The following is a 501,547-nucleotide window of genomic DNA, read 5'->3' as shown; positions in this document are numbered from 1 at the left end:
CTCATCCATTCCATTCTAGAGAATAAAGAGGCCAAGGAAATTTACCTGCCACTTCTGCCAGAGGAACTGTTGTTCAGGTATTTTTGTCAACGACAAGCCCCGTTAACCTCAGCTTTCATCTGAAATAATAGTTTTTATGGACCCTCCAGATACGCGACTGTAAAATATGAGGTAATTACATCCAATCTATTTCCGATAATAAACTATCTACATACACAATCTGTGGAATCTTCTTCTGGTGTGTTCTCTATCTCTTAATTATTTATTTATTATTTGACACGTTCGAAGTACAACATAATCGAAGACTTTTTTCATATGATTTAAATATTTTCCTTTTACATTTTATTATTTCATTAATACAGTTGTTTATTGTGCCCTGTGTAATGGACTAAAGCCCTTATTAATATACACATTGCATAAAAAAAATGTCAATACATAATGACATTTAAAATTGCAGGGATATGAATATGTGGACAATTCCAACTTAAAAAAAACAACAAAATCTGTTGTTAAGAGCGCTCTTTCGGCAAAAACGATAACTACTCAGCAATAGTTACTTCTCAGTACTTCCGCTAGATTGTATTGGTATGTTTAATTTTATGTTTTTAAGTTCATACAAAACGTAATTATTTCCATTTTTATGTTACCTGCTTCAAGTAACTTTGATTTGTGCGTAAAAGTACTAAATTTCAGTTTAGGTGAATTATTATCTAAAAGCAATACGTTTTGTTATTTGTTGGTTAAGGTGGTCCTTTATTGGTCTACTGAGTTGCTATGATGATTAAAAGTTGTGTTCTCTTTGTATAGTGATAATGTTAAACTTAAGTTTTAATAATTTTTATTCAATTTAATAACAAAATAATCAGTTTAAAAGTTTGTAAAGATTTTAAAAAAATTATTGTATTAAAATGTATAAAATAATTTTTTAAAAATAAAAAACGAAATTATTAATAATATTGTATTATTTTTCCTTATAAACGCTTAGGTTATTAATATGAATTAAAATTGAAAAAAAAGTTTATTTACAATTTAAAAACTGTTGTACAAATATACATATATATCAAAAGGAGGTTTCAGGCTACAGTGCCTATGTACTCTCCACAACCATGATTTTTCTTTGATAAATAGTTCAAACTTAATATGAGGCAAAAATTAATAAGAATACATTCAAATAAAACAAAAATAAATAATAATATGGTATTCATCGTCCAAAATGATGCAGAAAATAAGATAAAATAAAAAGGAAAACCCTAAAAAAAGGTTATAAATTGCCGCCATTGTCAAGAGAGTAGGTCAAGTAAAAAAGGAAACCTAAAAAAAGGTTAAAAATGGCTGCCAGAGCCTTCAGAGTGTGAAAGAGAGCTATAATAAGGTAAAACAGGGCAACGAGAGTCATCTAGTGGCAGTTTACTGAATTAATTTGCCGTTGTCATGGTGATATGAAGCGCGGCCATTTTGGTTTTTACACTATATAAGGGCAATTAAAAGCTGGGTTGGGAGGGCGGGACGAATATTTGGCCTCTGACCGTCAAAGCGAACACATCTACTACGAGTGTTAAAAACACCCTACATTAATGATTCTTTAAGGGAGAGAGGTGAATGATAGACTAGATAATATATATTTGTGAGTGAAATGAAAGCGACACGAATATTTGCCCTCTACCGTCGAAGCGAACATCTCCTCTACTAATAACAACACCTTATATTCATGATCCTTTAAGGAAGAGAGATTAATGTTAAAATATTTGCCCTCCGACCGTCGAAGGCATCCGACATATCCTCTACCAATTAACAACACCCTACAATCATGATTCTTTAAGGGAGAGATGTGAATGTTGGACCAGATAATAAATATCTGGAGTGACAGCGACAGAACCACCTACCCCCAACATCACTTAAGTCGTACTGAAGAAAATTTGTTTTTGTTATACATATATATGTACAGCAGTGCTACCTAGTAGTTATTTTAGGAACTATGGTTTAACTTTACTGATAAGTGGCGCCCTCTTTTGGATTTTTTGAAAACTAATTTTTTTATAATAAACTTTTTGATATTTAGCGGTCTCTGACGGATTCTTGTGAAACTAATGTTTAATATTACTTTCTGTATTTTGCGCTCTCTTGTGGATTTTTTTATAACTAATTTGTTTTTTTAACTTTTTTGATGTTTTGTGCTCTCTGACGGATTTTTTAAAACTAATTGTTTATATTTTTATTACAATTTCTTCAATTTTATTTTCATTTTCTACTTATAATCGTTTATTAGCACTTCTGCATTTTGTTTATTTATATTAATATATAAATACTCCTATAAATACCTCTCTAGACTAACTTAATATAAATAAATTTATATTAATATATATATATATATACATTCCGAAAATAGAAATATATACCTATTTAAAGAATAGGTAAGCAAGGAAATGAATTTTGTTTTTTTTAAATTAAAGGTTTTTATTTGTTTTTCTACTTAGCTATCTTTGACATTATCTTTATAAAAGTAAAAAAAAATCATATAAATCATTTTGTCATGAACATGCATATTACATACTATAAGGTGTTGTTAACTAAATAATGCATTTTTTAGTAACTGATTCCCAACAAAAGTTGTTTTTATTTTTTCGTTTGATGATTTCTCAACGTCTTTCTGATTTTATCTTCATTTGATGTACAGTTTTGCAGGTAATAGTACTAACAATATTGGCTGTTTCAATCTGAAAATTATCATTATGTTATGAAATAGTTTTTATAAGACTATTATTAGAAAATTATTGGTCAAGTATGAAAGCTTAAATTATTTTAATTGAACAGAAAATACCCCTGTATTTAATTACTGTGCACAGATTTTTGTATATGGTAAAAGCAATAAAACAAACATGTAGGTTATCATCGTGAATTGTGTTTAGAAATCTTATTACATATTATTATTAATATTAATTTAACAATAATTAAATTAATAATGCATTTTATAACAATAAATTACTACAAATGATAATAATGGGTGAAGTTAGTGAGAAAAATTAAGTAAGAAAGAATGGATCTGTTTATGTTCTGAGTTATTTTGTTCAGAGTTAATTTATGTTTGTATTCTGGAGATAATATTTCGTTTATTTATTAATTTTTTAGTTCTTTATGTACCTACTACTATTTGATTATTGTGTATTTTGATTTGTGGTTTAAAAATATTATATTTGTATGTAACCGTATGAGGCTCATAGGTATGAAATTTTTAAATTTGTGTAAGCTAAATAAATATTACGTAATGAAGAACATGTATTAGATACGAACTATTATGGACAAAAATGGAGTTATAGACAAAAATCTAATGAGCACACTCTCACGACTTTCTCTTACCACTACCTAAGGTGGTAGGTTTTGTTGAAAAGGGTACTTTGTTCCAAATAAAATTTGATTATAATATTTGAGTGGTTGGAGCAAACATGAGGCAAAAGGCTGTTATTATAGCCACTATACTGAACGGTCTATCGAACGACTGTAAATCTTATTAAAAGATTTATTAAGGATATGCAGAATGAAATGAGATGAGAAAGAAGCAACTCCATCTATTACTGCACATGTTGTGTCTGCTTTGTGGGGGTGACTGGTTCATCGGTGCAGAGTGTAATTTGTGAACTATCTTCTATGTTTTTACATTTTGCCCGTTACTTTGCAAACTCACAACATTCTAGACATTTTTTTGTAGCTTTTTTTTTTTTGATCCTTTAGATCTTTATTGAATTTAGGGTTTATTGAATAGATCTCTTAAGGTCATCGATTTATTATAACGTACATATATTTTTATATTGATCATAAACAAATCGAAAACATAATTATTATTAAATATACATTTAATAAATAACTTAAAATAACATTTATTAATAAAACAGTCACTCATAATTTTAATTCAACTGAAAATAAAATATTTTTCATACGACCTGAAGTCATTATTTCTCTGTTTTAGACAAAAATATATGACGTTTTAAAATTGCTGAAAAATATTATTTTTATTTACATAATGTAATGTATAATTAAGAATGTAGTCAAATCCTACCTCAACTAGCTGATCAAACTCAGCAGTAAGGAAGTTCGTTAGTCATTTCATTAGGGGTTTTGACCAAAATGTTTAATATTTTTACATTTATCAATGTTGACAAAATGAATGATTTTGGTCTTTTAGAAGAAAAAATTATCACAGTTTTTTATAAATATATTTTTTTAATATGTATCATTCGTTACCTGTTGTATAATTAACTTGATAATTAAAAAAAAAATGCCACAATAAAACAATATTTAGACAGCTCACAGCTGAATGTTCATGCAAACAGGAAACTAACAACACGCAAGGCCCAGTTATCAATTATGATAAAAATTTTACATAAGATTTCTTAACACCCTCGGTTTCAAATTAAAACTATTGCAGTTATCTATCCAAAGATGTAATCAAGTTTGCATGTTGAAACATGTTATTTTTAATGAGAGCAAAATTTTCGAGTTGAATATGCGGTTGGATTCTCAATGCGAGAAAGTATCAATTTATAATTTAATTTTAGTGTGCAAAATATGCACGTAAAATTAAAAAAAAAAAAAAAAAGAACAGGAACATTTTTTGACTAATATGCATCTTATTGATCACAGAAAAAGTAAAAAAATGAAACTTATTACCCACTGGTTCTACATCGCTCTAAAACGAAAAAAAGGCTAAATCAACATTACAGTTCATATTTCCGAATTAATTAGTTGCCAAACTGTCCTTATACGATAAACAAGAAAATATCATCTCTGCTTGACGTCAATTGCTCCAGGATAAGAGCAGTTGTAAATAATTTAAATATTCAACTTATTACGCAAATTTGGAATTTTTTCTTTCAATCTAAAAACATTTTAATGTTTTAACTTTTTATGTTGACTTATAATTCACATTTCATTGAAAAATGATTAGTGTTGGACCATCACATTAAATAAAATGAAACAATAAAAAATAAATTAAAAAATTATGTACATTAAATATTAATTGTTATTCATTTAAAATTGTAAATAAAATATAAACCTGAAGTTGCATTTTTTACCAAAATAAATACAAAATTATCTTGCATTTCTAAGCAGTTTTAGAGCTGAGCATCTTCATAATGGCCATCGATCTGTACAACAAAATTTCAATCAATGTATGAAATAAAATTAAACTTCTTTATGTGTATTGAAAAGATCCACCCTATTAAAAAATTAAGAACAAAAACCCTTTACATACATTTTGTAATTTGTATTATATGCATCCCAAAAATATATAAGCAAACTTTGCTTTAAAAAGAGAATAATGAATATTCAATTTCTTAATTAGGACGGATCTTTTCAGTAAAAGATTTCTACATGTATAAATAATTGTAAAATCTCGTTACAACACATCAAGAAAGCACTCTTTTTATATAATTTTGGATGCAAATATACTTTTGGATGCATATTACAGAGTATTTATTGTATATGTGCTATTTGTGATCCCTTATTATTTATATAATTTGTGAAGTGCAACAGTAGTTCAACAACACTAAGTATTAATAAGATTAACATACACAAATTATTGGTTTCCAAAATCCTGTTATAACGAGATTTCACTACCGTCCTGCAGAATTAGAATATCATCTAAAGCAGTAATTTTTGTGAACTTATGTGAAATTGTACCCTGTTTACAAAAAGGATTTATTTAAAGAAATAAATGAAAAAAAAATGCACAAAATCATAATATTTTCGATAACAGGAAGGTTAGTGAGACCTAATAAGAATATTATTCCTGAATAATCATAAATGCATGAGAAGAGGAAACATGATTATAATGTCACATATTATTTTATTTCTCACAAAAATAAATAACAGTTAATCATTCTATCGCAAAAGCATATTTAAAAAAAAAAAACATTCTTTTTTTTTAAATTGCTTTTGTTTTTGCCAATGGTTACAGAGAATGCAAGGATGAATTGAGAAAAATAATATACAACATAATGTTTGTGACTGCGCGATTTTTAAATAATTAAATATTTTCAAGTGTCTATTTTAAATTTACTAATTGAAGAGATATTCATTTTTATTTTTAAACAACTGAAAACGGAAATATCAATTTTAATATGCCTTTAAAAAGTAGTTTTTATAAAATGGTTGTATTTTTATTTTGTGAAAATTAGTCTCATTTTTCTGATGGTCGCAGTTTTATCAAAATGTTTTTTACATTTACATTAAAAAAAAAAAAAATACTCAAACCATTAGAAATAAAAAGATAATAATAATAAAAACATGGGCGTAGGGTAGTGTTTAGCTAAGTAATCAGTGCATTAAACCTCCACATGGTTCTAGTCTAGCCTGCTCTTATTCTCCTTGCTAGGGAAGCCTCATTAAAAAAAAACAAAAAAAGCGACGAAAGTCTGCCTATGTGATCACTCTACTCAAAAACCTAAAATTGCAGGAAACTGAAAGTTTATATTTCGTTTGGATTCTCTATGAACCTGAAAACTCGGTTTTAGAGTGAAATATACTTTGCTACCTCGCTAGAGGTGCTTTAAAACGATTTTTCTTTCTATAAAACAATTCCAATAAGGTATTATTCCTTTAAGGTATTTTTGTTCCTTTTTTCAAAAGTCAGCGTGATTTCATAAGATTTTGGAAGGTCTCATTACTATTACAATAGTTGAAAGCCTACTGCGTGAAAGTTGAAGTATGAATAAAAGTCTGTTAGAGAGTAAACATTCATGACGAATTTCGAAGTGAAGGCGTTTTCTAATAGTTTCAGTCTCTACATAGAAACAGTTCTAGCACGATTTTTCATTTATGTGTAGCAACAGAGAAAAGTATTCACTATACAGAGAGTCAGCAAAGTACCTATTTAGTATAAACCATATAATGGTAATGGTAATAATAATAATAATAATAATAATAATAATAATATTTTTATAAGCTTTATTTTTACCACAAATTTTTACGTTTCCCCTTTTTTTCATCAAAGTAATAATTAAAAAAAAATGCTGCAAGAACAATTTAAACTATGGCTATTAAAAAAGTATAAAAACCTGTAAATAAAATAATCAGAGTCGCTAGTTAAATGGCCTACCCATCTAAATCACTAATGTCCTGGGGTAGATATACTAAGAGAATTCGCTTAGTGTAAAAGACTTTAGGACTTCAAGAGCAACAAAATGGAAGATTCAAAATTTAGAAAATATACTTATATAATTAAAATTACTTTGAGCAGATTTGTGTTTTTCTACTTCTTTGTATCTAAATAGAATGTAACACCTCTAACGAATTCTTTTATAGAGAGTTACACAAAAATTATTTTTCAGTCTTTCATAAGGCTTAAGTTTTATTGGTTATTTTAAAAGTTACTCTTACGCCTGGTGTTCAAAGATATTAAGTGTATTTTTTATAAATACGATTCTGAAAACTCGAAATCGGAAGCGCTGGCTCTGGAAGATCTTGTATATACAGAGGCAGCGCCTCCGTAGGCCGAGTCAGAAGTTCCTTCGCCAGTAATGAAGTCTGCTACGATGTGACTGTCTTTGTTTACCGTCAACAAATTTGAGGTAGGATCAGCGCTCAATCCAGAATCCTGCACAGCTGTTGTATTATCGCCGCCTTTATTGGCTTCTCTTTCCGCTAATCTCTGTTTTAGAAGTCGTATTTTGTCCTCTTTCTAGAAAAAAATAAAATAAATAAATAAATTTAAGAATTATACTGTAGTGAAGTTAATTTCTCTTACAATAGTTGTGACAGTTAGAATAGGCAATGTTTCTTAAAGTTTAGAGCTTAGTGAAAGATGTCAATATGTCTGTCCTTAGGCCTCCTTTCCTTTATATAATTATATTGTGTTCTAGCATTATTTGCAATTTCCTAATCCTCAGTACTTCAAATTTAAACCACTCTTTGATACCGCTTAGATTTCACACAAATCCTCGACAGACGGCAAAAGCCATTGTCTTGAGCGCTTTTTTTTTGTATAAACTCAATTGTATTTATATAATTTGTAAATAATAGCATTTATTAGGGAAGGGATTAGCTATGAGGTTAGCATACTGGACTCCCACGCGGAGGTCCCGGGTTCGAATCCAGCTGCTGACCCTTAGATTTTCTCTTCCTAGGAGCTTCTTACAGCTCATGTCCGGTGATGGACAGTGTTGACTGTAACGAGAGAACACTGTCCGGAGGCCGGCAGTGCACTGAAAAAAGCTCCGGGCGGCAATAACCTCAGCTGTTGACGCGCCTTAAATCATTAAAAAAAAAAAAAAATAGCATTTATTCATTCATTCATTTCACACAAATCCAATAAAATGAAATTTTCTCGAAAAAAGTTTCAAAGATAGAATTATGTTTATGCAATTTCTTTGAATCCCAGATTTATCAAAATCTTGAAGCCATTTGTGAGAAAACGACCAAAACTGAGTAAAGGCCGCTGTTTATCGATTTTCTATAGACTTAGAGCCTAAGAAACAAGTATTCCCATATTATAAACAGATGGAAGTTCTAGAAGTAATTTTTATTGTAATTTTAGTTCGGAAGGGCGTTCTAGATCACTCACAAAAATCAATTTCCATGGGGTGAATCATTTTGGACATCGAGTTTCAACCAAACCTTAGTATCAATCGGTAAAAATGTTTAATATTGCTCCTTTTTGATCAACTTCTCTCGCATCACATTGCGGCAATAGCTATAATTATTCTTAATTACAGTAAAGAAGAACTTATTCACTACCTTATAGTGTAAATAACTTTAAGGAGACTTTTCATTAAAGCAATTCTTTATTATAAGTGACCAACTTTTTAACATAACGACGCTCTAAATGACAACAAACTTCCTCTCTCAGAACCATCATAAAATAAATTTTCATTAGGAAAATAAAAACTAGCACAAACGAGTCCTAATCTAAGCAGACAAAATAGTTGATAGATTTAAAGAAAAAATGAAAAAATCTTACAGCACTAATCAATTTCTGAAGCTCTTCATTTTCAGCTAACAGCTTTTGATATCTATCTTCATCTTCTTTAGACACTCCAACATCCGGATTATATTTCGATTCCGCTTTATCTCTGGGATGTCTGATGACTTCAATTACCTATAATTATTTTAGATTATTGTTTTCATTCTAGCATTAAAATAAATTCATTTGCAGCTTTAACCTAACCATATTAAATTTTATCCCATTATTATTACCTTAGGAACAAAAATAAGGGCCATTGAAAGGAGACAGCAAAATATCAAAGCTAAAGATACAAATGTGAAGCTAGCATCTTGTTGCGAAGCAATAACCATAGTTACAGGGGCAGTAATGAGACAGAGTACAACCACATTGTAAATGGACATACCAACGTATCTTGAATCGTTTATCTGTTTAACTTTGATGCTCCTAGTTTCATATGCCAAGAAGAGACCAAAAACAAGTACAAGACCTTTGTAGACATACATTATACCTGGAATATTGAACATTACATTGTGGAACAAAATCAATTATTATTAAATTCAATATTGCTTATTCAGATTTGAAATAATATAAGTAGAATCTAATTTAGAATGTCAAGTGTAAGTTTTTCTACTTAAGGCTAACTAATCTAACCTTGATTTATTCGATTTATTTAGATTAAGAACTGTGTTGATGCATGAAACATAAAACAAAACAAAAAAATTTTGCGATGGTGTTCCTCAAGTTTCTAATTATTGTTTGTACCACTGATTTCTAAAAACTAAAAAATTTCCTCTTTACTTTTTTCTAGAGCGAAAGCGCGTCTTGTTATGCGTCTTGTAGAGATAGTATACGTATTTAACTTATTACATAATTTTCCTTATTATTTTGTATGGCTTTAAAGTAACTCTTCTACTGCCAATAACTTCCAGAAGTATTAAATTAGCGTTCATAAAAAAAAAAACACGTCGGAATAATATTCGTTATTACGGTATTGTTTCAATTGTTGGTTGTCATTAAAAATTAGTTAATGCAAATCATGAACTGACATTTTATTGACATAAGAGTATAGAAGAAGAATTTTGGTGCGTAAAATAAATTATATTTTTAAATTTAATTCTATCTTTCTAAGAATGAACATTTTGTCAAGTTTGATGCAATTTTGATGTTAATTTTCATAAACTCTTCTCAATTGCATTGTAAATTATGAAGGTATATATAACGATACCTCCCCAGAAGCACCAATAAGCGCAACTTTCTTTATTTATTTAAATCCAAATTTTAAAATACTCCTCTCTTTGTAAAAACTTACCCAACCAAACATTATTGTTTTCACTTTCACAGTGTTCTAATTCAGGTCTTATTTTAATATCATCGTCGGTTGAAACAGGATCTTCAAGCGGAAAAACTTCAATCCTTCTTTGCAAAGGATCATACAATTGCCAAGTAAGTAATATTACTAAATCAATAGTTAACAATCCAGCTACCATTGTATAAAGTTTCCAAGGTTGTACTTTCTTCTACAAAAGCAACAAAAAATACTAGTAATGAATTGCCTGATACTACTTAGTAATAGTAACACACTCAATTCAAAGTTGATTAAACATATACCACTGTATCTGCTTTTGCTTTAGTCGTCAGTCTGTGCACACGCCAAACCTTGCTGAACATTGCTCCGTAACCAAGGGTAAATCCAATGGAAAGTAACCAAACCCGAGCTTGGCATATACGAGGATAAAATTCTGGAGAAACAAACTGACCATCAAATCCTAATAAAAATACACTTGAAAGACAAATAATAACCCCAACAAGCATTATTGTATTGCAAACAGGATGTGATGACATAATTACTCTGAAAAAATAAAATATCATCATAAAAGACAAACTAACATTATTTAAATAAAGATTAAATAATTTTTCATATACACAACAGAAAAAATAAAATACCTTCTGTGTCTGTAGCATATGTTGAAAATTATTAGTAATATGGCTAATATAATACCTATGCTGGAAATCACCAACATACAAATGAACAAGGGTAACGATAATGTTCTCAGAACCTTTCTTACAATGGTCCTATCTTGTGGGACTCTGCCACCTAAGTGATAAACATCAAATTTATGTTTACAATTTAGAATAGAGTATAATTAAAACATCTATCTGGCCAGGAAGATATGAATGTGGGCGGTGAAAGAGCGGACCAAAGCAACTTAATCTTAGGGAGCAAAATCAGATCTCTGCCTCTCCGTGGGGCCTTTCAGGAAAACTTCTCCTAGAAGCAACAGAGACTGTTCCCTCGAATCCACATCTAGGATTGATGTAAGCCTCAATCTTACAACTCTTCAGTGGGTAAAGGAAGTATAACACTCCTAAAATATCTGGGAAGAGCTTTAAACTGAAGCGAAGAGCAGAATTTAGTGTTAGGGAGTTGTATCCCTGATTGCCGGTTTCCACTATTCCTAGACATTTTCCTTAACCTGGGGGCCCCGTTCTCAACCTGGCGAGGTGTCCAGCATCTGGGATTGGTTTTCTTTTCTGGAAAGTGTACTAACTTGGTAAATGAACCAAGAAAAGAACTTCCCTGGATAAATGGTTCCATCATAGATGTGTTGTAGGGCGTTGACTTCACCTGATACCAGTAGGAGATTTAATACATGTATATCAGACTTTGGACAGTGTAAATTCTCCGAAAGATATACGGCCCAATTTATGATAGTGATAATGGCAACTGGAGAATCAGAACGAACAGGGAGCTCTACGCGTTATATAACGGTATTTGCGTTACCCATTTTATAAAAGTCCGTCGCATCGAATGGCTTGGTCATGTGGAAAGAATGCCAGATAACCGTATACCACGCAGACTACTGCAAGGCACGGTTTTCGGAAAAAGGAGAATTGGCCGCCCACGTAGACGCTGGATCCAGGAAGTGGAGGAAGATCTAAGGACACTGGGCGTAACTGACTGGAAAGGAAAAGCTAAGGACAGAGAAACATGGAATGACATTATTAAGGAAGCCAAGGCCCACCCCGGGCTGTAGAGCTGTATAGTAAGTAAGTATATCAGACATTGGACAGTGTAAACAAAATAAAATTTAATCTTGAAACTATTAATTAGGTCATTGGTCAATCTGTTCTAAAGAAATGTGCAATGTCCGTAGGAAGATCGTAAAATCTGTGATGGCAAAAAAAAAAAAAAAATTGAATTTTTCAATTTTATAACGCATAGTTGAACAATAACGCTCATGTGAATTTTGCGCTTCCTCACTTTTAACTTTAAATTTGTATGCATTATAACGATTTTGTATAAAGTAAAAGTAAAGCAATAACCTATTTTTTCAGGCAAGCTTCAAGTCCAACTACCAAATTGGATGACGCGAACGGTGGTGACTAGCAAATGTACTTTATTGTAAATTTCTTTTATCAATCTATAAATAAAATCCAAGGCCTGGAATAGAACCTAATACCAAATTACATAACAGCTTTGTGGGTTTCTAACTGCTCGCTATTGTGGCGACTTATTAAAACTGTCCGGTAGGATAGTATGTTACATATATATAAGTAACTGAATAAAAACCCTAAATTACCAATAGTATCTTTGATTTTTTCCCCACGTACTTACCGCTCCACTTTTCTTTGTTAAACCACGTTAATTTATCAGCTTGTGTGTCGTAATAACCTAGTTTTATATAATTTCCATCAATAACTTGTTCAATTTGTGTTAAAGCTATTCGATCTCCTTGTGAACTGAACGCAACAATACCCTTTAAAAAAAAAGAAGAATAAAATAGATAGAAATGTATTTAAAAATTCTTTGAGGTATATTCATATTAAACTTACAGAAACACCTAGAAACTGGGTTGAATTCATTGCTGAATATATGTCGTCCGCAATATATTTATTAGTGTATGTAAAATTTTTCAGTGTCTTGCCCTGTTTGTTTAATTTTGCCATCGTCTTATTGAAAGCTGAAAGATGATGATTCTTTTAATTTTATCATTAGCAATAATGATTAAATTAATTCCTATAATAATAATAATAATAATAATAATAATAATAATAATAATAATAATAATAATAATAATAATAATAATAATAATAATAATAATAATAATAATAATAATAATAATAATGGAGACTTCTCTGTTTTTAAATTATCAACAAAATAATCCAATCAGCAACACAACGATTTTTCTCTTGTTGCTACCAATCTTCAAACTTAAAAGATTTAAAAATCCTTAATACTGTGCCTCAGACTTAAATTAAACGACTTAAATATTTTCCTAGGTGCCCACAATTTTTTTTTGGGGGGCAAATATGTTAAATTATTTTTTTCGAAAATTTGATGCTCGCAATTCCATCTCTTTCAGTTTAACATAAGTAATAAATGATGATGTTTTTACAGAGTGCAAAAAATGTTGAAATATTATGTAATCACAACAAAAATAAAATTAATTTTAATAAAAATCAAGTTTAGATATATTTTTTACCTAAAGCCACAGACCAAACAGCGTCGTAGGCAAGAGGGGCTTCCTGATATCCTTCTGGATATCTCATATTATCAATATCGTAGTCAGCTTTCCGTAACACATCATTCAACCTCTTTCTAAAATCTTCCGCAGTCTTGGTATAAAAAAAAATAATAATAAAAATAAATATAAAAAGAAGTGAGATAATAACATTCAGAACACTTGAAATAAAATTAGGAATACAACCATGCCGGAAATTGTGTGCTCGTTGATATTTTGATTCCACATCAAAGCCTCTGTCGTTATATGACCTTCAGCTGCAGCCCTCATTTGTTCTGGTGTACATGAAAGAGACTCTTTCTTTGGATTAACTTCAAACCAGTTGTCCTCGTACCATCCTGATCAAATAGTAAAATTTTAAAAATTCAATAAACACAAGTATCAATAATACTATTTTATCAATCTTTTACTAAATATCACACAGATTGCATAAATATAATTACATTAAATACTTAAAATGTTAATGAGTTTGCAAATGTTATGTATTAATCAATAAATACCTATAAAAAACCATACATATGACTTCCCATACAATCCTTGCTGATAAATTTCGCATAGCACCTGTCTGGCAGCGTCTACATAAAATAATCCAACTATAATTCGGGCATCTTGCCTTTTCAGATTTCTGACTGCATCACTTGGATCACTTAAAAAGCTTTGACGTGTCATAATTTCAATTCCACTTTCTTTACATCTTGCTTCCAGATCTTCTACGGTCTTAAACATTTTTTTTTATTGTTGTTGTTTAGCAATTTTAAATAAAATTTGGAACAAACTGTATGCAGTAATATACATGATTTTAATATATAAGTTTATTTAATAAGTTTTCTTTCCTATATTTATTCGTAGGCCAACTACTTTGTTTGAGATATAAGGGGTTAGTAAAAAATAATGCACGCTTAAAAAAAAAAAAAATTGTAAGTCTTGTTTGAAATATGATTCTTAATCTTAACAGCGGTTTTGTAACTACATGAGTCCATCCACAGTAACTTAAGGGATCATCTCTCAATTTTTTCTTTTTGTTTTTAGATAATGGGCTATCTGCAATTTTATAAATTTCTCAAGTTGTTTTATTGTTTTTAAAAAAATATTTAAAAAAGTTATATTCACAACTTAAGTAATAAGTTATATTGCCAAACAATAGCGAAAATTGTTTAATAATTTCATTGGCGATTAAATATGGCTATATGCATGAAATTTTAAAAGCTATTAACCAAAGTTACTCACAGATATAAAAACTTCTTCTGCCTGTTGCAGAATCGCTATTCTAGACCATCCAAATTTCTCCATAAGTTTAATGCGGGTCGGATTGTGGACCGTTGCAGAAGGATGAGTCCTGAATAATGTAGGAAATCTTACTCGATCAGACAGAGCAGGAGAGCTAGCTCCATAGCACAACTAGAACAGAATATTTAATAGGAGGTTTTTTTAATATATTAAATCAAACCTTTTGAAACATTAAATCATAGATTCTCAACTTAAGATTCTTTAAGGCCCCAAAACTAACTCAAAATTGAAATGAAAATAAAGTTAAGATTACCTCAAGCTTAAAGAAAACCGATTTCTTTTCGAGAAAATTCGAAAAAACTCAGAAAGGCATTCATTCAGTAAATTTTCTAATTCTGATTTTCCTCAAATTGGAAATACCGATAATGCTTTTAATGTTTTTGATATGTAGTTGGCGGACCTTAAATTGCTGTAAAAGAGCACTTTAAGTAAGCTTAACTTAAAATATCCTCGCAAACCATAAACAAAAAAAATCCTGGAAAACAATTTTCAAAGAAATGAGACAGTATTTAGGTGGGTACACATCAAAAAAATATCTTAGGATCCATTTTTAAAAAAATCGCGTAAAACGTAAAAGTAAATTTAGTTCAGTACATCGGAAGCGATAGTAGTTTTCAACGACATACTAAGTTTCAACTTTCTGATATTTTTAATCCTTGAGATACTCAAATAGATATTCAAATTCAAATCAACGTGAATTTCATAAAATATGATTTTACTCAAAGAAAATGTAATGTTACTTTTTCGCCTATTCCGATTTTGCGAAGACTCATTGCAATAATGGTGATTGAACTCAATACGGATTATTCATATATTTTTTTTTTATAAACAAACTTACCACAACGATATTCCACATTTTTGCAGCTTCTGCTACTGTTGTACATACAGTGCTGCACCCAGCCAGTAGCATTAATTTTTGTGGTTTATTATAAAGTAAGTTATACATTACTGAAGCCCCAAGACCAGGCTCGCACTAAAACATCAGCAAAGTTAACTTTTTTTAATTCAGAATTAAGTTTAAAATTTTTAATGTTATCAGGATACCTCACTATCATTCCAATGTAATCTTAACATAAATCCAGGAAGAAGATCTTTCCTTTTATTCACATCCTCCAATGCTAGATTCGCAGCTGGTTCACAAGCCTAAATTTAAAAGTATAAAAATGTAAATGTATAAATTTTTTTATTCAATATTTACTTCCAGATTTATAATTTTACCTGCCCGCCCTGCCAACCTCCTTCACCAGCAATTGGAAATATACCACCAATATGAAGGACATTTTCATCTTCATCATCTATTTTTACAGCTTTAGAAAAGCTGGCTATCAAACAAAACAGAACAATACGTCCTGTCAGCTCCCAGAAAATCTATGAAAATACAAGCTCATTTAAGTTAAGGCATTCTTGAAATATTATTTATTAATCAGTCTCTAGAATATTATTTTTCTTCTGCATCTTAAGTCAATAAATGAATAAATATTATACTTTTAAAATTTCAGAGTTAACTTGATTCTTATAATCCACCTTTTCAAACAAAACTTTCAAGTTATTTTTCCTGCAAGAAACACTTATAACTTTTAGTTAAGTTTACAAAATTATGAACAGGCATGCAAACAATTTTAATAAAACAATTATATTTTCACAGGTTTTCAATGCAGAAAAATTTAAAAAATAAGATTTCAGAACTAACTTAAAACTAAAATAAGTATTTGTTCCCAGAAATGGATTTTGTCTTAATACATTATTAAATTGCTCAAATGCTTAAATTGTATTTCGTTATTACACATTTTTTTCCCCTTAATCTTTGACAAGATAAAGGTGTTTATTTCTAAATAAGGTTAAACATCTATGGCCAAAATGTGAGAAACTGATTTGGTATGTGAATTTTCCAAATTCTGTGCAACCTATGATCTTGACATTTTTCCAAATAAAAAAAAGAAAAGAAAGATCCACTGAAATTCCAAAATTTTGCATATACCTGTATCATGTTGAACCTTAACTAGAACTGGATTCACAAAAATAAGCTGAACTTCAATATCGATCGGGATTCGGCGCCGGTCCGGTAGAAACGCCTCTATGTGGCCGTTTCAAATAAAATTTTCTTCCTATAATTGCCAACTGACTATTGCTTGTTTAATTTATTTTTACATAGTGCACTTTGGGGGAACTTATATTTCTTATGTGTGGTTTCCCTGTCTCAATTTATTGTAAATAAAGAAATAAACTACTAAAGCAACAAAATTAAAAGAAAAAAAAAACTTTTTGATGGCAAGTTCTGAATCTGAAGGGTTAGAAATGTAGAAAATATACAAATATACAGTCGTAGTAAATTTGTAAAATGCATTTCTATGCAATGAAAAATTAAATAAGAAGAATTTATTTTGTAAGAAGTTAAATATTCTGTTACGCTGATTTTCATTTTTCTTTCTTTTTTTTTTTGTTGTTTTGTGTTTAAATTCTTCTCCATCACATAACAATAGCCTCTGAAATCTCTTGGATCGCTCTTTAATAGATTATTATTCTTGGGCACCACACTATGCTATGCAGCACAATTTTCTTTTTTAAATATTCTACCGAAGGGATTTCTGAAATTTTATAGCGCGCATCCCAATAATAAGCAGCTATACGTGAACAGGATGGATATATATTATTCGCGGAACTTCTTTAGAGATGATCCGCCATCATATCCTTTAAACTTCTGAACGGGTATTTCATCAAATCAGCTACACCAGCTATTTGGAGAAAGTCTTGCCCTAAAACATACTACTGCTAAGACTTACCAGGTTCAATGTGAGACGTTTAAACTTCCAGGTTAATCTTATTGCTCCCCGTTCAAAATATAATTGTTGAAACTTTTGCATTCTAGCAATTACTCTTACCATACTCCTTTGCTGCTCATGCACAGATTCGCTACTCTGCTTCCTGATAATTTCAATTTTCTCCACATTTCTCTTCACCAAATAAAAAAGTCCTTAAAAAAACTTAAAATTTTATAAATGTACAAACACTTGTAGAAGATTGAGTCGCCCATTAATCACCTAAACCAAATTTCAAATTTGAACTTCCTAGTAGGTTTTTACGATTTAGTGTTACATTCCGCGCAAACAGACATTTTCTCATGGTCCAATACCTTAGAACGAATGTTAACGGTAAAATCAAAATTGAAAATTTGCACGGTCGCCACACGTTTTCTTTCGTGGTAAAAAAGAAAAAAAAAATAACGCTAAAATGTAAAAAAATTTAAAGCATCACTTATGTTCAACACATTTTCTCTATTTGGAATTTTGTTTACATATTGAAATCGGTTCTAATAATAATATAACACACTTGAAGAGGCCATGAATTTAAAACTTTATTAAGAAAATTGCACTATAAGAAGCATAGTTTAATTTGTCATATTTGTAATCAAATATATACATATATTTTTTCTTAAAATTAGGTCATACAGAAATTAAATGAATCAATCAATTATATAAAAAAAAAATACAACAACAAAAACATTAGAACTCATCATAAAAACGTAAACAATTTTTTATATCATGTGAATGATCCAATTCGGGTTGAAAAGAAGATAAAGAACGGGTGTTGTTATAAAAAATATGAAGATATCAGGGCAAAGATTACTTTAAAAGTTAAATTTGTTTGCCTTAAACCCCTTATTAAGTCTTCATGAAATTTGGCAAACTTTGACGTATTGTGATCTAAAGCAAAAAAATACGCTACCCTGAAAAAGCTGTTGCAATATAGAGAAACGATAACTACCAACCGCCATTCCGTCTCGAATAAAAGCTGGTTTTTGCTGTTCAAAAATATCTATCAGAACCCTTAAATTATAAAAAGTTTTTTTACTTTCGAAATAAGGTTCACTTAGGAACAAAATAAATCAATTTTCAATTACAGAACGACAGTAAAAAAAAACAGTAGTAGAAAACCTATAATAGAAAATATAAAAAACTTTCTTTTTAAAAGAATGATCAAATCTCATTAATCTAGTGTCTACTATTACTAACACCGATCCACAGTTGTAATGAATTGCTATCAGTAATTTTAAACGCCTATTATCACTTTAAAATCTTTACATAGCAGATGATACAAATTCGTTTTTTTAAATCTTCCAACAATAAGAGTACAGAGAACTTATTAGAAAATAAATGTGAATTCATGTCTCTCTAACTGCTTTCTACAACTTATTTTAAAAATGGGTTTCTGAAAATCTATGTGTATGTATAAACCAACTTCATGAATTACAACTACAGAAAAATATAATATTGGTATAAATATAATATATTATTTATAACTTTAATATGGAGAAGAAATATATAAGTGATGTAGGATAATTGATCACCTTTTTTTCTCATGGTTGTGAAAATTAAGGGCAACTTTATTTGCTTTAAATGTAGATATGAACAAAATTAATGATAAAACAATAAATTTTGATATCTTATCTCACAAAATTTTACTTTTTTTTTGCATCTAAGAATGCATTGCTAGCACTATATTTATCTGTTCTATGCAACTTCCTGCAAAATCGTCAGGAATGTACTACATTAGGTAAATATTAAAACTTTTTTTCTGGTTCTATTTTTGTATTGAATTCTTTTTTGATTATTTTATACTCTCGTATTGTCTGTTTTTTCATGCGGGGCTTAGCGTCCGGGAAAGAAGACAGTAGCGTATACTTCAACATTAATATTTTATCTATCAAATAAAAAATTAGGTAAACATAGGACTCGAACTAGGGATCTCCCATATATTTCTTCGAATTTATATCCACTACAACAAACCCGCCCCCAGTTTAATCAATTGTAGCAGCTGATTTAGCACATTCGCCTTATCTTTCTTTTGCAAATGAGTATCGGGTACCAGAGCGAAATTCTGGCTTTACATTTAAATTAAAAAATAACAGAAGTATCTTATTGTGAGAGTTATTCCAGGATTAAATTCAAGTCGAACTCCTTTTTTGATATAATGAAGTTACTTAGAATAAATAAATACACATGAAAATATAATATAGGTATGGATGTATGTAGTATATTATAAAAAAAAATGGCGGGTGGTTTATTCGTTATGAAGCATGGATTTGAAAAAAGGGAGAACCCCCCCCCCGTTTGAATCCCGAGTGCAGCAATTTTTTGTAAAAGAAAAAAAAATTAAAAGGAAAGTGTGTCCCACCGCGTCAATGGCATCTAATTTGGTAGTTGAACGTTAACCCACACCTGAAAACACTGAGTATTATTTTACTTTTATATTTTACATACCAATGTAAGAGTAAACAAAATTATCAACGCCAGAATGAAATTGTTTTTCTTAAAAATAAAAAGTGTTCTTCATATTTAGTTATTACTTAACACCCTCCCCAGTCTGACTTTAAATACAAATGGGTACGAGTCAGTATATGATTCTAGAGAGAAAGATAAAGTTCTATTCTTTAAAGAGTCAATTAAAATCGTATAGTCGAAACATTTGGCAAAAAAAAACTCTGATATTTCTCAGAAAGTATAGAAAATTCTAAAGTTTTGTTGAAAACTTACATTCTTATCATGCCAAATTTTTGAAATTGAGTTAAGCGGTATAATGTTTTTGAGGTACCCAGAGTCAGAAATATTATTTTAAGAAAATTTTCTTACGCATTTATGTTGTGAGTGTATACAAATATCTCCAAAACCTGTAAAAATCGTAGGAAGCTGAAAATTTGAAATTCCACTTGATACCACCAAGAGAACCGGCTATGAATCAGCGATCAAAATTCTATACCAAAATTACCACTTTCCTTATTAATTTTCTATTTTCTTTAGAATTTTAGTTGACGGCTCCAACGATTTTCTTTGTGTAAGTTACATTTATAGTACTTTTACAATCTTTAACTTTTATTTCAAACATTTTCCGCGGAAAAAATAGATTAAGGTTTTATAATAAAATAGATAAGGTAACAAAAACAAAAAACAGCGACCCATGGAGCAGTAAAACCTTTGACTGAAGATATCTGTCAACAACTGACTTCAACGGCGACTGGAACTTTTCCAGTACTTTCCCGGCTTTCAGACACTTTATTTCTTTATTACACAAACACTTTTCACTTTCAACAATGAGCTGCAGAAGACTCTGGTAAAAACCTAAGGGTATGCACCTGGATTCAATGCCGGTATCTGCGCATAAATCAACTGCACTATCTACTGAGAAATTACAAGAAATTATTAATAAGTTTTCGTTCTTCTAATATTATTCGTAAACGAGTGGTATATTCTATGCTGCCCAAACCCCTAAACATAAACTAAAAAAAAGCAACCGCCTTAGGATAAAAATCTAGTCCCAGGCTGATCAACCTAAAAATCAGAGCTACCCGAACAAATGGAGCTGCCATTAAGGGAAAACAAACTAAGGTGCTCCACTCTCAACCTATTCTTACCAAAGATCCTAAATCTAACCTCCTAATCCCTACAAGAACCTTCGTAAACGTGATAGGAGTTTCCTCCTCCTCCTCACCAACTCTACAGAACAGATAAGAGCTCCACTTTCTAAAGAAGTCTCTTCAAGTCGCAATGTCCAGGAGTTTAAAAGAGTTCCGTGAAAGACCGTCAGCATCTCACAATCGACTTCGGAGCGTGCCGAATCAACTATTTGGATTATCGACTGCCCAATGAGCTCTTCCATGTTTAAATTTTGTGAGGCCAACCACGCCTGCAAACTCGACAAAAATGTGTTAAACGATACGCCAGCAGCTGGTTTGGAACAATTAATTGGCAGTAAGGCTCCTGATTAGGCCCAACATTCCATCTTCTCATTACCAGAAATCTCCATATAATCAGACAACCAGAACGGAAGAACAACTTTTACAGCAGCCAGATCTTCAGTCTTTTAGAACGCTCTAACAACAGTCAGGATGTTAAAAGAGATAGATTCAATCTTTGCCTTTAATTTACTCTGACTATCCGAATAGATGCATACTTCCCCAGTGCGTTGCGAATCCGCTCATTCAAAACCACAAAGAATGGTTTAAACCTAAGCCTTCTTGACCAGTGGTCAAGTCATTACATAATGAAAGTTTGAAAGTACACCGCTAACGTCCCCACACCCTTCCGGGCGTTCATCTTAAACTAATAATTTTCAGATAACCCACCAGACAGACTCATCGTCAATCATTTATCGCTAGTAGGCAACTACCTCTATAAGAATGGCAAAAAGTATAAAGTGATACCATTCTACCCGAAGGAGAACCAGCTCCAAGAATTCGTCCCCATTAAGAATAATTTAGCTAAACTAAAACGGATCATAACTTTTCGAGTAGTTTCGCATTATGAAAGCCTAAAAGCGGTAGTTATGAAAAAACAACTGATATTAGAAAAACAAAAACATTAATTACTTTAATTTACCTGATAATATTAAATAACAATAAGTAGTTTACAAAAATTAATGACTACACTGATAAGTCTTATTTAATAACAGTATATTCAAACAATTTAAATTCCCATACCACCAAAACGCAAGTTGTTTAGCCTGACATAAAAAAACAATTTTCAAGTTTTTTACATATTTGACTAGTACAACTGGGCTTCCTAATTGCAACCTTTCCATTAAGAAATACTGGTGACAGGTTACTGTGGCGTAGGTTATAAATGAGCATAACGTCAACTTCCAACTGTTAGTGTAACTACTTAAAAAGTATGGTTTAATAGTAAGTAGTTTTGGCGATTATTTTTGTATGATTTGGTACTGTTACGACATTAATTAACAAAATAGCTTGTACGAGTTGCTGTTAAAATTTATTTTTATAGTAGCAAATCCTGTGTTTTTTAGTACGTATCAGTTGAAAATAACTTGCTAAGATCGTTTTCTGCTAATTTAAAAATTAGCCTTATAATAAAATTTGATGAATTTCGAATAGTTTCAGTTACATTCCAGTTGATTTCATTTAATATTCATTTGGTGCAGTTATACACAATACAGCAGTTTTTAATGATATTGACGTCACAAGGTTAATTATTAGTAATGTGATAGTTATGCTCAAATCGTTTGTTACTAATATTTGGTTGAAAATTGCTTTGATAGATGCTCAACAGATTTTTGAACTGGAGGAACTTATGTAGTCTGGCATCTTTTAATCACAGATTTAATTATATCAGAGAAATGTCAACTTTGGGTAATAAGTTTAAATTACCTGAGAAGTATAAGGGCTCAGAAACTACAGTATGGTATGTAATTTTTCTTAAGTGATTATCATTGATGAGGGTTGAGATATGTTAATAGAGTCGCTTTAAGAATTATGGAGCTTATATTATAGAATTTGAAATTTTATTGAATTTTTTGTAAATATGTTTGTTTTGAATAAGAAAAGCAAAAACTAATGTAATTCTGAAGTGATATACAACTAATGAAATAAATTTACTTGTGTAAACAGAATGGACTTGAGACCTATCAGTCTAGTTAGTTATTAAAACTGTCCGGTTGGACAGTTGTATAAGGGTTTTAGGTACTTAGGTTTAGAATAGGACCTAACTTTCCTCCGTTGTTGCTGCGCTTTCTCAAGTAAAACTAACCAAACCTTCTGGTGGACTCTCACATGCTCGGATTATTTTTAAACAGATTCTTGTATTTTGCTGCAAAATCTATTTTTACAATTTAAAATAAAAAAATTAATTTAAATAATAACCAAATAGATGTTACATAAATAGAAATGGTAAATGGTAAATAAGGAAACATAAGTCTTTAAATTCTGTTTATTTCAGTGTATTTTTGTTTAAGATTTTTTTGATGACTATCTATTATTTTAGTATTTTTTTATTTTATTAGTTTATAGAAGAGTTTTTTTGTTCTTTCTTTCTTCTTCTTCCTTTTCGCTTTTTCTTATTTAGTTCTTTTTTTTTAACTGTACATAATCGAATCACTGGGATTTTGTTTATTTAATTAATAATTTTGCATTATTTATTAAAACGGCTCCACCGACGGTCTATGACCATGGTGATTGTCTAGTTTATTAGTAAATATGATACATTTAAAATATTCAAGTTAGTATAATTCAATAAACTCTATTACTACTATTTTTACAAATTGTTCTAGTTTCCCATACTAAAGTTTAACCTATTTTTTGTTCATTTCATCTTTTAACTCAGTTAAGAGTGAAAAATAGTCTTTGTCTAAAATACATATATTTCGTAAATATTCTCACTTAAGTTATTCAAACTGAGTATTACATATTTGAAGATCCATTTTAACCTTATTGATTCTTCTTTTGTTGTAGGGCAGAATTCATTGCCCTCGCTCTTCAGACTAATCCTTTAAACTTAGGTCAAGGTTTTCCTGATTTTGCAGCTCCAGAATTTGTGACAGACGCTTTAGCCAAGTGTGCAAAATCAGATAATCCTTTAATGCAGCAATATGCTAGGGGCCACGTAAGTAAAAGGGTAAAGATTTAATTTACAAATTTAAACTTTCGAAAGTATATAATCCTTTTATTTTGTAGGGTCATTTAAGATTAGTGAATGTATTGAGTAAGGTTTACTCATCAAAGATATGCCGAGAAATTAATCCTTTGACTGAGATCATTACAACTGCAGGAGCTTATGAGGCTTTATATTGTACTATTTTAGGACATATATCTGCTGGAGATGAAGTTATACTGATAGAACCATTCTTCGATTGTTACGAACCAATGGTGCAAGCTGCTGGTGGAAAGGCAGTCTTCATTCCATTGAGACCTGTGAGTAATCTTATCTAAAATCGAAACGTTCCTGGAAGGAAGTATACGTGCAATGCACATAAAATAACACATATTCTCATTATTTAATTAATTTATATTATTTAATATATATGTATCTGCTAGCCAGGCATAAATCATGTAATCATACTCGTACAATGGTTATGCAAATCTTTTTTTTGTTCGTGGAATTTTATGATTCGACCTTTATCTTTTGTACTCGTACTAGTGCAAGATTGAGTTGAAGATCCTTCTGCTTCCTAATTTTCAGTTATAAATCTTCTAATTTTGGGTAACAACCACCTGGCATTGTCTGATATTTCATTTATTATATTCTTTCAGCAAGATAAAAACGTTTCAAAAATGCTCATGTAAATACTCATGTTTTTAATTCAAATTTGTTTATTCTCTTCCTCTGAACTTAATTCTCAAACCTACCAGGGCTTTAAAAGTATTCCCTGTTCTTTTAAAATTCATTTCTCACCTATAGAGACTTTATAAATTTATTAAATCGTTTTTGAACAATGTTTTCTTGTATTCTTACAGAAGATGTGAAAAAAAATAAAAAGCCTTTTCGCTGTCGTAAATTTAATAACTGGTATTAAAATAATTTTACTTATTTCATTTTCATTAATATGTGTTTTAGAATTAATTAAATGAAACAGACCGTTAAGTTGTACGTTTTCATTTAAAAAATGAAATGTCGCAGCTATAAAAATTTCAATAAGCACTTTATATTTATTTTTTTTAATTTTTCCTGTTTATCAATTAATTAAGCTCTTAATTTGGCAACTTTTGTATTTTTGTTTTGTTTTTTATTGTTTTGTAACACTCGCGCGCGCTGCATAAAAATGGAAAAAGAGATAGCGTAGGTCTGCTGCCATCGAATTCGGATCCAGGGATAAAAATGAAATTTCAAACCAGAAATCCTCTTACAGCAGAATATGAAAGCAAAATTATACTTCGTTCAATATCATCAGTCTTATTCACATTTTATTCCACTAGTAGGCAGGGAAATAAGTTCAAAAGGTAATTGGAAACAAATTTCAATAGAAAACATAAAACAAGCTTTTAAGGAAGGATTTTATCTGGCTGAAAATAAGTCATTGTATGAAATATGAAAAATACTTTTCATAATTACTGATTTTTGGACCTTGATCGTTTATAATCAAAATTTTAAAAGTTTCTATTAAGGAGATTTGTGTGCATTTTAAATAATTTTGTTTTCTTGTACTTTAATTTATCTACGGTTGTCAGGTTTTCTTAAAAGTTTGGATAGCCCAGTGCTTTCAAAATTTCTTGATATTTTGTTGGTGGTAGAACTATCTGTGAATGGATACTTTAGAGAGACGCTTAGAGTTGATGTTACTGAGTACCCCTCAACGTTTCCTGAATGATCGTTACAAATAAAATTGTCCTCCCACAAATGAGGCTAATTAATTCCTTTCCTAATGTTTGTAAAAAAAAACAACTTGGTGACCTCAAAGCTCATCAACATAAAATTTAAATTGACTATTATGTTCATGAAAATTGGTTTATGCCAGATTTAGTGGTTTATGGTTTAAATTGGTTTATTGGTTTATTTGACTCGATTGGTATTGTACCTTTTGCTTAGAAGTCGGTATTTACTTTGAACTTGAGTTAGCGCCCATATTTCGAGCTTCGTTTTTCTCGAAATTTATGAATTCGACCTTTAACGTAAATACGTTATTAGGACACAGAATTATAATTACATGAACAGTGTCTACTTATTCAGTATTCAGTTTTTGGTTGTTAGTAAGTTCGAAGGATATGCCATACTTTAAGAATTTTTAAGAAATATATTGCTTTTAAGGTTTTAAATTAAGAGAAAGTTATTTACTTTACTTTATTGAACTTCAGACTAAAACCGATGGCACAATATTATCAAGTGACTGGAAACTGGATAGAGAAGAATTAGAGGGTTTGTTCAATAAGAACACGAAAGCTATTTTATTGAATACACCGCACAACCCTATTGGAAAAGTATTTAACCTAGAAGAACTGACATTAATTGCAGATCTGTGCAAGAAATGGAATGTTCTTTGCATTTCCGACGAGGTGTACGAATGGATGGTTTATGAGCCTTGTGAACATATACGTATAGGTAATTTTATTTTAAAACTTGAAAAAAAAAATTGTGATTTGCAACAGGTGGGAGAAAAGTGGGGGTTCTCTACTCGAATATAAAACTATTGCTGCAATTATAGAAATTCCTCATTATATTTATCGCATTTTAAGTACAGTGGAGTCTCGGTTATCCGTCATGACTGGGACCGGACACGTGACGGATAGTCGAATAGACGGATTATAGAAAAAAACAGGAAAATTTCCAGATTCTTTTGTTTAACGTGTATAAAACTTTGTATTAACTGGTATACTTATTTTACACGTTTATACGCTTAAGCCTTAAAGGTCAGGTACCTTTCATCATTCAATTCATTCTATTGGGTATTAAAATTAATGAATACAATGTCTGCGACATCTAATCGGTTTTGTGGGCGGTTTTGTTTGTGGTTGATCTTTTTAGGAAAAAACCCACAAACTGTCGAATGATGGACACGAGTATGTACTTAAAAGACAAAGGAAAAAATCTCCAAAGAAAATATTCAATAAATTTTTTTTTTTTTTTTTTTATTTTAAATTCTGAGGACAGTGACGGTTAATTGGAATAGACGGATAAAAGGGTGACGGATAACCGAAACTCCACTGTATTACAGGCATTAAAAAAATTAAGTATTCTGCTTTATGTCATTCTAACAACATTTATAAAGAGCGCATGACAATATTTCTTACAAGTTAACTAATAGATAAATTTTCTAATTCTTTCAGCGACGTTACCGGATATGTGGGAACGCACTGTTACTATAGGATCTGCTGGCAAAACATTTAGTGTTACTGGCTGGAAGACAGGTTGGGCTTATGGTCCTTCATACCTTATTCACCATCTTCGTGTTGTTCATCAGAACATGCTTAATTCGATAGCCACGCCAATTCAAGTAATACATTAATTTAATTTTTACTTAGATAATGTTTATGTTTGTATTGAAATTTAAATGATGGAAATTTAATTTGAAGGAAGCTATCGCATTGGGCTTGGAAATGGAATTTGCGCGTATGAATTCATCAAATTGTTATTTTGTAAGTTTAGCAAGAGAGTTGAAAGAAAAACGTGATTATATGGCTAAATTTTTAAAAGATGTCGGTATGAATCCTGTCATTCCTGAAGGCGGCTATTTTATGATGGTTGATTGGACTCCTTTAGGTATATTTTTATTATTTTATTGTGGGACATGCAAAGGTGCTAAAACTTAAAAATTATTCTTTTCTAGCTGATAAAGTAGGGTTAGAAGAAGAAGCTGACAAATATAAAGATTATAAATTCGCAAAATGGATGTCAAAAAATAAGAAAATTCAAGGTATTCCTCCTAGTGCATTTTACAGTGAGGAACACAAAAATTTAGGCGAAGACTACATTCGATACTGCTTTATTAAGGTAATTAAAGTTTTCTGTGCGATTTTTATTCGATTATATGTGTGTTTTCTTATTTTTAAATTTTGAAATTTTCTTATTTTAGAAAGATGAAAATCTGGAAAAAGCTGAACAGATATTAAAAGCTTGGGTTAGTGGAGAAGACACGTGCAAATTGTAAGAGATATAATTGAGGCTCAAAGAGAATTGTGTCGGTTTAATAATTTTCTTCAAATGAATGGTATATATATTTCATTTTAAATAATTTTATATATTATTTGCTTTCACTTAAATGTTTTATTTAATAAAAGATTTGACCCGTATGGATTTTAGCCAGAAATATTTTCCAATCTAAGTTTGAGAATGCATTCACTATACCTTTCCCTTAAAGAGAAAATTGTTGATCGATCATAAATATGTTAGCAAATTAAAGAGAGAATCTCATGAGAAAGCATTCATTCATTACCCACTAACCTTACTTGCAGGAGAGTTTTTGTGACCAAAACAAGAAGTTAAACAGATCCTCTGAGTAGGCAAGGTATAATTTTAGAATAAATTTAAATTATTTAACTCATGTAAAAAACAGTTGAACCTTAACAGTCCACCTTGTGTTATAATTTACAGTTGTATTATACTTTTGCTACCCAAACAATAAAGTTTTACTTTTTGAGCAAGTTTTTAATTTAATTGATGTTTTCCTTGATGTTGAAAGTTAAATTCCGTTAAAACTGTCAGTTGTTCAGTTCTAAATTGAGAAGAATAAATGAATGCTGTATGTTAAAAATTTTTTAAAAAGTACATATAAAGTTTACTTATATCATATTCCTAAAACAATTTGAATTCATTTATAACTTATAATTTAAATTGAGAATAAATTATAAAAGTAAATAATAATTTATAAAAGTATTCAATATATAAATATTAAAGTAAAAACCACACTTTTTATTAACATATAGAAGTCGCTTAGGATCTTTCAAGATCTATTTTGTGCTTCTTTTAAGTTTGTAGTAGTAAAACTTGTTACATAATTTAAAGCGAACAGTTTGGATTTTTACAACTTATTTTCTTCTGGGTGGTACATACTCTACAGTCGTTATTTAACTTACAGTAAGTAAATAGCACTTAATAGTGCAATTGACGAAACTCTCAAAATTCAATTTTATTTCTCAAAATAAAAATATTTAAAAGTTAAATTTTTAAATTCCAATTGTAGCTTATATTTAATATCACAAATTATTGTCTTCAACTTTTTTTACTTTTGAAACCGAACTAATTTAGTTTTTAATTATTTTCTATTTCATTTTATTTTCCCAATGGATTTTTAGTTAATGCACCAAAAGTTCCTCCACATCTGTAATTTAAATATAGTGACTTATTATTTATTTTAATAATTATTCCCATATTCTTATCCCATATTAAGTATATGGGAATGTATCTATGGAATAAGATTTTAAAGTGATTGTTCCTGTAAAAAAAGGTAATGCAAACGCTGCATCCCCAGATGCTGTTAACTATAAATATATTCGAGAATTTTAGAAGCCAAAATACCCAAGTTCAAAAATAAGAAAGATTTTATATTTTATAGTGAGGTTTACTATCTAATTCTTATTTTTGTTTGCTTTCTAATTTGGAGATGTTGATAGTGAAGAAAGCTTGACAAGGAAATAGTTTTTTTTCCCATCCTAACCAAATAACCATTATTAATTAATTACTTCAATCGAAAAAAAAAAACAAAAATGGTGAAACTTAGCATTGAAATCTTTTCGCTCACTTGTACTGATATCCAGGCACAAAACCTGTGAAATGAGGAACCATGCCCATGTGGGTGCAGTAAATCTTTGTTGGTTGTATTATCCGTGGTGGTATTGGTGAAACTGCCTTTCCAGGAATCCAAACTGTAGACATGTTTTGTCTGTTCTGAATCGAGAATTCACACATTCTTGGATTAGAGCACTTTTCGAAATAACCCCAACAAGATTGTGGTTCTGTCAAATTCGATCCCAGAACTTGCAAATTTGTTGGTCCTTTAAAATAAATTAATAATTACATATCTTAATGAAATAAAACTTTTATTTGGTATAAACAGCGAAAAATTAATTTATTGTATTATGCTGAAAGTAGTGAAATAAAAAAAAAGTTGTCTACCTTTGTCTGAGGGTGGAGCATTTGTGTCCTTTTTGCGGTTTGGCATTTTCTTCCTTTACCAATTTATTTCTTCCTACCAATTAGTGAATTCTAACTTGTAACCATAGAAATGAAATTTTAACCCTTTGAGTACCGGAGATTTTTTCCATACATATGCGATAGATACCGGCGAATTTTATTCGTTTTTGCAGAGGTTCGGATTTCTTTTCAAGGCTTTTCAAATGCTTTCTATCTAAGTCAAATTTAAGTATTCTTTTAGAAATTTTTACTATTGTATCTAATTTATTAGAGTATAAGTTTGATTGCTACATTAAGTTTCAAACCTTGTGAAAAGGACACCAGTCTGAAAAAAGTTTGCTGAGGAAAATTTCAGAGGAGAGAGTCGCATTACATTATATACAAGTGAAATAATCACAGCGTTAGAATAATAAAGCTAATAAATTTCACAGTTTAACTTATGAAACAACTTAACTCCATTGGGCTAAATTTCATTGGAAAGTAATGGCATCACCTCATGTTTTGTTCGGCTCTGACAGTATATTAGATATCATTTTTCTTTTTCTTTGATTTATGGTAAACCTGAGAAAAATACAACTCTTACACCTAGGTGATACTCCGTTCACTGGAACTTATAATTTAGGCTAGCTTAAATTTCTAAAGTGGACTTTTTTTACTCATCACTTTAAAACATGTTTGACTGCTTCATTTAAAAGCATTACGTAGTTTTTGTGTAACTCCTGTTAGGTAAACACCACTTCATTGATTTTATGTTTTCTAAGTGAAAATATTCTAATTTGATTTGTGAGTATGTAGTTTTTTCTTGACTCTTCTTTGCCTGCAGACTGCTGCCAGCCGTGATCTGATACGATACTTAAGTCACTCATTCGGTGATTGTCATAAACCCTGTTTTTCTGCAGATTTTAGAGTCCACATCTACTTTGGATAAGGAAATTCAGATGCGATCATAATTGGCTAGTGGAGTTCCATTACGAGTATTTCCCTTGTTTTAAAATGATATGATATGAAAATCCATGATAATTCTCAGATCCATTTTCTCAGAACACGTTTCATCTGAGTTGTATTTTTTTTAATTGCGTAGCTCCAAACTGGGGTAGAATAGAATTAAGTAGGCTATATTGCGACTTTCTAAAAATTGTCCAGAGCCTTAATATCCATTCCCCGATACACTTCAAACCAGTGAATTAGGCTAGATCCTTTATTTGTGTATTCCAGAATAAACGTTGATAAAGCCCCAAGAGTTTCATTCCTTGTCCATTCCAGATACATTTACCCAAAAGATAAACTTGAATAGTTGGATTTAACTGTGACTTCTTGGCATTGAATTGCCATTTGTTTGTTGTTTTTTTTTTTAGATAATTTTTTGTATTTTTTTAAGTAGGCTCAGTTTGATTTGCGCGAAATTACAAATCACTTTCTGTTTTCTCCGTTACTGCTACCAGATCGTCATCTGAAAAGTATATACTGGCATTGACTAGGAAAATAATTCAGTTTTAATACAGAGTCGAGATAATCCACAATAATCAATCCAACACTCAGGACCTCAAACTCAAGACCACAAATTATAAAGCACAATTCAAAATAACCATGTGAATTTTGGTAAAATAGTCATATCCGGGAGCCATGCTCTCCTTACATTTTGAGATCACGTATGAAATTTGTTTTAATGGTGAATGGTGCTAACCATAGAATGATGCGTCATTAAACTGCGAATGAAATTGCTCCACTTCTGCTGTTATTACTTATTGATGGTGTTCCTTCACTGAATCTCCAATGTATCAGCTATCAGATAATGTACGGATTTATGTTGAAAGTCGAAAAAGAAGATATAATATCAAAATTAAATAATAATGTTAAACGAAAGAAATAAAAATTTAAATTCCTTCTTAGTACTGACGAGTAAGAAACAGTAATTTAACTGGTTGTACATAACATTTATAAAAAAAAAATTCATTAAAGTAAATTTGATTTATTAAAATTCAATATAAATTTATACTGAAAAATGGAGATTTGAACATAGAATAAATTGGGGTAGTAACTTGCAACAGTATTTTAGTTGCAATTTTGCAACTCTAAGATCCGTAAGAAAAGTGTGCTTCAGTTCGTTAAATCTCCTCTCTGCCATTTTTTGGCGTCCCGGGTTACTTCTCCGAAAGTCTTGCCATATCTGAAAAATCAAGTGATATGGTTTGAATTTCTACGCCATAAAATGTTATGAAATTAAGTAAAAAATGTGGTTAATAGAGATGTTAACTGGATATGTATGTATATGCTAAATGATTCAAGCGAAATTTTTTATTTAAGGATCTGTTCAAATTAATTTTATTTTTATAATACTCTGACACTTGAAAAAGGTCCCATTTTTACTTGATAATGTTTGGTATGAACACAGTACTATCAACTTTCTGCCATTAGAATTCTCAAAGTTTTTAAAAACATAATTTTTTAGAATTAGACACAACTTTGTAATTAAAAATAGATTCCATGAGGTTTACTACTAGTCTACGCTATCGCTATCCAAGACCTTTTTGCATCCATTAATTAGAACACGTCTCCAGTCTTGCCTGCTACCTGAGAATTGTTAATCTAGAAGCGGTTATTAGTAAGATTTTATGAACCAAAGGGCCGAATCCTAAGCCATCCTACCTCTTAATATTGTGTATTGGTAATATGCTCACTGTCACAGATGTATTATACATTTCAATTTCTGACAAAACTTAAATAGGCCAATATGCATTGTTTCATCAGTGGGCAGTAACTTGTATAGGGGACCTTCATTCAATTGAATAGTCGTTCTCGTTTAGTTCAACAGTAAACATAGGCGAGTTGCAAATCTTTCGCGTGCCTGGCCTGAGGTTACCCACTACCATTTCTTTCAGGATTCAATTCACTCCCACCATATCATAATATTCGGAATGCCCAGATTCCCAGACAAGAAAAAAGTTGTTTTAATATTAACAAAACGTTGTTTTAACATTAAAAGGAACTGCTACACTATTCTTGAATTGTTGGAATTCATAGACAACCAATAAAGCCAAGGTCACGAAAAAATTTCTGCACGGAAGCTGGTTATCGTCTTATAATTTCAGCAACATTAATGATCACTGCTCTTAGCTCCGCCTGAACATCAGTGATAGTTTCTATTTGAATACAGGTATCAAACCTTAAAAACAATCCAACATACAACAAACCTATGTTGCATTTTGCGATTAAATTGCTTTGTCTAAGGAGTTTTTTAATGTTACCTGTATTTCTGGAATGGGTCTGTTTAGGAAGATTGAGAATTAAAGGAGAAAGTTCAAGTTCTAAAATATTCATTTCGAACTAATTCTTTCTCTTCGGAATTTGTCTTATCCTCTTAATTCTAAGGATAAAGTCAATTTAAATAAAGTTAATTATAAGTAAAGCTCAATAATGGAAAAAAAAGGGCTGAAACAGAGTTTTATTGTTTAAGCGCTATAACAATAATGATAAATAATGATTGTAACCCCGAATGTAATAAGTTGAAAATTCATGAATAATTTCTTGGATGTAATAGATTATTCAAATTTTGGTAATATGAAATTAGGCTACAAGCCAAGGGACAAATATTTTTTTATTGCGAATTGACTGTTGTCATAGTGCCATTAAAAAATATTTTCACTTACCTGAATTGAATACCAGGTACAAAACCACCATAGTTCGGTATAAGACCATGCTTTTCTGAGTAAATATGATGAGGAATGGAAACAAGGGCAGGTTGGTCTCTTAAAGTACCCACAGGAGCCCACTCTGTACTCTTCATTCTGTTGAATTTAAAAGAGAAATCCTTCAAGGCGCTATTAGTTGCATTCTGAAAGTTTTCACCAAATTTCGAATAACCAAAAGGAACATGCCCTGCATAACCTGTTGAAAATTAATTTTGAAAGGCATAATTATTAGAAAACAATAAGTACATGCACTAAACTTCAATTAAATCTATGTATTTTAGCTTGAAGACAGAACGTCTTATGGTTTTCCATTTAAGAGTATTTTTGTTTCTTTTCAATTAATTTTTGTTTTAATATGACATATAGTATATGGATATGGGTTTGCCTGGGTATGAATAGGTTCCTATGTAAGCATGGAGGAACCGGTGGATTTCAAGGCTGTCAATGTGAAAGTGTTTTTCTTGTTGCAATCGTGATCTATATTTATTGTATATACCTATATATTTTTTTTATAACAGCAGAAATAAAGCTCTACTTTGCAGCTTCTCCGAAATAAATAAAATAAGAATTTTGAAAGAAAGAAAATAAGTGCATAATTTTTCGGAGGCGACCAGAGCAGATCACTCTTAAAGCTGCCATTTAAGTATACCTGAAAAATAGGTATTATTTTACAGAACAACCATATACAGGCAGAAGTGGAAAATATCATAACTTTTTTGTCTGAATTGATTCGGGGACACTAAATCCCTTATTTCGAAGAATGAAGACATTTAATTTAGACGCTAAAAGAAAATTAGTATTTTCTTAATTTGTACCCCTAATTTATTTAGTATTTATTTATCTATTTATTTAGTATTTAGTTAATTTGAATAGTTAGTAGAAGTAACCTGGTATAAAATATTTTTCCTCATCAAGGCCGTCTAATGAGTATGGCAACTTTGGTTCTCTTGTTTCGAAACATTTAGATTCTTCGTCTCTGAATACATTTCTGATAATGCTGGTGTACTCAGGTCTTACTTCTATAAGTGGCAGTGTAAATTCGTTTTTTAATAGCTGCAAATGTATTTTTATATTAAAATATTGCAATCTGAGATATAGAACGTTAGATACACATTTTTAGTAAATGAACTTTCCAACCAAAATCAAATGTTAAAAAATCAATTATAAGTAAATTTCAAGAAATATGCAAGTACAGCATCAAATAACAAATTTCGTGTGAAGATTCATACTATTTCCTCTTTTATCTAAAATAACATTCTGGAAATTATATGCTAAAAAAATGTCTAAAAACCTCAAAATGTATAGGGTGAAATAGCACTGCTACTCAACCAATTTTCTTCTAATTCTGGAATTTAATTACATACTGAATTCCTAATTTTTCAAAGATTAAAAGCTCTTTAATTTCGTCAGGCAAAGAACTGGCAAACAGCACTATGTCATCTGCATAAGGCAGGAGCAAGATATTGCTTGAATCAATTGGAAGTGATGAGGCACTCTTACATTCAAAAAACTGTACATAAATAAGTTAAATAATGAGGGTGAAAGAGGTTCTCGCTGTAAGACACCACTAGTTACGTCAAAGTCAACCGTTCTTCCAAAATTAGTTAATACATACGTATATCATATAGACAATTTATTATCGTAGTTATTTTAGAACCAATTTCCAATTTTATTAATTTTGCCATAATATAAAATGTGATATAAGGTCGAAAGTCTTCCACGAATACATCAAAAACGTGTTCTTATTCTAAGCGTATAACAGAAGCGAGAACAAACGAATTTATCAGTACACCCTCTGAAACCATTGTTCTCTGTTCCTCTGTTAAATGAATTATTTTCAACCCAATTATTTAATAATTATTTAATCTGTTCATCAATATTGAAGTAAACAGCTTTAGAAGACTATTTAACAGTGCCATCCCCCTATAATTCTGAGGATCTGACGCATCACCTTTCTCATACAACATTTTCAAATCAATTAAAACCTAAGTTCTAGGAATTTCCTGGTCCGCATTATCAAACAGTAAATTTTTAGAATACAATTTTTCCAAACTGCAGAAAGATTACTGTAAAGTTTATAGGAAATCAAGTCCATTCTAGGAGCTTAGTTAGGTTTACAATCGGCCAGAACTTGGAGTTCACTTAGATTTCTGGCTCCAATCCACTATTACTGTAACATCCAGGACTATCCTTGGAGGGTAATTATAAGAGTAAAACTAATGCAATCTTTCAAGTCTATTGCTGGTTCCTCATTCTTTTAAGGATACATGCCTTTAGTACAGGACAAAAACTCTTTGGAATTCTGCGCCGCTGAAATTTTTTTTTATCGTTAAATTTTTGAACTGTTTCTTCTTATATTTTAATTAAATTTCCTCTGAACTAGAAAAAGCTCCAATGCTTTAATGTCATTCTTATTTTTACACTATTTTCTATTTCAATAATTCAAAGATACAGTCTCAGTGAAACCATTCATTTTATTTTACGTTAACAATTACTAACTTTTTGAAATCTAATCATTTTTAGAATGATTTTGATTTTGATTTAGCTCATCGCAGTGATCACTATTAAAGGTACAGTTGTTTGGTACTGCCAACTAAATTACTGTATTTCACTTATAAATTCTTTAAGAATTAAGAAAAATTATCATTCTAAATAAATTTTGTTTTATATATAGTCCAGATCAGAGCGTGCGCCGTGAAATATTAGTAATTTCAGCGAACAAGCAAGGTGATTGCGTCTTTTTCTTCTTCTTCTTCTTCCTCCCTTGGCCCACAGCCCTTGTAGGGCCTTGGCCTCCTTTAGCAGACAGTCCCTACTACCTGTCCGTGGCTGGTTTTAAGTTTGCAGCTGGACTAATTAATAAATGATTAGATGGAGGTTTACATGAAATTAGAAGGATTAAAACTGCACAGAAATGTTTAAATATGGTTAAATTGTTATAGTAATAAGTGAAATTTCTATGATAAAGCTTTATCTGATTTTCACAGGCTTCACAACTTATTTTTAATGTTTTCCCTTTTTGTTTTGGCGCATTGACTAATATAGTCATCAGCGCCCCTGTTATTTTATTCCATGAATAAGATCCTCACAAGCTTTGATGGCTGCATGTTTCTCATTCTTAACGTTTTAAAAAATAAATGAAATACCATTTATTTCTTGGACTCACTTGCTTGTCGGCGATAGTTTGAACCTCCCTTTTGCCATATCGCATATCATTAATTTTTTCTAATTCTTTACGAGTTCTGTGTTGCTTTTTGAGTCTTTCTTTTAAACAGGACACAGTTTCTTCAGCCTTTTTCGTACGTGGCATTCCATATGTATCGTTTGTTTTGGGTAAGTGGCCTGCAAGCAGTTTATGCTTCTTTCAGAGTTGTTTAAATATGGAGGAAGGACTAATGATTTCGTTTCCAAACTAATTATTTTATGTTTGAATATCAAGCATTAATAAGCGGTTCATCAAATATAAGAATAACTTATAGTATAAAAATGTAACTATACTAAGAAGTTCTGATCTCAAACTACTACTTTTTATTCTGTACAAATTTATTGTTAGAAATATATAAATATTAGTATGGTTCAATTTAATTTTATTTGCTAAAATTTTCTCCAGTTTACAAAGTAATAAAAGTTTATAACAATATAATATAAAGGGGAGAGAAATATTGAATATTCTCCCCTCGGAGTGTGTGCAATTAGTATGTAGTTGAACGATTTTATTTGCAGCGGGTTTAGAATTATGTATAAAATAACAACCTTCTCTAGATTTAAGAATTCTCAGGGGAAAGAGTCTCTAACAAAGTACTTCGCCTTATTTAAGTTTAAATAATTTTTCGTTAAGGCAGTACAAGTTTGAATGCTCACTAGGCAATAATGATTTAATCATCTGAATATTTCGTTGATTGAGAGTATAAACCAAAATTGTATTCCATAGGGATAAAATAACCGCAATTGCTTTATTTATAAAGGAAAGCATACCAAAAGAGTTTTCATGAAGTTCCTTCGTCGATTATGATAAAAAAGGAGATTTTGGGAGTCGATTTCTAATGTCTGTGGCTCCAATTCATTTTCTTGGTCAAGATTTTTGTTGGACGCTCCAAAGGTGAAGGATTATCTGCCATCCCAACATGAGTGAAAAAATGTTCAAGAAAAAAACCAGAAATTTAGTGGCGCTAATGGCCTAAGCAGTCGTTCCGCCAAAAAATTAAATAATAATTTAAATTCAAAATATTAAAAAACTTGGAACAGGTACTGCAGGTGAGGCCACTGCGATATGTAACTAAGCTTACATAGATTCTAGATCTATTTCTTGATAAATTTACATTCGTTTGAAAAATCATGCTGTACTCAATCTTTTACCTGCATAACCTGGTGATATTGGAAATTTATATTTTTCATAGTAGTCCATATCATCTCGATCTAATTCCTCATCTCTTTCTAATGGTGGAACTTTTGCCTGAACTTGGTCGCACTTTTCTTTTTTTGCATTAAGCTAAGAAGACAATTTACATTAGAATTAGACGGAACTTTAAATTGAAAAACAGAAAGAGAAAGAAATTAAAGTTAATTTTCAATTTTAAGAACAACCATTCAAATCATTCAATGTACTGCAGTTTAAGATAATGTATTAAATATATAAACCATTTTTTTAGTATTAAAAAAATTACAAATTTAATGCATTATTTTTTTACCGAAGGAGAGAATTTAATGGCTAATTTTTTAAGCGGGCTTAAAATTCTAATTAGCTACAAGCTCAGCGTGAAATACTTCGTTCTAATACCATTTTGAACATGAGTACCAAAATATTAATTCAATATTTGAACCGGACATGGGACTCAGTAGCATTTCCAGATTATCTATCTAGGTTAGGGGTCGAATCTTCTTCGGACACTGTCATTATTAGTGCCAATATTATCCTTTGATTTATACAATACAAAATTGAAGAATTGACAAAATTGTCGATAGTTTCATTAGTACTGCCAAATAGAAATATAAAAACCTTATACTTTGATCGTGACCATTTTATTATATAAAATATAATAAATAAATAAAAAATGAAATAAAATAAAAAAATAATAAATTTAGATAACATTTAAATAATTAAAAAAAAAAAAATGTATCTTTGCATTGTTTGTACTACATTTGTGATATTGTTCAGTATTTCTTTGTATATTTACTTGTATTGTCGCGCCAAACTTTTTTCTCCTTTTGTATGGGGCTAGACCCCAGATGCAAATTATAATATATAAATGTAAAATGTATAATTTTAAATGTTCCAATAAAAATACTAAATAAATAAATAAAAATAATACTTTGATCGTGTTAGGTAGGGTATAAATTAATTAATGATGAGAATAAAGAGTTTGTACTATTAGCAATAATTTCGTGTTTCTGGTTTCAGCACAATCGCTATAATAATTTTGAGAGAGTAAGCTGTTTGTTCACCCCAGCGGAATGAGGCTTTCAGTACTCCATAAGGACTGATCCTTTACTAATAGGAATAACGCTCAAATCCACCTCAGCCACGACTTGTTGCGGTGAGAAGGACCGTACTATTAAAGCCAGCTTTAGATGGTCAAACAACGCTTCTGAAAACATGGGTACTGTGAACGCAACTATATCTCTTCCTAATTTAACAAGAAAAACACGTATCAAAACAGCCAAAGATATATGGACCTAAACGGAGATGGATATCGTGGCATTGGATTTGACTAAATTTGACTCTTTGCCCGGGCCGAATACTATGAAGAATAATCTCTTTAAAGGAGCATTTCCACTTCTTTGTAGCACAGCCAGGTCTTCATAAAGGCCTTCGCTTCACAATTATATTAATTTATCTAAGTTTCCTTAAAGAAGCTTACCTTGGCTAAGTAATTTTTGTGTGTCCACTTAATGATAATCTAGCTGAATAGAAGTAATAGTAGAAATACTAACATTTTAATAAAGTACCTTACCATATAATCACCAACTTCAGTGTCTGATAGAACAAGTTTATGGCTATGCCTAACTTGTGGATCTAACAATATTTTATGAGATAATGCACTGTAGGAAGAACCGAATCGACTTTTCATTTCTGGGCAATGGCCGGTGTACCTAAACAGAAGAATTTAAAGAATAAGTTCTTAAAAGGTTGTGGTGGTGGTGCACCCTCTGTCATTAGCAGGTCTTGGATTTAATTCCGACATTACTGCTGGTAATGGGTAGGTTTTTCTTTAATACACATATTAGCCTGGAAACTGGCAGCAGTTCATGAGCACCAATGAACTTAGATGTGACCTTTTGAATTTAATGAAGAAATACATTCATGTATTAAAGAAATATTTCATGTCTAAGATCTTTTTTTTAAAGATTTCTTTAAAAGATTAATTTTTTTTTAAATGGAAATTCTAATAACTAATTTTTAATTTTACTCCTGCTTAAATTAAAACAGAAGTGATAATAAAGAAACCAAAGGTCAACATAACTCAAATTAAAAACAAAAAGCAGCCATATCATTACTTATACATATGTATATTATTATTATTTGTCCTGCTTTGTTTTTTATTTTTGTTATAATATTTAGAGAAATGAATAAATATCTTTGCATTCTTATATATGCAATTACTGCTATATATTATCAAGTAATTAAAAGTTCTTTCTGCCCTTATACTTTTTCTTCCTTAGAGCCACTTCGCTGTAGCTGTATGGACAGATTGGACTGTAAAACAGTGTCCAAAAGTCGGTGGTGCACTCTTTGCGCCAATGTTTCGACGTAGGAGCACCTTAATAATGATAATAAAAAAATCTGTTGTTAAAATTCATACAACTTTTTCTTATTAATATTCTTAAAGTGCTAATCCATACATTTTCTTTAAACTCCGAACGTTTATGTCACATTTACTTATTGATCACTTTAGAGAGAATCTACCCACCCTCTCTAACTGAATGAAGTGATATTCTACTTTAATTTCTTATTGACTAATTTCATTCTAATTAAACCTTGCAGTTTTACACGTTATGCAGTAAATAAGTAATTTGCTCTTTGGCCATTTTATCGTCCTCCTCCATACGCCTAAAAGTAAGGCAGTTTGTTTAAAAAAATATAATTTTCTTCTGTCTGCAGTCCCTTACCATTAAGTATGTGTTAAGAAAAATTAATATTTCTCGTGAAAGTTTAAAAGTGCGCTCCCTAGCGGTTAGAAATGCTGATTCCGGCAACCTTCTCATGACGGCGCAGGTTCTGGAGTATCTGCAAATTGCGGGTTAATTAAAATACTCGTACTTTTGTCACTCTAAATTTAGATTCGAAGGATATATCGAATTTATCAGATCTGCACGGTCACACAGTTAAGGGATTTTTTTCTAAGTCCCGTATTAAACTGTCATGTCCCAAATCTTTGAACGGGAGGTAGATTATGGATGCTAATTAGTCGGTTGGCTGATCATGTTAGTGAAAATAAAAATTTTTCTAAATCCGGAGTTTGGGAGAATATGTAAGTTTAATCCTTTAAGTTGGAAATGTTCACATCAAGGTTTCTATATTTTGATGGTCCTGGATTTATCATTTCAGAGATAACTTGATTAAAAATATTTAAAATAAACAAAAATCTGGGTAACTGCCAAGTCGTCTATATTAAGGACCTTATTGCTCTTCTATACAGTTATTTTGTATTTTATTTATTATTACTTTCATTTATTACTTTTTTATTTTTATTTTTCGGCACATCGACAACTAGGTCATTAGCATTTCTACACAGTCATCAACACTTTTTTTTTTATCTTCTTTAAATTAAATTTCATCTGTTGTAATTGGCACGCAGATCTATCTTTGTGCATTCTCTCAAAAATTAGGTCATTGAACAGCAAGTTAAGAAAAACATTAATGGTAGTAATCCTTTTTTCCACACCGAAACCTTTAACCCTAGATCCAATGAAATTATCTTTTTTTTATCTTTCACTTTTTATATTGTTTTTGTGTAAATAAGGTGCGCCTACTTGTGAGCTATTGGTGTGCGGTCTGTTTCAGTGAATTGCCGGTCTCTGAACAAAGCTTTCTCGTTAAGAAACAATAGTGCGCTGTAAGAGTCTCTTTTGAAAAGAAAATCTAAGTGTAAGCACCGCACTCGAATTAAATATCTCTGCGCGGTGATCCAGTGCACAAATCACTCAGTTAATTCCTTCTCTCTTTCAATGAGTTTGTTACTAGTATCCCCTGTCTTCCCAGTAAGAGATTATATTACATTTGAACGTAATACTACTTTAATGATGACTAAAAAGTTGCTTTTACCACAAGACTATCCCACATCCCCCTTTTTTTTGTTTGACTACACATGAAATGCTATGTGACTAAAAACGAAGTTGTGTTGCTTAGAAATTGAGCATTCATTTGTCAAAATATAAGGATAACAGACATTTATTGGAGTACCTTAAAGAATAAATTACAATGCATGAATTTCAAGATGTTTTTCCGGAATGTTGAGCTCATTGATTGTAATTTGAAGAGTTATTGTTATGTTGTTGTTGGGAAAAACTGAAACAATATCCCTTAAGGCAGGAATTAGCATGGAGTGATTTTATTCCTCCTGCCAACCTACATTAAATAGAGCTTTCGTCTTTATGAAATTGTTATTAAACCAACCAGTCTTAACAAGATTTACTGGGGTTCTCTAAAAGTTTTTTTTTGTAATTATTCTTTTAATTCCTGAATAGTTAGTACTAATAAATGTGCTTTAATCAAAGTCACTGTCATCTGAGTAATGGTTAAACTTGTGAAGTCATTAAATTCGGCTCATTAAAAGTTATCTCATATATTCATATTAAAGAGAGAAGAGCATAGTTTACAGTAATTAAAATTCATAGTTCACATTTTAAAAATTCTTGTCAGTTTTGTCTTTTATTTGTCTTTTTCTTTTTTTTTTTACTTACCCCTTTAAGTAATAAGGCTGTTTAGGAGTTATTACGTGTGACATCTTGAAATTTTCGATTAAATTATGAAAACAAAGTGAAAAATTTAGATGTTTTAAGAATTCCGTTTTTAATTTTATTAAATGTTAAGTAAATCGTATCGTGGCAACGCCAAGTTTTAGACATATTGCCCACCTTAAAAAAAAAAAAAAAAAAAAAAAAAATACAAATAAAAAATGGACAAAATTATAAAAGAGAAGTTTTGACTTATTAAAATTAACTGTGATACTGTGATATTGTGCTTATGACAAAATTAGTTCATAATGAATTTTTAAAAGGATTGAGTTTGCAACCGTAATTTTATCCACCATACTTGCTTATTTCTTTTAATTTGGAATAGTCCGTTTTCCATTACATAAAATTTTTTAAGTATTTTTATCAAGTTTATGTACCATGTTTTATATCTTAAGAGCTTTGTTCTTTACGTTGACCTCTACAGCTTCAAGTGAAGCGTTGTGAAAACAAAATATCAGATAAATCTTTCACTCTAAGGGTCTATCAGAAAATCTACCAATTATAGACAGTTTGTGTATAGAGAGATTATTATTAACATTAAAGAGATTATTATCAGATCTATCTTTACTAATTTCCAATGTAAAAATTAATACTTCTTAGGTACTAACAGTTTTGTGAACATTTATCGGAAAACTTAGGTTTTTAATGACCACTTCATTCGTTTTGTGGTTATTTTTGCAATTATACTCCGTTTTGACCGTTAGATTAAGGGAAGATCAACCGATACTATCATAGGGGCACGCGACGGAAAAGCTCGGTTGAACACACCGCTTGCAATTTGAATTACAAATGCGGGTACAAGCATGCTGCGCAGCTGGTAATTATTAGTTTACCTTATGGCATTTGCAGCCAGGCGTAAAGATTACATAAATTAATGTTAATAACTGTACTAATCATCTAATAGTTTATCGATTCATTACGATGGAGCACAAATATTTCATTGAAACACATATTCATATGTTGTCTGCACTAAAAACATAATTTTATAATCTAAAAATTGGGCTTAAGTGTAGATTTGATTAAACTCGGTAAATAGAGAAGAATCCCTAAGTAAAACTGAAAAGCACAAGATTTTGCTCCTCTATAGATTCCAACGTTTAGCCATTCACGCTCTTTGCACTGACAGGAAACATTGAATACTTTAGTGTCGTTCCTTATTTTTCCTGCGATACACAAAATCTTCAATGAGTCCCGTCAAGAGCCTTACCAACGTCAGTCCGGTCTGGTTGTAGTTTTTTAGGCTTACTAAACTCGCGCAATTAGCTAATAATGAACTTTTTCGCCTGGCACAAGTCTGGGCGTTCATCCTCCATCGTTAGAACTATTTGTGCGTAATAAAATGGTCCGTGAATATAGGCGTGATTATTTGGGTGAACACACTCGATCAATAAGACGATATTTTGTTTAAAAACTATCTGGCAGCCAGATATCAACCGAAAGGGCACTTCCCAATGATATTGAATGTTATTCATAAGTTATGAATGTTTGAGTGAGAATGTTATTTTATCCATTGTTTTGAGATTTTCTGATCCAATGATCAGAGCTCCAATGATTTCTTTTAAAATATTGAATGTTCTTTGCAAACATATGTTTTTAGAACTTATATTTTTTGAAACATTATTTCAGAAAAGTTTTGTTAAGGAACATCTTGGACAGGCGGTGGTAGATTTTCCCGTAAAGTATTAATTTAGGGTAGTGTAATAAATTATACTACTCAATTTTTTTTTTAATTTACATTTTTCATTCTTTTTAGGCTTTAATATAAAATGAAAATAAAACTTTCTTTGAACTTTTTATAATCATTGTGCTGATATGGATCTATTTGAAATATTTCCCTTAAAAATGCTTTTTAAGGCATAGCTGGTGGAAAGCGGGGATAAGTTTCTCTCTAATGTGTCATTTAAATATAAAATGAGGCCTTCATTAGCCGAATAATGAAAATATAAATTCAAAGTGTAAGTATAAAATTCCAAATTCGAAGAGAAGCGGTTGAATGAATGTTCAAGTTTTCTTTACCTTGGTGGTTTTAGTGATTATTTAGAATTTTATTATGAAGTTTTTCTCGAAATATTTTCAAGTATAATAGATTAGCATTCTGCGAAACCATCTCGGTGTTGTTTTCTGATGAATTCCCAGCACTTTACACCTTGCGAAAACACTTGTTTCAGACTCTTGAAAGGCATAGTAGTTGCGTCGCTTAAATAAAAATTACTGGCTAAAAGCCCTGTTCTGAATGTTTTCAAGAAAACAAAGAACAGCTTTTGCCAGTGAGCTATGTTCACTATGATTTTCCTCAAGCGCATTGAATGAGAGTCTCTCTGCATTTGAATGTGCTGGGGCTACTATTGGGGTATTCCACAAACTTGAACCTAAGACCTCAATTTTGCATCAGGTTCAATATTTTAGACTTTCAACGGTAATCCTAAGTAATTTCAGACTCATATTCGAATATGGAATAAACACAAGGCTGAGGAAAGAGCGAGGACACTTTGGCAGACTCCATTTTTGTTCATCTCTGTCTTTTTAAAGTTGTGCTTTTTTCTGAACCTGGGAAAGAAAATGCAAGTATACAAGAATTTATTCTTCCTGGCAAGACACTTTGCCTTTAGTCATGGTAGATATTTTTATTCCCTCCTGAAAGAGTTACTTCTGATTCACCAGCCCTGCTTCCTTTAGTAATCAGAAATGCAATCCTAAAAATATTGCACAGATAAGAGTAGGTCACCTATTCACCATGCTGCACTGTTCTTCAAGTACTCGTATACCAGCTAAAACATGTCCTTACACAACTTCCTTACTGGACTAGACAGTTGTAATACTTATGAGTATTTGTGTGTGTTTTTGTGGGTTTCACAATATATACACATGGTGGCTATCTGGTCTGTGTACGTTCTGGGAGACGGTAACGTTGGCTTCCCTCTAGTTGTCTTCAATTCACTGTCAATCTAATAAAAAATGAAAATTGATAGCATCACGACAAAATAATCAAAAGAATTAAATATCTTTTAAACATCCCAAGTTTTTAGGTAGTTAACTGGAATGTAAGAATTGTTTTATACCTTCTCAATAAAATTTTTGCTTTCTGCCGTATTATTTGGCAAAACACTTACAAAATACCAATATATGCTCAAGTTTTTGTCATATTTCTTGATTATCTTTTTTATTCTTCTCTGTATTATTTGTATTGAGAAGCAAAAACGTGAAAAAATATTTGCTTTTCAGATTTTTTGTTTTGTTTTATTATAATTTTTAGTAAGTCATATCCAACTGCCAACAACGTCTAATTTATTATTGTTTAAACTGCTAAAATTGATTTATTGATTGATAGGATTGATTTATATATTGACACATTTCTGTGACATTTCACATAAGACTTTTGTTTATTTTTTTTTAATTTATCGAAAATTCAAGGTTCTTTTTGTGCCTGTTTATCACTAATTTATGTGACTTAATTTACTGATAGCGACGGTCGCTGTTATTGTACTGATAACAATAATAATGTGAAAGTTTAACCTTAAAAATAAGTACTGTCTCTTTAGTGTTGCTGAAGGAATATGGTGTTAATTTAGCGATGATGGACTTTATGTTACATTTAATAGTAAATAATGGTAAGTTTGGACCAGGTACATACTTGTCATCAAGTGCTAACAATGATTTTGGCATTGGATATCACTTTGGCTCAAAAATAACTTTTATGGCAGTGCTAATTAATCGAGGTAGTTCAATTGAATTTTTAGATATTGTATTAAAAAAACAACTGGATGGTGCAACAGAAGAGATGGTAGGTTCATTTAAAGACATTTTTATAAATGAACTACTTATGTACGATAAAGTGTTACCTTTGATAAAAGCAGACCGATTAAATATTTATCCAAAAATGTATTACGGTTTTGTATCACCAGATAAAGATTATAGTAACGACATTCTAGTTCTGCAAGATCTCAGACAACAGGGCTTTACCGTTGAACAAAAAAAATATCTTACTTTTGATCAAATTGTTTTAGCTTTAAAGAAATTGGGCCAGTTTCATTCCCTTTCTTATCTAGCTAAACGTGAACATGGTGAACAATTTTTGTCTGTCGTTAAATCACTAAGACAAAGAGCAATCAGTTTGGAAAATAAAAACCAATTGAATTATTTTGCAATAAATAGAGCTCTAAAGTATCTAATCTCTGAAGGAGTTGAAGTAGAGTTATTAAAAGAAGTTCTAAACAAACTTGTAGATATGAAAGCGACTACAAATTTGTTAATAAAGCCAGAAGAGCCATATTCCGTAGTCTGTCACGGTGATTTCTGCCTAAATAATTTATTGTACAAATATAACAGTGAAGGAGCTCCAATTGATTTAAAGTTTGTTGATTTTCAAACTTCAGTATATTCAACTCCTGCTGTGGATTTATCTTTTTTTTTGTACACAAACGTAGAGACAGTTACAAGAGAACAACATTGGGATGATTTTTTGAAGATTTATTGGAAATCATTTTCAGAAAATATTCAAGACTTGGAATTTAATTTCCAACAGTTTTTAGATCATTTTGCAAAGCGTGCGGTTTACAGTTTATGTATTTCAGCATTCTTTCTCCTGGGCATGTTACAAGAAAACTATAACATTCTTATGGAAGCATTGTATATGACTGATGAAGAACAAATCGAAATAGCAATGTCTTTGGGTGGAGAAAAAGGTACTGAAGCACTGGCTTGCATTTCTAAGCATATTTTAAAACATAAATACTTCCATAAGTTTTTAGAACTGTACTAATTATTTTTGGGATATAATTTCGCCAATTAATTATCATTTTTAAATTTAGTACGTTTGAAATATTGTTTAATTATTCATAAATTTTTCTATATAAACGAGAACCGTTTTTGAGTAAAAGCTCGTGTCTTAATTCAAAGCTACGCTTCTCCAAAGCTAGTGACCCTACATAACTAATGACTCTCTTTAAGGAAATTCTCCATTATCATTTTTATTCTTGGTTTTCCTGTATCCAATTTTCTCTCTCTAATATTGACTCTCTTGATGTGCATGGATCGAGTTTTTTCATTGAGGTTCAGGAAACCGAGTGTATTAATATAAAGATAGTAGGAGGATTTCTGCTTGCTCTTGGTTATGAGTAAGAGTTACCTGCCGTTTTGAATTAAAAGGTAATGTTTATTTATGCATACAAACAATCACCTACTAAAAATTAGTTGCACTAAAAACTATTAATGGTTTGATTTACTGAAACTTAACATTAATTTAATCATAATTGTGTATAATACATAACTATAAGTGCAGATTTGTGTCTGTATTTGTGCGGATAAATTCGTTTTAATGGTAATTCCTCAAATTGCAGTAAATTAATGATGTAGTTATTTTTTCTTAATATTTAATTCCTCAGTCAGTGACTCCTATAAAAGATTCTGAATTAAAAATCTTCTGTCCTAATGATGTTTACAAAAGATAACAAATATTGACAGCTCTACTTAAGTAAACTTACAATTTTTATTTATAAAGGATTTATTTCAGTACCCCGGAGGTATACAACACTATGTCAAATTTTTAATTTTTTACAGGAGAGCAAATGAAAGAGTTTTTTCTTACTTATAAGCCCACGGGAGTTTTTGCTTAAATCTTTGGTGGATAATAAGTAACATAGATGCACCATAATTGATGGTTGGGTAATAAAAAAAGAAATTTTGTATTAGAAACATTAAAAAAATGAATTTTGAAAAAATGTGCTCAGTGTTGTATACCTCCGAGGTACTGATTTAAAAACTATAAATTAGTGAATGTATGAACTTTTATTTGAAATGTGTACTTTCATCTCATTAATAATTTTTGAAAATTAATTTTAAATTAGAAGGTACTGTACGAACGAGTAGAAGCTGCTGATTAATCTTTATGAATTTTGTAAACAGATTGAAAATAATTATGATTTCAAATTTTATGCACTTAACAGCTTCAAACATTTTTTAAAGATATTATTCATTCATTGATTTGAAATGGAACAATCGGAGAGAAAAACACATATAATTATGTAATTTCTGGAATTTGGCCGGAGAAAATTAGATGAAAATAAATTTTGTAACTCATATATTTTTTTCTTTTTTCTAGGGATTATTCAGAAAGTATTTAGTGGTGAAATCGAAAGAACTTGGATTCTTTCTAAAAAAAAATATGTTTTGCTTAATAATGTTTTCTTTTTTATCTAAATATATTAAGTACCTATAACAAACAAAAATTTAATCCTTTTATTTTCACGTACATCGGTAACTTTTAACCGCCAGAAAGTGGTACGTTTCTAGTGATGAACTTCTTTTTGTAGTACATGAATTATGACAGAATGTCCTCTAGTGTTCACTTTAAACGTTTCATTAAGAGAAATTGAAATTATAATAAAAAAAACTCTGCTTTCAAAAAAACAATCCTTCCGGTCTCATGAGACTTCAAAGCGGATATTTACACTGAACACTCGTTATCTAAAATTGCAAATTTTTTCCTTGTTAGAATTAAATGGAATAAAAATCCAAGTGCCACGTACGCGCACTTACTTCCCTATGGAGGCATTACTTTTATATTAAAAAAAGAAAGAAAAGATATTGATGATTTTTGATTAGTGATATAAAAGAAAATTTATTAGGGAACGATAAGGAAATTTCATTATTATTTCATTATTTCATTTATTTATATCAATAAATAAGATGTATTTTGTCAAATGCGCAGTAAGTAGATAAGAAATAAATGTATTTTTATTTTTCTTAATTCTGTCCAACAGCATTTTACTTTAAATTTATTACTTTTAGTATATATTCTTAGTCCTGCTGTTGGTTCGATATAAAGTTTATATTATTATTATTATTTTGTTAATAAAAGCCAGCAATCCTCTTTCGCATTTGGGCATAGATTGGGTTTACAGTTTTCGTATTTTCATGTTTACTCACTTCTAGTCAAGAATCAACGTTTAACTGTTTCTTTTTTCTTTAATTCCACATTCGCAACTCTTATTGCTGTCAGATCTGATCCATTTTAAAAGCTTACTTGAAAAAAATACTTCAAAATTTTCCTTGACCATAAAATGTTTAGTGATCAAATATACTAAATCTAATTCCACACATTACGCCGGAAAATAACGCAAATCCGATTATTATTTATAATATAAGAACTCAAAAAATTATAAATACCGTTGTTAAAACAATCAAGAGTCAAGTGACGCTTGACAGTAGACTCTGATTTTTATCTTCCTCACGTCTTATATCCATCATCAAAGATTGATTAATGTATGTAGTGTAGGAAATTTGACTTCAATTATGTTTTCATCTCAAACTACACTTTTAATCAGTGATGTTATCCAGCACTGCGGTTCTAACCACATTTTGAACCCCTTGAATCAGCCCTGCTAGAAATCGTAAACTGAAAATTAAAGTACAAATGTATGTGATGTGTAATATTTCTTCGTGCTCCTCTGAGGAAGTCTTAGCACTGCAGAACATCAAATAGTAAAACTCTGGTTTTGGGGTGTGGCGTGATCATATATGTTAGCCATTATTTATGAATACAGAAGCATCGATCTAAGTATATATTGTAGACAATTTTTAAACAGTGAATTGTAAATAGACATGCAACATTTTCATCACTTTTTGAGACGTCTATACAAAAATTATCATTTTTAGAGGATTTACTTTCTGCTCTACTGTTTTCTGCTAATTCTGTTGAGGATCTACTTTGAAAATGATTGTCCGAGTCAAAACATTGATAAGATCATATTTGAATTTCGCTTTTATATTTCTAGAATTTCAATTTGATACAGAACTTGTAATTTTTTACTTGTTAATAAGGATGAGACTTTCGACCGATTACACCAAACATCCTAATGGATGACTTTAATAAGTCGGAGTTTCCTTTTTTTTATCAATATTTTGCTGTAAGAACTATTTCATTCTATTTATAGCTATTTTTTCATTCTTTTTGAATAACGATATTATTTTTAACCAACATCCCATATTCTTTTATTTCCAGATTCAACTATTTTCATGTCCACAATTACTTTGACCTTGTTCCGCCCATGTTCTTATTTCCTTTGTCCTTGACCTACTTCCAGTCAGTTGAGTGTCCCCTTCTACTCAAATCCTTTTGTCCATCCTTCACTCCGTCTAGGCTCTAATCGTCCACTGTTGCTATCTTGCTATTACTAACTAACTACGTGTAGTCATTCTTGAAAGAAATATTCCTAATTCCTGTTTGCCTAAATTCTGTTTCTACAGAATCGGTTCTTGCAGTCTTCTAAAGTTGAAGAAATTTGAATATCAGGTTAACTTCTGTTATATAGCTTTGTTCAGGTTGCTAAATACCCTATTGAAGGAACAATTCACGACATAAAAAAGACTTGTTCAATTGAGGAAAGTCAGTGAAGGCGAAAATTATATAAGGCGCCCTTTAAAAGTCGCATTCGATGAAAGTACCAATAAAACAATAATTTGAGTAGTATGATGCAACAAGGAGTTGTTCCAAAGAAAGTATAAGCAAAACAAATGTTTAAGCGGGATTTGGATGGTTTTTACCAAGGATAAATTGAATGTTCTCATATGTATAGCTTCTAAGAATGACTAAGTTAGAAGTTAGCGCGCCTGATAAAGTTGTATTATTCGTTTTTTTTTTGTTTTTTTTTTAAAATTATCCTTAACCTCTTCATTAACAGCTTGTTTTAGTTTACATAACTACTTCAGGTATTTGCTTCTTGACAGAATAACAGGGCCAACGCCAAACACCAATAGGGTATAATTCCAATTTTGTAGTAATCAACTGGTTTCAGTTTTTCTTTCTTCAAGGTTCCGCGATCCACAAAAAAGAAGAAGAATAATAAGAAATTAAAAGCGGAAATTCTTTGGACGAACACTCATACAAATATTATCGCAATTTCCGTTAAAATACTTAATTGAAACTCCGAATTTGGATGAGAAAATAATTTTAAAAAATACAAATTTTATTCTGCAAAGTAACAATTTCACTCAACATACTTTCTTTAAATTTGTGGAACTTTTGCTTACATATTACGTTGCTGTTAGTATTATACTGGTAATGAGGCCTTTCATAAACTTAAATAACTCTTTAGAAGAAAGATTAACTCCTGCTTTAACCCGGTATTGCTGTAAGAAATATTTTCCAGTAAAAATGTTAGTACAATACTAAAAGTTAAAAGATCTTTATCTGGGTAGTGAGCATTTGATATTTGAAGACATCACTGAAACTGTCTTAGAGAAATTTAAAAAAAAAAAAAAAAATCGATTGAATAAAGAGGTACTGCCAATTGGTTTTCACCAAAAGCTTATTGGAGGATCCAATGGCAGCAATGAATCAAAATATTAGATTTGCTTTCTACGATATTATCACGAACCAGCAGACATAGGTACCATTTCAAGGGAATAATTACTAAGTTTGTTGTGCATTAAGAAATGAATGAATATGAGATGGAAATAAGAGAAAAACAAACAAGTGTTATGGTACATGTGAAAAAAAAAAATCTCTTTTAATAGGATGAGAAAACTTTCCTTCAATTGAAGCGCAAAAGAAAAGGAATACAAATAAACGAAGTAAAGAAATCTTCTTCAGTCTACTGGGACCTCAAAGCAAATATTTAAATGTAGTTTTTAATAAAAGGTAAGGTGTAAAGAAGTGATCTGTCTATGATTGCCAGAAGCGTGGGATAGGTTTAATGGTTGATGGTTTAAAAAACGCCTGATTGAGCGTGTCCCAGGTATGCAGTTTGTAACCAACATTTCCCAATAGAAAGTAAAACTTTCCTACTCTTTGCAGCTGCTCATAACTTAAACTGATGGTTTGAGCATTACCAAAGGATGCGAGGTATATTTCGATAATGCTAAATCGACTTTTTTTTTGTAAATGAATGTTTAACTTTTTGCAAACATGTGGAAACAATGCCAAATAGTGGCTGTTGGATATTTTAGTGTACTATACTCCAAGGGACATTTTCAATGGACTTCTTCAACAGCTTAGTACTTCTTTGATCTATAGGATCGAACACAAAGTTTGCATTTTTTGTTAGAACGTCTATGATTTTTTTAAGGATTCAAAATTGGCGAGGAATCGGGCAAATAAAAACAACAACTCGTCTTTTTTGCCAACGTTTCGACAAAAATGTATTGTCTTCTTCAGGGCGTGGCTATGCGGGTTGATTGAGTTACAGAAAACTGCTGGTTTTCAGAAACTGATGTTTTCTGTAACTTAACCAACCCGCATAGCCACGCCCTGAAGAAGACAATACATTTTTGTCGAAACGTTGGCAAAAAGACGAGTTGTTGTTTTTATTTGACCGATTCCTCGCCAATTTTGAATCCTTAAGTTAATAATTTACGGCCACGAAACCTATATCATTTAACTTACTCAAGAAATTTTTGCTCTTGAAACCTCTGAACAAAGTCTATTTTGCTTTTGATACAATTTCTAACATTATATCTTCACTTGTTTTGTGAAAAAAGAAATGACTTTCTCTTACTAGAAATTATTGATATTTCTTTTTCAAACTCGCAAAACACTAGAAGTTTCAAATACATATTTTTCTGCATCAAAACATTTTTTTAGTCTTGTTGTTAACGGAAGTGGTTCATGGATCTTGATAGTAGTTGTACAGGTAGTGGAGTTGTTGTTTGGTAGGGATTGGGTGACTAACACCATGGTTTTGTACCTGGAGAGCCGGAGGTTTGAGGTGACCGTTCATAAGAGGGGATAGAACAAGTATACAAAGTAGAGAGGGAATGGAGTGTCGCTGATCCGATCACATTCCATGACCGTCCGCCTTCTGGCATCCATGTCTAACGGCCTCTTAAGAATTTTATATTTTATACACGTCTACTTCCCTTTTTAGTTCTTCATGTGATTTTGCAGCCTTGTTCTAGTATTTCTAATGGATACCAAAAATCAGGTAAATATTAAATTTTTCCTTAAAATATATGTATAAAAGTTAATTATAGCTTTTAATTATTTTTTTCTGCATTGATCGTTTTCAGCAAAAGTCTGAAACATAAAAGCAGTGCAGATATATGTATGTATTTATATTCTATAGAATTATAGCGATATTATCTGAGTTGTACCGTTACTAGCAGAAGCTTTAAGAAATCTTTGAACAACAAATCACCCTCTGTTTCTTTTGTAGTTGGTCCCTTTAGCATGAAGTCAGCTGGGAAAAGGCACACTCCCCTCCTTCTGTTCTCTTACATATATTTACCACGTTTCCTTCGATTTCAATAATACTTTTGTATAATAACAATCAGATTTATAACATTTTTGCGAATATAACTTTTGCAGCGATATGAATGTTTACTTATAATTTTTTTTTTAGTTGTTTGCTGTTTAACATAAAATGACAAAAATAAGCAAATAAATCAAAATTGAATATTAGAATTTTATTCATCTAAAGAATATAAATTCATTATTGCCTTTATTCATTTTAAGCTTGGGATTTTCTAGTCAAAGTTATTACATAAAATTCATTAGATATTATTAACTAATTAGAAAAATAAATTTATGATATTAACAATTTTTTCTTTATATTTCCTAACGCTTAGAGCAAATGGTCTCAAAAAATGCATTTGCAATGATATCTTTTTTTAAAAAACTTAATAATATTTTCACTTGTGTGTATGTAATTACAAGTGAATGTTATTTTGAAATCTTAAAAGTATGTCCTTTCCTCTTGAGCTAAAGCATCAATAAAACATTTCTTGCTGCAGTTTGTATCCGGCCATAAAGGATGTAATGAAATGAAGGAAAGGTACTTATTCTTCGGATAGATAATTTATTTTTTACTCGTTATGTTAAACAAAATAAAATAAAAAGAAGTATTTTAGCTGAAGATTGTAATCTAATATTAAATAAATAAAATTCTAACTTAGCAAAGTATCAAGTAAAATACCCGCTTTTTTTGTATAACTTCTTGGTCACTAAACTTTTATATTTTAGAGCTGGCAAAAGAGATTGCGTCCTTCCTTTGTCGTCTATATTTTAAAAGCAATTGAATGAATGATTTTGAAAATTGAGGCTTGAGGAAATTGATTGCTTGACAAAAAAAAAAAAATTAGATCTCTAGATAGTTGCTCAATTTCAGAAACGCAACGGTTTTGAAAATAATTATTGATCATTATCATTATCGGCTATAAGCAGACTTACTTTAAACAATATAAATAATCTGTTTGTATAATCAAAAAAATGGAAAGAAAATTTGGAGATTTTCTTTATTCTCAAATAATTTCTATGAGTTCTTAGTTTAGGATAAATCTATTTGACGAATATGGACAGAATTGATTCAAGTTCTATATGATCGATCAGAATTCTAAGCAGTAAGAGGAATAGTGAGTTTACTACAATACATTGTTAAAGTTACAACCTCGATGGGTGAATAAAATTCGTGTAAAAACGCCATACAATATTGTCTCTAGAGGTATGCAAACTAACAATCTTTTGCAATTCAATTTCTCGCCACTCTTTGGTATCATGAGAAAGTAAAACATTGAAAAATTATTCCCTGAAACCATAATTAACATGATTTTGAGGTCATTTAAAAATACACTGTTCTTATTGTGGTCTGTAACATTAAATTTAATAAATCGATTAAAGCCATTTCTGGAAGAGGTGTTATTTTGGGTTCCCTGAGAAGTTTTCTTCTCTTTTTACTGTCGGCCCTTTATCTTTTAGATTGGATAAAAGGGTGGCCGGAATTCCGAGTTTGAATTAAATTATTCAACCAGAAGTAAAACATGACTAGATGGATTTATCACCAGTTTGTGATTTTTATCTAAAATGCCCCTTACGATGGCCTCTTCGGGCGTAAATAACAGATATTTAATAAATAACTTTTATTTCAATAATTTTCTACGAAACCTCTTTTTAGGGCCTTAAAAGTGTCATTGAGGTTTAATTTGCAGTAACCTGGATAAGTTACTATTAGTTAAGAATGTTGTAAAATCTGGAGGTTTGAAAAAATTTGTTAGAATCCCATGAATTGTAATTAAAAATAGACGTGTTAGTGTTTACACCTTATTGTTTTGTTTTAATTTAGGAAATCTATGTCTTTTATCCTTAGAGTAAAAAAGTAAAGTAATTGCCTATTTTTTGAAGCGGACTTTACGTCCAACTACCAATTAGGTGTCGTGGACGGTGGCGACTAGCAAACATACTTTACTGTAAATTTCTTTTATTAACCATTAAATCAAATCCAAGGCCTGAGATCGGGAATCGAACCCAATACTACAATACATATTAGCTTTGCAGTCCTCGCCTCTAACCGCTCGGCTACCGTGGCGCCTCTTTTATCCTTAGAGCATCCTATGTTAAAATTGGTCCCACATTTAATGTTCCTGAGTATGAAATGTATCCGTAAGTTCTTGACTCTTTAAAAGTCTCTCTCTTATTATCGAAACTGACGGCTCCTTTCAAACAGTGACGGGGTAGAGGTATAACCGAAGACCACGTTTGTCTAAAGATGGTGAGGGTGTTGATAATTAAAGATAATACGGAAATTGGAAGAGATATCAAATTCCTACTAATATCCGGTGCTGTTCATTGCAGAAAACTATTAATTTAACCTGTAGGGAAGCCAAATAAATATGTAAAATGCAGGACTATGGATAAATGGTTATTTATGACAGTAAAGCCATGAACATTGACTTTAAGAAAAAAGATTGTTCTGCGGGTGAGAGACTAATGAGGAAAATGTAGGGCAAGAGGAGACCGTAGAGAACATCCAAAATCAGATGATCAGTGATCTAGTAGGTTTAAGAAAGGATTTGATTTTGAGATGACTAGATCAACTGGAAAGAATGTAGCAGCATAGGATACCGAAGAGGGTGTTTGTAAATATATATGTTATGTCTGGAGGAAGAAAGACCCGGTATTGAGAGTGCGGAGGTAGATACAGATAGTTATTATAAGAAATAAGGATAGAGGAAGTGACTGGAGCTGTTCAAGGAATGTACTGCGAAGCAAAAGAATATATAAAGAAGAAGAGACAAGAAACGAATTTGCAGTTGATATTCCAATAGAGAGTTGAGACAGAAATGCTCGGAAATAAACTGAAATATTCTTTTTAACTTTTGCATTAAACATGAAACTTAGTGGTAATCATCAAGATAGCAAACTATATGAATCTGTGGACTAATGCTGCCTTAAGCTCATTTTAAACGGTGCCATTTTAGGAAAGGGTTTATCAGGCCCAAACATGCCGGGCTCTATTCCAGCTAGCTGCCTTCAGATTTGCTCTTATTTGACCACGATCTGGGGAAGCTTCTTTTCGCCACTTACTAACCTGGGATCCTGTGATGCGTCTGCAGCAAAAGAAGTGCTCGAAAAAACTTAACAAAAATTTTGTTTTGAGTTCTGCTGTTTTGATTAGTAATTATGAATCCATGAAAATGAATATTTGATTACCACATGTTAGGAAGTAGAAGTAACTCACCTAAGGCAATAATGTATGTTGTACATATTTTTGAACACTTAATTGTATTTCTTCTTTCATTGAAAATAAAATTCGTAAGCTGTGTCCACATAATGATTTGGTTTGTGTAAAAATTCTAATTTTTATATTATCAAAATGAATTCAATTTCATATCGTCCTATTTATTTAATTCATAAGTTGGTCCCGTTCACTAAAACAGAACCGGTTGTGTTCCTATGTTCCTAACATCATCTAGAAAAGTACGGTTATAACCAATCTGACTACATTTTTGTTCATTTATATTTCTCTTATTGGTTGAAAGAAATGAGTTTTTTAATTTTAATCAGATTCCAATCTTATTTATTGGTTTCTTTTTTGTCTATACATACCTCATCTTTTTCTTTTTCTAATTGGCTATTAAAATAAAAATTCCTGTTTAGTTTTGTAGTTTACAATTTGGTTTATTATTTTCAAATAACAGTTAGAGAGACTATTGATATTTGTGAGACCATTATTTATATATTTTTTTTTTAATTCTTTTAAACGAACTGAAAGATTAGGACAGGATTCAAATTTTTTTTTTATGTGCGTAAAGGTTATTGGCGCCTAAGTTACAGATATAATTTATACTTTTTTCAAATTCGTTTTTATAAAAATAAGCCCATTAAAACATTTTTAAAAGGTTGTGAACACAGTTTTTGGAAGAGCATTTTAACCAGGAAAATTGGGTTATTTGGCTAATTATGTAAATGGGATGTTATTGAACACAATAAATTAGACGTAAAGTAATTATTTCAGGGACTTGGAATTTTGTAAAGATATCAGGCAGAAACTGATAAGGAAAATTCGATTTCTTGATATATATTTTTTCGTTGTTTACACTTTTTTTTGTAAATAACTCAAATGATTTCTCTTCGAAAACGGTGGGCGAACAACTAAAGTAAGTGGCAAACAACTTAATTTGAAACTTCAACAAAATTGCTTTTAGAGAATATGGGGTAGCTGAAAAGGCAAACCTAATTTTTCAGCATGCCTTGAAAACTTGTTATTGCAAGAATAATTTATTTCCTTTCAATCGAACTGTAGCAAGAACATTGCCTACAGATTATTGCAAAATTAAAATTTATTTACAAATTACGTTACAAATTTGCAATAATAAGTTTTTCTTACTTTTAAATGTTGTCTGCACACGTTAATTTTCCTAACGGAATAGCGTTTGAAAGATCCTTAATTAAATGCTTTGACCAAAATTCCTTTCCTTGTCAATTAAGAGTTGTATATTTAACAAAGAAATGGTACTGAGTACCTTTTGTATAAATTTTACGGCGTAGATTTTCAGGGAACAATACATTTACTTTAGTTGGATTCACACACACAGACATATATATATTCTATTATTGTTCAACATTAACTAATGGCGTAACAAAAGCAATAACATAAAATAACAGTATTTAAGAATAATTAGTTCATCAATATAATTGTTCATTCTGAAAAAAGAAGCTGTATTATCGGTTAGCACCTTGTTTTAATCAGAAACGAAAGTTCAAGCTTAAAAACCTCTTTTTTTAAAAAAAGTTTCCACGCCTTTAAATCCTTACGTTAACATTTTACAAAATAATTCTGTGTAAACATCTTGGGCAGATTGCCTTGTCACATATCATATGCAAAAATTCGCTAATGATAATTCCTCAGAACTGTCAAATTTTGCAGGTAGAGCTAAGGTTATCTATTTTTTTTTAATTCAGTGATTTTTTCCCTTATTATCATTTTGCTTTCACTTTTTTCCTGTGGGTTTTTTTTTTACCTGAGATTTTATTCCTGTACCTTTTTTTTACCTGAGATTTTATTCCTGTACCTTTTTTTTACCTGGATTCCGATAGCCAGGCGGTCATTAGCTAAGAGCTGGAATTCGTTTCCAACAATGCTTTTTATTGATTGAGTTAATCTTACAACTAATAGCAGCCATGACGATAAATCGATCTCGAATACACCCTAAGAAGTATTCAATATTAAAACAAAATTGTTTGATTTAACGAATTATTTATAAAAGATTTGATTGCAACACTCATTACGGTTAAGACAAGCACATATTTGTTGCATTAGTCGGCTGGAACTTCTCCATTGCTATGGGTGTGAAATGCCTTAATACCGTTATTACTCCATCGCCATTGATGACAATATGGCATCATATTTTTTCATGATTCTTAGCACATAAAATTCTCCAGGGAAAGTTTTTTTTTTTTGTATAAATCAAATTACAGTAATAATTCAAATTTTCATGTAAATTCCCTTTCATTGTGTGCTCAAGCTAGAAGGAATGTTAGAACCGTTATAATTCATGTGGAAAAGAGTTTACAGTCTTTATTACTGTAATGTTTCGCTTAAAACTAGATATGTACGAGCACTGTTGGTAGAATGTTATCTTTTTTTTGCGATTATTCTAATTAAATTTTTTTCATTAACATAATTTGACTTTGATTTTCAACATTTTGACACTTTCCAAAAATACTCCTCTTAGATTTTAGATCATAGTAATTAGATCCGAAGGGAACGGAATGAATCGAATGGCAAGAGCACAAACAGTCAACACAAGAGTACAAGAGACAAACAGTGTACAGTCAAATTTTACAGCCAAATTGCCCACCAAATATGGCCATTCTATGACCTAGTTATGAGCTTCAAATTCCTTACTCTGACCGTCTTTAAACTACTTCTTCTTTCAAAATTTCTAATTAAAAGTATTCAGGCAAAATTCTCTTTATTGCTATCTAATATTTTTTCCCCTATTCTTCTAAAAAATTAATGAAAATTACAAAGAGATCCCAAAACTTAGTGATCTGGTGAGGTTAACCAAATATTCTAATTTCCTTTCTAAAAATCCAGTAATTCCATCATCATAGAAGTTTTATCTGTTTAAACATTCTTAGTTCGTTGGTCTTGAAATTAAAAATCTTTAAATTCCCCATTGTCCTCAAATTATTCTTGATTGAATTTACTAATCAATTAACGTCTGGCGGTAATGCTCACCATAACAATGTTTTTTATTTATCAATTAGATTATTTGTATTAGTCATTTGATACTTATAATAAATGCTGTCTAACTACTAACTGCTTCATTATGATCGCGTTTAATTGCAGGAGTTCTTAAAAATAAGTCAGTTAAGAGTGGGTCTACAGCAATATTTCTGTTTCTAGGACGCCCCTTAAGATTAGCCAAATTAGCTAGTAGTGTGAAATATAGTTTACAAACAGATTGGTATTTCCAAACATTTGATTTCAAATGAAAATTATATTTTAGAATTGTGATTGTTGAACGACTTTCATATTTTCATAGAATTTGTTTAAATGAGGTGACAACCGCAACCTAGTTTTTGTTAATTTAGAACGTGCGTAAGAAATAGCTTGGAGGAGAGATGTTACCGAGGGATTAGCGTGTTGTGGACTGTACAGTTTTGACTATCACTTTCATTGTTTTGTTCTGTCATTCTGTCAGTCCCTCACCGACTTACTTTCTTCTGTCATATATCTTCCTTTCATTTTGCCTTTCACTCTGTCTACTCGTTTTGTTCACTTCGCACAATTATCAGTCATTATCTTTCAATTTTTTTTTTTTTGAATATTTATTTGCCTAATTGCATTTTAAGTATTCTCTTATTGAAGTATATTGTTTACCATAGAATTTTGGTAGGCTAGTATTTATTGCAATTTCAGAGAATAATGTTCTAGTTCATACTTTAAATTTTAAATTATGCAATTCATTTAAACATATACATTTTAATGGCCTCGAAATTAATTTTTATTATTTCATATTTTAAAATGTGTAGACGATAACATAATTGAATACAATTGAAGTTGCTCAATTACCTGCAAGTCACGTAATTAAAGTCATCAATTTTATGACGTAAGCTATTCAACTAAACCGTGATTTCAGCATTCTAAAATTTAAAAAGAAAAGGAGGAAGTTAAAGGGAAATTAAAATACACCCGGAAGTAGAGCGCTCTACACAGGCCACGGAAGTCCCTTGCTCGTGTCTTCTCATTATAGTAGCTCCTAAAGCTACACATTAGCAGCTCAGCACCTAGTGCATTAGACTCTTCATATTTTCCATCCTTGGGTCTCTTATAGTTTGCTATTTGGTAGAGAGCAATGTTGTTTGTTTTGAGAGGACACTGTAAAGAAGTTCAAATAGATCTGGAAAAAGGCTGAGGGTTCCCATGAACTCAGATGCTTCTTAATTAAAGTAATAATAACAATAACAAATTAACTGGCAGAAATTATTGATTTAGTTCAATTTTGATGCATGTAACCTTTTTGTATGTTGAACTCATTTTATTTATATTTTATTAACAAACGGTCCACTTTTGATCCGGACAGTGTACTCACTTACTGAAATCCCATCCATTACCGGGTAGTGAGCTGAAGGAGGAGATCTTGAAAGGTCTTGTAAGAGTGTAAGGAAAGGCTGCCAACTCTATACAAACCAGGAATTTACGCGAGAGAGTCCAATACATTCCAAAGAGATAATCCATATTGTAAATTCAATCTTTACATTCTCATCCCTCTAATATTATGATGGTAAACAATTTTCAAAGGTGTGTATCACTGAAAAATATGTTTAATTATACTGAACAGAAAACAGTTTTGTGTGTGTGAGAGAGGCAAAAATAACCCAAAATCAAAGAACAGAAAGCTCAAAACATATTGGTATTTCGTTTGGTATCGCAAATGTGCCAAAGGCTTCAGCCGAAAGCCGTTAATAGGAAGTCGAATTTCAGAAATATTTTGGGATTCTCAGAGTAGTGTAACCTACAGAATTAAAATTGCCATGACCTAGTAATATAATAGAATTTTAGAATAATATCTTATATTTAAAGTATTAATTCACCACGACGGTGCTAACAAAATTTAATTGTGTAGAGCAAATAGGCTATTAGATTTAAATAAATATCTATCAAAATGTTCTAACGAAAGCCTGAAGGGACATCCGGGAATAAAGGAAGGTGAATGGAATTTCTCATTTTTTACAATTACCTAAGATTAATTACTTGGAAAACAATTGGAGCAGAAATTTTATAGCAAAAGACAGTGCTGCAATAAACTAGGTAATTTAGCGTTTATCGTCAAAGATACTCTTAACAACCTTGTAAATATAATATTCTGAAAAAATGTTTAAATGAGGTTAGTTTTTCAAATAAAGTCAGTACTTTAAATTACAAAAACCAGTTTTAGACGTTTTCTGGTGTACCACGGAATATTAAAGAAATTAATTTATAGCTATTGTTGTTATTTTAACTTCTTGAAACGTGGAATCTATTCTTAATAGAACTTTTGAGTAGAAGTTTTAATTTTTATTTCTAAATAGCTCTCTAAAGTCTACAAAACCTCTTTTAAATCATACCTTCAGTACTGATAAATAAAGCCATAGCTAGCATATGGAGTTCAAACCAATCTTATGAGTCATTATCAGAATTTTTGCGAAAAACTGGAAAAAAAAGGAAATTATCGTGTCCATTTATCAGCCATTTGATAATATCTTTAAGCTAGGCCAGAATACCAACTTGGGGGAGTCCTGTAGTTGCTATTGATGATAAAGTTTTTGTGCAGATATACATTTTTTAGAGGCCAATATATAATTTATTTTCTTGTCAAGAGGCATTACTTCTCGTTTAACAGTAAATGGTTTTCATGGGTTTAACTTGAACAGACTTGGGTTTAAAAAAATAAAAACAAGTAATACAATTTTCTAGATAGAATGCACTAGAGGCCACTGACGTCAAACGAACATAATGTTGTATAGTTTATATTTATATTTATTCATGTTAGTAGAACTAACTGGAGAAAACAATACCTTTGGGCAATAGCCTAAAAAGGCAGCCTTACATTGAGTACAATGCACTGAAACAATTCGTCCCTCCACTCAGTATTCCTTTTTTAAACAAATCGCTCCTGGTAATGTTAAAAAGCTATTACCCAAACCTGAATTATAATACAAGTCGCCTGCATTTTTAATAACAGCATAATGTTTGATCAAATGAACGAGAAGAAAGATTTATTGGCGAACAGCGGTAAGCAAGTATGTGAAACATAAAATAAAAACAAAATGGGCGCATAACGTTTGACTGGGGTCAAGGTGTTTTTACTTCATACTCCATCTAGAAACTTCCATAACGCCCGCCTGGTTAGACTTAATTCTTTATTCTACTTTCGTGCACACACGCTAAAATCCCCACCAGTTTAACTAAGCATTCCTATATCGTACACGCAGTGGTCTAAATAAGTTCTCGTCACTGCGTAGTTTCTGATTTACGTTGAATAGTGACTGAAAACTTTGTTGGACGAATACCATTCGCACAGAAAATAAAAATGGACCATTGCAGTATCTACTTCCTCCTGCACGTCCAAGAGAAAGTGACTTGATCTGACTGTACGAAATAAAGTTCTGATCTTGATGACTACAAGTATCAACCCCACATCTCTTCAACTTAGCTTTTCTTTACAAATACAACGATTTAGCTTCTTCTCTTGGAACAGAAATAATTTAGCTCTGAATTCTTTTTCTGTTGGTTTAAGCATTTAACCGTTTGCCTTTAGAACCGTTGTAGTGATCGAAGAAGTTCATTCGGATATTATTTAGTCAGACTGACTGCTTTTTTTTCAGATCAAATAAGATCAGTCACTTTTATTCGCTGGCTTTCTCGCCGATTCCTCAGGATAGTATTCTGGACTAATTCTTTTACTGTATGTGCATCGATGTGCCGGCACACATAACGCGTCTTTTACGTTTTACCAAAAACTCTGCGCTTTTTTTTTTATTACTACAAGCTCATCTTAAGGAAATAAAATTCTCTGCTAATTAGACATCCAGTAAATTTTTTATAATACTATCATTAGAATTTCGAGTATATTCGGATTTGCTAGAAACCGTTAACAATGCTAAGGAATTATAATGAGGTGGCAGTTATTCCGATTACATACTGTTTAAACTTAATTATGACTTTCTAAAATTTTTCTTTTTTTATCGATTTATTTAAATTAAAACAGAAAACATGGTTTAACCTTAATATCATTTTGAAATTATTTAAAGAGATTCCAAATTATATTCTTTATAGAGAATTTTAATAGATTTAAGAAGTTTCATTTTTTTTTTTCCAACAAAACTCTTTTGCTCTTGTTTACAGTTGTAATTGTTCTTTTGTTAAAGTTGCTCACAGCTTATTTAAATAAAAAGCACGTCATGAAGGTGTGGATTATGCAGGGAAAGGATTGAGATAATGCTGCACTTTCTATCACGTGCTGCATTTCGCCAGCAATTTTTCAGAAGACAATGTTATGAGTTATGTTAATGAGCTACCTTATTTTAATCTTTTAAATGCATTGTTTAAAGATATAATATTACCAAAACTACCAGTAATATTTCTTTATTTTTATGTACTTTTGTACAGTTCCCAATTTAATAACAAATAATTTTGTTAAAAGAAACAATTCTAGCAAATTTTTTGTTGACAGAGAAGATTAATTTGCTAAAAATTCTGCGTTCAAGAAAAACTTACTTTCTCGGGCCATTTTGTGATTGATTGTCTTTGATTCTTGGGTCACAAATAATTTCGGTTTCACTTTTTGTTGCTGCTCTAAACATGAATAGTTGTGCGTTAGCAAATTCTCTAATTAGAGGTTTCTTTTAAAATATAAACTTTTAGATCTTCTGAATATGGAAATGGTTTTTAAAATAACCAGTAAATAGTGTACCAAATTTACTCAACTTAAAAACTTAAATGAAACATATTTCTTTTATTGGAAACGATATTCAGTGAACTCTTGTGTTTTGCTGTTTTCATAGGCATGCTACATTCTTTTTCAAAATATTTCAATCCTACATCCGTTTTTGTCACCTAAACAGATGACATTCTCCTTCTTTCAAGACAGAACAATCTTTCTGAACCAATACTCAGTACATAAACGTCATAGAAATTTAGACCGGCTACCAAACCTTCAATTCGCTATTACTTTAGTTAACTGACCGTACACAACTAAAGGTGCCAATATTCCTTTGCTCTCCTGCATTCGTCATTTACGGAACTGTACACTTACACGTGTAATGTGAATTGGTGTTAATAAAGCAACTCTTATTGTTGGGAGTATTCCAAAATAAAGTGCCGCGAATCGAGAATATCGTGGTTCACACAGAATGAACAATTAGAATAAGGAAGCTAAACATTCTGACACTCAGCCTTTATTCCCTCCCAACACTTAGATTGAAGACAACACTTAGATTTCTAGAAAACCGGAGAATTACAAGAACTTGGCAATCCCATCGGCTTGGCAGAACGATGTTAAGCTAAACTGGACAAGACTTAATACTCAATTTTACATTTTAAAGATTATTTTGGTATGATTGTGTTTAAATAACAGTTTTTTTTTAATTCCATGGAAGAAAGAAATGCCGAACTTAAGCGAAAAAATAAATAAAAGCACATACGTCAATGTTCCAGATGAGTGTATTTGTTACGCTGACTTGCTTCTGTCGGCAGATTTGAAGCGTATCACATCCTTCCTTTTGCAAGAAATATAATTCAACCTTGGTTTTATGTCAGTCACACTGGTAAAGAACACAAAAGCATTTGTTGAAAGCTAGGTAAATCTTAACTCTGCAGGTTTAATTCAAATATATTATTATTATTTTCAAATTAATCTTCTTTACTAGTTTTTATTTAAATTTTATTTAATTTTCTACTGTGAAACACCAAAGATATTCGTAGAGTAAAAATAATAGTTAATGGCCTCCCAAAAGAATCTTTTGCTCTTAATGAACAATCTTAAATAAATATTCTTTTTTCGTTATCTTATAATTTTAGAATCACCAACGAGCTAAGGTTAATCATTTATTTTTAGCACTTCCTGGATTGATAATAATTATTGTATTAATTTAAAATTGCTAATAGCCTGAGAAAGGAAGTGGTAATAACGTTTATCTCTTGTGAGTGCGATATGCGTACGCATTATCTCCTGCATTTAGCGCTATAAGTGGCTCCTAAAGTAAATTAACCTGTTTGTTAATAACACAAACTTCTCTACACAGTTTTCAAAAAAGTTGTCCATCTTTTTGCCTTTTCTTTTTGTGAGATAGCAAACATCTTTACCATTCATGGTCATTATTGTCAGGCTTCATTTATTTTGAGAAAACATAAATCATAATTAAGTAGATTTTTACAAAAGTTGCACTTGAGTGCTGAAAAATAGTTTTAAAAAATGAATTAAAGCTATTTTTGTTTCAGAAAGTTAACTAGGGTAGACTTAGCGTTTGTGCTGTGCCAATGGATGTTACACTCCATTCTGATACTCACTGATTGTAGGTCGCTTGCTCTGGTTCCCGTTTGTTCCTTTCTGCTTTCTGTTCCACATTACTAATTGTGAGAAAAATTAAGAATGAGTGTGTGTGATCATCTTGGTTTAAGCAAGAGTTGCTTAAGATAAAGAAATGGCTATAAGTTGGAAATAAAAACATTCAGTATATTCGCATATTTTGGACGTATTTCTATCATAGATTTTTTTCACAAGGCTGTGAGCTTCATCAAGCATTTTTTTTCTGTTGGAAAGGCAGAAATATTACAATTTCTTTTTGTTTCTTATTGTGAAAATGGCCTTTCCTATTTAAAAATGTAAGTATTCTTTTTAAAAAATTCAATTAATACGATTTAATAAACAGTAAAAATTTTTAATCACAAATAATAAATAATTTAGTTTTTTTCTTTCTAAAATCTTGTCATTTTACTGATTTCATAACATCTAGAACTTGACAAAATTATTTGTGCAATACTTCACTGTAACTGTTTTGCAAATAACACTGTTATTAACTAATAGTACTATTTAATTTACTTTGATTCTTTTGCAAGACTAATATTAGAATTTTCGTATATATTTTAACAGAAAGTACGGTTAAATGCACTATACTGTATAATATCTAAGATATTGCACACTTTTTCTGGAATTGAAACGTTCCGTTTTCTATTTTTATCCAACATCGGAGATAATTTTGTATAATTAATGTGACCGAAATTTTTTAATTGGAAGTTAAAATTGTCTTCACTAAAGTATATCAATCTCTGATGTTGATTGTGAACATCCAAAACCGGTCCAGAACAAGCAAGCTAATGATAGATAAGTTAAATGATTATTTTATTATTAGTTCGGTTAAAAATGCAAGTTTTTCTTTTTAGATTTTCCTTTAGTCGCAAAATGAATATCCACAGTGGCGATTTTTCATTCGCTTTAGAGCGTTTCTAATGCTTTTGAGCGTTGTACATTTTTAATGTTTGTTAAACATAAATATATACTTATATCTATGTGCAAATATTAGTGGTAGAGACAGATATTTCGCTGGATGGCAAAGTCAATGTCAACAAAACACTTTAAAGAACAAAAACATTGTATAACTTCCAGGAGAAGTAAGATGAAAGAAGTTTACATCAAGAATTGCTGCTTTGAGAATTTCGTATTTCTTCAAGCAAATGTATCTAATTGCCCGTTTACATCGAAAGAAAGAAGGAAAAGTGTATTCTTGACTTTTTTTAAAAAAAATAATCCAAAATAAAGATAGTTAAAGCACTTGAGCTGTATTTTAGTAATAAATTAATGATTTCTTCTGTTAATAGCCTAAAGTTCGAAAGAAAAACAAATTTAACAGTAGTTTTTAGTTTTCTAAACCTTTAAAAGTGTCTAGAAAATTTCACATTTTCTCTCAGAATGATGACGCAAATCATTACTTTTTTTTTGTATATTCTTTTTTTTAATTTGTTCTAGCGGAGACTTTACCAACACAAATGACCCGATACTAAAGCGTATCAGTTCAAATTTTCTGGTATTCATCGCTAATTGCGCTCCATTTTGTTGATCTCAATACTGTAGGTGTTTTGACATAATTGAAAATTTCTTTTAATAATACTTCTTTATACATGTGCATTTACCTTTTTCGTAAAAAAAAATATATATATAATCATTTTGTTTGTTTTTAAATCGAGAATCATAATGTTCAATTTTTATTGTTTAATATTGCCGACACCAGTTTATATTGGAAGATTTGGTCATCACCGAATACTTAGCTGTAAGAAGCACCTAGGAAAAAAAAGAAGCTGGATTCGAACCTGGAATTTCCACATGGGAACTCAGTGCTCTTCTAACCACTGAGTTAAACTCTTCCCATTCTACCCATATTATTATTATCATTCAATTTAATTAATATATTTGGATCAGTTCATTATATCAGTAACTCTTGCAGGAAAGTAACGTATTACCTGATGTCAGTTTTATAATCATAAGCGCTTTCTACTTCTATTGTACGTAGTTCTGTATTTATTTTACTTATGCAGTGGTTTGTTTTTTTCATAAAACTTGAAGTTAAGAAATCTAATGGCTGACCCATATTCTAGAGATTAATTCAACCAATACGTATTTATTTCTGATGTAGTCTCGTAATAGGAAGTTGTTACATTATATCACTTCCTCTTCGTATACATGAATAAATAGTGTTAGGCGTAGATTTTTGTTGTTTTTTTGCTGACAGAATAAATCTAATAGAATGAATAAAGTAAATTTTAATTGCGATTTGGATTATTAAATAAATTAATGAAAGAATGATTGAGGAATATCTGGACATTATTTAATTTAACAATAATTTTTTGCAGTCAAGATTCATTCATATTTATATACGATATAACAAATATACTCAGCCATTTGTTACCACAACTAACTTTCTATTGTATAGTTATTAATAAAACTGATATCATTGATGATATTATTGGGGATGAGGTTTTCACTATAGTAAAAAGGTGTAATTTTTCCTTGCTCAACTTCTGCCAATATGCATTCCATTCTGTTGAAAGCATCTCTTTTCTTAAGGTCAATATGTTCTTGCCGCTATCTCGCCATATTTTTTATCTGGTATTAACTTTATCAATCATAAGTGAATGTTTGTTAGCAATATGTCAAGTCAGGTGGTTCAAAATGGATTTTTAGTGTTTAAGTGCAATACGGATTGGAAACGAAGTGTTTTTTAAAACGTTTTTAAACTTTGTTTCCTTGTGTAATTACTTATATCACTACCTCTACTTATACATGAATAAATTGTGTTAGGCGTAGTTTTTTAAACTAAACATTACATATTTAAATAAGTAGAGTTATCGCCTGTTCTTTTTGGTGGGGCTTAACGTCCAACTGCTGATTAAGAGTCGTGGACAGGGCGGAAGCCCATACTTTACTACTAATTTTTTCATTTTTTTCTAACAAATAATAAGTATCTTTACACGGGATTCGAACTGGGGATCTCCCACTTACAAAGCCACGCTTCATAACCACTAGACCACCATCCGCTCCATAATATCCATATTATTATCATAAATAACCATCCAATATAAATACTTCAACTTTATAAAGACAAAACTTTTTTTTCCAAAACCTTCCATTTGAGCTTTCAAAAGTTTAAAGCTAGAGCACTTCATCAAATTTTATTTTACTCTGATAATGGTTTTTACTAAAAAATTTCAGTACCTGACAAGTTCTGGACAACAAATACATGTACGTATGATAACAACTCATTGTGTGCTTGCTGAAATGTTAGTGAGTGTAAATGAACAATGGTTCTGTGTTGCTGTTGTTTTACATTTCCACATAAGATAGTAGTAGAAACATTTCAAACTGGTTATTGTTTTATTTTGAACTGTTTGTTGATGTACTAGCTAGAGAATGGTCTGTAGGAAGAACATTCAAGTCCTGTTCTGTGATGACACGATCTTCAATAGATAGCATTGAGCTACGTTTGTTACTTTTATCTCTTTTTGTGCTATGTTCTATTGTGTCTGATATTTTGGAGATTTATTTGAAATCAGAAGCTGATGACGCTTCCCTTTACTTCAATTTACGTTTCTCTAGTTAATCTCGATCGTTTCAATAATGTTGTTAATATTGCTAGCCGGACCAGCACTTACATCAGTTCTCTTTCACTCAGAGAAAATAGAGTGTTCCAGGAAACGTGGTATTTTGAAAGCTCTTTCTGGAGGGCTTTCCAGTGCCCTTCATATAATATTCCACCACCTTCTCCTGATTTATCCAATGAAATGCCAGATCTCAAGTTTTAGCAAGTACAGGCTGGTAGTGCGGCTTAGTAAATCTATTCTATATTATGATTTCTGCCAAACTTACATCATTTAAACTAGCATTTTGCTCATATGCAGGCCAAAAAGCTCTCAGGAAGGTGGTTACGTATTTGATTTTTTTATTTACACTTTGCTTGCCCTTTACAAAAAAAATGTTGCAATTGTGTCATTTTGAATTTTTTTTTTTACCTGAAATGTAAAAGTAAAGTAAAGTAATCGCCTATTTTTTCAGGCGGGGCTTAACGTCCAACTACCAATTAGGTGTCGTGGACGGAGGCGACTAGCAAACATACTTTTCTGTAAATTTCTTTTTATTAACCATTAAATAAAATCCAAGGCCTAAAGACCGGGAATCGAACCCAGTACCACAATACATATTAGCTTCGCAGGTCTCGCCTCTAACCGCTCGGCTACCGTGGCGCCTTACCTGAAATGTATATTTTAAGGTATTCTGGATCTTAAACTACTTTTTTTTTTTCTTTTATTCTGAATGGAACATTGACCTTGCTAGAAATAAAAGTAAACTCTTTCATATTGAACAATAGCTGCTTACCAATCCGCTATTATTTAAAATACTGTTATTAATAACAATACTTCAATTTTTATTACCACGTAAAAACATGAATCTACGTAGTAGAATATTTTTTATTTTCAGTATTAGGAAGATTAAAAAGTAGAAACTTGTTAGCGGTTATTTATACGGTCAATGAATGAATCACTTAATGAATTTATTATCCGAGTAAAAATATAATAAATCCCATGACATCATTTAGATCATTATGAGGGCTTTATTTGTTTATTTTACTCTTTTTTTATGTTAGCGTAATGTACTTTGTTTACTTTTGGCCTTCTTGTCTTACTTAAATAAATGACCCACCTTCTATTTATTGTATAAAAATAAATAAATAAATACCTTCTTTCAAGCCAAGCTTTTTTGAATGAACATAATATTCGCTATTGAAATGAAGAAATGCTCTGCATGAATGAAAATTTGTGAAAACGTCTGTGTCAGTTGGCCTAAAAACACAAAATACAATTTATATTATCATAGAAGTTCAGTAGTAGTTAACGAGATTTAAAAACTTAAAAATATATTTTCTCTTATGAAATTGTAAAACAAAAATTGAGAGGTCTGTTTTTAGATATTATGCTGAGAAAAAAAAGAAATCTGTTGCCCAGAAAATCGCAGTAATTAAATTAAAAAAAAAAATCAATTTTTTTCTTTGTGGGTTTTGATCAATTTTAAATTTCCTGACGATCCTAAATTGAATAAAAAGCTTCGACATAAATCATAGCGAGTTTTGTTTTTGAGATTTTTGATTTGCACTGAATACTTATGATGAAAGAATACAAAAGAGATACATGTTGTGACCATTAAAGCTCATATTTTTTTATAGGAAATAACGATCGAAGATAATTCTGTAAAAAACTGTGCGGCTTCTTACCGCATCGGAAGAAGTAAACGCCACTTTTTACGAAACCACCGACCCAAATAAATATTTTTCTTTAAATATTTTAAAATTTAACCCCCAAAAAAGAATTTTAAAGGGTTTTGAACGGTTAAATTAGGTTGGATGAACGAATTAGGTTGAGATACTCTTCATTACGAAAATGTAGCACTAAACAAGCGGTTTTAATTTGGCCATTCTATTTTTGAGCACAAATGCATAAAAATAAATAAATAAATAAAAATAAATAAATAAATAAAAAATAAAAATAAATAAATCAACACTATAAAATATATCTTCAATTATTTTAACGAATGATAATAAACCCTTTTAGAGGAGTTGCTTTATCTTTCAAGAACATTCGACCAGGATTGTATAAAAAGTATAGCATTTTAATTTGATCAGGATAATATTTTAAATTATTTATGTATATTAAAAGTATTATAATAAATCAGAAAATATTTTCTTCGCTATTTGTACTTTCAAAATGATATAATCCGGTTCGCTGAACCCACGTTTCTTCGTACGCCAAATTTATTCAACCGTAATATTTATTGTTCCTCTAGTTTACATTATCCTTAAAAATATTATAAATATTATCCTGAGACAGACCTTTTAACTTGTTTTAAAAGGCTAAATATGGTGTAAACAAGGTACTGTTTGTTTTATAAAGACCTTATATTTTGTGTAAACTGTTTACTTTTTCTATTTTTTTTTTTTACAGAGAAATTAATTTAAAACATGTACTTAAAAAGTGAATAACTCTTGTTTACTAATATAATATATTTACATCTCATTACCGATGTATGCAATTTCACCCTATCTTAAGGTACATGTCTTTTCTATGGATACTTATTTGGCATATTTTCTTCAAAGAATCTGTTGATTTTTTTTTTTTACTAGTGGATTCATTGCCAAAAAAAGGTCCTTTTTACTGCATAGTAATCATCTGTAGCCCTATATTATCCAATTTTTATTTTAGGATAACAAAACGAAGAAGAAAACTTGCTATTAGTAATTGTTATGATTTAGTTAGAAAAAGTCTTGTGAGTAGTAATTCTAGAACACACTGACCATCATCGGGCAATGAGCTTGTAAGAAGCTTCTACGAAGAGAAAATCAAAGAGCTAGCAACTGGATTTGAACTCGGGATCCCTGCGCTAGATTCCAGTGTACGCAAATCGAGAAACCATAGGAGGATATTAAAGACAAGTGTTAAACACAATGCAAAGAGATTAAAGTACAAGCTACTTTCTTCCTGTTAAATAAAACAATGTCTACATCGCGGACGATGTCAGTTAGACTTCAAAATAAGTTACCGAATAAGTTGCGACTTCATTAGGTAATAATGAAATATTAGATATTTTAAGAGTTTTTGATAAATAGATGTTTTCTTTTTTACTTTAGACAAATTTTTAGAACACAAATAGTTATGTAAAGATTTTGAATAGTTTGTTTTATTGCGTTGTTTTTGTATTTTTGTCTAAAAAACCTTTTATATTCATTAATTGTTTACAAGTTAAATAAATAAATAATTCGATAACCATTTCTTTTTAGAAAGAATTTTGATTAAAAAAACAAAAAAAAAACTAGTTCCTGACATTTTTCTTCTTTTTAAATATGCCCGATTAAAGTATTGCGTAAACATTCGAAAAATATGTTGGCATTGTATTTTTGTAACTTCCATAATTTTTTTTTTTTTAAGTTTGATTAACTGAATAAAATTTCTGGGTCATAATGTACGACTGCTACACCTCTTATATTCCATAGTCTCCACTCACAGTTCGACAAACCTCCGGATATAGGTGTTTCTAGAATCATTCTTGAATTATCTCGGAAGTTTCGCTCTGGAATTGTAATTTTAATGCAATGACGTAGTATATATGTAACGTTAGAAACTACTATATCATCTTAGCTAGAAGTTCTCTGGGTAAGCGAGCATCCATGAACCACGGGGAATTCCTTTCCCAGAAAATGGAATCATGGTTCAGCCCACTGTACCATTTCCAAACTTTGGAAAAAAGAAGAGTAACATAGCTAGTTGACAAAGATTTCAATGTCGGTTACGATATCGATTCTTGTTCCAATACTCTGGATACATGTTTGAGCAACTTGGATTTTCCCTTTCTGAGATTCGACACTAACTTTTTAATTTCAAAAAAAATGTATTTTTCTGACTTAGTTTTAAATTAAAAGTGATCGCAATATTTCTTAAGCAGCATTAAGAGAACGGGAGAACAGCTCCTAAATTTTTATTTCCTCCTTTTAACTAAAACCGAACTCGTTAAACAAGAATGATTCCTTAATCATCCTTAATGATAATTAATATGAAAACGAGATGTTTCCTTATATACAGTTTTGTAAAGATAATTTTTTACTTTTTATATCCAGAGCCTTATAAATAATGAATTAGTAATGTTGAAAGAATGTTACCAGGAATGCCAACCACCTACTCTGCTTCGGCTTTCCGTACACTTCCTCTAATTCGATACTTTCTCTAAGTTCAACTCTACTGCCTTAACAATTTTGACGGATAAAGGTGGCACAGTTTCGTATTTATTTTATAGATTCACATTTAAGATAATACTAGATGTAATGTTTTATGTTGAATAGTAGAGGAAACATCAATACAAAAACATCTGGACTCTAGTCCATTTCTATTAAACTGCCGAATTTCCAAGGAAAAGTATTGGAACAAAATTCGAGTATACCATTTAAACGACTTTTTCGAACGTCGACTTTCAAGTTTTCTTTTTGTAAAGATCGAATTTTCATTGGATGTTTATTTGTTCATTGTGAAAAAAGTCTTTTGGGAAAAGCGAATCCTCCCCTGAAACCGTACTTAAAATCAGTTTGCATTAAAGAATGTCAAACAAAAGGGATATGTTGTTATACTGAATATGCGGGATTCGAAAGCTGAATAAAGACTTTTGTAACTTGCCAAATTCTTGTCTTTCTCCCTTTCCGTTCAATGTTCTTTCTAGTGGTCAAATCTGACCTCGAATAACCATTTCATACTCACTGGTAGTTAGTGTAGCTCATCAAGCTCTGATTGAACTTAAATTGGCTTAATCTCAACTCATCTGTTTTGCTAAAGCAAATAAGCCTTATTATCTGCATAAACTATCTCCATCCAAAGAGACGATTCTAAGAGAAGGCTGATGAAACCTTAAATTCATTTATGTAAACAATTAAAACTAGTTCATGAGTAACTTTAAATTGTTTACGATTGCATTTATATTCCGAGGTGTTGCCAAATCAGATTGGGAGAAGATTAGAAGCCTTGAGGCCAATTAAAATGCGTCCAAGGTCTCCCAGTCGGTGGTTTTTATTGGCGATGATGTGGTCAACTATTTCTACCGGGAATCAAACCACTGGTTAAAAGGCTAAGATCACTGCCCTAGATCATGTTTATCATTTTTTTTTTTTTAGATGGCATTGTATTTATTTATTTTTTGAGATGAAAAACATTTTATTAGAATATCTGTCACCTCGAAAACTTGTAGTCGACTTCTTTCTTTATTTATATTTTCAATAGTGACAATTTTAAAATGTTATATTCGGTTAAAATAAATATATCTTTATTCTAGAGAGCCATCAATAGGTAATAACTCTTCGCAAGTTACATATGAATCATACTTGTACTTGTTGCAGGAGCAATAGCCGCTGAAGTGTACATTTCTATAAAATTAATAAAATGGATATTACATTTTCTGTATTAATTACCATGATTTCTTATGTAATCTATTTGTGATTTAACTTCTTTTTCTTCGTCCTACAAAGGAAATGAATGACCTGTTAATTGATGCTCAAAGATCATTTCCTTATTAAAATAAATTTTCGAAAATTGAAATTAAAAGACGAACATTGACCTAAAAACAAAATTACAAACTTAACAACATGAAGTTGACAATATCACAATTATACTTACAATAGCTATTTGGCCGTAAAGTAGGGGTTACACTAAGGGGCTTCCCAAACCTTCCAATCTCAACAGAATAGAATACTTTCCATCCTAAACCATTGCGAAAGATTATTGACGCACCCTTCTGTCTTTCCAATCTTACCTACATTGACCTTAACTTAATTGTGCCACGAAAACATTAACACTACATAATTCTCTTATATAAAATGTGAGCACTCTTTCACGACCACTGAACCAGTAAAAAGTCTGTAAAGGAAGTAGGCTAGATGTAACTTTAGTAATTGATATAAGTTAGAGTTCGAGTGTCATATTCCCTTACGCCATTCTTGATTAACCGTCTCATTTGTGTGTAAATGCAATTATTGCAATTCATTAAAGATTTATTTTGTAAACAATAGAGCGACAAGGGATTTTTAGTATCTGTTTTGTGTATAATGGTCTTCAGCATATCATTAAATAAATGTGAAACTTTTGTCAGTTATTTCGCTACAATTAACAAAAGATTTACTTCAAATTTTAAACTTTAAATCAAAATTTAGTTTAGCATAAGACAGAGGAGCAGTAAACTTCCCAAAAACTCCATTCAGTAAGCTAACCAAAAAATTTCTTATAATTAAATTCTTCCAAAAATCTGAAATGTCCATTCATTTGTTTCATTTTAAAAAAGTAAAGTGCTCCTTCCACTAACCTGACTCTGTGCCTTCGTGCTGTTTCTTGGTGTAATTGGTTTTTTAAATTTCCAGCGCTATTTCGTCGAGTTATTTCTTCTAAATACTTTTACATCTGTCTCTCTTTTATTATATTTACAAAGAGAAATCTCTCTGTAAAGTAAAAGAAAGTCGAATTACTTTTTTACCTGAATGAGATCGATGCTGAATTATATCATTTATCTATTCTCCATCAAACTCTAAAACCTTACTACTTTAGATTTCATAAAATATCATTTCCAGACAAAGACATTTATGATTGCCTCAGCGGCGATTGGGGTAAAGAGAAATCCGGATGGCCGTATTTGATTTGAGTGACCTAGAGACATAAAGAAGGTTACATGTTTCCTCAGGCACACAGCCTCTCTTCCTAAACTTTATTCTTAAATTGTAATTATGTCAGCGTGTACGTTATTATTATTATACTGATCTTTCAATATGTTTTCAGTTTATCAAGTTTTTTATTTAGTTGGTTTATATCTTTGCTTAGTTTTTTCACAGGATCATATGTTGCGTTCGTAAGAAATTTTCAAAATGTGAAATGACCAGTCTTTAACGGACGCCTGATTCCAAAAAAGTAATTTTTAGAAAATGGTCTGTGAAATAGAAATCCATCCCTAGTTACTGAATTGCCAGGACATCTAATAATGAAATGTTTCGGGAAGCTGAATGTAATATTCAGAAAAATTATATGTTACATTGTAGAAATATAGCCACTATTTGTAAAATAAGGATTTTGGACGATATTTTTTTTTTTTTTTTTTTTTTTTAAATCATACTTTAGTATAAGGGGGGAAAAAATAGAATAACAAAAGTTTTACACTTAGTTTAGCACAGAGAATCTAAAATCTATATTTCATATACAACCTTATTTTCACAAACCATCGAATTACTTGAGGCGCTACATTAGCCTAACGGGTAGAGTAGCTAAGATTTTATTTAATGGACATTAAAAGGAATTTAAAGTAAAATATGTTTTCTAGTCGCCTCCATCCACGACTCCTAATTTGGTAGCCCATTTGAAAGAATAGACATTTACTGTCATAATACTGTTCTTTCAATTCGAGTTAAAGCTACACTTGCATTTAATTGAGTTTTTAAAAGAAACAGAATCGTGGCACGAAACAGTATTCAAAATACTTCATTTCTACACAATTCTGCTTCCTACTTTCGCATAATTAAACACATAAGAGTTATAAGAGTAATTGCAAATTAAATGAGTATCATGGACACTTCCACGCGCCCTTCATTATTATTCATAACTGCTAAGAATTTCTTCGTCCTTAAACTAGATAGATCTGAATCTTGTTTGGGTCTTAAATAAAAGACATGCTTGGTTTTTCTGCTGATAAATACGAGTGGGTAGAGTGCGAGTCTTATTGTGAGGCCTTGAAAATAATGCTAACTCTCCATGTGGGTTGCATTTAGACAACTATAGTAGTTATCATTATCATATGATGGAACTAAATTGTTCTTCAATCTAAGCAAGTAACCATTGTAAACTTATAATTTTGTTTCTTACTATAACTTCCTTCAACCTATAATAAATATGTAGTTATTTCTGAGTCACTTTGAAGTTGCATCAAAATATAAATATTTAACTACGTCAAGCATATATTAATACCAAGCATTTTGTGAGGGGTACATTTGGAATACGATAACAGATGGTACTATGCAACACCCAATTTGGGAAGGCTGAACACAAAATAATCCCCTACTGCCTTGAATAGGCAAAAGAAAAATGTTTAAAAAGCAAAGTTTTAGACTTTCTAATTAGGATGAAATATTTTCTTCAAACGCAGCATTTTTATTCAGTTTAATTTTCTCAAGATATTACAGAAAATGGTGAAACTTATGCGAGTGTGTACCAAATTATTCGTAGAAAGTTACTAAAATTGCCTAAAAACATTTTTATAGTGTGTTCAAAAGTTATAATTGAGTTCTTTAAAATTTAAAAACTTAAATTCGTTTGTGTTTTAATTTAAATACAAAATTAAAATATTACTGCTTGTCTTTAAAAGATGGGAAATAAGAATTCCTTAATTAAAATCTTCCTTAATTTCATGATGCATTGTTCAATTTTTTCATGTTCATAAGGTATTTTTGCCTTGCTTTATAATTTATTCCTACTTCGAAGACTGAACAATTTTATAGTTCGTCCGTTTCTAAACTCCAGCAATGAGCACTGTTTCGATCTAGTTACCCTCGTTTATTTTCTTTAGTAAGGTTGCAAGGTAGATAGTTTTTCGTTAAGATTTGCTCGCATTGGAGTATACTAACTGAAGTTAAATGTACACATTTATTTTAACACTTCACTTCTAATGCTAAATCGTTTTACAGGGAAATTCCCACTTGAGTAAGCGTGACGCTCGCTCACTGTGTGAAGCTTCGCATTATAGCTTCTTTATTTACTGTCTGAGTCAATGAAAGATAAATGAAGCTGTGTTTGTTTTGCATTTTCAATACTTTCCATGAAACAAAAGTGAAAGTATATTATGTTAATGCTGTGTATATGTGAGAGCACTTTTCCTTTAGGTTAACCATAATTTTTAAGTTCAATATCCTCTATACTTCTTAATTTTTCTTATTAAAATTTATGATAATATTGCTAATAGTATGATAGCATTAGCTTTACATGAGAATTGTTTTCCATTCTTACTTTTGATTCTTCTTTTCCAGGTGGAAGGAGAACTGACCGCAATTAGAAAGGAATTAGAAACATCCAAAAAAGCCTTAAAAGTACAAACGACAAGATGTCGTAATTTAGTAGCTGCTTTCACTAAGAGGCTGGCAGAAAAAGATGCCGAAGTGCGATCGTGCAGGGAAACAAGAGAAAAACAACTTAGTAGTTTATTACGCGCGTTGCTTGTATTGGAAGCCAGATTAAGACGTGAGCAGAAGAATATAAAGGATATGTTGGCGGATAAAGATAATATTATCAATGATCAAAGATTGGAAATAGAAAGGTTAAAATGTGAGGTCAAGTATCAAGAAGAAGCATCAATAGTAATTAAGGAAGTTGTTGATGACACTAAAATAATTGAAGGTATAATAGATATTCGGAGCAGTCCGGATTCTCAGCCTACTAGGGAGGTCTACGCCAAACCAGATCTTATCAGCTCTCTTGGGATTAGTGTTAAGGAAGAGTGTGGTCCAGATTCACTTTCTTCTGATACTGCCAGTACAAAATCATGCTTAGGGGACGAAAGTGATTACACAACCCCTGGACCCCAAATGAAAGGTGTCTTAAATATTCATAACCGTAGCGCGTTTTCACCAATTAATAAGAACAAAAACGAACAAAGAGCGATTTATACATCCTTTCCACATTCTGTACCTGATATCTCTAAATCAGTTGCTGATGATTCAGGCAGTGTAAAACCAAGCGCACTGCTTCAAGAAGTTCGAATTGGCAATCGTCCAGATGAATACCGGGACAATCCTGTCTTACAATGTGTGAACCAGATATTACTAAAAGATCAAGAAGATTTTCTAGAGGAACAAAGAACGTTAAGAATGAAAGATCCAGCCTGGTTAGATGAAGATGATTCACCAGTTGACGAAGAAGAAGTTGTTATTGCTGAAGGAAGACCGGAGAGTCCAGCGGAGAAAAGTACCGAAGATGATAAACAAGAGTTAGAGATAACATCTAAAAAATCTGTTTCAATGACTGATTTAAGCAAAGGAAAGATGGCGCCTCGACTGAATCCACCACTTCCACCAAAACCAAAGTTAAACGGTACAAAGAGAGTAGAATTTGCTGACATAAAACCGACTACTGTGCAATTTCATAATCCTCCAATGGTACTTCCCCCACCACAGGCAATAGATTCCACACAGCTAGGCTTACCACTTTCGATTTTAGGACCGGTTGATCAAGGACAAGATAATGAGTTGTATGTGATAAGTAATTCTGCTTTAGATGATGACATTGTCAAACAGTTGCGTGGACGAACGTTGAATGTGTCCGGATTGCATATAAAACCTCAAAGAATAACCACGGACAGAAATCAACACAGTAATGTACCAACGGGTTTGCTGCATCCAAGTCATAAATCACACGCTTCTAAATCAGTTGTTTCTTGTGGTGGTCCGACACATCATGTACACAGGCCAGCAACTAATGTTCTTAAAGTAAACATTCAGGAATCTCCTAAGAGAAACAGTTTTGGTTTTAAATCTCCACCAAAAGTTGGCATGCCAAATATGATCAAAGTAGCTTCACCCGTGGCTACTTTATTAACCACCGCAGGTGCTCAAGAGTCTGGCAACAAGGAAGAAGGGTCGCCCAGCGTCTCGCAAATGGTTCGTAGGTTTGAAGAAATAAGTGTAAACAATAATTCCGCTGAGGATTCTGATGCTAAAAGTGATGAAATAAAATCTGAGGTAGAATCAAATGGGTGCTCACCAGCAGATAGTTCTGTTAGTTATGATAACTTTCTTGAGGCTACTGGTCTTAGTCAGAAATCTATAATGACGCCAAGCAGAATGATGACAAATCATCGAAACGTAGTCAAACCGAAAGATGTAAAATTAAGAAGTAAGGTTAAGGCAGCGGGTGTAATAGAAAGGTGCATTCCTCCGCAAGTAGTTGGACCTACTATCAAGTACTGGACAGAACCTTTTCTTTAAATCATCAGGCATTATAGACTCTTAATAATTGTTTTGTAAATAAAATTAAAGACATCATTGTTTTAATCGCTTGAAACTTGATGTAAATTACCTCTTCTCAATGTGAACTTTACATTTTTTTTTTTTTTTTAATTTAATGATATTTAATTTAATTTCTTCTTTTTTTCAATAATATGAATGTTCCAATTTCTGCCATTCAGTATTGGTCTTAAACCACTCAATAAGAATGGATATACCATTAAATGTAATAAATTGATTTTGGCATTTTTTCTTTTCTCCTTAGTTCTTTTTCCTTATTCGATTACTCGTTTTCTATCTCTGAAGTTTAATTCAAAAAGGATTAGGAATTATCATCAATAAATACTACTTCCATCTTGTTGCCAATCATGATAGTTAAAATGATTTTTTTGAACTTCAATTTTTTTATTAAATATACATTTGCTTATGCGGAGTTACCTATACATAACTTTCCTATAATGAAACGTTACTACTTTAGAGTTAAATTAGGCCTCTCAAGTTGTCCTTTAAATTCAGTTTTCTCAGAAAAAAATTGTATCCAAAGTGAAATGTTGCTTAAGTTGATTAGTTGTAGAAGATACTTTGTGGAACTTCCTTTAGGCTGAAGAAAGAATGGTGTTTTTTACTTTTAAATCAATTATGTCAAATTCCAGAGTCTACAATACCCACTATCTACTATACTCGTATAATTGTACAATCAATAACAATAGTTTGTAAAAGTTTGAAGTTCAAAGAAAATTTCAGTTTTGAAATAGATATTAATTGCTGTCAGAGAAAAACTTGCAGATATTCCTTACCAAATTTTCATTTAAAAGAAAATGGTCTCATTATTAAGGCTTTTTTTTAAAAAAAAATCGAGTAAAAGACTTAATAGAAAGCAAAAGTTAGGTTTCTAATATCTAATTTTTATTATCTAAGAGCTAAGAAAGATTTAAAAGAGTTTTGGAGCCGAGAAAATATTTGCCACTAAAAATGGCGTTGAAACATAATTAATAGGCAAAAACAACTCCTTCCATTTTAATCTAATTCATCTAAAAAACAGCCTTATTTGGGAATACTGAGTTTTACTATTATTTATTTATTCAACAAGCAGATTCACTGCCTGAAGCAATAATTAACATTCATTTAATCACAACCCTCAATTACGCAATTTTCTCGATTGCTTTTGTCAAATTGTAATTGGAAATAAATGTGCTAAGGAGGCAGTTAAAATATGCCTGTTAATTACTGCGATAATTATAAATTTACATATATGTTTTTGTATATGTATAACTCGAATGGTCTATGCAAGTCTGTCTAAAAAATAAATTTAGACAAATACTTCATTTACGGTTAGGGACGGAAGATCCAGAAGGAAACCAAAAAAGAAAAAATCTTTTGGTCAAATTTCTTAAATATTATGTTCTTGGGCTTGGACACTAATAAAAAAATGTTTTCAATTTAAAATGGATATAAATATTTGTAATTTTATAATAGTAAGTGCCAACGGTGTTATTTTATTGAAAAAAATATTGTAAAGCAACTCAATACTCTATGTGACAACCTGATGTAATAAAAATTAAACATTAAATAGGTATAAAATGTCTGACAATAATTGAAGAAATGCTTAAAATTTTTCGAGAAATTTAATAAAAATTATCTATCCAAAAAAGTGATGCAAAGCTTTACGTCCAAAACGTTTAAATCCTAATGTTCTTTAAATAGAAAATCTAGTTTAAAATTAGTTTTCAAATTATTACTATTATTTGTGCATCGACAGCAATATAGGTCATAAGCGCTCTACCAATAACTTGGAGTCTTTCCAGCCACCGTGTTCTAGATTGCCCTAATATCCAGGCAAATAGTCATTACGCCTTATCTACAAAATGATGGCGCTCGAGATGTGTAGTCTTAGCTGTCTTTCTTATAAAGGTGTTCTCGAAACTATGCGATGTGTAGGGAAAATGACAATCACGCTTCTTAATACCATCATGACTAACTTTTTTTCACTTTTACTTAAATTCTCGCGAATAAATGCATTCTTACTTTATTATACACGGTTGGATTGCTTGATATTTGTCTCCCTTTGACTGAAACTTTATCCTAAGTTCTATAAAACATATTGATGTACTTTAAATATCAAATATTTTTTATAAACGGACATCTCCCTTTCAATGTTGCGTGTAATTAATATGTCAAGCTTGCTCGTACTCTCTGTTCTTTTTGAACTTTACACCTTTCCAGAATATAAATTATTGTTAATCATTAATCTGTATTTCGATCTTCTACCACCAGTTACATAACTTGTCCTCATGCCGCAATCGTTAATACTGTTGTTGCTCTCAACTTATAGAATTGGATTTCTTTAAATTTTTCGTTTGAATATAAAACTTTAAAATCAAGAACAATAAAAATATTTGATTGCAGAAAAAAGGAATGTGGAGTGGATGTTAAGATTGTTGAAGAGGTTGTGGAGATTTGTATGTTGTAGAAAGGACGAGAGACCGGTATGGAGTCAAGGTCAAACAATACACCTCACCACGTACCCAAAGACAATGGCCTCTTCATCTCTGCAAGATGCTGTTGTCAGCCAGGGTAGTTTAAATATCAGTGATAACGAGTTTCTGGTTCCATGATTACTCCGCACGTAACTCACAGTTCAGTTTCTTTATTTTTATTTTACTATTAGCTATGTGAACGTAATTACAAAATAAATTCTGACTGAATAAATAAATAAATAAAATATGCTATCCTAATCTACAGATAAAGTAGCTAAGATTAAGTAAAAGTTGAGATTATATTTCTTTTTTTCATTCATGGACTATTATACAATTATTTTTTGAAGCAATCAAAAAAGTAAATATGTTTTGGTATTTTTAACAGCAAATGTCCTGGTTCATAACATACCAAAACTCAAATTAATGCAAACTTATATTCAAATTTATCATAATATAAATAATGAACAAATTTGTTTGTTCGTTTTTAAATGTTTGATAGTTATGGAATATAGAAGTTATGTTATTTTTGCAGACTATTCGTTAAAACTATCCTCAGACTACAAACACTTGGTAAGCAAGGAGTTCAGATAGCGGCGCCTAGATCTCATTTTTCTAGGTAAGGATAGCATTGTCCGTAAAGAAAGAACACTATCCGGCAGCCAGCGAGACTGAGAAAACTTCGACACCATTGGGCTGAAATGTCGTTTGCTCTTAAAATTATAAGAAAAATCTGTTTTATTTATTATATTCCTGCTTATAAATTAATGCAAGAACATGACAACTGTGACATCTTTGTCCATTTTGCTTAATAGTTTTTTCTAATAAGGAGCAATCTGAAAAAGAATTGTTCATGATCCTAAATAAAAATGTTAATGACGCATAAATATTTTTTCATATTCAAAGGCTCCTCAACATCTGAGGTCATTGGCTCCCGGAGCTTTTTTCAGTGCACTCCGGTCTCTGGACAATTGTCAGTTATTCTTGAAGAATTAGGAACATCATATATCAAAAATAGATACATTTTAAAGCACCTAAAAACTAAGTGCTCTACATATTTAGGTTAGATTTCTTGGGGATTGGATACGAAAAACCGCTAAGAACAATGAGGCCAAAAGTCTATTTCTAACTGGGTTGAAACTCTTATTCAAGTTTTGTCTTTAGATATTTCTGGACATGAATGAAGGCAAGAGTTTTTATTCTCGAGGGTCAAACTCTAACCATTCAGGCCTATCGCAAAAACAATGCTGTGTCATTTTTGTTCTTTTTTCATAAAACATAAGCAAGCTATTCGCTGCGAGGCCCTGCAATGCATCTGTGTCTTCATTCTGCGGTAGCCTGTCAGGAGGCCTACGATTACGCGAATGGCCGTCAAACATTAGGTGATAGCTGCGCTTACAAGGTTTTTTTTTTTTAATTAAAGCGAGAAAGGAATTCAGAGACCTCCTGGGAGTAGCGGATGTGCCGTCTTAATGCCTATACATTCAGAATCTCTGAGACCAACGAAAATGATTTTAATTCAACTACCAAATCTCAAAGGGCAGGCAAACAATCCTGCACTAGTCTTAAACGAATTTCGCAGAACTTACTAGCTTTTACTCAATGTCATTGGAATTAATTAACTTCTTTCTTACATCTCAGCAGCTCAATAGAATATAACGGGATATTAAAACCATGAATTTGTTGGACTTCCAGTCCTTTTTTGCCTTGGAACTTCCTGGGGACCTCTCAGAGTCGCCTAACAATGATGGGGAATCTCAAGCCTCTCTCTCCGAAGAACTTTGGAAGGCTTCCGAAAGCTATACTGTTGAAGAGGAGGTCAAAACTCTAGCTCTTAACAGAATTTAGTACACTAACTCTGGAGAATGGAAGCTTGTTCCTCTAGGTGCGTGTTGCCTCGGTACTAAGTATATCCTGGAAGTAGATATGGAGTGTTGACAGATCAAAGAACCTCCAAGGCCGCAATAGGTGCGGCCCTTCTAAAGCAAATAGTGAATGGGAGCCCAATATAAACAGAAAGTACATATATATCTGCTTTCTTGAAACGATTAATTTGGCATAATTTTGTGTCCAACTAATGTAAATAGTTTTGAAATAAACTTTCAAAATCATTTTTATAAAACACTAAAGAAATGATAAGATTAAATTAAATTAAAAATAATATATCACGACTTCAAATTATTATATGTAGTATTTTTAAAGCTATTTACACTCGCTATTAAATATTTGAATTTTTTAAAAAAGTAATCCTAATTTTTAGAAAGAATAATCAAAAATAAAAGTAAAATAATAGTTAATAATTAAAGAATATGTAGAATTATGAATTCAAAACTTAGCACTAGTTGCAAAAGCCATATTAGGAAGCAGCACCTATCATTGTCACTATCAAAATTAAGAAATAGAGTTGCTATTTTAAGCTCTCTTTCTAAAACGATTATTTTGCAGTTCTTCTAAGAACTTGCATCAATACTAATCTTACTAATTGCTCCAGAAAACTTGGAACATTAATAAGATAAAGTTTATTACAGGAAATTTGTTACTTTCAATTCACTTTCTCGTAAGTTTGCGATGAATTTTCGATTAAAAATTATCATTTTTAATTTTTTTAAACTGGTAAATCAAGTCTCTTTATCAAAATGGGTGACTTTTGTTTGTTAATTTCAGCTTTCAATAGGAGAGCTGTACCAGATAGGATGTGCACTTCAGTATTTACCTTAGTTTTTCTATTTTCATTTTTCATAATATCTGAAGTATGAAAAGGCTATGCATTGGAATAAATTTAGATTAGTTTTCATTTATTTATTGAAATACTCTAGTTGATAGTACTCTTCAGTTAAAAAACAGTTTAAAACATTTTATTTTTTTAAATTAACTTTTATACTATTTTTTTTTTAAAACATTACAATTGAAAGCACCGACCTTTTCCATTCCTTAAACAAAAATAAAATTAATAAGCAATCATTACAACACAATGTACAGAAAGAAATGTATGGTTTTAATAAGATAATTTCAGCAAATTTGTTATTGTAACTTTTTACTATTAATACTAATTATCAATAACATTAAACCGAGTAACCTTTTTTATTTCTAAGTAAAGAAAAGTTAAAAATTTAAAATAAATCCTAAATTCTCTAGGTAATTAATAAAATTAGTGAGAAAATTCTGAGTTTATTCAGACTACACTTATAAAATTGAATTACACACCAAAAAAGTTTTAATCTTTAGAAGGGTCCATAATCCATCCATTACTCCTGATGTGCAGTTTCAAACAATTTAATTTTGAGTTTTAGTAGACGAAAACTAATGGTATTAAGTCTTTTAATTAAACGACTTTAATACAATAGTTTCCTATAGCTATAGAATATTTCCTACAGCGTTAATGATAGTTAAATATGTCTTTTAAGATTCATAGCTGATAATAAAATAATCTTCATAAAAATAATGTTTTAGTTTATTTTATAATTGTGAATTGTACTGTAGGTGAAAAACATTTCACCAGAAAATTATTACATTTCAATCAAAGTGCATTGGGTAATTTTTAATGAACCTGACCAACTAAGATACTCGTATACCAAGAAAGTTTATTACATTTTCTTTCAAAGTAAACCTTTGGAAATCGGCAATTGTAATATAGTTATCCTTTCTTACTTTTTGGTTTTGAATAAATGAGTCAACATCCATCTGAAATACAATTTTGTTGCAGCAGTTGATAGGTTTTAAATTTTTAAAGATTTAAAGAAATGGGTTAGACTGTCACCGCAAACTCAGGGAAGAAGATGTGTAAGCGGGTTTAAAAAAAAGTTTTTCAAAAATAATTGGAGGTAATTAAATTATTTAATGTAAGGAGTAATTTTAATTGCAAAATAAATAAAAAAGATTAGATTTAGAGTATTTTTAATTCTTTCTTTGTTCTTATTTATCTGTAAAATGCAACAGATTGTACTTCAATTTTCCATCAATTTTCTAACTTTTTAGTTGTCATTAAAAGAAATTCCTCCTCGATGATATTTTTACTCTGTGGTGGCGCTGAGAACAACGCAAACTGGGAGTTACAGCTTCTAGGAGGGAACCCGTGCTGCTCAGATCTCATAGGGTAGTCAGACTGATAAAGATATCCTAGCTTTCCAATATTGGACCTAAACATCACTTTAAGGATCTTTTCTTAAGATTTTAGCATGATTTATTAGTGCAGAAGCTATTAAGGAAATTTCTAATATAAGGCAGAAGTTGTACTGAAAATGGGAAAAATGTTCTTTACAAAAAAGACACTTCGAAGGATTTTTGTTTTGATTCTAGGAACCTCAAAACGGATAATTTTGATGAAAACTCAAAATCTGGAAGTAACACAGATGCGCATTTGGTTTGAGTTAAAAAATATCCTATTTTGAAGTAGGAAAAAAGAGCTATACAAAGGAATATTAGGACTGCATTTAAGATTCAAGCATTGAACGCATTCTGTAGTTTAGACTGAAAAACTGCCAAACAGAAGTCTAGCTAACATAGTGGCGCATTCTATTCTGACATAAGATTATTAAATTAACTGCAAATAACACTTGCTGTAGGTCATCGTATAGATGCCGCTAGCATACCTGACTCCACAGGTAGGCTGATAACGAGCAAGAGATCTTAATACGTTAGTAGTGTGTCAGGTATCGGTGATGAAGGTTAGTGGAGGAAATAGGATTCGTTGAAGTGATAATCCGTTGAATACTTCGTGTGATAACAATTTTCCTTGATGAACAAATCTTTCAAATAAAATTTTGTGAGTGATGTTCTAGTTATAAGTGAATTTCTAAGCAGATCGAACGAAAGCAGTGGATATGACGAGTGAAGAAGCTGTCAATAAAGAAAATAATTCTGAAAGGTTCGCTTTTTTTATTATTATTAGTTGAAAGATTTTAAATATGAATGTTTAAATATATTTCGATAGGGAGGAATTAATGGACGTTTCCAACATATATGAGAACTCATCTGTGATATGCAACTTGCTGCCGGAGCCTGTTGCAAACGTAGGCCTTTCTTCCACCTGCCACATAACGGGCCTCTCCACTAAGACAAACTCATCACAATACATACACAAAGCGGAGAACTAACCATCGTTTGCTTTTATGAAACAGTTATAGAATATTTAGCAGATATAAAAATATAATTTTGTTAACAATAACAAGCAGAAGCATTAATGCAAAAATTTTGAAATTATCTTTTTTTCAAGAAAACAATATCCTGTTCTTATTTTATTTCAGTTTATCTGACAGCTTCCATGTCATTTAAGGATTCTGGGCAGCTGAGATTTTTCGTTTAGTTGGCTGTCACTTTGGAAACGGATTTGTTTTTTGTTTGTTTTTTTGTTAAATATTCATTCAAGTTTAAGTTACATTCTATATTTTGACCTATATTCGTTATCTACGCATTTATTTTTAGTGATAACATGAAGTAGAAACCATTAACATACCTCTAATACTTTAAGCTTAAGCAGTGATTATTAATTTGGTCGCTATCTATTCTTTGAAGAGTGGAGTTTGTTGGATAAAAAATGCTCTTACAGAATCAATAACCAACTTATTTTGGACAAGTTACGAGTTATTTCTAGGTTGAAATTTTTGATTGTCAGAAAAATTTTTCTAGGCTGTTGAAAATTATGAGTAGCTTGCACAGTTTTAAAATGTGTAAAGTAACAGCATTTCCCGTTTTGTCTACTTTCTAAATGCCATTCATTATTTCCTTAACATATATTTGAATAAAGAAGAATAGTTATATCTCTATCTTCAAGAACTGGATTTATTTTTAATGATTTAATGAAAAAAACATACAAATCTTTCCCTAAAAATATAAATTCTTAATACTTAGTCTATAAATTTTCTTTAAAGCAGTTTTTTTCTTTTCAAAACATAGATAATAATGACTAACTGAAAACGGCTAACAGCAAAAAAGGACTTCCAACAAAATGTTAAAAATCCGCTTTTTCTTATCTTTGCATTCTTCACGCATCTTTTCAGTAAGAATGGGGCTTCTTTGCACCTCCTAAGTACAAAAAAATAGAGGCCAATTAATTTGCTTTAACTACAGAAATTGGGCTTGTGCAGTAGAAGACCCAATCCTTGCAGTTAATAACACTCACTAGCGGCCATAGTTCGTGTCAGATGAAGTATACATCAACTTATCTAAACATTGCCAGCTGTTCAAATCGGGTTGTCGATGATAAAGAAGGTCTCTTTCTCTCTTCTTATCTTGATTGTCTTTGCAGTGTCTAGTAGTGTTAGTGGTTCAGATGTACCTTGTACTAAAAGAGGGAAGGGAGTGGTGAATGATGGTTTGGTGTTCGACGGTTATTTATATGTTATTATTATTATTATTATGATAGATTACAGATTATTAGTTGATCAACAGTTATGATGTAGCTTAACATATAAGTCTAGCAATTTATAATACTCTGAAGAAGGCGATAAATTTGTCGGAATGAAAAAAGAAATTTTTCTACAAAATTTTACTGACCGCACGTCAAAATTCCCAAGTGATGAATGTTCATTTCTATGCGTCAGATTTATTGTATGAACTCAGCAGATGTCGAGATACCAGCTCAAACACCATCAATATATGTTTGCCTATTGTAGCAGTTATATGATATAGTACTACTACAGAAAAGGCACAATGTATTTTTGGTGTTCACAATTTGAAAAATCGAACTGTGGTCTGTTATGTTCACTATGAAAGAAAGGGTGGCAAAGGCTCAAATGAAGTGACGTAGTCTTTTCTGCAGTTACATTGAGGGACAAATTTTATGTGACCCTCATATCAAGAAGTTGAAGATCATCGCCGTCAACTGTGTAGGACCATAAGCAACAGTTCCTTTTTTATTAAAAACAAAATTTAAGCCTTTCTAGGCAGATTAATCTAATAAAAATGATGGTGAAGGTGTCTTTAGTAACAAAGTATGAGAAAATCGATTGAGGTATTTTCAAATAAATCGCGAAGAACCGAGAAAACCAACCTGTCAAGTAGCCTTTCACGTCACATATTTTGACAAAAATTTTATTGTCAGATGAGTACTTAAACGGAAAATGACACTTGTGCTTTCTGTAAATTATCATTTTGGAGATATTTGTTCTTATTCTTACACATAGATCTGTGCGGTGATATATTTCAAACGATAAATTGCCTTATCAGCGGAGTTAGAAAAGAAGATAAGAAATGTCTGCTTTAAGAGTTATAAAAGTGCATGTAGTGTATTTGTCTTGGCATAATTAAGATTATTAAGAAGCACCTCACTTTCAAAGCCTTCACTTGAAGTTCTTCTTTTGAAGATTTTAATGAGATTATATTTTTGTACCTTGGTTATTTATTGCCAAATTGATAACGTTTCTTTCGCAAGAATATCACTGTCAGTTTATCTAAGAACACTTATACGTAATATTAGCCGTATTTATATTTTTTAAAAAGCACTGGCTCTGAGAAGTATTAGCTTGAATTGACTGGAACGACCTTGAACTTTCATTTTCTTACTTTGCGAATGGGAATGCTAAGAAGATGTAAAAAGTTCGTTTGTGAAAAGCAGAAGTCAAAATTGCTTGAAGTTCAAAGCTCATTAAAAGCCTCTAGCATAGAGCTGAGCATTTTTTTTTTTTAATTTCTCCAAACTTAGGTACTTCTTATAATGTTAGCCTAATTCAGAACTGCTGTTACGTCTGACATCTTTATAAAAATAAATAGGCAGGCGTCACTTAACGCTTTAAGTGGTTACTGCCGACAGATCATTTTATGCTTGTAAGCTTTTTCTATTAGTATGAAATTACGGGAAGAACAGCATGAAATTCAATTACTTCTGCTATATTTATCTAAAGTATACTTTTTATATGAAAATTTCAATAATGTTTTGAAGTCTGGTTTAATGGATAAAGATCGCTAATACGGTGCAAACTTAGAATATTGTTACCCTTCTAAATGGCTATCGAATTTAGTGGTTTTGAAGTCTGGTCTAACAGATACAGATCGTTGGCTGAGCTGCCGACAGCCATTGACACATGCAGCACGTTGTTAATAACACTAACGTTCACTTTTACTTCAATCCTGAGCAACTTTATTTATCTCTTATCTGATTTGTGTAAAATATAAACTGATGTGCTATGCTTTATATGCGAGACGTATATTTAAAATGACTTTTCAATTTAATTGTTAAAACAGAACATAAAAAGTAAACAGTACATTACAAATGGTAACACCTACTCTAAAAGCTGTTGTCAAAACTTCACTTCCAACTAGGACAATGTTAAGACAACAAAGACAATAGTACAATAGCATTAAGACAATACATATAACAAACGTCTCGCTGAATTCAATTAAGACCTTCAACTTCTGTACAAAACAATAACGTCTATCTGCTTAATCTGATTTTTGCACAAATTTTGGTTTTGTTCCTCAACTTTCAGTAGATCGTTAGTTACAGAATATATTTTGGTTTTTCCATTAAATAATTTCTTGATATTTTCTTATTGTCAAATTTCCGAATTAGACAGGGACGCTATGGTACTAGTCATGTGTTTTATTTGCAAATGTTCCTTGGAAACTGCTTGAAGGGCTGTAACTAAAACGTTTGGGTTCAGGAGCGACCATAACTACAAAACGAAATACTATTCTTGCACTAGATTCAGTTTTTGAGATATCCTTTTGGAACATACGCAAATAAACATACAAATCGTATTATAATATAGCTGCGATATAGAAATACAGTTTTAATTAATTATTTTATCTATTCTAATCTAGCGAGTTAATCTATCTTCTTCTTTTTTATATTTATTGATGATCAGTGTTTAATAACATTAGAAGAAATGGATGTACAAACGACTAGAAAACCAAATAAATCCGCATTCTAGACCAACAATATTTTCAATTAACAAAAAATATTGCAAACAAACTTGATGTAAATTTTTTAAGAAATTAACTTTCAACTTCATTGAATATTAAAATTTTAGTTTAAAGTTAATAACTCCTTCAGTCTTTATAAACAGTTTCATCATGAATTTATATTCTGTTAGGATTATCAATTCATCTAAGTATGTAGTTCCTATAAGCATTTTGATAATTACTTCTACGGATTTCCGTTTAAGCAATACTTTGTACAGAATCACTTTGTTACTTCTTACATTAATATTTTGTAATAGCACAATTGTTGGAAACCGTGCTAAGGTTGTGAGTAGGAACAAGTCGTAAACAATATCTCGTATACGTGGAAAAAAAGTTTAGAAGCCGAACTTTCAGCAATGATAGCTTTTCCTCTTCATGGCGAATTACTAAAAATTTAAGACATGTATCTTATACGTCTGAAGAGATACATCTTGTTTCTACTGTTTTAATTTATAGATTAGATTGAGCAGAGAGGTAGTGAATGTTAAAGCAGATATCTTATAAAGTTTGTATCTGCTTTGATCTTGATGTGTTTGTTTTCCTTTGCTGGGAAATTGGATCTTTACTTGTTAATCAGTTTTATACATAATCAAATATCTACTTGTTCATCGTAATTCTTAATAACTAAAGAGCTATCTACAAAATAAATTCTAGTGAAGTGGTTGTCCATGAATGTTGAATTAGGTAAAATTTTAGATAAACTGTATCATTTTAGGTTGTTCATCTATTTTTTTTATTTATTTCTAATTTTTAGTAAAAAAATTGTTTTAATGAGGTTGTTTTACAATTTATTTAATTCATTAGTCTTATTACTTATAAGAGATCACGATGTTCTATTCATATTTTATACATTTTTATATTTATTTAGTTACATCGCTAAATATTGGCGATGTGAAATAAGAGTATTATTCCAGATTTATAAGGCAACAAAAAAATCGAATTCAGTTTCAAAACTCTCTTTATAAACTCATGGGCATAAACTATATCATAAAAGCAATGATATCTTAGAAATATAAGCTGTTAGTAGCGAGTTCTCGTAAAGGATTTTGTGATATTTTATGTTTTCATTTTTTTTTTTTTGTTAATTTCTATTTTAACTTAACGTAAATATGATATTTTTTTGTCCATTATTGGTAGTAGTAGCCAGTGGTGTACAGATATAGGTAGCGTCTTGAGAACGGAAAATCTACCCAGGAATATAAATCCTGATAAATCGGAACAAAATGTGGTAATCCGTACAAAATTTAGAGCTACAAGCTCTCTTTCAAGAAAGCCGCAATTCTTGTGATAAATTTTAGCTGACTCGACAATGTGGCGAAAGGTGGTAGTTGAAAGATTATACTAAGTAAATTATGCTCGATAAATTATATACTGGACCCTGGAGCCTTTAGTTATAGCTAAAGTTTAGTTGGATCAATAAAACTTGCAAGTACTATATAAGTGGTACTGCCCGGATTCTCTGGGTTGCTGCTAAGTCACTGTCAGATGATCAGTTACAAGAACATATAAAGTTAGAAATATGAATTTTAACATAACTACAAAGAATAAAGTAGATCCTAACAAAGAAGGCAATGCTAAAAAGAAAGCTGTTTTCAAGCAGCAGTCAATTTACAGTCGATCATAACATACGATGGTGTAGTTTTCCCACTGGGTCTTAAAATTATTGGCTGTGCGAGAATTTTTAGGTGACTAATTTCTATGACTGTCGGGTCTATTTGGGAATAGTTCCTCTCTGTCCAAACCATAACCCAAGAACTTCAAACTCTTGATTCCTGAACTCTTCTCTGAATTTTGCTTGAAGAAAGCTGATGCACTTGTTGCATATGCATCCTTTACCCGAGGCATATTTAGACCTTAGTTGGAATCGTTCGTTTCATATTAAATAGTTGGGATAATTATAGAACTCTCTTCGATGCATGCGGAAATGCCATTCTGACATAATACCGTAAGGTGCCGTCAGTATCCACACTTCATCCACCAGAAGTTCCGCCATTCGTTTACATTATGTGGAATACGAGAAGGAAAGAAAAAAAAAAAAGAGAGTTAAAAGCTGGTGACTTTTAAAGACCAAAAGAAAAAAGATGTTCTTCAAGGTGAGTACCGTTATGTTTGTACATTTAAACATTCATGAGAAACTGACTTTTTTTTATGGGTCTGTAACAGCTCAAGTATTACAGGGTTGCTGGCAAATGTCTTAACATACTACCTGAATTTGGTGAATTTATTTCTAGACCAACAAAAATTTTATTTAAATTGAAATTGTTAATTTATGTTCTAAAATTTTAATCTTGACTTTCAAGTTTATAAGATCTCGACGATATTTATGACAGGATCATTTACATTCTTGTTTACTCTAGAGGAAGGACGAACTGATGGATATTCTTGAATTAGTTTCTCTTTTTATTTGAATGGGTGCTTACAAATAAGTGTTTATACGAAGTATTCATTGCTATAAACGAAAAATAGAAATAAACAAAGAAATACTTAATGTTAACAGCAGTATAATTGTTATATTTCTCGTTAAAGAGGGGTTGATGAGCCATTTTATTGCTTATCTTGGAGCTCCTACTTGCAACCTAACAACTGCATTTTCACGGACACACCCAATATTCACCCAAACTTGCAGAAATGTGCAACTACTTTAGTTTAGCGTACCAACTACCAAATCCAGCTCACTACCAAACATACCTACATAGAACTTACGTAATATACTTTGTAACTACTGGTAAACAAAAGAAGCTTATGCTAAGAAAGCTGTAGGAATTTGTATATCCTTATTCCCTCACCATTATTAATACTGAATAATTGATTTTTATATTTTAATTTCCAAATATTTTTACAAATTTGCGTCATACATTAGTGCTTAAGAGTGCTGATATTTCTTTAAAAATTAATCAATAAACCTCTAGACATCAACAGAAACTTCACCACCTGGAATGTAAACTTTTCTTTTGGAGAAGTAGCTTATCTCAATGAAGGAATACACTGAAGTCTTCAAAGAACATTTCAGTACTTTTAAAAGTTACACTTAATTTGCTATTTCGCTCCAAACTTTACATCTGGAAGCTCTGACCAAAATAAAATTTGTGTTTTAAAATATTTTCACCATTTTATTGAACTGAACATAACAATGCTGTTTTCTTTCAGCCCAAATTTGGTTTAAAAAACTTAAAACTTGAATTGTTGCATATTAGTTAAATAACCTATGAATTTTTCGCACTGAATAATAAAAACATATTTCATGCAAGCAACGCTTACTTTAAATTATCGCTCTCTGAATGCCCTTGAAGTCTTTTTATTTGATATTTCCGCAAGAAACGTTCTTGATCGTACGTGAATTGTTTTATCGATATTTCTACCACAATGTCCACATGTCTGTCCACATTGATAAAGGCTCTTCTAATCAAACAAATGGGGGGCATAGAAAATGTAAAGGGTCGCAGTTATGTTTGATATTACAAGAAAATCATTTCACATTTATAAAGAGAATTCTTTCTTTTTTTTCTTTAAATATTTTTGTTTAGTCAAGGCGAGCAAATGTGATTTAATTTGTGAGTTTGCTTTGGCTCACGTACAAAGTCACAACAAATAGACCTTGTTGTTGAGTAAGGATCTGAATATTACAGAATATTTGATTGCCTACACAATGCACACAATAAGTAGATTGCCTAGATTGAACCATACTTGACTGGAATGTATTAAAATAACTAGTACGAGGGTCGTTTGAAAAGTCCGTGCAAAAATAAAAACTACTTAATTTTTTGGGGTAAACCTTTTTTATTTTTCAACATAGTCTCCTTTTAGGCTTATACACTTCGTCCAACGCTGCTCTAGTTTGTTGATCCCTTCCGAATAATAGGATTTGTCCAAGTTTGAAAAATAGCCATTCGTTTCTGCAATCACCTCCTCGTTTGAATAAAATCTTTTTACCGCCAGCCATTTCTTCATATTGGGGAACAAATAGTAGTCCGAGGGAGCCAAGTCTGGAGAATAGGGGGGATGTGAAACGAGTTGGAACCCTATTTCCATTAATTTTGCGACCACAACTGCTGAGGTGTGAGCTGGTGCGTTGTCGTGATGGAAAAGGACTTTTTTGTAGGCCAATCGTGGGCGTTTTTCTTGCAGCTCGGTTTTCAAACGGTCCAATAACGATGAATAATAAGCACCTGTAATAGTTTTACCCTTTTCCAGATAGTCGATGAGGATTATTCCTTGCGAATCCCAAAAGACAGTCGCCATAATCTTTCCGGCTGAAGGAACGGTCTTCGCCTTTTTTGGCGCAGATTCCCCCTTGGTAACCCATTGTTTAGATTGTTCTTTGGTCTCAGGAGTGTAGTGATGTATCCATGTTTCATCCACAGTGACGAAACGACGCTTAATGTCCTGCGGATTTTTCTGGAACAGCTGCATACCGTCCTTGCAACACTTCACACGATTTCGTTTTTGGTCAAGCGTGAGCAATCGCGGCACCCATCTTGCGGATAGCTTTGTCATGTCCAAATGTTGATGCAAAATATTATGTACCCGTTCATTCGAGATGCCCACAGCACTAGCAATCTCACGCACCTTCACTCTTCTGTCATCCATCACCATATCATGGATTTTATCAATGATTTCTGGAGTTGTAACCTCAACAGGGCGTCCAGAACGTTCAGCGTCACTTGTGCCCATATGGCCACTCCGAAAATTTTGAAACCACTTATAAACTGTTCTAATCGAAGGTGCAGAGTCACCATAATGTTTATCAAGCTTCTCTTTAGTCTCCTGAGGCGTTTTGCCTTTCATAAAGTAGTGTTTAATCAACACACGAAATTCTTTTTCGTCCATTTTTTGAAAATCACTCGACTTCCTCGATTCAAACGAATGCCAAACACAAAGAAATAGACCGATCTGGCTGAAACTTGGTGTGTGTTCTTCCAAGAGATGCTACTAACTAAACATAACCTCGATACGCGCCAGTGGTGCTATCTCTCTGACTTTGCACGGACTTTTCAAACGACCCTCGTATATGCCTTTGTTAAAATAATAACAGTTATAATGTTAAACTGTTCAAAATCGTTGCTTCTTTTACCTCTAGTAAACTGAAATTTTAGCAGTTTGAAGAAGAGAACTTAACTCTTGTTAAAAAGTCCATCATTACTTATAGGGCTGTAACTAAAGTCTTAGAAAGAAACAAAAGAAAAGAAAGAAATGAATTAATTATTTTTATTTAGTGTCCAATTTGGAAATGAGTGTACGTGTAAAAAGTATTTTCGATTCCATTAAAATTAATTGAAAAAAGAAAATAACCTTTAACATAATTGCTAGGTATCATTTATTATATCAAACTTAATAATAAACAACTAAATAATTATTAGTATGAAATTTTTTATATTGCTTCTGGCAAACATTACAACTGTAAAACAATGAAGTTTATTTTGCAAGGATGCAGCAGAAAGGTACTACATTAAGGCTTGTTATGTTTTGTCATGTCTGGCCCATGTGCGGAAGTTACGAAGGACAATAGTTGGTCTGTTGGTCAAATTAATGTTAACATGGTTCATTACGTATTGTTACTATGTTACACTAATATGTTAACAATTTAAAATGAACATTACGATATAAACTAATGGCAAAATATTACTACAACAGTTGTAAATAGTAATGGTATTCATTACAAGATGTTTGACAGATGTTAATGTAAAAATAATGATCATTCAAGTAATGTTGATAAGACGCTTTATTATTTCTGTTACTTGAATCGGAATCCCAGGCAATATATTTTATATTTTTGTTTTATAGATACATTCGCTTTTTCAACAAATTTAATTAATCGGTGGAGGGTGCTCATTGTTCTGTATACTCGTATTTTCCACGTGTTCGGTCGATTTTTAATTCTGACGCAATCGGGCCTAATATCTAGTTTTATGAATACGTTGACATCCAGATAAGAAAATGGAGGAAAAGAAACTCGAATGAATTAAGTCAACTAAGTTAAGAGAAAGAAGTAACTTTTTTCCCATTACTTAAATAATTCGTTACTTAATATTTTCCTGCATCGATTACCTTCTTGCAGAAAGAGGGATTGTTGCTATGATTCAATCTTTGGAACTCTAATATGAAAAGAAAACGAAAGACTACTTGGATTTTTGGCAGATCCTTTTAAACATTCATACGAGGACAATGCAGCGAAAAACTTCGTCTCTTTTAAGTTCAATGTAAATTGTCCAATGTTTTTCCTATAAATAGATTCCATCCTTTAGTATTTATCACCGAGAAAGATTTCTGTTTAGCATCGTTGACCATCAGTTCAAACAGATATCTATTGCTTTATATTCTTTTTATGAAAAGTAGTTTTAAGGTAGTGATCTGGCTGACTCGCTAATGTAGTGAACATACAATTGAAGTCGACATTCGTATGAATCGTTTGGAGTAAAACTTGAAAATCGAAAGAAGAGGAAGTCTATGGGTGTTCACACTGATGGTTTATTTACTTTTTTGATTGCAGAATTTTTTATTTTTGTAGCGCGTCATGTTTTTTAAAACTTTTCCCTAGCAGTTCAACTAATGCTAGAAAACTATTGGCTAGAAACATTGGATGATCTGTGTTGGAAATGAGAGCTTTCGTTTAATGTCCGGAATGACTTTGACTTCTAGTGTGATGATGTCTATTTAAACATAATTTTCACGAAAACATTATGGGGAAAGATGATGAACTCCTAATCTAAGATACGATAAAAGAATGGTGCCTTCTAAAAGAACTGCAGTTTTTTAAATGAGTCCAACTTGATAATCATCACGTTAAAAAAAAAGGTTTGGAAAAAAGGTGACGCAGAATGAAGACGTATGAAAAAATAGTCAAAAGAAAGAGAAAATCGAAAAGAAACATGATTATGATGATGTTGCAATACTGAGTGTTAGGAAAAGTGAGCTAACGGTGGTTATAGAAAGGCGCCCTCTCCGTTTGTCTCGCTCACAGATCTAAGTGGGAGTCAGAATGAGGTAGAGGTCAACAACCAACTCACAAACTCCTCCGTTCTTATAAAACAAGAATCAAAATTAATTTTAATCCATTTTTTTTTTTTATTATTTTTTAATTGTACCATAAATGTATTGAAGACAAAAGTTTAACTAAGATTTTTAACATCATTTGAATCGTTAACATGCGGTTATTCCTCTGCATTACAAAATAGCGATAAGTAGACTTCATATTTTAAGAATATGTGATGTAAAAAAGGACCACTCAATGATAAGGAATATCATACAATTTTTGGATCGAAATGTCTTCTTTTTTCTTTTTTAATTTCATCAGGTAGAACGTGACTTGTTTAGAGCCTGGATGGTTACCAAGACTAAGAAGGGTATCCTTCCTATACTTTCCAACTTAATAACTTAAGTTGCCATCTTTAAGGGCTTAGCGGCAGGGATGCATATTTCACTGGGAGAGGTTATTCCTATCTAATGTCTGTTCCTTTTTCTCTAGAACTTCCCTTGAGACTGGTTCCCTTAAGTTGAGGGAACCAATCTTATTTCACTTGGGGCAGAAGAGTGACTCGCTACGTGTGATCTACTGCTTCCCTGTACACTACTTGGGACTTCCTTGGTAGAGCCAGATTAGTTACCAGACATTGGAAGAATATGTGTCCTAATAAATTCCCCGTTTTTAATTTTCGGAAACCCTCTACAAAATTTTTAGAAGGGCATTGTTGAGGGGGTGAGCTGTATTAATTGATATCTACACAATCTCGTGTATAAATTGTTTTCTGAAATAAATTATTATTGAACTAAGTCAGGGACAAATATTTAAACAAAATCACTTAAAATTTAACTTAATAAGTAAGCAATTTCAATTCAGTTGGCTAAATGGGCCCCCACCTGGCACCATTGCAGTTTTAAAGCAGTTTTATTTGGTCGCAGGTGAAAAAAAAGTTTACATTGAAATAAATAATTAAATAGAATGTAAGGTTACCTTGCAACTTTGCATCAGAATCTTTACGCAAGAAAAAAGTACATTCATGCTGTAAGTATTACTTACATTTAAAATATTTTCATTGTTTCTGGAGGATAGAATATTTCAGTACTTTGAAAATAGTCCAAATGAAATTCCCTTAAAGACACTGTACACTTGTTTTTATTAAATATGAATTTATGTTCCCTTAAGTTAGCTGAAATATTTCTCATTTCTGAAAAGTAACTTATTCTCTAGCTTCTATTCTTCCCATATGGTGTTACTAACTCCAGGTGGTGTATTAGTTCTTTAGAGCGTATGTTAGTAATTTGTATTATACATCTAGAGAAGGAATTAGCTCAGTTTTAGCGCACATAGATCGCAGAGGAACGGGTTCAAGTCCAGCTAGCTGTCTGTAGTTTTCCTCATCAGAACAGCCCTTCGCTGTCCGTTGATGCATAATTTTAAGGGTAAATTAATTACTATAAAGGCAAACATTGTCCTGAGCTCGACTGTGCTCTGAGATGGCTTTGACCGTCATTGACCTTAAATTTTAAAGAATAGGAATTTTTTTTTTCCGATGTTTAGATTCCACAAAGCTTTGTGTGAATATGTTGGATTAATAAAAGCATTAAGGATGATTTAAAGTATGAAATTATGAAATGATATAACGCATAATGCAATTTTCTTAATCTTGGTTTTCTCGTTTGAATGAATGCTCATATTAACCACTTGTTATCTTTTCATTCAGAACAGAATGTGCTCTGAGCCGAGTGATTTCGTCTAAAAATTAATAACAATGAATTATGTCATCACAATTACGTCACAATATAGAATCCCTATTTTCACAAATATTTCCCTTCGTAAAAGGGTTCATCTGGTTGCCCTGATCATAAGTATTGGTTTTATTTTGTTTGGATTGTGGTAATGAAAGTAATAAATTGGTTAGATGAAACGAAAATTACTTCGGATTTGAAGAAAGATTATTTAAGCCTCCCAAATGATTTCAGGGGAGATAATTAATGTGGAATCCTTTAGTAGCTTTTGAGATCATTATGGTAACGTTATGGTTTAGTGATACACAAATAATTCTTCTGAAAATTTTCTTTGTAAGAATCCGCTTCTACAATACTGATCTCTACAATAGAACATATTAAAAATGTTAAATATATTACCAACATCAGAGATTTCGTCGAACGAAGGAGCTATCTGAAAAAACTATATGAAGTTTTTTAATTTTTTGATGTTTAAAAAAATGCAAGTAACTTTTTTTCCTAAATTAAGTACATGGCGCTATTTAAGTTTTGTAAAGTTCCTGGCCCAATTAAGATTAACTTCAAAATTCCTTATTAAAACAACTATTCAAAGAATTTCTTAGAAAATAAACCCTATTAAATTGAGTATCATCTGCAATATACAAGGAACAGAAAATTTATCTTACATTTTGATTCCCGAAATTAAATTTCTTTTTTTTTTTTAAATTATTACAATAATTTTACATTTCCTGCCCAAAATATACATTAATGCTCCAATAAAACTACATTATTTGCCATTTATAATTTAATAATCTAATTTTATTAATTTTATTTTCCTTCTATTACTTTCGCTTACTAAGTACACCAGGTATGGATGCAAAGTTTACGGTCGTATCAAATTGTTGATATCGAGTGAGTAACGGAAAATGGTCTTCAAACAAACACTAGCTCAATAGCGTAAAGTCGCAGAAAGCTTGGACTTAATCTCTATTTGAGCACCCCCAAGAGACTTGACAGTGATTTAGCGAAGGAAGATCGCTCAATCAAATATGTCGCTTACAGATACTCGTATTTTTTTCACTTTTCATGATTTCATTTTTATAGACAGGTTTACGCTTAAAGATTCTCATCAATGTTACGCTATATTGAAAAAACTATATATTCTTTATTTAAGGTATATAAAATAAAGAAAGTTAAACAAAAGTTTACTAGAAAATTCTATTTTAACTTATAATAAGCCTCTTCAGAAACCAACTTGAAGAAATGGTTCCGTTTCATTTGTAAGAAATTAGCAATTAATTTACCTTACAATTTGCTGTAGTATAAACTCGGGTCTTCATTTCCTTTATGAACCATCTCAACTGACTAGGCCCCTTCCGTCCATCTCAGTTAATTTAGTTTGAACTTTCTGCATCATCTTTCTCATTTCTTTTTCTTTTCTTATCTCCCTTATTTCTCACTTCTTAATGTGATTGCCAAGATAAAATTTATCCAAAGCATACTTTTATTTTTTCCAAAAAGAACTTACGAAAAAGAAGTGTACCGTGAGATAAAGGCAAGAAACTGTTAAAGAAAGATAGAAAATTTCATTACTTAAATTAGGTTTATTTTATTTTTAACTTTTCTTTAATTGTAGTTCTTGAACTAATTTCTGAAATATTGACATTTAAGGGATCAAAGGAGTTAATTGGCTGACCTTACCTTTTTTAGAATGCTTGTATTTAGTTAATTAGCTTCAGTTTGTTTGTTCTCTTAAATAAAACTTTTTAATTTTTAATATCATCAGTGAAATTAGTTAAATTTGTATTTTATTTTAAAAGAAGAACAGAAAATGTAATCCTAAATTCATAATGATGAAACTTTTCGTTTTACGTATCGCATAAGATAGAACTTGCTGATAAATATAGAACCAGCTCTGCGTAGCTGTACTGTTTTCTAATTAAATCTTTGCCTGTTTATGTTGTTTACCTGAATGTATTCTCTCTATGGAAACTGGACTATTAATAGAGATTAAAAGGGTGTCATAACTTATTATCTTAGCCTCGTAATAAATGAATACAATACAAAACTCCTGACAATCATGTTAATAACAGTATTAACGGCAGAAATGGTTGCAAATAATTAGATTTAGCGCTCCCAAAGACTCTAGCTCATCATTCATCTCTCTGGTTGCTAATTCCTGGTTTACCTACGTGGTGTACGCAATACGTATGTTTAATAGTTCCAAGGAGATTTGGCTTTGTAACTTAACAATCACAACACATCTTTGCTTACACGCCCATACTAGTTTTAGAATTTAGATAATAATATGTTTTCAGTATCTAATTTGGACGATAAGAAGAAAATATTAGCAGTTGCCATTTCAATTTAGTTCTCAAAAGCATGTTGGAGGACTTTAGAACACTAAAAAAAACTCCTTTATTTATCAAAAATATGGAATTCCAACTAGTAATAATAACCACCAACTACTAATGCGAATTAGTTTACAACCTTGTGATTGCAAACATTTTAAAAATGTGTGTAATAGTTACTTATATTGCTTGTTTAGCTATAAAATTGCCATGCCGAAGAAATTGTATCCTCTCCAGCAAGCAATCTTGTGTCCCTTTTCCCGGCATTGTTATTAGATTTACAGTAGTTGGATTATTATTATTATTATTTAATTCAACAACATTTGAGACAGTGGCGCCTGGAGCATATTTCACAGCAAATTTCCAATGGAGAGCGTTATTTCCTTACGGACAACAATCACCACTCCTGAAGAGTGTGCTGTAATGAATAGAAAAAGTCGCTTCAGTAAAGTAACATTTCTGATCGCTAAGTTACGTCGCCTACGGCTTTGAGTAGTTCGTTTAGTGATAATCGTTAAAGCAGCTTTCGAGAAAATCGCCAAAAAAAGAAGAAGAAGAAAAACAAACTGAGAAACGCGGTCGATTCTGGTGATTATTACTTAACCAGAAACTCATATTGTAATCAGAGCAATTCTCAGGTAACTTTGAAACTTCTAGTTACTCGTTTGTAAGATTGAGAGAAAAATATTTAGCGCAATATGTATTGATATTCCTAAGTTGTTCTGAACTGAAGTTCAGCTGTTTTTAAGAGATAATGAAAGGTAGCACAATGGTAACTAAGGTGTAATTGTTACACGAGTATGCGGGACACGTATTCTTAACGAGACTCTGCTAAATTGTAACTAAAAGTGCTTATTCCGGAAGAGACTTCCCATTTAAAATTAGTTCCTACAGTTGTAGTCCTATAATTTAATTACTGTTGAGAACAATAAAATTGTAGATAAGATATTTTTTAGTATTAGGTAAGGAATTTTTAAACGTAAATTTGTTTGACTTTCAAGTTTTTTTAGCAAAGTATTATGCAACCTATTTTTATCTTTTATTTTTTAAATACTTAAAAGTCGTTATCGATTGTTGACGATTATTTAAATGGCTCTTCTATAAAGTGATAATTATTAAAATTTTCTACTAAATTCTAAACAGTTTTAAAACTTTTCACATACTTCCAAAAACAAAACCCTTCAATGAACTGTTTTTCATCAAAGTACTAATACATTTATCCCTTCTTATATGGGGTATTACCCTGATAGTGGAAAGCGTATCCACTGTGGATGAACCCAGTTTATTTAACTCTAAACCAGGGTTATCAGAAAACTTACCATTTTGCAGCCGCAGTTTGCCTAATAAATGGATGTTATAAGTAAGGAGTGCTGTATTTATTGCCATCTCCACTACCAACTCAATATATAAGTATTATCAATTTATTATTAAATAATATTGATTTTTTCTCCCTACCCTCTTGAGAAACAACTGTTTCTACCATTTCATTAATTTTGAGGTTTGATTAACTAGTGAACTCCTAAAGTTGAAGAGCTTACGCCCAATTAAACGCCTCTGATTTTATTATTTATCACTAGGACATCTTTAAATACTATTTCAGATGTAATGCACTCAAGATTACATATTTAATTACATTACTGGAGAAGAGTATTCCAATCAATCCTTTCAAGGATTTCATTTAGTCTCAGCAAAGCAAAAAAAAAAAAAAATTCATATTATTTCCCTCCTAAGATATCGGAAAATTCTTGTCAGAATAGAAATATGCAAATTTCCTTAACAATTTTCAGCGAAAAATCAAAGACTTGCAAGCAGTTATTAAGTCTCAACGTCGGAAAACAGCAATCTTTTCGCTGTTTGCACAATTGGAAGTAAAATTTGGGTTGTCCTCTCACAAATAATTCGTACGTATTTTATTTATCAAAACTAAATTATTCAATTTGAATCTCTGGAGATCTAGCAGGTTTAGTTGTTACCAAAACTAACAAAAACTTGTAGTGAAATTCTTACACAAGTCTATTATTAAAATTCTTATTGTTTCTTACAATCCTTATTTCTTTTACTTATACTGAATTTGGCCGGACGTATTTAATTATCAAAGTTTCGATTATGATGATAACAAATTACGGGGAAGTTAATGTAGCCGAAGAAGTACCTATCATCAAATTCGAAAATATAGTTTCATGTTATATCCATCGCTCAGCACGCTAAAATTATTTGTTTCTCAAAATTGTTATAAATAAACGTGATTATTTATTACTTGAACAAATAATAACTCCAACTTATTCTTTAAAATCATTCTTTCAGTTAATTGATTTTAATCAAATTGGAAATTATAGATTTTGACATCTAGGTTAAAAATCGGTCGTCTAGTGGGGCCTAATCGAACTTAAATGTTTCAGCTTTCGTTTTTTTTTTTTAGCTTTTATGTAAACACTCTCAACGTTTAGACCATTTTCTAAAAACCAGTTTTTCTCAGAAGACAGCTGTTTCTAGTGAAAATTTCAAATTAGGGCATGTTAGTAATTCTTTTTTTTAAGTTGTAAGACGAATATAGTTGGTTAATTTGGGCAGAATAATTGAAAGATAAACTTACAAAAATGAGAACCAAAATTCTGAGTTGATTTTGTATTTTTGAAAAATATAATGTAGTATATTTGAAAAATTAACATTTTGAAAAGTATGAAGTTCATAATGTTCTATAGGAATTTCCAGTAAAAGTGTTAATGCAGAACGGGCTCACTGCAGTGGAGCAGCAGACTCAGTTAATATCTTAGGGGGCCACCTGGGAAATCCTTGCCTTCGATCTCCTCTCGTGTTCTCTGTGCTTGAGCCGAAATAACATTTTCAATGTTTAAATATTTTAACACCTGTGTAAGTTTAATGCAATCTTATCTCTCCACTTGCCAGTTTGTTTTAGGATTGTCGCTTAGAAAGAATAGAAAATCTGCATTAAGTAAAACAAAATAAAAAATAACAGGAAAGCATGTAAATTTTACGAATAAAGTGTAGTTAGTTTAGATGTTAATATTTATATAAAAAAAACATTAATCAAGCAAACTTGATTGCCTCCTCTGACTACCTTCTCGCACACCCAGTTTTGGATTTCCTATTCAAATAACCTCACTGTCTCTTTTTAAAAAACTAATTTGTTTGTTTTTTTAATATAAATCAAAATAGAAAGAGATAAATAATAGTCCTTCCTTCTGTGTTTTTAGGCATTAGTAGATTTCTTGTTGCATTTATTTGTCTTATTTAATTTAAAGAAAAGTTGGAAAAGACATCTCTTCTTCTACATTGTTGTACCATTCTTGGATATGTGCTATTTCTGTAAAAAATATTACATCTTAATAAAACTTCTTTGATACATTTGAACTTTGCTGAACGGAAATATCCGTCCGGAAATTTACGTACTAATAAAAGTTTATTCGCTTTTCACCCTATCATTTTGATAATGGCTCTTCGTCTTCAACTTTTTTTTTCTCAGACCTCTGAGTCAAATTGCTCTTTGGCTTCTTCGTAAAATGGTTAAAATTGATTGGCCTTCTTATATAAATAGATATACATATAGAAGAAGAAAAAAAGAAGTCTTTATTTAATTAAAAAAAAATATACATAACTTATAAATGAGTATAAATGATAGAAATCACAAATTAATAAATCAAATAATAATAATAAAAAAATCAAAAAATAAACTTTAATTTTAATTTATCTATTTTGAATTTTTACTCATCTTTAGCCATATTTATGTATATTAATTACATTCTGTACATTTGTACTAATTTCGTACATTTGCATATATTATAGAAAAGTGGAAGAAGTTGGGAGTTTTTGTAATTTTTTTTTGTGAATGGCAGGATGATGGAAAAAAAAAAGCCTTTCAATTACTTTAGAAGGAGTGTTAACTCTCTTAATGAGTTTCATGCTGAAAATACGGGCACTTTGCTGTGACAAAATACCGTAATGCGGAGTTTTGCCCTACTTAGGTAAATATTGCCGTCAGTCTTGGGTTAAAGAATAATTATGTTGCTAAAAATATTTACATTTATGGTCTACTATTTTATTTTTCATCTGCAAAGGCATCCTTTTAGGATAATTAACGTTTGTATTAATTAGACATATGTTAAAGCTCCCTTTTTTAGGTGATTTTTGTCTTACTACATAAACTAATAATTGGAAAACGTGTTAAGTTTTTAATACTAAATGAAATTTTATATTAGTAGAAATGTAAACTATAACAACTGAAGTAACAAATAAAGGAAGTGGGCACCACTGTCTACAGACTGATGTTTAATTTCCATCCTGCAACCGAAACTGCTCTAGAAGTTTCACCGTGCTATTGAGAAGGATCAAAATTGTATTCAATGGAAGTTTATTAAGCAGAGATTGTAACCAATTTTAGAAGGAATTCAGGTAACAAAAAACATGGTACACGTCATAGAATTGAAGAAGACAATCTTAACGAGGTCTCAATGGCAGCTAAACGTGACCGCTTCTTTCCCCTTCCTTGACTTTTTGTTTTTGTAAATTATGGCCATAGGTTTTTTTTTTGCAATAAAAGCAAAGTAATCGCCAATTTTTTCAGGCGATGCTTATCGTCTAACTACCGATTAGGTATCGAGGACGGAGGCGGAAGCACGTACATTACTGTTTTCATTATCAATTTTTTCTTATCAAATAAAAAGTAGCTATATGCGGGATTCGAACTGGGGATCTTCCACTTACCACTGCATTGTAGGTTTGTTCCTGTTTCACGATGTTTACTGTCAGAATCATAGATACGCCATATTCAGACAGAATGTTTTCCTATTACAAAAACCATCAAATATTTATTGGATTCTTATTACTTACTTAATTTTAATCGTAAATATCCGTAGCGAAATTCCCTGAGAAGAATAAAATGTCGGCGACCTTTGAATCTTGAGATAATTTCAGTAGTAGGAGAAAAGCAAAGAGAGTGTTGACAAATGTTTTACTAATTTTAATATTTGAAAACATAAACTCAGGAAATTTACCGCGAACTTCCTTTAAATAAGTTACCTAAAATAATGGACGTGAGAATTGTCCACCATTAATGGCTTTTAATGTTGCTTAAGTGAACATGACTTCTATTTTAGATTACATTAGTATAACTTAGTTTGAATGTGTAACAACATAGTGTGGCTGGAGATTTATATGTAGGTGATTGTACAGACTGAATGACTGCCAGGGACGTACAGGATGTGAACATTGTTGGGCTGCAACCGGGAAGTATACACACCAGTTAGTTCTACTCGAAAAGACCAAACTTCATTTATACTCTTTATATTTCATTAAAACAACTTAAGCAAAGTTTCTTTACGTAAATTTACTACTAAATGTTAAACATTTAACTTTATACTTTCTTTTAAGTTAAAAAAGGTAGTTGTAATTGTGCAGATTTTAGATTTTGAGATTGGCTATCCGTTTAGTGGTCCTCTAAATCCAAAAAAAGAGGCTTTTACAAATTTTACTCTCTCTCTCTGTCCACCATAACTAAAAACAAACGCAGAAAGATCAAATTTGGTTTTAGCTTTGAAGCTAACAATATTGACATCACCAATAATATTGGTTGAGGTTGGTTAAGTAAATAACAGAATTTGAATTTAGCGATTTGTTGTAAGGAAAACGTAGATTATTTTAAATTTATATTTCTTTATTCCTTCTTAAGATACACATTAAGGAGCAAGGTTAGTACAGAGAAGTATTCTACTCTTCCAGTTGATATCTACCTATGTTCTTTAATAACAGGAAATTCTAATTATTGGTAGAAATTTAGAGCAGAATGGAGTACTAAGAGGCTTAACTTCCGCTATTATCTCAAATTAATCCTTTACTTTGCTAGGTATTATTATTTAGCAGTTAACTTTTAAACCCTTTATTTATGTTCGGTTGTCTTACGAGTTTTTCTTTTGTTTTTACCACATATAAAAGAACATAAGTTAATGTCAAATAAACTAACTTCGAAGTAAAAACTTTTCTAAAAGAAAAACCATCGCTTATTCTTAACTTTATCACCCTTGAAGTTTTTTTTATCCACATTATAAAAGTTTTCCTTTCTCGAATAGTGGGAAATAGTTTTTCATTTATTAAAGAAAATGCTATTCCTTTCATGGGATATGTGGTTAGATATTACCGTTGTTGCTATTTTATCTTTGTTTAGAATAATACATTTAATTTGCCCGCATATTTATTATTTATATTAAATGACATGTGAGCGGGTAAAATATATATATGTACAAGAAAAAAGCCACCAAAAAAAGTCACAGTACAAAAATCACTATTCAATTGAAGTGGCCTGTTAAAAATTAACAAGAAAACACAAATTGTGCTGCCAAAAATAAATTCATTCCATGTTAAATGCTGCAATGATTGATTTGTAATATAAATACTAATTCATTCTCTGTTCAAATTTTTGTTATCTCAAGAAATGATCGCCTGAATTATTAACATCAAATTTATAACGGAATTATTTGAAGTTAATATTAAAAGTTACAATGTGATTTTTTAAAATATAAATATGAGATTTTCCTATATATTCCCGCGTTATAAATTTTGTAATTTGCAACTTCATTCTGCGATTCCAAGATCTTGCGTTTTTTCACTTTTCTCGCCCACATGGTGTTCTGTTACACATAATAGTGAAATGTTTATTCTGCTAGTGATTCTGCCCATAGCTTTTTTTCCATTGGTCGGATCTTTGTGTGGAAGTTCCAAGAGTTTAATATAACCTTTGCAAAGGTCTGAGTAATTCCCTCGAAGTTTTATCACCCTGGTTATGCTTTCTCTGCTAGGAATAAATGCTATTATCTTCCCATAGATTCCAATCAATTCTTTTGCGTGGTCTCCCAATATTTGCATAACATCGCGTTGTTCAATAGCGTTCGGCGTCTTCTTCTTTGAGGGATAAAGAAATTCTAGGAAGATATCCTCTCTTACAAAAGCGATTTGTAAATCCTTTCTTCTATATTTTCGAAATCATTCACTTCATTGATGGAAATGCTAATAAAGAACATAGCAGGCTTCAAAGAGGATAAATCCAAGGGTCATCTGAAACATATGTTAAAGGCCAGTTATTCTTCACTTCATTTAATCAAAAGACTGATCAATATTTTGTGGTTAAGTGAAGCACATCCAAGGTTTCTCTTTAAAAAGTCCTTCAATATCTGTATGAGCCTCTCCCAGAAAACTCCCCACCTTGAAGCTTTTGAAGGATTAAATTTCCAATTTATTTTTGGAAGCCTACACTGGTTTTCAATTTCAGTTTTTTTAAGTAGATTATTTATTTCTGCAAGGTTACTTCCAGTGTCTGAATAGGTGATAAGAGGTCGACCTCAACTAGCGGCTAACAGTCTCACTGCAGTCAAATACAAGGCTGTTTCAAGATCTAAATGTATCACTGTATAAACATTACATGAGAACAACCCATTACTATTCGGCACTTCTAAATCTACTTCAGTCGTTTGGAAAGCGGCATCTATTCCAGTGCTCGGAAATGGCACTAAGAATTGGAAATAAGAGATTTGTGAAGACTGTCTAATCTCTTTGACATATTTGAAATATTTTAATAATGGTGGAGACGGCCCTCCTTAAAGTTCCTTAGAGAATCCCCTCTCTGTAAAAAGCCAGAAACTTTTAAAATGTATTTTTCAAGTGTACAGACTCTGTAAACCTTTTCAGAAAACCTCGTAAGCAAATTCTCGATCTGAGAGTCGGAGTTCGATAGCAGTAGCTCTCTTGAGATCTCAAAGAGAGTTGTCCAGTTACTCAGTCAGTTACTAGATCGGATCATTAACAATCCACTAATGCCCTTAAATACATTCCCCTTGAATACATCGGAACATAACAATCCCACATTGATGAATTTTTGAGATTTATGTGTCGATTTAGTACAAGTTCTTTAAAATTACCCGCCAGAATTCATTAAACTTTGGCCATAGCACACAAATAGCTTCCAAAACTCTGGCAATTGTCTTGATGATTTGCTGATACTTCGAATATTTATTCGCTCAAGATTTGAGTGGAAACATCTTTGAGTCTCTAACATTAGCCTAAATCTCGGTCTCTCTCTCTCTCAAGCGAACTCATCCAAGAAATAGAGTCCGATGAAATTCTACTGTGTTCTTCATGAACTATTGTAAGTAAAAGTAGTTTTTTGTTGTTGAATAAATGTTTAGTTGCTACCTGTATACTTAACAAAAACCGTAGAACCGCTAGAAGTATCAGATGTTTCGGCTTTAATTTTACTTGATTTACTTTTACTAGATTTACTTAGAACTTTTATTGGAATTGAATTGTTACACCATGATTGGGTAATGCTTTCCTATGCACAGGACGCAGTTGGCTCTTTCTAAAACACTGTTTTCTTTATGGCTTTCAGCAAAAAGAGGATCAACTGTTTTGGCACATTCACATTTCTTTCACTTATTGCAATTCGCGTAATGGAATTTTCTTGCTAAAAAAAACTTGAAAAAGACAACAGAAATAATTCAATAAAGAGGCACTCCTGTGGAACCGAGTTTTTCAATTGATATTTTACTTATATACCTGATTCCTATTTATAATATGAAGGTTGCACATTTCACTTAAATCACAATTTTATGGACACTTAATTTAGTTCTCCCGTAGTACTGACTTAAGAAGGCTTTTTCAGGCAAAATTAATTAAGTAAAGAAGTTATGGACCTTAAAATATGCCAGGAGTATTCCAAAATTAAAGAAATCACAGAAACCGTTTTCAAGAAAATGCTGAAATACTAAAAAATTCTTAATTAAAGCGGCCTGGAAGTTGGGAAATTTTACCCAATGGGGACATCGAAAAGAAATATCAATTTTGAAATTTCCACGATTTCCTTTTTTTTGGGTTATTATGACCACATACCCAGGCGGATGTGGAAACACCTAGTCTGATTTGTAAAACTACTTTTTTGGGTCCGCCAATTTTGAGGCCTCTTTTTTCGAAACGGATTTTCCAAGTGAAAACTCAAAATTAAAAATGCTCGAACCACTTCTCTTACTACTACTAACGAAGAAAACATTTATTGGAGATTGCATTCGAGTTGCACAAGCATGCGAGTTTAATAATACTCTAGCCTCCTTTTACGAATTGAAAAACTATCACTTCAGAAACGAAGTTCTGCTTACTTTTCTTGTTCAACATTTTTACTCCCTGCGTATCCCGTTCTTACAGTTCTGATCAGGTTGAATTGCTATCGATTTCCACATAACTTACTTCCTTTCCTTTAGTCTAATTTTTATTACATCTATTTTTCTTCTCCTTTTCTAACATTATAACCATACCAGCTTCATAAACCCTACCTTCTACTTCTTGCATTCTTTAAATCCTAAAAGGTCTGCCCAACGATCGGTTTAGAGGCTTTACTTTATTTCTCTTTCATCCAGAATGGCCAGAGAACAGATTCTTGGATATTTCATTCCTCTTACATCCTCTCCAGCACCCCAACCGCCTTCGCTAACCTTACAAACCGATTTTTGATCGGACTTCACTATTTTATCTCATGGGATCAAATATACGTATTCTCGAGGGTTTACTTCTTCCAGACGCCAAAAATCTTCAGATTTGCTACTATTTCATACATGAACCTCCTCCATGTGTATGTTTGTGTAATAATATTTCTTGTTTTTGTTGGTGAAAATGCACAATGTGAAGGATTTTCCAAAGATTTGCTAGTAAAAAATCTCTGTACGCCATTTGAACACTAGCCTGGAACCGCTTAGTACATTATGTAAGGCTGTCTTTATTTTGCTTTTAAGAGCAGTTTTCATGGAACTCATTTGATCAAATCTCAATAAGAAAGGTCGAGATCCGCTTAATTTATCTGCAGTGCATTTCTATCCTCCCGAATATCGCATTACAACCGATTCATTATATCTCATTACCTACTATACACTCAATAACCGAGTTTGTAGTTCATTACCAACTTCCCTTAAAATTCTCTCCTAATATCTGAACAGAACCCAATATCACTTTTTTATCTGGTAAAAACAGAGATGGGCAAAAATTTAATTAATTATATTTCAATTGAGTTAAAACAAAATTTAATTTTAATCATAATTAAAGTTCAAAAATTTAATCCACCAAAATTAGTGGAACTAATAAAGGTAACCACGTACCGTCCAGTGAAAACAATCCGGGGCTGGTCAAAGCGTAATAACAATACTACTTTTATTTCACTTATTTTTCTAAATTTTTTATTATTTTCTCATAGTTAAGTAACATTTTTTGTTATTTTAGAAATAATATTAATCTTACGTAAATATTGCGAAAAATTGCTAACAAATTATTTAAAAATAGATGATCATTCTCAATTTTCAAGAAATTTCTTATTAAGTTAAGACCGTTTTCGTCATTATTCGATAGTTTCACTTTACTTTCTTAAGAAAATAATCTCGTGTGTACACTCACATGACTTTTTCTTACCTTAATTTACGAATATAATTCAAATTAATAATAATGCTCCTCTGAGCCAAACTATTAATTAAAAAAAATTATTAGCCAAACTGACATTTATGCTTAAGTACGCAGATCAGCTTCAAATGAATCGGTTTTGCAAATTCATAGTAAATTTTGCCGACTTCTACCATTTGCAGTTCCACCGCTCTTTCTCCTCTGGCAAGAACTAGGTACTACTACATCTTGAACAGTGACAAAAAGGCTGTGAAATAATGAGTGCACTCCTTTTTGCACCGGTGATAGACTCGTGAGCACCATGTGAATTCAGATAAAGAGAGAATGTACTAAACATCTAAAAAACAAAAGTTATTTGACATTAAGGTATAAAGTTTTGTTTGGATATTTTAGCAACTCATACCCGGTAATCAGAAGGGCATTTTTACTGAATGATTTTTTTATGTTTCGCTTTCGCAATTTCAACAAAGAGGTTCTTCAATCTTTAGGAACAAACTTCAGGCGTAAATGCCTCCTCTTTTTGTAAACTGATGATCCAGGAGGCGTTGCAACACAAGATGTGCCCCAGCACTTACCAAAGTGCTACTTGAGCTTGCCTTATTAACTATAACACTAAAAGGCATTAAATATAGTTCTTGAATTTCTAGTTTACATTACATTAACTGAAAGTAAGACTTTATTGAATATAAACTTCTAATTTTTCTAGGGTTTTCTATTAATAGGGTTATTAATTCTTTTTTGTTTTGACTTATTTAAATTTTTCTGAATTTTAAAACGATAAATTAAAATTAGAAATTTATAAGTGAGTTTTATTAAGGAATTCTTAAAATCTCAAAGCCTCATTTCGCCATTTGTCGAACACTTTTCTAGTTGTTTACTTCATGCATGAACAGATTCACTTCCAATCCATGGATTTGTGGTTATGGTTGTTATAAAGGTATTTTACCCTGTTGTGGAAACAGTACCGCTAGGTATCTGGAAAGTAAAGATGTTGAGGTAAAGTTTTGGAGTCATTTAGAAATCTGCTGAGCACTAACTGTATTAATAAAAGGTTGAAATATTGCGCAAGACAGTTTCACTGCATTTAAAGAAATTATTCTGTGAAAAATCATTTATTATCTCATACTACTGAAATTATAATATGTAACATCTGGCTTCTGTAAGTTCATTTTATATTTTTCAAATGAAAATATTTTCTTCAAACATACAGTAAACCATATTTGAAATATTAGAGCAGAATAAAATAAAAGCATTTTCGACTTTCGCTGCTAATTTCTCGATTGACAAATAGTATTTTGTTCTAAATTACACTAAATTAACATTTTGTTAACTGACAGAAATCTATTGTTTGATTCAATGTCAAAGTTGGGTGTTCTTCTATGTTACGCTTTTTATTGCATTTTTCGACAAACAACCCCTAATACAACTGTCCAGCCGGACAGTTTTAATAAGTAAACTCTTGATATTTTATGTAGGTATGTAGCTTTTGGTTTTTGTTTGTTTAAATTTTAGACATGTTGACTGATTGTTTTTCGTGCGCTGACGGCAGTGCTCTCTCGTTACTGATAAACTGTCCATCACTGGATAGTCCATCACTGTCCAGTGACCTGTATGTGGTTTCTAGTAAGAGCAAATCTAAAAGGCAGGTTGCAGCTGTACTCGAATCTGAAATCTCTGCATTTTAATGACACTGAGCTAAGGAATGTCTTTTTAAATATCCTCCTGCTCTGGTTTGAGTGCTATGACATTGAAAACAACAATAATAACAAACACCTTTACATTTAAAAGTAAAAACATAATAGAGAACGAAGTTCATTGTCGCCAAACAATTCGTTACACTTCTACATGGCTAGTATCTCCGTCCATATAGCTCGACTTGATTCTGTTTATAACCAATGGATCAACACGAACCTCTACTTCTGCACATTAGATACACTATACGCGACCAAACAAGTATTTTCAGACTTGGTTTTTAAGTGCGTTGGTAATAATATGTGAATAATTTATTCCTTGAAAGTGCATTATAAAAACTAGACAGAAATTAAATCAATTGAAATATTTGAAACTCAATATATGATGGTTTAATGAAATTTTGGCAGTTTTAAAGAAAGACAGTGTGATTGTAGCGAAGGAATTTGTGCTGAAAGACGAGACAAAAATCCTTGAGAGCATTTCGTGGATCGAGAGAATTTCCCTCGTTAAATCTCAAAACTATTCTCAGAAGAACCACGAAACTAATTTGATTGATCTTTGTTGCCCAGAAAAAACACACGCATTTGATTGACGCATAAAAAGTGTTCAGTTTTTGTTCAGCCCTTATATTAACTAAACAAACAACTTCTTTGCAACTGACTTGTAACTTTTTATAAAGAGGTATCTTTTAGTGTAAAAAAACTCTATAACCGGTGGCCCCGACGTAGTCTAAACATAAAGGAGCGAACCCCCAACCGTTTTACTGACCCACGCTGCAGAAAGCACAAAGCAGAGACCTTCGGACAGCACAAGAGGCAGGAAATGCAGTCACGACGTCGTACCGCTTCATCCGAGCTGGCAGAATCAGCTGACCCCGTCGCTATACTCCAACACTCCTATCGAGCTAGCTGGGCCAGCCGCCCCTACAGCGCTGGAGCGTATAGGTAACATCCTCATTGGATGGATGGTCGGTTGGGGTGAAGATCCTTGTTGCCCAGCAACAACGCACACAAATAACTCACATGTGTAAACATTGTTCAGTTTATGTTTAAACCTTATAAGAACAAGTTGAATTAAACTAATTAATTCCAACTTTTAAGTTTCTAACTTTTAATGACTTCAAACTTTTTATCAGGAGTAGTTTAGTAAACGCCAAGATAATTCTTTGTTGAGGTGGAAATTTCAAGAATTGCAACTGTTAATTTTATAACAATCCCATCCTGCTGGGATGGAAGCTTTTCCACTCTGTTTTTTTAGCGATTTCAATAATTTTTAACAAGGTCGATTTGAGCATCTAAGGTGTTACCAACTTCTACAGGAAAACTACCCTTTCTGGAACCCTCTAAGATTCTTGAACAGTACCAGAGGGACGAAGTAAAAAAAGGCTGCCAAAAATGTATACGGATGAAAAGATGAAGAGAGTGGATAAGAAGATCCTAAAGGAGGACTACATGGAGGTGATTAGGAGGGCCAGCCAAAATGACTAAAAGACATGCAGGACACAACGTGAATTGTAAACTATGTAAAACAAGTAGAACGGGAAGAATGTTTGCTAGTGGCCAAAGAAAGTTTTCATCAGTACCATTGATGCCCTTCTGGAAATTGACGTGAAATTTAAGACTTGACAAATTATGAAACAATGGACAAAAAAAACGTTCTCTGTCTAATCTATTGTCTATTGTTAAGACATTTTTAATAATTAATGATAAGAGTGTTGAAATTAACAAATAAATTCAGATTAGTTCTTAAATTTGTAAATGTTACTATTATTTATGAAATTTGAAACTTCATCAAACAATAATAGTCAGTTTTGTTCAAGAGGATTGAACTAGAGAGTAGCCAGCCAGCACAAAATTGTTCCTAGTTTGGTAACTAGTCAACCTGCATACTCTCAAGCCGATCAACAGAGCAGAACCGTTCTTTGGACATCTTGTATGATGTTTCCTGCATGTGTTTTTACTCATCTGACAGTTCATTTGTTTGTACTTTTTTCCTTTGAGGTTGGTTTCATATACTATCATTGGATAGTGTGATCAAGGAAGAAACTTTATTAAGATACCACACCCTAGAAAGGGAATTGAAATGAAAACGCAGTAGCTGATAAAATAGGAGAATTAAATTACATATTTCTTAACAAGTAGCCAACTCTTATAATAAACAGGTTTTGAGAAAGATGAGAATTTTTCTTTATACCTTATTTTTCCTTATATTTGTCCTTTATATCACGAAGTAAATAAAACGAGTCATTTAATACTGCACTACAGAGCCTAAATAACAGCTTCTCTGCTGCGGACATTTTATTTACTACATCTTAAAGATTGTCAGGTACTTTGTCACACGGCTTTATCCCAGCTGGGCGTTTTTATATCTTTATTACTCGCTTTATGAACAACATTAACCATTCAGTATAGCACAAGTTCTTTCCTCCTAACTCTACTAATAACGTATTAAATTTACTTCATGATTTTATTACCTTATTAGTAAACACAACATTACCCTGTAAGATAGTTGAGAAAGACTTAGCTTGCTAGTAACTATTGTAGTTATGTTATAAGGGAAAATTAATGTGGAAATAGTTATATATAAAGGAGTTAAAGCACGTTTCTCAACAATGTAGAAATTATGGCCCTTATACTAGTTTTGTTTTTTTTACAGACAAAGATTTGCGAGACAAGGACACCTAGCTAAAATTACACTGTCACCCATTTTTCTCGTCACCAAGTTATCTTGTGGTAAAAGTTGTCCGAGGAAACATTCAAGATCTTTGGAAATTCATTTCAGAGAAGGATATGGTATGAACTGGTTGATTAAATGAGCTACAGATTGAACATTATCATCATTATTGTATAAAGTGACCAGATTTTTGTACATTTCAATTTGCGTAATAGTTACCTAATGGGAAGAAGTGGGTACGGAATAGAACGACCAAGAAACATTGGTGTTTCAGAAAAAGATCAGACTAGGACAAAGCTGTGTAAAGCTTTACACATTCAGTCCGTGAAAAACAAATGAAATAGTATGGGAAATTCGAATATGAAAATTAAGTTTAATTACCAGAAATCTCTCTCCTTTATGGAAAAGTCTTAGTATGGTAACGAAATGTAATTTTATTCCCAACTAAGATGGTTTTTATTTGTAATCTCATCTGTAGAAAAAACAGCACAGCTTTGTATGAATTAGACAAATATGTATTATACCTAATAAGGTATAAAAGTGTAAATGGTGAGACCATTCAAAAGTGACTCCAATTGACTTACAAAATAAAAATTCTGTTTAAAGATAATTAAAAACAAACATTAGTTAATCTTTTTTTTATTTTGTAAATTTGAATTTAACCAAAAAAATAAAATAAAACTTGCTGCGATGATAATCACCAACTTTCCCTGGATGTTTCGAGCTTATATTGTGAAAAAAATTGAAGAATGATGCAACTTTTTACGAGTTTATGCTGATAAAATATTTTCTGGTATTGTTACAGGTAAATATTGGCGAATGTTAGTGTACATTTGGTGAGGGTTACATGTGCGGTATGACTCATTCTAACCGTAACGGCCTACACGCGCAACATCCTGTTCGTGTAGTCATGGTAAACAGAATAACAGTCACAGTAAGTTTTCTTTTACATTACGATAATATTATTGACCGAGCTAGCTTACAGCAGAGTTAATAATTTTCATTTAATAAAGAAAAAAGAAACAGCCACTAATTGAAAAGGAAAAAACTGAATCAAAAGATCAAAAAATTATGAGACTCACCAGTTTTATAGAATTATGATTTTTTTTAAAGAGTTTGTAACTTCTGTTTTGAATAATATTAACTAAAAGTTTCGAGTAATTAATATTACTAAAGTTTGTATTTTTTTCACTTTTAAAAAATAAATGAAATTAAAAATGACTTAAAAAAAGCCTGGAACTTAAATAAAGCTTGATTTTGGTATAAAGTTTTAAAGCTAAAAAAAAAGTTATCCAAACTGATGAACTGAATCGCTTTGATTTTAAGTATGTATAGAAAAATATTCATTGCAAATATTTCAGTTGAAACTTCAATCTTCAGTTTATTTATACCCCTACACACATTTATTTCGATGCTGTCGCTCTTTGGAGTGTCAATATACGTTGCACATATTCTATGAAGTGCTTCTATGATCAACACGACGATAGAAATGTATTCCCCATAAATATTAATGAACAACTCGTATACATGGTTTTTTTTCCAGCTGTAGTGTTTAGAAATGTAAAAGTTATTTTTTTCTGAAACAAGCGAGTTTTTCTGGAATACTGGTATTACCCTGATTTGCATGTAACTCACCACTTTGTTTGGCGAGAGCTTTTCAAGAATACTATAATCTACATTAAAAAAACAAAACTTTTCTTTGTAAGATTAATTTTTTCTGTTTTAAAAAGAACAATTATGCAAATAAGTTATGGTAAATTTGACCTGATAATCATATTTCTTCTTTCAAATGTAAGAAAAGTTAATAAACACTTGCACTTATTTTTCAATGAAGCGGTCAAAATGTTTTTGTTACCTCTTAGTGGTATTCCCTGGATAACTCCACCTAAAAGTAGGCCAATAGAGGCGGTAAGAGAACATGCCTCCAAGCCAGGATTAAGATGATCTTTAATCTCTTTTCTCAACATTTTAATTGGACAAAGGAGACATCCTACGATTATCTGGAAGCTGAATGGAGGCAGGAAGGCAGCATATGGCGCTAGGGTACAAGCTATCTCAGCCAGCTGTTTCACTGTCTTGCCACCACTTCTTCAATCGAAGGCGTCATTGCGACCCATTACTAAAGGGTGGATGACCTACGTAGTCCTGGCTATGCTGCAAACACTGCCTCCTAAATACCGGGTGCTACCCTTCTTGTCTTGGGACAGCAGTTGACCTCTTCCTTCATGTTTTCTCCTTCATGAAGGAGCCCTAGGAAGCAGTAATCCTAACCTACCGGCTTTCCATTCCCTCGGATTTCCCATGACAACCTGGTGTCATAAAAAATATACATACATTTTTTAAAGTGGGCTTTACTTCCAACTAACAAATTAAGCGAATGGAGACGACTAGCAAACTTACTTTACTATTCATTTCTTTTAATACCATTTGATAAAACCCAAGGCTAAGACCGGCAATCGAACCTAGTATCTCAATACATATTAGTTATGCGGGAGGCCTTGCCTCTTTAATTTGTCAGAAATTTTTCAATATTGAAGTACTGCGCCCCGTCTCCGCCTGTGAAGTCTAATTTTGTTGTTAGCCATTAACTCCGCCTTATAATAGATTATTTTATTACACTATTTTATAGACAAATCTTTTAATTTAATTTAATATTAGGTAATTCTGGAATTTAGTTTCACATAAATTTAGAAAATCAGTGAGTCTCATTTAAACCATTTCAGAAATTATACAGTTTCATTAACAATAAACGAATGCTTCTACAATCTAACAAAAATGCCCTACAGTTTTCTACAGTTGTAATAATTAATTATTTCTAATTAAAATAAATAATTAAAACAATTTTTTGTACTTTATTTTAAAGAAACTTGGAAAATCTCTTTATAGCAGGAGATGTCACATTTTTCTCATATTTTAGAACTCTCCCGGTAGGAGATGATGGTGAAAACAGCTTCTAAAATATCAGCCTAACTTTGAATCGCTGTAACAGCTTCTAAATAACTTTGAATCGCTTACAAAATTTGTTAGTTAATTTGATATTTTTTAAGCTTTTAAAAAAATCGTAAAAGTCCATCTTTTATTCTGAAGTCTAAGCGTACAAATTGTTAGTTTTAGTATTGTGAAGAGTTTGTAAATGGTGTGACGATTGACCTAAGACTATGAAAACCAAATATTAAAAATTTGACCTGATTCCAATATTCTTACAACATTAGGTCTACTACCAATATAAGTTCGGTTTTATTTAACTGTAGAAAGTTAAGACTTGCATATTTGTGGTAATTTTGAAGATAAGAGTTGTGGTTGTGTTTTTTTTTTCCTTTCAGAAAAACTTAATGGTAGAATAGCTAGGAAGGCAAAGAAAGCCAATTTATATTACCAAGCGAACTTGACTACAATAGAAAGTTAGTAGGTAGGCAGTATATTGACTCAACAGTATAGCTGCTAAGGGTCACCCGAGTAGGCACCCGAGCTCCTTCAAGTTATGCAACTTTACCTCTACTTCCCAACCATTTTTATCTTCTCTTATTCCCACAGAGATCGTCCTTCACTAGCCAAAGTATTAACTACTAACATAGAAGACTATAACTATGTTTGAAACTGTTTTCTGGTTAAATTCATTTTCATTTCAGGAAGACGGAAAATGCGATACACAGTATTCATTGAAAGTATAAAGTATATTCGATTTATTTACAGCTACTATTAATGAATTCTCAAGAAGTTCGATGAATTAATCTGAGCTCTTTGGTTGGTAATGGGTTTGCGTAATTAAATCTTATGAAAGGAAAGTTCATCTAAAAGTTTTAACTTATTAAACTCAATTTTTTTTTTCTCTCTTTTAAAAATCTGAAACAGATTAACTTTTTCCTCAGTTAACTAACACAATTTGTTCATTGTAGGTTATACACTTTAATTATAAACGAGCATTTCCATTACTTTGAAATTTGTATTAAACTTCCTTAGTGACATCATGCGTGGAAGTTGTCCCAAGAAGTAAGGACATAGTTCAACACTACTCCGTGAGACTAACTTCTTTTAGCTGATTTGTTTTGTAATTTTTATAGTGTATATAACAGTACTTATGTCAGTTTGTATTACATTTAGTTTAAAATGTTAAAAAGAAGCTCAAAAGTTAACAGTATAATTTTGGTTTTTCGTTGACTTAACGAAACTTTGTTCTCAATACAAGCTTCCAACACCTACAAACCATGCAAACCTTTACCTGGAAATTAATATATAAAAAAAAAAAAACAATAAAATAAAACATTCTGCCACCTTGAGAATTAACAAATCCCAGAGCCATGCGTTGTGCTAACTATTGTAGTATACCGTGTAAAATCAAAATCTCTTGTAACTAATATCACTAATTACAGGTGAACAAGTCATAAAATTTTATTGGAATTTTGAACTTGCAGCGTTGAGAACGTTTCCACCTTGAGAATATTTTAATCTTTTCGAAGCAAAGGTCTGTTACTCTAAATATACCCTTCAAGACCTTGCTCTAAGGTGGTCTCTTAAGTTTCCGCAAATTTGCGCGATCTTCTTCTTAGAGCACTTTTCTCTCGTACGATTTAGTAATCTTCTATTAGGAAATTAGGCAGACCTTGATCAATTATTTGCCGATTTCTCATCTCGAAATTAATTTTGAGTTAAAATCTTGATCTTCTGACGAATTACTCTAATAAACCATCAGCGGTTTTGACTTGGTCGACTTTTAATCCTTCAGTCAATCAAAACTCTCCTTTTGTTTTATTGTATGACAGTTGTCACTGTTCGATTACTCTTAGGCACTTTAAAATGTTTTGCTGCAATTCCAAGTTAAATATTCGTAAAAGTTGTCATTAAGGAAGGAACAAAGTCATGAGTTTGCCTCGCGTTTCAATATTGATGTTTTATGTTTCAGTAATAAATTAAATCTTGAAATATAGTGCAGAAAACAACCTGCAGCAAGTTCGCTTACAGTTTTCTTTGTTCTAAAAGAAAAGGAAATAAGAAGTTCCATGGAAAAAAATATTAATATTGTGACTATTATGAGAGACTGGAGAAGATCGGTGTGGCAGAATTAACGAGATGAAGAAGAATGAATACCCGAGAGCCATGAAGGGCTTTAAGAGTGGTGGAAGTTACCCTTCATAAAATAATAGAAAATAAAGATGGGAATACAGAGAGTTGAAGAAATATCTCTGCCGTGGGTTAAGATATCTCAAGATTGTTCTTGAAGTAGAATATTTGCTTTTCCATTAAAAAGAATAAAATGTTTTTATTCATAACATCTGGCATAAACTTACAATTCACTGAATCTTACAATTCAATAAACCTAAAAATGAATTCACTTTTAACGTATCTAATGAAAATTAACTAATTATATTTTGATTTGCAAAGTTACATTTAGGTTCTGGTGAGACATATTTATTGTACAGAATATTCTAAATTTCTATTTACGGAGAAAATTGGTGATTAACTGAATACTTAAATAAATAAACTTCACAACATTCTAAATGATTTTATATAATTTATATTTTCGCAATGTACCCCAATCGTTGTAGGCCAATCGTGCAACATTGTTTGAACACAGTGCTAAAGAATAACTGCGAAGTTTGACAATAATAAGATTTTAGACAAAATTAGTCAACCGAAACAGCCACTTTGCAGGATAATGTTTTCCATTTTTTGGGGGAATTTTATCGTTAGCGGCTTCAGTAATTTTCTTTAAAATTGCTTTTAAGCTTTTAGTTTTGAATTTTGGTTTCCACGGCGCCACGAACTGTTTGTCAATGTTGCTGTTTATAAAATCAAACTTCAACAGACTATTTTCAATCTCTGTTGTCGTTAAATAATTAAAGTTAAATGTTGTATGTTTTGTGTTCAAAACTTTTCTTGTTTTTAATCGAGATAATTTAAAGGCGCTGATTTTTCAATTTCATTAAAAATTCACCAGGAAATTTTGTTGATATTATTTAATATTAATTAAGTGCGAGTAAATTATATTGATCCTGCGCTTGACTGTATTAACATTTTAAATTTCGATAAATTTATTTCATTTTGTGAGACTTTAGTGATTTACCTTAAGTTAGTTCGTGAAGGAGGCAAAATGTAAACTTTATTTTGCAAATAATTCTTACCCACCAATGGAAATTAGATACGTAATTTTGCGAAGTAGTCTTTAGAAAACTAGTTAAGCATGGCAAGTTACAAAATTGATGGCATTGAAAGATCCTTGGAAGATAAGATAAAAAATTATATAGGAAATTTGACTACTGTCCGATTGTTTTCTATTGGCTCATTAACTTCTGATTTACTAATCTTTTAATCTTCAACGATTTCAATTACATATGAGTTGGACTGTAGCTTGTCTTACATATTCCTAGCATCCTAATCAACATCTTTAGATTAAAGGTGTACGGTGTCTGTAGAGTAAGGAGAAGTTCACTCACTATCTCCTTCTCTTGATCCTCGTACTCGCCGAAGGGGGAAGCCTTAATGAGAGATTTGCATATCAAGCGGTCAATAGCGGTCTGGGTTTACTTATAACCCCACGCTATTACATTCAATACCTACATTATGCTTACACATAATGCAGAAGGTTCAAACTATTCAGGTGTTCCTTTTTGATGCCTTTAGAACTTATAAAAAAGCTTTGCTATATTTTTCATTTCAGTTTCTCGCGTTTTCTCGAAAATGGCCATAAATATTTTCGTCTGCCCATGATTTTTCCAGCCCTATTCCCGTACCCTACGAGCTATCATAAAGAATCTCAAGGGCACTTTATATTCCTAGTACTTTTTCATTTTACGGGGTGCCAGCTTCTACAGATTCTTGGCGGCCCCTCTAATGAACCTCCAAATAGTAATCATTCCATTAAAATGAACCTCCATTTTGTCACATTATTTTTTAAGTTATTTAATTAAGTGAATTAACCACTATTAGTTTACCTCGGCGGTGAAACATTAGCGACCTATGTTCTACACTTAACCAATTCAATGTACTTCAGCCTTCTAGCTTGTTATTATATCAGTCATCTCTGTTACCTACTTTGCTTCATAGCATTTTTTATTTTTGATTATCAGCTTTATTGCCTTGAGCAATGAGAGGGCCTTTACACAGGTGGATCCAATTGGGCTGATTTTTGATCAGTTACGTTCTTTTCCGCCATCCATTACCCGCTATCCACACTAGGTCTCTCACGTAAATAAACTTAAGAGATTATGTTCTCCTGGAACTTCTTCTTTTTACATGAATCTCCTGGGAGGCTTAAGTAGAATCCTGATTGAACCTCAAAAATGGGTCACTAATTCTCTTGATCTAAAGGTTGTCTTGCGCAGTTTTCATCTTCTTCGTTTATAATTGGAATGCATTAAGCTTCATTTTAAGAAATTTACCATGTTAAAGTCACCACTTTACTATCAATTCTCTTTAATATTACACATTAAGATCCAGATGGCTACATTTCTTTTAGCGAGTTTGATACAGTAGATCTAATACATTTAAGGAAGTGTATAAAGCAAGTTTATAAGCACGTCTAATTTTGCTATGGCTGCAGAAATTGTTGAATATATTGGTAAGCATTAAGTATATTTTATAATAAATTCGTACTTTTTAGAAAATGTAATTACAATCTCGAGATTAGTTGTGAAAGAAAGTCGTGCGAAAATCACTCCAGATTTCTATTTCAGTTTGTTATAAAAAAGAAATAAATTGTAAATCTTATTTTACATTTTTCGCTTATTTTCATCTTATTGTTGATTTTAAAGGCGTAATGTTATTTTGGAGTTGTTCCAAATACCAAACTTTATTCGTTTTTGTATAGTTCATAAATTATTGCAAACTACAGGTCCAAAGTTCTTTTTTTTTCCTACTAGTTAAGATCCCGTTAGCGTCCTGACTAGACCAGCTGCCTTTTTTAAGTATACTCTTGGGAGGTAATTGAAAAACGCGCGCATCTCTTGGATCAATATGTTAAAAAATAGAATGCTTTCTTTATTTTAGCAATCAAGGTTTTATTTTTTAGTGAAAGCTATTATAAAAAATTAAATTTACGCATTTCCCTCTTGTTATTGCAAAAAGCCAATCAACTTTCTACAGTTTAATCTGAAATGTAAACATCTGATGAGGACACTCACCCGACTTTACTCGATTACTACTGACAGTTTTTTACTCACGCGCTAATGAGTTAGATATTGATTCACTGTAACATAATAATTTATAAATTTAATTTAATTTTTATATCTACAAATAAATACGTATATAATAGAACAGAGTTGGGCAAAAATTTAAAAAACAATTGAATTAAACCGAAATTTAATTTTAATCATGATAAAAATTAAAAAATTTAATCGGCCAAAATTAGTTGATTAAAATTAAATTCACTTTTAATTTAATCGGAATTTAATCAATTAAAATTTTTAATCATAACTAAAAATTAAGATTAAAATTAAAATTAAATAATCATAATTTTAATTGATTGAATTAAATTCCAAATTTAGTTTTAATCACTTTAGACGATTAAATTTTTTAATTTAATCAAAATTTGAGAGATTAAATTTTTAAAACCAAACATTGCCAACGGTTAAACCAGAATCGGACCAATGCATCTTTATTCCGCCTAGCTGGCGCCTCTTCTCTATCAATATTATCACCTTTTCCAAACTTGGCACCTTCATTCTACCAGTCTGGTGTCTCATCTATACCATGTTGGTGACTCTCAAGACTTATATAGGACCACCTTACACTCACATTTAACCATGTTTACCACTCACTAGACTTAGATAGGAACACCTTACACACACATTTAACCATGTTTACCACTCACTATACTTAGATAGGACCACCTTCCACTCACATTTAACCATGTTTACCACTCACTAGACTTAGATAGGAACACCTTACACTCACATTTAACCATGTTTACCACTCATTATACTTAGATAGGACCACCTTACTCTCACATTTAACCAAGTTTACCACTCACTATACTCAGATAGGACTACCTTACACTCACATTTAACCTAGTTGGCGACTCAATAGACTTATGAACAGGGTGACCAGAGTTATGTGTTCCACCCACTTTTTTTTAAACGGCGGGAAATTTCAAAAAAATAGAAAACACGTATTTAATCAAATCTAGTTTTTTTCAGTAATTGACCCATTTTTTAAACCCCAATTTCCCCAGATACAGTATCTAAGTTTTTTTTCAAATGGAACAAACCAGATCTAGGCAGGCTAGAGCTATTCGATATTCCAGATCTTCGATTGAAGCCAAGGGATTAAGGTTACTGTACACTTTATTTTTTAGATATCCCCTCTGAAAATAGTCTATTGGGGTTAAATCCGTAGTTCGAGGTCAAAATCGAGCTCTTCTTGAACCGGATGATAACTGGGGATGAAAAGTAGATTACCTACGAAAACATCGTAAGGAAAAGGACATATTGTGAACCCGGAAAACCTAGCCCTTCCACCTGTAAACCTAATTTCACTCTGAATAAGAGAATGTTGTGTATATAGTGGGACTTTCGAGGACCTACACATTATGAGCTTTTAAAACCGAACGAAAAGCTAAATTCGGAGAAGTATTGTTAGCAAATGCATAATTTAAAGACAGCAGTCCAAGAAAAAAGGCCGGCGATGTTCAATAGGAAGAACATCATACTGCATCATGATAATGCCAGGCCAAATGCTGCTTTAAAATTGCAGAACAAGGCTGGAAAATTCTGTCGCATCCACCATATTCCCCGAACTTAGCACCCTCCGACTATGACTTGTTTTTGTCCTTACAAAATTTGTTGAAGGGCGAAACATTTAAAAAATGAAGTAGATATCAAACAAGTACTGGTTCAATTTCTCGCATCAAAAAATAATACATTTTTCAAAAATGAAATACATAAATTGCGCTCACGCTGACGAGATATCATTAATAATAATGGCAATTATATTATTTAATAAAGTTTATTTATAAAGTTTATTGGTAAGAAAAATTTGTATTTTGTTTTATTCCAAAAACGGACAGAACTTTCCGGTAGACCGTATATAAGTCTAGTGAGTGGTAAACATAGTTAAATGTGCTTGTAAGGTAGCCCTATCTAAGTCTAGTGAGCCGCCAACATGGTTAAATGTGAGTGTAAGGTGGTCCTATATACGAGTACGTCTAGAGCAGTGGTTCTTAACCCGTGTTCCGCGGAACTATAGTTATTTTGGGCACAGATCTAAAAAGGTAGAAGATATAAAGGGTTGAAAATTTTTTGGGTCATGAAATTCTGTAAAATTATTGCCGTTCTATATCTTCCACTGTGAACCACGTATTGATATGGAATTTTGTTCTCTTGTACACTTTGTTTTTCTCAATTACAAACTATAGTTATTTTGTGCACAGATATAAAAAAAAGTAGAAGATATAAAGGGTTGAAAATTTTTTGGGTCATGAAATTCTGTAAAATTGTGGCCGTTCTATATCTCTCACGGTGAACCACGTATTAATATGGAATTTTGTTCTCTTGTACACATTGTTTTTCTCAATTATAAACTATAGTTATTTTGTGCACAGATCTAAAAAGGTAGAAGATATAAAGGGTTGAAAATTTTTTGGGTCATGAAATTTTGTAAAATAATGACCGTTCTATATTTCCCACTGTGAACCACGTATTCGTATGAAATTTTGTTCTCTTGTACACTTTGTTTTTCTCAATTATAAACTATAGTTATTTTGGGCACAGATCTAAAAACGTAGAAGATATAAAGGGTTGAATATTTTTTGGGTCATGAAATTCTGTAAAATTGTGGCCGTTCTATATCTCTCACTGTGAACCACGTATTGATATGGAATTTTGTTCTCTTGTACACTTTGTTTTGCTCAATTATAAACTATAGTTATTTTGTGCACAGATCTAAAAAGGTGGAAGATATAAAGAATTGAAAATTTTTTGGGTCATGAAATTTTGTAAAATAATGGCCGTTCTATATCTTCCACTGTGAACCACGTATTGATATGGAATTTTGTTCTCTTGTACACTTTGTTTTCTCAATTATAAACTATAGTTATTTTGTGCACAGATATAAAAAAAAGTAGAAGATATAAAGGGTTGAAAATTTTTTGGGTCATGAAATTCTGTAAAATTGTGGCCGTTCTATATCTCTCACTGTGAACCACGTATTAATATGGAATTTTGTTCTCTTGTACACTTTGTTTTTCTCAATTATAAACTATAGTTATTTTGTGCACAGATCTAAAAAGGTAGAAGATATAAAGGGTTGAAAATTTTTTGGGTCATGAAATTTTGTAAAATAATGACCGTTCTATATTTCCCACTGTGAACCACGTATTCGTATGAAATTTTGTTCTCTTGTACACTTTGTTTTTCTCAATTATAAACTATAGTTATTTTGGGCACAGATCTAAAAAGGTAGAAGATATAAAGGGTTGAAAATTTTTTGGGTCATGAAATTCTGTAAAATTATGGCCGTTCTATATCTTCCACTGTGAACCACGTATTGATATGGAATTTTGTTCTCTTGTACACTTTGTTTTTCTCAATTATAAACTATAGTTATTTTGTGCACAGATATAAAAAAAAGTAGAAGATATAAAGGGTCGAAAATTTTTTGGGTCATGAAATTCTGTAAAATTGTGGCCGTTCTATATCTCTCACTGTGAACCACGTATTGATATGGAATTTTGTTCTCTTGTACACTTTGTTTTTCTCAATTATAAACTATAGTTATTTTGTGCACAGATCTAAAAACGTAGAAGATATAAAGGGTTGAAAATTTTTTGGGTCATGAAATTTTGTAAAATAATGACCGTTCTATATTTCCCACTGTGAACCACGTATTCGTATGAAATTTTGTTCTCTTGTACACTTTGTTTTTCTCAATTATAAACTATAGTTATTTTGGGCACAGATCTAAAAAGGTAGAAGATAGAAAAGGTTGAAAATTTTTTGGGTCATGAAATTCTGTAAAATTATGGCCGTTCTATATCTTCCACTGTGAACCACGTATTGATATGGAATTTTGTTCTCTGGTACACTTTGTTTTTCTCAATTATAAACTATAGTTATTTTGTGCACAGATCTAAAAAAAGTAGAAGATATAAAGGGTTGAAAATTTTTTGGGTCATGAAATTCTGTAAAATTGTGGCCGTTCTATATCTCTCACTGTGAATCACGTATTGATATGGAATTTTGTTCTCTTATACACTTTGTTTTTCTCAATTATAAACTATAGTTATTTTGTGCACAGATCTAAAAAGGTAAATGATATAAAGGGTTGAAAATTTTTTGGGTCATGAAATTCTGTAAAATTATGGCCGTTCTATATCTTTATTGTGAACCACGTATTGATATGGAATTTTGTTCTCTTGTACACTTTGTTTTTCTTAATTATAAACTATAGTTATTTTGTGCACAGATCTAAAATGGTAGAAGATATAAAGGGTTGAAAATTTTTTGGGTCATGAAATTCTGTAAAATTATGACCGTTCTATATCTTCCACTGTGAACCACGTATTGATATGGAATTTTGTTCTCTTGTACACTTTGTTTTTCTCAATTATAAACTATAGTTATTTTGTGCACAGATCTAAAAAGGTAGAAGATATAAAGGGTTGAAAATTTTTTGGGTCATGAAATTCTGTAAAATTATGGCCGTTCTATATCTTCCACTGTGAACCACGTATTGATATGGAATTTTGTTCTCTGGTACACTTTGTTTTTCTCAATTATAAACTATAGTTATTTTGTGCACAGATCTAAAAAAAGTAGAAGATATAAAGGGTTGAAAATTTTTTGGGTCATGAAATTCTGTAAAATTGTGGCCGTTCTATATCTCTCACTGTGAATCACGTATTGATATGGAATTTTGTTCTCTTATACACTTTGTTTTTCTCAATTATAAACTATAGTTATTTTGTGCACAGATCTAAAAAGGTAAATGATATAAAGGGTTGAAAATTTTTTGGGTCATGAAATTCTGTAAAATTATGGCCGTTCTATATCTTTATTGTGAACCACGTATTGATATGGAATTTTGTTCTCTTGTACACTTTGTTTTTCTTAATTATAAACTATAGTTATTTTGTGCACAGATCTAAAATGGTAGAAGATATAAAGGGTTGAAAATTTTTTGGGTCATGAAATTTTGTAAAATAATGACCGTTCTATATTTCCCACTGTGAACCACGTATTCGTATGAAATTTTGTTCTCTTGTACACTTTGTTTTTCTCAATTATAAACTATAGTTATTTTGGGCACAGATCTAAAAAGGTAGAAGATATAAAGTGTTGAAAATTTTTTGGGTCATGAAATTCTGTAAAATTATGACCGTTCTATATCTTCCACTGTGAACCACGTATTGATATGGAATTTTGTTCTCTTGTACACTTTGTTTTTCTCAATTATAAACTATAGTTATTTTGTGCACAGATCTAAAAAGGTAGAAGATATAAAGGGTTGAAAATTTTTTGGGTCATGAAATTCTGTAAAATTGTGGCCGAACTATATCTCCCACTGTGAACCACGTATTGATATGGAATTTTGTTCTCTTGTACACTTTGTTTTTCTCAATTATAAACTATAGTTATTTTGTGCACAGATCTGAAAAGGTAGAAGATATAAAGAGTTGAAAATTTTTTGGGTCATGAAATTCTGTAAAATTGTGGCCGTTCTATATCTCCCACTGTGAACCACGTATTGATATGGAATTTTGTTCTCTTGTACAGTTTGTTTTTCTCAATTATAAACTATAGTTATTTTGGGCACAGATCTAAAAAGGTAGAAGATATAAAGGGTTGAAAATTTTTTGGGTCATGAAATTTTGTAAAATTATGACCGTTCTATATTTCCCACTGTGAACCACGTATTGATATGGAATTTTATTCTCTTGTACACTTTGTTTTTCTTAATTATAAACTATAGTTATTTTGGGCACAGATCTAAAAAGGTAGAAGATATAAAGTGTTGAAAATTTTTTGGGTCATGAAATTCTGTAAAATTATGACCGTTCTATATCTTCCACTGTGAACCACGTATTGATATGGAATTTTGTTCTCTTGTACACTTTGTTTTTCTCAATTATAAACTATAGTTATTTTGTGCACAGATCTAAAAAGGTAAAGGATATAAAGGGTTGAAAATTTTTTGGGTCATGAAATTCTGTAAAATTGTGGCCGAACTATATCTCCCACTGTGAACCACGTATTGATATGGAATTTTGTTCTCTTGTACAGTTTGTTTTTCTCAATTATAAACTATAGTTATTTTGGGCACAGATCTAAAAAGGTAGAAGATATAAATGGTTGAATATTTTTGGGGTCATGAAATTTTGTAAAATTATGACCGTTCTATATTTCCCACTGTGAACCACGTATTGATATGGAATTTTGTTCTCTGGTACACTTTGTTTTTCTTAATTATAAACTATAGTTATTTTGGGCACAGATCTAAAAAGGTAGAAGATATAAAGGGTTGAATGTTTTTTGGGTTATGAAATTCTGTAAAATTGTGGCCGTTCTATATCTCCCACTGTGAACCACGTATTGATATGGAATTTTGTTCTCTTATACACTTTGTTTTTCTCAATTATAAACTATAGTTATTTTGTGCACAGATCTATAATTTTAGAAGATATAAAGCAGTTGTTCTTAACCGGTGTTCCGCGAATATGGTCCAAGTCTTCCGCGAAATTTCAATTTTAAATATATTGAAATTTAGAAACTTAGGAAAGATACGAAAACATAAAATTGTTCCTTTTTTTTTTTAATTTGAATTTAATTTTATGTTCTTGTTAAATACCGAATTTCAAATTATTTAATGTTAGTGTTCCGCGAGAAAAATATATATATATATAATTGTGTTCCGCGTCTATGAAAAGGTTAAGAACCACTGGTCTAGAGACTCGTGAAGAAGTCCAAGTCTACAAAAATTAACCGAAAAGTATTTATTGAAGACGCTTAGAAAAAGTGCCTTGCCAAAACGTGGTTCGAACCATTGGTTGAAAAGCCATAAAAGTCGATGATTAAATTAGTTTGATTAACGATTGAATCTGAAATTTAATTGATTAAATAATTGTCATATGATTAAAATTACGATTAAATTCGCCGATTAAATTCTGATTAATTAATCTTTTTTAATCTTTTATTGCAATTTACCACTGCAACAGTTGTTGCAACAAGCAAATACGGTGAAAGGGAAAAGAAATAACGGGAAATCATGATTGGAGAAGGCACCCAGTGGTGCCACTCCAGTAACGTGCTTAAGATAAGAGTAGATCACGAGGCCATCTTAGAGGATTACCTGGTAATGTGGAGGAAGATAGGTGATCTATGAGAGGGTTAGGATGAGCTGCTGTAGAGGAATGAAATTTGAAGAAACGAGTGTTAGCAAGATCTGTAATGAAAGGAATTTTGAGGTCATTATGGATAGTGAGGTTAGATACATAGAACGGAGCGTTAAGAAGTTTTCGAAGTATTTTTGACTGTAATGTCTGGAGGCGTAGTGAGTTGGAACGCTTAGTCGATCCCCATACTTCGATGCCGTATGACCAAATGGGTCGCAGTAACATTAGATATGAGTCTTTTGTTATGTAGGTTAAGTTTCGAACGTTTGTCAAGTAGTCTGGCGAGAAGTTTGTAGCGTTGGTTAGCTTCTTGTCTTTTCAGTCTAGTATGGGGATTCCATGTCAACCGTTTGTCTAGGTGCAGTCCAAGGTAGCGTACTTTGTCCACAGTTGGTATAGGAGTTTGGTTCAAGATGACAGGAGGTAGGATTTTCCGTCTGAGAGTAAATACTATAAACTTAGACTTCGTAACGTTGGTTTTGATTCTCCATTTGAAAAGCCAGTCCTGTAAGTGGTTGATGTGTGTTTGTAGAGTTCGTGTAGCGATAAGAGGATCGGAATGTGGAGATAAGATAGCAGTATCGTCAGCAAAGGTGGAGAGGATAGTATTTGGATGTTGAGGTATGTCTGCTGTATACAAGGAGTAAAGAATAGGACCTAGGACACTGCCCTGAGGAACACCAGCTCGAGCTAGACGGATATCAGAGTCTGCTGCTCCACAGTTGACTCTGAAATATCGATCTTTTAGGTAAGATTTGAGGATGAGGTAGTAAGTATGAGGAAGAATCTCCCTCAGCTTAAACAGTAGTCCCTCGTGCCACACCCTGTCGAACGCCTGAGCGACGTCAAGGAAAACACTCGGGCAATACTGCTTTCGCTCGAGGGAGGTAGCAATAGTGTCTACAACGCGAAGCACCTGGTGAGAAGTTGAGTGATGTCTCCGAAATCCGAATTGATGATCCGGAATCATATTTTGTTCTGACACTAAAGGATAAAGTCTTTTAAGAAGTAGCTTTTCGAGGATTTTGGAAAGAAGTGGTAGTAAGCAGATTGGTCGGTAGGAAGTAATACTAGTGATGGGTTTCGTCGGTTTTGGTATCATTTTGATGATTGAGAATTTCCACAGAGTAGGAAAGTGCGTCGTTCTGGGGACAGAGTTGTAAAGCAGTGTGAGGAATAGTATGGCTTTTTTTGGAAGTTCGTTTAAGATGGTTGAGGTTATGAGATCGTAGCCAGGTGATTTTTTAGGTAGTCGGCGAATTTCGTTCATTACGTCTGCAGGTGTAAAAGGTTTTGGTGGTAGGCTGAGTTGGAGGGGGATGTCCAGTCTGTTGTTAACGTCTGCGGCATGTCGCTGGTCTAGTATGTCGATATGTGGCAAGAATATATTTGTAAGGTGGGTTGCAAATAAGTTGGTTTTCTCTTCATCGGACTTGGTCCAAGAGCCATTATCCTGGCGAAGTGGAGATGATATCTGCTTATACTTCAATATTCTTCTAGTAACAGTCCATAGAGATTTATTTTCAGTTGTTAGTTGTTCAGTGAAGTCTGCGTACCTGTCATTGTAATATTTCTGTAACTCTAGTTTTAGTTGTCTGGTTAGTCTGTTCAAAGTTCGTTTGTTTGATGGGTACCTTTGATTTTGCCATTGGTTTCTAGCTCGTCTTTTGGCTGTGATTAGCGTGCGGATGTGAAGTGGTAGATTGTGGGTTGGTAGAGTAGTTGTAGAAGGTCGTATGTAGATTGTAGAATTCCAAATGCTCTGCTGTATTGCCACTGAGAAGTCATTTACTTTGTCGTCCAGTTGTTGTGGTGTTTTCAGTGAAGTATGTAAGTCAAGTTTTTCTTCTAAGTTGGAACGAAAGAGGGCCCAGTCAATTGGTCCGTTAATCAGAGTGGGTCTACGTGGAATGGGTATAGGTCGTACGTCTAGAGTAAGTAAGACAGGACTATGGTCAGATGAGAGATCGTTAATTCCTTGTATTTCTGTGTGGATGTTTGTGAGTGAGGAACAGACAAAAAAGTCAAGCAGGTCGGGAAGTTTTCTGAGAGATGTTGGCCAGTAAGTCGGTTGGTTGGGTGAAAGAGTTCTGAGTCTATTGGAAGATATAGTATTAGAGAGCGTCATACCTCGAGGATTTCTCACTCTGCTTCCCCATTGAGGATGCTTCGCGTTGTAATCGCCGCCAGAAAGAAATCGAGGTCCTAAGGATTGAAAGAATCGGTGGAATTGCTCTTGGTTTATTTGGTGATTGGGTGGGCAGTAAACTGCTGAGATAGAGAACTGGAAAGGATTACTGGGTAGAGTGATGGTAGTAGATTGCAAGAAGTTAGTTGAGTCGCTAGGAGTGTAGTTGTGTTGTATAGTTCTTCTGATTAGTATGGCGGTCCCTCCGTGAGCTGTGTTGTCTGGATGGTCAGTTCTGTGAATAATGTAGTCGTTTATGAAGAAATATGATCTGCTTGTAAAGTGGGTCTCAGTAATCAGCGCAATGTCAATTCTTTTCTCATGGAGAAGAATGTCCAGTTCATGTCGTCGTGAAGTTAGTCCATTAGCGTTCCAAAGAAGAATAGTTAAGGAATGTTGAGTGTGAGCCATAGTAGGAGTTTAAGGAAGTAGTTTATTGATTAGCGAGGTGAGAAGCGAAATTAGTGGAGTTACCAGGTTTTTCAAGTCAGTGATGAAAGAGTTGAGTGTTGATGTGATGTCAATTGGAGAAATGGTTGTGACTGGAGCTTGGGTTTGAGATTGAAGAGAAGATGGTCCAGCTGCTACATCAGCATAGCTTAGGGTACTGGTGTTTGGCAATGAAGCCTTTCTTCCAAGCTGCAGAGGAGATGAAGAATGAAACTGAGGAGCGTGGTTCGATTCCTGTTGCCTTCTCAGTGCAGACGGGTGATTATAGACTGGTTCCGGCTTTCTCTTCTGTTGCAGTTCTTTGTGGTCAGTGCATCCTTTCCAACTCGCCACATGTTGTCCAAGGCACAGAACGCATTTCGGTGGGTCTTCTGCTTTTTTGGTACATTCAGCTGTGAGATGGGCTCCTGCACATTTTACACAGCGGGGGGCATGTTGGCAGTAACCTCTGGTATGGCCGTACGTTTGGCAGCGTTTGCATTGCACGATATTGTTTTGTTTGTAAGGTTCTTCGACACGGATAATAGTATTCAATACTGCTCGAAGATTGAATATTTCTTTGTTGTTAGTTTGTGGTTCTAAGTCCACAAAGAACAGAGGCAGCGGGTACTTTGTTATTGGGTGGTAAACTAATGAGACATTTCTCACCTTATGTCCTTGCGCTTCAATTTCTTGTTTAATATCTTCAGCTGGGACACTGTGGTGAAGGTTACGAATCACCACTCTGAAGGGTTTGTCCTGTTTTAATTGGTAAGTGTGGTATGTATATTTCTTATCTTTCAGATAATGAACAATGCTTCTGTAGGATTCTACGGTTAGCGCTGTCAAAATGGTTCCTGAGAGGTTCGTTTTGCATGTGTAGTTGCTGGCTCCAACTAAAAGTGTGATTTCTCTACAGAATTCCTTATAATTCTGTAGGTTTTTTATGTAAATTGGAGGAGGTTTGTATTCTTTTTGCGGCTTTTCCGTGGTATTTGTTTCCATAGTGTCGTCGTCTTTTAAGTTTTCGAATTTATTTTCGGAGATAATGCCCGGAGGGGCAGATATTGCGGTGGCCGGTAAAGAGGTGACACTTACCTCGGTTAGCATTGCAGTGCTCGTTGCAGTCGGTTCATTTTTTGTTGTCGATTTAGTTACTTTTACAGTAGCTGTAAGCTTCTTCTTTTTCGTCTTCTTTTTGGGCGGTGAGCACCCAGTCGCGCTAACTCTTTTGGCCTCTTTGGTGATCGCCTTGGTGGTCATTGATGTTTTGGTAGTAAAACTATCGTCTGATTCACTTTCTTCGTCGCTGAGGCTCATTTTGCCTACAGCTCTTCTCTTACTGTGGTTGTTTTTAAAAGGCGCTATTTTTAACTTTGTTCTTAAGATAACAATCAAATTGTCAATATAATAGCAAAGTTAATACAATAAAGTCTCAATTTACCTCAAAAAAGTAAATTAAACTCAGCACAAAATTTTTAGTGTCTAGTTTACACAATAGCTAAACATATGACTCTAAATTCTGATTAAAATTAAAAATAAATTTAATCAATTAAATTTAGATTTTAATTTTTTTTTTAATCAGTGCCCAACTCTGTAATAGAATCGATTTAAATTTAGAAACCAGTTTAGCATACTTTGCCTTGTAGCACATAACAGGGCTGCAGCAAAACCAAAAACAAAAAAGAGACGATAGAATGTTATATTATTGATAAAATATAGTTGGCCCTTTATCCTGACACTGAATTTAATCAATATTTCAAATTGTCGCTGCTCTCAATACAGCCTTCAAAGCACATGAATGGCATGCAAGAAAGCTAGCTAGGCTTGAACAACTTTTTTACCTCTATTAAAGCTAGCAGAGCAGCTTCAGTTTCAAAACTGATAAAGAATAATTCATAACCTTTTCCTTACCTACATATCATCAATTTTTTATAGGGTATTTCTTTCGTCCATTCCTCCTTCGAGTTCGTAAACTTGCAACCAGTAAACTTTCTCAACTAATACGCTAGACATGTGTTTTCATAAATGCGTTTACATACGATTGTCTGAAGATAGTTCTAGCAGCATTTCCTGCTTCTATCCCATCATGCAAAAATGGATTTTGTTGGCCAGTTCGGTCGTTCACGCATCCAATTGATCAGCGATATAATTGAAAAATATGTTGTAAATGAAATGATCGTACTCCCAAAGATTGATTTTTCATACTGTTTTTTTTTTCATCACAAAATTCTAATTTATTCTAATTATTTTTTATTAATTTTAATTACTTTTTTGGTTTAATTTCTTCTTGTATGTTTTACGTTGTTGCTGTAATTATAAGGAAAACATTTACAAATAAGTGTTATTTTACCCACTTGAAAAAATTCGTTTCAGGAAATTCAATGGGAGAGGTTGGGCTAGCTTTTCATTAATGTTAAATTTCAGTGAAATGTTGATTTAACAATCTGAAATGCGACTTGCAAATAATCTTACGATAATGGCGGATTCATAAGTGAACATTATGCACGGTATATTATAATTATTACTCTTAAATTAAATTACTAATATTCCTGAACTTCTCCATTTCCGCTAGCATTAAATACATAAATTAGACTTATTATTGAAGAAAACCTTGATTATTGGTGTATTTTTTATTATCTCTTTTTATGGCACATTCTGATAATTCATCAAATACCTACCAGAAAAGTTGTTAAAAAAAAATTAAGTTGTATTTTAATGAGAGGATAATTGGCAACGAAAACTTGACAAATCATAGTGGAGAATGGAAGATGTGAAATGTAGGCGGTTTGTGGAATCAATAGAAAGTCACGCAGGTGTTAACTGGCCACGCCCATATCAAGCTAGCCACGCCTATTTTTATTAAATCTTTACTAATGTAAGTGTAGTCTATATTTCATGTTGTGCTTTAGTGTTTGTTGCTTTTTATTACTGTTTGCTACAGGAAAAATATCTAGCGAAAATGTTAAACATCATAAATTGTAGTTTTATCTTTTATTTTGTTTAGTTCATTAATTTTCTGTGAAGTCAGTCTGCAAAATTAAAACCACAATTAAAAAAATTATCATTTTTACAGTTTAAGATCGATTGAAATTATTAAAAATTTTATAGACTCATTCCTCAAAATAAATACGAGTAAAATAGATTTTTAGGAGCTTTTAAAAAGTTGGTTATGGTTGGTAGTTTTACCAAAAATAGATTGATATTCTTTAAAGAGCATTAAATCGTCGACTTTATCAGTTATTAAATAATTTTTTTTTAAAATTGATTGGGGCAGTTTTGTTTGTGGTGGGAGTAAACTTCTCCCTGAAGTTTATTTTAGTGTAAGCCTTCACCAACTAGATAACGCTATTATGAATGTTTTAAAAATGAGTAGAAGATACTGTGTACGATAGAACTATGAGAATTATTAAAGAAATAAAAAATTGGGGTAAATGTTCACATCAAATTTCTTGTTGAGTATTGAATACGGTTTGAAATATCTGTATTATAAATATCTGATCTATGTTTTTGAAATAATTATTTAATTTTGTTGTTTTTTTTAATTGAAATAAATGTAGATATAGATCTGTGTTTTTTAATCTAGCTATAGGTTGAAGTATCGAAGTATTGATCGTATCGATTTTGAAGCAGCAATTTTTTTTCTTTTCTTCAAGATTTAGCTGCAAGAAATATGAATATTACTTATTTGGCCCTAAATATAGCGTTATTCTAAGTCGAGCAGAGAGTTGTAAGGGAAGCTAATTAGTGTGAGATACTTCTACAGTACTGCAAGTGATTGGTGAAAAGATAGGGTAACTGGCTGACGTCGAGTGTAAAGTTCCTTTAGTTTTTAATTAGCGAGCCGCGACGGGGTAAATGTAGGTGTAGGACTTGAATACTCAGGGTAAAAGTTTAGTCTAGGACAAAGTCCAGGAACTGTTTTCCTGGAGAATAGTTAGTGATCAGTTTCTAGCTTGGCATCAAAGTCCTCTAGCAAATGTATGCTTCAAATATCACACACCTTTTTTAATGGCATGATATAAGTCCATATTAGTGATTGACTATTGTAACCCTGCTGTCAATTGTTGGATCCCTTGCAGACGCTTTTCTTTGCTTTGGAATCAATAAACACTTGCACTTCATTGCCTGAGTGAAGATATTAAATGTTTTCCTGCAAAAAAAAATGAGCCTAGAACTAAAACAAATGATATTCGGATGGTTTAGTCTCTATGGTGAGTGAAGTTCAATGCCTTTAAATCCTTCAATTCGTTTCCTTCTTTCTAAGGAAGATTTGTGGCCGAGCGTTTTCTTCTAAGACGAAACTAAGGAAGAGGGACCATAAGTGAGACCATTCTGTCTACTTTTTGATCGAGTTCTTCTCAAATAGCTCTCCTATGCTTGATATACCTTTTCCTGCATTTCACCGTTACACCACTTGTCTCGCGATTTTTGATGTAAATCAGGTACTTCCAAAAAAAAAAATTTGGTCTTCTGGATTTTTTTTTGGACTTCCAAAATGCAAGTACAAAATTCTGTAAGAAAATTTCATGACATTTTCAAGAAATCAAAATTTTATAATTCATTCATTAATGAAAACTGCTGTCTGGATCTTTAGCAAACAAATTTTTCACTTCAAGTTAGTTTTTTTGTATTAATAAACCAGGTTTATTTTTGTGAATATTTACAACACATTATGGTATAATGTATTGAGACCAGGGTCTCGACCTGGTACAACTATGTTGTAATGTACAACAAGGCAAATTGTACTCTTACCATACTTCCGTGGCAATTTTGAAATGTCACGGCCGTTCAGTTGGCAGAAGTTGTAGACGCGGGTGGTTGTTAAAGAGGCCAGATTATGTTTACTTGCAATACAACTTTCTTACAGATTGTGTTGGGGCCAGCTGAACTAAGTTGGCTGCTTGACCTGTCTTGCGGTTCTGCACAATAAATTACTTCACCTTGTCCGCTATAAACTAAACGAACGATTACCAATGTGCTGACATAACAATATGGCAAGAGTTCCTTTCAACCAGTGGGTTGCTTACTTTATTTGAGTTTATGTTACAGAATTAAGAAACTTTCATAATAAAATAAGTTGAAATAAGACTCTCTTATACTCAAGTAGAAAAAGAGCTAAAAGGGTTGATCGTCAAGAACTTTAACAATTTTATTATTTGTTTTTTATTTTTAATATCATCTATAAAAGATAAAGTTCCCAAATATTCTTTAAAATATATGAACATAAATTTTTAGTTTGTTTTCAAGATACATTGAACTCCAAAGTATTATTGCTGAAACTTTACAATACAATTTCTTTACCTAACTATAAAAATTATAAAAATAATGGCAGTTTAAAAGGAAAATAAATACTTCAACGCCTTCAATGTACTTTTACAAATAAAAAATATGAAATACAAAGTTTAGACCTTTGTATGGACATTCCATGGAGAATCATTGGAGCAAAATATTGAAAAATTCTTTCAGCAAACTCGATCATCCGCACTATCGATTAACCTAAATGTTTAAGGAGCTATTCCTAAGTGAAGATGTAAGTGATATAAAGCTTGGAATTTCAGATATTTTATGATAAGCTTTTGATAATTATTCAACCTTTTAAAATAATAACAGACTGAAGGCCGGCAGCGCATTGGAAAAGGCTCCGGGCAAAAGGGCTACGCTATTGACTCGCTCTTAATTAAATTACAATTATAAGCAGAAATGGTGGTAGAGCCAGCTTTTACTTTCTCGAATATTGTCCTATAACAATGATAACTATCATAATACTATCATACTATCATAGTATTATGCGTTATAATATGTAAGGCTAATAAAATATGTATCTATCTAAATGTTCATTTGTTCAAATCTTAAATCTCCGAAAATTCTACATCGGTTGCTTTGAAATTTTGACCCAACGTTCCATTTGAATACGGGTGTGTTTTTATATACCTATTACATAGATGTCACCCTTGTGACAGGTAAAAACATGGTTTTCTTTTTCTTTTTTTAAAGCGCCATTTGTGGGGCGTAAAAGCAACACACGCTTTACTTAATATTTTACGATTCAATTCCAATGTTTCCGATTGCATTGTAAAAGTAAAATAATCGCCAATTTTTTCAGGTGGTGCTTAACGTCCAACTACCAATTAGTGTAGTGGACGGTGGCGGAAGCTCATACTTTACTATAAACAATTTTTTTCTAACAAATAAAATAAGTAGTCAAATGCGGGATTAGAACTGGAGATCCCCCAATTACAAAGCCACTACAACAACTCCAATTGTTAAATTGAATGTTCCTAAATTGAATATTCATAGATTGAATGGGCAACAAATAGCTCTGAATCCATCGACTACAACGTTAACTAATTTCTTCACGTTATGTCAAAACGACGCGTTTACGCAAACTATGCTGTATTCGGAAATGCCTACGTATTACACATGGAATGCGATTAGAAAATCGATGCAAACGAGGACAACCTTGCATTTTGAAGAAACTACGATAGGCAGACTGTACACCGTACATTCCAATCAAAATGAATACTTCTTTTTTCGCATGCTGTTGTCCAACGTATTCCAGCATATGAGAATTGTCAACGGCACTACACATGCCAGTTTCCGCAGAGCATGTCAAGCTCTGAATTTATAGGAGATCGGCCGACACTAGGATGTATGCATTAATTACACGTGTAACACGTCACAACCAAATCAAATTAGTGCATTGTTATTGACAGCCTGCTCCCATTTCATCATAAAGTTGTGAGAGAAATATAAATTGCTAATGGCTGAAGATATTCGCCTTCGAATACGCAAGGAAAATTCACATAAGAACATGAACACAACAGAAATGTACAACGAAGCTTTCATAATGATTGAAGATTTGTGCTTAGAAACCGCGAAAAAAGCTCTCAATCAATTGGGATCAGCGTGGCCGTGTACAGCTAGTTTTAAATCTCCTTAACAAAAACTTACAGTTTAAAAAGTTAAGTATAAGGGTTGATTAAACGCCAAAAGGTACACAAATCAGCAAGTACCCAACATTTCATTAATGCTGCATTGATATTATTTAAGTAATTTTACTGCATTAATTTTCATTAATATTTTTTAAGAATTTATTAGATGTCACAGACCCTTATGCTGGCCATTTTCATCTACAAAATATTTGTTCAAGTAGCACAGTAAATTGACTGTAATATCTATTTATCTACAATAATCGAACTATTAATTAATAGGTAATAAATAATCTTGCTTTATCGCAAATAATATAGTTTTCTTCAATTACATTCTCAATCTAGGTGTTCTTCCCACAATGTTGTATGTGTAATACAAAATAAATAAGATATGCATATTTTTAGGACAGTTAATTATTCCAGTATTTTACCATAAGTAAAATTAGGGAGACTAAATTAAATTACAATTGAGAAATGAATAAATAATGTCGAATAATCTACTTGTTATTAACTGTGTGTTATTTGTGCTCACGAATATTTCGGTAAGACGAATTCAAGACTGAAATGTTGTTTTAAATCCTCGTGATTCAAATTTAAACAGTAGCCGACTCTAACTTTGTCTTTTTCTAATTTAACATGCATGTATATGTGACTACTCAGAATAAAGGGCACATTAAAGAGAAATCAAAAGAATAATTTGGTATAGAGTTAAAATAAAGTACCTATTTATACGAAGATGTAATATACATTTTATCACAATTATAACAAAAAAATATTATGAATGAACTGGCCAGCATAAGGGTCTGTGCCATCTAATAAATTCTTAAAAAATATTAATGAAAATTAATGCAGTAAAATTACTTAAATAATATCAATGCAGCATTAATGAAATGTTGGGTACTTGCCGATTTGTGTACCTTTTGGCGTTTAATCAACCCTTATACTTAACTTTTTAAACTGTAAGTTTTTGTTAAGGAGATTTTTGTACCTTTTGGATAGATTTTCCTTTTTGTCTATTTTGCAAAGTTAAATATCTGCTTTACAGATTTTTTTAAAATTTGGAATAAACAATTATATGATTATAACCTGATAAGGTGTTAAGTCGGAACCGTAACTACCACTGGAGAGATCTTTTTAAAGAATGATTATAGTCGCGATCCCCAAACCATCCTCAATAAAAATGTTTTTGAGAAAGCGTTTTGAATAAAATAGGAAGGTATTTGTACGTAAATAGCAAAATTAAACTGCGATTTCAGTACTTCCTTTTAAGAGGAGCAAGAAAAATTAAACTGCGATTACAGTACTTCTCCCTAAAAGAGGCAAAGATTTGGAATCGAACGACAATTCATTGATGTAAATAGGTTCACTCATTGATAATTTTAACGATTGCAGTACTTTCTCTTAGTAGGTGTAAGAGCATGATAGCCCTTCACAGCCACGTGAAGGAGCTTTAACCACTTCTTCGTGCTAAATTTTATCAAAATCGGACTAAGCGTTATAGAAATATTGGTAATAATAGTTTTAGAAAGGGCCTTATTTGGGTGGGGCAAACCCCCTCCTTATGAGGCATACCGTCGAGACTTTTAAAGTGCAAATCTGTACAAAATTTCGATTTGAATGACACTTTTTTCATGAAAATCGGTTCACGTGTCGATAATTTGAAACGATTGCTAGGCTTCCCCTTAACAAGTGAAAGAGCAGATCGTCGCTTTATTGTTACGTAGGGGAGCCCTAACCCTATCATCCTACCAAATTTTATCAAAATCGGGCCACGATTTACAGAGTAATTAGTAATAATAATTTTGGAGGGGGCCTTACATAAAGGGGGCTAACTCCTCTCCCATTCGATGTACAGGGCCGAGACCCTCAAAAGGCTCATCTACATAAAATTCCGAATCGAATGACACCTCATTCAGCAAAATCGGTTCGCGCGTTTAGGCACTACGCAGTTTACAAAAAAGGTAACAACAACAACAACAAGATCAAGAACAAGAACAAGACCAATTTTTGAAAAAGCCGTTTTTGCAACTTTTTTCTCGAAATCTATTAGATCTGGGTTGTTGCAAAAAAATTACAGTTATTAAGGAGGGTTTGCCCTATAATTTAAAGAAAATTTGGGAATTTTATCTTTTATAGAAAAAGAGAAAAAAATTGTCAAAGTTGGGTGTTTTTTAACGTTACGCTTTTTCGTGCATTTTTTGACGGTCAACCCTTATACAACTGTCCTACCGGACAGTTTTAATAAATTGATAACTATAGCTCAAAGTTAGCAAATGAATTCTGACACGCTGATGATGGGAAAGAAAGAGACCGCTAAATGTTTAACAACAACGTCTACATTACGAAATGTTAAGAAATATTGTCTCCAGATTCCCATTCACGATGTAAAGGAAACAGGAAACTTTTGCATCCCAACTGTTTCTAAACTGTTGGCAACATGGTTTCGTAACTTTTCTTAACATCCATGATATTTTTAACAAAGTTCTTAAGCGAGGAGCATCTTATAGTCTAGTTTTGCCTGAAAACACCTAATTACTAAATTTGTTTTGAAATTTAAAAAAGAAACGCTTGAAACATGCTCAAATGCTTTTTTTTCCATGGAGGATGGCTTACACAGGATTTAAAGACCGAACTCAGATTTACAGAACCATCTACTTATTCCATGTTTAAAAATCAAGCATGTTTTTTTTTGAAATTGTATGTGGCCTTAACATATGCATGACTATTTAATTTTTGTTTAGAGAAAGCATAAAAAAAATTTCCCTTATACAAATAGTTGATCAAATTGTAATTTCTATTGTGAGTTGATTTTCTTTTTTAAACATAAATTCTATTTCATTTGCGAATTAGTGTTAAGAGAGAGACTTCATATTTGTTAATACCTCTTCATATTTCAGGATTCAGTTTATTTCTTTAACTTCTTTCGGAAGGATCCCAAATATATTCTTAGTGAAAGAAAAGAAGATTATTTTTTCTTGAAGTTCTTTTCAGATATAATATTCCATGGATTTATTGAAAATAGAAAAGCTTATTTACGTTCATAAATTACCCACCATCCCTTACATTTTCTTAAAAACCCACCTTTACTTTCAAAAGCAAATCTTGAATTTATTTTTTTGTATTTTCAAATTTTACTTGTTTAGTTTCCTCTAAAAAGCTTTTAATTGTTCACTCTAGCCGAAGCATTTTTTAGAAATTAGACTTTGGCAGAGTTCGATTTTGGGACACTTACATTGTTCAGCTTTCTTCTGAATATGTAATTTAATTACGATGCCATTATATATCTTTTTGAGAACCTCTGAATCTGAAAAAGTGGTTTTTAGAAAATGGGTATACGAGTAAAAAAAATATTTACAAAACGATTAATCACAGGATCTGAAAACTTTATATTTCGATTGAGAGAGTGCACTCGTCTGTATTCCTTAACCGGATACAGGCCTCAGGGTCTTCAGTGTTTATTAAAAACATTTTCCTTTGAAAGTTCTGTTGAGGGTATTTCTGGAAGAGTGATTGGGTGTGTGGGAATGGCTATTTGGGCATTTTGACCCTATCAATTTAATACTATTATGAAGAATTAAATGTGTTATTAAAATACTGATTACTTTAACTAAAATTTGCCATACATTGCTTTTGTAAAATCAGATTTGTTCACTTTGATGAGCTTTTCACTAAACCGACGATATTCTTTAAACTTTAACTTTTATTTTGGAGGAAAAACTTTTAGAATTAAACCTACTCAATCCCTCCCACAGACGTACCCTAATAGAATTTTTCTGTGAATATGTTTCAAATAAATGCTGTAGGCCACCATGAGTCAGTTTTAAATACATAAAATTGTTGGAGCCTTGGAGCCATTTTGAGAAAATCTCTAAAAAAGTCAAAACTTAGTTTAATGATTGCGATTGCGGGAAGGTAGCTGGTAGGGCCCAATCTGTAAATGAAGATTCAGATTCCTACATTATTTAGTTTTTGAGATTTTGTTAACACAGACCACTTTTAGACTCAGCGGAACTCAAAATGGATATTTCCAATGAAACTCGAAATCCAAAATTTGACCAGACCGGATTACTTTCCTTATTTAGTAAAAGAAAGTTTAACAAAGAAAAACAAAATTAAAATAGGATTGACTGGCACTATAAACTGGTAGAAACCTGCTTGTTTTTCTTTCGGTGCTGGTCGCTGATATTGACAGGTTGCTTGCTGGTAGTGCACTAACCTTTTTTTTTTTTTTTTAAGTATTTCATGAAATTAACTTTGTTAAAAATGATTTTCTTTTAATTCATTTTTTAAAAAATAATAAAGTTACTTTTATATCGCTGTAAATGATTATTCATTCAACTACCAAATGTAGCTTCAATAAATATTACTTTAATTGGATATTGAATTTCTTGCAGCTCCTTCCTTTATGAAGTTGTTATTTTTCTATTAAAACTTTATGGCTATTTCCGAACAATGCATTAGGTAAGAAAGATTCATTATAATGAACTTTACAACCGCATTAACAATAAATTGCACTCAAACAAGTAGAGTAAATGTTCTTCGAGATATACTATATAGTCTGATTTATCGTAGTTGGCGGTCCTCCAAGCGAATCACTTTCTTTCCTCGCCTTGGGAATAATGTGGCCAAGAGATTTCAAGTTCTTATTTTTCTGGAAACTTTCAGACTTCCACTGAAGGGGCAAATAAAAGCCAAATATAAGATCTAGTTGGAATGAGCGAAAAAGGAATTATTTTTTCTATTTTTTGTTGATAAGCAGATATTAATCTGTTGTAAGAGGTTTGTAAAGAATAAATGGAAGTTCTTATAAAATAAAAATTCGTATAGAAGTTTGCATAGAATAAATAGAAGTTTGTGTATAAAAGTCCTTTAGAAATAAAGTAGGCCATACTTGTAAATGATATATGAACAATTAGAGATCTGATCCTCTTGATTATAACATGGTTCTCCTTCGACTAATTACTTATATTTTATGATCTACTTTAGGCTCTTTATGATCTTAAATACTGATTTTAAGGGAATGCCTTAGTGTTTTTTTTCTGTTAACCAACCACTTACAGAACTAAAAACTTGCTCTTTCCTTTTTTCTTGGTGCTGTTCTGATCAAGAAATGGGACACCTTCCAACAATATCAATTTCATTAACGATTTTGGAAGAGAATAATTAGCGAGTCAATGCTTGGCAAATTACAATATTTAGAGCGTATGAAAAACGAAAAATTCAGCTTTTTTTCCCTTATTATTTATGTATACTTCAGATTAGTAAAGATTTAATTATTTTCAGTAAAGAAATTTTTCAAGCAGGTTTTACGTTCTGCTGCTTAAAAGTTGTCAAACTGATGCAGATAGCAACCATTACTACAACATAACCATAATACTCACAATACTTACTTCTAATAAATATTTTTTGAAAATTTGGAATAATTTTTTAAGGAACAAATTTGAAAAGTCTTAAGTTAAGAAATGAGAAAGCCTAGTCATCACTCTAGAAATAGGTATATCTCTGTTTTTATTTGTGCAGATTTAACTGATATTTTGCTTAATATTTTTGTGCATAGTAACTTATTTCGCACTCTGGATAAATAAATCATTAAGTTTGGGTAGGCATCTGATACTGCGTGTAGTTCAAACACTGATGGCCAGCTTAATTCCCTTTACTCTAACCACATTAATTATCATGTCTCTTGATGTTCCAGTGCCATTTACTGAAGTCTTTATTGGGGCAACTTCAAACTGACATACTAGTTTCTAACCGCTAACTACTATGAGCTTCAGCATATTAATTAATTCGTTTCTGTATTTATGAAAAGATTAAATCTTAAATTTGTTAAAATTGGCACCAAATTTGAAGTTCAAGTTAATGTTAGATCAAACCAGTATTACATTAATAAAACAAAACAAGAAACTCCCAACTTCCTCAATATCCTAACTGCTAATATAACTTTGTGATCAAAAATTTAGTCTTTTTATTCATACTCTAAAACTTCCAGTTAGTCCTGTATAATAAATAAAGCCAGGTTATCAACTTAAATAGTTTCTTTAAAAGGCAATGAAGTGACAGTTCGTAGTTCAATAATTTTTTTAAAAACGAATGTTATTGAGTTACAGACTATTCAAACTAATTAAATACGTCTAACCCTTTTAAAATTTAGCTGAATCATAGTTTATAACAGAAGCCAACCTTACTTATTGTACAAATTACAGTCTTGTGGACAGTATGGACAGAAGTTTATCTCAACGAGAGACCAAACAGTTAGTTAATAACTAGAAAGATATTGCACCCTCAAAAGTTATTGTATTGGGGAGCCCACCAAAAAGTGTGTTTTACCGTGTTTAAGGGACTCCCTACAATGAACTTATGAGAGTTGATAATGCTTCTTGCCTACAAAGCGCAGTTGTGTATTCCGTTCAAACGCTTGTAGAAAGTGATGTTCTCCAAGTTAGATGGTAGAGTTTTGAGTTCCAAATGTATTAAAACTTAAAGTAACTTTAAGTATCTTTCCCATATTCATCAACAATGGCTGAAAAAACTCCTAATTACTAGCGCCAATGGCGTATATGTGAATGTAAGATTATTACTGCACTTTATCAAACAATCTCTCCCTAGTTTAGGATTTTTAACAAATACTTCAGCATTCTTTTAAACATGTTCGACTTTAAAGAAATCCAATTACACCCCATCCTCATGTAACAGTATTCCAGCGAAAGGTTTTGGACAAATTGGATCTGCTTTCCAAGTTTAAGTAATTGGAACCGAAGCGAAACACTAGTAATATGTTAAGTGAATAAAAAACAGCTGCATTCTGCTGCCTCAACTAGTCATTACAATAATGTTACCAATCTTCTAAATAATTTTAACTATTTAGCTTTAGTCGTTTAATATTCTATTTAAAAAAAGTTGCCGTTTCCTCTTCGACACTTCACGTTGTAAATATTTGCACCTATTTTATTTTAATTTTAATAACTTTTTTTTAATTAAAAAAATTAATAATAATAATAATAATATTTAAACCTTGTAAATTGTGATATTTCTTTCGATTTGCACAACTTTAAGGTAATTGCTTATGGGTTAACCTACTGCCTTCTTTCCAAAAGTTTAACAAAACGGACCCAAACAAACACGTTTGGCCAATGTAACGGATCCTAATAATATTAGATATTATCTAGGTATTTGCAATAACTGTTTCTCATCTGAATTTCGTGGAGAAATTTGGAATTTATACCGAATTTAGTATTAGAAATACATAATTTAGCATTTTTTAAAAATAACTTATGAAGCATTTCCATCCAACTTAGTCATTCATTACTCGATAATGATTTACTTAGATCCATAAGTAGGAAACCTAAGGGAAGCACCCTAGAACCTGCTGCCTCGTTTAAGCGTCCAGGGCTCTATTACTCAGAAAATCCGTTTCGTTTTTCTATGATGTGTTTAATCCATTTAAATATTACATTTGTAAAATTATATCCGTACAAACAAAATAGTATTTTAAAGTTTGGGTAGACAACCCGACTTTCTCTTTCATGGCGGTATTGCCTTCTAGGAGCAGATATGGAACAAATAAATGTGGCTTTAATAAACATTAAATATAAATAAAATAAATTCTTAGTCAACATATGCACGTGAATAATGTGCAATAGTTACCTTGTGAAAGTTGATACTTCTGAGAACCAGAATCGAATATAATTTCCACATTAAATGCTGCTCTTGTTTCATTTAAATTAGTTAAAGATCTAAATTATCAATAGTTTCACAAACCTCTATCTATTTATTTTATACTTTATTTATTATTTTAAAAAGTGAAAGGTTAATAAGCTACTGGATACTTTATGGCTTGACAATACATGGACAAACGTCAACAGGACTGATTTTCATTTTTTATTGCATTCTTCATTTTGCTATTTCGCTTAAAGAAGCGATTTCGGTAATCATATGCAAGTCGAAAATTGGGGTTTCTTGGAGATAAATTATTTATTCTGTTGGGTCACCAACGGCTAGGGTATCCTACTTCAAACTTCATTCTGAAGAGAAAAGCTGAATATTCATCAATATTGATTACTTCTTTGAAATGAAACTTCCACAACAGCAAGTGGATCAGTGGAAGAGAAGATTAACGCTGATAATTGTATAGTTTGGAATATATTCGAGAATTTATTTACTAATATTCAAATTCTTTTAAATTTCAAATATTGTTTTAGTTCAAGATGCCCTTAATTGTTATCTGCCATCGTACATGGTAAGTTTGGTCTTCATCTTGCCCTTTTAATGGATTCACGTGCTAGTTCTTTTCGCACTGATTGCCCAATATTTATAATTGTGCTTACAAAATCAAAGTACTTCTTTTTTTATTTAATTGATAATCCCTTTTTGAAAGATATTGATAATTTCGTTAATTATATAAGATTATCAGAATTTACTATCAATTTCTTATTTTTCGGCAAGAGAGCAAATTATAATATCGCTCAGTACTTCTTTAGTTCTTATAACAATTTCTAAATCAACTCCAACTGAAGAAAGATTGCTAAACAAACCCTATAAATTGGTATCTTCAGATATTTTTTAATGAATTCCAATTATACTTCATTTGTGCCTTCCAGAAGCAAGTTAGTATCTGATAGAATTGTTATAATATTGAAGTAAATCTGTACTTTATTGGAAAACAAACTCTTGTTCTTTATGTTTATAAAGCTTTTTTTTTTTTATAATAAACATTTAATCATTAGCTAGTATTAAAATAAATCAATTTTGTTTTTCTTCAAATTGGCCTCTTTGTGAAATGTTTTCAAAGAAATTCGCTGTTAGTTCAAAATTTGATATTGGGTGTAGTTGGCAATATTGAATCCAACAATTCGACAGGTCTTAACTTGATTGAATTAATTTGCAGTCTTTTGAAATTTTCTCAAAAATAGTTTCTGATTTACCAAAACTGACTAATCTGGCTGTTTGAGGCCTGGATGATATTCATTTTCCATAATTTAAGAAGTTTTTTTTTTTTTAAAGTGAGAAAATACACTTTTCTTTTTCTTTCAAATCATATTTGAGAAATTATCGAGTCATTCGTTAAATTGCTTATGATTTCAAAATTTTTCTTTCAAGTATTTAACGCTTTACCCTAATTTTATTTAATTTTTTTACAGTCACTTTTTAGAAAGGAGACTATGTTGATGAGGCTCAGTCGTGTTTAAGTTGCTATTAAAGGCACTTCCTGTAATTTATGAATTATTTTACCCACCTAGCGGATATTTTGTAAACACATAAAAAAAAAAAAAAACAGATAAAAAAAAGAATAAGCATTTCTACTAGATCTGAAAAATAAATGATGCTATCTGTTGACATTATCTAAATTACGTGCGTTGGCTTCATTTTTGGTGAAAACCGTTGGAAATCACACTTCAGTTGGCTTAGATTTCACAGTATCATGTTTGCCATTTGAGGTGGCCTGTAAAAGTTGAACAACAATGATCCTTACAAAGGTTATTATGCTACCCAATTAGTAAATTTTAAAATTAAATTTTTTTTTTATACTTGACAGTACAGACCAACTGCTACAGCAACGGAAGGTCCCGTTTTAGTGACCACCTGCCGTTCTACAGTCACTATCAGACTCTACTACAGTGTAAGGTCAAACGGTGACACACGCTTAGTTATGCCAATGTTCGTAGTCGGTCTTTTAAACTGTTAGTTTGCCTTTATCTCCTACATCTTTCAAAAATATGCAGAATTTTTAGATTCTTTTACACTAGTAAGAGGAAACTTTGCAAACTAGTTTTAGTTAATTATTCGAAATTAAGTTACATCGCGATTACTTGTTTCCATAACATGGGAAAACAATGTTCATTACCATTTTAGTTCTAAATGTCACAATAGCACAAACTTAGTATTCTGTTTTGATATTACTTTGATTGAGAATATCCCTTTCGACCGAATTTCAATCAGAAATGAAACGTTACCTAAAGAATTTTTAGGTTTTCTTAATTTTTTCTAAAATAGCAACGATTTTTTTTTATAAAATTCATATTCCAATTTCAAAAGTCCATCACTTTTAGGAAATACGTAAAGGGTAGCCATCTTTTGTAAATGTAAGGCAAATTTCATAGGAAAAGTACCGAATTAGGTTCCAGTTCGCCTAGATTTCCACTTATTTTCACTCTATTATCTAGTTTTAAGGCCAGACTTAAAATATACATAAAGGGTAGCAATCTTTTGAAAAATGTAAGGTAAATTTCAAAGGAAAAGTACCGAATTAGGTTCCAGTTCGCCTAGATTTCCACTTATTTTCACTCTATTATCTAGTTTTAAGGCCAGACTTAAAATATACATAAAGGGTAGCAATCTTTTGAAAAATGTAAGGTAAATTTCAAAGGAAAAGTACCGAATTAGGTTCCAGTTCGCCTAGATTTCCACTTATTTTCACTCTATTATCTAGTTTTAAAGCCAGACATAAAATATACATAAAGGGTAGCAATCTTTTGAAAAATGTAAGGCAAATTTCAATGGAAAAGTACCGAATTAGGTTCCAGTTCGCCTAGATTTCCACTTATTTTCACTCTATTATCTAGTTTTAAGGCCAGACTTAAAATATACATAAAGGGTAGCAATCTTTTGAAAAATGTAAGGCAAATTTCAAAGGAAAAGTACCGAATTAGGTTCAGGTTCGACTAGATTTCCACTTATTTTCACTCCGTTACCTAGTTTTAAGGCCAGGCATAAAATATACATAAAGGGTAGCAATCTTTTGAAAAATGTAAGGCAAATTTCAAAGGAAAAGTACCGAATTAGGTTCCAGTTCGCCTAGATTTCCACTTATTTTCACTCTATTATCTAGTTCTAAGGCCAGACTTAAAATATACATAAAGGGTAGCAATCTTTTGAAAAATGTAAGGCAAATTTAAAAGGAAAAGTACCGAATTAGGTTCCAGTTCGCCTAGATTTCCACTTATTTTCATTCCGTTACCTAGTTTTAAGGCCGGACATAAAATATACATAAAGGGTAGCAATCTTTAGAAAAATGTAAGTCAAATTTCAAAGGAAAAGTACCGAATTAGGTTCCAGTTCGCCTAGATTTCCACTTATTTTCACTCTATTATCTAGTTCTAAGGCCAGACTTAAAATATACATAAAGGGTAGCAATCTTTAGAAAAATGTAAGTCAAATTTCAAAGGAAAAGTACCGAATTAGGTTCAGGTTCGACTAGATTTCCACTTATTTTCATTCCGTTACCTAGTTTTAAGGCCGGACATAAAATATACATAAAGGGTAGCAATCTTTAGAAAAATGTAAGGCAAATTTCAAAGGAAAAGTACCGAATTAGGTTCCAGTTCGCCTAGATTTCCACTTATTTTCACTCTATTATCTAGTTCTAAGGCCAGACTTAAAATATACATAAAGGGTAGCAATCACTTGAAAAATGTAAGCCAAATTTCAAAGGAAAAGTACCGAATTAGGTTCCAGTTCGCCTAGATTTCCACTTATTTTCACTCTATTATCTAGTTTTAAGGCCAGACATGAAATATACATAAAGGGTAGCAATCTCTTGAAAAATGTAAGTCAAATTTCATAGGAAAAGTACCGAATTAGGTTCCAGTTCGCCTAGATTTCTACTTATTTTCACTCGGTTATCTAGTTTTAAGGCCAAAGCTAAAATAAACATCTCCTATTGACAAAAACTTACTGATTAAAAAGTCTGGTTTGATGCCAAAAATTACAGTTATGAAGGAGTATTTGCCCTAAATCATCAAATAAATTTGGAAGTTTTAACTTATCTAAAAAAAAGATAAAAGATTTTCAATCTGAGTGTTTTTCAACGATACAATTTTTAGCGCACATTTTTGACGATTAACCCTTACACAACTGTCCTACCGGATAGTTTTAATAAAACATTTCATTCACAAGTTTCCAATTTGTTGAAGCACCTTTTTTCTCTCGTTTTAGAGGCATTTTGTGCTAGAGTTTTTGTTAGGCCAGTATGAAAAACCATGCCACTTTTGTTTTAGAGTTATCGATTGTGATTGTAACCGTCCTTGAATGCTTTATGTTATGTAGCAAACCATCGCATGTAAATCAGAAATATAGATAAAGTATGTTTTTCCTGGCATACTTTACGTCCAGCTATCAATTTAGGTGTCTTGGACGGAGGCGACTAATAAAAATACTTTTCCATTAAATTCCCATTTAATAAAATCCAATGGAAGGGATTAACTGAGTGGTTGGCGAACTCTGAATTTCAACGCGGAGATCCCGGGTTCTATTTACATATTTATATATTCTGACATTCCTGGGAAGTCATTCGAATTAATCTCTTGCTTCAATTACAAATGCATGTTGCGGAAAGGAGACTTGGATTAACCTCTTCAGTTTTTTTTTATTCCTTTGGTTATCCCACCTGTCAAGATGTTAACAATAGTAATCATAACAACGGTAAACTCGCATAATTCAAGGATTTTATGGTCAAGTGAATCTTTCGATTTAGTCCAAATCAAATCAAAACTTCTTTCTCATGTTCAGAAACCTTCAAACACACATATCCGGTCTAGCTAAAAACTAAAAGTAAATTTTTTAAATCAGAAATGTTACATTTTTTTTGGTTTTTCACCAATAAGTGATATTAGAAGTGAAATAGAAATGGCGTGCCCTAGAACTTCCAAACCAAAATTGTTTCCATCAAATCATTGTAACACATGGGCTGAAAAGTCCCGGGCCTAACAAAGAAAACACGTTTTTTTTTGTTCAAAATTAGCTTTGTTCATCAACGTAATTTCCATCAAGAACAACGCAATCATTCCAGCGCCGCTCTAACACTTCAATACCACTTTTTACGATTTATATTTTGCCTCAAAATAGGCCTCAGTTTCAGCGATAACCTCTTCATTCGAGCGAAATTTCTTACTGGCGAGCATTTTTTTTTAGGTCTGCGAATAGCCAGTAGTCACTGGGAGCCAAATCTGGCGAATACGGTGATGTGGGAGCAATTCGAAGTTCAATTCATGCAGTTTTGATTGACTTGTGACACGGTGCGTTGTCTTGATGAAACAAAATTTTTTTCTTTGCCATATGCGGTCGTTTCTTTGCAATTTCGGCCTTGAAACGATAATATTCACTGTTGATGGTATTTCCCTTCTCAAGATAGTCTATGAATATTACACCACGCACATCCCAAAATACCGAGGCCATAACCTTTCCAGCCGATTGTTGTGCTTTCGGCCGCTTTGGACGAGCTTCACCAGTTGCTGTCTACTCAGATGACGATCGTTTTGATTCCGGAGTGAAGTGATGGATCCATGTTTCATCCATTGTCACATATCCACGCAAAAATTCCGGTTTGTTACGTTTAAACATGGCCAAACACTGCTCAGAATCACCAACACGTTCTGGTTTTTGGTCAACAGTGAGCAAACGCGGCACCTACTTTGAACAGAGCTTTCTCATAGTCAAATGCTCATGCAATATAAAACCAACACGTTTTTTGAAATCTTTATGATGTCAGCTAACTCACGCAACTTCACTTTTCGATCATTCTAAACGATTTTGTGGATTTTTTTTTATGTTTTCTGGTGTTATCGCCTCATTTGGACGTCCACTGCGTTCTGCATCATCGGTGTCTCTACGACCACGTTTGAAGTCAGCAAACCAACGTTTTATTGTTGTTTCTGATGGAGCAGAGTCCCCATAACACTTTTCAAGCCATTGCTTCGCTTGAACGGTATTTTTTCCCATCAAGAAGCAGTGTAAAATTAAAACACGAAATTGTTTTTGATCCATTGTTTTGAAAATAACAAAAGTAGCGTCACTCTTAGCACAATAACTCACAAACTAATGAATAGAATATCATGAAATTTTAACAGCTGTCTTTTGAAGGTTAGTACTATATAAATTGCTTATTTCAAATTGGTTTTAATTCTTCTGTCGTTTGGCCAAAGAAAGAAGATACCGATGCGCCAGTCTTGTTCATCTTACGACTCGGTATTAATTTATTGGGTTTGATTTAATTGATTTGTTGTAAGGTTGGAGTACTGTTTTTTCTTTTAGAATTCTTTATTACTAGTAGCTTGATAATTGAAAATTTAATGAAGGCGTTAATGAGTTAAAAAGAACAAAATGTTCTCATCTTTCTATTAGTGTTAATTTATTATGATGATGTAAGAAGTATTTGACTTTTGTAAAGGTTTAATAAGGATTACTTTCGGTTTCATAATTCTTTAAAAAACTACTCTTTCATTAGGCCATTTTTTTTTAATTTTAAATAACTATAAATATGGTTGCCAAGTTACCAAGTCAAAATTTGAAATTTAAGCGTCACATCATTACCACTATGGTTCAAGCTTGGTATTGTGAGGTTAAACATGCGATGGCGACGCCACGTACTACCTGTAACTAACCAATAAATCGTCGGCTATGAAAGTCCTCTGAAAGCTGATGCCATCCTCTCACACACCGGTGACAATGTTTTGTGGGCATTCGAGCGAGGTAACATATCCGACATTCTGTCACAGCATGGTGCGCAACATTTTTAACACAACTAGCTGAACTTCAACGTTATTTATTTCCATTAATATATTTTTCTTTTCTATATTAACCACTCTGGTAAAAAGATAGCCTTTAGGATTCGGGATCAAATTTCTTCTACTGTGTGGTCTTAGTTGATAATGAAATAAGATATAATAACATATCGGGTTCCTTTTAATGTATCCAAACAGAATGATGGTTTCCCAAGAAAATCCTTTCATTTATTCCTTTAGAATATTTATAATGTTCTCAACTTTTTCTATTTTCTGTTTTGATGGTGATAAAAAACGTTGCAATTCCGAGCACGTTCGCACGATCAGTTTTTCAAGATTTTAATGTTATTTTAGTGACAGCCGATGTTACCGACTTAGTTGGAGGAAATAAAGGAATACTCGTAGTTTTCGGGACCCGCATGCATTCTCTTCAGCGCTTCGTACTGAGGACATTACAGACAGCCTTCGTCCAATTTGTTACGAGAGACTTACTGTTGCACTAACATAATTTAATTCAAATCTTAACTCGAGGAAAATTGTTTTTTTTCCATTTGCAATTTGGTACCAAATCTTAAATTGTCAATATTGTTCTCTTCTGAAAATCTCCAAATATAAAGCATGCATTTGTTCGTTGTATTTCTGGCCATCATGCATTTGCAACGTACTGCAATAATTATTGCTTTCACGGAATATAATGATTCTGCACTTGATTAACATTGTCTTTCTGAACTTCTAACTTCTATTACTTGGCCTCAAATGCCACATAAACTGTTGGATATTAGTAAGATGCTTATAATTATTTTTTAATTTGACGGCAAACACTTCCTCCTCAGCCCTAGAAGTATTATTCTACTGGGAACATCAGAAATTTGATAGTAACCATACCATACAATCCAAAGAAAGCACAATCCAAATATATTGGATAGTGCAGTTGATTAGAATCCGCCTCATTTTAGAAACTGTATTGTTTTATGCCTTAAGCAATTGGAGGAATCCAATAGGTTTTTGTATCATGTTTCATGTTCAACTAACTCCTCTTCATATTTGATGTTACAGCTGCACTTGTCTCAGTACTTCCTTCTCATATTAAATGCTTTGTATTAGATTAATTATTTTTTCTTCATATTGAATGGTGTTGAATAGATTATAATCTTGAAGTATTTATAATTCTTCCTCGCTTTTGATGGTTTAGTAGTTTAAAAGTAGCCGCTTCCTCCTTATTTTTATTTAAAAATTTATAAAAACTTTCTTTACTTCCCACAGCTTTACACATAAATTTGTGCTTTTTACATAAAATTTCTTTTTACTTCATGGAAACCTAAAATGTTTGCAAAATTTAAAGAATAAATCAGCAATAAATATTCCTTAGTTGTGAGAATAACGCTCGAGAAAAGGTTTCGGGCGTCAACAATCTTAAAAAATAAATAAATATTTATATTAAATATAAAGTATGCAAAACAAATTGTGCATGCTTTTTTTATTTAGCGCTTTCAACCTTGAAAAGCAGATAACACGAAAATAGTTCGGTCACTGTTAATATTATTTTTCTGAATGTTTAGAAACATTACGGTAATAATTAATTAATACTCCTTAACAATGTAATGTTCCAGACATTAATAAAAATTAAAAAAAAAACCTTAATTACCTCTTTGACAAAGTTCTTGAAGAGAAATATTAAAAAGAAGAAGTGCTTATAATTGATCATTGCTGGAAAAAAAGATATTAATACTAACTGTTTTAATTTTTTAAATTACTGAATCCCAAAATATTTTACTCATTAAAATGAAAATATTCTGAGAAAATTAGTAAAATTTAACGAATCAAAGTTTCTTATTGATGTTTTCAAAACGACATTTTTTTTTTGTTTGTTTTTAAATGAATTCCATTGTATTCTTCTAATTAGAAAGACTCTTTCGAATCCCTAACGCTACTGACATTGTTTCTAACACTATCTCGCACCGAGATCTGGTTCCCTAGAAAGCTGCAAAATACACCACTTTGTCAAGATCCACGCCTCTTTTCCCTCTCAACCTAATCTCTAGTTTCCCAGCACACTGCATTACCAGAAAATCCTTCAAGACAGTTGAACCCCGTTGGCCATGTGAACTTCTTAATAATGAAGTAAGTGTCAGGGCATGGCAGTGAAATGCTCTTCTTGGGGAGTTTCACCATTGTGTGAATTTTCTCTTAATGCTACTCATGTATTTATCGTGTCGTATTATTTTCACTTGTTGCAGATGTTTACTGCAGTTGTGTAAATAAAATTTAAAAACAAAATATAAATTAATAATTTTATTGCTTTGTAAAAGCGTTACGTAATATATTTGATATTTAGTTAATTGTACGATGTAACTAGCGGTTTTACAAACAAATTAATCGGATGTGTACATTCTGCAACTTGGTGTAATACAATCTATCAGCTTCATTAGATTTCTTAGTGGTTTTGGTTGTTGTTTGAAGTACTATGGTAAACTAGTTGGTGTAGTTGAATGTACGCACTGTCATAACTCAATATTTGGTTGATCAGGTTGTATGGCTCCATGTTCTTTACATTAGCGTTACATTTTCAAACACTTCATATTGACGTATTGTAAAGATAATTTGGTTATTATTACAATTGTTTACTCAGTTATCCCTGAAAAGTCCACCAAAAATAAATTATTATGCATTTTCAGACAAATTTAATCCAATATACCTCCCAAAAAGATTAATGAACGTTTTTTAAAGAAGTCCTTGGTTAGCGAATATGTTTTCTCCAGACTCGCTTAGGTTCATCTAGAGGTTTTTGTAGTCATCTCTTCATTGCTGCTAGGTCTAGGATAGGTATTGTTCAGCAAATCTCATTTTTTCATTCAATGAACTGTGGCGATTACCAAACTTGTAGAGACTTGGCTGTTGATAGTCCAGCTTTCCAGAGTAGGCTACATACTTACAGTTCTGAAGTATTTCTACAGGTTTCTGACTTCTTCGGCCAAATTTTGAAGTGGTACACTCGTCATAAGTCATTTCTTGACGTATATTTAATCTTAAATGTCGCTCCCCTGCAAGATCACCGCACCCATTTGTCCTGTTCTTCTTGCATATGAACCTGCCATCTGAAATGTTTCACTATCTGAGAAATGCTGCAATATTGTACGTCGAAAAAAATTGACCAAATTGTGCTGACTCCGTCCTCCTGTGATAAATAAAATGTAATAAATCAGAAATACCTTACATGACTGGACGTAGTGTTGAACTTAGTTCACAAACTATAATAACCTGTCCTACTTCGTTAGGAATAATGCCTGAACTGACTTTTAAAATAATTTTTCATGAACACAGTAGTAAGAGAAAGGAGAGAAAGAATAGCTAGCAAGGAAAGGATTCAATAACCTTCCGTCAGAGAAATCAAAGAAATTAACAAGATAGTAAACAAAATTAACTAGCACGTTCGGTCGAAGATTATTGTCAAATTTATATAATAATAATTTTTTGCTTTGCTGGTTGAATCAAGTTATCTATCAGATGATTATAATAAATACTCAGGATTCATATCCTACTTAAATTTCACTGAAATTCGCATTTTGAGGTCTTTAGAAAGGGTATTCTTGCTGTTAGAATATTTTTGTGTAGGTATACTGGTATATGCATCGCGATTGGGTAATACGTATTTATATGACATCACAAAATTAAAGTAGAAAAGCAGAAACTTGTTAGCACCTTTTATGCCTGCCGAGAAATCTCTGCAAAGGTTTAGATTAGATCAATCAAACGGAAGTATTATTTTTCTGTTTTTAAAAGATTGATATGGTTTTCTGACTGAAAGCTCGAATGGTAAGGGAAACTAAAGATTTAACCACTTACTTTGTTACGGATTAGAGGAAAAAGTAAAACAAAAAATGTTCTGGAAATTAATTACTGTGCTTTCATGTCAACAGCATCCCTTTCTCTCTCCGTAAAGCGTTTATAGTTTATTTCACAGTTAATTGTTAATTCGTTCCTCCAGGGTAGTATTATTTTGTTAAAGTCTTTCAATTAATTACTTTCATTGGTAAAGTGTTAATCAAGTCTTTCATGTGATTAGAAGAAACAAGGCCTTAATTATAATAATAATGAATTTTTGTTTTTGTTTTAGAAATTGTGTAAGCGAAACTAAAATGGAATATAATTTAAAAAAATATATCTGGAATGTCTCTCGCCGCTCTTTCCCCTGCAGCAATTTTAAAAATATAATTGACAGATTTTCTTTAAACTTAAAACATTTAGTACATTTTGATTCGTCTTTCTTTACTCTTTGTAAATAATAAAAATTAAACTAGTAGAAATTTAGTTTTGAAGGAAGCAGATGATTCTCTTTAACCCAGAATCTCGTTAAAAACAGTAATTAATTCCAAAAATCGTTCTAAGTGGATGATATTCTAATTATAAAGCCACGACCTCATCGCCTACAACACCAACAGACCATAGTTCTTTAAACAGATAAAGCATGGCGCAGAAAAAAGTTTGCATGGATGGTGCGATACTTCCTTCAAATAAAATTGCTCTCTAATCCCGCCTAATGTTAAATTTGCACAAAGGACCCCATAGTACTGACAAATAGCTGGCTACAAAGTACTGCCTTGTTATTTTATGAATAGTTTGAATTGTAACTTTTACACGAAGGATGTGGATGTGTGATTTTAAAATTATGAACATTGTGAAATGAATTGTTTCAGCGAAATGATTACTTACTTCAAATCTCGTCCAAAATGAATGATATAAACCAAATAAATGTTTACTTTTTTAAATTAATCACGAAGTAATTAAGTCAAGTTATTAACACATTGATGTTATCATCTGGTAATAATCCTATAGATAGAAATTATTTAAGTACAACGCCGTCCGTCCAGCGTCATCGGCAAGAAGACGGTAATTTACACCTAAAGCTCTGTACTAATGACAATACTAACCTGGAGCAGACATTGAGCTGTAGAAACTCCTGAGTAGAGGACCCTTGGTTTTTAAAAATCTTATCAAAATGACAAACTGCAAATTATAATTTGAAAAATATCTTTCTAACATTTTATCGATGTCTGTGGTGTCAGCCTATTGACTGACAATAAAACAAGATCATTCGCTAAGACCTGTCGTTAGCAGTCAATCATGATTATGTTTAAAGGAGAATTTAAGAAGAAATTGATGTATGTATTATATACTTGTCTTCTGAGTTTCTCAAAGAATTTTATATTTCTTTGTGCAGAATGAATTTAACAAAAGTCGAAAAAGAAAAATCAAGTTAGTCACTTAATGTTTAACATGGACTCCAACAGAAATTCAACTTTATATTGTGGCTTCGAATGATTTATACGAGATCAAAGCTCTATTTTTGTATCATCCAATGTTTTCAAATAGGAAAACTGGTTCGTATTCTATTTGCATAAAATATTTGGATGTCAAATGTGTTTGAATTCATTAAAGTTTAAGAAAATTGAAATTAGAACAGGCGAAATGTTGTAGGAGAAGGTCTTGAAACCAGATTTTTAAAGTTTAGTTACAAGCAATCGCATGATCTCGCAATACTAGAGGCCTTATGACCTATATGGACATTCACTATAAACTTTTCCCTCTCACCACGAGTTGCCTTAAAGTGCACGCTTTGTATAAATCCGGCACTATATTCCAGTCATGAACTCTTATGATTTTATTGTTTGATTTTATTGTTTCTAGATTGTCTTCATGTATCAACCCAATTTGTTATTTTACTTTTTATTGCTGTTTACATTCCGAAAGTTATATTTTCTTGACAACATGTCAATTATTTATTGAACTACCCTTTCTTTTATTACGTCAATAACTCTTAACTTACAATTATAGTCTAGCTGGAATCATAACAACATTTAAATCTGGAGTCTTTCTCAATGGATCACTGACCTCCAAAATTCATAAAAATGTTTTAAACATTATATTCAGCTTTTGTAACTGATTTCATGGTGATAAAATACTGGTCATAAGAACAAATTGGGACATGCTTAGAACAATTTGGAAGAACTCCCTGTTAAATTCTGATTTAGCGGACAAATTTAAATAACATTTTTTAATTTCCTGACAAAAATACATACATGTGAAACAGTTTTTGGAATCTACATGTGAATTTTGCTCAAAGCAAGGTTAGGAGAGAGTCATTTAGTTTTTTATTGACAATAATTGTCATGAAAATATTCATTATTCCTCCCAATTTGAATGTGAAGATAGATGGAAGCATTCGCTAAATGTTCTTTTTGATTAGAGACGTAATTTCTGATATATTTAATAGAAATAACTCAATTATAACTTTATATTATTATAGTAAGTTTAAATTGAAACCTCATTTGGAAGAAAAAACTGGTAGCAACTCCTGGAGTGCTCATATTCGTAGTACCAATTCAGAAGTCATGTGATCAATGGTACTTTATCCTAAGCCTTTTCGCTACATATCTCTCTTGCAACCCATTTAATTAAATAAACTTTCTACTACCTTAAATTTATTCCTTGAATCTTACACGCTTCCTGATCTCTCTTCCAATCATAGTTCTGCGATTTATCCCAAAGCCTAACCTCCTAAATCTAAATCTAATGAACCATCAATTTGTGACCTATCAAAAACCTAATAGAGCTTTCACCTTTTCTTAAATGCATTACTTTTCTCCTCTCCTCTCTGCGTAGATTGCAGAGGAGGATTTCAAACATACATATAATAATGATATGTCCACGTTATGTGGTAGAAAGGAAACGAATGTTTGACGACATACACAGGTATTTAGGTGCACCATTTCGCTACGAAGACATAATATTCTCCACCAACATCTATGTGCTTAAGTCTATAGAGAGCTAGCAATGAAATATGAATGTGGGAAGGGCTAGAGCCTGTTGGCCGCGTAACATGTAACCTTCTCACAAATATGCTCTCGAAAGTTACTAACTAAATCACAATAACTGAAAAAAGCTTCACAAATACTTCCAACACCCAATACGACCAAGTGATGTTCCGCATTTATAATTATTTAACTAAAGTACTAAATTATATTGTTATTTACTAGCTCAGAGACAGGCCAAAATTGAAAAAAAAAGGCTTTATTAGTGATGAGAAGGATGCGTTGGCGTTGGCTTTGGATAAATAAATCCTTCGTTAAAAAGGATCCGTAATTCAATGCTTCCTTTTTCCTCTATACATAATATATAACATAAAACGTACAGAATATATACATTGTATATATATATAATATATATAAATTCGCCAATGTTCACCATTGTGTACCATTATTTTGTACCTTATTTTATTAATGTTACAGAGTTGTTAGCAGGCGCAGAGTTAGGTACGAGGTTTAGCCACCATTTTCTTTGAATATCACCCAAAAGTATTCATTCTTCCGCAACCTTACACTTTCTTGCAATTCTCATTATTAAGTCTTCTGGAAATCTAGCAACTGCAGTCAAATGTATTGACTGCCATTTGAGTCTCCTTATTTATTCTGTAATTTTTCCCAAAAAAAATGTTTATTTGAGATTGGAAATATTTTGTCCATGTTTGATGTACTTAGCTAACTTATAGTTTTGAAGAATATCTCTTCATAGTTGATATTTCTTGTTCATACTGCTCCATTTTTTATTGGAGTGTAAAGGTCGAAGAAACCTTACTTCAAAGCCAAGAAGCATTTTCTTTATCGACCTTAGAGAAAACTCTTGTTCTAGATTAGTTTTGAAATTAGAGAAATAATCGAAAAACTCAAGTTTATAATTGTAATACTTCCAAGAAAAATAATACTTCACTACAGAAATACACATACAACGCATAAAAGGATACATCTAGGAAATTTAAATCATTTTCGGCTGCATCAAATAATCGACCTAGTTAAATCGTTTGACTCAAACGCCGATATCGTTCAGATTGGTTTGCCAATTGTAACTAACACTTTGTAATTAAAGGGAAAACATTATTTTAAGTATGTAAATTACCCTTATTTTAAATGTTTAATGTTAAAACAGATATTCTGTGTTATAGAAAACCGTTTACAAAATAGTAATGATAAAATTTCGGATGAAGATTTGAAATAACGTCATCGAGTTAAAGGACTCCAGATAGTACTCTAGCGACGAGAACTCTTTAAACGTGACCATTGTGCACGGTTCTGATAACTGACTGTGAACTCTGTCACGTCACCTAACACTCTCACTTCGATTACGTGATCGTAGTGTCTTTCTGAAAACCTACGCTTTGGGGATCATCACGTCTTCTTTTTTTTTTCCAACACAATTTCAGTAAATTGTAAAATTTTCATCTAATGAAACCATTTAGATATTGGTAGGAACATTTTCATAGACATAGACTAGTACATTGTACATTATGTAACTAATAGAATAATAACTAATGTTTCATAATTAACACGTTTGTTTAACATTTTTTCCAATCATAAACAACCTTCAACCGCGTGTTTTTTGTAATGTCGCCAAGCAGTTTTTATAGATTAGACATAGTAATGTGCGTGACTTTTAGCGTACAAAAATATCTATAATATTTTAGTATATTATCTCTTCTTTGACGTATTTAAGGTCACTGTTGTGGAGGATATATCAGCATACAAGATATTACTAAAAACTAGAAATATATTTCAAAAGAAATTACTTAAAATGTAAAACCAATCTGTCAATACTGTTTTCGCTAACTTATCAGCCGTAAATCTTAATTATATCCAAGTGGGTGCATATTACTCATCATTTCAAAAAAACATTTTCCCATTTTATTTCTAACATGAAATCGAAAATTGTCCTTTGATGAATTTTCTATTCAGATATATTTGTTAAGAGAAGTGTTATCGGAAATTCACCCCAGGTCGGCCAAAATATAATCACCCTACTGCCTTCACCAAATTTTTGTTTCAAAAAAACTTTAAATATTTATTAATTGACCTCTTTGTATTGACTTTTCTACATTATAACATTGAAACTAAAATACAAAATGGCTAGAAAAAAACAGGGATTGGCTGAAAATTAAAGCTAAAAGTATCGTCTTAAAGTTAATGGTGAAAAACTTGGAAAACTAAACTCTTCACTTCTTAAATGTTCTTCCCACTTAAAACAAATAAAACTTTTTAGCAAAGGGCAGTAAATCTATATTTTTGATTAAGGGTAATAACATATTTTAGTTAAAAATGTGGTTAGATCCGCTGGTAAAGTATCTGAAGTCGAAACTCCAAATTGATTATTCTACCTCAACGCTGGTTGAAAGACCGAATTCGGTCAGGAATGTAATAAATATGCGTTCCACAAGTAATATGTAGTTTAGTGTTGTATGTTCCTGTATTTTCTAAAAAGGAGTCGAAGGTTAATAAGAAGTTACAATTCTGTATCTAAATCTAAATCAAACAATTAGCAAATAAAATTGTTAGGCTGATATTCTAGTTATTATTTTATGCTATACTTTTTTTTTTTGCGAAGAATGCTTTAGTTACGCTTCCATGAGAACCCCTAAAAACCAATTTACCCTCAAAAGTTTAGATAAAACTAACATCAGAAATATTTTTTTATTGTATATTCGCAAATAATACTTAAAGTAATAACTGTACTGTAACTGCAAGTAAAAATAATGACAGTTTTTTTTTATATTACCTAACCAAAAAGATTATTCTACAACTCAAAGAAACTATAAAATGATACTTTTGAAGTAAACGTAATTTCGCAGCTCTCAGAGAGCCCCACCAAAAATAAAAATTGGCTGAAAATAAGTTTCAAACCAAAATATTAGCCCTATCATGTTTTACGATTAAGTTTAAAGCTCTAAAAATCTCCTTTTTTTTACCGCCGTTTTTCGTTTTTGATTCATGACATCCGTATCCGATTCAGGTGGCTTTAAAACGGTAAAATTCAGCAAAAATTCCAAATCAAAACTCTGAGCTAATCTCTTGCTAGAAACTAAGAGAAAGTAATCAATAAAAATGAATAAAAAATGGCCTGCTGGAGCGGAGCAACAAAGTATCTGGATGATACATGGGCTATAAAGATCATGGATGTTCCTACGTGCAAGAAGACAAAGCACCATAAACGTGTTCGCCAAGCCACATTTACAGCATTTCCTCTGAGGCTCTCAAATGAATGGTATCAGCATTTCCAACTAATCATTCTTCTTCTATTTACCTAAGTTTTATTTTTTATTATCTCTTTCTCTCTGTCAGAATTAAATATTCATTTGAAAAATACACACGTTTTTGAGGTGCTCTTATTCAGAAAATACGTCAAGTAAGAACGAGAATCTGAATCGGGAAAATGTTCAAACTGTTATATTTACTAGTGGTAACTTGAGAGTTAAGTTAAAATCGGTCAATTGAAGAAATACTTTATTGATTTTCAGTGAATCCGGGTTTTCTTGAGAGCATTTTCATAGATTTATTTTCCTCTTTCCTATAACTGGACAACAGCGAGTATTTAGGAAGATCTTGTTAAATGTTCAATGCTAAGTTTTCATTTGCTAAAATATCACAGAGAGCCATTTAATGGTCGGTATATACGTTTGAAGACACTCAAATAAATAAATAAATATAACGCAAGGAATTCAAAATCTCTAAGTTACGAAAGTTACGGTGGTTTTTATTTTTATTTTTAGACATTCTCTCTTATGATTTCTACTATTTTTCTTAAAGGCGAAAAGTAACGGCCCCCATGGAGGTAAATTTTTCCCCTTATTAAGAGCTGTCCTCTACAGAGCTATTTCAGTGTAATGTATGGTCTTATCACTTACGTTCACTTAAGGTAAATCGAAGATTCACCCCATATACCACTCACCCAAGGTTAAGATAGGTATGCTAAGTTACTGGATTAAATCTCTTTATAATGAGAACTGGCTACTGATCAGATACAAGTAACACACTAACATTAAAGTGAACTACACTGGTACTGCTCCATTAGAAAGCTGGAGGTCGATGCAATCGGCCTTGCTCTTCACAAGGACGGCCTTTCGCTTCCCACACCGCCATTGCTCTCTGTTGTCGCTCGTTTACCCTCATTTCCTTGTAAAACGTGTCTTCCTATTAACTTCCCATGTTTTTGTCTTATTTTGTTTTTGTGGCGCATGTCAATTTTATTTTTGTAAATCGTAAATGATAAGGCTGGTGCTTCGTTTCTTACGACCTACTCTTGCTTATTGAATTTTTATATCTTGAAAGAAAGAAATTGTTATTATAAAAAAAAAAGATGAAGAGATTTGCACTGGACTCCACGCGGAATTTGTAGATTCAAATCCAGTTTGATTCCCTTAAATTTTCACTTCCTTCGAGCCATCAGCTATTATCTGAAACGAGAAAATACTGTCTAGAGACCGGCAGTGCACTGAGATGGATTCATCGCCAATGATCTCAGATGCTGAACCGCCTTAAATTATAAATAAATATGATAAAAGATAATACCCTTGATATGTAAATTTAAAGAAAGTTGTAACGTTGAAAATGAAAAGGCAGAAAATTTAAGGAGGAAAAACATGTTGGGATTGATTAAAATCTCAGATATTAACTAATGCATTACAGATACCTCCACTTATTAAATATATAATATCTAAATATTTTTAATTATTCTATAAATAAAAAGAGAGAAAACATTTTTAATTTAAAAATTTCAATATGTTTAAATTAAAAAAGATTATAAAAAAGCTTATTGTTAACTAAAATTGTCCAGATAATACTTCTTATTTATTTATTCCTCGATTTATTTTATTAAATTTGATGGCAGATATTTTGCATAGCTATTAAAAGATATGGCGAGATTATTTTTTAAATATTTACTGAAGGATTGGGATTTTATTGATCTTCTCTTCCCACTCTACGCTCTGCAATAAATTAATAAATTTTCAATTTCTGTCTGGAACGTTTTCCTTTATGTGAATTCCTGAAGCAAATTCCAATAGCCATGTTAATTGACATCATTGTTGTCATTGTTCCCAGACATTCGATCTTCTAATGTTATTGGTGTTAGTAAGCGCTTTATGGATAATAATTTCAATCGTAAAGATGAATAGAAGAGAGATTCAATTGCTACGTGACGGGAATTTAGCCTGATTGTTCCTGATTACTTTTTTCAAATTTGGTTTTGGTTAAAATGAACACTTTATTTATATCAAAAAGATTTTTCCATACATTCTGAGAATATTTCTCTCAGATTTCTTGATATTCAATCCAGTTGATTATGACTTTTTCTCAATTAACAGCTGTACAGTTCATTTGCTTAATTTAAAAAAAAAAATCTTTCACACCACAAAGAATCTGTTTCAAGTTCAAGAGAAAAAAAGTATTGTGAAATCTCTCTTCCAATCAAAATAATAATAATAAAAACGCAGAAAGTTCGTTGTGAGTTATATACACTAGTTGTAAGTTCTTCTTTAAACTTTTGGCTAGGGTTTGGTCTTAACAGTCGTAGAAGAAAGGAATCACTAAAATCCCATAATAAGAATTCACACTCAAGCATAAAAGCAGTTCTATAAAATTTACATAAACAAGCTCCTTGGAATTGGATAATTGATTCGTATAATTTTTTTATTTGTTCATATAACGAGTTTCAATTAAAAATCCATTACCTAATCAAGCCAAAATTAGTGTAATAACTATTGAAATATAAGATTTGTGTTAAGTATTAAATTTAATTTTGCTTAGGTATAAAATGAAAGCATATTATGCAAATATTGCGATTTCTGCATAGTAAATCTATGTTAGGAATGTTATTGTTTACTGGGTACCATTACCCTGTTTAACAACTTTTCTTTTTAAAAAAGGTTGATATTAATAATATACTGATATTATTTTAAAGAAATAAAGTATGTTACACAATCCTGCAAAATTTGAATAAAGGTTCAAAAAAAAACTAAAACCTTTAATCAAAACAATACTGTTCATCTCCTTTTGAAAATTTTAAATAGACAATACTTATTCTTACCTCAATTACAGCAATCATTTTTCATGAAATTCAATAGGAGTCTTTAGCTCTATTTAATAATACCTAAAATTTAAATTTCATTATAATCCATTAAAAATACTTTAAATTGTAGTTTACAGATGCTTTCACCTTCAGCGAATCAATCAAACAAAACAGTGGATCGCTAACCTCAGAACGTTTTCTGCTTCTAGTTAGCAACTTTATTACAGCGTTTGAACATCCTATAATCATTTCCGTTATTAGGCAAAGTGTGAAATCGGCTTTCTTTAGAATGTATTAAATAAAAAAAATGAGTACCCTACTTTGATGTAGTGTTAATTTTGCGGTCAGAAATAAGGAATAGCAAGAGGAAAATAGTTATCTCTCTAATGTGTTATACATATATCAGAATTATTTTATGTGTTAATCCTCCTGACATGTTGCAAACGTTTCTTGCAGATTTATTATCGTTATTAAAATTATTATCATATCAATTTTTCGTTTAAAGGATTCGCAAAAGAAGAAAGATTTATAATTTACCGCTGTAGTTATAAATCAAGACAACTGTTATTTCTCGGCTATCTTATAATTAGTTCGGTGGTTGTTAGATGAAGTATTGTGCCTCAATTCCATTAATTAATTGTTTTCATAAATTTCAGCATTTAATTAATATTTTTTACCATTAATTAGTTTTGATTTCCATTAGTCAATACGCTTATTTGGCAATTTCGTTTCTACAAAAGTATAATTTTGTATCCTGGATGCTAATAAGAACGTTTTCAATATTTATAGTTTTTTTTTTTTTTGTAGTCATCCCTTAAGGATCATTACTCAGATGAAACATTAGACTTATACTCCAGGTAGTGATAATATTTATTTTTGTTTATGTTCATCAAACGTCTGTTTCGACGTGTAAGAAGAAACTCGATGCAGCAAACGTGGAAATTGCGTATTTGATGGAACTGAATGCAATGCATTCTCAACCACTACTATAAAACACATTAGAACAAACATTACTCCCACAAATAGCAAAAATAAACGAACATTAACGACCAATATCAGCGTAGAGACCAAACGAGGATAACAACCGATTTAAGTAGTGACTCCTACGATTTCATAGAAAACTTTTTTTTTTTTTGCAAGTTGGTTGATTCGTCAATTAAATCCGATACTGCTCCGCTCATGGTGTTCAAATTTTACGAGCAGTCGGCCGAACTGAAAACTAGCAGTCACTGTTTACAAGCGGTTATGTAGGAGGGCCTACAAACGAAGATGTATAGTGTTACTGGTTTTGATTCCCGCAGCTGGTCTGGCGGTTTACTTATTGTGTCACCGAAACGATCGATCTTAAAAGCCCGTCTGAAAACAATTGGCATTCATTTAACTTTAAATCTAGCGAAATTATTAGCGGGGAACTCTGTTAGCTAGACTGATAAAATAAGATTAAACAAACAACCAACTGAGTTAAACAGTCGACTGAGAACTAGTCTCTTCGACAATACATTATATAATCTGTCAACGACTGCTTTGCCACCAAACCTTCAAGTTATTTCATTAAGAACTTTATGGAAGGTCATCTTCTAACGATGAGATTTAACTCCGAATATTGTTTAAATTGTGCTTAATTTTCGGATATAAGTTTTAAGTGTTCTGCTTTTCAGAACATAGATGCTAATGCTTTTTTAAGAGGTATTTATCAATTATTTATCTTATCTTGAAAGCAATTTAATTAGATTCTGTAATAGTACTGTTGGAACCCCAACTTCACTTTGCTGCATAATTGAACAGCTACATAATTTTTGTAAATAGAAAAAAAATAATTTTTATATGTACATATGATTGCTTATCAAAGAAAAATAAAGAAGGAAAAGAGGCAAATAGCCCATTTTAAAAAGTCTTTCTCAAGACTCTGGAATGGCAGTGTGGTTCTTTGGACGGTACAGAGATAGCGACGCAGTCGCGACGCCAGGGCGCGGCACGGTCGACTTCGCTATAAAAAGGGCAGAATCGGCCGTGTCTGCATCAGTCCAAGATAATTTTTCAACGGGAAAACATCCACAATAGCTACCTTAGCTGGAAGATTGCTGACTGGGCCTTACTCTCAACCTGGATCTCTGTGCCGGCCAAAGGACCTCACTGTCCGGACCAGAACAAAAATCGATCACTTAACCCCTGTATTTTGAAGAAAGAAGAAAGAAGGAAGTGCAGCACACGAGTCGCCCAGTTCACCAGCTACGAAGGCAAGCCGAATCACCAGCGCTGCCACAGTGTGAGATACGAGCGAGGACCAGGCCAATTGGTACCGGGGTTTATCGGGGTGCTGGCCACACTGCCGGGGCTCCCAAAGCCGGTTGACTGGTATTAGCGAACGGCCCTTTTCAGGGCCTCTCACATCCCTTTGGCTGTGGCCTTGCGCTGGGATCAAGCCATTCTCGGAGCGGCGCAGTAACTTCAACCAACAGTGTGAACGGTCCTTTTCAGGGCCACCCAACTGTACGGCTTCCCCGCTGGGGAGCGCCATAGGCGAGTCAAGCGCCGACATATTTTTTTGTGAACGGTCCTTTTCAGGGCCATCCAGTCACTTGTACCTGCGAGCGGTGAGAAGAAGAGCTTGTATACTGGACTTCATCCCTCGGCCGCATTAGTATACAACAGTACAGTAAGCTGGGTAATAACTTTTCTGGTTTGAGTTTCACTATTTATACAAAGTATAGTAAAACTTCTTAAAAAATAAAGTTATCTGCAAATGATGTTGTTGAAGATAATATACTGCTGGAATACAAATTACAGTGGCTGCAAGTAATTGCTAGAGTAGATAATAGAGACAGTGTCACATCTCCCGTGTGGTACAATTAGCTCTACACTAATCGGATTGACTGGTAATCATACTCTAGTCGTGGTTATATTTGAATAGTAGTTCCAGTTAGTCGTTAGTGATTCTGTAGCTACTCACTTCGCTTTCCAGGATTTCATGCAATGAGAAAATATTGATCTCCTGTAACATGAATCAGCTGGCGTTACTCTTTATAATTATTGCATAAATTAGGTTTAATTTAAAAAAAATATATAAAAAATAATTTTCATTTGTTAATGAAAGTATTAGACTATTTTATCAGTTGCTCTAAGGAGTATACAATGACAAATATGCCGATGAGTACTTGCTGATACTGCGGGCACTCATCAGGGTTTAATGACAAGATTTTACATTCACAAATGCTGAATATACAATGATATATCCCCCAAATACTATAAAAATGAAATCTCAGAAAAAAAAAAGTGAAAGATTTCAATGTGAATAAGAAGCATATGATGGTTAAATTAAGAATGTTAAATGTGCGATTAAAAAAAAAAAAAATAATCATAATCCATTCAGCGAGTTGGTATTTTAGGTTAAAAGAAGCTGACAGTAACAGATAACTTCCTAATGGAGGTACCAACTTCTAATAAACCTTGGAGCTTTATGCTATCTTTCTCTAAGCTGTTCACTCGTATAGACGTTGCAAAACGATTCTTCGCCATTACTTTTTTTAAGAACATTTTTATTTCGTACTAAGGAAGCCTCCAAACGAGATTTCATAAAGACAATGACATAAGTTTGACTCCAGCGCAAACCGTTGCTTTACTAGTTGCGAAGTAATGTAAGTGAGTAGTTGTTTATTCATTGAACTGTGAGCAACTTTTATTAATGGTGTTTTAACTAACCACTCGTGCCTATCTACTCGTAGCCACTCGTGCAGTCTTATATTGATTATATTGCACTTTACTGGACTAATTTATTAGGTAATATTATTAATGGTTATGAAAAACTAGTTTCATATTATCGTCTACTGAAGTAGTTCATGATGGAATTAAGTGAATGTGAAAAAACAATGAGTCGTAAAAATTCGAAAAAATCCTAAAAAAACTGAAAGAATTAAATTAAATAATGAACTACCAAATTCAAAGCCACTTTAAACGTCAAATTGGTAAAATACTGACTGGAACTAATCACAGTAATTCCAAAGACAGTCTTAATTTTAAATTGAATGAACCAAGCGGCCATCCTGGATGCCACCAAGGGTTTTTTTTTAACAATGTAAAGATAGTTTGAAGAAAATAAGAATTCAATTAAATTTACTGAGAATAAAGAAGATTTTGACTTTGCCAAAAAATAATTAACAAATGCAAAAGAGAACACAAAATGATAAAACATCCGCCGAAGAAGAAGCGATTTTCAAGCTCTTTTTAGAGTTATTAGCAAATCTTTTAACCATAAAGATCTTATATATTAAAAATTAATCAATTCTTTTATAATTGGTGGATAAAGCTTAATCTGTATAAGTTTGAATCTATAATGCTTACTAAAAGAAGGACTATCACCTCTGGTGAAGTAAGTTTAGGTATATCCGTGATACTTTTCAAATTCTATTAAATATCTTGGGGTTCAGCACGACAATAATCTGAGGTTAATAATTTGATAAATAAAGCAAAGGAAGCAATAAGAATGTTGTTTCCTCTACTTTCCCACATTCTGGGCTCTCCTCTGGACAGCTAAGTTATGACTGATTTACAAAGTTTCTATTAGACCATTAGTAATTTGAACTTGAGAGTTGGAATCTCACGAAAGCATCAAAAGCTGACTTGCAACCAAAGCGTCTGTGCTATTGATGGCGTCTGTTGCTATACTGAATAACAAGAGCTAGTACCAATATACAAAAAGGCAAAGAATGAGATTAAATTTAGATGTTACTGAAGAAATAATAAATTCAAAGATTTTAGCAAGGGCAGCTTGACACCAAGAATCTACATACCTTTCTATCCAGTACTTGAAGCAAATTTTCAATTTGTTCTAGTATAGTCTAGCAAATCTTTTTCATAAAATAAACTAAACATGTTGTGCATGAATTCGTGTTACTGCTGGTTTAGCTTAATTTGAGGTATTTTCGTCAGCAAAAAAAAAAAAAAAAAAAAAAAAAAACAGTAATGGATATAAAATGTGTAAAAAGTAAAGATATGGAGGACATAAATTTGGCAGTAAATGGTACAGAAGGGCAAGAGTTAGCGAGAAGAGAATTACGGCCCTAGTTAGATGGGTAACTAATGTACTACTCTATAGCACACCACCCAAACCGCTACTGTACGTTTAGTGTTCAGTAGTTGTTGTTGGACGTCACTTGACTGATTGTCCTCAGAGGATAAGGGGGGTTAATCCATCAAAATATCTTGGCCGCTTATATCCTCTGTCTATAGTGTAGTCCATGAATAAACCTCTGTTGTAAACTAGTGCTTTGGGATATCTCTCTCCCTTAATATTTCACTTCTCTATGCATTTTTAATTTTTTATTTGCATCCGTATTAAGCATAAATTTATCTTATCTTCCTTTATGGTGATTAGTGTATTGAGCAGAATTGTTGATTTTATCGAAATCCTCGGAACATTAAAAAAAAAACTATTTTTAAAAATCGCTGACCCGAGAGTTTTGTGTTTGTTCTTAAGGGATATCCCCAACCAAAATGGAACATCGCAGAAATTTCTAGTCGTAATTTTATACTTTATTTAGGCACTAGACGATAAGTTCTGATTTCAACCTTGAAGAAAGTTATTTTAGTTATCTGCCTCCCCCAAATCTAGAATATTGCTATATTTTGTAACAAATTTCCAAATACAATAACTTTTTATCCACTTAATAATAAATACTTTGGAACGAATACACGAATGTCATAAACTATTTATTTATTGACTAATTTACGAGCAAAAAGTAATCTGATAATCATAGACATGAGGATAAAACTGTTAATTACTTTTATTATTCCATAATCTTGCGGGGCACCTGGCGCTTCAATATCAGCCGTTTCATCTATTTGGGTTACACGGTAGTAATAAGTTGGTACACAGTATTCAGCTGAAAGGGTTTGGAAAGAGCATATTTTTACATTTGTTGTAGAATTCTTATTTTTGGGTTATCTTGGGCTAACATACCATTCAGACGTAAAAAGAAGCGCAGGTGAGGTTTCATACGCTTAGGAGTAAGTAAAGTGCTCGCTCTTAAACTTAAATAGCAAATTTTAGAAGGCCCTCCTAAGGTATAAAGTTGTTCACAGTCGTCTGGTACTTTGGACCAATTTATAAAAAAAAGTTCTAATGCTTGTATGAGGACTTATTATGGTTTTTGCCTATCGCAGTCTGTGTGGCAATAACAAAAAAATAAAATTAAAAACTAATCAAATAATTTTATTAAAATAAATATTCCATAACCAACTAAAAACTATTTATTTATATGAATGATAGAAGTTGTACTGTTTAGTATTGTAATTTTGCTTACATAAAATCTAGCAAAAGTTAATAATACAAAATCTATTTTGAAAGAAAACCACTTAACAACGACTCTCTCGGTTTTAAAATGCTTTGTTAAAAATCTAATGTAAATGTACATTGTACGACATCTAGCGGTTTTACTGAGAACTAAAGAACTAGGACCTTTTTTAAAAGATTATTTATAAATTTTTCTTCTTATAGTTTTAAATTTTCTAAATTGTAAGTTTAAGCCTATTTATTATAAATTTTACTTCTCACAAAGCTATGAAGAACACACTACGAGTATTGTTTTGTAGTAAATTGGTGTAATATACCTTTCACTGGAAAAAGTTAAACCACAAAATAAATGTTGAAAAAAATAACTGAGTTTATTTATGAATAAAATAATTATATATATATATATATATATATACATTAGCGAAAAGGCTTACTTACCAAATTTTTGCATACATAATAATCCACCAGTTTTATAAATGTTAAAATGAATTATAAAAGTGATAAACTTGTCTAGGGCCAACCCCAGATTCAGGCAAACACCTCGCACTTAAAAGAAGTCTATGTTGATAATTTAATTTAAGCAAATATTACTTTTGTTTAGTTTATTTTCTTTCTAAGGTACCCGTACAAAATGTCTTCGGACCTTTGGGTTCGAGTTAGGGAAGAGTCTGGGGTGACTTGCTCTAGACGAAATACGTCTCCTTCTAACCCCTAAACATTTTCTCCAAATATTTTCTAAGTTCTTTCTTACATTAATAATTAGTATACACATCGTAAAAAAATATATTTAAGGCAAAATAATGTGCAAAAAAAAAAAGAGATATCCATCCTTATTTCATTTAGAAATAATTTTTTCATAAAATTCGTTTTACACTAATGACAACTGGAGCAACTTTAAACTTTAAAATTCAAGGAGTTAAGAGGCTAATTTTTTTGATAAACTGATTTAGAAAAGACTCTTTGTAGATAAAATGCTTTTTAGTGCTTTAATAATTTAAAAAAATGAAATCAATTAATAAATAACATTATTTAAACAGAGATGTTTGAATATCTCAGAGGAGGAAGTACTGCTGAATATTTAATTTGCTGATTAAATGAACGTTAGTTTTAGTCGCATTTTTTATTTATTTATTTATTTTCTTCGTTTCAAAGATTTCTTTAAACAAGTTCGGGCTGAATTTCACGATCAATAATTCTTTTATTTAAATTTTGACAGTAATTTAAATTGATAATTTATTATGCTGGTCATTTAATCTAAAGACATATCTCTCCTATTCAATACAACTTTAAATAGAAAAACTTCTTAACCTAAATAATAAGACAATAGTATTACATTCTGGATAGTTGTGAAATTACAGAGATACAGTTAAATGATAGGAAAGAATGCTGTGAAATTTTTTTTTCTTTCTTTTCTATGTGAAATGAAGAATTTCCGTTCAGAGGTCGTGACTAGGGCCGTGAGATTACCCACCATTTAGCTGAATCTGAGGTCAAAAATTGCAATTTTCTGTTTGAGAATCCGTAATTCCTAATGTCCAATATCTAGACTTGAAAGTAAAAAGTACGTTAATGATGAAATAAAAAAATTGTTTTTATTGCAGAAGAATAGTTTGAGAATCAAATATTTTCATTGTTTACAGTTGGTTTAGAAACAAATTTGAAATTGTTGCTGTGTAATAAATAATAAAAGGATAATAAAGGATAATATTCGACATGGTACGCCAATTCCTCTCTGGCTATCGGAATTTCATCATCACCGGACGAGTCTCGTAATTTGGAGAGTTTGACTTCTATTTGCAAAGCTTCATCACACCCTACTTGTCGACTAGTGCCATGTGTGCGATAACATGTCGATGTCTGCCAAGTAAAGTGAGCGATGAAGCTTTCTTAGTAGGAATCGAATTTTGTATCCTGCATATTGGTTAATTACCTACCATGATGAATGAAAATTCGATACCGTTCAGAAATAAGAGAACATATCTGCTTTGATGGATGAAATCAAAGATAATATCCGGCAATCTGGACTCGCAGTTTTAATTTTCTGCAAAAAAAAAAAGTAATGTCTACTTTTTTCAGGCGGGCTTAACGTCCAACTACCAATTAGGTGTCGTGGACGGAGGCGACTAGCAAACATATTTTACTGTAAATTTCTTTTATTAACCATTAAATAAAATCCAAGGCCTAGACCGGGAATCGAACCCAGTACCACAATACATATTAGCTTTACAGGTCTTGCCTCTAACCGCACGGCTACAGTAGCGCCCCAATTTTCTGTATCTCTTCTTTCTTGTGATGCAAGATAACCACTGATGACACTAAAAAAGGACTTAATTTTCGTGATAAAAAACGCAGTTAATCTTGATTTCAGCATTTTTTTTGACTTACATTCAACGTGCCTCGATAAAGAGAAGAGTATCAAAACAAATTTAAAAGCTAAATAATGCCCTTAGTTTTTTTTTTCTTTTTTTAAGAATTGAAATTTGACTAATTATTTTTTAATAGTTTAATTCATTCTTTCAATAAGACATCATAATATTAAAATAATAATAATAATAATCAACGTTTATGGTTTCGTATAGTCTTCTGGTAAAGAGATTGACTTGAATGTTGGCATATTAGCCTGGACTGAACTTGGGAATAAAGCCCGATCACGAATGAGTTTGGTTAAGGCATTAGTGACTGCAAATCCCACAGCTACACTAGCTGCTGTACCAGTTACGAATAGCATAAAGAATGGGACTGCACGTTTGGACATTCTCCTGCAAATTGAAATTTACGAGCAAAACAAAATCAGAGAGTGTGAGTATTACATAAAACAAAAAATCATAATTTTACTCCAATAACTACCTTGATTTTCATAAAAACAAATTGATGGTTTGAGTAAAAAACTCTTATTACTTAAAATAATTTTGTTTTTCCTAAATCACCAAACAAGTTTATTTATAAATAGAACATATGATTTAAAAAATAACATTGTTAATTCATGGTTTCATTTAATTATTTAATACTTTTAGAAATTTAATTCAGATTTTTTTCTTTTTTAATAAATTAAGCGTCAGCAACTGTCAGCGTTATGGATCTCCACATCTTCCTAAAATACCCTATAGTGAATTCTGACAGCTCTTTCAATGAACGACTCTGGATTCACCCCGTAGATTCTGACTCCCGTCAACAGGCCATTTAGAAACCATCTATAATTAATACACTTTTTTCGTCTCCTTTTGGTCTAAACTGAAGTCTATTCAAAACTAAATGTTAAGATCACTTGAAATGGGTATTTTGAACAGCTGTATGTAGGTAGGAATTAATCCTCCGTTAAATTTGCAATAATTACAACTAATACCTAAATCTTTTAATTTTCTGTGATGTGCACTATCTTTATTACCATAGTATCATCGAGACAATCTCATTCGCTCTTCTAGAGCAAACTTGCCAATCTCTGTCTTCTTAAGATACAATAGCTTCTTTAACCGTCCAATCATAACATCAACTCTGGAGGTTTTCACACATGTCAATATTTTGGGTACAACCTGTGGGTCTTAGACTTCAGAGTTTCCCGCAGATTCTAGGAAATCGACAAATACCCAGTTTTGGTGTTTTTGTGATTGTATGAGTATATTGCGAGTATAATTGTGCATTCCAAGTGCTGTAAGATGCTCTCCCCCACCTCTTGAGGGAGTTTTTTTAAAGTTTACTTTACAAGTTAGTTCTGGATAAATTATGGTACACCTTTTCAACCCGCAAAATATATCATGGTAGGCCAAACGAGGTCACTAGCTCATTTGTGGCCATAATTTTGGTATTAGCGGGATCAAATCCTTGATGAGGGCATCCTTTTACTGGTTCATAAAGAGTAGAGATTCTCCAAAGACACTAATATTTTCCTTAACTTGAGTATGGTATCCACCTACACCATAACGGCAATCACAAATTAATAATTAATATGGTGCAAATAACTGAAATCGTTATTTTCCTAAATCTAAGATGTAATTAAAATGTATTTCAGCGAGTTGTCAACATACATCGCACAGATTCAAGCCATACAGAAAAAATTTAGTGCCTTACAGTACATCACAAACACTACTTTACACATTCATCAAAATATTTCATTCGTAAGAGAACTAACGCAGTAATTTAAAAAAAAGAAAAGTGCACCCAAACCAACAAACACATCAACAAGACCATCCCTGGGATTCCGCCCAGATATGGACTCCTCCTGTCAGAGGAAGAGGAGCAACCCGTCCAAGAATTACTCTCCTGACAGTTCAAGACATACTTAATAATAATAAAGCCTTTTATTTGATTTCAAAATAATACATTTTATAATAAAACAAATAAAATAAGAACTCCTCAAAAAGAATATTAAAAACTGAATGAAATTAAAGAATATTAATCATATATAAACAAATTTATTTATTTATTCTTGAAACTAGGCCCACTATTGAGCGTAGGCCTCTCCCAATAAACTCCACAATTTTTTATCTTTGGCTTTTCTAGTTCATGATGGTCCAGCATGTTGTATAAAGTCATTCGTCCATTTTTGTCTGGGTACCTTTTCTTGAAATTTAAAGATCAATTAATAATTCGATTAATCCAACGACCATCTTTCACTCTCATTAGCTTTCCTGCCCATTTCCACTTTGTCAGCTTCATCTTTTTTATAATATCTGTCACTCCCCCTTTACTCCAATACAGACTTACCCATCATCAAATTTACTTATTTCATTAGTTTGCGTATTATAAATGAATATAAATTATTTTTGATAAAAATAAAAAATACTAGTTTCTTTTTAATGTTTTTATAAAATGAATGAACTTTCTATTATTTCAAAAGAGGTTAATCTAATTAAAATTACATTTGCAGGAGTGATGAGCTACAAAATGAGAAGAGTAATGAAGGAGTTGAGACGTTAGAAGAGGCCAGGAAAGTAATTAGGGAGCTAAGAGAGAGACACAGACTGCAGTCTCACCAGTTGTTATCTTGGAAACGTCGATATAAGATGCAGGTATTAATATTACAACTTTAAATTTCATAGCTTTTCTATTAGCAAACAATCAAAAGAATTTCTCCCACGGCTATTTAGCTAATGAAATTTTTTTTTACTATACTTTGAAGAGGTCGACTCACTCTACATTTTTTTTGCTGGGAAACAGGCCCCGCCACAGATATTAAATTAAGATAAAATTTACATCTAAGTTGTAATAAATAAACAGAGTCCAAAATTCAATAAAAAAAAAAGAAATTATTACATGCCCAAAGCATGAAGCTTAGCCTCACCGCAAAGTGAGCTGCCGAGATTTCAAAAATCGGAGATAAATTTATTTTATAAAGCAGTGTTCTTGCTTTCAACTTGCCAATGTAATTTCCCCTAAAACTTTACAGCAGGAAGTAGTATATAATGGAGTTATTTCGAAAGAAAGCACAAGAAATATTACTTATATTTCATATTTTTTGAAATATCTTTTTTTTTTTTAAATATGTAAGACCATTTTTATGTATATTACATTTTTTTTATATAATAAAAATATTTATAAAACCTATATACATTTACTAAGCACATCAGAAGTGAAAGCTAAAACACTTACTTTTATGGTGCCAAACATAGAACATTATTTTGCTATTGGGCAGGGAATTTACATTCGAACTTCAAGTTCGAAAATATATAAATTGTCTACACATTCAGTGGATCAAGTTGAACCATACTTTTCCTCAAGTTTTTTTAAAGCTTTGGCCGAATATTTTAAGAACAACTTTTGGCTAAAGTTTCTAATAATTGTTACTACTCCCCATAGTCAGTAAAATTACAATTTATTAGTAAAATCTTAAACCCTGAAATTTAAATTTTAAAGTAACAAATACTGACCAAGATTAAATTAGTAATAGCTTTATAAAATAGCTAATAGAGACTTTATGATGTTACAGGAAGAGCATGTAGCCAGGGTAAATCAAGAGAGGAACGAACAATTGAGAAGATTATCTACACAGCTGATATTATTCGAGGCACGATTATGTCGCAAACAGCGGGACATAAGTGTTCTATTATGTCAGAGAGAAAGTGTAATTGCCAAACAGCAAAAGTTGATTAAACAATTAAATTTGAGGCTAAGTGAAGCGGGTGTAGAGACATGTGCAAATGAAGAAACTAATTTGGATTCCTTAAATGATAGTGATAGTGCGGTGATCATGGAAGACGATGATGGAGGCGGTTCTGTAGTTCCACCTTCCAATCACAACGGAGCTGTCACAGTTATTCGTAGTGTGTCTGACGCTTTAGAGGCTCCTATCTGCAACAAATATTCTATTCTGAGACGAAGTAATTGCTTACTTAGACGTCCCGAGGTATTAGAAACTGTTTACAGCGTGGAAGAAGATGGTGAAGGTGATGGAACCAACCCTATTACTCCAACTTCACAAGAAGAAAATAAATGTGTTCCTTCTACATCTGTTCCTCCCACAAAACCTACTGAATATCGGAGAGCTCCTCGACTAGGAGAGCTAACAGGATCATTCGAGCGACTTGATCCGCAGCCACAAGTCACTACGTACAATAGAGTAATGAGCAATCACAGATCCGTCACTAAGCCCAAGGATGTTAAGTACAAGAGGATTAACAAAGCGAAATCTAAATCTTTAGAAGAGCTTAGAGGAAGGCTGAAGAATTGGGTAGAAAAGGGTAACAAAATAGCCATCTCCCTAGACCACTCGTTTGCTTAGTTTATAAATGTTTTTCATATAAAGGTACCATTGTTCAAATTTAATAATAATTAAAGAAGCTGGAAGTCTATCATGCTTATATTGGAAAATTAATTTTACAATTCTATCGAACTTTACTTATTCAATGGATAAAATGTTCAATACATGATTATTTAGAGAACTACAAATTCGAAAAATCAAAGGCGGAGGTGTTAATTATAAATTAATATAGTACACTTAGGATCAAGAAATAGAACGGAAATGGCCGAGTGCAGCCAAGGCTGCCTTAGATTTTCTCGTCATAAGAGCTCCCACAGGTAAATGGGAACTAAATTACCAACTGTTAAAACATATTTTATGTAAATAATCTCTACCCATTCTGATTTTCATTTTTTTTTTTTGCTACCTTGAATTAGACTGAGTGTTGACCAATGATTAATTGGTCGGGGTATTTTGGGGAATATTGTGGATTTGGTTTAGTACACATCTCTTCAAAGCCGTTGTAATTACTTTTTTCTAATTACCGTTCAATTGTATAAAAAGGGAATATAAGTGTTAGTTTTCTTCTTCTTATGATAACATTCGATTGAGGACTTTTGAGCTTTTTAGCAAATCCCTTTGAAATGTTCCTCTCTTCAAGACATTGAAGAAAATGTGAAATTATCTATTTTAAATTCTAAAGATAAAATAATATTTATATTACAAATACACTCGGATGTTCTTTGGTCCGCCTGGTAGAACCATATGAATGAGGTTCGGCTAGTGAAAAAGTCGACTGAACTCTAAGACAATTTACAACTAAAGAATTTTTCTCAAGTTTCAGTTTATGATTAACAACTTTTTTAGCGGTTTTGATCCAAAAATGCAGCCCAAGCTGCGTAAGGTCCGAGAAATATTTATGTAGTAAAAATATTTCAAATTCATGAAACAATTAACCATCATCTAATATATGTATATTCTTGATTAAATTAGTTGATCATCCAAGTTGATGTTTTATTAGGGACATCATTTGCTTAAGTGGGTTGGGTCGCGACCTGTGAATGAAAAATTGGTCACACCTGTTTTAGGTATCGGCGAACGTCAACTCACCGTTTACCATTCCGATCAAGCGATAACCGTATGTGTAATTATTAAAATGTTAGCTTTACTGTTGAAAATACTTATTACTTAACCAATTTTTAATTTTGTATATATTACAAATTGCAAATACTGTAAAATTAAATGTAATGTAATGGTTGAATTAAGTGATAAATTCTTTCACAAAAAGTAATATTCTTCAGTAGAAAATGCCATGAATGTCCTCATAATAATTAATTTGACGAAATAAGAATTTAATCAAAATATTATAAGCTATCAGTGTAGTAGGAAGTATCTTCTATTGTTTTCAGGTATCCAAAGATATTGAAGTTCCTCACTTCTTAATTAAAATATAAAAAATATGAGTATAAATTACTGTCCTATGGAAATGCCTTCATCCCCAGGAAATTTCATTTTCTTCACAAAACTATTATGTTACAGTTGTTTTCTGAAATGATTTTTTTTAATGCATATATTTTTCTTTTGGATCTAGAAAGATAATGAAATTCTCAAATTAATATTATTTTGTAACAAAAACATATATGTTACATAGATATATTAATAGGTGTGCTCTTAAAAAGATATTTAACCAGTTTCGAATGCGAAGTAATAAAAAGTAATTAATATAATGTAACAATAACATATTTGTATTTGTTTTAAGATTTAGTCCTAAAAACAGAGTTAAACAAAACTAAAAATTTATTATAAAAGGAAAAAACATAGAGTAAAAACAGAGAAAATATTAGTAAAGTACTGAAAAAAAAAATAATTACATAAAATGGAATGTAAAATAAATAAAAGATTGTGTTAAGTATATATATATATATATATATATATATATATATATATATATAATTAAAAATTTACAGAAAAGTCTGTGGTATACATTGAAAATAAAAATAAATAATAATATTCACAAAATTATAGTTAATATAATAATTTTTCCTTGATAAATACAAAGGTTATTAAATTTAAAAATATGTTGTCTATTTGGAAAAATAACTCACTACTCCTCAGCATTCTGAGAAATTGAATTTACGCATTAATGTAAAAATAAAAATATATTATGAAAAAGAAAGATTTTTTCAAATTGGTACCAAAGAATATAATCTTTGTTCGGAAACATGAAACATCCATTTTATGTAGGCAGTATTTAATTCCACATCTTCAACACTAACTGATTCTTCTCTGTGTAGAGTAAAATCAGTTTCAGATACTGTCAAGAAGAACCGTGGATCTCATCTGTATACAAAGGGGCCCCATATTCCTATTCACAAACACTCAGCACTTTCGGAGCAATAGTTTGCCATCCCGTGGGCGATTTGTTTTTTCTTAATAGTAACAGCTTTTGAATTTTATGAGCCAGATTTAACATAGCATTTTTAATCCGCTGATTCATAACTATAGTCCTCCTCAAGTCTTCAGAAGCATCCTACTGTTTTTTCTCCATTGTATCAATCTTTTAAGTTTGTTCTTAATGTCACGCTATCCGTACGTTAAATGGCTGTAGGTATGAAAATGTGCCAATAATTAAGGCGCTTCCACATCTCAGCAATTGGCGACCAATCTTTTTTTCAATACCAGCCTCTAGACATTTTTTCTCGTTATGAAACCGGACTGTGAGCAGTAAGAAAATAACTGAGAGTAGTTAGGATTTGAACCATGGATCTTCGCGAAGGAGTTCAGAGAACTAAACAATTAGGCAATCCCTTCCCCAGAAAGCAATTAGTATTTACTTAAAAAAATAGAAAATAGATTTACAATATTCATACATGTCTCATCCTTAAAAGTGCGAATATTCTTCAATATTACATGGATTTTATAAAATAGGTCATACATGGCCAATACATGTTTTACAAATATTTAAACCTAGCAATGAAATTAAATCTTATGACATATGTCATCATGGAACCGAAGATTCTTCGGCGAAGAACAGTAAACTTACCAAATACTGATAAATCTAGTTATTGGATATTTCGGTTTCCTTAAAAAATGTTATATTCTTTTTTTAAAGAATTATTAGTAAGGAAGTATTTATATCTAATGTAACAAATTATTTTTTAGGGATAAATTTATTCTTTACTGAAAAAATTAAGAATCGACTACATTATTTTGCAGACAATTACAAAATTTTGTTTAAACACTTTATTCTGTGGTATACATATATATAAATGTAAAAGATTTATGTAAAATAATATGCAATTATCAATTTATTTTTAAGATTTTCTTTTTTTTATAATTTAAAATTCGGTTTACATAAATATTACCTACATGGTCTTTTTTCAAACATTTTAAAAAATGCCTGCATCAACATTTGTTTTGTAACTTTAATATGATGGGTTCTGTTAATGATAAAAGTAATTAATTAATTAATAGGTTTGAAAACAAATTGTATGTTATGTTAACATATTGCCACTCTCAAAATCAAATATATATTTAATGAATGAAGTTGTGAACAAGCTTAAATAACACTTTTCCTCAACTGTACTTCAACATTTTCGTTTCCCTGAGTAACTAAGCAACCTTCAGATAATTTATTTCAGTTTATAATAAATAATACTACGACTCATTCACTTGATGTTGATGTTAAAGTCCCAAGTGAAATCCGTTGAGCGTATAAAAAATAAATTTTGTTGATCGCTAAAGATAAGGATTGAACAAAAGGATGTGGATATTATTTGCTTTAAGTACGCAATCAGTTTCAGTACGCAATGACTTCCACCTCTTCTTTTTTTAGCGCGATTTGAGATGACGATATGGCAGTATCTCACTGCGTAGTAGATGCCAATGGAGCCTACACAATAAGTAAAACAACATTTTGACAATTAATATTGTAGTAATAATAAGAAAAATAAATAGAGGGAAGGATTAGCTATGCAGGTAGCGTATTGGATTCCCACGCGGAGGTCCCGGGTTCGAATCCAGCTGCTGACCCTTAGCTTTTCTCTTCCTAGTAGCTTCTTTCAGCTCACTGTCCCGTGATGGACAGTGTTGTCTGTAATGAGAGAACACTGTCCGGAGGCCGGCAGTGCACTGAAAATAGCTCCGGGCGCCAATAACCTTAGATGTTGACGCGCCTTAAATCATTAAAGAATAAAAAATAAATAAATAAATAAATAAATAATTAATAATTAAAATTCTAATAAAACATAAATATTAAGCGTAATGAAAAAAGTAATAGACAGAAACAGTTTTATTTATAAGTTCAAAATAAGATATATCCCCTCGATCATAGTTAATAATTTAGAAAATAATCGTAAAGAAGAGTTCGCAAGCCTAAACCCTATTGAATACATGGAACATTTGAAGTCATTTTTGAAAAATAGGCTGAAGGTGCACCGAATGTGATAAAGATTTAGAAAAACCTAAAAGAGAAAGTAATTCTTAACCGCATATATTGGTAAGAAGAAAGTTAAAAAGAATTATTACATATTACTATTAATTGGATTTCCTTCAGTAGGATAATTTGGTTTGATGCAATTGACATGCTCAGTTTTTTAATAAATCAAAGAAAAAAGTTAAAACAGTATAAACTTATTAAATTTATTTCAGATGATTTCCAGAGAGTTCCAGAACATTTTACTCTAAATTACTTTTTCATGGACTCAGATCAGAATTTTTGGGGTTAGAGAGAAAATTGCTTCTCCCAAAATACTGAAATATACATTACTGCAATTTTATTATATTTGATGTCAGATGTATACTAGATTATGTATTATACAAATTTTATACATTATTGTGCAATACCCCACCAAGGTTATTAGCAATCGCAAAAATTAGTAGATGTTTATAAAATTTAAGTTGAAGCCTAATATTATAATAAAACAGGTAAGAAATAATTATGAAAAAATATTGTTTGGCAGAAACATAATACAATAGTTGCCGGTTAATACATACATATTGACAGTTATTTTATTAATTAGTTATTTCAAATAGCTGGAGAAAACTTTATACCCTGGGAAGATATAGCCTTTGCTAATTATTATAGGAACTTACCTTAAAGATTAAAAATAATTGTCCTTTAAATATTTTAAAATTTATTGACTGAATAAACGACTCCTTGGACAGATCTATCGGTTTTATGCTCGTCAATTTTATGACTTTTATACTTATTTGCTTATCTGGATTTGATTCACTTATGCACTTTTAAATAAAAGTTTTTCATTTCTTTGGAGACATCTCTTGTGATAGTCTTTTTCACAAATTCTAGTAATCATATCAGAGAATATTTGCGTCCGAATTCTTTCAGAACAGAATTTGAAACTATTGCTCCTGTCACGCCATTTACATTTTGAATGTTAGTTTTGATAATGATGTGAATGGTAAAATATTGCTGTAGTATCCACTAAATATTGCACCTCACAATCCATCCTTATCTGGTGTTGGAAGCCATTTCACCTAACTTGCAACGAAAGTGCTGTTATAATTAGTTTAAACATTTCAACTATTTAGACTTGCCTATTTCTTTCTACCATTTTCTACTTATTAGAGGTTGATACACCAATTGCAAGAAAACGGAAAGAGATAGATAGTCTAAGGTTTTCCTAAACGTTGTTTTGACGTTTGAAATCTTCCTTCGATCAATCGTCAGCCAGTTAAACTCATTTCTGGATCTTTCACCTGGGAATTCATTCACTATCCATGTAGCTAGCCTTTCCTTGAAGAAAGGAGAGCCCTTCCTTTAAAAAAATACATAACATACATAAATCTATTCTGTAAAATGGATTTCCGATGGAACGATGTTGATCAAAACCTCATTATGGTCTCCCTGTTGGCACCTAAGCTGAATATAAAATTTGAACTTTCTGCAATTTTTCCTTTTTGACTTAAAGTGGATTCTAAAACACACATCGAGAGAGAGAGAGTTAGTGAGAGAGAGCAAGAGGAGGGTGTGAGGGAAACTGCAAGGGAGCGAGGGGTAATGTGTAAAAAAACACTTTTTCGGACTCGGGGGACCTCAGAACATATCTTACCGAAGAAAACTTGAAATCACAACGATTACTATACCTTTTCTTACTTATTAAGTAAATGGATTTCATACTATGTTATAACTCTTATGTGAGCAATAAAAAAATAAAAAATAAAATTAAAAAATGAGAGAATTATAAAATTATGCTGTGCACTATTTTATATAAATTTTAGTTAAGGAATTGTAGTGTAGACCTTCATAAAATAATTTCCTAAGGTTTTCCTAAAGAGACATCTCTTGTGATAGTCTTTTTCACAAATTCTAGTAATCATATCAGAGAATATTTGCGTCCGAATTCTTTCAGAACAGAATTTGAAACTATTGCTCCTGTCACGCCATTTACATTTTGAATGTTAGTATAAACTCAATAGGTTATGAAGTGAACACTGAAGAGGTTACAATCGGTCAGTTTTAAGAATGTACTGTAACCCTGTGTGGTACCGTTTCTGTTGTTGACCTGGGTGTGCTATTAGCTGTAAGAAAATGCTAAAGTCAATTTTGAGAGGGCTTTCTTATAGTAAAAGAGTAAATTGTGTTATCAGTAAGTAGTTAAAAACTAAATTAAACCATTTTATTATTTAATAATGTGAGAGGGTAATGTTAACACATTTCTGTTTGTTAATTTTTAAATATCTAGCTATTCGCAACAGTTCTGTTTCCTCCAGCAAGGAACTTGCTATGCATGGAACGTCCGAGACGGATTCTAATTCTCTGCAACAAACTACCCTAGAACGCAGATTTATCTATCCCGAATTTTTACCTGATCCTAAAATGGAATGGCGTAATCCAATTAGAGAAAAGTTGGAGAGGATGGACATGTTAAAGAGAAGGTCTAGAATCGATATTCCTGAATTTTACGTAGGCAAGTTTTCACCAAACATCTTTTTTTATGTAGTATTTTAAAATTTATTTACTATTTCAAAGTTAGCCGGTCAACAGTTTTACAATATTTTAGAGAAATAATATATTTCTGTTAATAATTTTTTTTATAAGATTTTATAAATTTTCAGGTAGTATAATGTCAGTTACTTCTTCAAATTCTCATTCTTCGTCAAAAACAAATACATTTGTGGGCATTTGCATTCAACGAAGAGGTTGTGGTCTCAGAGCTAACTTTGTTCTTAGAAATGTGGTCGATAATCTAGGTAAATCGAATGCACAATAATTTAATAATTTATTTCTTTACTTTACTCTTTTTTTTATTTATAATGTGTTATGTGTGAATAATATAATTTTTTCCCTTTTTTTTTATGGTTCTTAACACATCTAATCAAACACTGATAACAAATAAGTTTTGAAAAATTATGATTATTTTAAAAAACCCAATCGAAAAAGGGATTTAGTGCTCTTTTTATAAAGCGGTTTGTGTACATAAAAATTCAGTTTTAAATTTGTAGAGCGATTATCATTGACTATTTTTTCTTTCTCCCGTAAAATTTATGCCATTTTCCAAAAAATTAACATCAACACGTTAACAAGTTCCCATCACCTTCCCACAATCATCTTTTCATTTCCCGTCGTATGTCAATCTCGTATATCTGCTTTCTTGATTTTCCTTTCTTCCTTCGTTTTTGGGGTCCGTATCTAATAATCTTATCAAAGTCCCTTAGGATATTTTCTGTTTTATCTGATTATTAATAATGCTTTGTTGCTGCACGGGTTGAATTTCGTCTAAAAATGCAAAGGCTAACAATTTTCAGGTCCATATTGTTTGTTGAATGAACTTTACATCCATGGAGAAAAGCGCTCAGGTTCTCCTATTTTTTGACAACCATTTTTTTTGTTCCACAGTTATGAATTAAACATTCTAGTCATTTTTTGTCTCAGGTTGTTTTCATCTCCATATCTTCTTAGGTTCTTCTTTTAAGAGTATTTTAACGTTGGTTCAACGATATATATTTCGTGTTTTCATTCTGATTATTAAATAAGCTTCAGTGAGTTTCAGCATCGGGCAGAAAATATCTACTTCATCTGATGCCGGCGTTTCTGCTGTTTACTCGTACACAGCATATTACTTCTTTAAGTGGCTCCCACATAACCTCATTTCTTCTTCTTCCCAACGCAAATTTCATATAAAAATTGAAAATATTAAGGAGAGAGGCATCTTTGTTTGAGGTCTTGTTATATACTTTTTTGGGAACTTAGGTGTAAGATAATTTCCCAATTTTTATACGGGCCTGGACAGCTTTGTATCAACTCTTTAGTAATCACTTATCCTGCTTGATTTAAGGCTTAATTTTTTTGACTTCCCATATGACACAATGTTTTAGGCATTATGTAGGCTCTTGAATTGGAACTCTATTGCAAGTTACTTAGTTCTTCTTTTTTATGGATATATAATAAATAATATGATATAAAAAAAAGTAACTACCGCTGGACACGAACTGGAATTCTCCCAATACACTTTTATAAAACGAAAACACACCTATTTGTATATATTTTTCAAGAAAGTAGATGTACTATCATGTATTATTAATCTTTAGGTACTGAGATTTGTTACCAAATGTATGATCCTACAATTGTAAAAATTGAGGTCTTAAGACTTGAAAAACGATTGGACAATGAACTTTTATACTTAAGGGATGCTTTACCAGAATATAGCACGTTTCCCTTTGAGATGGAGCCTGAAATATTACCTGAGGGCGTTCCTGTGCCTGTAAATCCAATCAAGGTATTTCAAATTATGAATTCTTCATAATCATTAAGAATCATAAATAATCATTAGTTATTTTTTCACTTTATGGCCTATTAAAATAAGAATAATAACAATTACGTTAAGCTGTAACGAGAGAACGAACCCTATCCGGAAACCGGCTGGGCCGCTAAAAAAGCTCCGGGCACCAATAAGCTTAGATATTGACTCACCTTAAATAAAAAATAAACATGTTAAGGACTGTTAAAATTTTTAGATAAATATCTTCATTTTTCTGCATCAACTTTGAGGTCATTTGCGGTTTCGCAATATAGTCTGTTACTTTCTTATTGGGGAAAGTATTTTTCTTATAAATTATACATTATTAAAAACAAAGTCGTTCGCGGGGGTAGAGTAGATTTTCTCGTGAGCACTATTTTAGTACGATAAAGCTTTGAGAAATGCGTTCTAATATTTTATAAATTCATTGAATTTGATGTACTTTGTTTTTATCATCCCTAAATATTTAAATGTTTAGACATACCAGATTTTTTTAATATTCTTTAGAACTTACAAAAAGATCCTGTATGTAATTAATGGAATTTCTATCTCTTTCAAAAGTAAGGGAAACCAATTTTTTCTGGCGAGCATTATGTAAGGCACTATCTAGGTAAGATGTAAGGAGGCGGATAGCAAACATATTTCGTTAGCAGTTTCCTATAATGATTCATTAAACTAACAAAGACGAAACATGTTTTGTAACACATCTTTGAGGTTCATCTTTCCCATCGTTAACCGATCACTTTGCTAGAGGGGGGATGGCGCCTCTCTTAAATTTTATATCTCTTAACAATTTCTTGAATGTAGCCCTTTTGATCTTAGATGAGGTCAGCTTCATCTTTGGAAATGAAGAATAATAGTCTTCTTTTCATCATTAAATCTATACTTATGAGTCTTGCTTAGAGTCAGTTTCTTAAGAAAGTTTATCGTTATAACCGAAAAGAAATTACTTGCGAAATGCAGGCTATATTGGCTACATGCTGCCGCTTATGACTTCCTAGAAGAGTGTAACCAATATTATCTTACATCCCCCACATTTCCAAGTTCTTTTTGGTAGGCGTTTTTTTTTTTTAAATTTCTTACTAAACCTTCCTTCAAGTTAAACTCTGTTTTTTTGGTATTTTTTAGAATCAAAAAACTTTATATTAACTGAGATAGTTATTATTTTACGATTTTTAAAGGTTATCTTGAAGCCTCGGCCATGGGTTGGTCGGTGGGAGAGAGGTAACTTCCAAGGGATTGATCAGGAACATATGATGTCACTTATTTCTGATAAGATGAAATGGCAAATACCACAACATGAGAAACCTTGGGAAAAATACGACTTAATGAAACAGTATAGGTACAAAGTATTGTTTAGTTTATTTTGTGTATGAAATTATTTTTTATGCTATTTTGTGCCTCTATTTTCTCAGTATTGTTTACTGTTACTTTTTGCTGTTCTTTTGCTTCCTTATTTACTTATCGTTGTACTAGTAGTGCAGCAATACTCGATTAGGTCATTAGTGTTTTTTTTCTTTTTTTAAAAAGAGAATTCTGTCATATATACATGGAAATGACATTATAAAGATTTCTGAAGTTGCAAGATAAAACTCCAAATAAATTAAAACTAGAACTCATTGGGGGACTTGAATAAAAAATCTTACATTTTTTTTTATCACATAAAATTTGACTCTTGTCAATGAAAAAAACTTTAAAAAGTTAAAATTGAAATCCTTTTCTCCACTCAAATTCTCGAAAGTGGTTACCTAATCTTCTTCTTTTTTTATGTAGGAGTACTATTCCAGAAGAAGAACAAAAAGAAATATTTGCAGAAGTTTATTCAGAATTGCATCAATTGGAAATAACAAGAAAGAAAATGAAACGAAAACGATCTTTTGTGAAACCGAAAAAAATGGTTTAAATAAAGAGAAAGGTCTTTTTAATTTACTGATTGTGCAGATTAATATTTAGAATAACTGAATTTTCCCAATGTTGCTTGACAGATTCTGTCAAGTTCGAACTTCTTCTGTGTATTTGTTTGTTATCAGAAAGTAATTATTTTTTTAAAAAAACTTTCTCATTGAGAGGGAACAAAAGTCTAGAATTTCTGTGAGCGAATTTTGATAAAAAATATTTAATAAAGATGTTTTGAACATAGAAAATTATTCAGTACATTGTATGGGATATTGTAGTGGTTGTGAACGTGCACTTATTCAGTTCGAGTACCGAGTTAGTTATTTTTTATTTAGCAGAAAAATGTTAATACGAATATTTGTGATGTAAAAATTAGGTGACTACTATTCTTTACTCACATACTTTAGTTTTCTGGATAAAAATTGTTATATCCGATACTTCAAACAAGTTTCTTTGGTACTGATTGATTTCTGATTTTCCTTTATGATCAGAATTTTATTCATTGAGTGCTTAAGAGATTTTCATCGAGATAAACTTCGAAACGTAAATATCTCACAAATTGGAAAAAGTATATATATTTTAAATTTAGACATGAATAAAAACGAAATAAAGACATTGTAATAATCTACTAATTATTCCTAATTTGATTGATCACTAGATTAATCCTTATATATTATTCTTTTCTGTATTCCTAAGATGGTTCTTTTATATATATAGTTCGCATTTTAATGGAAAAAGTGGAATTTAATTCAAAATCAAAAATGTCTAGAAATCCGTTTTGTCTGAGCCATTCGTTTTCGCCTCGTTTGTGCACCAGTTCGCTCAACTTTGGCATTTTTGGGCTAATTAAGACAGGATCATTAGTCATTATTCTTATTATTCGTAGCTACTAAATTGATTTTTTTTATATTGCCATAAATAAGTAGCAGAGGACATTAAAAGTATACACAATTTATATTGGATTTTAAAGATTACAATAAATACAAAAAAGTCTGTCTGAAAGCCGTTTGTAGGAGTTATAGGCAGTGTTTAAGACCATCAGATTGGTAGTGCCGATATTGTAAGTTAATATAATGCATACAGAGTAATATAGAAATAACATAAGTCTACGCTTAAAAGAAAGTAATCTTAAAAATAATGATTACACATATAAAAAATAGTTCACTAGAAGTTAAAATAGAACACTATGTGAAGAAAAAGTATGGGGGAAATTATTAATAAATGAGGTAAGCAGATTTGAAGATCAACTAAGTCGTCGGAAGGACAGAATAATCTTCCACCACCTTAACATGCGTTCAACAATCTTCGTAGTTAAATCTTTGAGAATTGTAAGAGAAAGTTGTGTGAGGGCTCCTCCAGATTTTTAGTTGTGAAAATAAATTTATTTTGTAATCATTCTTCCTTTCCATGTATCTGTAAGACTAAAGAATTTTGGGTAATAAATAGAAATCTAATCATTTAAAAAAACAAATAATTTTCTAATAAATAACAAAAAATTTAACTACTATAATTATTGCATTACATAAAATTATGTTGGCCACATTGCGTACATAAATGCACCTTGTAGTCGCCATTGTACCTCCTTATTGGTATGTACTGTTAGGGTTGTGAGTGCCACTGGTATATATGGTACGGCGAGTTAGTTAAAATGACTGGATTTAGTGACAAGGTGAGCTAATTTACTATTGAATTTTTTTTTTTACTATGGTTTAAGATAACTTTTTCTGTTTGTTTTGTAATGCTGGCTTTTCCAACAAAAATTATAATTTGAACCACGTGGTGTAAGTTGTTTTCTAACCGTGTAGGATTAATTTGATGCTTGTACTGGTTTAATTATTATAATTGTACCCACCAGTTCAATATTAAGTACATGTTTATGAGATAGTTAAACTGAATCTCTGTTATTATTATTTAATTTATACAGAACTGATGTCAAACTTTATACTACTACCCTATCAGTCTTATGTAGACTCCTTTGAGATATTCATACTGAATCTCTGCTAGTATAAATTGATTCATAACTATCATTGCCTTTCCATTTTAGCCTATTTTAATTGATGGGAAAGGACACTTACTTGGGAGGTTAGCTTCTATTGTTGCTAAGGCGGCCCTCAATGGTAACAGAGTTGTAGTTGTAAGGACAGAACAAATAAATATTTCTGGAAACTTTTTCAGGTTAGTCTTTCTATTACCTTTTAAAGATGATTTTCTTGATGTAATTATTTTTTAATTTCAGTATCAGAAGAAAGTTTTAGAGATGTTGGACATTGGAGCGATTGTTGCAAAAACATTTAAGGGCAATTACTTTTATTTACTTAAGGCGTCCCTTTATTCGCGTGATTTCCCATTATGCAAACATCACATTACTAAAGCGTTACGAATATTTTACAGATAGATGATTTTTGAATTTTCCTGGATGACCCTTATTTTTTTAACCTCAAGAAAGTAGGTTTCTTTAACATATAAGTACGCAATACAAACATTTCATTATAAGTCGTAAATAGAGAGGGTTATCTCCATTAAGAGGAATTTGTGAAGTGAAGGAAACATTTATGTACGTACGTGCACATGTAAATGACCTAGTATATTTACTGCAATATTAGGAGATACTTGTAAGGACGTAGCAACTTCAAAATTATGTTAGATGCCCTCGCATCTGGTAGTAAGGCTATTAGTGCGACTGTTTTTTTTTTTATATTCTAAAATCGAATAAAAGTAAGAAAGGACTCCGGAGTTCGGAAATTGTATTTGAAAAAAAGGCAGTTTCGTCCAAGAAAGTTAGAATTTTATAACCTTACAAATTAACTCAAAAGTCATACCGTTATTGCAGAGAATAGATTTCCAGTCTCAGTAGATTTCTAAAATATAGAGCAGAATGATATACACCCAACCTTTTTTTTTTTTACTCGATTTTGAAATAACATGGTTCACCAATAAGAAAAAATAACTTATTTACGCGAATTTTTTGTTCTAGCACGAATCCCCCCCAAAATGTAATTCTAATTTTGACAGTGTGATTAGAGGTCTGTCGGTTTATGCCCACACATGTATTAGTGACTTGGACTTGTTAACATCACATGACTTCATGGTTTTACTTTGTATTCGAGGAATACCCGAATTTCATTATCACTTTTTTCTTTATCTCAACTTCTTTATCACTTCTTTCTTCAACTTGAACCCAGCAGCATTTCGGTATTAAGTGCTAAAGTGTTCAGTACATCACAAATACTGACATATCTACTGATTGCATTTTTGATCCAGTTCGTAATAAACGTGCACGCTTGTTATCAAGTAGCGATAAACAGTTGCGAAATTGATTTTTATTCCTAATTTCAGTTTAAATTTTTATATGTACTTATGGACAGAATTTTCACTGTACACTAATTTTAATTTTTTTTTTGTAATAAAAATGATTTTTTTTTTTATAAATATGTGATATGGATTGCATTATTACTTTTTTTGCTCTGTTTCTTGGAAAAACATTTAGAGTTTTTCATCTTAAACGATTTTTTAAAGTTGTGGAACATATCCCCAAATTTACCTTGTGTCGCATGTATTTTTTTACACGGTTATCTAAGGAACCTATCTACCGTGTAAAAAGAGAGTTGGATGTATACACATCATATAAATATTCCTTCAATGTATAGACCGTGTGAACAGTTGAATGAAATTCTTAACAATTCAGTTTTTATTAATGTTTTTAATTTTTTTTTTTTTTTTAAATTGACATCAATTTAAATGACCTAAGATCCAGAATTTATTGAAAATTTATTTATTTTTTTACTTGAGACATCTTTCTTTTAAGCATTTACTGTATTCTAAAATGTTTTTAATATTTTCAGGAGTAAACTGAAATATTTGTCGTTTTTGAGAAAAAGATGTAATGTCAATCCTGCCAGGGGTCCTTTTCATTTTCGTGCACCAAGCAAAATTTTACACCGCACTATTAGAGGTTGGTAAAATTATATTCGTAAGAAGTGATTAGTGAAAATATTTGTGCGCTAATATCTACTTTCTTTTTTTACTGAATTGTTATGCTGCAAGTTAGATAAGCTGTGGTTTCTTTCATTTTTATTCTCGTTCTATTCCTTAAAATAGAAAGTTTACTTCAGTTCGAGAATTGAGAATTCTAACTGAAACTTACCTCTTTTATTTGAGTATTTATGAAATATTTCTGTGAAATTATTTCGGAGTTGATGCTTGACTCTTTAAAGTTTCGACGTTTAAGTAATTGGGAAAACACACCAGATCGAATAGCGATTTACAGGATACGTTTCCCAGTTTTCTTTGATATCTCGTACTTCTCAAACATAATTTAGTAGGCAATTTTATGTGTGAATGAATTACTTCATCATTTTCTTGGAAGATGGGAAGGCAGTTAGGAGAGCAACACATTTAAAACAATCACCTCAATGCGACAACAATTCGAATTTCAATGCGAATTTCAAAGTCTCTGCCTTAATGCTAGTAATTACCCATATCGCTTCACAAAAAAATTCAAAGGCCTTTTTAAAAGGATACCTCGAAGCTCACTTATTACGACAAAGATTTATTCAGATATTTAAACATTAATTGATGTTAGATATTCACTAAGATCTTTTTGCAAAGATAAAACTCGATATATTACCTTATTTATGTTACACTTTTGTTGAACCTATGTAGAGGAAATGAACATTGAAATGTGCTAAACTGTGCATTTGAATAAATAAAATTTCATTAACTGCTCTTAAGAACATTCCTGGCAAACCAACCAACCAGTTTTATATTAGGTGCACCGTAACTGCCCTAATTATTCATAACTACGTTGTAGACATAAACTGTACGACCTTTGTTTTGTTATTTGAATTTGTTGCAAATCTAAGACTGTAGGTGGAATATATAGAAATGTAACGCTGCATTAGTATTATTTGGTTATACATATGTTATTCATTATTTCTACATTAGGCTATCTTTCATAAACCTAAGTGGGAAAACAACTTACAAAGAGATAAACTGTTCCAAATTCTGTACCAACTATTTATAATAATTTTAACATTATTAGAAAAGGTCCTTCATTAATTGAAGTATTTTCATTTTTTAAGTATTTATTGAAGTATTCAAGAGGGCAAATGATGAATTAAAAAAAATCTTACCTACATTATTTGAATATTATGAAAAATCAAATATAAATTCTGATGTCCTTATCTTGAATTTCGAAATATATGAATAAGTATGCAAAAACTTATCTTTGGGCCAAATCTTTGAAGAATGTAGTATAATTTTGGTAACTACTTCAGTTTTGACCCAATTGTAGCCTCATATTTCCATCTTTTTATGCTATGCCGAGGAACTTTATTCTTTATAAAATGCTTGTGCTTCTTTATTTGAAATGTCGACAAATTTCGAAGGTTCTTTGGGGGAATTTCGAGGCTTCTGCGTTGCAAAGCAGTTTCCTAGTTTGCAATTCGCAATTTTTGATAATACGCATGTCTTTATTATGTAGTAATTTTTACTTAGTCTCTACCTCAACTATCTTGCTATGTAGAGATATGTTCTATTCTGTATGTTCGGAGGTGTGGGAATTGGCCCACAAACCTCTAGCGTAATAGTGTGATTGCCTCTTTTAGGCCTTTACACTTGCCCTGAGCACCTTCAGAGTTTTGTAGGTAGTTGAACTCCTCCTACATCTTGAGATGATCAAATGGCCTGGCACAATCTTGTTGGTATGCTGTTGATCGTCTAGATTAGTGGTTCCCAAACTTTTTTGACCCTTGGACCCCTTTTTATAGTCAAAACTTGCCCACGGACCCCCAAGTGAAAAAGTTACATAAATGCATAGTCTAAAAATTACAAATTTATAAAAGCATTTTGTTGAAGAATTTTATTGAAATTATAACTTTTGTTTAAAATAAATTTTAAAAAAATTAATAATTTGGATGAACGTGATGATATGTTATGAGTGTATTTATATCCGGCTCAATGATTGTGAGTAGCAACCGCAAATCCCACAAGTAATCTTTGGTTCAGGTCTGCATGAAGAGCCGTTAAGTGTTCTACAGTGAGCAAGCAAATCTTCATCTCTATTTTGCAATTTCGAAAGATTTGGAAACTGAGAACGTTCTCCTCTTCCCAAGTTTTGTTTTTACAGAAAACGTTTTGCAACAAACACAGCTATTACGCTTTTAATTTGATTAAATTTAATTGGTCACCTTGTTAGTTTCTAATTTCCATAATAATAAAAATGGATCACAGTTTTATTATTTTATATTGAACCTTGCGCGGACCCCCTGACGTTGTTCAGGGACCCCTAAATCAATTTTAATTTTCCACGGACCCCCTGAACGATACCGGGGATCCCTGGGGGTCCGTAGGGACCACTTTGGGAACCACTGGTTTAGATACATCCTTACGCAGAGGCAACACGAGTTGGCGATCAACTTCACTCCATCAGTGATTTTTTAAGGGCTTTCAAAACAATCTTACATTTATTAAAATACATTATTTTGTTCTTAAATTTAAGTTACAAAACGTTAAATATCCAAGAGAACAAATGATGAATAAAAAAAGTCTTACCTACATTATTTGAATATTATGAAAAATGCAAAATAAATTCTGATGTTCTAATCTGGATTTTTAAAGGATTGATAAAAGAGTACGGATGATATAAAAAGTTATTTTAGTGTCAATTCTTTTGTTCTACACCAATACCTCGCTTTGCGTCGTTTCGTTTTGCGTTTTTTCGAAGTTGCGTCGCTGCTTAATTAGTACTAATTTTCACTCTGCGTCATTAGATTTTCGAAGTTGCGTTGTTTTGGGTTCGATTGAAATTTTCATTTTTTTCTAAAAGATGGTAACACTTTTGTTTCTAATTGCGCCATGCCATCAAAACTCGGGGATTCCCTTTCTATCTAAAAATCAACGCAATTTGCAGTTTTATTTTCACTTTGTTTTGCTAATTTTAGTCGGGTTCTACAAGGAAATTTATTTTACGTTGAAAAAAAAAAGCTGTTCAGCAAACATTGGACCAATTCTTTGTGAAAGAAAGCCGACTAACGACAACAGCCACTATGGACTCATCAGACAGTGATTAATTTTAATTTTGTTTTTCATAAATTAATTTTGTTTTGTTTTTTGTATGTATGTAATAAAATTTTATATTATTTTTGCTTTTTAAATGTTTACTTTGTTCAATTTTCTTTTTAAAAAGTAGTATTTTCGTAACCCTGGAACCTATCTTCGATCTTTACATGGTTTGCTATAGAAAATCTTAATACACTTTGCGTCGTTTCAATTTGCGTCGTGTTTTTTTGGAACGTAACCACGACGCAAAGTGAGGTATTAGTGTATCTTTTTTCTTATGTGAATTTTGATGAAACTGATTCATTAGACTATATTTAAGCAGAAAAAGTAGAAAGAAAGCAAAACATTTTTTTTGTGCTTAAAAAAGGGTCCTGCGGAGTGAAAACAAACAACATATATATAACAATTAAAGAAACAAGGATACGATATCCGAAAGGACAAGTGATGAATAAAGAACTTCTTACCTACATTATTTGAGTTTGATGAAAATAAAATAGATAAGAGCTGATGTCCTTTGCTCAGTGTATGTATCAGAGACCCTTCAGATTTTAGAAGCATTTCTCTCCTCAGTAATAATTCCCAATAATTGAGGAGCAAAAACGGTTTACTAGGATATTCTGGTTTTATTTACAGAGATCAGTTGCAGATACTTGAAGAATAACTTCATTTTTGGGTGGTTTGTTGTCTTAAAAGTGCATTCGACACGGTCAGCCACACCTTGTTTAAGTAAAATTTTCCTTCCGTTTTAGTTAGGTTTTCGATGGCAGCAACATTTGCTCAATCAATTCAATCCAGATACTTTATTTTTTGTTTACCAGAATGTCCTCTTATTATGCCAGTGAGACATTTCTTTCCACATACATTTTTTTGTTATGTTTGTGTACAGAACGTTGTGAAAAAAATTACATCACTTGTACTGACTAGCCTAATGTATATATTTGTTAAATGAGCCCTAAATATTCTAATTTGTACTTTTAAATATGTATTTTTATTTGATTATTCTTTATCTTTTACCTTCCATTTTTTCTCTTTTTCCCTCTTTTTTAATAATAAGGGGTGTTGTTTTCATTTTTTCATGAAAAATCTACTTTCTGATTATTTGGTTGAAGGCTTCGTTTATTTTTAATTATTTATTTTACCTGTATAGGCTCAAGTTTTATTGTATCTCTGTAAATTAAGGTCCTTATAAAAACTTGTGTACAACTTAAATCAATAACAAAAACAGAGTTTTATTAATTGACTGAAGAAATTTGAATTTGTTGTCTTAAAATTAGATTTCCATTTCGTTCATTATTCTTACAAAATTAATAGATAAGTATTATAAATAATAATTTTTCTTAATGTCCAAACATCAAACAACTTGATAGAACAGCCAACTAGATACGTTTAAAAAATAGCAAGTAAATTAGGAGCGATCGGGGAAAAAATCTTAACTTATTCTAAGGTCTAGAATGCTTGCTCATGAGCTCAAATGAGATCTCTCCAATTGCGCGGACACCGATTTTTTTTTTTTTACCGAACACTTTAGAATTTCGTGACCATTATAATATCGACATTAAAGTAATATTTTTTTCGAAAAACAAAAATTTTGTTGGGGATTGATACACAAATCCAAGAATCCTCCAGAATATTTATACTACGCTACCGAAGGAGTAGGTTATCTGTAAGAACAAACACATTTTCCTTAATGTTTTCTATACGTTTAACTGTGATTACCTCTTGTATGAAAAGTTAATTCCTAAACTTGAAATATTAAAAAAAAGAAGAGTTTTGGTGAACGAAGTGAATTTTTTTAAATAAATTTATTTATCTTTCTGGCATCTTTTTACTGTATTGAACGAATTTAAAATATAAAATTTGTAAAAGACATATTAAAAAAAATATTCCCGTTTCCGTATTTGGTTCATTCACCTAAAATATATAATTCTTTTATTTATTTTTTACTGTGTCGGAATTATTTAAGTTCTACTGATTTATTAATACAATTTTTTTTCCCCCAGCATTTATTTTGAAGAAAATTCTAATATTGATGAATGTTTTGCTCAGGAATGGTGCCACATAAAATTGAGCGTGGAAAAGCAGCGTTGAGAAGAATCAAGCTTTTTGAAGGCTGTCCTCCACCTTACGATAAACGTAAGCGCATGGTAGTTCCCAGTGCTATGAGAGTTCTGTGTTTAAAACCAGGAAGGGCTTACTGCCATTTGGGACGATTGTCTCATGAAGTTGGTTGGAAGTATAAGGATGTGGTTAGAGCATTGGAGACAAAGAGGAAGGTTAGGGCAGTTTTCGATATACGCAAGAGGACTGCTTTGAAGGTCAGTATATTTTCGGTTGTATAATTTTGTTTTATATTTCATTTCAGACTGAAACTATGTCTAACTCTCCTTTATATTCATCCATTCGCTTGAATTATTTTTTACTGTTTCGTATTAATGTAAGACTCCAGAGTCACAATGCTCGAATGCAAGAACGTCACAAACCAATATTCTTTTACCAAGACGTTTTTATGTATATATGTACACACAAAGTTTCGTTAAAGTTAAGTCCTTCAAATTCTCTTATATTTTCCAAATTTCAAGTATGTAACGTAATGATAGATCGTTTTCAACACTCACTCATTTTCCCATCAATGGAAATATTTTAAGCCAAAAACTACACTTTGCTGGATGAAGAATTTTAATTCCCTTGCAAAGGTGTACCTCTTTACAAGATATTAGTTCAAACTCTGGTTTGGAATTCTTGGATAAAATAAATTGCCTCTGTAAACAATAATCGAAGGGAAGTTTCCGTTGTCTCCGAGTAGGACAAATAACACCCTTTAGACAATTACTCTGGCGAAAAAACCATACTATCGGTTTTGTAATATTACTTGTGACTAAGTACATCTGGAAAGAATTAGCCTTTTTGCCAATACTTATTGTTTTTAGAATTATCAACGAGTACAAGACAATTTCTTTTTGAATTATGATTAATGTTATAATAATTCATAAATTCTATTTCAGAAACTGACGAAGAAAGCAGGAGAAATGGTAACCAAATCTTCAGCTCCATATACAGCTGTCATAAATTCTTACGGTTATCGATAAATTCTTTTTGAATAAAAGTTTTATTCAGTGATGTTTTATATTTCATTTTTCTTTTGTTTTCCTTTTCTGAAAAAAAAAATGTTCAATTCGTAGTAAAATTTTTATAAATTTATCCCATCAAGTCGAAATAAAATTGATTAATTAAAAAGTTAGCGTGCTTCATCGTTTAACTTGTATTTAATATTGGTTAGACAGTTAATAGTTTTGTTATGAGAGCTGAGATGATAAAAAAAGAGTAGTTGTTCTTGACAACAAATACGATACGGAATTGAATGCCTAAAATATAAGTACAAAATAAGACAAAAGGGACAAAAATAAATTTATGTATATAAATATTTAAATAAATCATTTAGATAGTTAAAGATAAATTTTTAAATAATTAAATAGAAACAAATGAAACTAAACTTTTGCTAATAAATGTAAGGAAAAAAAGAACTTTTTGCTGTACTAGAACAAATAAAAATTGTAAATAAGTATAATTATTAAAAACATTACCGAAAACAATTTTAACCGAATATTGTGTTTATAAACCAAAATTAAACCAATTTGTGCATATTCAGTTAATCACTTACTTTTCTAAGTTCAATTACCTTAACTTAGCCCAATTTTTACATGTTGATTGATACTACGATATTACGTGAACTAGAACTCGAGATAAGAACCTCGGATTTCAGTCATAGTGACGAAAATTGGCAATGTTCTTTCTTTCTTTTGAATTAATGAATGAAAACGATGAACTATACACTATTCTACAACTTCAGTTATATTAGTTTCAAATCTTTGGACGAATTAGGACTGTTAAAATAAGATTTTCTTAATGCCGTATAAAGAAGTCAAGAACATTATTAAAGGACAAAATAAGTAAGCTTTTCATAGGGTTTATGTGACCGAACATATTCTTATTATTAAACAGTAATATTGTAATTATTTGAGGTTCTCCATTGTGCGGTTTATTTAGTTATTGAGAATGTTATTTCAATGGTAAGATAATCTGGGTATTGTATCCCTGCAAAGGTAACTTGTTGCAACTATGGATTGATCGCTCCTTAATTGCTGATGTCTCGTCAAAAAATAAGCCTAGTTCTGAGTAATTGTTAAGATTCAAACAGCTTCTGGTTTCGTTAAGTTATTGTATTGCTTAGATTGTTTTCGTTGCTTGATCAAAAGGATAAAGTATTTTACAGTAAAGTAAAACCTGCTTGATATTGTTTTTTTTTTTTATGCAGATCCTCTTAATTTATTAATTTTGTTCTACCTGTTTTTCGGAACGTGTTCCCTATTTTTTATCAAAATGCAATTTTTTTTTGTCTGCTTCTAATGAAGAAAATATTCAAGTATCAAATTTTTGACACAAAACAGTACAATTCGACGATAAACTTGCAGTCAATTTACATTGTTTATACCAAGAGTAAGTTACGATTGAATGCCTTATTAAATAGTTGTCACTGCTGCATCACAAGAAATAATTTTTCGTTTAACGGCGAATAGAAAAAGATAATTGCTAGAACCATTAATTCTCAAATATCGTTTTAGAAAATATTGTTTCATTTACACATTTAAAGCTTTTAGAAAATTTAGCATAAAATTAAGATAATTAAAATAAAAATGCGGGGTGTTTCTTTATTTAATATTAGATTACTTATGTTATATGAAGTTGAGACCACATAGTGTTGATAGTTTTTTAGCGCTTGAAATAGATTATTTATATGACTCGTTGTCGTTTCAATTTTTCAACGATTCTGGTTATTATTCACTTTTCATCGTGCAAGGAAAAACAAAATAAGCGAATAAATACTTAATTTTAATAAGATTATAGGTTAGATCTAAATCGATATAAAAAGTTTCCACAATTTGTTCGTACATAAGTTTATTCTGTGAAAAGTAAGCGGCGGACATGAAGGACGATAAAGAAGTGGAAAGATTTCTAATTAAAGAATATTTTTACATACACAAAATTGGCCTGGCTTATGTGCCTTGGGATAAGGAATCAGCTATTATATCAATTTTTCAGTATGCTATATACTTAATTGTATTATCTATCTCTACAGCATTGCTTGGTTACACTGCATTCCTAACTATTGACGACATAGCCTTGTTCTCTCAGGATTTGCACATTACCCTGATTTGTGTGGTGGCCATTATTAATATAATTAATAACTCTATGATATATAGAAACGATATGGTTGAAATACACAAAAATCTAATGAATGGCCTGTGTAATTATGAGACCGGAGAGTTTTATGAAGGTATTTAGAAATATTAATTTACAAATTATATTGTAAATTATTATTTTATTATTATATTATTAAATTAAACAATTGTGAAATTATTATAAGATTATTATAAGAATGTTAATGTTTACATTTTTCGAATATCTCTGAATACAAATATGCACCAGCATGTCAGTAATTAATAACATTTTGGAGCCGCTGGCAAATAGAAGACATTAAGTTAACTGTTTTTAAGATAGCAACGAAGCTCCCTTTTTGTAAATGATGTATAATTCTGAGTAGTGGTAAGTTAGAGTTGGTGATTAATTTAAAAAGTATGAAATTTGGCACTGCTGAATGTAGATCAGTGTTAAATGGGCGATGATTGAAACTAGTAAAGTTTTTTGTTGGAAATAATCTTTCCCTTTCACATCTTATTTCGATCTTTCTAAATTTTCAAAATTTAGTTTGAATGGTACACACCTGGTGGCAACAGCTTTTCTTCCAATTTAGTTGAGTTTTTCAGCTTTTCTGTTTTCAAAACTCTTCCAAGATAGCTTCAAACTTACCTACTAATTATGTATGAACCCTCCTATCACTTTGAATTTCAGAGAATAATCTTCGATTAGCTTTCTGGGGCCACGTAAATTGTAATTTTTTTTATCGATCACCAGTAAACGAAGTTCGAGGAAGAGAAAATCTAAGGGTTAGCTACCGGATTCGTGTGGGAATCCAGCACGCTGAAACGAATCCTAATTTTTTAAGATTATTTTACTTACTATTTCACTGTTGAACTTAAAAAAAAAATTTACAATTGTAATATTGTCGGTAGGGATGGGATTAGCTATGCGGTTAACGTTTCCACGCGGAGGTCCCGGGTTCGATCGAATCCAGTTGTTGACGCGCTTTATATCATTAAAAAAAAAAAATCGGTAAGTTTGTAATTGTTCACAAGTTTCATATTATTAATACTACATTTGTATATTTTATAGTTGGTGGTTTATTTAGCTTAAAATTGGGGTTAGATTTGGAGGGTGTGTACATCCCGATTCAAATATGTCTCAAAATTGATTTTTCCGTGCTAATATTTCTAATTATTTATTCAATTCTACTAATAATTAAGGCAGTAGTTACCGTTGTTCTGAACGAGAAAGAAATTTGGCAGGTAGTACAGTTAAGTACTTGATGAACTCACATGGACATAAACTAGAGTTTTGAAGGAAACTGGTTAAGGAAAGAAAACTATAGATATACTTAATTAAGCTTCGTTTAGTAGAACAGAGGAAAAAAACACAAAGATGTACATTTTTGCACTTTATGCATTACGGATTCAATTCTTGGGGTTCCCGGAGCGAAGAATATTATTTGTAACTCTAAGAATTACTTGTAAGGATCAACAACAAAGATAAGGTCAAAAGGAGTTCGGAATGATTCGGTACAAACTAGTACAAGTAATGGGATTGAAACTATGAATCAGTCACCAAAAATAATGAACAACTAGTACAAGTAAACTGTTTAGACCTCAACGGAAAGTAGGAGAGGATTATATTAAACATATGTGAAGAACAGGAGAAGCAAGAACATCAAAATTGTTGATTGAATGTGATTCTGGTGATTGGAAGAAGGAAGGAGAGCCGAGGTTATCCTGAAGAGATACTTGTGATGATGTTCTTTAAACTATGAATTACTACATATTTTCATTTTATAACTTTATTTGAATTTTTTTTTTTTTTGAAAATTTGTTTTATACCATAGGGGTGGGGGGGTCAAAAATGGTAGAGAGAATTAGTCTTAAAATTTGCAGTTTGAAAAAATGTGTAGCTTAAAACCCGAGAATAGTTAGAGAAACTCGAGCGAGTATTCAACCCTGATTTCCGAGCTCCACGACCCTTGAGCGCCTGATTTCCTCTACTGGTTTGTAAATTCAGCAATACGATTCCTCAAATCCCAATATAAATTTACTGATGTTCTAAAGAGACTCAGTATCCTGAAAAAAGCTTTAACATTCCCAACATTTCTTCGCAATAAGGAATTATAGCGATTCTTTCTACAATGTTAACTCCTGCCAAAAGTTAAAAACATATTAAAAGCTGTTCCCTATGCAATAAACACAAAGAAATTCAGATGCTTAGTGCTCCCATCCGCTACATTTCTATGAAATAATTCCTTGGTAAACTGTCTTTAGTTTACCATGTTCAAACTGTTAAAAACCTACTGATTTCGTTTTTTTCTGTATCGATAGGATCCTACACTCAATGCAATTCCTGTGAAGTTAAATTAAGTTAATAAAAAGTAGGGAATATACTGAACTACCTTTCAGGAAATCTTTTGGCATTATCCGAAATAATTATCTTCTTTTTTTTTATTTTTTTTTTTGTAGGAGAAAAAAAAAATATATTCAAGCAAAAAAAATTTTTACTTTTATTCTGGCCACTTTATTATGGATTCTGCGCTTCTATGGCGATTGTAATTGGACCTCTTATGGATAGTTACTACGGTGTGGATGCTGTTCATACATCTTATCCTCAAGTTTATTTAAAATTACCTTTTGCTATGTGGACACCTTTTGATATGGGTAGCCAAGTACCTTTACACCTAATTTTGTCTGTATTCCAAGCTTTCATGGTTATTATTAATAACTTAACTATATCCGCTGGTGTAGCTATGTATGTTGTTGTATTAAACTATTTATGCCTGCATCTTAATCTACTTACAAATTCAATTGACAACTTGGATGTGAGGGCAACGGAGCTTTACAAGGTGCGCCAAGGAAATAGAGCTTCAAGTAAATTAGACAGAGTGCTTTACAACAAATGCTATAATGACTGTCTAATTGAGAACATCAAACATCATCAAAGTATTCTCAGGTATGGTTAATTGTCTTTCACTTTATTTTAGAAGATTGTTTTGTATTATAGGCTTCCACTCAATATTAGGGCTCTTTTTCCAGTATTTCTTTTCATCTACATTTATAATAATTTTTATGGGGTTGTTTTATGGTACAGGATGTATGCGGAGGAGTGGTCGAAATTTCGGGAGGTGATTCAGCAGCTCATATGCAACAAAAAATATTCTCTTCACTTTGGCCCGATTCTCAATAAGATATTTGCATTTTTAACTTTTCCGTCAATATTCGCGTTTTTCACCATAAAAACGATCGTAACTTTTCTATCCTTTATCCTACAACAAATTGGTTATTCCAAACGAAAGAGCATTAAATTTACTCAATACCGAGCCTCAAAACGTTTCTTATAACAATGAAATTTGTACTTTAGTGTCTAAAAAATTCTTAAATTCGTTCTCGATGATTTTTGTTAAAATTTTCAACTGCATTTTTTCAATGATTAATGGATCAAGGAGTCACATAATTTCAGAAAAAATGGCGCATTTCTTGAGCTTCAAGACAATACGATTTTTTTTTGGCTTTTAATTAAACCCTACCCGGAACAGAGGGGTGTAAATGCAGAAAACTGGGATTTTGCGTAACCGACTTTTCACTACCAATTTACTCAAATGTCAATTTTTGGAGAAAGAACAAAAAGAAAAGTAACCATTTTAGTTTTTAACAATCATTATTTAATAAAACGGAAGTCAAAAATAAAGTAGCAATAAAACGCAGTAAATGCGTTTGCAATTGCTTGTGCAATTTATTTTAATGACACAATGGAGCGTTCTATTGCTACTTTATTTTTAACTTCCGTTTTATTAAATAATGATTGTTAAAAACTAAACTGGATACCTTCTCTAAGTGTTATCACCTATTATAACAATGAAATTTTTACTTTAAACTCTAAAAAATTCGTTCTCAATGATTTTTGTTAAAATTTTCAACTGTATTTTTTCAATGATTAATGAATCAAGGAGTCTCATAATTTCAGAAAAAGTTGCGCATTTATTGAGCTTCAAGACCATATGGATTTTTTTGGTTTTTAAAAAACCCTACCCCGTACAGAGGGGTGTAAATGCAGAAAACTGGGATTTTGTGTAACCGACTTTTCACTACAAGAATTAAGAAAGGATAGGCTATTCCGAATTTTATTCGATAACATTACCTAGGAAGTAGGTTAGGATTAGGCGCTCCTAGGAAGATATGTTCAGACTTCTGTATTCTGTTAGTTAAAATGAGCTTCAGGTTGCTAATAGAGATTTTTGGGATGTCTAATATGAAATTTATTTCAAGATTTTTTCTAATGATGAACAAATAAATAAACTTTTAAGGAATGATCAAGACTTCTGCCCCGGTGTCCCAGTTTCATTTGCAGTTTCTGCCCCAATACTTGAACTTTTACAACTGCTGGTTTAGTGGTATTTTTAAAGCAAATCTTTTTCATAAAATCCACCATTTTATGCCTTGACTTGAATGGTTGTTCTCATACATACGTTAATGCAGTTGGTACCTATTTCCGCTCTACATACTGCTATTAGGTAGCCAATTTTACTGCATCTGTTACATTTATATTTCTTAAATCTACAAGTTAAGAAAGAATACTTTCTCCACAGGCAGAACATTTGGAGCCTTCCGGTTCTAAGTTTGGCTGGTTATTTTTATACCTTTCCTGGCCTTTGTAGCCACTTTGTCAATATCCGAATTTCCCTTTGATGCCGAGTATTCAAGAACTGCCGACTCTTTGGTTAAAGAGCGTTTATACAACTGCAGCAATCTTCTTTCTCGCGTATCTTCTTCACATTGATTAGCTGTAGATTGCAAATTGCAAACAAATTTATCCTTAAGGACACTTTCTAAACTATTTCCAAATTTGCAATCTGCTGCCCGACCCTTTAATCTCGCAAACCATCGTGAGATACTTTCATTATTCCCATGCCACAAATTGTAAAAATGTATTCGATTTCTCAAAACAAAAATCCTACCCGAAAACTGTATTCCATAGGTTTATTTCTTACCAGTCCCGGGATTCTTGTAGGAGGCTTCCCAAAACAAAGTTAAAAATACTGATTGCTTTTTTGTTTTCCGGAATATTTTTGACAATAAAGTATTGATCCAATCGTTCTGCACAGTTCTGCCAATCATTTGTTATTACGTTGAATTCAGGAATAATTCTAACCTCGTACATCATACATGATGTACATGCATTACCTTTGACTCTTCCTATTCTTTCGAGGTGCCATAATTTCTTTTACTCGTCGCCAGTGTAACAGCTCCACTACTATCACTGAAAAAACTCTAGAATTGTTTTAAGATATTCTTTATTTATTTTTACAATACTATTTTTCACTTAACTAATTTTACTCAAACTAAACGTGTTTTTCTCACATGACATTCCTTAAATATTATTTACTATTTTACAGGAGGTAAGGGAGGGATTTTACATTGGCTTGGAACCAATTTTGCCTTTTTTTTTTTTTTTTAGAGAGAGAGAGATTTGAGTTAAGCATTTTGTGATCTGCCCAAACCTTGATTTAGGTCTTCCTGAATTTTTGATCAGGCATCTTGCTGTTTTAATGAAGGAAAAGAAAAGTAAATCTGGAAATCATTAGCGTAGAGTTGAGATTGATGGTTTTGAGGTTCATTTATTTAAGTATTGAAAAAAGTAGGAGAGGGAAGAATCTTGAGGGTCACAAGCAATTTTTGAAAACTCTAATCTTATGATATAATTTTGATATTGAGATGATCAGATTTCTTTTTTCCATAAATTGTACATATAAAATTTATATATTTCTGGTGAGTCACTGTTTGTAACTGAGGTTTGAAAAAATCTTATTTAAATAGAAATACCATACCGTAAGTAAAGGTTTTTTTTTCAATGAGTATATCCATTTAATAAAGAATACTATATGCAATCGACATTTATGTTACCATCGCTATTTGAATAATAACTATTGCATCAAAACGGTTATAAATAAGAAATTTCGCCGAAATTTCAGATTACACAAGATGTATGTTAACCTGTCGAGCGTTCCTTTATTCGTACCATTCATTGCTGGAGCTGTTCTGATGTCAATGGCAGTAGTGCACTTTATGTCGGTAAGGCAATTAGTTGTTAAAACCATATTAACTTGACTTTTTTAAAAATGATGTGTTATTAAACCAGTTCTACATTAAACTATGCGGGCGATAGCGATGAATATGATATTGAAAATTGGAAAGAATTATTATTTAAAGGCGCAGAGTAGCCAAGTGGTTAGAGGCGAGTTCCGCAAAGCTATGGTATATTCTGGTTCTATCTGTTCCACTCACCTATTGGAAGTTGGATTCAAAAATATCCTAAAAAAATAGGTATTACTAGACCTTTTTTTTAAAAAAAGTTGCTGCTACGATTTCATAAGGTTGATCTAATCATCTAAGGACCTAAAGTATCTATTTTATGTCATCATTTTGAATCGTTAAGATATAATTAAAAGTAGTAAACGTTCCGGACTACTTTACAATAATTTGGGGAAGTTGAGCTTGGTCACCTTGCCAAGTTTTTGCTTTAATGCTGATTCACATGACGAAGTATTTAATACACATCTTGAAGAATTTTTCCGGTGCATTACCGGCTGTGTATTCTGAAAACGTTAGCAGTCTGAATGATACTAGTGCATGTTTTTTTTTCAGGATGATGTGAGAATTGGGCCAAAGCTTACTTCAGGAACTGTAGTCTTTGGAGAAATGCTTAACATGTTAATGTTGTGCGTTTATGGAGAAAAACTAAAACTTTTGGTAATTTCTTTTTATTACAACATTTCTTGCTGCAATATATTTTCTCGAAAAATTAAATTCTCTTCATATTTTATGTGCAGAGCGAAGGGGCCAGAGATACAATTTATTCTATAAGATGGTATGAAATGGACAAGGAATGCCATCAAACTGTGTCTATTTTTCAACAGGCCACTTTAAAACCAATGAATGTAAAATGTGTATACCTGCTTGATATCAATATGGAAACATTCGCTACGGTGTGTACGATGTATTATCATTATTAGGAAACTTTGGACCTTAAACTCTTCAATTACATATAATTTACTTTCTCGATTGGTTGCCACTGATCGTAACATTAATAGTAGTTTGTTAATAAATACTTTATGTACAAAAAGTTGGCAATAGGTTTACCTAGGTCTGTGATACGCTATACTTGGCATTCATTGATGTGCCATCCGTTTTACTTGTTGAATCTATTTATCTCATTAATGCTTCTCTATCTCTTTATTTTAATTCTCTTCATTGATGTGTTCGAAATTAGATTACATCTAAAGCAACTCTGTGGACATCTGCTTACCCTGTCTGTCTCTTCTTCCCAGAACCCTAGTTTTATTCAGATTTTAAAATAGTACCGAAAAATCTAACACTTTGAAAAATTTAAGTTCAGTTTGGCCTTACGCATTCAGTTACATAATAATAATTGGTATTTCTTGTTTAAAATTAACATATTAGCTAACCAAAATATCTAAAGGGCTTATTCGATATTTCTGCAATAGCGATGCTATTAGATCGTTCAGACCTCAATATTTTTTCTAAACATAAGTTTGACACTTGTTGGGTTTAACGCATGAAAAGCATATGCTGTTGTCACCTATTCGCCATTCCCTCATTATTTAATCTTTAGTTTTGGGATATTTGCTCCAAATTCTGCCGATAATATCTAATCGTAGAAACATTTTTTAATGAAGTGACTAGGTGAGACATAAAGCCTGACATTTTTAGTTTTGCTTTAATGTACAGCTCTTGTGCCCTTCTACAACTGTACATATAATTATTATTGATGTACATTGAGGTAAATTGATTATTCGATGCAACAATTTTATTAAATCCGATACACACTTAACTTAAATGCCATAATAAATTATATAATTTTTTTTTTTTTTTTTTTTCAGTTAATCAATTCTACCTACTCTTACATCAACTTGGTGTATGCTTTCAAATGAGCCTCTGATTGAAGTATTCTGTGACTCGAGCTTAAACTTTTATTTATGCTTATCAAAAAAGGAGCACATTATAGAAAATAATCAATATTTCACACTTTATATTGTAAATTTCTTTTTAGTTTTTAATGAATTTTTCATTTTAACTTCTTGTTAATTCTATTCGTACTTCTAATATTAGATTTTAGTACATTTTGAATTCCACATTAAATTTATGCTAAGGTACATTTATTATATTAAAATTTTACTCTTTATTTAGAAAAGCAATGAACTTACTTTTAGTACTTTTAAAAAATATACATTTTGTCTAAAGCATTAATAATTTATCCTTATTCTTCTTTTTTCTGCATTTTCTTTGCACCGAGTGGCCAAACCTCTAGCAGTTCCTGTACCATTCTTCTAGGGGAGTCCTTCTCTTTTCCAACTAATTCTTTCGATATATTTCTTATATGTGTCTACTAATAAAAAATTTGGTGTTGTTATTATTATTGGAAGTACATGAGAAAGCCTGGATTGGTCTTCATTCATCTCAGCAAAATAAATGCAAGCCGCTGGAAATTCATTTAGTTCCGAATTCATATCTAACTTTTTAATATTCCTAATCAAATTTATCAAAGCTTCCTTTATAGTATTTAATAGCAATTGATTGATTTACAAGGTTATATTCAATTGGATTTTTAGTTTATCAATAAAACAACGATATGACACTTTTGCTGCAATTACCTTAGTTGGAGAAAAGTATTGGTCTGAGAAAGAAATATTAATGTGGGACGCCGAACAGGATATTTATTTGAATATATAATATCTCAGAAATCAAAATTACACAGTATGTCTCAATGTAGACTATTATTTATACATAACAAGGCAGGAAATGTAAGGTATACTTGGAATGAACTATATCTATTCAATCATAATAATATTTTTATGAAAATTGATTGATTTTGGTTACATTTTTGATCCAAAAAGAAAAATAGTGAGATTTGAAATTCAATTTGATTATGATGCATTTTAGTTAACAGATAAAAATTATTAAACAGATTTTCGTTTGTATCAGTCACATATCTCAGCTAATGACCCCTTTTTAATTCATCTGAAAGCAACCACCTATGCTGAATAGAGAGGGACAAGATGGGTGAAAAGTATTAGATCAAACATATATGATAAAATTAAAAATTAACTAATTAAAAATAAATTGCAATTAGAAAAAGAAATAAGTAAAAGTAGTGAAATTTTCTGTCATTAGTGGTGAAATCGATACAGATGCTATCGCTTATAAGAATGGCAGCAAGAGGTATTTGAGCCGGAATATATGCATATATAAGTCTGTAATAGTGCAATGAGCTTGACTCAAACGTAAGAATTTTCCAGATGGAAATACTTACGATTTACTGAGCAGTAATCAAATATAAATAATGAAGAATTTAGAAAAGCAACCTGAACTGAAAATAAGCAAGTAAAAACAGTATAAAAAAGATTGGAATGGTCCTATGTGAAAATCAAGCGGAACTATTCCGAATTCTAACAGGTCGCAGTAAAATAAACGAATATTTGCAAAGGTTTGGTATAAAAATAATCCAGTTTGCACGCGCAAACTTAGATCTCGATTTTTTACTCCATTTCATGAAACTGTCCTGTTATGAAATTAACTATGTGCATATCCTGGCTCCCGTTACAAAGTGAAACAACGGTCTTCGAGGAAATGCCCTACCGCCATTTAGCTATCCCATTTTCTCAACAATCCTCACCAAATCGACAATGGCATTTCTACAAACGATTTTCCAATGATATTAATGTCCTATGCGAAGGATCTGGGTCGATTTCTAGAATATATTGTTAAATATTCCAGTCTAAAACCCATCTTCTGTGATACTAAAAAAAGGAGCAGACCAGTGTGCCACCCTGCCCAACTCCTTTTTTTATCTGGGTTAGTTTTAAATATCACCTTAAACTCCTAAACTAACACTATGCAACGTTTTGGGGACATTCATTTCCAGCACCGACTTATAAAACTCATTTCAATTGAGGTGTCTTACACTGATTGAAGACCAATAACAGGTGATGGGTTTGTAGATTGGATTCTCTCTCTGTATTTCTAAAAAATCTTATGGAGGAAAAATATTTTAGGAGATTTGTTCCTTCGAATCCACATTGATATTTCAATCTACTTGTCTGCATAAAGGAGCAGTCCTTCGCACAAAATATTTAAAAAAATCTTATAGACGCAATTTAACAGCGATATTCCTCTGTTGCTACAATAAACTAACAAATCACTGAGACTAGGCATTGGTAGCTGTATGTCAAGAGTCTGGCATTTCTTCTTTACTTCATATAGTGAAAGATTTCTTCCATTTTTTTCAGCAGAATGTGCAAAATTGGGGTAGGTTCGCTTCAGATACATGGGATTCCCTGTATCCCCAGACCTGTTTCACTATAAAATTATTGGAAGCTCTTAGTATTTTGGTCTTCAAATTCCCAAGCAATACAGCTTCTTAAAACCTTGCATTTTTCTGTTTAATTATTTCTGTTAGAAGGATCACTTAAAAAAAAGAAAGTATTTTACATTGTATTCTTATGTTTTTTTTTTTTTGGGGTAATTTTCATATCTCTAATATTATTTATAAATAATTTCTCTATCACTTTTTTTAATATTATTTCTTTGTACTAAGCTTCATGTCATTATTAGTTTAAAGTTTACTTTTCTTTATGGATCTATTTATTTTTTTCTGAAAATCAATTTTCCGTGTTTCTGCGTTAAATAACAACTTTGTTATTATTTACTATCTGTTAATTGTTCATATCAATTTATTAATCATGTATACCTTCTTTTTAATTTCTAGAATAAACTAGCATGTTGTATTTCATTATAAGAATCGACTTGAACTTTTAATTGCGAGAAGGCGGTATCACAATCCGATAGTGGGGATAAGGTTTGAGCGAGAGCAACATATTGAATTTTCTTGCAAAGCAACAGTGCCTGCCAAATGAAATGAAAGTAACGATGGATGGTCACTCTGACATTTTTAAAGACTTATATGCAGAGAGCATATTAACCTGCACTTTTGGTATTCCCCCTAAAGATTTTTATAAGAAAATAGTCCCAAAGCATATATTCATTTTGATATGTGTGTTCACAATGCTCGGCAATAGTTTTGTTCTATTTTACCTAGCTGCCAATTCAGGAGCATCTCCATTTATATTGGCAAGCAAAATGTTCATACCGACCCATTATTTGTTTTATATTTTCGAATGGGCTTATTTAATTTATTATGTCAAGTTTTTATCTAAAATTGATTTGAATTTAAAATATTCCAAAGCCTTAAAATTTGCATCTAACAGTGCATATAAAGAACTTATGCAAAGACAAGAAATTTATACAAAATGCTTGAGTTGGTTTAAAAAAACGTATTTTGGAGTTGCGATAATATTCGTTGTGGTGCCAGCAATACAGGCTATTTTTGACTGGTTTAATAATATGCCTCTGAAGTCGCTGGTGGTGTTACCACTGACGGAAATCCCAAATGACCCTGTATACATTTTGTGCTTGTATTTGTTTCAATCACCGTCTACATTTTTTTGTGTAATATTACGTACCGGAGTTTACGAATGGGCAGCATCATTCGTCTTTTTAATAAGCGCACAGGTGAAAGTGATGGAATTGGCCTTGAAACTTCAAGTTGACAAGAAGAGAATTATGCCATTAAGATATTTTATATACGATCACGTAATGTTATTGAAGTAAGTAAAAATGTTATGACTATTTCTGACTTCACATAGCTAACCGGTATCCTTCACTAAGTAATTTTGTGTAAATATTAAATATTAATAAAATAATACGTTATTCCAAGCAAGACACCGGAAGATTTTTCTTCGCACAATATTGTTCATAACATTTTGTAAAAGAGAAAAAATAGTTTAAATTGAAATCCTTCACAAATTTTACTATTTTGATTTTCCTCGAATCAATTTTGACATGATCCAATTTAGAAAAAGATCAAATTTTTTCTTATGGTTATCCATATTGTTATTTGCGTAATCTAAAAATCTAATGTGCTATAAACTTTTGCAATGAGAAGAGGACTTCTTCAGGAAATGAGCAAAATTCAAAAGTCCATTAATTTGGAACGGACAGTACAAAACATCTCCGCTGGAACGTATAAAAATTCCGTTTCTTTAATCTTCTACCGAATAAAGAAATTAAAAAATATTTACACGTGTATTAATTCCGTATAATGTCTACATAAGACCATATAAGTATTTATTTTTCTCCTACAGAGATGACTTTAATGTGATTAAAGATGATTATTTAGACTACTGTGCTCATCTTTGAATAAGATACATAACACAAGTGTTACGAACGCAAAATAATTAGTTAAACTTAAGATCAAATAAATTAAAAGTTCCTTGATTTACTTTCTTTCTTTCTAGGAAAGTTGATCAATTTTTGTGGTGTTTTCAAACTATCACAAGCAGTAAAATATTCCTATGCGTAGTCAACTTTTCTTTTTTCACATTCTTAATGGTATGTAATTAGTTACTATTTACATTCATTCATACTTGTGTGTGAAAATAGTTCTCTGTAAGGAACTAATAGTAAATAGTAGTATGTGAGAACTCATTGCTGAAAGCACTGTGAAAGTTTTAAGCTAATGTTCTCTCAATATTCAACAATTTTACTTCGTTTTATGTTTTTATATCAAGACAACACTCGAATAGTACCTAATAAATTTGAATATTAGCTTATTGGTACCAGTATTTGCTAGTTGCCGAGGGCGTTTTCCAGTCTTACTGCACTTAGATTTTCGCTTGATGAAGCCAGGAGCATGTTCAGCTCTAAGACGAGCGAAAGCTCTTTTTAACAAGAGAATTGTTGAGTGGCTAGGAGTACTTCGGAAAAACTCACGACCACTAAAAAAAAGAGAAACCTCCCCAACACTACAAGTTGTACACCAATGAGAAAACCCTGGTCCCAACAATCACTGATGTTTACGCGCCTTAAAGTGGAAAAAAAATAATCAGCCGAAGTATGAACCATACTTCAACAACTTTCTTACAACAGAAGTCATCTAATTTCCTTTTTTAAATAACTTGTATAAACTTAATTAAATAAACTAGCATAAAATTTAATGTCACCATTACCTTTTCATTCCGTTTGTACCGATCCGTAAAAGAATTGGTACCCTGGCCAGGAAGAAAATCTAATGTGAAATTCTCACTTAACTTCCTTTTATTTCAATCGTTATCGCCTAATTAAAATTTTTATTAAAAATGCAACTGTAAACATCATAGATGAAACAGGTAGTAGAGAATCAATTAATGGTTTCTTAGCACCTAGGAATGAGGAATATTTTGGAATATTTTAGTAATTTAGAGGTATTCAAACCCTACACGTAATAAATTAATTGTTTAAATAAAGTGGAAAGCTAACTTTGCAGCTTCTCTTCCTTTAAAATGTAACATTGAAGTATATTTTATATTACCTAGTTGATGTTTAAATAACATAAAATAATTAACATAATTTTTATGTATTTGAGGGGAGCGCTGAACTTTCTGGAAATGAATCACCCCTTAAATTTATCGGAGCCGATGTAATTATGTTGGGTGAAGTGCTAGTTTTCTGTTACATGGGAACTATTATTAAATATTCAGTGGAGTATCTCAATCATTTTATTGAATTATAGATGTTCCAAAAAATGCATAGAAATTTAAAAAAAGTATTTATTTTAGTTGAGGGAAATAAGCAACATAGTTTACGACAGTCCTTGGGATGAACTAGGAGTTTCATATAAACGTGATGCAGCTTTTATCATTCAAAGAGCCCAGATTTCAGCAGAACCAACTGCCTGGTTCGGTACAATAAAAATTGATTTACCAACTGTTATTGATGTTAGTTTATCTTCCAAAAGTAATATAATAGATCAAATAAAGGTAAAACAAAAATAGAATTTAAAGTTTGTGTTTGTTTGCAGGTGATGCAGCTTTGCTATTCAGTGTACAACCTATTCATATTTTTGAAGTAACTAATTTCTTAAAAACTGTTGCGATGTATTGATATATTTTTGACACTTAGATGAAATGTACGTTGCACAAATATAATAAATTTGATTATTTGATTTGATTATTATATTTGATTTGAAAATAAAAGTGATTGATTGTTTGGATTATTTAAGTAATTTATTTTATTTTTTATATTTATATATATACATATGATTTATGTGTTATAAAAATCATTACCATTATATTTATGTTGCTCTTCATATGTACGTTTTTGCTTTTCTCAACTTACGCTGCTTTAAAATTGAGCTTATTTATTGATAAGTTCTGCATGTCCCTGAATTCTACACATGAATCGTACACGCGTCGGACGGTATTTACTAAGCCGAAGTAGCTTTTTAACTCTAAAATAGTCGACTAGAGTTAAGCTGAATTGTTATTCTGAGTTCGATTTGCGGTCTTGAACTTGGATTTTATTTAATGAGATAAAAAGAAGTTTGTTGAAATTGTGTTAGTCCATTACTTCTGTCCACTACACCACACCTTATAGGTAGGTGTGTAAAAAGGCCGAATAATAGCATTTTACTTATTTGCGTGTATCCTTTTTTTTTGTTTTACATGTATTAATCATAATGTATTTTCCCTTTTATATTGAATGCAAATAATGTTTATTGCAAGTAATAGGTTTTCATGTTATCGAACAGTATGCATCAGTTCTACGTGGTGTCCCATGTTTGATCTTGAGTATCATTGGGGTCGCTTTATTCATTTAATTTCATTGTGTGGAAATTCATTTTAAAATTTACCACAACTCATTATAGTGATGAATGAACCCGTGTCTTCTTTTAACCTTTGAACCCTTAGACAAATTCGCTTACTTTTTAAATTCCGGCAGATTACAATTTGATTATACGTCAAACTGCGTTGATGTCGCTGAATTATTGTGTTTTCACTTCCAGATAGGCTTTAAAAAGTTTTAGGAAACTAAAAGAGCTGGCTGCTGTTAAAGATGTTCTGGACTAGGAACCGAGGCATAAGGTTATAGTGAGCTATGTGTGTAGTCGATACACCTATGTTGTGTCAGAGCCTATGCAAAGTTAATTGCGAGATTAAGTGATTCTTAAGAGTCTCAGGCCTGGATCTGAATTCATCCTAAGGGGGTTCCAGAAGAGCTTTAGATTTTCTTTTCCACAGACGAATAAGGAAAAAATTACCAAAATTTCTACCTAAAACAACTATATTTCTGAAGATGTATTTAAATTTTAATATTACGAATCGAGTTTTTGATAGCTTCGGTGTCATTATTGTGACTTTAACAACCAAGTAACATTTTTTATTTACAGAAGAAATAGATTTCTGACAGAGACTCAAATTATCAGTTGAAAAAGTATAACTTTGTTTTTTTCCCAAAAAGTCTTATTCAGAAGAAACTTTAAATCTAACATATTTTACTGTTTTGCAACAGAATATGAAATATTTCTGTATCAAAAATTAATAAGCTCAACAAAAATTTGTAGGTGGCGTAATTTAATGATTTATGTTTTCCTTGAAATAAACTGAAAATAATGTCTTGTGAATTACACACCTGAGTTATGGAATATTTAAGTTTCTGACGGCGTTAGGTTGATAGACATTTATAAATTCACCAGGTAATTAACGTACATTAATGGAAACTATTAGTAATGCAGCAGTAAGTTATTTAAAATCAATAGTTCTGGGGAGATTATTGAATTATAAAAGGGTTTACAATAACAATAATTAGGAAGAATACAATTTGTAGTTCATTTTAAATATTCATAATTCCTTTTCAGAAATAAATGTTTGTATGTTTATTTCTGAGTTTTGCACGCTTTTGAAATTATAAGTTGAAGACACAGCTTTAACCAGGATTTCAAACTTACAAGTGTTTTTGCTAACTGCTACCGTACCTACTTTATTTTTGTTAAAAGAAAAACGGGGTAAAAAAACCTCACTATTTACTCATTGTTACATATACAAAACTGTCTTTTATTCATTTATATTATTATTTTTTTAAACAGTGTCAAATGTTCAACAAATAGAAAATTTTATGTATAGTATTTTGAAATTTTGCAATTTCTCAATGACACAAAAATAATGTATCTTACAAAGTAATATTTACAGTCAAAATAATTTTTATGGTACAATGTACACTGTTTATAATTTTTTATAAATTATAAATCTTTTTTTATGACTGCAATTAACATCCATTAATTATTTGTTTCATGCATTGGAAGACACGATTAATTTCCGTCTACCAATTATCACAATATATAATAAATATATTTTATTTATTGAATATTAAGTACATGTAAGATATAAATATTTACATATGTATATTTCATTTCACGAGTTTCTTTTTTTAAATAAATTATTTTTTAAATCAAGTAAATATTCTGAAATTTAAAATATATATCTTTTTAAATTACCAAATTTCATATATTGAATACAGTAACTTACTTTTTGAATAGCTTAATGAATTCACTTAGTTATTTCTCTTTTCCAAAGTTGTGACTTATTTTGAAATTAAGAAAAAATGTAGTTAAAAGCAAATACTAATTTTCCGAGGCCTTTAAGTTTCCACTCTAACATTTATTGAACTCTTCGCTTAAATAGTAGATTTTTTTATTTCATGTAGCGTAGCATTTTAAATTTGGAAGCTGTTTGTATTTAAAGATGTGGAAAACGAACAACTCAAACTTACCCACATATCCACATTTACACTTACCTGTGACAAACTCTAGAATTTAAGGGGGTATAACTTTAGTCTTAAGCCACCCCCCTCAAAGGTACAATCCAGTACTGTTCCTCTTCAGAACAGTCTTACATGATTTAAATCCACCTTTAATCACGTATAGATACTGATCATATTAGAAAATTGGTAATTTCAGAGCAGCCAAAAGCAATTTTCCTTTCGCAATCAATGCATTGCCCATAGCAGTCCACCATAAAATGCTTGCAAACAAGCATGGCATTTTTTAAAGTATCGTGGAACCGCTGAATACTTACACTAGTTTTCATGGAACCATCATTTAAAAATGACGCTTATAAGAATGGAATTTAACATGAATAACTAATTCCGGTTAGGTTTTGAGCTAAATTTTCGAAGTATTTTTTACTTTTTGAATCTTAGCAGTAAACCGGTGATTTTTTTTTTAACGATTTCAGCCTGAAGTTTTTTGAGAGGAAAACGAAAGAATAGTAAATTATTCTGAATTAATACAAAATAATAATAAAAACAAAAGGTACACTTAAAAACCTAACTTTTATGTCTTAAAGATATACAAAAAAAAAAAAAATTATTTACATACCTAAGATTAAAATATTTTTACACATAGTTTTTCTTATTACTATTTTCTCATAATGTACACTATGTTCTTGCATACAATATATACATCAATACTTATTAGTAGTGTTTATCTTTGGTAATGATTTATTGTCTGATGGTAAAAGTTTCAGTTGGAATGTTTGTTTTTTTTTTTGTTTTGTTTTTTTATAAAATAAATATTAGCGATTAAGATTTATTAGCTGTCTAAATATTCATCGTTGAGATTTGCTTAACCCAACCAAAGAGTCAAAGCAATTAATCTTTATGAAGGAGAGTACATTGTTGGATTTCAAAATAATTTTGATGGTGACAAATGAAGATCAATCTACAAAATTGGCAAAACTTTTTAGAGGATTAATTGAAGAAAGATGTCGAAAAATTTTAAACTGGAACTCTCACTTTAGCTGCTACATGCAGGGCAATATTATTTAATACTTGGTGTTAATAGGAAATTGAATTTTGTGTAAACTATATATTAACATGTGGCTCAATATTGGATCTTAAAATAGTTATCCGATTCAATATTTATAATGTAAAGTTGGTAATTCCAGGAGAATTATTACTTTTTTCTACTCTACCCAATCAGAGAAAAGGAACTGTAATTGGGCCAATTTTTAATTTTGAGTTTTCATCGGATATATTTTTGGGCCTGTTGAGTCTAAAAAAAAGGATTCTTTTACTAATTAGTCTGTCTCTCTCTCACTGTATATGTGTGTATCCATCGTAAAACAAAAACGACTAACCACAAAAAGTTCAAATTTGATATTCGGTTAGGTGCTCAAAGAGGAGGCCACAATAATGTTGGTGCTCGAAATCGACTCCTACAACTTTCTTTAAATTAGGTTTACTAGTTGCATTTATCTACCTCTGTAACTTTTATTTGTGACATTTTCTTTGAGAAAGGAGACGGTAGATTTCCAGCAAAGTCATTTTTGGGTAAAATACGGTACTATATTTTTTTTACAATAAGGAGAATTAAATAGGTTAGCCATCAACGAAAAGAACATTTTACTTAAGTGGTTGTCCATTTTTTTTAAAGATTTCCTCAAAAATGGCTCCTACAATGGTTTATAGCTTGCTATTTACCATATGTTTGGTTAACATTTCTCTAAAAAAATTCGTTTTACGGTAGTTCCTGAAGAAAGGCTGGGGTAGATTTCTCAGTAAGTTTACATTTCAGAGCAAGTAAAGTTTTACAAACCCTGTAATATTGGTAATAATTAAATTAGCCAAATGTTTAAAATTTTGAAAAAAAAAAATTGTAAGTTAGAATCTTGAGCACAATAGTAAGAAAAATCTGGTTCACACCAGATTTTCTTTTTAAATAAAGCCAGCAATTCCAATGATCTTTCAGCCTATCCACACGTTGGCCTTGTAGCCCAGTAGAAAGTTGATATGTAAAATTCTTTTACTTTTTGTGCAATTTAGCGCCAAGCCAAGTCTCTTCAGCAGACTCTCAAGCCCATGTACTAAACAAAACATAAGGGATTAGTGGCCTAAAACAGTTAATGCAATACACTGATTTTAATTATTAATACGAATACCTACGTCAACCTATTTCAATCTAATACGTCACTTTGGTATCTATATTTTTGCTGTGGGATATCAAAGATCTTTAATAATTTGAAATTCGAGGGAGAATACTGACCGATCTGGATTATTTATAAAAGAGAACAGAAAATAATTTTCTGAAGCCCAAATAATAAGAATGGGCTCATGCAAATTGAAAGGGAAGTTTGGTAACAATTCTTCCAATCCGAGAAATTAATTAAACAAATTATTTGCCTGAAAAACCCCTTATTAATTCTATGCTATCATTAGACTATTTTCAAGTTTTAAAGAAGTTTTTTTTTTTTTTAGCAAATGCAAAATTTTTAGTTAAATTGAAATTTCTCAATCTGTATTACATTTCTAATGTTACTTCTATGCTTTCTGGTGCACCTGCTACTTCTTAATCTGTTAGCCAATATAACTGCAGCTCTAAGTTGTATTGAATGAAATTCAATTTTTGCCAATAAACTTTTTTTTAAAGGAAGAGGTAAGTTAAAGTAATTATTGAAAATTTTATTTGCTTTGAGCAATCTTTGTAGGATTTAGCGCAAAATCGTAGTCGACGTGAGAGTTAAATTCTCATCTCTAAATGCTAATGTACGTACTCATTTACATAGTGCTGAGAATCAACAATAACTGAGGTGTAACTCGGTTGAGGCGGTTGATGATGGTGATGAGCAGTAAAAGCGCATGCTGGTGCTGCAGGTTCCTCGGCACTGGAACAGGACGAACTGGAGGCTGAGTATGGCCTGCCACTTGTTCCTATGCATGTAGGTTCTCCAAGGCAATGTTCAGCATAAGCAGTTGCATAATACAAGTCTTGTCCATTTGGCATATGCTGGTAACTTGAATAATCATTATATTCCAAAGTACCAGTATTTGCGGGACTAGCATAGTACAAAGCTTGATCTGTCTGATGTTGCCCTTGATGGTGGTAATGTTCCTCTGATTGCAAAGTTACAGTAGTCGGTGTTGTAACTACATTTTGGTTGTTGACTATAGCATTTGAATATTTAGGAGTACAATTGCGGTTTGATTGACTAACCGATTCTTGAGGTGCCGTCAGACGTTCCTCACTTACGCAAGTGCTAAGCACCAATTCTTTCTCTTCCATTTCACTGAAAACAAATTATTCTTGTTTTAATGTTTAGGTTTAAATTATATTTTATCGTAATTTGAAGAGAAGAGAATCGTGCCTATAGTGAACTCTTTTATTTCATTACTTTAGGAAATTATATTCTAGTTAGCAATGTTTCAATACAAATAATTTACAAGTCAGATATAAATATTTGAAGAAAAGACAATGGAATTTGGTACAAGTTTAAACTTTCCAGTATTTACGATGAATTGAAATTTTTACAAGACGTCCTGAAATAGTATACCTCTTACTGGGTAATTGGGTTAAATAGAAGAGTGTCATTAACTAGAAATTTGAAAGGTATCCGTGTAAAATATTATTGGATGAATTATAAGATGCTAGTTTCCACTTTCTTTGTATATGTATATAATTATTATTTTATTCGCTAGCGTTTTTACTAACCCTTGTAAGGTTGACCATCTTGTTCCACTTATTAAAGTCATCTGAGGCGAAGTGACTTAGCAGCTTTTACATCTTTTTCTTTTTGAAAAAAAAATAGATACCTTCTATTTCATTAAATGTTGAAACCATTGCTTTGAAGAAAGCAGCGTCGAAGTGACAGAAATGGTAATCAATGTGAAATTAGTGCCATAGATTCAAATGACTACAAACATTATTTTCTTGATTTTGTAATACCATAAATAAGTATAGCTCCGGTTTTCTTGAAATTGTTGCAAAGAGTGTGTTGAAGAAGCTTGCCATTACACTGAACAAACGGCATTCAATATCATTTGGATCTAACTTATAGTGTAGGCATTCCTTGTTTTTAGACAAACTGGAGATTTTACAAGTGAAAGAAGATTTTAGGCAAATTAAAGTATATTATTTCTGAGACAAAATAATCTGTTTGCTTACACACAAAACTCGCAATAGATGTTTTTACAGTTGGAGCAATTTTGTGAAGAAGGATAGATTGATGAGTTTAAGAGGTTCTTTCATCCCCAGAAAGGGACCCTCGGACTTCAAGGAATCACCTTCAAGAAATAGAAAAGCTGGTGGTGACGTAATTAATTGAAATTTGGTAATGAGGAATATTCTTCAAGGTACTCAGCGTGCTTATCTGCTTAAGTGATCTAGTGACTTTACAAGTACGAACCATTTGCACTTAAAGAGTCCGCAACGTGTTGAATCTTCGGTATTGGAAATGCTTCCAATTTAGTACTTTACGAGAAAATCAGGAACCAAAAAGGAGTCAATAGGTCTCTGATGAGGCGAATAGACAATTTTCTGATAACGAGGATTATTACACACAAGGATGGAGGATACGCAAAGAGGGCAATAAAGGGAGGATAAAGATTTATCAAGTAAGAAGTTTCTGAAATAAGCTCTGGTGAATCATCGATGGAAACTGCTTTTTGCCAGATTAACCATCGAGGATTTTCGATTGTTGAACAGGCATTGAGGTTTGTCAATTGATTTTGTACTCTCCAAAATAGTTGTGATGGGCAAGAAATGGTGTTTTCAGAAGTTATAAAGGTCGGTTAGAAGCTTTGGAGAAGGAACCTCCACAAAGTAATGAAGGACCGTAACTGCCCAACGTATTGCGTTTAGTTTGATGGACTAGGAATGCAATCTAATCTGTTTGGTGTAAGAGCTTGATGACAAGGTTTGAACCAAAATAGTTACTTGACACTTGAAAAATGGCTAATATCATTGGAACAATTGAATGCTGCATCCTGCTTGAATACACGTATTGTAGTGAAAGTATTTTTAAAAAGTCAGGCTATGTTCGAAATTTTGACTAAACCTATAGGAACTCCAAAGTAGCGGAAGAATTCGGAGAAGACTACATGGCCTTGCTTAGAGAAGTACTACGAAGTGCTTCTGGATAGTTGAATATAGTGGGATAGTAAGCAAAACATATAAGCTGGGTTGGATTAGATCACCAGCAGCGGTTGCCGTCAAGAAGCAATTTTGAGTCTGGAGGAATGAATATTGGAGAAAACGCAGAAGAGTGTTTCTATGTTAAATGATTATTTACTTATTGTATTTGTGGTTTTGTTTGCATATTAAAAGTTTATAAAAAGAGTGAGGCAGTGGTTATGAAGTTTCTTCTTTCCCACGAAAGGACGTATCAAAGTTTTTGTAGGTTTTCGATCAAGCCTGGGAAACACGTAGTACGGTCAATCCTGAGTTCACTGTGTGGTGAGGGAGTTGGGCAAGCGGAGTATTTCTGCTTAGGTCTGTGTGCCTATGTTATTTATTTGTGGCATACTTTCAGGAATAAGCATGAAATGGGACCCCAATATCTTAGGATATAGTAGGCACAAAAAGATTTCTTTTGGAGAGGGCTCTTGAGAGCTTTTTAAAATTTCCGACTTGTGTATTGGACAAATTGTTGGAGATACAGTTTTTTGAAGATTCTGGCTATAGATGAATATTCGAAACCAGTTGATGGTGTATATTGGTTACGTTTTAGGCTAGGATTTTATAAGATTTCGTTCACGAGGTAAATTATGATCATACAGTAACAACTTAGTCGAGGCACTGTAGAAAGACAAATAATAGTGATCGGAATATCAAATGTTTAGTTACATTACTTGAGTTTTCCATTTTGCAATTTCAACTTTAATCGGAGAAATCAAAATAATGCTTATGAAACAGGTAATTTATCTGTTTGACATTTTATGTTCAATGTTTTATGTTGTCTACAATCAAAATAAATGTAAGGAATGAAAATCAAGCCTAATTTAGTTGCACTCTTTTTGAATTATACCACTCATGAAATTTTCAAGAGATAGAGGCAACTTTATTGGAAAATAACTTTTTCTCCAAATAAATTAAGGTGTGGAATGCCTTTCGTCCGTTATGATCAATGTGCTTACAAATTATTAGAAATAATAAATTATAGATACCTTAGTACATGGTTCACACTAACAATACAATGTGGCCGGCTAGATCTAGAATTATGCACTATTGTGGCGTAGCTCTGCATCCATACCCAACCGCCATCTTTTGTTAGAAACCTGTAGTAATTTGTGGTCACCTGACCCTTATAGAGCACTGGAAACAGTGAATTTAAACAAATCAATTAGTATAGAAAATGTTCAAATCATTTTTAGAATTAAATTAAGGTCTTTCCTGATAAGAGTTATCTCAAAGATTTCTATTGTGAAGGAACATCAAGACCATCTAAAAGAGTGCTAAAAAAATATATTTGTTTATTTTAAAACTATATTTAAATATTCTTGAGTATTACTTACATGTATTGTGAGAGTATCGCATGTGCATCATATCTGAAGTATGAATGTAATGATAAAGTGTCTTTTCTATCAGATCTTGGGGTTCGTATCCTGTCAACTGTGCTACTCTAGAACAACATTGTTAAACAGAGATTTGCTTTACTAGTAATCTGTGCCTATCTACATGAATATATTTGTTGGCTGGCTAAATGTATCGCCTTGCACACTCTTCAATAACCCACGTCCCGCACAATAGAAATTTTATCAAATACAAAAAATGGAGGAAAATTGTTGAACTTTTTTAAACATGATGGCACTGGAGCTCATCACTTGTATTTTGAAGAAGTTTTATGTTACAAGACTGTAAGAAATTGAGAACGTATTTCTAGTCTTAGATTTGTTTTCTCTCTACGAGATCATTAACTCACTGCCCTAAGACTAGCTATGCCGACTGCAACAAGAGAACACTTAGGCTAGATGTGATCATCTTGAAGTCATTTACTGAATTAAAAATCTTATTACATGAACTCAGTCCTCTGAACAGATCTATTTTGCCAGAGATTTTAAGAACCCAGTAGTAACCCTACCTAGAGGAAACAGCAACATGGTGAAGATATTCTGCTGAAACCTTCAACATTTGCAAGTAGGCTCGAGGGTTTACAGAGGCAGTAGAAGTGAGCAACTACTAAACGTGCAGGCGAACACTAGCTCCACCAATCACTTACTCATTGAATACTTTATTTTTAGGACGTAGTGGGTTTGGTTTTTAGCCACTTCCTATAAACAAATCTTATATGATATGTAATCAATAATGGGTAAAAAAAAATATCTTACGAACAGAGTATATGAATTATTTTAGTTTTATAAAGTATTATTTAATTAGGATTTAGTAAATCCAAGAACACTATTCTCAGATAATTCGTATAACCCGGTGGCAGCTCAATTCTGCATCGTGTTATTGCTGGTGAGGTTCGAATCAAAGAGTATCATGTAGTTTGGTACAATACAGGAGCTACTTTTTCTAACAATTTTGTTTAGTCACTGAGCTGCCGTTCCAGATAGTGTTCTTTTGTTTTGTGAAGGAATGATTCTGGTTTGCAAGTTCTCTGCGTTATTACTGAGGCACTTCCTTGGTATTTGTTATAATTTTTTTTTTTCTCTATGGGAAACAGCAATTAAAGAAAACAATTTAGTAATGAAATTTCCTTTTTACTTTCTTGGTCCTCGTCATCTTTTAAACATAATAGAACAGTAGGATTAGAGAATGAATCTAATAAATAACTATCAATATAGTATTCAGTATGATTCACATGTTTAGCAATGTATTACGTGAAGTGTATGCATCCAGAGCAGTTCATACAGCGTAAACAGAAATCTAATCCCCCATTTTCTGTGTCTGGGCACACTTGTTTATTTTCTCACAATATCCCTTCCATTCTCTCTGTATGTGCAATCACACACAAATGTTGTTTAAGTTTTTGGAGCATTTCAAGTATGACAGAACTATTAGTAGGGGGGGGCACTTCAATTTAATATGTACGGTGCATATTTTTCTTTGCCCATCTCAGATCTTAGAGCTATTATGTCAGGCACCAGAAATTGGAAAGTTTATTCTATTTGACAACAAGATGTCTGAGCTTACTGAGGCTTCCCACACCTTTTTCGAACTGCATGAAACATTTATTAGATAGTTTTTTTTCCCCTGCTTTCTCTAATCACTTTGAAAATCTCTTCTCATTCAGCAAAAAATTTTTCTTCGTTCAGTGTATAGTAATTCAAGTATAATTCTTTATTCTAATCACTTATATTTTGGGCGATGCGGCAGCCTACCAAACTGATTTTGATATGTCGATACTTATGTACATTTTCCATGAAGCCCGCTCGCTAGTGTGCATTTTCTTTTATTCTTCCTTCATTGACAAATACGTCTTATAAGCACCACGGTAAGTACTACTATGCTTTATTCAAGGAATACTGCTTTAGCATTTGTTCATATGTATTACTTACGCCTGAAGATAAAGGAGTAAACTGGTAAGATGATACCAACTAAGGGTCTCTTCCCGTCTTCAGTAACGGGGATACTAGATAAGTTTTCCAAATCTCTATTATTGATCTTCTCTTCTAGACGTCATTAAAATTTTGCAGTAATATAATCTGAGCTGAATGGTATAGCTTTCGTAGTGCAGAAAAGTGAATCTCATTTACAACAGTGCTCTGTTCCTTCCATCATGAAATTATTTTATTCCTAATTAATTAATTATTATTAAACAATTAATAGATGGTCTGTTCATTTATGGGAATATCCGTTTTGTTCACAAACTCATTTGCTTAGTCTGAAATAATTCTTTATGAAAATCTAGCCCTAGTTCGGATTATCAGTCCTCTCTTTTGTAAAGTAACTGTCCTTCAGGACGTATTTTATTCCAAATTGATGTTATGGACGATTCGATTTTAACTGCTGTAGATTTATGTTTATTGAAACCTGTTTCACTCAGGATCGCATTCAGCAGAATGAGTGGTCTGATCTTGCGCCGGTGAGATCAATATGCGAAATCGCCTGGCACAATGGATGTAAATCAAAGTTAAAGTAAAAAAAAAACAAAAGCTATGTCTCATATTAACCATTTGTTAATGTCTAACAAAACCTTAACTTTTTAAAAGAAATTTTGGCTCTAAAACAGGTCTAATTATGAGGTAAATCTAAAAATATCATACCTGGCATCTAGGAATATCAGCTTCAAGTCCAAAGACGCTCTGAACATGAACATATTACTATGAAGTTTAATTTCTGTGATCGCTGAAGGAGGTAATGAATGTCCAACAGCCACTAGGCCGACATTCTGGTAACAGCCATCGTAACCACCGCCCTCGTGTTGGTACTGTTTTACTTTCAAATAGCCGGAACAGTGAATTACCTGTTAATAAAGTGCAACCTTCTTTTAGTTTTCAATATCTCTAACTACATCTTCATCTTTTATAAAGCATTTTGGTAATTAGCAAGAATATTACTTAGTTTTTAAACACGATCCTCCATTACAATTTTATATCTATTTGTTTGTTTCTTCTACTTTTTTTAATTATCATCAAGCTCTTTAACAACTGGGGTCATCGGTTTCTGGAACCATTCCAGTGTATTATCGGCCTCCGGACAGCGTCCTCCCAATACAAAGGACTCTCTGGCCATCACAGTATAGTGAGCTAAGAAAGGCTTTTATGAAGAGAAAATCTAAGGTACCTGGACCTTAGCGTTTTGAGCCAGTGCTCTACGATTAAAGATGCTACTTGTGATTACTTTTAATTTCAGAAAGAAAGTTTCGGAATTGTTCGTAAAAGGTGATGAATTGGTTAAGAAAAAAGGTTAGATTTTATGCAATACAAATTAGTTTTTATTGAAAAGCTGAAATAGTTATTCTAATTTCAGAATCGTTGAGAATGTACGTAAGTTCAAATTGAATCAATACATTGCACACATATAGAAAAGTTAAGTTATATATTTTGGTAGTATTTCGTAGTAAATAATGCAATTCGCCAGTGGAAATGAAAAATTTATCAAGTCAACTATTACAAATGAACTAATTTTTACGTTTGTGAAATCAACTGAAATAGTTAGACGATTTGTGGTCTAGTTATGTTATCTAAAACATCAACTATTTATCATAAGCTTTCATTCATTGCAAAAAAAGAACAAGAAAACTGAAGTGCTTTCACGCTAGATAAGTTTTGTTATGGACTATGTTTACATTTCTATTTCTATTCTTCTATTAATGTGTTAAATCAAAAAAATTAAATAAAGCTCTTAGCTATCCGCCTCTATCCGCACCATCCGATTGGTAGTTGAAGTTAATAAGTTCGGCTGGAAAAAACTTTCATTATTGTACTTGGTTTACTATAAACTATACGAGAACAGCAATAGCATACATTTACATAGACTGTGTTCGACGATTACACTTTTCTTCCTTTCTCATTAAAAAGTCAAATGTCGGAATCTCGAACAAATGTAGGATGATCCTTATGAAAAAGAAAGAATTTTCTGAAAAATAGATGATGGAAGCCTCCGGTTTTAGGAATTAAACCTAAGCGACTGGCTTTGCCCCGATGTCATTAGGCTCAGCATCTACCTTGTTAATAATGTTATCAAGTCTAATCTTTCAGTAGGAAACTTAACAGTTGCACTTAGAGAGGATGTCATCACTATATCCTTAAAAATAAAACTTGAAGTCCTCAATCTAATCATTATAATGACAGCAACTAATCGTTTGTTGAACATTTCTAGTGGAAACGATTGTTTGCTAAATTCGCTTGACATTTTTGATCTCAAGCTTATGAAAATGGAGCTATCTATGGAGGTTATTCAAGATTAAACAAAAACTATTGAAGTCCTTCTTCTGTAAAAACAATAAACTTCTGAAACATGTCTGTGGAAAGAAGTACTTCTCGGATGTTTAAGCGTTTTTTGTTTTGAACAGAGAAGAAGAGATTTGATTGGCCATTTAAATATCCCTTTGGCCATTCTTAAAGTTCCTGATTTTAATAAATGAAAAGAAATCAACTAATATAAATATAATTTGATCAATTCATTTTGGAACGACCTGTGTCTCACCTATTCCCCTCTAATTCTAACAGAAATACTTTTTTAGGCAGAATGATGGTGTCAGAGCGGAAGTGTTGAGTAGACTAGGCCTACAGCTTACAATGCGCGTGTAGGAGGGGACCAGCCACATCATTATGCAAGATCACGTGACTTAGGAGCAGGTGAGATACTAATGGATTCTCCCTCACGTACACATCCATCTCAATAACAGCTACTTTTACTCTTACATAAATATATATCTCGCCCGTTCTTTATGCCCTTCTAATTGTGTCGTTTCTATCAATACGAAAAATATGTGTGTATTTCTTATTGTTTGTGATAGATGTCGAATTACTCTAAAAGATAGACAAAATTTGAAAGATATTTGTAAATATTTTGCCAGCTACAAGGAGAATGATCGTACTTCCTACATTTTCATGCAATTCTTATTTAATATTTATCTATGACACATTTTTGCGGACGCCAATGACCTCTTATATTAACGCGCCTTAAATTAAAGAAAGAAAAAATCGGGATTTAGTTTGAAGTTAGAATCATAATTTAGATTTCCATCTGCGGAAATTAGATTTTGTTAAGTGTATTTTAATCATTCATAATATAGTATGATAAAGTGAACTACGATACATTTTTATAATTTTTATTAATTAAGATATTTGATGTTAGTACAGAAAATAATACCTGCTTATTTATCCATAAAATCAATAAAATACTTACTTTAAAACCACCAGTTGTAAGACCTGCATTTCTCTTAGCTAATACACATTTCATTCTAATCACAAAAGATCTTTCTAATTCTGCTTCTGAAAAGTAAAAATAAATATATTATAAAATATCATTAATAGATAAAGATCCCTAAATTAATTAGTTACAAACGCATTTTGCATTATAAGCAACAATGATAACAATAAATAACAGAATAACAGAGTGGAGAAGTTACCCAGTGGTAACACTCCAAAAACAATTTACTTTCTACTGACTCTCTTCATCAGAGAGGAGATCGCGAGGCCACTGTCTTTTAAGACGTCTGGAAGTGTTGTCTGGAAATGTTCTTGATAGATGTTGTACTAGTGGATTGTGATGTGTTTGAATGTTAAGATGGAAAAGAAAGGGTTAAAGTGAACTTATTTGCTCAGAAATTGCGAACGCGGATATCATTTAAATGTAAGACAAAAAGCAAAAATTATCAGGAAGAAGATAAAAATATAAAAGAAGAAATAACTGAAACAGTGCTTACTATATCTGAATTAGTGTTGTTAGAACAATAAAATATGCACTCTGATTTATTTATTTATTCATTATTCAAATTATATTCAATTATATGAAGAGTCTTGAAAGTGAAGTGGCATGTCACTCGAAGTACCCTCAGGTGTATCTTACAGTTATATCATAAACTTCACATTGTAAATTTACTACCGGAGTGATTTTACTTTATTCTGATTTAATTTAAATTTTTATGCACTTGTTTTAATAAAATTTTACTTTTAATTAAATATGATTTTACTTAAACCTTATTTTGAAAATATGACGCTAATGTATTAACGTAATTTGCAATTGCCTGATGTTCGCTAGGAAAATATAATGAACTCCATAAAAGCCAGAATTTAGGGTGAAAAAAACATTGTAAGAAAAGGTCTAGAATATAGAAAGCTTTGTGGCTAGTGCATTGGATTCCCAGCTGCGTTATCTTAGAGTTTCTTACTGCTCACTGTTGATGGGTAGAGTTCTATGAACCGAAAGAACATTGTTCGATATCGGCACTGTACTAAAAAAGTTTTTAGTGAAAAAGTGTTAGGCACCTCGTATGCTGATGCACCTTACATTAAAAAAAATTGGACCTGCTATGAACTTTAACTGGTGCTCTGCTGAGCAGTTCGGATCAGTATTGTTCAACCTGAACATTTATCCTGTTACGATGATTCTCCATCGTCTCCGAGCAGCCGCCAAAAGTGCTTACTTTGTAGTGAAGTTATAATGTAATCAGTAAAGTTTACAACGATTTATTTATTACTACTAGTTCATACTTCGTTTGAAGCCCTTATGCTTCAATAAGCTATTTGGTTATCTAGGCAAGAAAGAACTTAATTTGTTGTAGGAGAAGTTATATTTTTCAATTCTTCTTTCAAAGTACTTTTTAAACTCATCTTGAAATTATTATTATTTTTAAATCCTGAGATCTAATTACCTCCCTGATGGAGCCCAAATCCGGACTAGGGCGGGTTTCCAAATGTAGGATCTACAAATTTTAGTTTCACGCGAATATTTCTTGCTGCATAAAAACGATGACTAAGATCACCAATTTTCAAGTTTGAAAAACAAAAATTGAAAGAGATGCCAAAATTAGTGCTCTAAAGTTTTATTCTTAGGTGAAAGTTTTTTACCGATTGAAAAACATTCTTAAAAAGAATAAATGGCTTAGAAAGATGCTTAATATAACCTTTGATATTCAGAATTTCATGAAGTGGCTTATGTCTTGCTGGAAATGTGATTAATAGGACTAATCGTATAGCACAAAATTTTCGGCGAACAATCTATATTGTGATATAATTTGCAAAATGTTTCCTTCAATAAACCAGAAAGTGCTTTGTTAAATTAAACACTGCAATTGTATGGCAGCAGCACTTCGTGGAAACAGAACAGAACACATTTTATAAAACAAAATTTTAATTAATCAAATATTGGCACAGAGGAATGTGCTCTTACCTAATATATGAGTGTGCAGCGGCAGAGGGTGGTGGAATTGTAATACTGAAGACATTTCTTCGTGGTCATTGGGATGTAAGTATTCAAATATACTGTTGCCAGTTAGTTCTACCTGTAAGCAATACATTTTAACTGTTTTCAAATACATTAACGTTCTATTATTAAATGTTTTCCATTTTCGGTTAATAAATTGCAAACTATTTATAGAAAAAATTAAAAAATCAAATATCCGCTATACGAGTAAAACAGCTATATCAGGTTTACAAGGGGTGATTCACAATCTGCATTGCAGATCTCTTCAACAAAATGTAAGGTGAAGTTCAAGACCCTGCATGTGTAAAGGATAGCTGTAATTTCTCTACAGATAATATCGAATATTAACGCAACATTCGTTGTGAAGTTGTTGCCAATTCTTTTAGGCAAAAATTCAGAAAAATAGATGAACCTTCCCACTTTGTTTCTTTATTCAGCAATTATATCTCTTTATACTTTTTCCCTGTCTAAATCTGCTATAAAATCAATGTCCAGAATTTATTAAGGAACGGGCAAGCAGAATTTCAATCTTCAAGACGACTGTTGCAGAATTTAACGTATTTCAGACCTAAAAAATAACAGTTTTCAAAATTGCGTCTCTCCTGTTGAAAGTGTGATTTGGCATGGCAATAGAACTGCCTAAATGCATGAGCCCTTGCAAGTGCCTATTTGATTACATATTACGTTAATGCAAATAGGTAAATGTGTACAATTATTATTGAAATATAAATCATATTAAAATAATTATGGATGAGCTACTAACCATAATTACAATTATGTCTATTAAAGAGGCTAATTCTATAAAAAAAAGAGATTAACTTTTGTAAAAAGAAATTTGCAAAATATAATAAAAACTGACTGATCGGTAAAGTGAGATTGGGAAGTTTGAGCTCCTTTTGCGTCTAATAGTTAATCTTCACCTCACCACAAATTCTGAGATTTATTGTTGTCCTGTAGTTGGACTCTGATCAACTCCAAAAACTTTTATTCAAGTTAAATTTTCTCACTTACTCTCGATATTAATTCCTCAAGAAGTTCCACAATATGGGCAATCTTGTAGAAAGAAAAAGGAGGATCATTCCCAACTCATTAATACGTATAATATTGTTTACAGATTCCAGAACTTATATTAAAACTTAAGTTTTTGATTCTTTTTAAGGAAAGTGTGAATCATAAAATGAAGTACAAGGATGTTATCAAAGCTAGAGGCTCTGTTACTCTGCAATTAATTTAACAATACTTTCAAATTTTTGGTTAAAGGGCTGAATTGCTTCTGCAGAAAGACACTTATAGTATGTGAGAAGTTGTTAATGTAAGCTTAATCAACCCTTCATGGAATTAGAGAGCGTCCTAAATTGTATTGTAATATCTTGTGTTGACATTCTGCGTAACTTTAAATATTACAAGTTACCTATTAATCAACCAAAAGTCTAGGTCCTGTAGCAAAGCTTTTTTAGTAAGTTTCATGTTCACTTTAGTTTAGAAGGTTACATCCTTTTCGTTATTACCTCAAAGCTTATGTAATCTTTATCTTTTTCCTGAAGTAGACTTTCAACTCGTATAATTCGGGCGATATTTTCCGTACTAAAGCTATTTGTTATTCATGTCTTTACCATTTTCCAACTGTTCTTGATAAGTTTGACAAAAGCACTTTCTAAAGTAGATCACTGATAATTCTCGTAGATCACTGTTAGTCCCAGAACTTCCTCATTAAATCATTCGTTGTCCTTTGTTATTATTTATCGAAGACTTGCCCTGAAGCCTCTTCATTTATTCCATTTTGCTTCTAAATCGCTCTTCTTGTCAGTAAAAATCTCAGCATTTTGCAAATTGTATCTTTGATTTCATCTTCGCTCAAGTGATAGATGCACCATTCTTTGAAAGCGAAATAAATTTATCTAGCTTCAATACAATTCAAACTCTATCGTTCGCGTATAGCACTGACTAAAGCCGAATTCTATATCATTTGAATCACAAAAAGTTAAAACCAAACTTATGTTGGGGATTGAATTCTCTTAGCCATTAGCACAGTAATCTAGTGAAAATTAAGTGTATTGTTAGCCACTACAGACCGTTTTGCAACGTTATTGCCTTTCCGTTGGTATTTATCATTATTATTAAAGTTTTTTTTTTTGTTATTGTAAACGAATTGTCAACTAAAACCCTTAAATTAGTCTTTACCTTGTAAGGCATAATTAGTGTAACACATTTTTCCTATTTACAGTTCGTGAACTTACCTGAGATAATCCTAAATGAACAGATGCCGTCTCCGATATGTACATTATTTTGCCATCGGGAGCCACCACAAATATAAAACCATCTAAAGTCTAAATTAAACAGAGTAATTAAACATCTTAATTTTTATTCAATAAATATATTTCAAGTAATTATTAGTATTTAGAAAGTTTTAATTCAATAAGAAATTTCTCCTTAATAATAACTTGGTTGAAGTAATTTATTATTTGCCACTTGAAAAAAAAGGTAATGGTTTGTTCTTATTTTAATTTATGCCCCAAAAAAGTCTTTCCAAGTTGGAATATTTCAATTAAGTAGTTATTAATATTTTACATGCTGATTCCCTGCCTAAGATTTATTTTTGAAAGTGTTGACATGATGTACCACACAGGAAATTCAGATGCCCTTTTTTATTTTATTTTCTTAGGAAACAGGACATTTGCAAAATTGGCAAAAAAATATTAGAACAATATTTTTATTCTACTTTTGTGGATCGATTTGATTTGATAGATTTGCAAGTTTATAGGTCCAAAATTTTGTAAATTTTGCTTCTAAATCAAATCTATATTTGCATTTTGTATTTAAATCTTTTACATTACATTCTGCCCACAATTATGATTATTATTTTAGTACTTGAATAAAGGAAAATTACCTTTAAAAGGTGTGATCCCAGTTCTATGATGGAAGCTTCACTAGCCGGAGGCGGCGCTGCACCCCAAGCGTCTCCAAGGCCTGGCAACAATTCAAATATAATTTTAATGAAATGAACGCATTATATAGCAGGAAAATTAAATCATATTTTAATAGAATTAGTTATTAGAATGGTCTTCGGAAAGTGTTCTCTCGTTACCGGAAATAATGTCCTTACCGGTGATGTTTGAGAACCTTCTATGAATAGAAAATCTAAGGGCCTACAACTGCATTTTGAACCCATTATCTCCGCGATTTATTTAGAGTTATAAACAAATATAGAATTTAGGAATTTCTCTGCCCGGTTTAAAAACATAGAACCAATTTCTGTGATAGTTGTTTAAATAAAATTCTACTAGTAAACTTTGCCGTAAATGGATTCAAAGTTACAGCCATTTTAAACAACAGTATTTAATTGAAAATAAATAGAAATGAAGCTGTACCATTAAATAATTGATCTAGTTCAGTGAGAGAATGAAACTAATTATAGTTTTTCAAGCCTTGAACAGATTGTTTAGTTGAACAGTGTGAGATTTCAGGGCAGTGTTGTAAAGGCCAATGGGAATGTTAGCCATACAAGGGGCCGCCCTATGAAGTCGTTAGTCGGAGGGGTGTATCTCTGTATATAGACCCCTCCGAATTGGGAACAATAGTTCGTGTTATTCGGCTCGGTAGCCGGCCTGGATGCTAGCTCCCGTTAGTCGTTCTGCTGATCTCTCTCTGAGGTCTTTGTTCTCCTTTCTTCTAGACGTGCCTTATTCACCCCTGAGGTGGTCACGTGAACTTGTATTAATCCACGTGCCCATTACTCGACTTCTTTCTGGAGTCATCCCTATGTGATCACATAATCATTACTATTTTTGCTCTATACTAATCTTTTGTTCGACTAATTGAACGTCAGTCAACCAAATAGACGTGGTCGTGACGAACAAACAAAGGAACACCAAGTGAGATATTTTCGGTTAAGTATATTAATAAACAATTTATTCATCCCTTTCACTTGGTGAATTGAGATTTCTCAAAAAATTAAACATTTTTCAAACCATGATTGTGAGATGAGAATTATGGGAAATGGTATTTCAATAAATTGCTACAGTGGTAGATAACCGAATGTGTAGCCAAGATGTGATCTACCTCATCATGGCTTAAGTTCTTCGTAAGAGTGAGCGTAAGTACTATTTTACATTAGAATCTTACGGTTCCTCATAAAATACTATGACTGGTAATATGTTACTATGAGGAAAATGTTAGCAAGCATAGTAAAGGTTCATGTGTGATCCAGCTGCAATGTCTTGAAAGTTTTCTTACAAGATCAATCATGGTTCCCAAGTAAATCTACTTGGTTGTAGAAGCCAGGACATACAATAAAAATAATACAGAAAAGGATCTTTACGTTTTTTCAGTTAGTTTCAAGCTACAGCTAGTACACGGAGTTGTAAAAATTAAATCTAGCAGACAAAGGAACCAATCATGTTCAGTGATATCTGACCACTTACAGATTAAATCTTGTTTTGCCATGGAATCCATGGTCATGAAAAGCTCCCTTCATTTAAGTGAAATATGCGACTTCATAACCTGTTTAATATTTAAGAGAATTCTTATCTAACAAAAATATTTAAGAGAAATTCCAAATTTGAGGGAAGTCTGCTGAGCATGGTACTTAATACATTTTGAGCTTAACTATTTTTTCCCCAAAAATTTAATGTTTTAAAAAAAATTCAATGGGATTCAATGGCAGAAAGATAATTAATGTTATATTTCTTACTTGAACTTAAAAAAAAAAATAGCATAAAAATTATTGTTTAAAAGCTAACATCTTTTTTTACTTAAATGTTACCAACAATCTAAAATGAAAATTATTTATTAGAATCTTTAGGAATTATAAAGATTAAGTTACTTTTGGTTTCTGTATTAAAAGAACCTCCATTGAGAGAAAATTCTAGAGTAAGTACTATTTCTTCAGACTTCCCTGTCTTTGAAATGCTTGCGTTAAGATAATTCTTAATGCTGAGTTCAAGAACTTTTTACTAATTCACCAACTCAAATTTCATTTTCTATAACTGAAATCTATAATTCAGATAATAAAAGGAACAATATGTCAAACCTTTAAGTTATTCAGCATATAAATGTATTCATCAAAAAAGTGTGAGACAAAAATGGTAGTAGATTAATAGTGGGATGGACATGTTGTTGTGGAGGGAACGGAAGATGGCGGAGCTTTTCTTGAAGGCAAACCGACAACATCCTCTTAAGAATGGATAGAACAAAGACCTATGCAATCATCACTCCAAGAACTCGACATCTACGAATCAATACCTTTGCCCCATGAAACTGGGGCTCTCAAATGGGCAGTTCACGATCCCATTGTTCCATTTGGTGGCTATGTCCCTTACTTAAAGTTCTAGTATGCTTGCATGCCTGATGAGGCAAGCATGGCCAAACACATGACTACCATGCTAGACCTAGGTAACTAATTCTCCAGTCCCAACTTTCCGGAATAACCGCCGGGTCCTTCTCGACTTGACTTAACTGATCAATCAGCTCAAAAAGTAGTAAATTCAATGCTTTAGTAGCACCACGGAATGGATATCTAACTTATCTGTAATAGTGACAAGTAACGTAAATATATAAAACCGTCAGACGGTTGGCGGTTTTTCCTTTTTGGACGAAACTTTTCCAATTTGAAATATTTCACATTTTTTTCCGCGTAGTGTTTTTTTTTTTAAAAATTGCTGTGGTTGAAAAACACCAATTGTAGAATATTATTAAAAATTGTGTATAATAAGTTAAAAATACACAGAAGTTAGTATAAAATTAAGGATTCAAATTAGCGAGGAATCGGTCGAAATGAAAACAACAACTCGTCTTTTTGCTTTTTCCGGTAAATATTTTTAAAAATATTAAAATATTAATATCAAATATTAAAAGACTAAATTAAATAAAAGAGACTAGTTGAGTGTTAGCGTACTGGATTCCCCTGCGGAGGTCCCGTGTTAAAATCCAGTGATGTTAGTATTTTTCTTCCTAGGAATTTCTTACAGTTCGAATCAATTAAAAGATTAAATGAAAGCAGAAAATGGAAATAAAGAAGAATTGCATAAAAAGATTACAAAAATGTCAATCTTCCAACAAATAACTAAACAGAATTTCTAATATCAATTTTAGAGACATAAGGGGTGAACCATATTTTCATAGAAAATATAAATAAATGTATGAATATTTTTATGAACACTCCCAGAATTTTTTTTTTTTTTTTGAAAAAATAATCTAAATAAATATTTGTCAAAATCTTGTAAATAATTGTTATCTTCTTATATAATCTATAATTCTATGAGATGTAAATATAGATTTCTCTAACTGTCAAAATATATTTTTCATTATAAAGAGCTCTAGGATCTGATAACCAATTGAGGAAACATTGAGGTTTCCAGACTTATCTTCAATCTTTACTTATAAATAAGAATAAAAACTGTATTTGTGGATTTATGTTAAACCGTTATTCTAAAAATGAATTATCAATATTGTAGAGAATTTTTTACATTTTTTTTCCTTTCTTAATTTATAAGAGGCAGGAAATCCCAGAAAGTTTTAACTAAAACAAAACCTGTAATGCCTTTAAAATCTGGGATAAATTAATGTTTAGAAAACTTTTTGCAAAACTGTAATTTAAAATAACTACTCGTAATTCTTGAAGAGCTTAAGTTGAACCATTCATCTGTGCCTCGATTGTGGAGATCTTGTTACAGGTCGACATCTAGCACCGTCATTCATGGGAAACTAATCAAGCAAAGAACGTCTCCGACAAATGAGTTTAGAAAAGAGTTTTCACCTACAGCGGTGGAGAATAATCTCATAACTATATGAGTGAAAGTTATAGTTGTAAGTAGGATAAGAGTCATCAATAATCGCTGTTTATCATATATTTATAGTTTGGATGTTTGGATTATTCTCTGTTGATGGATGAACGTCCGAAACTGGTCAGGAATAAAATATGCGAGCAAAGATGGTCGTTCATGTCGAAGACTAAGATTTACTCGACTCCACAAGAGGTGCCAAGAATCAGTGGATCAACCACTTAGTAGAATAAATTATCTTTAGTGACGAACCAGTCAAGAGGATGTTCGGTAGAATGAAGATGATTGGAGGACAGCGCGAGTTTGATGGTAGCGGTGGCTTTGCACCAAGGTTTATGGCTATGACTTAGGCACGGGTTTAAGTCTTCAATTATCATTGTCCGAGACAAGTTCAACACACCTTGGTACAACTATTAGCGTCATTTTTGATACCATCGTTGAATGAACACGTTGGGCCATCGACCAAAAGACAATGGTCAATCTCATGTAGCAAGAGTTTGTTACACCTCGTTGCAATGTTCAACAGGTAGACATTTTGCTCTTAATTTTTATTTAAACAAAATAAAACTTGGTTCGGGTATGTTGCGACGACACTTAAGACGGCAATAAACATAAAAGAGCATCATCTTTAACTTGAGCAAAGCTAGAATATGAGAGGAGATCAATCGCCTCATTCAAAGTATTCATGTAGTCCTTGATAACGAATTGAAGCAGAAAATTTCTTTTAATTATTGTCATTTGCTATCTCAATATCTATGAGAAATATTCTATTTTGCTGAATTTACCCGTCTTTGCTCGCATATTTTATTCCTGACCAGTTTCGGACGTTCATCCATCAACAGAGATTGATTCAAACATCCAAACTATAAATATATGATAAACAGCGATTATTGAGAACTTCGGACCAAACCACATTTTCAACTTGTACTATTTTGTTTAATTCAAGAGATCAGTAAAATTGCAAGCACTTTACATGCTTTATGTACTTTACACAAGCACATAAACTTTTTCTGGTGGTGCAGTATGTGGGCAGTAAAATAGAGGACCCTTAAGTATTAATAACGTTATAGATAATAGAACCACATTTTGAGTTTAACACAGGCCTTCGTAGGCATTCAAAAAGTAAAAACGCATAATTAAATTAAAAAAATACTAACCATCTGGAAATAAATTTCTTAATTTGAGATAACTGGTTGTCAGTCTTATTATTGATGCTTTATCCAATTGAGAGGTGATAGCGGAAGGAAGTGGTAAAAGTTTGGCCAATTCTAAAAATTCTGTGTTCTCTTTCTCACGGCGGCTTCGCGCCGCGTTTTTACTCTTCTCCTTCATCTGAAACAAATCATATATTTTACAAAATATTAAATTTAAATCTTTTAAAATATTATTTTAATGTATTTAAACGACCTAACACCATATATCCATCCAGTTATCGCAACTGCCTTAAAATGATTTCCGCAAAAAGGTACCTTGCCTTTAGCAAGAACAGATTATATACTTAGCTTGAAATAAAGTATTATTTATTTTTTCAGGTATGCCCAACATCCAACTACCAAATTATGAAATCTGTAAGGAAGTCAATTAGCTAAAGAAGAGAATTGACCCAGTCGAGAAACTGCATTTCAGGTCGGGCCATTTTCTTCAAACTTACTGTTTTAATCCTTGTTAGTAAGTTTAAGTGATAAAACTGCAATTTACATTAAATTCGCATTTTAGAGGATGCTGAAAAACCCGCCTTTCCTAAATCTGGTGACAATCACCCGACAACGTGCTCATTCTATTTGTTTATTCCATCATTTTCACACAGTATTTGTGCATATTACATACAAAAAAAGTTGGCAGCTGATTGGTTGTATCCAGTTTCTATCCAATATTTGTTAGTGGAAACGAGTTTGAAGAGGCGCTATCCTTGCATTCTTATCTTTGAACTTGTACGCCATTCAATCAAACTAAATTCTCCAGAACTCTTCAAAAATATTTCTTACTTACATAATAAGTATTATTGCTGTATGTCTGAGAAGTTGTTATTGTGTTAAGATTAGAGAAAAGCGGTGGAACAGTTTACCAGTAAAATACGGAACTTGGAAAACTACGATATTTTATAAAATGCAATTTTCGACGACAAATGTTCCAAATAAATCTAAGAGCCGTATAAATGAATTTAGCTTCTACAAAGTAATCAAAGTTTAGAGAAAATCGAGAAAAACTAAAAAAAAATAATTTAGTAAAAACGTTCTGCCGCGAACACCATTCAAAACGAAGTATCAAGTTGGAGAATTCTGTGTTTTTTATGTTTCGAATTAGTCTGTTTAGCCACAAGTGTGATTGTACACCCCTGAATGTGCGTATGACCATTTTTTGTTTGCTTGTCTTAGGAGAATTATTTCTGGTGAAGACTTGATTTGGAATGTGGTGCTCTCTCAAACTAGGAAGATGGAAGAAATGAGAAAGTAACAAATTAAATACAATTTTTGTTGGAATATTTGTATATACTCGGGTTTGGTCGAAAACAATGTGGAAGATGAGAAAGACAAGACATTTAATGAACTTGTAACCAGTTTCTAATTGTGCTAATTGAACTTGTTCACTAAATAAGTAGCTACATAAAATAAATAACATTTTTATTGATTTTTTTTTCCCCGTGTAACTTGATACAGGTCTGTTTGGCGAAGAAGGATATGTTTTTGTTTGGAAAGAGTCTGGCAATTAGAGTGTTTGGTAAATAATTGTTCAAGTGTGGTTAGTACCATTTCTTTTTTGTTTCTTTGGTTTACTTTTTTATTTTAAAAAAGAATGCATCAGTTAAAATATCCATTGTCAACAGCAGTTTTTTTTTTTAATGCAATTATATTTTCTAATCAATTTTTCGTTAAATTGATATGTTCTAAACCAATAGCTGGGCTACAAGTAAAAAATATAATTTCTCATTGATTAATTTGAGTACGAATATTATTTCGGATAATTTTCAAATAATAAAAAACAAAAATTTAAATAATTTCACTTACCGAAGGGCCATTATAAGAACATTCCTTTGCCTTAGATGTTTTGTTAGTTACACATTCCTGGCACATATCTAATTCAATCAATTTAATTGCAATTACTAAATTAAACTAATTATTAACGTTTGAATAAGAGATAGTCTAATACTTATGACGAAACGAACTTCACAGTTATTCAAGACATAAGTTAGCAGCCCTACGTACTTTAACACTTGCCGGAATTGCACTCTGTACCACCTTAGGACTTCTTACCTCTCATTGTATTCTAAAAGGACTTCCTATTGGCCCAAGTCAAACCACATTTACTCACACTACATTCTTACAAATATGTTGCCTATCAGTTGCATATATTTATATAGTAACTGTACTATTGTAACTGTTACGACTTATATCACAATTTTAGATTAACTTAGGAACTTCACATGCAACCATTTTTAATTCATTTTTTGATAACATTCTCCTTTGTTAATTAAAGACAATTTTTTACTGCTAGTATAGCCATGATTGGAACTCTGGAAGTCATCAAAGATATTAGGTACTCAAACAGGCTAAAGAACATATGATCAAGAACTAGGGACGTTTTGGGCACGCTCACTCTCAACTTTAGTCAGAGAGTTCTCATCAACTTTTTGTTCCTCACTGATTTATTTTATCTTTAGTAGCCTAAAGAGCGTCTCCAACAAAGGAACTTTTATTTTCCAAGCTTCTATTAGATAAAGATGTAAATGAACAAGTGAGCAAAAGAGAAAGAAAATTGGTGAACTCCTCAATGTGCGTGGTCCTCAGAAAGGGCCGATGTTATTCTAAAAAACTAAATGAAATTTACTCAGAACATTTCGGATATGCAAGTGGCAATTTGAGATATTTCTATCAAAAAATTGAAGGCAATGTTAAGAATAAGGCAATAAATTTTGAGCTGCAATAGCAGCAAAAGAAAACACTTTCAAAGACGTGGAAAAGATGAAGCTTACAAGTATGAGACAAAACAGCTAGAAAACTAGATTCTTACCAACTGATGGTCAAAAGTTGCCGAACTCAAGGGACACACTAATTTGGTAGAAACTCAGAGCGCATGCCTTAAATGTGAGCAGAAAGTTTTCTTTTAGTGAACCATACAATTATTTCTTGTTGATGGTAAGAAGATTGTAGAATCTTTAAGTGGATACAATACAATATCTCAATACCAAGTGTCAATTGATTGAGTTCTACTTAGCTTTTTGCAATTTTTTCGTAAACGCCTGCGAACCTTCTTTTTTTTTTTTATAAAAAATTTCTACTTCGAAGTCATAGTGGCTGTTATTTTATAAATTTTTCTCGTAAAAATGAATTCAGCAGTTTGGAAGAAGACCACGTGATGTGCTTGCTCTACTGTGTCAGTTAATTTTTCTTCCACCTGCTTAAAGTTTAGCTTTTAAGCACTGCACTCATAACTGTGACCACAATAAGGTGATTCTTTTAGCTTCTACTGATTTTTATTCTCAGGGTGAATGAAGAAGGAATAAAATATAACTATTAAAAAGCAAAAATAAATGATTAAAGTGTTCGTTATTTCGAAAGAAGAACATTTTAGGTTTATTAATTTCATTTCAAATTATAAAATGAAAACAGTTTCTTTCATAAAGACTAGCAAAGAGGACTCGAAAAACTAAAACATGAGCCTAAAAATGAAATATGATGTTGAAAGTATTGTGAAACAACTAACATATGGAATTAGCAATTGTAAACATATTAAAACAAAAACAAAACTGAAGGTATAACTCACTCTGCCTTAAATTGTAATTTCAGTTTAACTCTTTTTTTATTTTCATACAATAGATGTCCGTCATAATATAGCGAACAAAGAAGTTATGAAACAATGTACGTCCGGTTTGTAAGGTAAAACATTATGGAGGTAAAGTTTGCTTTCTGGACGCTCGCTAAGTGTCTCCGGCACTCTTAAAGAAAATAAAATAAATAATTTACTGGTTGAGAGACTAATTCTTTTTTTTGTGCCTCCTTTGTTCCGTGGAGTTTAGTAGAATTTTTAAAAATTTACATATATTTTTGTACATTTTTCATAAAGTTAAAGCTTTTTTTTATCTTCTAGTAAGGTGTCATCATAATTCGCGGATACTATGCTCGATTCCTGGTCTTGGCCTCGGAGTAAATTAACTTAAATCGGAGCGACTACAGCCGAGAGGTTATAGACGTGCAACATAGTGCTAAAGGGAATGGAACAGTGTTTGATTCGCTTTCTAGACTATTCAATGCGAGCAATTTATGTATTTATTAATTGCCTCCGTCCGTGATACCTGATCAAATTCCTCAATTTCTCCTAAACAGAAATTTAAAAAAAGTACGCTCATTGATATAAAAATGATTTATCTAACAATTGCTGCCGTCTTATTTTTCGTGTTGTAAAATGTTTGATATATACAGGGGCGGCTCTAGCTCGTGTAGCGCCCGTGTGCAATGAAACCCTGGCGCCCCCTAGGCCTGACCCCCCCCCCCGCGGCTATAACTATTAACTAAGTTATCGCGTTTGATAACTGCCGCCACCGCGCTGGCTGGCCGCTTCTGTCATATCATTGTTGTACCATGATGGTCCAAGACGATGCTCTTAGCTGTCTCAGGGAGCGCCGCGGCGCCCCCTGAGACGGCCGCGCCCGTGTGCATTGCACACCCTGCACTATAGTTTAAGCCGCCCCTGGATATATAATCTGTAGGAAGGCTGATACCACTTTACAGAGGTCCGAATCTAGGTTAGAACGTGATTTGTGAGATAAAATCTTCACATCTTTGAAGCTTGTATTCCGTTTCTGTATCAAACCAGTTCCAATAAGGCTTCCTGACAGTTTTACGGTAGATTCCATCTACCGGAGTTTCCTTTTATAAAATGGATTTTTTTGTTTACTTCTCATTTAAATTCAATAAAAAGTACTCATTTTTCCAAAACATTCTGAAATCATAAGCCCCTGAACTTACTAAACTTATCTCTCCTCCCTTGCATCCCACATATAAGATGTTTAATGGACTACTAACTAATACAAAGATTATTATTATTGCGATTATTCAGTATTTCACTTTTTATTTTAAGTTTTTTGTTTCTTCTATAAAAAAAAAAAAGAAACTCAAATGACATTCCTCAAACAGCAAACACAGCGCGAACAGTACCATCACTTTAATATCCAAAATGATCAGGGCTACTCGCAAGACATTTGCAAGGAACCAACACAACGAAAATGTTACGAAGAATCCAAAAGTCCTAGTTTGAGTTAAATCAGATGTGCCAATTTATTGAAAGTTTTACCGGAAACATTGAATTTAATGGAGATCTCTAAGGGAATTTGAGATGTCACGCTTTCCTTTATGGCAACTAATTACTGATCAAAATTCAAATTTCAAGATAATTGGTGAGTTAAAACTTTGGGAATTTGACTAAGAGGAACTGGTCATGCCCGATTTTTAGTTTTACTTTGTTTAAACATATTCACATTAATTTGGTTCATTTGATACCAGAAAATTTTTTGAAATAGTTAAGATGAATGTAAATCACATTTTGTTGATTGAAATATTTATGACATAACCTCAATGATCTCATCGGATCGACTTATTTAAAACGCTATGAATCACCATTCCTTGAGATTTAAGACAAAGTTCTTGAATAATTTAATTATTTTTACGGCCCCTAATAATTTTGCTATTGATAGTAGAATTTTTTAAATCTATTGAGCTATATTAATTAAATAAGTAAAATGAATATTATTCAAATAAATATAATAGCACTTTTTTTTTTTGGTCACGAAGTAGTGATTTTATTTGACAAATGCCCAAATTTTCTGCTTGGTAACTGGTCTACCTGCCTGACAATTTTTACAGCCGAGGAGTTATTCTTTGTGTGTAAGTGTTACTACAAGAATTGCTTGAAGTTTTAAAGAGGATGATCCAAAACATATGTTTTATTGGCCGACATAACGGACCGAATTGTTGTCCAGACTGTGACACCTGTGGGAAAACATCAGGTAGTACTTGAGGTGATGGACCTTACAGTCAAATTTAGTGGAGGCGAAGTAACCCAGCAAGACCTACATCCCAGACTGCGTGTCTGATTTTGGTCTATTCTATGGAATTGCGACCAACTTTCTTTGAATACATAATACTACTACGAGTGTTTTTTATTCCTTTATTATTATTTATGCAATTATTTTATTTAATCCATTTTCAAAAATAACTCCGATTCATTCGGCTTAGTTGATTATATAAATATATAAAGTTATCTTAATAATATAAAACATTTTGAGGAAAATAAAATTAAGCAAACTTCTAACTTTTAATTTAATAAAGAAAAAATCGAAGTAATTAAGATTTTAATTTTGAAACCATTAATTTATGCTTGAGCTTCATCACATTAACAACTGAGTTTACGATTACGATCAGTAGGAAATAAGAGATGGTTTTTATAGCAGTAAATGGAGAATAGAGGAATGTCAGCGCTCAGTCTACCCATAAATATATATAAATTGTAATGTAAACATCTAGTTGCAATGATGAATGTTAGAATTACCGTCATCCCCGTAAGAGGTGCAACGACCTTTTATGTTATTGTTCAACATTAAAGTCTGCTTGTATCTGTTGAACAGTCAGGCCTCTGTAAATATAAAGAGCAGGTGGCCAGTTGTAACCATTCAAATACAGATTAATAATCTTTCAGTATGGTTAAAAAGATTTCAAATCGAGATTACTTTTTGCGCAAGTTTGCTCTAATATAACAGGGATTTTTTTTTTTTTAGTTATGCCAGCATTTTCACAGAATACGATGCTGTTTCATACAGTCTCGGATATGAAATAACCCATAATATTTCTGTCTAAACTGTTTGTCTAAGCAATTCACTGTGGACAGAATGTTGGTGTACAAATAGCCACCAGTGACGGACATTTCCAGTTTTGCTTACTAAGGAATAATAAAATCCAGTCTCTTATTAAAAAAAAGAGAGTGAGAAAGAGAGAGAATCTACATCTGTTTCTTTCTTCGTTGTTTGTTATTTTGTTTTTTAGCCTTTTAACTAGTTGACCATTATCCCTTCTTTTTCATTCCTACTGCTAGCGTTTACACCCTACAATAAAAGAACTTCAAAAAAGTTGGATTTTTTCTACTTGATGCTTTATGAAGCGTAGGTACTTAGTTCAAATTATTGGAGATGAAATATTAAAAATAAATAGAAAATAAAACGTTTCTAGATACGAGGACTTATATTAGGGGTCTCTCTCAATCTAATGCAATCTCGTAAATTAATAAATCCTGACATAGGTCTCAAATTAAAATAAACAAAAATTTATTTAAATATATATATATTATATATTAAATATATATATATATATATAAATTATTATATACATTATTATATAAAATATATATATATTATTATATTACGACTAACGTGGAACCCCCACATGAGACTCAAACGAATTGACCTCAATCTGAGGCATAAAATGTTGAAAAGACTACTCGACAAACGTTCAAAACTGACCCTGACAAACAAACGAACACTATATACCGCTCTACTTGCCCAAATATGGACGTACGGAATACAACTCTACGGAAATGCCAAAAAATCGAACATCAACAGACTTCAGACCTTACAATCAAAACTTCTAAGAACAATAGTTAACGCACCCTTCTACGTCTCCAATCATACTATACACTCTGATCTAAATATTCTTCTCGTTTCTGAAATGACCCATTCTCGATATACAAAACTCCATTCAAATCTATACAGTCACTACAACCCACTGATCCACAACATGTCTACCACAACACTTCCTTCAAATCCACAGCGCAGACTAAAGCGGCAGTGGCCACGCGATCATCTCAGCATTTAACGCCGACCTCCTAGGATGGTTACTGCGTAAGCTTGCCAATCTGGCGAACTAACGGCTTCCATCACTGGATGGTCGTCGTTCACTCCACTCACGCCCTTGGCGCAGATGAATGTGCGCGTGTATATATGTACGTACACACATATATGCGTGCATGTGTATTTGCGCCATCCCTTATCTCTCATCACTTTTGCCTATTCTACTAGGATACAGTTGCAAAATAAATAAACAAATTTAAAAAAAATAAAAAATTTAAATGTCTGCATTTTATAACTCTAAATACCGTATTTAAATTTTTTATTTACATACTTTTTTTTTTTTATCTTAAAGACAAGTTTTGTAACTAAAAAGAACCCAGAACATTCCTAAAACAAACAACATTGAATCATAATCCAAGATATTAGTATCAATCATCAACACAAACACAAAACAGTCGTTTAACTGGGACAAACGAGCAATATGTGCAATACCCATCTGTTAGAATGAGTCCAGCATTATTGGAGATAGAATTCAACTAACCAGTAAATCTCATATATTTGAGGAAACATCCGCTAACTATGCCACTAATACGATTATAGAGCCGATGGTGTCGTACACGAATGTTTTCTAGAGATAAACTTTATGTTTGTCGAAGTTATTAAAAATGTTCAATGGATATGTCCTAAGTTGGGAGCTGTGATCATTACTGGCAGTCATTACACCTTAATGTCTCAAATAGAATACATACCATAATAATCTGAGTTTCTCTTACAATCCCTTGTCCGGGCCAATATGTTGCAACATTTCGTTGTGTGTAGTACATTAATGATTCATCGTTACAATGATTTCATATTTGTGAAATCTTAATTTCTTAAAATTTTTATTGATTTCTAGTCATCGTCAGGATCCACATCTCGACCTACTGTTTGGTAAATTTCTGTAATTGAATTTGGAGAATAACATAAACTTGTAAACTAGTCGGGATTGATAGTTTGATTTCCCTGCAAGTTTTCGTTTAAATTTATCTACCAATTTAATTCACTTTCTTTTTTTTTTTTTGATAAAATAGAATGTTAGTAACAAAATAAAAAATATGAATCAAAGTTGCTGTTTTGCTAAACTAGAGGAGAACAACGAAAAGCAATAACAAGAAAAGAAGTGTAATGAAAATACTTAAAAGAAAATTCTAAATGAGAATACCAATTACAATCCAAGGGGAAAAGTTTGCTTGACGGCGAAAGTCTTGCGGTGATTCTGTGAGTGGTAATGAAAATGGGATGGTCCTTCGAGATATAAATATGTATAATTGTAGTGGCGAATATAAAGAAGCTGCACAAAGAGGTGAGTTCTTCACAATATACTTGGCAGCTTCTTCAGAGTAATTTACCGGAAGGAAGTTGAAGTACTCTTGAGGACCGCCCGCTACGTTCCACTGGGCTCTCAATTCATCTTCTCTGCCCCCACTCTTGGGCTTGCTGCCATCTTCTTCCGAAAAAAATAACACTTCACCGCTTCCATTCGCTTCTACTTTTATATAACTTATACGTAATTATTTCTTACTCAACGTTTCATCGAAGTAAGTAGCATTTGTAGGTAAGAGAGGCAAAGATATAAAAAAATCAAATAAGTTTTTTTTTTTTTTTGTTATACGCAGGCAGAGTTTCTACAATACAAAGTGTGCTCAATATTCTACGAGTGATTGCAATCTTCGTGATTATCTGTTTACTGAAAAGCCTTTGATGGCTTTCTAGTAATTCTAGTATAAAGAACTGATTTAAACTTTACTGGCCAACCCCGCGAAACAGAACCCGATTTTTCATTTCCAACAGTCTGAGAAAAACAAGTAAACAAACAATCGGTTGATTTTGAGAATGAGAGATCAACCTAAACGTCTCAAGAGAATATTGTTTACTCTTGGCATAGCGAGCATAGCTACCAGGTTGATTGATGCAAACAGTAACTTTTACAATTGTTATTATTCAATCATCCATTTTTTTCTCATTTTTTATTAAATTTGATTCTGACTTTTTAAAAATGAATCGCTGATATCTTTGATTAAAATTATTTTATAGCATTACATGCCCAACTTGTATAGTAAATAAACATTTTTTTGTCTCGAAAAATTAATATTTGTGTACAAAAAACCATGCGACTAACAAATCACTTGTCTACTTGGCGATAAACTATACATCCATTCTGTCATATTTGAAGAAGGCAACAAAAGAAGTTAGTTGTCGTTTGGCTTTGAAACAAACGTCCTAATTTGCATAACTGTCAGAAGGGCTAAGACTAGCGGAACAGATCCTTCTAGGACTGACGGTAGTTTCTTAATAAGTATGCCGCACAAGAAACTATAATATTAATGACACCCAAAATCTTTTATTTTTTTTCTTTAAGGACTTCAGCTTTTTTTCAGTGTATAGCCGACATTTGGAGCGTTACAAGGTCACGCAATCAAAGACTTAGCAGTTCTGCCTAACTCTGAAGTTGTTTTCTACAAACCTCTGTGCTGGTTGAGAAGTGCTTGGTGTGGTTACTCTCTAAATTATCTTTCCCGAGATTGTTTGATACTTCTTTGTCAGACTCATTCTTTTATTGCTTAATAAATTATAAATTAGGCTTTTCACTTTGTTGGAGAAATTGACGGGCAAGAGGGACATAGCAGGGCCTTTACAACTCTGGCTTTCAGGATTCTGAAACTACTGCCATTCTTGTTCTAAAGATTTAAGTAAAGAAGGTACGTATTATTACATTTTTTTGGAATAAATTCAATGTTGATTCTGAATCTTTTTAAAGATATCATCTATAAAATACGAAAGCATAAAGAAGAAGAAAATAAGAAATATAATTCGTAATATTAGGGAAGGGATTAGCTATGAGGCTAGCTAGCTAACTCCCACGCGGAGGTCCCGGGTTCGAATCCAGCAGCTGACCCTTAGATTTTCTCTTCCTAGGAGCTTCTTACAGCTCACTGTCCGGTGATGGACAGTGTTGTCTGTAACGAGAGAACACTGTCCGGAGGCCGGCAGTGCACTGAAAAAAGCTTAGATGATGACGCGCCTTAAATCATTAAAAAAAAAAAAATAATTCGTAATAAATTATTATGAATAATTTAATATTTTGTATAAAATTCATGCTGGTACTGGTACTATTTACTTAAAATATAGAAAAAATAAGAAAAGAAATAAAAAAACAGATAAAAAAAAAGCCAGGAACGAACTCTTCTTCATAAGAATGACAGTTACCAAATTTTATTGGCACCTTCGTTTTTCAACCAACCCACGTTATATGTGGGAATTTGGAAAACTTGTTACAGTCACGTAGTAAATAGAAATTTCCCACGCACTATATTACCCAGGTGAGGTAGCCATTTTGTCTTTGGTAACATGGGCCGCAATTACTAAGTCTACCGTTGACGTGGTATAATGTTACCTGGTGTGAAGGCTCCCATCGCTCCAGCTGACCTTCTTCACGCCTTCAGTCTTATCTAATGTGAACTTGCATGGCACGTGAAACCTGGGTTGTTTGCATTCAAATACAATAGAGGTTATAAATACTTTTAAATAAATAAACAAAATAGCAACTACATCTGAGTAAAAAGAAAGACCCCACGTGTTTTATGTTAGCCATGTAGCACCTACCTAGTGGAAAGTTTAAAAAAAATGTAAGATGGATTTACCTCATCAGGTAGACTTGAGAGTTTTCAATTTTGTTTAAGATAATAATAATAATGATAATAGAGCTTTATTTACATCAAATAATACAAAGATAAAATAAAAGTGAAAAAAGAAAAAGAAAAAAAAACACTTTTCAGCATGGATAAAAATCCTTCTGCAGAGATGCTGCATCCAATCACAACAAAATACATCATCAGCAGAATGTTACAGCAAAATAATTAGAAATAATTCATAAACATACCAAAAAATAAATAAATAATTCACTGAAATTCCTCCATTATCAGTCTTTTATACAGTAACACTGCCTTTAAATATTTACATAAGTAGTCCCAATTTTTCCCATTAAGAAAAAGAATGACATCCTCCTGTGCTAACTTTTTCCCTCCCAGATATTGTAATCTATATGGACCCAGAATGGGGCATATCCCAATAAAGTGGAAAACGACTTCAATCTTAGATTACAAGGGAACACTCTTGTTTAAGTTAATTCCTTACTTTTTTTCAAAGTCATTGTTTCTATTGTTCTAGTGGGATTTGTTGGTATGTTTTATTTGTTTTCTAGTTCGTATAATATGTTCTAGTTGGCTCTAAATCTAATGTGTAATAGTGCATTAAATAGCAAAACTCTATGGTTAAAGAATAACCAGTAAATTGATGTGCACTGTAAAGAAGCTAAAATTGGCGATAGCTAACCAAATATCTATCCCTAACACAACAGACGCCTAACTCGTTACATACTCGTATACATCATGCTTTGTGTTTTAGTTAAACTAATTCTTCCGTAGTGTATTTTATATATTCCAATCTCAGTTTTCCAGCTACAAAATCAACTATAACCAGACACTATGTATCTAGTTTCCACTGTTTTATTTGATATCAGTTTTTATTTTTTGTCCTCTGAGTATAAATTCAATTTAATTTTGATTTTCCCAATCAAGTATAAAAATTATATGTTCAGAATACTCGTCGACTTTCTTTTGTACAATCCCTTGAAAAGCTAAGAGACTAATTTTCTTTGGAATTTTAGAATTTAAATCGAACTAATATTGCATAACGAACAGTTTAAATATTATAGATTCAGAATTTGAAAAGTTATTGGTTTGAACAGCTGATGAACAACGACAAGAATACTGACGAGAAATACCAAAATTTTGGCTAACATTAAAGAAGACAATGAAGGCTGGAATTTTAAATACGATTTGTTGGTAGCTGTCTGTACCTCTGGTATTCCCAGAGAATGCTCTAGACACTATCGTGTAACACAATCATGGTTGTTGCTGAGATAAAACACTGCATCGTTTTCCATAGTTTAAACATAACACTAGTTGGTGGTACAATGGCACCCTCCAGCAGAGTTTAAGTAAACAAGCAGTACTAGTTCGGAAGCTGTAAGTGGTCCTCTTCAATCTTAATGTTTTTATAAAGCGGAAGTGTGGGGCGTTAGTGGAGCAGCATTTAATTTCTTAACGACTGTTGAAGGGGCCGGATAGGACCACAACTTTGCTAACAATATCCTGTATATTGTTGTTTCATTTCTAATCTTTCCTATGTTTGTGCGCACACTCCTGGTATTTTTAATTCAATTGTATTTGAGATATCAAAACAAAATGTTCACACTGCTCCAGATTTATTGTATCCAAACTAATATGTCGTTCGAAGAATATTTTGCTTACAATAAAGATTTATTTAACACTCAAACTGGCGCGCGATTATGATTACTATACAAAAATAAATGGGGCGGTAAAACTCTAACAACTTTGTCGTTCAAGAGTTTGGCATATAAATAAGTAAGCCTTTATGTCCAATAAATGAATATTCGCACGTTTATAAAAGATAACATCACGATGGAGTAAATTATTTATAATTGAAGAAAAAGATAGATTATGAATAGAAATTACACTCTAGTCAAAATTCACCTAGTTACAGCAGCAGAATCTTGTTCAGCACAAAGACTAGGCCCATTTTTCGGACAAAAGCTTCTCCGGCTACTTTCCAAGATTGTTTATTTCTCGTCTCTCTAATTCAAGACAACATCTTTTCCTGTGCAAACGAATCCATTCTATTGTTCATTTAACCCCCTGCCATGGTTTAACCTGGTTAAATGACCTGCCCAATTTCATTCAAGCCTCTTGACTAGAAAGCAATGAATGAAAACCGAGTTTAAAGAATGGAAGGTGTTGTTTTTGTAAATTTCCTAAACTAGAAAACCCACCAAATGCGGCACGTCTACCTTAAGAAGATAGACATTAATGAAAACTTTTGGTTGACTATTTTATTGTCTTATGACTCATGAGATTTGAATGATTTTTTGTATAACAACAATCTTCCGATTTAAATAATTTTGATACAAATTTAACGATCCTTTGACTTTGATTTAACAGAATGTTACAGAGTTTGAAAATGAGTAGCATGCGATCGAAGCGCCATTTAAAAAATAATGATAAATAAAGTTTAAATAAGTTTTTTAAACTAGGAACAGTTTTCTTTTATGAAAATACTAATGTAACCAATTAAATACGGTCTGATTTAAAGAAATCATTAAGGCGTTTTCCTTTAGCAATCTAGCCTCTTATCTCAATGTTTTTCACTAGTTCAGAAGATTTCCATTGTATTCACCAGTTATTGTTTTCTCTTTGTCTTGAAATTAATCATACTAATCTCTGGTAAAACCCTAAAAATTCCACATCGCGACCTTTACGGTAGATGAAATCGTCTTAGCATTTTCTTTGATGCAAAGCCTCCGTTTCCTCCCATTGTCTTAATTACTGAATGGTTTCTGGAACTTATTGGGGGACCCACGGTCATCTATATATATAAAAATGAATGTGTGTCTGTTTGTTTGTACTCGATAGATTCAAAAACCATACATCCAATCGCAGGGAAAAATTGGGGAAATTATTAGGTATATCCCAGGGAAGGTTTTTGCAAATTTTTGTTATAATCAAAGTTGGGGTTCTAGGTGCTCCCGAACAAATATCTTAAAAATATCAAAATAACATTTAATTAGTAATATTTGTTAAAAGTGTAACCATGAAAACCATGAAAAACAGTTTTTTGCAATTATTAATACGAGAATAAATTATACCGAAGATGGTGGAAAATCCATTAAACTAAAAGAACTCAACAATACTATTGACGTTGATAATCGTTGGGTAGTACCATATTCTCCATTACTACTAAAAACGTATAACGCGCACATAAATGTTGGGTACTGCAATTCAGTGAAAGCTATAAAATATATTTGCAAATATGTGAACAAAGGAATGGCAGTGTTTGGGGTGGAAAATACAACTGCATCTAACTATGCAGTCACCCAATATCAACTGGGACGCTACATAAGTAGCAATGAGGCTGTATGGCGTATTTTATCATTTTCCATACATGAGCGATTTCCAACGGTTGTTCATTTAGCAGTACATCTTGAAAATGGACAGCGTGTTTATTTTACATCAGAAAATGTACGTGCAAGAGCAATGTCACCACCGCCAACAACATTAACTGAATTTTTCACATTATGTAGAAATGATACCTTTGCAAGGACCCTACTGTACTCTGAAGTAGGGATAATTTTATTCTTAATTTTCATTTCGATGTATTGTATACATTTGATCATTAATAAATTATGTTTGAGGTATCAAAACTGCCTTTTTGTTCAAACACAGCAACGTGTGAACGGGTACAGCTAGTTTACAACAAAAAATCGGTTTATTATTATTATTATTATCATTATCTAAGCTGCTCAAACATTGCTGCAAAATACTATATGTTATTAAGTTATTACATTTGATTCTGGGCAGCATTTAACAACGTAGCCACCACCTTGCCATAGTTCTTGATATAAAATGTTATAAAGCTTTCTTCTGATTGCCTGTTTAATGTGTTGGCTACTTTATACCATTTTAGTCGTCGATAAACCAATGACGATGTTTTTATCTGTTGCTGTTGTTTCGGGGTTCCTTCACGTAGACATCTTCAAGAGAAATACGATCACGTTTAAATGGGACAGTCCATTTTTTAGGGAATTGAAATCTCAGGCTCATTATAAATCATCATTTACTGTGGATGAATTTCCTAGTTAATTATTTTCTTTAAAGAAATGCAACAAGAGTACATTTGCCTTGAAAAAAAAAAGCAAAATAAATAAGTACTTAAAAAAACTTACAAGAAAATTTTTGACAGGTCAAGTTAACTATTTAAGTTTAAGTTTAAAATTAAGTTTTTTGCAATATGTGCCAGAAATAAAATTTAAAAAATCATTTTAGCCATTGCTAAGGTGTAAGTCCGAGAACATTTCACCTTGCCCAAGTATCTAACTCCCATCTTTAGAGCGAAAGGGTACATTTTTACTTTTTCTTTTGATTGTTAACACAAAATCAGCTGCAATATGAAAACTAAAAGTAACTTGCTGATCGATTTTGGCCTGATTATTTGGGGAAAAATCAGTGTATTGAAATTACCTAAGCGTGCCAGGAATGGCCAGAATGTTAAGATTAATCACACCGTATTCATGCTAATCATCTACTAATGTGAAATTTTAAATTAACTGTTTATTACAAAACTAATAGTTTTTATTCATTACAAATTGATTTTTTAAAATGATTTCGAGTAGAACTTAAATTATCTTTTTTACTGTAGAATCGTATTCTTTTGTTTTGTCTTAATTACTTTTCTCTCTTACCTTTTATTGAATTTTTTTTTACCAATTATTTCTTTTACTTTAAACTATTTCCTGAAATATTTTGTTTTATTCTCAGTGAAACAATTAAATTGTTTAAATGAATGAAACGAACAACTTTGGCCAATTATGTAATAGTGAAATTATCTAATTTCTTCGCATTCATTCAGATCTCAAGTGATTCTTTAGATTAGTTCATTACCGTTAGAATTTACCTAGCAAAGTTTACGCCCTTCCATTTTGTTAAAATATTCTCATTAACTTAGTAAACCAATTATTTAATTGTTCTTTTAAACTCTCAAGAGCCAGTTGTTATTTTGGCGTGATTCCTTAATGAAGACTTGGAGTGCTTAAAGCATAATCGTCCATGAGTACAAATTCTAAATCACTCTAAAATGTAAAATCAGACTTAATATTTCAGTGCATATAATTAGGAATAAAGTTTTAAAGATTAAATAAAAATTTAAGTGGACTTATAGCAATCACCTCAAATTTCTGAGGCAGCCCCACAGCCACCAAATGTAGGGAACGACTATCACACTAAACGTTGTAAAATAATTGTTCACTTATAGTGGACATTCTTTTTTAAATGATGCCGGTCAATTTATTTATTTTTCAATTAAACAATGATTAAATTTGATTAATGCTACAATGTAAAACAGTCAATGTATACAATGGTTGTACATTATTTGAACAGAGCATGTAAAACAAATATTACTGATGTAATGTGTAAATATTTAAATTTGTAAATGTGATAACTGAAAAACAACTTTAGTAACATTTTAGGGAAATTCATAACATAAGCTTTAGTTAATACCATATTTAATTAGTAAATACACCTGAAAAGCGTTTACCTAAATCTTCGTTTAGCTTACGATGCCGATCAGTAGCCAGCTTCTAATATTTAAAAATATTTTTACTTTCTCTTGCTGCTCATAATGATATCACGCGGGTTTTCATGGTAAATAGACGTTTGGAGTAAGCGCCACGGTAGCCGAGAGATTAAAGCTAGGAAGTATTAATCACCATTCTAAGACTAAATAAATTAATATAAGAAATTTATTGTAAAATACTTTTTACTAGTCGCCACTGTCTACAACAATTAACTTGGTGAGAAATATGAATAAGTCGACTGTCAAAATAAGTATTACTTTGCTTTTACTCGTTTTGCGTTCTCATGTGCAAGATAAACCAGTTTCCAGTAACCAATTTGAATTAGTCTGGTAGGTATCTCCAAAAATACAAACACGAAAAAATCACAGTACGTACAAATTTGATATTATTTTTAGATGCTAACAGCAGATTCTTGAATAAGGTTTCAAGTCAAAACAATCAACCAGAAGTGTTTTTATATTAAATCGTTTTTTTTTGCGATTTTCTAGAAAAAAAAGCTCCATCAATTTTCTTTTCACTATTACACCCTAATTTTCCTCACTTTTCTAAACTAATTTCTGTTAGCGCTTTCTATGTACTTTTGACAAAGTTATGATACAATCTTACTAATTTACAACAACTAATTCGCAAATGAAGTATAAATCTTGTTTATCTCATGAGCATTTGCTAGACGGTTCAATAAAATCAAGAAAAGATGATTTTTATATGAAAGGATTAAATTTAGAATTTAAAGTCCAAGCAACATCCTCTGAGGGAGAATGATTGCTTATTTTAGTAATTAAATCAAATTTGTTTTGCTTGAAAATTAATCCTTAAACAAAGCAGAGAGAGGGTGAGAGTTGCAGTGAGAACGAAATGATGACAGCTAGAACAAAGTTACTTTAAGAAAAAATAATAAATTTAATATCCGAAACAAAATAACAAGATATTACAATTAAAACCAATAGCAAAATTAGTTTATTTAAAAGTTGGATACTAAATTAGTACAATTAAAAATTCGACTGTTCATAAATTATTTGTATCCGGAAATTTGGTTCCATTAAAATTAGAAGAAAAAAGAGTTAAAAAGATATTTTGTGTGGATTTTAAAGCAGCGTAGGATTGTTTTTCTAGAAATTTATTATTTTTCAAGTTATTGGGAACAGAGTTATCAAATGAATTTGGAAATATTATAAAAGATTTATTTAATGAATCTTGTGCAGCTGTTTGGGATAAGAGAATCACGTCAGAATATTCTAAACCAAACAAGGGTGCCTTTTATCCAACTTCTTTTAGCCATATTTTTGAACCATTTGGATGTGGAAATAGAGGTGGTATCTTCTTATAAACTTTTATTTCTTGGGAATGAATTTTGTGGATTGTATGGTTCAAATTTGTGGACAGGCAGAAATTTTACAACGTATGATAAATACTGCACAATTGCGGTTTTGCAGTTAATAAGGAAAAATTATTTTTTTGTTAATAATGTTCCTTTTTAGTTTAACTTTCTTGTTACATGTGGCAAACATATTTTGTGGAATTTACATCTTATATTTAATTATTTATACAACTGGTTTAACCTCTTTATACGGTAATAACACCTTATATTAAAAAATGTTACGTTCTAATGGCTTTCATACTTAGAAATTTCTCTCTCTTCTTTTTAGAATTTTCTCTTCGTATCTTTTTAAAAAGCATTATGAAACAGGAAAAATCACACATCTACAGCTAGCTTTGGGTCTTCTCATTTGAGATCTAATCTTACAAACAGCTTAGGAACTGATTATTTGTTCTTACAAAGTTCATCACTATTCACATAAAGCCCAAATAAAAAAAGAAAAAAAAAAGTTCATGTTTATCATTAAAAATTAGCGCACTTATTTAAAGTAATTCTAACAGAAATTCATGCATCATTCGAGTAAATTATGCTAATAAAATTAGTAGGTTTTTTCGCTAACATTTCTAAAAACTCCTTCAGGTGGATGCATGGTTGTATTTTCATCGCACCATAACTAGAGATACATTAAAGTTGTTAACGTCATAATCAGCTGAATCGGCTGGTCAGAAGCAGCATATATCCAAGGCTGTTTATTTTAGTTCTGTTTTATATTTACAGTTGGTATTATTATTTGGACTGTTTAGTCACGTTCGTCGGTGGTTAAGGGAAAAATAAAAGCAGAAATATTAACGTACCAATAATACTACCTACTCAACTACATTGTTGATTCACCAAACTAGTTGGCGAATATTTACTTTCGTAATACGGGAATTTAATGAATTTAACGTACATTTTATTACGTGGTATCATTACAATTGCAAATCCAAACTATTAACGTATTTCCTTATTTACTAACAAAATTTTAGTTATTCTTATAAAATCTAATGAAACAGTCCATTTAGTCATTGCAATTATAATAAATATTTAAATCACAAGTTTTTTACTTATCTGATAAAGTAGATATGAACGTATCTTTAAATAAGTGGCATGTATTATTTATTCTGAACCCAGAGGAAGTTAATTTATAATCAATATGATTAGTAGTCGAGACTGCTTATTTTATTGTTAGACAAACCCGTACTTTTTAGTCTAATGACATTACACAGGAATACATATAATAATTAAAATAATAATAATAAATAAAAGAAAAAAAAAAAGAAGTTATTAGCAACAAATAAATATAAAAATAACTGCACCATAATAATTACATTAGTAATTGTCCTTAAGATAGCAGCACAATGCAGCCTACTAGATATGACTGCAAACTAAATAATTAGAGGTATTTTAAGACATTTTATTAATTTTACACGACAAAAGATTGCTTTGATTGATTGATTTCACGTGAAGGATCAAATTCCTTGTTCTCTCCTGCCAAGTTAAATTAATTCTTATGAGACTTCTATTGGTACCATTATCACTCACAGACCATTTTCTGAAAACCTCTTTTTCGTACTCTTATCACAAAACAGATATTTCATTTGAATAAATGAAATTGAAATTTCACATGACTACTTTACTTCTCTAGTAAGAAGGAGTAAAGCAAAGTAGAAGAGTTGAATACTTGTTTGCTAAGTAATTAAAGTATACGATTGCACTTTTTGAGTCTAAATTCAGGATAAGAAATTGGGCAAGAGTTCAACTCTGGAGTATGATCCTGGGCTTTCGAAGCTTCAGGACTTCTGAGTATGTGGTGTGTGTTTTGGTGATAATGTTTCAGTTTTTGTGTTTGTATAAACAAAATAATTTAAAAATTCAAATTTGTTTGTAGTCACTTAATTAGCTACCATCATAAAATCGTTATTTAATGGGTTTAACGATTTTTTTTAAAAAATAATTCAATGAAAACTGCCTGCGAATAAAAAGCCATACCATTTTTATTTGAAATATTCATTCAGCAAAAACTGACAGAAGCAGTTTCTAATGTGAGCTTCAACTTAAACTTTCCTTTGAACAACTATTTTATCCCTAATTAGCATCTCTTTTCTGTGCGATAGAACTTTTTTAATTAAAATTTCTACAATCAGAAGAATTTCTGTTAAGAAAGTGAGAGCAACTGTTCTAAATCAGTTTTTTCAGTTCCTTCAAATGAAAAATAAAATATTAGACTTCAGTTTCGTGGAAGATCCATCAGGTAATTCATAAAAATCAGATTAAGTATCTTCTAAGAAAAACAAGCTACTTAAAAATAGCCTGCCTACCAAACTCAACTATATATTTCTAATGTGTTTGTGAGTGGAAAATTTGTGAACGAACACCCACTTTAACTAACAGATTTGTATATGGCAAGTTATAAAGAAAAGTATAAGTAAAAGCCTGTTTCATCCGGCAGGACTTAACGTGCAACTACCACTTCTAAGTGGTGTATCTACATCGCGCTAACACATTCTCTACTAGTATCAAATAAAAGTAGCCACAAGCGTCATTCAAACTGGGGATCTCTATCTCACAAATCCACGATTCCTAACCACAACATCAACACCCCGCCCTCCTTCCTTATGTCTGTGAAGATATTCACTGGCTGGATACTTTATCTCTAGCATGATTTTTTGCATAAAACTGTCTCTGTCGTGACATTGAGGTGACAAGGTTCACAGGGAGAGAAAATCTATCATGTCCCACTTGAGCCAGCTTACTACCCTACTCATCCCTTCCCTAATTTTTTGAATTGAATAGTTCTTTAACCATGTTTTTATTAAACTTTTTTTTTCAACTGGTATTTATAATAAAATAAGTGTTATTATTGTAAATAAAAAGAAATAATCACTATAAATAAATGGCATAGCAGATTAATCGCTATAGGTAGTGGATACGGCACGTACTACAAATATGATTTAGTAAAAATGTCAACAATGAAAGATAATATTCCCCTTCTATGGCAATTGGATTTATAGTTACAATATCTATATTTTATTTTGTACTTGATAAAATCTGTAGCGCAAATTTATTTTTAAAAAATATAATGACATTGAAATGTTATATTTGAAAAGAAATTGTCGTTTCAGTATTTGATTAGAAAAATGTTTCAATTAATAGGAGTCAACAAACTCTATTTTAGAATATGTAATTAAAATATCAGCAATGTTGGGACTAAGTTTGTTGGTTAATCAAAAAAATGTAAAAAAAATAATAAGTATCTCAGAATGTAAACAGCAAAGATACTTTTTTATAAATCTCTTTTTTTTTCTTAATGATGAGGTTATTTTTGTACGGACTATGAAGATAATGATAATAAAAATCCCTAATTAGAGAGGACTTCCATGCGATACCAAATTCAAACTCCTTAGATTGACTGAGGCGATTCTTGCAGCTCGCTGTCCAGTGATAAACAGTGCTGGTTGTAATAAGAGAACACCAGAGGGTAGCTGGAAAAAAAAGGATAATCGCCCTTAAATTAAAAATTAGTAAACAAAATAATCTCCTCTCTAGTATTGTCTTCAAACTTCTAGGTTTTTTTTTTTTTGCTTTCAGTAGAAACCGCTGTCCTCAGAGGAATATTATGTTGAGCTTTCCATTAAAACAGCTTTTGAAAAATGTATTTCTCCAAGAGTTTGAACTCAAGCTCTTTTAGTGAATCTCAAAAACAAACTTTTTTCATTTAGTTACCTCTTCCAATTCTCTCATATAAACTTAAAAAAATAATTTGGTAAGTAGCTCACTGCAATGCAGGTATACGTACATCAGAGGTCAACAAAGTGCACTGAGAAGCTTCCAGCGATTACAAATTAAATAGATAAGAAAACAATACTAGGAACGTAGATTAAAGAAAATTGTGGTAACGACTTGGGAAATATTGCGAAAAATGAAGAAAAAGTAGACTTTTGAAAACTGTTACAGCTAACAACATTGTAACTTTATAGGCAGAAATCCAGTTCATTTAAGTCAAATTTATTTTTAAAAAACTGTAAAAAGTATACATTTTTTTTACATCAACATACCTAAACGTCAATATTCGTTTTTAAATAATTTAAAAATGAAATAAAAAAAGGAAATAAATGAATAAAGATTGGTTTTGAGATTTAGAAAAAAGGGCTCGGAGTTGATTGGCAGTCAAAATAAAAAAGAGTATAAAACGGTATCAGGTATGGGTGGTTGTCGTCAGTCTGGGTGTCCAAGCTTGTATTAATCGATTGTGTCACGAAAGTGCACGTGTGACTGAAGGTTTGTCTCCGGCTGAATGAGTGTCGGTTCTTCTTACACAGGATGGCTCTACAGTTTCAGTCCCTCACTCACACTTTGGCACTGAACTCTGTTATGGTCGACAATTCTCAACGCCCAGCTGGCTTTGCGTACGTCACACATGCCGGAGGTAAATTAATGGCACAACAGGTCTTCAAAGACTTATTAATTCGCGCCGGAAAGTATAATATGATTGTTGAAGGATCAGGAAAAATAAATCACTATAACATTATGCTAATGTATGTCCGTACAATTACCATGTATTCCAAGAAACGTATGTCTATCATCCGTAGATACTACAACGGAATTCAATTTAAAAAACAAAACAAAAAAATTAATAATAAAAATCTGGTTTTAAAAACTCATTTGACTTCTTTTAATACCGCCATTTGGAACTTCTAAATCAAGTACAATGATCTAGGAATTAGTATAAAATATAGTTCCCTTCAATGTTATGTATATTGTGATAAATCAGTCTTCTAAGAGAGGTATGAATTCACCTGATAAAGTGTTGTACATATTAACAATTTGTGCAAACTAAAAAACATTTTTTGATTCGTTTTCCAGACAATCGCCAAAACCAGACGAAAAATTCAATGAAATAATGTTTCCGTTAATTCGATTTTTAGCAAATACTTAATTTTTGCGTTGAATTTGATGCTAATTATAGTACACTAGAATATATTAAAACCGTTCAATGTTCCATAATAGCCCACTTGAGGGGTGTGAAACGTCACTAGCTCCCGAACTCTGACTTTGACTTAAAACTTTATCGTAGCTCCCGCTGGTGACATTTAAAGGAAATGAAAAATTTCAATTTGTACAGATTTTCAATTTTTAAGTATGTATAGAACAAAAAATAGTCATGCAGACCACTCTTTTTCGTTTTAAGGAGAAAAGCAAGATTTCTAGTAAATACTACCCAACAGTAAATACTTACTGGACTTATAAGGTTAAAATCCTCATTATAGTTATAAATCTAAACAAAATTTCCTGAATTTTATGGCCTATTTGACAAAATGATGGAGTTACGATATCAAAAGATCCCGTGGCACACTCTGGTATTGAAACGCTCAAATCAAAGGTGGTTAGTGCAATCAAGGAGAGGTTTTCGCTTAAAAATGTACTAGTTACATAAAAATTGAATCTAAAATATTCTTTAAATAATATCAATTGTAGTTGTTACATCATGCATCGAAGTGTATGTACTATATTTTGTAATGTATAGATTCACACACATACATACAAAAAGCTATTCAATGAAAATATTATTTACTTATTCTGGAAAACCCAACGCAAGTATTTGTGGGGAAAACTAAGTTTTTCACTGTACCTTCCCCCCAAAACACTGCCATCGCAGAACTGCTATGAAAGTGTTACATAATTTTTTAACTTGTTTATTACTTTTTGATGCAACGAAAATATAAAATGGTTGTAGGCCAACATAAAGTATTTTATGTATGTAAAATATTTGTAACATTTTAATCAAGACATTATAGTTGATAGTAGCACTGGTTTGTAAGGTTCTACAATACATATTACGGGCAAACGTTCTCCTGTTAAGTGAAAAAACCTTCAAATAAAGATTTTAATAAAACATTCTTCTGCAACACTTACAAGTGTTTGTAAGAGAAATTAAAAAAGGCATAAGAGAAATTATGAAAGTACGGTAAGAGAAAGTTTTGAAAGAACTGAATAGTTTTGTCTCGACGATCGGTCGTTCGGTCTTATGTAGAACAGATTATTAGTAGCATTTTATCTACGCTATTGTTAATGGCACAATGAAAACAAATGATCGCATCCTGAGATTTCTAAGTTTAATGAACTTTATTTATAAATTTGAATCTTTATTACAAATAAAAATATTTCAGTTTAAAAATGTATAAAATCATATTAGCAGGATGTGACATGATGGTGTCTAAGAAGGAGAGAGAGATGAAACCTGGCTCAGCGACAGATCTCCCGAGTCCTCAGCCTCATATCCGCCGTAACCAATGCAGTTGACGGTCTGTAGTTTAAACTTAGCTTGAAATTTATTCATTGTCGGGCTAAAGAATGTCTACACACATTCATATATAGTACGTGTATACAAACGCACATACACAAAGGTAAACGAAATCCCTCATATAAGTGTCTTTGTTATGCACTAAGTAGACAAACACATACACAAGAACACTAACATTGATGTAAAGCTAAAGAAACGTTTACGACTGTCATAAGAGGTGGACTATTCATGACTGAAAAACCCTAACAGAATAATATTGAGGAGAGGGGATTCAAGTTTGGTTACATTCAATTACACAGACCAAATTTTCTGCTATTTCCCGCTGTTATTGCACAATTTTGAAGCTAATAATTCACTATTTTGTATTAAATGTTTTGTTTAACTCAGCAAAAAAGTATTTTTTAAATTTTATTATTAGAGTAACAAAAACTGAGAATATGTGAAATGGGCGTAGTAAACTTTCATTCATAGACTAAACTACATTAATGTGTGGTCAGCGGGATTGCAGCGCATTGCCCTTTCCTTAGCTGGGTCAGAAATCTTGTCCATTCATATCACTAAACTGTTTGGAACATTAACTTCACTGATGGTAGCTCCCAAACAGTACACCAGCTCCTGCGTTATATCCATCACGGTTCTTAGTTCGTTTATTCTAACTATTAGAAAAGCCTACGAAACAGCTTCTTTTCAATCTGCAGTTTTTTTGGAAATAATCTAAAGTATTTAATATTAAGTCTTGCTTTATTAGACATAGTTTGTATTAGATAATATTAGATTACATATATTATTAGATTAAGTATTTTTTCTCCTCCCATAAAATGCATCCAATTTTATATTCGGGATCGATCTAACATCCGGTACCATAAATATTTTTATTTTGTATTTAATATGAACATTGAAAAAAATGATATATTTTTTCTGCTTTAGAATTATTTTCTCAAATACCATATGAGTGTGACGTTAATAAACACGATTTTATACTAATCTTTAGTCTACGAAGCGGACTTTTATACGAATTAGTTACTTTTCAAGTAGCCAGTTAAACTGCGAGCTTTAATTTCAGAAAACTATTGTAATATCTTTCAATATTACTGTAAACACATATTACTGAAACAATATGCTAGTAATTTTGCAAGTTACTGGAAAAAAAACAGCAAAGCTGATGAAGATACGAAGGAAAAGGTGCCATTTATGAGAATGATCTTGTATTGCTTTCAATAACAATTTACTCGCATTTGGTTACAGTGACAAAATTGCCGCGATCTCAAGACTTTGTACAATCGTTTTCTCTCCAAGGGAATGTAGTTTTGTTCCATATAATGTACACTAAGAGGGACAACCAGTTAAAAAAAAATGCATCTGGTTTTGCTCGACCAGAAAAGAATAATATTCGACAAAGAGTACATTTATCAGTGAAATTCATATACAGATACCAAAATGTGGATTGGATTTGGATTGGTTTTCGGATAATGCAAATAGGACAATTGCAATGGATACTAGCTTTCCACAATTATAAATTTCTTGAATTGGTTATGTGATTCATTCATTTATTCATAATAATTCTTGGTTTCGATTAAATTATTACTATTGTTTTTTTGTTTCGTTTAAATAAGAAAAATCTTTTACAGAGACCTTCGACATAAAACCCTGACAGCTAAAGTTGTGCTTCGACTGACCTGTAGTGTTTTAACAGCACATTATTATGCGACCGTGACAAACTAAACAAACTGCATTATTATTATTATTGTTATTTCTCTATTGAAATGTTTAGATGTTCATTGCAGTGAATGTGAACAGCAGTACAATTATGCTACGAACACATTTACATATATAATTAAACCATAACTGATAACTAAATCTACCGCAACTAATTTCGAATGTGTAAACTCTTTTAATAAGCTTCGCCGTTCAGACTATTTATATTTACTTCTAACACTCTTTAGATATTGTTCTTTATATGATGACTTGTCGTTCCTAAATAAAATGAGATTATTTTATTGCACACAATTTCAAATTAAAAGATGCTAAGAATAAATTTAGAATTACGTTTTACTGGAATGTACGATCCACTTACTCGAGTATTACAGACGAGCATTAAATGAGCACCTAAAATTTGGAGCTTGAAGAAAAGGGCAACAGAGAGGATTTCCGTAAGGGCTCTTTCTATTTCTTGAAACCACTTAACCTTTGCAATGCAATCGGTAAGTGTTCTCTCGTTAAACACGATTACCAGATAAAGAGCTGTAGAGGTCCTAGAAAGAGAAATTCTGTGCGAAGTCGGCTGGAATCGTGGAAGGGAGATCCTCATGGAGGCCTGTGGTAGTTCGCAAAAGATTACTTTTTAAATAATTTTTTAAACAATAAAAATGTATCCCTTTAAAAAATCTCCAACCAGTACTTATTTTATTCATATTTATTATAGGATAGCTCAGTTAATCCAAAAAAGATGGATACTTTACGTTCAGAGTGGGGATATGTGTACGTAGCGTGAATTCTTAGACTGGAGAGCAGTCAGCGAGTAACTCCACTTCACAACCGGCCGTTTGAAGGTCAAAGAAAGAGACGACTGGAATATTACCTTCGCCACCTACTTACTGCGGAATAACTCCTATTCTTGTGGAAGGATTATTTTGCTACACAAGTTTTATTGATGTTACCATTGCATTTTTAAATCTCTTATTTTACTTAAAAGGAATTTATTTTGAAAGATAAGAAAGGAATGAACAGAAGGGAAATTAGAGAATTCAGTTTTGAAATGTTAATACTCATCCTCTGGATTAGTTGGATTTGCTGCGTAAGAAAACTTTTTAGAGATTTTTTTAGTTGATGTCCTACATGGAGGAGTCCCTGCAGTTATCGTACCCCAACAACACAAACAGCAATAAATTCTGACGCAATTGGATTAGAACTGCAGAAGTTTGCTTCCACTTTTGGCAAATCCCCGCTCGTTATCTCGTACTCATTATTTTCATACACTCAATATCCCCTTTAATATTTCTCATGTTACGTGCAAAGAACAATCATAGGAGCCACACTAGGTCTTTTACGAGGTAGTGGATTGATTAGGCTTTTATTAAGCAATGCAACTTCGGTCTGCAATGAATATCATTTTATTAACCGTTTCGCACATTATCCACAAGTATTCATAACAATGTAATAACTATAACTGTGCCAACACAGCTTAGTTGGTGTCTATAACAAATCTGTTAAATGAAGCAACAAATGAAGGGCGATATAACAAACGATTTATTTCTTTAGTTTTTCGTAACATACAAAAACACCCTTAATACTTGAATCTTTACAAACTTAGCATTAAGATATAAGCTAAACACTCTTATTTGAAAATGTTTCTTATTAATGAGGAGAAAGACAGAGAGAGTTTCCAAGAAGTTGCAATCGTGCGCGGTACAGGATTATTTAATACTATTTGGAGGAGAGTCTATCGACGTTGTACAACAGTGGTAGAGTGGTGGGTTTTGAAGGAACACCGGAAACGGTGGAGATCCCGAGCTGACTGCCGTCAGGCTAAGGAAATTCATGGCGTGTCGTAAACGGCTGTGGTTGGCTTTAGCAGGTCCTAGATCCGCCAATTGTTGAAGGTGTTAAGTGGACATGCGAATTTAGCGTTCAATCTTTTCAAATGCGGCCTTACCCAGTCGCCAATTTGCGCCGGCTGTGGTGAGCCCAATGAGACTGTGCGGCACTTTGTCCCGTTTATTGTAAAACTAGATTCCTCTTCTTCGGGAGGTTAAATGTTTCCCTTCCGGAGACTGTGGCCTCTGGTAATCTTTAAGAACTCTCTGGGTTTATTCAGTGCACTGGGCAATTGAGTTGCCATGCTCCCTAGTGTCCTGTCACTACTTAATAGTTTATTTTACTGTTATCTGGCAATTTTTAACAGGATTTGTTGGCCTTGAACACCCGGTTCCACTTACGAGAAGATGGGTAGACAAGTAAATTCTAGCTTTACAAATTTCAACTTCTTCGATTAGGCTATTTTTTCGAACTCTCCGTGAATATTTACTCTCAATTGCTTGGGTTTGCCAGCAATAATTTGTTAGCAATCTGTTCCAGCCTCCTCTCGAAGAGTCCGCAGATTGAATCTTAACTAGCTCAGCCGTTGAGAGAGAAGACAAATGCCATTGGCTAGTCTACATCTTAAATACGGTTTTCAGGCTTCTATAGTATATCTTTTTCTACCAAAATATTTTCTTACGTTTGCAACAATATCTGATGGTTTACTGAATTGAAAACATTTCAAAAGTAATGAAGTTGTGGCCTGGAGTGCTGGTCAGTTAGATCATATGCCTGGAATACAGCTTGCCCTGTGCGAAGGCGAATCTCTATCCAGAAAGATCTTAAAGTGGTTTTTACAAAATGGTTTATGAGTGCATCCGTGTGTATTGCTATCTTTCTCTATTTCTCTCCTATCATTCTACTTATAATATATTTAATAAAAGAAGTAAAAGTATAAAATATAAAATTATAAGTATATGTATATAATTTATATATAACTTTTTATATTAAAATATAAAATTGTAATGACTTATAAACTTATAGACTTATAAAAGATGCAAGTTAATTTAAAAAACATATTCGTACCGTTTCAAGGAAAACAAATACGTAGAGAAAAATCAGTTGAAAAGAGCGTATAATGTAACTGTTATTGAAATTTTTTCCTAATTAAAGATGTTGTATTCTAAGGTGAACTAGTGAGTGTGCTCTGGCATAGATTAGCTACATAAATTTAGTTTCAAGAAAATAATGTTATTTTATCAGTTGCTTAACAACATAGATCACTGGTATGTCTACAGAAACTATGACGTCAATTGACGTGATTACTGATTTTAATATTGTAACTCTAAGGTAGTTTAGTTACCTGGTAGAAGAAAATAACTAATATTATGTGTATTAAATGTAAGAAGGTCCCTGTTTCTCCTTTAGAAGATATGGTAACAACTGTGGCCCTAAAATCAGTTAACAGGCCAACTACCGGATGCATATGTCATTTCTAAAGCACTGAAATCCAGGCAATATCTTGTAGAAGATTAATGCTTGGACAACTGTGCTTCCAATGAGTGAAATAGTTACAACACTTTCCAGGACACAAAAATAAAATGAATGTTTATTTAAAGAATATAATCAAATTGCTTCTATCAACATTCTAAAATGATTCATTGGTGAGGCTCATGGAAAAAACTGATTGAAAGAAAAGGATATTAGAAAATAATTATACAGTAAGATAGGAACAGAGATAGTTAATTTCAAGCTCTATTAATCGCTGTATCCTAACTGCAGCATTGACATTGGTAAATATTAATTATAGAAATTTGGTTGTGAATTCCCATGAGTTCTTGGCTTCGAATCCTGTTGCCTAGACTTAACTTTCTTTTATGGGAGAGCATGTTACACCTTCCTTTCCGGTGTTGTTCAGTGTTCAATATCCATCTCCCAATGAAAGCTGTAATATTGCTGACTGCGATTTATAAATCTATTTCGTACCACTTACCTACTTCCAAATCTAATGAAATTCTCTATTCATATGATTTCCAATCATAAGAAGCTTTAATTTCTTTCCACTCTAGTAGTCTTAATAATCTATCATACTTCATAATCATTGCGTTGCGAACATCATTGTTTCCTCTTTAGAGTGGAAGAAATGTTATTCGGTTGCCCTCCTTAAAATGAATCAAGCCTTCCATCCAGTATGACATTCTGGGCTGCTCTGCAATTTAAAAAGCTGCATTCTCTTTAAACATTACTTTATCTTTAAATCATATCTCTGTAATCGTTGCTTTCAAGTAGCGGTCGGAGCCTCTTTTTCTCGTTCTTGTCGAACAGAAGCGTATGTCCCGCAAGAGAGCATTCTAGATCTTCTGCTATGAGTAGAAAGCACAACTGATATTTCTATAGATCCTAAGGCTACCCTCTCCACGTTTATATATCATACATAAGGTTCAAATACTCTTTAGTATATCTCGTAACTCTTATGCTGATTGTTACCATTAGGTGGTTTCTTCCCTTGTTATTTTTTATTTTATACAGCTTGCTGCACTACTTGAGGAAATTCCTGCCGTTTTAATAAACTTTAATTGTATTTTTAAAGTTTTTAGTGCAAGTGGCTGAAGAATTCAAATTTGGTTGTCATTTAAACTATTGTTGGAGTATTAATATTAACTTTTTGGAATTTGGTAAGAGATTAAGGCCAAGATACCTTTCTAGAGAGAGAAGATATAAAAAATAAAATTACGTCACCAGCTCCCTATTAGTGATGGTGGTACCCTAGAACAACTCTCCATGGCTCTGTTATAGTAATAATAATAATAATAATAACAATATCTCAGAGAGAGAGTTGTTATTGTGACAGTAGGAGATAGGTCACGCACCAACTTTACAATAACTTCCAGAGATGTCCGTCTTATTTCTAAACCAACTAATAACATATACATAACAAGTAAAACAGACAATTAGCAACAGACACCGTACTAAATACGCCACAATGAATCTCTACTCGAACTTAAACAACTTAAAGATAACACATTCTACTATGTAGTCACGTATTATTACCAACTATAACTTTCGAATAATATATTTATTACCTCACCCGTCCTCTCTTCATAGATAATATTACTAAAACTTATTTATCTTTGCAATGCTCGAGTAAATTTTATGTATTTTTTTGTAATATGTGAATTCCAGAATTCTTAAACATATCAAACGTTTTTTGGTTAAATGTTTGTTGTATTTGACTAGAATTCAGTTTAGGCCTGTTACGCAAGGATGTTAGCAGTAACAAGTAAGACTATTGACGTGGCAAGAGAAGTTTCATGATCATGGACGTACCATATTATTTGTGCTTCTTAGCACAGCAATAGCGCGCCAAATGGTTAGAGGCGAAGACTTCGCAAAGCCAAAATTCGTTGCGATACTGTATTCTATTCTTAATATAATATGAAATATGAGAAATGAAATAGTGTACTCCTGGTTTCAAATTAGCTAGTTTGGTAGTTGGACTTAATAAAGCCATTACCATTCCTTACTTTAGTATATGCCAAAATAGACTCTGGTTTGCGGTTTCGTTAGGCATTGTGGTCACCCTCTAATAGAATCTAGTACTAGAGCGTTAGAAGAAGGAAAGAAATGTTACCAAATACCCACCTAAGACTCAACAGTAAGACTAATTGTTTACTCATAGGATTTTTCAGTTCAACAATGAGGTGACCAAAACGTGGCGCATGCACCAATGTGGTGCATTGGATAATTACAAGAGGCGCGAGCAGAATTAACAGTTAAATCCAAGTTCCAAGCCGATCTTATCTCTCAGTGCCCAAAACTGAGGTCCAGGTATCTTCACCAATCTAGGCTCTCTGGAAGATAATTGCACCGTCATGATGCGATCAGCTTCTCCTACAGGAAATCATTTTTGACTATTATAGATTAAAGCTTCATTAAACTGGCATAAATAAATTAATTTAACATCGTGTTAAAGTTGAATAACTTTTCTTCCTTAGACAAAGCAAATTCTATCTATACCTGTATTTACCAACCATTAACTATGAAAGTAAGGCGATATAAAAAATGTTCGAGTTATATAGCGCATTCTGAACTCGGTTTAAAAGAAAATGGCGCATGGTATGCAAAAGATTGGACACCTAGGGGGTCTATCATATTATGGATAGCACTATTTGGTGGAACCGTACATACTACCCATTTTAGAGGGATGAGGTTTGTGTTTCCTTTGATCCAACCAGAAAAAAAAAATCATTCTTCGAGGAAAAAATCATTTAAAAGGAGGGAAAGTGATTAGAGTACAATAATGTCTAAATATAGGTTAAATTTATCACCCAGGCTCTATGTCCACGTACCAGATGTGGACTGAGGCGAAAAACGACTATAAAACCAAGGTTGTGATCGGTAATCGAAAACAGTCCCACAACACATCTTTGTAATGTGGTCTACGCCTTAAAACTTTCATCTTTAGTAGTGGTGCCGCCCAATGATGTGGGATCCTAACATAAAACCAAGATTTAGTCAGTTTTTTAGTTCAAATAATAATTGCAAGTGCTTTTATACATTCACAATCGTAGGTTAAAATAGAAATAAAAAAGATAGTTTTCTATCTATCTATCTATTTCTATTTATTTCTTTAAGAAGATAGAGGAGATAATATTTCCAGAAATACAGTTAATTTGGATACTTCCATTAACTGGGAGCCAGCGTCAGTAAATATGGGTATAGTAAAATTGTTTTATGCAAATCTGCATTCGTTGAAGTTATTTATATTAATTTAATATTAATATTAATATTAATTTATTGTTTGGCACCATTTTGCTTCGAGGGATTAACCAAACTGATTTTGGTTGACCAAATTTGCCCAATAAAATTATTATTAGTTTTAGTATTTTGAAAGCCGCTTATAAATTAAAATGATTGATATAAGAACTATTTGGATTCACTAAGTTATTCTAGAAAGATTGATTTCAATGTTCTAGCGGAATCTTGTTGTTGGACATCCTCGAACGGATTCATTCACTAACCAATAATTAAATAATGTTGCCAATAATTAATTGGCACTAATTAATTAATTGGCAATAATTAATAATAATTGTAACTAACCAATAATTAAATCACTAACCAAATATGAAACAAAATTGCCAAGTTCAAGGGCGTACAAATAGATTTAATCGATCTGATTTTTTATTCAAAGAAAAGTTCAAACCCAAAATATTTTCATTGATTAGAATAAGGTGTATGTTAACATAATATTCTGGATTGGTCTAAATTCTTTTGAATTACACAGAGTGGCTAAATAATTGATATGAATTGAATGAAATGGAGGCTCTCCGGAGCAATGAACAAACATTATTAAACTTCCTCTGTGAATTTTAAAACTTTTCATATTTGAAATTATAAAGATCAACTGGCGACCTTCACTTCCGGAACATTAACTTTAAGAAAAACAAATTTGATTTATGCTTGAGTAAAAGTGGAAGGAAGCGACCTTGTACTAAGTGCTGTCCACTGGTAAGAAGGTCATACAAGTTGGGTGTGCGTGACCCAGCATAAATATATTGTAGAGGACTTGGAAATTCTGATTGAGGAGTACACTCTTGAAGCAAGACTGGTCGGAGAGGGCAAATACCAGCAATGCTCTCAAACGAGGGGACAGATTGTGCAGTACTGAAGAGGACCCTTTCTCCCAAACACTAACCCTAACATAACAGCCGACATCGCGTACAGTAAAAACAGATAACACCACGTTTAACCTACCGCAATTCTTTAACCAATCCCTTCCTTTTAACTAAATGTCACGTCATTTAATACAAGTACCTTCACATTGCTATTTTAAAGTTGATCATCATTCACATTATTTAAAGTTCAAAATTACAAATCAAACTGGCTGTATCGAGCTAGAATGCCCATGTCTACGGAAGAACGTAAACATATTAAGGAGCAAAAATAAGTTCTTTAATTGTTGGAACAATTGCTAAGTACGCTCAAACTGTACTGCAATATGTATCTGTAACAATATATGTATATCATCCAGCAAGTTTGTAAGCGTATATTCACTATTATTCTAAGTTTCCATCATTTTGCTTGACTCCAAAGAGTATGAGCATTATCTTTAACAAGAGAATGGTATGTCTAACGTTAATTTAATTTGCATAATAAAGGAACGCATAATGCTTATCACAAGGACAAAATGCTTAAGTCACCGTCATATAGACTGACTTTTCCTCAACCAAAAATAAGGAAATCAGATTCTTGTTTTGTTTTAAGATTCCACAAAATTAGCGGCGCTACATGGCTTTGCCAAAACGGCGTTGAAATACAGAAAATTTTTATGATCGAAGAATTCAATTTCAATAATAAATTAATAAAACGTTGTTTGAAGGACAGATCTTAAATTTTTATAAACAAAAAAAAAAATCATTTTTTCAAAAAATAATTAATTTATTTTGAGTATAATTATTATTTTCATTAATTTCATTTACTATCGTCTTTTTATTGCCATTGTTTGTGAAAGATATCGTTTTCTCTGTACAGTAAACGTCTCAGTTCTAATTTTGAGTTGTAAACAGTGTTTTTCTTCTGTTTTCTTTTAGTTATATTTAAATTTTCAACTTCTTTTATCGTATTCACTTATTACGAATTTTATTCTTTGTAGATTGTGAATAGCAAATAAATTAAAAAAAAAAAAAAAAAAAAATCATTTTTCAAATGTAGAAACAATGTATAATACCAACTCGACAGTCTGCAAATATGCCATCGTCCAAATATGATGTAATAATCGTCTCCATCTATCTATCTACAACCCTAAATACTTGTAGAAAGATGTAGGCACCTTCTTGTTAGGCTTGAATTCCTCAACTCTGTTCTGTGGTAAATGTTTCTTTTTCATACTTGCAGGAGACTAGTTTACACCTTCAGAAACATCTCCTGCTAAAAGATAAAGAGGTTTCTAAATGTTGCTTCTCCCAAAAAAACTATGATTTTCTTTAAATCTTTTAGTGACATAAGTAATCCGCAGTATGATTACATCATGTTGGCGTCAATGGGTTCAACTGTGAATCATCATAGAAAAACAGTTTTGCTCGTCATTACGTTTTGCCGAAGAAAGTAAAATGCTTGCCTTCCCCAAGTTTTCTGATTGAAGAGGAGACGGTGCAGACTGTTTGCTAAAAAAAAAAAAAAAATGAGACCTAAGAGATGAAGTAAAAGAAAGTATAGGGGAGTGAAAAATCGTGACTTACAGCTATCAAGGGGAATTTGTCCTTGTTCTGGGGTAGGACCGGTGGGTTCAAACTGATGTCCTAGCAACGCTGCTTTCTCCCTGTTGGTCTATCTTACAAATTTCTTTCCATCCTCCCATCCCGATGTTATTATCCGTAGAACATCCATCATTCTCCAGTTACAGTGTGTTTTACTGCAATAGTAGAGTTTTAAATGTTTTTTCCTCTTTTCGACTTTCATTTGACTTCTCACCAACTGATTAGCATACATAGCCCATCAAATAGATAGTTTGTCTTTTTTGTTGCTTCTGTATTTTAGGCTCTATTTGATAGAAAGGGCTGCAAGCTATCATGAGTTAAGTCTGTTTTTTATTCACTATAGACCTTCATTTCTCGTTTTTTAACGTTATGCGAATAATTCTTTAATAATTCAGCCATTTTTTCTTTACTTACCAATTGTAAGAGAAATTATTGCATCGGTCAAATTATCTACCGCAAATTTTGCCTTAAAATATATGATTTTAGAGTCCTTGATTGCGTAAGAGTAGTTTGATCAGCGTGCACATCCCTTCGTGTTTGTGATTAGCTTAATTCACAAATGCAGAAAGATGAATTTTACATTTCATTTTAACTATCACTGTTCAACTCTAACCCACTTATGTCAAAGATTTCAATATGTTGCTTTTGAAAAATGTGTTCCCCTAAAGTGCACTTTCACTGAATAATTTTTTCAAGGGGAATAAAAAAATATTTTATTTAAGATATTGCATATAATTGATAAAACTGGTCACTTAATTCAATTATTCAATCATCCTGTTAATGGGTCTTTTCTAGTTTGCCTAATGATTTCCAGTTTAACAAAATATCAAGCCTAAGTTTTCTGCGAGTGCGTCAATATAATATTTTAAGTTGGCTATAGATCTGGACTCTAGGCTTCCACATTTATTTAGAAGAGCGTTCTTATCATTCGCTGCCCAAAAGGTTTACAGATTTATGGCCCAATAATATATGCACCCTGACCGACGTCCCCTAATAAGTTACAAGGGCGCTCTCCACCAATAATAATCCACCATAAAGCGCTTATTCAGTCTTACGGACTTCCTATTCGGATACATTTTTGAATAAACTATTTATATATATTTTTTAAATTTGTTTAATTAATTCTGAATGAAATACTATTCAAAAAGTTGTAGTTACAAACACTTTGGTCATGAGGACTAAAAAGGTCAAAAAGGATCAATCTATTTCTTATATATAATTTACAAGTTAAGGGAGTCTTCATAACTATAAAGCAATTCCTTAATCATTAATTGGAAGTTACATGTTGCAAAAAGCTGCTGAATCTTAAAATCTATTGATATGAATTTAAGCACAAAATCTACAAGAGATAATTGGCTAATTAATGAAATGGTCACGACAATTGGAATGGCGAAGCTGCTCATTTTTGTTTTAGACTTCCAAACTTTCATTAGACGTCACAATAGATTTGTGATTTGTGACCACTAATCTGTTAGCATAGTTGAGCTATGCATGTTTTTCAAATCAAAAGTACATAAGCAAGTTGTTATGAACAGATATTGCGAAGTGAAGTTGATTTTAAACATTATTAAATTACACTTTAATTTGCTTTCGATTTGTATAATCTCTCGACGAAGACTTCATTTGTAAATCAGAAATAAGTTTCAATGTTCAAATCACAAAGATTAATATTTCCTCAAAAGTAGTGAATTAATATCTGCCATTGCTCATAAAATACAGAATCTTGCCTGTCCCCTCAAGAGCTTAGTAGTTAGAGAAAATTCAAAAGAAAAAGTACAGTTAAATCATAGAAAATTTGTTTCTATTAGACTTTCGAACATACAAGCGTGTCGTTTATTTTTTAATCTCACACCTTTAATAAAATTATTTTGAAACTTGTTTGGGAACTTTTAGCGAAGTACTAGATGGCATTATAAAGTTTGCGACTGTTTTGAGAATCAAAAGTCTTCACTTTTGAACCATTGAACGTTTTTACCTGACACTGTAAACCTGAAATGACGCATTAACCGTAAACAGACCCGACTACGTTAACAAGAAGACCTTTTTTTTTTGCAAATATATTGCAGCTGATCTGAGACAATGAGAGACCCTCAGAATTTGGCAACGTTCATTAGATCCAGAGTATATGGTAAAACCGATAGACCTACTAAACGGGCATTAGATCACATAAGATTTGATAAATTTAAAGAATACGTAGGCATTTGTAGAGACAATCCTCATTTTGGAGAGTAACCAATGACAAAAACTTTCGCTAAAGTTTTTGAAAAGTTCAAAATAACGTGACTACAAACACATCTGGCTAAATATATATTTAATTATACCTTCTCACCAATTCGGCTTGGAATTCAGTTTGGAAATCATATTCTTCAGCTCAAAAACTACTTATTACAAATAACTGAAAAGTGTGCGGATTTGAACGGAAACAATGTACGGCAGTATCTCAGGACATAGCTTCCGTTTTCGTCACAATATGACACGCGGACTCTTCTACATACTTGACTCTATCAAGAAACCTCTTTACTTGAACGAAATAATAACCATTTCAATGGAACAGAAAAGTTGAGAGAAAAATAAATCTGACCAAAAGTATTCGACGAGTTATCAAGGATGGAGTAACTCCGGAGTCAGTTGTCTGAAACATCCTATTTTTTTTAAAATTTTTGACGTTCAACTTTTATACAAATGTCCTGCCGGACAGTTATAATCTACACTTAAGACCTTGCTGCATTCAACACCTATGTTCTTGCAACGCACAATGCTGTTATATAGGATTTCGAGGTTATCTCTTGAGAAGAAGAAAGAGAAAAGAGAACTATAAAAAATAGGTAAAATTCTGTAAGTTATCGAGAATATTATGCAGATAGTACACGGATTGGTAGTCGAAGGGTTTAAATTCAATTTCCTTATTGTCTTTTAGGAAATGGAGAAACGATAAGCATAAGTATATAGCGATTCTATTCTAACATTGCCTTAGTTGATAATGAACATCATTTAGGAAATATAACTAAGAAAATCCAATACTAAAATCTGACTATTATGCTTAGAAGAACGAGTTTGAAGTGAGAACGGCGTTCTATGTTAGCTAGACCCGCACAACGAGTATGTAGTGAGCTTATTGATTTTTGAGAACCCAGTTGTGCAGTTGCACGTATCGCCAGAATGCTTCCTTTTTACCCACGACTTCGCCGTTCCAACTTGTGTGTATAGTGCGGATTAAACAGGAAAGAAAGTTTTCCGTAATTTAATTTACATTCATTCAAATATCTGCTCTAATTCACTATTTACGTGTGATCTGCAACATATGTATATATTTTTTATTTACTGTTCCTTTAAGTTCCATAATATTGGGCATTATAAATATGTTCTCCATCAAACAAGGCAAGATAATGGAAAAATTTGAGATTAACCTTGGTTTAATTTATAAAACAAAAAATAAATATGTACATTTTTTTTTTTTTGTAAGATTTTTCGTGCTCATTTTTAAATTATAACTTTATAAACACTAATAATTTAACAATCCATGTTTTATAAATATAATTTAGATATTTGTAAATAAGTAAAAATACATGGAATTTGTGTCAACCTGTTTCTGTTTATATATAATAAATACAGCAATGAGACAACCTCATAAACAATACACAAAATATTTATTCAATATTTTCCTCACGCAAAATAGAAGCTTTTTGCAGCTTTTACCTCTCAGATTATTTGCAAATGAGATAGTAAACAAGTTTTTAGTTGCCCATCTTCTAATTATTAAATAAACATCTGTAATAAATTCTATTCCTATTCCATTATTAGATTTCATGTAATCATTATTAGATTTCATGTAATAAATCAAGTCAAGGGATTCCTTATTTTTCTTCTTAGCGTATGTTTGTGTGAGCTAGTGACAGTAAAAAGTAAAATAACAAATAAATAAATTACATTTATTTATTATCAAATACAGTTTACCCGTAAATCGTCCTGCCACTTAATAACTTTATTTATTATATTAAGTTCTCTCGTTTATTCTCAAAAATTTACTTTATGTAAAGTAAAAAGTAAAGTAATTCTTAATTTTTCAGCCGGGTTTTACGATCAGTTATCAAATTAGGTGTCATAGAGTGAGTAAACTAAAGCAAACATACTGTACTATAATGTAAAGGTAGCCATAAATAAAAACTACCACAGGAATGAATGTTAGAAATATTTTTGTTATATAAAATAAGAGTAAAATATCAACCTAAATATTCTAGTTCATCAAGTTATCTAAACAAAAACTATTATGATGAGTAAATAAAAGAGGAAGGCATTTTGAAGTAGAAATGTTCAACAGAGAATAAGCGTTTAATAAATTGAAAATCGAAATGTTATTTATTTAAAAAAGAAAAGTAAGGAAAAATAGATTTTTGAGTCCATTAAAGTTTCATTAAAAATATCAGAGGAAATTCAAAGAATAAGACCGTTTGTAAAACCACATTTTAGTGTAAAATTGATTTGGGCAGAATAACAAGAGCGATCTGCCACAAGTATCATATTCATTTCAGTTGTAAAAGGTTTTTTTTCCAAATTAGATTACAATCTAGAACGACAAGTGTCCAAAATAGTTAAACGGATGTACGCATTTAAGATTAAATTTCTTAGTTTTTGGAATTTACTCAAATCCGATCAACGATTTCCTACAAACTTAGAATACTTAGAGCCACACTTTCATTGAGGAATTTTTACGGACAAATTCTTGTTAAATAGATCTTGTTAACTTCAAACTTCTGTTGCAATCTTTTTTAGGAATTATCAAATAGGTGCCTAAGTTGTACAAGCCTAAAAGTAAAATATAAGGTTCTAACTTCTTTATGTTGTAAATTACAGACAACCTTTATTAGAAGCTCCACTAAATAAATTTTTTTAAATCAATCACATGTTGGGTAACATTATTGTGGTTAGATTTCTTCATCTGTTCGGATAAAGTTGTATTTATTTATTTTGTAATTTTATGTTAATGTCTGCCATTAAATCTCTCTTTTCATAGAGACTGCAGTTGTATTTACACTAGAATTATATTCTATATAGCTACATAATTATTACGCAGACGATAGACGATGGGCACTATCTTGTGGTAGCAGATGTACAAAATCAACCCTCTTTGGTACTCTAGTTTTCTACTTTGAGGGTAGTAGATAGAGGTATCTGATTGGTTGATACTAACATTGCCAGGTGGTAGGGACTCACTGAGAGCAACTTTGATGATACTCGGCATAGTAGATCGATCCTGGGGTCCTGAGGCCACGCCCCTTTCCTCCACCCCTTCCCTCTACTAACACATGCACTATCTCCCCTTTTTTATACTTGACCCTTTTTACAATCATATTGTGTTACTAAGTGAATACACTTCCTCAATGATGTGCAACATCAACCTTCTGCGATATAGTGCCTAAATAAAATACAGGCAACAGTAACAACTATCGTTAGAGAATCGTTACGTTCTTTCCTTAGGTGCGAGTGCAGAGAAATTTATCTAATTTGACATAACTTTTACGATATATATTACATAGAACAATTAGAAAAAAGCTTCAATTAAATTTTTGATACATTAAACAATATTCGACTAATAAATATTGATAAATATTGAAACAATTAGTATTAATACATATCAATTAATACCAAGAGTATTCAATCATTTAAGAACACACAAAACACCACTTTACCAGCATTCACAAGAATCACCTGTCAACAGTTGTATTTTTTCACTAACTATGCAAAAATAATTAATAAAAATATCTTGTTATCTTGTTGGAAGAGATGAAAACAAATTAATTAATAAATTAATATAATTCAGCTATTTTTGTCAAAAAGAAAACACAAAGAAGCTATTTACACAATTTTTATTAAGTTCCAAAGCTTTGAGTCTAGGGGTAAAACTCACCACCACGGAAACTGATGCTAAGCAATTAGTTTATCGCTCATCAAGACCCAGCAAATTGATGTTTCCTTTGGAGAACATTGGACAAATTACTTCTTGCTCAAATCTTAGAATCTCGTACAAAGATCTTTAACAGGAGTAACAAACAATGAGGTAGCCCTCTGTTTGGCCTAACAGTGTTCTTCGTTCTCGAAACTCTTACTTACTTCTGATTTATCAGTAGCAAAAGATTATTAGTGATTTTATTAATAAAAAGAACATAGGATGGCGAATTGAAGTGCATTAAGAAAGGAAATGGTGAAGTTGCTTACTAAGATACGTAAAATTTGCTTACTTCCATGTGATTTCACAGCCAAGGATACGTATAAAATCATTGACTTGAGTTATCCCTTAATACATGCGGATGACATGAATAGTGAGTAAACTGCTAAACTCTGCAAAGAAAAGCCAACCATTGTTCAACATCGGCTGCTTTCTTTAAAGCACTAATTCGCTCAAAGGATGGTTGATGTCGTTTGAAAAAATGAATTAAAATCAATAAAAAGTCACGTAGGAATTCTCCATTTTTATAGCATGAAAATTTAACTGGTTTAAATAAGTTTTGATAAAAATTATTTCCAAATTGAAAATCCACTGATTTTATGGTTTTAGATGAATTCGTGATAAGCCAAAATTTTATTTAATATGGAATTTAATGAATAACGCACATCCGCCATCGCTCTAATTTGGAGGTTAGACGTTAGGCCTGCCTAAAAATATAAGCACAGTTATGGGTTCTATAGTTTTCATTTCCCGTTTCTTCTTCTTCTTCACACGGTGCCAGAACAGAAGAAGTTCGTGAAGGGTAGGAACTTCTCTTTAGCGCCAAAATATGTTGCACTTAATTTAGAAATTTAAGATTTAAATTTAGATAACACTTTACTGGAATTGTATCCGGTCTGCGCGCACGAAAAATGAAACTGTTAATTAATATTAACGTCAGCGCTTTTCGGAAGCTGCAATTAGGGCATGTTCCAAGCCAAGCTTTGAGATCTAAAAGTATTTTTATTGAATGCTGTAATTAATTCATTCTATACAATTCTGACCTATTAAATACAGAAAAAAGACGCCGTTTTAAAAATTAAACGATTATATCCTTATAAATAAGGAATAAGCGAATAAAACCTTTCCACGAAGACACAAAACACGATCCTAAGGCTTTTTCTGTTTTTCTTAGGTTTTATCACGTTAATAATAAATTTTTTGAAGAGGAATTTATTTGAAACAGCCGCTAAATCATCTCATTCATATCACAGTTTTTATTTTATACATTAAATAATTAATATGTCACAACTAGTACCAAATATAACAATTTCTGATGTGATCTAGGTGGGAAGGTTCGTTACAATAACATCAATAGTGTGATAAGAAGGAGATGAAGAGTCTAAAGGCCCGCATCTCCTCGCGTGGGAACTGTTATCGCAGTATCTTCTCGCGAAACAGCTTCCTTCTCACTTTGAAACTACAATATCTCGCCATTGTTCACAGTTAGTAAAATGATGATCGTTATTGTTACTTCCAAGCTTTCTAGGCCTTCCACTGAGCACATATTAATCTGTTTTAAGATGATGACAATAATCTTATTTTGAAAAGTAAGTTTTATTTTTTGTATCTATTTATTTATTATTCTGCTTATTTGTTTCTCACTCTCTTAGCTAGAAAATCTAAAATTCGACAAATTTTAAGAAATTAAAATTTTATGCACATAAAGAATGAAAATGTAGAAGAAAATTTAAATATAAAAAAGAAAATACTATACTACTCTTTTTAAACCTAATTATTACAATCTAAACATTGGTTTTCTTCCAAATTAGACATTTATAAGAAGTCAATTTGTCTTTGGTAGCATTAAAATGGCTGCGGATATTAAGATTTAAAATGAATTCAATATATGATAAGCCTTTCCCTCTAAAACTTGTTCCGGTATAACCACTTTTTTAAGGAAAAAAGAATTCTGTCAATGTTTTAATGAAAAAAATTTCCCCTTCAATATTCTTTGAGTTCTTTTTCAAGTTTCACGAATGATGTCAGGATTTTTGTTTTTGTTTCGTTTTTGAGATATTTACTACAAACCCACGAACAAATCCACTGAGTAGAAAAAAAATGGGTAGGTAACTCGGTACGATGAACTGGGTAGTCCTGGGTCCGAGTACAGACAACGCATCCCTAGATCTTCTCTGCTTATACCTCTTCGTTTCACAATCAGACAATGAAGAGCATTATCTCAGTAGACTAAAGATCATTGTCCTACTTTAAGCGAAAATGTTTTTCCTTGAAACGTTTGTTTACTTTTAATTTTGGGAGCCTTAAAAATTATATAATGAAATCTCAATTTTAAAATTGAACGAATCTAAAATTTCCTTCTCAAAACAAGCTAAAGTAGTTTGACATTTTCTAAATGCTTGTTACTGGGATTTAGTTAGATAATCTTGAGTAAATAGTTAATTCCTAAAAGGTAATTATAAAGAGAAATTTAGTTAACTTCTTACTTATCCAAACAGACTGAGACTTCGTAAACAATTAACTCTTCCGGCACAAAGTCTTTGGTTAATCTTTCTGTACAACTTTTTCAAATAATATTTTTTTATTGAGATGGGTATTTAAGAAAATTTGTGCTAAATTTGCTCAAAATGGGTATACTAAAAAAAAAAAAATTGGCGACTTATTCTCCAATAATAATGGATATTATTAAGTAGTATTATTATTATTAGTATTAAGTAATAGTTATTGTTGAACCAAAGTTGTTTAGATCGTCTAGCTATTAGAGCAAGTAGCAGTTTATTCCTGTTTTAGGTTCAGGGGTAGGTTCGAACGTTTCAATGTACTAAGTGGACAAAATGGAGAATAGACTTAAATCTAGAAAGAGGAGCAAACAAAATACCTTAAGTTATGATAAATTATACGTGACAAAAACTAAGATGATGATGCACTAAAAGTTCAATAAAGACATTTATTTAGTAATAAATATACAATAATGAAAAAGAAATTGTTGAGATATTTATACTTTCGGCCTCCGGGTAGTACGGTTTCTATATAGACAATACGATTAGATTTAAGAAGAGAAAACTTATGCGGTAGGAGGATGACCGAAAGGCAAAGACTGGGGCATGAGATTTTGTGAGATGCCGAGAGCATCCTCGGAATAAAGCTTACCCCCAAAGACCGCTGGAACAGAGTGACAATCTTCATCGAGAGAGCGCTAAGGTGAAGAGCATTATTAGATTTTATCTTCTCCTGTTTTAAAGATGGAGTGGAGGATGTGCGAGACTAAATAAATATTCCCTCCATGTGGATGAAGAATACGAAGTCCAGGATTGGTTACCCTTTCCAGAAGGTTAGCATGTTATTACTACCCGAGAGCCTCACTCATCCCGGAAAAACATGTTACCCGAAGGTACATAAACCATAATCCATTCCAAATAATATATAAACTTAATTTTCAAATAAAGTTTATATATTGGGAAAAGTTTTTCTTCTTATGCGGTAATTCCTCTAATTTAACTTATCGTATCTATAGTTGCTCATTAAAATATACAAACTGGGAGTCTTGCCAAGTTCAACGTACCGTTTATCAACAATTCCTTATCTTCAAATTTGGGATCAATCGGCTTGCGAAAATACCATTCGTTAAAACTGTCACTTGATTAGTTTAAGATATTGTACTTTTAATTAAATTTACCTTTACTACGAGAGAACTAAAAGATGACAAATTGAACAAGAAATAATTTCACATCAATTTTTGACATATTCTTGATTATATTATTTTTCTCCTTCACCATTTTAAGTATTTAATCATTTATCTTGACAATGCTTGCAAGAAGAGGTGGCCAAAATTAATTAAAACAAGATATCACTGACCTGAAGATTATCTTCAATTAGACGATCCATATTGAATGAAATGATATTCAAATTAGACAAACAAATAAAATGCTCACAGCATGCTACACGGATTTCAATACTATCGCACTGAATAGTAATATTTATTGAGTGGTAAAAACCAGTCATATAACACCACCGCGATACATACTATTCTGTATTAACTATGAAAAAGATTATTTGTATATACGACCTTGTGAGATCGCCACTGTTTTAGAGAAGGACCTTGTCCACTCAGCAACTGTCTGAGGGCCAGTTTCTTACTATAACTTTTATTAACAAACTTAATTATTTATTTTATTCCAGTTCTAAATAAACGTGATAAATCACATAAATAATTTACCACATTTTAGGATAGTAATATAATTGAATTCATTGTTAGAAAGATAAAAACTTTCATCGAGTTGTATTTATAATTTTTTTTTTTTTTAAAGTAACTGAAAGAAGTAAAAAGTGCAAACATTTCATTAGTTTATTAGTGACGATTCTTTAAAATTAAACATCCGTGAATTTTAAAACTGTAAATTATTGTGTATAAATAAGGAAAGGATAAAAAAATTAGAATTTTTATGGGTTACGAAAATAATACGTTTTATTAAACACCAGTCAACTCTTGCGAACGTCTAGAAGCAAAGAACTTCGGATTTAAAAGAAACTCTAATAGGTTTACATTCACAGAGTTTAGCTCTAAAGAAATGTTCAACGTGCTGCACCCAAGTTGTGCTCTAAATTCTTCTTTGCGAATGTAAACTCCTTAGCTCTGTAAGACGGAAAATGAGTTTGTATTGAGGAAAAACAGAGCGTGGAGAAGATTCCGATCGTCAAAGAATACAAATTTGGACTGAAGCGTGGTTTTAAAACTGTTCGGTGCGACGTATAAAGGTTGATTGTTGAAAACTGTACGGAAAAGCATAACGTTGAAAAGCACCCATATTAAATACATTTCATTGCATTAGCAAAACCAGCATTACACTGGATCAAATCGATTAACAAAAGCATTTGAAAACTCAATTGCATTAAATAACTCGATTGAATTCTTAATCTTGCATTATTACTGCGGAATACTGTAAATATAAATTTTTAAAAAGAATTTTCAAAAAATAACAAACCAAGAAGATGCTGGTGATTTTTTATTGCTAGATTTAAAGTAAAGAAAACGCTACTTTTATAAATAAAAATATTAAAACAGCGACTTCATCTATTTCATGGAGGAAACAGAATAGCTAGCTGACTACATTTAATGTAGAGTTAAAATATTTTGTTTTGTTTTGACAATTAAATAAATGGTCAGAACGCTCACCTGAATCTCAGTATAAAATAAAATCCAAAATATTTGATGTAAATTTTGCATTCAAATCTTCCTCAGCTAATATGGTAAGTAAACAAAAAAACAAACAAATCTTAAGGTTGCACTAGTCTTGAGCAAAATTTGGGGCACTAACTCCTCAGTAAAGATTTACAGACAGTGCTTCAATTAATGAAGTGCCGAGATATTTCGCTCGCAGACCTCATGAACTTCAAGTGGCCTTCATAAAAACGGTCACTTTCAGAGAGAACTCTGTACCAAAATCAAGTTACTCTTATCCTGAAGAGTATAGAAAATATAAAAACAAAGTCAGATCTGAGTCTTTGAGATAGTCTGTGGCAGAGCATTTATTACAGACGTTTTGTTCTTGAGTCATTCAGCGGATAATTGGATTTTAAGGCACAACTTATTTGATTTGTTTATTTATCAAAGCCAATGAAATTTTTTGTGAAACGCGCTGTAAAATTAAATTTGATGAACGTGTTTTTTGAAAAATTTGGTTTTAACATAGATTTTAATTTCTAGTGTTTACTATAAATAAAAATGTTTTAAAAGTCAATATACTTTTGGCTGTTTAGGAAGTTTCTATTTCTTCACAAGCAATTAAATAATTTGTGCTCTTTAGTTAACTATAAAACTTAAACATATTTCTACTTTATGTTGCGTATCTTTTATAATCTGCATTATTCTATTGTTTGTATGGATTAATTATGTCACAAGAAATAACTATTATGTCAGAAGACCATAATAAGAGTGAATGTAGTCACACAGCTTAATTTATACCAGCAGTCGCTACAGTCAGCTATTTTATATATTTCTCTCCATCAGCATTATGCAGCTTTAATGAACAGCTCCCCACGGCTCTTCACCATCCAGAGACTTCTCTTCTCCTCAAAGATGAGGCATTAAACACAGGAATTTCCAATACGCGCATTTCCTGAATTATTTTTGGTAGTTAATAATAGATTGCACTACTTTTGTTAACAAACTTCCGAGCAAACTACTTCTTTGACCATTCAAACTTCCTTTCTTTCAGAAAATGGCCGCGTCTCACTTTTCATCAGAAGGAAATTAAAATTTTCCCCAAGTTTTCCATTTTAAATCTTCAATGTACCTTGAAATATATGTCATTATTAAAGTTTTTTTAATGATTTCAAACACATTTATTTTTTTACAATTATCTTGGCGTTTTATGGTTAACTCCACTCTACAATTAAATAACTACTTATAATTGACTAGTCTTAAAGAGCGCCAAAGGCAAACTAATTTGAGGATTCTGATTCTATCAAAGATCATTTCATTTCAAAAGAATTAATTATTAAATTGAACTTTAAACAACTCTTCAAATATATTGTATATTCTAATATATAAATGACGTTTTGCTTATGTCCCTTGAACTTTCAAAACCTTCGGATGTATTCACTCTTATAATATTTAGTCGATAATTTGATAATTTTTAGTAGCCAATATTCTTTGTCAACATTCTAGATGAATATGTAGCTTAGTAATTAGTTTAACCTTCATTAAAATTTCGACAATTATCCGATCAACTAAACGAAGTCCTGGAAGAGAAGGGTGAAATCGAATAAAAGTCGAAAGGGGACAAACTTTTTCTCAAACTCTAACAAAGGTTTGATTTATTTTTTTTATTTTTATTAATATTTTATTTTTGCCTTTTACTAATATGCTTCAATAAGAAATAATTTCAGTTTATTTTAATATAAATAAGAAAGAAAATTGGGAAAACATGGTGCATTTGTGAAATTACTTTGAGAGTTCATGAAAAAGCTAAAAAGGGTTATTCCAGGTAGAGCTAAGTAATGAGATTTGAGATCGACAAAAGAAAACAATAAGTAATAAAACGAACGAAGAAAAAAAATCTCTTTTACAGTTTAATAAATAATTCTGAAAGTCCTAAAGTTGCACAACTTGTATGAATATTCGAAAAGAAGTTTAGAAAAATATTTTCATTCAAGTCTAATTTCGGTAAAGAAATAAAAGGAATACAAATCAATAAATTATTAATCGTTTTCGATATAACTTCATTTCTCTAAAGCCGCGTCAAATGTGAGGTCAGTGACGTACGGTGTTAGCTCACTGCACTGCTGGCCTTTGATGCAACTCTAAATAGCGATCCTAAAGGAAGGGTTGATAGAAAACTCAATCTAGGTACAGCACTGCTAGAAAGTCAAAGATTTGCGATACCACCGCATTACCAATCAACCACGTCCTTTCCTAGTCCGTTTACTTTTTAAATAAAGTTACTAGAATTTGCAAGCTGTTCAGTTTAAAAATTTCAAGTGAGTACTAAAGATGCCATTCTAATCAACAGGACAAGAAAGACAAGTTTTGATAATTAGTCTACGATTATTATAGTTAGTAATAAACACCTATGTTTTTCTTGGATCTCACAATAATAGCTTCTTCAATAAGATAGCAAAAGAGCATTTATCACCAAAAAGTTGGAATTTTCGCATTTCGGAATGATAACTAAAATTGAAGGGTTTAATAGAATGGAACTTTACTCTCTACTCAAAATAAAATGAGATGGATATCTTATTAATATTTCGGTAATTATACTACATTATACGTTAAAAATCATGATTTATTGCACGAGTGAACAAATAATAATTTGGGGATATCACAATTTAGCATATAAATTTAAGACCAGGTGTTGCTTCAAAAGAGAGAATAACTAATAGATAGGACGTTAAAAAATAAAGAATAAAAGAAGTTTTACGTGCATTGATTTATCACAGCTACTTTATCGTTCCATGGGCAAACACTGTAGTAAGGATAATCATTGTAAAGAAAGAAAAAGAAAAATCTGAATTGGAGAAAGTGAATCAATGCACTGAAGTGTTGATTGGAAAACTTAACTTTTTTTCTAAATTAAAAATTCCTATGATTGTTAAGGAAAGAGTTAAATCAACAATCAAAGATATGATGTCAGTCTTAAGAATGCCTCTTTTTTCATAACATTAATACCAGTTGTTCAAAATTTATTTACAAAAAAAGCCTAACCTAAAAAGTACAATATTATAATAAAATAAACTGCTGATGACTTCATAGTTTATTCACTACTACTTAAAAGCCAGCGAATGAAGTACGAGTTTTCGAACTTTTAATGACTCGGAATGTCTAAATACAAGACATGTTACTGATAAATAATAAATCTATGGTGGAAGTCATTGAATTTTTATATATTTACCTGATGGTGGAATATTCCTATGGCAGAAATACGGATTACAAGAAGTCATGCTGAACCGGTGCACTAAGACACCAGTCTGATAACATCGGACCAGAAGTCACTGGTACACTAGCCACCACACTTACAACTAACAGACAAACTAATCTCTAGTCTACTGCCTAGTTCTCCTAATATTGAAATTATTATATATATATACATACTAAACTAAAGTTTCCGATACTAGATGTGAACCCAGAACTTACCTGCGGAACGTGCTACTGTACAGTTTCTTTCTTGCTCACGGCTGACACCCCACACTCAGTCTATCTGTTTCACTCACTCCTCTTAGCGCATAGCACCCGTGCCCACTCTCTTTGTCCTTGTCTTTCACAGCGGGTCCAGAATGAGGAGAGTTCGTGTGTCCGTATGTGTGTATCTATGGCTATACTAACACAATGATGTCTATATTGCAGTATTATTACACTAGTTGTTGTATTAGTGTGCGCGTACTGGTGTAAGTGAAGAGCGAAGTGGCGTGTATGTCGGCCACCCTTGTGAGATGCGCGCTCGTCCGTACGTTCAAAATAAGTAGAGATACGTGACCGGGCAACTGAGAGACTGGCAAGTAGGAGAGAGATCTCCGGTCGCACAGCATCACGCACCACTCTGACGGCCGTGCTAGCGAGAGCTGGCTCCGCCTCCCAACCAATCACCATCTCTCTTTCTTGAAGCCATGGCGGTGCTACTGCAACTAAAATCTCTAAATCGTCCTCATACAGTTTGCTCCCTCCTTCAAGACTAGTTCCACTTGTTCTCATTTCTAGTCTCTTTGAAAAATGTTCAGATTCAACAAACTGCTCTTCCATCTTCTTCAACATGAATAACCTCATATTCATCTAATTTTCCCTTTTTTTGTTTACCTAATGAAATAATACCCCACATTTTGAGAAAGACGTAAATTTCATTGCATTGAAAAATAGTCTCATCATGTTATTTAACTTTTTATTTAAGTATTTTTTTGTAATACTTGGGACGCTCACGTATTAATTACATACTCTTAAAAGTAATTTCCAAAGGCTCCCATTTACGAATAGAAAACAATAAAAACAAAAACAAAACAAAAGACCTGAATAATAATCAAAGATTTTACGAAATTCTAGGATGTTCCTGTGTCTGGTTACCAGACTTGACCATCATTATATTTTGAATGAATTCAAAACTATCCTGATCTAACTACTTGATTGCAGGACATTACCATTTGTAATGAGAAACGTTTGGGTGTCATAAACTCACGGGTCCCGGCGCCCATCTTTTGAAAAAAGAATCCATTAAGATTACAAAAATTCATATTCTCAGTTTGTTACATTTCTAATTTATAATTTTCCTATTATTCAAAACGTTTAATTTTGGAATTCCCAAGACCATGGCGTCACATTAACCGAGCGGTTAGAGTAGAGGCCCACAAAGCTAAGATGTATTGTGGAATTGAGTTCAATTCCCGATCTAGGCGTTGGATTTTATTTAATGGTAAGTAAAAGGAAGTTATAGTGAATTATGTTTGCTAGTCGTCACAATCCACGACCACTAATTTGGTAGTTGAACGTAAAACCCGCATAAAAAAAATAGTCATTAATTTACTTCATACCCATGATCCAATTGCTGCCAGTATCTAAATTGATATGAAATAACAATACACGAGGATAAAATATGCGATAAGTAGTTGGTCAAGAACTGCTCAGTAATAACCAAAATGGCGGATCGTAAATGAGTTATTCATGCACCATTTTTAATTCCTCGCAAAACTTGGTAAGGAAAGTATTGCATTGGAATATTGAATATCGCGTTTTCATAAGGAATATCCATTCTGAAGTCCTCTGAGTTCAAAAAAGTTGAAAATATATGGATAAAATTGCTCAGAAACAATTAGTTCCGACGTATTATGGTGGTCACAAAAGTGTAACTTGGCTGGTGGAATAATTTTTATGATTTCTGGAGAGGTGGGTAGGCTTCAATCTAAAGTATTTTTACATTATTGCAATAGAACGTACGATCCTGTTCCTTATATTACAAAAAAGGGTTGAATGTGATGAAATTTCTGAAGTTTGAAGGAACTAAATAGAAAGAACTACGTAGTGAACGGATTTTTCAATTTTCTGAGATATTTTTGGAAAAGTTTCATCCGATTTTCTCATCACTCTGAACATCCATAATAATAACTTTTCATTCTGTGGAGGGTAGCGTAACCCAATAAAAATCCATGGTTATTGTACGGAAGTCAGCGTCTGGCGTCACCCAGGGAGGTATTATCAATACATCGATGGTACAGGAAATTAGGCCAACAACTAATTGTATTAAACAACAGAAGCGATTCTTTTGAATGGCCCAATACAAACCACAACCAAGAATTCGACTTCTTAGGAAAGGACTGGTGTTAAACACACTTATTTCGATCAAAAATTAGCGAGAACTATTGTAATTTCAAATTTGAGGAGAATTGGTGTAATGAAAGCGCAGTTTCACGCTACAGCATTTTAAGTTTTGCTTTTTTGCAAATTTCCTTAAATAATTAGGCAAAAATTAGTTTACGAGGGTTCCCTAAACTCTGGAGATTCAATACGTTGATTTCAGATTTTTGGGGGCCGTTTATTGCATGCTGATTTGCATTGTAATAACTTTCGACTCTTGTAATAAGCAAATCATGCAATTGTTGCCAAAAATATATATATGTATATTATTATTATTATTTTATCAAATATGGGTAAAGAAACTAAACGATTCATGAAAGTATGACACTTATAGCTGATTAATGGTTGAAAATCTAATTGTAATAGTTGGAGTGTTAGTCGTTCAAACGGATATCCTGTGACTGTGCACACCAGATTCTTACTAAGGAGAAATTGTTGCAATTGTGTAGGTTTTCGATTGCGAGTTTACACCAAAAAAGATCCTGAGTTTGAAAAAGTAGATTTACAAATTGATTTCTGTGTTTGAGTATGTAAGTGAGTCTTGTTGAAAGTGAGTGGTTAGCGTATATTAAAAACAATTACGTGCAGGAAGTTCCTGTTTGATATTTCATGTTCTTACCGAATTCGAATGTCATCAATAAGTTTTTCGGCCAAATCAGCCAATCAAAAGTGTTATTTTACTAAATATACGTTTTCAAATTTTTGGTGGTTCCTTAAAAAGACTTTAACGATTTTCTTTAAATCTTTTATCTAAAAGTATACATGCAGGAAGATAAATTGTTTCGGTAAAAATCGACTATTGCAGTCATTGGTGACTATACCTCGGAGGGAAAAGGCACCATGTCACAAAAAGTAAATTTTCCAGGGCAGCCAAATGAAGATATTTTTCCAAATTCATTTTTTGTTCCACTTTTCCGGTTATACTCTTTCCTGTACTTCTCACCGTAATTATTATAGTTGGTATGGCCACTTTAACTCCCATATTTTAAAATATTTTATTTTGATCACCATTGTGAAAAAAATTTATGCCCATGTAGTGCCTTTTACCCTTAAGTAATGAAGTATCATAGTGCTTTTTAAAATACATAAATCGCTTATTATTAAACATAGGACATAATGCTTTACACCTCTAGAAAGAGCAACAAAAAATTTGTAAAATGATGCCAAAATCTGAAAATCGAAAAAATGGACATGGTGCCTTTTCCCTCCGAGGTACTTACTTTTATTTAAAACATTGGGCTTTACCTAGACCGAAGACTTTCTTGGAACCCCCACACTAGAATTAAAATTACAGAACTGAACAGACGCTATCGACTAGACTCTTAGACGATAGATCTAAACTCTCTCTGGACAATAAAAGATTGATTTATACTTCTATTTTGAAACTCATCTGGGCGTATGGAATAGAGCTGTGGGGTTCAACCAAACGCTCCAATCTCCAAAGGATTCAATCTCTTCAATCTGAAATACTTTGAACTATTGTACACGCTCCATTTTATGTCTCCAACCTGACTATACACACTGACCTTAACATTCCTTTTATCACCGAAGTTGCTAAAACAGGATACAGAAAACTCCACATCAGCCTGCAATCTCATATAAATCCTCTTGCTCAAAATCTTTCTTCTAGAACTCTTCCTGACAACCCGACAAGACGACTTAATAGACAGTGGCCTCGTGATCTCCTCACCAGTGAAGAGAGTGACTAACCATCTAATATTAGGGAGTGTTACCACGGGGTAACTTCTCCACTCGTTAACTTATCATTTGTTACTCGGGTATCACTGTTACTTATAGCGCTAACGCGCTGATTGTAGCACAAATAAAAAAATAAAATAAAACATTTTCCAATAAAAAATAATTTAAGGGAGTTTTAGAGGAAAGCGCTATATTAGAAAATTAGTATAATTTACTGTTTTATCATCCGTTTAAAGGAATTCAAAATTCCAAATTTGAATAAAATTGACTGGATCGTATCATTTCAATGAAAATGGCTTTTCCAATATTTTAGTGATTTTTTTAAAATAGGGTCGATAGGTTTCTTTATAGCTTGTAAACGTAACACATATTGAAAGAATTGCTCTTTAATATGCGTCAATTTTTATGAAAACTTCATCTAAGCGGAGGAGCAAAATTCAGTTCTTTTCTATAAAAGCATTTTAGTAATTTTGCGATTCCAAAAACTATGAAGATGAAATATTCATATATTTATGAACATGAAATGTCAAGCCAAAATTTAGAAGCCACTATAGACGAGCGGTTAGGGGCGAGCCCTCAAAGCTAAGATGTATTGCGGTACTAGCCTACATCCGCAGTCTAGGCTTTGGTTGATAATGGTTTAATATGAAAAATTTACAGTAAAGTATGTTTGCTAGTCGCCTCCATCCACGTCACTTAATTTAATAGTTGGATGTAAAGCCGCCTGAAATATAGGCATTACTTTACTTTTTTTCTAGCCGAAATTTAGAGTAACATATTTCTTAGACAGAAAGTCATGAGTTACGCCTCACTTCAACTTGAACATTTTTCTCACGGAATAGTGATTTATAGTCCTGGTGGAGGATCAGAGGTTCCTTTCTAATGGAAAACCACGGACAGAAATGGTTGGGAATGTCTGCTGAAGAAGGCCAAGGTCCTGTATGAGCTGCAGCGCCAAAGGAAGAAGAAGAAAGAACGAATAATGTTATTAAAGTGAAGTCATCTGTATTTTTAGGATTTATGCTAAGTTGAAAAATTACGTTGGACATTAAGTTTTTTGTCGGGCATTATTGATTTTTGTGGGATTATTAAAACTAAACGCCATTTTAAAACTTAATAAATCAGTGTTTTTATTGGAGGGTTCTTAATCACAGCGATCGTAGATGGTAGGGGAAGTAAAAAAATTAACGCAAACTGAAAATGGTTTCAACTTTCATTAAAACTGACACAGTTTTCCTGACTAAACCTACAAAGGAAATGAAACGTGGCCATGCATTAAGAAGGGGAATCTTATAGGGTAAAATCATTAGTTGAGAATTTCATAGTATAGTTCTGTATCGTTGGACATTGATATATTTCAGGGCTAAATAGGTATTTTCAGGGAGTCCTAATTAGGAAAGTAACACTATTGTATTCTTAACCTACACCCACCCCCTCACTTTGTTTGTGACTCTTCAAGTAGTTGTTAGTTGTTGTGTTTACAAGTACCTAAGGCCCGTGAGAACCGTTCTCAACAGAACGCCGTACCTGTACTTTAATCCCCGGAATCATTGCTAGCTCACATACTGCTGTAGCGCCTTGTTACATTCAGTTCATGGGGGTGGTAAAATTGTTCCAGGTAACGCCTTCCAACACTATTTACTATTAGAGCATAGTTCTAGATCGAGACTCTATCTCTGTCCATTGATCAAGAACGGGACACAAACTAGTACGTGACTCCGCAATTACCAATCCCATCAAAGTTCCATAACTTTTTTCCCCACTGCCTCACTCACCCTTTAATAGCAGCTACAGTGAAAATAAATAAAAGAAAGAATTTTGGTTTCATTCACAGAAATGTTACCTGTCTCATCGTTTAAAGACAAGCGTTAGGTGGGGACTGCTGTAAATGCACATACAGTTTCCTCTTACCAAAATGAATTCACGTAATTAACGTTTGTTGCAACAGATTTTGTTCTTAAAAGATAGCTGACAATGTTTGTATAAGTTCACTATTTAAATTCAGATTTAATTCGTATAAATATTTTATAGGTGGTATTGTTAAACATTTGACTTAAATGGCGCGTTACACCTCCCTCAATATTTTCCATAAGCACCTTTGAATGCATTTTTAGACGCAATTATTTATATTGTACAAAATACATACTGTATAATTGATTACTCTTCACGAATAAAAAAAAAAGTGTTTGTGGGCTCTGTTTCTAATGATTGCTTTTCCTTACTACTGCACTGCGATCCAGCGGTTCTTTTATTTTGAGTTTATGAAATATCCGTTCTGAAATCCTGCGTGTTCAAAAAAGTGATTATTTGCGAGCAACTGTTTAAAAACAGAAGTAAAAATTGCGCTGGGGATCAATGCTTTCTTCCATTACTTTAGAAGGTACTTAATTTCTGAACCTAAGTAAGATCCCTATGTGCCAAACTTGATACGCTTAGTTATCTACGCTTAGGTTCTTACAAAAGAGAGTGAACAGAAACGTCTTAAGACAAATTATGGCCCCACTAGAGAAAAACCTGTGAGGATATATATAAAAAGTAAAGAGGAATGTAGCCAACTCAATTTGATACCTTGCAAAAAATTAGTTCGGTTGAGATCGCTAGGACATGAGAAAGGATGGAAGGCTAAAATATCACGAATGAAATTATAAGTAAAACTGTAAGAAGCCGGGGAAGATCCTGTTTGAGATGGTTGGATGGTAAGGAGGACGGTCTGAAGATGGGTGAGAGGAGCGAATGATCTTGGATGAAGATTGGAGAAGGAACCTTGAATAGGCGCTGGACCGAAGAGCAAGAAGCGATTTTTTTTCGTATATATTTCTAGTTTCGAGAAACTTTCATTACTAAATTACGACGGGAAAAATTCGAGTGAGTAAACATCTACGTACACATGAAAATAAACAAAATATTTTTTAGTAAAGCTATATTTATTTTCGAAACAGTTCAGTTCTTTCTTTTGTTTTTTAGAATCGGCTATCACCATACTGGCAACATTTACTTACGTATATCAGTGAACCCTCAATAATAAGAGTAATCTAAAGTCACCTTCTATTTGCATCTAAATGCAAATTACATCCACACTCCCTAAACCTATTACAACATATGCAGTATTCTTTATCTTTAAAGTCCAATGTTAGCAGTCTCTAAATTCTTGCCATCGTGACAATTAATTATAATTTTTATTTTCGTTATAAAAGTATAATGCATAGACAGTATAGAAACATAAATGGAAGTTAAATTCCACTTACTGAACTTATGAATCAACTACTGATGATGGACGCAAATCCAAAACTGGCCAGATAAAAAAAAAAAAAAATTCATATGTTCTATGGGTTAAATGAACAATAATTTTCTTTGTTTTGTTTCAGGACGTTTCCGCCTAATTTCATCATCAGGTATAATATATTTTGTGGCGAAGGTTTTTTTTATAGTAATAAAAGGACAGCTTTCCTTACATACAAACAATTAATAATAATAATTAACAATTAATAATAAAATTATAAATAAATTACAGAAGTTTTTAATATTAATTGTTCAATTAAATTGAATTTAAAATGTTGTTTGAAGTTAGGTGCAAAAAATTCTAGCGAATGCGGTTTTATTGTGAAAGTTGGGATTCTAAAAAGAAGCACCAAAAAAATGGATTGAGATAGAAAGCCTGTTGACGACTTTTCTCTCCATTTTTAATATACTATCGTCCATTTTTTTTTTCTCTCTTTATGCAGGACCAGCCAATGTAAAAAAATACAAATTAATTTTAAAAAATAAAAGAACACAAAATATCTTAACTTACCACACAATGCCAGTGGAATCCTTGTTCAAAGAAATCATGCAAACTGTTTTGCTAACAGAATAAATTCTTCATTGGAAAAAAATCAAGAGTGTCAGGAACTACTTTATTATTACAGGAAATTTCATTTTACTCCGAAAATTGGAGTTAACATTGCGGTGAATTTTTATGTAGAATACCTGGAGGATTCATGATGAGTATTGTATATACTTACAGTTCCTGCCACCAGGTACCGTTACCTACAATGAAGTTATAGGTACCAGCCTAACTTGGTAAAAAGACAAGTATATTAGGAATCAAAAGTAAAGTAATGGCTATTTTTTCAGGCGGGATTTACGTTCAACTACCAATTAGGTATCGTGGATGGTATTAGCTAACATACTCTACTATAAAGTTCTCATATTAACAACAAATAATATTCAAGGCCTAGACCGGGAATCCAATCCAGTACCACAATACAAATTATTTTGCAAATAATTGTTACTATTAAAAAAATATTTCTGGTGAAGCTGTGCTCCCATATGGGTATCACCTGAAATTGCTTTCTTATCAGATAACTCTGCTCCAGAAGAAAATACAGCATTCGTATTGTTGTGTGCATTTATTTGTGTACTACAAAACATTACCAAGTGATTTAAACAGTAAAAACCACAAATAACAAACAAACAGATTTAAAATGAAAGTCCCTGGGCTCATGATCAGAAAAAAATTATGAAACACTATTGATCAAATTTTACTACAAATAAAGAACATGTTAAATAATTAATGAACTGAACAGAAACTAACTAATAGTAAACAGTAAATAATTTGTAACTGTCAATGGTTCAGAATAAAAGTAAGCTTGCAATTATAATTTCAACACAGCAAAATAATAGAACTAGCTTATAGATATCTTGGGGCGAACCCTTACAACAAAGGAGACATAGAAGACGAAATAATGAAAAGGTACAGATAGTTTATGGCCATATACAAGTTCACATTTATCGCAACTGTTCATAATGCATAATAACAAAATTAAAAAGAAGATCCTGGGCAATGGAAATGCGTTACCTTAAAATACTGATGGAAAACGAGGAGAATAGAGCTGGAAGTACTACCTATTAGGGCTAGCTTTGAAAGCTTGCTAAGGTGGTACAGCAAACTATTGATGAATTCGACCTGACTTGCCACTATGATTAAAGAAGCGAAGGTAGAGGGTAAAAAGATTATAAGCAGGCCAAGAAACTTATCGAGAAAAGACGGGAATATTCCGCAAGCGAGGATCGGAGAAGAGCAAGAGAGGTGAGCTCATTCAGAGAACGGAAAGTTAGAAGTTCTTTAATCGTATCAGACAAAGACATGGCTAGAATTCTTGTGAACGTCATGAATTATATTTTTGCTAACTTGTCTGAGGGTGAAGTGCAAGTCTGCATTCTTTGACTGATGAAGTATGCCAAATTTTATGTAAACAATTGTTGGCTTTCGTGTGCGAATTTATGTATCTCTATTGGTATTCTACTGAGGCATTTGATTTTTAACTTACTGAGTTGCAGTGCTGAAACAAAGTAACTTTTTGTTTAATGCTGCAAATTATAACAATGCAAGATCATTTGAATAGTGTCCCCATGATTAAAAAGTACACTGTATTCCCAAATCTTGCCACCACTTACTAACACTTTCTTAAAAATTAAAGATGTCCCACTGACCCTGAATAGACTAAGAAACCAGAACTTCAATTAAATGGACACGAGATCCCTCCAAAAGACTACTTGATCGTTATTTAAGTAAACATGTAGATCAAGTTGGAGCAAATTTGTTCCGCCATAAACATTCTTTAATAAAAGATTGCCATCAGTGACTTGTACTGCTAAAATTTTATAAATTTGGAGTTTTATTTTGTTGATTATAGATCTTGTAAAATATTTTTTTGTAAAATTGCGAAAGAATTTAATATCTACTTCTGTAGATATTGATGTGATCTTCGAAGAAAGTATTCACATTCGTGGCGAAATGTTAGTTAAATGTTTAAAAAAAAATTTTTTCGTTACGTATATAAAAAAAAGGCAAAAAATCGTGCACTAGGTAGCTCTTCTAACATTTCAAGAAAAAGTACTTTTTCTAAAGCTCCTTTCGGTAGGTATCTTTTTTAAGATATAACTTTTGGAGCACTTTGCATTCTTGAATGGCAAGTATAGAGAAGAATATAAACTATTATAGTAGGCGCCCCAAAAGAACAGCAGTTAAAAGGCGTGGTCCGCTAAGCTGAGATGTTCTTAGTCTGTAGTTAATGTACTCGTATTAACCTGTAAACTTGTTAGCTACATCCACCTCAGCCTACACCAGCTCAGTAGGTGGGTGAAAGCCCTTTGAAAAAGAAGGCATTACTTGTACAAATTAATAAAAAAAATTCTCCAGATATTCAGTAAACTCTTTTTGTTGCATTCCATGAATCTGAATAAATAGATATCTAAACATGTTAAAATTCGTTTTATAAAACAATACATGTAAACCTATTACTGTGACAGATTGATCATTAATTGGACAATAGAAGATCGAAATTGTACTTTTACGTTTAAATGCCAAGAGCAAAAGTGACTCTGTGTTTGAACAGAAATCAGATTACTGTGAACACATGCTTATTCACAGGGCATGGTAGGTTCTGGAAGCAAATGGTTCAAGGTGAGGCTTATTAGCTCGGAACTGTTGTGCAAATTGTGTCACGAAGAGAAGGAAACGGCCTCTTACTTGTTCGATTGCGCTGCAGTCGAGTGGTTGCGCTATGACCACCATTGGATCTTTGAGACCAAAGGAGACAGTAGCGCAAAAAAGAACCAGTAGGGAAAGTCCTCAACCTCTTTAATAGGGGAGGTTTCGTCTACTAGATCCAAATGGAATGGCACAATAAGCCTCTTTTTGCTGTGCTGCCGTGGGGCATAGGTTCCGTCCTGCTACCTTTAATTTTAATCTTACAACTTATTTCTAGTGCCGCTTAGACATTTTCAAGCAGTTTATCCATTGGGAAAACGTCTCCACTAGAGTAAACCCAAAAATCTAGCATTAATGACTTCTAAATGATAGCCCCTCCACGGTCAATCATTGCAGAAGGTAATAAATTCATTCTTTTGCAACAAAAATTAATCATAACAATCAATGTTCAATCATAATTATAATTTCAAAAATAGGAATATTTTACATAAATTTTCACAACCATATATTTAAGAAAAATTATTATTTCTTTTGGGTAGTACATCTATTTACAGATTTCAAAATAGGAAATACATATATTACATTTTTGAAAATAATTTACAATGGGGATCTTTTAATAATGGTTGATAATTATAAAAAAAGTTCCTTATATCAATATAGGCTTATCCTCTTAGTACTATGTCTATTTTTTTTACTGCCAACCTTACAAATAAAAAAAAGTGATTCTGCAAATTACATTCATTGGATAATTAAAAGTTACGTTCAATGTATCACAAGGTTAATGTAACTGTGATCAGTCTGGTATAAAAATCATGACTGCACTGCATTAGAATGGGTAACTTTTTTTATTCAAATGTCAATATTTTAGGTTAAAGAACAAGAGAAGAAATTGAGAACGTAGTGAACGCAGCATTTGACAGGTAATATTACATTGAGAGATCTCCCAATAATTTCATAACAGAAAAAGGTCTTGCACTCATGTTAAATCCTTAAAAACTACTATTTACTAATATTTGGGAAGCTCGATTTCTTGGTATTATTACTTTATTATTCAGTTACTTACTATTATTTTTACATAATAACTGAATAAATAAAATCTCTCCCTAAATAATTTATTTCTCTCAAGTGTGGGATTTAAATTTCAACAAAAACGATCAATTACAGTTTTCTAAAAACTAAAAATAAGAGTAATAATTCCAACATTTTTCTATTTTTTTCTCTCTTTTTTTTAAATATATATATATATATATAATTCTTTTTAAAAATAATTACCACAATAATGTTTTTGTTAGCATAATTAAGTTTTACAAACCGCTTAGCAAATAAATCGAAATAACATCAGAAACTTTTTTCAAATTTAAAAAACGGAAACCCACATCAGTTGAAATTAAACTATAAGTTAAAACAAAAACAAATAATTATAAACTTGCAACTTTGCTAGGAACTTGATCCCCATCACCAATTCCCTTTAACTAGAGTTTTACATATTATTTTAAGGTTCACCATTCGGCGTCTCCATTAGACTTCTGAAATATATAGTCTTTACCACCTAAGTTCATTATACCGTCTTTTAGATAAAATTTCCATTTATTTCTTGTCCTAGTAATCTGTAAAGAAAATATTAACTAATAAAAGTCAAAATTCAGTAATGGAATGAAAGTAGTAACAAAGTTAGGCTGGCTACTTTGTCTTAAATACTATCGATGTCGTTGGAACGACTCCGAGAAATGCTGACTGAAAAACTATTGGTTTGATCATTGCAATGTAAAAACAAATAAGTAGTAATATCTAAGCACCAGAAGGCAACGAGTTTATCGAAGGCTTTGTGCTATATTTCTGGATTACAATTCGGATGTGGCTCAGTGTTGCTGTGGGGTTGGAATTTTTCTGGAGACAAAGTCTGAGCTCCACATATTCAACAGGGCATCCTTGAATGCAGATTTGTATGTGACTGAAATTTTTTATTGAGGAGAATTTTAGATTTATGCACGATAATGCCTGACCACACACTGCCGCCTTTGCTGTTCAATATTTCCAGGATACTGGCATTAATGCTCTGAGATTAGCTAACTCGCAGCCCGGATTTAATTCTAATTGAATATCTTTGGGATGAGCTAGGTAGGCGATTAAGAAGGAGAAATAATCCTCCTATGAGCTTACGAGAGTTACCAGGTGCTCTGGTGGAAATGTGGGAGGAAATAATGCAAGAATTTGCGAGTAAATTAAATAAGGAGTGTGCCGAGGAGGTTGGAGGTAGTAATTCGAACAAGAGGAGATATTTGGAACATATGTAAATAGCAATTTCGTATGATTAATTACACTGGATTAAACTTCACCTGTCCCTTCTTCTTCCTGCCAAATTTTATTAAAATCGGGTGAACATTTAGAAATTTATTATTTTATTTTTTCGTATTTAAGGCACGTAAACAACTGTGGTTATTAGTTATTCAGAGCGCGGCCGGCCTTCAAGCAGTGTTCTCCATTATATGCTAACCACTCAACTAATCCATCCCTTTCAGAGTTATTATTAATAATTGTTTGATAGGGACCCTTACTAACATGAAGGCAAACTCCTCACCTAAAGTAGGTACAAGACCCCCAAAAGTTATATCTAACGCATAAAATGTAGAATCAAATAAAACTTCATTCATGAAAATCGGTTCACGCGTCGATCATTTGAAGACTAATGTTATGCAGGGAAATCATAACCTTTTTCTTCCTGCTAAATTTGATCAAAATCAGGCTAAGATTAACAGAATTATTAGTAATAATAGTTTTAGAAGGACCCTTACATACATGGGGCTAACTTCTCCCCTATTAGATGTCGAAACCCCTAAAAGAGACATATACATGAAATTCCGAATCGACTGACACTTCATTCATGAAAATCGGTTCACGCATTTGATCACTACGTTAAAATTTCCAGCTTCTTTCCCCAAAAGATGAAATAAATAAGGTAAAAACCATGGAATTAGGTTATAATTATTGTTATAGTATTATTATAGAATTAATAGCATTAATTTTAAAATAATAATAATACAGACTTAAATGTGTTGTGATAACTTACCTTGTCATATTGACATACAACGACATTGTCAGTTTCAAACATATCGGAAGGATCTTCTTCACTAACATCGTCGCCTGAATTAAGAGGTTCCTGAAAGAGATGGAAATCATTATTAAAACTGCAGCTTTTCAAGTTATATTTACATTCAGCTGAAAAGGAACCCTTTTACATGCCACGCAATGGATGGAGCATACTGTTGTTACAATAGTATTAGGTATAAATTTTAGCACTTCAACTTTTTACAAATACATGTTTTGAGGCTCCAAGAGGCGGTAAAGGTGGATTTTTAATGGCTTTACAAATTTTTATATTTAGTTTGCAGAAATTGGTTTGATAGTCAAGTCAGTATGTATTGAGGTGAGCTGAAGTTATAGTGCAGAAAGTTCAAACTTTATATTTTGTTTTGATAGCACTATAGGGTTTTGATCTTATCGATTTTTTTTAAGTTTATCTTTATTTTTTGCGATTTTCTAGAAAGTGACTACAATGAGTTTAACTTTGCATACACACTATTTGCTAGCTTCTCGATCATTTTTATTTTCCCGGAAAAATCGTTTCAAGAGGAATCAGGGAATCACTGGGAAATATAAAATTCAACGTTTACGACATCTGTATCGTCTAGGTCTAGGGAATGATTGTACACTTGTACAATATACTACTATACTATTTTTAATAAAAACATTTTCTGCAAATGAATTATTATTATTAACTTCAATAAGTGGGAAAATAATGAATGAATGAGTGATCAGCATCACACGTTATTCGATATAATTCCTACATATCTGTTACTTGTAACGATAATTAGAGATATTTTATTTCTGCGTTTTCTGCAGCATGATTCAGGTAGAAGGTGTTAGATTTGAAGAGAAGCAGCTAGTTTTTGCATTTGTTTGGTTGAATATAAAATATAACCTTTAACAGAGGGCATTTTGAAATGAGTTACTTGTGAGTGGTAAGTTGTAGTAAGGAAGAATGGGCTCGCTAAATTAGGGGCACTAAATCAACTACTTCAGAGGTCCTCAAACGGTTGTGAGAGCGTTGAGATGTTGTGAAAAGCAATTGAAATAGGATGCCTGAAGGTTCAGGATTGTCCAATCCCACTTTTAAGAAGTTAGTCCATTAAAAAATCTATTTAAATGTCTAACACTATGCGTTATGATAAGCTAGCAACTTCCAGTTATAAGTATTTCCTAGGGGTCACCCTCTCTGTTCTTCTTGGATGGATACGCCCATGAGAGTGCATTCCATCAATTATTTATTAATCACCTCTTCTGCTCCACCATCAAGGTCATCATTTTCTTCATCTTCTTTGTCATCTCCTTCATCATCATCATCTTCGGCTTCTTCTTCTTCCTCTTCTTCATCATCTTCGTCTTCATCTGAAGTATCATTGTGACCATCTAGTTGGGCAACACCTCCAGCAGATTGAACACCAGCCTGCAACAGTTAAAATTGTTATAATCGAATAGTAGAACTATTAGTAACAAAATAAGATAAGAAATAAGAACCTTATTTTAATCTGAAAACATTTACATTTGAGATTATCTTGAAAAATAATTGAAGGAGGTGCGCGTTGGAATACTCAGGGGTAAGTTATCGCAGTATTCGGAAGGCTTCTACTTCAAGTAATACAACAGACAAATGAAGTTGTAGTTAATCTATCTCGATTTTGTTCACGAATTATAAGACAAATGAATACGAAATCTCGGCTCATATTAATTGGAATCAACATGGTTTATTTAAAAAAATTCAAAGAGTTCACTGGCCATTACAGCACTAAATGCTAAACAGCAAATTTTGGCGATACCCCTGATACGTAGAGTTTGTAAAAGTCTAGAAAACCTATTGACTTGGTTATTCACTGACCTAGAACAATAAATAGGCATACTCCAGTCTCAGGTTTGTCACAAATAAACGCCAAAACTCAGGACAATATGCTGTTTCTGCATTGAATAAAAAAAAAAAAATCAGTGGCTTATTAGTTGGGTTTTAATGTAGCACAAATTGCATAACCCTAAAGAGGTAGTAAAGCTTTGTTGAAGCATCAGAAAACTAGGTTCTGTATTGGACGTCCAACTAGGAAGTACATAATTTGGGGATGGAAAGTGAGCCTAATCAATTTTATAAACTTTCAACTTCCTTAATTTTTATTACTTAATTCTTTAATTATATTTCGAAGGTTACCGAAACTTTAATATTAATATTTTTCTTGAATTTTCATACTTGACATATTGAATCAATATCAAGTACTTAACATTAGGATATACAGACACTCGAGCTCGAAAATATATTTTCGAAAGTATAGCCACACTACTAGAAGTTAAATAATTTTAAAGTATTTTTAAATAATTTTACCTTTTTATTATGCAGTAGCAATAATTAAGGGTCAAATTATCATAATAATTTCCAAGAGTGAAAACGCAAAAATGTATGTAATCACGCAACTATAAGATAGCGTCGCAAATAATTATTGGGAAGCCTGGTTTTTAAATACCACTGCTCAACATTTGTATATAATTTAAAAAAATATTAGTCTTACATCTTATAGTTGCTTATAAGCATCTTATAACTTATTGTTATAAGTTCTATTTAATATAAAAATTACATCTTACGAACTTTTGGGATAAGTAGCTAAACGAACTCTTGTTGCACAAAAGTAAAACTTGATAGGGCAAATAGTAATTACATAATTATCACAATACGAGGGTCGTTTGAAAAGTCCGTGCAAAAATAAAAACTACTTAATTTTTTGGGGTAAACCTTTTTTATTTTTCAACATAGTCTCCTTTTAGGCTTATACACTTCGTCCAACGCTGCTCTAGTTTGTTGATCCCTTCCGAATAATAGGATTTGTCCAAGTCTGAAAAATAGCCATTCGTTTCTGCAATCACCTCCTCGTTTGAATAAAATCTTTTTCCCGCCAGCCATTTCTTCATATTGGGGAACAAATAGTAGTCCGAGGGAGCCAAGTCTGGAGAATAGGGGGGATGTGAAACGAGTTGGACCCCTATTTCCATTAATTTTGCGACCACAACTGCTGAGGTGTGAGCTGGTGCGTTGTCGTGATGGAAAAGGACTTTTTTGTGGGCCAATCGTGGGCGTTTTTCTTGCAGCTCGGTTTTCAAACGGTCCAATAACGATGAATAATATGCACCTGTAATAGTTTTACCCTTTTCCAGATAGTCGATGAGGATTATTCCTTGCGAATCCCAAAAGACAGTCGCCATAATCTTTCCGGCCGAAGGAACGGTCTTCGCCTTTTTTGGCGCAGATTCCCCCTTGGTAACACATTGTTTAGATTGTTCTTTGGTCTCAGGAGTGTAGTGATGTATCCATGTTTCATCCACAGTGACGAAACGACGCTTAAAGTCCTGCGGATTCTTCTGGAACAGCTGCAAACCGTCCTTGCAACACTTCACACGATTTCGTTTTTGGTCAAGCGTGAGCAATCGCGGCACCCATCTTGTGGATAGCTTTGTCATGTCCAAATGTTGATGCAAAATATTATGTACCCGTTCATTCGAGATGCCCACAGCACTAGCAATCTCACGCAACTTCACTCTTCTGTCATCCATCACCATATCATGGATTTTATCAATGATTTCTGGAGTAGTAACCTCAACAGGGCGTCCAGAACGTTCAGCGTCACTTGTGCCCATATGGCCACTCCGAAAATTTTGAAACCACTTATAAACTGTTCTAATCGAAGGTGCAGAGTCACTATAATGTTTATCAAGCTTCTCTTTAGTCTCCTGAGGATCCCAAAAGACAGTCGCCATAATCTTTCCGGCCGAAGGAACGGTCTTCGCCTTTTTTGGCGCAGATTCCCCCTTGGTAACACATTGTTTAGATTGTTCTTTGGTCTCAGGAGTGTAGTGATGTGATTTTGCCTTTCATAAAGTAGTGTTTAATCAACACACGAAATTCTTTTTCGTCCATTTTTTGAAAATCACTCGACTTCCTCGATTCAAACGAATGCCAAAACAAAAAAATAGACCGATCTGGCTGAAACTTGGTGTGTGTTCTTCCAAGAGATGCTACTAACTAAACATAACCTCGATACGCGCCAGTGGTGCTATCTCTCTGACTTTGCACGGACTTTTCAAACGACCCTCGTATATTCGGCAAGAGCAACAGTTTAATGTAAATACCTCCTGTGCCTGCGATTGGAAAGATTGCCTATTATTGGTGTTCTCGTTGTTCTGAATTGTATTAGCATGCGACGTTGGCATCTGGATGACACTAGCACTTGCCTGTCCTTGCAAAGCTGCCGTCACATGTTGCTGGAGTAAAGTGGTTGCTAAATGTTGAGGAAGAGACATGGTAGCTGAAATGACTGGACCCGTAAGTACTGCCTGCAGTTGATTACCTAGAGAGAGTGGGAAACAAAACCTTTTATCAGTTGAACTAAAGATTTCAAAGATAACACTAGTTAAGATTAGTGAATAAAATATTATTTACAGTCAAAGTAAAGTTACTCTAATTTAGTTATTTTTGTTCACTTTACATCAAATTTACAGAAGCAATTCCAAATGAATAAATAATTAAGAAAAATTTATTAAAATTGTTGAAAAAATAAAAAATGGAAAGAAAGAAGAAAATAACAAAACCTCTATACTCTACGGTGGTGAGTTAAGCCAAATTCTAAAGTCGGATCCAGATGCAGATCCAAACAATAACTATTAGGATTTATTAAACATCAATTCATTAAGGATTTATTACGAATTTCAGGGTTAAACTGTACAGTCCAGTAAATGGTTAGTTTTATGGATAATTAAATTTATTAGTATTCCCTACAAACTCTCTTCGTTTTTAATTACTAAAGTGTGAAATTGTCAACTTTTTGTAATAGTATGGTAGCGATGTAATCTATTACTCCAATAAATACGAGTTTCTTGCAAAATATTGAGGAATGAGACAGCTAGCTGTGATGTTTTTGGATGTCAAATAAAAAAAATAAAATAAAATTAAGTTTAGAACTTGCATAATAAAATCCCAAGTACACAGACAGTCGTTATACTAATTATAACTTTTATCATACAATTAAATGGCAATGTCGTTAAAGATGGCAAGGCCAAAAAATAGTAGCCTTGCAGAGCGAAAATAAAATGTCAAAATTGTTTTGGTTAACAAAACTCAAAAATAATGCGAGTGACCTTGCGAAATAAGTTAGTAACTGATTTTTGTTAGTACTGATAGCATTATCGACTAGCAGCCATCATTAACACATATGTCAATGGTGAGATCTGTTAAAATATAGAGTGCTGTATTATTTTTTTTTTTTTTTTTTTTTTTTTTTTTTTTTTTTTTTTTTTTTTTTTTTGGCGCATCAACAGCTGAGGTCATTAGCGCCCGGAGCTTTTTCCAGTGCACTGCCGGCCTCCAGACAGTGTTCTCTCGTTACAGACAACACTGTCCATCACCGGACAGTGAGCTGTTATTTATTATTATTATTATTATTATTGCTATTTAAGGTGCGTCAACATCTGAGGTTATTGGTGCCAGAAACTTTTTTCAGTGTACTTCGGACAGTGTTCTCTCGTCCAATTTATAAATTATCAACACAACTCCAACAATAAATTTATAAAGTCGTACAACGCGAAGGTAGATTAGATATACGAAATTATTAGATTTAAAGTTCAAACAACGAAGTTTCATTGGTGTTTGCATTATGCGGAAGTTTTTTAATTTTTACACACCACTCAAACCATAAAAATTTCTATCATAAATCCAAAACAGGATATGGTCTTCATTATCTTCAAAGTAATTCTCACAACAATTTCTTGTGAGCATTCGTTTACAAAATTTGTGTACTATTAAGAATAAAGAAGATATAATTTTTTTTTTTTATTCATTAAAGAGTAAAAGATAAAATTGATTAAAAACAATATTTATAGGATACCATGGAACAGAAAAATTGTAATCAGGTGACTAACTACTTGAATAATATATACTAAAAAATTCCGTTTTTAAGAATTTATTATTTATTTGCTACTAACTCATTTGGAAATTTTCAAATATCGTTATAAATTTCAACAGTTAATTAAATAAAATAACAACCTTGCAGTGCCGACGCCGGTACTTGAATTGTAATAGCTCTTGGTTGCGCACCAGGAACACCTTGCTGCGCTGGAAGAGTTATCTGAATCGATACATTCTGGATTGGCACCGATGCTTGTCCTCCTCCAGCATTTTGTGACAAATGATTTGAAAGCGCTGAAAAAAAAAAATATGAGTTTGATAAATTTTGCAATGGAAAGTTTAATTAACTTTTAAATCAATGAAAGTCTAATTTAAATAAATAAATTTTACCAGTTTTTGTAACATTATTTTGTTGCTTGTTAAGAAGAGGAGGAGGCTGAGGATCCATATCTGTTTTCACTTCTACTGCTCTTGTCTCTTGTAAACGTTTCTCCCATGAATTCTTAAGCTCCATTAATACTTGTTCATCTATTCCTTCGTCAACAAAATATTCTCTAACACCTCCAATAACATCTTCTATCACACTAGCATATAGTCTTGCCTGTATTCAAACAGTTAAAAAAAAATTAATACCGGTCAAACTAAAAATATAAGTAAGATTTTTTTTTTCCTGTTAACAATCCCACAAGAATTAGCAAGGGAAAGATGTATTACAGTAAAAATGCAGATACTAAACTGATGAATCAACCTATATGATGATGTATGAAAATCCGAAACCGGTCAGAAATAAGAGAAATATGCGACGAATGATATAACAACATTTAGAAACATTTGTAACAAGTAAACTGTGTTTAAGAACGCGAGTAGTTCGACCCACTCTTCTGTAGAAAATTCAAAAAAATTGAAACCTACTTCAAAAAGCTGAAAAGAATATGACTACATACATATTCTGATGTAAGAACTACCGATAATAAAATCATACTGTTCATATTAAATGTTATTCATTATTTTATTAACTAAACATACATAGGACTGAAATTCGACATTTAATTAAAAAAAAAATTATTGCTTTTTGTAATAATTTCTATTATTGAAGAAACATTTTTCTAGTATTAGACATCGTAAATTGAAACAAAAATTTACAACTGTCAAGTCAGGAGGTTTGAACAATCACAATGCAACGAAGAAAGTGACAACACTTAAGTGGGAAATGTGAAAGCGTCATCCACTAATAGGTCAGGTTAGTAAACATTCAAGGAAAAGTTAAATATAATAGGGAAGATTGCAAATAACAATTATAACAATCAAGCAGGAAAATATCCACCTCTTACATCCAACAGAAAAAAAAATGAATATTTTCTGTTTCAACTTCGTTATAGCATCACATAACATTAAAAGTCACATTATCTAAAGTAAAGGAAATAGGTTCTAGTAGCAATTAATCTTAAAGCACACGATTTTGAACCGGGACCACCTTAAGTAAATGGGTTAGAGAAGACTGTCAGTACCCTGTTTTCTAACACATTTCACTTGTTTCTTGAGGAAATACTAGATATAATCTTGATCTTTATAAAAATATTGTTACCTGCTCTCAAGATTAGGAAATTCCCATTTAGTGAAAGGAAATTTAGAGAGTATATTAGTGTATGAACTAAGTCAATCTCATTCTAGTCCAATATTTCAGTAAAATAAATGACTATGTTTAAATGTATGATTTCCATCCTTTAAGAAAACATTTGGAGTTTTATCGAAAGAATGGATTTCTCCAAACTCAATATAAGTTCTAAATTTTAATCGATTTAGACTGATTTAATTCTCAATATTAATAGTTGTGTAAAAAAAATGAACATTCTGAATTCTCTTAATATCTTGATTGTTCGGAATGTGGAACGATGAGATATAATAAAAAATAAAGTATCTTAAGAACAAGATTTGTAGTCTTCTGTGACTTAGCATAAAATTTTCAAAAAAACATCTGAGAGAGCTATCCTGAAAATCGAGAAGAAACATTAGAATTGAAGATTTGTAACAAGAAGAATTTTTCAAGAGGTTTGTGTCGATTATCTCCATTAAAGATACGTTCCCTAAGAAATCAGGAGGCCTCTATAAGAATGATTAGCAAGTATCTCAAATTATTATTTGGTTTATATTAACTTATGACCCTAAATTACGACTTTTATTAAAGCGGCAGTCTAACAATGAATGCTGTGCTAAATCGCGTTCATCCATAGTACGTATTTTTACTGAAACATAAAAAGTTTGTGTGAAATTTGATGACAGAAAAACCAACAAATAATGATCTGAGAGTAAAGAATAGTTGATTGGATACGCAATGTTGATATGTGTTGAATGCATCGATTACAGCTTGCTAACTTTAATTTTAACTGATTTAAGATTTTCATCTATCTTCAGGATAGTTCATCTGGTTCATGAAGATATGTTCCCAATTGATTGTGTTACACACTACACATAAAAACTTCATTAATACACATACATGTATATTTATTTATCATTTACAACATGCTGTAAATTACCAATCAGACAATTTACTTAACTCTTCTTAACCTTTTTTACTAACATGCTACTTAGAAAATATCACGAATGAATTCATAGATTATCCAGAAGAATTATTTCAATTGAAAGCATCCAGATGCCATACCATGATTACTGTGCAAGAAAAGCCATTATATGTAAACATAAAAATTCTGAAGAGACTGCTAAGGACAACTAGATTCAGAATTTTCGCCGGCGTTGATAAATCAAGCCACAATACACCGCATTATAAAAGCAAGTTTTATAAACTTAGCTTTAACTAAACTCCTTTTCTCAAGTCAAAGGGCCAGCCTTTCCAGTCCAATGGGACAACATGTCTAGAGAAGAGCAAAATGCAAACAAAAAATATCCAAACATTTATATAGTTTAAATCTAAAGAAAAGTTAACAATTAGTCAGTAAACCATGCATATAAACCGCAAAGAGCACAAGCTATAATAGCGAACACCATTCATGCCCATTTACAGGACTAGCTACTTTCTTATCTGGAAGACAATTAGAAATCGCTATAAAATCTACTAGAACTGGCTGAAGGAAAGTAGTTTCTTTTAAATAGATTTACAATTTTCTGAGTAATTGGCACAGTAATCCCTGCCAGATATATTATGATTTCAAATCAGCGTTTATTCTGTTAGCAAGGGTTGTAGCATCAAATCTATTTACTGCATTATAAAAACTACTAGATAGAGTCATGTAGTTTTAAATTTTACTTAGAAAAATTAATAATCAATATTACAGAATCAATTCTTTTTTTTTATTTATTTTTGGATGCCCAAAAAAATACATTTAATTTTTTGATTATTCGAACGCTTTTCACTTATTTCAGAAACATACAATCACAATAAGATGTACTACTTTTGTTGATACACCACAAGTTAGTTGCAACTAACTTTTATTGCTATCATGAAAATAAACGGACAAAATTTTGAGCCGAGCTGCATACCATGAGTTTAGTTGTGGTATATAATTAATCATCTAAATCACCTGTCGAATAAATGAATACCGCACATTATTCTTTAATGATCCCTCGTTACTAATTAGAATCTACGAATTACTCTTCTATTTACTGCATAATTATTCTCATTATGATAAGTCCGTCACTGATTAAAAGTAAAAAAAAAATTCTTTTTTCAACGTTTAAGGCTGATTAAGGCAGTAAGAACTCAATCTCAATCAGATAGCCGAGAAAACACAAATACATTAACATTAGGGTATCTCAAGTAATTGATGCAAAACTTAAGCAAATTAGAAATGAACACATTTTTTTTCCAGTAACTTCTTTAAGAATTAAGGACACATTTATAATCTGCAGCATTTCAGTCTTCGTATAACTGTGGTCAAATACTTTTACACAAGAAAACAGTGATGAAATAAATGACTAATTAGTGTTGATAATTTTATATTTCTTATACTAACCACCGAACCTTAGAAACGGAATACAAAACCTACTTTTATGGTTATTTTGTTAAGAAGAGAATGTTTTTAAATATTCAAAAGAACCTCTGCCAGTGTTGGAGAAGGAACAACGTGAAGTAAAAATCTTCCAGAATTTCCCACTTATTTCTGCACCTATTAGGTGTGCCTTATAACTAGTAAAATAACATTTACTTCTCTTTTCAAATAAATATATATTTCTTGTAGTTTACTCACCACAGTGCTTTGACTGAGAGACATGATTATTTATTTTTAAACTATTATTCACTAATAATTCAAATTGCATTCACTACCGTCCACAGTGGGCTTCTAAGAAGCCAAACACTTCGTCGACATCAGCTCTTTTATACTCTTCTAGCCTTCCCACACCACTGAAGTAACACGAGACTCCACCATTCATATGGTATCACCACAACCTGTTCAGTATTTTAATGAACCATAAATATTCTAATAGAATCTTATACATTTGATAAAAAATTCACGTTTTAAAAATAATGAAAAATATTAATGTAATATTTGAACAAATATTCAAATATACTAAGTACTATTCCAGACGCCATCACTCATCAGATAAGTGCTGCTTCTAGTGGAACAAGTTTAAACTCATAAGGGAATTCCAATGAATTCAATTTTGAAAAAGGATAACATAAACGATCGAGTCATAAGTTTTTGAGAATTTGGACTGTTCTAGAATAAATTATAATTGTTTGCCAATTGTGAAGCGAATATTGTCCATAGAAACTTTTAGCTATACTGTAATTTATTTATTTATTTATTTACAGCAATAAAAATAAATATGAATATAAATAAATCGCACATGCCTTGGTAGAAACCGTCAACCTTGGGCAAACTTAGCACAAAAACTAAATTGAAATAAATAATACTGGCGCTTCACAAAATTAATTCATTACAATACATCAGCAATAAAAAAACACTACAATTTTCATTTAATGTGAAAACAAAAACTATTTTTTTTTTTAATTTATTTTGTAATTTACAATCTGTATACATTGTATACAATAAGTAAATATGGAGAGAGTGATGAACTGGTGCGGGAGGAGAGCTGGAGGAGAAAAACTACCCAGCGGTAGCACTCTCTATAGGAGAGAGGAGAGATAGGAGAATAATGGCGTTTAGGCCTTCAGACTACAAGGAAGTCGCGGGGCCACTGGCGATTCAGTCGACGAGAAGTATTAGGGATGTCAGAGGAAGCGAGAGACAGTACAAGAGGATTAGAGCTAGTCGAGAGAGTAGTATGGAATTTTTGGTATTTAGTCTTGGCGAGTTGGTTTATAATGGGAATGTTGAGGTCGGAGTAAAGAGTAAGGTTAGTCACGTAGAAAGATGCGTCAGCTATCTGTCGGAGTAATTTTGACTGAAATGTCAGCACAGTCCGTATGTTTGTTGGTGTGGCTGAACCACACAGCTCTAGTCCGTAAGCCCACAAAGGTTTGAGGGTAGTATTGTATATTAAGCGCTTGAGTTCAATGGGTAATTTGGAGCGCCGTCCAAGAAGTCTGTAAAGTAGTTTCGCACGTTTCGTCATTGCTTGTCTTTTAAGTCTAGTGTGTGGCTTCCACGTGAGTCGTTTGTCTATGTAGAGCCCAAGGTAGCGCACCAGATCTGTACAAGGAAGAGGATTGCTGTTGAAAAGGACAGGTGGACAGGAGCCCCGCAGAAGAAAAAACTATTTTGAAAATACACAAATGATACTTCATAATACTAAAGACAGATGATTTAATATTGTTTCAGTAATTAGTATCGCTTATGTATCTTAACTTTTTAGTTTACAAGTATTAACTAACTTTGCTTAAATCAGTTTTCTGTAATCATACACATGAAGTAGTAACTTTATTAAACCGGACCAGTTACAAGCATTTAGTAGATCCAAGCATTGGACAGAGATTAACATGAGGAGCCAAGAAATTTCAATGGTAATTTCAATGGTCAAAAGTTGACACTGTCATGAAGTGATGGGGGTCCTCTACAACAAGTAGATTGCAAAGCGGACATTAGAGCAAGCTAACAGCCACTCATGGTTTATATGATAAATTCAGCATATCAGATCATTCTTTTCTGATTAATTTGCAGTCATGAAATTTCTGCGAATATAATGATTGGCCAACGTCAAGTTTAGAAAAGAGAATGTTGAATATGTGGAACTATTTTTAACCATTTCTAGCAGTCTTCTATTCTCATTATCGATTATAATAATAATAATAATAATAACGTCAATGAAGTGGCTGACTACACTGCACCATCAACGGTTTGTCACCAGCAAATTTATAAATTTATAAATTCAAAATTACACGAATTAATTATAAATTATGCATCAAAATAGAAGACATACTTTGCTCTTTATACGATTGAAATATTATTTAAAGAATATCTTATTTCTGACAGAAAGAATAGCAGCAGAGATAGCAAGCTGCTGCTGCTGCAGTTTAATACCAGTTTGAAGGGGCAACATAAGTCTGTTGAAGATCATTAGTGGCCAAACTTTATACATCGCTTTCTTTTACAGCTGGAAGAGCAAAATTGTGACGGAGACAGTGTTGGAAATTGTGTTTTTTTAGAATTTTTTTTTTTTTAGTTCTCAATTGTAAAAAAATGCTTCAATAAATGGTGAGTGAACTCCTAAAGAGAAAAGATGGCAGATAAGTTTTAAATGGAGCAAAATTTGCTCACACAACTGTTCCAGTAGTATATTTTTGAGTACTCAAAAATAAATCTAAGATATATTTCATTTCGATTGAAATGATTTAACAAGAAAATATAGGAAGTGCACATTTACAACTTGAATGTTCAGAGGGAGGTTAAGTAAACTAATTGTTGAACCTGACATAAATCCAACGAAATTGTTATGATACAGTTCATTTAGTTTTTAAACAAAATTAAGATTAGAAAGCAGGACGGGACCTATGCTCCACGGCACCGCAGGCAGAAGAGGCTTATTGTGCCCTCCTCCTTAGAAACTAGTAGACGAATCCTCTCCTACTAAGAAGGTTGAGGATTTTCCCAATTTTTTTTTGTTTTGTGCAATCTCCTTTGGTCTTAAAGAACCAAATGTTTCATAGTGCAACCAAAGAAACAATAATTGAAAAATTAAAAGAATTGCTCCTTAAAAAATGCAGCAAAAAAGAGAGGTTGTTAGAAAAAATGAAAGACTGAAAAATAAGTTCCTTCTTACTCTATGATAAAGTATATTGCTTGAAAAGTTGGTTGCTAACAAGTAACTCAATACACTTTGTTCATACTATATTCTGAAGGTACCCACTGCTCTCAGTATGATGCACTAAAACAGGAATCTAATATTTCTTTTAAAATAAAAGCAGAGTTGTTTTTGTTTCAACCTTGGTTAAGAGTTTGTTTCTAAGTTATCTACAGAACATCTTTAATTATTGTGTATTACTTCATACAGTCATACGTTTTTGGGGCCATCGAAAAAATTGTAATCATCATTTTCAAGCAGAATCTCTCAAAAATATTTTCGGAATAGTAATAGCGGATTATTATTTATTGCCGAATCTTTCGTTGTAGATCTCTAAACAAAACATAAACTATGAACTACATGCGATTTTTTTTGTTTTAAAATGTACTTTTCGGCTCACTCAGCTCCACCGTTTTTAAAATGGGTTCAGTGGTTTGAAAAAATTGTTTCTAAAAACTGAAAGTACTCGTATTTGTCATAAAAGAGCAAATCCACTGCACAAAAAGTAATTGATAAACAATAAAAGAGCATTAAACTAATTTGAATTTATATCTTTTTATAAGCCGCATGTATAAATAGTAGAAAACAAAATATACAAAATATTTTGTAAATGTAAATGTAAAAAAAAAAATGAAAATTGTAAATGTACAAAATAATAAATGTAAAAAGTAATACATAAAAATAATAAACAGAATAACTTCATTAAGAATCCACAGATCCGTAATTTACAAAAGCAACAACAATCTCTTAAACGACAGGTTTAGTGTTGTTAATTTATATAACGCCTAATATAAGGTCAGAAAGAACCTCTAAATATAAAGAAAGAAAAAAGTTTTTAAAAGCCACCCTGCCAAACGCCACTGGCAATTTCTAAAATCTTAGGGATTGAGAACTTTTGCATGAATTCCTCCAGCAAAATAACTAAAGTATTTCACAATATTAAGGCACTTCTTTCTTTATTACTCGTTCTTTGCCAATAACTGTTTGAATTTTTAATTTATCAATAGAAATTAGAGTCTTGCCAGTAATCTATAATGTCTTTTTTTTTAATATTCCCTTTGTGTAAAAATATTAATTTCTACACTGTCGCTGAGTAACTCATTAAGCAGTTCTTAAATTTTCTTAAATTTATTTAATTGTAGATATTCTTTTACATTTTACTTTTGTAATTTTAAATATTGTGTTCTATTATTCTTTAATTTAGTATTTTAATTGTGTGGACTATTCGATGTAGTATTTATATTTTACAAGTGTAGCTTGTTTTATTGTTTACCAGTTTCCATTATGTTTACTTAGTTTTATGCTGATAAAAGGAGCTGTCCTTTGTAGCGTTTAATTTACTTTTGTCTGTATTTGTAAATAAATAAACATGGTATTTCAATTTGATTATTGTGCTTAACCCCTGATTAATTGTCTACATTTCAGGACTTACTGTGACTTTGTCCTGTTCTGATGAGAAAGCAGTGAAAATATATCTGAAAATAATTCGCTATGAGGCTACATTTCGTTAAAAGGTGATGAAAGAAGATGAAGAATGAAGAACAATATAGGTCTTAAAACAGAATCCTGTCGGACACTTGAACGACAGATTCCTATGGAACGGTTACCGTGCACACATTAACTGTTTTCCATCATATAGACATAATTGAAACTCCTGAAAGATATGTCATTGAGTTCTAATAAATTAAATTTTGAAAAAGAAGGGCACAAAAGACTGAGTCATAAGTTTTTGAAAATTTGAACTGTTCTAGAAAAAATTGTATTTGTTTGCCAATTGCGAAGCGAATATCGTCGACCGAAACTTTCAGCTACACAGTCATTTATTTATTTAAAACAATACAAATAATTATAAATATAAACAAATTGCACGTGCCTTGGTCGAAACCGTCAACCTCATGCGACCTCAGCACAAAAACTAAATTGAAGTAAATAATTCTTGTGCTTCACAAAATTAATTCATCACAATAAAATAGTAACCTCAACAATGATAAAACAATACAATTTTCATTTAATTTGATAACAACAACAAAAAACTATTTTTAAATAATACAAATGAAACTACTTAATACTAAAGAGAGGTGATTTTCTATTGTTTCAGTTATTAGTATTCCCTTGTGTATCTTAATTTTTAGTTTTGAAAGTAATAATTTATTTTGCTTAAAATCAACATTCTGTAATTAATGCATGACTTAGAAACTTTAATAAACCGAGCCAGTTACAAACATTTAGTAGATCCAAGCATTGGACAGAGGTTAACATGAGGAACTAAGAAATTTCAATCTAAACTCCGTCAACAGTTGACACTCTTGTCATGAAGTGATGAGGGTCCTCTAAAATTGGTAGATAGCAAAGCGGTCAGAGAGCAAGCTAACAGCCACCCATGGTTTATATGTTAAATTTAGTATTTCTGATCTTACTTTTATTTTTAGTTTGCAGTCAAATTTCTGTGAATATTTACAGAAGCACATATTTAACCACAACTTTTTTTCTGACAAATAAAAAGTAGTATTCACGGGTTTTGAATTGGGGATCTCCCACTTACACTATGTACGTTCGTGACCACCACTCCAACACCCACCACCTATTATTTGACAACTTCTAAATCATTTTTGTGTTGGATTAACGAAGTCAGCACTGAATTAATATTTTTAATAGATAATTTTAGTTCATTCATATCTTGGGCCAACAAACTGACATTAGAATCGATTCGTTGTAGTTTGAGATCAACAGTTGCAGCTATTTGTTTTGTTGGCTTGGAAGCTTTAACTCTTTTGAGTAATGCTCTTTTAAGACGGGTTGGTAAAGGGCAAAGGGGATCATTTGGGAAAACTGTAAATGAGACCGGTACTGCTCTGAAGTCTTTTACTATTTCTTGCAATAAAGTTGGTAGCCACAATAATAAACTTTTGTTGTACACAGACATTTCTAGAAAACTGAGAAAAGCAGCTTGTTTAGCCAATCTTTGTGTGCGCCCTTGCACTTCTAACAGTGCAACATCACTTACACATAAACCTACTATTAAGTTCATCATTACCATAGCGACAAGTACAACAAATGTAACGTACATGAGCCGACCAAACAGTGAATATAACATTGATTGATAAGTTAGAGGAACCTCTTCGGTGTCGTTAAAAGCTCCAGAGTAATCTAATTCTATTATCATAATAAAAACTTTGCACAATGCTTCAAGAAAGTTATTAAATGGTGGTGCACCTCTGAAGTAAATCATAAATGCAAAAAGAAAACCTAAAATGAGAAACACAAATCTGGAGAGGACCTACAAAAAAAGAAAAGAAAACATTAAAAACATACTGGAATATTCAGATAGATTGATTAAACGTTTCAGTTTACTTTCACCTAAATAAATGTACACTTACCTGGAACACATGAGAAGCTACTTTTTCGAACATTAGCACATGTAAACCCCAAGCGGGAAATCTAGCAAATAGAAATAATAATTCTGTCCAAGAAAGAAATACAGCTAAGGAGGCAAGATACCTAGAAATAATTGTGTTTGTATGCGACAAGCACACTAATCCTCCACTGATTGCCATTGTCCATCTTAGCCAAGATTCATCGTCGATAAAATAATAACGCTGTAGAGTACTAGCCTGTAAACATTCCTTGAGCCCCAAATTCAATTAGTGTTGATTAAAAACAAAATGTTTATATTGTTGAATCCTTAAAGTTTTATCGATACTTACACTTATTATAATAGGAACGAGTAAAATGATTGATATGATTCTGAAAGCTACACTGAATCCTGGAACGTATGACACATATGTGTTCATTGCAAATGAAGTAAGTGATAAAGTATACACAACGTATAAACTTATTAGAATGATAAAGAAATTTTTCATGCTCCTCCATTTGAAATATAGAAACGATTCAGTTAATGGATGTAAAAGTAAGGTTTCTTTAAGTTGTACATTGTTGCTATTTAACAGAGTGTCAAAGAAAGCAAGCTGTTTATCATCATATGACTGTTCATTTTTTCCTAACAGTAATGTATAATTTAAAGTTATTAAACAGGTTGGATCTTTAACGGCACATGAATCTAAATCAATGTAGGAATCAAGTAAATTTTCCAATCGATTTATTCCTTTGGGCACATATTCTACAATCAAATCCAATGCTGATTTTGTGACCGCATTGTCGGGTATGTTTTCAGAAATATTAGCACCATGTCGTAACATTAGAACAACGCACTGTCCATGCCCATACCGGGCAGCCACATGTAGTGGATACCACCCTTGCAGGTCTGGTACGTCTAAACAGGCTGAATTGTGTGAGATTAGAGCAGTTAGTACCTCGTAATGGCCTTCGCAGGCAGCCAGATGAGCTGCAGTTGAACCATAAATATCAGTCATACGAAGAAATATATTCGCCCCAGTTTTAATTAGTAGTTTTGTGCAGTCAACACTTCCATTCTGAGCTGTGATATGTAACGGGGACATTTTCCCGTCGTCTCCATCACATAGCAAGTCGATGTCTTCATTAACAATGCTCTCGTGTTCTGTTATAATTTCTAAAGTCTGTAATGACATTACATCAGCGGCCAAATGCAGAAGACTTTTATTCCCGGGTAATTTTATACTCATATCAGCTCCTTGTTTTATCAACATTTTCACACAGATAGGAGAATTAGATTCAATGGCTCTGAAAAGTGGAGTGAAATCCCATATATCAATAGTGTTGATAACCTGTAATTGAAAACGAATTATTAAAAAAATATAAAAAACAAAAAAAAAAGACAGGTAATGTAAATAATTTTTTAATATTTAAAATTCTAATTGGCAAAATTTCTTAAAATTCACATTTCGTCTAATGGTTTGTCTGTTGTAAGTGTAAACATGCAGGTTTATTTAAACATTAAACTTGGGAGAAAATCTAATATCATAAGTTCCTAAAAATTCGACTAATTAAATTTCCTTCTAAAGACGTTACAGCCGAATAAAAATTTCGTCTTGGCTATGATTCTCATTTATTTTCTTCAATTTAAAGTTAAGTGCGATTGAATTTGAGTTTCAACATGTTCTAACTAATATAATTTGTTATTGAAAGCTACAACTAGGCGCTGTACCGTTTCTTTCATTTAAAAAACTGGAAAAAAGTACTTCATTTCTTTTATCAATCAAAAATATTTGTGTATGATATTGGGATTCTTTGCAATTTCGTTTTCAAATGTCCGGTCATAAAATTTAATGACAGTACTTCATTAAGTTTAAAAAAATTAGACATCGTCCTAACAATTAGAAAAGATTTCTTCATAAGCGTACGATGAATACCTCCTTGCAGCCACACAATAGCGAGATGCAACCTCTGTGACAGCATCAATCCGATTTGATGACTTATTGAATACTAGTTGAGTAAACGCTGCTGACAAAAAATTAAATCACTTACAGAAAAAAAAGAATAAAGTTCGCCCGGATCATCGAAGAAAATTTGGACTAATTGTCTGTACTTGTTTTCTAGGATTAAAGCTAATCATTAATGATTTCTCGAGTTGTGTTTATTTAATTTAATAGATCAGAAATAGCTAGTTTATCACACCTTCTTGTTTCATAAGTTAAGCAAATTATTTAGAAAATAAATTATATATGTATAAATAATTAGACAATTTTTCATATATGATATATGAATATGCAAAACTAAACTGTACGTACCTGAAGTGAATCCTCTAAAGAAAGCAGTTCTTCAAGCAATAAGTCATTACCTTTTTTGGCAGCTATGTGCAAAACTGTTTCATTTTCTCTTGTAGGAATAGTAACATCAGCACCAGCTTCAAGAAGAAGTCCAATGCCGCTGGGCCATTCTTGTACAACAGCTTGATGTAAAGGAGTCATTCCATTACCATCCTTCATATCAATCAAATCTAATGTTAACCAGCTAATTACGACTTTTAGAGGCTCTAGCAAAGTCAATCGGACGGCCAAGTGCAATGGTGTCTCACCGTGCTCATCTCTGGTCAGTAAGCTTGCTCCTTTACTCAAAAGATAATCTATAAGATCAATATCTCCATTAGTTACAGCAGTGTGAAGTGCTGTAATTGATAAATTCCAAGCGTGTCTGCCCAGGAAAAATATATCGTTATCATCTTGCATTCTAGCACCTCCTTCAAATAGAGCATTTACAACATCGAACATGGATTTACTAGGACGACGAGTAATTGTTTTGTCAGTACAATTTTGATCTACACCTTCTGCTGGTACATCAACAGTAATAGAAACATCAGGTTCATCAGTAGAGTGGTCAGCAGAGTTGTTAGATTTGCCTAAAATAGTGCTGAGATCGTTTATTAGTTGTTGGTCGGAAACACAAGTTCCTGCTACATCTAACGGAGTAAGACCCTGACAATCTCTCATGTGCACATCCGCTCCTTCTGATAGAAGGTATTCAACTACTTCAACTTTGTTTAACTTACAAGCAATGTGGAGAGCCGTACTGCCCAGTTCAAACACAGGCATCTGAAAATTATAATAACTTGATTTAAAAAATGAGCACTCAAAAATAAACCTATTAATAAACTCTCAATTACCATTTGAACAATACTCTGATGGTCATGATCCCAAGAATCCAGTTCATCTTGAAAACTTTCAATTTCAGGTGGCATTATTGGTGAATTTATAAGTTGTGGTTGAATATCGAATATGATTCTCAAAATATGTATGTGGCCAGCCCATACTGCCAAGTGAGCGGCTTGGACACCGTTGTCGTCCCTCACACCCAGGTCTGCTCCAGCTCTTACTAGTTCTGTCAAAATGTCCGTTTGGCCGATCAGAGCTGCTAAGTGGACACTGCTCGATTTTGTTGTCCGACATCTTGCCCAAGGACAGGCACCTTCGTCCAAAAGTCTGTACGAAAAATTTAACTATTAGCTTTAAGATAAACTAGTGCATTCGAAACTCTAAATAATTTTTTCTACACCACGTAATAAGTTTTCGTAATTATTAAAACAAATTGAAGCAATAATGGAAAGTGTTAAAGTCAGATTATGTTTTTGCTTTCTAATAAAATAATTATTATTATGGGAATACCTAAATATACAAAAATAAATTAAAAAAGAGAATAACAAAAAATCAAAGGTACAAATATTGCTTACTTGTTGACCGCTCTTAAATTTGAAGAAATGATGGCATTTAATAATTCGGTATTCAGCCTTTCTCTCTTCCTGGTCAACCTATTTCGTGTTTGATGTCCAGATTGAGTTGTGTTGGAACTATGGCGCCGTCCTTCGTTCTCTCTTCCAGGCATTTTTGTTAAATTGGTAATATCGTTAGGATAGTAATGATACCAGTTTATCGCATTTTATGAGACTACGTCTCACCCTTTAGTTTATATCTGTAGATAAAAGTGGATTGTGGCTAAACAGTGGTCACCTGTATCCTGTTTGTGCTTACGTCGCGGTTAAACATAAAAAAAAAGCGATAAAGAATTGAGGTTATGTAATTTTGGAAATTGTAAATAATAGTTTAATTGTTCATTGCGTTTATAGATTGTAGCAATTTTATTATATTGTAGATAATTCACTATTTTTTTCACAACCTAATTTTTTTATTTTATTAAGACATTTAAGTATAGGTCGTTGGAGCTCTTCTTTATGAACTATAGGTCTTTGGACAATGTTCGCTCGTTAGTGACAACATTTAAGGTCAGTGAGCTGAGAGAGCTCCTCGGTAGAGAAAATTTATGAGCACTGTACTCCAACACCGGATACCGTTTTTTACTTTTACTGAAGTTTTCACGGTTGTTTGAAAACTTTTTAAGGGCATTGAAACTTCCTTTAATCCAACTTCATTCTACTTTTTTTTTCGGACCTCTTCAACATGTTACTTTATTTTCGCATGTTCTCACTTACGAAATTGAAGTTCATTTTCTTCTACGAATGTATTTTAAAGAAAGAACTTTTTTATGTGACAAAAATGAGACGAATGAATGATTGTGTTTCGCGAAAATTGACAAAATATTTTTAATATAAAGGAAAGGCAGGCAATTTTCTCAGTCAAGTAAAATAAGAAATTACCGTAAGAACAGGGAAAAATGTTTGATAAAAATAAATTAATAAAAATACTTATAAAGATTTTAATAAAAAATATATATAAAAAAAACATAATTCAGTTTCTATAATACATTTTTAATTTATCACACAAAATTAATATCAGACTTAGTAAAGGGCTGGGAGCTTTGAAGCTAATTAAAACATCCCTTTGTTAATACTAAATTAATAACATTCATAAGCACTATAAACAAAATAAATTTTTATCACAGATGAAAGGATACAAAAAAATTAATTAATAGAGTTATAAACATTAAACATAATTAGGATGTGTTGCGCCGTTCGTGGATGGCGGATTATGATAGACTGTTGGATGTAGCTGATTACATTTCAATGCTAATGAAAGTAATTGCTCTTTAATAGATTTCTGTTCTTTCAGTATCTCTTCTAATATTGAAGAAGTACCTTTATCCATTAAGGTATTTTCACTTGATTTAGAAGCTTTAGAGCAACATGAAGATGATGATGAAGATGAAGAAGCATCTGTCAATTTATCATGTACTATTTCTAAAAAAAAAAAAGTGAATTGTGAATTAGTAGAAAACTAACCCTTTTTGTTGAAGAATAATTCATTGCATTTTTCCTTATGTTTCAAAGATAAATTAGTTTTCTTTATTGCTATAATTGTTTTAAGTAACATGATCATATAAACTTTCTTATTTATATACATGTTTGCAAATTTTAAATATTAAAACGTTAAAGCAGGTATAGAGATTAATAAGTTCAACGTATAGTAAACAAAATAGGTAAGACTGGTGAATTTGTAGGGAAAATGTGACCCTCGCAAAGCGGATAACACCTTGATAAGTTCTAAAATTCAGAAAAAATCGAATACGTATAAATTTAAAAAAAGAATTAGAAAAGAAAATGGTTTTTTGAAATGATACTGGAAAACCAGTTTTAATAGGAAATTCTAATGGATGAAGACTTTAGAAACGGAGGTAGGGTATTTAGATTTCTACAGTGATGACAAGCGTTTTTGTTAGCAGTGTTTACCAAATTGTAAAAGTGGGCTGAAATGGGCTTGGAGAAGAAAAACTCTCATTGGTCACTCTCTCCGCTAATTTTGCGACATTAAACCAATCATCAGACCATTTTTATCTAAGCTTTTGGGATTGTTTTCTGGGATAGTTTAGGACATCTAAGGGGATTGGAGTAAATGAACAAGTGCAAATGCTGATTCAAGTAAAACCATTTGTGGACAAGCAAAATTTCAGCGAAGAACTGCGACTACAGGAGGTAGACTCCATCTGCAGGATTCTTGCTCCAAAGGGAATTAAGTGTAGGCGAAAAGTTTTGGGTTTGTGCTCAACGAACTTGTACTCCGAAAACTAGGAGGGAACTGTGTATTGCAGTAACGATTGCAAAATATATCAGAATAAATTTAAAATATTTATACTAAATAAAGTGACTCTCTTAAATAAAATATTTACCAGCTAGTTGCTCAATTTTGTAGTTGATATCGTGAAGACTGATAGTAAGTTCGAGGTCATCATTATTTTTATGTGAAGTCCATATTCTGTTCAGAACAGTATCCTTCATATGTTTAGGAACATCTGTCACATCTGAGTTAATAGGACTTGCAGGTTTAATAATTGTCCATTGTGGGACAGCACGCATTTTTTGTAAATATTTATGCCACTTTTTTGGTAATATTTTGCGTAACCGTTCATTATATACCGTCAGTTCTAAAAGACTAAGAAAAGCTGTCTGTTTGGCTAATCGTTGTGTTTTACCATGTGTTTCAAGAAGAGCAATGTCGCTTACAGCCAGGCCGACCATCAGATTCATCATTACCATAGCGACTAGTATTACAAAACTTACAAACATAATTCGGCCAACGACGCTGAATGCATTAACTTCTTTAAATTGTTCGAACATATTTTCATAATCAAATTCCAACATCATTACAATCACTTTAATAAAAGAATCTAATAAATTTCTAAATGGTTCGGCCGCTTCGAAGTGGATGAGAAAAGCAAATGTAAATCCAAGTACAAGGAAGATAAATGTGGCCAATACCTAAAATATACAAATTTAAATCAGTAAATATTTTGTAGTAAGATTGCAAATGTGAAAAAGTAAATTGAAAAGCATTAAATAATTGAAGATTTAGCAATAAATGCTGATAAATTTTATGAAGAAAATTAATAAAATTGTAGGTTTAGGACTTTTGCAATGGTAACTGCAGCAAATTACAGTACATCAAAAATTATACATACCTTGAATACATTCGAAGCAACCCTGGAAAACATAAGCACATAAAATCCCCATTTGGGATATCTGGCCAGTAAAAATAGTAATTCTATCCACGCCAGTAACACAGCCACTGCAGCAATATGTCTCGGCCAAGCCTGGGCAGGGTCGACCACTCCAACTATACTGGAAGTTACTATTACCGACCATTTCACCCAAGATTCACTGTCCTTAATGTAGTAACGCTGTAACTGACTGGCGTTGATTATCTCCTGGTAAAATATAAAGAGAATGATGAATAGTTGTTGCTTAATCTCAGTTTCGGAGTCAGAGGTCTTGAGAATCCTCTCAGGGTTTAAAACTTATTGTGACCTCTGCCTGTAAGCAGAAGTTGCGCAGGCAACCAAGCACAGACACTTCTTTCTAATCAATTCAAAATATTAGATCAGTAAAAAATCGCATGGGTTTTAGGATTAAAATTTATATTAACAAATTTTATGAATCGGAAACTAATTCAACAAAAGAACAGAACAAGAATAATTCTGTTTCTTTGGCCAAAAAACACATGAAGAAAACCTTTTCTTAATGCACAAATAATCTTGGCTTTTGGTAATAGTTTTCAACTAACAATAATCGCACCACAGGAGACCTTCCTTGGTTACTATATAATCACTGCGCAAGGTACGCGCCACGGTTGCCGAGCGGTTAGTAGCGGTCCCGCAAAGCTTGAATGCAATATACCTGTTACAGGGTTCGATTACAGGTGTAGGCCTTGGATTTTATCTAATGGTTAATAAAAGGAATTTGTAGGAAACTATACATATTAAGTATATTATCTGCTATTCGCCTCCCTCCACAACACCTAGTTTGATAGCTCTGGACGTAAAGCCCGCCTGAAAAAATTGGCTTTTCTTTACTTTACTTTTTTAATATTGATTTTTTTTTTTTATTAATCATACTAATAGTTACTTGTATTATAAAAGTAGAAAAACTTAATAAATCCCTTTAATAATTAAACTCCGCTGATAAATAGAACAATGGAATTAATAACTAGGACATTTTTTCTGCGTAACTAAGTCCTACAAACTTTAGAAAGTGAACCATGATACACCTTCTACCTAATGCAGTTATGAAAAGTACAATTTTTAATTTTCTTAATACTATTATTTTAAATAAACATTGTGACTTTTGCAAAAAAATAAGTAATAATTCTTTAAAGTTAACATTAAAACTAAACAAGTAGCAATATCCGAAAATCAATAATAATAATCACAACTGTATACTTTTGATTTCTGAATAACAGGAACATTTTTACATATTAGTATTTATTTAAAGTAATCTAATCTTGTGATGAAAAAAACTTATTTAAATTTCATCAAGTGCAGTTTGATATGTTTAGTACATCATTGCGTTAGGGTAATATTGCTGAGTGACTCAATTTAAGTCAAAATGAAAATGGTTTTTAACAATAACAGTTAAGTTAAGCCGTTTCATACTACATTCTTTTAGAGAAAAATTTTCACTTTTGTTGGAAATGTAACCGGTTACTTAGCTGATTAGAAAAATTATAGAATGTTAGAGGCGTTATACAGTATGAAAGAAATTACATTATACTTTTGTAAGCAACATCATTTCTTCCTCTTACATTAGTAAGTTCAATTACGTTATCACGTGATCACATTTCAATTTTCACTCAGTCGCACTACTTTAATTTCCATAAAATATTGTTTTTAAATTTGCCAATGACTTGGCGATAGGAATCAAAAGTTACGAATCAAAAGTGCGGGTAATGTTTAAGGGAACCCCTAAACCTGTAGAGTAAGTGTTTCAGAGGTAAGAGCTATTCATTAATCTTCATAAAATTGAAGTTTACATTTTCACGAGGCAAAGAAACTAGCGAGGTTAGGAACTGCCTGCCCTATCAGTGGGACAAAATTCCTTTTGCCAAAGAGTGGGAAAAGTTGGAAGTTTAGCCCCAGGACGACCTAGATGTTTCACCAGAGTGGTTGACAGGTGGTGTTCTAAGGTCTAGTGGTAAACTGGAGGGTGCCGTGAGAGCAAAGATGTTCAGTCAGAGGCAGCAATGGTAGCCAGAGTGGTTAAGGTAATACGAGGTTTATCTCGATAAATATTGAAACAGTCTTTCAAGAAGAACAAGTCGCAATATATGTTTGTGCTGTTGAGATCTTAAGATAAATGGGAGTCTCTCGTTTTTGTTTTTTTTTTGTTTCTTTCCCCCAACAGTCTGGAATCAAATTGAATTAGGGTTCCAGTATTTCTCTTATAAGACCTGCTATGTCTGGTATGGACCCAGAAAATTCGCTACAACATAGGGATAGAGTTGGGCATTAGTCAGCTAAATAAAAATGATATTGGGTAGATCTTATTCTTTTGGTAAAACAAGAAAACAATGACGAACTGAAGCAAGCATCCGTACATTATGATATTAAAGATTATATTATAAAATAATAATAATCAATTTGACTTACTAATATGATAATGGGGCAGAGTGCGATGAAAAGACCGACTCTTGCTATCTCTGCACAGACAAATAGAATGATGGACGGTCCTTTTTCAACATACAAAAGATGAGCAAGTATTGTCAGTGATAAGGTGAGCATCACATGTAAAGCCATAATGAACGTGAAAAATATTCTCAACTTTCTCCATTTGAAATACAAAAACGTTTCGATTAGAGGGTGAAGTAGCAGTCTTTCTTGAAGATTTTGATTTCCATTGTTCAATATTGCATTTAATACTTTTAACTGTTTACACGATCTGCCTCCAGGTGCCAAAATGTCGTATTTTAGTTCAACTTCACAGTCTGGATCACTTAGCGGATGATCGTTTACAACCATGTAGGAGTCCAATACTTTTTCTAAAAAGTCTACTGGTTGAGGCACACAGAACATGATTATATCCAAAGCTGTTTTGCGACCAGTTTCATCCCAAACAGAAGCTGAGATATCTGCTCCTGATTTTAACATATTACTGACACATGCACTTCTTCCAAAACCAGCTGCTATATGTAAAGGTTGCCATCCATCCATGTTGACAGCTTCTAACGTGGAACAGTCATGTTTGACAATTTTTTTTACAGATTCTAAATGACCCTCTTTAGCAGCCAGATGCAATGCTGAGCCTCGCCGGTCCCCTTCAGCTTGAGATTCCAGTAATACGTCTGACCCAGCATGTAGTAATTCTTGAACACAAGCAGTGTAGCCTTCTTTAGCAGCTATATGCAGAGCTGTCATGCCTCCTTTTACTTCTCTACTTCGCACATCTTTAACTTTGACTGCTTCGCGAGTCAACAGATAACCCAAAATATCGGGACTGTCTAGTGAGGCAGCCATATGCAACAATGTAACATCGCCTGGTGTTGCAATAGTTGCATCAGCTCCGAATTGGCACAGTAATTCTACGCAAGGTAGATGCTTGCTTTCGACTGCACGACACAGGGGGGTATGATAGTAATGGTTTCTGTATTCTAACACCTGTAAAAAAAAAAGTCACCACTTACAATAAGGAAAAACGTTACTAAATATCTTTCTCAGATATATTCTGAAGAGATGAAAAGATGGGTTTGGATTAGGTTTATATTTCAGAAACTATACAATTGTAAGCTACATGACTAAAACTTAGTACGGGAAAACGGAGAATTTGGCTGTGCAAAAAGGGGCCAAAACTGTGGTGATTAAAGCTACAACATTGATTTAAACATGACTTTTATCCCTCCCAGAAACACTCAATGTTTCGCAAAGAGCGATTGATAGTAGTTTTCAAAAATAGAAAACAACTATGGTAATTATTATTCACTTTCTCTGATACTTAAGAACGAAAGTAATGGAATCTGAAGAATTTTTATTTTGATTTTTGTTTAAAAGGAAATATCTAATTTGAGGTCCCGAAAACCAAAAAATTGGTTTAAAAATTAGTCTTGACTGTGTGCAGGCATTCATCGTAATTCCCAGAAAGTAAAAATTTAATATTTCGCTCAGGTGTCACCACAGAACACAACTATGTTTGGAAAATGGAAAATCAATTGAAGATTACATTTGAAAGATATTTAAAAGTTAAGTTTCAAAACTTGTACCTTAGCAGCATCAGGTATTGACAGTAGCTCTTCTAATAGTGCTTTATTTCCTCTTTCCGCAGCCAGATGGAGAACAGTCTCACTGTCATTAGAAGTAGTCGCTACGTCAGCACCGGCTTCCAGCAACAAGGCAATACCATTAGGCCACTCTTGCAACACAGCTAGATGGAGAGGAGTTCTCCCTCGGCTATCTCTTACATCAACAATAGAAGAATTCCCATTATTTCCACCACACCCTCCGCTATCCCATGCAAGCATTTTCTTCAGTGGTTCTGTTAACCATTTTTTCACTGCCAAATGTAACGGGGTCTCCCCATTTTCGTTCCATGTCATTAAACACGCTCCGTTTTTCAAAAGACATTCAATCAAATCAAGTTCTTCATTAGCTACAGCTGTATGCAACGTAGTTACTGGCATTTTATTTTGATTAATTACAGAGCCCTCTTTTAATATTACGTTGCCTTTTGGCATTTTGGCACCTTTTTTAATCAAAGCACACACTATTTTATGAGAAGGTTTTTCCTCATTTGTATCGTTAAGTTTTTTATCACCTAATGTGTCTGGTATTTTAGCGAAGGCACGAATTAGTAGTCCATTATCATCTGACCCCTGTTTAAGGCTATTTTTCTTGTTCGTTTGTCCTTTACTTCTGCCTGAGCTCTTTGCATGTCCATTTTGTGGCGCATGAAGTCCAGTAACATCTAATGGTGTGAGTCCCTTGGCATCTTTAGAAGTTACATCTGCTCCATGACTAAGAAGTAAATCTACGGTATCATAGCATATTGTTTTACAGGCTAAATGAAGAGGTGTGCTGAGTAGATCTACTGCGTCTGGGACCTGGAATGCAAATCGTAGATATAAATATTGAGTTAACTAGTAATAAAAATGAGTTGCGAGATATGTGTGGACTTCAAAACGATCGAGAAGAACATGAGGTTATCTCGGCTAACGTTCTTATTTGCGGGGAAGGATTGAACTCAGAAAAAGGTAAATTACTGCTACGTCTATTACACCACACGATCAGGCGACTATGTTACGTTTAGAATTGCTTTAAGAAATGAAGATATGCCAACTCCAAAGTTTTCTAAATAAGAACTAAGTGTTGAGAAAAAAGTCTGGAAAAAATGAAAGTTCAGATACCGAGAACAAGGACGTCTTTTGGACACATTTTCAATGTTCCCGCATTGTGTTAATGCTAAGCACAGCATCCTAATGCCTACAAATTACAAGCGAATCAACTTCCTCATAAATATTTCAAATGAAAATTATCAATTTTATCTACGTTAATTTTAAAGGTCGTCAATTTTTAAGAATAATAATTATAATTTTAAAAATTGTTCTTTTGGTTAACCTATCTTTAAAGTCGGAAATCAGTTCGATAACAGCTCTATTTTAAAATGGAACATTTGACAAATTTTTAAGGAGTGGAATTTATTTAAAAGTACTAATTTTTTGCAAATGAATTCAGTTTGTTATCGTTACCAATATATATAGAATTTTGAAAAATTACCAAGTGATTTAGCTGATCATGATCGTGATTCCAAGAATCCAAACAATCCATATCATGATTTGGTTCTGAATTTGGATGCACCGGGGAATTCACTAGCGAAGGATCAGCTCTAATAAGTATCTGCAAGGTACCATCTTGTCCAGCCCAAGCTGCATAATGCACTGCCTGACGGCCTGCACGGTCTCTGGATGTTCTACTAGCTCCACTTCTCAACAGTTCTCTTAAAGTGGTACAATCACCTTTCAAAGCAGCTATATGTAGAGCCGACACTCTGCTGGGCCTGCAAGTTGCATCAGGAGAGGCTCCAGCATCCAGTAGCCTGCGAGCAAGAGATTTATTTAAATACCTAAAATAATATCTCTTCTTATCAGTTGGTAGTATACTAGAACATAGTTTAGAGGTCAACCAATGTTGACAAAATATATTACAATATAATACATAAATACATATAAATTAGTCTCCAGTTGAAATTAATTTCGAAGATTGTAGGCAAATGCACGCATCGTCTTAAGCAGTAAACAAAAATATACAGTTGAACTGACGTGAAAATTCTCATGACTTTCTCTAATCACAGATTATGTAATTAAACTTTAGTAAATCGTCCATAATAATTATTCAATTATTGTACTGTTGAAGAAAGTTTATTTGAAATCAAACTTAATCAAAACTCAGACACAATTTGTAAAACCATTTTTTCTGTTCTCAAGAGACCCCAAAACATGCATTTCGGTGAAAAGTCAAAATTGAAAATCTGCATGATTGCAATGCTTCCTCTTAAGAGGGACAAGAGAGGATCAACACAAATTGTTTTGGGAATTCCTATTATTCTGTTTTCATTATTTTTAACTTTTTTTATTTTAATTTTTATGTTCTCTTACAAGTACTTTATTTATTTTACTTTTTTGAACAAATATAAATGAACTCATAAAGCAATCAAGTAGAAGTTACAATATATGTTGTACTCGTAGCTATCCGTTGAAGTAAATTTGAAGATAACTATGGACTTGAAGAGCATAATGTGAAGAATATTGAAAGAATTGGATGTTGGCTGCTTGATAAGTAATGGAGATACGGTAAGAAGAAGTTATTTCGAGTTTTGACAGTAATGACATTTAATTAACTTTAAAATTTAAATGGTACTGTGTATAATAACAATGGGCCAAATTAAGAGGCAGAATGGCAGGGAATTCTTTCGATGGATCTAATTATTCTCTCTGGAGTTAAGACTTTCTCCAAGAAAAAGAATTCTTTTTGAGCTAAAGTTTCTTCAATTTAGGCCAGTAAATAGTACTGTGACAAAAGAGAGAATTCTTGATGTTCCCTACATTCCTCAGGTTTACATTTTACTTATTCCTTGTTAAGTAAGAAATTAGAGAAGAAGGGTTAGAGTATACATTATTCATTTTGTTTATTCAAAAACATAAAAGATTTAGGTACACTTCACTTACTTGGTACATCTATGTTTAAAACCGTCAAAAATCATGAAACTTTTTGAGGATCTTGTTAAATTTCAGAAATTCAGTTTTCACCTAAAATAGTTTTCTTGAGCGCATCTAAAAAAGATAGACGTTAATCTAAAACTGTAAACTGAATAACTCTACTTTTGGACATATGTAACGAAAAAAAAGCGATATCAGAGAAAGTTCTGCTATGTGTGATATCCAAAACATCGGTAATGTTATTTACCGCATTACACTTTTGGTGACATATTATTATTACAATTTATCACCATTCCCGGAGGTGATTAAATTTTTTTTTCTTTTTGAACATCTACAGATCGCCACTTCCCATTGTGTGACCATAAAATGTTGTGATCATAGTGATTCGTTAATATCAGAATTCTGAATTTGCAATACCTACAGATAGAATAGTCTTTGTTTAGTTAAAAAAACTTGCGTTTTACATGTTAGTTGATCAGCACTGAGATTAATTGGGAATCATTGTTTGAATTATGCAGAAGCCGTTATTATTCAGAAATTAATAACAATGCATTACTTGCTTTAATTCAAGGTTTTTCCACCTTTTTACGTAAATAAAAAAATTAATTATTTCCAGTTCGAATTAAGGTATGAAATACACTCATATCATTACTATCTTTAAAAATGGCTGTTTTAAGATAAACGCTTCTAACTAACTGCAACAAATTTACAATCAATTCTAGCTTAGTTTAGGAAATTATATTATCTTTCTAATATTATCTGGATCAAAATCAACGTTTTCCAGTTGTTACTGCCCTTAATACAACCTTAATTCTATTTGTGTTAATCCACCTCCTTACCTGTAATTTTATCAACCAGTCCCCACTTAAATTACGAAAAGTAAAAGGATTATTATTTCTTATCAGTAATTTATGCAAAAAGATACCGTTCTAAAAATTAATTAAAATTATATTTTGTTATTGTAAACCATCAACGGAATTTCGAATATTTCATAAAAAGTTGATAAATTTATTTTTAAAAAAACTGCTAAAGAAATGTGATTTTAATCTCAAACTTGGTACCACTTGAACTATTGATAAAAGAAATTTCATTCGGGGTTCTAAAGCGTGGATACCCGAAGAGTCTGAGGTCTTAGAAGGCCCCAGCGATGGCTGAAGCCTCTTCATGAAAACATTTTATGCTCCGTTCTTTTTTGCTCTCAACGTTGTAATTATAGATATTGATTAATTTTAATTCTAGACAATACGGTAGAAATGATAATGGGAGTAATGAATTAATATATAAATAAATGAAGGCAGTACCGCTGAGACGTAACGACCAAGAAGATTAAAAATTATAAATCCTTCAGCGAATTGTTTTGATGTTGCACCAAGTTTAAAGAGCATTCGTGCCATTTTCTAAAATAGGAATTTTTAAACAAAGTAGTACTCCTGATTGATTTCCAAATCTAAATAATCTCATCTTCTTTCAAATTCCTCATGTTCCTCGCGACAAGCGATATTCTAATCTACAGATTTACGAATATGATTTTTCACTTAAAGTACTCTAGTGAATCCCTTTGAATACAAGAAGGTTGTGAATAGTTTGAAGAATGTTCTGAGCGTATATGTTCAGCAATCACAAAAACGAACATCGCAGAAAGTTCGATTGAAAGCTTAATTGATTGGTAAAAAAGGATTCCTCCGCTCTGAATTGTTTACTCGTACTACTAGAAAAAAACTCGGCAATAAGTTTTTGGTAGAAATGAATGAACCTGAAGCGCAGAGGCGGTCCATGAAGTTTTCAGGTAAAGATTGTCTTTAAATGAAAACCAAACTCATCGATGTTTTTTATACAATATTAAGTAAATAAAAATAGCATAGATAATTCAAATACTTTTTTATTTATCAAAACAGCGCTTTGTGTGGAACAAGGAAATGAGATAATGGATATGTGTACAAAACGGCAGAAAGACACCATTTGATAAAACAATAACTCCTTTGAGCTCTGTGTTCTCTTTCTCTTAAGGTAGTCTAGTAGCCAACTCCGCCTTCTTCGAGGGTTTGATGGATGTGTAGCAGGATTTTGGTGTGAAAAAAAATTTGGTGGAATTTGGTGAAGCACACAAACAAAAGGAATGTTGAGGTATTTATTTATACAGAGATTGATTATAAAATCTATTTTTTGGTTTTCCAATAACATGAGTATTCATTTTTCTGCAGAATAACAGGAAGGAAACTGTTTATTGAATTTATTGGTTCATAGAATTTTTCCTATGTACTCTGCATATAAAACTCCACCATATTAATAGATTACTTCCTCCAGTAGTTTAAAGACATCATTTAACAATACTTATCTATTTAAAGAATATAATTTGAGAAAAAAAATCCTTTCGGAACTACTTGAAATAAGAAAATGTTATGTCTAATGAGTATCGTTTCAGAAACACATTTCAGAAAGAAACAATTATCTAAAAATAAGTCCATTGAGTTGTCTCTCTGTGAATCTCAAATCAGGAAACGCAAAATTTCTTTTAAAGGCTGGGGAGAAAAGTGAAAACGAGGAAATTATCACCATTCCGCTGGTATAGGAATTGAAACTGGGACATCTTTCTAGCTTTAAAAAATAACACTTATGCAAAACATCGTTGTTATTGTTTTGTGATGCGTCAAATTTAAAAACCCAAGCTAGCGAGCATGTGCTGCTGAGGGGACGTAACTAACTAAATATAAAAAGCGGTTGAAATTTTTGTTATAGATTACCTAAAATTATATTATCTTTTGAATTACTATTATTTATTCTAGATCTATCTTCCTATCACCATTATCTTCTCAAATGTTTGAGATACTAATATCCGATCTTGTACTTAACAAAAGAGAGTTTTAGAGGAAGAACACGTTACATACCTAACGACATCGTTAAAAGAGCTTTCCATTACAGCCCCAAGCAGTTCTGTGTTAAGTCGTTCCTTTCTCCTGTCGTGTCTTTTTCTTTGGGTAATGTGACAACTGGAATCTTTAGAAGACAGGCTGATGGTTGAGGGAGCATCTTCTGAGAATCTCCTCTCAATGAAAGGAACTTCCTCTAACTGTATCGCAGGCACTAGACTGTACATCGTGTTCAATGAAAGCAACAAACTAAAACTGCGACGAACTGTATCTCACTCATTCACAGTACAGTGTACACTACTAACTAAATACTGACCCCAACTGTGACCACATATAAAGTAGTCTGACGTGTTCGAATTCCCGGCAAACCCCTCCACTCAGACTTACCTAATGCGGACGATTCACGCTAACTCCAAGGTTGTGACCGGTTGGCAATCGTTTTATTTATGTAACAGTTTATTATCATCCTCTCTTCATCATTATTTTCATATGGGAAATATCTTCTTCTTTTTTTTAATGATTTTATCTTATCATTGGCACACTTAAATAAGCTGTTGGGCGTTTACCACTCTGTATACGTCTTTTAACATTTACAATAATTTATATTTTATAATTGACTTTTAAAATTATTTTAAGAATTGAAAAAAAAAAATACTTTTAATCATCTTAGAAAACAATTAATATACAAATTTACCTTAAAGCAATATTTGTAATTACCGTATTGTTCTGTGGAAATTTATAATTGGTTCCCGTTTCTTAATTTTATTGAAGGAATTTTTTGCTGCCAATTTCCTCATTGAACTAAATGTATTCACTTTAATAGAACCATTGCTAGTTATATTTCTATTTCCCAGAATGACTAACATGAATTCCCTGAAACAAAAAGTTATGCAACTCTGATAATAACCACTAGTCTTTCTTTCTCTTTTTTCTTTATTTAATTATAAAATGTTTGTAAACGATACTTTTCAAATGCAAACATATAAATAATAAACAAATAAAAATAAAAATGTAATTAAATTCTAGATTCAAAGAAAACCGGAAATGCGATTTTGAATTATTACAGTTTTAATGATTTTAGCAATTTTTCTTAAGCAGTTTGTACCAGCTCAACTCAAAGCAAAAAAATTGTTTGAGATTTGGGTGCTTCACTCTACAATTATTTTTATCAAGCATTGTCAAAGCGGAGTAAGAGTTTCCGCCAAATAGTCACTTCTTCAAAACAATTTCCTATTTCCCTATCTGTACAATTATATAAAATAAAATAAATTTAAGGAAAAACAAAAATTTGACAATGAAAATAGATTTTCGGTTTGACGAAGGAGGCACTGATTGCATCCACACAATTAACAGAAAACTCAGGAGCCGAAAGAAAACTGCCAGTAGAGACTGCGAGTCTCTAGTTTGGGCAACCTAGAGACAAGAGATCCCCCACTTTTTGTACTGCATTTGTATTAAGCATTTAATAGAATTCCTTCTTAGAAGAAAACTCATTATAATAGAAATAATTTAAAACAACTGCAAGGGTAGTTGAGATGAAAAATGCAAATAAAGAATATTGAAATTAAAAGGCAGAAGATAAAGTTCTTTTAGAGTTAGAGCTCCTTGATTTTTACTAAAGTAAGTATTGCATCAAAGTAGTATTTTCACGTTTCCAAATAGAGTTTTGCAGAAAGTCAACATGAATCCAAATAGAAATAATATTTTATGTAGTGATGAGTGTGAAATGTTACACTAATGTACTCCATTAAATTGATGAACTGCTGAAGAAAATTCGTCGATCGGATACCCCTTAATGGTGGATTACTTCCCTTTAATGGGAGTAACTCATTTCAACATAAATATTAACAATGGGATTGAAAAAATAACTGCCATTTCAGTCTAGAAAAAATTATTTTGCCGAGCTTTCGACCTAGGGACTAGGCCACCTTCAGGGCTAGTTTAGAAAGTAATACTATTACATTTCAGGGTTGGTGTGTTTTCTGTCTTGTCTGTTCATGGACTGAGTGTCTCAGTCCACACTCAGTCCATGAACAGACAGTTATTTTTTCAATCCCATTGAAACTATGAATTAATCTCCAAAAAGAATGAACAACAATAAATATTAACTGCAAATGAACTGCCATAAAATGGTTGAATCCACTCGGTAGTTACTTTAAGTTAGAATACAAAATCTAGAATGTATGGAAAAATAAGTTAAAATAAAACATTTCAGGTGAAACACCCTTACTATAATGGATAAAATTTCACTTAGGCAAATGACACAGTATTGTAAACAATACGTAGGTGTAGAATTCCAGCTTATATAATAATTTCATGAATTGAATAAAGGTTAAAGTTGATAGCCTATTCTTAGAAAATCCATTAGGATTATCATTACAGGATATGTGAATATCTTTTCACCTCGTAATTTGACTTAGCAGTTAACCGTTTATACGATGTCCATTCGGATTGCAATAGAAATGGCTTACAGGGCCACTTTAAAAAAATATATTATAAGTATGTATATGTACGAGTATATATAAACTGTTCTACCAGAATTGATTACTTTATAATTTATTGCATTAAGTTGATTAAGGATATATAGTTTGTTGGTTAAAAAATTAATTAGTCATTCAACAAATATTTGAGGTGGGTTTTAACAAATTATATTAGCTTATCTTATCAAAAGATAACTTTCATTCAAATTCGTCTCCTAAAGCAGTAAAATGTTGAAAATGTTGGTACAATATCGTGGATAAGCAAAATTATCATTTGTTCTATTTCTATTAGAGAGTAACAGTGCTAATCTGAAAGTAGGACTTAAAAATAAACTGCTCAAAATAAAAACAAAAGGAAAAGTGAAAAAATGAATAAACCATGTAAAGTCCAAGAACATTTCCAAGCGTTAAACCTTATTTCCGAGTACCTTTATGAATATTCATAATTGCGCACAAGCTTTTCTCCTTCAAAATTATATTGCAAGGTTTTAAGTTAAATGTTATTAAAGCGCATATTGCACCAAACTAACGTTTTTTTTTTTTCTTTCTTCTTTTTAATACACTTCTATCTGGGTTTTCATTACTTTGCTGTAGAAGAATTTTTGTTAGTCTTTTTATTAAAAAAAAACCGCCCAATTTTAGGGTTTATAAAACTGGTTTTGTTTTAGGAGTTTTTAAACTATAATATTATAATCTTTCCCGTTGAGTTTAACTCTGTTGGTCATGAAGATTTTCCATTCCTCTTAAAATAAAAGAGGAAACCATCTCCTCGGTTGTAATTTACATACTGGTGCTAGAGAAACAGCTAATTCTCCCTAGCTATCCTTATACAATGATATCTACCTTGGCGATCAATACCGCTATACTAACTTCTCAACCTGAGCTTCAGGTAATCTCTCAATCTTGATGTACCACACCTTAACCTGATTGATTGGTGATCACGCTGGTGAATAAAACTTAAATACGATTGAGTACCCACGAATTACATTCAAACTGACAACAAAACTGCCCAGATCAACAATCAAGATATGCCGATACCCAACCAAATACGCTAGTTGATTAACCATCACAAATTATTGAAAAGGCAAATGCTAAACAGAATATGCAGCCAACTGAGACAGTTACTTGAATGACGGTTACTCATTGATCACATATCCAGGTACTGACAGCCTACATATCACTTCTTCTGGTCATACCTGAGTTGATCAGCTAAACGTTCTCACGTAAATCTCGTACACAAAGAGATTCCCAAAATCAATTATTTCAAACGAAAATCAGCAGAAGATCGTCAATGCTCATTTCTGCGTTTCCAAAGATACTCTTCTTTTTATTTCCGGGCTAATCTGATCACCCTAACTTTCCTCACTAATCTATCCAGCCATTCTAATCTACCCACCTCGTCAACCTACCTCTCTTAATACTGCGATGACTGCGTCTTAACAGTGTGGCAATTAGGCTACGTTGTAGGTACTGAACCTTTTATATAGAATTTAATTTATTTTTTTGCTTGACTTAATAAAAAATTAAATCATATAAAACATAAAACTGACTCAAGAAACTTAACTGATTCGGTTACCACGAATCTCATCTTCTTATGCAGTCCATTGCCTTAAGCATTCGTTTTAGTAAGTTTGGTAGTAACCGCTTCTTTGAATAACCAGAGATATTTGTCATGAAATGTTATCAAATAAATTAACCATAAAGCCAACTCAACTTGTGATCAAATTAAAGCAAATTCTGCTTAATTGCCACACTATTGAGACGCGCTCATTGCCGTAACCGAGTGGTAGGTTGTCGAGTAAAAATAGATATTACAAAAAATAAATAAAGATACTAATAAGCATTTAATTGGAGTACCTTTTCCAAGAATTCCTCCGATTCATACTCTCTATTCAGCAAGGGAATTCCCCTGACCGTCAACTTTGTAACCGGAGAAAGCCAGACAAGGAAACTAAAAGAAATAATTACGTTAATGCATTTGTTTTGGTTGTAAATATTCTAACTCAGGAAATTTGATACACAAAAATGAGGAGAAATTTAATTATTTATTATTATAAATTTCCGTTGTGATATTCGAACGTGTCCACGGTGTTTCAATTTGTTTTTTAGTAAAATTGATTTACCCTCAAACCTGTTTTTGTGCGGTGGATAGGGACCGCATAAAAAAGGACCGCATAAAAACAGGTTTGATTTTCTATCTAAATAATTTTTTTTGAATAAAAATTAAACAATTGTTGTGCAATTTAAGCTCGTAAGGGGGGGGGGGGGTCGGTCATTGCTCTGGGAATTTTGCTTGTCTAAACGTAAACACATAGAGTCCGTCGAGGTAATAAACATTATGTAACTATTCGGGTTTACAATAAACCTCAGGTAAACTCTGGTTCACTAGAACTCATGCCTACATCACGCTCATGATCGGTGGTGATACGATGTCACCCTGAGGATGTGTTGGGTATCAGTTAGCCTAGGGCAGGATCGTTAATTACGAGTATGATTAATAGGCAAATAGTATTATTAATAATTTGGAGAGATTTGCTCATGGTTTGTGTATCTGGTAATCCTGAGTTCGAGTCAACCTCTTTGATATTTCTTCGTTTCTTAGCTACAAGAGAACAATGTCGGAAAACCGGCGGTGTAATGAAAAGTCTCTAATCGCTAATAAAAGTAGTTGATCTTTTTACTCCTGCAAATAAAAATTTTCTTTTTGAATAAATGATTTAAAAAAAGTGAAAATTATTTACAGTAAATTAAATAAATATATTCACCAAACGAATTAGATTCTAGAACAAGTTCAAGAAATATATTTCGTATTCTTTCTTTTTTTCGGTATTCCTTTAGTTGTTCTTAGAATGTTCTTAGAATGTTCTTAGAATGTTCCTAGAATGTTCCTACTACGCGTGCTCTCTCAAAAACGCTGTTTAGACCAAAAACAAATTTTGCAAATTATTTTCGCCAGCTAAGTGACTTTCAGAGCTTGGGATGACAAATTTAACCTAATAAAAATGGGTAAATTATGCTAAGCAAACAACCACAAAATTCATTTTCTGTTTGAACTGTGATATTTATTGCAAACAAATTAGTCTGCCAGTTTTATTATTTAAAGTAATAAGAGTGAAGGTCGTTTGTTTATTTGTTGGCAGCATATGTTGGAGTTATTTAACGAAACAATTATATTCAATTATGGTGTTTTACTGTTTATTAATTATATTTTATTTCAGGGGCTTTTTTGCTTAAAATTTAAAATTTTACTTGAAGTCATACAAATGTCCATTTATTCATGGTAAGGTGAGACACTACTCATTCTCCTACAAACGTTCTATTAAAGCAATTGGGTCAAGGGATTGTGGATTCCCTAAGTTCCCCAAGACTCTAAACTCCTTCCGTTAAGTTGTCCACCACAGAATGTCATTTCACTGAATTATACGGGGGTTATCCATATTACTTTACCGAGCATTTCAATATATTCTTAGTTTTTGAAGAAAATTCTATGCTTGAAGGATTTCTTATTGAACATCTGCCAAGAAGACCTAGAGCTTTAGTTTGAAGTTCTTTCATTGGAAATTGATTTAATGGAGACTTTTAGGAACGTTTGTTTGCTTCAAAATTCTTTTATTATTCTAATTCAGTGAAGGCAAGAAAGTATCATCGCTCAATACAATGTGACTCCTTCCTTCGAAACAAACATCCCAGCATCCCAGCAAGTATCCCAGGCAAAGAATCTTTTTTAAATACTAGACAACATGATATCGTGGCACTATTCAAGAACGGAACTGTAGGAAGAAACATGAGGCATGGAGAGCGCAGCTTTTCCAGCTAATTATTTAATTTGTTGTTTATAATATTAATTAGGAACAATTTCAGCATGTTCGGTATCCGTCTCCGTTCAAGACAACTAATCGGAAGATGACATAAAACGTTGCTCGCTTGAAAAAAATAAATATTACGACATTAAAAACACAAAAGAAGAATCTCCACTGTTTTATGGAAATGCCTAAAAGTTTATTTTGCAATTGTAGCTTCAAATTCTAGACTACACTGAACATTCCACCTCTGGTTTAGTAATTAAGTGTATAAAGTAGGAATCTCAATCTTTCCAGTCAAACCAGACCAGAATTACCTTTTTTTCCATTAATTTTGCAATCGTAACTTCAAATTCGGGGCTACCTTGTGTGTACAATTTACGTTTGGCTTATTTATTAAAACCCTGAAACAGAAATCTCAAATCTTTCCAGTCAAACTTTACGAGAATTCCATATTTTTCCTTTTATTTTGCAATTGTAACTTAAAATTTACACCATAAGTTACGATCCCCGTATTAATATACTGAAGCAGAAATCAAATGCTTTTGTTCAAAACTAGACAAGAATTACTTAATTTTAATTAAAATTTCGATTACTTTTATTTTTCCAGCATCCGGAGGAAGATTGAGGCTGTTGGGAGAATAACTTATGCTTCAAAATAGTATCAATTTTTAGAAAATTTATCTGTCTTTCTAACCGTGTCATCATAATCGAATTCGGACTAAAACTTTCTGAGTAATAACATTTTTATTGGAAAAAGTAATGATTTTAGAAAAAAAATTCAAAGTGACGTCACTCAAGAACAGTGGAAAATATGAAGTTTGTCAATACGTCATTGAACTCCACTTTAGATGTACTACACCTAGTAGGCCTATGGACAATACTTACTGGTTCACCCTGTATAAAGTCAAGAATGTAAAATTATTGGAAAAATAAAGAATTCTCGTTTAGTTTTGCCGGAAGTATTAGGATTTTTGCTTCAGTAAATTATTAAAAAAGCCAGAGGTGGATTGTACACAAAGGGTTGCCTGAATTTTGAGTTACAATTGCACAATAAAAGGAAAAATAAGGAATTCTTCTCTAGTTTGAATGGAATGATAGAAATTTCTGCTTCAGTGAATTAATAACTAAGTCAGATGTGGAATGTATACACAGAGTAACCTGAATTTCAAATAACGTCTGAAAAATTTTGCATTGGTAATCCCAAATTTGGGTGACCCTTTCTGTACAATACTCTTTTGACTTAGTTATTAATACATTGAAGCTGTACCTCAGAATTTAATGTTAAACTAGACGAGAATTCCTTATTTTTCCATTAATTTGCAATCATAACTTCAAATTCGAAGCTACCCTGTATTTACATTCCACCTCAGGCTTACTTGTTAATACACTGAAGCAGAAATCTCATTCTTTTGTTCAAAAGTAGAGGAGAAATATTCATTTTTCCATTAATTTTGGAATATTAACTTCAAATTCGGTCTACCCTGTTTGGATAATCCAGCATAGTTGTTAATTCACAGAAACAAAAATCTTTTGTAAAATATAAGTAAATAAAGAAAAAGCGAGTAACATTATTTTATAAAATATTTTATACCTATTTTACAAAAGAATGGAATAAAAATTAGTAAACGGTTGAAGATTGAACAAAAAGGTGAGTTTAGCTTGAAGAAGTTTATAAATGGATGTCCATTTGAACATCCAATATGTATGAAGGCATAACATCTAATTTACATACGTTGACTGTTCCAACTTTTAGATAAATATGAGCTTCTACATACCTACGCATCCCTCAGAATACTTCCATTATCTCGAGTTACAATTACCTCTATAACGTTTCTTTCTTCTTTGGAAATTCTTTATTTCCACTTCAGAAAGTATTTCTTATTATCGGACTAATTTTTTTAAATTTAAATTGAATAATATTTACACATCGACAGGCCACAGACGTCGATGCGCCGGTAAAACAAAAATTTAATACTTTGTAGAATTAAATAATTTTTTTAACCATCACAAGAAAGAAACGATTTGAACAGCAACAAAATTGTTTTTTTGGAAATGCTAAGAAAAAATCCACTTGAATGTTTGTGTAAACCAAAAATTAAGAAAACTAAAAATCATGGGGAAGAGAAACTTGGCACAATCATCTATAATCATTTATAGAATTGAGATCTTTCAAATTCTCAAATATAGTTATGTTATTCTCCAAAGTACGCAAACTGCGTATAACTATAATTGAAACCGTTACAAAGATTTTCTTTTTCTGTTTTTAGATTTCTTTAACATTTGAATTATCTTACAGAATTGATAGTTCGCTTCTAATAAACTGTATCCCATGGGCCACAGTCTGAGAAATTATTATTGCACTGACATCAATAACATCTTGTATTAGTCTAGGTTTAAGTCGTATGACCTTGAATTTGTAACCCATTCTTGAAGTGATGTAGGAGATTTGGAGACTTCTAATGAGGTTGGCAGATGTTGTCTTTATTAAGGCAGTCAATGTAGGTACATATTTCCAGTTCTTTATAAAGCTGTTGATTTCATATAAACCGGACTGCATTCTATCATTATTCTAATTATAAATAACGCAAAATAATGGAGTGAGGGTAAAGAAGGAGTTTTTGTTATAACCTGGTAGCTAAGGATTAGAAAGTTTTCGGCCTGAATTTGGCAGGAAGTACTGAATTTGACTAACTTCTGTCTAGAAATTAATTATCTTTGGACGAAAAGATGTCACATCAATGTCGTAAGCACAAATTTTATACAATTTTAGGGTAGGACGGGTCTATAAAAGAATGAATAATAGACAACATTAAGAAATCAAATAAAAAATAGTAAATTTTCATTCGTTAAAGAAGCAGAATATGGTTTAGAAGATGTAAACACAATCTGATTGTAGGCAGATCTATCTATCTAAGAAACGAAAAGTTGGCTTTTACATTGGATTTACAAGTTTAATGCATCAAATATTTTTCTTTCCCTTAGTTTGATAAGATTTATTCTTGTTTAACAAAATGTATTTTTAGAAGAATCTGAGGTATTATTAACAAAATGTAAATTGCTAAATTCTACTCTGAATACATTTAATAGTTTAATTAAATTCAGTCCAAAGTTAACGGTAGCTTCTTAAATAAACATTACATTTTTTCCACACTGTATTTTCCACCTTTTTCATCAGTAGAAATGTAAGAACTTTCCAAACTGATCCTTTATTCAGGGTTCTATTTCATCCAGAGTTATGAAATCATACATCTATGTGTAATTAAAGTGTCTGAATGAAAAGAATTCAGAAAAGACGTACGGATTTTGTTATTGCATTAATTATTATACAAATGTCTTTCTCTTAAATCGTTATTTACAAAGATTACATCGGAATTACTAACACACATCTATTACAAACCTGGTTGAAATTGAACTGCCTTGGGAGGTTGAAAGATCAGTAACACCAATTATAATAGAGAAGTAGTATGGAAACAGTTATCTTATAGAATCTACAATCAGCGAAAAAAGTTATATCATATTTGATAAACTTTTTACAGTTAGTCAAATGTTTGACACAGGAAGGTATATGAGGCAGGGTGTCACTTGCAGGCTCCAGATTTACCGAAATGGCGAGTATTCAAGTTGAACTGATCAAAATCCGTTAGATTTTCCGTCTAAAACTGTAGCCTTGAGTTTATTAAATTAAGGTCTTGGAATTAAGGTCTTAACCTTCAATTGCAAACCTCAAAAATGACATTTCTAAAAGAGAAATCCAAAGAATTGTTACTATTGGATTGGTTTGAAATGGTTGGTTATTTGAACGAACTACTTTTTATGTACGGATAATCAACTTATTATTAAACTTGTTGCAATTTTCACATTTTTTTGTCACTGGTGGCTGTAAATATTGCAGTCTTAAAACATTTTGCAATCTGGATTTTCATAGGTATCGCATTTCTAGCGAGAGTGGTTTTGTGTCTTTTAAATTTAAGTATTATTTTATTATCTTAAAATAGAAGTTAGCGAACAAAATAAAACTTATTTAAGAAACTGAAAGTTGGATTTGTTCAGTGTTGTTCTAATCTTAATACTTATTTAATGTTCTTTAATCTTACTTGTTATAAATTAATTATTTATCACCAGATAATCTGAGTCATCTAATCGATTTATATTTGCAGAAGTTTGGGGATTGATAATTAATTTAACATTACACACATCTGATTGTAATACTTTTGGTAAATAAATATTTTGAAAGATGAGAACCCTGTACAATTTTCAACTACAGCTTTCAAAGAACTTACGTCATTGAAGTTTGTAAAAGCCCTTACAATTTTACATTATATAAAATAAATTTGCTTTAAGAGACAATAAGATTCCAAAGTCAGAATTTACGGTATAAACTGATTAGGGAAAGAGGTGCCTCCTTATTCAATTATTTATCTAGATTTAGAGTAGAGATGGAAAGGGAGAAGGTTCTGGCTAGGAAATGTGCCACATGTTTAGATGTATAAATTCAATTTCCTTTCTCATGTGTGTGTGTGTGTGTGTGTGTGTGCACTTGTGATTTTAAGGTGGTCTCAGAAGGTCTCCTGCCAGCTACCTTTTGAATAACAAATTTAACAATAACGTTTAAACTAGTACAGGTGGCAGTTGAGAGCCCAGGTATTGTGTTCAAGCTGCTACCACACAACTGTTTCTTACACGTTACTAATATTAACATACTCATTTTAAACTCGATCCTCACATTTCCTCATGTTGGTATTATCTTGCCTTATGTTAGGTTGAATAAAGAAAAAGTAGTAGTCAAGTAAAAACACAAATAGTAAATATAGTTTAATTAAGTTCTTTAATTTCTTAACTCTTTTCAAAAGTAAAAGTAAAAAGTAAATTTTTATTAGGAAGTTAAATACAGATCACCTTTAAGTGTCAAGTCAAGTGACACTTCAGGGAGCCAAAAATGGTTCTATAAAAAAATATCTACTTAAAATCTTGGCTATATGAAGCAAGCCTTTTGATAAAAAAAAATAAGCTGATCTGAGGAAAGAGAAAATCCAATTACATACATCAGCAATATTGATAACAATGAAACTTATGTACGGTAATAATCCTGGGAAGGCCAAAATAAGATATTTGTCCAGGGAAACGCCGAAAAGGTGAGTTTCGGCGGTCGCCTAAGGAAGTAAAAAAAAAAATATTATAGAGGGCAAACAAAGCCTCTCAGCGATTGGTCCGAGGCCCGTTCCTTCTCCACCGGCCAGAGTGGTCTTAATTACATTTAGCAAGCCTGAAGTGGTCGGTTCTCATATTTCAATATCGATACCAGTATTTCCAATTGTTACGTATTACCATAAAGAAACCATAGTGAATCAACAAGGAGATTGTAGTTTTCAGGAAAAAAGTACCATGATACTATGCATTCTGTTTACAAATCATGCTCGGAGTTACAGAGAGTTAGTTCTCAGTAATATTGTAAATGCAAGAGTGGTTTTCAAACAGCGTTTTCATCAATCAATCCAACAAACCGACACACCCACTAAATTTGGACAAAAACGTCATTTTCAGGAGAGAAAAAATGCGGATTTCTCAAAATCCGAATTTTCGCTGCCAATTTTATATAATTCAAGAAGATTGGAAGAATGGGAGATTAAATTTAAATAAGAGATCTTCTACAGGTTCCAAGATCTTCTAGAAAAGTAAGAATTCCTAATTCTTCTTCTCTAGGTTAATTGAAATTTAAGAGCAAAAATTTTAGTTAGTAGGCAATTCCTCTGAGGTATCTCAAGGATATTAAAAAATACAATTTTCTTATAATTATCATTTTTTAAACAAGTAAACACAATTCGCACATCACTACAATTTCTTCAGAGGATATACCAACTCGGATATACTTGTAAGATTTATTAAGTTCAGAATATAAGAATTTGATTTAATTCCATTTGGAAAATATGTCAAATATGATTGAACTTTTAAATTACGTGAAAGATTGACAAATTTATCGAGAGATATGGTTAGGATCAATAATTATAAATCTTCTAGGTGTGGGACCACAGAGAGATGATATTAACTTTTCCTAAATCACTGTCAATCACTTCAAATCACCTTGTCAAACAGGCATTGAAAATATTTAACTGAACTGCATGTTACTAACGAAGTATTTGATTAAAACGCGCTCAGTCCAATAAATTTTATATTTCATTCGCTTTTTTTTTTTTTATCCAAGACGATTATAATTTATTCTTTCAAAATCGATATAAATATTAAATGAAGAAAAAATTCATTGTACAGAAATTTAAGCAACAAATCGTAAAAAATAAAAGTTAGATCTATGCCGACTTCCAGGCTTTAGATTATTTCGCATTTACAATGTTTAGTTTCTCTTTCGTTGAATAAGTAGAAAGGGAACTTGTGAAAGGAAATTTTAGTCTTAATCATGAATGATAACTGGGGTTTGACGAGGGTACTCTACTCGCAGTAATTGATGAGAAGAGGTTGTAACATATGCTGGTTACCTGTAGGTTTTCATGAATAAATATTTTATTAGATAATTCAATCGTTCTTAGAATATCAGGCAATACCAAGTATTAGTATTAATATTAATCATTATTATTATTATTATTTTTTTTTTTTTTTTTTTTTTTTTTTTTTTTGGCGCATCAACAGCTGAGGTCATTAGCGCCCGGAGCTTTTTCCAGTGCACTGCCGGCCTCCGGACAGTGTTCTCTCGTTACAGACAACACTGTCCATCACCGGACAGTGAGCTGTAAGAAGCTCCTAGGAAGAGAAAATCTAAGGGTCAGCTGCTGGATTCGAACCCGGGACCTCCGCGTGGGAGTCCAGTATGCTAACCTCATAGCTAATCCCTTCCCAATTATTATTATTATTATTATTATTACTATTATTACATTGTCTGTGGCACACTTTCTATTTAGGTATCACCTAAACCTTTTTTATCCAGAAGATGCTTTTACCTAGTTCAGCTCTGCCCTGCCGTACGGCAGAGACTTGTTTGCTGTGCTAAATTTTTTGAGCCTGCATTTTCTACACGTGAGATGGTGTAAGTTGAGACAGCTAAAAAACCTCTACAAAAAAGAAAAGTAAAAATTCCGAGGCAGAAGCCATCTCATCCAGATGACGAGTAGATTGTAATTTGGTTTGGTCGACATTTTAAAAAAATTAGAGAACAAGTTTCCATCTTAGAACTAAATGCATTCACTTAACTGCAATACTTGGGTCGGCACTTTTGAATATCAATTCTAGTTTCCCTTAGTCTGAGAAATCAATCGCCCTATTTTTCATTAGATTCCACGAGCTTTAAAGCCCGATCACCACAATTCGATGTACAATGTTTATTTAAAAAGCGTACAGTTCAAAAAGTTCCTTAAATAAAAAAAAAAAACTCTACGTTTAGCAAAATGGACTTTATTTTACGTTTAAACTGTCTCAACAGGCTGACCAGAGCTTAACTACGAAACGCTTTATAGTCAAAGTTAGATTAACTTTCTTACTTTGAAATTTAGTTTCGATTTACTTTTTTTATACCTTGTCAAACTTTTGTATAACTTCACATAAACAATTGTAAATTATATTATAGTATATTTTATATTATATATTTATTTTACAAATGTTTCACATGTAAAATGCATGTTTCTTTCAATAGTTCACATACAGAGCCAAAAAGCAAGAAACAAGAAAATTGCACCTAATAACTCCAAGTAACGGCTGCTGTTCACATTAATTGTAGTTGCTAACTTAGTATTTGTTATAAATCTATTAAATCTGGGTTGCTGCAGAAAATTAGTTATAAAGGAGGATTTGCCTCATATTTTAAAGAAAATTTGGGAATTTTATCTTTTATATAAGAACCTTAAGAGATTGTCCAAGTTGGGTGTTTTTCAACGTTACGCTTTTATGTGCACTTTTTGACGATCAACAGCTGTCGCACCGGACAGTTTTAATAAAATATTATGCGATTAGTTTTTCATGTATGAACTGGGACTTATTTATAGTCTGTTATTAATTATTTAAATAAACATAGAGGCAACGGTTGAAACCCAAATATGCCCAAATATAAGTGTTAAAGAAAAGCAACAAATGATTTCAAGTCCTGTATTCAAGTGCCGCCTTCATAGCCGGTTAATCTAAATGCATTAGAAAAATGGACTTCCTTTAAAATACAGTATGATAACTGCTACGGCAACACGCTTGGCCAAAAGACTCGATGTAGTTTAAGTGGCCATATTTCTAGCACTTATCGGTACAAAAACTTTTTCGACTTAATCTGTCAAAAATACGCTTAAAGTAGAACAAAATTATTGATAAAGAATTATCCTGTATGTGATGAGTTTGAAGTAAGTTTAGAAACTCAATCATGATTTGTTTGCCACCGCAAGCTAATGAGTATTTTGTTAAGGTTTCGAATCCCGGTCTTGTTCTTAGATTTTTTTAAATTTTTAGACGAGAATGATCATAAAACATCAGACATCCCCTCCATCCATTACAACCGAGTAGAAGAAAGTCCACCTAAAAAAAATAGACATCACTTTACTTTTTACTTTAAACCATTTTTTCAAATATCTACTTTTCAGGCAGATCTGCCGGAATGTTTAAGGACAGGCTTTTACCTGGTGATCGTGTTAATGGAGCACTGGGTAATTCAATACTACTTCATACATTGGCAATGTCTCAGTTATGTAAGCTGCAAAGATCCCAACAACCACTTTTTTTTTGCTATAAAAACTTGATAGGTTATTGATTTGGATTTTTTAAATGCTCACACATGTTACACAAACTCAAATGCAGCGCAACCTACACATCCAAGGAATAGAATTTCAATTGTAGAGATAATTTAAGTTCCCTGGAACTGGAACACCCTTAACAAAATTTTCTGGAAGAATGATTACAAGGAAAATGATTGGTTGTAGTATGTATTATAAGCAGTTTGTATTTTGAATAGAATTAAAAAAAAAAAATTATTAGAAAATTTAAAACCACAGAAATACAGCAATTGCATTTCTGATAGGCAGATGTTCTTTAATCCTAAATATTTTTATGTACTTTTATACTAAATATTGTAGATAACAGTTTTTTAAATTATTTGAAAATTGTAGATACATTCTTAAGAAGTTTTGAAACTTAAGAACGCATTCCTTCACAAAAACTCCCTGAAAAAAACAATTTTTCCCGACAAGATAAATCTGATTGACCTGGTTTTTTATTTTGCAAATTATGAAAAAGTTTCTTTTTGTTTCAGAAGTCTTGGTTCTTGAGATCACTTGAAATGGGTGTTCAAACTGCATTTTGTTAGGATGTACCTACTCCCCCATCGTACTGAGTCATGCTGGTTCTAGGTCTACTTTGCTATTACTCGTATATATCTTCCAGTTTTAGTAGTGTTTAGTCTAAGTACATTGACTTTGCCTCCGCTTGAGTCAATTGCGAAGGAAGCATTTATCAGACTTCTTCTAATCCTGTAGGCAGCAAACTTTTCAAGCAGCCATTTATTTTCAGACATGCTTATCGCTGCAGTCTTGCGAAAACTTCTTTGACAATCTTTTTGTCCAGTTTTTGGGCACTTACCACTGTACCATAGGTAGAATTGTATTACTGTCATTGTTTAGTTCTTGGACTAAGACTCCAGGTTTCCCAACTAGTTCAAGGGACTCCTCAAGGATCTGCCTTTGGAGAGATCCTGTAGAATTGTGCAATTTACATTCCAAGTGAATTTCGAATCTAGTCTCTCTTAAAGTTTTCCCCCAAAAAAGTCAATATGTACAACATGTGTACTTCTCTATCGCAGAAGTTTTCCAAGAGATTCGCTGTTATTTTGAAATAATTTTTTAAACAGTTTAAATTATGGTACTCATTTCTTCATAGTACACAGCTCAGTGTTTCTGAGATTTAGGTTAGGCAGTTCGTTTGGCCTCTACCTCAAACCTACATGTGATCAAAGAGGGTTGACCTCAAGATACATTTTAATTTCTAAATTTGGACGAGATGAATCTAGTAACTAACGTTGAACGGATCATCCCACTGCAAATGAATTCCTTTCCTTCGTTATGCAGTCCTAACTACTCCAATCAGAGTTATCACATTAAAAAGTGGAGACTTTCTCCTTACAGTGAAATGTCAGATTTTGCCTCCTCTCTTAATCTCTCTCTCAGAAAGAAGGTACCGCGTGTTCATAAGGAAGGAGGTCAAAGTTAGGTCCAGGCCTCCGGCGCCTCCTCTTACGAGAAGCTTCAACTTTACGCCGTTTGAAAAAAATTCTATTTGTGCTAAATTGTTGGCATTCATTCCTGCAGAAAATGTTCGCACTGAGTTTATTAAAGTTATAGTAATAATTTATGCTTAATGCCGGACGCTAGAAAAAAAAGGACACGACTGAATTTTGTATAACGCTGAACCCTACCATACTTATAAATGGAGTTTTTTATTTTATATTTTTGTTTATTTTTGTCAATAATCTTTTTTTTTTATAGCACCACATGATATATAACGAATTATATTTGAAAATATGGACTATATTTCTAAAACCATCTGAGCTTTAGATCCCAGTGGTATATGGAAATACGTATATAAGCCTTGTTAGGTCGTATGTGTAGAACCAGTTCGCTATCTAATGGGAATAATACTTTTTGTTAGGGATATAACCTTTTTTTATTTTTATTTGGGATCATCCGGCACTAGAGATCCTTCTACTGACGTCCAGAACAATCCATTTGTTTGAAAATATCGTCTGCATACAAAGAGGCGAAGAATTGTATACTTTAGAGGATTAGAGTACCAACTCGCTTTGTGTATTGTTATTGCAGCATCGTTGTTAGGATTTAAATATATCCTAATATTTTTATTATTTTTTATATTCATATACATCTGTAAAGATTTTACAATAATAAAAATATGAAAATGTCTAATTTAATAATGATATGATCCACTGGTGGGTATAATTCGTCCTTTGGCGAGTAAAATAAACTACATGCTAAAACTCAGTAATTCCATTAGAGAGACACAACGTTTCATTGGCTACGGCGGGCAATATGTATAGTTAGAGGTTCAAGCTGGCAGACAGTGAGTTAAGAGGAACAAAGTGGGTCTTGTGCAACGTCACTTAATTTCCATCAACATAATTAAACTAAAAATTTGAAAAAAAATTTCACCCACATTATTTTCAACACCTACTGAAGGAATACGAGTGGTATTAAGGATAAAACTAATATGAATTTGAATGGAGAAATGAACTGGAAAAATAAATTTTTACAAGCCTTCTACTTTGTTAAAATTGAGTCGCTTGTAACTTGCTAAAATTAAAACATTTTGGGAGCAAAACTACTCTTCTATTATAGTAGGAGTACTACTATCATTTTCTAAACAGAGAAGTGTTCTTAACTACATATTTAAAAGCGCCCCAGTCGTGCCAGTAAAGCTATGATTATTGCTCCCTTATGGGTTGTGCAGAGAGGTTTCTCTATAACTGTAGTGTTGAGCTAAAGATTGCTCCCTTGTACACTCACATAAATTGCTACACTTTCTACTACATACTCGCGTATCACACGAGCGTTAAGTTTTCTTAAAAGAAATTCCAGGGCCAAATAAAACTAGCACCTTCTACAACTTGGGCAAGGCAGTGCTACTCATGGTCAAATTTATAATTTACGGAGACCTCTGTGAATTAATCTACCAGAAATATTGTAAGAATATAATATCTAGTTTGTGCTTTCTTTTAATAAGAGCGCGTCAAGTCTGTGCTTCTATCTTCCATTGCTATGGCCTAGGGAATTTTAAAAAGAGCAATGCCCTTTTCGGATAGTAAGCTCTAAGAGACATCCTCTAGAGGTCTAGAGGCTAAAGGTCATAGCTTATGCTGCATGAAAAAGAAGCCGAAAATCCCGCATGGCACCCCAGCGTTATTCTCTGAGCTGTTCCTATCCAAAAGTTGGGAATAAAAAGATTTTTTTTTTAAGTTGTTACATTTTTGTAGCAACGGAACGATGAATATTATTAACACATAGAGGCTGGAGAAAAGATAATAGTAATTTTCGGTGTTTGGACTAAGGGCTATTTTTGAGACGGAGGATATTATAGGACATGTGGGTTCGTGGATCTTTGAGCTTCAAAGTTGTGAATAGTTCAGTTTGTAAAATGTTGTGTTGTCTATTGAGGCGTCTATGTGAGGTAAATGAAGGCTGTTTGTTACATAGTGGTAGAGTCTATGTTAAGGAATGTGGGTGTCTTGGTGTCTGAGAAAAAGATGTTATTATTTTTTTTTTTTTAGAATAGTCTAATTGGTCCATTATGACCATTACGTTTTCTTCGTAGCCTTGGGTAAATTGCTTAGTTCTTTTCAGAAATTTTTTCGATTAGTAATTTTCTTGATGATTCATTGTCTAGCAAAGACTATTATTGAATTCTTTTTGGATGTCGGAAATATTTAGAATTTGTTAAACATTAATGATAAGTCCAGAAATATGAAGCGAAGATTGTTGTTAAAAAGACTAAATAGGCTGGAAGAAAAAATAATGAAGAAAATATGGGTGAAGACTGAGAATGTTGATCAGATCATAGTTTTCGATCCAGTTGAGGACTGAGCCAGTACATGTATTAGAAGTATTCGCTTGCATTTGTGATTAGCACAATTAGAGAAGAGTGGAAAGAAGGAACTAACAGAAAAGACTTCCCAGGAGATCGCCAAACATTTTTCCTCTTACAAATTATTATTTTTTCTATCTTAAAAAGACATCAACTTTGCTGTTTGATGAGATGATTATTTAAAGTTAAATAAAAACCAGAATTTTAATTACTGCAGTTTTAATTTACTTTTCAATAGAACTACCACTGCCCTTTTGAATTGACAGCCATGTGCTTTATTTCAAAAACTTTAAAAATGATAAGCATATATTTTCATTTTTGCAGTGTCATGCACTTACTGAAAGCATAAATAAAAGAAACAGAACTGTGCCGAGTGGTATTTATGTGTTGAAATGAATTAAGAATGGTACCCTCTGTCTCATCATGTTATAAACCAACTGGAACTTCTTATAATGAGCCCGTCAGAGCATTTCCCTTCAATTATGAACTTTAGTAATTATTTTACTTATTACTGTTTTTACACTTCTTCCTACGGATTTCCTTTTTCAAAAAACTTATGAATACTAAATTAAAAAATTTAATTCTTGGCCACACTTTTACCGATCTTGGGTTACATCATCACATTTGTGGTTAGAACAGCAGAATATAAAAGAAAAAGAAATGTAAATATAGACCACAGACTATTTGGATCCTTACTTAAATTAAAACTAATTAAAACCTCTTTCTTCTTCTGCCTTGACTTCTTTTAATGTCCAAAAGTTTTTCCTTTTTTTTTACATTACCAATGAAGGTTTTTTAAAAACTCCGAATTCAATATTTAAGGGAAATACCAATTTTGAAGAAAATTTGTTTTATGAATGTGCCAGTTTACTAATTAAATTCTAATTTGTAAACGAGAACCTACTAAAACATTGATGCAAATTGGGCTAATACGCAACATTATGCACTCTGGTTATATGTATACCAGCTGTTCATTAATAAATACCGAAGCAGCAATTAATGAAACCATTAAAATTTTAGAAGACGTGCAACAATTTCGGTCTCTAGTTTGGCACTTATCTAGGCATTATTATTAGTTGATCCATACTCATTGATGTTGTAAAATTTGTACTATTGTAGGTGGATCTTATATTTGTCGATAAATAGATGGTGAATGAGTTATGTCGATGAACTTGGTAGTGATCCTCTTTGGTTCACTTTTCTTTCTAAAGAATTTTAGACCAATTCAGCACAAAAGACTTATCATATATTACTAATTCAGAACTAGCACTCCTTATGGTGATGCTGCCATAGACCGCTGGCGACTGGCTTGAAAGATTAAAGATTGGCTTCTCAAGAATTAAAAGATTTTTAAAAATTATTAGTTATTAAATGAAAAGCAGATTTAACAGAAATCGTGTTTTTATTTAGCTGAACCTTACTTAATATCGGAAAGAACTTTATGTTACCTTCATAATGAAGATAAAAATTTAATAAATAAACAAAAAAAATCAAGCATGAATACAATTTCCTTTTAGGTGAGGATTTGAAACAAAAAATGCCTATTACAATTACATTTACACGATTAATAATGCCTTTTAATGGAGTGTTATTTATTGAATACATTCTTGCAAATTGAAGTTCAACTGATACGCAGTTTTTTACTTCAACCTGCTCCCTAGTTTATTGGGATAAACAGAAAACAGTCCTTGTAATGTACTGTTTAAAAATATATTGTATTGTACATCTTCAGAATTTAGTAGTCAAGAGCAGAGTTGGGCACTGATTAAAAAAAAAATTAAATTCTAAATTTAATTGATTAAATTTTTTAATTGATTAAATTTATATTTAATTTTAATCAGAATTTAATCGGCGAATTAAGTCGCAATTTTAATCATATGACAATCATTTAATCAATTAAATTTCAGATTTAATCGTTAATCAAACTAATTTAATCATCCACTTTTATGGCTTTTCAACCAATGGTTCGAACCACGTTTTGGCGAGGCCCTTTTTCTAAGCGTCTTCAATAAATACTTTTCGGTTAATTTTTGTAGGCTTGGACTTCTTCACGAGTCTCTAGACCAGTGGTTCTAAACCTTTACATAGACGCGGAACACAATTATATGTATATATTTTTCTCGCGGAACACTAACATTAAATAATTTGAAATTCGGTATTTAGCAAGAACATAAAATTAAATTCAAATTAAAAAAAAGGAACAATTTTTTGTTTTCGTATCTTTCCTAAGTTTCTAAATTACAATACATTTAAAATTAAAATTTCGCGGAACACTTGGACCATATTCGTGGAACACCGGTTAAGAACCACTGCTTTATATCTTCTAAAATTATAGATCTGTGCAAAAAATAACTATAGTTTATAATTGAGAAAAACAAAGTGTACAAGAGAACAAAATTTAATACGAATACGTGGTTCACAGTGGGAAATATAGAACGGTCATAATTTTACAGAATTTCATGACCCAAAAAATTTTCAAATTTTAATCTTCAGACTTTTTAGATCTGTGCCAAAAATAACTATAGTTTATAATTAAGAAAAACAAAGTGTACATGAGAACAAAATTCTGTATCAATACGTGGTTCACAGTGGAACATATATAACGGCCATAATTTTACAGAATTTCATGACCCAAACAATTTTCAACTCTTTATATCTTCTACCTTTTTAGATCTGTGCCCAAACTAACTGTAGTTTATAATTGAGAAAAACAAAGTGTATAAGAGAAAAAATTCTATATCAATACGTGGTTCACAGAGAGAGATATAGAACGGCCACAATATTACAGAATTTCTTGACCCAAAAAATTTTCAACCCTTTATATCTTCTACCTTTTTAGATCTGTGAACAAAATAACTATAGTTTATAATTGAGAAAAACAAGGTGTACAAGAGAACAAAATTCCGTATCAATACGTGGTTCACAGTGGAAGATATAGAACCGCCATAATTTTACAGAATTCCATGACCCAAAAAATTTTCAACCCTTTATATCTTCTACCTTTTTATATTTGTGCCTAAACTAACTGTAGTTTATAATTGAGAAAAACAAAGTGTACAAGAGAACAAAATTCCATATCAATACGTGGTTCACAGTGGAAGATATAGAACGGCCATAATTTTACAGAATTTCATGACCCAAAAAATTTTCAACACTTTATATCTTCTACCTTTTTAGATCTGTGCCCAAACTAACTGTAGTTTATAATTGAGAAAAACAAAGTGTTCAAGAGAACAAAATTCCGTATCAATACGTGGTTCACAGTGGAAGATATATAACGGCCATAATTTTACAGAATTTCATGACCCAAAAAATTTTCAACCCTTCATATCTTCTACCTTTTTATATCTGTGCCCAAACTAACTGTAGTTTATAATTGTGAAAAACAAAGTGTACAAGAGAACAAAATTCCGTATCAATACGTGGTTCACAGTGGAAGATATAGAACCGCCATAATTTTACAGAATTCCATGACCCAAAAAATATTCAACCCTTTATATCTTCTACCTTTTTATATTTGTGCCTAAACTAACTGTAGTTTATAATTGAGAAAAACAAAGTGTACAAGAGAACAAAATTCCATATCAATACGTGGTTCACAGTGGAAGATATAGAACGGCCATAATTTTACAGAATTTCATGACCCAAAAAATTTTCAACACTTTATATCTTCTACCTTTTTAGATCTGTGCCCAAACTAACTGTAGTTTATAATTGAGAAAAACAAAGTGTTCAAGAGAACAAAATTCCGTATCAATACGTGGTTCACAGTGGAAGATATATAACGGCCATAATTTTACAGAATTTCATGACCCAAAAAATTTTCAACCCTTCATATCTTCTACCTTTTTATATCTGTGCCCAAACTAACTGTAGTTTATAATTGTGAAAAACAAAGTGTACAAGAGAACAAAATTCCGTATCAATACGTGGTTCACAGTGGAAGATATAGAACGGCCATAATTTTACAGAATTTCATGACCCAAAAAATATTCAACCCTTTATATCTTCTACCTTTTTAGATCTGTGCCCAAACTAACTGTAGTTTATAATTGAGAAAAACAAAGTGTACATGAGAACAAAATTCCATATCAATACGTGGTTCACAGTGGAAGATATAGAACGGCCATAATTTTACAGAATTTCATGACCCAAAAAATTTTCAACCCTTTATATCTTCTACCTTTTTAGATCTGTGCCCAAACTAACTGTAGTTTATAATTGAGAAAAACAAAGTGTTCAAGAGAACAAAATTCCGTATCAATACGTGGTTCACAGTGGAAGATATACAACGGCCATAATTTTACAGAATTTCATGACCCAAAAAATTTTCAACCCTTTATATCTTCTACCTTTTTATATCTGTGCCCAAACTAACTGTAGTTTATAATTGTGAAAAACAAAGTGTACAAGAGAACTAAATTCCGTATCAATACGTGGTTCACAGTGGAAGATATAGAACGGCCATAATTTTACAGAATTTCATGACCCAAAAAATATTCAACCCTTTATATCTTCTACCTTTTTAGATCTGTGCCCAAACTAACTGTAGTTTATAATTGAGAAAAACAAAGTGTACATGAGAACAAAATTCCATATCAATACGTGGTTCACAGTGGAAGATATAGAACGGCCATAATTTTACAGAATTTCATGACCCAAAAAATTTTCAACCCTTTATATCTTCTACCTTTTTAGATCTGTGAACAAAATAACTATAGTTTATAATTGAGAAAAACAAAGTGTACAAGAGAACAAAATTCCGTATCAATACGTGGTTCACAGTGGAAGATATAGAACGGCCATAATTTTACAGAATTTTATGACCCAAAAAATTTTCAACCCTTTATATCTTCTACCATTTTAGATCTTTGCACAAAATAACTATAGTTTATAATTGTGAAAAACAAAGTGTACAAGAGAACAAAATTCCATATCAATAAGTGGTTCACAGTGGAAGATATAGAACGGCCATAATTTTACAGAATTTCATGACCCAAAAAATTTTCAACCCTTTATGTCTTCTACCTTTTTTGATCTATGTTTCGCGGAACACGGGTTAAGAACTACTGCTCTAGACGTATTTAGGACCACCCTACACTCACATTTAACCATGTTGGCGACTCACTAGACTTATATAGGGCTACCTTACAAGCACATTTAACCATGTTTACCACTTACTAGACTTATATACGGTCTACCGGAAAGTTCTGTCCGTTTTTGGAATAAAACAAAATACAAATTTTTCTTACCAATAAACTTTATAAATAAACTTTATTAAATAATATAATTGCCATTATTATTAATGATATCTCGCCAGCGTGAGCGCAATTTATGTATTTCATTTTTGAAAAATGTATTATTTTTTGATGCGAGAAATTGAACCAGTACTTGTTTGATATCTACTTCATTTTTAAATGTTTCGCCCTTCAACAAATTGTGTAAGGACAAAAACAAGTGATAGTCGGACGGTGCTAAGTTCGGGGAATATGGTGGATGCGACAGAATTTTCCAGCCTTGTTCTGCAATTTTTAGACGAGTCTTTAAAGCAGCATTTGGCCTGGCATTATCATGATGCAGTATGTTGTTCTTCCTATTGAACATCGCCGGCCTTTTTTTTTGGACTGCTGTCTTTAAATTATGCATTTGCTAACAATACTTCTCCGAATTTAGCTTTTCGTTCGGTTTTAAAAGCTCATAATGTGTAGGTCCTCGAATGTCCCACTATATATACAACATTCTCTTATTCAGAGTGAAATTAGGTTTACAGGTGGAAGGGCTAGGTTTTCCGGGTTCACAATATGTCCTTTTCCTTACGATGTTTTCGTAGGTAATCTACTTTTCATCCCCAGTTATCATCCGGTTCAAGAAGAGCTCGATTTTGACCTCGAACTACGGATTTAACCCCAATAGACTATTTTCAGAGGGGATATCTAAAAAATAAAGTGTACAGTAACCTTAATCCCTTGGCTTCAATCGAAGATCTGGAATATCGAATAGCTCTAGCCTGCCTAGATCTGGTTTGTTCCATTTGAAAAAAAACTTAGATACTGTATCTGGGGAAATTGAGGTTTAAAAAATGGGTCAATTACTGAAAAAAACTAGATTTGATTAAATACGTGTTTTCTATTTTTTTGAAATTTCCCGCCGTTTAAAAAAAAGTGGGTGGAACACATAACTCTGGTCACCCTGTTCATAAGTCTATTGAGTCGTCAACTAGGTTAAATGTGAGTGTATGGTAGTCCTATCTAAGTATAGTGAGTGGTAAACATGGTTAAATGTGTGTGTACGGTGGTCCTATCTAAGTCTAGTGAGTGGTAAACATGGTTAAATGTGAGTGTAAGGTGGTCCTATGTAAGTCTTGAGAGTCACCAACATGGTATAGATGAGACACCAGACTGGTAGAATGAAGGTGCCAAGTTTGGGAAAGGTGATAATATTGATAGAGAAGAGGCGCCAGCTAGGCGGAATAAAGATGCATTGGTCCGATTCTGGTTTAACCGTTGGCAATGTTTGGTTTTAAAAATTTAATCTCTCATATTTTGATTAAATTAAAAAATTTATTCGTCCAAAGTGATTAAAACTAAATTTGGAATTTAATTCAATCAATTAAAATTCTGATTATTTAATTTTAATTTTAATCTTAATTTTTAGTTATGATTAAAAATTTTAATTGATTAAATTCCGATTAAATTAAAAGTGAATTTAATTTTAATCAACTAATTTTGGCCGATTAAATTTTTTAATTTTAATCATGATTATTAAAATTAAATTTCGGTTTAATTCAATTGTTTTTTAATTGATTAAATTTTTGCCCAACTCTGGTCAAGAGAAGTAATTTCAGGTTACATACGATAGGAAAAAGCCGTTTTCTTTATTAGTATTGTTTCAATATTGAATATGAATGATGCAATTTAACTAAATGTTTATGCAAATCCAAATCGTTTTAAATGCTAGTTGTTTTCAATAAATTTACCAGCGCACTCTGTACTTGCAATTCTTCGATCTGACTCAATTGTGATTGCATTCATAATGTAATAGAATGCTTTTATTACCAAATCTATATTGACTTTTACTGAAATATTTATTAAAGTTATGTATGATAATGGAACATTTAAGTTGTATATTTAAATGAGATAGGGAATAAACTTGAATAAAGTTTGTGTTTTATTTATATTTATTTATTTTTATTTAAAATTCACTTTGTGAGATTGTGCCAAGCTGTCCTTATTCATTATATACTTCTATTTATATTTTTATTTGTATTGGTTTCATATCTTCGTCCATATAAAGAATGAAACATTTGTAGATATTCCAATTGTATTTGTTCAGTGCTCCATTCCTTGCTCTGCCGTAACTTTAAAGAGAGAGGGTGTCCTCAAGGAATTCTTGAACTTAAATATGTGAAGAATAAATAGAATTGAATAAATAAGAGTGTTGTGAAGTTAACTATTTATTTGAGGGTATTGATTATCCATATTCTAGAAAATTGCCAAAAACAAGCAAATCTTTCATTCATTTTAGAAGCGATATTTCGAGCGGCGAAAATAAATATTTACTTTATAAGGCAGATGTAGAGGGTGGCACAAGATATAAGACATAGAGAATGACAATGATTTGCACTTAAGAATGAAAAAAATAATTTAATTCTTATGTACATTTAACGAAGAAACCTGTAAAGAAGCCTTCGACAATAACTGATTTTTGCAAACTGGATGTTAAGTTCATCAGGAGGTGCCAGAAGAAATAAATCGTTCTTATTAAATTAGAATGACCTAAAATAGTCGTAAAATTTTAATTATTTTATCAACTCGGTGCAGAAAAAAACGGAGAGATGCGAATAGGAGTAGGGTGGTGTCGTACTTCGAAAATTAATGTGTACTCAATATTAGTTCATTTCTTTGCATTGAAATTATTTGGCGCTGAGAATAATTTTAAGTAGAGTGATTTTTTTTTTTGATCGGTGTCTTACGTTATAAAGCATCATCTTTGTCCTAATGTCTGTCTGCTTTTCTTAAACGTATCTTTCACCAATAAAGCCTTACCTTAGTTAACTATCCAAGCTATTAGGTCTTTCAGTGTTCTACAGTCATTATTTATTTTCTGCTGTATTTGAGAAAAACAAAAAATAAAGATATTGATCAAAAAATACTCTGCGGGAAAACAAGATTTATATATATTTATATATACATACATAAATATTGCTATTTTTCCCCCAAATAGTGAGTACCAGTTGCTAATAAAGCAAACTTTCTTTAGCCCCTGGAGAAATTTACATTGAAATATTTCATCACGAGTTTTTCCTTTCATATTTTATTTATTAAATGTCTACAGACAGAGAAAACCCTCGTGAGAGTTGTGTTCCATTAAACAGAAGAAAAACTAGTTAGTAATAAATGTATACCGTTCATGTGATATATATATAAAAAAAATTAGACCGTACAAAAATGGTGGGCTATTAGGTTTAAATTTATTTTTAATTAAACAGTTTTCTATTGATTTCTGTTCTTATTGATTATTAAGGAACATTTGGGAAGATTAGGGGTTACCTTCAACATTGCTCTCCCAACTCACTTTTAGATTATATTCTCCTAGATTTAATCCAATCTTGAGAAAACTCTTCTTATATGCTATTAACAGAATAGAAAAGGTATAAAATAAAATGGAATGTGTGGAATAAGAATATATAAATCATAAAGCGTCCATCCTTATTTCTTTCATTCCTTCGGATTTATTAGACTTTGGTACTGAAATGTTGTAATTTTTATTTAGAACTTTACTGATATTATACTGCTCCCAGGAGAATTGAATCCAAGTCATTCAAGCAAGTGTAAAAATGATTGCCTCTGATATATGTACATAATAACGAGATCTGAAACTGGTGGCGAAATATGGCGGAACTATCATTTTTAATTTTCACTTTTGCAAAAGTTAATTACATTCCAACTTCTTAAGTAAGTTTGTTTTTTATTAGTTCATCCAGATATTTTTGCATTGTTTGAGCTAAAACCTCCCCCTCATATTAAGGATGAAAAAAGTTAAATCTGCGAGTTGTAACTTTGGTTATGAATATACTGTCTTATAAAGGTTCTACTGATTGGATTAGACGCATAGCGATTTCATATTTAAAAACATAAAAATAACTTGACAAATAATTAGAATGTTTCATTCCACTTTGATTTCTGTATATTTATGTGTTTTTAATCGTTATTAAATTTGTTCCATTTGGTCAAAGAGTAATAAGAGTTTTTATTTATTTTGTAATTTAAGGCGCATCAACATTTGCATTTGCGCCCGAACAGGACCTATTGGATGTGGCTAATGGTGAGGGTCCTCTTGCCATAGACTTCTTTCACTACCATAATTGGATAGACGGCTGCAAGAGGACCCTAAGGAGAAAAAATTTATGGGTTGGCAGTAGGACTCGAACCAGGGATCATAGAGCGGGAATCTATACAGTGAAGTAATCACTGAGCTAATCTTTTTCTTTGAGACTGAAATTATGTTTTATCAAGTGAAGAAATAAGTTTATTAACTGAAGAAATAAAGACGGAAGCGAGTTATTAAAGTTACAGTTCGATTGACTGAAAAATAAATTTTATACATTAGTTTGATTAAAAAGACCTGCCTTAATGTGTTGAATTTTACAACAGACGTATTTAATTTATATTTTAAAGTTATTGTTGTATAAACATTGTTAAAGAATTATGAACCTCCTTACTAGTGAGGTTATTGTCATTCTTCGCGTGAAAACAGAATAGACTTTTTTTTGAAACGATATGGCTTTGAACACGTCAGTGGCACATTATAAAATAGTGTCCTTAGCTAAAAGCAGCCCATAAGATCACATTGTTGTTTATGTGGTAAAGGCTACATTTTTGTCATTTGTTACCCACTTGGGATGCTTGAACGTGTGGGCAAAGTTACCAAGGGTAACGCACATGTATGTATGTATACTCAGCAAATCTTTAGCCCACCACACACAAAAGCATTTACCTTGTTATGTCTTCATAATATATATTTAAACCTTCTGTCCTATTTTCTTTTCATACTCTTTTGCATATGTACATATTCAATTCAAAATGTGAAGGAGTTCTAGTTTTATGTTTAACTTCAACTTTTCTGGAATGTTATGAGGTTCCTTCTTTATCCATTTGATAATCTAATTCTTTCAACTAAAATTGGCAAACCCTTATTGCTATTAACAGATTTTTAAATTATTACTCAAGGCAACTCCGCTTTTGTTTCGCTAGTTTGCTACTAAAGTATTGTTAATTATTATAAAAATTATCTTAGAGCTTAAACTCACAATGTTAAAATACTAAAGATTCTTCTCAAATTATGATCTAAATAATTTTAAAAATTTTCCTTATGAATAGATACATAGAAAGAAAAAAAAACATGTACTTTGTACTTGTTATAGAAAAATTATTAAAATTAACAGTACAAAAATTATCATTTAAAAATAAAGTATAATTTATAACAGCAATTTCTCTAAATAAAAAATTAAATGAAACAGTTGATTTTTAGTTATAGAGTAAACAAAAAGTTTTATGTATTTAAGAGAAAGAAAAATATCTTTTAAAAATTAAAAAGAGTGGATAGCACCGTTGATTTTATCCTTCTTTGCTCGCCTTTTTTACTTGTTTCTGACTGGTTTTGTACTTTTATCTATCGTCAGAGAGGCTGCTGCTTCAAAATGGGCTCTCAGCAAAGTGGGATAGCCACTACATCTTAGAATCTAGGAGTTCCTACCTAATAAAGCAAAGTAATCGCCTATTTTTCAGACGGAACTTAACATCCTACTGTCAAATTAAGTGTAGCTCAATATACCGTTCCACTGAAGAAGCAATTTGGACAAAAACATTTTTCTGTTGAAAAGTTTCAAGTAAAAGTTAGTTGAACTTGACGTATGAATTTAAAAGAAAACTGTTGGAACTAGTTTTAAGAAAATCTCCCCAAAAAATTAAAAAAATAGAAGCTACACTTTCGGCTTGCCGATTTCGTCCAAAAGTTTATTCGTTACCTTGATGCCACAGATTCGAAATATCCAATTAGAACTCTCGGCGATTTTCCGTTTTTTGAGTTGTGTTCACAATACCCACACTTAGGGAATCTCAAAACGAATATTTCCCGTGAAAACTAAAAACATAAAATCAGCACGATCACAATACCTTTCCATTCTTAGTATGTAAGAGAAAAGTGAATAAAAAGTGAAAAAATAAAAATGGTTATTTTTGCCCACTAAGATGAAGCAATGAAAACAATAATTAAATAGCTGAAGGATGAACTAATATGTATTTCTGCAATGATTAAGGGAGACAATGCCGTCAAATCTATCTGAAATTCATTTCACCCTACTTCTCTTTAATTATAAGCTTATTGGCCGAGGATGTGCTAACAATGATACTTGGTTCAAACACCACCAAACAAGTATCAGCTCTTTTCTTTCCTAACAAAATATTAACCTCATTCTCCATTTCATCACCATGAACAATCTAATGAAATTGTCTTTTTTAATACCTCAAAAACTAATCTCTTTTGCACATTACTCCAGTAAGTCAACTTTACTGGAAACAAAATTAATCCAGCATGAACACTCTCCCATGTTTACCTTACTACAATTTTCAACGCTCCAACTTCTTCTTTAAATTCTTAATTTTAAATACATTTCATTCTTTCAACTCTATCTAGTTTTCAAAACTACACTATATCGAAATGAATCTTGAAGAAGCCTAACTCACTCCACCTCAGAACTGCACTCAAACGAATTTCTATTTAAAAAAATATCTATGTTAAAGTAATATACATACATATATTATAAGCTTATAAAAAAAAAAAAAACGTAGAAGCCGTTTTATACATAAAAAATAATTTTAAAAAATCAGAGAAAATAACAAAAACAGAGATCACATTAATTAAACAATGTAACTCCAAGGTTTATTTGTTTGCAATTATGTCTAGGATAATTAGGAGAGAAAATAAAAATAATTAAGAATAACGTTTATAAAGAATAAGGAAAGTGAAAACAATTTCCTTGTTCATACTCTTGCGAATCCATTTAACGCGGTTTAAAGATAAATTTTTGTACCTGGTCAGATATAAATAAAAAGTTAAGAATAACAGATGGTATTCTTGTTTACACTTACAGATTATAAAAAAAAAGAACTTTTAAGGCTTAAGACCTTACTGCTAGAGATTCCCTTTATAGTTTATAGATAAATCTTTATAGGTAATTATAGGAGATTTCCTTTATCAGTTGGGAATGGATTTAACTCATCTGTATTTTAATTCCTACTACAAGCTGTATAGTTTACAAAATGTTAGTTAAATTTAAGTAGTATAAATAAGTATGTATATCTAAAATATAAACGAGGAAAAGGTTGTGATTATCGTATTATTGATTTGAGTAGCAGATCATTTAGGTAGTTTATTCTACAATATCTTTAACAAATACTTCAGTTAAATAGCTAAGCATAATGGTTATTAAAATCAAATATGAAATATAAATTATTCCTCATAGGGTCCAAGTTTATTTTGAACTAGTAACATCCTCCAAATACTAATTTTGATGAGAAGTTATATTTGGTATTAACAGAGAAGTTTAAGATTTTATTTAGTACTTTCAGCGTTTGTGAGCCATTTAATGAGATTCGCATAATCTTTAGGAGAGAAAATTCAGAGTGAAAGGAGGCTACTCAAAATCTTCAATAGTTTGAAGTAACTTCAGGACTAGCCTTTCCCTTTAGACTTCATTTTTTAATATTAAACACATTCTTAGTTAACATCGGAAGCTAAAGGTTATTATTTGTTCTTTTCTGACATATTATTTTATTTGATACATTATTTTGATATTATGACTACTGTCGGGTCTTGTGGTAACAAAACAAATGTAAGGCATTTGTAATAGTAATCAGTAATCACAGTCGCAGCCCAGATTAAGGAACTAGGGACAAATTATAAATAAGGACCGATCCGTCATTTGAAAGAAACCAACAAAAACACTGAATAGGCTTTACTCTTTGTTTTCAGGGTTACTTGCGAGCCTGTAGGTTCTGCGTGGGGCTCACTCTTTCATATCGCAGAAGATGTGCTTCTGCAATTTTAACAAGCTATTCAAGTTTGTTGCTTCTGCAATATTCGCAGAGTTATTCAAGGTTTCAACAAAAAGTTCCCTTATTATACATATTTAATTGAAAATATGGAACTGAGAAGAAGTTGTGTAACGGAATCACACAACCATACACACACTTTTAGTGGTGATAAGGATTGTGAAAACATTTGTTCGTGGTCTGAGTACCTTTTCACAACAGGGAGGGTTCTCTAATTTGATAGAACCTCAATACAAATGTTATAAAAAACTGAGTTGGAAAGTATTAACTGTCTGGATTGGGAGACAATCTCCGCATACACAATTTTATAGATTATACACACAAGAAAAAAGAAGTAATCTTATAATAATTATTAAAAGTAAATTGTTTCAAATTTGTCTAGGAGATAAGAAAGAAGAGCAGTATAGATAAGGAAATCTAGGATATCTATTGATATTAAAACAGAAATTTAACACCTATTAAGACAAGTAAAACGATTAAATATTTATAGTCTTTTTGTAGTATCTTCAAACAATAAAGTTAATAGCAGGCAAATGAAGAAATTTTCAACTAGTGTTTTATCAATAAATACGTACATATATATATTTTATATACATAAATATATAAAAAACAGCTCCTATAATTACAATCAGATGAAATTTTTTAAAATTTCTATAAAAGGATTATGATTTTATTTATTTGCCATTGAGCCTGACGGCTTAAAAGATGGTGTTTGTGATGGATTCGCCCAGGAAGAAGGTAACTTCTCCTTACATAAATAGTGAATTTGGATTTCCAGAAAGTGACTTCTCCTTACAGTGAATAAGTTGCAAAACATCACCATTCGGCACAAAAGTTCCAAAATCTAATTAATATCGGCAGAAACTATTCTGCCGTGCTTCGAGTATGAAGATTCTGATCTGAGGAAGGCATCCTTTTAAATATGACTGTTTTATTAGTTAATCGGTTTTTCAATAATATAATTAAATACTAAATAATAATAATAAAGTGCAATGCCAAGAGCGGAATCAATTACTAATTAAATAATAATATTAAAGTAACTGCGAATTTGTGGTTTGTTCAAAAGGCTGAAATTTGATCGAAAATAACCAAATTGCAAAATAAGTTTGCAGCAAGTCCTTTTCTTCGCCTTCTCATTTTGTCTTGTTTGACAAAGAAAAGTTTCTGCCTTAGCTGTAAGAATATAAAGTAAAGTTGGAATTCTACTTTGAGTAAAACTTGTGCCAAACATTGTCAATGCTAATCTATTCGTTGAATAATTTGTGTTATAAAGGTTACAACTAGGTAAATGTTTTAAAAGAATATAAGGGATAAAGAAAAGTGTAAAATTGTGAGATGAATCAATAACATAACTCTGGCCAGATTTATCTGTAGAAAGACGGCCTGAGTAACTGAATAATACAAGAAGGGATTCACGAGTTAGTTCTTCCATTTTTCCCAGACAACTACTGGTTCTGCCAAACAGGCGTAATCCTGCTCCGCCACATCTATCACGTCTGCACTTTAATACTCTCCTTAATACCAGGGATCGCTACTAACAAAACCCCCTATAACTCTATATACTTTTCTCTTCTTTTATAAATAAAGGAATGAAAATATATTACATCACTTTAATTGCGCCTAAGTATTTATTGTACTTTATAACTCTCGCAATAAACATTTCTGCATCTTTTTTTTTTATTTTCAGAAATGGTTTCCACTGCTTGATTAAGCTTCATTAATAAGTCACAACCCTTTTGCGTTAAACTGCACATGAAAGCAGCTAGCAAACTCGTTTACTGAGAACCAGGTTTTAGCAGAACGGTCAGTCATCAATCGTAAATCTGAAAAAAGAAGGATTTTTTGGTTTTATAAGTGGTAATTATCAGGATTTTATTTTATTTTTGTATTCAAGACCCATCAACATCTGAGGTTCTTGGCGCCCGGAGCTTTTTCCAGCGCACTGCCGGTCTCCGGACAGCGTTCCATCGTTACAGACAACACTGTCCATCACCAGACAGTGAGCTGGGAGAGGCTCCTAGGTCATTAGTACTAATTTATTATTATTTTATTTATTTTATTTTTTCCGGCTCACCGATAACTTGGGTGTGACTTTTATTTGATTTAAACCTATGGAGAGTCACTTTGACAACCTTCGAGTTTATTTATTACTTAATTTAATTTTTCAAATTATTTGGATGTTTCATCTGACTTTTAGTGTGGTTACTTTTAACTTTTGCCCATGGCTTTCTTTTATCTTTTTTGTTATTAAATTATTTCATTTTATGCATGTCTCCCAAATTATTAAATATTTTTATTAAATTTCTTCAAATACGTTTTTTAAAAAGTAATTTTTGGACTTCCGGCTAAGTATATGCTCACCTTCAGATATCTAATTTACCATCATCATCAGCTTATTCCAGCTTATCAACTTTTCTGATTTGAGCCATGTTGAACGGGAAATAGTGAACTTTTGGTTCTACAGTTCAATTGATGGAAATTCATTGTTCATACGTTTTGAAGTGTTTAAATCTTTAACCTACTTGTATTAATCGATTTTGTTTCTCTTTTCAGCCTGGTTTTACAAATTTAACTTCTTCCCTGAAATAACAGTGGCCAGCCTTTTGATTCAGTAAAGCCATATTTTTTACGACTGGTTAAACCTTTGTTTTTCTCATATAAAGAAAGAGAAAATTAAGGCTTTTCTACAATTTGTTCTTACAACTAAGATTTATATAAGGAAATAACAGGAAAGTTTTATAAAAGTTATACACATTATTAATTAATTATTCAGTTGATCTTTCTTGCTTTTATTTTAGCTTTCAGAAAGTTAGGGAGTGGAGAGTGTAATGTTGGTAATGTTTATTATCTCAGGAGAGGGAGGGTCGATAAAGATTTCTTCATTAGAGTTCTCGGCGGAGTGAACACATTGATCTGCACTTCCCCTGGGAATGAGTTAGGTTTGTTCTGTGATCACGCCCTGAGCTTCCATGTAGTGAGTGACTCTTTCACTTATTCATCAGCATCTTCTTCATGAGCAGAGGTTCGTGTGATTACATTTGTACCAAGACTCGCACCTCAAAAAAAAAGAAGAAAAAATGTAGCTATTAATTATTTAAAAAAAATCAAACTTTCTCTTTATACAGACTTACACGTTGGAACTATTGAATCATCGAAGCCAACCTCCCCTCTTGCATCCTTTTCTAACTCAAGTGGACTCTTCTGTCATCTTCCTGACAAGTTTTCACGATGATCCTTCATTATTTGTAACCCACTGACTCCTCAGCTCTTATCATCCTCCTCGTCTCATCAGTCCACATCATTTTTGCCTCACTTCTTTTCAAGAAATTTCCATGTCATAAAATCTTCAAGAAACCTTCCATCTTCATGTGCAGCCACCTTCATCATTGAGGAAAGCAATTCTTCTATCATGTGGAAGATGATAGTTTCTTCCTATTTTCTACTTGACAGCGAACCATTCCAAAGAAGACAATTTTAGAATATAACTAAACTTGCAACTATTCATTTTTTTTAGCACCAACTTTCTTATCTAAAATAGAACTTAGATAAAATAAAATACATTTGACTGTCGCATCTTTTTCATTTCCTTATTACTTCTGACACAGTGTTTCTGTCTAGGTATTCAGTTCTTTATCTTTTAAACCTAGTCCTCATTTTCTTTATTAAAATTGATATCTGTCCAAATGGGTCTTCCGTTTTTCCTTTTGAACTTTCTGCTGTACACTTGCTCAGATAAATGGTTTCTTAACTTCATGTGAAGATAAATAACTGCATATCTGCCAAAAACAATGTTCAGACAATTATCCTGTTTGCCTGAATCCTCCTCTCCAATTTTCTCTCTCAAAGCAGTGATTGTCCTACCAGTGGTAGCTCTGATGTGAATTTCGTTATTCGTGGCACCTCAAAGGCTGTACCCTTGAGCATTCATTGCCAACAACATAATAATTCCTCAAGAATAAAAATTATTTAAATAATAGTAGAATAAAATGCTGAGCATTACAACTGCAGAGTAACTTGCAAGACTTCTGGAATTTCAAGTAAGTGTAATTTATGTAAATTGATGAGATGTGCCTATACTAAATCTCTTTAGTAAAAACTTAAAGAGCTTCGAAATTTGATTGAATTTGAAAACCTCAAAAATTAAACATACTACATCTAATTACCTATTATTACTTAAACATACTATTTTTACCACTTATAGAGGAGACATTTCTCTACAATTAGGTAGAGAATTCATTAAAATTGGAACACCACGAAGAGAGATATAGAGGTTTCAAATTTGAACGATATGTAAAGCTTCCAATATTTAATCTTCTTTATCTCAATAACAATTATCACTAAATCATTGCTAGTAATACCAGTTATAGAACAATCTATGCTCTAGAATCCGGTAACAAATTCATTAAAATCTGAACAATAGGAAAAGACTTTGTACCTCTTTTCCTCTTTTGTACCTCTTAAATTTGAGAAATTTTAAAACCACCTAAATTTAACCTTCTATATCTCATTAACTATTATCACCAAAACATTGCAATTTATTCCAGTTATAGAGCAAACTTTTCTCTACATTTTGGTAAAGATTTCATTAAAATCTGAACAATAGGAAAAGAGGTACAAAGGTTTGAAATTTGAGGAATTTAAAAACCTCCAAAATTTAACCTCATTTATCAAATACTCTATTATGACTAGAACATTGCTATTTAAGCCAGTTAGAGAGCTAACTTTTCCCTACAATTCGGTAAAGAATTCATCAAATTCGGAACAATACGAGGAGAGATATAGAAGTTTGAAATTTGAACCATTTGCAAAACTTCTAAAATTTAACCTTCTATATCTTAATAACTATTAGAACTATAACCAGTTATGGAGCAAACTATTCTCTACAATTCGGTAAAGAATTCTTTAATATCTAAACAATACGGAGAGAGATATTTCCTGAAAGAGAGTTAAAATAATCGTGTCACATTAAGCTTAATAATAAAAAGTAATCTTGTTATAATATAATATAAATCTGTTAATAAAGCTTTTTCTTCTTTTTATATTCTCTCTTATTCCAATGGCTTTTATATTTTATCTTCTGCCATGAAACTTTACTTATAAAAAAAAAACATAATCACAAATAGAAGAGTTTTCAGCTGATTGTAATAGACAAGAAATAGGTAAGAACCACTCTACTTGCTTACAAGTGACCCATTATACAGCGCAGATTACTTGGTGCTAGTAGTATACGCCTGACTGTACTCAGGTTTGCCCAGCACCCATTTACTGGAGCTTCTGCACGATGGTAGGAGAGTGTGGCCAATAATGTAATAATGCTAAAACTAATACCGCACCTCCTTCACATCTTTTGTTAGCAAGTTTTCTAAGGCTGCCGCTGTTCCAACTTGGAGCTTTCCTATTGATTGCAGAGCATGGTTGCAACATACGCAACATTGTCTTTCTTATTCTGTAGACAAAATGAAATGCGAAAGTTTAATGTGACGTTATTTAATATTACGAAGTGCATATTGGCGAATTGAGCTCTTTTCAATAAAGCGCAAATAAAAGTGTCAATTACGAAAATAAAGTATTAGTTCCTACTTTTTTTTTTTTTTTGTTAATGCAACTTACAAGGAAAAGGAAGATTCTTTAGATAAGAAGTAAAAGTTGAAGTTATCGCCTAAAGAACTCCACACTCACATAAACTTAAAAGAATCATTTTTAGTCGATGTAAAGTGACTTCCAAAATAATGATTCATAACGAATTTAGAAAAGAGTTTAATTTACACAATTATATTACTAAAATCTTACCAATTAAAAGATAGATATACACCGAATATCCAGTTTCATACCACTCTACTGGAACGATTTCATTGAATCGGGCACAGTGGTGTTCAGTTTTAAGATCTTCTGCGAAGGTCCATATGCAGTACAACCTCGATTAACCGGCTCTCGGTTAACCGGGATTCGGATTAACCGGGATCATGTTGAGTCATCATAAGAACACCTGGATCGGCGCCGAAACAAAAGTTAAAATTTCGTTGGCGTCAGGAAAATATTTTGTCTTCCGATGTAACATAATTGTAGGCGTGGCAGCAACTCTTTTATGCCTGAATTTCTTGAAGGGTCATTAAGTATGTATATAAAAACCCAAAATATGGTGCAATTAGTACTGAATTTCTTGGGATTTACCACGGTTTACAAAAGATCTTATAAAAGACCATGGGATTTACGTGTCATAAATGGTTAATTTTCAACTTCACGGATATATGTAATATTTTATGGAAAATTGCCGGCATTATTTTAATCTTCCCAGAGAGCAGCCTAATCTCAAGCTAGTCTTCAGTGTTAATCAGTTCGTCCTACAGAAAACATCTTTCGTTTGCCCTTTCGGTCGATTTTTTATTTCACTTACGCAATGGAATCCGTTAAGAAAACTGGTACTAAACGTAAACTTATACACCCGTATAATACATACATACTTTTATAAATATGTACATTCATAGGTACAAATGTACAATGTAATACTGGGTTTTCGGTTTAACATGGGATTTCAGTTTTCCGGGGTGGGTATAGCCGGAGGTCAGCCCGGTTAATCGAGGTTATACTGTACTTGCAATTCTGGATGCCGTTAACAATGTCACTGATTATATTGAGAACATTACAGGTCTATCACTGGCCGATCCAGATAATGGATCTGTTAGCGCTACACTATCACTGTGACAGGAAGAGAACTTACTATCCACAACTTGATGCTAATAGCCTTCAAAATATGATCGAAAACAGACAATTCCGCTGGCGGAGAAACTTAAATCCTTTATTTTTATAAACATTGAATACTTTCTCTGTCAGATGTCTCACTAAAATCAAAATTTACTGGAACCTTATCAACAGTAACCTTCATGAAGGCAGTGAAGACATGCTGAACCCTCTGCGATAAGCTACCAGATTTAATAAAAATAAAAATATAAAAAAATAAATTCGGAAAAGCTATTCACATCTGAAGGAAAATTGTTATATATAAAGGTTCAGACATGAAGCAGAGAATAGAAATTCGGCTATAAACATTAAGGAATGTTTTGCTTTAGAAAAGGTTTAAAAGTAGACCTTATTCTTCAAGAAACAGGAATTATTTTAAAAGGAAAGCGAATGGTCATAGAGTCCTGGAGATAAAGAATAGTGTAAAGTAAGAATTTCGGTAATTAATCATATCGCTGTTGAAAGAAAGAGAGACAGAGTGATGGAAATCTGCTCTTAAAATACATCTTTCCCATTGGACATAAAGTGCTTAACGTAAGTATGCGCTAAGCACAAATCTCTGCAGTCTTTTACTATAATGTGTGCATTTCATATTTTACTGGCACGACCCAAAATAAAAACTGCCTCATTTAATGATGATTTATGTTTGTTGAGGAGCTTACAGTAAGGTATTGATGTAGTGTACTCGATCTATATTTCTAGCCCAGTTTTTTTAAATTATTTGTTTGCTACAAATCACGATAAAGAAAATTGCCTGACATTATTGTTATAGTACAAACTATCTTTAACTTTCATCAAGTTTAATGTGTGTAATATTTCATTTATGTACGTGCGCTATTTCATCATTTTATCATCAGTTCTGGTTTATTCTGAGAGAAAACACATACAACAATAAAAATAAATATCAGCAAAATTTTATTTTAATTATTTCATACTTTTTTAAACAGTAGGTATTAAATTGTTTAAATAATGCAATAGATGTAATAAAAACACAAAATTAAATTATTAAAAGAAGTGATACAATTTTGACAAAATACAAAGTGTAAAAGGTACAAAAGAAGAAGATATCTTTCTAATAATTGAAGTAAATGCCAAGTTAGATGGATTTTGAAGAGATAAATGTAATTAGCTTGGATGTTTGTTGTTCTGCTGTTATTCATTTTGACTATAGCCGTAACGCAATAAATTTGGACACCATACAGTACAGATAAACTGTAGTTTGTCCTCTGCGCTTCGGAGTGCCAAATAGAATATTCATGTCTAAACTGCACCCTCCTTATGTTAAACAAGTAACTATTAATCAAGCATGCTCAGTCTAATTTGCTCTTGATTTCTTCACAATATGAACATTCAAAAGATAATCTTAACAAAACAAACAATTTTATATTCTTCTAACTAATTCCACAGTTCATATAAATCTCAGGCGGACTAATAGAGCGCACCACGTACTTAATAATTCCGATAGGTTTTGATATTGCAACCAAAGTTATAAATAAAATTATATCCTTAAATTCTAAAATTTATTACAAAGATGATAATTGAATACAAGTTTCAGCTTTCATTAATTATAATAATATTTGGGTTATTATGTTTTCTCAATATTTTAATGAAGACAGATTTCTGGTGGATCTAGTAGTTGGAATTTTTCACATTTGAGTAGATCCTGATTACTTACTAAGTGAAGTCAAATTTATTTTTTAAAGAAAGAAAAAATGCAGAGAGCTTATAATGGTCGTTTATTATAGAGAGTAATGTTTGCTGCACCACTGCTTAGTATGAGACCACCACCAGTGAGAGATATCAAATATTTGAGGAATACCTAGCTTCAAGGTCTTTAATAATATGTACCTACTTCCGAAACCATTTCATTCGAGTTACAGTGATTTGTCTGCTTCTAAAATTACCTTTGTGAATCCTCATTTTATTTTATTAATGTATCACTCTTTTAAATGTTACATAAATTTTATTCTGTTTGTATAAGGCTTTAGCCTTAATGTCAAATAAATAAATAACATAATAAAATTACGTTTGTGCTTATTTGAATGAATGAACCAGCCACGTGAGGAAAATTCGTTTGGTCTCTACCCTTTGATTTTTCATTTGAATTTCAACAATTCTTACACAGTATCTGATTATAAATTTGACACAAAAAAAGAAGCTGACTCGAGTGAGTTTAATAATCGAATTTACACACCAATTTGTAATTTTCTAGGAGTAGAAACTGATGTGTTGGAGCCAATCCAATTGTGTAAACCCTTGGAAGAGTTTTCCAAATATTCGTTTTATTTTGAATGAGATATAGGACAGTTGTATACAAACCTTATCACTGCCTGAACAAAATTACTAGTCACTGGCCGGAGAAACTAATATGTTAGGAGTTGATGGAGTGATGAAACCCAATAATTGTGTAAAATAGTCAAAGCTGCCAGATGCTTGAATCATCGTTTCTCTAAAGTTTATTCTATTCGGCAACCATCTAAATTAAATCTTTCATTAAATGATTTGTGATCATTACTTCACTTAGAACGTTATGGGCATAGGACATAACTGTTTTTGGGACAACTAACAGCCCCAACTTGAAACAAATCTAAACCATTCAAATTCAGATGATGCGGCAAAAAAATTAAACAAATAAATAAATATCATGTCGGTTAAAGTTTTGCTGATAAGTGACCGACTTATGAAGAAAGTTGACTTGTAAAACTAAATCTCAATATTTCAAGGCAAGCACATCTGATTCATGCTATCATTTCAACATTCTTATTCCTTATTTTAAAAAAAATCTTGATGTATTAGATTACTAAAGTTAAGCACAGCGGTAAATTACTTAAAATTATTGGTTAAAAGTACTCATTACTTCAGAATTAAAAAGCGAAATAGATTTCAGATATTCCCATGATTGCAGAAAGCAAAATGATAAAAGGGAATGGACCCAATTTATTTAGATAATTGTATTTAATAACTACAGAGAGCATTACTTCTTTGAGATTGGTGTTTAATTTACTAGGACAGTATTTCCATTATTGATCCACAATCAACTATCTATTCAGTACTTGTTAACACATATTGATTATTATTAAGAGAACCAATTTCAATCAAACTAATAGGTGGCCATTTCAGTGACTAATATAAATCTAAATCAAATTATTTTGCAAAGAGAGAAATCAATATTTATTCAAATTTTTCTAATATTTGGTCTTTAGGTACATAAAATTTGTTTCAGATTTAGAGCTAGTTACGAAATATCGTTTAAGTTGAAAATGTGTGTTTATTCAGAATATCAATGAATTCTATATTCTTTCCCTCTCTTTTAAAAACGTGAAATATAGAATTGCCTCGTGTTTTTTAAAGATAGCGCATATTATCTAATTCATGGATATTGAACGAATTGCTATAAATTAAAGGACAATTTACTGGTTAATAAAGATTAATAGTACACAGTTTTTTGTGTGTTTTTTTAGAGTAACGATTTTACTCAGTTTTCCGCCGCCTGTGAATAATTTACGAAGATTATTATATTTATTAAATAATTATGATTTATTCAATTATTTTTCTTGAACAAAGGCGGGTCAAAATGAGATGTTCATTCAATAGCGTCGGTTTAGAGAACTGTGCAAGTAGATAAGCTTTTCTCTCTAGAGTCCAATAAATTTCATTTGTTTAACAAATGTAAGTGTTTATATTCCAAATACAAACTTAAACTAATTTTGTACAAATATAGTTCTGTTTATTAACATTCTAAAGTTGCTTGAGAAGAGTAAGTAGTTCAAGTTTAAACGAGGAGCTTCTCAGAATTAATATTTTAATGATCCCCAGCTATTTTAAGATGGACTGTAGCAGAATGCCAAAGTTTGAAAAAATTCTGACAACGTGAACGCAAGTAAAATTAGGCCTACTAGGTAGAGAACAGGAATTCAAAGTTACAAAAATGTTATTTCTGGCACTAAAGCAGTAGAGGGGATTCTGTTTTGTAAATCCCAGATTTAATTTTGTGTCAACTTTTTTTTTATAACATCAGGAATCATAGCCATTTGTCATTGTAAATTAGGTATTCATTGGTAGGAACTTCGAATTTTGAATTATTTGTAATTTAATAATTAGTAATTTTGGGATACAGAGAGTATGAGCAAATGATTTTTTTTTAATTTTGTATGGGGGAATGAAAGTAATAGATTTTTTTTTCATGCGCGTCAACATTTGAGGTCATTGGCTTATATCAGTGCACTGTGTACCTCTTAACGGTCTTCTCTTGTTACAGATGACCCTCACCATCATCGGACAGTTAGCTGTAAGAAGCTCCAAGGAAGAGAAAATCTAAGGGCTAGCAGCTGGATTCGAACCGGATCTTCGCGTTGGGAATCCAATGTGTTAACCACATGCTAAACCGTTTCTTAAGAGAATGTAAATGAGAAAGTAAGAGTGAGAAAAATATTTGTAAACCAACAAATCGCCGGAAACGGTCTTTAACCGATTTTTTCTTTTTTTTTTGCGAATTAAAAACTCTATTGAAACTCTAATTTATTTATTCGTAAAGCCCACTTTACATAATTTCACTTTATTTGTGGTTAAATTTAGAGTGAAAATAAGTATAAAAATTACGGTAAATTCATTGACAGGGAAGGGATTAGCTATGAGGTTAGCATACTGGACTCCCACGCGGAGGTCCCGGGTTCGAATCCAGCAGCTGACCCTTAGATTTTCTCTTCCTAGGAGCTTCTTACAGCTCACTGTCCGGTGATGGACAGTGTTGTCTGTAACGAGAGAACACTGTCCGGAGGCCGGCAGTGCACTGGAAAAAGCTCCGGGCGCTAATGACCTCAGCTGTTGATGCGCCAAAAAAAAAAAAAAAAAAAAAAAAAAAAAAAAAAAAAAAAAAAAAAAAAATTCATTGACCTATTCCACACGCATTACTCTTAGAATGTACATATTTACAACTGATGCCAAACAAATAGTGTTTAAGGTAGTAATGTCGGGATTGCTCGTACAATACAGGTAGCGAGCAAGATTGCGATTTCTTCATCAGAAGTATCACCGGACAGTAAGAGACCACAATGAAAAGATAATTTTATGGGGGCAAGCTGGACTCATATCAAAGATCACAGAATTCTGGGTCCAGTGCACAACCGCTGAAACAATCTATTCTCTCATTTTTATTATTTCCACGACGTGTACGAACTGAAATAGAACTTTATTTTTGTAATTTGTGTTATTAGGTCGTTGTATATACAGCTGTTTCATAAAAAACAGCTTATATAATATAATCATGATTACTAAGTTCTTTAAGAAGCCGTGATTGTTGGTTGGGTAAATATTAAACGTTACGCTGTTAAAACATGCAATCCCATCTCAGTTCTCTAAGCGTTTTAGCTGCTTAATCGTCCACCTTACACTCTGAACAGGAAACATTTAAACAGGGTCACATTTAACAGTTTTTTAAAAATTTATTTCCCTCTCACTTGCTCGCTTACTTTTTACTAACCTTCGTTAAGTTATGAATGAAAAAGTTTCACACTTTTTTAATTGCGTGCTTGACTGAATTTCTTGTTTTAGTTCAAATTAAAATTTATAAGGAAATGAGTTTATTGTATTTATATCACTAGAAAGTTTAAAAATATATTTATTTCTCCACAACTGGAATTCATTACTAGAAAAGAATGTTCACGCTATATTGAGCTTGATTAACGTTCCATTGCCAACAGTTATTGAACAGTTTAATATAAACTTGTTAAACTAAATAATAATATATATATATAAAAACGTTTTTATTTAAGTTAAATTTTCCTGACTTTCTTATGCAAATTGTTACGGTATTACGGTTTGTAGACGCTACAGTGGACATTAGTGGCTACCCTAGGATGTCTGGTAGCGTGGCCAAGAATAGTGCAAAAAATGTTTGTGGGCAGGTCGCTAATGACCCAGCAGTCAATTCGTAAAAATTAAAAATACAAAAAATCAGACATCAAGGCGAAGTAGTGCTTAGCCTGAATGGAATAGATCCATATTTTCTTTTTAGGGTATAATATGCAGCTTCTGCAACTAAATTACAAAGAATAATCTGATTATTGTGCATATTATTCAAAATATGTTCCTTTTTTTTTGTAGTTTTGGAACTTTTGCTTAATTTGTCCTGCCTTTCTTTAATGTTGAACTTATATTGCCAAATTAAGCGTTATGTACATATTCCAATGCTTTATGTGTAATATAGACAGAAGTAAATCTGCTTTGGGTTTCTTCGCTCAGATATGTTTCGCAATATTTGACATTTTTACGGTTGAATTCATTTTATAAAAAGAATAAAAAATATGTTAAAATATGTTTATAAGAATAAAAATATGTAAGCTTTAATAATATTTTCAATTCATTATGGACAAAGCTTTTAATAAAAGTTTACTCTACAAAGCTTTCACCCACCTTTGCTGAGTAATCATAGACGACACATGATCGATACAAACATAATTAATAAATGTCAACAGTGCAATATGATTCGATGGTAAATAAGAAAATGATTAATGAAGTATGAGATTATGATAAAGTAAATGATGCTTTGAAGTGGTGGGCAGAGTCATCGAAAAGGTTAGTCCGACGCTATTGGAAAAATTTGTAGAAGGTATGGTAAGCTATAGCGGTAATGTGGTATATTAGTAATGCAATGTGAATTCACCAGAACTTTAGCCTGGATAAAAGGAGTTGCAGTCTGATTTTCGGGAAACTATCTTCACCGCAGATATAACATATTCAACTTAGTTATATTGTCAGTATTAAACTGCAATTAAAGAGGCAGATTCTGTTGCATTTTTTCTTTTAATTGCATCAGCTTGGTATTTCCATTAAATAATGTACCCCTACTTGGGCTATTATCAGGGAAGAGTTATTAGTTAGGCTTGAGGAAATTTTTGAGATCTGCACAGGTGTCACTGAAGGAATCACCCTCTTTTCTTTTTTTCTTAAGGAACAAGAGGATTTTATAGTTATTCTAGAATTTATAGTTGGAAATCCATTTCAGGAGATTCAATTATGAATAAACTTTTAAAAAAAGTTAATAAGTAGTCCATTTATATCAATTTTTCTTACTAATACATTTATTTATTTATAGTATTGGTTTTGTTTTACTAATTACATTATTATTATTATAATTATTTATGATAATTCTATATACAATATGTTACTTTTTATTTAGAATATGTATTGAACTAATTAAACTGTATTAATTATAACAACGGAGTAATTTTTTTTTTTTTTTTTTTGTTACTTAAACATCAATAATTACAAGGTTTCTCTTTCACTATTCTCTATTCATTAATTCGCTTAATGTTTTAGAAATGATGTTTTTGCTTTCTCAAAGCAAGAGAAATAAGAGTATCTCCAGTTTTAGCTTTCCACAAGGGTCGACATTTACGTTACTAGGCAAGATGTTGTGTGTGGACACCAGAAGTTGCACGTGATGTCCCAGCTCGAACAACAACGAAAAGAGATAAGGGAAAATTATCAGGGGCGCAGAGTAATCGATACCCTCGAAGAAGAAGAAAAAAAAAATGCATAGTTTTATTAAAGAAAATAATTTTCATAGAAAAACACTAATTGGTGATCAGTTTTTTGTCTTAGTGGTTTCGAAATCTTAAAGTAAACCATTGTGATTTCTTACGTGTATGGAAACCCATAACTTTATCATTCTTTCAAAATGTTTGAAATTATGAATTTGATCAATTTCTCATTGGAAAGCGAATAAGACTTTTGGAAACTGTAGAGAATCGTGCGGTCCCAACCTCTAATTTAAATAAATGTTTTTAACTCGAGATAACTAGTGATAATATGTAAAATTAGTTTCATCTGGTTAAATATCCTTTGAAGCTGTTGCCGACGCTTCAGTTGAATACAGTTTACTGTATTCTTCATTTGAAGACTATGAGGGCTATTTAAATAAATTTCCACAAAGATTGAACATATTCATCAAGATAAGATAGTGTTTTATTAGATGAGTGCTAGCACATCTGTGGCTTTTTACAACAAATTACAGTAACACAGCTTAACACATGTTAAGATTTATTTGATAATTTATAAATAAGACCATTTCTACTGGGCAACATGGGTAGAACAATGTGATAAAATACTGACTGCTATATAAACTTCCTCATTAATTTTTGAGGTCTCTAAACTGTCTGGTTGGTTTAACAAATTTCTTTGTACTGTCTTAATTGAATACTTAAACTTTTTATTTTTGTTACTTGATGGTAGTTTGACTTTTCCCAAAACTGCTTTAACTTTTAATTGTACTGCCTTGCCATCTTGCCATCTATATAAAATTTATACAAATCAAATTTGAGAGTAAATTTCTAAATTTGAAGATAATAGGATAATTCCGAAAGTGCCACGTTACCGAATAAATTATTCAGTATTTTGAGATTTTCTCAATAACTGCTCCTGTAATTTTATTGAATCATCTTGTAGTGATTTTAAACACATTAGTGCATAATCTTTATTTGAAACATTCTTTCCAGGATAATTCAATTATCGGCAGCTTTGAGAGGGAAGATAGATACGTAGATAGCTAGTAAAGTGCTTTTTTTTGGTAAGTGCGGTTGAATATCTTTTTACTATTAAGGTAGGTTAAATATAATATAATAATAAGACGAAAATACTACTCTCTTGTGGGTAGTTCACTACTTTTAAATTATCTTTAATGTCACTCCTAGAATTATCATTTAAGTTCGTTTATACGGATAAATTTGTTATAATTTATTTTTGGAAAATTAATTTTAATGCACTTTTTTTCTTAGAACCAGATCAGAGATGGTAACCAGATCGCTCTAGTTTCTGATAAAGGAGTACCTGGAAAGAATGAATAAGAAATTCATCCTCTACGATAATATTTGTATAAGACAAGAACCTAATTTAATTTCACTGAAAGGAAAACATGCTTTAACAGGATACTACAGATCGTGAATTTACTTGCGCTCCTAGTTCGCTCGCTACATCACTTTAGGTGTTCAATATTTACAAGATATAACATGTGTGCACAGCATGTAGTGAACGTTACTTTAATTCTCACAGTTCTAATTAGCATATTATCATTGAAGTTCGATTTATTCTAATAAATAAATAATTAGAATGTTATTCGCAGGTGAAAGACTTAAATAACGCATGGTACTTAAGTGGTGAAATCTGAGATATTTGTTGAGGAAATAAAAAAAAGAAAAATTAATTTAGTAAATTAAAACCTCTATTTGAGGAAAATTGAGAGTATCTGTCAACAACCTTTCAGCCGTTAATCTGGTATTACTCATAAAATTTTAATTTGTTGATGTAATTTGATTTGAGTAACATTTATATTTATTGAAAGTTCTATTGAAACGAATGCAATATTTTTTACGCAGCAAAGAGCTATCAAACTTAGCACTTTCCTAACCTATGCCTGCAGATTTTTGGAGAACATCTACAATTTCACAGAGAAAGCTGGGTTAGCCTCGTTGAGAAGGAGAGGATCACCTAAGTCGGCGTGCCAAGATCAAATTTAAGAGATTTGAAATCATTCTAATCCACTTCTGCAATTAGTAAGCTAGAATGGTTGAACTTATTAATTTGCAAACAAAGTTATTACTTTGTAAGTTAGTAATGTTTAAAAATTATTTATTTGTTAGTTAAGATTAAATTATTTAAAATATACATTTTATTTAGAATATCCATGTGGATACTACTAGATGCGATCGATATTAATTTACTTGAACTTTTTCATTCAATCTACATAAAAAATATTCCATTTAAATTTCGTAAAAGAAATATTTATTGATTACACATATTTTTATTATTCATTTCTCGAATATTTTATAAGAGAGCTACTCAATTTATCCTAATCTTATTTTTTATAAGCTCTTCTTTTAGAAAATAAAGTTGTTCCTCTGTAGGTAGCATTTATACTGCCAAGTAATTCATGTTCTTCCGGGCGAATAATGAAGGAATTTCTACCTGTTTTGTTTTGTTTTAGAAGGTTAATATTGGTAGTACAAATTAACTGTTTGTATGTAGGTCTCACTTCTTTCTTTTTTTTTTTGGTAGGTGGCGCATCTAGTACTTTAGCATCATTGCTATGGAATGGCTCGCCGCTCACTCACTGTTATCATTTAAATTACTTTTTTTTTCTTTTTTTGTTCGTAGCTGAACGATGCCTGTTTGCCGGTTCTATGCAAGGAGAAATGGACCTGAAGATCTACATCTCATGTAAGACAACGTATATTCTTCCGCTGAAGCTACACGACACTTTTGTGCACTATGTGGGAGATAATCTGCCTCGCAGTCAGCCCTTAAGTTGTTAGACCGGCACTGAAAAGGAAAATTTGACATTACTCTCAGTGTGATATCTTTTTATCCACGCTCTGGGGTCGATCACGAGTTTTTGGTGGGACAAGAAACGTAGTAATGATTTAGAAAAAGTGCAGAAAATGTGTCCAACAATCTACTCTGTATTGGAGTAACTCTGTCTTGCGTGCTGGAGGCAAGTCAACAGGAACGCCCAAATCGACGACTTGGGAGTCATTGATTGATACTTTCCGTCCACAAAGTGCAAACGTTCATAAATAACCATTCAGGATATGCCTTGGCATCCGTTCTTTTTCAAAGAAGTCACCCCCTCTAGTCTATTACATTTTTCTCTCCAACGATTTCTTATACTATAAATCTAATGGCAAAGCTAATAAAGTAGAAAAAAAAAATGACCTAGAGATTTTCATGTTCTCTACATTTAAATGTTTGCCTAATCTAGATTTTCCTTCCTAAATATTGTTCCGGCAACATATACCATCTCCAACCTAATTTATACAAACTAAAACTAGAAATTTCTCATCACCTATGGCAGGGGTTCCCAAACTACGGCCCGCGGGCCACATGCGGCCACATTTATCCGGCCCCCGCCGCTCTTCCGGAAAGGGCACCTCTTTCATTGGTGGTCAGTGAGAGGAGCACTATATGTGGCGGTGCTGCAAAGCGCTGCGTCGCTCATGTACAGAACTACTTCCGATGACGCGGAAAGCATGCGTCACGGCTCCGAAAACAGTGTAAAATAACAGCAGAAGTAGGAAGAAAGGCAAAGCACTATAACTAAACCGGACATTGACCATCTCATTAGCCAAAAGCAGGTCCATAATTCCCACAGAAATACTGGGCAGTTTGTTGATTTAAATTTACTTGTTCTTTATTTGAAATATTCTATTTGTTCCCGTTTTGTTTTGTTTTTTTACTTTAAAATAGTTTGTTTTATAGTCCGGCCCTCCAACGGTCTGAGGGACAGTGAACTGGCCCCCTGTGTAAAAAGTTTGGGGACCCCTGACCTATGGCATTTCATACTAATTTTCCATGCTGTCCACTTACTGAACCTTTAAATATATATACGATATATATATATATATATATTATATACTTTTGTTTAGTAATATAAAATTATTATTCAAGTCAAACTTCATTCTCATTTGTTTCTATTACTTTTTTCTGTTGACAAAATAAATAAATTAGCTGAATAATGTTAAAGCTCATATTGAAATTGATTTATTACTGTTTAATGACGTGCTTAGAAGTTCATTGAATCTCTTAAATCCTACTCAAATGACACGGGTATTTCATTGGTGATTATACATAATTATTTAAAAATTTATAACATTATCGATCTTTAGTTTCTTTATTCTCGACGTCATTATAATAGGTGATCAAAATATGATTCCTTTTATTGAGGGGCGCCTGGAGCTCTGTTTACTACATGTATCCCTGAACCACCTACGCTTCTGCAAGGGTCGTACGATACAATAGATTCAACTAAGTTAGAGTTTTTATTAGAGCCAAGTATTGTATTTTTAGAAAGATTAGTTGTAACCGCATACTGCAGGGAGTGTGGATGCTGGGAGGTCAAGATCCCCAATGAAATGGCTAGTCCACTTTCCCTAAGGTGATAACCTCCCTTTATTTCGTTGATAGGTAATGACAACGTATTAAAAGCTTTATTTGTAGAAGTCCACTTTCTCTCCCAAATCTAGTTGATTCAATTTCTAGGCACGAATAAAAATCTGAAACTAATCAGAATGACAGAAAATAAGCAAGCTGTGATGGAAGAATTCATTGATATCTGATTATAAGAGTATTCCTGGAGTATTTATTTATTACCTCTTCAAAAGCTGAGAATTTGTGCAACCAATGAACGTCTAAACAAGTGAAACAAAATGAAAACGCGAATCCTTGGAATTGGTTCTTGCATATTACATAAGATTACTTCTTACAGTGTGATAAAAATCTTCGAAGAAGCAAAGGCTTTGAAGGAGAGGGGTAAACCAATACAAGAATGTACGTTTTACGAAGCGTAACAAGAGGTCATAACGTTGCAAGCAGATGTCCACCCTAATTCCGCGGAGGAATGAAACACTAGATCGTATTCCAACTGTATCAAGTACCACCAATGATAATAACGGAGTTATAGCCCGATTATCTGTTCAAAACTGTTTCTGATTGTAAAAGAGAAATGAATCGCATATTGGATTGTTAAGTTTTAGTTTTATTTCAAAAGCTATAAAATGAACCAGTGAATCGCTGATAATTTAAGCGGGTTTAAATCATTTTAAATGAAATTGCCTTCAAGGCTGAACCGTTCAATTATTAGGAGTAATCGTTGAACGTTAAAAGAGCATTGTTCATTTTACCTTTTAAACTTATTGTTGTTCTAACTGTAGTGCTGAAAAGTTTTAGGTTGAAAGCGCACTTTCGATGCTTCCTAACGGCGTCGGGCGTTGTGTTTCCGAACCCATTTAATCGAGCTTTGCTTCAAAAGTGCAGCCACCCTGATTAGAATTCTATTTTTGCAAAACTTTATTCATGTTTTGTTTCGGTGAAATATATTTAATTTTCAATTTGCTTTTATTATATCACACTTCATTTTGTTTTATCACCATAAACTCTCAAAATAGTTAACATTTATTATATCAGGTCATTTCATGTTAAAAGGGAACTTGACTCCAGTTTTAAAATTATTGTGAACCATTGGAAAGTAACCTAGTGAATTTTTGACTTCATTAGAATATATAACAAGTTTCTTGATATGAGAATTTTTTAAAAAAATCAAAATCTCTCGGACTAGTTTAAAAAAATGTTCCTTTTAATTTTCCAAAACTTTCAGTTCAAGGCTATTGCTATTTTAGTTAACAAGCAATGTTATTTCTGAGGTCATTATTAATAAAGTGGGAAATAAGGCAAAGAAAATTAAGCGGCCTAATTAGGGTGTGAGAAGATGGTAATGAATACTCTCCAAGGATTTCATATCTCTAGGTATCCTACGTTACAATAATGATCATTTTTATTATTTCCAGCTTCATGGAAGAATTTTCGTCGTTTAATCAGTGAAGCAGCAACGAGAAAATCTCTCCAGGAACTAACTTAAGGATGCTGCCCATCTCATCAATTCTTAACACAATCTTAAACTTGTCTCTCATGAATTTTTTTTTTTTTCTTCTCTTGTTGGAATATTCATATTTTTCTTGTGTTTGTATTCAATTTGTTTAAAGAATTCTTTCTCACATGGTAATCTTTTTCATAAATTGCACTTTTAAATTTTCAAATTTCCTTATCCTGAACAATACATTTGTCTTTCAGCTGTGGTCAACGTTCTGTTTGGTTCACTCAGATTTCTTCGTTTTACCAAACAAAATTTTCACTCTCACATAAAAATCATTCGAAAGAATATTTCTTTCATGAAACATCGAAATAGTCCATGGCTTTCTTCTCCTCGGTACTAATTCTTTAGGTCAGCTTTTCATCCTGCTTTCTTTTTCCAATGTGCCAGCCAATATGAAGTAGCATCGTCCAAGATTTTTAAAATATAACAAAATAGAAAGTTGATTAGTTAAAATCTTGTTTTTTCGCCAAAACCAAGAATGCGTTCTCTACCTCTCCTTTGCAGGCTTTATTTGAAATGAAGCTGTGCACATTCTACTGTATCCCGATTTTTCGTTATATTACTTTATTAAATTATTACAAGAATTGCAGTAGGTGAAATTATTGGAAACCCGAACATGAGCGAGTTTGTCATTTTAATTTATCTTTAAAAATATTTAGTTATTATTATGAAAAAACTGTAATCATTCAATAATTTGTAGGTTAATATTTTTATCTTAAATTTTCTAACAATAATAAACGATTTTGTAAGGAATAGGTTAAAATAGAACATTAGAAGAAGCGTTACTGCGGGTCAACATTAAGACTGCTGTAAACCCTGGTTTAATGTATAAGTGTTAGTAGTCCTGTTGGGTGGCTGGGTTACCCGAAGGGACGCCAAGTTCCCAGAAGAAGTGCCTAATCAATCTTCTCCCCTATGGGAAAACAATACATGTAGTTATTTAAAGTTATATGACAACCAAGAGCCTAATGGGACTTGTCCTTGTACCATGTGGAAGATAAAACATCCTTAATAGCGAACCCTCTTCCAATGAGTAAAATGAAAGTCAGTTTTACTATTACATATAATAAAAATGAAAAGTAAACTGAAATAGTGAGAAACCTAGGGTCAAAGTTGGTCGTCTGGTAAATTCAACTTACCAGACTCATACAATAAAAAAATAATAGAAACTCTAAAAATTATTCTTTCTCCCATTGATAAATAAAATATTGATTTGTTTGGTAAAGAATTAATCACTTAATGAATCAGTTGATTAAAAAATAAAATGTCATTACAAATTTACTATCAGCGGGTGTATCACCAGTGTAAAAAAATAATAGTTTATTTCAGCAAAGCACATGCCATTCCACAACGTGATGATTATAGAAGACTATTAAATAAAATTAAGTCTTTTTAGTTTATTACTACTTACCACAAGGTTCTAATAAAACTGAAAATGTATCTTAAAGTTATTTCTTGTTTCTGCCTCTATTACTACTAAGAAGAGTGAAATTGCCTTATTTTTACTATTTCAATAAGTTGAAATTGTACTCGTATTTTACCATTTCGTAATTTGATTTTCAGATTGCAAGCAGGATTGGAAGGAAACCAAAGGCTTCAATTTTGGTGCGTAAAGAAGTGGGAAAGGAATTAGGAACTGTAGGACTAGCTAGTAACACAAATTATTTGATTTATACCTATATATCTTACGACTTATATTTTTATAATAAGTATGCTATAGAACTAATAAGTACTAAAAAGTCGAAATCATGTATTGATGGCCTAGTGAATAGTTAGAAGTTGATAAAGTGGCCAGCTTTATGCAGACATGAATATAAATATAACCGTGCAGGATGTCCCTTTGATGGATACTAAAAGCCCTTGCAATCGATACCCTCTGTAAAATATGTAATGTACCTTTAACCTTATCGCAATGCACAGAGTATCATCTTTGTATAGAGTATCTTTTAAAATCTTCAGAAGCATTTTTTTTAAACTATTTCTAGAGATTAATAATATGTTATGGGCAATTGCTCACTCTTATTAGGTAATTAAGCAAATGATCATGAATGAAAAAAACAAAAAAATTGTATAAATTAAATTTTATAAAAACAGTCTGTTTATAGGATGATGTGAGTTAGTGTGTGAACGCTAGCTTAAAAAAGAGATAATGAAGAAAAAACAGACTGTTTATTTCGACTGAGTTCTCTTTTGAGACCAAACAGTAATCGCAGTTGTCAAAGTAATTGCTCAACTGGCAGTGCAATTAACAAAATTCTTGTGTGTTTTTTTTTTCAATCTTTTTTAGTTTTTCTTAAAAAACGGCACCATTTATAGATTACATCCACATAGACCTATGGTTTTTTATTATTTAATTTAAAGCGTACACTTCGTCTGCAGTCATTGGCGCCTTCATCATTTTCCAGTGCACAGCCGCCTTTCGGATAGTTTTCTCTCTTTACATCCTTCACCTGACTGTGTACTGTAAAAAACTCCTTGGAAGAGAAAATCGAAAGGCCAGCAGCTGGATTCGAATCTGGGATTTCTGCGTTGGAATCCAGTGTACGCAATCCACTGAGCCCTTCCCATATAAATCAATTATTTTTTGTTTTCATAATTTTTCTGAAAAATAAATATAGGGCAGTTCTTGGAGGTTGCTAGGCTATTTTCCAAAGAGATATTTCAGCGCAAGGTCCATGGAATGTAAAATTGCCAATTACACTGAAATGATACTTTCCATCTATTCCCCCATCCATCCTCAGAAAGCCCTAAAACTATTTTTCATAGATAAAATATTTATAAAATTAATAGATCAACTGCGTGAATAATACTTACGAGTACACATGATGTTAGAGAAAATCGAAGAGGCTACATTAAAGTCGAATTACTATCAACAACTAATATTGTTTAAACCTTTTCATGTACATATACAATGAGTTTGCTAAGTTTGGGCTTTTTTTGCAGAATCAAAAAAAGGTAAAAAATCATTCATGAAATGGTTTGTAGTTTTTAGTTAATCATTTTCTAATCAAACAAGTTCTCACTTAATTTCATTTTTATTGGAAATGACCACAATCAACGACTAGAACTAAATCTATTGTAACATTGTGGACATAATATAATTTGGTGCAGGAATGAAGCTTTCTGTAATCATTCTTTATGTCCAATGATAAATTATATTTAATAATATTAGATCTGGAAGTTATTAAAAATGTACTAGATGTAATATTAGACGTCCGACCTTGGAAGTTACCTTAGCAACACTTTTAGCGCCGCCCTTTTCTTTGCTTCGCCACTAAATGTTCCTCGAAGTTCTTTAATTTCGATAAAATTTAAGTAAATCTTCTAGAGATTATTGTATTTTCTCACCCGCGCGAATTAAAGATAGTACAAATTTTAATTAAATCTAGAATACCAAAAGCAAATCTCGTTTCCCTACAATGTTTTTCAGCAGATAAAAAAAAGAAGTATGGATTAGTTCAATGGTCAGAGCAATGGGCACCCTAGAGATCTTGTGTTCGCATCCACCTAAGTACGTCTCATTGCTCATTATTCGGTGATGGTCCCAGTTGTGCTAAATACGTTTCTAATCAGAATTATTTATTTTAACGAACCTCAAACTATTCATAATAAACAAATATAATCTTAAAATAAATAAAATGTTTGTTTTATATCTCAGTATTGATTTACATCGTATTTAAAATAATAAAGTAAATAAATTATAATGATATTATGCTTTTAGTTGGCCCACACTCAAGGTAGGTCATTCCATTTTGCTGAGGTCGATTTTACAGGCTACATTCCTGTTGGATAGAGCAACTTGTTGCCGGCGGTGTTGCTGGAGCAACACTCCCTGATATCATTTTAAGCTTTAATCAAACTCATTGCATTACAATCAACCACACCATCCCCTAGGACAAATCATCACACATTTTTTTTTTATTTGCCTTCTCGAATTGAATAACTTTCAATTTTATCATTACCTTGAATCTCCCATTTGATAGCTTATAATTAGCAATAAGCTAGTTTATGCTTTAATCAATTTTTTTTTAAGTTGACAAAATATTAGTCTATATTGTAAAGTTTTCATTGCTAACCTACTGTGTTTATCTTTAACCTGGACAGGGAAAACACAATTTATAAAAATGAATTGATCTCACACACATATATAACAAAGGGGTTAGAGTTTAGTTGGTGAGCATGCGCACTATGGGGACGGCAAGATGGGGCGGCAATGTTGTGAGGAAGCACTTGCCCGCCGACCGTGCACTCGCCAACCCCTGACCCAGTCCGCCAGTTCTCTAGCCAGCATGAGACCGACCCAGACAGCTGTGGTTCTGGCCGCCACACTCGGCGTCTTCTGCCTAGCCTGGCCGCACACAGTCATGGCCATAGATCTGTCCAGACTTTATGGCCATCTGTCTGCAAAAAGAAACAGTAAGTGTTTGTTGATTTATTTTAATTTTTGAGACCAAAAAGCAGAAATGGCGAAAGAATTTCCTTCCAATTTTAATTTTAAATTTGTTTTTGCCTCTCTTTTGCCGGCTGCCATTTAAATTCAAGAATAAATAAGTTTTCTTCTTCAATTCAAAAAACCAAATTGTAATCATACCTAAATGACCAACAGTCGTACCTCAAATTTAATTAAATAAAACATTTAACAAAATATGGTCAATCAAAATGAGTCAATTGATCATCAGGGCTAAATTGACCTCAACTCTTCAGCATTAGTAGTCCAAGAAAAGACGAATATTTTTTAGTCAATTATTTTATTTACTATTTCATAGAAGCACAACTGTTTTTCTTATTCACTATTATTCTTAATTTTTTTTTTATCCTACTTCATCTTTAAAAAAACAGCAGTTATTCTAAATCTAAGAATTGTATGTTTACTTTGGTTTTTCCATAAGATTTATCGAAATTACATTACAAATAAAAAATTTTTGTGTGTAACCAATCGCAACACGCATAATATTCATGTTGTACATTAGCGTTACACGTTATGGTAAACTAGAGCGCACCGTTACATACTCTTCTGCGAACCCAAGATCGATATGGGATAGTGGTAGAAAATTTCGTTGAAATTATTTTAATTCATGTACAGCAAAAGAAAATAAGTGGTAACTGAAAAATAATAATGGGCAATACTAAAAACAGTTAATTAATAAATTAAATTATCACATATGTATTTATTAAATGGTATTAATTATTAATAATACAAATTATTAATTAATTTGACTATTATATTTATTTAAAAAAGAAACGAGCACTATGAGTATTTAGAGTTTAGTTTACCGCGAATACTTTGGGAAGAAAATTTGCGTTCGTGTAAAATATTTTGGAAACAGGAGTGTTTTATCCGTGCGTTTTTGTTTGAAGCAGCCAATCTTAAAATGGTAAAATGTGCAGGAAGTATAATTCTAGATCAAACAGATGTTTAGTAACAATGAGGAATCTGAAAAACATATTTCGGTTATTCTACGTCAGATTAACAAAATTGCATGGCATTTTATATATTTGCGAGTATATTATGAATTTCATGGCTTTGACTCTGCATATAATGACGATTTTTTTAAAAATCCTCTTTCCAAAAACTCATTACTTGATCGCTTATTGCCAGGTTTTTTCAACAAAATCACAGTTCAATATTGTGGACGGTTTTAACACCTACACAATGAGGATACGACTAACCGACTGTCTCTTACTACTGGAAGGGAAGTATTGCGAAATTGTGAAAAATTCTATTTCACCAGAAACATCTTTTTTGAAATTCCCTAATTAATGTTTTTCCCCCACAAATTTGTATGCGTGTCTATCTGACGTGGGGTTTGGAAGCCCAAACAACTTATAATCGATTTATCATAAAAATTTCTAATTTTTGTTATCTGGTTTGGAAAAACTTCTGTCTACCGGAAAAAGGCCACTTCACTGAATCAATTTTTCCAGTTTTAAGATTTTCTCAAAAACGGTTCCTAAGATTTCCCTTCACTTGGTTTACGTATTTATTGTAATTTTATAATTTTTATTTAAATTATTTTTCCAGTGAAATTCGAACAAGTTTTTGGAAAGCGTCATTTTAGTTAATATTTGGTCTTGTTAGTTAGTACCTATAAGGATTAAATGCACAACCGAAATACTAAATTTGAAGAAAACTGGCGGACTATTTTATTGAACAGATCTTTGAAATATTTTAGCGATTTTTTCCTAAAACCGTATCTTTCAAGTAAATATGTTTAATATTGAAGTGAAATAATTTTGGGGCAAATTTTAAGATTCAAGAAAAATTTAAGTACGTAAAATTGCGATAAGAGAATTTGGACTAGATTTTTTCAGAATAATAATTCACTAAGAACTGATAATTCAGCGGTGTGATTATTCTATTTTTTTTTCTTTCGGTTCTTCAGCCAACAATGAAGTTTAAATTATAGGGTGGATTCTTATATATTCAAAGTTTTCAACGTCAAGTTGATTAGTTTAGCAGAGAACAGAAAAATTAAAAATGAAAAACAACGTGCACTACACAAAGATTGAAAGTATACCTTTTACCTAGCTACCTTAATTATAATATATTAATAAGTTTTCTTTATGCAAAGATATTAGTGATCTTCCTATTTTATGATTTGACATTTAGGAGGTCATCCATATTCAGGATTTCCCATATAAAAAGTTTTTCACGTGAGCTTGCTGAATTGGAATGGTAGAGATCATCTGATCTTACTTTCTATGGATGTAGATACTTGAGAATCTCAATGGCTGGCTTAGTACAGTCGAACCGATCTTTTCCAGCCCATTGAGCAATGTTTATTTCTAAGAGCTGAGATAACCCAAGTGGGCTTCCTGAATTAGGACGCTAAATATTAAGTTAAGGAAATTTTTATCGCAAGCAGAAATTTTGGCTGCATTCAAGATTACTTTTTTGGTTCTTATTTTTTGATAATTAGTGATTTTAAAGAGATACATCAATTAAATTTTTCTAGGATATGATTCATTCATTAATTTCTACTATGAACAGATTCTAAGCTTAGTCTAAAACAATGATTTCGGACATCACGTGATTGCAGCATCTGTCCATCGTTCTTTACTCTTTTGATCTCCTTTACAGATTTACAATATTGGTATTGAGGGCTGCAAAATAAAAACAGACAAATCAAACCACAAAATAACATTTCTGCTTACGTTTAGCTTCTAAATGCAATCAACAACCAATATTTCTTGAGGAAAAACCAGCTCTTCCTTTTCAAACATTTTATCTTTCATTAGTAGCTTCTGCATTCTTATCTTCGTATTTGCTAGGAGATTCTCTTGGAGTTCACACTTTTCCCTTGATTGTGTCCATTATATTTGTTTGATTGAAAGAAGAGTTTTAAATTTTAGCATTCTTTAAACCGTATGCGATGTACAAAATGTGTACGAATGTGTAACACCAAAAATAAGGCGTAAATGAGTGTTTTGTTCTGTTGTGTATGTGCGAGCGTAGTCATGGGACTAAAGTTCCATTTTTCACAAAGTACATGCTCTGGTTTATAGTAGTTTTTATTCCCTCTAATGGAAGTAGCGCTTCTGGATTTATAGCAGCTAGAAAACTTTATTCTCCAGTAGTTCTACTTCTATATTCTGTTTTCCAGTACACTCTATGTATACATTTAATTTATATTTTAAACATTGACATTCATTCAAAATTTGATAGAAGAAATAACTTCACGAATATTTAAATTTTATGTCAGTTGTTTGCAGAACCTTTATTCCTAGATATTGAGTAGCTTTAAAATTTTCCTAAAAAATAAAAACAATTTTAATTTTTTTTTTTCTACAAATAAAGTACTAAAACAACTATTAAACTAGAGGAGCAATGAAATTTTAAAGATAGTCACTTAAATCTTAAAACATAAAATCCTAAAATTTGTTAACGGTAAAAGAGAGGCTTTGATCTGAGATAATTTTTTTATAGTGAAAGAAAAATATTTAAAAAAAAAAAGAACAGTAAATTAAAGAAAATAAAATAAAAGTAAGAATTAATGAATGAAATAGGTCGTGCTTCTATTTGGTTGGGATAATTGCGTGAGATAACCATCATTTATGGATATACATTATATTACCTGTTATTAAAATAATGAAAAATTTACCTCGGTTCCATGTTGTTCTTTTACAAAATTGTCGTCAGTTCAATTGATCAAATACCCAAATACCATACTCTTAAATATTATTTTAACTAGCAGTGTTCCTGAAAATAAATAATAATACATCATTGTAATAACATTGCATGTTTTATGCTTATTATATGTTACAAGAAGTTTTACAACTTTGTATAAAATAAAGATTCTTAAAAGAGAAGAATTAATTTCAAATCTAAAAATTTCATTCCACACTTTCAAGTGCTGAAAATGAAGACCCAAGAAAATGAAATAATTGTTTTACTGATCACTTCGCTTTGAAGCAATGAACAGTAAGAACATTGAAGTCACACTGCAACAAGTACACTGATTGGAGGCTGGCAATAATATTCATTATGATTGAGTAGGTAAATATTCCAACAAATTATAGCTTAATTTTCAAAAAAGAAATGGTTAGTTACTCTTAAAATTCGAAAAAAGCGGAATCTTATTTTAATATAGATTTAACTACTGAGTTTAATCGTAGTACTGTCTGCTCTACGAATATTTCGAACAGAACCGACAGTTCAGAAAGTTTCCGATTTTAATTTTTGGTAAAGAGTTTTTCAGTATCCCTAATTTTTTTCTTGTTTCATTGCTCTATTTAACATTGATAACGAGAAAGAAGCTATTTTTATAACTTTAACAATTATCAATGTTATGTTCCTCTTTCAATTTCAAATGCATTCGTGGAAAAACAATTTCATGTATTTTTATATACCCACATTTTTATATCTGCCAGTGGAACATAAAGATTCATGCATACTGAGACGTGGGCTATCATTTGACTGCATATCGTGCACGTTCCATATTTCTGCTTTCTCTCTTCACTTATTTCTAGAGGAAACTCGTCAGCGAGCGGCATTATTTACAGTCTGCAGAATTCACTGATTCCCACTTGTAGAGAAATACCTCTTTCTTTATTATGATCTTCTAGGTTCAATTTGGTTTTCTATTCGGAGTCTCACATCTGAAGACTTCAATATATAGTCCTTGATAGATTTTTTACCTGTGATTTCTTTGTTCTCTAAGGGATTCTTATATGTAAATTAATCCCAACTTCAAGCTGCAAACAATAAAAAATTTAATACATATCTTTGATGTTAGGTTGTGTCTTTGGCCCAATAATTTATATTATATTCATTTGTAAATATCTTTGATTGAGTCCATTTTAGTATGTTTATAAAATTTATTTAATTTATATTTATTTTTTTACAAAAAGTCTGGGCAATTTTCTTTGCCTAACATCCAACAGGAAATATCGCCTGATTTATAAAATTAAAGAAGTTTACAATCTCTGATATTGCAATGAAGTTATAGAGTGACCTCTATTACAGCTGAAATACTTCGCCCTACTGAATGTATTAGCATTGCTCTAACAAACTTCTTACCGATGTTAGAGACTTTTCTTAATCATAAAACACCCTCAATAAACAAAAGAAATCCTAATTTTCATTTATTCATTGTGTTCTCGGATGGTCCCATTAAACCAAGCGTTTGATAAGGAATAAATACTGAATACTGTCAAGTGAAAACTTATTCCAATTGAACAACATATTTCTTTTGAGCATAGTATTTTTTCCTGTAATTCTGCAAACTCAGTGTAATTTGTATCTGCTCATAAATTCACAAATATAAATAAATATTCGAAAAAAAACAGATTTAAGTTATCCATTATCTACTTCATGAGGTTAATATCTGCTATAAATCTGTGCACATTGCACTGAGCTAAAATTCTTATTTATGACAAGAATTTAGGCTCGATGATGAAACATGTAGATTATATGTTGCTCTTGTGAGTTCTGTACAATGTCTCAGAACCTAGCTTTATCACTAATATCCTCATTGGCACAGTGGTTATACAATTAACAAATAATCTACAAATTGCGTATATTTAACAATTCTATATTTAAATGTATAAAATTAAGTTTAAATTTCTTCAGATAGTTTCTTTATCATTTATTTAATCTTATTGGTTAAAAATAATATTAAGACATTAAATTATTATGATGATGTTATGCAGATTAGAGTTCAGAAACAGCAATAAATTTATTAGATTATTTCATGTTTACAGCCCATTTTATGCAAACATTTTAGCTGGGTATACCAGTAATTTTCTATACATTGATATTTAGGGTAATTATGGCTATTTCCGATAATTACTGTACGCCTTTCAGCTGTCCCATTAGTTTCGATGATGGTGAATTTGAAATGGAGAATTAATGCATAAATTTATAGTACAATAGAGTTTTTGATAAGTCCTTTTTATTTTGTTACTTGGTAGGCTTTTTTTTAAGGTCATTACTTTAGGGAGTAGGTTTTTTTAATATGTTAACTTTTCTAAATTTTAAATTTGGCATAATTGTTATTTAATTTTATTAACGTTAGAACACTGAAAAGAGTGTAAGTTAATAAATAGTCGTAAATTGTTAAATTTTAAATAATAGATTTATAGAGCTTAATTTAGTAACACAAATGCGCATAATAAGACCGTAATGCGTTTTGGCTAACGTTTAAATACATTCATATTATTATTAAAGTAAATTCAATTTACTTTAACTGGATTGCAGGAATATGGATTACGAGCCGTAGGAAGCGTGGGCTGCCCATTGCAAAAGTGGATGGTGTTAGGTTCGATTTCCGGTTTTCCACCAATCTGACGTGCCCCAGTAAAATAAAGAATGGTCTATTTTTTATTATCGCGTTACTGATCACTTATTTATGAAAATTATCAAAAATGAAACAAACCACTGCCTAATTAAAAGAAGAAAAATATCACAAAAGAAAAAAATCCAGTTCAAAACTGCACTGATCTAGGGCCTCGTTTCTCGTTTCCGTTATACATTGTGAAGAACCTGCGTTCATCTATTGTTACAAGGATAGTGCGCGGCCGTCCAGATAACGTTCTGTGAACATAGATCTTCATCAACTATCTCACTATCTAGGCAATAAAAAATTTCATCAACAAAGTAGCCTCATGATATTAGCACTTGTAGAAGAAAATACATTAGTGTCTTGGCAGTGTTTTCAATTGAATTAAATAAACATTCTGTAAGTTGAATACAGATACTAGCCTACATATTTTCTTTTAATTAACATTTATAATGAAACAAGCCAAATTAATTTGTCAAGTATTTAATAGAATTTACTTTTGAAACAAAGGATTTTTACTTAGAATTTTTTTATAAAATCAGCTAATTTATAAATGCATATCAAAGTAAAAATAAATAATATACCTTTTTTTTTGTCGATAATTTCAAATATACAACTAAATCTACTAATTACAAAGATGGTGCTTCGAAAGGTTTGCACTCAGTTCGCCAAGAAAAAGTCTTGAAATAAATAAAAGAGGCTGGTCTTAGAAACGAACGGTTTGATTGTGTTCAACGATCGTTTTCCGGACCCGAAAGCGGAATGGAGAGTTCTCCAGTCTGGTCAAAAGGGGAACAGTGCTCCGAAGTCCGTTAATTTTTATTCTCTTCATTGAATTAGCTTCATTTGTACAGCTTCAATAACTACCACCTTATAAAATAAAACTGTGGTTGTAACGAAGTTGTGAGGTTTACGAGTATTGCAGTATAATAATGCTTCGTGAAATTTTTTATATCTTGATTGTGTCACTTACGAATGTACGAGTATATTAAGTAAGATCAGAGTGTATGTCAGTATTGTGTAGTATTCGGCTAGAGTTAGAAGGTTTTTGTAACAAATTTTGCAACCTACGATCACAAAACTAATTATATTTTTGCGATTGAACGTGAATGTTACAGAGGTCATGTTGGTTTCGATCCAATGACCGTCTTAGTAGTCAAAATCTATTGATTGCGGCCTGTACTTTAAGTAAAGAGTGTGGGAGTTTCCAAGTGATATGATGGTATAAGTAGGTGCTTAGTAGCAAATCACAGTCACATGGGAGGGATGTTTCGTTCAAGTAGATTTTTTGACCATGTTCGTTTACGTAGTGTTAGTAGATTTCTTACTGTTTTGCTTTTGTACTCCGTTTACCATTATTTCTGAGTATTATTGCTGAGTTGCATCTAGATCTGCTTGTACTGATTGTGGTCCTGATACGATCACACTTGATAGGCTGCCAGTACATTATGAGAACCAAATCGGATGAACTTTACAGGATGCGGCATAGCTTTTGAACATTCACTAAATAAACCTGTCAGTTAAGAAGAAAACATAATCAAAAGTAAATAAAAGAGTAGCTCACCTTCAAGAATCTAAGAATCTTCATCTAATAATACCGCAGAACAGTATTTGTTCTCTAAATTAAAGCCTAAATTTCTGTTTACTTCTATGAATTTCATTCTCTTGCTAGTAAACCCAGTTGAGCCAGAGCGAAAATATCTGGGTTGTTTGCACGTTCTTGGCTCTTTCTAGTTTAGCTGGCGGTTCTTGTCTCAACGCGTACAATGTTTATGTAAAAGTAAAGTAAAGTAATCGCCTATTTTTTTAAGGCGGGGCTTAACGTCCAACTACCAATTAGGTGTCGTGGACGGAGGCGACTAGCAAACATATTTCACTGTAAATTTCTTTTATTAACCATTAAATAAAATCCAAGGCCTAAGACCGGGAATCGAACCCAGTATCACTGTACAATGTTTATGTTTATATTATATGTATTAGCAATTAGCGAAGTTCTTCAACATTCAAGAAATTACATAACATTTTTGTTATTTTTTGGGCATTTGTTTTCTGTTCTTTGAAAATATCTTCTCACCGCTTCTAAAAAGAACTAATACCTAACGGTTTTATGTTACACAAAATCCTCTTTAATTTACCAATAATCTTCTTTTTATAGACTTTGATTAGAGTTTTATATCCTCAATTTGTTGGAAAGTTGGCGATAGTTGAAGTTCGCTAACAAACTTATTTCTTCTTATCTCGAGTAAAAAGTTGGTAATGAAAGGGTAAATTGGTGGCTTATTGGTGAGATTATCTTTGGTAGCAATCATCATATTCTCTAACGGGACATTCACGTAAATCTCGTTTCCTCTGGTAATTTCCAGAAAATGGTTATACACTTATAATTTGTTCTTTAGTGCTTACTTTAGTTTTAGTTCTTTTTCAGTTTATACTCTATTTCATAGCTTTGGAAGCAAATTATGAATTATTAACTAATTAAAATCAGGTTTAATTCGACAAGTCTGAATTCTGTTGAGGTTGGAAGGTTTTTTTTTTAGGCACCAAATTTCACAAATAGAAGCACAGACTAATTGTACTTTTGTCAATTAATGCCATATTTTAAAGGTCTTGTTCTTTTCGACGCAATAACCCTCTTAGTTGTCGAAATATATTGATTCATTTAAAAGTAGTAATGTTTGATAATGAAAAGTGTATTCGCCCAGCAGACTAATCGTTTACTAATCAAACTAATCGCTTCACTCCAATTTGTAAATCGTAATTCATTGTTAAAATAATGATGTTTCATTGTGATTGCATCATATAACCTTTATAGTGTCAAGTTTAACTTTGTCACTGTTCAATTAACAGGAATTGGCTGTTAAAAAAATTTAACGTCTTCTTTTATTTGGAACCTGGGGCCTCCGAGTATTTAATTTTGCCTCTCGCCTCCCGAGTACTCTTGTTTCAAAGAAATATGTTCTCTCTTAGGAAGAGATTTCTCTCTTTTTTAACATTTTACTGAGAGCTAACAAAATGGAATCCAACCTGGGATATCTACAAACCCAGTGAACAGCCATTCTGTTAATCCCTTTCATTTATATGCTTAATGCCCCAGAATGTCATATTAACCTGATGTAGATGTGTATAATTTGAACATTCATTCAAACCTATTTGTTTCAGGCGCTCAGCATTGCCATAGTAATGCCATCAAATACTTCAAATATTCCCTTTATTTATTTAATTTTTATTCCCTTTCTATTTTAGTCTTTTTTTTTTGTATTCATTTATGAATTATATTTGCTTTCAAATTTCATTTGTACAAACCGTATAATTTTGACTCTGTACGTGTGTAGTGGTGATAACGCCCCCAATTAACTGATTTCTCTCATCAAAGAATATTTAATGAAATGCTTTTAATTTACTCTGGCTGAAATTAAGGCCCTTGTGTAGCACAAAAAATTAACGTGGGAATGATAACTAAATTTTTTAAAAACTTTTTTCCCATTTACATTTGAAGTCAATAAAAAGGGTCGCAGTGGGCTCTGAGAACTGAAAAAAGACAAACTCTTGCCACTTTATTAAAATTTTGCGCCATGTTGAGTTCTTTTTTTAAATATATAAGAAAGCGTTGGCTGCATAATGTAGCCACTTTATAAAAACTCAGCCTTCTAAAGATTTGTTATAAAACCTATGAATTTACTTCACCTTATCCTGTATTTTCTGTACTTCGACTTACAGCCTGATAAAATGCAAGCCTTTCTGCTCGGGATCAATCGGATTTTAGAAATCTTGATCAATTCCTATCGATCAATTGCAGGCACGCCTTTACTTTCATTGGAATCTGGTTCTTTACTAAATCTTGTTAGTATCAAACAAACCCTTTGTCTTGAAATCATTGGTTTATTGCAATTGGCTATTTTTTCCTTTTTCTTAAACATAAAAAAATATATAAAATACTAATAAAAAAAATAAATAAACTTTTCCTACAGGTAAATAAATTTGATTGGATAATAAATTTAAAAATGATTGAAACCTGCATGTAAATTCTAATTAGAAGAAACACATTAAGAGTAGATAATTTATAAGCAGATACAAAATTGAGTAATTAGATTCTGAATATCATCTTCATCGCACTTAGTTGTAGTCTCTTAATAGTACTTTTTCCGATCTTTACAAAATTGATAAAAAACAAGTAAGTAACGATTCAGAGAATATATCTAAAAGGACAACCTCGAGGTAACCCGGACTGGAATAAGCGGACGAGGGAACTTTGTTTCTCCATATTACCAAGCAATTCTACTTGATTAAATAAACATCTAATATAAATTTGCATTGATGTAATTTTCTCTAATCTATCAAGTTATGACAGTAATGACTGTTCAAATTAAAGCCAAATTTGCGTTGATCATTATCTATAATTTCATATATAATTCAAAAATTTATGATGTGTAAAGACGCGTACATTCACAAATGATCATTTTCAGTGATAAACATGGACTAACTGAGCAATCAAATAACTTAACTTGGTGCAATCAGCGTAATTATTAATCAATAAATGCTTTCTGCAATTAACACAGGCTCCATTTCTGCACAATTTTTATACCACCAGTAAATAATTAAAAATATTTTGAGACCAAAATTACTTTAATTGAGCGAATTTATTCGCTTGCATTTCGTCTATATATTATTTCTAGAAACTCGGCATCCGAGTAACTGGTAGAAGGTGGTTACTTAAATAATTTATCATTCTTTAGCTCATTGAACGTTGCGATAGTCCCGTCGCTAACCTATTCCTTTTTTTTTAAATAATCACGTTATCAGTCATTTGCTATCGTCTCTTCAATGCGTATTTCAAGTGTATAACTTTTTTTATGATTTACGTTTGAGTAACTGAAACAGCGTAAAACAAGTTCTTCACAAACCAAAGCAGCAAAAAAAGAGAATACTCTGAATTTGAATGAATATTATTTTCAGCTAGTTTTCTGTTTGTTATTGGCTCTTTTCTGGAAGAGTGCAGTAATCTGATGAACAAAATACTGTATTACAGTGACCAATATCTTTCACTTAAACTGAATGTTTAAATAAAAATCCTGATTTTCTCATATCGAATCTTTAAAAAAGAAGTTTTGTCAAAATAATGAGTAGGAATTTTTTATTCTTTAACCTCATTTAAATAAAGTTAATTTTAGCTGCTTCTCTACAATATTGAGAAAATCAATTTATCTACTACAGAGTTTTACTAAGGAGAGGTTTGACAAAGAGGTTACATGGGACTCCTTCGTGAATTCGCTTATCTTAGGAGTTTCTTCAGCTCACATCCCGAAATAAATAGTGCTAACTTATACGAGAGTACGCTATGAGGTGATAAAGTGATAAAGACTCCGGGAGATGATAATCTTAGTCGATGCGCCTTAGCTTGAAACAAAAAAGAAATATCTTGCATGAACTCTCTCTTACAGTTCTCAGCAACCTTAATATATTTTTTCCAAACTCCAAATTTCAGAAACATATTCTCGCTTAATATCAGATTACCAGACGTCCCCGTTTCCCGGGGACAGTCCCCGAGTTCGTACTTCTGTGACAGATTAAAAAGTGTCCCCGAAATGTCCCTGTAAACTATCATTACAAACTTTCTTATGACTTATCAAGAATTTGCTACTAAACTTAGTTAATGAGATGGCATATTGCAAAAAATACATTCATAACAGAAATACTTGTGACTTTAATTGTGTCAGAACAAGAATATTGAGTTTTATCAAGTATTATTAATTATATTTATAGAGTATAATAATAGTAGTATTGAATTTACTTTGAGAAACTAAACTCTTATCAGTGGACGACGACAGTAACAATACAATCATCTGTATACATGAAGCTGCCAGGTGTCTCCGGATTTCAGGTAAAAAATCTGGTAGCCTTAGCTTAATATCTATTTATTCTACAATCTGTAAAACCATACTTTTCACTGATACTATCTTTTAGACTGGAGGGAAGTTCCTTAAAACTCCAATTAAAAAATGACTAAGATAAGTTATAGTACACCGTACAGAATCAACGGAGCTGCTTTTTGCAAAATCTCACAAAAATAAAAAGGAAACAACTTTCTTTAGTAAACTGCTATTTCCTTTTAAGAAGTTTCCTCAATAAATTAATTTAAGATTCATTTAATCCACGACTAGTGTTAGACTCACATACCCAATATGCCAAACAAATGAATAAACAAAATACTTTGGTGGAAAGAGTCCTTTTTAGATTGAAGTGTCTTCAATAAAATGCATATGAAATAATGTCCCAAATAAAAGTTGTGGACTACTTTAATTCAATAGGTTAAAGGACTGTAAAGAAAATCGAGCAACGACGTTTGAAAAAAAAACTAATAAAAGTGAAAAATTCCTTCAATAAAGTGCCATTTCAGAAAGTGATTTTGACCTTTAACTGACTCCCATGGGTGGCATCACAAGTTTTTTGCCATCAACTCAAATAAATATATTAAAAAAAAGTTATATTTACTCGCTGGTTTAAAATTATTATTTACTTAACAATATTCTAGCCAAAAAAAAACTGCGATTAGTTTTTTATCAAAGTTTATAAAAGTATTTTTCTTTTTAATTATGTTTAGCAAGAGTTTAAACAGATTGTAGAAAGGACTGGTAACGCAAAAATTCTTCTTTAAAAAGAATTTATAGGAACGTCCAGAGAGCTCCTAGGTACTTCCAATTTTTTTCCTTCTCAGTAATTTACAGTAATAGCAGATTAAATATTTACATCGTTTAATTTAACTTCACTCAATATCAACTTCAAGATGCATAAAAAATGTTTAAAGGGAATTAGGTTTACTTTTTTCTTTTACCATTTTTTGTAATCTTCCATTACTCCATTTATAGAAATTTTCTTATTGAACGATTTTAAGAGTTAGCTGTGTTACAGACATTTTTAACACAGTTTTCTTTTAACACTCCTTATTTTATCTTTTCTCTTTGAGCTCACCAATCGCTATTAGAACTTGTAAGATTTATCTTGCTTGTTGATTTAGGCTTGTAGGATGTTAAGAATATTGAATATTCGACCTCAGTAGCTCTAGGTAAGTTTATATACGTATGTACATATGAAATGTTTTAATACATTTCATTTTAACTAGAATGATTGTAACTTGTTTATTGATGCAAAAGTAGGTTAAAATTTTTGTTCGAGTGCATTTAATGCGATAAGTGTATTTTCATAAAAATACCGTATAACAGAATGACAAATCGAATGACATAGAATAGAAATGAGCCCCGAATTTAAACTGTATAAGAGTTGATCGTCAAAAACTGTACCGTTGAAAAACACCCAACTCTGACAACTTTTTCCTCTTTTCCTGAGAGAGTAACATAACTTGGTGCCTAAGGAATCTGAATAAACGCCTAATGACCTTAGCAGTTGATGCGCCAAAAAAGAAATGTGTAAAAACCTATTTAGAGTGATTGCTACACCTTACCTACCAAATCAAATTCTACATAGAAAGTCATGAAAATAATGCTTATGTAAATTTAAAATTGTGAACATACACAGTTTCATTTAAACATTTGTAGAGTACAAATTTCTCTAAATAAGTCTCTAAATTCAAAAAGATAAAAATATATGTTTATAAACAAAAAGGTTATGTAAGGTATAAAAAAAATCGTAGTTAGTTAATTTCAAGATCTAATTTTCCAGTTTACTTATATTGGGTTAATGATACTGCACTTAATGTACTGAAATGCAACGAGATGTGGCCATAAAACTACTCTGTAGCGAATTGTTCATCTCCTAACTCTCATTGTGTCTGCTGGTGTAGAAGTAATGGTATTCCTTTCAAATTGACTCTGGCCATAATAAATTAAAAATGTTTGCTCGTTCACTTTTATTTCTCCGTAATAAACTTAATAATAATTACCCTTTTTGTTGAGATCAAATATTATGAACTTAGTTTTCAAACGGAAAGAGCTTTTGAGCTGAACTAAAAATCTCGTTTGATCTTTCCCTGTCTTCTATTTCTCTGATATTGTATTTGATTTTTGTTGCTGCAATAGCTGGAATAATTAGAAAGCGCGATGCCTGTTAGTAAATTACTACTATTATTAGTCTTTTGTTAACTTGGTTGTTAACTACGAGTATTGCATCCGTCTGAGAATGCCTTGATTATGGTAAGTCACCGCTGAGAGCAGTAATGCTAAACGTGCTTCGGAGAGAACCAACAGGTTTTAACAGTATGGCCGCTCCTACCAGAGTGCTGGCAAATTGGCCAGGAGTTACCAACTATGAGAATTAACGGATTAATTCCGCCTGAAATTATTATTACCATTATTAATATAATTATTGCTATTCTTATATGCATATGCAGTAATTGCTGAGCAAAGGAGCAGGTTCTGCTCCTACATCAACACCAGTACCTATAATTTCTAATTTAAGGGCGGAAAAGCTTTGCTTATTTAGCAGAATTGATTCCTGATTACTGCCAAGTTGACTTTGAGCTATTCTGAAACAGGCTGCAAGCACCAATTACTAAAGTGGATGGCGCGCCTAAAATTAGAAAAGAATAATAATAAATAAAAATACTATTTCTTAATATTACATCATTTGGTGTTATTTGCTATTTATATCAATGCTGATTTTTAAAGACAAATCTTAAGGGTACAACTTTTTGGCGTTAGGTAAGGTTTTGATAAAAATGATGTAATGAAATAGTTTACGAAATATATATTTTGATTGCAATTAATTTACATCATCAAATTTAAATATACTGTATTGGAGTTGACTTTTATAATCTTCCAAATTAGTAGGATGATTTAGGAAGTCAAAGTAGCGCATTAGAGTGGAACAAATATTATTCATTTCTGACTGACACTTCACTTCTTCTTACCACATCTTATATTTAACATCATTCCACACATTTTTTTACATCTTTTACCTTCCGACATTTATCTTAATATTTCATTCTAACATTATATAATAAATCTCAACTTATCTCCACCCAGTTTAGATTCTTTCTCATTCATAATCCGTTCTCTTCTTTCCAACCAACTTCTTTGTCGTTACTTTTTTCGCTATTTTAGCATTAAAAAACAATCGTAATCAAATAATATAAGAAAGAAAAAGAATTTACGTTTTATTGATGAGTAAGGAATTAGTCCAGAATTGAGATTTGTTTTTAATGCTTAAAAGCAAAACACATTCATCCTAAACTTTTCGTGGTTTTAAGTACTAAGACTTTATCTCTAATTTTTTTTAGTGACTTTTTTATTCTCTTCCTTGGTTTTTCTAATATTAAATTTGTTGCAAAATAAAAGCAAATTTTGCGTCAATTTAAGAAATACGTCTCGATGTTGAATTAATATCCAGGATATTTGGTCTTCAAATTGGAGAACTTTGTAATATTCAGCTGTGAAGTAAGTCACAAAGATAATAGTTTATTCCAGAAAGACGTAAAAACAGTATTCAATAAATTTTGACTTCCCGCTGAAACATTACAAAAGAAAAATGCTGGAATCTGTTATAAATTCAAAAAACTTACAATTTGTGTAAACAAAACACAAAACCAGTCGTCCCTTATAATAAAAAATTACCAATATTAACATTGTCAATCTTTCGGAAACATTTCTTTCTATGGAGAAAGTTTAGCCAGGCATATTTGAGATAGATCTTCTTTTCAACAAGTATCAACTAATTTCATCACTCTACCGCTCCCCAGAGATCCAAGTCGAAGTAGATTAAAACGAACACCATTTCTCATTTCTAGTTTGAGGTTGTGAAAGATATGTACTTCGTAAATTTGCTTGAAGATGGAGGCCAGAATTTTTTCCAATAACCTTAAATTAACCAATTCCTCTCATTTTAAATTATATAAGACAGTAGTTACAGTATTTTCCTTAAAAATATCTTTAATGTTTTCTTACTTCATAAAACCCTGTTAATAAACTGATACGTATTTACAGAATTTAGAAGATAATGAAGAACTGTACAATGTGTGTAGTTAACACGATTGCTTTCTCCCTAAAATTTTAATGTAGAATGTACGAGTAAGTCATTTTAGGAAGGAGAAATGCCATAGTTTGTAACATGTTTTTATCAATTTTGTAGATTAGGTTAACTGTTCAGTAGAGTGCTAGAATATTATCGCATTTCGCTTTTACAATTCGATCTAGATAAAGAAACTATTCTATTCAATTCGATCTAGATCAACAAATACTCATAAGCGTATGAGAGACATTATTTTGTATTAACATATTGAGTTCTCTCCCAGAATTAAGGAGAATAACTCCAGTAAAGGAAAGCAGATAGACATAAAAATGCAAGTTTGTTTACCTAACTAAAGGTTATACAGATACTGTAAGAAAATATGAGACTGAAAAGAAAACCGTGTCTGTTTAATAATAGAGTATTAGAGTAAGAAGTGCTTTAGGTGGGCCGAACGAAGAAGGAAGGTAATACTCTTACTTTGTCACCCTTATAAAGAAATAACCTATTAGAGTAGATTACATGCCATCCTTTCTCGATGTTAAGGACCGGTCTTGAGGTTGGTGGTTGAGGTTGACTCTGCGAAGTACAAGAGGTCGCTGAGAAAATAAGACCGGGAGTAAAGTAAATTGATTCAGGAAATAGGGTTGTCTGTGGGAGATTTAAACCTAGACAATATGCTGCCATGGTTTTTCCCTCTTCGTTTTTTGTCTGCTAAAAGACTGTCTTAATGAAATCTGGGTTAGAAATGGACATTTTGCAATGCATAAATTTATTAGCTTTTTATCTATTACAAAATTCCCGATTGCTTTTCATTATGGTGTTAGATTGAAAATAGCAATTCTGTTGCCAATCAAGCGAAAATATTGCTTTAATGTTCAGCACTAAGAGAAACCTTTTCTTCATATTTTTTGATATAAAACTGAAGGGGACATTTCATGGTAATATTTTTGTTTAATTTATCATTTTTTGCGTTTCCTGAACCAATTTTAATCCTAATCAGTTTAGGAAGTCTCTCTCCACCACCTCTTCACCCTTATTCATCATCACCCTTATAGAAATTTTAGTGGTTCTGCTTCGCATACAAATTATGCCTTTTCTATTTCACCCTCTCTATTTTAAAAATCAAATCACGTAGGTCTAATCAAACACCTCTTCTTCTGTTAATTCCGAGCTTATAATGTAAGGTATTAAGATATTCTTCCTTATTCGTCAAGTACCATTCTTCATACCTTAGGTACATGTTTATCTGAATACATGCTGACGGCATATGAGAACATGTCCGTAAAGTATGTCTGCTAACCGACCCCTAATTAGTAGTTGGTCGTAAAGCCCGCCTCAAAAAATAGGCATTGTTTTACTTTACTTTTACATGCTAACGGCTTGTAGTTCTAGAATAATGCTGCAGCGCAAGAATCGAATTCTCAGATTAGGATTCCCGTTTTTGGAAGCGCACTGAACGGCATGTGATGGCCGTGAGATTGGATTCGGTCAATATAATATATTATATGTTGCCCTCTGCCAAAATTTCTGTCAGTTTGTTTTCACAGATTGTAAGAGCAGAAAAAATGTATTATAATAGATATAATAAAAAAAAAAGCATTTTTACAATGCAATTCAAGGTCATTATTTATTCATTCTTTCCTTATTTCTTTTAATTTACAAAATTCTAAATAATCCTAGACCATATTGCTGACGTTCTAAGGCAATTTAACTATATTTTCTAATATATTTATATCTAATACATTTTTTATCTTTTGATTTTCTTTCTCTTGGATTTTCATTTATATGCTTTAGGTCCCTATTTTCTGATAATATTTAATTGTTAATCTTCACTTCAAAATTTCAAGTAAACTGTACTCATATTTGGGATAAATTTTGAAGGATATGAATGTGGTTTTTTTGTTGCTTTTCAAATGTCTATTTATTATTCAAGGCAGGCGCCAAATTGGTTCTGTCAATGAAACTTTCCTATTATAATTGGTTATCTTTTTGCACTTGACAAGATCTGATCGCACATTACTTTATCACATCGCATCTCAAGGATATCTATTCACAAAGACGTCCCTTAAACTAATCTTCAAAATCTAAAGCTGACTGCTAGAATTCGAAAGGAAAAGTTTTGTGAAGCTATTACGTTTCTATTAAAGATTCATGGGACTTGCTATTTCAAAGTTTAGTAATTTGAGTGTGTATATGTATATCAAGTTATTTGAGGATCGATATTTTCCTAAAAACTTTTTATGCTTTTGAAAATTAGGTTTTCATGTACGTGTAGTTCTTTAACCTTTCACCTTTTGCAGCCTCATCCTATACTTGTATTTTGAACGACTTCACCTGCTCCTAATTTTTAACGAGACGCATTATGTCAATCTATAAACTTAGGGAGTAGATTTAGATTTTTAGATTTTAAAAGCGGGGCGGGACCCATGTCCAACGGCAACGCAGCCGCAAGAGGCTTATTGTGTCTTCCCCAACTTAGGGAGTAAAAAGTCAAAGATAATTAGAATTGTAACCCTTTGTTTGTTTGCTCTTAAAATGTCCTACTACATTCAAAAATATTATATCACATAAATAAACATTCTATTTGGATGATGATCAGTGTTCCCTCTAATTTTTTGTGACCTGTGTGCGCACTTTTTTAGGTGTGTGCAGTTTTTTCTAAAATAAACAAATTTTGTGCGGCAATTTAAAAAAGCGCATATAATAAAAAAAAGGCAATACAAGGATAGTATTAATATTCAGCCAAATTTTGTACCTACTTGCTACTTATACGCATTGACTCAATAGTCAATTCAATAGTTCGTGAAGACAGAATTTAGCTGATTGCTGTGGCTTCCCTTTTCCATTCAAATGGAAAATAAGAAAATTTAAATACTCACAATGTAAAAACGTTGTCTGCTTCTAATTTTTTTAATTAAAACATTTGTCAAAACAAACAAACAAGAAAAACCATTCACAATTACTTATTATTAAACAATTTTAGAATTAAGGATTACATTTTTATTAATGGCATTTATTTTATAACTTCTCTCTCCTTTCTTTTGGTTTTAACTATTCTGCATAAATTTACAAAAAAATTTGTGCGCGCGAATATTTTTCATGTGCGCTATGTTTAAAATTTATGTGCGCGCGCACACGCGCACAGCTTAGAGGGAACACTGATGATGACCCTCATCTAGGCAACAGTGCAGTGACAGTGCAACTAAAGGGTCACTGCAGAGCTAGGGCCACTTGAGAATAAATGTAAACTGATTTAGGTTTTTTGTTTGAATGGCGGGAGGGATTTTGATATTGAAGGTATCAGGAGGCTATCAAGGATATTCTAGAGAACTCTCTCCTCTAAACATATGTTAGATCTTGTAGAATTATCCTACCATCCACAGTACGGAGTTGAAGCTAATGGTAACTTAGCACCGTTTTGTAATTACAGTATACTTGACATTGAGTTTATAGTCAAATGATACCTGACCCTTTTTTTTCTAAACTAAAATTGCCGCTGTAAAATGTCTGAAATCATCTCAAAGCATTACGCTATTATGGACAACTTCCCTTTTGATTTCTCAGAGTACATGTGGTTTAAACAACTGTATAATGTTTATTTTTTCAGAAATGCTGAAAAATTACTTAGTATGTGGCTCATAATTGTAACAAAGATTAATCTAATAATATTGCAATACATATAAATTGTGTAAAATCATGGAATTCCTTTAGTTAGAAAAAAAGTAATGTTTTTGTATGTTACCATAAAAAAAAAACTTTGTCCATAGATACTGAAACCTGATTGGTGATTCTCAGATCATTTAGATTTTATTGTTGAAATTGTAATATCTGGAATGTGCGGCAGTTACATGTTACAACGCCATTGAGAAGATTGAACAAAAGAACCAATTTATTTCTGGAAGAGCAGAATTGACTCGGCAATACAGAAACTGCAGAGCAAATAGTGTTAAGGAATATTTGCATTTAAAGCGTGGATTTGTTTTATGTAAATAAGTTTATTGTTTACTCGAAGATTTAAATTCTAAATTTGTTTTTTATTAAAATTACTTGGATCAATCCATAAAGACCGTTTCTTACTAAAATGAAACATACTTCATATAAACCTTAATTCTAAAATGCAAAAGTATAAGCGCAACCGTGAAAATATTGTATCTCTTTTCACTTCCTAATTCTAACCTTTGTAGGATTCCAGTTATTTTAAGAACACCCCAACTTAAATATGATCTGGATTAACCCAGCATGACTAACGAAAATTATCGTCCCATCGTGAAATCTTTATGTTTGGTCGTTGGTTTCATCTGAATAGCAAATTAATTTAATGAAATATTCTCTTGCAAGTTCTCTTGTAAAATAGAATACAAGAATACAGTATTAGGAGCAGCAGTATGTTTACAAATTCATGACAAGTATTATAATTATTAAAGAGGCTATTTATTAAATAACACTTCTAAATATTCAGACTTTTTCACACTTTTTAGCATGAAACTTTTTAACGGATTTTCCTTAATGTTGTGGTTTTCTTTAACCAAAAAACTCTTTAAATCATCACATTCTATCTGCTGAATAGTTTCTCTAAGTTCATTTCCGTCGATGCTCTCAAATCTCTGTATTCTATCTGCTCTTAGGAATACCTCTTCCTCTCTCTCCACGTACTCCCAATATAGCATTCTTTGACTTATCTTCCTTATGAAGTTGGCCAAGCCATCTCAATTTCTTTTCTCAATCTTTTGCAACACTTTGTTTGAAGCATCTATTATTATTATTATTATTTATATATCTTTATCTTTGTATATGTATATTTATAAATAAGAAGAATTATAACTATCAAACAGAAGGCTATTAATAACATCCCTAAATGATATGTATCTTAATTTTATATGTACGATATAATATTTCCTTCAATTCTGATTTGGTGCGCTGTTCTTAAAAATCCATCGTTAAGTTACATTTCTCAAACTCCCTCGGGACATCTTTCTAGACAAATCCATTACTACCATGATAACCCCTTGACCACGACTTGCGGAGAAAGGCCACCTTTCAAGGTGGTCAGCTGCGAAACAAGCCAAATTTACCTGAGTAGTAACCATTTTCGAGAATGACGCACAGGAGGTACAAAAAAAACCTTACAATTAAATGATGGTGAGGGTATGCTACATTAGGACAGTAGCGCCACTATTTACTTTTAAGCGAGATAAGGGTTTAATAAATGTTTTTGTCCTCCTTGTAGGAGTACCTCCCTAGGATAGGACAAATTCCATAAGCTCGAAAACAAAATTCATGACTTAATTATCATTACTTTACAATTTTTCTATTTTAATGTTACATATATAATATCCAGCTATACTTTCTAACTTTGATGTTTAAATTTAACTTTTCCCTTTGAGCAGTGAATGTACCTATTGGTCATTCTTGACACCGTCTCTCTATCCAGTGCCGTCAGTAACTATGGTTGCCTGTCAGAATCAGGTTAAGGTTGTGTAGACTTTGGCAAAGTTTAGAGTTGGTACTTTTCCTTGACTTATTCTGGAGAACTTAATTAGAAAAACAAAACGTAAACTTAGTTAAAGCTCTGTTAGTATTTCCCAATTATTACAAATATAAATACTTAATAATTTTCCTTCAACCTTGAAGTTTGTCTTAAACATTAGTTCTCAGGAAGTAGTCTACTTATTATTATTATTCATCAGCCTTAATAATGCTATCTAAAATTTCAAATTCTTTTTTAAATTTAATTGTATGCCTACTTTTTGAAGCAGGTTTTAAGTTCAACTAGCAAATTAAGTCCATTCTTCACGATAAATAGCTAATAATAACCAATAAAATCGAACCCATACTATGTACAAAATATATTAGCTTTGCGGTCCCCGCCTTTCATTTTAGAGCCTCATTGAACTTTACGACTATTTAAACGGCTGGTGAGACTAACATTATTGTATTCAAACGGTTATATTTTTGTTAAACGAGTTGCACTAATCTTCTTCCAAACAACTACTGCCACTCTCAACTAGATCTACCACCTAGGACTTCTCTTTGTAGTGTTATTTAAGTTATTTTTGTTAACTCTTTTGGAAAATACACAAAGTAATTCTCTGCAAACCTCTTAGTAACGTTCCATTATGTCCTTTAAAAAGTGGAACAACATCTTTCTCTAACATTTAGCAGTTTCTTTTCTTTCTTTTTTTAATGAAGTGAGATATAAGCGTCATTCCTGATTTTCAATTTCTAATTATCAATTATGTAAGTGATCGTTAAGCTTAAATCGCTTACTAAATTAGAAATTTACCTTATCTAAATTAAATTAATTATTACTATTGATTATTACATATTATTGTTTAATTATCGATTATTACACAAAAACAAATTATTTAAAAGGAAATTATTTCGGATGTAAATAAATTCAGTCAAAAGTTTTGATTAAAAAATTTAAATAACTCCACACACAGTGGTGTAAATCGTTCGACAACTAAGTGGCTTGAATTATATAGAAGTCGGTTCATTAAAAATGAAAAAGTCTAATTCATAAAATTTCCTGCGCTCAAAGTTTGACGGCTACATTGTATTTAATTAAATATGCCTGATTAAAAAGTTAAATATTTATATAAATTAATTTTAATTTTAAAATAGAGTTTATTATTTACACAAAACTTCTCAGCTTTCTTCGCTTCGGAAACTTTGCATTATTGGGAAGAGGTGGTGCGAGTTCCTGTTAGTTTACATTGTTGTCACTTGTTTTAGATAATAAAATGAGACCAATTTCTACTACTACTATCTACATTAATGGAATTTTAAAGTTATCTTCTAATAGGGAGAAAGAATATTGCCAATTTCACTCATAACTTTATTATTTTTTACCAATCTTTCGACCTAGGGACTAGGACATCTTCAAGGCTTATGCTTATTAACAATTATAATAATTTTTAAATTGTTGTTAACTAAGGTTTATCCAAATAAAATAAAATTCAAAACTTAATAGTTTATGGGCGTTAATAGCATGTTTTAATTTACAAAGTGAGCCTTCGTATCAATTGTGGAACTTTTCAGCCCAAATATTTTATTTTTTAAATCACTGTGCTCACTGAGAATCACTTTTCTTATTCTGTTTTAATTTCTAACAGTTAAACAAGAAAATGACCTCATTTAGGTAAATAAAAATTGAATTTTCCATCCACTGATGGAAGTGATGTGAATTGAATGTAGTTGCATTTCAGTACGATTTCTATTTCCACCCATTTAGTCCAATGTACTTTCCGCTGCTAATCAATTTCCTGAACATTGAAAAAAACACATGCTAATAGAGAGGACAAATTTTCACTTTTACATTTTTATTTACAGGGAACTCTAGTTTGCATTAGTCTAAAAAACACTTTTAATTGCTTGGTGCAGTTTTTATAATAGTTTTATTCATTAAAAATAAACAAAAGAAAGCAATTAAATTTTGAAACAATTGAGCATTTTGAAATAGGCATAGTTTAAATTAATTTGAAGTCAAGATGAAAAGTAACCTAGAGTTGCTGACATATTTAAAATGACCTTTTGATATATTTAATCACAGCCTTTCAAATTAAAAAATAAAACAGCAATTCAAATTGCATTAGATTTCCACTTTCTGATTTAGTTCCTAATTATCTGCCATATAGTCTCATGTTCCACAATTATTTGGTTAATGCCTTGTCGAAAGTTCTTTAGAGAGATCTTACAGTGTCATTTTCCCTGCTACCTGAAACATCTGATAACATTTCTTTAGATCATAACGTTTGTAAAAGATGTAAAAGCAAAGTAATACCAACTTTTTCTGGCAAGCTTTACTTGAAGGTGAAGAGGCAGATAGCGAGCTTACTTTACTCAAATACACATCATGTAAAATGCAAAACCCAGATGGGGGAATCAAACTCGTATCACACAAAACTACTTCAAAATTTGTACAAGGAATGCAATAGTTTCACAATGAATGGCAATTAGCAATTTCTTTGAGAGTAAACGCAAAATTCTACGTAGCTTCACACCACCATCAACTAACGATATGGTTGTTATTAAAATGATTTCCAGAAATGCACATTCTGGTTGGGTAATCAGCCTTTTGCGTTTCAATTGTGTATTTCTCTTTCTTTAAGCTACTAGGATATACCCTAGAAGAACTCTCTGCCCAAGTACACTAAACATGGTGTTGCGAAACGAACAGGATAAGCAGTTGCTTCTGCGAGTCAGATTCGGCGCACAGGCCGCCTTTAAGTTCGGCGGTGAAGTGACAATGCTAAAGTGGGTCATGGAGAGGATTAAAATATTATCCTTGGAATTTGGCTGTTTTGCATCCACTCACCCGGTGTGTGTCCGTACAGAGTCCTTCACCGTACCGTGTTCGTCAGATTTCTGGAGGACAATACATATATTTATATATTTGTGGTCGTGGAACTCGTGGATTTTTTTAAAAAGTATTTTATTTTATTTATTATAAAAAACAATAATTATGAAAAGCTTATTGTGAGACTGTCGAAGTATTCTCTCCGAATCTGTAACTGGATGGCGGTTGCTAAAAATAGGGACGAGGAGCCAAGATCCATCAATGGGATGTAACACCATGAAAGAAGATGAAATGGAAGTATACTGCGGTATGTATACTATCTGAAAAAATACATGGTTTTGGATTTTAGGAATTCCATCTGGAATCAAATTTAAGGGGGATGGAAAAAGAAATGGTGAGAAATTCATGTTTTTTTTAAACATGTATACACCATTGTTAAAAAGCAATATAAGATCAAGGCCGATGGATTCACGATGGTCACAGACTGTCACTGCACGGGTCTATATGAATATAAATCAATATGTGTCCAAGACCAGTAGAATTACAGGTCAGTCACGGCATTATCATGACGAGGCTTGTGTAAATTGATTTTAAGAGTTTTGATGATTCTGCCGATAAGTGTAATTTAATTCTTCTTCAAGAAATTTTCAAGCATTCCCAGTTCAGGAATTCGTACTTTAAAAATTGGTACATCACAAATTCTATCGCAGATTGATTGTTTCTAAAATTCATTCAACCTTGTTTGTCAGTTATTAAATTATTTACTTATATTTTATTTTGTAAGATACATAGTACAGGAAGTGGGTTTCAGCAAACACCAGGTGGACGGTATTTTTCTGAATTTTTTTTAGATTGCTAAGTAGAAATGTCTGCAAAAATCCTGATTTCGGAAAGAGAGTGAGTTACTTTTAAATCACAGTGTATTCATTTTGCTTTGTATAAATAAACCATGCTGCCAATCAGAAGAAGCGCTTCAAATCTCTTAACCAATCCTATTTATACCTAAAATTGTGTTGGGATTATGTTCATCTAATGAACTTGGAGCTTTAAATTAAGTTAGGAATGACTTCAAGCTTGAAAGAATTCATTATTGGTTCAGTTTGGAGCAAAACAAATTTATTCAAAACTTCTCACATATTATCTGTGTTCTTTTTGACATACTTGACTTTCAGTAGCTGTTAATCTTATCAATTTAATAAAGAAAAAATGTATTTTTACTTTCATCATAACGTTTGGGCAAATATGTAGTCATATATAAAATTGTTGGTCACAACCAAGAGAAGTTAGTCAACTATATTTTATTACACTACTTATAATCTTGATTTCTTTTACGCTGGTAGATTTGTAGTGATCCTGAAGTTATTTGTAGTCCTCAGTATGGTTAGTTTTTTTGAAATCAGCTTGGTTCCATAAATTATCAAGAAAATGAAAAGTTTAAGAAATATTAAAGGTTATTGTGACATGAACTATTTATATGTAATTCATAATTGGTAACAGTTACTGTAAGGATGGTTAGTTTAAATAACATGCATGTTTGTGTGTGTATATGTAAATAGTTTGTAGATGGTGCGGTTTAATCTACAAAGTTGTTCAGAATATCCTTCTGGCATATTGAACACTAACTAAACTACTAAAGTGCTTTTGCACAATATTTAGAAGTGCACAAGTGTTAAAGTGTTTCCCAGCGTGCAATTCTATTGGGTATAATAGTTCTCACATATAGCCTTTAAAGAGCAGCTGCAAATTGAAAAGATAAATTGTGATAATCTAATGATTAATTATCTTTAAAGCACAACTAGTTTCCATTCCAATAATTTATTTCCATTAACAGACAGTTTCCAGTAAATAATTGTCTTAAGTTTCAAATGTCATTAAATTTTTCATTGCACAGCGAGCTATGCACAATAATAACTAGATTCATCAGAATTATGTATCTTAACCTTAAGGCAATACGCATCAGTACCGAAAAAGTAGAACTAAAATTAATTTGTTGAAGTCGTTGTCACTTAAATTATTTTTTTTTTTACAAATTTAAATAAAATAGATTAGATTTTTGTATTTTTAAATGAACTGAAATTACGAGCTAAAAAAATTAATGTGAATCTTTTATTTAGTACAGATAAAGTAACAGCAATCAGCCAATTGTGTCTTGCCTGTTAATTATCTTGCCAATTGTTCTACTGAATCCAAACAAAAAATTGTCAGTAAGCATTTAATGAGTGTCAATTGTACCATCAGACTGAAAATATTTAAACTGTTGATAACTCTGATAAGCTAAATTCTTTGTGAATCTTTCTTTTATTACTTAATTTTACTTAATCCGATTTCCTCTCTGTGAGTTACCGTCAGGTTACCTCCTGTCTACAAAACTCTCTATTCAACCAGTCACCCTCTTTCAGACCTTGCCCTGCCACCTGCTCGACGATTTCCTCCTCCCATCTTTGCCTGTCTTCCTCTTTCTCTGCCCTTCGAAGGGTTCCAATTCCTTACCTACCGAGCGGCATCCTCCTAAGGTGCCAATACCACTTAAGCTTTCCCTTTAACAATTTTTCCGTTATTGTTTCCTGAACTCCCGTCTCCTTCCTCACCTTCTCAAACCTCATCTTACCCCACCAGGTTTTCTGAATACACCGCCTCCTATGATCCATTTCCACTACTCTATCACAGACCACCAGTGTGGTGGACCTCGTTTCTGCCACGCACTAGAGAATTCCATTTACAATTTAATAACAACTCCTTTTTTTGTTTTTCTTAGAAATTACTGCATTGGGTGCAACATTCTCAGAGCCTTCCGGGCTTGCTGAGCTCGTGTCCATCACCATCAGGTTCTCTCCCACTCTTCATTCCACGCTTTCCTTACAGCTTCTTTACTCGAGAATCCAAATTCCTGTATTCCCTTCCATCCTCTTCCACCTTTGAAACCAACCACTTTAGGTACGCTGCCCAAACCATTTAGTCAACATTAGTTTGTAATACTGATGAATTCCTATTCTAACTTCGTGACATTAGTGATCGAATTTGGAGCAGTTTAGAATAGAGACCACAACACATACTACAGGTCAAAAAAAAAAATCGGTTTTCGTCATACGATAGGCTATGCTCACAGCATCTTTTTTGATGAAATAGGTCCGTTAAGCATGTTGTGAGTTATTTTAATAATCGCTTGTACTGTTCAGATTATAATAGAAGGATAACCGATTCCGGAGTCGTCGTTTTCTTAGATAATTTTCTATTGTAAATCAATAGGTGGTATGATGTTAACTGAAGTTTATTAAGAGTCTACTGGACACCCTAATTGAAACTACAATAATAGATAAAACAACGCCTACATTCCTGAACGTTCAAAAAAAAAAGCGTAATGTCCGGGTGAACTGGCCAGATGTCCTACAGAATACTTTCCTTGCTTCGCAAAATGCCTTACTAGTGCCGTCTCAAAGAATGAGGGCACAAAAAGCCGTTGAAATAATAAATGGAAATCTAAGCCAACAAAATAGTTAATTATTGGACGATTGTAACTTTGGTCAGAGGCCACTGTAAAGTGTAGAAACCCATTCATGGCAACGGATGAGCAAGGTTCAGAAGTTATCCATAATCGCAATTGGAAATTTTTAACTAAATTTTTAGCCTAAATTGCAATCATATTTTTTGTAGCACATTCATCAAAAAACGTGTTTGAAGTTATTCCCGTGAAAGAGGTAAACTCCTGAATTCCCTTGGGTTCTCCATGATTAGAGAATCCAGTAGTAATTTATTTCTAATTCGAATACTAGTCACCAGATAAAAAATGCGAACCCATTCGCATTCGTTTGGAAACAGACTCAGAACTTTAATGAGAATCTAGGCTGAATTCAAGGCAAGAGATTCAGGGTCACTGCCACTGACAGAGTCCGTGAACTCAAATCAGGCTCTCTGCGGGAGAGTTAGAATAATCTTATAGTGATCTAAAAATGGTATCTTAAACCCTCCACCCTACGAAATGAAATTGAGCCCCGATTGTGACACTCTTCCCTTTTATTATTCCCTTTCTCAGGGCTGGATCTTATGGCGTTTCCTTCTCTATCCCCAAATCACCCTCGCAAATGTTGAATACATTAAGGATATAAAATTCATTATTTAAGGAAACCTCGTCTCTCTAGTACCGATTTCTCCCTGGTACAAATAGTTAAAGATCAAACCATGTTTTGTGACCTCTACCGAGTATGATTGTCAATTTTAAGAGATGATTAGCTCACTTCTATCCATTATCGAGAAAATAAGAATAAAAAACAAAAGTTTTGTCGAGGTAATGGTTCTAATGGCATTTGAGGTGGCATTAAACCCTGAAAGGAGGATCAGTTCAGTTCTGTGGATGAATATCTGTCTAAAAGCGAAGGGCTTTCCTCGGAGTAGCTGGGCAGTTAACGTTAACCCTGAAGAGCTCAGATTACTCCTAATGCATCCAGAGGTATTAGATGCATACAAATGTTTAATTTGCAACCAAACTGCAGCATTCATCACGTCCTTCATTTACAAATGCGCTCTTCATTTTGCTAATTATCTAAATGGGGACACAATCAATCTTTTCTATAAGTTGTGGTAAACTTAGTTTTAACGCCATTCCATCAGAAATGCGATTGATCTTGATTTGGATAAACTACACGGCACAAGGATCGTGATGAAAAAACATAGGCTGCGGCACCTAAAAACTGCAAGAGATTTTTCCAATTTTTCTTTTTTTCCAAGACCTTACGTCACATTATGAAATAAAGGAAAAGAGGCGTGTTTCCATTGTCGGAGAAAGAATAGAATGTCGACCTGGAATTATATATGTGTAACTCTCGTATAAGTATCGATCAGGTAACCCATTAGCTTAAATCTTAAATGATTTTCGAGAGACGAAAATAGCAAAAGTATAATAAATTCAATTTCATGATTTTGATAAGAGCTGTACGAACATGTCCGTCTAAATAAACAAAATCGGAGCTCCATAAAATGAAAATTAATACATATTTTTTAAATTGAATCACATAAAAAAAATATTTAATAAAGCATCAACATCTGAGGTTATTAGCGCCCGGAGCTTTTTCCAGTGCACTGCCGGCCTCCGGACAGTGTTCTCTCGTTACAGACAACACTGTCCATCACCGGACAGTGAGCTGTAAGAAGCTCCTAGGAAGAGAAAATCTAAGGGTCAGCTGCTGGATTCGAACCCGGGACCTCCGCGTGAGAGTCCAGTATGCTAACCTCATGGCTAATTTTTATCTTATTAATTTATATTTACTTAGTATTTTTAAAATTTTAATTTGCTGCTTCAATTTGAGATATTAAAACATTTTAGTAGCATGTTTAGGTTTATTAAAAATATTATAAAGACTGTACCAGTTATAAAAGGGGAAATAACTAAAAATTTAAAGATTAAACTAAGATATTGTCAGATTAAACAAGAATCCTTCTCTTATTAACTTTCTTGATATCATGAGCTAACACTAAGTTAGCAATATTGCTGATCTTTCATAAACTCCTTTTATAGCCCGCTAATTTTTTTATTTAATTTAATTTTGGCAAAATTAGAAGGTATTCATTTTCTTGGTAACGTTCATTTCTCCTGTTTGGAAGCTTTAATTAATTCTGAACTCAAAGCTCATGTGTACGCAGACCTCTTCGACGCAAATTATAACCAAGAGTAAAGTACCAGGATTCTGGTTTTCCCGGGACAGTCCCGGATTTCGTTTGCAACCAGGAAAATATCCCGAAATTAAGTATTCGTTTATTTTCCAAATAAATTTAGTGCTGGTAGTATATTAGTTAGGGACTGAGTTGTCCATATGTATCCAAATATGTATATTTCAGGTTGAATCTGAGAGCAGTATTATTGAATGTAGTCCTTTATTGGAATAGTAAAAACGTATCACTAGATCGAGGAAAAGCACTTTCAGTTATTTATTTATTTATTTATTACTTGTTACAACTTAGCAGTTTTACAAGAGAGTTGGGACTTGACAAAATATGGAAAAATATAATATACATTACAAAAAGTAGAAAAATTACACCTATATAATAAAAAGAAACAACCAATAGTGCAGCACAAGTATAAGAAAGATATCTTCTGGACATTTGAAAAATTTAACAAACTCACAAACATTTATACTGACTAACTATTCATTCATAATAAAGGATCTCAGCTTCAATGAACCCAACACGTAATACACAATGTCGTTGATCTTGTCTGTACTGTCAAATACAAACAAACTCACAATATCAAGGTTCAAGGAAATACTTTAGTATATATTGATCGCGTAGAGGTCCGTATATAGGGCAGTAGAAAAAGAAATGTTCCAAATTTTCTATTTCATTTCTTTTGCACAAACTGCACAACACGCCGCCATCCAAACAATACTTATTGCCTTTATAGAATATCCTTATTACATTTTTATGAGAGAGACGAAGTTGAGCTATGATTCTAATTTTTGAAATAGATAAATTTGCTTTTAAATAAGTATCTCCATCGCCCCAACAGGCTATACTTCTATAAATGTTACTGTAGCGGGAATTCAATACATTTTCAACCGCTAGACTGTACCAGTGGTTCGACCATTTCTCAGTTAAATCTTTAATAACATTTTTCACCAACTGAGGGTTAGTGGCATTCCACAACTCTTCAGAACCAATAGGACACAGAAGGTTTTTAATTTGTAAAGCCCAATTGTACTTATTGTATTTGTTGAGGCCACACTCACGAAGTTTATCATAACAAATGCGGGGATACCTACTTGGACTCATATGTAACAACTTGAGCCACCAAGATATTGTTCTTTTAAAAATAGCAACTTTAAGTGGTTTGCAGCCTGTTTCCACTAGCACATAATGATAAGGCGTATTACGCGGTAATAACAGTAATGTTTTGAAAAAGTGCATGCAGTACCTTTTCCACCATTTCCAGATATTGAATGGCCCATATTTCGGAGCAGTACAAAGTTATGGCTGACACTACGCTCTCAAAAAGTTTGAGTTTACATTCCCATGAACTATTCTTGCCTTTAATGAGAATTTGCTTTATTCTGCCTACAGCTTTGATTCCTTTATTAATAAATTCTTGGGCTGCTAATCTAAAACAACCAGAGGAGCTGAAAAGTACTCCTAAATATAAATAACTTTTAACGAATTCTATTTCATGTCCGAGATAGTGCAGAGCCCTGAATTTTTTCAGTCTCCCCCCAGCATGGAAAACGACTACCTTGCTCTTGTATGTATTGACCTCAAGATCATTCAGAGCACAATATTCAGCCAACACATTCAATTTAGCCTGCGCATCAGGTCGAGAGTCGGCAAAAATAACCAAGTCGTCTGCCCACATCAGACATAAAATATCGCAATTTTCATTTATAGTTATTCCAGATAGATTGTGCTCTCTAAAAAATGATTCAAAATCTGATAAAAACAAGTTAAAAAGTAAGGGTGAAAGGGACTCCCCTTGCAAAACCCCACGTGAAATATCAATAGACCAATCTGTGACAATACCATTTAACTTTAGTCTGAACACTGAAGCTTCATAGAGTTTTTTTAAGATTCGCAACATTTTGCCACTTACCCCGATAATATGCAGCTTTTGCCATAGTTTAGAATGGTTAATGCTATCAAACGCCTTCCGGAAGTCTATAAAAATGGCGAATAAATTTTTACGTTTCATTAGGGTATAAATACTAATAACTGAATAAAGGGTGAATACATTGTCAGCACAGCCCCTCCCACGCCGAAATCCGGACTGACATTCAGGGATTATAGAACAACTTTCCGCCCAGTAGTACAACCTATTACACAAAATAGACGTGAACAATTTCGCAAGGCAGTTAACTAAAGCGATGCTGCGATAATTATTGGGGTCACCCCTGTCTCCTTTTTTATGCAATAAGACCATCAGAACCTGGGACCACTGTGCAGGCACGCATTCATTACTCAATATTATATTAAACATGTGTAAGATATAATGTTCCCAGCAGTCCGGAAGAGTTTTTAATATATCATAACTTATTAAATCTGCTCCCGGAGACTTATTACTTTTAGCACTACTAACTGCATATTGTAATTCCTCAAGAGAAATTGTCCGATATGTTCACGTACACCTTTATATTGATGTCCTAAATGGACGGATTCTTTGAAACGTTAGTTATTTATTAACAAATAAATAAAATGAGCAATTCATTTTAATTCATCTTTCTTAGCTTGTCTGCTGCCCATTATATTGTTTTGATTTGTTGGGGGGCACTAAAATGGTCTGGTTCCATCAATTTTTTACCCCCAAGACTTATTAATGTTTGTATTTCAACAAAGTTAAATAGGCAAATTAAAGAGAAACAAGTTTTATTTTCCATATTTATTGTTTAGGAAAAAGATTAACTTAAAAGAAGTAAATAATGGTTAAGTTTCTTCTGAGTATAATAAAAAAGGAGTTGTTATTGTGAAACAACAACCATAAAAGTAGGTTTTGTTTCTCTTCTTGCTGTTCTTTTAAAGCTGGCCAAGTTTTCTTTTAGTATCTAATTGTGAAGACAAAGAACTACTGTTGGGTAGCTAGCCATTATTTATTTCGTGAATTCTCCTCGATTCGTATAATTCTTTTATTACATTTATCTACACCTATAAAGTGTAAATTTTATCTAATCTCTACTGTATCTAGTCATATTTTATAGTTATTTGCTTTATTACAAATTATAATTTCATTAGCATTTTTTCTTTATTCAATGTGTCTCTTCTAACAGCACCGATCTTTAGATTCTTGGATCAATTATTTTACAAAAAAAATTAGCTTCGCTAATAGGGGTACAAATTAAAAGTTAAACAAATAAATAATTTCAAGTTGTAAACTTTGAATGTATGAACACCCTGAAATAATTTGTCTAAATTAGTATTAATAAAATAAGTAAAAAGTGAACAAAGTATTAGGTAATGTATTACTATAATTCTCATTATAAACAAAACGTAATTTATACATAACAAATATAATGTATACCATGGCTTGAAAAGCAGTCTGTTTATTAAAATGAACATATAATTATTTTTGTCTTCAGGTAAATTTGTATCAACTTACGTAATTAAATATATGTACCAGAAGATTTGATTTGAACCAAAAAACCATGCAAGTTCATTAATCCAAAATAGCACATTAGAGAGGTGGCCAGCTTCTCTTAAAGTGCTCTAAATAGGATTTTCCCAGAAAGATCTTTGGTACCCCACTTTAAAAACAAAAATCGTTACAAAATCAGCTGAGTAAAATCCAGTCAGCGGATTTTCTTTAAAATGTGGATGAAAAGAGGTCCTGAATTTTGACTTGCACGGTATTTTATCTTAAAAGAATAATGCAATGCAAAAGTATTGTAATACAGAAGTTAGAAAAAATAAAAATTGACAGCCTTTAGTCATTATAAACATCATAATATTCCAATAGCAATTAATAAATTGCGTGGAATTATTCTGTAATAACTTGGTAGGCACTGCTTTTAGAACGTATCGTCACATAATGGGAGCAAGTCGTAGTGGATTCACTCTGGTTATGAAGATCAATGAGAAAAGTTTCCTTTCAACTCATGTTCACCTCTTGAACTTATTTTACCATAAATCATTTCATTGCTGCTCATATAATTTTCTCTCTAATTTAGTAAAAAGTCTTTAGTTTCGTAACAACAGATAATTGATATTCGCATTTTTCCTGTGATACATAAATATACCTAAAATATTGCATAAATGTAAATTGCTTTAATATAATCAAATTAAGGTTTCAATATTAACAAAATAATTCTTTAAAAAAAAAGAGGAATATTGGACTTATTATGTAATATCATTAGATAAAAATGAAGATAACAAATGGCTGTCTGTAAATTCATCAGGATGAGTACATAAGTATAAATAGAAGAAAACGAATCAATATTTGTTTAAGAGATCATTCTTCTCCAGAATTAGACTTCAAGATACTGAAGACTGTTGAATGTCACACATAGCTCTTAACTAGTTCAATAAAATACGTAATTTAGTACTTACAAATAATTTATTGTTCGTTTATCGTTCTTTCCGCTTCAATATTTATGCTTCTTTACGTTTTAATAAATTAAATGAATATATCTGCGATACCTTGAATATATAAAATTATTTTTGATTTTTTTTTTTTTTTTTTTTGTTAGTTTAAATTAATTTTAGTTAATTGTGCGTCAACTTCTCAGTTCATTGGCGCTTGAGCCTCTTTTAGTACATTGGCTGCTTCTGGACAGTGTGTTCCCGTCACAGCAACACAGTCCATTAACAGATATGGTATTTGAGAGGGTAGTCAGATGGATTTGGACCCTGAATCTCCAGTCAATCCCTAGGCGACTTCTTTTTTAGTCTTCTTATATGTGGAAGTGAAGGTTCGCCTAGATGAGAAGTGTTTTGTTAAATTTATGCTAATGACAGAATAAAGGCTATATTCTCTTTCCCCTCTGAAACAAAAAACCATTAGGTAGTTCTTTATTAGTTATTTTAATAAATTTTGGTTTAATCTAATTACCAAAATAGATGGACGAACAACCCTTCAGGTTAAAGTGGAGTGAAAGTGTGTTGTAGCCGGTTCAGGCTACATAATACCGCCGAAGCGAGTACAAGTTTTAAACATTATACAATAATATGTATAAAAAACATAATTACATAATAATCAGTATATATTAACATAAAAATAGTATAAAATAGTTTTTAAAACATCATTATTTTAAATAATAATGCTAAATCATTTGTATCAATTAAAAATGAATAAATAAATTTGATGAAGCTTTGTATTGCTTGACTCCGATCATTTTTAAATTAAAGAAAAACAAATTCAATATTAAATAACCCCTAATTTCCTTTTTACTGCTACGCTCGGTTTGAGTACATAGCATGTGCTGCCAGATACATGAAGTGGAAACAGAATAGCGGTCGATATTGACCTCACTAAAGTCCGGCCACTTTCAAAAGAAAATTATTTACATAAAAATGTATTTAACAAGTGCGTAGTGGTCACGCATGAGTTAAGTTACAATGTTAGATTACACTATCTGCACACAATACTACAAGGCGCGGGTGATGTATTCCCAGCAGAAAAATACTCAGAACATTGCTGTTTGAATTAGATAAATATATTACCACTAGAAACAGCCAGAACCTTTTTTTTATCTTTTATTTTTATGGCGTGTTGTTTTAATATCTTATCCTAATTTACTATTATTATGAAAATTATAATTTTAGTTGGTCAATTTATTAATGATAGGCATTGAGGTTTTTAATCAGATCTCAGATCCCTGCAAATTTTAGTTAAATTTGCAGTGAAATACTGTTTCAAGTGCCTTATCTTCGCTTGAAATTAAACATATTTCGTTTTTATACTGTAAAATTAATATCTTTTTAATTACTCTACTTTGGGGAAAGGAAGACTTTTGTTTCTGGCTTTTGAATTACCGTATTCTCTGAAAGTACTACATATTGAGAAAAAATTTGCTTAGCCATTGAAATGATTGGCATTTAAGCCATTGAAATGATTTAACATAATTAAAGCACATGATTGAGGGACAGATTCACTCTTCACTCTTTCAAGAATCCGTCGTTTAACTAACTAATCATTACTAAATTATCATTACTAACTAATCATTAATAACTAAACTAATTTCCCTTATTATTCAAAGGAATTGTTGATATCTTACAGTTAAAAAATAAACTCAATGTCACCTTCTTTATGCCTTGCATTCTTTTTCTGCTTTTGAATACTAAGGAAACGGAGAATTTTGTCTTTCACGCAGCTTTTTCTTAATTCTTAGCAGAGTGAATGAGAATGCCTTCACAAATAGAACAAATACACCGGTAAATATTTATGCAGAAAAAAAAAAATTGTGCTAAAAAAACTGCCGGCAAGGTGGTTTCTGTTAATTGTCTGAATTAACAGCCTGTTTAATCAATTTTGATCATTAAGATTTCATTCAATTTATTCAATTCTAAGTACAGTAAGTTCTGAAAGAAACTGAACTCTTTAACTTCAGAAATATTTGTATACTTTATTATAAATTTCCACTTTCCAATCAATTTGAGGGCAGATCAGATTAGGGCAACTTACGTTAAGAAAGTGTCAATATCAAAAAAGGTTTAGACGTATTAGAAAAAGACTACAATAATTGTTAAAAAAATTATTTATTTATTCTTTTGCTTGGTATGAGACTGTTTACTCTGACTGAATAAATATGTTTGTAGCTGCTTATTTATGAATGTGCTTTCTGTTTATATACGCGACAAAAAAAACCCATTTGGTAAATTGTCCAAGCGCACCAGCTGGAGAAACGTTCTCGTATCATGCCGTAAATTAAAGACAAAAATTGTAAATTATTCTTGCTTTGCTATTATTCTTTTCACCAAAACAAAAGTATTCTTATTTGCCTTTCTGTCCAATTAGGAAAAAGAATCATTATTAGGAAACAAAAATGCTAATTGTTAAAGGAGAAAAGTAAAACTAGATAAAGCATAATTGCATGTGAATTGATGAATTAGTTATCAGATTACTTGTATTGCATAATGAATCAGCTGGAAAAAAAGAAAAAGAAAGTTAAATATGAAATTATTTCAGCTATTATTTTTTTAATATCTTATTTCATATCTCTAATTTTATGCCTTACCTCTTTATTCAGTTAGCATAATATTTCTTTCCTACAAAAATAATAACTATTTCAGCTGTTTTAGCTGAACATAAAAACAGATAAGAGTAAATTAGTTAGGTACAGCCAGTACTTTCTTAATTACAGTTGAATGTTTATGACCACATTTCTGATGCTATACCTCGCGCCTCTGTGACTAGCTAGCTGGCTAGCCTGGATGTTTTATGGTTTCTATTCTATGAGAAAAATTAATTTTATATATTTGTTTAAAGTTTCAATATTATAAAGCATTACTTCTTATTTTAACCTTCAATTAAAACTGATAAAAGGTATTGCGACTAGTTAGTTTTTGTTTGGAATTGCATTATCACTTGAGTTTTAAAAGTAACTTCGTTTTGACCTTTAAAGAGATTGCCTTGTAAGAGCACCGAGTTTTCCATTTACACTCACTCGACTCCCTTGACTGCTTCTTGTTCCGTTACTTAAACTCTGTTGAAACTCTTAACTTACTCTGTTCATTGTAGAAACTAAGTTAGATACTCTATTGTGAAGGAATAAAGGTGAAGATAAATTTAAAAAAAAAAAAAAAAGAAAGAAAAAGAAAATAGGTGCCTCGTGGACGAGCCAGAGTATTAGTAGTTTGTTAGCAACTCTGTTGGAGCTTACTTTCCAAGGTAATCTTTAATTTAGTCGCACTCTCCGGCTGGAAGTTCTCTAATAACCATTAATAAACTTTTTTTCTCTTTTAGCTTCTTTTTAAAATATAATTTATATTAAATATTATATAAACCAGAAAGTTTGCAGAAAGAGAAGTACAGTCTGGACTGAAACATTCACCAGAACTCCTCTTACTGAGTCTTAAAATCCTGAGCGACAAATAGAACAATCTTAATCGGACAACTGTTCGCTACAGATCGATATACACGGATTAATTTAAATTCAGAGTTTGCTGACTGGGTATAGGTACGCATAATTGCCCAGCCCTTTATTTTCTTCTATCACTTCAGCTTACTACCTAAAATTTTAAAAAAAATAGTAGGAATTAAGCTCACTCTCTGATTGATGACTGCCCTCAAATATTGCCAATTAAATTCTTTATAGAACAAACATCAACGAATAACTGCCAAATTACATTTTAATTATATTAGATTCGTATACATTCTAAATGCGTCTTTGCAGAATGCATTCTAAGTTTTGTGTGAGGATGTGTTGTTGACTTCTCTGTTGGAAAGTTGCGGAGAACAATCTTCCACCTTTGAGATTTTCATAAAAAAAAATAAGCCATAATTCAAAGAATCAAAATTAACATGCATTTCTTTAATTATCTTTCTGTTATAATCATGCGCTCCATTTTACGTTTCACTCGCTTAAAATTATTGGAAACGTTTTTAAAAGAGGATCTTTGGAGTCAAAGATCAAAGATCTTCACCCCTTCTTCCATGGATAAATGTACAGTTTTCTTTTTAGAAGAAAATTCTGCTTCAGGAGACGGATAATCAAGGAAAATTGAATAAAGGGAGGGTACGGAAATGAGCAGAATTGAATTAGCAATCACGACCATAAATTATCGTTTGATAAGTTGCTCAGGAATAGCTCTGTTCTACTGTTGAGAGTTTCAAATAAGTCATAAAATTAATTTTTTAAATAATTATCACCAATATTACAGCAAAAAGAGAAAGTAATTACTGAACTGGCGGTTGGGTTCGCCTTATTAAATATTACCTTTAGAAATCTGTCTGTTTTACAATTTGAGAATAAAAAAGAAGGATCGTTTATGGAAATAACGAAATAAAAATTAAAGAAAAATAGATTTCAGATACACCAGTTAATTTAATTTATTGGCTTTTAGGTACTGAAATCTAGAATAATTCTAATTAATTTGCTACAAGAACACCATTACATTAGTTTAATGCGCAATGATTAGAATTGCATTAAATTGTGCTGAACTTATTGTTAGATATTCAAATCAAAAGATTAGCGTTTTGCCTTTGGGAAACAAGAAGATGGTGAGAAAGTGAGAGAGGAAAAAAGAATTGGCCTGAAGTGAGAACAAGCGAACACATTGTTGGAAGATGGTGGAAGGGACGGGGTTTAGAATTAATGGTGTTTGTGACCTGAAAGCAGACAATAGTCATGCAGCGCTGTCCAACTTATCTCCAGCATGTACTTTAGATAGGTCTGGCTTTATTATATATATATATATATATATATATATATATATATATATATATATATATATCTGAGGAAGAAGCTGTACTGAGAGAAGGAATTGACACAGTTTACGTAGGAGAAACACGTGCTAAGTGAACAAAATGTCTGAGGAGTGTGAGGACCACTCCGTGACCAAACTCCAAATACAACTGGCTTCAATGAATTTAATCATTCTTCAAGAAAATAGGAAATGCAGTCAGCAACTCTTGGTCTCAGATAGCCAACAGTAATTATCATTCATGTTAAACTTTAAGTGCTAATTAATGCAAAACTGAAGATATTTTTTTCTATAAAGCAAAATGAAGCTGTGGCAATGTACTGCAACATTTTCTCCACTTCTCGCTTGGGAATGCAGCGTACAGTGCTTACTACTATTGTAAAAATAAGGTTCATAATAAATGACTGGTCTAAGTTTGTTCAAATAATTCAAAAATATAATGATTATTAGACAAAAGTTTATAACATTTTTAGCAATCATTCTGTAGAAGCTACCAACAGACAGAAATTTCTGATATTTCACAGCATCCTAGTTCGCAACAGCTTTGTATGTAGTCGTTAGGAATGTATTAATATCTTTGGTAGATCTTGTTACTTGAATGATGGTTAGATGGTCATAGTTGCCCTTCTTCATAAAATTTGTATTTAATAGTTCACAATAACCCCAAATTTAGTTTAATTTAATTTAGTTTAGTTTAGTTAAAATTTAGTTTAACTCAAAAGATATTAGTGTTTATTCTATTAAGTTAAATGAAAATCTATTATCCAGTACTTGACAAAAATAGAAGTAGAAAGAAATTGTTTTATTCACATGTATGTGAAATATATTTGTATTTGTCCTTCCTCGTAGAAAAATGTAATTCAACGTTTTCAAAAATAGCTACAACGATTTTTTGTAAAACTTGGCAAAAGCTTACTGTAAATGTCATGCTAATATTTTCAAGCGTTCATCTACCAAATTAGGTATCGTTGACAAAGATGTTGACATAGATAGACAGGAATGTCAAAACCATTGTAAACTTTCGAAATTGTCTCTTAGTAAAACTAGAAGGCTGCTTTTTCAGTCGCTTTCTGCTAGTATTACTGTATGCACTGTATAGTACATACAGGGTCGCTCTAATTTGCTAAAATAGAAACAAAAAAACATTGGAAGAACACGGAATTGTCACCTACATTCACTGCAATTTAACTGTATCTGTCACTGAAACCTTGTTCGTCAGCCAGCTTAGATAGGAAGTACAATTTCGCTTTAATTTGTTAAAACCAGAGAAAACAAAACATTTGAAAAGGTAGGAATTGTTTCCTAGTTTGATGGATTCACTTCTTTTTCCGTCTCGATAGGCTAATACTGCAGCCAGCACAAGATAAAATAATATGAGTCACCTTATTTTGCTGAACCAAAAGAAAAACAATTGGAAAACACTAGGAATTGATTCCTATATTCAATAGAATGATGCTTGGTCCGTCACTGACAGCTGGCATTACAGCCAGTGCTGGATGGTTGTAACAGGGTCGCCCTAATTTGCTAAAATAAAAGTAAAACATATTGGATAAAAGTAGAATTGTATCTTAGTTTAACTAGAATTCTACTATTCTTGTCTTTTATTGCTAATATTATGGACAGTGCTAGGTTGTACAAATAGGATTGCTCTTATTTGCCAAAACAAAAGAGAAAACAGTTGGAAAAACATGGAATTGGTTTCTACATTCTCTAGAATGCTGCTATATCTGTTACAGAAACCTAGTTCTACGTCCAGGGTTAGATGGATCATATACAGTCTGTTTAATTTGTTAAAATGGAAGTAATAACCATAGGAAAACCTTGCAGGTGGGGGGAATCCGAACACTCAGTGGTATTCAAAGGCTGGTTTGCCTGAGTGTCACTGGGGCCATGAGGACTTCCCCTACTGCGGCCTTGGAGGTTTTATTAAATTTGCTCCCATTGCACATATATATTCAAGGCGTTGCAAAGGCCGTTATTAGGCTTATGACAGGACAAGCCCCCATTACCGTTAGGCATGGAGGAGCGTATCAAGAGTTATATGAGGAGCTGGAGGCCGACCCAATTCTGGGCCTGCCCTCGGACTTTATGACTCCCAAATATAACTTCTACAAGCCTTTCAAAGTCTGTATTGGGGACCGGGAGGCTTGGAAAAGTGGACCCCCAGTTGTGGGAGATTCAATGTGGTACACAGATGGCTCCAAGTTGGAGGAGGGAGTAGGAGCGGGAGTGTACGGGGCGAAACCGAAATGTAGCTTTTCGGTTAGCCTAGGAAAACTAGCTACAGTTTTTCAGGCTGAGCTAGCTGCAATCAGGTTCTGTGCTACCGAGATTAAAGGGCGAAGAACTATTAACTCTAAGGTCGTAATTTTCTCGGATAGTCAGGCTGCTCTACGGGCAATTAGTTCCTACCAGGTCAATTCAAGGCTGGTTTGGGACTGTCTGGGTGCCCTGAAGGAAATTAGTGACCAGAATATGGTCTTTCTAGTTTGGGTACCTGGACATTCAGGACACAAGGGGAACGAAGTGGCAGATTTATTGGCCCGGGAAGGCTCTGCGGGACACTTCGTTGGCCCGGAGCCCTGCTTTGGGGTTTCGAAATGTGTTAAGTCTGCGGCCATCAATGCATGGGTGCAGAGTAAGGCTCAGGAGTGGTGGCTTGCTACCACTGGGCTGCGACAGGCGAAGGAGTTCATCAGAGGCTACTCGCCGAGGCTGACCGCAGAATTAATCCGTCAAGGCCGTGGGGCTATAAGGATAATTGTAGGCCTATTAACGGGCCACTGCAGGCTCAGAAAGCACATGCATCGCATGGGCCTGGCAGACGATAGCCTTTGTAGGTTCTGTCAGGAAGAGGAAGAAACGGCACTACACGTGTTGTGTCAGTGTGAGGGGCTCGTATGGCTAAGGATGTTACTTCTCGGGGAGGAAAAACCAAGGCCTGAGAGCTTTACCCAGGAGCCACTCTCCAGAATTAAGAGTCTGATTAAACGGACGGGTCTGGAGGGTGAGCTCTAAAGTCGGGGAGCCACAATAGATCCATAGGGGTCGCGGTGGCGCAGGCCTTGAGGCCACCCAAATTTAATCTAATCTAATCTAATAACCATAGGAAAAACATGAAATTGCTTTTTAGTTTGACTAGAATATTTATATTTGTGTTTGAGTTGGCTAGGACTTCATTCAGTGCTAGAGGATATAAACGTACTTTGCTATTAATTTTTCATTATTTCATTCATGGGTTGAGTTAATGGCCAAATTTACCTAAATGCCAAGTAATTTGAGCCTATCTATGCTATTATAATTATTACGCTCTAACATAACAAAACACGACCAGTAAAAATTCAACGCTTAAAGAAAATCAGTTACAAAATTGCAATTACTAAGGTACATTCTAACTTATATTATTGCAATATGCTAGTAATGTTAGCATTCCAGCAACGGCATGATTAATTGTTTTTCACCTTTGCAAAAATTAATGAAAATAAATACCTATCCAATTAACAAAAAAAAATAATAAAATGAGATTCCGCTAACGGGCAATATTCTGTTATTTCAATGGATCATAATTTCAGTAATTGCACAATATATGTGACTCCAAAAACCTATATTCTAATTTTTTTTTACAATTCTATTTCTGTTCATCTGTGGCGAAAAAATGTTTGCAACCTGGTGCTTAAAATCTATTTTTATAGCTGCCGGAAATAAATTTTGCGATTTTTCAGTCGCAGATGATTTAACCCCAACTGGAGGGAACTTACTTTAGCCAAGGCAATTACAGATGACAAGCAAACATGCCTAAAACGAGCTAAACTAGCAGAAGCCACTGTTTACCAGAACCTAAGCTACTCGACCATAAGACCTCATCTTATGATCCCTTCAAGGATCTTGAGCCTTTCAACAAAATGGTTACATTAATAGCTTCACGATTTAAACTGCAGAATACACAATAAAAACCTATCTAATTATGTTTAAGTTGCACTAAACTCGATACGCCAGGGGAATCACTAAAACACCTAATTTTAAAAACCTTAACTAAATCATTATGGTATTTACGAACGTCCTTAAGCATAAATAAATTACATTCAAACAAATCAGTAATATGTCTGTTCTACCAAAAACCTTCATTCTTCTTGTGGAAGTGGAAATCGTACACGACGCAAAATTATTTAGTATCATCACTGTGAGAAGTTACATGAAAAACCTTTTCTTGAGTTCCGCGATTCAGTTCCAAAGATCAAATGATGTGCACCAACAAAAAAAAATATATATATACCGGCAGATTGGCTAGATCACAATGGCAACAATAACCCCATCAGGGCAAATACTAATTAATCTTATACCACTCAGTTTATTGAAGATCACTCTTTATAGGAAATAATTCTTGAGTGAGTTAATAGGACGAGTAGAAATTCAATAATGGATATGTTTGGAATATTTCGATTGGTAGAAAGTCGATCCAGAGAGTTTCTTCAAAACTTTAACAAAATCTAAAGAAAATTGTCAATTTTAGTTTAAACTAAACTGGTGACGAGTGATTTTGTACCCTCAATGAATCTGAGGACCTTCTTATTGGAGGCCTTACAATTACATTCAAATAAATAGCTCATTCCAGGATCAAAATTATCACCGATGAAATTAGAAATTAGTTTCCAGCAAGGCTTAGACAAAACCAAATTACCAGAAGTATTTGGATTCATTGTATTAATAAATTTTCTTTTATGTTTTAGTAATGAAGTAATTAATTTAATTAAAATAATTAATGAAATACTACTAAGTAATTAAGTAGGTACCAATAAGGAAAACAAGTGCTAAGTATTGTTGTACCAATGCTAAATTATAGTTTTACCATCAAAATTGCTTAATTTACATTAATGAATATAATTTATGTAAATTTTAATACCTAATAAATATGAATACACCTTTAGAATTGGATTAGTAAGGTATATCACGTTAATTTACACACAGAAATGATCATTTTTAATTGTATAAACCAATGGTATTTTTTTGGTAGTGTATCAGAATTAAAATAATTTAAATTAATATTAAGTTATTAAGTAATCAGTAGGACTAATAAAAGATGTTCTTTTTATTTACCTCTGTACCTAGGTTGTGTGACATTACTCTAGTAAAATAGAAGAATTATTTTTATTATCCTATCCAAGCGCTTTATACGCCGCTAGTCTCGTCTCTTATTTCAGTGATACCTATTTCCAGCATAATTAATGAGAGATCACTTTCTAGTACAACAGCTGTGAACTTCATTAAACTTCTTTTGCATTGCCCCGTTTATTTTTTAGGGAACATTTTTATTATTTTATCCCGCCAGACTTTCTTATTCAAATCTTCACTCCCTTCTTTTTATTCCTCATTACAAATGTGTATATAGTTTAAAGGAACATGATAATATAGAATCACGAATAAGTGTTCGAAAAACTTCTTTTCAATCTGTAATGAAAATTTCATATTGTAATCGCCGTATTACATCTTTCTTGGGTTCCATTAATTCGCGCTAAAGACTAGATTTAGTTAAGGTAATTATTAGATCGTTGAACTGAAACTAGAGAATGTACTTAGATCAACAAGACCGTCTGATAAAGCTCAAACTTATCATCCAATCTGAACCTTTCCATAAAAACTTCAGAAAAAACATTTACAAAATTTAAAAATTTTAAATTTTATACTTTATTTTTCTAGTGTCACTATTATCCAATTTTTTCAGAAGCTGTATGTACGATGGATTCAATCACAAATTTAAACTGAACCAGTACATTAAATATGTACAATGTTCGTTAAAATATAATTGAATTCTTTAATATATGACTTATTATAAATTTTTTGTCGATTGCTGAGTAATTCTGGATCTATAAAGTCACAATTTGCTGAATTATTTATAGGGATGGACTGGCACGCAAATCCCTATGGGACCCCCAGTATCCTTTATCTTGTCAAATGTAATAACAATAAGCAACCTTATTTATGAGTTATTGTATTTTTCAAACTTTATTTTATGCTACATTGAATTTTATTATGTCTAGCATCAAATACATAATGTATAATTGCATCATATAATGCAGACATAATAAGGGTGGGTGTTGGAATGGAAGTTGTGAAAATAATTTCAGAAAGTAACAATGCAAAAGAACAGAAAACAAACCTGATTGCAAACAATATTTTAGAAGACGAATTGGAGCTTTGGAAATGGACTCTGATGAGGAGATAATAGAAAAAGTGGACGATAATTTCCTTTTTAGTTCTATCTTAATTTGCTGATTTGGACCTGACCAACCATCCGCCACATTTTCAAAAATTGTAAATCTTCTCAGTTCGAGAGAGATACCAAATCAAACTTTTGGGTCTGATCTAAACAAACACTTTCAAAAAGTTACATAATACACTGATCTGCTAAAATTGCAATTCGTAATAATTGTTCTAAAATATTTAAAGGAACCGAGACAGAAGTGAACTCAGACAAATGTATGTATAACTAAACAAAAAACGGAAATTAAAATTGCTTAATCAAATTAGCCACTTACGAGTTGACCTGTGGAGAGCATAGTTTTCATCAATGACCAGCAAACTTAAGAAAATAGGAACCGCGATATTTTTGAGACTCAGGGGTCACTCTAATTAATAACATCAAACTGTAACTCGAACAAATACGCAAAAACAAATGTTTGCTTTGCTTTCAGGTCGACTAAAAAGGAACACTAAATCTATAATTAAAACACTGCTGTCAAGGGTTCTTTTATAAATTCAAGTCATTCCACTTCTTTTTACAATACAGTTGAGAAGGTCAGAAAAGTAAAAAAAGGTAGGTAACAAAGAATCAGCATAACTCGAGCAACTACAATTTCATTGAGGAATTAATTTCTTCAGATTAAACATTCACAGTTTTCTCACTAACTGATGCTCCATTTATTTCTCATTTGTCACAAGCTTCCATTGTCATATTGTGTTGCTGACAATGAGGAGTTCTGTGGTTGCCAACTTCCTGTAATAAATGGATATGTAATAAACAAAAAGCAGCACTGGCTAATTTTCGCCAAATACGTACTCGTATATCGTGGTACCAAGTTTTAATTTTAAGTGCATATTGATAAATTTATTTTGTATCTATTCTAAACTGAAGGACTTATAAAATTAATTAAATTTGATGATCCATTGCTTAGCAAACAATTACTCATTCCCGAGGGCTAGTAAATTTGTTACAAACTCGGGCTTTAACAATTGTTATTAGACTCTGTAGTTAGTTTACATCACCGTTCTGCAAATGCCCGCTGTTGTTTGAACAAATCTAAGTTTAAACTTTATAATTTATGTAATAACCCAATAGAAATATTAAGTTACACAAGTTTTAACTCTCACATAGTAACTAACACACTTCAATAAAGCTTATAAATTTTGACTTTCTCTTCAGTAAAACTTACTAAAGATATTCAAGCAACAACTGTAAAGTTAAATCAGGAATAATTACCTGCCGTTTTCTCATTATTTTTTTTTTTAATAATTTTCTTTAAAAGTAAATCCATTATTCTTCACTGTATTCTGTTTTCAAGCATTCATCATGTCTTATGGTCGAGATTAGGTGCCGACAGATGAAAGGTACAGAAGTATTTCGTCTAAAACAAAGCCTCTGAGATACCGACCGCCTCCTCGGAGATTGATTGTGCTTTCTTGACTTTCTTGATTGTCCGGAACTCAGGCTTGAGAGGACATTTCAGCTCCCCCAGAAATTCTATGTAATCTATATACTAAAGTTTTGGCTAAAATCCTTCAGCCAAAAGTGAGTAAGTAAAAATCGTCCACTACTTTTTCATCTAAGTACTTGCGTGACACTTACATTTGAGACATTTTTATTCTCCTGGGTTTTTAAAGTTTTTGAAATATACTGCATCAAAATTACTACAATAAAAAATAGTATTTAAAAAAGGAATGCCTAGTTTCCTGTAAAGCTGTGGAAAATCGCATTAAATTATCTCTATCCACTGGTATACCCATTTTCAATTTACAGTTGCATAAACGGTTAGATTTTTTTTTGAGGGAAGACGTCGCTCGATTAACATCTTGGAAGTTTCTCTTTATTTACACTGAAGAATGTTTGACTTTTTTTCCCTGAGTTTAAGCTAAAGAGATCTGTCTTTTTTCTTATTTAAATGTTTACTCTTTTTTTCAATATCACTCTCTTGAGTACATATTTATGTTTTCTAAGCCAATCTTACATGGAAATGCTTTCCAATAAACAAAACAAATAAATTTTTAATATTTCAACAATAACTTTTATTTTTCAATCATTTTCTTAGATTGAACATCTAATATTTATCTATTTATCCATAATTTATTTATACAAGCCTATGGAATGTGTAATTCTAAACTAATATCATTCGTACAAATTTTTTAATCAAATTAAACCTTTGTTTGAACCAAATGGAATGTTTTTAGAATGCAAAAAAAAACTAAACTTTTCAATGTTTGTCAAAATTTAATTTAAAAGTTTTCTGTTGACTGACGATTTAAGTTTTCAATCGTAAATAAATGAGTAAGAACGTTGCTTCCACTGGAGAATTCTCCTTTATTGAAAGCATTTAGGAAGCTTATTTCCTAAATTTATATTAAAATATTGGAAAAATTTAGTACACATAGATGCATTCATCAATATCAAATAGCAGAAAAAAGTAAAGTATGTCCACTTGAACAACCTATTAAGAGCTGTTAAAAATATTAATGCGAAATATTATTTTTATCATCTTAAAATTACATCATTTTGAGGGGCATGAATAAAATAAAAAGTAAAATGAGTACGTTCACACTTATGTACATGTTATTTTTCCTTTAAAAGAATATATGTTCTACTCATACCTACTGATAAATCTGCAGTAACAATGAAAATGGATTAATTAGAAATATAACTTCGTAGTAGAAGGTTTGAAGTAAAAATTAGAAATATACAGACAAACAAAAAAGGAAAGAGGAAAAATGGTCTGAATTGCTTAGTTTTTTAAAAAGGAACTCATCGTAATTCCATTTGAATTTCTAAAAATACATAATCCAAATTCTTTGTGTTAAAAATGAAAACTTGAAAGAAGTATACAAAATATAGCACAATTTGAAATGTTGCTTATTTAAGATAAGTGAGATGGTTTTAATGGATTAAATATGTCGCTTGTGGGTGGGAAATCTTTCCTTTTGAGAGAAGTTACCAAGCAGAGGAAAAAAAAAAACTGGCTTATTATTATTAATATTGGAAAAGTTTGCAAATCTCTTTACTGGTGTTTTCCCTGATGTTTTTCTCTTACTTTCGCTTACTGCTGTAAGAAGAACTATTGTTTAAACAGGCTTGCTGATATATTTTGTGTCGTATTGTTTTAATGATTCCTTGGATGCTTGGTATTTGTATTTTGAGGTAGCGTGAAAGTTGCTTTTTTCCCCCAAGCCTTTTCTCTTTGCTGTACAATTCCGGATTACTGCTAATCTCTTTGACATCATCAGTCCTAAAATAAAAACTGTGATTTGCAGCCTCTGGAAGAACCCAGGGGGAGCTCATATTTTGAAGCCCTTTGAATCTAATCTAAAGAGTTCTAACTTTCAACTTCAGGTCCTCACAATCACAATAAGTGCAAAATTATAAATGTTTTTTCCCAAAAATCCACTAAAATATCTTTGCGAAAATTGGAGGGAACAGATTTGTAATATTCACCAATTTGCGCTCAGCTGATTTCATCAAACCAGCTCAAAACGTTTATATTTCTGATGAAAGTAATCTAAATTTGGCAAACTAACAATATTTTGTTAAAAAACTAAATAAAAAAGTATAAAATAACAAGGTTTTCTTGAAATTTAGTTGAACTCTCTGAATATGTAATCAAGTTTCAAGCTTAAGAAACATATTTGATCTGCTCTAATAGATATTTAATAGCCTTATCTAAATACTCTTATTTAAGAAAATGTTACTTTAAAACTTCTTTAAAATTCAATGAGCAAACTCTACAGAGATTGCTTTTAAAAAAATATTCAATTAAATTTTATATCCAGTATTTATAAAAATCAAATCCTCCAAGATAGTAAATTAGATTAAAATAGGCAGAATTTACATATAAATTAAGAAGCATGCATTGCCATAAAAAAGCGCAAGTACATGTTGCAAATAATTTTAAAGCAAATTATTATGCATAGATTTAAATGTATTTCATAAATTTGAATAGTAGAACAAAACATAATGTATACTCTTTTAGAATGTCAATTCTTTCCAACAGATTTCTAACGGACACGTATCTCACATAGTCAATATGCATTGACCATCTTTTAATCAATAATCAACTTGACGTCCACTTTTTAACGCACACATTTTCTAACATTATGACCTTTACTGTATATTCTTTCGCTTCAGATTCATCACGTTTATCTAATTCTTCCTGGCCCAATTATTTGTAAGGAATTGACACTATTAAAAAAAAAAGAAGTGCTATTCAACCAATTAAATAGAAGAAAAGTCCAGTTAAATCCTACAGAACTTTTTCGATTCGATATAAAATCACCTTGATTTTAAAACTATTAATATATATTTACTCGTGTGTCGCGTTTATTGTTAAGCTTCCCGGAGATTCTGTTAGCAGATTGTTATTTATCTCCACAAGGAATTCAGTTATCACTAAGCAGAACACTCTTAACTTCTGGTTTCATAATATTAAAATTTATTTATTTTAAATTCGTCGCGTTAACATATCAAGTGATTTGCGGCCAGAGCTTTTTTCAGGATTCTCTTGCCTCAGTCAGCAATGACCATCACGTAGGGACTAGTGAAAAGCCTCCTGGAAGAAAATATCTAAAAGCCAACAGTATTAAAATTATTGTAGTTTGTTTTTCCATAAAAGAATCAAAAACAAAGTTTCAGTTCAAGAATATTCTTGGAAACCCAAGAAGAGTTCATGTTCTGGACAATGTAAATGATGAGCCGTGGAGATGAAAGTTTGCTTCGTTAAAAAACAGAAGTAGGAGATGAACATACTTTACCCTCTTCGTCAACTTTAACACAATCTATTTCCCACCCTCTTCTGGTGCACCAACAGTTTGTTGATTTTCTTGCTTAGACTTCAATCTTCACTTCATTTACATTACTTCTTCCAGCTATTGCTTAGTTACTTTCAATGATAACATATTAATTTTTGTAACTTTAGTTAACAAGACGTTATTAATACCAACTTCGATGAAATTAGCTAGGGCTCCTCTCTCATAGTATTACAGAGTCGAGATCCCCGAAAGACACATCTTCACTAAATTTCTATTCTAATGATATCTCATTAAAGAAAATGAATTCAAAAAATAGGTTCAACGTTAAAAAAGTTAATTATCCCTCACAACTTACTGTAAGGTGATGGATAGTGTTTGTAAAGATGGTGCACAGAAAAGGTTCCGGGTGACAATGATCTTAGATGTTTACGCATCTCTTTAAAAAAAATAAAAACATTGTTTTGTTTATATTTGCTAAAGGTTTGGTTCGAAATATATTTTATCTGTATAGTTGTTACTTGACAGTTTTAGTATGTTTCATTTGAAATATTTTTTCCAGAAAAACTTACAACAAAAACTCAAAAGAACAGTCTAGAGAAGAGTTGAATAGGTTTCATTCCCTCTATTATTTGTTTGATCCTGACAGATATAATTGTAATAAAGCCAACTGACATTGAGTAAAAAATGCCAAGTTTGGAGGAAATAAATTCAAAAAGTCTTCAGTTTATTTTTTTTTTAAAAAAAAAAAAAAAGCTGCTAGCTATCGTCTTTGGACTTCAAAATTTGCTAATCTTTGCCCATTAGCTCCCTTCTTATGTTTCACAATATTCTTTTGGTTTTAGCTGAAGCATGTCATCCATATGAACCCTTCAAATGTCCTGGAGACGGAGCTTGCATTTCTATACAATACTTATGCGATGGAGCACCTGACTGTCTGGATGGGTACGATGAGGACTCAAGACTGTGCACAGCAGGTACTATTATTTAAAAAATAAAAATAGATTTCATCTATTTAAGGTATTTGGGCATAGATAAAGGTTTTGTGCTGGGTTTAATTAAAATTAATTATTATTTGGACATAGATCCTTTTTAGATCAATTACGGAACTACAATCGATCAAAATTCATTCATAAATTTACTTGTTAAAATCAACTGTTATTTAAAAACTAAGCATGCAGTCATCTGTAACTATAATATTGAGGAAACAGGGGTGCTTAAGTGCAGCTGAATATTAATTGCACGTCATGCATCAAGAGAATGACTACAGAAGAGTTCCAAATAAACGTCAACCTTCTCATGAGGTAATAGACCGTTCATTCCGGGGACTTGGAGAAAAATGAAAAACTACTGAAAGAAATATTGGGGCAATTACGTGAAAATTAATATTTATAATGAAAAAAGGAATTAACATTTTATAGGCAATCCCACAATAAATACTTGACAAATTGCAAGGCAATTGTTCCTTTCACCGAACTTTCTATGGCGGATACTGCTCCGAGGGGAACTGCATCATCCCTTTCATGTCCACCCGGTTCAGGCTTTACAATCAGAAGATTATAACCAATTTGTAAAGTTTTTCAGTGGTTGCCAGATTTATTGGCTGATGTTCTGTGAAATAAAGAGCTCAATTTGCGAGAGATAATATCAATAAATATCAGTTTTTGTTTCACAATTCCACAAGCCACGCATCAGCCAAATCATCCCTTTAGTTTTAACTCTTGAGTTGGCATTCTTAAATTTCTAAATTAAGGATCAGAACTAAATTTCTATAAGGATCAGACTTTTCTAAATGGAAGGCTTCTAGAGATGTTAGACGTTAGATGTTAAACTATTACGATGTTGCCCCAGCATGCTATAAAAGACAAATTATTGAGACATTGTATAGTGTTTTGGTCTGGCAAATGTGTCAGTCTTAATTTTTAATATAAAATCTCTTCTAAAGTCGCAGGCCTTCAGAGACCTTTCAGAGCTCTGTGGGCCTAAGACTGTATTCTTTCGTTACAAACAGCACTATCCATCACCCAGCAACAAGCTAAAATTGTTGGAAGCAAAAAATGTAAGAGCAGCCACTGGAATTGTAACCGGGATATCCGTGTTTTGAATTCAGTGAACTATCAGTGAGTTCATCCCTTTCCTTCTAACCTCAATGCTATTCAATTATTGTAAAAATAATAATAATGTCACAAAATCTGCTCAAAAAAACTTTATTTTCTTTCCGAGACACCAAAATATTTAAAAGTAAAAATGGTCAAAACTAATACTATCTGGTAGTTACGCTCTTTTATGGTTGGAACTGTATTTTTCATTCAAGATTCAGGTGTGAAGTATTAGCTTTTCAGCTAAGAAAGAAAAAACTCTCCCATTTGTTCTTTTCTTCTAACATTAAACTTTGATTTTCAATCATTTATTTAAACTTTGATTTTCAATCATTTATTTAAACTTTGATTTTCAATCATTTATTTAAACTTTGATTTTCAATCATTTATTTATGAAATACAAGAGAAGTCATTATTTTCCTCGCTACAGGTCTGAGTCTTTAATTTTTAAAAAAAATTAATTCTTCTCTTAAATGTTGAGTTTAATGTTTAAAAAAAGAGAAAAAGAGCCATTTGCAAGCAGATTGCTATAGAAGGCTGGTGATGCCCTAATGTAGCTAAAAGGCCTCCAGTAGAAGAAACATCCAGTTTTCTGCAGTCTTTGTTGGCAAGTCATGGACCAAACTACTTGGAGAAACTGTTTGGCAGCAAAGCAAGAGATGCTCTGGCACCTTTAGGAGGAGTTGACAAAGTAGCCATCACCCTATCAGGTATATTTTCATAACAAACTTTTCACGAATCGTTTTCCGAGAGCACGTTGAATTCCTTTTTTTTAAACTGTTAATTTTAAATAATAATGCTTCTTTGAACAAGGCTCTTTCTTCAGAAAAAATTATAATAATATTAATTATTAACTTTACCTTATTTTAACTAGGAATTCATTTTTACATAATTATTTTAAATAAATGTTAACTATCTAACAATACCAAAAATTATTCTAGAAATTATGTTTATCTACATAACAAATTATATCATCTTGTACCTGAACATCCTAAAAATTACAACTAGGAAACATCTTCCTTGAAATTAAATTATAGCCATTAGTTTTTAGTAGATGTAAATAATTCATATTTAGACGCGAATAGAAGGTAAGTCTAAGCGATATTTGATGAAACCTGTCGCCAAGTAATTATGTTTACTGAAGCTGAGCAGCGGATGAAAAGTTCTATAAGAATGAAAATGACCTCCAAACAGGAGGTGCATCACCAGAAAAATAATTAGACGGACAAAAATTAATATGCACATCTGAAATAAAAGAAGTCAGATCAATACTCGAAATTTCAAATGCTGAAAACGGGTCGGCCGAAAGGCAATCCAAATGATAATATACAGGCCAGCGTGCATAAGCTGCGCGTGGTAGATCCCAAGACTCTTCGACTTGCATTACAATCCAACAGACGAGAAAGTGGAAGTTGAAGATGGAAAATCGACTGCCCAGATCTGGCTGACGTTCTTTTCCACATGATAGCTTGCAGGCTGCATCCTCCAGTGTTGTGCGCTGTCCCTTTCATTCGCAGCAGCGCACATAAAAAAGATCATTAATTTTGAGAATATGTGATGAATAGGATCACATTTCTCGTAGGGCTTATTTCCAAACAAGATTCGGCTTGTTTGGAAATAGACATTTGAGCTAATTATTATTTCTTATTTTCAATTTTACTATTTATTTATTAAATATTGAAACTCCAACAACTTCGGCAAATTGCCGTTATTCGTGTAACTTTAAAATAAATAAATAATTATCTTCCAATCTTCACAGCCTTTTTTGTTATTTTTCTGAAATGTGCTTATTTTTTTCAGGTTTTTTGTGATTGGTTATCTGACTGACATATCTAGCAGTAACTCCTGTGTCTAAATTTCTAATCTTATATCCAAATTAACTTGAAATGTTTATTGGTTTTAGAATCACAAACAATTGAGGATTTCGGAGCTGCTTTACACTTGATGCGTTCGGATCTAGAACATTTGCGTTCAGTATTTATGGCAGTAGAAAATGGCGATCTTGGCATGCTTAAAAGTCTAGGAATCAAAGATTCGGAACTTGGTGATGTTAAATTTTTCTTAGAAAAATTAGTTAACACCGGGTTTCTCGACTAAAATTTCCATTCTTCTAAATCCTAAAACAAACTTCTTTATTTTCAATCATCCTTAGGGTTCAGTCCTATATTCATGTTTCCCTCCAGGCAATCCTTTTTATATCCTTGGAAAAAGATCTCACAGAATTGTCTCCTTTTCTCCCCCCCAAAATTAATGTCACACTCTTGTATAGGTGTTAGGTATCAATTAAATCATATTGCAGTATTTAAGATAAATATAATTTATTACTTTACAACGACTTTGCATGATATGATAAATTAAATCATGTCAACCTCATTATTCGTTTGTATTGAAATTTCATGTTTGTGTGGTTATGTTCTAAAAAAAGTTACACACTGAAAGCGAGCGAGAGTGTTGTGTATAAAGTCTCTACTTCTTGGAAGAAATTTAATGTTAATCAAATTTTTTAAAAATAATTGCTTTTATATCCTTTTAATTAATATATATGTTGAACAAAATAATGAAATAAAAAGGAAACGAGAAGCTGTTTTGCTACATATCATAGTAACAAATACATATCAATATGAAGTGATTTGTGTATATTTCTAAATGTCCAATAAATAAGGAAATATTTTCTTAAATGATTATACAGAGAGAGAGGTGAAAACTGATGGGGATCCACCTGAGTTAAACGTGTGTATATGTTAATTTCTTGACAAAACTTAAGATGCTTATACACTTCTTAGTAAAGAAGTGCTCTTTTATTAAATAGTTTCGTGCAAACACCCTACACCACTTGTTTAATTATGTTCTTTAGAATTACTACATTAGGATAATTTTTAGTAGATTAATGAGGATTTAAACCTTCTTTTTAGACAGCAATTGTTATTGTATGACCCTCAACTTTGTACCGATTGTGGATTTTTCCACATTTAAACTACTTGATTTCATCATTATGAAAATAAAAAACCTAAGCATTAACCAAAAATTAGACAGTATTTTATTAAGGCAATTATTTGATCACACAGTTAGCTTAATCTTGAGATTGATAAAATTATATGTAAATGTAGATGAAATAATTATGGAACTATTTTTAACTCTAAATTTTAAATGACATATTACCATTACCACCCAAATCTTACTTTTTTAATAGAACAAAATAATGAGACCGTCTGTAGGCGTAGAAAATTAGAAGAAAAAAAGTGGTAAAGGTAATGGGAGGTCGTTAAATTTATAAAACATAATCTTTTATTTAAGTAGATTTTGAAATATTTCAATCAAAATTGTAGAATATTCTAAATAGAAACATAGCAAATTAAATTTCATTTGTAAACAATCTCTTTTTTCTTACTGAATTATAAAATGTAAAAAGTTGTGAAGTATAAACAATTTTTTTCTATCAATTTAGAAATGAGTTAAAATGCTAAAATATCAGCATTTAAATTAAAACCTTGCTAGCTTTTGTTGTGAGATATTATATCCTTGACAGCCCAAGTAAACTTTATTATTAGGGTTAAACGTTATGCTTGAACTGTGCGAAAAATTAACTCGATATCTGGCTGTGGTCTTTTTTAGGAATGTAGGGATTTATTAAATAATTACTATAAATATGCATGTCGCAGGAATATGGAATATTTTTATTTTTTTAACTAATACTTTTGTAAAAAAAAAAACAGAAAATGAATACTAGTAATTTTGTAAAAAAACGTATATTTTTATAGTTTTTTGTCAAATTCCAAATTATTTATTAAGTAATTTATTGAACATAATTTTTCAATGTTCCTGCGACATTCATATATGAAGTATACATATATACAAATATATGGGCATATATGTATGTATACAACAAGAAAATGCAATGGTACATCTAGAATGTAATTATTTTAGGTTGAACATTTTATTAATTGATTTGTTTTAAGATAAAATGAATGCAAATATTATCATCCTTAAAATTGAAAGCAAAATCAATTTTTATCATATTTTAATAATCCATTAAATGCGCAGCGCTTTAAGGTAAAATGAAACTTTCAAAACGGTAAAATGGTAATCTGAAGTATTTAATAATATAATTAATGGGAACAATTCATTGCAAGTGCAATGTTTTTACTTAAATAAATATTTAGGTATAGTAATGCATTTTTAATATAGTGCCAAACCCCTAAAATTGTTTTTACCAAAGTAAAACAGTAATATCATTTTAAAAGCCTAGTCATTAATATTTTTTTTTTATTGAAAAATTCTTATATTTATAATTTTATTTAAACTACCCTCAGAATACTACTGACCACATAAGAAAGCCTAACAAAAAATTGTTAATTGAACTTTCATCATACAATCTTATTAGCTTTATTAGTTTCAAATTATGCTTTGTATTTTAAGAAAGGTATAATGTTAGCTTTTCATTGTTTATTTTAATATACACACTTTGTATGATTGTGTGCTAAATGCTTATGTTTATCTCAGGTGGTCAACTAATCGTTCAGCATGTTTATTCATAACGTTAGACATGTTTCAAATAAATGTGGAGAATAAAATACAAATCTTTAAATAAATAAAAAAATATTTCTTATAAAAACGAAACTTTTTAAAAAAATATTCTTTTGATTAAAAGAGATTATATTTCGATAAAAAGAATAAAAATTGTTCTATTTGATAAATTTAAATAAAAAAAAAATATTTTCGCATAAAAATTTTTGGTGTATTAACTTAGTAAATCTCCTTTAAAAAAATAATATTGTAATGTGAAAAAAAACATATCCCGCATGTAAAATGATAAGAACACCAATGAAGAAATTTTCAAGATTGTCTATGAAATCCGACTAGCGTCATATATTTAAATAAGGAAGCATTTAATATTTAAATGTTTTTTGAAAATTTTGTTTCCAAATAATCTCTATGTAATTATTTATTAATATAAAGTTATTTTTTAAAAGTATTTTATGTGCAATAAAATTCATATTAATTTCTTTATTAAACATAATTTTTTAATTACACTTTATTATAATTCAGTGCATTAATTCGTGGTATTCATACTAGAAGATTGGATTGTTCCTTATGGCAATTAATATTTATTTCAGCAAGACTTCTCAAACAAGTAATAATTCATACAATAATATTAAAAGGTAATATTGTAATAAGATTTTGACTAAAGTTGCGTTTGTAAATGTGATTGATATATTTAATGTTTGTTTTGTTGTAGATTTTAAGATTACATAGAGCAAAAAAAAATAAAGAAAGAAATAATTTTTTCAACATTCATTGACACACTACCTACTAAATCTCCTGCGTTATTTCACTATTTCCTGACGTTGTTTACTTTTTTTAAATTATTTTTAATGACCTAATTTTATTAAATAAGGGAAACCTATATTAAAAAATTGATATTTATTTGACAGCCTAAGCTTGGTGCCTCTTGTCAGCAATATACGGTCCTACAAAAGAATCTTTATTAAATTCTTTTTGTATCAGCGTGCTTCTACAGCGACCGGATGGATCTCATGGTACCTCTTGGAGTCTTGAGAATTTGATTAGTCTTAACAGTTGGAGATAAATTCCTCAGCATTAAATGTGAAGGCATGATATTTTCTTTTCTAAAAAGCAGTACTCTTTGTCATACCATCCCTTTGCATACATAATACGTAGTGTTCGTTTTCCTCTTCTCATCAAAACAAGGCTATTGCTGACTTATATTTGTGTGCCTCAGTGTATATACTGACTCAGTGAATATTTCATTGAACATACATATGTCGCGGTTGGTGGCGAATAGCTTGTACACTTCACTATAAATTTCTCTTATTGTTAAATGATACATTAATATATAATACTTTACCAGCAGAAGACTTGTGCGATCAACGATTATCCGAATCGCATTCAGACCTTGATAGAATGATACTGCAATAAGTAACGATAATTTTTTTTGCTATCTCGGCCAGAAGTTTCACTCTCTGGCAACTGAGCATTTCGCAAAGTCAAAAAAGGATTTGGATCTCGTAAAAGCTCCATAGAACCCCTTCCTAGTCAAGTGATCACCAAGGTTTTCCAAACAGTTCCAACTAACATTGAGAAGACTTCGTAGGATTTAATAGCCACCTGGCTGTCAAAGAAGACCATTCAGAAATTAATTATACTTCGTCTTATGATTTCAGTAGCAGAAATAAATATTGCGACAAGCTTCTTCAGAAAGAGGTGACTAGAATACCTACGCTTACCAAGATTTCAAACCTTGCATTGCTCCTCCCATTTTTTAGCTCCCAAACGTTCCTCTGACCGCATAAAACACACACTAATGCTATTCAAAAACCATTTAGACAGCTGCAGTTAGAATTAGGCAGCGGCATAATCTGCAACGAAGAATACTGCATTTAGTCCTACTGTGCCGTTGTCAAGTCAATCAATTCGATTTTTTGAGATTATTTCACAATACTTCTATTCAAATTGAATATATATTTATATATATGCTTACATATATATATATAAATTGTTGTTCTATCCAGTAAAGTTATAACACGAGTACTGCCTGGAGGCCGCACTGAAAAAAACTCCGATCGACATTGGTCACTGATGTTGACGCGCCGTAAATTTAATAACTATGTACATGTAAATGTAGCTTTAAGAAAGGAGGCGTCATCCTAACCCGGTTGAATTTAGTACTTTGACGATGCGCCAAAAAATAAATAAGTAAAATAGCATTAAGAAATGCCAAGAAAGACATCCTAGATAAAGATAGGATAGATGATAAAATCGTATCTTATGAAAAAATATAATTGGAAAGTTTTAAATTTTGTCAAAAATAAAATAATGATAGCAATCGATACTCTTATGGCAGTGAAAGAAAGCAAAAACATTTCATGGTTAATTCTACCTCCTACAACCCATCAATTTAGAATTAAACATTCTTATTTATTATTAAGGTGATTCAGGTTGGCAATCATGACATCAGCTGAGCGCAAGAAATATCGATTTTTACTTCTTGCCAACCCTGCCAGTCTTGTGGTGCGAGCTGATTGGTGGAATTGGTCGTAAGGGTAAAAACAGTTGATGAGGTGTCAATGCCTGTAAAAGTCCCAGTTGAGTAAGTCTGACTTCTTTGGGGATATCGTCCTGTTCAGGGTGACTTAACCTTCTTTTGCATAATGTTAATTTAAATTGAATTGTGGGTTTTTGCCCATTTCCTTACTGTACTGCATTTACCTAAGGAGATCATCAAAAATGTAAGTAACAAGTTAATTCACTCACTACAATCGACTGCAATTAAGCTTTTTTTTTACTTTGCTATGATGTAAAAATTGTATTTTCAAGGGCCCAAATCAGAGGTGTAGAGAACGGCAAGCCGCGGAAGTTTGCGTAAGTTTTAACAGCAAAATCTTTTATAATCAAATAGTCAAAAGCATCATATTTTGTTATTCCATATCATTTGATATAAAGTTTAAATTAATAGTGATACTGTTTAATTCCAACTCAGAGATCACGGGTTCGTATCGAGCTAATCCGGAAATACCGGCCCCTAGATTTTATCTTCCTAGCAGCTTCTTACAATTCACTGTCCGGGGATGAACAGTGTTGCCTGTAACGGGAGAACACTGTCTGTTGCCCGGCATAGCTTCGAAAAAAGCTGCGGGTGCCATTAACCTCAGATGTTGACGAGCCTTTTAATTTAAAAAAGAAATATACATATATATAGTTAATAATTTATCATTTTCACTCTTTTACAATTAAATGTACTCCATACTGGTGGGTTCTTGAGACTTTTTGTTAGCTTCTTATTAAATGTTTATCGGGTGTATTAAAATGGGGTATATTTTTTTCTTAGAAAATTGATTATATATTATATTCATATGTGAATTCAAGAAAGGATTGACTTTTTTAAATTTTAATGATACCATTTCCCCGCAAATTTAGTATTCATTGATAACAATACATTTTTGAGAGCTATTCAGTTCCAATCCAATTCATTTGAGCCATAAAGACGGCGTTTTGCATTGTGTGGAGTTCAACCATTCCAATGAAAGAATGCTAGTTGCTTTTTATTAGATTTCAGTCGTGCACCTCTAGCTGTCATAATAAGCTATGAAATTATGTTGCACAAGATGAAAGAACATGTATGGATACTGATCCAAATTTGTTTAATGAACGTTAATACTTTTGAAAATAGGAATTTGGACATTTGCCAATACTTGACTTAAATGCCCCACTATTGATAATGTTGACATTGAATTTAAGCTGAATATTAAACGGCGTATACGATTTTTAATACCTTAACACAATTTACTTATTCGTAATGAAATAAGAATAACGTTAAGTTAAAATTGTAATTGTTAATTACAGTTTCTTCAGCCTTCTGTATCTTTCAATCCACTTGGTTTCAAAAGTTAAGCAGTACATGCGCCATATTATTCTTCACTTTTCATCAAGAATACTTTCATATAATTATAGCCGATTAAAAATTGAACTTTAGGAAAAATATTCTGAAATTTCAAAGCAATTGCAGAAAATGTATTGACGAATGCTATTGTATTAACAGTGTTAATATCGCAATTAATTTGAATAAAACATTTTTTTTTTAGATTTACCTTTTTATAATTTGGGAATATTTGAATTTTTATATGTGTCTCGCTATTTGGAAACTTACATTAATTATTTATTTTTACCCATCTAGATTGTTGCCAAAAATTATAAATGGTGGCATAGCTGGAATAATAGGTGTTTCAGTTGTTTTTCCTCTTGATCTTGTAAAGACTAGACTGCAGAATCAACCAATTGGTCCTTCAGGAGAACGAATGTATACGTCTATGTAAGTTTTCTAATTTTTAAAACTAAAATCAGAGGTAAAAGTCTTTTTATTTAAATATTTAGGAATTCATTTAGAGAAATAAGTTTACATGGCTTAAAAACCCCATTTTCTAGAAAATATTGTATACAATAAATAATTTATTGTTGTTGTCAGAAAGCATTAAAACTTCATTTTTACATTTATTCAAAGTAAGAACTTGATTTAATAAAGATGTAAGAAGATGAATGCCATCAATTGAAATGATGACTTACATTCAGATGTAAGTGAGAACATCCGAATCTCTATTAAATGGTACTGAAGCGCAGGAAAATAGTAGAGAAGATTCTGGGCACTGGTTCGATTATGAAATGGCTTACTATTAATTACAATGACTACTAGTTTACGGGGAGGAGTTAAAGGATTATATCAAAAACCTCGATCAGAAATCATTTTTGTTAGAAGTAGTAAAATTTGTGTTTTTCAAGCTGTTCTATTATTATTAAAATCATAACCTTACTACATTCATATATATGTAGGTGTCTGTATCATTTTTTCCGATTTTGCAGGCTAGATTATGTTTGCAAGGAGACAAGTAAAATAAGTTTCAAAAACCAAACTAAAGAATATTTACATTCCTATTTTGAGGTAGATTCAAAGAAGAGGAGTATTTGGAAAAGTTAAAATGTGTATCGTAAACTGGTATACCGTCTGAAACCTGTTACTTCATATTTTCCAACGTAATAATGATTGCTTTAGCTCGAACCCTTTATTCGAAATTGTGTGTGCAGTTGGCCGCAGTATTGCCATTATGCGTGAATTACCAGTCATGAAATAACATCAATAACAAGTGCATAGCCTATATATTTGAAATAAAGTGAGGGATTGTAGAATATTATAGCCAAAAATTAGGCTCAAATAATAATAAACATATGAAATCATTTCAAATTCGCAAACTATCTTATACACTCTCAGACTCTAGCTCTGCAGATGATTTCTAGTTTTTCGGCCTGAGATTTACCTATCAGGACCTTCACCATCACATTATTAGCAAAAAATAAATTAGGAAAGAAAAATTGAGGCATTCCATTCAAATGTTCGACATTAAAAAAAAAAATCATGCTCAAAGTTAATGAAAACATGTTTTGGAGTATGTATATGTTATATTACTAAACTCGGGATATCTAGCTTTACAGTTAGATTTTATCTAGCGTATTGAACGAAAATATTGAAAATACTAATTTGTCAATAAAAGTCAAAAATGGGCGCAAAAAACTTTAGACTTCAAAAATGTCTTATTGCTCTCATTTATTCTTGGTATTTCGAAATTTCTGTAGATTGTAATTGTAGACTTAAGAAAATTTACAAAATTCCCCTTTTTCATTAAGAAAAACATGTATTATTAGCTATTGTTTATTATATTATTGGCTTCTCTTGTATTATTTCAGGTTTGACTGTTTCAAGAAAACTTACAAGGCAGAAGGGTATTTTGGAATGTATAGAGGTATTTTTTCCCCCTTAAAATAGTGGTTAATATTGTTATTATACAGGGGGTTTCAGGGTTAAGTGTCCTAACTGAAAATATGAATTTAGGACCTCAAAACAAGAAAAAAAAATCCAATGAAGGTATGCCTATTAATGCTTTCTTTATGAGATATTCACGTCTAAAGATTTACATTTTCATGAATTGTTAGGTAGGTAATAATAGTGTCTTCTAACTACTTTATTAATAGAAAATAATTATAAATGTTATTCAAACTAATAACCTTGAACATTAAGACAGGCTCGGCATCTTGCTTCCACAGCAGCAATAGCCGAACGGCACTGGATTGCTGTTATTGATTTGCTTGCAAGCTTCTTCTTGAAAGAATGAAAGTCATTGACCGACATTTTATAGACTTTTCCTTTAATGGCACCCCAAGCAAAAAAATCCATTGGTGTTAGAACTGAAGAGCGTGCAGGCCAAGCCGCCGGTCCTGCACGGCCAATCCATCGTTAGGGATGATTTTGATTTAGCCACTGTCGTGGACCTCTGCCGTAATGTGCTGGACAACCATCTAATTGAAACCATGAGTTCCTTCTCATTTGTAGCGGAACATCTTCAATCAATATGTAATAATCAGTACTAAGAAATTGTAGAAATGTGTCCGCATGAGCCGAGGTGGTAAGAAGTGCGGACCAATTAAAATGTCTAATATCCCCAACTAAACATTGCACTGAAACTCGTGCTGCTCACGAATTGCATGAGGATTTTCGAGCATCCAGGGATAATAATTTTTTTGGTTGAACATACCACTTCTTGTGAAAATAGCTTCATTTGTCCAGAGAATTAGTCGCGAAAATTGTGGATTGAGATCAACTTTATTTAAATACCAATCGGAAAAAATTCTTCTTTAACAAAAATCTTGAGGTAATAAATGTTGTACCCGTTTATAATGATGTCAAAGTTGGGTGTTTTTCAACGTTACGCTTTTTCGTGCAGTTTTTGACGATCAACCCTTATACAACTGTCCTACCGGACAGTTTTAATATGGATGACGTCCATCTGCAGAGAGAGAGTTCTCCACTGTAGTTGGTGTAATATGCAATTCAGCTGCAGCTCAGCGTTCGCTGGCAGACGGATTATCATCAAAATATTTTAATATGGTCGCACTCCTTCTTCGATTTCGTAAAGGGGCTAGGGCTCCATCAGCACATAGCATTAAAGCAATTGTGCAGTTTCTCTAAGCCGTTTAAATGTGGGCCTAAAGATAGTCTTGTGTGGTAATCTTCTATTCGGAAATCGCACGGAATATTCACAACTGGCAGCATTAGCATTACCATTGTAAAAACCATACACAAACTCCATATCGGCATATTCACTGTTCGAATAAATGCGAGCAACTCTGTAAAAGCGTCAAGCTGACTAGTTTTTACTATTGCTTCCAACAAAGCCGATAGAAAAGTAAAGAGATGTGCACTTTAAGCCTCTTTTAGAACTACTTGTTATTTTTCTCTCTCAGCGTCCTCTTATATTCGCTCCCCGTGTCAATCATCTACTGTTTGTTTTTATTTCGTGATGTTCTGTTTTTGTTTTTTTTTGTTTGTTTGTTGATGTTCTCTTGTTGTACATTAGTACGTCGTGTTGTAACAGCTCTTGTTAATTAGTACCTGTACTAGTCCTTTGCTACTAATAAGTTCAAAACATTGTGCTTGCTACTATTCTTTTAAGGTTAATTGGGCGTACATTTGCTAATTGATTAATTTAAAGGTATTTTATTGGGAAATTTTACAATTAATCTAATGAGGTTGACTTTTATCGACAACAAGGGACACAAGGTCATATTATCAGTATTACAAACAATTTATCATTCGTACTAAAATCTTTAGACATGAATATCTCATAAACAAAGCAGTTAACGGGCATACTTCATAGGAAAATTTGTTCTTGTTTTGAGGTCCTAAATTCATATTTTCTGTTAGAACACATAATTCTGAAACACCATGTACTCGTATAACATGGTGAAATGCCATTTTTCGGAATCATGTGAACAGCACAGCAATTTAGTTCTGTTTCAAAATTAAGGGTTTGCTGCTAAAAGATCTCACGACTGAGTATTTACTAATTATTTCTTCTGCTGGAGCGCCTTTTTTTTTATAATGCCGAAGTAAAGTTTTCACCAGACATGTGTTCATGTGCCGCACACTGAGACCAAGATTTCATTGCCACGTATGACCAATATCCAACCTTTCTGCAAACCATCGTTACAGGAAATAAGAGCTGGTGCGACCATTAGATTTGGAGACGAAGCAGAATGGTGCAAACCGGCTTCCCCGCGCCCCAAATAGGATCGCCTTCAGAAATGGAAAGTCAGGATACTCCTAATGGGGTTTTTTAACAGCAACGGCGTGATTCACCAAGGGTTTGTCTCGTGGAAGGGCGAATCGTCAACTCTAAATACTTACTTACTTAGTCAGGACCCTCTTCTACTGTTTGGTGTAGAGGTATGACAAAGTTGTCACCATTTCCATGTATCCTGGCAGAGGCGTTTGGTTCCAGGGTATGTTCCTTTCACGGCATGCTATCATGATGTTGAAAAGCCATGTCAATCTTTTCCTACCTCTTGGCCGAGTACCCGAAATCTTCGTTAAATATGCCCTTTTAGAGTATCGGCAACCACTCATTCTCTGTACATGGCCGAATCATCTTAACTGGCCGTCTTTAATAATTTCCTGGAGAAAACTACTTCCTGACCAGCTCTGATTCTGGCGTTTCTCACTCTATTTCTGCGAGTCTTTCCAACTACCTTTCTCAGATATTTCGTTTCTACGGTCTAAAGGCGATTCGTCCATTTCTGAATCATAACCCATGCTGCTGCAGGTTATATTGGGAATTTAGACGTTTTTATAAACAGCCAGTTTTGTACATTGTATTACTTCTTGCAAGCTGAGGAGTTTCTTGTTCATTGAATGATACAGCCTGCTAGCTGCACCAATTCGGCTATATATTTCTTCCTTTAGCTATTCTTGTGTTCCATTTATAGTTACTAACATTAATCAAAATTAAATTGTGAAGGACTTTGTTGATTAAAATCTTATATTTGTAGTAAGAGAAACAAGAGTGATTTTTTTTTTTTTTTATAGATTTATTTACTTACAAGCAAATTTTTTATATTGGGTTTGGATGTGTGTGACTTAAGAACATGATTTTTTTTCTTTCAGGTTCTGCTGTGAACATCTTACTTATTACGCCAGAAAAGGCAATAAAATTAGCAGCAAATGACTTTTTTAGGCATCATCTCTCTCCTGGTCCGGGGTAATTTCCTAGTTTGCCAACTATTATTATGTAATTAAAGGAGAAGTCTTTTTTAGTAAAGTAAATGAAATGTATTATGAGTTGGAGCAAATAGATCTGTAAGCATAGTAATGATAAATTTATTATGCCTCAGACAGCTTCCAATAGAAAGAGAGATGGCTGCTGGAGGTCTAGCAGGATTTTGTCAGATAATTGTAACAACACCAATGGAACTGTTGAAAATACAAATGCAAGATGCAGGCAGGGTAGCTGCCGAAGCTAGAAGTAAGTGTGTTTTTTAGGTGGCTTTTTTTTAATGTATTTTATTATTATTTCAAAGAAACAATTCTTATGTAAGTTTTAATGATTGAAATTTATGTTTCTTTTGTTTTAGAGGGTGGTAGCGTATTGAATGTATCTGCTACTTCAATAGCACTCGATCTCCTTAAAACCAAAGGCATCTTCGGGTTGTACAAAGGCACAGCTGCAACTATGCTGAGAGATGTGTCCTTCTCAGTTGTTTATTTTCCATTGTTTGCTAGGCTGAATTCTTTAGGTCCAAGGAAGCAAAATTCAGGTGATGCTCACGAAATTATATTTAATTTCTATTAGATACCTCGATTATGCAACGAGAGGTGGCGGTGGGGATGGCTTTTCATTTGCTTAAACACTTCCGCTCACTGTCGCTGCACTATCACCATTTTTTCTGTTTTTTATTTACATTTACGCCAAAAAAGTAAATATTTGCACTTATATCTTATTTTGCTATTGCTTACATTTTAGATGAAGCAGTTTTTTGGTGCTCTTTTATCAGTGGTTGCGCAGCAGGATCAGTGGCAGCGTTAACTGTAAATCCATTTGATGTGGTGAAGACAAGGTTGCAGGCTATAACAAAAGATTCAGGTCCATCTAAATACACTGGAATTGTCGATACCTTCGTGTTAGTATTCATTGAATTTTGGACAAAAAATGTATTAAAATTTTCTTTATTCTGGCGTCAAAACTTACAATTTACTAATTTTTTTTAGGAAGACTTTGAGATCAGAGGGCCCGTTAGCATTCTTTAAAGGAGGTGCTTGCCGTATGATTGTAATCGCTCCATTGTTCGGCATTGCTCAGACCGTATATTATCTTGGTGTAGCCGAAAAATTGCTCTCATATTTTTAATTTATTTATTTATTTATTTATTATATTGTCTTTTTTTATAAATCTCTTCCAAACTCTTGAAATTTTTAGAATTTATTTAGTTTGAATTATTGATTTTATGTGAATAATTTAACCATTAAAAAAATATTTTAAAAAAATTCTTATACAGTAACGTTATGATGTTAAGTAAAAAATTTATATTTGTTACCACTATGTTGAAAAACCTAAGTTAGTTGTTTTTATTAAAATGATATTATTCTTTTATTTTGATGCAATCAAAAGACTTAACACTTGATTAAATTGCAAGAAATACGCAAATGCAATAATAAAGGAAACAAGTCTAATTAAAACTGAATAAAGAATTTATCAGTTCTTAAATATTTTATTATTAAAACTTGGTCCTACTAGATGGTAATTAGTGTACTTAAGTATTAGATAAATATGAACTCAGAAACCATTCCAAAAATGAGCTAAATTTATTAGTGTTTGTGTAACATGTATCATTACATGTTCCATATCAAATAAATTTTTTCAAAAGCAGTTTTCGAACAAAATTTGCTGCAAGTTGTTGAATTCTGAAGTTTTAAGAGTTTTTCAAAACTGATTCAATCTTGAAGTCCTTTAATTTTATTTGATAGAATTTTATTTAAAATAAAAATTTCCTATCAGTGTTACTAACATGAACACATTAAATAATAATTATAATAATAACTGGAGTGTTTTCTTGTACCAAGAACTCTCACAATCAGGGTGCAAACGTTAGGTATAGTATGAATTTGTATTGCTTATCACATAGAGATAGTGGCGTTAACATGTAGTGGACATAGACAATTTTTTTAAAAGTACGTTCATTTAAAGAAAAAAGAAATGTTCTATCCTGTAACTTTAAAGAGGACATGATTTGATTATTTTCCACTATACTATACTTCTGTTAAAAAAATAAATCTATGTCATTTATGCGAATGAATGCATCTTAGATGTATATTACATAGATAAATAATGAGGTAAAAAAATGCAATTATCAAAACATATTAATGTGGTCACTGCCAGATTTTTGGACTGTAGGAAGATGAAGTGAGAGAAATGATCTTATATTTGTAACAAAAAAATAAACCTTATATATTATATATACTAAAAAGATTTAGGGCCGTTGAATAAAATTTAATCTTTTAGTTTTAGTAATTGGCGGATAGTACGCACATATTACAGTTGTGATAATTTTAAACTTATTTATAAAAATTATTTTATAAAAAAAAAAAAGGGTTGTGTTTCCTAACAAAAAATTTTATATTTGATTTCAAATTACAAATTTATGCCATTGTTTCTTAAAAAAATAAATAAATAAATTCTAGGTAAAGTTTAGTTACCTAACGTTTATAAATAAGTACGTTTTGTTTCTACAAATCTTTAGCCGTATCTAATGATAGGGATAGTCAAATTAATAGCAATTTAGAGCAAGTTTAAACAGTCAAAGCAATATATGTAATGGCAAAAATAATTATTTGAATTTGTAGTGTTCAATGGATTTAACATGTAGTCCTTAAGTTCTGAGTGAATACATTTTTTGGTTAAATATATATTTATGAATGTAAAATCTACATTAAAAAACTGTGAGATGTATTTATTAAATATGTACGTATATTTTCCTTATATTTAATGTTTTAAGAAGAAAGTTCGAAAAAAAGAGACTCATATGCCGACAATAATTACTGCTTAATAAAGATCTTTGTTGTCCTAAGTTAAGTGTTTTATGTATTACATAAATGTTTATAGAGTTTATATTTTACACAAACCTGTAGTCCCGCTCAACAAGCTTGATCAATTATCTAAATTCCTCAGATATAAAGCTTTCTAACAATCTATTCTTATCTGATATTCGGTAAATTCCAATTACTCATACATTAGAAGAAGAAGCTATCGGTTTAAAAATATTTGAAGATATTTATCCTAATTCCAAACAGAAATGTCTAGTCTCAAGCAATGTAGTCTCGCTGCAAAATAGTTGCCATTTTTTAGCAATAAAACATTCATATTAATTCAAAAATGTTAGATCATTCAATATTTACTACACTACAGAAACGCCAGTGATTACTTATCTCTTACAATTAAATGAAAGGAATTTGTGTATAGAATTTAAATTTTTCTAAGCATTTTCTAAGTATATACAATATTTTCTATCTGCGAAGCCTAATGTCAGAGAATGTTATCAAAGCTGACTCTAGGGCAATGAGTTAATACATTGTTTTTTCAAATAGTATATTGTCGTCTATGTTTTCAGCATTACATACATTCCAAGTAAAATTTTATATATAGATAGCTAGACTGATACTTTATGGGTATGATTATTAAGAAATAATAATATTCATAACGTTTTATTTTTGATTACACAATTTACATTCAAAAACTATGTTCAAAAAAAAAAAAATTACAATCCAACACCCATCCTTTCGCATAAGCAACGAAGGATTTCTAAGGTAACATGATACTACTAAAATTATAGTTTTAGTCTAAATTACAAAACTCAGAAGAAGATGCACTTAAGAGCGGCATGTGAAGGTAAATACAGTTGGCCAAAGCTAGATAAAATATTTATTGTTAGTTAAACTTACATTTCTTCTAAAAACTTAAAAGAGTTATTAATTAGAACATTCTCAAAGTTGCTTAATAATTTGATCGTAAGAGTAAACTTATATATTCCTCTTAGTACTTAAAAACAACTCTGTAAATAGAGCCATTCTAACGAAAACCAAACTATTAATATGTTTCAACATTTATGGGTAAGTAGTTTTCTTATTCCTCAAATGAAATAAGAGTATGTTATTCCTTCGAAATTTGAAACTAGAAATCAATAATTTTAAATATTCATTTTACTCACACACCATTATGCCAAAATTGGTGTTCTAGTTGTATTTCACCAATCAGTGATTATACTGAAGTACGTTCTGATTGGTGTTATTATATCAGCTACTTCAAAATATACCGTCATTAGAAGGATATTAGAAAGAATTGGTTATCGAATTAAGTTTACCCTTTATCATTTGATCCTATTTTAATCTAATTAACGATAAATTTTGTATTATTAGGCTATGGATGTGTAAGGAATACAAATTTTTTCTATTGTTTTTAATAATTCGGACTAAAAATAACTACAAATTTATTTGTCATTCTAATCTTTCGAAAAATGCTCATTCCTGTACTAGTTCCCACCACTTTTAAAACTTGCTGTTTAGCCAAAAATTATTCTAATTCAATTTCAAAACTACTTTTATACCGAATGTGATCATTTTCATTCTTTTTGACTAAACCGAATATGTTATTGAATTAAAATATACTTAAAAAACAATATTTCCCCACATGCAGTGTTTTTATAAAATATTCATTATCTGCATGTAAAATCAGCAAACTGTTCATGGACTTATCCAAACAGTACTCTGTTGGTAAGAGGTAGAGCCTTTGCGGTGGGGTTTTGCTTTCGTAAGACCCTCAAAATAAGCTTGAAATTATAAAAAGCTTTTTATTAAGAGTGAAGGGAGCAGGAATAACAATGTCGACTTTGTTCCTTAAGAGGAGAACTACTAACAAGAAAGCAAGGATTTCGTTTACATTTCCAAAATCAGAAGAAAGCTATCAAAGAAAAGACCCATTGAACCATATTAGCTTCTTAATACCCCTTACAACATCAAATTCTGGAATGTGTAAATGAATCATTTCTTAAACATAGAAACTTACAGCTAAGGACAATAAAACTTACATTCTTCGGCCCAAAAAATTATTTTCATACATTATAAAATATTGTATGCTACAATTAAACTGAAATTATCAATAACAATACACGAACATATCGAACGAGCAGAATGCACTTTCAATTTCCAGAACTTTTAAGAGGCTTTTTGACGTCAAAAAATAATTTTATCTAGATGAAACCGCATACATCAACTATTTACTCCTATATTTATGTATGTACTTGTATTTTACTACTATGTATATACTTTCATTAATCAGCAGAAACGTTGGGACAGTAAACGTTTGTTTACGTTATCTTTTAAATAGGAGAAAAAATAGCGTTTTTTAATCCAAGAATTTGCGGTTTTCATTCTTACCAAACAAAGCATTTCTTATCTGAGGTACAAGCTGTTGGGCTATCAGATCAAGTCTCGATTCTAGAGTATTACTAATCTTAATGCGCCCCCCAGTACTAGTAAGTTCTACACCTCCGCAGGTTTCCGCTGGCAAAAAGTTTTCTGTATCTAAACGAAGCGTTAAATTTTTACCAGTGGTTTCTTTATACTTAACTAGAATTGAAGGGAAAATATCATTGACCAATTCCTGATCAGCTTCTCGAGCTCGGACAGTTACCTCATTTTCCAACAACTGCAATAATTAAAATTAAAAAATATTCCTATAAAATAAAAATTTCGGTTTGAAACAAAACCTAATTTAATATTTTCTTCATTGATCTACATACCTGGTATAAAGCTTGTAGGATTAGTTTTTCCATGATATCTCTGTATAGACTCACATTTGATACAGATTTCACCAAACGACGCCTTGCTTCATCCAGAACGCTACGTACATGGTCTTCTCTCTTTTTCAATACTTTTAAACGTGCCTGATTCAACATATTGGACGATTGGCTGCGCTCAAAAAATTTACATTCATTAGATTTATATACATACATATTTAGATTTATGTATGTATTTATTTATATATAGCAGCATTTTATTGCAAAAATTTCATTTTAAAGCGCTTTTTTTTCTTTTTTTTTAATTTGTCGAATGTTTCTAGAATATTCCAAACACTAATAATAAATACTGGAATCCCCTAAATTTTATAGTAGAAGCTAAAAATCACAATTCAGTGAAACTTTATTAATAAGGTAAATTAATTAATTTATGTTTTCTCAGCTTTTCAATTATTTTTCCATCGAGAAAAAACTTATTTAGAACAATATCCTAGTTTTCTTACATCACGGAATATTCATAAAAAAAATGGAAATAATTGGCATTATGATAATTTTGTTTTTGTCTCGATTGTGAAGCGACCTGTTGTACTAACCTGTACTAAGCTTGACATTATATGTCGAACTTAGTATACTATATAATACGACAGGCTTAGTATCCTCTATTATTTACATAGATACGACCAGCAGACTGCCTCAGGTGAGGACTGTTCTTCGGTCGGAATGTGGGGAGGATGAAGAGTAGTCAGCCAGCGCTGACGGGATCCTTTCAGAAAGTTAGGTTTTCGTAATATGGCCCTTCAACGGGGGGATTAGAGGTGGCAAAGAGGAATATACGAGGGAGAGGGGATTTGGATGAGCGGATAAATACTTTAAATTAGTTTATTTCAGATAGTTTTGAAGGCTTGGATGAAGGTCTAAGAACGGATTGTTTATCTTTTATTTAGTCTGTATAGAGTTCTTTATGTTCACGGGTATGGAAGGGGATAATATTACAGCCAGCATTTCTCCTCGATTTAGTTACGAAACGTACATAAAAAGGTTCGGTTTTTGTGTATCTGATTAGAGAGAAAACTGAGTGGTATTTGATTATATTTTTTTATCTATGTCTGAGGCTTCTGCCATCTACTAAGAAATTTAAAATAACACTGGATCTGAGACGAGTAGTAGCTTGGGTTAGGTTCAAATTTCAGGATTTGAAAGAGTTCGATGAATGAATGTTTTCTTGTCAGAAGGATATCAGCTACATTTCCTTGGTTACCACCGGGCTCTCCGTTTTGCACTTACTAAGGAGCGGCAAATGTTTCTTGAGAAAGAATGTTTGTGGAAGGACGAGTTTGAAAAAAAAAAAATAATTATAAGAATATTCTCTTAAAAGCAGAAAAATAATCTCACATTTTCTTTTGAAGTTCAACTTGCTTCTCTTTCCTTTCATAGTATTCCATGATCTTCAATCTTTGATTCTGTACAAGTGTACCCTTTTCTAAATTGAATTCTTCTTCAGCTTTTGCATCGATCTCTTCGGCCTTTTCATTTGCCTCCTGCTCTATAAAGGCCATCATATGTTTGATCTATAAACAAACAAGTAAAAATAAATACTTGCATCATTAAGACAAAATGTATCAAGGTATAAACAAAGTAAGTATCCCCTAAGGTAGTGGATATGGAGGATCAAGTAAACGTTCCTAAAGATATCCACTAAATAAATGAACAATATAGCGTTTCCAACTTCAAATTAAAACAAAGAAGATGCTAAGATTATGGTTCCTAAAGATTATGGTTTTAAGATTATTTCGCAATCAGTCACTTTTTCTCTTAAGGTTTCTTATCAGTTCAGTAACTGTGACTACAGAATTATACGAACACACAAGTCCTTATATATATATATGTGCCGTTCGTCATTGGCACTCTGCCATTAGACGTCCCGCAGCCCAATATATTTTAGATCTTGAAGAGAGCTCGTCAGTAAGTGACAGTCAAATGGGACAGGGCATCACAAACAAAAAGATGGTCACCTGACATTTGCCCGTCCCCGCAAAGCACATACTAAATAATCCTAAATAAGTGTGTCTGCAGGTAATCATGTCCGGTAATCAAGCGAAAACTGGCAACCGATACGCCACGAGGCAGGTTATTTGGCAGCACATTGTCCCTCAAGGCAACCCATCGTTTGCCCTCTGTCCAATTTAGCTTGGCGTCCATCTAAGTACCTAAATAAGTTGCCTCTTTCGTTTATTTTAGCGGCTGCCTGTCAAATTGTAAAGAAATGGCATGTCGTTTGGTGGAGAGAGTAAAAAAAACTCAAATTATGTCTTATGCAGGTTCACCTGCATCTCATTTCGTTTAGACCAGCTAGACAGTCATACAAATCCATATAAAAAACTGTTATGATAGATGTTCAAACGATTAACGGGGTTAGCGGGGGACAGGCAAATCATATATTGTCTCAACGGTTAACTTTCAATTAATTTATCTGATCAATGTTAAATTAATGCAATTGTTCAACATGTAATATCTTCAGTTTTAAATTCTGAGATGTGAAATTTCTGCAGTGGCTATAGAAGGTCCAAAAAAATCTTTTGTAGCTCAACCTTCTACAGTTGTACGTCATAACGTTTTCAACTTCCCAAAAGCTTTAGATACGCCAATAGTACCCGAAACATAGAACCATACTTAAGATTTATTTCAACACCTTCCCTGGATACTACTCAAAACACCTCTTTCCATTTCTGAGCTACATGACAAAACTATTTTCCATCTAGATCAGATTTAAGTATCTATTACTCAAAAATTGTTTGCTAGTTATGAATAATGACTTTTATATTTATTAACAAAAATACAACTTATTTATTAATTTAATATCAATTTCATCAAATTTTATTTATTTTATAAATTTCATTTTTTCAGTTGTACTCTTCGGTTTTTTTTCTTTCAGAAATTGGCCAGAAGACTTCACTGTAAAATTTTATACTTTAAACGGAATAGTAAACCCATCAACAAGGGACGTTTTGGCTTACTTATCTTTTATATAATTTCATTTAAGAATATCTAACTGATAAATGGCTTGATTGTCTTGTCTGAAATCATAGCTGCAATCTTCTTAAGAAAGTATGGTTAATCTTCAGAATCGTTTCCGGACCCATAGGTTTGTTTGAACGAATTTATAAATAACAATAAGTTCAAGGAATATGCTTAGGAACTGGAATGACACCGTTGTCAAACATATGTCTGCTGCTATATAAAAAATAGCCTGTACTCAAGTAAAAAGAAATGTTTAGTCGACATTTCAAGAAAAACGCAGGCTGGAAGATAACCAACCTAAATAAAAATCCTCCTTGAATACGACAGAATTGAAAGAATATACTATATATTTTTTGATAATGTAATACCCCATTATTCAAGTCTAACGGAGAGTGGGCGTGGCAACTAATATCTAGACATACTGGTTAATCTGGTACCAGCCACATTAGAAAAACTTGAAATCTTAATTGTAGAAAAATGTATGTTAGCAATCATTCGAATTTATTAGAACTTGAGAATGAATCTTTAAAAAAAAAAAAAAAATGTTAAAACTAAAAGATATGAAACCATTGAAGTCCTATAAAATGAAAACAGTTTAAAATATATTTACTGACATATTCTTCACTTTCGGGCATCAGATTTTTAAAATCATTTGTATTAAAATAAATGAATTTTAAATTACCTGTTTCTGAACATCTCCGTCGCTAAGTGCCATTTTTTAATTTAAGTATTAAATGATTTCACAATGCTAATGAGTATGGCTGTATATAGATCGATAGAAAACGAGTACTACTTAAATGAATGGTTTTCTTAATCAACCTTATTAAAACTCAATAATCTGAATACGTATGTTTTTCGACACAACCTAGTGCTGCCCTAACAGAAAACAGGAACACTACCAGAAACCAGCTACCACCCATTTATTCGCATAGGTTGCAGATGAAAACATATGTTTGAAATAGATCTGGGTGGTCATGAATTATGTTAAAATTAGTATATATTTTACAATTAATTCAAATATTTTTAGTTATTTAATTTGTAAACTTATAAAAACCACAATTTACTTTTCAATCAATATTTTGTTGAAGTATGCAGTGCTATGAAAAATCGTAACTTCATCAACTACCCAATCTATTACCAATGGTCGCAGTTGAATATGGCTGACATCTTGTTGTATTGTTCTCGGAGGCAGCATAAAACATAATTGAATTAATTTAACTCACGTATGTTTAATTTTATTATTGTAGTGGCATATATTTTATCTAAGTAATGTACGTGTTAGGAAAAGAAAGATAGTTTGCAGCTTATGTGATTTTGGGTTAGCATGTTTTGGTTCCTTGAAGTAGTTCTGGATAATTCATATTGACATTTTAATTCATTAGGGGTGCTATATAATTTTATTTTTATTAAAAAATTATTTAATGATATTGCCAACGAACATTTTGGATTAACATTTACTAATTTTCGTTTGTAATTGTGAATTCCCCTCGATTAAACAACGTAACATATGAATGCATAACTTACAGGAAAATTTAAATTGTTCCAAAAACCGAAACTATATTATTTGTGTTTTAGTTCCGTAGGGCCCTTTATAAAACTAGAGTTTTCTAATTTTATTGTAGAAAGAATATTATAAAATTATTGATTTCTTAAAATATTATTTTGAAACTTAAAATGGGCCTGCTTTAGTTATAATTTTGCTTGCTAACTCAATTATGTAGTTTTAGAGTTGCGAAAAAAAAACGTTTATATTTAAAATTCTATTTCATTTCCATGGAAGAACTCAAAACTTTTGTCGCTTAATTTTTTTTATATGTAGGTCCTGTTTTCAAAATTAATTTCTATTTCAGCTAAATTTAATACATATTCTAGCCAGATTAATGTTTACATAAAACTTTAGGTCGTTAGTTTTTTGAGTGAACTACTTACATATTGGGAGAAATCTCATCTGAAACATGTAAATGTAGTCAGTTGTAAGTAATATATCGTTTTGTAAATAATCCTGTAACCGAAAAATGGTAGTGACCCTTAGACTGCCCGACTGGCGTGTTGTTTACCGCTAGTAACTTAAAAAAAAATAAGAGATCCATTCCGTGTGGTACTCTCGGCCTGTCCAGTGCTGTAATTAACGTATCGTTACCGTAAGTTACGTCCTTGTATCTTATTATTATTATTACTATTTTGTATAGAGTTTTCTCTCTTATTTATTATTTAAATAGTTAATTTGTTGTATACCTTTTCATTTTACATCTCTCTGGTTTATACAAATACTCTATTATTTTAAGTTGTGTGTTCTATTAAAAAAAGTTATCCTTTTGTACGAGTATAGCCCACGAGAGGATCTTATTTGATTTATGTCGCCGAGGGTAATTGACTTAACGAACCCTCCCTCCTGTCCGGATTGAGCGATCCCTCCAGAGGCGCCCTTAGGGATATATCTTGTTTGGGGCTGGTTAGGGCTGTCTTCTCTAATAGCTATCTGGCGCCCGAAAAGATATCGCCCCCTGGCCGGTCACAATCCATAAATTAAATGATTTAAAATTTTTATTTCTTGTGATACTGGCCAAAGATAACAGTGATTAGGTGCGAATTATTTTGTCACCCACCTTAAAGAATAAAATTTAATAAAAACATCACTATTGTAGGAGAGTTTAAAACGAAGAGTGCCTTCGAGGTGTATTTACGCACATATATATTCATATGTAAAATAATATAATTTATTATTAAAATATAAATTAGTTACGAGTATTTTAATAAAGAAATTATGATTTATTTGTTTCCTTGGTGTACATAGTTAAATTAGTTTACCCCTAGGTCGCACCTGGTACTACAAAGTTGTACGGGATGCACTTAATCGTGTTTGCATTTGCTTACAGCTCTTTACTTTCAATCTTATCTATTCTGGGTCTGCTTCATCTTCTTACTTGCAAACTTTTATCTTCGATTTAAGGATTCCTCCAACTAGCTTTCGAACTAGGGTCAGATCTTGAAAAGTTCTTAAATTCCACCGCATTTGTTATTTAATGTTGCTAAGAATTTGTTTTAAATTTATTTTTCTCTTATTCAGTAATTTATTCGTATACGGTGATTAACGGTTCACATAGGAAGATATTCAAACCCGTAATAATTTACTCCCCTATGCTCATTTACCCATCTTTAATGCTTCACAAAGTAACTTGGTTTTACAGTTTGATGATTCGTTCTTGTTTGGTCGTGTAATTTAAACATATTATGACTGGACGTTTCTGTTTAGACTATTGCCAACAAATATTTTTCAAGTCTTTTTACACTTGCTTGACAAAAGTTAAATTTTGCTGGGAATTCAAAGTACATCATGAATTCAAGTTATCTTTCTGAAAAAAATAAAAATTAATAATAATAATAAATCAGTACTTTGTGAATAAATTTATATCTGACACTTTGTTTTGTTATTAGGTATAGGTTATGGCAAATTTGAATTTCCAACAACCTCCTCGTAGTATCGCTGGTCAGGGGCTTAGTAGAGGTGGTTTTGGAACTAGCTCACTATCTGGACATGTTACTCCTACGTCCGGTATTTTCGCCCCAGGTGGGGGCGGAGGAGGTGGATCAGGTGGAGGAGGAAGTGGAGGATCAAGTTCATCATTTACACCACAACAACTGTCACCTAGTCGAGGTCTTTCAGCTATTACAAATCGAGGTCTGTTTCCATCCACTCAAAGAACGTTCCCAGACAGAAGGCAAGTTCCAGGATTGGGATCCGTTATACAGGACTGGTAAATGTTATTAATTTTATGAAATGAAAATTCACTTTGGGGAGATTTTGCTTCCTTTTTGAAGAGTTATTCCTAAAATTTCTCTATTGAGTATATGAAGTCGCTATGTGCAACAAATTAAACTTTTAAAGTATATTTTACATAATATTTAAAAACATTTTAACTTTTCTTAGATGGGGCATTGCTGTCGTGACAAATTTTCCAAAATTAGTTTTAAACGAGAATTCATGTTTTGATTTTCCAAAGTAAAAAATGTTTGCATGATCTGTGTGCATGTCCGTGTACACCGTATTTCCAAAATGTCACGGTACTGAACTACTCAAAAACAAAAATACTAATTTTCTGATACTTAAATGCTAGGAGTTCTGGCTCTATGAGTTCAATGGCGAACTTTGGAATGGCAGCAGCTGCAGCTGCAGCTGCCAGTAGGAGTTACGTGAATTCTGCGACTGGGGGCAGTGGGAGTAGTGGTGGCGCAAGTGCAAGTAGTGGACTTACGAATTTCCATGTTTTCACCGCGGCGGCGGCATCAGCAAGTTCAGGTACGACAGGTGGTGCTTCCGATCATACCTCAGCTGCGGGGAGCACGCCACCTCTTCTGGATCTGTCAGAATTTCCTTCGCTTACGAATAGAGGGGGTCAAGGCGAATCTCTACCTCAACCAAGTACTCTCCCCGCAGGCAAACAACCTTATGGTAATTATGTAACATTATCATCAATTGTAATGTTATTGAATTAGTAAATATAAGATGAGGCGAATTTAATAACCGCAGGGTTCATAGTTCAATTTAAAAAACATAAAATTAATTAATGTTGTGATCTACTGATTAGGGGAAAATAATGAATAGAGGTGAATAGAGGAAGTTTTATGATTAATTGATAGATAAAATATAATAGTTTCTAAATGTGTTGTTTCACCTCTAAATATGACGTCTAAACGTTTTACTTACATAACGTTGGCTTGAAATTGCAACTAAAATACTACCATCCTTTTAAGTTCCGGAAAGTTAAATTTATTATTTCAACTATAATTAACCACTTTATATGGTTACCAGTCTAGAAAAGTTACTATAATGGCTTATGTTTTAAACCGTTAATTAAAGATGAACCTAAATAATCATACGTTAATAATATTTAACAAATAAATCTTAGAAAAATGAATGCATTCACTACAATATTAAAATACATCTTTCTTCGAAATTCTTTATGCCGTTAATAGCGTTGGACGATAAGCAAATGTTCTATGTACCAACAATGTTGAAGAAAAATTAGAAATATTTATTTGAGTGCAGGTTGATCATTAATACCTAGTGATATACTAATGGATTATTGTTAATGTAATACTGAGCTAAATCGTGTACGTTTTTGAATGGAATAGGATTTTGAACGGCACTGTGAACTACCTTCGTTTCTTAGACCTTCTTATAAAACTGATTGAGCAACTTTTGTTTCAAAAAAGTTGAATCCAGATAATTAAAATTAATTAAAAATTAATGCATTGTGTAGTACACTAAACCTCAGTTGAAATTCAACAAGTTTGTTAGTCGTTGCCTTTTTAAGACTATATTGACAGATTATCTACTAACCTAATGCCTTCTTAATTTGTTCTTTTAAAACTGAACCTCAGAATTTGCAAGGTTTCTTTTCAAATGTCTTTTTTTTATATAATCTTTCACTTTTATTTTACTAAGAACATTTCATATGAACATTTACCATTTAGTATGAAAATATTTAGTATTTATTTACATTGCAGTTGGTATGGTCAAGCAACCAACGGCAGAATCTAGTGAGTTCACCATGTCTTCGGAAGATTTTCCTGCGCTTCCTGGCACGGGTAGTGAAGGTGGAACAGGATCAGGAGGTGTTGGCAGTAGTAACAGCTCTGGAGGTGCTGGTGGTATTGGAGGAAATGGTAGTGGAGGAGATAAGTCAGGCATTGGGTCTGGCAATGGAGGTGTAGGAAGTGAAGGTACAACGGGGAGTACCGGCGCTGGCGTTGGACCTGGAAGTGGAAATGATCAACAGCAATCAAGTAGACTAGTTGGCACAGCTTCCCAAGGAAGCAGTGGGCCACATCAAGAACAATCGACAGGATCGAAGCAGGCTCAAGTGAAGAGAGGAATTCAGACTTCGCCGGACGGTATGTATTGTAAGTCCAAAACATTGGGATTAAAATTGTGTTAAACTTAGTAGTTATAAGTCATTAATTATTTATAAATAGAAAATTGTATATACAGCGTCTATTCTGAATATCCTTAACCCGAACTACACTTATTTTTTGGTACAGCTTTTAAATTTATGAAGCGTGGCTTTGTTAGTGGGAGTTCTCCAGTTCGAATCCCGCGTATAGCTAGTTTTTATTTATTAAAAGAATGTTAATAGTAAAATATGTCTTCCATCCCCGGCCAGGACACCTAATTGGTAGTTGGACGTTAGGTCTGAAAAAAATAGACGATTACGTTACTGCATAGCGTCTAGCTCATTACAGTATACATTGTTATCTTTATTTGTGGCTTAAGTACATACGGCATACAAAAGTAGAGAAAATATTCCACCTTACAAAACTCAGAACTCATTTTGGACTAATCAGAAGGTTATTAATGCGTAAGATAATGTCTCATTGCATTAATTAATAATCACCATTTTTGCGGTAAATTTAGAGGAATTCCTAATTTAATATTTAATAGCCTAAAATTGAAAGTTTTATACTACTATCATATAAACCGCTTACATCCAGAAAAAACGGCAAACATGCTTTTGTAAGAAATACCAAACATTAGTAACAAATGTTCTTTAGTGCAGTCGCATCATAGGCTTCCCGCCGAAAAATTATTGGGAGTTTGATATAGTTAGTATCAAACACCACTACAGTGACCCGAATAATTTCAATAAGACGATGTAGCCGTTGGTTTGTAAATTAATGCCACTAGTGGTGATTTCCCAGGCTTCAAAATTAGGACAGTATTTTTTTTTACCTTACCCGGATTTCCCATTTTCACGGGCTTGCCTTAAAATAAAATATCTGGAAAAATAATAACGATTTCTTAGTTTAAACCAGGTTTCAGACTAACCACAGATGTTAATTTATTCAGAGACGGTCACTGTTTAAAAAAACAAACATAAAAGTCATAAATTTAATTTAGTTTTTTGTTTATTTTAATTAGAATTGGATCAGCTGAATTAATCATAGTCCGATTAACTAACTAAAAGTCAGATTTAATCGTTAATGAAACTAATTTAATCCAACTAATTTAATTATGATTAAATCTTAGAATTTAATTCGACTTTCAATTTTAATCACCGAATTGATTTAATAATCATCCACTTCATTTTTTTTTCACCTTATAGTTGGAACCACGTTTTGGAGAGGCCATCTTCAACATACTTTTTGAGTTTCTTCAATAAATACTTTTCAGTTAATTTTTCCAACGTACTCTTTTACACTCTTTAAAAATCGGAAGAATAACATTAATTTTCAGCTACAACACAGCTGAAATATTTGACAGATTTTATCACAGCTTTTTGCTTACATATACATATGTATACTTTTTGCTTACTATAGTTCCCATAGATCTATGCATTATACTTTAATCCAAATAGAACCATTCCTAGAAACAAAGATTGTTCCCCATCAGCGCTTGAACTCGTAAGTAACTCACATCTGAAACTACGCTAAAATTTGTACTCTCTGAGTGGAGTGTTGCCCAGTGGTTACACTCCCTAATTGATGTTTGGAACAAATTCTGTAATCATCAAAAGAGAGAAAGTCGCTAGGCTAGTGGTACTTTTAACCCAATGGAGGAAGATTTGGAATGTGAAGAGTTGATAAAGGAGAAATTTTGTTTTAATTTTTGACGAAAGTTCATAAACATAAAATGGAGCGTTAAAATGGAGTGGTGCGCAGAATGTAAGGCTGAATTTATTGAATTCATTTAAAATTAGGTTGTTTTGTTAAATCTCCAGTTGACTTCCGTTCGTTCAAAATTTATCTGCAGGTTCTGAATCTGTTTTTGTGTAAGCCCAAGAAAGCGGACAACAATGGCAGAAAAAATAGAATTGAATGAATTGATTTGACTGGAAGATTCGGCGATAAGTGAAAGTAATGCTCTGAGATTTAGTTTCAGTTAATGCTGAAACATAGCGATAGCAGTTAAAAGTAAAGTAATCGTAAATTTTTAACATTTTACCAATAGCAACAAAGAAGCTAAGCTACCCGCTGGACTCGAACTGGTGATCTCCCACTTACTAGTCGGAACTTATAATCACTAACGTATACCTGCACAGTTCTTACAACTAGGTGCTCAAGAAATTAGGCATGCAAACAAAATGAGGCTATAACTGTGGGGGGAAAAATAGATTCTTGGGGTTAGAAGTAGTTAAAATGTGTCCCAAAATTATTCTAACAAGAAACAAGAGCCGTCCTAAGCTACTCAAAAAAACGGAAGCGAATTAATCTAAATAGTTACCCAAATTCTCAAAATAAATTTGAGGTGATAAAGAATTGCCCCAAATTACTCTAAGAGTTTTGACGAATTTTTCAAAATAACTTCAACCATAAAGAAAAGAGACCCAACCAAGTAACACCAAAAGTGACGCCAAGTTTTCAAAATAACTTTTCCCGAAAGAAAGGAGGCTGAGATTCTTCAGTAATCGCCTATTTATTCTAGCGGGGCTTACCGTCCAACTACCAAATTTGATTATTTTTAGTATTATAGTTATTGTCCAATTACAGTAGTTACTGTGTTATCCAAAATTAATTTTTTTCCATTTTTTTTAATTTGTAGGTAAAGTTACAAACATCCCCAATTCCATGGTGAAAGATCAATTTGGAATGGTTGGTCTTCTTACATTCATTCGAGCGGCGGAAACAGATCCTAATCTTGTTTCGTTAGCGCTGGGTCAGGATCTAACAGCGCTAGGGCTGAACCTTAATTCTCAAGACAATCTGTACCCAACGTTTGGTGGACCTTGGGCAGAAACTCCTTGCCGGGCGCAAGATATAGATTATCATGTGCCTCCTGAGTATATCATTAATCACAGTATAAGGTTTGTAATGACTATGTTATTGATAATGAGTGTGGCTTTCGCCAATTCCCTTCCTTGTGAGTTGCGTTTAAATTTATTTTTTAAATATTCCTGTTGCTTTAGTAACAGAGCATACTTTTTTCCAACCATGTGTGATAGCAGGAAGAAGTAGAATTATTAGTTTAAGAACACTTTGAGAAATTTAGGAATTTAAATTTCACTTCCCTTATAAGTAAAAATAAATGAACAAGGTAAAGAGGTCAATATAAAAGAAATTTAAAATTTGACCTATTACTTCAAAGTACAATATTATTTTGTACCTAGAACCTGTAAGATTCGAAGAAAAATTAATTGGTTGGTTAAAAGTTAAACTTTAGAAAGAGGAATGAGTGTGTGCTGTTATCACCAGATGTATGGTGTAGTGCGATTTAGTTTTTAAATTAAGTTGTATAAGTATTTCACAAACTAGGTCTAGGTGTCTCTGAAGTTATTTTTTATTTATGAAATTATATTTTCAGGGACAAACTGGCACAACTGAAACTGACAAGGTACAAAGAAGATCTGCTATTCTTTATGTATTATACAAATGCGGGTGACATGTTACAATTGGCAGCAGCAGCAGAATTGTGAGTATAAATATATATTTCAGATTTTAATGCTTCAATGCATATATTTCAGTAAAGTGGTAGAGACATTCTGTAAACTTGTTCATTAAACGTTTCAGTTTATTTGTGGGTTTCAGAGACAAACTGGCACATCTTATGGTTTTTAATTTAAAAAATTATTACAACTTGTTTATTAAAGTAAAATCGCCTAATTTTTTAAGCGGGGCTTACGTCCAACTACGAATTATGTCGTGGACGGAGGAGGAACAATTTTTTTCTAACAAACAAAAAGTCGTCAAACGCGGGGTTCGAACCGGGTATCTCCTACTTACGACGCTCTTGACGGCTAGACCAACACCCACCCCTACAACATGTTTATTATAAATAAAGAAAGAAAAAAATAATACTTCTATTTTTTGAAATGAATATTATTGATATTTTTCAGTGTACTGAACTCTAGCAGTAGATGGGAGTATAAAACATGTTAATTTTTTAATAATAATTTGACAGAGAGTTTTTAAAAAAAAGTAAGACAAATAAACTAAAGAACATAACAAATCATTTTTGTTCTGTGCGCAGATTATTGCAACAGTTTTAATAGAAACTTCGACGGATCCTTTCTAATAAAAGTCTTTGCACACCTTTTGGTGTGTTACAAAATCTTGTTTGGAACCAATGATTAGAGTAACTCTTTAATCGACAACCGTTTTCTTTATAATTTTGTCGGTCTTCGACATTTTTCCATCACCACCCCTGTACGCACTGATATTGGTACTGATTAAAAGATACTGCGCAAGTGTAACTGTTTCTATCGGGATAAATGGATTGGTTTAGGACTAATCAATACTCGTCAGATGATGCTCTTATGATGATGGGGCAAGGTGGAAAGTTTACGAAGATGTCGCCTCCATTCACGACACCTAATTGTAGTTGGACGTAAAGCCCGCCTGAAAAAAATAGACATTACTTTAACGAATTATTTTACAAAAGCACCTTGCATAGAATAAAAATACTGGCGAACACTGTGTAGGTCTTCTAGTCCGACTGGATGAGAAAATTCGTGGAAACCAAATCCATCTTATTCACCAGATTTGGCATCCTCATGACCACTTATTTTAAAATCTAAAGAAATTCGTGGCCAGAATTCGGTGTTTTGAATGTAGAATTTGATGGGTTTTATTGCCTATTTTTAACTTTCTCACTTCAGAATTAGAATCTATTCATCGGAAAACATACTCAACGTGTTTTGAACCAAATGGGTAGGTAATATATTGAAAATAATAATATTTTTAAACTAAATGTATGTAAGTGCAATGACGGATGAAATTAGCGATAATTTGCAGCACTCGAACGCAACGACATTTTCATCAGTGCTTGTTCTTGTGAGTTTTGTTCAGTCGAAAGAAACTTCCCTCCTTATCGAACTATAATTAGTTATTTCTCAGAGATACAAAACAAAGAGAGAACTGGGTTTTTACAAAATAAACATAAGAACTTATAATATTATAAAAAAACATGCTCTATGTATAAACATGCACTTATTTTAATAATGCTTATTGTTTAATTTTAAAAACACAGATCTCTCTTTGTTTTGTAGCCATGAAAAAAAGTACAAAAGTTGGCGTAAGTCCTTTCTTTCCTCTGAACAAAAAAAAAATCTATTAAAAAATGGTACATATCTTCTATATATTGTTTATGATTAATTGCAGGTACAGCAGGGAATGGCGGTATCATATGGAGGAAAAAGTGTGGATTACGCAGGCACCAGGATGCGGTGTTATTGAGAAAACTTCCACCTACGAAAGAGGCACTTATTACTTTTTTGACGCTCAGAATTGGCGAAAAGTAGCCAAGGAATTTTACCTTGATTATTCAAAGCTTGAAAATCAGCCTTCTATGCCTACATTATACCACAGCGTATGACAAGCAGTCGTCCTTTCACCTGTATTCGTAAAAGTCATTAAAAACGTCTCGTCGCAGAGTGAAGGACATCGGGCTAGAATGGTTCTGCGAACACTGCCGACTTCAACTTACCACCGTCGTCGCAAGTCCCCGTCACAATATTATTATGAAGCAAAACAAAACTACATTCTTTATATAAAAGTAACAGTCACGCTCTAATGGAAAAAGAGATATTTTAGTGGAAAAAATTATTAATGAATCGTTATTCATCAGAAAAAAAAGGTTAAAAAAAATGGATGAAGGGATAAGGGCATTCTGTAATATATACTTAATTCTTCAAGAGGCATTAAGAAAAAGAGGGATTACCATACTTAACGAGAAGGTTACAACCAAATAAATCATGCAGCCAAACCAGTGAATATATTTTATGGAAAACTGGATTTTCCTTTCCATGATCCCTTCTTCTAGTATTAATATTTTAATCACTTGAGTTATACTTTGTTCTGTTAATTATTTAAATCACATTAAAATATCTCTGATGCCGAAGTGTTTGTAAAATGTGATGCCCGTTATTAATGAATAAGTCAACTTTCCTTCGTTTATGATTGTTTATGTGATATAAATATATATATATATATACTTTTTTGTTTAATTTTGTAAAATAAATGTTCTTAGTAAGTTAATATTTGTTCATCATTTATTTTTTTTAAATTATTTTAGTATAATTATTTTTAAGCCTAATTCCTTGATTAGTGCTAGAAATGTTTCAGCCATCGCAGTCTACCAGACTTTATAGTGGCAACTTTATATCTGGCTTACCGAACAGTTCTACGATTTCTCGGTTCGTCTTAACTTTATATCCATCTTGCGCCCTTACAGGTCCAAAAACCCTTCTCAGTACTTTTCTTTTCCACCTACACAACCTTTGTTCGTCCTCTTTGGTTAATACCCATGCTTCCGAACCGAAGGTAACGATTGGCCGCAGTTTCGTCTGGTAGATTCTTATATTTATTGCTCGGGACAAGCATTTACTTTTGAAAACTGGCTACCCAAAGACAACATTTCCGGCTGCGATTCTCTCTCATATATCTTCCCTAACACTGTTATTAGAAGTTAAAATTGCCTCTTTAATTATTCAAATTATTTCACGCCTTCAAAAGAGTATTCTCTCATTCGTAGGTTCCCGAATATTCTTCTTCTTGTATTAATAATACTCTTGACTTTTCGTTGTTAACCTACAACCCTAATTCTTTAGCAGCCACATCTAGCTCTAGAGCAAATTTTAACGACTTTGCCAGTATTGCCACATCATCGGCGTAAGCTATTATCTGTTATAATGATTGCTACTAAAATTGGAATTGGTTGGAAACCTCCTTAATTAATTTTGTTTTAGCGTTATATTCCTTAAAGAAAAAACCTCAAACGTTAAATAGTGTCGGTGACATCGAGTTCCCTTGTCTCAGGCCTGAGTTTATTCTAAACTCTGGAGGTTTTCCCTTGGATTACTACTTTCCTATAGTTCCCGGCCAAGCACATTTTGACGAACCGAATCAATTTCTTCGGGTATCCCAGTTCTCTCATACTTCGAGACAAACCAGTTCTATTACCCGATCATAAGCCATTTTGAAGACTATGAAGAGCGAGTGAATTTTATATTATACTCAAAAAATTTTCCAATATGGACCTCACTGTGAAAATATGTTTTTTACAATAAGAAGATAACTACGAGGTATATTAAAAATGAAATTAAATCCGTATTTCTAAATAATATCTTTGACTTTGTCATTCGTGGTATGTATGTTTATTGTAGCCCTGACCTGCATCGGACTTTCATCCATCATCAGAGGTAATTAATCAGTTTGGTGCTGAGATTAGACTTCACTTATGTTTCCGTCTCACTTGCAGAAATTAGTACCTAAATTTTATTTTATTTATCCATTTTGTGCAGCAACGTGTCGTAGTAGGCGATTAAAGCCCAGATGTTTTTAGTATAATTATATATTTCCATCTAAAGGGGCCTGCCTCGTATACGCCCAAGTTAATCTCTAACAACTTTTATCTTATCAGTACTATACAATTAATCGATTCGTTCTTAAACGTTTAAATAGGCAGTTTTCCATTTAGCTAGCATGGGTCACATGAGAAAGCTCCATTTATTTCCCTCTGCAGTGTGTTTGATAACGCCTCTAACTTTCATAATAACGTATGTTAACATTGTGATTGAACAAAAACTAATTTTTAATAGGAAATAATTTAATTTCAGAGCTGAATTATACTGAGGCTCGAAATAAGTTAGCTACAACTATAAGCCTTCTTCGTTTATAACTTTTTTCTGCTATATTAATTTTAACCGTTAATTTTGTTTTAGCGTTTTATTCCTTAGCTAAAGAAAAAAAATATGTTTACTATGGAATGGAATTATCTAAGTGAAACGCATTTGAATCGGCAGGGGGCTGATAGATTGCATCTTTCCAAAAGCCTTTGCACTCGCTGTTCGATGAACTAGAAAGCTTAGCCTGTAGTAGATTTTGTGACAACTTATTAAAAAAAAAATATTCTTGCAAGAAAATAATTCTTTATTGCAGATACATTGTAGCTGTTTCACTAAAGCATGTTAATCCAATATTCCCATACATCAGTGATACTGGCACATTGTCACCAGAAAGTTGTGTGTTTACACAACTTTTGAATACCACATCAATTTTATGTAAGTAAGTAAATTGTTGTATTTACAGTTGAATTATTATGTTGTTTTTTTTTATAAACAAATTCCCAAGATTATTTTTTTATATTGTAAACAATGGTGTGTTGGATGAAGGTCTTGTAAACAGTCAGAGCAAAATTTACTTCATGGATACGTGTGCCCATTAGGTATCTGATAAATTCTACTAAATGTGTAGTTGTAAGTACCATGAATGTGCTTGTACTTTCGGAGGTGACCTGTACACGTACTTTATCTGACATAGAAGCCATTGTTGAGGACATATATTTGTGCCGAAACGTTTGGAAACTATTGTATTTTTATACATAAACCCAATAAATAATTGATCAAGATAAAAAATAAGAGGATATCAAATAAACAACGCACTTAGTGCATCATAATACCGTTCAAGAAGGCAATGAACTTCATGGATCTAAGCATTTCTGCAGGATCTAGCTAAAATCGCAAACGAAACTTAATCTAACTCACACAAAAATTATGGCCTTAGAGAAGTAATGTGGCCACTACTTGGATTAGCCGAACGTCAAGAAAAGTCTTAGACCATCATCGTACAACACTTGCTCACATTTATTTCGTACGTTTACTGATGCTTAATTCAGACGTAGATGCACAAATGTGTACTACAATGCTTAAATAGGTATGCTTGGGTATCCGTACAATATGTACTGACTACTCATCAGAACATCCAGGCAATGTCACACTGCTATGAAATAAATTTTTATTTTTAGTAGAGCCTCCTGGGTCAGAAAAATTATGGCTCTTAATTGATTTTATCCTTTTCTTATAATTAATTAACATAAATCAGTTGCATAAATCTATGGTTTACCGAAATATTATAGTTCAGATAAGAGCTGTTCCTCAACAACCCCTTTAGTCAGTCCCAGAGCCATCCGAGAATGTTTATTAAGTAGCTGAATGTTTTTTATTTACTATGGCCAAACGTTTTTGCCATCATTCTGAAACAATCATTTTAAGATTGTAGTTGTGAAAAACCTAAATAAAATTAAAAGTTAAAAGAAAAAGTTACATATGTATTTACTTCAAAAAAAAATCCGATTTTTTTTAATGTACCGCCTTTATGAAAAATATACTAAAATTAAAATATTGATATTGCGGAATTTATGAATTAATTGATTTTACAGTGGCATGTTGCGTATACATCAGGCACCTACAAATTCAGAAACAAATTGAACTAAAATGGAATCTGAAACATAAACTTAAACTAAACAGAATAGCGACTTATTGTGGTTATGTTTCCTGTCTAGGATTAGATATTGTAGGAAATTTTCAAGTATCAAACCTAAAAGAAGTACATTACATTGGAGCTGTACTTTGCTTTATTGGTGGAAGCATTTACTTCATTTTTCAGGTAAATAATATATTTTCTTATGATAAGTAACCAGACTTAAAGATTGTTGTCCTCAGTTTCTAGCGAGTAGTTAAAATAACTGATAAATTTAGAAACTCGGGTGCTATAATGATTTTTCTCTAATTTTTATTTTGAAGAATATAGATTTAAAAAAAAAAAAACAATTTATTTTAATTTTAAAATAATTTCATTTCTGCTGAAGTAATTATGGTTTTATGCAAGGACCAAATTTTGTTCGCAACAGTGTTGGAGCGATTATTAAAAGTTCATTTCATCTCCATTGAAATTTTGAATTCAGGAAAAATGTCACAAGAAAAATCATGAATTAGGAAAAAAAAAAAGATTCAAAATCATAGGAAAGCACTATGTCTGTGTCTTTCTTTAACACCTTAATATGATTGTAATTATTATTGCAACATGTTTATATTTCTTGGACTTCAAGTTAGCCCAGCGATAACATTATTTGGAATGTTACTACAAATAATTTTATATAAAACGTTATTACCGGAAAATTCCAATTGCATTTTCATATAATCCCTAATAAATTACCAATAGTTTTTTTTTTTTTAATGCTGTGATAACTGTAACAAATATCCAAGAAATTTTGTGTTTGTGTTGCTAAATGTTTAATTATATTCGTCGTTCCAAAATGATTTATATTTAATTAAATAAATTTCATTCATAAAAATTGTTCTATAATTTTTAGACTACATTTTCATTCCATCTTCGGAAGGAGAATGCTACATCGGCTATATTCGTCATCCGTTTTGTGCTTTGCATATTTTGTGTGATACTAGTGATTACGACCTTAATTCCTGCAGTAATAGCATCAAAACAATATAGAGGAGGTAATTAAATCTTCCAGTAGGGAAGCGAATTCATTAATTAACTATATGTGGTAAAAACACATTCCCGAGAGGGCTCGCTTTTAATAAATTGGAAAAAGAACATAAATAATTATAAGGTTTTGAGCAGTTGTTAACTTCTGATCAGGCTTTAACTATGAAACATATTTTTTGAAAAAAGAAAACTGCTTTATTACTCTTTTCACAAATTCAGCAAGCTTTTTTGCGATCTTTTATTTTGAATAACGTTTTAATAAACCCGAATAATCATGACTAAGACTGTGGGTGTCTCGGCCTCATACAATTTGCATATCTCACACCTAATAGATGTTGATAGAAGGATAGAACAACAAAGTACTAAGAAAGTTAATCTTCACAGAACAAAGCGACCCATTCTTGTAGTACTTTTGAAATTAAATACTTTCTATGAGCCCTTCTTTTACCTTTCTCTACTTAGTGACCCACTACGAGAAAATTTACTGTACAACCTCTGGAGGGTCACTGCATCTAGAGCCGACTGCTTTTAACTGTAAATCTTTAAATGAAAGCCTGGAATGATGCATAGTTTTAAGTGCAAACGTTTAGGTAAATATAAATTATTATTATTTTATAGTACACAGCAAAAAGTTTTGGGAACCGGCAGATGGAGGATACGCCTGGCATGTTGTGAGTACTACCTCGGAATGGATGTTGGCGTTCACTCAGAGCTCGCTTGTTCTAACGTTTCTACCAGAATTTAAGACTGTAACAATTCGGTCACCAGTTCTAAAAGTGAGTGTTCTTTGTTAATTAAGAAAATAAATACTTTATATACGATATAATTGTAAATTTAAATTTATTTGTTTGTTCCTTATAACGGTTTGTAAACCGTTGCTTCTACTTCGACTTAACTAGGCACATTTTTAGAGTTAAGAAAAACACAACTTCCTGCTAAAAAAAAAAAAAATGAAAAAAATATTTTTTTTTTTCGCAGCGTTGGATGTACACATTGTACATAGTTAAATATTTTTCGAATCAATGCGTTTAAAAAATAATAATAAATTTTAAATGCGTAAAAACCCAATTTCTCTTACACTTAACGAATTGTTGCCAAGCTAAGAAAGTGTAGCCACTTTTCTCCAACTTTTTTTTTGCGCTAAAACCATTATAAGGAGGCCCTGTCTTACTCTATAATTTTCGTTTGCAAACTGGTATTACTGAACGATTAATTAGAAACACTTCCCTCTTAGTTTTAACCATATTAAAATCAAGTAAGTAGGAGCCTATTCTTTTTATTTATAACTCAAGTTCCCATTAAAAGTAAATTAGGGCCACATTTTTCATACATTTAAACTAAATTGGCATTTCATTATATACAAGTGGATGAATTTTTATTTTACTTCAAGTAATTAGATAGCACAAATTACCGGTTATGCCGGAAAATAACATAAGAAGTAAATTAATCCATAATTTACTCGAACTACGATTTAGAACTGCAGATCCGCGATAGACTTTCCTAAGCAAGCATAGCATGGATCATTACCAAATTACCTTTCTGTATCGAATTCCAACAATACTACTACCCACATCACATTGTTGAAATATCGGACTAAAAATATACCATTAAATTTACTAGTATATAGATTTACCTAAAGTCGCTCTTATCAACCACTTTTATATTATAATAGCGTTATAATATGATGTTATAATATTATCTTTTCTTTACTTTTCCTGCAATACATGTACATTAAACAAATTTCTGCACATAACTTCCTTTTCTTATATGACCACTTTAATTTTTAGAAGTAATTATTTATTTCCAGATTACACATGTACACCCAACAAGTGGAACGTAATTGGCACGCCTAACTTTTTTTTAGAAGAAATAGAAATGAATGACTCGGGAGAGATGTTTGCAACTAAAATAGTACTAACTTAATTTAGAATTTTAAAAAGCCTTACTTTCGAAAGAAAGTTCTATTAAAATTTGTATGTTTAACTTCCCTTGCAAAAATAAATTATTTTTTTCTTTGAGGCAATGTCGCCGTAAAACCTTAATTTGAAGCAAGTAATTTCTTATAAATTAACAGTTTGACTGTTGTATGCATAATCAATTTTAAAGTAAGCTATCTAATGTGAAATTTGCAACTTCTCATATCTTTTTTCTAAATGAAAAATGTTTGGTTTGGCCAAATTATTAAATTTAGTACTAAAGATTTTGTTACGTCCAATTTTTCATACATATTTTTTGAAAAATGTAAAATATACAAAAAAAATATAAAGGTAATTATTATGTAAATTCAGTGGGAATAAACCATTAACCCTCTATTTTTGTTTCCAATTAATGCTTTTGAGAGGATATATTGCGGAATCATTGAGTATTAAGGACTGTAAGTCCTTTGATCGAAATCTATGAAGACCCAAAGGCTAACGCATAAGTCTACTATTAGGCCTTTATTCAATTGTTCAACTTAAACACTGAGCTAGGAGAACCCAACGTCAATCTTGACCTTCTGAAAAATAAAAAAGTGGAGAATTGTAATCCTGAATGGAAGAGGGGACAAACAAATCTTCTTCGACATACCAATTGATGCAAAAAAAAAAAAAGCTCTCGGAAAAGTATATAAGTTCTAAAAAGTTATAAATGGAGAAAGGAGGGAGCAAAACAAGAAAACCATTGAATAATTTTAGATTTTCTAATTCTAAAAAAACTGCAAATTCAAGAACTCTTTTACAATTTCTTAAAGCACAAAAAAGTACCAAGAAAAAGAAATTTCCTTCTGCCCTAGAAACCCTAAAAATTTTATTTTTGCACCCTCTTAATAATCAAACGCTTTTTCTCTACCCTATGGCATAATTTTCCACTCCTTTAATTACTTTCACAATTACACCCCCTTTAAAGAGTAGACCCATAATAAGAGAACAATAATGGATTATTCCTTTGTGGGAATACTTTTACTTTCTGAGGACGCGTCCATTCAACCCTCTGCTACTCACTGCCACGGTTCTTGACCACTTTAATCTCTATTATACTTCAGTTTTGATATTAGTCAATTCGATTACTCTGTCGACATCATCCTATATAAATCTTCGCATTCATTAGATATTAACAATCTGCCCCAGGCCTTGTTGTCACTTTGGGTGGCCGATTAAAGAATCAAGTATCTTAGCAATCATTTTTCGGATAAGTAAAGCACTGCTAGTTATTTGAAATGTCGTAAGAATGTAAAAAAAGAGCTTACAGTCCATAAAAAGAGATTACCTGAAAATAAAAATGATAGAATTGAAAAAATTTACCTAAATAGAAATAAATTCTTTAATTTTACTTCGGATTTTCTTCATTTTCTTAATACTTTTCAAGTTTTTTTAAAGAATTATTTATGGCTTGCTCCAAGTGTTTAGAAAAGGAAAAATCAATTCTAACGAACGCCTGTGTTTCTTAGTAATTACAAAATAATCAATTTGTTTTCAATTTTGATACTGTATTGACCTGGAAGCCCATGGAAACCAACACTGACCTCAGTGTATTTTATTTCTTTAATTAATTAATTAAAATAACCTTTATTCTAAAGTCAATGAAACAAGCAATAATGATAGAGAAAAACCATACAAATTATATCTATTGGGAAAGGCAAACACAAACTTTTGATTCAGGCTTAAATAGTGTAAATAAAACACATTCTATCCAATATTACAGTAGGAACTCTCAGAACATTTTGGACATTCTAAATTTACATTAGATATGAAATCTTTAACATACGCTGACATCGCTGGGGATCATATATTGTTTATCCATACTGTTTTACTAAAAATATTTGGTATTTTTCCTGAAAAAATTGAAGGAAGTAAATGGGTTTATCTTGCTTACTTTTGCGGATCATTTGAATGTTCGGTTGCTTTTTTATTATTGATATCACGTCTCATGAACTTGCCAGAAGCTTTTAATTCACAGGTTTGTCTTTAAAATAAATAATTAATTAAATAAATAAATATATATATATATTTCTATTTTTATTGTTATTTTATTATTATTATTATTTTGTATGTATTTATTTTTTTTTGAGGGGGCTGAAAATGCATATATGCAGAGATGTGTCAGGCTACTCAAAAGTAAACTGGCTTAAGTATCTATCTATGATAATGTGATACTACTCTGGAACCTTTACCCTATTACTTCTGGCTGTCAATTGCTCAGTCAATAAAAATTTACTCAGTCAATCCAAAATGTTTATTCGGATCCTATCTTCTTTATTCGTAGTATGTTCCTAATGTAATCACATTCCAGCAATTCTCATTGTCGGTCATAAAATAAACAACTGTGCATGGATGAAACTCTCCTAAACGATGAAACTCGCCAGTCTTGGTGCTTCTCTATTTGGGTGTCATTTTTCACTGTGGAAAAAATATGACAAGCATCATCAAAAATGACTGTGACCTGCGCTGCGTTTTGTACGGTCTGATGAATATGTTCCTAGAAGCTCAGCAAACTGTCGTACCTAAAGTGTTTGGGGTTGGTACGTCCGTAGGGTCTTCTGTCATCAGTACTATGCCTCGATACTCCTTTCCATTAGGATAACAATCTCCGTATCCACAAGAGCCAGTGACAGCCCGGCGACACACGCAAGCATTATCCCTCTGACTTATCTACCTGCATGAGCAGTAAGAGTTATGAACAGTCAGAATTATCTTAGATAAAGTCAGGCGAAGTAAAAATTGTTGCATTAAAATCAAAAGAAGTGCCTATTAAAAGAGTTTTTACAAAAAAGTAAATTTTAAACGGACCATAGTTATATTAAATAACCAGTTATATTTAATATTAATGTCCAGTAAACTTCAAAATAAATTACTTATATAATGTCAACATATATTTTGTTAATCAAAATTAAAATTACATTTGAAAGCTTATGGTGTTTCGAAAAGGCGGCAGCTTATCCTGACTCTGAAAAGTAATCAGGCTTAGAAAAGTGACGTAATGTTAGGCACGAAATTGTTGTTTAATCGTATAAATATTTAGGGGTTCTCCATTTTCCTTGTAGAGACATAGTATTATCCTCTGACATCTCTATTCCTGTCTGGACGAATATAGTTGCTAGGGATTGCGTCCCTTACTTTTTTAACATGGAGTTAAGAGTTTAACATGGGTTCTTTTGCTTGCTATGAGGGCCGTGTTTGGGATTTGAAACTGGATACCAAAATAGTCATAATAATGGTGGGTGAAAACTTCAGACGCAAAAAGCTTAATTAACTACCCTCATAAGTTTATTTCGATGGTATTCCAACACGGCCAGGCGCCCATCGAATTATTGTAAGCCTTTAGATGGGCCTCTGCCGATGGAGTAAATAAATACCGAATTGCTTGTGTACCTATGTTAGTTATAGTAAGACACAGTAGGTATTTAGTACCTATTCCATGACCTGTATGTCCGGGAGTTCAGCACTGTGGTAAAAAACTTGTGTCTTCAAACTTAAACTAGTTCTTCCTCCAGATTCCTTAACCTAAGCAGATAGTGCTGGAGGGGCGCTCCAATCGATGGGGCCAGGAGAAATCCTCTGGGTGGCGGTGGTGGAATACGACTGACCGATCTCCAACAAAATCTCATTTAAACTAGCATCAGCTATTTTCCTGAACGCAGACCATAAATACATTGTTTTTATAAAAATGTAAGAAGGGTTAAGGTATATAACTTTTTTTAGCGCTGGAATTTTCAGATAAAGTATATAGTTTACAATTACATTTTTACAATAATAGAAATAGAATAATAGAATTGTACAATAGTACTTCAAACTTAAACTAGTTCTTCCTCCAGATTCCTTATAACCTAAGCAGATAGTGCTGGAGGGGCGCTCCAATCGATGGGGCCAGGAGAAATCCTCTGGGTGGCGGTGGTGGAATACGACTGACCGATCTCCAACAAACATTTCAGTGGCCCGTCTAAAGGCTTACAATAATTCGATGGGCGCCTGGCCGTGTTGGAATACCATCGAAATAAACTTATGAGGGTAGTTAATTAAGCTTTTTGCGTCTGAGGTTTTCACCCAATTGTTATTATGACTATTTTGGTATCCAGTTTCAAATCCCAAACACGGCCCTCATAGCAAGCAAAAGAACCCATGTTAAACTCTCAACTCCATGTTTTAACTCCATGTTAAAACATTTCACTTGTTTTGGGATTGTTGAGGGAGTTTCACTCCCCTTTTTTAGAAACGTTCCCCTATACATGTATATATATTGTATAATTCAAGCAACTTACCATCAGTTTCAATACCATGCCGTCAACTTAAATATTATTGTGCTGGATATATTACAGCGACAGGCAATCTATTTCCATTTATTATTGTATTTGCAGTTTTTCAATAGATTCTAAAAATATGTACTATGTTTCATTCAGTTTTATTTTAGAAAATACAATTTTAAAACAAATAATTATATATTAATCGCAGAATTATTTTCAGAATTATGTTAAAATAGCTGTAGGAATAAATTACCTAATTTTGGCGAGCTCTGGATTAAATAAATATTATGTATTAACAATAAAGTACGCTTTATTTCAAAAACTAGGAGAATGGACGATTATTACCAAGAACAAGCACAGGAATAAAAATATTTATAAGCACCTGGCAGAAAAAGTTATTACTATCCTAAATCCATCATTGTATTTTTTCACTAGTTTTGCCTTATTCATCTGGATTTCTTTACCATTTATCAGAGGCCCAGAAACGGCTGTGCTTTTAAAATTGCCTAATTCGTGGATCCCCTTTTTAACACTAGTAGAGGTAAATGCATTTAAATTGTATGATATTGTATTTAAAGCTATTTGATGGAAATTTTCATTAAAAAGAATGTATTATATATTTTATAAACAGTGTATGTGCATGGTGTTCCTCGCTACAATAATTTTATACGGACTTTTCTGTCAGGCCCATGCTCTTGGTTTATTGTGCACTGAGGTCGCCTACATATCGCAAAGTTTGAGACAATTAAAATATGAAAGCAAACATCCTTCAAAGTTTTATGAAAATTTGGTAAATTGTCTCCAAGAGCATACAAAAGCTTTAGGGTAACAACCTTCTATTCTTGCCGGATTAAATCCAAATCACTAAATTTTCATTCTTTAAATATTAATTTTATTTCAGAATTTTTCGTGACATTTCAATAATCTATTCAGAAATGTTTGGATTTCAAGTTTTCATATCAATAATCTCAACGTGCATACTTATTTTTGGAATTCTTAAGGTGTGTTGTTTATTTTGAAGCATTTATTCTATCTACTTTCTCAGTTATAATATTCTGAAGCCAAGTGTTTTCACTAATTAGCTGAGAAATAATTATAATAAATAATATGATTGTTTTGCTGGTCATCCATTTTATAATACATTACCTTACAGAAAGAAGTTATGGCTAATGCTATTATCTATATTTTACCCAATACTTTTGCAACAACGTTTGAGTTTTATTTCTTATGCTGGCTTAGTGAACAGGCTACTCAAGAGGTTAGATTAATAATACGAAATACCATTTTAAATTATCTTTTTTGTAAACACTATTATTTTCAGCTTCAAAATATTCATTGGGCTGCATATGATAACAACTGGTATGATGCACCAGTGGCTATACGTCGACCTCTAGGTATAATACTGGAAATCTCTAAAACTCCCTTATATTTAAAAGGAGCTAATGTTATTAATGCTTCACTCAATACATTCGTCGAGGTAAGTCATTTTTGAACTGGTTTCTTCAACTGAACAATATTAAACTTAAACATGTTTTACATACATTTGCAAGTCAGTGTGTCGATTGGGGATGGACTGCCATGTAATTTTTGAATTATTCGATGTGAGTTGTTTTAGCTTCCTCGTCCGCTTTCGTTACCGCAAACCAATGTAACGAAATCATTTATATTATAAATGATTAAAACCTTTAAAAAAAAGTGCTATGTGCTATGGTATTTTCTTAAAAGAAATAAAACAGCATTTTAAAATTTTTAAAAACATTCATGATTTTATGATGATTCATAACATTTTTCTGAAAAATTTACAGGCAATGAAACAAGGTTTTTCACTTTATACTGCACTGAAAGTAGTCACCAGTGATGAATAATATATTCACAAAATAGTGCTAGTAGTTAAAAGTTACAAGGTATTTACTGATTGTCTTTTCTTTAATAAAATGTGAAACTAAATCTTATCAATTGGATGTTTAGAATAAATAAATTCACTTTTATCTCAGATATTACTGCAGTAAAATAAATGTATGGATTTAACTTAAATAAATCATTGTTAGCTAATTCTTAAATTGTTTTAGTAAGATCACTCTCATGGATGCTTTGTCTGTAAAAGCTTTCTTATAAATATAAAAACATTTTTAACATCAAAGAAAAAATGTTTATAGTTTTGGTTTCGTGTTTAGAATGTGGTCGATTTTATCGAGGAGAAAAGCACTTATTAAAAACCTACCACATTTCCTTTTCTGCCTTCAAGCTCACTAAGCAAACCTTGAAGATCTATGAAACTCCGAAATCAAATCAGATTAATGAATCATGTTACGTCTGGCCAAATAAAAGAAACATTGAAGGTTTCATTGAAAGAATTAGCCAAATGAGGACTTACTCTTTCTTTTTATTAAATGATTTTAGTGAACACTAACTATATTACCAGGGAAAGCCAAAAAATGTTACATGGAGCACTTGAAATTTTCTAATTTTTTGAGACAAATGAAGAAGTATCTCCTTTCTCGTCAGACTTAAAAGTGTTAATTAGTTTAACTCCTGAAAATTTGGCAATAGTAATAAAAAATACACAAATATGTTTAAAGTTGTTAAAAATTTCAGCGACCTCTCTTTTTTTTAAAAAAAAAATAATAAAATAATAATATCTTAGGTTAGAAAGGTCTAACTTATTGCACTACTAGCACAAAAGATGAAGTTTCTACTTACGTGGTTCAATTAAATAAATAAGTAAATAAAGTCTTTATTGGTTTCAATACAACATTAAAAGAAATCAAATATTTTTGAACAATTTCATTATTAGTCAAATACATCTTATTTTTATTATTCTGCGTAAACACTTTTTTCTTTTTTTTACCGATTATTTCCCTTTTGGAATAGAACAACAATCGAACAAACAGAAAACACTCAGCTTGAAACCAGGCCCATAGCGAGCAAAGGCTACTCCCAATGATAGCTTCACTTGCCGTTCTTGAAGATGCTTGGACCACGAGGCACCTGCAAACTGCACTATACCTTCAAACCATCGTTTTCTCTGTGTTCCATTTCCTATAGCTAATAGACCATTTTTTGATAGATTCTTTGATCTCCAGCTTTATTAATCTATGGTCACAATAAAATTTAAAATTATTGTCTACTTTTAATTTTTTCATCCCATTTTCACTTTCAATCAAAACAATCTATTTCATTTTTACAAACTCCATTTTCTACCTGCTCTATTTTTGAAAAAATCTACTCATATTTGGTACAGTTGATTTTCATTACAAAAATCAATTAACTTCTGTCCCCTCTCCAGAGTTGGGCAAAAATTTAATCAATTAAAAAACAATTGAATTTTAATCATGATTAAAATTAAAAAATTTAATCGGCCAAAATTAGTTGATTAAAATTAAATTCACTTTTAATTTAATCGGAATTTAATCAATTAAAATTTTTAATCATAACTAAAAATTAAGATTTAAATTAAAATTAAATAATCAGAATTTTAATTGATTGAATTAAATTCCAAATTTAGTTTTAATCACTTTGGACGATTAAATTTTTTAATTTAATCAAAATATGAGAGATTAAATTTTTAAAACCAAACATTGCCAACGGTTAAACCAGAATCGGACCAATGCATCTTTATTCCGCCTATCTGGCGCCTCTTCTCTATCAATATTATCACCTTTTCCAAACTTGGCACCTTCATTCTACCAGTCTGGTGTCTCATCTATACCATGTTGGTGACTCTCAAGACTTACATAGGACCACCTTACACTCACATTTAACCATGTTTACCACTCACTAGACTTAGATAGGACCACCTTACACTCACATTTAACCATGTTTACCACTCACTATACTTATATAGGACCACCTTACTCTCACATTTAACCATGTTTACCACTCTCTAGACTTAGATAGGACCACCTTACACTCACATTTAACCATGTTTACCACTCATTATACATAGATAGGACCACCTTACACTCACATTTAACCATGTTTACCACTCATTATACATAGATAGGACCACCTTACTCTCACATTTAACCAAGTTTACCACTCACTATACTTAGGACTACCTTACACACACATTTAACCTAGTTGGCGACTCAATAGACTTATGAACAGGGTGACCAGAGTTATGTGTTCCACCCACTTTTTTTTAAACGGCGGGAAATTTCAAAAAAATAGAAAACACGTATTTAATCAAATCTAGTTTTTTTCAGTAATTGACCCATTTCTTAAACCCCCAATTTCTCCAGATACAGTATCTAAGTTTTTTTTCAAATGGAACAAACCAGATCTAGGCAGGCTAGAGCATTCGATATTCCAGATCTTCGATTGAAGCCAAGGGATTAAGGTTTCTGTACACTTTATTTTTTAGATATCCCCTCTGAAAATAGTCTATTGGGGTTAAATCCGTAGTTCGAGGTCAAAATCGAGCTCTTCTTGAACCGGATGATAACTGGGGATGAAAAGTAGATTACCTACGAAAACATCGTGAGGAAAAGGACATATTGTGAACCCGGAAAACCTAGCCCTTCCACCTGTAAACCTAATTTCACTCCGAATAAGAGAATGTTGTATATATAGTGGGACATTCGAGGACCTACACATTATGAGCTTTTAAAACCGAACAAAAAGCTAAATTCGGAGAAGTATTGTTAGCAAATGCATAATTTAAAGACAGCAGTCCAAGAAAAAAGGCCGGCGATGTTCAATAGGAAGAACAACATACTGCATCATGATAATGCCAGGCCAAATGCTGCTTTAAAGACTCGTCCAAAAATTGCAGAACAAGGCTGGAAAATTCTGTCGCATCCACCATATTCCCCGAACTTAGCACCCTCCGACTATCACTTGTTTTTGTCCTTACAAAATTTGTTAAAGGGCGAAACATTAAAAATGAAGTAGATATCAAACAAGTACTGGTTCAATTTCTCGCATCAAAAAATAATACATTTTTCAAAAATGAAATACATAAATTGCGCTAGCGCTGGCGAGATATCATTAATAATAATGGCAATTATATTATTTAATAAACTTTATTTATAAAGTTTATTGGTAAGAAAAATTTGTATTTTGTTTTATTCCAAAAACGGACAGAACTTTCCGGTAGACCGTATATAAGTCTAGTGAGTGGTAAATATGGTTAAATGTGCTTGTAAGGTATCCCTATATAAGTCTAGTGAGTCGCCAACATGGTTAAATGTGAGTGTAAGGTGGCCCTATATACGTCTAGAGCAGTGGTTCTTAACACATGTTCCGCGAAATTTCAATTTTAAATGTATTGAAATTTAGAAACATAGGAAAGATACGTAAACAAAAAATTGTTCCTATTTTTTTAATTTGAATTTAATTTTAAGTTCTTGCTAAATACCGAATTTCAAATTAATTAATGTTAGTGTTCCGCGAGAAAAAAATATATAAATATAATTGTGTTCCGCGTCTATGAAAAGGTTAAGAACCACTGATATAAAAGATCGAAAATTTTTTGGATCATGAAATTCTGTAAAATTATGGCCGTTCTATATCTCCACTGTGAACCACGTATTGATATGGAATTTTGTTCTCTTATACACTTTGTTTTTCTCAATTATAAACTATAGTTATTTTGTGCACAGATCTAAAAAGGTAGAAGATATAAAGGGTTGAAAATTTTTTGGGTCATGAAATTCTGTAAAATTATGACCGTTCTATATTTCCCACTGTGAACCACGTATTCGTATGAAATTTTGTTCTCTTGTACACTTTGTTTTTCTCAATTATAAACTATAGTTATTTTGTTCACAGATCTAAAAAGGTAGAAGATATAAAGGGTTGAAAATATTTTGGGTCATGAAATTCTGTAAAATTATGACCGTTCTATAGTTCCCACTGTGAACCACGTATTCGTATGAAATTTTGTTCTCTTGTACACTTTGTTTTTCTCAATTATAAACTATAGTTATTTTGTGCACAGATCTAAAAAGGTAGAAGATATAAAGGGTTGAAAATTTTTTGGGTCATGAAATTCTGTAAAATTATGGCCGTTCTAAATCTCCACTGAGAATCACGTATTGATATGGAATTTTCTTCTCTTATACACATTGTTTTTTTCAATTATAAACTATAGTTATTTCGTGCACAGATCTGAAAAGGTAGAAGATATAAAAGGTTGAAAATTTTTTGGGTCATGAAATTCTGTAAAATTATGGCAGTTCTATATCTTCCACTGTGAACCACGTATTGATATGGAATTTTGTTCTCTTATACACTTTGTTTTTCTCAATTATAAACTATAGTTATTTTGTGCACAGATCTGAAAAGGTAGAAGATATAAAAGGTTGAACATTTATTGGGTCATGAAATTCTGTAAAATTATGGCCGTTCTATATCTTCCACTGTGAACCACGTATTG

At 31.9% G+C, this 501,547-nt stretch overlaps 19 protein-coding genes, 4 long non-coding RNA genes and 4 other non-coding genes across 55 annotated transcripts; 15 read left to right on the top strand and 12 right to left on the bottom strand.

The window, feature by feature from the left end:
* Positions 1-2,471: 2,471 nt before the first annotated feature.
* Positions 2,472-18,087, bottom strand: GABA-B-R1 (gamma-aminobutyric acid type B receptor subunit 1). 7 transcript variants are annotated; one of them, XR_012459555.1, is made up of 18 exons: positions 17,526-18,086; positions 15,964-16,113; positions 15,790-15,888; positions 15,584-15,718; positions 14,686-14,856; positions 13,959-14,175; positions 13,645-13,796; positions 13,420-13,552; positions 12,770-12,897; positions 12,552-12,693; positions 10,880-11,030; positions 10,544-10,784; positions 10,245-10,452; positions 9,187-9,443; positions 8,951-9,088; positions 7,547-7,672; positions 5,048-5,138; positions 2,472-2,714 (listed from the first exon to the last, which is right to left on the bottom strand). XR_012459555.1 is itself a non-coding variant. In XM_074131539.1 (18 exons), the coding sequence occupies exons 1-17, from the start codon at positions 17,625-17,627 to the stop codon at positions 5,106-5,108; spliced, it is 2,583 nt and encodes an 860-aa protein (XP_073987640.1). In that variant the 5' UTR covers positions 17,628-18,086; the 3' UTR covers positions 2,472-2,714; positions 5,067-5,105. The 7 variants fall into 7 exon arrangements, 6 of the variants coding, with proteins under 6 accessions (XP_073987640.1, XP_073987605.1, XP_073987628.1 ...); XM_074131539.1 differs by having other exon boundaries at positions 5,067-5,138; XM_074131504.1 differs by lacking the exon at positions 2,472-2,714 and adding an exon at positions 5,565-5,674 and having other exon boundaries at positions 3,763-5,138.
* A 1,116-nt stretch (positions 18,088-19,203) lies between these two features.
* Positions 19,204-28,596, top strand: Kyat (Kynurenine aminotransferase). 5 transcript variants are annotated; one of them, XM_074131551.1, is made up of 10 exons: positions 19,204-19,296; positions 22,792-22,934; positions 23,981-24,131; positions 24,203-24,439; positions 26,318-26,561; positions 27,287-27,453; positions 27,533-27,719; positions 27,787-27,950; positions 28,033-28,167; positions 28,412-28,596. In XM_074131551.1, exons 2-9 carry the CDS (start codon positions 22,792-22,794, stop codon positions 28,105-28,107), a joined length of 1,368 nt encoding a protein of 455 aa, XP_073987652.1. In that variant the 5' UTR covers positions 19,204-19,296; the 3' UTR covers positions 28,108-28,167; positions 28,412-28,596. The 5 variants fall into 5 exon arrangements, with proteins under 5 accessions (XP_073987652.1, XP_073987665.1, XP_073987645.1 ...); XM_074131544.1 differs by lacking the exon at positions 19,204-19,296 and adding an exon at positions 22,265-22,417; XM_074131555.1 differs by lacking the exons at positions 19,204-19,296; positions 28,412-28,596 and adding exons at positions 22,265-22,417; positions 28,260-28,399.
* Positions 28,597-28,913: 317 nt separating this feature from the next.
* On the bottom strand, positions 28,914-30,205 carry LOC141456029 (ciliary microtubule inner protein 2B-like). The gene is made up of 3 exons (XM_074131613.1): positions 30,072-30,205; positions 29,698-29,950; positions 28,914-29,277 (listed from the first exon to the last, which is right to left on the bottom strand). The coding sequence occupies exons 1-3, from the start codon at positions 30,115-30,117 to the stop codon at positions 29,229-29,231; spliced, it is 348 nt and encodes a 115-aa protein (XP_073987714.1). The 5' UTR covers positions 30,118-30,205; the 3' UTR covers positions 28,914-29,228.
* Positions 30,206-32,045: 1,840 nt separating this feature from the next.
* On the bottom strand, positions 32,046-42,819 carry LOC141456018 (CIMIP2 protein CG18335-like). Of its 2 annotated transcripts, XM_074131598.1 has the most exons (8): positions 42,680-42,819; positions 40,886-41,003; positions 39,730-39,868; positions 38,135-38,267; positions 36,945-37,120; positions 34,666-34,831; positions 33,737-33,974; positions 32,046-32,256 (listed from the first exon to the last, which is right to left on the bottom strand). In XM_074131598.1, exons 3-8 carry the CDS (start codon positions 39,844-39,846, stop codon positions 32,187-32,189), a joined length of 900 nt encoding a protein of 299 aa, XP_073987699.1. In that variant the 5' UTR covers positions 39,847-39,868; positions 40,886-41,003; positions 42,680-42,819; the 3' UTR covers positions 32,046-32,186. The 2 variants fall into 2 exon arrangements, with proteins under 2 accessions (XP_073987699.1, XP_073987691.1); XM_074131590.1 differs by lacking the exon at positions 40,886-41,003 and having other exon boundaries at positions 42,680-42,818.
* On the top strand, positions 42,819-49,452 carry LOC141456010 (uncharacterized). The gene has a single exon (XM_074131576.1). The coding sequence runs from the start codon at positions 46,305-46,307 to the stop codon at positions 47,490-47,492; it is 1,188 nt and encodes a 395-aa protein (XP_073987677.1). The 5' UTR covers positions 42,819-46,304; the 3' UTR covers positions 47,493-49,452.
* A 4,036-nt stretch (positions 49,453-53,488) lies between these two features.
* LOC141455955 (uncharacterized) lies at positions 53,489-81,273 on the top strand. 2 transcript variants are annotated; one of them, XM_074131484.1, is made up of 3 exons: positions 53,490-53,652; positions 53,738-53,772; positions 79,065-81,273. In XM_074131484.1, the coding sequence occupies exon 3, from the start codon at positions 79,299-79,301 to the stop codon at positions 81,015-81,017; it is 1,719 nt and encodes a 572-aa protein (XP_073987585.1). In that variant the 5' UTR covers positions 53,490-53,652; positions 53,738-53,772; positions 79,065-79,298; the 3' UTR covers positions 81,018-81,273. The 2 variants fall into 2 exon arrangements, with proteins under 2 accessions (XP_073987576.1, XP_073987585.1); XM_074131475.1 differs by lacking the exon at positions 53,738-53,772 and having other exon boundaries at positions 53,489-53,652.
* A 6,842-nt stretch (positions 81,274-88,115) lies between these two features.
* LOC141455933 (uncharacterized) lies at positions 88,116-185,366 on the top strand. Of its 2 annotated transcripts, XM_074131451.1 has the most exons (4): positions 88,116-88,373; positions 118,231-118,367; positions 181,656-181,797; positions 182,715-185,366. In XM_074131451.1, exons 3-4 carry the CDS (start codon positions 181,792-181,794, stop codon positions 183,504-183,506), a joined length of 798 nt encoding a protein of 265 aa, XP_073987552.1. In that variant the 5' UTR covers positions 88,116-88,373; positions 118,231-118,367; positions 181,656-181,791; the 3' UTR covers positions 183,507-185,366. The 2 variants fall into 2 exon arrangements, with proteins under 2 accessions (XP_073987552.1, XP_073987544.1); XM_074131443.1 differs by lacking the exon at positions 118,231-118,367 and having other exon boundaries at positions 88,120-88,373.
* On the bottom strand, positions 168,107-176,383 carry LOC141455948 (uncharacterized). Its single transcript, XR_012459547.1, has 4 exons — positions 176,281-176,383; positions 173,453-173,494; positions 170,521-170,583; positions 168,107-169,479 (listed from the first exon to the last, which is right to left on the bottom strand). It is a non-coding gene; the product is annotated as an uncharacterized lncRNA (long non-coding RNA).
* Positions 179,238-179,771, bottom strand: LOC141455944 (uncharacterized). Its single transcript, XR_012459546.1, has 2 exons — positions 179,639-179,771; positions 179,238-179,550 (listed from the first exon to the last, which is right to left on the bottom strand). It is a non-coding gene; the product is annotated as an uncharacterized lncRNA (long non-coding RNA).
* Positions 185,367-189,910: 4,544 nt separating the features above from the next.
* Positions 189,911-194,152, top strand: LOC141455918 (large ribosomal subunit protein bL19m-like). Of its 2 annotated transcripts, none has more exons than XM_074131408.1 (6): positions 189,911-190,072; positions 190,169-190,393; positions 190,542-190,676; positions 192,015-192,202; positions 193,405-193,565; positions 193,997-194,152. In XM_074131408.1, exons 1-6 carry the CDS (start codon positions 190,015-190,017, stop codon positions 194,124-194,126), a joined length of 897 nt encoding a protein of 298 aa, XP_073987509.1. In that variant the 5' UTR covers positions 189,911-190,014; the 3' UTR covers positions 194,127-194,152. The 2 variants fall into 2 exon arrangements, with proteins under 2 accessions (XP_073987509.1, XP_073987519.1); XM_074131418.1 differs by having other exon boundaries at positions 190,169-190,397; positions 190,546-190,676.
* Positions 194,153-195,635: 1,483 nt separating this feature from the next.
* On the top strand, positions 195,636-204,302 carry RpL13A (ribosomal protein L13A). Its single transcript, XM_074131431.1, has 5 exons — positions 195,636-195,788; positions 196,164-196,294; positions 197,962-198,071; positions 203,225-203,493; positions 204,181-204,302. Exons 1-5 carry the CDS (start codon positions 195,768-195,770, stop codon positions 204,262-204,264), a joined length of 615 nt encoding a protein of 204 aa, XP_073987532.1. The 5' UTR covers positions 195,636-195,767; the 3' UTR covers positions 204,265-204,302.
* On the top strand, positions 199,220-199,301 carry LOC141446375 (small nucleolar RNA SNORD34). Its single transcript, XR_012453671.1, has one exon. It is a non-coding gene; the product is annotated as a small nucleolar RNA SNORD34 (small nucleolar RNA).
* Positions 200,642-200,720, top strand: LOC141446378 (small nucleolar RNA SNORD34). Its single transcript, XR_012453674.1, has one exon. It is a non-coding gene; the product is annotated as a small nucleolar RNA SNORD34 (small nucleolar RNA).
* LOC141446377 (small nucleolar RNA SNORD34) lies at positions 201,612-201,693 on the top strand. Its single transcript, XR_012453673.1, has one exon. It is a non-coding gene; the product is annotated as a small nucleolar RNA SNORD34 (small nucleolar RNA).
* Positions 204,303-204,453: 151 nt separating the features above from the next.
* Positions 204,454-214,710, top strand: LOC141455903 (odorant receptor 4-like). 2 transcript variants are annotated; one of them, XM_074131398.1, is made up of 7 exons: positions 204,454-206,510; positions 208,855-209,341; positions 212,358-212,457; positions 213,031-213,135; positions 213,216-213,371; positions 214,135-214,186; positions 214,287-214,710. In XM_074131398.1, exons 1-6 carry the CDS (start codon positions 206,159-206,161, stop codon positions 214,183-214,185), a joined length of 1,251 nt encoding a protein of 416 aa, XP_073987499.1. In that variant the 5' UTR covers positions 204,454-206,158; the 3' UTR covers position 214,186; positions 214,287-214,710. The 2 variants fall into 2 exon arrangements, with proteins under 2 accessions (XP_073987499.1, XP_073987492.1); XM_074131391.1 differs by lacking the exon at positions 214,135-214,186 and having other exon boundaries at positions 214,287-214,677.
* A 2,365-nt stretch (positions 214,711-217,075) lies between these two features.
* On the top strand, positions 217,076-220,449 carry LOC141455898 (uncharacterized). 2 transcript variants are annotated; one of them, XM_074131385.1, is made up of 5 exons: positions 217,081-218,069; positions 218,760-218,853; positions 219,866-219,979; positions 220,059-220,217; positions 220,301-220,449. In XM_074131385.1, exons 1-5 carry the CDS (start codon positions 217,321-217,323, stop codon positions 220,349-220,351), a joined length of 1,167 nt encoding a protein of 388 aa, XP_073987486.1. In that variant the 5' UTR covers positions 217,081-217,320; the 3' UTR covers positions 220,352-220,449. The 2 variants fall into 2 exon arrangements, with proteins under 2 accessions (XP_073987485.1, XP_073987486.1); XM_074131384.1 differs by having other exon boundaries at positions 217,076-218,069; positions 220,059-220,449.
* Positions 220,450-224,885: 4,436 nt separating this feature from the next.
* Positions 224,886-295,123, bottom strand: LOC141455877 (single-minded homolog 1-like). Of its 5 annotated transcripts, none has more exons than XM_074131344.1 (11): positions 289,955-290,232; positions 244,803-244,977; positions 239,754-239,833; positions 239,104-239,193; positions 236,834-236,945; positions 234,848-234,933; positions 232,258-232,457; positions 229,564-229,670; positions 229,216-229,363; positions 225,828-226,340; positions 224,886-225,140 (listed from the first exon to the last, which is right to left on the bottom strand). In XM_074131344.1, exons 1-11 carry the CDS (start codon positions 290,099-290,101, stop codon positions 225,128-225,130), a joined length of 1,671 nt encoding a protein of 556 aa, XP_073987445.1. In that variant the 5' UTR covers positions 290,102-290,232; the 3' UTR covers positions 224,886-225,127. The 5 variants fall into 5 exon arrangements, with proteins under 5 accessions (XP_073987445.1, XP_073987454.1, XP_073987464.1 ...); XM_074131353.1 differs by lacking the exon at positions 289,955-290,232 and adding exons at positions 246,651-246,718; positions 247,654-248,260 and having other exon boundaries at positions 224,886-226,340; XM_074131363.1 differs by lacking the exon at positions 289,955-290,232 and adding an exon at positions 294,732-295,123 and having other exon boundaries at positions 224,886-226,340.
* An 11,342-nt stretch (positions 295,124-306,465) lies between these two features.
* Positions 306,466-318,463, bottom strand: LOC141455873 (transcription initiation factor IIA subunit 1-like). Its single transcript, XM_074131330.1, has 7 exons — positions 318,295-318,463; positions 314,483-314,693; positions 314,231-314,386; positions 312,322-312,539; positions 309,437-309,607; positions 308,171-308,260; positions 306,466-306,710 (listed from the first exon to the last, which is right to left on the bottom strand). The coding sequence occupies exons 1-7, from the start codon at positions 318,316-318,318 to the stop codon at positions 306,603-306,605; spliced, it is 978 nt and encodes a 325-aa protein (XP_073987431.1). The 5' UTR covers positions 318,319-318,463; the 3' UTR covers positions 306,466-306,602.
* Positions 318,464-321,814: 3,351 nt separating this feature from the next.
* Positions 321,815-341,887, bottom strand: LOC141446320 (uncharacterized). The gene is made up of 13 exons (XM_074112880.1): positions 341,469-341,887; positions 337,145-337,463; positions 335,635-336,471; positions 334,031-335,035; positions 331,568-331,813; positions 330,779-331,367; positions 329,601-329,852; positions 328,392-328,587; positions 327,828-328,143; positions 326,956-327,756; positions 324,994-325,992; positions 324,667-324,912; positions 321,815-324,566 (listed from the first exon to the last, which is right to left on the bottom strand). The coding sequence occupies exons 1-13, from the start codon at positions 341,675-341,677 to the stop codon at positions 323,874-323,876; spliced, it is 6,708 nt and encodes a 2,235-aa protein (XP_073968981.1). The 5' UTR covers positions 341,678-341,887; the 3' UTR covers positions 321,815-323,873.
* On the bottom strand, positions 332,090-332,225 carry LOC141446333 (U4 spliceosomal RNA). The gene has a single exon (XR_012453642.1). It is a non-coding gene; the product is annotated as a U4 spliceosomal RNA (small nuclear RNA).
* Positions 341,888-397,781: 55,894 nt separating the features above from the next.
* On the top strand, positions 397,782-454,247 carry LOC141455841 (IDLSRF-like peptide). Its single transcript, XM_074131280.1, has 4 exons — positions 397,782-397,983; positions 449,277-449,408; positions 451,088-451,240; positions 452,434-454,247. Exons 1-4 carry the CDS (start codon positions 397,857-397,859, stop codon positions 452,625-452,627), a joined length of 606 nt encoding a protein of 201 aa, XP_073987381.1. The 5' UTR covers positions 397,782-397,856; the 3' UTR covers positions 452,628-454,247.
* Positions 454,248-455,257: 1,010 nt separating this feature from the next.
* On the bottom strand, positions 455,258-457,275 carry LOC141455850 (uncharacterized). The gene is made up of 2 exons (XR_012459489.1): positions 457,030-457,275; positions 455,258-456,907 (listed from the first exon to the last, which is right to left on the bottom strand). It is a non-coding gene; the product is annotated as an uncharacterized lncRNA (long non-coding RNA).
* Positions 457,276-457,537: 262 nt separating this feature from the next.
* Positions 457,538-466,991, top strand: LOC141455797 (mitochondrial glutamate carrier 1-like). The gene is made up of 9 exons (XM_074131197.1): positions 457,538-457,777; positions 457,866-457,910; positions 459,223-459,357; positions 460,782-460,837; positions 464,035-464,128; positions 464,262-464,392; positions 464,502-464,684; positions 464,891-465,047; positions 465,136-466,991. Coding segments are annotated over exons 1-9 (942 nt in total). The 5' UTR covers positions 457,538-457,775; the 3' UTR covers positions 465,275-466,991.
* A 618-nt stretch (positions 466,992-467,609) lies between these two features.
* On the bottom strand, positions 467,610-474,686 carry Vha26 (V-type proton ATPase subunit Vha26). 2 transcript variants are annotated; one of them, XM_074131219.1, is made up of 4 exons: positions 474,663-474,686; positions 471,108-471,283; positions 469,719-469,887; positions 467,610-469,624 (listed from the first exon to the last, which is right to left on the bottom strand). In XM_074131219.1, the coding sequence occupies exons 2-4, from the start codon at positions 471,272-471,274 to the stop codon at positions 469,322-469,324; spliced, it is 639 nt and encodes a 212-aa protein (XP_073987320.1). In that variant the 5' UTR covers positions 471,275-471,283; positions 474,663-474,686; the 3' UTR covers positions 467,610-469,321. The 2 variants fall into 2 exon arrangements, with proteins under 2 accessions (XP_073987320.1, XP_073987312.1); XM_074131211.1 differs by lacking the exon at positions 474,663-474,686 and adding an exon at positions 473,416-473,652.
* Rga (CCR4-NOT transcription complex subunit regena) lies at positions 473,806-484,703 on the top strand. 4 transcript variants are annotated; one of them, XM_074131172.1, is made up of 7 exons: positions 473,806-473,956; positions 476,169-476,488; positions 476,849-477,183; positions 478,242-478,628; positions 481,273-481,534; positions 482,032-482,139; positions 483,828-484,703. In XM_074131172.1, exons 2-7 carry the CDS (start codon positions 476,178-476,180, stop codon positions 484,039-484,041), a joined length of 1,617 nt encoding a protein of 538 aa, XP_073987273.1. In that variant the 5' UTR covers positions 473,806-473,956; positions 476,169-476,177; the 3' UTR covers positions 484,042-484,703. The 4 variants fall into 4 exon arrangements, with proteins under 4 accessions (XP_073987273.1, XP_073987249.1, XP_073987254.1 ...); XM_074131148.1 differs by having other exon boundaries at positions 478,242-478,637; XM_074131153.1 differs by lacking the exon at positions 473,806-473,956 and adding an exon at positions 474,035-474,051 and having other exon boundaries at positions 478,242-478,637.
* Positions 484,704-486,042: 1,339 nt separating this feature from the next.
* On the top strand, positions 486,043-497,422 carry LOC141455750 (uncharacterized). Of its 5 annotated transcripts, none has more exons than XM_074131110.1 (11): positions 486,043-486,223; positions 486,606-486,727; positions 487,885-488,111; positions 488,818-488,959; positions 489,570-489,727; positions 495,389-495,709; positions 495,854-495,993; positions 496,070-496,169; positions 496,322-496,426; positions 496,490-496,645; positions 496,974-497,422. In XM_074131110.1, the coding sequence occupies exons 1-11, from the start codon at positions 486,150-486,152 to the stop codon at positions 497,031-497,033; spliced, it is 1,605 nt and encodes a 534-aa protein (XP_073987211.1). In that variant the 5' UTR covers positions 486,043-486,149; the 3' UTR covers positions 497,034-497,422. The 5 variants fall into 5 exon arrangements, with proteins under 5 accessions (XP_073987211.1, XP_073987220.1, XP_073987204.1 ...); XM_074131103.1 differs by having other exon boundaries at positions 486,048-486,223; positions 495,800-495,993; positions 496,974-497,416; XM_074131134.1 differs by having other exon boundaries at positions 486,217-486,311; positions 486,389-486,731; positions 495,800-495,993; positions 496,974-497,417.
* Positions 497,423-497,872: 450 nt separating this feature from the next.
* LOC141455838 (uncharacterized) lies at positions 497,873-499,096 on the bottom strand. The gene is made up of 2 exons (XR_012459483.1): positions 498,827-499,096; positions 497,873-498,261 (listed from the first exon to the last, which is right to left on the bottom strand). It is a non-coding gene; the product is annotated as an uncharacterized lncRNA (long non-coding RNA).
* Between the last annotated feature and the right edge of the window lie 2,451 nt (positions 499,097-501,547).

The sequence above is a fragment of the Rhodnius prolixus genome, unplaced genomic scaffold (assembly GCF_049639745.1).
Source record: "Rhodnius prolixus isolate KJV_2025 unplaced genomic scaffold, Rpr scaffold_1, whole genome shotgun sequence".
Classification (NCBI taxonomy): domain Eukaryota; kingdom Metazoa; phylum Arthropoda; class Insecta; order Hemiptera; family Reduviidae; genus Rhodnius; species Rhodnius prolixus.
Note: the sequence above shows the minus strand (reverse complement) of the source record. Positions and strands in the feature narration are given on the sequence as shown.

Bases quoted from the DNA above. Each gene is read 5' to 3' on its own strand.
- GABA-B-R1 (XM_074131496.1), bottom strand. From the start codon at position 17,627: ATGGTAAGAGTAATTGCTAGAATGCAAAAGTTTCAACAATTATATTTT. The intron at 16,114-17,525 runs GTAAGTCTTAGC...GTATTTTCATAG, and splicing joins AACGTCTCACATTGAACCTG to ATTTTCTGGGAGCTGACAGG. The intron at 12,694-12,769 runs GTAAGTTTAATA...TTTTTTTTAAAG, and splicing joins CCCAGTTTCTAGGTGTTTCT to GGTATTGTTGCGTTCAGTTC.
- Kyat (XM_074131551.1), top strand. From the start codon at position 22,792: ATGCTCAACAGATTTTTGAACTGGAGGAACTTATGTAGTCTGGCATCT. The intron at 27,720-27,786 runs GTATATTTTTAT...ATTCTTTTCTAG, and splicing joins GGTTGATTGGACTCCTTTAG to CTGATAAAGTAGGGTTAGAA. The intron at 27,951-28,032 runs GTAATTAAAGTT...TTCTTATTTTAG, and splicing joins TTCGATACTGCTTTATTAAG to AAAGATGAAAATCTGGAAAA.
- LOC141456029 (XM_074131613.1), bottom strand. From the start codon at position 30,117: ATGCCAAACCGCAAAAAGGACACAAATGCTCCACCCTCAGACAAAG. The intron at 29,951-30,071 runs GTAGACAACTTT...TTTATTTTAAAG, and splicing joins TGCTCCACCCTCAGACAAAG to GACCAACAAATTTGCAAGTT. The intron at 29,278-29,697 runs GTGAGCGAAAAG...TTTAAATTACAG, and splicing joins GTGCCTGGATATCAGTACAA to ATGTGGAGGAACTTTTGGTG.
- LOC141456018 (XM_074131590.1), bottom strand. From the start codon at position 42,723: ATGTCACACGTAATAACTCCTAAACAGCCTTATTACTTAAAGGG. The intron at 37,121-38,134 runs GTAAAAGATTGA...AACTGCTTGCAG, and splicing joins AATATCACCAGGTTATGCAG to GCCACTTACCCAAAACAAAC. The intron at 32,257-33,736 runs GTAAGTGAAAAT...TTGATTTTTCAG, and splicing joins GTACCTGGTATTCAATTCAG to ATATGGCAAGACTTTCGGAG.
- LOC141456010 (XM_074131576.1), top strand. From the start codon at position 46,305: ATGATGGACTTTATGTTACATTTAATAGTAAATAATGGTAAGTTTGGA.
- LOC141455933 (XM_074131443.1), top strand. From the start codon at position 88,330: ATGACGAGTGAAGAAGCTGTCAATAAAGAAAATAATTCTGAAAG. The intron at 88,374-181,655 runs GTTCGCTTTTTT...TTACATTTGCAG, and splicing joins AAAGAAAATAATTCTGAAAG to GAGTGATGAGCTACAAAATG. The intron at 181,798-182,714 runs GTATTAATATTA...ATGATGTTACAG, and splicing joins AACGTCGATATAAGATGCAG to GAAGAGCATGTAGCCAGGGT.
- LOC141455918 (XM_074131408.1), top strand. From the start codon at position 190,015: ATGCTAAAGTCAATTTTGAGAGGGCTTTCTTATAGTAAAAGAGTAAAT. The intron at 190,073-190,168 runs GTAAGTAGTTAA...TTAAATATCTAG, and splicing joins AAGAGTAAATTGTGTTATCA to CTATTCGCAACAGTTCTGTT. The intron at 190,677-192,014 runs GTAAATCGAATG...ATTAATCTTTAG, and splicing joins AAATGTGGTCGATAATCTAG to GTACTGAGATTTGTTACCAA.
- RpL13A (XM_074131431.1), top strand. From the start codon at position 195,768: ATGACTGGATTTAGTGACAAG. The intron at 195,789-196,163 runs GTGAGCTAATTT...TTTCCATTTTAG, and splicing joins TGACTGGATTTAGTGACAAG to CCTATTTTAATTGATGGGAA. The intron at 198,072-203,224 runs GTTGGTAAAATT...TGTTTTGCTCAG, and splicing joins TTTACACCGCACTATTAGAG to GAATGGTGCCACATAAAATT.
- LOC141455903 (XM_074131398.1), top strand. From the start codon at position 206,159: ATGAAGGACGATAAAGAAGTGGAAAGATTTCTAATTAAAGAATATTTT. The intron at 206,511-208,854 runs GTATTTAGAAAT...TTTTTTTTGTAG, and splicing joins GACCGGAGAGTTTTATGAAG to GAGAAAAAAAAAATATATTC. The intron at 209,342-212,357 runs GTATGGTTAATT...CCGAAATTTCAG, and splicing joins CATCATCAAAGTATTCTCAG to ATTACACAAGATGTATGTTA.
- LOC141455898 (XM_074131384.1), top strand. From the start codon at position 217,321: ATGAAAGTAACGATGGATGGTCACTCTGACATTTTTAAAGACTTATAT. The intron at 218,070-218,759 runs GTAAGTAAAAAT...CTTTCTTTCTAG, and splicing joins GATCACGTAATGTTATTGAA to GAAAGTTGATCAATTTTTGT. The intron at 219,980-220,058 runs GTGGAGTATCTC...TATTTATTTTAG, and splicing joins GAACTATTATTAAATATTCA to TTGAGGGAAATAAGCAACAT.
- LOC141455877 (XM_074131339.1), bottom strand. From the start codon at position 290,101: ATGACTGGTTTTTACCACTCAATAAATATTACTATTCAGTGCGATAGT. The intron at 244,978-289,954 runs GTCAGTGATATC...GATTTGTTTCAG, and splicing joins TAATTGAAGATAATCTTCAG to ATGAAGGAGAAGAGTAAAAA. The intron at 234,934-236,833 runs GTAAGAGCACAT...TTTACTTTTCAG, and splicing joins GCTGCACACTCATATATTAG to AAGCAGAATTAGAAAGATCT.
- LOC141455873 (XM_074131330.1), bottom strand. From the start codon at position 318,318: ATGTCTCTCAGTCAAAGCACTGTG. The intron at 314,387-314,482 runs GTAAAATTTATT...TTTTTTTTTCAG, and splicing joins AAATAATGTTACAAAAACTG to CGCTTTCAAATCATTTGTCA. The intron at 309,608-312,321 runs GTATTTACATTA...TAACTGTTGCAG, and splicing joins TCCAATCGCAGGCACAGGAG to GCTGGTGTTCAATCTGCTGG.
- LOC141446320 (XM_074112880.1), bottom strand. From the start codon at position 341,677: ATGTACAGTCTAGTGCCTGCGATACAGTTAGAGGAAGTTCCTTTCATT. The intron at 335,036-335,634 runs GTACAAGTTTTG...TTTTTTTTACAG, and splicing joins CAATACCTGATGCTGCTAAG to GTGTTAGAATACAGAAACCA. The intron at 325,993-326,955 runs GTACGTACAGTT...TTTCAATTACAG, and splicing joins CTTTAGAGGATTCACTTCAG to GTTATCAACACTATTGATAT.
- LOC141455841 (XM_074131280.1), top strand. From the start codon at position 397,857: ATGAGACCGACCCAGACAGCTGTGGTTCTGGCCGCCACACTCGGCGTC. The intron at 397,984-449,276 runs GTAAGTGTTTGT...TTTTGGTTTTAG, and splicing joins TCTGTCTGCAAAAAGAAACA to CTGAAGCATGTCATCCATAT. The intron at 449,409-451,087 runs GTACTATTATTT...GCCCTAATGTAG, and splicing joins CTCAAGACTGTGCACAGCAG to CTAAAAGGCCTCCAGTAGAA.
- LOC141455797 (XM_074131197.1), top strand. The intron at 457,911-459,222 runs GTAAGTTTTAAC...TTACCCATCTAG, and splicing joins GGCAAGCCGCGGAAGTTTGC to ATTGTTGCCAAAAATTATAA. The intron at 459,358-460,781 runs GTAAGTTTTCTA...GTATTATTTCAG, and splicing joins GAACGAATGTATACGTCTAT to GTTTGACTGTTTCAAGAAAA.
- Vha26 (XM_074131211.1), bottom strand. From the start codon at position 473,448: ATGGCACTTAGCGACGGAGATGTTCAGAAACAG. The intron at 471,284-473,415 runs GTAATTTAAAAT...GTTTGTTTATAG, and splicing joins ACGGAGATGTTCAGAAACAG to ATCAAACATATGATGGCCTT. The intron at 469,625-469,718 runs GTATGTAGATCA...TAATTATTGCAG, and splicing joins TCCTACAAGCTTTATACCAG to TTGTTGGAAAATGAGGTAAC.
- Rga (XM_074131148.1), top strand. From the start codon at position 476,178: ATGGCAAATTTGAATTTCCAACAACCTCCTCGTAGTATCGCTGGTCAG. The intron at 478,638-481,272 runs GTAAGTCCAAAA...TTTAATTTGTAG, and splicing joins TTCGCCGGACGGTATGTATT to GTAAAGTTACAAACATCCCC. The intron at 481,535-482,031 runs GTTTGTAATGAC...TTATATTTTCAG, and splicing joins ATCATTAATCACAGTATAAG to GGACAAACTGGCACAACTGA.
- LOC141455750 (XM_074131103.1), top strand. From the start codon at position 486,150: ATGGGTCACATGAGAAAGCTCCATTTATTTCCCTCTGCAGTGTGTTTG. The intron at 488,960-489,569 runs GTAATTAAATCT...ATTATTTTATAG, and splicing joins ATCAAAACAATATAGAGGAG to TACACAGCAAAAAGTTTTGG. The intron at 489,728-495,388 runs GTGAGTGTTCTT...AATTATTTTCAG, and splicing joins TTCGGTCACCAGTTCTAAAA to AATTATGTTAAAATAGCTGT.